The 576,716-nt window shown below is 37.8% G+C and overlaps 1 protein-coding gene and 1 long non-coding RNA gene across 6 annotated transcripts; one reads left to right on the top strand and one right to left on the bottom strand.

Annotated features, from left to right (window-relative positions):
* Nucleotides 1–104,119: 104,119 nt before the first annotated feature.
* Nucleotides 104,120–392,236, bottom strand: LOC131060201 (uncharacterized protein ycf45). 5 transcript variants are annotated; one of them, XM_057993353.2, is made up of 9 exons: nucleotides 391,945–392,236; nucleotides 383,056–383,118; nucleotides 377,151–377,228; nucleotides 320,116–320,336; nucleotides 319,937–320,009; nucleotides 319,553–319,837; nucleotides 285,109–285,252; nucleotides 196,556–196,606; nucleotides 104,120–104,248 (listed from the first exon to the last, which is right to left on the bottom strand). In XM_057993353.2, the coding sequence occupies exons 1-9, from the start codon at nucleotides 392,122–392,124 to the stop codon at nucleotides 104,174–104,176; spliced, it is 1,170 nt and encodes a 389-aa protein (XP_057849336.2). In that variant the 5' UTR covers nucleotides 392,125–392,236; the 3' UTR covers nucleotides 104,120–104,173. The 5 variants fall into 5 exon arrangements, with proteins under 5 accessions (XP_057849336.2, XP_057849335.2, XP_057849337.2 ...); XM_057993352.2 differs by lacking the exon at nucleotides 104,120–104,248 and adding an exon at nucleotides 174,374–174,669 and having other exon boundaries at nucleotides 391,945–392,235; XM_057993356.2 differs by lacking the exon at nucleotides 104,120–104,248 and adding an exon at nucleotides 178,049–178,434.
* LOC131874650 (uncharacterized) lies at nucleotides 368,793–369,623 on the top strand. The gene is made up of 2 exons (XR_009372052.1): nucleotides 368,793–368,865; nucleotides 368,968–369,623. It is a non-coding gene; the product is annotated as an uncharacterized LOC131874650 (long non-coding RNA).
* Nucleotides 392,237–576,716: the final 184,480 nt, after the last annotated feature.

Raw genomic sequence — 576,716 nt, 5'->3', positions numbered from 1 at the left:
GCGGTTCAATCTGAGCTGTAGATCTTCATGCCTACTTCCCATTGCCTTAGATTCATTAACAAACTTCTAATCATTTAATCCACTCCAGCTCATCAATGACAAAATAATAATATCAAGATAGTAAAACATCTTTAATCACTTATATCCATAATCATCAACAACCTTCTCAATATCCTTAAGAAATGCCAACAATATTTCATTGTCTGTTATAATGCAATATTGCCAACATCTGTTACATCCCTACAACAATAAATTGGCTTCTATTACTCAATCCAAGTTTAATGTGCCCACATTTGATGTAGTGAGCCCATTATTTGATGATATTGTATGCATGGTTCCTCCTAAACATATGGAAGTCCCCCAATTGGAGTTGTATAATAGAAAAGGTGACCCCTTGACTCATGTGACGATATTTCAAACTTTGTGTAGTGATTTTGCTCATGACCAAAGACATAGCTAAATTGTTTACTCAAACCTCAAGAGATAAAGTTTTGCAATGGTATTTTTATTTGTCTCCTTATTCTATTACATCATTTTAACAATTGGCTAATGCTTTCATTCAATAATTTTAAAATTACTTTTACTAATTTGTTTCATTGTAAGCAAGGAGTTAAAGAAAAAGTGACTGATTTTATTGGTAGATATAAACATTTGCATCCTCAAATTGCTTATCAAGTGGCTAACTATGATGTTCAAATAATTTTTTTATTGCTAATTTAGAAAAATACATTAGAGAGAAACTTCTATTTTTTGAGTTTACTTCCTTTACGCAATTGTGTGTAGTGCTTCATAATTATTAGCTGCAAGTGTGTCAATTTGAATCATCTTCATCAATGGCTCTAGTTGATAAGAATTATGGCGCTCAACAATATTTTGTGAAGTTTAAACCAAACAAAAGTTACATAGAGATAAATTACAACATCAACACTCAAGTGGCAACCATGGCATTAGTTGTGGCTCCTTTGTCTAAATACTTTAGAAAATAATTTACTCCTCTTTTTGAGTCTTTGTATAATATAATGTCGAGGTTGATAAATACTAATGTGTTGAAACTTTCTCCCATCAGGCTAATTGACATTTCTAAACCATTTCCATTCTATCATGATCCCAAATCCTTTTATCAATATCATCGTCAACTTGGCCATGATACTGAGAAATGTTATACATTAAGTAGTAAGATTCAAGACTTCATTGATAAAAATACTATATATGTAGCTGGTGTGAATGACAATGGAAACAAGTCCGTATCTCCTCCTGATCAAAATTCCAAATATTCACCAATCTTTTGCCTTCTCACTCCACTAATGTTGTTGAGTCTGAGTCCATTTTCCTTTTCTCCCAATGAATTTGGCATGGAGTCTAACAATGTTGTGAATCTTGTGGATAAACCTATACCTCCTAAATATCTATGCATTTCTTTTGATCTTAGTGAGACTATTGTTGCATCTGATGACCCATTGTATATCACTGTGAAGATCAAAGACAAACTATGAGGAGTGTTAATTGATCCAGTATGTGTGGTGAATGGGATTATCAAAAATATCTTTATACTTTACAGTTGCATCAAGTTACATATGATAAATATGATGTTATGGTCAAGGTGTATGATGGTTTATCTTGCCCTACTATTAGTTCTATCACTTTCCCTATTGAGGTTGGTACTAAGTTCTTAAATGTAACTTTTTCTATCATTCCTACCTCAGATCCATTTTGTGTGAAGTTGGGACATTCTTGGCTCTCTTCCATGAAAGCTATTCATTCTACAATTCATAAATGTTTAAAATTGTAAGGCCTTCCCCAAACCAAGCTTTGATTAACTTAGTTGACCATGTTTCACCCTATTAATAAATGATTTATAATTCAATAGAATGGACTGTGTTAGACAGATAGATTGGTGAGAAAGTAATTGAACCAAGTTATAGAGTTATTGCACCTTGTGGTGTACATTTTTATGTGTTATGAATTTGAAATCCTAAAAGATTCATTGATTGGATAATCTTGATTTAATTTATGTCAGCTATGTCTGGGTTTAGAACTTATATGATTCCATGATTTGGATAACATTGATGAAGGTTGATGCTTCATTTATATGCTTTATGATATAGAACTCTATATGAATTCTAGAATAGGACAAATTGGAAATTATGTATGTCATTATTGGATTTGCAGGACTTTACTATGATGATAGAATTAGGATGTATGTTTTATGCGTGGATCAAAATTATGAGAATTATGATAATTGCTTATGTGGATTTATTTGGATATGAGATACATTGAATTGTTCAAATGTAAATTATATGCGAAGTGTTTGATGTGTATTCTAATTCATGTGTTGAATATTATACGAGGTTATTGGAAATTACTAATGTGCATTTGAGTGGCGCAGGAAAAGATATCCATGTGACCATGGAAATATTATGGAGAACCAAACCTAGACCTATGTATGTTCATAATACCAGGGTTTGTCTATTTAGAGAGACAACACCCCGTTTGTGTCGTATTTTATTTGTAATAGTAAATGATGCATGTGTGTTAATTGTTATTTAATTGGTTTATGTAAATCCCACAAGAGACACGATTTCATGTATAAATTTGTAAAAGTATTTTCTTTGTGTCACTTGACACATGTGTGGATTTATGTTTGAATTTTTAAATTTGTCTCTCGGTGGGAATTGTTTAACTATAGCTTTTTCAATTAATGTAATGTGATGCCATAAATACCTTGGGTAAAGAATCTTTGGGATGGTCAACATAGGTTTGACCCGAAAATAAACTTCAGAGGGGTTAAAAAAGGGTTAAACAGACACCTAGAGGTAGTTTAATAAGGTTTCCTAAAGCCCATAAGGTATACCTAAGGGTTAGGGGTAATTTTAGGCAAGTTTCTACTCCCATGTGACCTTTTAGACACCCGAAAAAGTGACTTTTCTAAGTTGTGCGAAAATTGAAATTAGAAGACTTGAACTAAGTTGAAAACCTTCCTTTTCAAATGAGAGTTCCCTTTCCCATTTTACCTTACCTTCCTTTTTAGTTTTTAGAAACTTGTGAGAACTCTCACAAAGGGCTTCTTAAGCAAGAATTAGAAAATTAGTGGGTAATCACCCACTCTCCATTTTTTGAGACAAAAGAATTTTGAAAAGAAAAAAGATAGATTTGGGATTGGAGAATTTGGCTAGGGGTAGAAAGAAAAGGCTTGTGGAATTGGGTTGCTCATCCTCAACAAAACTAGCATACCTTTGGGCAGTTTAAGGTTGGTTTTACTTTCTTGAAATGCTTTCTTATTGCATGTTGTATTAAAAGAATTGTTTGTGTTAAAGGCTAGTTGTCCTTGCATGTATTCCTTAGAAATTTATTTGGTGTTTTGTGCTTATGCAATTCATGTGTTTTGGGAGTAATCAAGACCTCCTACTCTTGGGAGAGAGGATGGTCTTGTGGGTGGTAGAAGTGACAGCCCTCGAGTGAGAGGCTCTCATTATGAGAGTGATCACAAGGGATTTTATGTGACCCTTGCTGCATGGCTTGTTTATGCATTGGGGGTCATAAGGAGGGAAATAAGGCATGAATGCCTTGGGGGGCATAAGGAAAGCGGGGTTGTCATACTTGATGTATTTGGTTTTCCATGAGGTGGCTATATGTTTTACCATACTTGCAGTCTCCTCAGGGTACTTGGTCCACTACCACCCTTGAAAAGACATCACAAATGTGTGGTGCAGTGTAGTCAGATTGGGATTGTGTTTGAGATTGTGTTTTCCCTTGTCTTTTGCATTTACATGTGTGTTACCCGTCTAGGGCTTGGTTCTCCGAGCTCAGGGGTGGCTACCAGTTAGCCTAGGTTGGGAGGTGAGCACTCCATGGTCATAGTTTGGTTTATTTGCAGGTTGTTGGAAGAAAAGAATAGTACAAGTGGAGTTTGCTGGAGTTATGTGGTTGCAGAAAAAGATTTGGAAATTTGAATATTTATATTTTAAGTTGCTATCAATGTAAAGGGAAACTAGGTTGCATCTATTTTTTTTTCGAAAGGAAATGTATCTAATATTTTTTTTAAGCCCTCTTTAATTAGAGAAAGAGATTCCATTGGTATTGATGGCTATCATGTATTTTAATGGCACTCCAAAAGAATGCAATTAATTCTTGTTAAAGTATTATTTTTGTTGCAAAAGAAATATATTATCTTGGATTGAGTTCTCTATAGTTACTAATAGTAGTATGCATGTTAGTTTAGAAAAGAAAGTTTATTCTGCATATGAATTCTAAAAATAAAAGAATCAGTCTATTTCCTATACCTCCAAGATTAAATTTAAATTATAAAAATTTGATTGTTGTCAAATTTATTTATTCTGTCATTTATATAGACGTTGTTTAAATCATTAAATTCTATAGATTACTTATTAACAGAAAAATAAAAATCTAAAGTTAAATGGTCTACCTATTTTATATAACGCCTTTTTATATAGTTGTTGATCATATTTAATTAACTCTGTTAAATACTTAATTGCAGAAATTAAATCTAGAGATAAATAACATTTTGATTTAAATAATATCAAGTTCTATAGTTGTTGTTTAGTTTCAGTAAATAATTGTCAACCATTTATTGCAGAAAATAAACCTTATTATCTAGTCTATCTCGGATTTATGGTATTGAATTTTTAACAAAAAAAAATAATACTTGATTTAACTTAAAATATTTTAATCAGACTGTTTTAAAATAGTTTCATAAAAATATACAAAATCAGTATTAGATAATCAGACTACGCTTTCAAATGTGTCTAACATATAAATATATATACACTTTTAAATATATATATATAATTACTTCATATAAGTAATTCACAAAATTGGTTATATTTGTGCATATATATATATATATAAACAAATTGAAATACATTAAAAAGAATTTAAAAAATAATAATAAAAAAAAAAGAGAAAAAAAAAACTTGGTATAGGGGACTCGGCCCCTGCGGATTTTCCCACAGGGCGCCCCCCCCTCCGCACCAGTGGGTGGCGACCCACAGCAATGGCGTCGTCAAGGCTGAGGGCCGCGCCTCACAGCGGCGACCAAGGCCGCCACTGTGGGACGCATCCCACAGGCTCGGCGGTGGCCGCCCTACGGGGAGCCCCTCACCATGGCCTCCACCCCTTAAAACAATAAAAAAACTCGGCCGCCTCCACCTTGCATTTTCGTTCGGCCCCTTGTGTGATACCCCGCCCTACAACATGAAAGAAATCCAAAACCCTAACCCAGTTTGGGTTAGGGAGTTCGAAAAATGATAGTATGGATTAAGAAATGTAAAAAATTATATATAAAAGGGTTTTATTTTTATAATGTATTTTAAAATTAGGGTTTGTATGATTGTTTTATTTATTGTGGAAACATGTTTAAAGTTTATATATATATATATATATATATATATATATATATATATATATATATATATATATATATATATATATATATATATATATATACATATAGATATAGATATATATACATACATACATACATATATATATATATATATGTATATATATATATATATACATATATATATATATGTATATGTATGTATGTATGTATATATATATATATATATATAAAAATAAATATATAGTAAATATATATTTTTATATATAAATTTTAAATTATGGAAGGTTATGTCAAATTGTGGGTTAAGTATTTTATTAAGGGGATGTAAATTATTTATGTTTTTAATAAACATATGGGGCTAAGTTTAAGTTTCAAATTGCTTTTGAAATTTAATCTTTTAACAAAACTTTATATTAAATTGGGTAAGGTTATTTTGGCTATTGGGAAATATTTAACTTTATAGAAAAAAATTCCTTATGAAATTAATTGACTCTTTAGTCAATTTACTTTAAATACTTTTAAATTATTGTCAAAATAAAATATAGACATTTATAAATAACGTGCTAGGACTAAATTAATTAGATCCTAAAAGCAATTAATGGATATTGGAGATTAATTTTATCTTCATCAATTATTTTAGAGAGTTTTGGATTTAATTAATTTATTGGTAAAAAATTTGATGAAATAATAAATAATTCCTTTAGTGATTCCGCATTTGTTTTAAATTAATATCACCTACTTGAGTTAGCGATTAGAGTTAACTCACATATAATTAAGACAAACTCACTAGTGTTTTCATAATGGCGGAAGTTAAATGTTTTAAGTTGTGAAATTTAAAAAAAAAATTATCCCGTTCGTGCCCAAAAGTTTGGGCATGACAAAAATTCCCTCATAATGGCACTATTATAATAATTAATCATAGCTTTTACCAACCCATAGTGAAACATGGTAATTTCACCCTTGATTACTTTTGGCCTCAACAACTTGAACCTCTTAAGCCTCGAAGTGACATCATTTTCTTATCTTATTAGAAATGAAAAAATGAGATGATCATGTCCTTGAGTAAGCCTAGAGATCCTATACCTATGGATACTCCTCCTCCTCATAATGGACCTAGTATTCTTCCTACTCCTTCTATTCCTCCTATATATGCCTCAGTCCCACCTCCTATATATGCCTCAGTCTCACCTCTTACATCTTACAAAAGAAAGCACTTGGTATTTTTTATGTCTCAACCTACTAGGGCTTCTTTCATTCCTCCTCCTTTAAAGGAAGGTAAGAAACCTATTTCCATTGATCCTCAACCTTCACAAGTTTTGACTAAAACTAAAAGAAATCATTGTATGAGAGAAAATCGATGAAGACATCATGCTAAGGCTTGTGAAGTTGCTTTGCAAACCATTTCCTCCCTAAAGACACCAAATGTTGACTTGATCCCATTTGTCCAACCTTTTCCTAACCCTAGGGAGGAAGTTCACCCTAAATCACCAAAATTGAAAATGCTTAAGAAAAATTATGGTTCATGATCTATCCATGTTAGAGATCCTATTTTTATTAATCTAGATGATGATATGGATGATGATGTTGTCCATTCTAATGATTATAATGATATGCATGGGATTGTTGATGTTAAACATGATTTATCTTCACATTTTTTAAAAGCATTAACCCTAGATCCTAGTGATAAACAAAGTGAGTCACCATTAGAGTATGGTACTTGTTTGGAAATTGAAGTTGCTACATATGTTTTTCTCAAAGTGGATCCTCTTTCATCTTGTCCACCTTCCCTAAATATTGCTCAACAAGATTGGGGGTGGGTGATTTTCTTGATTATCTTGATTCATACCATAGACCATCACTTGTGTGTTTTCTTACAATTCGTAATGTGCTTCCATCATGATGTGCTTCTTTATACATTTTTGTGTTATGTTAGGTTCTCTTTGGATGACCCTTGTTACCCTATTGGTACAAGGTAATAAAGAGGCCAAAACTGTTGCGACATTCTTCTATTTGTATCTCAATTCTTCTATATGTTGTTCCTTGTGTTTTCTACTTGGGGACGATGCACAATGTTGAGATCTTTGTAGGTCTCTTCCATGTTGGCTAAAAAAGACACGTGTTCCCTTATTCCATTGTGCTTTTAGTTTCACTACCTTTGGGGGATGCGATTGATTCAATACAAATATTATTGGTATACATTATTTATCATAAGCGCACACTGAACCCCTATTCCCAACATATTTCCTTTCCTTTTTGTGTGCAAGAAACAAGTGCAGAGTTGTAATTGGGAAATTTGGTAGAGTTGATAGTGATGAACAAGTTCAATTTTTGATGATATGAAATTCAGAGGACCAAGGTAGATCTATGTTGCCTAGTCCCGAAAATTCAAGCCAAACTTTTGGGAATAGGTTTGCCACATCTTCTTTTGCCTATATCCAAGTGGCTCAATGGGATATCTATAGCTTACTATTTATGTCAGATTGCTTCAATAATTTTGCCTTAATTTCACAATTAATCAAATTTAACTAAGAAAGAGGATAATCCAAAACAAACCAGTTGAATTTAATTAGAATCTCAATCTCTTTCCCACAAGGATTGAGCCTAGATCTATTGGGTTCAACCCTCTTTCAATGTAAGTAGGTTAATTGGACTAGTTAGTAGTTTTATTATCATAAATCCTAATTCCTAATTTTCCCCACATTATAGTTTCTTACCAAGAAAATGATGTAATACATTTATTTCAATTATTTTTTATTTTTACTCATGTACAAGGGAATATGTATTATTTTCTATTCTGTTATTTTTATAGAAAAATTAAAATAAACATTGCTCTATCCAAATTTATTTAAAATACTAATATCATCATTGAGTAAACTGAAGACTTACCTAGACTCATCTCCATATTCTTCTCTTCTATATTTACTTCAACATTTTAGTCTAGGTGAGTATATGGTCTTTTTAGGGCTCTCATCTTCCACAATCACCAAATCACTTGCTTCAACATTTTTCATTTATGGAATCCTCTCTATTTTATCACTTTGCCTTTTTGTCTCCTCTTAATGTGTTCCTGATGCAGAGCATCTGGTGGTGTATGGGCAATCCTGCATCACCCAAAAATATTTATTTTTTGTTTATTTTTCTTTTAATGTGTTTGCAGTTCTGGATACCCATTTGGACAAATAAGAGATTCCAACTCTCAGAATTGTCAAGCTGCTTTTTCTTGCCAGCTACCCAAAATAGCAAGTTTTTTATTTAAAGGTAGATGGAGTCCAAAATTTATAAGAAGATCAAGGAAGCAAAAATAAGCACATTGGCGAAAGAATCAGGTCAAAAGCATTAACAGTTTGAAAGTTATTAAAGTTTCGATTTCTCAAAAAATAGAAAAAAATTCTTCCAAGTCAGATTTGAGGCATTAAATGGTGTAAAAAAATGCCCTTAAAATGGTGGGAATTAATAGAGAGGATTATAAGAATATTCTTCACTCAGAGAGATTTCTGACGCTTCAAACGGTTTGTGAATCTGATTCCCGGATCAAAAGTTATGGCTGTCGAAAGTTGGACAATTTTTTCGGAAAGTTTCAATTTTTGAATCTGACCATATTTTCATATTTCCAATTTCATGTTTTCACATTTGTTTGCCAATTGGTAATTTATAAATTGTAATTTCATCTCCAAAATGGTGGAAGGCTATTTAGGATTCATTTGAGGAAACTTGCAATAGTTTTTGGAGTTGAGTTTTTGGGAGTTAGTTTTTGGGTTGGAAATTGTTTTGTAAAGGTTTTTAGAAAACTCTGTAAGCTGTAAAGTGTTGCAGTCTATGAGGATTTATTCCTCTAGATTATAATTGTATGTATTGTAGATAGTTTGATTTCAGAGAATAATAACATCATCTTTTGTGTTTTAATTGCAATTTGTTGTGATTTTCTATTTCTCGAGTTGTGCCCTCATCAATTCCCATTTCTTCAAGTGTCATTAACCAATTTTTACATTTATGTGATCTTGTTAACCAAATTGTTTTGTTAAAATTAAAGAATGATCTTTAATCTATAAGTGAACCAGTCATTAAGTTCTCTTAAGCATAGGTAGATGTAGATCCTTTTTTTGTACATCACATGTGCTCGATTCCTCTCAAATAAAGTTCATTTGCTTGATATCAGTTAGAAAGTTTTAGCCTCTTTCTTCCCAATCAAAAATAATTAAGGAAGGTTGAATCAAAGTATTGTGCAACTTTGTTAATTTATTTGAGTGTCCTCAAATGCTTGATTTTAGTTAAAAAGTTTTAGCCCCTTCCTTCCTAACCAAAAGAAATTAAGAAAGGTCGATTCAAAGTATTGTGCAAATTTGTTAATTTATGCGATTATCCTCAAATATAGGAAGAAATCAAAATATAATCTTAGGGGCTCAAAGGTGAACCTATGATTTGTTGATTGGAAGACATAATTAGATGCAAAAGGATGAGGTGGTGAGAAGGGAAGAAATTATGACTATTCAATGCTCACCACTCTCCTTATTAATTATGATTGAAACCTTTTTTAGATTTAATATGATATTTTTTAACAATGATGCTACGAGATTGTAAGAAACATATGCATAAAAAAATGTTTCAAGAGTCGTTGTTTGTCCCTAGTCAATAGAAATAAAATTGTAGAATAGTTGTTGTACTACAATTTACTAAAAAGTGATTAACAAGGGCTATAATAGAAACAAGTGCCTTTTTTTTAAATGAATGAGTTCATTCTAAAAATGGGTACCATTTTTACTATTATTATTTAGGACATGTATTTATTATTTTTTTAAATGGGTATGCATTTCATAGTAGGAACATGTTTTATGAAATTAAAAAATTTCCACTTATGGTTTTTCTTTGATTGAAGTTTGGAATAAACTTGGAAACTCAACTATGAGCCTTAGAATTGCAAGTACAATGTCATGGTAGCAATGAGAGTAAAAATTGAATTTGTCAAAATCGCTGATAGCTTTTAAAATTAGATATTAGGATGAAACTAAACCTTTACAAATGACAATGTCTAATTTTCAAATATGTTTTTTTTGTGTGTTGAACATATTTTTTTATTCATTAAGTATATTTTAATCCAAAAACCTCATAAAGTTAAAATGAAATATATATTTTTATTTTTTAATAATTTGATTTTAATTTTTTTGTTGGACTAATTTAGACTTCATTATGTACATCCTGATTTTTGTATCTTGTTACAATTATTTTAGGTCAAATTATGTTAGCCATATTTGAGGGGTTCTAAAAAACACCTTAATTATTTTAAATAATTAATTAAACAATATTTGGTAAAAACTTACCAAAAAATATCTTGACTAAACTTCAACATCATATTCATATATTTTTACAAAAGAATTTAAAAAAATACTTTCATTTATTACTTATTTTATTGGTCATACACATGCATGTTTTGATCTTCCAAATACTTCTTTACAAATGTGATGTGCCCGCCAACAACCCTAGGGAACTTACACTAACAACCTAGAAACGGAGTAATTTTTTTTTTTTGTTTTAACTAATAAGTTTCCATTTAACCTTATCTAGGCAGTTTGAGATCAAATTAATACACTTAATTCATCTTAGTTGAATATTACATTGAATGTCTAATTATGTTTTGACACAAGCGGAAACATATTTACAAAGTCTCGTATAGCTCCCTAGGGTATATTGACGCCACCACATACTTACTAGCTTTATGATTCTTAATCCATACATTAGATTCACAATCAACATGGCAATGCATATGTGCACTTAATGATCTATCTAACATAATGTAACCACACAAAGGTATATAATATAGGCTACCCTATAACCTCTAATGCATTCTACTATCCACAATGCTTAGCAACTACCCAACTAAAAGAGGAAGTAAACCTCTTATTCACTAGCTCCATCTAGAAGTCCAAACCAACAACCCTATAAATCTACATGCTTACATGCTACAAGATACTTCCTCCTTATATGCTAAGGATGAGCTACTACTATCAAGAATATAATGTTCCTATTGCTGCCCTCAAACAAGATGCAACACTTAAATGACATATAACCTCAAGTGACTATGATGACAACTATACTATTGCTGCCCATACACATAATGCATATAAAATCCACATACACTCTTAATGATTATAGTACCAACCATGCATCAATTGTTTTTTACAGCCATGATACTAATGAGCTCTTAATCAAATGTGGTCTATACATTTTCAGAATTCTAAGTTTTATTATAGATTACAACCTTATGGCTGATTTAGTTTCTATGATGCTAGCTAAAGCAACTATTGAATATGTCATGTTTCAATGTTCTAACATTAATGGTTTTAACAAGGTCTTGATAATGATCACCATTTACATTTTAGATTCTCATGAATGTGTCCTACAACTAACTACATTGCATTCACATACATATGAAAGTACACCATTACATCTTCAAGATAATACCACATAAATATTTAACTTTCTGCCCAAATCTATTTCCATAATGAATACATACATACAACTTGTTGAATATGATACAACATATGGAAATTTACAACATAAGTGTTGGGTCTTTGCACATACTTTAATACGCTGATCTAATAATGAAATATCCAAAGTTTTATACTCTTTGACATAATTATGATGCTGCCCAAAAGATGGCATGACAATTTCCAGCTAATGGTAAATATGAACCTACAGGCTATTATTACATAATCATATATACATGAGGCTTACTCAACCTTACAAGTGATTCCTACACTATTACAAATTATTATAGCTCAAATGACAAGAAATTTTAGTACATAAATTTGCTTCAAAGAATCCATAGCCATCACGAAGAAGATCCAAATCCACACACAAGAAGAAAAACAACAAGAAGGGAAAAACCCCAATGGAAAAAAGCTCCAACCACTCGACCAATGTGGAACCTATAAGGAACCACCCCCCGAGCTAGGAGAGGTCACTAGGTCCTAACACACACATGAAGCTTAGGCTGGCGCTTCTACCAAAGGGACTAACACCAAGAAAGACTTCCATACATATGGACCAAACCAATGCAGCAACAACAAGCAAATTCCTAGAGGCCGACCAAACATCAAGGCAGAAATACAAATGTAAAACACAAGGGAACTCATGTACAAGGGAGTGTCATCACATGTCATACCAAAAATAAGGCTCTAGCCTAAGGGCATGCGAAGCCATCTCAACCTATGAGAGACCAAGGGAGATTGGCTTACCATCTCCACAATCTTCTCATGCTCAACCTAAAACATCCTTCCTAGGACTAAGTCATGAAGCACCATCATTTATTATCTTTTAATTATCTAACTACCCAAGCCCATTCATTAATTAATTATCACTTAATTAAACAAGGTAAACTCCCTTATGTCCAAGAGGTCTGGACTTCATGCATCCTTAAAAGGAACCTCATGATAGTCCATCTATCGTGAACCTGGGTGTCGCAAAGGATCCCACTCCCTTAAATGGACCCAAAATCAACATTACAAGATGCTCTAAGTTACACAGATAAATCTGAAATGCAACATCATACAACACCAAATCATGTATAGACACATACTCATGAAAGAATGGACATTAATATACAAGAGAGTTGAACCTCTTGACCAAAAGAGTACATAAACCAAGTCATAAAACCGCTACAACCAAATCAACAAAAATACAGCAAGGTCTTCACACTTGTTGTCCTTAAAATCAACAACATAACAAATTAACTCCCATGGCAAAACATCGTGAGACAAATTCAAATAACCATTCAAATCTTACATCCAAGCAATGGTGTCAAATATGAAAATAAAATTCAATCTACAAACAACATATGCAAGACAACCTCTAGTATTAAAATGCAGCATAACATATTACGCAATATGACCTTCACAAAAAAAATGATAAATAAAATGGGGCAGCATTTGCAAAATGCTTAGCCCACACTATATCTTGCAAGATTCATTCGAAATCACAACTGGACTTAACATATGATCATCAAGACTCATGGACAACAAAATGCGTAAATTCTTCTTTTATCAATTCGGATCTTAGTATTAAGCTCTTCTGTCCAAACAAGTCTGGAGAATGTTTCATCTAGATACCGAATGGTGTAAAATTTGGTGAAGTAAGTACTCTCTTCAGTCCTCCTCCCTTTCTTCTTTTATCAATTCGGATCTTAGTATTAATGGTTCCCACATATGGAATTATGCCTCTAAATGCAAAGAAATTATAGCCAAAGGAGTGATCTGGAAAGTTGGTAATGGTAGGAAAGTTAAATTCTGGGAGGATCCCTGGCTTTTTGATAAACCTTTGATAGAAATCAATGAATGGGCCCCCAATGCTCCCTCTTGTATAATATTTTTTGGCTCCTTAGTTGCTGAGTACTGGACTGATAACAAATGGCAGAATATTGAAAGCATCCACCCAAGCCTTTCTAAGCTCAAGATCCATTTGTCTGCGGTATGGTTGAACAAAGAGGTTGACTCCATGATCTGGAAACATGATCTCAAAGGTACCCTAACTGTTTCCTCTATGTATTGTGTTTTGTCCCACAATTCTTTAGATATTCCCTTCTGGTCTAAAGTCTGGATTAAAGGCTTTACCCCCAAGATCAATTTCTTCTTCTAGACCATCCTCCATAATAAAATCTTGACCCTTGACAACCTAAAAAGAAGAGGCTTTGCTTTCCCTAATAGATGTGCTCTATGCCTTCAAGAAGAAGAGTCTATGGACCACCTTACCATCCACTACCCCTTCTCAGCCTCAGTCTGGGAAAGATTTCTCAATAGTTTTAGCATTGCTTGGGTGTTTCCCAATACCATCAAAGATCTATTTTCCTCCTGGAACATAAAATGGACTAATTATTTTTTGAGAGCTTTGTGGCAACTATCTCTTCCTCACATCCTATGGGGACTATGGAAAGAAAGAAATAATTGAATCTTCAGGGATGTTTCCCTCAATCAGGATACTTTGTTCTAGAAAATCCAATGGGTGATTCAGGAAAATATAGGGATCATTGAGGGTCCTTGTTTTTCGAACAACTCTTTGGAAGCAAATATATTAAGGGTGTGGAATATGAAGAGTACCAACAGTCCAAACCTCAACAATAATAAAAGGCTTGAAGCCAAATGGCAAACCCCCCCTCATGGTTGGTTCAAAGTTAATTTTGACGGTGCTGCCAAAGGTAACCAGGGTCTTTCAGGCTGTGGAGCTGTTCTAAGAGATGACAAAGGAATGTGCAAGGAAATGGTTGTTGTCCCGATTGGAATCCAAACTAATCATAAAGTTGAAGCTATGGCAGCTCTACAAGGTATCCTCCTAGTTAAAAAATGGAATTGTCCCTACCTATGGGTTGAAGGGGACTCAAACAATATTATAAATTGTCTTAAGAGGGTCTCAAAACCTTCATGGTCGATCTACAACATAATCATCTTTGCTAGAGACCTTATTAGCACCTTTAAAAAAAGCTACATTTCCCACATTTACCGAGAGGCTAATGGCTCTGTTGACTGGGCTGCCAATGCAGTGGTTAACAAGGAAGCAATTACCACGTGGACGGGAGAAAAAGGACTCCCCGAAGATGTTAGGCAAATCATTTGCTATGATCATTATAGAAGTACTCCAAAAATACTTGATGGACAGGATAATTATGAAAAGAACTGACTTGAGTACTTCGAGTCATTATAATAATGAAAGATTCATTCATTATATTACCAATGCCATAAGTTCCCACGCTTTTTGGGTTACTTTGATAGTTCCGAAAAGCTCACCGGCTAATTTGCTCTACAAGTTTCAAAATTTGGTGTTGAACAACGACAATATGCGTGGTAACAGGAGGCGATATGAACCAAGTAGCTATAAAGAATGGAAATAGAAGGAGGAGGTTTGGGGTATTCTACAGAAGGGTGGCTTCTCAAAATTCATGGAGAGACTCCACGGTCGAGACGACATGGTCACCAGCTTTTTCTTTAAAAATTGGAAAAAGGGCATGCTGAAAATGGGAGACCAAACTATAGAAATCGATAAAGATTTAATTGCTCAAGCTACGGGCCTCACAAGAGAAGGGTGCAACTTCTATAGAGATAGGAAAGTCAGTAGGGAAGCTATTGAAAGATACCTGGATACCAAGAAGGAGAAAAAATGACTAGTAAAGTTGAGCAAAACCTACTACCCGCCTAGGGCTTTTGCCAAACCCTGGCAGGAGGTCCTCTTTGTTTTAATGCGATATATCACTCTAGATGGTAGGTTCACAAAAGTTTATGGTTATCACTTTGTTCTGTTGAATCACTTTAGGCACAATGATAAGGTTAACTTCCCTTATTTTTTGCTATGCTCAATGAATGTGTCCCTTAAGGCCTACAAAGAGAACCCACGGGGTGATACGGCCATGCATCAAGGCCTTATGGTCCTATTCTATGACCATCTTAAGGCCAACCAAATTTCTCGGATGCAGCCCTCTTTGGATTCTAAGGATGAGGGTTTTGACCCTGCCTTCTCAGAGGAAGAGGAGTCTGAAAGTGACCCTTCGGCTGACACTAAGGACAACATGGATGTCTCATATTATGAAAGTGGGAAGAAGAGGAAATACATCAAAACCAAACCTTCATCCTCTAAGGGCAAAAAGCCTAAAGGTAGACCCCTGATTAGCATTTCTTCAGAAGAGGAGACTTCGGACTACTCTGAGGAGGAGAACCCTCAAGGGCTGCTGAAGAAGAAGACTAAAGCTCACACCCAGACCAGGAAAATGCACAAGAAGAAAGAGGAGACTGTTAAGGAACCAGAAGCCCACAACCAGGTAAGGGCCCTGGAAGCTTATCAAAATCTGGAAAAGGAGACCATGGAAGAGGCTCTTAGGGCTGTTGACACAACTACCACCCAGCACACCCCTAAAGAGGAAAAGGCAACCCCTGGAAAAGTTGACCCCCCCTCTAACCCTCCCCCCAAGGGTTTGCAAGGTTTCATGGAAACTATGGAGTGGCTTATCAATGGTTACAAGAAAGATGTGGATAAAAACAAAAAACTGTATAACAGAATCTTGATCCTGGAAACCATCAATACTAGAGAAGGGAAGACCATGGCCAACTACATAGAGGACCTGAAAAGCACCATTGCCAAAGCTGAAGACATAAGAGATGCTTTCAACCCCAGGTTTGAAAAAATTGAGAAGGATTTGCTGGAAAGGAAAAATATTGCTGACACTAACGACCACACTCTCTCGGAAACTGTTAGCAAAATTGGTAAAATTGAGGAGTGTCTAAAGAACATTGCTAAGCAGAGCCTTAGCATCCTGAATATTTCAGCTAACAACACCAACACTCTCATCAGCAAACTGGATGATGAAAAGGAAATCTTGGACATTGACTCGGAAACTGAAGGAATAGGGGAAGCTCAAGGCCCCAGAACCTACACCAGAGGCAAAAAGAAGGACAAAAAACCTAACAAGGATCTGGAAGACCTTAAAGCTGTCAGGGCCACTTACGATGAGCTGGTGATAAAGGCAGAGGACTTGTTAAGAAAATTAATGTGTAGCGCCTTCTTTATTTCTTTGTTGTTGTTTGTTTTGCTATCTTTTTGGTTCACTGGCTTTTTGCCAGTCTTTTTGTATGCGGTTCTTAAGCACTGATCTTTTTGGTGTCTTATCTTAGTATCCTTTGTTAAAGGTTTCGAGTCCTGAAAAACCTGCTTTTTTAATTAATTAGAACAAAATGCATAAATTCACACAGCAAAAATAACCACCAAATAGCTACAACACTAAAAACACAACACCTTCTATCGCCCAAGACAAATATGAAAACATGCTAAACTAGATAAAACACTATACTGATAGCACAAACTAAAATATACAAACTCATTTTTAGACCCATTAAATTTGGGTGTTTTGGTTTCTAAAATCAAATTTGGATAAGATAAACAATAGTTTAACTACAAGCATGTCGAATGGGAAAACCCATCTTTCCTGGTTACTCATTGACTGGCAATTGCAAATAAAATTAAAAATAAAAATAAAAATAAAACAGAAATAAAATAATACATATTGCTGACTGGGCAATCGTATTACCCAACAACGGGGATTCATTTCCTGCAGAACGCGACAGATGAGACATGGCGATAAGCACCCACCACGTTGTGGTGGTGTTGTTGCACCCACCACAACATGGTGGTGCAGCTGCACTCACCATGTCGTGGGGCGGTGCTTGCACCCTCTATGACATGGGAGGTTCCGCAACACTCACCATGTCGTGAGTGGTGCTAGGCACCACCACATCATGGGTGGTGTTGTTGCACCCTCCATGCCATAAGGGGGTGCAAAGCACCCATGACGACATGGTGGTGGTGCAACAACACACCAACACGTCATGGGTGGTGCAATGCACCAAACCCACAGTGTGGGGTAACCAAAAACAACAACATAAAAGATAAATAGAAAGGGGCGACAGGGTAAATAACTGCAAGAAGAATAAATAAAATATGGGGTAGCACATAGCCATCAACCCATCCAAAATAAGGGTGTTGTAAATAAATTGTCTCTAAAATAAAAAAGAAATACTATGATAACAGTAGGCAATATACCCAAATTTGTAAATTTCATAATCATAAGGAGGGTTTTAACAGAGAAAGACTGATAAATATAAACATGGATTTCAAACAGCAAACATTCTCACTAATAATTTCCATATTTCATAGCAATACAGTTTTCATTCTCTCATTCAACAATTTCAAACACAATGAAGACACAAAACAATAAGATCTGATAACAGTACAGAAGAAAAGAGGCAAAATGAGAGGCCAACATCTTTACTATGTTATGGAAGAGAGCCTCTGATGGAGAATCTTGACCACTACTCCCAGCTATGACACAAACCCTTCCAACACAAAAACTCCAATCCACGAATTCCCAAAATCTCCAAAAATGCTCCTAGAAAATAGTTGCAGAAGAAGAGAAAGAAGAAGAAAAAAACAAGAAGATCCCGAAGAACCCCAAAATGAAATTCACGACAACATATAATAATCCAAAAGATAAATTGAAAAACCCTAGCCTTCTAATCGGCCAATAGAAATAATTTATTTTGAAATATTCCTCCCTCTACAACTATATAATATAATAATTTATACTTCCCATTTCTTTTATGGGATTTCAAAATCCAATTAAATTAACAATAAAAAATAGAAACATATTGCTCTCATCTCATACAAATCAAACTATTATTTAAATATTAAATAATCAACTCATAATAGATAAATCAAAATCAAAATCAACATTAAATAAATAAAGTTATTAAAGAGAAATCAATAAATAAATACAATAAATCAACTGAAAACATTAAATATTAAATAAAATCTCAATTAAACATTAGTTTAAATTCAATAGCGAAAATAATTAAATAAACAAAAATCGCTAAATCATAATAAATTAAAATAACACTACCACTAGTAAAAGTTATAATTTATTATTAAATAATCACAGAATTACGATAAATCATTTATTGCCAATATTTAAATAAATTAAATAATTCATCCATCGCTAAATAAAAATCACGATTAAATAGATTAAATAATTAATCTATTACTATAGTCAATAAATCACAAATTAAATAAACTAAACAATCAACACACCATGCCACATACTCACAACTCATGACAACCGACTCGAGATGGCGAAATTTTCCAAGACTGACGACAAAGAGATTATGACAACCTAGACCTAGAGCGTGGGTAGGGAACAAATGACATCTCCGGACCACATATTTGCCATCGGGAAAGACATGCTCACACTTGCAAAGCCAGGGGAGCTCGCACCTATTTGCCCGAGAGGAATGAATGTCTAGGTACCTGCAACCCTGCAACCACAACAAAGATACATGTGCATACACACACACACACACACACACATATATATATATATAAATACAAAATAGGCAAGTGGAGGGATATCACAATGACACATCTCGCTTGCAATGAGTGATGTGGCATTGATCCCCCACGAAGACAGTCAAACAATATCCATATAGTGAGAATACAAATCATGAAACATCGCATCATAAGTAAATCAAACTAGGGTTAGTATATCCATTGCAAAATGAGGCATGATCCATGAAATCTATCAAAGCACAGATAACCAAAGTACCATTACTAACCATCTAGAAATCATAACTAGTCATGAGCACCGTCAATAATATCAATAGTATAAGGTCATGTAATTTCTATCATCAAAATCATCAACTGAAAACGTAAATAGTCATAATCAATGTCCATGCATCATATAAGTCAAATCATATCCATCACACAAAATAAAGGTCTGATCAAGTCAATCCAAAATGAAACAAGAGTTTTCTCAAGAGTGGGCATTTTATCCCCCCCCCTTGCCTAAGCTTACTTGCAGAAGCTTGAGAACAAGTAGGGGTACAACTCTCTCATCCGCGTTGTATCCTCCCAAGTAGCTGATGTATCTTCATTCGGGTCCCACTGAACCCTTACCTTCTCTATTCCCCAACCTCTGAGGGACATCTGTCTGCGTTGAAGAATGCGCACGGGCTCCAAAGAAAGTTTCTTGTCCACGACCTACAAAGCATTCCAATCAAGAACATGCGATATGTCAGGATGGTATAGTCTCAAAATATATACATGAAATACATCATAGATGTGAGACAAGCTAGGCGGCAATGCAAGGTGATAAGCTACAAGGCCAATCCTCTCCAAGATCTCAAATGGTCCTACAAACCGAGGCACCAATTTAGAGCCTTTTCCATAATGAATCAGACTCTTTCATAGGTGAAATCGCAAAAATACCCTATCTCCAACTGAGAACTGTTTGTCTATCCTGTGAGCATCTACGTATTTCTTCTGTCTGTCCTGTGCAACTATTAAATGCTCTCTAATTTGGGTAACCTGCTCCTCCATATCCTGTAGCATCTCTGAAACAATGTGTACCCTGTCCTCTAACCTGTCCCAACTCAAGGGAGTACAACATGGTCTCCCATATAACACCTGGTAAGGGGACATACCAATGGAGCTATGGTATCCATTATTATAAGAAAACTCCACTAAGTACAGGTAATCCTCCCACCTGGACTACTGATCCATAACATACATCCTTAGCATATCCTCCAAAACCCTGTTCACTCGCTCTGTCTGACCATCTGTCTCGAGGTGATATGTTGTAGTATAGTTCAGCTGGGTCCCTAAATTGTGTTGAAGTGTTGTCCAAATTGTAGAAGTGAACACATGATCTTTGTCTGATATAATCTTACATGAAATACCATGCAACCTGAAAATGTCTTTGACAAAGATCTGTGTCATTGTGGCTATTGTATAAGAGGACCTCACTGGTGAAAAGTGTGCAACCTTGGTCAATCGATCAATGGTGACCATAATGGCATCATGTCGACGAGAAGATATAGGAAATCCAACTACAAAATCCATGGAAATGATGTCCCATTTCCACTCCGCGATTGCGTGTGACTACAAAAATCCTATCGAATGTCGATGTCCTGCCTTAACTTGCTGATACTCGAGACAACATGACAAAAAATCTGCCATGTCTCTCCTCATTCCTGCCTAGAACTAGAGTTGTCTCAAGTTTGCGTACATCTTCTTGACACCAGGATGTGTCGAGTAAGGTGCACGATGGGCCTCTATCATGATCAATTTCTGAATTCCATGGGATGGCAGAACATAAATGCATCCCATGTGTCTAAGAATGCCATATGTGTCCACGAAATATTTTGTATACCTACCTTCTAAGGCTCTGCTTGATTCTATCTCTAATCTGATCACCTGGTACCATGAATCTGTTGGTAGTGCATTAAGAATGCGACTCCTCAAATCCACTTCCAAAGTCATTTCTGATATCCCATGTCTCCTACGGCTTGATGCATCTTCTACCACATTCTCCTTTCCCTATATGTACTTCACCTTGAAGTCATACTCACACAAGAACTCCATCCAGCGCCTCTACCTATCATTCAAATTTGACTTTGTAAATATATACTCTAAGCTACGGTGATCCGTGTGCATCTTTAACCGATGCCCCAAAAGAAAATGTCTCCAATGAACCAATGCACATACTACTACTGCTAAATCAAGATCATGAGTGGGGTAGTTCAGCTCACGATCCTTGAGTTTTTGTAACTCATAGGATATCACCCTACCATTTTGCATCAATACTGCTCCTAGACCTTCCAATGAAGCATTCATACAAACCACAAAGTTACCTAATGGATCTGGAACCGCAAGAATTGGTGCACTGATCAACTTCTCCTTAAGTGTCCTAAAGGCTGCCTCACATCGCTCTGACCAAATTAATTTCTTCCCTTTCCTCTAAAGAGAATTAATGGGGCAAGCAATCTGAGAGAAATCCTACACATATTTGTGGTAATAACCATCTAAACCCATGAAACTATGCACCTCACCCACATTAGTGAGTGTCGACCAATCTAATATCGCCTCAATCTTTGAGGGATCAACTACGATACCTCTCTAGAAATAACATGGCCCAAGTATCTAACCTCTGACTAGAAAAACTCGCACTTCACCAAATTGGTGTATAGTTGATTCTCCCTAAGACATTGCAAGACTTGTCTAACATGATCCTCATGCTCCTCCACTGACGTGGAATAAATCAAAATGTCATCCAAGAAAACTAGTACAAATCTATCCAAGTATGTCCTGAACATACCATTCATCAGGCTCATAAAGACTGATGGTGCATTCATGAGACCAAATGGCACAACTGTAAACTCATAGTGTCCATACCTAGTGTGAAACGTTGTACGGTGTATGTCTGCCTCATGGATCTTCAACTGATGATATCGGGACTTAAGGTCTATTTTAGAAAAGACCTTTGCATCCTTAATCTAGTCAAATAAGTCACCTATCTAAGGCAAGGGATACCTGTTCTTCACTGTTACTTTATTCAGCTACCTGTAGTCAATGCATGATTGAAGGGAACCATCCTTCTTCTTTACAAATAACACTAGTGCACCCCACGAGGATACACTAGGACAGATAAAACCCTTCTCTAACAACTCCTCAAGCTGCACTCTCATCTCACTCAACTCTTGAGTGGTCATCCTGTATGGATCCCTAGAGATAGGCTCAACTCCCAGCACAAGATCAATCCTGAAATCTATATCTCATTGTGGGGGCATACCTGGAATCTCACCGAGGAACACATCTGCAAACTCCTGAAGGATAGGAAGCTTCTGCAATAAATCCTCTATGCTAGCCTCCTCATCTATATCCCTCATCCTAACTACAAATAGCTGTCAACCCTTATGAGCACATCTCTTCATCTGCATGGCAGAAATCATGCAAAGAGAGATAGGCCTCTGAATGCCTACAATCTCCACACTCTTCCCGCTATCATTTGTACACTGCACCCTCTTACTCCTACAATCTATTTGTGCCTGGTGTAACCCAAGCCAATCCATACCAAGCACCACATCATAGGAACCCAATGGCATAATACATAGATCCACTGAGGTATGAAAATCTCCCAATACTAGAGGACATCTAAGAACAAGGGAATCCATTATGGCTCTGGCTCCCGTGGCTAACTCTACCTACCACCTATCATCCTGCTTTGTCGTAGCAATCCCACATCTCTCTACTAACTAAGGATAAATAAATGAATCTGATGGTCTTGGATCAAATAACATAGAACAAAGGATATCGCCTATCACACCTGATGTTTCCACTATAGTGGCCTAGCGCTCGGCCTGACGGTTATCTACCGCTCCAAATACTCGGTGGGACCTGCCTAAATCTCCGACAGTGGTCTTTGTTGGAGTTTCCCTCTACTATCATGTGGTCTATGATACACGTTAAGGACAATGAACTACTTTGTGTCCATGTTTCTCACATGTGAAACATTCTCTCCTGTCCTATACTCTGCTGCCAAATGTAGAACTCGGTTGTTGAACACTGCCTCTACTAGAGGCTAGCTGTGAACTTTGAGCTGGTTGAGAAGGAGTGGGTCTCCTATTACGCTACTGATGACTGAAATTCCTATCAACTAGAAATCTAGCACCTCTCACAAAATTCTGACCCTATGACTATCTCCTCTTAAACCATTGGCAATTACGGAAAGAGGTGGGGTGGCTCCTAGCCACACCTACTGACTGCTGCGGAGAACCTCTAACAACTATACTTGTAACCGATGCACTAGCTACCTATCCTCCTATAGCACCTCTTGTACTTGAAGAACGATTCTCTCTGGCAATCATTTCTTTCTCTACAACGATCTCTAAGGTCTTAGGTTCATGCATGCAAACCTCTCTACCAATCTAATCTCTAAGTCCCCGCACAAAGTGTTGAATAAGCATCACCTCATCCTCTACTATTCCTACATATTGTCTAAGCTCAAAGAAACTCTGCTCATACTCATCTACTATCATCTTATTTTGTCTAAGGTTATGGAACTATTCAATCTTACGCTGCCTCCAGTGCTCTGAGAGGAATCGGGCTCTGAACTGCTATAAGAACATCTCCCAAGTAATTGTAGTAATATCTAACTAGAGGTTCCTCTCCTCTGTATGCCACCATATGCCACAAATTATTACAGCTCAAATGACAAGAAGTTTTAGTACATAAATATGCTCCAAAGAATCTATAGCCATCATGAAGAAGATCCAAATCCACGCACAAGAAGAACATAAACAAGAAGGGAAAAACCTCAATGGAAAAAAACTCCAACCACCTGACCAATGTGGAACCTATAAGAAACCACCCCCTAAGCTAGGAGATGTCACTAGGTCCCAACACACACACTAAGTCTAGGCTAACACTTCTACCAAAGGGACTGACACCAAGAAAGACTTCCATACACATGGACCAAACCAATGCAGCAACAATAAAGAAATTCCCAGAGGCCGACCAAACATCAAGGCATAAATGCAAATGTAAAACATAAGGGAACTCATGTACAAGGGAGTGTCATCACATGTTGTACCAAAAAAAAGGCTCTAGCCTAAGGGCATGCAGAGCCATCTCGACATATGAGAGACCAAGGGAGATTCGCTTACCGTATCCACGGTCTTCTCATGCTCAACTTAAAACATCCTCCCTAGGACTGAGTCATGAATCACCATCATTTATTATCTTTTTAATTATCTAAGTACCCAAGCTCATTCATTAATTATTTTTCACTTAATTAAACAAGGTAAACTCCCTTATGCCCAAGAGGTCTAGAATTCATGCATCCTTACAAGAAACCTCATGATAGTCCATCTCTCATGACCCCAGGTGTCGCGAAGGAGCCCACTCCCTTACATGGACCCAAAATCAGCATTACAAGATGCTCTAAGTTACACAAATAAATATGAAATGCAACATCATACAACACCAAATCATGTATAGACACATACTCATGAAAGAATAGACATCAATATACAAGAGAGTTGAGCCTCTTGACCAAAAGAGTACATAAACCAAGTCATAAAACCGCTACAACCAAATCAACAAAAATCCAACAAGGTCTTCACACTTGTTGTCCTTAAAATCAGCAGCATAATAAATTAACTCTCATGACAAAACATCATGAGACAAATTTAAATAACCATTCAAATCTTACATCCAAGCAGTGGTGTCAAATCTGAAAATAAAAATCAATCTACACACAACATACGCAAGACAACCTCTGGTATTAAAATGCAACATTACACATTACACAATATGACCTTCACAAAGAAAACGATAAATAAAACGGGGCAGCGTTTGCAATACTTTTAGCCCGCGCTATAACTTGCAGGCTTCATTTGAAATCACAACTGGACTTAACATATGATCATCAAGACTCATGGACAACAAAATGCGTAAATTTGCACAACAAAAATAACCACCAAATAGCTACAACACTAAAAACACAACACCTTCTATTGCCCAAGACAAATCTGAAAAACACGCTAAACTAGATAAAGCACTATACTGACATCACAAACTAAAATATACAAACTCATTTTCAGACGAACCAAATTTGGGTGTTTTGGTTTAACAGTTCTAAAATCAAACTGGGATAAAATAAACAACAGTTTAATTACAAGCATGTCGAATGGGGAAACCCATCTTTCTTGGTTACCCATTGACTGACAATTGCAAATAAAATTAAAATTAAAAAAAATAGAAATAAAATAATACATACTGCTAACTGGGCAAGCGTATTACCCAGTAGTAGGGATTTATTTCTTGTAAAACACGACAGATGAGACATGGTGCTAAGAACCCACCACATTTTGGTGGTGTTGTTGTACTCACCACGATATGGTGGTGCAGCTGCACTCATCATGCCATGGGTTTATGCTTGCACCCTCCATGACATCGAAGGTTCTGTAACACTCACCATGTCGTGAGTGGTGCTAGGCACCACCACGATATGGGTGGTGCTACTACACCCTTCGTTCCATGAGGGGGTACAAAGCACCCACCACAACATGGTGGTAGTGCGACATCACACCACCACACCGTGGTTGGTGCAATGCACCAAACCCATGGTGTGGGTTAACCAAAAACAACATCAACATAAAAGATAAAAAGAAAGGGGCGACAGGGTAAATAGTTGCAGGAAGAATAAAAAAATATGGGGTAGCACACAGTGAGCAACCTGTAATACCCTAAAATTGGTCACCTAAACCATGGGCCCCTAATTTCAACAACATCACCAAGGTCCTAAGCAAAGGCAATTAAATCAACTTCGAGCACATGATTAATTAAGTCTTCAATCATCAAATGTCACATGGTAAGTGAATTATTCTATATTAATTAAATATTTATTTAATTAATTAAATCATTCCAAGAAAATAATTTTGATCAATTATCCTATTTTAATTTATTAAATATCCTTGCATATTTAATTAATTAATAAATTTGCCATTTAATCATAAAAAGGGAATTAATTTATCACAAAAGAGGAATCAATATGCAAAGCAAGACTTAAATTGAAAATAAAATAAAAGAATTGAATTGAGAGAGAAATCAAACTTGAGATATTATTTCTTTCTTCTAAATTGAGATAACTTGAAATGAAAAAAAAAAAGAATTAAAAGGAATTTAATCATTCTTTAAAATTGGAACTCAAAGCTTTTGAGAAAAGAAGTTCAGTTGCATTAAAAAGACTTTTTTCTTGAATAAATCAAAGAATTACCTATTTTTATCTCAAGTGCATGGAATTAATTGAATTATATCTCTAATGCAAACTCAAACTTATAATCTGAATGCATTTCAATTAAACTATAATTGGAATCTATCTCAAGGTTAACTGGATCTGATTTCTCAATTATTTCAATTATCCTAAATTGTGTTTTTTCTTGATCTCTCTTGTGATTCTCTATAAATTCATCCTTCATCTCTCATTCAAAACACCCTGGATATTTATTGTTATTATGCAGTTTTTGCTCTGGAGTCATTGAAGATATTGTGCTTTCTTTTTTAGATTATTGCATCTTAGTTTAATTTCTTTTTGCATATTTCATGATTGCTTGAATTCATATAGCTTACTATTCATCCATCTAGCATTATCTTGCATCCATTTAGCTTAATATCACGCTCATATGGATTAAAGCATTTGTCTTGGTGTAGTCTAGTCATTGGTATTGCTTATACAAATCTGAGAGCAAGTCTATACTCGCATCTTTTAGAAGGCAATTAGTCGATTTGTTATGGTTTTATTATTCATGCTTATATCTGTCTAAACATACATGTAATGACTTAATTGAAGTGTCGTGTCTTGCAGATTACAGATACTTATTCCACTTTTTCACACACACATTTCTAGCGCCCACTGTGGGGAAGAAGACTACATCTTTCGGCCTTGGAGACTAACTTTTTCTTATTTTTTATATTTTTATTTTTTTGGATTTTTGTCCGTACAGTTGCTACGAATTATCATACGAGTTTTCCCACTCTACCAAATGACAAACTATAGGTATCGCACGACTCGGTGAGAATTGTTGTACGGTACTCTGTATTTTTGGTTAAAAAGCAAACTTCATTCCTTAAGTTCTTTATTCATTTTTATCATACTAACGCTGACCTTGGCTTGTTGTTCGTCTATTTGAAAAAATTTCACAGCCTAATCAATTTTTGCAGAATGCTTATCGAAGAATATGCTTGTCAAACAAAGACAATATGACTACTGATTCTTTGTCTTTGCAGGTTGCCTGAGGAGATTCGAGCAAACATTGTGTATTCATTAAATTCATTTTTTTTTAGGCACCTAACTTGCTATCTAGTTAATGAACAAATATATCTTTCGTGTTTTAAGAAAATTCTGAGAGGTAGGAGAGTATGCTCTTGTCTGCATAGACAATCAGAAATCCAAACCCTTGAGGCTTTGTCCTAAGTTTGAGATCTGTATATCTTTAGCGGGTCTGCCCTCTCAAGGAGCCTTTAAGGCCAAAGCCATTAGGGTTGGTTAGAGGGGAATGATCCAAGTGGGAACGGCTAAACAACAAGTACTCCAACCCACTATAAAAATAAACGTGATTTCCTTTGTACCTTTGGGTATATTAAACCTTGGTTTTCAAGGCTAGGAGACCTCTTAATTGAGTTTATACCCCGACGTGCCGAACAGATCCCTTACTAGTTCCAATTAAGATTAGAAGCTAGCCAGTTCACCTCTAAAAGGGGGGATAAAATTTGTGCAAGAGAGATAGTAACTCTCCCAAGGTACTTTCCATTTCATGCCCCATTACCTTTTGGAGTTGGCTAATACGGCGTTGAGAATCCATTGTGTGAGACTCAACGGCCGTATTCTAATTAGCTATTGGGTGTGTACCTAAGTCTACAAGCAAATGTTTTCTTCTCTCACCAATTTCCATAGGGTTAGCATGTTGTGATTGGAGTCATTATACATATTGCATGTTTACTATATTTTCGTCCCTAAAACTAAAATTGAAATACCAAAACTAGAGAAAACAATAAACAACTCAGTAGTCAAAACTCTGTCCGTGTCAAAACTAGTCTATCCTATTCAAAACTTTGTCCATGTCAAAACTAGTATATCTTAGTCAAAACTTTGTCTGTGTCAAAACTAGTCTATCTTAGTTGTCCAAAAACTCAGCCCATCTCAAAACTGGTCGTTGTCAGTCATTAAAAACTCGGTCTGTTAGAAATTTTGTCTCTGTCCAGTAAATTGTCATACGAGTCTTCTAATTTATCATCCTGCTACATACCTTCTATCATACGAAATTTCATCAGGTCTAATAGTTTGTCATCTGAGCCTCAGTTCTGTGTCATATGAAATATGATAAACTATCATCCTGCTTAGGGAATTATCGTCTGGTCTCTAATTTTGTGTCGTACGAAAAACCATTACATTCATCAGTTTGTCATCTGAGGTATACCCATCTGTCGTGCGAACATAGGCCGCAACTCGTACAAAATTATGTTTCTGACATCTTGAAGCTATTATACTATCGCTTGGTCCTATAAAACATGTCGTACGAATCTTTGATTTTGTCAGTCCAGAACAGTCAAACTTGCTTAAAATAGTCTACATCGAGCATAAAACTAGTTATCATCATTCTGAGCATAAACAAATCTAAATAGTGCACTTATGTCGTAGTGTTGCATAATTTTGTCGATAATCTTTCAGCTAGTTCAATCAACCATTTTATCAAACTTAAGTCACTTAGATAACGTTTTATACAGGATAGATCATTCCTGAAACTAGACTGAGTCTTATTCACTTCTCTTAAATCAAACTAGGTAACTTAGATAAACATCTTACACAGGATAGATCTTTCCTAAAACCAGACTCAATCTTAGTTGATTCTCTCAATTGATACGTTAAATGAACAACTAGCTCCAAATTTGATCTTGACTTCTGCATCACAAACAGTTTTAGGTCACATCACTCTATAAAAATGCCTATTCAAACCAAAAGTTCCTGTAAGAAAGCTGCCAAAGGGAAAGGACAATCCTTTTCATATCAAGATAATCCATTTTACGTAGAGGATCCTCTCACTAATAAACCTTCATCATTAGATATGCTAGTTTATGATCAACCCTTGTCTCCCACCATATCTGGAACAAAACAAGAAAGACGAGCTGCTAAACACAATGACGACCTCAGTATCCATGATACTAACAATGATTCCTCATCAAGTGAATCTGAAGCCTCTGAACCTCCAGAAACTGATATTTATAAATGTCAAAAGGATAAAGATTTCCAAAAAATGATGAAGGTTATCATGGCTAGAGAAAAAGAAGACTATTTCTTAGAACTAGCAAAACAAGGCGCTAAACTTCCTACTGGTTATAACGTTGAGAACCTTGTCACTAAAGAGGAAGAGACACCCTTAGAAATGGTAAACAAATAATTACAAGCGTTACAAAGTGAGATCACAGAATTGAAAAACAAGGATAAATCATCAAAACAATAATCTTTGGACACAATATGCCCATTTTCATTTGACAAAAACATTTACATGCCTCCATTTCCTTCATGACAGAAGATCCTGAAATTTGACAAATATGATGGTAACTCAAATCCCCAAGACCATATCAGAGAATTTTGTGCTTTTTGTATGGAGTTCATGCATGACCAAACGTATCTCATGCACCTTTTCTCGAGAATTTTAGGAGGGAAAGCTATGGAATGGTTCTCAAGCCTACCTATGGGAATAAAAACTTTTCAAGAATTAATCCAATTGTTTCTACAACAATACTCCTATAACATTCATCACCCAGTCACTATGACAGAGCTTTGCAATACCAAACATAAAATAGGAGAGCCCTTTCTCACTTTTCTCTAATGATGGAGAAAGATGTTCTCTAGATATTCACGGCCTATTCCAGATTCTTAGAAGATGGATATCTTCATCAACAACTTAATCCCTGAATTGAAATATAGTATCCAAATGCAAGTGTACCCTTCATTCAACAAAATGGTAGATAATTCCCACAGGATGGAAGATGTGCTTATAAAGAAGGGAGATATCTCACTTTGGAAAGAAACACAACCGAGATCTAGTTCCAAAGAAAAGAACAAATATTGGAAATATGGCAAAGACAACAACAAAAACACTGTTAATGATGGAGTGGTAGACACTGTTAAAGAAAAATCAAAATCCATGATATTTAACTTGGCTAGTGGCACGCAAGCACTCAAAGAAGCTGAAACCGGAACAGAAAATCCTCCAAAGAAATTGAAAGAGTGGTTTAAAGAGAAACCTTGGCTTTTGAAACCTAAACGCGAATTCACTCCTCTGGAAGAATCATACGGATCCGCTTTAAAAAATTTATTGGCAAACAATCTGATAACCTTACCGGACAATTCTAGGCCATATGATCTGAAATTTAAACCAAAATGATGAAGAGAAAATGAATACTGTGAATACCATCGAAACAAAGGTCATAACACAAACAATTGCATGAAGCTTAAGCATGAGATTCAAGCTCTCATTGACGCTGGAAAAATTGTTGTGGGAAATCACACAACTAATGTTGATCACAAAGATTTTAAAGATCCCTTACCTGTTTATGAACAAGGTGATTCCTCAAAGTCAAAAGGAGGTGCCAAAGTTAATTACACCTATACCAACAATGACAATATGATCAACATGATTGAATCTTCCCAACCTGAATATTGCAATGTGATTATAATCAAAGATAAACAACATGAATCACAAAATACAAATGCTGTGACCCGCACTCAAAAGAAAGTCACTCTCCAAGGAGCTATTTCTTCAACTCCTGCTCAAACAACGTCAAACCTACCAACCTCGTCAAACAAACAAACAGATACAACATTTGCTAAATTTAAACAACTAACTTCATCATCATCCTCTGGATATAGCATTGTCGAACAACTGAAAAGAACGAATTCTCAAATCTCCATCTTTGAACTATTCAAAATCTCTTTTGCTCATAAAGAGATCATGGACAAAGAATTACTCACAACTAATGTCCCAAAAGATTTAGATATCGATCAGTTTCAATCTATGGTCGGTCACCTGACTTCGCCTCATTATCTTACTTTCTCTAAAGAAGATGACAACTCACTGAATCACCCACATAACTAGCCATTGCATAGTGAAGCTATGATCCATAAACATCGAGTTAAACATGTTTTGATAGATGGAGGCACTAGGTTGAATATTTGTACCTATAATCTGCTTACACAACTGGGCTTTTCTAAAAATGTCATTGATTCGGCCAAGAAAAGAACAATCAAAGCTTATGATGAAGAAGAAAGAACCTCTAAAGGTCTTGTATTATTACCAATCAGAGTAGGACCTATAGAAAGGGATGTTATTTTCCAGGTGCTCGATCTTCCTCTGTCTGTCATACAACATCTTACTGGGCAGGCCATGGATTCATGAAATGAAGGCAGTTCCATCTACATATCATCGGTGCTTAAAATTTCCTTATAACGAGGTTGAAGTCAATATTCTTGCTGATACAAACTCTCCCTGCAATGAATTGACAAAGAGTGTCGATACCTTTGTGCCTCATAATAAAGCAATCTCTATAGTTGAAAGTTCAGAAACCTTGATGAAGGACTTAGAAAAGAAATTAAAAATCACATATACTGGCATGGATGGATACAAGATAGAACCAATACTTTCACTCATTTCTCTTCCTCCATCACCCAGACAATCAGGAAAACCATTAGAGGTTATGAAGCCACAAACTTCTGCTCCAAATATCATATATGATGGTCTCTTTGTACAATCCTCTACTTCCCTTGTAGATGAAATAGAAGAGGATGCTATTCCCAAATGGCTTTTCAAAGAAGATAGTGAAAACAAAGAAGTAAGACATTGTGAGATTTCTCCAACACAGTATGGTCCAAGATATAAAATAATTCAACGTATGGGATATTTAGGTAGTGGTCCTCTGGGAAAAAATCAAGAAGGTATTATTGAACCCATTCATCTACAAACAAATTCTGCAAATGACAAAGCGGGACTAGGATATAATCCACGAAAGACATCAAACCAAAAACATGCTTCTAAGTCTAAATGGAAGAAAAAGACACTGCCTTCACTATCACAGGAAGTAAACACTCAACAAATTCAAGAAGAGTATGAAAAAGAAAAAAATGAAATAGCAATCAAGAGAGAAGAAACAATTAGTACTCAGGTCCCAATGGTATCAGCTTCAACATTACAAGGAGTAGAAGTCCTAGAGGATATGAGAGAAGAGGTAGAAAGAATCAGGGAATTGTTTGCACCACTGAAAATTCCAGTCACATACACTGGTAGACAACAAGTAGATGATTCAGAAACTGACTCAAATGAGTATGAATGGGGTCCAGATCATCTCTCAGATACATCTAGTACAAAAAATCCAAAAGATTCCAATGATATCACAAATGACACACAAGAGATGATACACTTAAAACTACAAATGGAGATAGAAGAAATTAGACTAAAAAGATAGGCAGATTATGAACAAAAGTTGAAAGAAGGAAGGACACAAGAAAATTCTTCACCTACTATGTCTCTCTCTAATAGGATAGAACAAATCAGGTATGCAACTACATAAGAAGAATTGGAAGCTACATAAACAAAACTAGTCATTAGTCCAGAAGAAGCTGAATGGAGTAGAAGACAGAAATTAATAGAACCATCAAGGTTATGTCAACATGTATGTCAGATACAAGTGATAAATGAACCAAATCACGAAGTAAATTGCAGCATCAAAGATGTAGGTATTGACACTATACATAAATTCAATCGATCACTTGAAGAAGAGTCAGAAACTTCATCTTATGACTCTGATGACTCCGACAATAGTCCTATTGATGATAATACCTATTCAACATCAAACTCTGACTCCTCTATCATAGATGTCAAGAATCTATCTACTGATCTTGCTACTGTCGAACCACGATATGTAGTCCAGTCTAGCATAGAGAACGATACTAGAAGTAGGTTTATGGGATTTGGTCAACTAAATATTAACATGCACTTAAATGATCATGTTGTAACTATTCCTAGTCTCGAGACATTTACGCAAGGTAGTCTTCTAGAACTTGACTTGTCGGTCCGAAGTTATGATGATAATACCATGAACTCTCTCAAGCCTGTCCAAACTTTATCCTTGGTACATCCTGAACTAATTAATTGTAGTCTCCAAAACCAACCTATGAATGTACCTATCTTTGCCAATGACTATACATTAGCCTACTACCTTAATGTAGTTGAACCAATGGACTCTTCCACCAGCGAACAAAGTGAGAACATGACAGAAACAGATATCAAGTATCTTAGTCACAAAAATCAAAAGAAGAAAAATAAAATATCTGACGGTGAAAACCACATTATGACAATGTCAAAATCAAAAAGAGAAAAAATAAAGGACGTACCTAAGGGTGAAAACCTCTCAGAGGCACCTGAAGGTGAGATACTTGATATACTGCCAAGTCATTTTAATGAAAGGTCTTTTATATTGATTGAACCAATTCAGCCAGTAAATATTGGGAGTCAAGAGACACCACATATCATCCACTTAGCTCAATCATTATCAGCAGAAGAGTTGAAAGATTTCAGCAATCTCTTCCTAGAAAAGAAGATCAACTTTACATGGACATACTTTGATATGCCGAGTTTAGATTTTGATCTCATCATGCACCATCTTTCTATTACACCAGGAGTTAAACCAGTCAAGCAAAACATCCGCAAGATGCACCCTCATGTGGCACTGTTAGTCAAAGATGAGCTAGAAAATTTGCTAAAAGTTGGATTTATCAGAGCAATAGACTATGCAGAATGGATTTCAAACATAGTACCTATATCAAAGGCAGACAAATCTATTAGGGTTTGCACAGACTTCATGGATCTCAATAAAGCATGTTCGAAAGATGATTTTCCATTTCCTAACATTAATATGATAGTGGATATGACTATTGGATATGAGATGTACTCACTAATGGATGGATTCTACAGTTATAATCAAATCAAAATAGCTCCTGGAGATCAAGAAAATACAACTTTCACCTGTGCATGGGGAACCTTCTATTGGAACGTCATGCCATTTGGGCTAAAGAATGCAGGAGCAACTTACCAAAGAGTAGTAACTACTATCTTTCATGATATGATGCATAAGAACATGGAAGATTACGTTGATGACACTTTAGTGAAGACTATGAAGAGATCCACACATATTCAAGATATAGGCCTCATACTAGATAAAATGGAAAAATTCAAGCTTCGGCTAAATCCTAAAAAGTGTGCATTCAGAGTGACATCTGGTAAACTACTTGGTTACATCATTTCAAAGAAAGGAATTGAGGTTGATCCTGAGAAGGTCCAAGCTATAATGGAAATGCCACCTCCAAAGAATATCAGCCAAATGAGAAGTTTACAAGGATGTCTCCAGTCAATCAAATGCTTTATTTCTCCGCTAGCAGATAAGGCTCAACATTTCACAAAAGTATTAAGGAAAGGGGTAATCTACAACTAGGATAAAAAATGCCAACAACACCTTCAGAAAATCAAAGAATACCTGTCTAATCCACCAATACTGATACCACCGATTTAAGGTAAACCATTGATCCTATACATATCAGCTATTGATTCATCATTGGGGGCACTTCTGGCATAACAGGATGAAAATAAAAAAGAGAGAGCTATATATTACATTAGCAAAACATTGGTGTCTTATGAAATGAACTATACTATAATAGAAAAAGAATGCTTGGCATTGGTCTTTGCATCACAAAAAATGACACTAAATGTTAGCACATTCCATCAAGCTAGTAGCTAAGATTGATTCGCTCAAATATCTTCTCAACAAAGCAACACTTACAGGAAGATTGGCTAAATGGGTCATGGTTCTTACAGAGTTTGATATTGAATATGTGGAATGCAAATACATCAAAGGATAGGTAATTGTAGATCAACTTGTTGATGCTCCACTTGAAGACACTCAACCGCTGCATATAGAATTTCCAGATGAATCAATAATGCACCTTACTCAACAATCATGGAAGATGTTCTTTGATAGGTATTTCACTCAACATGGTTCCAGTGCTGGAATACTTTTTATTACTCCTGAAAAGTTTTCAATCCCAAAGGCTTATAAAATTCTTTTCCCTTGCACAAACAACATTGCATAGTATGAAGCTTTGGTAAATGAGATCAAGATGGCTATCGAATGGAAGGTTCTGGAATTACACATCTATAGAGATTCTCAGCTAATCATCAATCAAATCAATGATACATATCATAATCGAGATGAGAAACTGATGCCTTATAAGAGAATGGTGGATGATCTCAAGAAATATTTTACTTTTGTATCATTCCAGCAGATTCCTAGATCCGCAAACAGAGCAACACATGCTATGGGTACCTTGGCATCTATACCAGAGTTACAAGAATCTAATTTTTGCTTTGAATTCCTGGTGGAAGAGTTACATTACCCTGCCTATGATTCTCCTGAGTCCCAGATGGTCTCTTCTATTATTGGACATGACTCATCTCACTATAGCCATATTTACTCTTATCTACGAGACCAAATTGTCCCAAAAAATCTTACCCTTAATGAGAAAAGGAACCTAATCCGAAATGCTTCAGGGTACATCGTCATCGCTAACGACCTATTTAGGTGAGGTTTGGATAGTACTTTGCTTAGGTGTCTAGAAATTGAAGAGTCCTAATGTGCATTATTGGAAGTCCATGAAGGTATTTGTGGATCTCATTTGAATGGTCTTACTTTAGCTCAGAAACTACTAAGGGCTGGCTACTACTGGCCAGACATGGAGAAAGATGCTATAAAGTTTTTTAAAACTTAAGAGAAGTGTCAGCTACATGGGAATCTTATACATGCTCCAGTAAGGGATCTCATACCCTTCATTACACATTGGCCTTTTTCAGCAATGGGCCTTTGATCTCATTGGTCAAATATATCCTGCATCATCCAACAGACACAAGTTAATCATAACTACCACTGAGTAATTCACTAAGTGAGTAGAAGCGGTTTTGCTCATCAAAACAACCGATATACAAGTAGCTCTGTTCATCCTTAACTATATCATCTGTAGGTATGGGATACCTTCATCCATTGCGACTGACAATGGAGGACAATTCAAGAATAAATATCTAGACAAGCTTTGTGAGAAATTCAAAATCAAATAGCATTGGTTATCTGTATATTACCCTCAAGGAAATGGACAAGCTGAAGAATCTAACAAAAATCTACAAACTATCTTACACAGAACAGTGAACAAATCTAGGAGGGATTGGCATCTGCAGCTCAACCCTACATTATGGTATTAGAACACCTACTGGGGCTACACCTTTTTATTTTGTGTATGGATCCAAAGCAGTCTTACCTATTGAGATGGAAATACCATCTTTAAGAGTTTCTTTGCAAGGTCTTGTTACTGATGAAGACTATAGAATATCTAGATTGCAAGAACTCAAGTTGCTGGATGAACATCGACAAGTGGCATTTGATCATTTGAGAGTGTATCAAAAGAGAATGTCTAAAGGATATAACAAGAAGGTTCGACAATGAGAATTTCAGGTTGGTGACCTTGTTCTAAGAGAAAATCGTAAAAATCAATAGTTTCAAGACAACAAAGGGAAGTTTGAACCAAACTGGTTGGGTCCCTACATCGTTACTATAGTCTTTGGCTCTGGTGCCTATCAGCTCTCAATATCGGAAGGAGAACAACTCCGTGAACCGATTAACACCATCCACTTGAAAAAGTTCTTCACTTAGTATTCTCTACTCTAGCAAACCTGTACAACTGAAAATGTCCTGAAAAAAATCTAAAAATCACAAAATGTTATAAAAAAAAAAAAATTAAAAAAATATATATTTGCCAAGCAGGTGAAAACCTGGCAAACATGTGCCTCTTGTACTCAAACGCTCCATCTATCAATGCAACGTTGGAATTTCCCGCTTTCATGCATCTTTGATTTCGCTTGTATATATATTTTAGTCGCTTTTGTGACATTCTGGTTCTTTTAGAACCCTCATGGCTTGAAACTGATCAATTTCCTAGTCTTAGGATAATCGACTGAGAATTTACGTGTCCTAAGAAGTATCAACCAAGTCATCATTCTGTCAGTGATACCTGGTCGTCCAATCTGATTCAATCACCTGTCTCCTAACTACTGGAGAGTTTTATCATTGAGTACACAAGCAAAACAACATTACTGAAAACAATCACTAAGCAGTTTGAGATATGCATGAAATATTTCTTTGTGTGCTATCTTTTATATTGGTTTTCGATTATTATTCCCTCTGAGTAACTCGAGGAAGTCTATCTTGACTAAGAGGAGCAAGGATTGGGGGCATAATATTTTCTTTGTTTTTTGCTTGTAGGAATGATTTCGATAATCTAGAAACATCTAATCAGTTGGGTGTTTGTGATAAGAGCCTTCACATCAAGGTGAAATCGCCACACATACCTCAACTCCACTTATTTGTATGCTACAGGGAGGTTCTCATAATTTCTTTGTTTGTTTTGAGGGAATTTCTTAAATGTGTAATCTAGATGCATGCATAATCTATCCAAGGATATGAAGGAAAAAAGGGTCATTGCAGATAAGATAATTAATATTGCACATGAAAAGGAAGGAACTCTATTATGCCTGCTATGTTTGTAAACGCTCAGTGATGAATATCAAGCATTCCAAATCTAGTGACTAGTTTAAGTTGCATTCATTCTGCATTTTCTGCATTTCAAGTGATTTTTGCATGATAACAATGATCTTTTTATCTTCTGAATGAGAGTTTGAAGTATCATCATTTCTCAGCTAAGTGGTCTCTTTTTCATGATTTCTTCGATCAAGTACTTGTGTATTGAGATGTTAGTTGCATACATAAGTATCTTATATAGATTCATACACTCATTTGCATTCACCGTATTGCATAGATTTTTTTTTTGCATTACTAGTTGTATGCGGGAAAAGCAGGTCGATAGAAATCAAAATGTGGAAAATGAAGTTCTAGGGAGCCTTTCTCACACACCCACAGGACTTCTTGGTGCAAGCTATGGAGTCATGAAGTATGGCTCAGCTTCCCAATGTTGGTTCCATGGTTTTCTATCTTACACGGTCCCTCAAACCAATGTTTTTGCTCTCAGATCACTGAGCAAAGTGGTTTAGGGATGACAAATGCAAGAACGAGGGATGCTTTGGTTGATTTTAAGATGAAATGCATCCTAAGCCATGCATGATCCTATAAATGCAATAAACTAGTTATAAGATGACAAGATTAGTAAACAAGACTATCCTAGCATGCTACATTAGTCTATGATTTAAGCTAAATGATAAGGAACATACTCTAAATTTGCATATTTAGATTAATTCCTATTTAAAAGAGAGGCTAAATGATGAACATATATGAAATATGAAATCTTGAATGGATTTTAGTATAAGTATGATGCTAAAGACTTGGATATATGAAAAATGGAGGAAAGAGAGCTCTATTTATAGCAAAAATAGGGCAATGGATGGTCAGGATTGAAAGAGTTAATCAAGGGCTAAGTTTGAAAGTTGTCAATCCATGTTTACAATTGGCACCAATGAAATGGTGACAATTGTCAACATAAGGTTGGTTGAGAGGAGATGTAAGAAGCATTAAATGCTTGAGAAGACCTCATGGTTACCCTAGGGGTTAAGGGTTAAGGTTAAGTTAAGATTACCCATTGGATAAAGCTTTTATCCAAAGGATAAACTTTTGTGCAAAGGTTTAAGGATAACCATGGTCAAAGCAATAAATGCTTGATGAGACCCTTGGGTTACATGTAGGTTGAGTTTATGGAAATTCTTTAACCATGTAAGAGGTTTGAGTTAGCTATTAATGGTTATGAAGACTTTGGGGACAAAATTGTAAGAGTCCTTCCAAATTTGGGGGTATTCAACAAGTTAGCTTGTTGAATGGATAAAGGCTTTAATGCCTTTTGAAGACTTTACTCCAAATTTGAGAAGTGACCTCCTCAAATTTAGGAAAAGGGATAATGGATGGGTTTGGGTTAATTAATCAGGATTAGAAGAATCTAGAAGAGGTTAGAAAGAGGGTTAGGATGCAAATGGGAGGTGTAGGATTTTGCAAGTGGGTGAGGGAAAATAGAATTAATTTAAAATAAATTGCTTTATTTCAATTTGGTTGTAATTAAATAAATTAGATTTATTTAATTTAGGATAACTATTTTAATTAAATTTGAATTTAATTAAAAAGTGGACAGGGGCTTTAATTGAATAAAATGAATTTATCCTATTAAATGGTATAGTGAATTTAATTGAGTAATTTACTTAATTAAATAGAGGAATGCAGGTAATTTAATTAAATTGGATTTAATTAAATAGAGAAATGAACATAAAATATTCATGTAGGAATATGGTCATTTTTATACGTCTACACTAGTTACTCATTTTCATCATTTATTTGCATATGAAAAGAAACAAAAAGAAACATTCATATTCATTTGCATTACATACATCCATACTGAACATATATGCATACATATAGAATAAAGCACATAGAAAAACATCTCATAAATCAATCGACACAAGTACAATGAAATCAAATCAAGATCTCGTATATATAGTCATCAATATCTCGGAGTACAAGTGATATAACTGTCATATACAATCTCCCATCGGAGCAAGAATCGTATGGGCTACAAAAAAATGGGGTATCTAACAAAATCTAAGAGCTATAAGAAATCTAGTTGTCTCTCCCTCATCGCCAGGTGGTGGAGGAGGTGGAGCCTGCTGACTAACATCCTACCTCAGTGCCCAAGCTCCCTCAGATTGGGCCATGTACTGAGAGTAGGGGATGACCTGCTGTGCTACAGGAACAGCTACGCTATACGCTGCCACATAATATGTTGCCCGACTAGTCTGGTGCAAAACCTCCTGCTGAAGAGCGTCTCGCTCTGCCCTCATCTTTGTGACCTGATGATCGCACTCTGCTCTAAGCTCCACCAGTTGTCAGTCTCATTTTGCCCTCATCTCTGCGACCTGCCAATCGTTCTCCGCTCTGAGCTCTGCCAACTATTGGTCCCGCTCTGTAAGCTGTGTCTCAGCCACTATCAACTATGACTGTAGACCTATTAATCTTTCTCTCATGGACCGTGCTGCATCAACTGCCCCCTGATCCCTCACAAGCTCTCCACCTCCATCTCCACCTGCTCATCCCTCCTTTGTTGTACTTGTCTAGGAGCTACTTGCTCCTCCTCTCCTCCACCCTTTGTTGTCCTAACACCACTCATCCTCACAACAACATCTCCTAGGGATCCACCCTCTCCTCTCTGCTGCTTCCTCCCCCTAGCTGTTGCTCGCACTAGGATCACCACTTGCCTACCTTAGAGCCTTTTCTCTTCATCCCTGTCCCTGTCTCTCTCCCTGTGTCTGTCCCTGTGCTTGTGTAGGGGCATCATCCTCAATCTCCTCTATGAGAGGTGCCTGCTCTGCCAAATCCGTAAACCTAGGGAACATATGTTGTTGGAACCAATCCCTGTACTGGGGCAATACCCATGCATCTACGATGTCATCCAAGTAATCCCACCTAAGTCATTGTAACCCTATCAGCTCCTGCATGCTCAATACATATGATAACCTAGGGGCCCATCCTCGTCTCTCCTCATCTGCATAATGAGTGTACACAGTAAACTCCTATGAAATCCCCTGAGGCCTACCATATTGCCTCATAACCCGAGATACAACAAATCGCTCAATGACTATCACGGATCTACCCATAAGAGGACAAGTCATGAACATATCTCTCCACACAGCTCTTTAGTCATCCCAAAGCTCTAGACCCCTGTATGATCTCCATACGATAACTATCAGGTCATCCAACTATTGTCTCCAGTACTCTGTCTTGCCCAGATGGGGTTGAGTAATGTATCCAAAATATCTATAAACAATTAGTTGTTGTGGATCTTTGGCGTCATCCACTATAGGTCTGCAAACTACAATATGCTCCCAGACCCATATTTGTAAAATCAATACCCCTGCAACCATGCTCTTCCCCTCTCTGTATACAATCTCATGCATCTCATGATACATGTAGGATAAAACACATGAACCCCATCTGAATCTCTTAAGGTGATCCACAATCCTCTACAACATCCTAGCCTAGCTGCATAAGAAACCCTGATGTCCCTTGTCTGGCATAACGAAGAAACCAATAAATCCTGCCAAGACACAAGCCACTAGAAACTACTCATTGTACCTATTTATCATATCATCATTGCTAATAGCCCACGTAAGGATGTCCTTATTGTGAAATACCTGTCTCAAAGCTAGTAAGCTAGGACATTGTGCATAATCATAATCAACCTTATCCCCAGCGAATGGAATCCTGAGAATCCTACAAACATCCTCGGGAGTGATGGTCATCTCCCCAATTGGTAAATGAAATGTGTTATGCTCAGAGTGAAATCTCTCCACAAGTGATATGAGCATCCCATGATTCACATGGATATCTGGCATCTGTAGAAGGTGGGTAAACCCGCACAAGTCAATATGTGCTCTATCTATATCGGATAACTCACGAACTAGCCTCATAGTAGGAGGATAGACGCATCAGAAAAGAACATGTGGTAATTGAACCTGCAAGAATCAAATAACAGAGCATCAGAGAATCATCCAAATTATGCTATAAAACAACTTAAACATCACGCAAATCCAAATACATTAATTGCAAAATCAAATTTTCATGTCTGCACCCTTAAAAAAAGCTCATTGTTTTTCATACTTACAGAGTAAGCAGAAACTCGCACAGGTCAGAAATAGCTATAGGACAACAAAAGAATCTAATACGACACAAAACATGCATTCACATGACAAAATGGTCTATCAAACAAACTTTCGTACGACACAAGGGGGTGTCCCGAATGACAAAACTAATGGCTTTAAATGATAAAACACAAAAGCACAGTTTTTTGTATGAGACAGAATGTTGTCTCGCACGACAAATCGAAAACGATCGACTTTTAAACACCATAAAAAGCAAAAATACAACAAACAAATTCAAAATTGATGAAATGAAAGGGCTAAAAATTAGACTCTTGCTGTTGGCTCGTAGTTCCAAGGTCGATTATGACGTCTCTAGCGCTCAAATCGGTGCTTCTGGATCAGAATGACCATTTTTATTCACAGAAGGCTTTTCAAATTTTAAACTTGGAGAGGTTAAAATGAATTGAAAATGACACTTGGACCCCTTATATAGCCAGAACCCTAATTTTTCAACTTGCTCCGATGGACATGAAAATTGTACCCTTAGCTAATTTTCCCATCCCGATTCCATTTTCGGGATCGAAATCAAAATACAAGATTGTTCTTCTAGTCAATTTTGCACAGCTAAGATCACTAAGCTCTTTCATCACATTCTCATTCTTTTCTTCAATTTGCGCTCAATTTCACATCAGTCATCGCTAAATCTTCAAATGTTCCTCCGACTCAATTTTTCATGCTCAAGTAATTATCATCGCCAACAATTGCCTAAAATCGTGTACCCTCGCTATCTTTCGATTTCGCTCCCGAGGGGGCATACTCATGACCTTATGACTTCACATCTTCAATGTCGAGAAATTTTTTCAAATCTTCATCAAAAGTCGAGCAAAAATCTTTTCAATTAATTGAAAATCAAACAAATTCTTATTGCTAAAGGGGCATCTCAGCTTCATCGCTTCATATCAAGTTGAGATCTCTTGATCATCTAAATCGAATCAATCGCTAGGGGCATATTAGTTTCATCGCTTCAAATCAAGCTGATATTTGTCTTCGTCTGAATCAGTCTCTTAACGTTAATCAGTTTCATCGCTTTTCATCAAGCTGATTATTCGTTTAAACTCAATCAAAAGTTTAAAGAGTATCTTTGATCACACACTCAATCTAAGAAGGTGTTCAGTTTCATCGCACCAAATCAAGCTGGATAGTTTATCTTGGCTCATAGTGTCTTGATCCATCAAGTTCAAGATCGATTTTATCTTCGCTCACTGTGTCTAGTTCAATCAAGTTCTAGATCAGTAAGATCCGCTTCTTGATCAATCAAGTTCAAGCTAGGTATCTTTGCTCTTCATCAGTCCTAGTTCAATCAAGTTCCGGATCGATTTTTCTTTAATCAACTCTATTCAGCTTCATCGCTTCAAATCAAGATAAACACCCCGCTCTTCATCAGGTTCATGATCAATCAAGTTCAGAACTGGTATCTCCTAGACATCAACTATTATTTGAACCAACATGATGCTCACACATTAATTTAAAGAGGGGCAAATGTAATACCCTAAAATTGGTCACCTAAACCATGGGCCCCTAATTTCGACAACATCACCAAGGTCCTAACCAAAGGTAGTTAAATCAACTTTGAGCACACGATTAATTAATTCTTCAATCATCAAATGTCACATGGCAAGTGAATTATTCTATATTAATTAAATATTTATTTAATTAATTAAATCATTCCAAGAAAATCATTTTGATCAATTGTCCTATTTTAATTTATTAAATATCCTTGCATATTTAATTAATTAATAAATTTGCCATTTAATCATAAAAAATGAATTAATTTATCACAAAAGAGGAATCAATATGCAAAGCAAGACTTAAATTGAAAATAAAAAAAAAGAATTGAATTGAGAGAGAAATCAAACTTGAGATATTATTTCTTTCTTCTAAATTGAGATAACTTGAAATCATTCTCTAAAATTGGAACTCAAAGCTTTTGAGAAAAGAAGTTCAGTTGCATTAAAAAGACCTTTTTCTTGAATAAATCAAAGAATTACCTATTTTTATCTCAAGTGCATGGAATTAACTGAATTATATCTCTAATTCAAACTCAAACTTATAATCTGAATTCATTTCAATTAAACTATAATTGGAATCTATCTCAAGGTTAACTAGATCTGATTTCTCAATTATTTCAATTATCCTAAATTGTTCTTTTGCTTGACCTCTCTTATGATTCTCTATAAATTCAGCCTTCATCTCTCATTCAAAACACCCTATGGATTTATTGTTATTATGCAGTTTTTGCTCTGGATTCATTGAAGATATTGTGCTTGCCTTTTGAGATTATTGCATCTTAGTTTAATTTCTTTTTGCATATTTCATGATTGCTTGAATTCATATACCTTACTATTCATCCATCTAGCATAATATTGCATCCATTTAGTTTAATATCATGCTCATATAGATTAAATTCTTTGTCTTGGTGTATTCTAGTCATTGGTATTGCTTATACAAATCTGAGAGCAAGTCTATACTCGCATATTTTAGAAGGCAATTAGTCGATTTGTTATGGTTTTATTATTCATACTTATATCTGTCTAACCATACATGTAATGACTTAATTGAAGTGTTGTGTCTTGCAGCTTACAGATACTTATTCCACTTTTTCACACACACACAACCCATCCAAAATAAGGGTGTTGTAAATATATTGCCTCTAAAATACAAAAGAAATACTATGATAACAACACATAATATACCCAGATTTATAAATTTCATAATCATAAAGAGGTTTTAACAAAGAAAACTAATAAATATAAACATGGATTTCAAACAACAAGTATTCTCACTAATAACTTTCAAATTTCATAGCAATATAGTTACCATTCCCCCATTCAGCAATTTCAAACACGATTTGATAACTAGTACAAAAGAAAAGAGAAAAAAAAGAGGCCAACCTCTTTCCCGTGTAATGGAAGAGAGCCTATGATGAAAATTCTTGACCACTGCTCCCAGCTACATCACAAACCCTTCCAACACAAAAACTTCAATCCACAAATTCCCAAATTCTCCAAAAATGCTCGAAGAAAATATTTGCAGAAGAGAAGAAAGAAGAAGGAAAAAACAAGAAGAACCTAAAGAACCCCAAAATGAAATTCACGACAACATATAAAAATCCAGAAGACAAATTGAAAAACCCTAGCCTTCTAATCGACCAATAGAAATATTTCATTTTGACATATTCCTCCCTCTACAACTACATAATATAATAATTTATACTTCCCATTTCTTTTATGGGATTTCAAAAGCCAATTAAATTAAAAATCAGAAATAGAAACATATTGCTCTCATCTGATACAAATTAAAATATTATTTAAACATTAAATAATCAACTCATAATAGATAAATTAAAATCAAAATCAACATTAAATAAATTAAGTAATTAAAGTGAAATCAATAAATAAATGCAATAATTTAAATCAACTGAAAACATTAAATATTAAATAAAATCTCAGTTAAACATTAGTTTAAATTCAATAGCTAAAATAATTAAATGAACAAAAATTGCTAAATCATAATAAATTAAAATAACACTGCCACTAGTAGAAGTCATAATTTATTATTAAATAATCACGGAATTACGATAAATCATTTATCGTCAATATTTAAATAAATTAAATAATCAATCCATCGCTAAATAAAAATCATGATTAAATAGATTAAATAATTAATCTATTACTATAGTCAATAAATCACAAATTAAATAAACTAAACAATCAACACACCATATCACATACTCACAACTCACGACAACCAACTTGACATGGAAAAATTCGCCAAGACTGACGACAAGGACTTACGACAACCTGGACCTAGAGCGTGGCTAGGGAACCAACGACATCTCCGAACCACAAATTTGCCATCGGGAAAGACACGCTCGCACTTGTAAAGCCAGGGGAGCTCACACCTGGTTGCCCAAGAGGAATGAATGTCTAGGTACCTGCAACCACAACAAAGACACATGTGCATACATGCACACACACACACACACATATATATATACATACAAAATAGGCAAGTGCAGGGATATCGCAACGACACATCCCGTTCACAATGAGCGATGTGGCATTGATCCCCCACAAAGATAGTCAAACAGTATCCATACAGTGAGCATACAAATCATGAAATATTGCATCATAAGTAAATCAAACTAGGGTTAGTATATCCATTCCAAAATGAGGCATGATCCATAAAATCTATCAAAGCACATGATAACCAAAATACCATTACTAACCATCTAGAAATCATAACTAGTCATGAGCACAGTCAATAATATCAATAGTATAAGGTCATGTAATGTCTATCATCAAAATCATCACCTGAAAATGTAAGTAGTCATAATCAATGTTCATGCATCATATAAGTCAAATCATATCCATCACACAAAATAAAGGTCTGATCAAGTCAATCCAAAATGAAAAAAGAGTTTTCTCAAGAGTGGGCATTACAACAAAGATCATTTTTGTACATCCTATACAAAATCTAACTTTTATCATTTGGGTATTTGAAAAAATTATATATTTGAAATCTAGAAACACAATCTTACATTTCGTATCTTAATATTCTATTTAAGAGCTTCAAATTTTACCCCAATTATGACGAACTTTGATTTTCATTTTTTTCTTCTTTTTGGAAAAAAATTGGACTTATTATCTTGCACTTATCCATAATTAACGAACAAACACTTTTTTGCTAAGTCCAAATTCTTAAATCTCTTCTCCTTTGACACATACACAAATACATCCCAACCAAAAACTCTAAGATGCTAAAGAGAGGGCTTCATACCCATCTAAATGTCTTTTGTGATTTTATAAATAATTGCTAATGTATGATGAGCTTTGATTATATAACAAACACTACTAATTGCTTCTACCCAAAACATCTCATCTAGCTCAACCATACAAAACATACTCCTATCTCTTTCTACCAATGTCTTATTTATCCTCTTACAACTACATTCTACTAAAGAGCTTCCATATATGACCTCTTCTTAGCTATACCACTCTTCTTACTATAACTGTAAAACTATAGTGATCAAAATTCTCTATCATTGTCTATTATTAGAAACTTGATCTTTTTCTCAATCTTATTATCCACAAGAACCTTAAAAAATATTTAAATCTACTAAAGACCTTGGACTTTTGTATTAGAAATAATACCCACATTTTTTTGATTCAAATAATCAATACATAATAGATAGTACATCCTAATGAAAACATATTCATAGGTATGAAAACATCTCTATGAATTAATTTTAAAATACCACCCAACCTTGTAAAGCTCAAATTAACCTAACATGTTTTTCTTTCATTTATATATAAATCTAAAGACCAACCTTCAACTCCCTATGACATTTTTCTAGAATTTAAGGCCCAAAGACCTTTTCGTAAAATTCAAGGCCTTGACACTTTTCTCACCAATATGGATAATCCTTTCATGCTATGTTTTTGAAGGTATCATGGTGGTACTTGTTTGAAAACTTTCCCTAGTAAAATTGTAATATTTTCAAGTTCAATATTTTGAAGTATCACCAAGGTGAGACCCTTAGCAACACTTTGGAAATTTTCCTTCTAAATAACTTTAGGTATTTCCTTGGCAATGCCATAATTTATTTCCCTTCAAGTCACTTCAAGTGTTGCTAGGGAAACACATTATTGTCTCTTCTTATGATCATGTGCTATCACCGTGATGATGGTTTGGAGTCTCCCCACATCTTTGAGTTTTTTCTTGGGGTCACCCAACCCTTATGATATATAGGAAATACTTTGATCAAGTATCTCATCCCTAACACTTTTGTGAGCCATAAGTTTCTCATACAAACTCAAAATTGAGTATTATTTTTTGAAAATATACACTTTTTGAGAATATCCACACATACAATCCTTTTATCTTTAAAATGTATTTCTTAAATGATAATTATTATTCTTTTTTTTTTGTAAAACTAATAGTTCCTACTATCCAAGGAGTCATCCCATGATAGCTTGGGGAAATTCTTTTGCACTAACTTGACCCTCCATCGTCTAAGGTATCACAAGAGTGATGAACTAATCAATTATCTAAGCAATTATATTTCTCCTTTCTCAAATAATTGTAAGGTAATGTCTTGAGGCCATCCTCGGATAACTTCTATTCTCCTTACCTTACAAGTTATTATTTTTGTGATATTTTGAGATATCATTGAGGCAACATTTTTTTTCTCTTTGACCAAGGTGTCACATTGGTTGTATTTTGAGTCCTCATGGAAACATCCTACCTCCATGCCTTCCAATATATCGTTATGTTGATAGTTTGATAAAATCCTTAAGACTAGAAATATGTTGTGGAGACATCATGAATATCTAAATACTAACTTTTTGCATTATATTGCATTGGGTCAACATTTCCATTTGATGATGTTGCATGTTCCACAAAATTGCCTTGTAGCAAATTTCTAAGTTAACTAGTTTCTTATCCATTTCATATTTGCCATGTCCCTACATTGCCCTCCTAGTCATCACTGTCACCCCTTTAAACTTCCCAAGCCATATTTTCCTTGTTTTTGTTTTTTCCTAAATCATTTTTGGTTTTTCCATCATGGTGAAACCATTGTTGCAATGATAATCAAAACTTCCATGCCAAGTATATAACTATTCTAATAGTTCCATGATATTTATTACATGGTTGATAAAACTCATAGTAGGGGTGTACAATACTGAACCTCTAATTCATGTGGTTGATGATACAATATGAGTTTACTATAGTGGGCATAGGGATTTACACACATGATCTACTACATGGTTTAGAACACTTATGACAAGAGTTGATGATGATGGATGAAGAATAAAACCAAATTCTAGAGTTTTTGAATAGTGTAGACTTAGACATTTCCCCATCCTTGGGTTTCTTATTAGAAGTAAAATAATTATGAATTAATATTTCCTACCATTTTTAGGGCATTACTATGTTTTTCTTCTCTCTGGATACAATGATAGCTCTTTCAAAAGGTTATACTTAAAATATCACTACCTCCATTGAAATCCCCACCAACAAGTTGGAAATATTAATCTTTCATACCAAATTTAGGAAAAGATTAGCTTTGGACCCATCGACTTGAATTTTTTTGTACATTTCTCCATGGACATATCCCTCTAGAAAAAGCTTATGCGCTAAGTATCATACAAGTTGCTACAATTATGCTTTGGTATTTTTATAATTACATTTATAAGATATTTACTCAATAGGCATGGACAAGGGTTCAATTATCTTTATGATCCATAGTATTGTCTTTCAATTGAGATTGGATGCCTTGGACTTGATTAGCTCAAACACATATTCAATGAAGAAATTAAAGGTAATGAGTTTAGGTTTACTAATGTCTATTAGCTCCAATTATATCCTTGAAATGCATGAAAATGGGATACCATCTTAGAGATATAAACTAAGATCCATTTCCAAACTCTTTCATTGGGGAACAACAAATTAGACTCAACTCCAGTGCTATAGGAGAGCTAAGTACTATTGACTAATTGTTCTCTTTTTTAATTTTGACGGTTTGATAATGATTTAGAAATGAAAATGCAAGAACTTTGTAAAAGAACACAAAATTGACAATAATCGGCATAAACAAACAGATACAAAACCAAAAGTCAACTTAGAAGTACATATCTGGAAATGAGGTGCAAAGAGGAACCTATGTCTTAAATCGAGGCCTAAAACATGAGGACTATGAAGCTAGGCACCATTGTCCAAATAGGTGTCCGGGTGCAAACATGTGTTAGATCTAGTCTTAGATGCCTTCAAATTACCTTCCCTCTAAATTTTAGGTCAAAATGGAAAGACTATGGAGCTAGGTGCCATAGCCCAAGACTTTTCTATTGAACTTTTTTTGATGACCTTTGTCTCAATATGCTCTATTATCTTATACTTGCAAATAGGGTTTAGGACCTATATTTGAACGTGCAATGTACAAAAGGGGAGGAAAATGGTTGTGTTATATATGGGCTTCCCTAAGTCAAACCCTAGGTAAGTATTAACCTCCACTACAACTATGATTGATTTAAAAAAGAGAGCTTACCAACATTGGTAGGGCAGAGGATAAATTTGAAGTAAAATGCTTAATTGACAAGATTATACCTCAATATTGATAATGGTGGTGATGCAATGCTCTTAAGATAAGTCTTCCAAGTGTTGATGCAATAACATGATAAATCATAACAAACATACTTGCAGGTACTCCTTGTATTGTTATCTTATCTTGAAGGAATTGAATGCGCGAATGAAACTTGTGGGTTGTGAGGGATGATCAAATGAATTAGTTATTATGCTTTTATATAGGGTTCTCAAGGTATTTTTGCATTTAGGTTGACTTCCAATGGTCATATCAATTTTTTGAGATTGGATCACAAATAATGAGAATTTGTACATTGACATATTTGATCTTGGGCCCTTTTAGGAGGGACTATGATGCTAGGTGCCTTAGTCCACTAGGACTATGGGGTTGAATATTCTAATGCACAGGACAACTGAGAGGGGGAGGGATGAATCAATTGTATAGAAATATATAATTCTATTACTTAAATAAGATCTGCAACAACTTAACTTTAACACATAATCCATAAAAATATATGAGCATGAAAACCAGAGCACACCATACACAATGAAACACTAGATTTTATGTGGAAAACCCTGCTAAGGAAAAAACCACAGAGAATGATATTCTTAGCATATGAAAACATATTAGAGTGGCATCAGTTAAGGTGATTTTTACAAAGAAAGGCTCACTGCCAAAAGAGCTCACTGCTTGAGAGAAAGAAAGAGAGGCTCATTTATGGAGGGCTCAATGCCAAAATGAAGAACAAAAGAGATCTTATAATCCACCACTAATGCAATTTTGCAACCATAAGGCCTATAAATACCTTCAGCTCACTACTTCCGGTAAATAACACATGAAAGTTCACACTACTCAATACTTTTCACCAACTCAAGTTATCAAACAATTAGGAAAATGGATCCGCTTTCATACACCTTCATCGCATTTTACTTTCTTTCACTCACCTTCATCCATACTCACACCTCTATCTAATTTATATCATCCTCACATATACAAAGTCTCCTAAGGTCGGCTAAGCATCTCAACCAAACACAACACAAACTAGGTCAGTACTAAACATTCTTGTGATGGAAAAGAATGTAAAGTGGACCACAACACATTTTAATCAAGACCAAAATAAACATCAAACATATCATACAATGATCCATAATCATTAGAGCAATAATATGAAGTGTAAATACCCAAGGTTAGCTAAAGCTAGAGTAAACACCATCAAAATTTGAAACCATGCTTTCAAAGCCCAAAAACATGTGCCAACTAAATAGAAAGAAGTTAAGGACATTATCAACTTAACTCTAAAACCATAACATGGAGAAATATAGACATGCATTTCAAACAGAAACATTGTCAAACATACTGGTAAACAAAAATTCCTTATCATAATAATCTAGAGCACCAACTCCAGAATATACTATCTCTAAACATCGCTTAACAACATATCCAAACTGCATGAATAGATGTACAACATAGAAGATATGAAGAGCAAATCTCTCAGCACAACTACACATACAACTCAATATCACTTATACCAACTAGTCACTAATGACAACACATAATTAGCTCATTAAGATCAACCTTGCAACAATATCCCCCTTTGTCAGTGATCACAACACATCAACGACAGCAACAACAACAACAACTCTTATACCAAAATTCTCCAAAAACCAAAAAACCAATCCATTTCATGTTCTCTCCCCCTTTGCTAGACATCCCATCTTCTCATTCTCTCCCCCTTTGGCATCAAGGAGAAAGGCTCAGATACAAATATTGTTAGCTCATTCTATTCATCTCTTCAAAAACTTACAACTGCACCTAGTTCCCCATAAGAGGTAGCCCCAAACCATTAGTCCAAAATAATAGTATTCATGAAGTTCACTGGACTAATGGGTCTCTATATGCATTTATTTCATAAAAGGAGGGGAAATAACCCCCAATTTCTACCGAAGATATTCAAAAGTATCTTTAGCAAGTGCTTTAGTAAAGATATCAATAATTTGTTCCTTTGTAGGCACATAATCAAACTTCACTTAATTATCCTAAACTTTCTCCCTCAAGAAGTGGTATCGAATTGAAATGTTCATTCTTGAATACAATACCAAATTCTTGGAAATATTTATTGAATTGGCATTGTCACAAAAGATAGAAATAGGTTCATCAAGCAATATTCCAAAGTCTTTCAAAGTTTGTTTCATCGATAATTCATGAGTACAACAAGTAGCAACAACAATATATTTAGCTTCATTAATAAATAGAGATATTGATTCTTGTTTCTTACTTGACCAAGCAACTAACCGAGGTCCAAGGAAATATGCACACCCACTTGTACTTTTCCCATCATCCACAAAACCAACCCAATCTGCATCAGTATAGGCAATAAGAGTAAAATTAGATATTCTAAGATACTATAGACCATAGTCTTATGTTCCTCTTATGTATATAATTTTTTTTTTCACAACAACAACATGTCTCTCTGGGTTCTTGCTGGAATCTAGCCACAAGACAAACAACATGCATGATATATGGTCTAGTAGCAGTCAGGTACAATAATCCTCCAATCATTGATTTGTATATGCTCTAATCAATCTTTGATGATTCAACATCTTTGCTCAACTTACAACTAGTAGCCATAGGAGTACATACAGGTTTAGCATTTTCCATTCCAAACTTCTTCAACATTTATTTAGCATACTTCGATTGTGAAATGAATATACCATCATCCTTCTGACTAACTTGTCAACCAAAAAATAAATTCATCTCCCCAATCATAGACATTTCAAACTCTTCTTACATCTCATTAGAAAACTTCTTGCACATACCATCATTTCTTCCAAAGATTATATCATCTACGTAAATAACTACAATCAAGATGCCATTTTCAACAAGCTTAAAATAGAGATTACTGTCAGTAGTAGCTTTTTGAAATCCTTTCTTTAGCAAATACCTGTCAAGCCTTGCATACCAATCTCTTGGAGCTTCCTTCAGTCCATACAACACCTTCTTCAATTTGCACACCATATTTGGAGTGTGTGATAGATTGAATCCTTTCGATTGTTCTATATATACTTCCTCTTTCAGTTCTCCATTCAGGAATGCAGACTTCACATCCATTTGATAGACTTTGAAATCTTTGTGTGCTGCAAAAGCCAAAAACATTTTGATAGCTTCCATTCTTGCTATAGGAGCATAAGTTTCCTCAAAATATATACCTTCTACCAGTGAATAGCCTTTACATACAATTCTTTCCTTGTTTCTTACTATGTTTCCATCTTCATCCAGTTTGTTCTGAAATACCCATTTATTTCCTATCACATTTTTGTCAGCTAGTCTTGGAACAAGTTTCCAAGCCCGATTCTTCTAAATCTGTTCCAATTATTCTTTCATAACTTTCATCCAATGCCGATGACTGCAAGCATCCTTTACTATTTTCAGCTATCTCTAAAACTAAGCATAAGTTCACTTGTTCTTTAGTAGCTTTAATTCTTGTGATAAAACCTATTTTCTTGTCTCCAATAATCTATTTCTCTGAATGATTCTTGTGCATATACCTCAGAGTCTCATGAGAAATTTCTAGAGCATCTTCCTTGTCATCTTGTAATTTTGTTTCTTTAGCCTTTTCTTCTTTTGGTTTTCCATTAGACACATCAGATTTGTATCCCATCTCTACAACTGTATTCTTCGAAGTGTCTTCATCACCCTTTACATTTGTTCTTTCAACAATTCTTCTCAATCTTTTGTTATAACATCTATAAGATTTTATTTTAGTAGAGTAGCCAAAGAAAATACCTTCATCAGCTCTTGTGTCAATTTTTGCCAAATTTTCATCTCTTTTGATGTAGCATTTAATTCCAAATACTCTGAAATATTTCACAGACAGAGTCCTTCCATACCAAAATTCATAAAATGTCTTCCCATGATTTCTTTCGATCTATACTTTGTCAAGAGTGTATACTGTAGTATGCATTTCTTATTTCTAGTAGATTTAAGGTAGACTTCATTCGTTCATCATTGTTCTAGTAGCCTCTTGAATTTTTCTATTCATCCATTCAACTACACTATCCTGTTATGGTATCCTAGGATCAGATAAATGCCTTCTTATCCCATGATTTACACAAAAGGTATTGAATTCATTAGAAGTAAAATATCCACCCCTGTCAGATCTCAAGTATTTGATTCTTCTATCTATCTCATTCAACCATGACCTTTAATTTCTTAAAATTTCTAGAGCTTCAAATTTTTCTCTTAAAAAAGTAACCCAAGTCATTCTAGAGTAATCATCAACCAAGAGCATGAAATACCTATCACCTTGTTGACTTCTAGTTCTATCCAAACCATAAAGATAATTGTGCACTAACTCCAATAGTCAAGTAGAATATTGTTCCTTAACTTTGAAAGTTCTCCTTGTTTGTTTTCCAACTTGACATTCTTTGCAAATAGCATTAGTAGGTTTTGTGATCTTTGACAAATATTTCACAGCTTGAATTGAACTAATCCTTACTAGATTATCAAAATTAATGTGACACATCCTCTGATGCCATAACCAACTCTTAGGAATCTACGCCATCAGGTAGTATCTGCCAGCAGTACTTAATTGATATATATTTCCATCTGTCCTCTTTCCTACTGCAATCACAATTTTAGATCTTTTTTTGATCTCACACCCATCATCCTAAAAAACAAGATCATATATATTTCCACATATTTTACCAACACTCAAAAGGTTATGATTTAAGCCCTTAACACAGAAAAAATTGTTAGTATTATGTACGCCATCAAAACTGATTAAGCCAATTCCAACTATCCTAGCTATCTGATCATCTCCAACTCTAACAAATCCATCAAAATTTTTAAACTTTACAAACTTTTTCTTGTCACTAGTCATATGATTTGAACATCCACTGTTAATAATGCATTCATCTTTATCTCTTCTAGCATGAAAATAAGATACACCAATACCTTTTATTTTAGCAACATCATTTTATTTCACAATTTTACCAGGGTCTAAAAAACAAGATTCTTCCTTTACAGCCAAGAACAAACATTCACTGTCTTCTTCATAATCAAATTCATTATCAGAAATATTTGCATCTTCTTTAACATAATAAGTTTTCTTATTGAACTTTCCTTTGAATTCCTTATTGTTTTGATTTGCAATTCTACCAGGACATCTAGAAGCATAATGACCTATCTTTCCATAGCTGAAACATTTAAAGATAAATTTACCTTTGTACTTTTCAATTCCTTTCTTCATTCTTCTCACAAAATTTTCTTCAATCTCATCAAAGTTCTCTTCATCAGATTCCTCACCTTTCGTTGATTTAGTAGCCTTGTATGTCATTTCTATTCTTGAACTAGTAGTACCAAATTCTCTCATCTCAAAAGAAAATAAAGAGTCATATAAGTATTCTCTAGTGTACTTATTCTAATTTTGCGATTCTTCTATTGTTGAAACCTTAGAGATATAGAGTTTAGTAAGAGTTCTAAGTACCTTTTTCACAACTTCATCTTCTGATAAGTTTCCTCCAAGACCTCTAATCTCATTGACAACATCATCTATCTTCTATAAGTAGCTAGTTATATCATCTTCTTCATCCATCTGCATGCATTCATATTTAGTTTTAGCGTTCAACAACTTAGCTTCTATAACAGTAGCATCTCCTTCATAAGTCTTTTCTAATTTATCCCAAACTTCATGAGTAAATTCCAAAGATACAACTTTTGTTAAATTCAATCTTATAAAGAGCACTAAAGATAGCAAACCTTTCCTTTTCATTGTCTTCAAATTCCTTTATCTCTTCTAGAGTGTTCATCCTAGTCTACGATTTAGAGTACTTCTGTGTAACAGACTTCCATACTTCATAGCCAAGAGAAATTGGGTGACCTTGCATATTAACTTTCCAGAAAGCATAGTTAGATTCATCAAGCATAGATGTAGAGTCGTAAAGTGTACACCTGAAGAAGTCACTGATGAGGAGGTACCTCGAGGAGATCAGTCCAAACTGGTCAGCAAGAGTTAACACAATGGAAACACATAGATATGATGGAGGCAATGCATAACAGATAGTTTTATTGCATGAAAGTTAATTACATACAATCGGTAACAACCGGGTTACAACATACCGACACACAAGCCTGGTAGAATAGGTCACACCGGAACCTTAAATCGAAAGATCTATCTTCTAGGCATAGTCTATCTATCTAATACTCCTTGATTCTCTAATTGATTCCATTCTAAAGCGTGATTATAAATATATATATATGGATCCAAAAGGATCTGGTCGGCCCAAAAAGGATCAAAACCCTAACATGCAAAAATGAATGAGGTCGGCCTCCGCCAAGAGATTCCTCTGAAAAATCCAAAGGATGAAATCCAGAAGGTCGGCCACGTGCCAAGAAACATTGAGATCAACGTTCAAGACTCTGCAAGCTTCAGAATGGGTTCTGGTAGATCACTAGAATAGGTCTCAGGCAACCAGTAATAAAGGAACAACCGGTAACAAGAAACTATCAAGGAAACCAGTAACTATATCTTTCTGAAAAGTGATCCAAATGAGATGCGATTAGAAAGCAAGCAGGATGATCAAGTCTTCAAGTATAATCCAACTCCACAAGAACCGATGAGCCAAAACCGGGACACACAGAAAGGAAAATTGAAACTGCAAAGAGAAAACAAAACATAAAAGAAAATGTTTTTGGTTGATGCAAGATTGTTGTGAACCGGGGATGCTCTTGCATCAGACATCCAAGGTTAATAAAAAATGAGCCTCTCACTTTGTTGGGGTCAAAGGGAAACCAAGGCGGTCTACCTCAGCCTGAGAAATCCAAGATGAATGTTCCATTGGTTTGTTCTTCCACTTCACAAGATATTCTTTATACTGACTGCTTCAGGTACTATGCCCAATCCTACTGTCCAAAATCTCTTTAATCTGATCTGGTTCCTTCCGGGGCAATTGTTTCTCCAAGTCTACAATAATATCCTCACCAAATTCTGGTTCATGGTACTCATGAAGATCTGTGATGTTGAATATAGGTGAAATAATTAGACTATCTAGTAGCTCCACCTCATATGCATTTCTAGAACTGAACCTTCTCAAGATCTTATAGGGTCCAAACTTATTCATTTGCAACTTATTATAAGTTCCAACCAGGAATCTCTCTTTTCTCAAATAGACCATCACTTCATTGTCAACTTCAAATTCCTTATGTCTCCTCTTCTCATCTTCCTTCTCCTTGTATTTTCTATTCATGTCTTCCAAGTGTTGTTTAACCTGAATATGCAATGCTGCCACGTGTTCTGCAAATTCTTCTACTTCTGAACTCTTCTAGTCTTCACTGCTAATGTCTCTCAATTCTGCTATTCCTTTAGGATGCACTTCGGTAACAATCTCAAAAGGTATTTTTCTGGTACTTCTATTCACTGAATTGTTATAGGCAAACTCTGCTTGTGCAAGGACCAAATCCCAACTTCCGGTTTTATCTTCTACTAAACATCTCAACAAGTTTCCCAGACTTTGGTTAACTACTTCTATTTGTCCATCAGTCTGTGGATGAAAAGTAGAACTGAACTTCAAATCTGTCTTCATCTTCTTCCAAAGAGTTCTCCAAAAATATCCAACAAACTTAGTCTTTGTCTGAAACAATGCTCTTAGGTAATCCATGCAATCTTACCACTTCCTTGAAAAATAGGTCTACTACATGCAATGCATCTGATGTCTTCTTACAAGGTATGAAATGAGCCATCTTTGAAAATCTATCCACTATCATAAATATAGAATCATTCCCTCTCGGTGTCTTAGGTAAGCCAAGTACAAAATCCATACTTATATCTTCCCAAGGTCTTACCGGTAATGTCAAAGGTTTATACAATCTCACATTCTGACTACTACCTTTTGCAACTTGACAAACTCTACAGCTCTAGACATATCTCTTAACATCCTTATGAAACTGGGGCCAAAAGTACTGCTCACTCACTAATGCAACTGTTTTATAAAGGCCAAAATGTCCAGCTAAACCTCCACTATGATTTCCTTTTATCAGGTTCTCTCTCATAGAAATTTTAGGTATGCATAACTGAACTCCTTTAAATTACATCCCATCCTAAATGAAGTAATCCAACCATTTTCTCCTATCAACCATAACCAGTTCTCTACATGCTTTCCAAGGTTCTACAAAATCTGGGTCTTTGTCATACAAGGTCTTCAAATTTTCAAAACCTAATACTGTCACTCTCATTTCTGTCAGTAAATTCCTTCTCCTACTCAATGCATCAACAACTTTGTTAGATTTACCACTTTTATGTTTCAATACAAAGGTGTAACTCTGCAAGAACTCTATCCATCTCATACATCTCTGATTCAACTTACTCTAAGTGTTCAAATATTGCAAAGCTTGGTGATCTGTATACAACATAAACTCCTTAGGAAACAAGTAATGTCTCCATTTCTTCAAGGCTTGAATTATGGCATAAAATTCCTAATCATATACTGAATATCTCTTCCGGGCATCATTCAATTTCTCACTGAAATATGCTATTTCTCTCCCTTCTTGACTCAAAATTGGTCCTATTGTTGTTCCACTTGCATCATAGTCCACTTGAAATACCTTATTGAAATCTGATAAAGCCAACACAGGCTGCTCAGTCACTTTCTGTTTCAAAAACTCAAAAATTTTGTTTGCTCTGGTGGTCCACTTGAATTCCTTCTGATCTCCCCTCATGGTTTCAGTCATAGGATTACAAACTGAACTGAAATTTCTAATAAACTTCCGATAAAAACTAGCCAATCCATTAAATGATCTTACCTCTCCAATGTTTTCTGGTGTAGGCCACTCAACAATGGCTTTCACTTTCTCAGGGTCCATCTTCAAACCATCCTCAGATATCACAAAGCCCAAATAGACTAACTCATCCTTCATAGAAGTGCACTTCTTGATATTGATCAGTAGCTTTTCTTCTCTCAACCTCTACAAAATGTGTCTTAACTGCAACAAATGTTCCTCTTTTGTCTTACTGAAAATTAGAATATCATCCAAATACACAATAACAAACTTACCCAAGAATTTCTTCAAAACTTCATTCATCAGCCTCATGAAAGTACTTGGCGCATTAGTCAATCCAAAAGGCATCACCAACCATTCATATAATCCTTCATTTGTCTTCAATGTTGTCTTCCATTCATCACCTTCTCTGATCCTGATTTGATGATATCCACTCTTCAGATGTATCTTTGTAAAGTACTTTACTCCACTCAAACAGTCCATTATGTCATCCATCCTAGGAAAGGGAAACTGATATTTCACTACGATCTTGTTTATTTCTCTTGAATCAGTACACATGCTCCATTCTCCATTCTTCTTAGGTGCTAATACTGTTGGTACTGCACAAGGGCTCAGACTTTCCCTGATCAAACCTTTCTTTAATAACTCCTACACTTGTCTATTCGGTTCTTCATTCTCTGTCGGTGTTAACCTGTGTGTAGCTTTGTTGGGCAAACTAGCTCTGGGAACTAAGTCCATGCAATGACTAATACTTCTAACAGGTGGCAATCCATCAGGTACATTATCTGAAATGATGTCCCCATACTCTATTAGCAAATCTCTTATTTCTGCTGGGTGTTCTCCTTTTGGTTCTGATCTCTCAATCTTCTTAGGAATTAAGGCAAACCACACATTCTCATGTCTCATTCCATCCATGAACTTCCTTCCATCTACTATACAGATTTTGGTATTTGTACAGACTTCATTTTTCAAAGGTTCCTCCAAAGGCAACAGGGTTTGCTTCATCCCATTGGCCACAATAGTGTATGTATTCTTCCTCCCATCATGAATTTCTTGTCTATCAAAATGAAAAAGTCTTCCCAACAAAAGATGACAAATGTCGATAGGCATAATGTCACATAAAACTTCATCATGATAATTCCCAATTTTCAATTTTACTAAACACTGTTCACTTACTAACAACTTATGTTCATCCTGAATCCATGCTATCTGGTAAGGCTTAGGGTGTTTAAATCTCTCCAATTTCAACTTATTCACCATCTCTTTTGAAACAAGATTATCCGAACTACCATTATCAATGACAACTTTACAACACTTATCGGATACCTTACATCTGGTCTTGAACAAGTTCTTCCTCTGCAAGGGTTATTTATCTTCTCCGGTATGACACAAAGCTCTCATCATTGTCAACAGTTCTCCATCTTCCAATTTATTGTCTGATCCAGTGGGGTTCTCTTCCACCACTACCACTCTTCCAGTAGCCTCTTGTTGGTTAACAAATTTGACCTTTCTTTAATTTATATATGTATATTATAATATTGACTCGTGAACACCCCTTATGAAAGGAAAACACATGAACCAATAGTTAGGTGAACCGAATTAAGGTTCATCCTCTGCATTAGAGGGCAACTCCTTGTGAGATTTACAATGATTTTTTATGCAATTAATTTAGAAACGAATACACTTTTCACCAGAAAGCACAAAAGGCTTTCGCGTTCATTCATCAACACAAAAGAATTCTACAAAGATCTATTTTTAAGTGTAGAGCTCACAGACTTCTACTTTCACACATATCTATTCAATAAACTCAAAATAAAGTAAACTCAAAGTAGTGTAAATATTTATCGCTTCTCACTCATGTCTCATAGGATAAGGGGGATCAGTGTCATTTATACAACAATGAAATCTTTTGTAAATAACAAAAAATCAATGAATTCACAAACACAGAAAGAACTGGCAATGAAATGACATATTTCGCACATCAGCATACATCTCAATAGAGATTGCTAATCCTTCAAACACATAGATTTTAAAGATTGCATCAAAATAGCATTTCATTCAAGTATTAGAAATATCAGTTCTGAGAAATTTAAGGAAAATTAAATCTGTTCCTCCAAATCAAAGTTTTTCGGACCTTAACAAAGCTTTCTTTTTTACATATATAGCCTCCAGGCCAATAGTTTGTTACAAAATAACCCTAAACCTTTTAACTCTAACCTAGAGTCAAAGAAACCATCTACTTTGAACTTTATGAAACTAAATAAACAAAAGCCTCAGATAGGATGACAACTCATCTATTAGCCGATCAAGACTCCATCGTGGAAGAAGCAACCGTTGATTTGTCCTACTTTTTCGTGGCACCACGGACATTACGCCACTCCATATGCATTGTTGAAAAGTTCAAGATAACCTAAAAGTTTGGAAGTCCAATGTGTTGGATACGCTACTTCCACACTTCCTTGCCCATGTTAACCTGCATAATCTTTGCTTTATGTGCCTCCAAGTGATCAAAGCAGACTGTCAACATTGATTCTATCCTTGCCGCTTTTGATCATCAGTGGTCAGAGATTTTATTTCTTTTACAAGATGCACTCTTTCTTTGAAGATCTTGGCCATATTAGCAGTAGCTTCAATTGTCTTCCCATCCTCCTTCATGAGTCGTATATCAATACACTTTAAATCCTTCTGCATTGTATCAATCAAATCCTTCAACCCTTTAAGTAATTTAGCAGATTCCTCATGGCCTTGCCTAATAATTGAATTTCTCCATTTGACATTCTTTCTTGAAACACAAAGCACATTATCATCCAGATTTTCTACTGGTTTCTCAGTTAGGAATTTCATCACACCAAACTTCTGCACATCATTCATTTGGGCCAAGACTACCACACATTTGGTTCTTTCCTTCTCCTATGCAATAATTTTTAGCTCTAGTTCTTTGCTTACAGTTATGGCATCTTCATATACTTTAACCAGGCTGACAATGTAGTCCGAACCTTGATGACCAATAGAATCAAGCCATTTATCAAATATTTCAGCTATCATGTGTCTCCTCTGGACTTGATCTAACAGATTTTGGTTCATCGATGAATTGGGAAAAAAGGACAATGTCATCTGAGATAGTGGCTGAGGGCTTGGATGGTGTATGGAATTTATGTATTCTACCATTTGAGTGATGACCTATTTCAGCTCCTTTTTATCTTTCTCATCCTTCCAAGACTTGGATATCATCCTCTTTGTGGATGATTCCAGGTGTTTAGCATCTACCTCCCTCGAAGTAACTCCCAAATCAATTTTTTCCACAGTAAAATCATCTTCAGTGTGCTTCTTTGAATCTCTGTCTGAGATGGGTTTTGCTACTTCAGCCACCCAATGACCTGTTCCCTCGTCCACTTCCACCATTGCCTGCATTTTGAGATTCTTTGGTTTAGATATTTTTTCGAGGCACTTTCTCACCATATCCTCCATGGGAATTGTTTAATACGGACAAAATTATGTTTCTTCCCAGTTGACACTCCTAGCCATCGAGGAGCGTTGGGAGTTTCTTTAGACTGTGGAGGTGTCTGAGCATCCGGGGAGTCAATAATAGTCAGAGTGCTCATTGGGTTTGGCCCTTCATCAAGTTCCTTACCTGCATCTGTATCCTACAATGGAGGGTTATTCAATACTTGTCGATCCATTGTCACTTCAATTTCTTCACCCAGATCCAAGTCTACAACAATTTGGTTCACCACTGGTTCTCTGCTCTTCTTTTTGCTCCTCGAGCGAGTAACTCAGACTACTATAGATTTCAGTGGAGACCTCTTTGACCTTCTGGGTTGAATCTCTTCAATAATTGGCCTTGTGTCACCTGTAATATCAACAATCTTGTTAGAGGAATAAGTAGGAATTTGAGTTGTAGCACATGGACCAACTATAAATTCATGGGGAGGCATGTTTGAATTCTTTTTAAACTTTCGATCCCTTAGCTATTTTTCTATTCTTCTTATGGCATTGAAGGACTTGGATTGAATGCTTTCTTCCTCTCATTTGTCCCTATCAATTTTAGGAATTGGCTGCCCTTGAACCTTTTCGTTGAATTCAGGATCTAAGACATCTTCCCCTTCCTCCTCTTATACACTTGATACATTAATGGGAAATTTCATGGTAATAACCTGTTGTAGAGTGAACCTTGACCATAACCTCCTCCTCACTTCAAATTCACTGCCATAATTTTCCTAGTAATCTTCTAACTGGGGTTCATGGAAGAAATGGTCATCCACATTCAAATTTTCTACAATGTGTCCCCTGTTGTCAAATTTTTGCCTGGCAATGTAAGGCTACGGATTCATTTTCTTGAACTCCAATTCTAAGTTCAAGGCATTAGATATAGATTTACAACTATAATAACCAAGTTCAATAGGAAAAACAAATCTAGATTTTCCCTTTGTCCCTAATCTTTTGTCAATGTGAGCCAATTGTCGACTCACTTCAATTAGTACATAGCTGTCAAAAGCATATCTGGGTAATTTGAATAGCTCACCTTCAAAATCACCCACCTAGATATAAGTAAATCTAGAAAACTAGATGAAACAACTTCCATAGATGCTAAGAAGCTCAATGGCCTCTGCTGAAATTCTTTTATTGATATCCCCTTGCAATTCAAAAGCAAGCCCTTGTACAAAAACATCATTCCATCTAGTGAAATACTCTACATATTTTTCTTGTTGCAGGTGTAACTAGGAAAATAGAATGCATCAAAGCAATAAATATTAGCTAACCACAAAGCTAAATTGCAATGAAATAAAATCCTATTACCATCAATAGAAGAACTGAAAATAAGACATTCAAAATAAATGAAAAATCATCACCAATGTCTCTTTCAATTGACCTCCATTTTCCTTCTTTCTCCTTCAAATTATCTTGTTTGTGGATCTCACCTACAAGTGCAAGAGCAAAGTATGAAAGCAAGCAAGATGACAAGATGAAAATTGCAGCATAAGGATACTAGAATCGTGGTTGATTGATTGAAAATGTGATTGATTCCTCCTTTCATTGAAGAAAATCATCCAATTTATAGACAAATTGGAAAGAGGACAAGATTAGCATGAAGAGATTTGAAAGGAAATTCAAATCAAGAATGGCAACATTATGACAAATGACAATTTGCTATGCAAGGAGTATGACAAATTATGACAAATTATGACAAGTTGCTATGCAAAATGCATGACAAATTATGACAAGATTGAAATAGAAATAGAAATTAGAAATTAGGAGAAATTAGCAAATTAGAAAATTGAAGAAAAAGATGAAATAGAAATTAGGTGAATTAATTAATAGGTTTTCATCCATTAATTAATTCATGAAAGAGACCTAGGACTAAATAAATAGATTTATTTAACCCACAAAGAAGAAAAAAAATTATTAAATGAACAAATCATAAAACCCTAGAAATAAGAGGATAAGGAATTAGGTCAAGACAACAAGAAATTAATGTAGGTTCGATCATGATTCTGATTGGCAAAGGACCAATGTTGATAAATGAATGAGATTGGTTAACAAAAATCAATGACAAATTGACCAAGATTGACAAGGAGATCAAATTGATAGGCACCAATTGACGAGGAACAATGACTAATCGATCCAAATTGACATGATTGAAAAGGACAAGGATCGATGACGAATCGATTGCAAAATGACAAGATTGACAAGGACAAGGATCGATGACGAATCAACTGCAAAATGACGAGATTGACAAGGACAAAGATCAACCAAAATCATGACTGAAGATTGCTATCGACAAGACCTAATTCGAAAGCGACAAAAATGAGGAATGCAGAAGAAGGACTCGATGCTCACAAATGATAAAGACCAAGTGCGCAACATAGAAGAAATGTTAATGGATGCAAGAACCCTAAAATAAGGCAATGCACAAATGTTAAAGTATGACTCCACAAGCATTGACCATTTTTAGATGTCTACATTTTGCCCCTCTTTGAGACAATGCGATTTTAAGCGTTGTTTTAAAGAATAATAATGAAAATGCCCTAGACAATAACAATGACATATGCATGCCCCCTTGAGGAATTGGCCGGAAAAATCCAGAAAAGAGGCCAAGTGATCGATAAGAATGACAGAAGATGATAGGTTCGAACGGACTGCCAAGACTGACAGAAGAAATGTTAGTAAGTAGAAATTAGACAGAGGACAATTAGAGATGAAGGAAAACTTGCTTTCACAAATGCACATAAGTAGGTGAGAACCTTTATTTATTGTAGCAAAGCGGATGTAGAGCATCATGGCATTGAAGGCCAGAGCTGGAAGGCAACCCCTTTTGCAAAAGACAGACACATCACACACAAGGAATGAGTGAAGCATCCTAGGGTGCATACATCAAGGGTTGAGGTATGTGCGGCGTTCACAAAGCGAACGTACTTATCACAAACACCCAATGATATAGTTGCCCCAGTTTGTGACAAACATTCCACAAATAGCAAACACAACAACAAAAAAAAAAGGAAAGGGACCATGAACCATCCCGGTCACTCTAAATCACTCAGTGACATCATCGAGCAACATAGGAACATGATCGAAGCCAAAGATAAATCAGTAAAAAGATAAGACGCACAAATTCAACCAAGTCAAACAAACAGTCTGATCATCATTGTCAAAAATGGAAAACAAGAATGATCATGCAGTCTGGTTCCAGGGAATGCGGTACCTCGTCTAAGATAGGACACAGTCTGGTTTCGAGTATACCACACCCTGTATAAGACCCATGATAATATTGACAAGGACCAATGGTAATGTTGATGCTATTTTGATTGATGTGACAACTGTGATCAAGTTGAATGCTTGCTTGGTCGAACAGTTCATCTGTTAATGCATGATTTCATTAAAGCACAATTTTTGATTGATTGTCGTTGGAGGTATGCTCAGCGATCTGTCTATGCACAAAGGGGACCATTTATTGACAAAATGCAAAATGCCAAAGAAATTGTTTTTGGATTTTGATGTTTTTCACTTTGTAGGAATTTCGAGTTGTTTTTACAATTTTATTTTTTTTGCTCGTTTTTCAGGACTTTATTTGACTTTTTAGGGATTTTTTTCAGGACATTATTTGATTTTTTTGGATTTTTTTCAAGACATCATATGATTTTTTTGGATTTTTTTCAGGACATTATATGATTTTTTTTGGATTCTTTTTTTTTCAGGACATTTTATGATTTTTAGGGATTTTTTCAGGACATTATTTGAATGTTTTTTTTTCAGGACATTTTAGCTGAAAATGAACACATGATTTTTTTGATGTTTTTGAATGTTTTCAGGATTTTTTTCAATTTTTTTGATTATTTCAGGACATTTTTCAATTTTTATGATTTTGCCCCCAGTGTCTAGCAAGGCAAGGAATATGACAGGTGAATAAATAGGCTTTCTGAAATGTTGGTGGATAGAGGGAAGACAAAGGCCTTTTATCATGAAGACAATACAGATGCAATTTTCAAGGGCTATTGCGTGATGGGACAAGAGACTGGATATGACAATGTAAAGCAGTGACATGGCATGAGGGACATGTCAAGAGGTTTTTGAAAAATATGTTTTGTATTTCACATCCTTATGTCAGATCAAGATCAAGGGACAGAAAGAGTGTATGGATAGTGATAAGATATGGATAGGATAAGCAAGACCAAGAATGGATAAGGGACATGGACTGAAGGTTGGGATTGGCTAAGGGATAGTGGCAGAAAGTTGCAATAAGCAAATGGATAAAGACCAAAAGCTATGATGGACTAAAAGTTGCAAACAAGATGCATGATGCTCATGAATATCCTCAGCCTTGTCAAGATCAAAGGTGGAAAGGGAAACTGGACATGAGGGACAATAGGATATGAAGGGTAATGACATGGTATGATAGGATAACGAAGGGCAATAGGATATGAAGGAGGAAACCTGCCCCCAAGTGTGGTATGCAATAAGTTCATAGACTATGCATGACGCCTGTTTGCCAGGTTTTCATCACGATACTTGCCCAAGGTGCCTGTTTGCCAGGTTTTCACCAGTGGATGAATTATTTTTTGCGTTACGTTTTTTTCTTTTTTTGTCTCTTTTTTTTTCACTCTTTTTTTTAGCTTTTTGACTTTTTCAATAGAAGATGGACACATGATAGGGGATGGAAGAAGGACTCAAGCATCTTTTTGTTTGGATAGTAGCCTTGAAAAAAATGGACCATGACCTTTACAAGTATGCTCAAAGACGTTGGTAGGATAAGGACATGGAAAATAAGATGAAACTAAGGCAAGGATTTATGTAAAGGATTGGATCAAAGGGATCGAAGGATGGAAAATATGCATTGGATAATGGATAGGGTATTGGAAGAACTGTGCTTGAGTGGATAGAAATGTTGGCTAGATTGACATTGGCACACACCTTGAGGGGTGATGGGCTGATGGAGGAAAAGTGGGTTTTGGATATGGAGATTTTGATGAAGGAATAGCTAGGGATTTGTGAGATTTGGATGGAGGAATAACTTGGGATTTTGGGACATAAGGGCCCAAAATGGATGAAGAAGGTGATGGAAGAACAAATTTGAGAGGGTTGGATGGAGGAATAGCAACTTTGGATGCCAAGTTGGATGTTTCTTTAGGCTTTTGTGCTTCAAGGAGCCGCTTAGGGATCCACATGGTTTTTGATTTTTCATGCTTTTTTGGTTCCTTGGAGTGCATTGCCAACACAAGGGATTTAGGAACCCATATATATTTTAACTTTGCTTGATTTTTCTCAGTGGGCCTTTGTGGCCTTTTGGACATTTCTTTTTCTTTATAGATCATATTGTTCTTTGTTTTGAAATGTCGATTATATTGGACATGTTGATCCTTGAATACATGTGGATTGCTAGACTTATGACGTTTATACTTGGCATCCAAATTGCTTGGAGGGGGAAAGGAATGCATGGATGGATATGAATGAAATGGACTTCTTTTGGATTGATGAAATTTACTCAAGGATGTGTGCCTTTGCTGACCTTGCATAAAGGATGAAGGGATATAAGGACCTAAGATGGATGGAAAGTATGATGGGGAAGGTGTATGTTTTGATTTTGATGGAGGGATGCCAACGTCTTGAGAGTGAGTTGTGTAGACATGACCCTTAACATTTTCTTTAACATGGAGGGGTTCTTTCTCATGAAGGTCTACCCCTTTGCCTTTATGAATATCTTGACTTGTAGGATACTCTTTTCTTTGGGAAGAAGACGCGAGTCCATTATGAGATGGATATGATATGAGAGAAATAATGAGATCTTGAAGTGGATCCGATTGCACCAAAGTGGAAGAACCCATTATGCATGTCGAGGGTTCATGAACATCTTGCACTGACATGTTAGAATCATGAGGGGGATTAGGATCATGAGGGGGACTAGGATTGTGTAGTGGACATGGTTCAATGACAGGCTCTTCAAGAGATGGAATGGGAGAAATAATGGGATCATCAAAAGAAATGTGATCTTGGAGTGTATATGGAGCATTAAGACAAGGAGATAGAGGAACAAAAGGATCTTGTGGAGGATTTAAAGGAATAATTTGATCTTGACAAGGAGGAAGATCATTGGAATCCTCTTTAAAGTTGCTTTACTCTTGACTTTTAATGGGATCATCGGAAAGGATGGAAGGGATATCTTGATCTTTCTTAGGAAGTGAAATGTCAATAGGATTTGAAAGGACATCGTGTTCTTGGATAGAATTGACAGGAATAAGTGAATCATTACGAGTGTCTGGGGAAATGGGATCTTGGTCAACAATTGGATGGGATGATAAGGTTTCAAGATCTTGATCTTCATCTATTTCAAGACACGTTTCTTCATGCTCTAAATTATCCTCTTGACATGGGGTTGGACTTTGGATATGCATGGGGGATTTTGGCAAGGGATTAATGCTTTTGCACGAAGGGGATGGAATTTGAATGGGACTCTCTAACAGAGAAGCATTTGATGGCATTAAACCTTGCATTTCCAAATAGTACAAGGGATTTGTATAAATGAATTGATTAGCATATATTTCTGTGGCAAACAATCCTTGGGAGGATGCATTATTTGATACATCATTTGGAGGTGATGGTGTAAATTGCTCTTGTGAAACTTCAAAATATGATGGAATGGGAGGGGAAGTGGAGGCAAATTGAGGGTGTTGTTGATATTGCACGGACATCAATTGTGGTTGTGAAGTATGATAACTTGTTTGTCTTGGCACATATTGAGGCACATGTTGTTGTTGATGCTGACGAATCATAATTTGTTGACTTTGTGCCAATTGTTGTTGTCTCGATGTAAACCCCATCATTTGCAAAAAAATTTGTTTGGGAGGTTTTTGTTGTTTCTCCTTGAGATGGGGGATGGCACTTGCATTGACTTGTTGTGTTGTTTGTCCAATCCATTGTGGTGGTTGCAAGTTTGAATTGACTTGTAATGGTGCGGAAGATGTTGCCACTTGTTGTTGAATGCGATATTGTTGTTGTTGTGCATTGCTTGTTTGCGCATTTGATTGTGCCTTTTGTGTATTTCTCAATTGTTGCAACACTTGTTGTTGGTGCACACCACTATTTGTGGCTCTTTGTGTTGCCACTATCGAAGGATCCGTCACAATATTTTGCATAACGGGTACTCAAGTATTTGCCAAGCATATTGAACTTGATGGGACATATAAACTTTGTTGCATTGTAGGATTGTTTTGAACATTCGTAAGATCAGGCATTCCAGTCGTAAAGCTTTCTTGCATCTTAGATTTTGACCCACTTATAATTATTCGAGGAATCATTTCTTGTTGAGGGACAGCTGTCAATATTTGTGTGGCCCTCATTTGATCTTGTGTTAAAGGTGTTGTATTAAATAACGGATTGTTTATTGTTTCAAATGGTGACTTCTGAGGAATAGTCACTGTCAACGTTTTTGAAGCACGTTTACTCATCAAGGTGTGTTGAGTTTCTTGTTGCACATTTTCTTCATTTGGATGTGGAGAGAAACTTAACAGCTCACCGCCTGGTTGTTTTGCACATTAATTTGCTCACTTGAGGAAGTCACATTACTCATCATGTCAAGATATTTTTGTGGGAACATCTTAAAGACCTTGTTCAAGAATTTATCCATCTTTTTTGTCAACTTCGGATCTTTAAGGAACATATCAACATCATCGGAAGCATCATAATTTGATGAAGAATCTGGTAAAACATTTGGATTTATTTCTTGTTGAATGCCTTGATCTGAACCAAATCCTTATGAAAGAGTTTGTTCCTCATGTAATGTTTGAATTTGAATGTCATGCTGCAAGTTCAGTTGATTCCAATCAAAAGGTGCATTTCCTCTTAGTGTTGGTGGAACACTCCCATATCCTGGTTTCATGGGTACAAACACTGGTTCATATAATGGAGGTGGTCCAAGTTGAACCATTCCATATGGTGGTAATGATGTGTTTGACGAACCTTCAATTTGTAATTTTGCAACTGTGAGTTTGACACATTGTCAATGGGTTGATATGTTGGTTCACCCATCTTCTTAGATTTTGACCTTGTTTCAACTGGCATGTCACTATGAAAATGCAATATTTTTTGGAATTTTTCAAGGATGATGTATGATATGCAACTAAATGCAAACTAAATAGATGAAAATGCAATCTATGGCAAGAATGCAACCTATGTTTTTGTTGTTTTTTCAAGATTTTGACAAACTCATGAATGCAATTCTAAGAATGAGACCCTTCAGAAATTGAAATGATGTCTAGACCTCAAAGGACAAAAGGACCAAGTGACAAAAGGACAAATTGACAATGTCTCCCCTATATGCTTGGATACTAAGCTAGGTTTGACCAAATGACATTGATGACAAAAAGACAAAAGTTTGATAAGTTATAGACTTCCTAACAATGACTTAGGGTTTATTCAAAGATTTGGATTACTCCAGTATGACAAAACCTAGTTTTTGAGACTACATGCAAGAAGGCAATGATTATGACAATGACTGAGGATATGACATGAAAACGATCTAAGGACATGATATGACAATACAATGATAAGGATATGCGAAAACCAATGACTTGGAATATGCAAAATGCAACCTATGCAACCTAAATGGAAATCTATCTTGGATATGACAATGAAATGCAAACTTAGGGAAATGATTTTAAAACCTAAGTGCAAAAATGAGGATGCTTGCAATGAGAAGAACTAAAATGAAGGGAGATGACAATATGCCCTAGGACCTAAGTTGGACTATGCAAAACCTAGCCTAAAGTGACATGAATGTTGAGACAAGGATATTCAATGTGTTTGAAAGCCATGTTTTGAAAATGTTTTGAACTCTGTTGGATGAATGTTCTCTTTTTAAAACCTTGTTTGGACAATATTTGGACTTGTTCGACAAATGATGTTTTGTGACAATTGTATAATTCAACTTTTGACAATCACAAAAGACAAGATGTTTGGACTTAGACCCAAGATTATCATGCTCATTCACAACAACTCTTATGGTTGGCAAGGGCAATATCTGTTGAATCCTCTAACCATAAAATACAACACTTAGCTGGATAGCTAGATGCTTGGTAGCACTAGCTCCCCCTTACAGTGCACTCACTTCTCGGGCATACCAAGCTTCGAGTTCAAGGGGCATCACTTCCCAAGAACTTGATATCTCTAACTGAGGAGTACATGAGAGGTGTCTTCGGCATGCGCGTATCGCAATGCCTGAGCCAACAGATAGAAGGATTTTGGCATCTAAAAATAAGAGATTCTAGTAAGGGCATCCGTTCGAGTGGGTATTGATCCGGCGAATAATTCGTCGCAATACCATTCCAGCACCCGTTGTCTACAACTTTCGTTGCATCCACAGTTATTTAGAGTGGTTCAGAAGAGCTTGGTTTTAGCCCGTCACCACTTTAGGTTGTTCCCTCTCACCAATGCTTGTGCGAAGTGCCAGGCAAATCGGGAGGCAGGCTCAGTATCTAAAGGCTAAAAACACACAAACAAAATTAAAAAAAAGACATGATAAGCATTGTTTTTTTTTAACCTTTAGAAAATCAAATGAGTTTATTGATTAATTTGCATCCTAATTAAGACTAGATGAGATTAATTCCACATTAATTTGAAAAAGATTCGATCAATTTAAGCCATGATTAAATGCAATTTGTTGTTTATTTTAAACCCTTTTGCATGCATGAAATATAGAATTTGTTGTTGTTCTTTGATCCAAATCTTAATTAAAACTATGTGAGAATTGTAGGATTCATTCAAACCTCCTAATTAGGCTATGTGAAGATTTGTTGTTCATTAAATCCCTCTAATTAAACTATGTGAAGATTTGTTGTTCATTGCATGTTAAGAAATCCTGCATAAATCATTGTTTAGACTGCATAAAACCCACATGCAACAATAGATCCTATCATAAAACCTGCATGCAACAACATATTAGTGCAAAAAAACTGCATGCAATAATGGATTAGTCCAAAAAATACACATGCAACAACAAATGCTCACATAAAACCTGCATGCAACAACATATTAGTGCAAAAAACTTGCATGCAACAATGGATTAGTCCAAAAAATACACATGCAATAATGGATTAGTCCAAAAATCCTGCATGCAACAATGGATTAACACCAAAAACCTGCATGCAAAAGCAAATCCACACATAAAACCTGCATGCAAATATCAGACTCACAAAATTGTCAGATTTACGTGTTCACGTCGGGTTCACCAAAAAATGTAACTAGGAAAATGGAATGCATCAAAGCAATAAATATTAGCTAACCACAAAGCTAAATTGCAATGAAATAAAATCCTATTACCATCAATAGAAGAACTAAAAATAAGACATTCAAAATAAATGAAAAATCATCACCAATGTCTCTTTCAATTGACCTCCATTGTTCTTCTTTCTCCTTCAAATTATCTTGTTTGTGGATCTCACCTACAAGTGCAAGAGCAAAGTATGAAAGCAAGCAAGATGACAAGATGAAAATTGCAGCATAAGGATACTAGAAGCGTGGTTGATTGATTGAAAATGTGATTGATTCTGAAAATGTGATTGATTCCTCCTTTCAGTGAAGAAAATCATCCAATTTATAGACAAATTGGAGAGACGACAAGATTAGCATGAACAGATTTGAAAGGAAATTCAAATCAAGAATGGCAACATTATGACAAATGACAATTTGCTATGCAAGGAGTATGACAAATTATGACAAGTTGCTATGCAAAATGCATGACAAATTATGACAAGATTGAAATAGAAATAGAAATTAGAAATTAGGAGAAATTAGCAAATTAGAAAATTGAAGAAAAAGATGAAATAGAAATTAGGTGAATTAATCAATAGGTTTTCATCCATTAATTAATTCATGAAAGAGACCTAGGACTAAATAAATAGATTTATTTAACCCACAAAGAAGAAGAAAAAGGATTAAATGAACAAATCATAAAACCCTAGAAATAAGTGGACAAGGAATTAGGTCAAGACAACAAGAAATTAATGTAGGTTCGATCATGATTCTAATTGGCAAAGGACCAATGTTGATAAATGATTGAGATTGGTTGACAAAAATCAATGACAAATTGACCAAGATTGACAAGGAGATCAAATTGATAGGCGCCAATTGATGAGGAACAATGACTAATCGATCCAAATTGACATGATTGAAAAGGACAAGGATCGATGACGAATCGATTGCAAAATGACAAGATTGACAAGGACAAGGATCGATGACGAATCAATCGCAAAATGACGAGATTGACAAGGACAAAGATCGACCAAAATCATGACTGAAGATTGCTATCGACAAGACCTAATTCGAAAGCGACAAAAATGAGGAATGCAGAAGAAGGACTTGATGCTCGCAAATGATAAAGACCAAGTGCGCAACATAGAAGAAATGTTAATGCGATGCAAGAACCCTAAAATAAGGCAATCCGCAAATGTTAAAGTATGACTCCACAAGCGCTGACCATTTTTAGATGTCTACAGCAGGTAAGGGTAATAGTCATAGACCTTCATTTCGTCTACCCATGGCTCATTATGCAATCCTTTCCAATCCCCAGTATACGCTAATATGTAGAATGAGTATGAAGACATGTAAAAGTTGGACATACCCTCAAACCCTCATGAAGCCTTTCAGCGATAACCTGAGCATAATCAAGGTATTTATCGCCAGCTAATAACACTTGGGTATAGAAGTAAATCCAATCCTCCCAACAGAAAGAGTGTGAGTTTCCTTTAAGTCTATTGAGCCATATGACGATATCTCGCACCTCTGTGATGAAATGTTCCCTAGTAAGAGGCTTAGGTAACCGAGACCCCCCTTTTTGAACCTTCAGAAGCCAATTCCTTGCATTAATGCTTCTATATGTGTTTTTCTTCTTAAAGAAAAACGCATATGAGGTCCCAGTTGAGCAGTCCTTGTATTGCTCTTTATGTGGGATCCACATTGCAGCCATTATTGTTTCTCTGTTAATCTCCACCAATAGCTCACCACTACTGGTTCTAATGCACCTGTTATCAATGTCATATCTATTCATGCACACTATTACCAAATCTGGACAAGGAGCAGCAGTTGGAAAAGCAGTGGCTTCCATAAGGCCACTTCTTACTATCCTCTCCATCATTGAACCAGCTCCAGGGTTTTTATCCCTTTCTAAGAAATCTCCCAAGTTAGCTTGGGCCAAAGAGGTGTCATCCAACTCTGAAAGTATACTCACCAAGCAAGATGTTCGACCAAGTTTTGGAAGTATTGGCCTCATTGAGGCCACTTTTACATTAAACAACAATTCCTAAACATGACAAAATTCTATTCTGAAACAAAAGATCTCTCCTACTCTGACCAACCTTCTGAGCTAAAAACATAGTAGAGGGAGATTATCAAAACTCACTTGTAACCACCATGAAATCTGTCAAGCCCTCGACAGAATGGATCTAAAATTGCCTTCGGTGTCTCTGACTCCTCCAATAATAGCAACTACAACTTTTACAATTTTGAGAATTCACATGTCTTTTAAAACAAATGAGAAAACAACTGAGAAAGATCTACACATGCCTCATAATGACTCATTCAAACATGTGAGATAACAATGATATAGTAGGAATCAGACACTTTCTTAATTACCTATCAACTCCACACAAACGGTTAATGGTTTCATGATTTCTTTCTAAATTTAGAATTTTAAACTATGAGATGTCGAGAATATTCCCTTTTTCCACGCCACCTTCAATGTTATTAAAATGTTTAAAGCCAACTTGGAATGAACCTTGAACCAACTCGCAAAGAGTTCAATGGTTCAAGTTCAATTCGAGGAGACAGAACAAAGAATTCTCAACTTGCGGCTCAAAACAACATCGGTAACGAACAAAGATCTTAACAAACAGAAAGGGAAGTTTTGAACCTTGAACCGATCTATAAATAGTTCAAAGTTCAAGTTTAATACCAACTTAACATGTTCACACTTGCTCGTTAAATAACATTACATATCCGTGACTCACGCAAGAGAACTGGTTGAACCTTGAACCAAAAAAAGGTTCAAGGATTCAAAGTTCAATACAAATTACAACAATGTGCTTGCCTTACCATGATACAAAGCCACGAAGAGCATTACTTAAAGCGTGCTTTGAACCTTGAACCTTTGAACTATGAAAAGGTTCAACGACTTAGGTTGAAAGAAAGGAAACATAGGACTGAAAGAGGAAAGAAACACCAAAGGTGATCTCCAAGCTTGATTTTTTAATGAAAAATTGAGGGGATGCTAACATTGGCTCTGACTGGGGACTGGGATGGCAAGGGACCTAGACATGAATCCTAGGATCTCTGGTTTCACAAACAAGCCTATTCAAAAGTACCGAAACAAACACAAAAATGGAACATAAACAACAAACTAAACAAACCAAAACTTATGTACAAGACTCACTAGGGACTCTTGCTTACAATTGATATAGCTTCAAATCTTGCCCATTATAGGTCAAAGGAAGAACAAAACCATCTTGATATGATAATTTGAAAGAGTTAGGGAATTTTACCTCCTAAATTACAAATGGTCCTTTCCATAATGATTCAAACTTTGCATGTGCCCCTTTTGGTTCCCTTCTTTTGTCCCAAAGCAAAACCTAATCACCCAGCATGAATTTTCATGTCCTGGCTCGCCTATCAAATATTTTCTTGACCCTTATTTGATGTTTTGTGATCTAATCAACTAGCTTGTCCCTTTCTTCATCAATCATCATCAAACACATAATCCTTTTCTCCAAAGAATCCTAAAAATACACATCCTCAATGACAGTCTGTAACTTGGAAGCCGCAAGTTCTAAGGGAAGTGCCACCTGAGCGCCCACGCCATATGCCAATTCAAAAGGTGACATTCCTATAGCTCTTTTCGGAGATGTACGATCTGCCTAAAGAGATTCATACAATCTTTTGTGCCAGTCTTTGAAAATTTCACTCACCAATTTCTTCATAATATCTATGAGGTTTTTATTGCTTGACTCTGCCTGACCGTTACCTTGAGGGCAATAATATAAAGAGTGCGCGAGAGATATCCCATGATCATAACAAAATAATTAAATCTCAGCAAAAGAGAAGTTAGTTGCATTATCAGTTATAATTTTTTGAGGAACTCCAAATCGAACCAGAATATTTTCTTTAAGAAAATTACAAACAATCTCAAAAGTTGTCTTCCGCACTGGAATAGCTTCAACCCATTTGGTAAAGTAATCAGTGGTTGTCAGTATGTGTGTATTCCATGCACTTGAGGTAGGTGACAAGGGACCTATAAAATCTGAACCCCACTGTTTGAATGGTTCGTCCACAACTACTGGTTGAAAAGGTAATGCCGCAAGTTAGGTTTACCTTTGAATAATTTACACTTTGAACATACCTGGCCAATAATAACAATTTCTCAAGATTTTGTAAGTCGTTACTGTTGATGAGAAATGACCACCACAGGCTTCATCATGAAAGGTCTTCAACAATGACTCTTGAAGTGACTTATACACACAGTGCAGGAAAGTTCCATCCAACCCCTTTTTGTACAACACATCATCAAAAATGACATATTTGGCAACCTTTACTCTCAGGTTCTGTTTTTCTCTTGGAGAAAGATGTGCTGGGCAGTCCCCATAAGTTAAGTAATATGCAACATCTGCAAATCAGGAATCTTGAAGCCCAACAAATAAGACTAAGGGCAGCTCCTCAGTCGTTTCATTCTTACTTTCAGTAATCAACTTACACAGGCCTTGTCCCCTCACTAATTTTTTTGGTTTAATGTCCAAATTAAACTCCTGAATCTTAGATACCTATGAGGCTCTATTATTTATTCCTATATCATATTGTGTCAAAATGCTCTTAAGTGCAGAATGCGGCACATAAACAACTGCGTGAGAATGAAGAATATAGTACCTAAACTATTTTACAGCTTTCACGACTGCATACGCTTGCTTTTCCATCAGGGAATATTTCAATTCATGTTTCTTTAGGGGAACACTCATGAAGGATATTGGAACTTCTTCATTATCTTCATTCTTTTGTAGAAAAATCTCTGACATAGTATTCTTTGAGCTATAACAATCGATAATAAAATCCTTCTTAAAATATGGATTAACCAAAACAGGTGCTTGGGCAATGGCCTCCTTTATTGATTCAAATGCTTTCTTTCCCTCTTCATTCCATTTAAATGCTTTCTTTTCACTCATCAGGTTTACAATGTACCTAGTGGTTTCTGCAAAGTCTAGAATGAATCTCCTCAAAAAATTTACCTGTCCAAAGAAAGATCTGATTGCATTTCTATTTGATTGTAGACCTAACTATTGAATTGCCTTTACCCTCTCAGGGTCCTCTCTTACTCCTTCTTTAGAGATGATGTGACCAAGCAATTTACCTTCTATCACCCTAAATACTGACTTCTTTGGATTCAATGACACTCCATGTTCACGGAACCTTTGCAACACTTGCCTCAAATCTCTCAAGTGATGCTTTCTTCTCTTTGAGAAGACAGTTAAATCATCAAGATATACAACAATTATCTTATCTTTCAAATGACCAAAAGATAAGTCCATAGCCCTCTGAAAGGTCGACCCTGCATTGATCAGACCAAATGGCATCTTGTTATAAGAAAAAGTACCCCAAGAAGTAATGAAGGTAGTTTTATGTTGGTCACTTTCCAAAACACTGATCTGATTATAACTAGAAAAACCATCAAGCATGGACATCATTTTTGAACCTGAAAACATTTGCAAAATATGATCCATAGAAGGTAATGGGTAATTATCTTTGAGACTGGCCTGATTCAGGTTCCTAAAATCCCACAAATTCTTATTTCCCCATTTTTCTTCTGGACAAGGACAATGCTGGCTATCCACATAGAATGGTGAATAGGGAATATAATCCTGGCCTTCAACATTTTGTCTACTTCTTGAAATATTGCTTTAGCTACTTTAGGATTGAAATTTCTAAGCTTTTGTCGTAAAGGACTCACTCCAGGCTTCAGAGGAATGTGATGTTGAAATTTTCCTTCCCTGAAGTTCTTCAATTCATCGTAACACCAATCAAAAACATCTTTGTATTCCAGCAGGAGAGCAATGAACCTTTCTTTCTCTGCAGGTGTGCAACATTTTCCTAGATTTATATACTTGGGATCTTCCTTAGTGCCAATGTTAATTTTTTCATAACATCCAACATCTTGGACTATAGGAATCTGTTCATCTTTTCTTTTCTTATAAGCATCATGGTGATTAAAAAGACATTCTAAAGAGACCAAAACTTTAGGAATTTTAATCCCTTTAAACTGCATAACTCCATCACTTAGCTCTTTGGCCCGCTCTGGTGAAAACTCTTTACATTCCACATCTGACCCTTCAAAAAATGTAGTAGCGAATGTTTCTATACACTGCATGAAATTGTTAATTTGTTTATCATTTTCAAAGACCTGCCAAAACTCAGAGTTATCAAGAACACTAGGCCGATATATCAACTCCACTCGATAAGTATCATTGGTAAACTCAGGATGAGGAATCAATAAAGAAGCCGATACTGCTAAAGAATCCACTTTGGAGTTTTGTTCTCTGGGAATGGCCTCAATAGAAAATGCATCAAAATCTTCAATTTCATCCCAGACTCTATTTCTGTAATGCTTCAATCTCTCATTTTTTGTATTGAACGATCCTTTGACCTGTTTCACAATCAACTCTGCATCTCCCTTGACTTGGAGAAACTTTACTCCCAATTTCTCTGCTTCGGCCAATCCCAACAATAAAGCTTCATACTCAACCATATTTTTTGTGTTCTTGAATTCTAGTTTAAAAGAAAAAGGAATGTGAATACCAGAGGGAGGAATAAGAACTACCCCTACACTAGAACCTGAGGCTGCACAACTCCCATCAAACTCCATTAGCCATAAATTTTCTTCTGCCTCCGGTTGTGACACATTTTTTGTAGCTTCATTATCAGATAAAATCATGTAATTTCTAAATTGACATTCATGATACAAAATTTGAGCCTTTGGATCGTCAGAGGAAAAAATGGTGAACTTAGATTTAGGTTCAGGCTGCAAATTAACTCATTATTTTCCTATAGGAATAGTGGCTTGAGACCAATCCATCTTTATCTCACCTCCCAAGTCTCTACAAAATGTACGACTTAGCAACATGCCATAGCTTGCAAGGATATCAACTATTAGAATAGTTAGCTTGATTCTTTTATTCGGGTGAGCAGCAAGGACTACTTGAGCATCTTTGATCTATCCTAATAGGGGTATTTGTTTGGATTCCATTGAATAACATCTACCAAAGGTTTTTGTCAAGGATAACCCCAACGCTTTGGCTACTTCAGATGGCATGATATTATCTGATGCACCTGAGTCTATAATACAATTGTTTAATTTATGACCATTTATGAGCAATTATATATAAAAAGGCTCAGGTTTTGACTCAAGATCAGACAATTCATCATCACTTTGGAGGGCAGTTATTTCAGGGGTCACTATATGAGCAACATGATGAGCTGACACATCACTTTGGGAAGACAATGTAGCATTTACTGACAATTGTGCTCCATTAGTTTGTAATACATTATTTCCTTTTACAAACTTAACAAGTCTATCCAATTATTTGGGATTTAATTTAAGATACTCAGCCGGTGTAATTTGGATCTGGGAGGACTTACAAAACTCTACAATATCAAATGAACCTTCTATTTCTACATATTTTACCAACTGAGGTTATTGATGCTTATGATCATTGTTTTGAAATCTGGAAACAATTTCCTTACCTTTAGAATTCACAGTAGAGGATGAAGGGACACCCTGTGGCTTTACATTCTGTTGATTCCTTGTCAGCACAACACATGAAGGATCCTCTAAAGTAACCAAAATGTCACCTCCTCTTTCTAAATCTGACTCGTACTCTAGGAAGTGGATTTCAGAGTCACCACGTTGCCTAAAAGATTCTTCTTCGCTTAATTCATTTGAAATCTCTTTAGAACTAATCAACTGTGCATAATGCACCATTTCAGGACAATAATTGCCATAATGCTCATCTATAAGATGAAAAACACACATACTCCCTTTGGGTGGTGGGGCTTCAATCGCCAATCTTTGTTGGGTCAGGGGTAATTGTAAAGATTTGTTTCCGGTCTCCAAAGACTGATTTATATTCCTCCTAGGTATGTCTTGATAATGTGATGAATAAGATGTACTAGCTTTAGGTAGTTGTCTTTTAAGAGTTATTACATCATTCATCAATCCATGGATTAAAGGATCTGAAGAAGTGGAGGGTTGAGCATTGGGCATCTGTACTTCTCTCTTCCACTTTTTTGTAGTGATCAAGTCATCCTCCAACTCAATGGCAAGTGTTTTGACATCACTTAGGGTTGCAACTCTTTGTCCGCGGATCAAAAAACCTATCTCTAAAGGCGTGGAATTTATAAAAAACATTTCAGATTGTCATCTGAGGGTTTATGATTGACAGAAATTTTATGTACAATCTTATCAAATTTTGCTACGAAATCTCTCATGGATTCCAAAATCTATTTTTTTAACTGGGCTAATTGAGCCAAAAGAGAGTGTTCGTCCTCTACTACTTTGAACCTTGCTTCAAACCTTGTTTTCAAGTCCTGCCAATTTGTTATTACACTATTTGGCAGATGATAGAACCAATCCACAACACTTCCAATTAGTGTTTGTACAAATTGCCTCACTGCAACATCTTCATGTTGGACAGCTATTATACGATAGGAAACATTGAATGCATTCAAGTGTTCATCAACCCTGGTCTTCCCATCACCACTAAATTTTGGCAAGTGATCTCTCACTCCTTTGGGTAGAGCATTCAGATTTAAACCTAAGTTCAATGGACCTACTGCAGCCCCCCAAGGATTGTTTGTTGCCATTGGAAGAATGATATTGAGAGGGGTCGAGTTGATTATACTGGTTAAAGAAATACCATGCAAGGTTAGAGCCTGACAAACCGAGGATATAGGGAATGAAGGAGATGGAGAAGGAGGTCTACATCTTGCTCGTCTCTGAGGTGAAAAGGAGAGCTGAAAGTTTAGGTTCTGGAATTCTTGAAAAATAGAGTCAATTATCCCTTCCCGCCTTTGAGACCTAGTATATCTTCTTGACTCCAGTCTGTCTGTAGTGAAAAAAATTGACGGCACCCAAAAAGATTCTTAAAAATTGACAATCCAATTCTTGATATCCTGTAACCAGGTGACCAGTCTTGTGATTCCACTCCCCAGCAGAGTCACCAAAAATTTGTTGGTTAACAGATTTGTCCTTTCTTTAATTTATATATGTATATTACAATATTGACTCGTGCACACCCCTTATGAAAGGAAAACAAATGAACCAACAGTTGGGTGAACCGAATTAAGGTTCATCCTCTGCATTAGAGGGAAGCTCCTTGTGATATTTGCAATGAATTTTTATGCAATTAATTTAGAAATGAATACATTTTTCACCAGAAAACTGCGAAAGGCTTTCGCATTCATTCATCAACACAAAAGAATGCTACAAAGATCTATTTGTAAGTGTAGAGCTCACAGACTTCTACTTTCACATATATCCATTCAATAAACTCAAAATAAAGTAAACTCAAAGTAGTGTAAATACTTATCGATTCTCACTCATGCCCCACAGGACAAGGGGGATCAGTTTCATTTATACAACAATGAAATATTTTGTAAACAATGAAAAATAAATGAATTCACAAACACAGAAAGAACTGGTAATGAAATGACATATCTTGCACATCAGCATACATCTCAACAGAGATCGCTAATCCTTCAAACACACAAATTTTAAAGATTGCATCAAAATAGCATTTCATTCAAGTACCAGAAATATCAGTTCTGAGAAATTCAAGGAAAATCAAATCTGTTCCTCCAAATCAAAGTTTTTCGGACCTTAACAAAGCTTTCTTTTTTACATATATAGCCTCCAGGCCAATAGTTTGTTACAAAATAAACCTAAACCTTTTAACTCTAACCTAGAGTCAAAGAAACTATCTGCTTTGAACTTTATGAAACTAAATAAATAAAAGTCATAGATAGGATGACAGCTCATCCGTTAGCTGATTAGGACTCCATCATGGAAGAAGCAACCGCTGATTTGTCCTGCTTTTCCACTACACCACACACATTACACCACTCCAGATGCACTGCTGAAAATTTCAACATAACCTGAAAGTATGGAAGTCGAATGTGTTGGATACGTTGCTTCCACACTTCCTTGTCCATGTTAACCTGCGTAACCTTTTCTTTATGTGCCTCCAAGTGATCAAAGCAGACTGTCAGCATCGACTCTATCCTCGCCACTTTTGAAAAGTCATCGGTGGTCAGAGATTTCATTTCTTTTACAAGATGCACTCAGTCTTTGAAGATCTTGGCCATAGCTGCAGCGGCTTCAAATGTCTGCCCATCCTCCTTCATGAGTCGTATATCAATGCACTTTAAATCCTTTTGCATTGTATCAATCAATTCCTTCAACCCTTTAAGTAATCTAGCAGATTCCTCACGGCCTTGCCTAATAATCAAATTTCTCCATTCAACATTCTTTCTTGACACATAAAGAACATTATCATCCAGATTTTCTACTGGTTTCTCAGTAAGGAATTTTATCACACCAAACTTCTGCACATCATTCATTTGGGCCAAGACTGCCACCCATTTGGTTCTTTCCTTCTCCCATGCAATAGTTTCTAGCTCAAGTTCTTTGCTCATAGTAATGGCATCTTCATATACTTTAACCAAGCTGATAATGTAGTCTGAACCTTGTTGTGCAATAGAATCAAGCCATTTATCGAATATTTCAGCTATCATGCAGCTCCTCTGGACTTGATCTAACAGATTCTGGTTCACCGGTGATTTGGGATCAAAGGACAATATCATCTGAGACAATGGCTGAGGGCTTGGATGGTGTATGGCATTGATGTACTCTGCCATTTGAGTGATAACTTGTTTTAGTTCCTTTATATCTTTCTCATCCTTCCAAGACCTGGATATCATCCTCTCTGTGGAGGATTCCAGGTGTTTAGCATCTACCGTCATCAAAGCAACTCCCAAATCAATTTTCTCCAAAGTAAAATCATCTTCAGTGGCCTTCTCTGAATCTCTTCCTGAGATGGGTTTCGCTAATTCAGCCACCCAATGACCTGTTGCCTCGTCCACTTCCACCATTGCCTGCATTTTGAGATTCTTTGGTTTAAATATTTTTCCTAGGCACTTGCTCACCATATCCTCCATGGGAATTGTTTAATAGGGACAACATTATGTTTCTTCCCAATTGACGCTCCTAGCCATTAAGGAGTGCTGGGAGTTTCTTTAGATGATGGAGGTGTCTGAGCATCCGAGGAGTCAATAATAGTTAGAGTGCCCATTGGGTTTGGCCCTTCCTCAGGTTCCTTACCTACATTTGTATCCTACAATGGAGGGTTATTCAATACTTACTGATCCATTGTCACTTCAGTTTCTTCACCTGGATCCAAGTCTACAACAATTTGGTTCACCATTGGTTCTCTACTCTTCATTTTGCTCCTTGAGTGAGTAACTCAGATTGCTTAAGATTTCAGTGGAGACCTCTTTGACCTTTTGGGTTGAACCTCTTCAATAATTGGCCTTGTGTCACCTGCAATATCAACAATCTTGTTAGAGGAATAAGTAGGAATCTGAGTTGTAGCACATGGACCAGCTGTTAATTCATGGGGAGGCATGTTTGAATCCTTTTTAAACCTTCGATCCCTTAGCTATTTTTCTGTTCTTCTTATGACGTTGAAGGACTTGGCTTGAATGCTTTCTTCCTCTCTTTTTTCCCCGTCAATTTCAGGAATTGGCTGCCCTTGAACCTTTTCGTTGAATTCAGGATCTAAGACATCTTCCCCTTCCTCTTCTTTTACACTTGATACATTAATGGGAAATTTCATGGTAATAACCTATTGTAGAGTGAACCTTGACCATAACCTCCTCCTCACTTCAAATTCATCGCCACAATTTTCCCAATAATCTTCTAACTGGGGTTCATGGAAGAAATGGTCATCCACATTCAAATTTTCTACAGTGTATCCCTTGTTGTCAAATTTTGGCCTGGCAATGTAAGGATGTAGATTCATTTTCTTGAACTCCAATTCTAAGTTCAAGGCATCATATATAGATTTACAACTGTAATAACCAAGTTCAATAGGAAAAACAACTCCTAATTTACCCTTTGTCGCTAATCTTTTGTCAATGTGAGCCAATTGTCGGTTCACTTCAATTAGTACATAGTTGTCAAAAGCATATCTGGGTAATTTGAATGGCTCACCTTCAAAACTGCCCACTCGTATATAAGTAAATCTGGAAAACTAGATGAAATAACTTTCATAGATGCTAACCAGCTCCATGACCTCTGCTGACATTCTTTTATTGATATCCCCTTGCAATTCAAAAGCAAGCCTTCCTACGAAAACATCATTCCATCTAGTGAAATACTCTGCATACTTTTGTTGTTGCAGGTAAGGGTAATAGTCATAGACCTTCATTCTGTCTACCCATGGCTCATTATGCAATCCTTTCCAATCCATGGTACATGCCAATATGTAGAATGCGTATAAAGACATGTAAAAGCCAGACATAACAACAAAGTTGCTCAAACCCTCACAAAGCCTTTCAACGATAACCTGAGCCGAGTCAAGATATTTCTCGTCAGCTAATAACACTTGGATATAGAAGTAGATCCAATCCTCCCAGTAGAAAGAGTACAAGTTTCCTTTAAGTCTATTGAGAAGTATGATGAATCTCATACCTTTGTGATGAGATGTTCCCTGGTAAGAGGCTTAGGTAATCAAGACCCCCCTTTTTGAACCTTTAGAAGCCAATTCCTTGCAATAACGCTTCTATATGTGCTTTTCTTCTCATATGAAAATGCATATGAGGTCCCAGTTGAGCAGTCCTCGTATGGATCCTTATGTGGGATCCCCATCACCAACAACTCGCCACTACTGGTTCTAATACACCTGTTATCAGCGTCATATCTATTCATGCACGCTATTACCAAATCTAGATAGTGAGCAGCAGTTGGAAAACCAACGGCTTCCATAAGGCCACTTCTTACTATCCTCTCCATCATTGAACCAACTTAAGGGCTTTTATTTGTTTTTAAGAAATCTCCCATGTCAGGTTGGGCCAAAGAGGTGTCGTCCAAATCTAGAAGTATACTCACCGAGCATGATGTTCGATCAATTTTTGGAAGTATTGGCCTCATTGAGGCCACTTTTACATTAAACAACAATACCTAAGCAAGACAAAATTCTATTCCAAAACAAAAGATCTCTCCTACTCTGACCGACCTTTTGATCTAAAAACATAGTAGAGGGAGATTATCAAAAATCACCTGTAACCACCATGAAATCTGTGAAACCCTTGGCAGAATGGAGCTGAAATTACCTTCGACGTCTCTGACTCCTCCAATAATAGCAGCTACAACTTTTACAATTTTGAGAATTCACATGTCTTTTAAAACAAATGGGATTTCAGCTGAGAAAGATCTACACACGCTTCATAATGATTAATTCAAACATGTGAGATAACAGTGATATGATAGGAACCTAGCACTTTATTAATTACCTATCAATTTTACACAAATGGTTAATGCTTTCATGATTTCTTTCTAAATTTAGAATTTTAAACTATGAGATGCTGGGAATATTCCCTTTTGCTGCGCCACCTTCAATGTTATTAAAGTCTTTAAAGCCAACTTTAATGATAGAAAGTCATGAAGAGGATTACTTAAAGCGTGCTTTGAACCTTGAACCTTGAACCTTTGAACTATGAAAAGGTTCAATGACTTAGGCTCAAAGATAGGAAACATAGGACCAAAAGAGGAAAGAAACACCAAAGGTGATCACCAAGCTTGAAATTGTAATGAAAAATTGAGGGGATGCTAACATCTCTGACTTCTTACATTCAAATGCACGGTGTCCTTCTCCTCCACATTTAAAATAGGTTCCTTTGAATGTCCTTTTCTCTTGTCTTCGAAAGTTTTTATTTCCGTAATTAACCATCCGGTTCTCTACACCGGTAGAAATTTTTATCATCCTTCCGGTATGAATTACCTTCCTTTCTTACTTCCTTGTCCTCATTTTTATCTGTACTAGTACCTCTTCCTCTAGCGTATCCTCTTCCTCTTTGAAATCTTCCTCTGATAAACCTTCCACCTCTACCTCTCTGTCTCTGCTCATGCCTCTTATTCAATTTCTCTTCAGCCTTTATTGCATATTGGTAAGCCTCTTCAACACTCTCTATTTTGATCATACTGAGTTCATCTTGTATAGACATCCGTAATCCATTCAAATATCTTGCAATTTGTTGAATTTCATCATCCATATGTTTGGATTTGATGTTCAACTTGTAAAATGCTTCGGTGTACTCCTTCACAATAGATTCCTTCTCTCTCAGATTCTACAACTTTCGGAACAAATCTACTTGATAATTTGCTAAGACAAAATTTCATTTTAACTTAGCAATCATCCTATCCCATGTCTTAATCTTTTCTTTACCTCTTCTTTTCCTATCAACTTGCAAGTGCTCCCACCAAAGAGATGCATGTCCTTTCAGCCGGGTACAGGCATACTTCACCTTCCTTTCTTCTATCATGTTTTCAAAATCAAAATACTTTTCCATCTCCTAGATCCAATCCATCAATTCATCTAAATCTAACTTTCCATCATATTCTGGTGGGTTAAAATTAGGTTTAGTGTTTGCCCTACTCAAAACCCTTAAAAACCTTTCCTCCTCTGAATCAACTGCCGATAGGTTCACTTGTTCTATCGGGGCTTCTTCTCCTTCATATTCTCTCACATCCTCAATATGTTGGCGTCTTCTCTAGGCTGTCTCCATGGCTTCTAACCGGGCTGCTATTCCTTGCAATATTTCCATTACAGCAAGGTCTGCATTCCCATGCACTCCACCATTCCTAGTTCCTCTTCGTGCCATTGATCCATGCTAGTCCTCTGTAATTGTAGGTCAGATCCACAATCCGCCACCCTACAACAAGATTTAGGACACACAACCTCTGGAACGAACTTCACTCTGATACCACATGAAGCAGTCACCGGTGAGGAGGGACCTCGAGGAGATCAGTCCAAACCGGTCAGCAAGAGTTAACACAATGGAAACACGCATATATGATAAAGGCAATGCATAACAAATAGTTTTATTGCATTAAAGTTAATTACATCCAACCAGGAACAACCAAGTTACAACATAGCAGCACATAGGCCTCGTAGAATAGGTCACACCAGGACCTTGAATTGAAAGATCTATCTTCTAGGCACAGTCTATCTATCCAATACTCCTTGATTCTCTGATTGATTCCATTCTAAAGCATGATTACAAATATATATATCGATCCAAAAGAATCTGGTTGGCCCAAAAAGGATCAAAACCCTAACGTGCAAAAATGAATGAGGTCGGCCTCCACCAAGAGATTCCTTCGGAAAATCCAAAGGATGAAACATAGAAGGTTGACCACACGCCAAGAAACATCGAGATCAATGTCCAAGGCTTTGCAAGCTTCGAAATGGGTTCTGGTAGATCACTAGAATAGGTCTCAGGCAACCAGTAACAAGAAACTATCAAAGAAACCGGTAGCGATATCTTTCTGGAAAGTGATCCAAATGAGATACGGTTAGAAAGCAAGCAAGATGATCAAGTCTTCAAGTAGAATCCAACTCCATAAGAACCGGTGAGCCAAAACCAGGACACAAAGAAAGGAAAACTGAAACTACAAACAAAAAACAAAACAAAAAAGAATTTTTTTTTGGTTGATGGAAGATTGTTGTGAACCGAGGATGCTCCTGCATCAACACCCCTAGTTAGGGTTGTATAAATCCACACTTAGGTTAACACCTGTCTTAGTGTGTCCCATTGCATTTTGCATTTTCAAGGTTCCTTTAGGCATTTAATTATTAATTTGATTAAATCTAAAGTCCTCTCTCATCAATTCACATATTATAAAATTGGGCCCTTAACCCTAAGTGTGCCCCTTTTTATTTTCATTTTAATTAATCTCGATAAAGTCCTATTTCTCATCTTTAAGGCTTATTTTCACACATCTAAACACCTTGGATTTATGCATCGAGCTAGATTTGACTTTGTAATCACGATATCTTGCATACCTAGAAATTTGGAAAAATTTGTTTGGACTAGAGCGACCACCACATTAGTCCCGACTTTTTCTCCTCAAATTTTAGGAGCTTAATTTGACAATATTATAATGTTCAAATATCAATTTGTGAGAAATTTTATCATTTCTAGGTTGGCCTATGATCAAAATTAAAGTTAGGGTTTCATATATATAACTCTTTATTTCCTCATTTGAAAGATCCATTCATTAGCAATTGAAGGAGACTCTTGTGAAGAAAAAGTGCAAGTTCTATGTGAAGTCTTCAATCAACAAACTCATCATTCATCAAGTCTTTATCAATATTTGTTAACATCCATGGAAGCTTACGAGATATTGAGGAATAATAAGGAGATAATTAATTGTTGATTAGCTTGTGTCTCTCCCTTAAGGTTTGATATGGTTTCATGCTATTTTCATATCTCTATGTGAGTTTTCAGATCTACATATCATTCATTTTTCAATTTTTCATTATTGCTTTAGATCTAGATTGCATTTGTGATTTGAAGCACTACATTACATTCATTTAGGGTTTTTACTCCAAACATTGGGTAGAACTCTAGTTTGCATTTTAGCTCATAGAAATCTTACAAACACATGAGATTCTAGGGAACACACACTTTTCAATATATTATTGGCTATTTGTGAAGGTGAAAATCACCAAAACAAGGGGTTTGAATAAGGAAAAACCCCATATAGCTACACAAACCATTTTCCAGCTTGTAGGCATAAGTACAAGTTTTCGTCGGAGAGAGCAATTTCTGAGAGATCTCAGCAATCTGTCTTAAACCCATTTCTAGAATTTGGCCTGGGATCTCAGGGATTGGAGCGCCCTGATCCTCTTTAGTCAAGTGTAGATTTTGGTAATTCAGATCCAAAGTGGTTCAATTTGCTGATTTGTAGTTTCTATCTCAGTAAAGTCACTAGGACCAAGGCGCCCAATGCCCTGGTCCTGCTCAAGGTCACCCATATTTCAGCATCAGGTGCATATCAAAATTCCCCTCTCAGATTTGTACTTTGTGTCTCAGTTTCATTTCTATACCAGTTTGATATTTACTATTATTCTAGTTGTTTTCATTACTTATATTAGCATACATTTGCACTCTCCTACATTGAGCACATTCCCTTTCATATCAATGAAGGAATAGAAACCCTGAAAGTATTCCATGGCTCTCTTTCATAAGAATTAGCCAAAGTGAATCACTTCCTTAGGCTCTTTCATATTTCAATGTATGGATGAAAGTGGGATTAGATTCTAGTTTACCCGATTCCATTTTGGTGAATCTGATGTGTCCTATGCTTCTGATATTCATTTTCAGATTTGATTAATATGCAATTAATTAATTCATATTTGCAATCATTTTTGAAACATATAGATTATAAACTTATCGCTGTATCCGTTTGATTAGATCTTGTCGTTGCATGTTTCTTTTCTATGAAAACCATAAAAATCTCAAAAATATTGTTATACCATTGTGTGTTGTTAGGTTTTATATTTCATATTCTTGCACTTAGTTAATCACATAATTGCTTCATTGCTTAGGCATTCAGTTTACTTTCTTTATTTGTATTGTTTTTTATAAAGGTAAAAACAGGTTTTGAAGGGACTCGAAACCCTTTAAAATCAGATATTGAATGGATCTAGAACCCTCAACCAGAATGTTGTCATAACAAAAGGAACATGAAAGCAACATACAACCATGGGTAATTTTGGCCCCCATAGCCATATACATGGGTTTTAAAAATAGGCTCCCCCAACCTAAATCAAAAGTTGCAAGAAGAACAACCAACAACCAGCCCCGAACCAAGAACCATCAAGATTTACATTTGGAGCTACTCTTGTGGGAGCGAAGAGTCATGCCAAAAGAGGGCTTAGAGAACTTAGCTTTCTTACCGTTAATAGAAATCCAACCCTCTTCCACTTGTGTTTCCTTACCATACCAAGACAATGAAAGACCACCACTATCCTAAGATTGAATACCTGCAGAAAGAGTCTCCACCATCTCAGAGATATCATCAATTTTCCTTTTCACATGCATGACATTGTCAGAAAAGCCACCGAATTTGATAGTCAAAACACTATAAAAAGAAATTGTAGCCTGAGTCCCATTCCCTCTCTCTTTAGGGGTTCAACATGATAATCTTGCACAGTTTCATTGGATATTTTTTAAAGGATAATTTCAAATCTTTTCATGTTGCCATGCCATCAATATTAGGGTGGCACGTCGGCCTTTGGCCAACTTATCTTTGCATCATAATAGTTTCTTAGATCTTGTTCTATCACTTCACCCCCTTCCTAACGATCCTACTAAGGACATTTTGAGGCAAGAGGATGATTTCAATAAAATCTTTATTAATGCTCTCCCTTCTAAAGATGAGTCATTAATAAATAGTGTTATTCCCTCTCCCATAATTGTCCCTACCCATGAGGACACCTTAGTGCAAGAAGATATTTTTAACACTTCTCTCAATGATCTCCCTATTTGGGATGAACCATTGGATGATGATGTTCATTGTTCTCTTAATTTGTTTTTCCCTGATGAAAGCACCTCGGTGAAAGAAGATATTATGGTAAAAGAGGGTGGTATGATTAACAATTCCCTTAGTAACACCTCGCTTCCCCAAACTGGCTCGACTCATGAGGATACCCTAGTTCAAGAAGAGATTATTAATATTTCTTTCAAAGATCTCCCTCTTAAGGATGAAGCTTTGAAGAGCAATGTTGAGCCTTGTCCTAGAGAGTACTTCCCCCATGTGGATCCTTTGGTGATTTAGGATGATACGATGGTTACCTTTCCTAGTAACACTATAACTTCTTTCAATAGCCTTCCCTCTAGGGATGAAACATTAATGACTAGTGGTACTTCCTCTCCCAAAATTGATCTTATCCACGATAACATTTTTTTGCAAGAAGAGACTATCAACATTTTTTTCAATAATCCTCATCATATGAATGATGTTTATCCTTCTCCTAAAATGTACACCCCTTGTAAGGATAATTTGAAACAAGATAATGATCTTAGGTTGCAAGGGTTTAATAAAATTAATACTCCCCTCTATAGGGATTTACCTTTCATTAAATCTGAAGAAAAACCTATTCATTAAGAAATGTTTAAGGTTGATAATCCTCTTTGTGAACCACTTGATGATTTTAGCTCTACTAGATTTTCCCCATATATTCCCAAACCCTTTTTGATCAATATGATATAGGTGAATGGTTATGAAGCAACTAATAAACCTCTCTTCATGGTTCAAGGTGGTAGTCCTCCTCAAAATTTTCAACCACAAAACAAGCCTCTCTTGGTGGTTCAAGGTGGTTATAGTAATGATTCCTTTTGCACTCCTAACAAACAAGTTATTACTATGCAAGGAGGTTATCCCACTAAGAGTCCTTATGAGTATGCTAAATAGATTACTTGAGAGAGTTATAATTTGGTTGCTCATGCATATAATACAAGAAACAATAGGAAACCTAATCCTCCTCTAGTTATTCCTTCTTCACTTTCTGCTTCTCAACCTATTCTTCCATTAGTACCTCATATATCACAACATCTTGGTAAAGAGTATGATCTTATTGAACAACTTAAAGCCACTCTTGCTAAGATATCTCTGTTGGGTCTCATAAATTTGAATGAATTTGAGAGGCCCATTTCAAAATTTTGCTGCGATTTCAAATGAATACCTAGTGAATGAACTTGAATGGTCTAGTTTGAGGGCATGTAAAATGGAGCCATTTGATTGTCAAGGGGTAAGGCTTGGGAAATGTGTCCTACACCTTTCATTTGGCCAATGTTGTAATGCCCCGCCAGGAACCCAAAAGGAAAACAACACAACTACGCAACTAAAGGATGAAATAAATTTTTTTTTTGTTAAAGACTAAGTGCACTAACTATAACCATTACACATTTAACAACAAAGTGGAAGTCTACCATATGTTTTCCTAAGGGTAACCAACGAAGATTAATTTCGTAGATTATATTAACACCATAGTTAATCCATTTAATTAGATAAATTGAAAACTTAAGTTTAAAACTACACACACCCAAATTTCATAATAAAGAAATAAAAGTATTCCAATGTATCTAATTTCTATAAACCATTTAAACATACGATCAAAACAATAACATTCATTTCACTGACATAATAATATTACAATATCCATAAATACATGGCTTCCAATAATACCACTGGTTACAAAGATACAATATCAAGGTTACATAAAAGTTGATACAATGACCACAAGGTTTCAACTGAACAACGATCTCGAACAAGAGCTAGTACACAAACCACGAACCAAGAAACACAGCGAAGCCTTTCCTCCCCTGAAGATACAATCCAGATCATCCGATGGGAAGTGGCACTACCACCCGAACATGTGATCCCGAAATGGAACCACCCCACCGTGCTAGGAGATAGTAGAAAACCATCAAGCAAGCAAAGTAAGACAAGTACGAAAGAACTACAAGACTCTGCAAACATCCATGTGACTCAACTCACAAAACACTAGTGACTCTAAGAAGAGAGTGTCATCGCATATCTTGATGGTTACCATGGTACAGCCTCCATAGGTCCCGGCCCCCATCCTTGGTTTTCTTCTGGTAACCTCTCCTGAGCCTCCGGTTCCAACTAAGTCTCATGCGGACCCTACCAATCCTTTCGTGAAGACAAGGTGGTAAGTTTGTGATTCCAGGCCTTCTCGTAACATTATGAGCCCTATACTAGCACTCACCTATGCACGAGGTATATTTATCTTAATTAATATTTAATCTACCCACCCCCTAATTAATTATTAGGTTATCACTTTTTAACTAACTTTCGACGGGTTATCTTGTCATCCACTTCGGGCACGACCCCCGCTCGAAAGCCACTCTCTCCTAGGACACTAATAGGAAATGTTTCTCTCTACAAGAACTCTATGGCGAAACAGACAACCATAAACAATCCTGACAAGCACAGGTGAAGGATACAAATACCAACCCAAGATTGACCATTTGGACAAAAACACACAATGACTCATATCAAATAAGGTTTTACAACAACACTTGGTCTAGGAGAAATAATAACATAGGACACAATGACAAATTAACCAAAATACCAATGGAATTTAAGCTTGACTGAAAACACAAAATACGCAAGATCCTATTACAGGCAATCTTTCCTTAAAAACAACCAAAAGCATAAATAACATGCAATTTACGAATTTCCAGATAACAAGAATTTACCACTATTTAATACATAAACTTGACATTTGTCCAATAAAGTAAAATAAATTCACATATGTATTAATCTCCTAATGTATTTCCAATATGTATATCGAATTTAAAATTATAAGTTTTTTTTTTTCTAAAATTACTAAATTCTAAATTCTTTATTCATATAGCAAAAATCTTTAAATTGACAATTATATATATATATATATATATATATTAACACATTATAATTATTTTATTATTATTTTATTTTATTTTTTAAAAACAAAAAAACTAAATAACAAATAAAATAATAAATAAAATTAAAAAATTAAAATTAAATTTATTTTAAACTATGTGATTGGCTACCAAGGTAGCGGTGCTACCATAGGCAGCCAACGCTACCCTTAGGTCGCGCTGCTGTCCTATGGCAGCAACCACTACCTTTGGATAGTGTTGTTGTCCTAAGGCAGCAGTCGCTACCCTTGGGTAGCACTGCTGCCCGGCAGCCACTACCGAAGGTAGAGCTGCGTGGGTAGAGGCATAGCCTCCCCACTAAATTTAATAAATTAATTTTTTTTTAATTAATTTTTTTTTAATTTTTTTTTTTATATATATATTTTTAATAAAATTTTAACAGTAATAATAAAAAACAATATTTTTCCAATAATTCCATTTCCACATAATTTAATCCTTCTTCATATATATATATATATATATATATATATATATATATATTTAATTAACCCAAATAAATTTAATGTGTAATTAAATTTATTTTCTTAAGGTAATAAAACCATTTCTCAGAGATTTCATTAATAAACAAAACTACCATAGCCAAAACAAAATCAAACGAGAGAAGATAATTTCTCAAGTAAATACCCTTTCTCACAAATCTTGCGATTTCCATGCATCCTAAAATCTTGACAAATTTTCTATAATAATTTCTCTTAATTTTCTCAAAATTACATACTTCCCATAAATTAAAAATACACATCAGGCATGAATTTTAAAACAAAACTCGAATTCACCAGAAGAGGGTTTGCATTTAAAAAAAATAACTTTACACACACACATCAATCAGAAAAAAATAGAAATATTTACTAAAACCCACAACTAAGAAATTATCCAACCTGATATAGCTTTCTTGGAAGAAATCTGTAGAAGAGCCCTAATCCCTTCAACAACTTCCAATAAATTTCTTCACCTAAATTCTTGACCTGTTCCTGTGTGTCTAAAACAATGACCTATTCCCCTATTTAAACTAAAATTCTAAGTTCAATAGCTTTTTTTCTCAAAAACCTAAATTTAAAATAAAAGTAATTTTTATTTTATTTTCTTAATTTATCACATGCAATAATTAAAAAAAAACATTATTCTTTCTTTTCTTTTTTCATGCACATTAATTAATTTTCTAAATAAAGAATTACAACAATATTTTAATTCTAATTAATCCTTTTATTCATTTATTTAATGATAACTTTAGAAAATAATAAATACAATTAATCTAATTTATTTTTAAAATAAAAATATATTTCTAATACCATGCAGCTTAATTTAATAATTCTTTTAATTAACTAAATTTATAATCTCAATGCATAAACAATACAATAATGAGATAATTTCATAAACTTAATTAATTAATTAATTAAATCCACTTAAAACACTCAAATTAAACAAATCTCAAGCAATTATCCATAAAAGATAAAATGACAAAATACAAAGGCCGAACAAATTTAACAAGACGACCAACTGATGACACTCGTACGAGTGTAACTAAGTAAAAATAGGGTCAACTACTATCTCCTCCACTTCCATCGGAAAATATAAGGCACGCTCAGATCTGTGAAGCTAGGTGAAGACGATACCCCGTACCTACCCGGTACTTGTACCTGCAATAATGTGCACCACCGAACCACACATGCATATATATACAATATAGAAAACACAACATACACACCGATGAAGGAGAATCGCGACGTTCCCTGTCTCACCGAAATGAGTGAAGGAAAATTGTCTCCTTGCATCCAATACACTCGTAAACACACAACGTATAATTACACATTGCATAGATAAAGTAAAATGTCAATACATAGAAATAATCCATAAAATGCCATAAATCACAAGTACTGAAATACTGCAAATAAATTATACATCTCATCTCCAGATAAAACATAATGTCATAAAAATCTGAATAACATATCATGGTAATGTATCCACTGAAAACAACCAATAATAAAATATGAGTCTAATGAGTTCAAACTAGTAGGGGTACTGCATTCTCCCCCAAAAAACTAGGCTTACTCCTGGAAGCCTAAAATAAATAAGAATACAGTTCTCTCATCTTTGTTGCATCCTCCCAAGTTGTCGAGGTCTCATCATTTGGGTTCCATAGGACCCTTACCTGGTCGATGGTACAACCCCTGAGGATCAAATCTCGACGCTGAAGAATGCGCACGGGCTCCATGGAAAGCTACCCGTCCTCGACCTGCAAAGAGTTCCAATTAAGAACATGTGTCACATCTGGATAATAAGGTCGAAGAACTGAAACATGAAAGACATCGAGGATGCGGGATAGACTCGGTGGCAAGGCAAGATGGTAGGCAACAGGTCCTATCCTCTCAAGGATCTCAAAAGGTCCAACAAACCAAGGCGCCAACTTAGATCCCTTTCCATAACGGATCAGACTCTTTCGCAGACGCACTCTCAAGAACACACGATCACCAACAGAAAACTGACAATCTACCCTATGAGCATCTGCATACTTCTTCTGTCTATCCTGTGCTACTACTAAATGCTCACGAATCCTATCTACCTGCTACTTCATCTCCCGAAGAATATCCGATCCTATAAGCACCCTGTCCTCTAACCGATCCCAACTCAAAGGAGTGTGGCAAGGACGACCATATAATGCCTGAAAGGGGGACATACCTATGGAGCTATGATATCCATTGTTATAAGAAAACTCCATTAGATATATATAGTTCTCCCAGCGTGACTGTTGGTCCATCACATACATGCGAAGCATGTCCTCTAATACCTGATTCACTCTCTCTGTCTGACCATCTGTCTCTGGATGATAAGCTGAACTAAAATTCAATTGAGTCCCCAAAGCATGCTGAAGTGAGATCCACAATGCTGAAGTAAAGATAGGATCTCTATCAGATATGATCCGCCTCGAAATCCCATGCAATCTCACTACTTCTTCGAAAAAGATTCGTGCCACCACTGCTGCTGTGTAGGAAGCTCGAATAGGAACAAAATGAGCAACCTTAGTTAATCTATCAACTATGGCCATGATGGCATCATGACAACATGAAGAGACAGGCAAACCAACAATGAAATCCATGGAAATGATATCCCATTTCCAATCCGGTACTAGATTAGGCTGCAAAAGCCCTACTGGGTGCTGATGCTCTACCTTCACTCGCTGACACTGTAAACACTTCGATACAAAATCAGTAATGTCACATTTCATACCCGCCCAATGATAAATCTGTCTAAGATCTACGTGCATCTTCTTGACACCTGGATGTGCCGAATAAGGTGCACGATGGGCCTCGGTCATGATCAAAACACGAAGACCCTCCAAAAGAGGTACATAGATCTGTCCATGGTGACGAAGAAGTCCATCTGCCTCAAGGTTATACCCAGAAAATCTACTCTCTAAAGGCCTTCCGGACTCTATCACAACTCTAACATCCTGATACCAAGTATCCTGAGGAAGAACTCCAAGAATTCTCTCTCTCAAGTCTACTCCAAGGGATAATGCTGAAACTTCATGCCGCCTACGACTCAAAGCATCTACTACTACGTTCTCTTTGCCCTGAATATAACGAACCTCAATATCATATTCGCAAAAGAATTTCATCCATCTTCGCTGTCGAGCATTCAAGTTTGGTTGTGTGAATATATACTGCAAACTGTGGTGATCACTATGCAGCTCAAATCGACGCCCTAACAAGAAATGCCACCATCGAACCAAAGCATGAACTATAGCTGCCAACTCTAAATCATGAACTGGATAGTTCAACTCGTGGTTCTTGAGTTTGCGTGACTCATAAGCAACCACACGTCCATCCTGCATAAGTACTGCACCTATACCTTCCAAAGAGGCATCTGTGCATACCATAAAATCTCCAGATGGATCAGGAACTGCCAAAATCGGAGCACTGACAAGGAGTTCCTTCAAGGTCTTAAAAGCTGCTTCACACTGTTCTGACCAAACAAACTTCTTCCCTTTTCTTTGAAGAGAAGTAATCGGATGTCCTATCCGGGAAAAGCCTTTAACAAAGCGACGGTAATATCTGGCCAAACCCATAAAACTCCTAACTTCTAAAACGTTGGTCGGCGTTGGCCAATCAACAATGGCTTGGATCTTTGAAGGATCCACAGATATACCTTCTCCTAAAACCACATGACCAAGATAGTTCACCTCAGTCTAGAAGAAGTCACACTTTGCTAAATTGGCATAGAGTTGATTTTCCCTTAAGCACTGCAATACCTGACGTAAGTGACCCTCATGCTCCTCCACAGATCTAGAATAAATCAGAATGTCATCCAAGAATACAATGACAAAACGATCAAGGTAGGTGCAAAAAACCCCATTCATTAAGCTCATGAAAACTGAAGGTGCGTTCGTCAACCCGAATGGCACAACTGTGAACTCATAGTGACCATAACGAGTACGAAATGTTGTCTTATGAATGTCTGCATCCTGAATGCGTAACTGATGTTATCTAGACTTCAGGTCAATCTTAGACAACACCTTGGCTCCCTTAACCTGATCAAAAAGGTCATCTATATGAGGCAATGGATATCTATTCCAGATGGTTACCTTATTCAGCTATCAGTAATCAATGCATAACCGAACAAAACCATCTTTCTTCTTAACAAAGATAACAGGCACACCCCAAGGGGAAACACTAGGACGAATGAATCCCTTGGCCAATAATTCTTCTATCTGCAATTTCAACTCACTTAACTCCTGAGTAGTCATCCGATATGGTGCTCTCAAAATAGGTTTTGCACCAGGAACCAAATCGACACGAAAGTCTATGTCTCACTTCGGAGGCATATCTGGAATATCCAATGGAAACACATCCACATACTCTCTAAGAATAGGATGACTATCAAGAGTGATTTCTTGACTCTCTGACTCATCCAAATCCTCAAGAGAAATTGCAAAAAGTTGACATCCTCTATGCATACACAGCTTAAGTTGCATAGCGGAGATCATATGCAGGGATATCGGCCTTTGTACTCCAACAATCTCCACTTCTCTGCCAAGGTCATCTAAACACACTACTGTCTTCTTGCGACAATCTACACGAGCACTGTGAGATGATAGCCAATCCATCCCCAATACAACTCCATAAGATCCCAAAGGAATAACCCGAAGGTCAACTGAAGTAACTATGGTTCCTAATTTCAACTCACAACTAGGAATAAAGGCATCTACAGAAACATGGACACCTGTAGCCAACTCTACTTGCCAGCTATCTGTCTTCTTAGCAGACGTAAGTCCGCACCGCTCCACAATGGATGAAGAAATAAAAGAATCAGAAGCTCTAGAATCAAAAAGTACAGAGATAGGGGTTCCATGCAACATACCTGCTGCCTCAATGGCTATACCTTGATGATCAGCTTGGCGGTCATCTACCACTGCAAATACTCTATGGGACCTCCCTACATCTCCTACTGTAGGTTCAGATGCTGCTGGCCTTTGACTACCTATGTTGTGGACATTTTGAGGGCACTGTGTAGCTCTGTAACCAAACTACCCACAAGAGAAGCAAGCTCCTCTATTACCTGTTGGTCCACTAGATTGCTAGAAACTTCCCTGACTAGGGGCGTGAGATGCACTCTGCGAGGCCTGTCCTATAGGGATCTATTTGCCCCTCTGCCAGTTCCTGCCCTTCTTATACTGAGAATTGCCACCTTGTTGGCCCTAGAACTGTTTTGGTTTTGACTGTTGTTGTTGTTGTTTCCCACTCTTAGCGGGTGCTTGAGGAGTTCTAAATGGTGCAGCTGACTGGAACTGATTTCCCCGAGCTTTATTTCCACTAGTAGGTGCACTTCCTATCTGCACACCTGTCTGACCACCAAGTGCACGACTAAGGTTCAGCTCAACTAATCTAGCCTTTGCCACGACTATCTCCATTGAAGCTGGCTCAAATACCCTCACACCTCCATTGATACGGTCGTTCAAACCTCTTAGGAAATGTTGGACAAGCATAGCCTCGTCATTACCAATTCTAGCATATTGTTTGAGCTCATAGAACCTGTGCTCATACTGGTTTACTGTCATCCCATACTGATGCAAGGCATAAAACTCATCTGCTCGAATCTGCCTACACTGGGGTGAGAGAAATCGTGCCCTGAATCTCTCCAAAAATAGTTCCCATGTGATGGTGTTAATGCATACACCGATCTTCTCCTCCTCTAATCTCCACCAGATTGAAGCAAATTTATTTAGATGCATAATAGCACATCTTGCCTTGGTGTTACTGCTGTATGGAAACATAGTGAAACACCGGTCCAACCCGATAAGCCAGGTCTCTGCCTCAAGACCAGTACCCATACCATCAAAGTAAGGAGGATTGGACCTCATCAAGTCCTTTATGTGACCCAAGGAAGGTGGATCTCAGACAGCTGGAATCTCCCCTCCTTGGTGATCTCTCTCTCTCTCTTTCCTCTGGAACCTGTTGAAGCGGCTCCTCAACCTGAGCATGAATAGGTTGCTCAAACTCAGGCCTTTGGCCCAACCTAGCCAGAACCTCCTGAAACATCTATCTTAGCTCTTCCCTTTCGGAAACATGTTCTCTTGCATGCTGAAAGTTCTGATGAACAGATTGTTCCTGCTCCTGATGAACTAACTGTTCCGACTCAACACTCACATGAGTGGGTGGTGGTGAAGGACCGTGATGGTTAGAACCACGGCCCCGTCCTCCACCTTTGCCTCCTTTGCGACCACCCGTACGACCACCTCCTCTAGCTTTCTTAGCCATGACCTGGTACCATAAAAGAGAAAAGGGTTCAAATCCATAGCAAGGATAAGACATGAGAGATACAAACATTTATGACCTAAGCAAGATGGTCAATGAAAGGCACACTACAAACCCAGAGTACCCAGTGTTGAAACTTGGCTTTGATACCAAATGTAATGCCCCGCCAGGAACCCAAAAAGAAAACAACACAACTAGGCAACTAAAGGGTGAAATAATTTATTTTTTTTGTTAAAGACTAAGTGCACTAACTATAACCATTGCACATTTAACAACACAACAGAAGTCTACCATATGTTTTCCTAAGGGTAACCAACGAAGATTAATTTCGTAGATTATATTAACACCACAGTTAATCCATTTAATTAGATAAATTGAAAACTTAAGTTTCAAACTACACATACATCCAAATTTCATAATAAAGAAATAAAAGTATTCCAATGTATCTAATTTCCATAAAACATTTAAACATAAGATCAAAACAATAACATTCATTTCACTGACATAATAATATTACAATATCCATAAATACATGGCTTCCAATAATACCACTGGTTACAAAGATACAATATCAAGGCTACATAAAAGTTGATACAATGACCACAAGGTCTCAACTGAACAACGATCTCGAACAAGAGCTGGTACACAAACCACGAACCAAGAAACACCAGTGAAGCCTTTCCTCGCCAGAAGATACAATCCAGATCATCCAATGGGAAGTGGTACTACCACCCGACCATGTGATCCCGAAATGGAACCACCCCACGTGCTAGGAGATAGTAGAAAACCCTCAAGCAAGCAAAATAAGACAAGTACAAAAAGACTACAAGACTCTGCAAACATCCATGTGACTCAACTCACAAAACACTAGTGACTCTAAGAAGAGAGTGTCATCGCATAGCTTGATGGTTACCATGGTACAGCCTCCATAGGTCCCAGCCCCCATCCTCGGGTTTCTCCTGGTAACCTCTCCCGAGCCTCCGGTTCCAACTAAGTCTCATGCGGACCCTACCAATCCTTTCGTGAAGACAAGGTGGTAAGTTTGTCATTCCAGGTCTTCTCGTAACATTATGAGCCCTGTACTAGCACTCACCTATGCACGAGCTACATTTATCTTAATTAATATTTAATCTACCCACCCCCTAATTAATTATTAGGTTATCACTTTTTAACTAACTTTTGACAGGTTATCCTGTCATCCACTTCGGGCACAGCCCCCGCTCGAAAGTCACTCTCTCTCCTAGGACACTAACAAGAAATGTTTCTCTCTACGAGAACTCTATGGTGAAACAAACAACCATAAACAATCCTGACAAGCACAGGTGAAGGATACAAATACCAACCCAAGATTGACCATTTGGACAAAAACACACAATGACTCATATCAAACAAGGTTTTACAACAACACCTGGTCTAGGAGAAATAATAACATAGGACACAATGACAATTTAACCAAAATACCAATGGAAATTAAGCTTGACTGAAAACACAAAATACACAAGATCCTATTACAGGCAATCTTTCCTTAAAAACAGCCAAAAGCATAAATAACATGCAATTTACGAATTTCCAGATAACAAGAATTTACCACTATTTAATACATAAACTTGACATTTGTCCAATAAAGTAAAATAAATTCACATATGTATTAATCTCCTAATGTATTTCCAATATGTATATCGAATTTAAAATTATAAGTTTTTTTTTCTTCTAAAATTACTAAATTCTAAATTTTTTATTCATATAGCAAAAATCTTTAAATTGACAATTAAAAATAAAACAACTATATATATATATATATATATACATATATATCTATTTAAATATACATATATATATTAACACATTATAATTATTTTATTATTATTTATTTATTATTTTAAAAAAAAAAAACTAAATAACAAATAAAATTAAAAAATTAAAATTAATTTTTTTTTAAACTATGTGATGGGCTACCAAGGTAGTGGTGCTACCATAGGCAACCAGCACTACCCTTAGGTAGCGCTACTATCCTATGGCAGCAGCCGCTACCTTTGGGTAGTGTTGTTGTCTTAAGGCAGTAGCCGCTACCCTTAGGTAGTGTTGTTGCCCTATGGCAGCAGCCACTACTGAAGGTAAAGCTACGTGGGTAGAGGCATAGCCTCCCCACTAAATTTAATAAATTAATTTTTTTTAATTAAATTTTTATTTTTTTTAAATTTTTTTTATATATTTGTTTTTAATAAAATTTTAACAGTAATAATAAAAAACTATATTTTTCCAATAATTCCATTTCCACATAATTTAATCCTTCTTCATATATATATATATATATATATATATATTTTAGGATTTAATTAACCCAAATAAATTTAATGTGTAATTAAATTTATTTTCTTAAGGTAATAAAACCATTTCTCAGAGATTCCATTAATAAGCAAAACTGTCATAGCCAAAACAAAATCAAACGAGAGGAGATAATTTCTTAGGTAAATACCCTTTCTCACAAATCTTGCGATTTCCATGCATCCTAAAATCTTGACAAATTTTCTATAATAATTTCTCTTAATTTTCTCAAAATTACATACTTCCCATAAGTTAGAAATACACATCAGGCATGGATTTTAAAACAAAACTCGAATTCACTAGAAGAGGGTTTGCATTTAAAAAAAATAACTTTACACACACACATCAATCATAAAAAAATAGAAATATTTACTAAAACCCACAACTAAGAAATTATCCAACCTGGTATAGCTTTTTTAGAAGAAATCTGTAGAAGAGCCCTAATCCCTTCAATAACTTCCAATAAATTTCTTCACCTAAATTCTTGACCTGTTCCCGTGTGTCTAAAACAATGACCTATTCCCCTATTTAAACTAAAATTCTAAGTTCAATAGCTTTTTTTCTCAAAAACCTAAATTTAGAATAAAAGTAATTTTTATTTTATTTTCTAAATTTATCACATGCAATAATTAAAAAAAAAACATTATTATTTCTTTTCTTTTCTCATGCACATTAATTAATTTTCTAAATAAAGAATTAAAACAATATTTTAATTCTAATTAATCATTTTATTCATTTATTTAATTATAACTTTAGAAAATAATAAATACAATTAATCTAATTTATTTTTAAAATAAAAATATATTTCTAATACCATGCAGCTTAATTTAATAATTCTTTTAAATAACTAAATTTATAATCTCAATGCATAAACAATACAATAATAAAATAATTTCATAAACTTAATTAATTAATTAATTAAATCCACTTAAAACAATCAAATTAAACAAATCTCAAGCAATTACCCATAAAAGATAAAATGACAAAATACGAAGGCCGAACAAACTTAACAAGACGACCAACTGACAATACTCGCATGAGTGTAACTAAGTAAAAATAGGGTCAACTACTATCTCCTCCACTTCCATTAGAAAATATAAGGCACGCTCAGACCTGTGAAGCCAGGTGAAGACGATACCCCGTACCTACCCGGTACTTGTACCTGCAATAATATGCATCACTGAACCACACATGCATATATATACAATATAGAAAACACAGCATACACACCGATGAAGGAGAATCGCGACGTTCCCTGTCTCACCAAAATAAGTGAAGGAAAATCGTCCCCTTGCATCCAATACACTCGTAAACACACAACATATAATTACACATTGCATAGATAAAGTAAAATGTCAGTACATAGCAATAATCCATAAAATGCCATAAATCACAAGTACTAAAATACTACAAATAAATTATACATCTCATCTCCAGATAAAGCATAATGTCATAAAAATCTGAATAACATATCATGGTAATGTATCCACTGAAAACAACCAATAATAAAATATGAGTCTAATGAGTTCAAACTAGTAGGGGTACTACATTTGCAGTGTTCTATAACTTTCAAATTTCAGTTTAGATCAGTTTATCAAGTACCCATTTCAAGGGGTGAGCTGAAAGTCCATCATAGGTACAAATTCAAATTTTACCAAGTGGCTTACTTTGAGGCTTTCCATTTCATGACCAGTTGATTGTCATGCTAAAAGGAATCTAACCCTATACTGTATGCATATAGGTGAGTCTACAAGCCAAATTTCAAGTCTTCATCAATTCATTTGGTCAGTTTGGTAAGCTTAATCCATTTGCAGTTTGTATTGTTTGCATAAGTCCCTGTTTCAATAGCTAGTCAGAGCCCTATTTTGCACATGTGTAAAAGATGCCCAGGTGAGTGTCATGTCAGGATGTTTATTCCAGGCTACTGCTAGCTATATTTTCGGTTTGAAGCTCCTGCCAATCCGCTTGATCAGTTTTCCGAGATGGTTTCTTGAGCCATTTTATTCAGTTTTCTGCACTTTCATTGTTGCCTTTATTAAGTTGTCATTTTCATGAGCTCACCATTTGCACCCTATCAGCTTCCCGGTCAAACTGAGCATTCCATGGTTTTCCTTGTACTTCAAAGTATCTATGCCCCAGATTTGGGGATCCATGAAGAACATTTGATATTTTTAATGTGTGCACTTTGTCGTCCCTGCACATTGATTTTATTAGGTTCAAATGCTGACAGAGCCATTTAATCAACTTTGTGCATTAATATTTCTTCACAAAGGATTCATCTTGAGAAATGGTTTTGTAGAGTAAATGCCAGTATATCAGATAGCACGCCTATTAGTTTGTGAAGTCCAGGAAGTTGTTTTGACAGGTTTTTAAAATGCATCTTTGGGTTTAAATGCGATAATATGACACAAGTGCTTGAAAGTTGCAAGTTGCCATTGAGTTGCAAAACTCAATTTAATGATCAGATAATGGTGCAAATCAACTCCGGAGGCATGTTCAAGATGTCTGAAGGCTTTTAATGGGTCAGTGGCATGAAAACAAAAAAAAATTTAGTCGGACCCACTTTGAGGCCCGACCTGACTTGTAGCTTCATGTGTTTTTTCAGACAAAGTTTAAATTGTTATTTTAAATCATGTGTGTTATGATTTAAGAGATATAGAAGAAGCTAGATAATATTATAAGAGAAATATAGACATTAATGGTACATTGAAGCAGATGCCTGGCTATTTGATAGCTGAAAGGGCATAAAACCAAAGTTTTCAAATTTTGGTAGCATTCTCCTTGTTGTGAGTGGTGTTTGAAGAGGCCCATTAAATTTCAACAAATGTAGTTGACATGTGTAAACTATTTTCCTCTTGGGCGCCAATTGGGGTTTTAAAGGGATATGAAGCTTTCACCAATGAAATTGGCAAGTATAAATGTCAAATTCCTCCCTCATGTGGTGTTATGGGTAAAGCAATTTCCATTGAAATCCCCAAGCAAAGCGCCTAGCTCCTCCCTGCACGTGAAACTTCCAAACAAAAGGCAATTGGCAGGTGTAATGCCAAAACCCCCATTTTTGGCGTGGTTTGGAAAAGTTAGAACTGGCAAATGCACTTGGCAAGTGGTGCATGGCTGTTGAAAAAAAACCTCAGAAACTTTCAGCGAATGCAATGTGCAGGTGCGGAGCCTCCCTCCTCCTTCGCGTGGTGTGAACAAGGCAATAAACCTCTAAGAAAATTTCAACTGGCAGGCGTTAAAGCCATCATCTCATGCATTCAGAGGAAAGGCTCGGGAATTTTCAAGCAAATGAAATCACTAGGCATAATGTCTTTATCCCACATTGGTTGTGCATAGGAAATCTTTTGTATTTAAATGTAAAGCTGCACACATTCATGGTGTCGCAATGCGAAAATGCTCAACGATTAACCATCGCAACTCAGCAAACAAGTGGTGGGACCCGACAGGAGAGCAGTTCAGGCAAGTTAAGGATCGAGCAAGTCCGAGAAGATCCAACAGTTGTCGCTATACCGCGATGAGAAATAGCTCGCCGGTTAATCATCGTGACTTGGCGACAAGGTGGGCCCAGGTCCAGTGGTGGTTCCGACTCAAGGTGAGGTGGCAGACAGGTGGAAGGCTAGGTGGTTCTCAGGTGTACCCACGGGCGAATCAGATTGTGACACATGGCACGGATGACACACAACAAAGGAAAAATTAAAATTACAAATATAGTTCCAACTATAGTAAAAATTCAAAAATTTAAATGACTGTTGTGCATCTGAGAGATTAATGGTTGAGGGGTTTTTTTTTGCCCAAATATGAAAGTATTATATACCGTTGGAAAGCTCTCGGAACGGGGAGTTGTTTTTTGCTATTAGTTTCAACAAATATCAGATATTTTGAGAGTAGTTTCCGCGGGGAAGGATGCAAAGAATTTTTTAGTTGGGCAAAGAGGACAGTTGGCAATTTGTGATGCAGATCTGATCTTTTCCCCCTTATTTATATTCTCAATTCTTCTCATTTGTAGGGGTTCCAATTTTTGAGATATTCTCGAAGGGAGATTTCCAAGAGGGGTTCCAGTCTGGTGTATTTAATTTTCTGATTTGTAACTGTTGATGTTCCTATTCTTCTGTCATTGAATAGATGCATTTAGCTGTAAATTCTTAGTTGCATGTTGCATATATGCAGTTCCATTGGATTGACTTCAAGCATTTTTTCAATTTCAATAAATCCAGTCTTCAAGGAAGTTTGGGTTTATCCTCCCACGAGAGAGTGTAATTCTTGTTCTTAGGCATCCTTTACATAAGGGATTTAAATTCTATGAGCAAAAATTGTGAAATAGAATTAATGTTTTGATATGTATGATCCTTTGTTTGAGTTTAGAATGTATTAATGTGAGGCATTAATACAGGGATATCTTTTCAATGAATCTGATGTGCAGCTTGGATTTCATTTGTGGTTATTTGTATTGACTCTATGCCCGGATTGAGGCATTGATCTGTTACAGCTAGAGGTTACTTGCAGCACTTTAAAAATCAAATCAAAATATCTTTCTTTTCTATTTTGTGGAAATGTTTCACTTATCTCAGGTTCAAACCTGTTGAGTTGTCAATATAGATTTAGCCTATCTATAGTACCCTCCTTGTTTTTGAACCTTTAATGAGATCTATCTACTTTTGTTGATGCTTTATGTCTTGTGTGTAGAGGGTCTAATCTTATGCATCAAAGGTACACCCACCTAGGTTTTGCAGAGCCTTAAGAGTAGAAGGATTTTTATCCTCGTTATGTTGTCCCAAGCCCTGAAATGTTTCATAGATTGAAATTGGCTATTTCAAAGATAGATTGTAGGTGAACTTGGGTTACTCATTTTTTAGAACAATAAAAATGGTGACTCTGCTGGGGAAGAATGAATGTAAAATTTTTGTCAAGTCAAATCCATGAGTCTCACCAAAATTCATTTGGGGAAGAGTCTCAAAAGTTTATAAATCTGAAAGTTACTTTCAGATTTGAAAGTGTATATCCTGGAAGGTTTTGTTGCTGTGAAATTTGAAAATATTATGTGACTCTGCTGTGAGGTGTGACCCAGAAATCTAAAAGTGTTTCAGAGTGAAGATTAGTGGTTGAAATTTTATTCCTCCTTAGGGAGGTGGCGACTCTGTAAGAACGAACCTGAGATTTGGAGGTGCTCTTCAAATTCTCAGTCAGAAATGAAGTGAACAACAACAGTAAATTTACTCCTGGTATTCCTCATTGTTGAGATAATTATTTGTTCCTTATTAGGTGAAAAGGTCACCATAGAAAGGAAAATAAATTTGCACTTCACATACTTCCTGTTTTGAAAAGTTTCAGTTAAAGCATGGGTGAAGTATTTTGAATAATAGGGAAGGCAGACTCTAGCTGCAATAATTCTTATTGGTTGAAAATAGTGAATGTATTCAAGCAAGGTTGTAGCTAGCAATGGATTGTTGTAGAAATTTCTCTATTAAAGGTTATGTGTCATTCTGTTTTGATGGCATACCTGGTTACCCAAATCAGATTCCAAGTGACATTAGGAAGCACTTACCATTGTTTAATGGGGACCAATTACAATCAGCAAGAATGCATGTGCAAAACTTTGTTGATTTAATGAATGACTATGATATCTATCATGAGGATATTTGCATGAAGTTGCTTGTGTGGATCTTGAAAAGGGATGCCAGGATTTGGTTCTCGTGTGCAAGAAGTTGTTATTCCCTCATGGGAAGAACTAGTTGCATCTTTTCTTGAGCAATTTGCTAAGAGAATAAACTTTAATGATATGCTGAGGAAGTCGATGGAGATTAGAGTTGAGGAAGGTGAATTAGTGCCAGCCTTCAATGTCAGATTTTCCAAAGCACTGGTTGAGATCCCAAAAGGGTATAGACTAAATGACGAAGTGTCTTTAGTGATTTATTTGGATGCCTTTGGAAGTAAGATAGAGTTACAGGTTGAGGGATAAAGAGCCAAAGACATTACATCAGGCTTTTGTGACAACCATGGACATAGAGAAAAACTTAAAATATGGTATTCCTAAAGGATTTTATTCTATCGGTGTCCACTGTCATAGTGTTTGTAATGCAGCAATTAAGTGTGAAGTGCGAAGTAATATTCAAAGCTTTGGTGTTCATACTTGTGTTGGCAACACTGATAATTAAATTCCAAATGAAAATCAAAGTTGTTTGGTGCAAACAATGGTTGATCCTCATATAGATATTGATAATGCCAATTGTGCTGAAGATGAAATGAGAGTACTTTCATATTTCACTTCTTGTAATCATGTTGATGATCTTTCTAATATGAAAGTTGTGCACCAAATTAATTCAGAAAATTTTAACAGTGCACATGATTGCAATGAAAATACAACCCACATTGATGAACATATTTGTAAAGAATGTTGCATTGAATAGCAAAGTGCAATTCAATTGTAGAGGATTGTGGAACTTAGAAAAGCTCTTGTAATTGCGGACAAGAAAGTTCAAATGTTGGAGAGCCTGAGAGTTATGAATAAAGACCTTTTGCAATGTGAAAATTTAAGTGAACATGCTAGAAATTCATCTGATGAAGTTAATCATGCATCTCATAACGATGATGATGATGAAAACAATGATGGTGATGAGGATTGGTCTTTACATGTCACTAATGTATATCATGGTAAACATGAAAGTGTTGAACGACAGTGTGCAACTCTTCTTGAAAGGATTGAACAATTGAATGCATCAATTAATGATAACATGAAGGAAATTGCAAATACTCACCATGTTTCAGCAGAGGCTGAAGAGAAGTCTTATGACAAGGAATTATCAACAAAAGAATGTGAGAACCACAGTCATGAAGATACAGCTAAAGACAGCAGTAATTCTTTTGTTGACATAAATATTGATGTCCATAATCCTGAAAAATATTTCTGCATATGCTGATGAAGAGCTTATTGCTTGTGAAGATGTGGATAATTACTCATATGCCAGTAACAATGATGAAACCGTTGAAGTTCATTGTTACCTTGATATACATGCTGATATTCCTCGCCAAGATAATTCCAATGAAAATGAGAATAATGATTATAATTCATTTTCAGATTTGGATGAACCTACATTTGAAGGTTTTCAAAGTGAGACATACTATAAAGAGGATGTGAATGTTGATGGCATGTTTGAACTATATATGGAGTTCTTTGCCTTTGATATAAATGTTCATAGGGTTGATGTCATTGATGAAAATGCTGAAGTTTCCCCTTGTGTTGAACAAGTTTTTGATGTTGATGAAGTTCCAAACAACAGTAGCATGTGTTGTAAAAAATTACTTCATGATGAACATAAGAGGCATGGGTTGTGTGATGATTATTTCAGACCACAAATGGAAGTTTTTCAGGTGGATGTAAGTCTGAATGAGAAAGATTTAGCTGAGAATTTTCTTCAGCCAGAAGTATGCATTCTTTTTCGTGATTGGGATGTTGAGAATGCTGATGTATTGAGAATGATGAACAAGGATAATATAAAGTGTGATTAACATAGTGAAGTACCACATTTGGACCAAAATGTTTATGTTCCTTGTTTGTATCAATTGGTTATTAATGTCCCGCATTCTATGAATTTAAATGATAACAAGGCATGTGCTGATGAGAACTACAGTGGTGAAAATGAATGTTTTATTTTTTAAATTCAGCATGATGATGCCCTTGCAAAGGATAGAGTTGATTGGGATAGTGAAATGTATGGCAGCTTGTGGGAAGACCTTTATAGTGATTTGTCTCATGATTTTACTTTTGTTAAAGTAGTGTGTGGCTATAAAGTTCAAAATCAGGCAAAAGGTGTGCACACCAGCTGTTGTAGTAATGAGATGAAAGGGGTTGATTATAAGGATTATGCTTAGTTGTTGTTGAAAGTTTCCTCTGTTTGGATCATTACATCAGGTGATGAGAATTAGATTTTTGACAGAGGTAAATGCTAAGATTGTTCGGGGCAGTGTATAATCAGTTGTAAGTATGTTTGTACATTTGTATAGTCGCTTTGCTTTCAGTTGTGTGGTTTTCAATAAGGAGCCCTGTTGTTTGGGTAGAATAAGGAACCCCTATTTTTGAGAAGAAGAGAAGCAATCTATTTTTAGGTGGTCTTCTCTACCAAAGATTCTAGATTCTTGTGTTGATCTTGATATCAACCATCCCCAGTCAGAGCCACTATTGGGACTCATAAATTTGAATGAATTTGAGAGGCCCATTTCAAAATTTTGCTCTGCAATTTCACATGAATACCTAGTGAATAAACTTGAATGGTCTAGTTTGAGGGCATGTAAAATGGAGCCAGCTGATTGTCAAGGGGTAAGGCTTGGGAAATGTGTCCTACACCTTTCATTTGACCTATGCAGTGTTCTACAAATTTTAGATTTCAATTTGGATCAGTTTATCAAGTACCCATTTCAAGGGGTGAGTTGAAAGTCCATCATAGGTACAAATTCAGATTTTACCAAGTAGCTTACTTTGAGGCTTTGCATTTCATGACCAGTTGATTCTCATGTTAAAAGGAATCTGCCCCTGAACTGTATGCATATAGTTGAGTCTACATGCCAAGTTTCAAGTCTTCATCAATTCATTTGGTCAGTTTGGTAAGCTTAATCCATTTGCAGTTTGTATTGTTTGCATAAGTCCCTGTTTCAACAGCTAGTCAAAGCCCTACTTTGCACGTGTAAAAGATGCCCAGTTGAGTTTCATGTCATGATGTTTATTTCAGGCTACTGCTAGTATGAAAGACAAGCTATGTTCCGGTTTGAAGCTCCTGCCAATCCACTTGATCAGTTTTTCGAGATGGTTTCTTGAGCCATTTTATTCAGTTTTTTGCACTTTCATTGTTGCCTTTGTTAAGTTGCCATTTTCATGAGCTCACCATTTGCACCCTATCAGCTTCCCAGTCAAAGAGAGAATTTCATGGTTTTCCTTGTACTTCAAAGTATCTATGCCCCAGATTTGGGGATCCACGGAGACCATTTGATATTTTTAATGTGTGCACTTTGTGGTCCTTGCACATTGATTTTATCAAGTTCAAATGCTGACAGAGCCATTTAATCAACTTTGTGCATTAATATTTCTTCACCCGGGATTCGTCTTGATTAATGGTTTTGCAGAGTAAATGCCAGTATATCAGACAGTACGCCTATCAGTTTGTGAAGTCCAAAAACTTGTTTTGACTAGTTTTTAAAATGCATCTTTGGGTTTAAATGCGAAAAATATGACACAAGCACCTAAAAGTTGCAAGTTGCCATTCAGTTGCAAAACTCAGTTTAATGATCGGATAATGGTTCAAATCAACTCCGGAGGCATGTTCAAGATGCCTGAAGGCTTTTGAAGGGTCAATGGCATGAAAACAAAAAAAAATTTAGTCAGACTCACTTTTGGGCCCGACCTGACTTGTAGCTTCATGTGTTTTTTCAGGCAAATTTTAAATTGTTATTTTAAATCATGTGTTTTATGATTTAAGAGATATAGAAGAAGCTAGAGAATATTATAAGATAAATATGGGCATTAATGGTACATTGAAGCAGATGCTTGGCTATTTGATAGCTGAAAGGGCGTAAAACCAAAGTTTTCAAATTTTGGTAGCATTCTCCCTGCTGTGCATGGTGTTTGGAGAAGCCCATTAAATTTTAACAATTGCAGTTGACATGTGTAAACTATTTTCCTCTTGGGCACCAATTGGGGTTTTAAAGGGATATGAAGCTTTCACCAATGAAATTGGCAGGTATAAATGTCAAATTCCTCCCTCATGTGGTGGTATGGGTAAAGCGATTTCCATTGAAACCCCCAGGCAAAGCACCTAGCTCCTCCCTGCACATGAAACTTCCAAACAAAAGGCAATTGGCAGGTGTAATGCCAAAATCCCCATTTTGGCATGGTTTGGAAAAGTTAAAACTGGCAAATACACTTGGTAGGTGGTGCGTGGCTGTTGAAAAAAGCCTCAGAAACTTTCAGCGAATGCAATCTGCAGGTGCAGAGCCTCCCTCCTCCTTCGCGTGGTGTGAACAAGGCAATAAACCTCTAAGCAAATTTCAACTGGCAAGCGTTAAAGCCATCATCTCATGTGTTCAGAGGAAAGGCTCAAAAATTTTCAAGCAAATGAAATCACCAGGCATAATGCCATTATCCCACATTGGTTGTGCATAGGAAATCTTTTGTATTTAAATGTAAAGTTGCACACATTCATGGTGTCAAAGCTTAAAGGCTTTTGGCAAGAGGCTGTCTGGCGACCCAATGGACCTCGCACCCCCACACACTTCCCGAGGCATCCAAATTTGCGACAAAAGGGCGAATTAACAAGCGAGCAAGTTGCAGATGATCTGATGGCCGTCGCTATACCGCAATGCGAAAATGCTCGACGGTTAACTATCGCAACTTAGCAACCAAGTGCTGGGACTCGATAGGAGAGCAGCTCAGGCAAGTTAAAGATCGAGCAAGCCCGAGAAGATCCAATGGTTGTCACTATACCGCGATAAGAAATAGCTCACCGGTTAATCATCATGACTTGGCGACAAGACGGGCCCAAGTCCAGTGGCAGGTCCGTCTCAAGGTGAGGTGGCAGATAGGTGACAGGCTAGGTGGTGCCCAAGTGTACCCACGAGTGAATCAGATTGTGACACATGGCACGAATGACGCACAACAAAGGAAAAATTAAAATTACATATATAGTTCCAACTATAGTAAAAATTCAAAAATTTAAATGGTTGTTGTGCATTCGAGAGATTGATGGTTGAGGGGTTATTTTTTTCCCAAATATGCAAGTATTACATACCGTTGGAAAGCTCTCGGAATGGGGAGTTGGTTTTTTCTATCAGTTTCAACAAATATCAGATATTCTAAGAGTAGTTTCCACGGGGAAGGATGCCAATAATTTTCCAGTTGGGGAAAGAGGACAGTTGGCAATTTGTGATGTAGATCTGATCTTTTCCCCCTTCTTTATATTCTCAATTCTTCTCATTTGTAGGGGTTCCAATTTTTGAGAAATTCTCGAAGGGAGGTTTCCAAGAGGGGTTCCAATCTGGTGCATTTAATTTTATGATTTGTAACTGTTGAAGTTCGTATTCTTCTGTCATTGAATAGATGCATTTAGCTATAAATTCTTAGTTGCAGGTCGCATATATGTAAGGCATATATGCGACCCATTGGATTGTCTTCAGGCATTTTTTCAATTTCAATAAATCCAGTCTTCAAGGGAGTTTGGGTTTATCCTCCCACGGGAGAGTGTAATTCCTATTCTTAGGCATCCTTTACAGAAGGGATTTAAATTCTATGAGCAAAAATTGTGAAACGGAATTAATGTTTGGATATGTATGATCCTTTGTTTGAGTTTAGAATGTATTAATGTCAGGCATTAATACAAGGATATTTTTTCAATGAATTTGATGTGTAGCTTGGATTTCATTTGTGGTTATTTGTATTGACTCTATGCCCGGATTGAGGCACTGATCTGTTACAGCTAGAGGTTACTTGCAGCACTTTAAAAATCAAATCAGAATATCTTTCTTTTCTGTTTTGTGGAAATGTTCCACTTATCTCATGTTCAAACCTGTTGAGTTGTCAATGTAGATTTAGCCTATCTACATTACCCTCCTTGTTTTGAACCTTTAATGAGATCTATCTGCTTTTTTTGATGCTTTCTGTCTTGTGTGTAGAGGGTCTAATCTTATGCATCAAAGGTACACCCACCTAGGTTTTGCAGAGCATGAAGAGTAGAAGGATTTTTATCCTTATTATGTTATCCCAAGCCCTGAAATGTTTCATAGATAGAAATTGGCTATTTCATAGATAGATTGCAGGTGAACTTGGGTTACTCATTTTTTAGAACAACAATCTCTATGGGACACCTAATAATATAACTTCTTTAATTGATCCTATGAAAGAATCTAAAGCTCAAATTGTGTTCACACAAGATGAGTTACCCTTTCATGAGATCCACAATCAATATTATTCTCTTATGATTGTTGTTCTTATCAATGGTAATTGTATAAGAAGAACCTTAGTAGATAATGGGTCTAGCCTTAATATTTGTAGCATTGATTCATTGTATAAGCTCAAAGTGGATCCATCTCTTATTCAACCCGATTCTCTTTCTATTCATGGCTTTGACAATGTTGCTAAACCATCTTTAGGTATTATAACCTTTCCTATTAAGGTAGGACCTGTTATTTTACCTACACCTATTCACGTCATGCCTGGTAGACTTACAATCTTCTATTAGGATGACCTTGGCTTCATAGTATGCAAGTTGTCCCTTCTACTCTTCATCATAGTGTTAAATTCATTTATAACAACAAGATGTATACTTTGTTTGCTAATACTAATTTACAAGCCTGTTCGAAAACATCATCTAATTCTAAACCTTCTTCACCTTATTCTAATTCTTCTACTCCTCAAGTTGAAACACCATCTCCTCCTAAAGATACTTCCTCGTCTGAAGAGGTGCTCTTAGAAGGCAATTGAGGGTCCTTAGATTTTACGCCCACCTTTATAGGAGAATATAAAATCCCCCCAAGAGAGCCTAAGACTAAAAAGGAAGATGATATGGTGAAAACTAAAAAGCAACCTACTTTGTCTAAACAGCTTAGTAACCATTTTGTGTCTGCTTCTAATTCAAACAATTCTTCAAAATCTTCTTATGACATTGAGACTTATGAGGCCCCGTCATCTCTTTCCGATCTGGCATCCCTTTATGGTCTAGGTTTTCACATTTTAGCTAAAAGTAGATATAATGACAATGGTTGTGGTGCAAATGAACAAGGGATTAAAGTTCCTTTAGAAAATAACATACGTGAAGCTTTATTTGAACTTGGATATAATCCTTCAAAGCCCACCAAAGCATCTAAAAGACCATCTCTCAATGTGAATGCCATATTTAGTGGTGATGATGATTTCATCTCAATTATATCATCCTCTACATCTCTCAACACTCATCCCACTCATAAGGAAATTATGACGATTGGCAAGTCTCTTTATCAATCTCCCGAAGAGATTGACAATCCAATTCATGAGGATTTATCTTATATTAATTCCAATACCCTCCTTTATAGAAATGAGGCCCTAATGAATAATAATTTTCCCTCTCCTAAAATTTCTTTTATGTACGAGGAAGTTTGTGTGCAAGAGGAACATGACTTAGTGGCCTATTCTTCTCCTAGAGACCACTTTCTTGATCAAGACATTTAAATACTTATCATCTTATACATGTTATTGATCTTATTGATTGTAGAGCCTTTAGCATGTCATATTCAACTTCTTCATCCAATCTATCATATAATTAAAGAACATTGATAGCTATTATGTTGCTCTTCATTATGTGACATTGGTAGCTTATCTATTGGGGGCTCATTGTCATTCATGATAGTACAATTTCACATGGACTTTGGAAGCAACATAATAGCCTATTTTTGTACCACCACTTGTCTCTATGTATGGGCAAGAATGATTTCAAACATCCCTACTTCAAATTAAGCTTTCCCTTTTGTGAAGTAATGTCTTCTATAAGGATATTTTATTGATTGTGGAGGTGCATATCCCTGTTGGGAATCTCCTTCCTCTTATTGGAACAAGTATCCCTAATGAGGATCTTAATTACATTTCGTTAATTGGGACCTCTTAGAGTTGGAAGTCTATAATCATTCATCAAATCCTTTTCTTTATTGAGAGGCATCTTTTATAATGAACCCTTCTATATGGTGGACATGCTTATCCCTAATGAGGATCTATTTCCTTCTCTTAGAAGAGTGTTTCTTTTATAAATGATCTCTCTTTGGTGTCCTTGTCTCTACTTGGGGGAAAAGAATGATATTTCACTCCTTGATATTTTCTTCAATGATTCACCTTTCCTTTGTTGAGTTACATTTTTCATTTGATGTCATTTCTCGCATAGAATATGTGTGTTCCTTTTTTAGGACCTATTCTCTATATGAAATGATACATCTTTCATGGATGATCTCTCCTTAGTGAAAGTGTGCAATATTTCACTAAGAATCCACTTTTTCTTAAATATTGGAGAAGGTGTGTATTCTTATTTTCTTTCTCATCTTTTTTTTTTTTAAGATGTTATCTTTATCAAAGATCCCCTCTATTCTCGAAGGTGTATGTCTTTGAATAATGATCTCTTCCTCCTTTTATTTGTAAAACAAATACCTTTACACTTGTCATTATTTAAAAGGTAATTCTTTTCCAAACCCCAATTTTGCATTTTGCACTTAAATCTTTTGCATCACGAACTAGAGGACTCTGATTTCCGCACCATTGGTTGTGTTGGAATCATGTTTCAATTCTCTTTCTTACCAAATGATCCTCGATTAGTTTTAAACTTTTATCAGAACTTGTTGTGAGCATTTGTCATCAAATTCCTTCACAATTCGATGTGGTAAACATGATATCCTGTTTCAACTCACTAATTAGCAAGCCGAAACAAGGGGGCATATAGCTAACCTCAAATTTCATCACTCATAGTAAGCATTTTAGGTGATTTTGAGATTTCAACTAACAATGTGGTTTTATAGGATCAGGTTCCTAACGTTGTACTCCAGATATCGTTAGGGGCTTCACTTGACATATTATGGACATATCCTTTTTCCCATGAATGTTTACTTTTCTATACTTTAGCTTGCATATGCATAATGTCATATGACCGCTAAAGTGTGGGCTAAATGTAGCGTCGTAAATTGTACACCCCTAATTAGGTTTGTACAATTACATGCTTGTTAGGACAAGCCTTAGTGTGTCCCATTGTATTTTGCATTTTCAAAGTTCCTTTAAGCATTTAATTATTAATTTATAAAATCTAAAGTCCTCTCTCATCAATTCACTTATTATAAAACTAGGCCCTTAACCTGAGTGTGCCCTTGTTTATTGTCATTTTAATTAATCCTAATAAAGTCCTATTACTCATCTTTAAGGCTCATTTTCACACATCTAAACACCTTGGATTGATGCACAAATTTGGATTTGAATTTGTAATCACGATATCTTGCATCCTTAGAAATTTGGGAAAAAGTCGGTCAAATCGAAGCGACCACCACATTGGTCCCAACTTTTTCTCCCCAAATTTCAGGAGCTTAATTTGGCGTTATTATAATGTTCAAATCTCGCTTTGTGCAAAATTTTATCAATTTTAGGTCGGCCTATGATCAAAATTAAAGTGAGGGTTTCATATTATAACCTTATCTTTCCTATTTGAAGGATCCATTCATTAATAATTGAAGGAGACTCTTATGAAGAAAAAGTCCAGGTTTTATGTGAAGTCATCAATCAGAAAATTCATCATTCATCAAGTCTTCATCAACATTTGTTAACATCCATGGAAGCTTAGGAGATATTGAAGAATAATAAGGAGATCACTGACTGTTGATTGGCTTGTACCTCTCCCTTAGGGTTTGGTATGGTTTCATGTTATTTTCATATCTCTATGTAAGTTTTCAGATCTACATATCATTCATTTTCAGATTTTCATTATTGCTTTAGATCTACATTGCATTTGTGATTTGAAGCACTACATTACATTCATTTAAGGTTTTTACTCCAAACATAGGGTAGAACTCCAGTTTGCGTTTTAGCTCATAGGAATCTTACAAACACATGAGATCCCAAGCCACACACACTTTTCAATACATTATTGGCTATTTGTGGAGGTGGAAATCACCAAAACAGGGGGTTTAACTAAGGGAAAGCCCTATATAACCACAAACACACCATTTTCCATCTTACAGGCACAAGTATAGGTTTCCATCGGAGAGGGCAATTTCTGAGAGATCTCAACAATCTATCACAGACCCATTTCAAGAATTTGGCCCTGGATCTCGGGGACCAGAGTGCCCAGTGCCCTAGTCCTCAGGACAAGAGCGCCCAACACCCTTTTCCTCCTCGATCAAGTGCATATTTTCGCAGTTCAGATTCATAGAAGTTCAATTTGCTGATTTGCAAATTCTAGCTTAGTACAGTCACTGTGACTAGATTGCCCAATACCTTGGTCTTTCTCAATCGGGCCCAAATTTCAACATCAGGTGAAAATTAGAATTCCCCTCTCATATATATATTCTATGTCTCAGTTTCAGTTCTATATCTGTCTAATATTTACTATTATTCTAGTTGTTTTCATTACTCCTATTACCATAGCTTTGCATTCTCCTACATTGAGCACATTCCCTTTCATATCAACGAAGGAGTAGAAACCCTAAGAGTATTCCTTGACTCTCTTTCACAAGAAGTAGTCAAAGTGAAACACTTCCTTAGACTCTTTCGTATTTCAATGTATGGATGAAAATGGGATTAGGTACTAGTTTACCCCATTCTATTTTTTACCATAATAATAGGGATTGTTAATTTGTGCGTCATCAAGATCTCCTCGAGAAGTTAAGCTCTTCTCCAAGGAACCAAATCTCTAATACCAATTGTTGAATATTCTAAGACACAAGACAACTGAGAGGGGGGGTTGAATCAGTTGTATAAAAATCTTTAATTTAATTTCTTAAATTAGATGATGTAGGAGCATCCCTGGTACTTGGCAATCTTGCATCATCCAAAAATATTCCTTTTCAGTTTATTTTCTGTTTTGCAGTTTCAACATTTCTTTTTGCATTTTCTTGCATTTTCTCATTGGATCTTGTGAAGCTAGATTTTGCTTATGGACATGATTATATTCCTTTTCCCAAATCTGTGGAATATTTGGATCTTATTTCGATAAGTTATCGATTTCGGATTCCGAGATAGTTTTTTGGCTTAGAACTCTACAACCACCCGGACCTATCCTGCTATTGGAAAATCTTGCGAAGCCTCAATGCGTTGTTCCAATGTTCCTTGGTGTGTGGTCGAACTTCCTTTTGATCCGCACTTCTTCCTATGAATTTTTTGGAGGATTCTCATTGGCGGAGGCCAACTTGGTGGTTTTACACATTTCATCATGTTCATCGTTGTTTGATTCTTCTTAGGCCGACCCGGATCCCTCTAGAACCTATAAATCAATGTAATTTAGCTTGTAGTAATAAGTTTTTAGAACCGGGAAGATCTATCTTGACATTAAGAGGTCCGGAGTAGACTAGGATTGTAATTGAGCATGTCTGTATCATGCTAGTGAGTCGAATCTTCTAGCCCACATGTTGCTGGCAGACTGTAAACAGTTTTCATAATATAATTAATCATATTTGTGTTGCCTCCATCATCCTATCTTGCTTTTGTTGTGTTTTAACTCTTTCTACACGGTCCAGATAGATCTCGTTGAGGTCCCTCCTAGCTGTGACTACACCAAGTGGTATCAGAGCGGGTTTCATTCCAGAGGTTTTGTCTTGAAGATCTTGTTGTGGGGTGGCGGATTGTGGATACAACCTGTAGTGCTAGAGGAATAGTGTAAAGATGGCATGAGGAGGAAATAGGAATGGTGGAGCACGTCGAAATACCGACCCTGCTGTAATGGAAATGTTGAGAGGAATTGCAGTCTAGTTGGAATCTATTGAAACAACCTAGAGAAGAGGTTGACATATTGAAGATGTGAGCGAAGATGAGGAAGAAGAAGCATCGGCAGAACAAGTAGAAAATCCATCGGCGATCGATTCGAATGAGGAGAGGTTCTTGAGGGTTTTGAGTAGGGCAAACACCAAACCATAATTTACCCAATCGGAGTATGATGGAAAGTTGGATTCAAATGAATTAATGGATTGGATCTCGGAGATGGAAAAGTATTTTGATTTTAAGAACACCGCAGAAGAAAGAAAGGTGAAATATGCCTGTACTAGGTTGAAAGGTCATGTGTCTCTTTGGTGGGAACATTTACATGTTGATAGAAAAAGAAGAGGTAAGGAGAAGATCAAATCATGGGAGTGGATGGTTGCTAAGTTATAGTCAAAGTTAATTCCAGTTGATTATCAAGTAAACTTGTTCTAGAAGTTACAGAACTTGAAACAAAAAGAATCAAGCGTGAAGGAGCACACTGAAGCATTTTACAAGTTGAATATCAGATTCAGACATGTTGATGATGAGGTTGAACAAGTTGCAAGATATTTGAATGGGTTGCAGATGTCTATACAAGATGAACTCAGTTTGATCAAATTGCAGAGTGTTGAGGAAGCTTACCAATATGCCTTGAAAGCAGATGAGAAGTTGAACAAAAGACATGAGCAAAGACAGCGAGGTAGAGGTGGAAGGTTTTCCAGAGGAAGATTTCAAGGAGGAAGAGGATATTTTGGAGGAAGAGCAACCTGTACACATCATAACAAGTACAAGGAAGTAAGCAAGGAAGGAAGTTTATATCGGAAGGATGATAGAAATTTCTACCAGAGAAGGGAACCTGTTGGTTACCAGAATGAGGGTTATGGAAAAGATGACAAAAGACAGGAAAAGAGAGTATTTAAAGGAACTTGCTTTAAGTGCGGAGGAGGACATCGTGCATTTGAATGTAGGAAGACAAAGAACACTGGGAGAACAACATTGGTAGAAGAAGAGCCTATTGGATCCACTAACAAACTGGAAGATGGAGAACTGTTGATGATGAGGAGAACTTTGTGTCATACCGGAGAGGATGAAGAACCCTTACAGAGGATAAATTTGTTCAAGACCAGGTGTAAGGTATTCGGTAAGTGTTGTAAAGTAATTATTGATAGTGGTAGTTTGGATAATCTTGTTTCAAAAGAGATGGTGAATAAGTTGAAATTGGAGAGGTTAAAACACCCTAAACCTTACCAGATAGAATGGATTAAATATGATCATAAGCTATTAGTAACTAAGCAAAGTTTGGTGAAATTGAAAATTGGGAATTATCATGATGTAGTTTTGTGTGATATTATGCCTATGGATATTTATCACATTATGTTGGGTAGACATAGGTAGTTTGATAGGCAGGTAATACATGATGGGAGAAAGGAAATATACACTATTGTTGTGAATGGGATGAAGCAAACCTTGTTACCCTTGGAGGAACCCCTGAAGAGTGAAGTCTATATGAATGCTAGAATCTGTTTGGTGGATGGAAGGAAATTCTTGGATGGAATGAGACATGAGAATGTGTGTTTTGCCTTAGTTCCTAGGAAGATTGAGAATCCGAAGCATGAGGAAGAGCAACTGGAGGAGATAAAGGAATTACTGACAGAGTATGTCGATATCATTTCAAATAATTTACCTGATGGATTACCACCTATGAGGAGTATCAGTCACTGCATGGACCTAATTCTTGAAGCTAGTTTTCCTAACAAAGAAGCACATCGGATGACACCGACAAAAAATGAAGAGTTGAATAGACAAGTGCAAGAAATGTTGAAGAAAGGTTTGATCAGAGAAAGTTTGAGTCCTTGTGCAATAGCAACCATGTTAGCACCTAAAATGAATGGAGAATGGAGGATGTGTACCGATTCCAAAGCAATAAACAAGATCACGGTGAAGTACCGGTTTCCTTTGCCTAGGATGGATGACATAATAGATTGTTTGAGTGGAGCCAGATACTACACGAAGATAGACTTGAAGAGTGGATATCACCATATTGGACTCAGAGAAGAGATGAGTGGAAGACAACATTCAAGACAAATGAAGGATTACATGAATGGTTGGTAATGCCTTTTGGGTTGACTAATGCACCCAGTACTTTCATGGGGCTGATGAATGAGGTATTGAAGAAGTTCTTGGGTAAGTTTGTTATTGTATATTTGGATGACATTCTGATTTTTAGTAAGACAAGGGAGGAACATATGTTGCATTTAAGACAAGTTTTCTAGAGATTGAGAGAAGAAAAGTTGTTGATAAATCTTAAGAAATGTAGTTTCATGAAGGAAGAATTAGTCTATTTGGGATTTGTGAAATTTGTGAACGGATTAAAGATTGACCCTAAGAAGGTTAGAGGAATTGTTGAATGGCCTACACCAAAAAGTATTGGAGAAGTAAGATCATTTCATGGATTGGCTAGTTTCTACTGGAAGTTTATTAGAAATTTCAGTTTAGTTTGTATCCCTATGATTGAGACAATGAGAGGAGATAAGAAAGAATTCAAGTGGGCAATCGGAGAAAATAGGAGTTTTGAATTACTAAAGCAAAAGGTGACTAAGTAGCATGCGTTAGATTTTTTGGATTTCAACAAATTATTTCAAAGTGGACTGTGATGCAAGTGGGGATGCAATCGGAGCCATGTTAAGTCAGGAAGGGAGAGCAGTAGCTTATTTTAGTGAAAATTTGAATGATACCAAAAGGAGATATTCAGTGTATCATTAGGAATTTTATGTCATAGTTCAAGCCTTGAAGAAGTGGAGAAATTACTTATTGCCTAAGGAGTTTGTGTTGTATACCGATCATCAAGCCTTGCAGTATTTGAACAATCAGAGTAAGTTGAATCAAAGACACATGAGATGGGTAGAATTCTTGCATAGTTACACCTTTGTGTTAAAGCATAGAAGTGGAAATTCAAACAAAGTTGTTGATGCATTGAGTGGAAGGAGGAATTTGCTAATAGAGATTAGAGTGATAGTATTGGGATTTGAGGAGTTGAAGACCTTGTATGCTGATGACCCGGATTTTGCAGAACCTTGGAAAACATGTAGGGAACCGATTATGGTGGACATAAGTAAGTGGTTGGATTATTTCATTTAGGATGGGATGTTGTTTAGAGGATTTCAGTTGTGTATACATAAGAGTTCTATGAGAGAGAATTTGATAAAGGAGAAGCATAGTGGAGGGTTAGCTGGACACTTTGGTGTTGACAAAACAGTAGCATTGGTGAGGGAACATTAGCTTTGGCCTCAGATTCATAAGGATGTTAGAAAATTGTGCAAAGTTGTAGAGTTTGTCAAGTTGTAAAAGGTAGTAGTCGGAATATGGGATTGTTTAAGCCTTTGACAATACCGGAGAGACCTTGGGAGGACATAAGCATGGATTTCATACTTGGATTTCCTAAGACACAGAGAGGGAATGATTCTATATTTGTGGTGGTGGATAGATTCTTGAAAATGGCTCATTTCATACCTTGTAAGAAGACATTAGATGCAGTACATGTAGCTGACTTATTTTTCAAAGAGGTAGTGAGATTGCATGGATTACGTAAGAGCATAGTTTCAGACAGAGACACTAAGTTTGTTGGTTATTTTTGGAGAACACTTTGGAAGAAGATGAAGACAAATTTGAAATTCATTTCTACTTTTCATCCTCAGACTGATGGACAGACATAAGTAGTAAACCAGAGCTTGGGAAATTTGTTGAGATGCTTGGTTGGAGAGAAGACCGAAAGTTGGGATTTGATTCTTGCACAAGTCGACTTTTCTACAATAATTCAGTAAACAAGGGTACCAGAAGAACACCTTTTGAGATTGTCACCGAAGTACATGCTAGAGGTATATAAAAATTAAGAGATATCAGTAATAAAGATAAGAGGAGTGCAAAGGCAGAAGAATTTGCAGATCATATGAAGGCCTTACATGTTCAGGTTAAGCAACATTTGGAGGAACGAACATCAAGTATAAGGAGAAAGAAGAGGAGAAGAGGAGACATAAGGAATTCAAAGTTGGTGATGAATTAATGGTGTACCTGAGGAAAGAAAGATTTCCAGATGGAACATATAACAAGTTGCAAATGAGAAAGTTTGGATCTTGTAAGGTTTTGAGTAAATTCAGTTCTGGAAATGCATATGAAGTGGAGTTATCGGATGGTTTGGGCATTTCACCTATATTCAACATTGCAGATCTACATCAATATCATGAATCTGAATTCAGTGAAGACAATATTACAGACTTGGAGAAGCGGATGCGCTGAAAGGCCATATTAGATTGAAGACATTTTGGACATTAGGATTGGGCGCAACACCCGAAGCAACCAGTACAGAGAATATCTTGTGAAATGGAAGGATAGACTTGTCAAAGATTCATCTTGGATTTCTCAGGCAAAGATAGACCGCCTGGGTTTTCCTCTAACCCCGGCAAAGTGAGGGACCCACTTTTTTTTAACAACCCCAGATGTCTGATGCAAGAGCATCCCTAGTTCTTGGCAATCTTGCATCATCCAAAAATATTCCTTTTCAGATTGTTTTCTGTTTTGTAGTTTCAACATTTTTTCTGCATTTTCTCACCAGATCTTGCAAAGTTGAATTTTGCTTGTCGACATGATTATCTTCCTTTTCCCAAATACGCGGAACGTTTAGATCTTATTACCACAAGTTATTGACTTTGGATTCCGAGACAATTTTCTGGCTTAGAACTTCGGAACCACCCAGACCTATCCTGCTATTGGCGAATCTTGCAGATTCATTCTGTTGCTTGAGGAGCCTCGTGCGTTGTTCAAATGTTCCTTGGCATGTGATCGACCTTCCTTTTGATCCGTACTTCTTCCTATGGATTTTCCAGAGGATTCTCATTGGCGAAGGCGGATTTGGTGGTTTTACATGTTTCATTATGTTCATCATTGTTTGATTCTTCTTGGGCTAAACCTGGATCTCTCTAGACCATAGAAATCAATGTAATTTATCTTGTAGTAATATTTTTTTAGAACCAGGAAGATCTATCTTGACATTAAGAGGTCCGGAGTAAACCAAGACTGTAATTGAGCATGCTTGTATTAGACCAGTGAGCTGAATCTTCTATTGTGCATTTGCCAAAAGATTGCAAAAAAAATTCATGATATATTTAATCAGATATGTGTTGCCTCCATCATCTTGTCTTGCTTTTGTTGTTTTTTAACTCTTGTTGCACAGTCCAGATAGATCTCATTGAGGCCCCTCCTAGCCATGACTACACCATTAGATCTGCAACAACTTAACTTAAACACATAATCCACAGAAATATATGAGCATGAAAAATAGAGCACACCATACACAATGAAACACCATATTTTATGTGGAAAACCCTAGTAAGGGAAAAACTACAGAGAATGTTGTTAGGGTGACACCGGTTAACATGAGTTTTACAAAGAAAGGCTTATTGCCAAAAGGGCTCACTGCCTCAGAGAAAGAAAAAGAGGCTCACTACCAAAATGAAGAAGAATAAACGAGAAATAATCCACCATTGATGCACTTCTGCAACCGTAAGATCTATAGATACCTTTGGCTCACTGCTTCTGGTAGCTAACACATGAAAGTTCACACTACTCAACACTTTTCACCAGCTAAAAGACTAGTCATTAGATAATCAGGAATGTAGATCCTCTTTCATATACCTTCATCCATACTCACACCTCTATTTATTTCATCCTCACATATGCAAAGTCTCCCAATGTCGGCTAAGCATCTCAACCTAACACAATTCAAATTAGGTTGGCACTAAACATTCCCACGAATGAAAAGAATGTAAAGTGGACCACAACACATCTTAATTAGGATCAAAATAAACATTAAACATGTTATACAATAATCCATAATCATCAGAGCAATAAAATGAAGTGTAAACATCCGAGGTTGGCCAAACCTAGAGTAAACACCACCAAACTTTGAAACCACGCTTCTGAAGCCCAAGAACATGTGCCAACTAAATAGAATGAAGCTGAGGACATTATCAACTTAACTCCAAAACCGCAACGTTAGAAACCATAACGTAGAGAAATGCATAGCATGCATTTCATACGAAAACATTGTCAAACATATTGGTAAATACAAACTCCTTATCACAACAATCTAGAGCACCAAATACATAATATAACATCTCTAAACATTTCTTAGCAACATATCCAAATTGCATGCATACAAGTACAATATAGAAGATATGCGAGGCAAATCTCTCAGCACAACTACACAGAAAACTCAACATCACTTATACCAACTAGTCACTAATGACAAACAAAACATGTTGACATAAATGACAACACAAAAATAGCTCATTATGATCAACCTTGCAACATATGGTGTGGGGTGCCATATTCCACCCAAAAGAGGGCAAACTGAAGGTGGTTTCAAAGTGTACATGCCCATGATATTGGATTAACTCACCTCATGATCATATGACAACATTTAGATGAGATAAGACCAAAATACAATGAAAAAGACCCAAAAGGAGGCACACTAAAGCAAGGACCTAAAAAGTAGTGTAAAAATGTAAGGTGTTACAATTTATGATACTACAATCACATAAACTAATTACATGAACTAGCTCATTAGTTGTATTATTGAGTCTAACCAAATCCAATTTACATCTATTGGATGATATTAGATACGCAAGGCTTCATTATCTCAATCATGCACTTGATAAACCGATTACATTTGATTGGTTCCTTATATGCACAATCAGGAGTTCATGTTGATTAGATGAGATTAGACAATCATGGTTCAACCAACCTAATTGACATGTTTGGTAAATATCAAGTGCACGATAATGGCTAAAGGGCCTCAATTTGCATTTCTTAGATGAGGTTGTGTATGAGGGGATTGATTAACCTCACATTTGTACTTGATTAGAAAATTACATATAATTAGTTTAGCATGTGCATAATTCGAGCTAATCGAATACTCACTAACATTTGACAAATTATAGGGTATGTGGGTCTTAATTAATTACTAAAATAGAATCTGCTAGCATGTTGGTGCAGGAGCACCTAATTTGCCCTCAACCCTCTATGAGGATAAGTATGAAATTTTTGTGTTTTGAAGTGTCAAAGATGTAAATAAGGTCTTTTAGGACTATTTATGATGTAATAAGGTCATTATGACCATTAGATGTTAGATCAAGTCATTATTTGGTCAAATTGTCATTTTGTGGACAATATGTCTCAATGAGTCAAAATTGATGTTTAATGTCATGTAAGGGTATTTCATACATATTTGGACCTATTTTAATGAGTTTTGGAGCATAGGGAAGTCTAGGATCAAAAGTTGTCAATGTTGCAAAATGTTGTCATTAGAAGTTGTCAAAATGTCAATAACACACAAAGAAAGTTGTATTAATGCCTCCAACGGTTATGAGGAGTTTGAAATTAGGTTTTGTGTGGTTATGGTGGTTGTTTGGGTCTATAAATACTTGTACAACCTCGGTGAAAGGGTTGGTATGCCATGTATTAAGGAGAAAATCAATAAAAGTTGAAGTTAACTGTATTTTTTATGTATTCTACCACATAGCAGTCTGATTTTGATCATTTCTCAGTATCTAAACTCAATCATTTGCCTAGAAAACCTAGTGGATATTGATAAGGAATGAATGTACTTTAATTCCTCTTTGGTGGCATTTGATTTAATTGACTTTTGAGAGAGATCTTAATTTTTGTCAAAACTGTCCAAAACCCTTCCTAGGGTTGACAGTGAGCAAATAAAATGTAGAACTTTGATTGTAGCCACTGTTAAATCCCCAAAATGGGTGAAAATTGTAAAATATTATTCTCTTTCATTTTTATATGGTTGCAAGACTTCATGCTTGATTTTGCACGTGCAAAGTTGATGACAAAATACTAATGGAATGTGCCATACTCTAAAAATACAATGTTCTCTTGGAGTTTTGGGTGATGAACTTGTTTTGATGGACTTGAGTGTTCTTTTGGAGGAAGTGAGGGGTGTGAAGAGGGTTTCCAACATTTCCCAAGTGTCTAAGAACCTAAAGGATCACTGCCAACAAACAAATGATTGATTATCCAAAAAATCACAGTGATTGTCCCAATTTGACAGTGTCTTGAATCACTGCACTTTACATGTTTTGGAGTGGATTTGGGGTTAACTTGGAAGTCAAAGGGGTAGTAGGAAGGTTCCCCATCATCATGGTTAGTGATGCAAGAGCATCCCCAATCAATGGGCAATCTTGCATCAACCAAAAATATCTCCTTTCAGTTTTGTTCTTATTTTCTTCTTTGTGCAGTTTTTTGTGTTCTTACCGGTTGGTAGTGGTAGTTGCTTGTTCTTCATGGTGGATCTTATTTTTGGTTTCTTGGCCATTTCATGTGGTTCATTCCAGATTTCTAGTTCATTTGGGTTCTTTTCCAGCCAGTTATCGCTTCCCGTTGGCTATTTTTGGGTTCCCGAGGCAGTTCTTGTGCTTACCGATTGATTTTCCTTCATTATCGACGCAATTCTTGGCGTGTCAATTCATTTTGGGTCTTGTCCGATGTTCTTTGGCATGTGGCCGACCTTCCTACTGAACCACATTAGTTGGTTGTTATTTTCTAGAAAGATTTATCTAATTCTTAGGGTTGACCTAATTACACATTTCATTTTCCTCAATTGGTGAATGTAATCTTATGAGGTCGACCTGGATGTGTTCCGACGGGTATAAATATGATGTTAGGTAATCATTTGTAGAGGCAGAGGAAGTAGAACTCAGAATAAGGATTGAGATTCTCATGTTGTGATCCGGTTGATTCTTAAAGTCCCGGTTGGATAGTATCTGGCTTGAAGCCTGCATGTAACCGGTTGATTACCAGATGTTCTTTGATGATAATTTAATGAATGTCGGATGATTTTCGGAAGTTATCTGGCTTTAATATGATCTCTTTATGTGATTTTTTTATGTTTTCTTGCTTCTTTCGTTGTGTCTCCCTCGCTGCATAAGTCAGTTGACTCTTTTGAGGGTTTTTACTGGTTATGGTTGCATTAAGTGGTATCATAATTGGTTATGGACCGACAAGTGGAAGAATCGTTTGCGAAGATTGAGGCATTCCTTGAGGTGGACACATCACCAATTGGAGGGAGGCTCCATGTGTATTCAATAGATCACCGACAGGAGGCAATAGAAACCGGTAGTCAGATCACCGAGTTGAGGCAGTTCACCAGAGTGGAAGAAGAGATGCCACCGAGGAGAACAAACCCATACACGGTAGAACAGATGATGGAAGACTTCAAGAATGAAGTGAGGAATGAAATTTGGAATGCTTTGGCTGGTTTGCGAAGAAACCCTAATTCTGAGGATGGATATGAGGAAGTCGGTGAAGAGCTTGAGGAAGTTGAAGGACCGGAAGATGAGAGAGAGGAAAGATTCCTAAAAGAAATGGCACAAGCAAGTAAAGTGCATAGAGTTGAGGTTTCTAACTTTTCTTGAATATTGAACCCGGAGGATCTAATCGATTGGATTAGAGAGTTGGAGGACTACCTTGAGTTTGAGGATGTCAAGGACCCACAGAGAGTCTGGTTGGCATAAACTAAGTTGAAAGGGCATGTTGCCTTATGGTGGAAAGAGTTCCAAAAAGACAGAGTGGAGAATGGTAAGTTGAAGATCACTTGGTGGAGACAGATGGTTGCAAGATTGAAGGCCAAGTTCATACCGGGAGACTATGAATTGGAGTTGTTCAAGAAGTTGCAGAACCTAAAATAGAGAAACATAACTATGAAGGAATATACTGAGAAATTATACAAGGTGGTAATCAGATCTAGACATAGAGAGATAGACAAAGAAAAGGTGGCAAGGTACATCAATGGACTTGCTTTTAACATTCAAGATGAGATGAGTATTTTGAACATTTCCACAGTTGAAGAAGCTTACCAGTATGCTTTGAAGGCTGAGGAGAAAGTGAGGAGAAGACAACCGAATAATGGAAAGGAGAAATTCAAGATGAGTGATAATATGAAGAAACCGATTGAAGAAGAGGAGTCAAAACCTAAGTGGAGTAAAGGACCAGAGAAAAAGACACCAAGGAAAGGTAGCAGTATTACTGGTAGAGAATTTCCTAGCAAATGCTTCAAGTGTGGAGAAACCGGACATAGATCCTATGAATGTAAGCAATGAATGACAAGTTGTGTGGCACGTGAGGAACGGGAAGGTGATGGTATTGAATCTGACTGTGCACCGGAGCAAGGAGAATCCCTTATGTTCAGAAGAAAGGATACCGAATCTACTCAGAGGAGGAGTCTTTTCCAGACTGTGTGTAAATCAAGTGGTAAGTGTTCCAAGATCATTGTAGATAGTGGAAGCATTGATAATTTAGTATCTGAGGAGATGGTTGTGAAGCTTGGGTTGAAGAGGCTTAAGCACCCTTGTCCTTATGAGGTGAGTTGGTTACAAGATGATCGGAAGATAGAGATAAAGGTGTAGTGTTTGGTGAGTTTCAATATTGGGCCTTTCAGAGATGAAGTTTTATGTGACATTGTGTCAATGAGTGTTTGTCATGTCTTGTTGGGAAAACATTGGCAGTATGATAGAGGAGTTATTTATGACTATTGAAGGAACCTGGTTACTATTAAAAAGGATGGGCAGACGTTCACATTGATTTATTTAAAGGAGAAAGAGAACGAGGTGAAGAAACTAAGTCCTGAGAGAAGTTGCACTACTAAGAAACCAGTGATAGGGGCTATACCAGAAGGATTGATAGAACCAGTTGCAAAGGTTATACTGGAGGGTGACATGAGTTTGCAAAAGGATCTGACAGGTGAGCTTGATAGATAGGTGGAATCAAATGACAGAGAGCTGATGGTAACTAACCGGATAAAGTCTTGTTGAAAAACCAAATCAGACTTGCAGAAACAGAGACAATGTGTTGATCAAAAGCAAGGAAAGAGAAAAAATGGGGGTCAAGGGTCAGAGGAGCCCATTGAGGCATTGGAAGAGCCAAAGCAAAGGTTGGCAGACAAAGAAGATTTCTAGATCAGAAATGAGAATGGGATCTTCATTCTGAATCCTTTTAGATGTTCATGAGTTGCCTCTCATGGAACATATTTTTCTACCTGGGTTGTTTGATGCAGGAGCATCCCCGGTCAATGGGAAATCTTGTATCAACCAAAAATATATCCTTTCAGTTTTGTTCTTGTTTTGTTCTTTGTGCAGTTTTATGTGTTCTTACTGGTTGGCACCGGTAGTTGCTTGTTCTTCATGGCCGATCTTGTTTTCGATTTCCTGGTGGTTTCATGTGGTTGATTCTAGAATTCTAGTTCATTTGGGTTCTTTTCCGGTTAGTTATCGCTTCCGGTTGGCTGTTTCTAGGTTCCCGAGGTAGTTCTTGTGCTTACCGGTTGGTTTTCCTTCATTGTCGACGCGATTCTTGGTGTGTGGATTCATTTTGGGTCTTGTCTGATGTTCTTTGGCGTGTCGCCGACCTTCCTGCTAAACCACATTAGTTGGTTGTTATTTTCCAGAAAGATTTATCTAATTCTTAGGTCCGACCTAATTACACATTTCATTTTCCTGCATTGGTGAATGTAATCTTATGACGTCGACTCAGATGTGTTGTGGCAGGTATAAATATGATGTCAGGTAATCATTTGTAGAGGCAGAGGAAGTAGAACTCAAAATAAGGATTGAGATTTGCATGTTGTGATCCAGTTGATTCTTAGAGTCTCAGTTGGATAGTATCTAGCTTGAAGCCTACATGTAACCATTAATTAATGGATGTTCTTTGATGGTAATTTAATGAATGTCGGATGATTGCCGAAAGTTCTATGGCTTTAACATGATCTATTTATGTGAATTTGTCATGTTTTCTTGTTGCTTTTGTTGTGTCTCCCTCACTGCATAATCTTGTTGACTCTTTTGAGGGTGTACCAGTTATGGCTGCATTAGTTTGCATTTCAAGGGTTGATAGCAATGAATGGTCCCTCAAATCATGACTATCTCTGTCTTTTATATGATTGTTCTAAAGTTGTTTTTGTCCCTATGAACAGTGTTGATACAACAGGGTGTTATGTTGCCTTCTAGGGTGGATGGGAGGGTTATTGATGCAGCCATAACCAGTAAACCCTCAAAAGAGAACTGACGGGCTTATGCAGCAAGAGTAACACAACGAAAGCAACAAGAAAACACAACAAGATTACAGAAATAGATGATATTATTGTCTGAGAACCTCCGGCAACCAATCGGTTAACATCATACAGTCATCATAGAACATCCGACAATTAATTTGGTTACATGCATGCTAGAAGCCAGATACAATCCATCCGGAACTCTCAGAGTCAACCGTATCACCAATCTAAATCTCTATTCTGATTTCTACTTCTTCTATCCTAAAAAATATTACATAATACCCTATATATACACTCTGAAACATATTGGGGTCAGCCACGCAATATTGCATTTACCAATGCAGGAAAATGAAAACGTGTAACTAGGTCAGCTCTAAGAATGAAAGAAATTCATCCGGAAAATAACAACCAAGAAGTGCAGATCTACAGGAAGGTTGGCCACATGCCAAAGAACATCGGACAAGAACCCAAATAGATCCACACACTAAGAAACCACTCAAGAAATGAAGGAAAACCAACCGGTAAGCTCAAGAATTGTCTCGGAACCCAGAAACAGTCAAATCAGGAGCGATAACTAGCCGAAAAAGAATCCAGATGGACTGAAAAATATGGAATTAAGCACATGAACTAGCCTAGAAACCGAAAATAGGATCCGTAATAAAAAGAAAGCAACTACCGACAGCTACCCGCAGGAACACATAAAACTGCACACTGAACTGAACAAGAACTAAACTGAAAGGAAATATTTTTGGTTAATGCAAGATTACTCATAGATTGGAGATGCTCCTGCATCAGACACCCCAAGTAGAAAGAGATGTTCCATGAGAGGCAACTCATGAAGATCAAAAAGGATTTGGGATAAAAACCCTATGCTCATTTCTGATCCAAACATCTTCCTTATCTGCAAACCTCTGCTTTAGCTCCTTCAGGATCTCGACCAGATTCTCTAACCCCTGACTCCCTTTGTTTCTCTTCCTTTGCTTCAGATCTGCATATTGTCTCTGCTTACTGTTCTCTTTCTTCTGCAACTTTGATTTGTTTCTGCCACAAGACTTCATCCGGTTTGTCAGCATAAGCTTTATGTCATCCGGTTCTATCTATCCATCAGGCTTATCTATAAGATCCTTCTGTAAACTCATGCCATCTTCCAGTATAACCTCCACAACTAGTTTCTCAAACTGCAACTTTTCTCAAGACTCTGATTCTTCACCTCCTCTTTCTCCTCCAAAGAAGTCAATGTGAAATTTTGCCCATATTTCTCAATAGTGATTAGGTTTCTTCTACAGTCATGACTAGCTCCTTTATCAAACTGCCAAGGTCTTCCCAACAAGACATGACAAGCACTCATAGATACAACATCACACAAGACCTCATCCCTAAAAGGCCCAATATTAAAATTCACCAAACATTGCTGGCGCAAAGCACATTCCATTACACGTCTATTTCAAGCACATGGTGGTGTCTATAGGTTCATTTGTGATGTATAATGGGTTGGATCAATGATCACCCTTGATGTAATTGAATGCCTATTTATATGGTCAATAATCTCTTAGGTGAGCATATAAACCTAGAGGTCTATTAGGCCATGAAGGGTTGGAATTTGGATTTTCAATGTTAGTATGTCTAAGATGTTGTCTTAGGTGTTCGGAGTCTAAAAAAATGGCAAATAATGTGTTTCCATAAGGTCTAGGTGGTTAATAACCGATGTTGTCCTAAGTTGCAAAATGTCACATTTGTTGTCAAGCAACTTTTCAAAGTTGCCGGTAGGATGCCAACTACTCCAACAGTCCTCACTCTTCAAAAGTTGGTTATGGATGTTAGAAAAGGTTTATATACGCTTGGACAACCGTAGGAAGAAAGGGGGTTGAAAGTTTTGTAAAGTTTGGTGGAGAAAGTGAATAGAACAAGTTTGATTTTGCCATAACAGTGATATTTTTTCTATACTATTTGTACAGAGTGTGAGATCTACTGATGAGTTTTTGATCTGGTTAGAAAGAATCCTGAAACACCCTTCCGATGCATTTGGTTTGACCTCGGGAAGTAAAGTTTAGAGGAAGTTATAAGTGTTTTATCCTCTGCAGGTTTGAAACCCTCCATTTTCAAGGGTTACCATGCAAATAAGACCCTAACTCGCAATCTACTCATTGGGATTCGATGGCCATGGGTAGAATGCAAGCTAGGGACATGCATTTTGAGATTCCAGAGGGGCAAGGTCAGAGGAGTTGATTAGTACATTACCACCAAGCCCTAGTCTAAACCGGTTGAGGGTTTAGATTAGATTAGATGAGTTTCATTGAGCATACAATGAACAATGATGAGATGATGAGTTGAATTGATCGAATTGGAGTATTTGAACATAGAAGAAACTTCCTGAAGAGTTGGAACCTTCTTGTGATCCCATTCTCATATACCTCCTTTGTGAAATCGGTCTAACCTGATCAATTAGGCGTGCGACCCAAGTAGGTGTTGAAGAGTGCAGGAATAGGGTGGAATTCCAATCTTTTGGAATCTGATAGTAATCCCAAAAGGGTGTCTGAAACCTAAATTTGTTTAGGGTGTTGTTTGGTGTTATCTGGAGAAAAGTCCAAAAAGACAGTGAAATAGGGCTACTAACCGATAAACCTGTGTTGGTAGACCTATACCGGTAGGCCTCAAAAGCCAATCTTTGTCTTGTACTTCAAAATAGCATTGTGCACGATATTAATAGGTCTTAGGAAGTGGTAGAAGTGTTGTGCCATTCCTGGTTAGGGGTAAGAGTTTGATTTCACAGTTGAGGTGTGAATCGTAGCCGTGAAGAAGACTCAAGGTAAAGAAGACCAAGGTGTGTAGGTGGGTTTATCACCCTACTGCTGCCAACCTCTACATCAACTGCTCCTTTACTTCTAACTTTTGATCATCTTGTAACCAACTTACCTTGTAAGGACAAGGATGCTCAAGCCTCTTCAATCTAAGCTTCACTACCATCTCCTTCGATACCAAATTATCAGTACTTCCACTATCCACAATAGCCTTGCAACACTTACCACCTGATTTGCACATAGTCCGAAAAAGACTCTTTCTCTGAGTAGATCCGATATCTTCACTGCACTGCTCCATCATGACTCTTCTGAACATAAGGGATTCTCCTTGCTCAGGTGTACAGTCAATTCCAGTAACTTCACCTTCATGTTCCTCATTTGCCACAAAACTTCTTTCCATTCCCTGCTTACATTCGTAAAATCTATGTCCGGTTTCTCCACACTTGAATCATTTGCCAAGAAATTCTCTGTTGGTACTGCCACTGCCTTTCCTCTGTGTTTTATGTTCCGGTTCTTTACTCCACTTAGGTTTTGATTCTTCTTCCACATTCTTCTTCTCTGTACTCATCTGCCCCTTGAATCTCTCCTTCCCTCTAGGGTTATCTGACTGCCTTCTTCTCATCTTCTTGATGTAGGAGCATCCCTGATCGATAGACAATCTTGCATCAACCAACAATATTTCCTTTCAGTTTTGTTCTTGTTTTGTTTTTTGTACAATTTTATGTGTTCTTGTTGGTTGGCACTAGTAGTTGCTTGTTTTTCGTGGCAGATCTTATTTTCAGTTTCCTAGCAGTTTCATGTGGTTGATTCCATATTTCTAGTTCATTTGGGTTCTTTTTCGATCAGTTATCGCTTCCGGTTGGCTGTTTCTGGGTTCCTGGGGCAGTTCTTGTGCTTATCGGTTGGTTTTCCTTATTTAGTGGTGCGATTCTTGGCGTGTGGATTCATTTTGGGTCTTCTTCAATGTTCTTTAGCGTGTGGCCGACCTTCCTACTGAACCGCATCACTTGGTTGTTATTTTTCGAAAAGATTTATCTAATTCTTAGCACCGACCTAATTACACATTTCATTTTCCTGCATTGGTGAATGTAATGAGGCCAACCCAGATGTGTTCCGACGGTTATAAATAAGATGTTAGGTAATCATTTGTAGAAGCAAAAAAGGAAGAAGAACCGAGAATAAGGATTGAGATTCACATGTTGTAATCCAGTTGATTCTTAGAGTCCCGGTTGAATAGTATCTGGCTTGAAGCCTGCATGTAACCGGTTAGTTACTGGATATTCTTTGATGATAATATAATGATTTCTAGATGATTGCCGGAAGTTATATGGATTTAATATGATCTGTTTATGTGAATTTGTTATGTTTTTTTGCTTCTTTCGTTGTGTCTCTCTCACTGCATAAGCCGGTTGACTCTTTTAAGGGTTTTTATCGGTTATGGTTGCATCAAGTGGTATCAGAGCTGGTTATGGACTGACTGGTGGAAGAATCATTTGCAAACATTAAGGCATTCCTTGGGGTGGATGGATCATCGATTGGAGGCAGATTGCGCGTGTGTTCAACAGATCGCTGAGGGGAGGCAATTGAAACTAGTAGTCAGATCACTGAGTTGAGGTAGTTCATCAAAGTGGAAGGAGAGATGTCACCGAGGAGAACAAACCCCCAGAGGGTAGAACACATAATGGAAGACTTCAAGAATGAAGTGAGGAGTGAAATCTGGAATCCTTTGGCAAGTTTCCGAAGAAACCCTGATTCTGAGGATGAATATGAGGAAGTCGATGAAGAGCTTGAGGAAGTTGAAGGAGTGGAAGATGAAAGAGAGGAGAGATTCCTAAGAGCAGTGGCGCAAGCAAGTAAAGTGCATAAAATTGAGGTTTCTAAATTTTCCCGAATGCTAAACCTAGAAGATCTGATCGATTGGATCGGAGAGTTGGAGGACTACTTTGAGTTTGAGGATCTGAAGGACCCACAAAGAGTCTGGTTGGCATAGACCAAGTTGAAAGGGCATGCTACCTTATGGTGGAAAAAATTGCAAAAATATAGAGTGGAGAATGGTGAATTGAAGATAACCTGGTGGAGACAGATGGTTGCAAGATTGAAGGCCAAGTTCATACCGGGAGACTATGAATTGGAGTTGTTCAAGAAGTTGCAGAACCTGAAACAGAGAAACATGACTGTGAAGGAATATACTGAGGAATTTTACAAGGTGGTAATCAGATCTGGACATAGAGAGATGGACAGAGAAAAGGTGGCAAGTTACATCAATGGACTTTCTTTTAACATTCAAGATGAGATGAGTATGTTGAAGATTTCCACAATTGAAGAAGCTTAGCAGTATGTTTTGAAGGCTAAGGAGAAAGTGAGGAGAAGAGAACCGAATAAGGGAAAGGAGAAATTCAAGATGAGTGATAATATGAAGAAACCAGTTGAAGAAGAGTCAAAACCTAAGTGGAGTGAACAATTGAAGCAAAAGACATCGAGGAAAGGTAGCAATAGTACTGGTAGAGAATTTTTGGGAAAATGCTTCGAATGTGGAGAAACCGAACATAGATCCTATGAATGTAAGCAAGGAAGTACAAGAAGTTGTGTGGCAACTGAGGAGCCGGAAAGTGATGGTACCAGATCTGACTATGCACCGAAGCAAGGAGAATCCCTTATGTTTAGAAGAAAGGATACCAAATCTAACTGTGCACTGGAGAAAGGAGAATACCTTATGTTTAGAAGAAAGGATAGCAGATCTACTCAGAGGAGGAGTATTTTCTGGACTGTGTAAATCAGGTGGTAACTGTTGCAAGGTCATTGTAGATAGTGGAAGCACTGATAATTTAGTATCTGAGGAGATGGTTGTGAACCTTGGGTTGAAGAGGCTTAAGCATCCTTGTCCTTATGAGGTGATTTGGTTACAAGATGATCAGAAGATAGAGATAAAGGAGCAGTGTTTGGTGAGCTTCAATATTGGGCCTTTCAAAGATGAAGTTTTATGTGATATTGTGTCTATGAGCGTTTGCCATGTCGTGTTGGGAAAGCCTTAGCAGTATGATAGAGGATTTATTTATGACTGTAGAAGAAACCTCGTTACTATTGAAAATGATGGGCAAAAGTTCACATTGATTTCTTTAAAGGAGGAAGAGAAGGAGGTGAAGAATCTGAGTCTTGAGAAAAGTTGCAGTGCTGAGAAATCGGTGATAGGGGCTATACCGGAAGGATTGATAGAACTAGTTGCAGAGGTTATGCTAGAGGGTGACATGAGTTTACAAAAGGATCTGACAGTTGAGCCTGATAGACAGGTGGAACCGAATGACAAAGAGTTGATGGTAACAAACGGATAAGGTCTTATGGCAGAACCAAATCAGAGTTGCAGAAACAGAGACAATGTGCTAATCATAAGCAAGGAAAGAGAAACAGTGGGAGTCAGGGGTTAGGGGAGCCGATTGAGGCATCGAAAGAGTTAAGGTAGAAGTTGGCAGACAAGGAAGATGTCTAGATCAGAAATGAGCATGGGATCTTCATTCTGAATCCTTTTAGATGTTCATGAGTTGCCTCTCATGGAACATCTTTTTCTACCTGGGTTGTCTGATACAGAAGCATCCCTGGTCGATGAGCAATCTTGAATCAACCAAAAATATTTCCTTTCAATTTTGTTCTTGTTTTGTTCTTTGTACAATGTTCTATGTTCTTGCCGGCTGGCACTGGTAGATGCTTGTTCTTCGTGGAAGATCTTGTTTTCAGTTTTCTGGTGGTTTCATGTGGTTGATTTTCAGATTTCTAGTTCATTTGGGTTCTTTTCTGGCCACTTATCGCTTCTGGTTTGCTGTTTCTATGTTCCTAGGGCAGTTCTTGTGCTTACCGGTTGGTTTTCCTTCATTACCAACACGATTCTTGGCATGTGGATTCATTTTGGGTCTTGTCTGATGTTCTTTGGCGTGTGGTTGACCTTCCTGCTGAACCGCATCACTTGGTTGTTATTTTCTAGAAAGATTTATCTAATTCTTAGGGTCGGCCTAATTACACATTTCAGTTTCCTACATTGGTGAATGTAATGAGGCCGACCCGGATGTGTTCCGACGGGTATAAATATGATGTTAGGTAATCATTTATAGGGGAAAAATAGGAAGTAGAACCGAGAATAAGGATTGATATTTGCATGTTGTAATCTGATTGATTCTTAGAGTCCCAATTGGATAGTATCTGGCTTGAAGCCTGCATGTAACCGGTTAATTATCAGATGTTCTTTGATGATAATATAATGATTGCTGGATGATTTTCGAAAGTTCTATGGCTTTAATATGATCTATTTATGTGAATTTGTTATGTTTTCTTGTTGCTTTCGTTGTGTCTCTCTCGTTGCATAAGTCAGTTGACTCTTTTAATGGTTTTTACTGGTTATGGTTGCATCACTTCTCCTCGACCTTCAAAGCATACTAGTAAGCTTCTTCAACTATGGAAACCCTCAACATACTCATCACATCCTGAATGTTAAATGAAAGTCCATTTATGTACCTCGCCACCTTTTCTCTATCCATCTCTCTATGTCCAGATCTAATCATCATCTTGTAGAATTCCTCAGTATACTCTTTCACAGTCATGTTTCTCTGTTTCAGGTTCTGTAACTTCTTGAACAATTCCAACTCATAGTCTTCCAATATGAATTTGGCCTTCAATCTTGCAACCATTTGTCTCCACCGGGTGATCTTCATTTCTTCATTCTCCACTCTATCTTTCTGCAATCCTTTCCACCATAAGGCAGCATGCCCTTTCAACTTAATTTGTGCCAACCAGACTCTCTGCAGGTCCTTGACATCCTCATACTCAAAGTAATCCTCCAACTCTCTAATCCAATCAATCAGATCCTCTAGGTTTAGCATTCCGAAATTTTTTGAAACTTCCACTTTATGAACTTTAATCGCTTGTGCTACTACTCTCAGGAATCTTTCCTCCATTCCATCTTCCAATCCTTCAGCCTCTTCTGCTTCAATTTCTTCACTGACTTCTTCATACTCATCCTCAAACTTTGGGTTCCTCTGCAGACTAGCCAATGTATTTCGGATTTTGTTCCTCACGTCATTCTTAAAGTCCTCCATCATCTTCTCTACCATGTGGGGATTCATCCTTCGAGGCATCATCTCCTCTTCTGCTCTGGTGAACGACATCAACTCGACGATCTGACTACCAGTTCAATTGCCTCTCACTCAACGATCTATTGAACACACACTCAACCTACCTCCAATCGGCAATCTGTCCACCCAAAGGAATGCCTCAAGGTTCACAAATAACTCTTCCACCAACCGGTTCATAACCAAATCCGATACCAATTGATGCAGCCATAACCGGTAAACCTTCAAAAGAGAACTTGTGAGGCCCTACCCCGACTCAGTTTGACATTTTCAGTTATTTGCATATTGAGACTATTATGGATGCTTTATTTTATGCTTTATGGATTTAGAACCTATATGATTTCCATGATTTGGATCACATTGACATATGTTGATGCTTTATTTTATGCTTGATGATTATGAAACTTTATATGTTGCTAGAATAGAATTACTTTGAAATGGTGAATGTCATTATTGGAATTTGCAAGACTTCATTTTGATGATAGAAAAATGATGCTTATTTTATGAATGGTTCAATTTTGAGAATTATGTTAATTGCTTATGTGGAATCGAATTTGAATGAATGAGATATTGAATTATTGTTGCCAAATGTATGAGTGTTTGATGTGCAATGAAATCCATGTATTTAATTATATATAATTGTGATTATTTGGAATTACTAATGTGTTAATTGAGATGCACAGGAAAATTATCCATGTGACCATGGAATTTATATGGAGAACCAAACCTAGACCAATGTACGTTTGTTAAGCCAGGGGTTGTCTATTTGGAAAGACAACACCCCGTTTGTAATGTATTTTATTTGTGAAGTGCATGATGCTTGAGTGTTAAAAAAATTAATTTTTATGTATATGTGTAATCCTACAAGAGACAAATTCCATGTGTGATTTTTATATTGTATTTTATTGTGTCACTTGACACATGTGCTGATTAGTGTCATTGATTTTGACTTGTCTCTTGGAGGGAGTTTTGTTTCTACCAAAGCCATTCAAAAACATGAGTGTGGTCCCAAATTTGCCTTGGGTAGGGAGTCTTGGGAGTGGTCAACTCAGGTTTGACCCGTAGGTAAACTTCAGTTGGGTTTCTAAGGGGTTAAATGGACTCCTAGGGTCAATTTTAGGGCTTTTACAAAGGTCCAAAGGGTATACCTATGGGTTAGGGGTATTTTGAAACATGTGACTACTCCCATGTGACTATTTAGTCACCTCAAAAAGTGGTTTTTCCAAGGTGAGCGAAAATTCAACTTAGAAAGTTCCTCCTAGGATAGACAACCTTCCCTTTTGATGTCAAACTCTCTTCCCCATCTTCTCTCACCTTTTCCCTTTCCAGTTTTAGTAATGTGTAAGAGTTTGGGAAGAGCAACCAATGGGAACTCTCACCTCACCCAAGGGGTTGGGAAGTGTGTGAGAGGCCTTCTTAGGCAAGGATTAGGGACTTAGTGAGTAATCACCCACCCTCCATTGTTGGAGATTATGCATTTGTTTTGAAAATTAGTTGTAGAATAGAATTTTTGGGAAAAAGATTGGTGGAAAGTTTGTGTGGATTTGGGCAGCTCATCCCCAACTAAACCTAACATACCTATTGGCAGAATAAGGTTGGTTTTATTTCCTTGGTTTATGTTGTTTATGTTGTTTTTTTTTAAAGGAAGAAATGCTTGTTGAAAGAGATGTGTTTATGTAAATTGTTGTAGAAGAAAAATGTGAGTTTTCATTTCTATGTTATGTTATGTGTTCTTGATGTTTTTGGGAGTGTCCAAGACCTCCTACTCTTGGGAGAGTAGGAAAGTCTTGGGGTGGAAGAAGCATGACAGCCTTGGGTGAGAGGCTCTCCTTTAGGAGAGTGATCTCAAGGGTGTCCTTTGTGACCCTTGCTGCATAGCCTTGTGTATGCATTTGGGGGTCATAAGGGGAGAAAATATGGCCTTTGAGCCTTTGGGGGGGCATAAGGTGTGGAGGTGCATCTTTTGTTGTATTTTGTATTGCCATGAGGTGGCTTGAGTTGTATTTTGGCTTGCAATCTCCCCAATGGTACTTGGTCCACTTCCACCCGTGGAATGATCATCACAAAGTGTGGTGAAAGTGTAGCTTGGGATGGGAAGATGTATGTTGAGTGTTTGCCTTATTTGTTGTGTTGTTTGCTTGTTTGTAACCCGTCTAGTGCTTGGTTCTCCAAGCTCGGGGGTGGCTTCTAGTAAGCCTAGGCTGGGAGGTGAGCTCTCCATGGTCAAGTGTGTTTTATTGCAGGTTGCTTGTGATGGAAAAGAAAGAATAAAGGGATTAATTGCTGTTTTATGTTGTAGAAGAGTTTAAATGACAAATGTATTTTATATTGAAGTTTGTAAAAAAAAAAAAAAAGAGTCATTGTTGTAATTATTTTCCAAAAGAAAATAAATGTATTCATATTACCATGGAAAAGAAAGTATTGTTGTTTTATTTTCAAGCCCATTTGTATTCATATATACTTTGTATTTACATTTGCTAAAGAAATATAAAAATTTCTCCTACTTGGTTAGTTTTGTAAAAAGGAAGAAGAAATGAAATTAGTTTGTATTTTAATCTTCAAAAAAAGGGGATATGAAATGTATTAGCATGTGATTAAATTCTCAAAAAAAATAATATATATGAAGTTGTGCATTCTTGTGTATTCTGCAAATAAATCTAGTTAATTACTGCATGATTATTTGTTATTTATGCTGCTGCAAAATAAATAAAACAGTCATTTATTTTCCCAATTAGTGCAGAAAATGAAACTTATTTTAGTAGCTTATTTTATCAAAGGAAGAGAGGATAATATCTAGCTTTAGATTTATTTATTTTGTTACCAAAAAGATTATATTTTCAAGTTGTAGATAGAAGGCATTGTAGATAACAGCTGCAGCATATTAGTTTTAAAAAAAAAGAAAATATATATATACATAGCATATACATTAGCTTATAAAAGAAAGTAGATAGGTTAGAACTTGCTGTAAATGTTCATTCTTAAATAAAATGGGAATAAATAGAATGTCTTACCAACAAAAAAAAATATAGCATATGTATGATAGCTTATAAAAAAGATAATTAAATAGAAAATATTTCATCAATAACACACTGTTTTTTATCCTTTTAGTTTCTGCATGTATTTACAGACTTTATATATATATATATATGTTTAAAGGTTTGAATTTATTGTTCATTTAAATGTTTATTGAGACCTGCATATTATAAGAAAAAAAGAGTTTAGATATATACCTATTTTTACATATATATATATATATATATATATATATATATATATATATATATATATATATATATATATATATATATATATAATACATGTTAAACGTTTAAATGAAGTTAAGAAATTTTTATAAAAAAAAAAATACAAAAGAAAAAATGTTTTTGTGCATAGTGCGGACCGGGGGAAAGGGCCATGAATCCCTACCCCCGCCGGCCGCCTTCCTCAACCCATGCGGGCACCGCAGTGAGCAGACGCCGCTCGCTGTGGGCCGCCGCAGTGAGCAAGGCGAAGCCCGCCACTGCGACGACACACAGCGGCGGCGACCACCACTGTGGTAACCCGCAATGGGCGGCAACCGTCACTATTAGTGAACGGTGGCCGCTCCCTGCGGGGTACCACAGTGGCCGCCACTCGGTTCCCCTCCTCACGCAAAAAGCTCGGCCTACGCCTTGAGCGCCTCGGCTCCCACGCAGTCCCTAATCCGCCAATAGAAAATAAAGGCGGCGCCATCTCTTCCACGACTGTACACACCACTTACAAAAAAAAAAGAGACATTACATACACACACACACAAGATTAAAAAAAATAGAACACACATGCCCTAACCCTATTTTCGGGTTAGGGCAAACACATTTAGTTTTTTTTAAAATAAAATGTGTGTGTGAGAGATAAACAAAAAAAAAGGGGGTAAAATAATGAAATAGAATAGAAGCTTTTCCCCCCTTTCTCTTTAGAATATACTTATAAACATATATATATATATAATTTAACTTCTATATTTGTTTGAGATCAAATTAGTTAGTTGTAAAATTAATCAATGCTCTTTTATTTATTTATAGAATGTAGGAGCTTTTTAATAAAAAGATTTTATACTCATGGGAGGAGGAACCTTAGGGGATTAAAATGACCATGTGTGTCAAGTTGGCCCCTCTATTCTGAAAGTTATTAGACTCCTAAATTAATGAATAATTGATTTAATAGATTTACTTAATCAAAGCATTAGGGTGAATTAATTTTAGACCCTTAATTAGTTAAGGAACTATAGGAGCTCATTTATAATCCCTCTCAATTAATTTTGAAGATTATATATTAAGTTTGAGAATAATTGCTAGAGAGTTTAATTAATTATTAATGGAAGATTAGTGATAACTATTTTTGGGGAAATATTAGCTCGCTGATAACTTAGATTATTTATCGTTCTATTAATTTAGTTGTTGGGTTTATTTAAAACATAGTTAAGACCAAACTAGTGTGCATTATTTTATTTAAGTTAGTCGTTCTAAGTTGAGTATTTCAAAAAAAAATTATTCCATTTGTGCCCAAAAGTTTGGGCATGACATTTTGGTATCAGAGCAAGGTTACCAACACTAGGAACCTTACTCCATTACGTTTCGCTATAATTATTTAATTAATTAAATTATATTTAATTTTATTATATTTATTTTTAAATTAGCTAAAATATTTCTCCTAGAATATTTATTTATTTCATTTTATTTTATTTTCTTAAAAAGGATGCCTCCAACTACGCGACGAGCTCGCAAACGTGGTAGAGGCCCTAGGCGTGAACGCATGGCATGCGAAGAGGTCATTAGGGAGGAATCGGTTCAGGAAGTGAACCCAGCAACTCCTCCCGAACGATCAGTTGACCCAAACCGAGACATCTTGGTAGCTCTACAGAACCTGATTGGTATAGTTCAAGATAGGCTTCCGACAGTAGATCATAATGTTGAGAACCAGAACTCAGGAAGCCATAGAACAGTAGAACGGGAACGGAGTAGGAGTCCACCTCCTAATCTCGTAGAGAGTCAGGCTGGGCATGAGCCCGAGTCCGTTCACCTACGAGCACCACCTCCAGCCGTAGCACCAGTGTATATTGAGAGGGCACGTCGGGATCCAGGGTATCTAATCAAAGAGGTTATGCGTCTTCAGCCACCATCTTTTGGGGGATCTACCGACGGGGTAGAAGCAGAGGCATGGCTTTTAAGCCTAGATAGGTGCTTTGCATTGAGCTCTTATGAGAGCAATCTAAAAGCACGTGCAGCGGTTCACCTATTGCGAGGAACAGCCTCCACATGGTGGAGACAGGAAGAGTATAAGTGTGGCTTAGAGATAGAAACCCTCACTTGGGAGATTTTCATAGAGAGATTCAAGGAGAGGTACTTATCAGAGCATTTCAGACAGCGTAGGGTGGATGAGTTTCATGACCTCCAGCAGAAGGGTCTTTCAGTGACCCAGTACGAGAACAAGTTCTTTGAACTCTTACCTTATGTAGACTCCCTGAAAGATGAGAAGCTTCTCGTCAACCGATTTATCAGAGGATTGAACTCCGGCATAGCAGGACCAGTGAGAATGGCCGCTCCAGGGAGCCTTCAGGTTGCCGTGGAGAAGGCTTTGATAGTCGAGGAGATTCAGGTCAGACCACAGGACTCGAAGGATTGGTTCCAGAACCGTAACCCTACACCACAAACTTATGGGTTTCAGAAACCCCATTGGAAAGGTAACAACAGACACTCATCGAGGTTCTCCGAACCCCCTCCTCCGCAACAGTCACAACAAAACCAGAGGCAAAGGCCTCTGCAGAGTCTGCAGGGCGCGAAGCCCAAGCAGTGGCAGTCACAGGGTCAGAGGCGAGATCAGAGATCTCAGGCTCCTTACACACCTCCGGCGAGGACTCAGCAGTCCTCCAGAGGTTGGTATAGTGGTTCTAGCAGGACAGGGGGACAGTCTTTCTCCAGACCACAGGGAGTGCAGTTTCAGGCACGTGGCGCTTGCTTCACATGTGGAGCCATGGGACACATGGCGAGAGAGTGTCCTCAGGGTCAGATGGCAAGAAATCAGAGGATGGCAGCATCAGAGCCGACAGTTGGGGATATGGGCAAGTCCCATAGGGTCTTTGCAGCGGTTGACAACTGCCAAGCAGAGCATCAGGCCACGGTTATTGAGGTAGCAGGTATGATCAGAGGTAGCAGTGTATCTATATTATTTGATTCAGGAGCTACTGACTCTTTTGTATCTCCATTGGTTGTGGAGCATTGCGGGCTAGTGGCAATTAGGCAAGAGGTCAGTTGGGAAGTGGAATTAGCTTCGGGGGCTAGAGTGTGAGTGGAATCAGAGGTTAAGGGTTGTCAGCTTCAGATTGGTAATACCACCACCTTAGTAGACCTTAGAGTTACACCACTCGGATCATATGGCATCGTACTTGGCATGGATTGGCTTTATGCCCACAGAGCCAAGATGGATTGTCGCCTGAAAAGGATCGAGTGTGAGGATGATCATGGTTCTCCCATAGTGATCACTGGAATTCAGAGACCCGTGTCTCTTCATATGATCTCCGCCATGCAGCTTAAGCGGAGCATGCGAAAGGGATGTCACTTATTTGCCATCACCATTAGTGATAGAGAGGAAGAAGAGGAAAAGGAACCATCTATGGACGACCATCCTATCCTTAAGGGATTTTCAGATGTATTTCCTTCAGAGTTACCCGGTATGCCGCCCCATAGAGAGATTGATTTTCATATAGACCTTGTTCCAGGAGCCGAACCAGTTTCAAGAGCACCATATAGAATGACCACAAATGAGCTTAATGAGCTCAAGATACAGCTTGAGGAACTCCTAGAGAAGGGCCACATTCGCCCTTGTGTATCCCCTTAGGGTGCACCAGTCATCTTCGTGAAGAAGAAGGATGGATCTCTCCGATTATGTATGGATTACCGTCAGTTGAACAAAGTAACCATCAAGAACCGTTATCCGTTGCCCAGGATCGGTGATCTGTTCGACCAACTTCAGGGTGCCAAAGTATTTTCCAAGATTGATCTAAAGTTAGGGTACCATCAGTTGAGGATAGTGGATAGTGATATCCACAAGACCGCATTTCGCACTAGATATGGCCACTATGAGTTCACCGTGGTCCCATTCGGTCTTACGAATGCCCCAGCAGTTTTCATGAGTCTCATGAATGGAGTATTCCGTACATTCCTTGACCGTTTTCTGATTGTGTTTCTCGACGACATATTGATTTATTCGCGGAATGAGGAGGAGCATGAGGAGCACTTGAGACAGGTTTTGCAGTGTTTGAGGGATAATCAGTTGTATGGCAGTTTGTCGAAGTGTGCTTTCTTTAGAACAGAGGTCAGGTACCTTGGTCATGTTATATCCGGTGATGGGATCTCAGTGGACCCATCGAAGATCAGAGCCATTATGGATTGGCCAGCACCTACCAGTGTGACAGAGGTTAGGAGCTTCATGGGCTTAGCAGGTTATTACCGACGTTTTGTTGAGGGTTTCTCTAGAGTTGCTCATCCTATTACTTCTCTTCAGCGCAAAGGGAAGAAATTTGAGTGGACGGAGAAGTGCGAGAAGGCTTTCAGGAACTTAAAAAGGCACTTACTACCGCACCTATCCTTGTAGTACCAGATCCTTCAGCTGATTTCATGGTTTTCACAGATGCTTCCCTAGAGGGTTTAGGAGCAGTGCTTATGCAGGGTGGCAGAGCTATAGCTTTTGAGTCTAGGAAACTCAAGACTCACGAGCTTAATTACCCTACTCATGACCTTGAGCTTGCAGCAGTAGTGCATGCACTTGTGAGATGGAGACATTTCCTTTTGGGTCATCATTTTGAGTTGCACTCAGACCATCAGAGCCTCCAGTACATATTCACTCAGCCGAATCTTAATGCACGTCAGAGGAGATGGATGGAATTCTTGTGCGAGTACGATTTTGACGTTCACTACATCAAAGGGAAAGAAAACGTAGTTGCAGATGCTTTGAGTAGGAGACATCATGAAGTATACACCATATCTATGAGCACGGATTTGAGAGATCGGATCATGCAGCAGTTGCCAGAGGACAGATGGTATTCAGAGGTTTGTCAGGCTATACGATCTCAGGAAACTTTAGAATGGAAATATGTGAATTATTCCTTAGAGTCCGATGGATTATTACGCCATAGAGGACGCATCTATGTACCTTCTTCCGGGGGATTGCGGGAGTTCATTATCACAGAGGCTCATAGAGCTCCTTATGCAGCACATCCCGGGGTCAAGAAGATGCATGCAGACTTGAGGGAATTATACCATTGGCCAGGAATGCGACAGCTTATTGCCGAGTTGGTAGCCCGATGCCTTGAGTGTCAGAGAGTCAAGGCGGAGCACCGCCATCCAGGTGGGTTGCTCCAATCTCATGCTATACCAGAGTGGAAGTGGGATACTATATCCATGGATTTCATCATTGGTCTCCTTATGTCATCTCGTCGCCATGATGCCATCTTGGTGACGGTTGACAAGTTGACCAAAGTGGCCCACTTTTCACCAGTTCGTACCACCTTCACAGCACCAGCAGTAGCACAGGTGTTTTTGCGAGACATTGTCAGACTTCATGGTATTCCACGTAAGATCATTTCCGACAGGGATTACCTCTTCACATCTTCCTTTTGGAAGGCATTACAGGCAGCTATGGGTACCAAGCTCAATTTCAGTATAGCCTATCATCCGGAAACGGATGGCCAGACAGAGAGAGTTAATCAGGTGTTGGAGGATATGCTTCGCATGTATGTCATGGATCACCAGACCAGATGGGAAGAGTACCTTCCCTTAGTGGAGTTTGCCTATAACAATGGGCATCACACGTCCTTGGGGATGCCACCCTATCAGGCATTATATGGCAGACCTTGTAGGACACCATTGAGTTGGGACCGCATTGAGGACCGAGTTGCTATTGGTCCTGAGATAGCTCGGGATATGGAGCAACAGGTGGATTTCATTAGGCAGCATCTTAGAGAGGCACAGGATAGACAGAAGAAATATGCAGATGCGAAGAGGATAGATTGTAGCTACTTGGTTGGAGACAGAGTCTTCTTGAGAGTGCGACCGCATAAGAGTCCAATCCAATATGGAAATGGTTCTAAGCTCGCACCTCGATTTGTAGGACCATTTGAGAGGATAGGACCAGTTGCCTACCGTCTAGCGTTGCCACCTAGCCTGTCACGCATCCACGATGTGTTTCATGTTTCAGTTTTGAGGAAGTATATCTATGATGAGTCTCATATTCTAGATTGGGATGCCTTGCAGGTGGAGTCGGACGGGCAGCTAGCTTTGGAGCCCATTCACATTTTGGCACGTCGGACGCTGGGCCTTCGAGGTCGAGAGCTGGACCAGGTTAGAGTCTAGTGGGATTGCTATGATGAGGTCACAGCCTCATGGGAGGATGCAGCACGTATGAGATCACAGTACCCCCACCTTTTTGATGAACTCCACGAGGAAGTTCATGCCTAGAGGGGGAGGGTGTGAGGCCCTACCTCGACTCAGTTTGACATTTTCAGTTATTTGCATATTGAGACTATTATGGATGCTTTATTTTATGCTTTATGGATTTAGAACCTATAGGATTTCCATGATTTGGATCACATTGACATATGTTGATGCTTTATTTTATGCTTGATGATTATGAAACTTTATATGTTGCTAGAATAGAATTACTTTGAAATGGTGAATGTCATTATTGGAATTTGCAGGACTTCATTTTGATGATAGAAAAATGATGCTTATTTTATGAATGGTTCAATTTTGAGAATTATGTTAATTGCTTATGTGGAATCGAATTTGAATGAATGAGATATTGAATTATTGTTGCCAAATGTATGAGTGTTTGATGTGCAATGAAATCCATGTATTTAATTATGTATAATTGTGATTATTTGGAATTACTAATGTGTTAATTGAGATGCGCAGGAAAATTATCCATGTGACCATGGAATTTATATGGAGAACCAAACCTAGACCAATGTACGTTTGTTAAGCCAGGGGTTGTCTATTTGGAAAGACAACACCCCGTTTGTAATGTATTTTATTTGTGAAGTGCATGATGCTTGAGTGTTAAAAAAATTAATTTTTATGTATATGTGTAATCCTACAAGAGACAAATTCCATGTGTGATTTTTATATTGTATTTTATTGTGTCACTTGACACATGTGCTGATTAGTGTCATTGATTTTGACTTGTCTCTTGGAGGGAGTTTTGTTTCTACCAAAGCCATTCAAAAACATGAGTGTGGTCCCAAATTTGCCTTGGGTAGGGAGTCTTGGGAGTGGTCAACTCAGGTTTGACCCGTAGGTAAACTTCAGTTGGGTTTCTAAAGGGTTAAATGGACTCCTAGGGTCAGTTTTAGGGCTTTTACAAAGGTCCAAAGGGTATACCTATGGGTTAGGGGTATTTTGAAACATGTGACTACTCCCATTTGACTATTTAGTCACCTCAAAAAGTGGTTTTTCCAAGGTGAGCGAAAATTCAACTTAGAAAGTTCCTCCTAGGATAGACAACCTTCCCTTTTGATGTCAAACTCTCTTCCCCATCTTCTCTCACCTTTTCCCTTTCCAGTTTTAGTAATGTGTAAGAGTTTGGGAAGAGCAACCAATGGGAACTCTCACCTCACCCAAGGGGTTGGGAAGTGTGTGAGAGGCCTTCTTAGGCAAGGATTAGGGACTTAGTGAGTAATCACCCACTCTCCATTGTTGGAGATTATGCATTTTTTTTGAAAATTAGTTGTAGAATAGAATTTTTGGGAAAAAGATTGGTGGAAAGTTTGTGTGGATTTGGGCAGCTCATCCCCAACTAAACCTAACATACCTATTGGCAGAATAAGGTTGGTTTTATTTCCTTGGTTTATGTTGTTTATGTTGTTTTTTTTGAAAGGAAGAAATGCTTGTTGAAAGAGATGTGTTTATGTAAATTGTTGTAGAAGAAAAATGTGAGTTTTCATTTCTATGTTATGTTATGTGTTCTTGATGTTTTTGGGAGTGTCCAAGACCTCCTACTCTTGGGAGAGTAGGAAAGTCTTGGGGTGGAAGAAGCATGACAGCCTTGGGTGATAGGCTCTCCTTTAGGAGAGTGATCTCAAGGGTGTCCTTTGTGACCCTTGTTGCATAGCCTTGTGTATGCATTTGGGGGTCATAAGGGGAGAAAATATGGCCTTTGAGCCTTTGGGGGGGCATAAGGTGTGGAGGTGCATCTTTTGTTGTATTTTGTATTGCCATGAGGTGGCTTGAGTTGTATTTTGGCTTGCAATCTCCCCAATGGTACTTGGTCCACTTCCACCCGTAGAATGATCATCACAAAGTGTGGTGAAAGTGTATCTTGGGATGGGAAGATGTATGTTGAGTGTTTGCCTTATTTGTTGTGTTGTTTGCTTGTTTGTAACCCGTCTAGTGCTTGGTTCTCCAAGCTCGGGGGTGGCTTCTAGTAAGCCTAGGCTGGGAGGTGAGCTCTCCATGGTCAAGTGTGTTTTATTGCAGGTTGCTTGGGATGGAAAAGAAAGAATAAAGGGATTAGTTGTTGTTTTATGTTGGAGAAGAGTTTAAATGACAAACGTATGTTATATTGAAGTTTGTAAAAAAAAAAAAAAAGAGTCATTGTTGTAATTATTTTCCAAAAGAAAATAAATGTATTCCTATTACCATGGAAAGGAAAGTATTGTTGTTTTATTTTCAAGCCCATTTGTATTCATATATACTTTGTATTTACATTTGCTAAAGAAATATAAAAATTTCTCCTACTTGGTTAGTTTTGCAAAAAGGAAGAAGAAATGAAATTAGTTTGTATTTTAATCTTCAAAAAAAGGGGATATGAAATGTATTAGCATATGATTAAATTCTCAAAAAAAATAATATATATGAAGTTGTGCATTCTTGTGTATTCTGCAAATAAATCTAGTTAATTACTGCATGATTATTTGTTATTTATGCTGCTGCAAAATAAATAAAACAGTCATTTATTTTCCCAATTAGTGCAGAAAATAAAACTTATATTAGTAGCTTATTTTATCAAAGGAAGAGAGGATACTATCTAGCTTTAGATTTATTTATTTTGTTACCAAAAAGATTATATTTTCAAGTTGTAGATAGAAGGCATTGTAGATAACAACTGCAACGTGTTAGTTTTTTAAAAAAAGAAAATATATATATACATAGCATATACATTAGCTTATAAAAGAAAGTAGATAGGTTAGAACTTCTTGTAAATGTTCATTCTTAAATAAAATGGGAATAAATAGAATGTCTTACCAACAAAAAAAAATATAGCATATGTATGATAGCTTATAAAAAAGATAATTAAATAGAAAATATTTCATCAATAACTCACTGTTTTTTATCCTTTTAGTTTCTGCATGTATTTACAGACTTTATAATGCAGAAGAAAAAGGAAAGAAGGGTAAACTTATAAACTGGTTGATTTAAATTATTAAAAGCAAAACATATATATATATATATATATATATATATATATATATATATATATATATATATATATATATATATGTTTAAAGGTCTGAATTTACTGTTCATTTAAATGTTTATTTAGACCTGCATATTACAAGAAAAAAAAAGAGTTTAGATATATATATGTGTGTGTGTGTGTGTGTGTGTGTGTGTGTGTGTGTGTGTGTGAAACGTTTAAATGAAGTTAAGAAATTTTTATAAAAAAAAAATGTTTTTGTGCATAGTGCGGACCGGGGGAAAGGGCCATGAATCCCTACCCCCGCCGGCCGCCTTACTCAACCATGCGGGCACCGCAGTGAGCGGACGCCACTCGCTGTGGGCCGCCGCAGTGAGCAGGGCGAAGCCCGCCACTGCGACAACACACAGCGGCGGCGACCGCCACTGTGGTAACCCGCAGTGGGCGGCAGCCGTCACTATTAGTGAACGGCGGCCGCTCCCTGCGGGGTACCACAGTGGCCGCCACTCGGTTCCCCTCCTCACGCAAAAAGCTCGGCCTCCGCCTTGAGCGCCTCGGCTCCCACGCAGTCCCTAATCCGCCGATAGAAAATAAAGGCAGCGCCATCTCTTCCACGACCTACACACACCACTTACAAAAAAAAAGAGACGTTACATACACACACACAGCACACACACACAAGATTAAAAAAAAAAGAACACACATGCCCTAACCCTATTTTCGGGTTAGGGCAAACACATTTAGTTTTTTTAAAAATAAAATGTGTGTGTGAGAGATAAACAAAAAAAAAGGGGGTAAAATAATGAAATAGAATAGAAGCTTTTCCCCCCTTTCTCTTTAGAATATACTTATAAACATATATATATATATATATATAAGTAATTTAACTTCTATATTTGTTTGAGATCAAATTAGTTAGTTGTAAAATTAATTAATGCTCTTTTATTTATTTATAGAATGTAGGAGCTTTTTAATAAAAAGATTTTATACTCATGGGAGGAGGAACCTTAGGGGATTAAAATGACCATGTGTGTCAAGTTGGCCCCTCTATTCTGAAAGTTATTAGACTCCTTCTAAATTAATGAATAATTGATTTAATAGATTTACTTAATCAAAGCATTAGGGTGAATTAATTTTAGACCCTTAATTAGTTAAGGAACTATAGGAGCTCATTTATAATCCCTCTCAATTAATTTTGAAGATTATATATTAAGTTTGAGAATAATTAATAGAGAGTTTAATTAATTATTAATGGAAGATTAGTGATAACTATTTTTGGGGAAATATTAGCTCCCTGATAACTTAGATTATTTATCGTTCTATTAATTTAGTTGTTGGGTTTATTTAAAACATAGTTAAGACCAAACTAGTGTGCATTATTTTATTTAAGTTAGTCGTTCTAAGTTGAGTATTTCAAAAAAAAATTATTTCGTTTGTACCCAAAAGTTTGGGCATGACAGAACTGACCGGCTTATGTAGCAAGAGTAACACAACGAAAGCAACAAAAAAACATAGCAAGATTACATAAACAGATCATATTATTGTCTTAGAACCTCCAACAACCAACCGGTTATCATCATACAATCATCATAGAACATCCGACAGTTAACCGATTACATGCAGGCTACAAGATAGATACAATCCATCTGGAACTCTCAAAGTCAACCGGATCACTAATCACCAATCTAAATCTTTATTATGATTTCTACTTCTTCTTTTGTCCTACAAATAAATATTATGTACCCTATATATACCCTTTAGAACATATCCGAGTCGGCCACAAAAGATTACATTTACCAATGCAGGAAAATGAAACGTGTAACTAGGTCAGCCCTAAGAATCAAATAAATTCCTTTTTAATAACAACCAAGAAGTGCGGATCCACAGGAAGGTCGGTCACACGCCAAAGAACATCAGACAAGACCCTAAATAAACCCACACACCAAGAAACTGCTCCAAAAATGAAGGAAAACCAATCGGTAAGCTCAAGACCTCTCCCAGAACCCAAAAACAGTCAAACCGGGAGCGATAACTAGCCGGAAAAGAATCCAAATGAACTGAAAATCTGGAATTAAGCACATGAATCATCATGGAAACCAAAAATAGGATCTGCAATGAAAAACAAGCAACTACCGACACCTATGAGCAAAAACACAAGAAACTGCACACTAAACTGAACAAGAACTAAACTGAAAGGAAATATTTTTGGTTGATGTAAGTTTGCTCATAGACCAAGGATGCTCCTGCATCAGTTAAGATTTGTGTTTTGGCTATGGGAGAGAGAGAGTCACTGATGTGTCCTTGAGTAAGTTTGGGTTGGTGTGTGTCTAGTTGGTGTTAGGAGTTGAGTCTACAAGCATACTTGACTATCATAAAATGATAGTGTTGCAGCAGTAGCATATCTTGTGACCTTATGGGAGGTTGGGAGGGTAAATATTCATGGTTTTTCTTGTTGGAAGGCCCATGTAAGGGTGTCAAAAGGTTCATTTGTTTGAGAGTATCTAATTCATGATGTGAGTTGAGTATTAGTGAGGTTAGTAACCATGTGAGGACTCTTGTCGCTTTATGAAGATTAATCACCTTTTTTATTAGGTGAGTTGGGAGAAAGAAATCTCCCTTGTTGGTTAAGTTTGTTGGATGCTCTGCATCACATGTACACAATTGAGACTAATTCAGCTCCATTTTAAATTTTTTAGATGAGATTTAAGGCATAGAGCCCATCTAGTCTCAATTGTTCACTTGTGAATAAGTGGCATCTATTAAATTGATCAAGTGTGTAATAGTTAATGAGACAACAATTTGTACCTATAAGGTGAGATTGGGAGAACAGATCCCAATCAGCCCATTGCATACCCATTGAATTGATTACACATGACTAGTACATTCGGAGCACAATTATAACTAATTGCAAAGAAAATTTGTGTTTATTGGATGGGCTATGCATGCAACTAATAAGTCAAATAAGTGTCTATTATAATAATTGAGTTTCCAATGAGCCAACTATATGTGACTAATTCATGGTATGTGTGCAACTGTGGTCAATTGACAACTAATCAGATATGATTGGTTAGTATAGTCCACAAATAGAGTTGATTGAGCCACAATTTGTATCTTGCACATGATATGTGTGTGATTGATTCATAAAAATATATTATTGGAGCTAATCAAGCTCCAACTCTTTTTTCATTGGATGAGAATACTTGGACAAGGATCAAATTAGTTCAAGAGCATTGTCAAACTAACTAAGCCCCATGCACTTAATCACACAAAATAAGTAAGAACTAGAGATGAATAAGCATCAATTACACACCTTAATGGTTAATTGATGTAAATTTGGGACTTGATTGAGTCATAATTATTTGAATAAGATTAAGAGTGTGGGCCTAATGTAGGAGTATCCTTGCGGATGAGAAATTTCACATCACCCCAAAAAAATTTACTTTAAGTTTTTCTTTAGTTGCTTGCATAGTAGATTAGTTGTGTTTTTGTTTGTGTTGATTGTTTTAATTTGTGTCTTAAAGCTCAAGGAATATAATGCAATAACATGAATGAAAATGTTAGACATTAGTATTACATGGGCACATAGGTTGCAGAAGAGTTGCCTTTTAAAATTAAAAGATGAGTCTATCTAGAACCAGACAAGCAATGTGTGTTACTTTGGTGTAATTTGTTGTCGTGCAAGCTTAATGATGCCATGCAAGATTTGTGCAGTCACCGGTTAGGAGGGACCTCAAAGAGATCAATCCAAACCGGTCAGCAAGAGTAAGCACAATGGAAACACACAGATATGATGGAGGGAATTCAAAACTGAATGAATTATATCATGAATACTGTTTACAATCAACCGATAACAATCGGGTTACAGAAACCAGCTCACTGGCCTGCTGAAACATGCTTGATTACAGATCAGGTCACAACCGGGACCTCAATTCTTAAGATCGATCTTCTATGTTCCATCTTGACTGATCTACATTCTAATGCTCAATTACAATGATTTATACGATCCAAGGGGATCCGTTCGCCACCAAAAGGGATCAAATGCCGAAGAACAAGACCTAAAGTGTAAAAACAACAGTCGGTCTCCACCAAAGAGATTCCTTTGAAAAATCGAAAGGATGAAGTGTCGATCAAAGGGAAGGTCGGCCACACACCAAGGAACATCAAAATCAATGCTAGGGCTCTGCAAGCTATGGAAGAGATGCAATAGATTCTGGTAGATTACAAATGCAAATAGGTCCAGGCAACCGGTACTAGAAAACTCTCTCGGAAACCGATAGTGGTAACTTGTCGGAAAATGATCCAAATGCTCCGTGATTTAGGAATAAGGTAGATGATCAAGTCCTCAAACAAAATCCAACTCCTCGAGATCGGGTGAGCCAATGCCAGAAAATGCATAATGAAATGCTAAAACTGCAAAACAGAAAGCAAAACAGAAAGGAAATATTTTTGGTTGATGCAAGATTGCCAAGAACCAGGGATGCTCCTACATCAAAAATCCGGGGTTGTTGAAAAAGTGAGTCTCTCACTTTGTTGGGGTTAGAGGAAAACCAAAGCGGTCTACCTCTGCCTAAGAAATCCAAGATGAATCTTCAACTGGTTTGTCCTTCCACTTTACTAGATACTCTTTATATTGACCGCTATGCGTACTACGCCCAATCCTATTGTCCAAAATGTCTTCATTTTGATGTGGATCCTTCTGAGGCAACTGTTTCTCCAATTTTGCAATACTGTCCTCACTGAATTCTGGTTCATGATACTGGTGTAGATCTGCAATATTAAATACAGGTGAAATACTCAAACTATTTGGTAACTCCACTTCATATCCATTTCTGGAAATAACTTTCTCAAAATCTTGCAAGGTCCAAACTTCCTCATATGCAACTTGTTATAAGTTCCAACCAGGAATCTTTCTTTTCTCAGATACACCATCACTTCATCGCCAACTTCAAATTCCTTATGTCTTCTCTTCTCATCAACTTTCTCCTTATACTTGTTGTTCATGTCCTCCAAATGTTGCTTAACTTGAATATGTAAGTCCTTTACGTGATCTGCAAATTCTTCTGCTTCTGAACTTCTTTGGTCTTCAATGCTGATATCTCTTAATTTTGATATACCTCTGGGGTGTGCTCTGATAACAATCTCAAAAGTTGTCCTTCCGGTACTCTTGTTTACTGAATTATTGTAGGCAAACTCTCCTTGTGCAAGAATCAAATCTCAGCTTCCATTTTTGTCTCCAACTAAGCATCTTAACAAATCTCCCAAGCTCCAATTAACTACTTATGTCTGTCCATCAATTTATGGGTGAAAAGTAGAACTGAACTTCAAATTTGTCTTCATCTTTTTCCAAAGTGTTCTCCAAAAATAACCAACAAACTTAGTATCTTTGTCTAAAACTATGCTCTTAGGTAATCCATGCAATCTCACCACTTCCTTGAAAAGTAGGTCAGCTATATGCACTGCATCTAACGTCTTGTTATAAGGTATGAAATGAGCCATCATCAAGAATCTATCCACTACTACAATATAGAATCATTCTCTCTCTATGTTTTAGGCAACCCAAGTATGAAATCCATGCCCATATCTTCCCAAGGTCTCTCTGATACTGTCAAAGGTTTATACAATCCCACATTCTGACTACTACCCTTTGCAACTTGACAAACTCTACAACTTTGCACATATTTCCTAGCATCCTTATGAATCTGGGGCCAAAAGTAATGCTCACACACCAATGCTACTGTTTTATCAACACCAAAGTGTCCAGCTAATCCTCCACTGTGTTTCTCCTTTATCAGATTCTCCCTCATAGAACTCTTAGGTATGCACAACTGAACTCCTCTGACTAACATCCCATCCTAAATGAAGTAATCCAACCACTTGCTTCTATCTACTGTAACCGATTCTCTACATGTTCCTCCTCAAATCCTAATACTATCACTCTCATCTCTGTCAGCAAATTCCTTCTACTCAATGCATCAACAACTTTGTTAGATTTCCTGCTTCTATAATTCAACACAAAGGTGTAGCTCTACAAAAATTATACCCACCTCATATGTCTCTGATTCAACTTACTCTGTCTGTTCAAATACTGCAAAGCTTGATGATCCGTATACAACACAAACTCCTTAAACAACAAGTAATGTCTCCACTTCTTCAAGGCTTGACATATGGCAAAAAATTCTTGATCATACACTGAATATCTCCTCTCGGAATCATTCAGTTTCTCACTGAAATAAGCTATTGCTCTCTCTTCCTGACTCAATACGGCTCCAATTGTTGTTCCACTTGCATCACAATCCACTTGAAATACTTTGTTGCAATCTGGTAAAGCTAACACAGGCTGCTCAGTCACTTTCTGCTTCAATAATTCAAAACTTGTGTTTGCTCCAGTGGTCCACTTGAACTCTTTCCTATCTACCCTCATTGTCTCAGTCATAAGGTTACAAATTGAATTAAAATTTCTGATGAATTTCCGGTAGAAACTAGCCAATCCATGAAATGATCTTACCTCTCCAATGCTTTCCGATGTAGGCCATTCAACAATTGCTTTTACTTTCTCAGGGTCCATCTTCAAACCATCCTCAGATATCACAAATCCCAAATAGACTAACTCTTCCTTCATAAAAGTACACTTCTTAAGATTTATCAACAACTTTTCTTCTCTCAACCTCTGCAAAACTTGTCTTAAATGCAACAAAAGCTCCTCTTTTCTCTTACTAAAAATTAGAATGTCATCCAAATATACAATAACAAACTTACCCAAGAATTTCTTCAATACCTCATTCATCAGCCTCATGAAAGTACTCAGTGCATTAGTCAATCCAAAAGGCATCACCAATCATTCATACGGCCTTTATTTATCTTGAATACTGTCTTCCACTCATCTCCTTCTCTGATCTTGATCTGATGATATCCACTCTTCAAGTCTATCTTTGTAAAGTATTTGGCTCCACTCAAACAGTCCATTATGTCATCCATCTTAGGCAAAGGAAACTGGTATTTCACTGTGATCTTGTTTATTGCTCTGGAATCGATACACATCCTCCATTCTCCATTCTTCTTAAGTGTTGATACTGTTGGTACTACACAAGGACTCAAACTTTCTCTGGTCGAACCTTTCTTCAACAGCTCCTGCACTTGTCTATTCAATATTCATTCTCTATCAGTGTCATCTGGTGTGCAACTTTGTTAGGCAAGCTAGCTCCGGGAATCAGGTCCATGCAATGATTGATACTTCTCACAGGCGGTAATCCATCAGGCACGTTATCTATTATGATGTCTTCATACTCTGTCAGCAACTCTTTTATCTCTTCCGGTTGTTCTTCTTCATGCTTCGGGTTCTCGGTCTTTTTAGGAACTAAGGCAAAATGCACATTCTCATGTCTCATTCCATTCAGGAATTTCCTTCCATCCACCAAATAGATTCTAGCATTCGTACAAACTTCACTCTTCAAAGGCTCTTCCAAGGGCAACAAGGTTTTCTTCATCCCATTGGCCACAATAGTGTATGTATTCTTTCTCCCATCATGTATTGCCTGTCTATCAAACCTCCAAGGCCTACCCAACAAAAGATGAAAAACATCCATAGGCATAATATGACACAAGACTTCATCATGGTAATTCCCAATTTTTTATTTCACCAAACATTGCTCACTTACCAACAACTTATGATCATCCTGAATCCATGCTATCTGATAAGGCTTAGGGTGTTTCAATCTTTCCAAATTCAACTTAGTCACCATTTCTTCTAAAACAAGATTATTCAATCTACCACTATCAATAACAACTTTACAACACTTACTGGATACCTTACATCTGGTCTTGAACAAATTGTTCCTCTACAAGGGCTCTTCATCTCCTCCGGTATGACACAAAGCTCTCCTCATCATCAACAGGTTCTCCATCTTCCGGTTTATTAGTTGATCGGGTGGGGCTTTCTTCCACCACTATTGTTCTCTTAGTATTCTCTATCTTCTTACATTTGAAAGCATGATGTCCTTATCCTCCACATTTATAGCAAGTTCCTCTAAACACTCTCTTGTCTTGTCTTCTGTCATCTTTTCCAAAATTCTCATTCTGGTAGCCATCTGGTTCTCTCCTTTGGTAGAAATTTCTATCATCCTTCCAGTATGAATTACCTTCTTTGCTTACTTACTTGTCCTTGTTTTGATCCATACAGGTTCCTCTACCTCTGATATATCCTCTTCCTCCTTGAAAAATTCCTCCGGAAAACCTTCCACCTCTACCTCTCTGCCTCTTCTCATGTCTTTTGTTTAACTTCTCTTCTACTTTCGGGGCATACTTGTAAGCTTCTTCAACACTCTACAATTTGATCAAACCGAGTTCATCTTGTATAGACATCCATAATCCATTCAAATATCTTGCAACTTGTTCAACTTCATCATCAACAAGTTCGGATCTGATATTCAACTTCTAAAATGCTTCAGTGTACTCCTTCACACTAGATTCCTTCTGCCTCAAATTCTGCAACTTCCAGAACAAATTCACTTGCTAATCAATTGGCATAAATTTTGATTTCAACTTAGAAACCATCCGATCCCATGTCTTGATCTTCTCTTTACCTCTTCTTTGTCTATCAACCTGCAAATACTCCCACCAAAGAGATGCATGACCCTTCAACCGGGTACAGGCATACTTCACCTTTCTTTCCTCTGCAGTGTTCTCAAAATAAAAATATTTCTCCATCTCCGAGACCCAATCCATCAATTCATCTGAATCCAACTTTCCATCATATTCCGATGGGGTAAAATGTGGTTTAGTATTCACCCTACTTAAAACCCTCAAAAACATTTCTTCATCTGGATCAATCGTCGGTGGGTTTACTTGTTCTGTCGGGGCTTCTTCTCCTTCATCTTCACTCAGATCTTCAATATGTCGACCTCTTCTCTGGGCTATCTCAACAGCTTCCAATCAGGCTGCAATTTATCGCAACATTTCCATCACACCAGTCTGCATTCCCATGCGCTCAACCATTCCTATTTCCTCTTCGCGCCATCTTCACACAAGTCCTCTGCAATTGCAGGTTGGATCCACAGTTTGCCACCCTACAAAAAAATTCTTAGGACAACACAATCTCTGGAATAAAAGCTCACTCGGATACCACTTGGTGCAGTCACCGGTTAGGAGGGACCTCAAAGAGATCAATCCGGACCGGTCAGCAACACTAAACACAACAGAAACACAAGGATATGATGGAGGCAATGCAAAACTGAATGAATTATATCATTAAAACTGTTTACAATCAACCGGTAACAATCGGGTTACAAAAACCGGCTCACTAGCCTACTAAGACATGCTTAATTATAGAACAGGTCACAACCGGGACCTCAAATCTTAAGATCTATCCTCTATGTTCTATCTTGACTGGTCTATATTCGAATGCTCAATTACAATTATTTATACGTGTTAGATAGTTCAGATAACCGAAAGACAACTGAGAGAGGGGGTGAATCAGTTGTCACAGATTACAAAAACATTCAACAATTAAAACTTTAATACCAGAACCCAAAACAATAATACCATAACAGTAGTTAATCCAATTAAGCATAAACAATAATCACAGAATAAAAACCATCCACACAACACCAAGATTTGTACGTGGAAAACCCGGTAACGGGAAAAACCATGGTGGGAAGCCTACCCAGAATCAGATAATACTTTTGCAGTATCTGAATTACAATGAAGGGGTCTGCACTTGCAGGAAGGCCAATAGCCTAGAGCACACTGCTCATCACAAAAGGAGTCTCACTGACTATATAGAAATCTAGACTACAATCTAGAGAAGTGTTGAACTGCAAAAGATAGCATCTCCTATGCCAAAGTACAGTTTCGGTTAAGCTCAATACCGGAGGACTAAATCCTCTTACATAAACCCAATTCGATCTCCAATGATCGACCAACTCCTCTACCTGAATGATATTACATTATTCGCACATTATGTTCCTTGACCATGACCTCTTACATTAACCACGATGATCTACAATGAGATCTTACATCTATATATACAAACCCTTGATCATAAACAATCAGGTCGGCCACCAAACAATAAATCAATTACATAATTACAAACCATGTTGGCCTTAGATCAAACAAGTAATATCAACACATAAGACATCCCGAAAATACATCAATAGGTCTTCTCCACACGTTACATTAAAGTCGGTCCATAACCTAGATCAATCGGGACCAAGTATAGGTCCACACGCTTCAGCAATGATCTCCAAACGCCAAGTCTCGAACATGATCACCAACAACATCTTGAAACTCCATCAAAACCTGCACCAACGCCACTTATGAAATTCATCAAAGATCTCTGTCAAAATCTCTATCGGTGAAACCCTCGTTGGAACTAGAAACCAGGCTTCTAAGCAAGCAGGATAGAATCCAATCACCAAACCAAAACCAACTGACCAAATATGAGTATTAGTGTCATGAACAAGCCAATTTCATCACCAGACTATACCAGAGCCTACCGGACCATACTTGATCCAAGTTAACCAGAACCACTTAACCTACCGGGACCAGAAGGGTGTCCGTAAAGCATCCAAATAACTAGTGTTGACATCAATGACAAAAAATCAATGCAACACATAATCAATTCCACCAAATGGCCAACAATCTCCCCCTTTGGCAACACTAGATGTGAAAAACATCTAAGAACCAAGAAATGCCAAACAAGTCTCCCCCTATGGAAGACAACCAACAATCACCTGCATATAGCTTTGAATATCAATATCTCTCCCCCTTTGAACAATATCTTTGTAAAGCTCTGAATATCTTTTTTTTATCAATATCACTTCCCCTTTCTTTTTCTTTTTCACTTTCTTTATCTTTTTCACATCACTATCTCTCCCCCTTTAACATCAATGCCAAATTTCTGACAGAAATATCAAAGCCTCTGAATCTCAAAGCTGACTACTCCCCTTGAGCAGTAGCATCCCACATCAGTGCAGGAATGAATAGTATCTCAAATAATGCATGCCAGATTGATGCCAAACCGTATCAATCAAGTCTCTACCAGAGGGGCAGAAACCCCCAATTTGTCTCTCAAGTACTCAAATGATTCCTTGGATAACGGTTTAGTGAAAATATCCAAAATTTGTTCTTTAGTGTTCAAATAAACCAGTATAACTTCATTTGCTTCCACCTTCTCCTTCAAAAAGTTATACTTGATAGATATGTGCTTTGTCTTAGAATGAAATACTGGATTTTTTAATATATCAATAGCAGCAGAGTTATCACAGTGAATAACTATCGATGCATCACAATCCACCTTTATATCCTTCAACATTTTCTTCATCCATAAAACTTGTGTATAGTTAGTAGTAGCAGCAACATACTCAGCTTCAACAATAGATAGAGAAGTACATGACTGTCTCTTGTTGATCCATGAAACCAACTTCTTTCCAAGAAAGAAAGCTCCACCAGAATGTTGATGTTTTTATAGCTTCGGTCGAAGAAGTCTCATATGTATAAGTAATACAAATTATCGTTGATATGAATATATACATATTAATATATGTAATAACAATAAGTGTTCTTATTATTATTATTATATATATGAATATCTATATATACATAACTTATATTTATTATTGCTTATACAAATCAGAATATGAGCACCGTATCTATAAGTATCGATTATATTGATCATTTCATTTTATCAATATAAATCGACTCTCTACATTAAATAATTTGATATATATTATCATTGTGCATATCGACTTTAGTTGATCTCCTTTTCAAAGACGATTATGGAAATCGTTACTTGCATGTAACAGTAAATGATTAACGATTTGAAGAATCGTTAAACTGTTAAACGATTAAGGGAATCGGTATTAGATTGCCAACCGAATAAATAATAATTAGGTATTGTTGTCTTGCATAACCTTAGGTATAGAGACATCTCAATGAAGAGACATGTCTCCACATATGTGGAGGCATGTCTATTCATCGACATGTCTCCACGTACGTAGAGGCATGTCTGTCCATTGATATACCTATACCATAAGGTATATATCATGGTGCAGTTCGAGTTTAATAGGTAAGTACAATAATCATAAGTGCAAGCCTTTTAGATATTGATCTGCTTAATTCAACACTCTCATATACATTACGCATTAAGTTGTGTTCCCTTCACATGTGCAGCAACCTGCACTCAAGAGTTCATTGTCATATAGTTTAGTAAGAACTAAATATTAAAAAAAAAAAACCTATTCACATAGCTAATCTGATCCAAACTTTAACATGGTATCAGAGCTAGTTTGAAGAAAAGATCCGATCAGATTTATAAAAGGGACACAACCAAACTCCATTAAAAGTTCTAGATTTCTATATTCGTCAAAATGGTGAATGGAGAGGTCTGAGGACCAACTTGAAGGAGCTGCAAATTTTGTATCTTGGAAGTTTAGAATGATGCTTGCATTAAAGGAACATGATTTAAACACTCTTGTGAAAAAGGCTTTACCCATGCCCATGAAGAAGACGAAAAAATCCTATGGACAAGAAATAATAATAAAGCTATGAAACTATTGGTGGATGGAGTAAGAGATCACATTGTTCCCATTATCTCAAAATTAGATACTGCTTATCTAATATTTTCAACACTAGAGAACATGTTATTTGATAAATAACACTAGCAGGGTTCTTACTCTAAAACAGCAACTACACCACATCAAAATGAACCAAAGTAAAACTATCACTTCATATTTCATGAGGATAACAAAACTAAGAAACCAATTATCTACTATTGGTCACACATTCGATAGCAAGGAGTTGACTATGTTGGCACTCAACGGACTTCCCACTTCTTGGGAATCGTTTATTCAAGGAATTAGTGCTCGATCCAAACTCCCTAAATTTGATCGATTAAAGACTGATTGCCTACAAGAAGAATCCAAATTGATCACTAGAGGGACTGGAATTAACTCCCAAAATGAAGAAATGAAAGCCTTAAACTCTTAGTCTCACAAAAGAGGAAAAATAAATAACTTCAAGAAGAGAAGAGAGGTAAAGACTCAACCAGGAAGCAATCCTTCAAAAGGAAGAGGGGCCTATCTAAAGTACAATGCTTTAGATGTGCTAAATATGGTCATATTGTTGTAAAGTGTCCTGACAGACCTAAACCTCAAGCCTCGATTGCTGAAGTCAGCGAGCCCAATACAGACTCTAAAAGACTTGTATTCTATTCTGCTCTATCCAGTCAAGTATCAACTAGCCTTAACACCTAGGTAATAGACAGTGGGGCGTCTCGACATATAACAGGGTTCAGAGAGCACTTAGACACTATGATAGAAAAATTTGATGAGGAAGTCACAATTGGGGATGATTCAAACTACCCAGTGAATGGGATTGGAACTTATACTATTCAACTAAAATTAGGCATTGCCCTTCAATTAACAAGTGTACACTATTTGTGTCAGGCATCAAACACAACCTAATCTCAATATCAGCTCTTGAAGACAAAGGATATAGAATCACCTTCATGGATGGAAAAGCCTTAGCCTGGCCTAAGAACTCAACCATCAAGAAGGCTCACACCATTAGAGTTCGACATAGTTGCCTATACAAACTTTGCATCTCTCCTTCACAAGCACTTATTCATGAATCTTCTAACACTTGTGAACTATGACATAGAAGATTAGGGCATCTTCATTTCCGTGCTTTACCCTCTATAGAGAAAATGGTGACAGGGATACCTAAGCTGACTCAAGATCATGAAGGAATCTGCAAAGGGTGTTCCTTAGGGAAAAATACCAAGGGCACATTTCATAATAGTGAAAGTAAATCCAAAAATGTATTAGAAATTGTTCATTCTGATTTATGTGGACCCATGTCAGTACCCTCCTTAGGAGGATTTTTGTATTATGTTATTTTTGTAGATAATTATTCTAGAAAGACATGGATATATTTTCTAAAGTATAAAGAGTCTAATGAAGTCCTTAAAATGTTTAAGGAATTCAAGGCTTTAGTAGAAAACATATCAAGTAAAAGTATAAAGACTCTTAGAACAGATAATGGGGGGGAATACATCTCTGAAAACTTTAAATTTTTTTGTAATAATGTTGGGATTAAGAGGGAGTTCACTGTTCCTTACAACCCTCAACAAAATGGGATTGCAAAAAGGAAAAACATAACTATAGTAGAAGCAGCTAAAGCCATGATGCATGACCAAAACCTTCATACCTCATTCTGGGTTGAAGCCTCTAGTGTTGTTGTGTATATCCAAAATAGATGTTTGCATTCCCTTCTTGATAACAAAACTCCTGAAGAAGCATTCATAGGAATAAAACCAGACATAGGTCACTTCAAAATTTTTGGCTATCATGTTCACATTCACATCCCTAAGGAGAAAAGATCTAAATTAGAACCCTCTGGGAAAAAGGGAATCTTTGTTAGGTATAGTGAGACTTCTAAAGCCTATAAGGTCTATATTCCAGGTCAAAAACAAATTGAACTAAGCAGGGATGTAATATTTGAAGAGGATGTTGCATTCAAAAATTCTAAGGATGTTAATGAAACATAAGATGAATCCCCTCAATACAGTGAAAAGGATCATTCCTCTGAGATTCAGAATGTGACTCACGAATCAATTGAAGGCAACAATCACATTGAACCTATGGACTATATGGTTGAACCTAGGGACACTAATGTGACAAAGAAAAGACCACTATGGGCCAAGAAGATGATTGAGGAGGCTGAAAATTATGCAACTCCAAAAGGAACTTTCAGGGAAAGTAAAAGACCTAAAAGATTCCCTAGCTACATTGCTCTAATGAGTGAAATCATAAATTTAGAACCTTCTACTGTTGAGGAAGCCTTCCAACATCAAGCCTGGAAAGAAGCCATGACAAAAGAGTATAAGTCTATTCTCAAGAATGATGTCTGAGACATTGTGCCTAGGCGTAAGAACAAATCAGTAGTGTCTTCTAAATGGATTTGCAAAATCAAACATGCTGCAGATGGAAGTATTGAAAAATACAAAGCAAGGTTTGTCACCAAAGGTTTCTCTCAGAAAGAGGGAATTGATTATGAAGAAACTTTTGCTCATGTTGCCCAATACACTTCTGTTAGAGCTATGATTGCTATTGATGCATCTAAAGGATGGAAAATCCATGAAATGGATGTAAATATTGCATTTCTTAATGGTTTAATAGAAGAGGAAGTCTATTTGGAACAACCTGAAGGATTTGTAGTGCATGAACAACATTCTCATGTTTGCAAATTGAAGAAAGCCTTATATGGGCTCAAACAGGCTCCTCGGGCGTGGTATGAAAAGATAGATCACTATCTATCATGACTTGACTTCTCAAAGAATGATGCAGATCCAAACCTTTACTTCAAGGTAATAAATGGAGATATGTTAATTCTTATCCTTTATGTTGATGACTTGTTAATAACAGACGAAGAGAATCTCATCATCAAATGTAAATAAGAACTTGCAGCTAAATTTGATATGAAGGACTTAGGGCTTCTACACTATTTTCTCGGTTTAGAAGTGTGACAACAAACTAATGAGATCATTCTAAATCAAGGGAAATGCAATATTGACATTCTAAAAAGGTTTGGAATAATGGATTGTAAGCCTATGTCTACTCCCATGGAAACAAACTTACACAAGTTAAGAGAGGCAACTGCAAGTTCTGAATCAACAGATTCCACCTTCTACCGACAGATGATTGGATCATTGATGTACTTGGTCAATACTAGACCAGATATTTGTTATGTTGTGAATGCACTTAGTCAATTCATGTGTGAACCAAAGTAGTTACATATAGTTGTAGCTAAACACACCTTGAGATATCTTCGTTGAGCAATTGGATATGGCTTAAGATATAAAAATATAGATCTAAACTTATACGGATATACAGACTCAGATTGGGCTAGAAGTGTGGTAGATCATAAAAACACATCAGAGTGTTGCTTCAGTTTAGGATCAGCCATGATATCCTGGTTTAGCATAAATCAATCTTCAATTGCTCAAAGCTCCACAAAAGCAGAGTACATTGCCACATCTATGGGAGCACGAGAAGCAGTATGGTTGAGAAAAATCATTGTAGGATTGTTTGGACAATCCTTAGATCCTACTATTATCCACTGTGATAACCAAAATTGTATAAAGCTTTCACTAAACCGAGTATTTCATGACAGATCCAAACATATTGAAATACCTTATCACTATGTTAGAGACATGGTGGAGAGAAAAGTAATTCAGTTGAGATATATTAGCACTGAAGATCAAACAACAGACATTCTCACCAAGCCTCTCGCCAAAGCAAAGATAGACCACTTCTGAGGTAAGCTTGGTATGGTTGAAATGTAAATTCTGAGTTTTGAGTCTCAGCATTATTATTGTACTAATATATTATAAAGATGGTTAATATAAACTCTTTCTGTCATTATGGGCACCTGTGTACATCATTAAGAAGTGATGACTTCTGAATGATAATCACTTGTATTTCTAGTAATTATTGGAAGGTGACGATTTTACAATAACTCTACAATCTATCATGATAGATATCATATGGTTGATATCTATGAACATGTCATGATAGTGCATATCTCTTAGAACAATTTTTTTATCATAAGGTTGATATCTTGAAATTGTTGAGATACATCATGGTGGATATTAAGTGCTTAATATTGAATGATATATATCTTCACGACTCTTCAAACATTTGCTCCCATTAATTTCAAACTGTGGTGCTACTAGAGTCTCCAACCGCCCCACAAAAGAAAATAATATTAATCGAAAATAGACACCAAACATGAAATATCGATGCATATACCATCAATCACAACATACCCGATCAGTCATTCAAACAATAATTCATCTAATAAAAAAGAGTGTTGCCCGCCCCCCGAACAATCAAATTCAATTCCAATCAAGAACTAATAACGTTGCCTGAGGAATAAACAGTATGAACTCAACTCGGATGCACGAGCAGTAACAGAGGATCAATATGCTACTTGGAAATCACGTGGACTAGTACCTACCAGTATGCTACTTGGAAATCACGTGGACTAGTACCTACCAGTTAAATTCGGCCAATGCAAAACAAACAATCCCCAAGTAGGAGAAATATATCACGACAATAATGAGATAACTAGAAGTATACAGGCCAATGACAAAATTGAGACCATTAATTTGCGTTCCTCCTGTATAGGAATGTACCCGCTGACTGCACCTGCTGAGATCTTACACATGGAAGAACAACGCAGTCCTCAATGGTAGCTTGGATAGCCTGGTAAAATTCAAGGACAAAGAACGAAACAGTAGTCTAACATCAAACCTTCACTGAAACTTCAGTAAGGAACTTCGGGTCAATACAATCTCAAATCAACAAGACCAACTACAGTAACAGTCTCCTCCCTTATAGCCAAAATTCTCTCTTCCTCACATATTAATAGGCATAAAAATTCCCTAAATCATGCCCACTCTGATACCAAATTAGAAATATGGGCAGATATAGAGAAGCCAAATAATCAAAAGCAAAATAATGCGTGCATCTTCCTTATCTTCCTACAAGGCATATTATATATATATCTATATAGGATTTCCATATCCTATTTTGTAGGAAGCTTCATAAACAGTTTTGGGCAGATATAGAGAAGCCAAATAATCAAAAGCAAAATAATGCGTGCATCTTCCTTATCTTCCGTACAAGGCATATTATATATGTAGATAGGATTTTCATATCCTATTTTGTAGGAAGCTTCATAAACAGTTTTACTAAATATATTGAGTTGTTTTAACAATTCAATATATTTGTACCATTAATTTAATAACTAACGACAATAACTCTTCTAAATTATTATTTTATGAATTCATGTGAATATTAATAATACATTTCCTAACAATACTAAACTCTTTTGAAGAGGGGAGGTCAAACAAGTTACGAACAACTCCAGATCTTAGAGTTATATCCCCTTAAACCTTCCCCCTATAAAGAGGTCACAAGGCCATCAGTCACCCAAGGATTGTCTATGTATCCGCTTCTAAATGATACCAAATTCATATCTAGTTATCCTCACAAGGTCTTTCAAGGTAGCTACACATAGGTTCACATAACCAAGGTTTCATTAATGAATCCGTTCAATTATTAATGCCTAATAGTAGGTCTGAAAACGTTTGACTAAAAATCACAATAGAGTAAACCTATATTGAGGCACTTCCAACAATGTAATCCATATCTCAACTTACGTCTACTCATATTATGCTCAATTAAATGTGAGCATCACATAACACTTGCAATTACTTATCAAGGTTATTATACAACATTTGGTACTTTAATGATAGTCAATGATAGTTTATAACATAGGGTTTTCTTTAGGATTAGAACAAGATAGCATGCAATGTGATTTGGAATTATTAGATATGATAAGCATATTGGTTCTTGATAACTTGAAACACTATATTATTGTAAACACCTAAAATTGTCCCGCTCCTGCAAACGCTAATATTACTACTCTCTTATTAATTAAATAATTTTAATTATTTAATTAATTTACCTTATTCTTCTAAATTAACACCGTTCTTCCATTTCAAATGCATAATTCAAATTTATCTCTAATCATTTAATCTTTAATCATTTTTCCTTTAATATTAATTAAAAAAAATTATTATTAAATTAGTCCTGATTATTTACTTTAATTAAACGATCTTTACTATTTAACTAAATCAATTTCCATTATCCTCTCATGATTAAATAATTATTTCAAATTATTTAATTAGCTAATGATGTCCTCTCAAATTCAATAAGTTTCTAAATTTGTTTAATTTCATTTATCTTGCATTTCAAATAAATTTCATATCTTTCCAAATTCAAATTAATTTAATTTTCATCTCAATCCAATTTCATTTCACATTTTTTCAATACCAAAATTTCCTCCAAAGTCAATCTCATCTCAATTTCCTAAATCACATGTTGAAAATCTTAATTGTCACTGATTCTCATTGAGTCTTCAATCACCATTTTTTAACTAACCAATTAGCCCACTCTTTTCGAAATCACTTTTTCTAACTAACTCATCTACAAACTTATCAAGTCAATCAAATGAGTGAAATTCTCCATCAAATTCAGTTACATTCAGTGATTATCTCCAACTATCTTGTCTCATGAATTCTCAACCATTGATTGACTATGTTCTCAAAACAATCTCAACTGCCAATCCAAATTTTGAAAATCTATAAAATCAACATCAATCCTCAATCATCACAACCACAATCTTCAAATTCTTGTGCAATCATGCTACAATAATTAAGCTATGAATTTGAGAGTCATCATACTCTACATGAGAAGAAGAACAATTGAGGCACTTGCACGGATTCATCATTTGGTTTACATTTGATTGTTTGATTTATTCATTTATGCTTTTTGATCGAATTCGATTACTTCCTCTACTGTTTGTGATTAAAGATTTGTGGTTGCTCTTTTAGTCTATTATCATTGCAATTCAATTTCCAACACATACAAATATACTAATAAGAAACCCCTTTATACATTTATGTAGGAGGATAATACAATAGAACAAATATCACAAACATGATAAATCCTAATGACACTACTGATTGTAACCCTGCAGGGTCCCTCCCGACTAATCTCTCTTGATGGTCCTAATGACAATATCGCCTGGATGGTGGTTTGTTGCAGGCAAAAGGGGAAGTCTTCCCTCCTCCCCTAGACCCCTCCTTGTCAAGGCCTGTGTGCCTCTACCCCTCAGTGAGTTGGGTTTGGGTTGTTGGTTTGACAAGTTTTTCTTCTCTCTTGTCTGTCCTTGTTTTTCTTTTTTGGAGCTTTCTCCCATGGTTTGTTTTCCTCTTACTGCCTAAGGGTTGTTGTTAAGGGTCAACACCCTTGTTCTTGTTGCTTTTCTAATAAAAAACATGATAAATTAACTAGCAATGCATTTAAGTATATCCACATACTTTTAAGATACTATTCCGACCAATACTCCATAGATAAGACAAAATGAACATAGGCCCTTCCTAAAAATGTCGATGAAAAATATCCGTTGTTGCTTTTCTTGAGCCACGGAGCAAGAATTGGTTATAGGCCTTGATTCATTTGCCCAAGGTGTTTCCAATCTTGGAAATTCTATGTAGCATGGTTTACATTACTTATCCTACCCTCATAAGCAAATCTACATATAAAAGGTAAAGGTAGATTTCTTTATTTAGATCAAAGACAAGGTAGATGAAAATTCACTTTAGCTTATAAAAACTTCCTTGTGGAATCCCATAATAGTATTTTCAAATAGGATAATTGCATTTATAATAAAATAATAATAATTTGTTGAGGACAATGAAACAATTGCAACCCAATCACTTTTGAGAGGTGTGGGGACTCCACTGATTATTATATTCAACTCCCAGACATCCTTCAATGGCCTTGGAGGATCAACTTAAAAAAAAGAATTAAAATTTGGACAACTCAAAAACTCTTTTCTTGAAATAGAATCCTATAGATTTTTCCTTCATAAACCCATATTTATCCACATGCTCATTTCTTGCCCTATACTAAGAGTTATTGCTGCCCTTGTCTCTCATGTGGTTGAAATCCCAGAACCAGAATGAGCATAGATGCAATGAATATATTCATCATTCTCAAAATTCATCACACTATCTTGTCAAAATACAAAAAGAAAATAGAAAATTATTTTTCTATAAGTTCTAAATTCAATTGAAATTATTTAGAATCAAATTTAATTATTTTAAAAAACTTATTAAAAATTCTAATTACCATCTATATTCTATCATTATTTTTTAAAACTCTCAATATTTCTATTTTTGTGTGTGTTTATCATTCTACTTTCTATTTTCTCATTATGAATTTTAAACTCCTCTTTAATATTTTTCTTAAAACTGTTTATTTCTAGCTAAAAGTAAAATCATTTTCCATTTTTATTTCTAATATATTACTTTTGTAACTTGTCCTTTAACAATAAAAATAAATTATTGTCTATCATTTTTAAAAAATGCTTCTCTATGTAAGCAGCTTGTTTTATCAAAATTATCTTTCTCAACATTCTTCTAGATACCATTTTTAAATATCATATGAATTCAAAATCTCCAATGTCTTTCTCACCCTCTTATACTTTGATTCTGATATGTAAGAAGGCGAGTTTTATTTCTTGATTTTAACAAACAAATAGAAAATTAAAAAACAACACATGTTTTCTTATATAAAATATACAAACATTTTTATGATCAAAATCGATAATAATAATATTGCTCTTAAGTTGAATTACAAATGTAATTGACAATGTTAATATAAAATCTTTTAATAAAGAGAACATATAAGCATCATTAGATATTTAGTCTTTCTGCAAGAGAAAAAAAAAATACTATTTTTTTGGGAGTCATGATTCATTATGTTCTAATCATATTTATATAATATAATCTTATATAATTATTTCATATTATATTTAACATTATTTTTTATTCAACAAAATTAATATTTTTATACTAACTTCCATTTTAAAAATAGAATGAAAATTCATACTACAAATGATAAATAACATGAAAAAAGTAATAATGCATCTTGAGGAGGCATAAGCATTTCATATATATTTGAATGTCTTGATCCCTCACCATCGGGTCACATTCCCTTCATAGGTTTTCCATCTTTCAATAATGACATTGAATTTTTCATCCCTTGTTCGAACCTACCATTTAATCATCAATCATATAAGAATTTACACACTAACATCATTATAATGAGAAAATATATTACCAACTTGATTTACACATCTTTTAAAAGCGTTGTTTTGAAGTCTATACAATAAAATGAAATGGATCCAAAATTTTCTAAGGGAGGATAAAACAAATGCCTTCCATTGTTCAGCGCAAGTCGGAAGATGCAAAAGTTTGGTTGGTTATCTACCTTCTCTTATTTTCACAATATTATTTATGCTATTTTATTTTTTAATATAAAATTTAAAATTATAAATTAAATTTTAAAAATTATTTATAAATCTATTTCAATCTTTCTATTAAATTTAAAATAATTATATTAATTTAAGTTTCTTAATTTTTTGTATAGTTTTAGAATGTATCATTTGAAATAAATGGTTCTAAAAATATTTATTTTCGAAATATTGTTTTGATAAGCTCAAAGGGTCTTTAGATTTGCAATAATGGTGATTTTTATAAGATGTTTTCTCAACTTCACGTTTGGGGATGAGAGAAACTCTAATAGATAATCCTTAGCAAGGAGAGGGATTTGAAATAAGCTATGGATCCTAAAAATGAGGAGAAAATATGAAGATCATGGAGGGTCTTCAAGAATTTAGGCATGGAGGAATGTAGGGAGATGAGAGAACTTAAAGACAAGTTTTGGAAGAGTGTAAGACAAATTGAATAAGAGTGTGTGAGGAAATTTAGGGTTTTTAAGTACATAAATAGAGCATTTTAGGTCAAGCATTTGTTGGCGATTACTAGGGAAAAATTAGGGTTTTAGAGATTCAAGAAGTTAAATTTGAAATTGAAATTTGAATAATAACACCTAGAGCCACCTATGCACCTATATCCTTGAGTTATGAGGATTCTGACCTTCAAGGGTTGTTTGAGGATAGAAAGTAATAAATATTCAATGTTTATAACTCACTAGAGATGGGTTTTAAGTTGAGGAAACAACCTATATTGACTTAATGCTTAAGGAATGAGCACCAAAATAGGTGAATAATTGTAAAGTGAATATTGCAAAGTATATTTTGTTTGACCTCATGGTTCCATACATTTTGGAGTGCCCCATAAGGTCTATAACTCTTCTATATAAAAAAAAATGTGTGTTTTTCAAATAAGACATTATTATTCAATCTTTTTGTGCTATTGTTATGTAACTCTAGACAACTATGAGATGTTTGTTCAATTGACCCACTAGACATTCGTCTCATTTGGTATTAGAACAAGAATCAAATCTTGTGAGTGAGAGCTATGTGAGCTCCATAACGAAGTGCATTATAAGTGTAATGTTGTAGGTGCATCTAAGGAGTCATGGTCTACAATGGAAGAAGAGTATGAAACAAGTGAGTAACTTAAGAACTTCACTTTACAAATCTTACTAATGTGATGACAACCCTTTAGGTGTAGCTTGATAACACAACAACCATATAGATAAGAGAAGTGGCTATTATAAAGGGCATTAAAAAGGATGAGAGGAAATATGGTACCATGCAAAGAGTTCGTAGACATTGATCTTGATGAGGAAGTCATCACAAAAGACAGGATCATGAGAGCCACAATAAAGGTCAAGCAAAATTAAGGTTTGATCTACAAACTTATTTAGGAATCTTGAATTCAAAGTTAATAGGCTAAATAATAAAATTGGAGAAGTATTTTGAGTTTGAAACAATTGGTGACCCTTAAAGAATCAATTAGAGAAGCACAAAGTTGAAGGGTCATGTCACCTTATGGTGGGATTTTGTGCAATAAGACCATGTCAATATAGACAAGTAGATTTCAAGTTGGGATCAAACGACCATTATTGACATACAATATAAATTGGGAATTTGGATTTGTATATGTTTTCGGCTATATATCTCTTTTCTTGTCTTCTAGAGTAGTGACAAAATATCCCTTAGATATTCATCACTCACATGAATCTTTGCCTTATTCTCTCACACTCACTCATATATGCTTGGATGATTCACACAAGACCATGTGAGATACAACCTTTGATACATTATTCATGCCATTTAAATATTATATTCATTTTGCAACCATAGATATAAAAATCACATATGCTTAGGTAATTCACTCACATTCAATCTCCTTAATTCTCTATCCTATACATGTTTTTGGCTACAAATATCTCCTTGCCTATTTTCTAAAGTAGTGAGAAGAAATCTCTCACATCTCACACTCACATCTATCTTTTCTTGATTTTGTGTTGTTTTATGCAATATGCTCTCTCACAATTATCTATTATAGTTTATCCATGTGTGTGGAGTGAAGAGTCCTTAAGCTCATCCCTATACATCTTCAACCATTAGAAGGTACCACAAGACATCTAGTACTACCATAATATGTTTTATAGTATTTGGGATAATCTCTAGCTCATCTTGTTTTGTGGGCGAATAAGCTTGTTAGAATTTTCTTTTGATGCCCTTGCAAGTTTTCACCATCAACCTCCATTAGGCCACACTTTTAGGTTTCAACCTAATGGGGATAAATCTACCAACCCATGTGGGTTTCAATTGAGTATCAAGTCATGTGTCAAATCTGTTTCCTACCAATAATCACTAAGATCAAAGCAAATTTTATGCCATCAACCTACACCCCAAACTTGTTGAAGAAACTAGAATTGTGTCAAGAGACATCTATAAAGAAGTACATGTAAGAGAAATATACACAAAACAAGGACCATGTGGAAATGATTTCTATACAAAGGTCAAAGAGCGAGTAGACTTCAAATTCTAGGGGAAAAGACGGATGTGTAGGAGGTGGCTTCTAAGGGACTTGCTTTAGATACGGGTAAGTATATTATCACACATTCAAGTGTTTGGATGCTAAGGAAGAGAAAGGTCATTTTGGAGATGTGGGTGCATGTTGCACAAATCAAAGAAGACGAATGAAGCAAAAAGAGCAACTTCAAATGTTGGGAAAATTTTGATTATGTACAAAATGTTGCTCAAGTTAACCAAAGAAGAGAAGGAAATATATTCGAGGAAGAGTATGCTTGGCACTAAGTGTAAATAGAGTGATAAGTGTTATGGATTAATTATTCATGGAGACAACATAGATAACATACTGTCCATTGACATGATTTAAAAGTTGTAGTTGAAAGTTGTTACACACCTCACACTATGTAATATCCCCATTTGAATAGGGATACTATAAAAATAACAATATTTCCAGAACTAGGGCACAGAAAAATCTAAATATGAAACTATATTTGCATACGAGAATTTTTACCATAAACTCATATTTATAAGCAGATAACAAAACTGATTTTTTTCTGCTAAAATAAATAAATTTCTGAGTAATACTGACCCTAGAAAAAGTACAGAAAATTCTTTGATTGCTGCCCAAAAATTCCTTAAATGAACACAATGATTTTTCTCTTTTATTTCTGAGATAAAGAAGAATTAAAGTATGCAGATATTTGATATAAACTACCTCAGAATTTATCCTCAAATCCTAGCCGACTTTGTCAATCTCCCACTAGGTCTGATAAAATTGTCCTTTCTATTGCTGTCATCAATGATACTAAAAAATATGAAGATACCTTGCTGTAGTTAGTCCAAATTTGAAACTGTAACTCTGAATTGCACCTCTTAATCGGTCTCCATACATGATAAACAATCGCAGCCTTGGAAAATGATGTGCTAGGGTTTCACAAACCAAAGCTCTTCAACCGGAATACACCCTTCTGACTATGGGGAGCCCATATGTCTCTCCGAAACCAGGGATACTCAAGGGTTTCAGACCTTAAGCCAAGATTGCAGCAGCATTAGATAGAAAACTCATAACATAATAAGCTCTAAAAGAGCTCTCGAGAATTATATAATAACTCCCAAAGAGATAATTAATCTCAGCCCTTGATTTCCACCTCTTAATCCAATACATCACATTAAAACCCTAAAAATGAGCTAATAGGCTCCTTGAAAACCCACACACATGCTTTTTAAAAATCACTTAAAGTACATAAAAGGGGGACAACTTAAGTCTTTTGCCTAGGAGTTACTTAAGTTGCTTAAAAAGACGTGCCCACAACTTAAAATCACTTTAGTTCACCTAAGTTGCATAAAAAGACATGCACACAACTTAAGATTAGAATTGAGAACAAGCCAAAGATTCCAATATTTACAAAATGATGCTCTAAGTCCTCTTCCTCTTGGGTAATCCAAGGAAAGGACAGCCAATGTGCTGCTAATCCTCATGATTTGAGTTGGGGACATTACACACTTCAGAGAGACTGTTGGTTATAAAAGGAAAAACAAATCGTTGTGATGAAATAGCACAAGGTTGCATTCTACATTGGAGGATAGACGTGTGAAGTAAGACACGATATAATTACAATGGATGCATGTCGTATTTTATTGGTTCAATTGTGGTAGTATACTACAAAAACCTTGCATCACAAAAGAAAGAACACCTTCACCATCATGAAGGATGGAAAGAAATTTGAGGTGTTGCCTATGAAATATGACATAGAAGGCAAGGTGATGTTGAGTGGTAAGGAGTTTCTAAAGATGGTGAGAGACACACAAGAGTGCTATGTAGAGGTATTCAATCTTGAGTGAAATGATAAGTTGTGTAATGCAAAGCAACTAGAAATTGAAGTGCTACTCAAAGAGTGTGTGGATGCCATAGTCAATGGGATACCAGAGGGATTGCCATTGATGTAGCACATTCACATTGTCTGGATCTCATTCTTGGTTCCAACTTACCATGCAAAGAAACACAATAGATGAACCTAGATATGTGTGCATAACTCAAGGGGAAGGTTAAGGACTTTCTGGAAAAAGAGGTTTAATATGAGAAAATATTACTTGTTCGTGCCTACCATACTTACTCCAAAGAAAGATGGATAGGAAAAGAGTACAATCTCCCACCTAATCAACAAGATCATCATTGGTTTGTGTTAACATAGATGGATGATATTCTAGATTGTTTGACCAAAGCATGTTAATTTCAAAGATTGACCCAAAGAATGAATACCATCATGTCAAAATGGAAGAAGGGGAAGAGTGAGGGATTGCATTTAGTACTAAGGATATTGCATGAGTGGATAGCGATGCCATTCGGGTTGATGAATGCCCAAGCATATTCATGAGGTTGATGAACAAGGTTCTGAAGCTATTTATCGGCAAGTTTTTTATCATTTATTTTGATGACTTTTTGGAGTTCAATAAAATAAAGGAAGAGCATCATGCACACTTGCTGTGAGATTTTGTGTAGCCAAGGAAGGAAAACGTATATAAATTTGAACAAATACATGTTTATGTAGACTATTTTGGATTTGCAATATCTCAAGATGAGTTTAGGATGGACCCAAAGAAGGTGAGAGTGATTATAGAATGTCTAGTACCATAGAGTCCCATAGAGGTCAAAAGTTTCCATGGGTTGGCATGCTTCTATAAAAATTTATGAGAAGCTTCAATGGTATTTGTGCACCAACTCATTATAACAGGAAAAATGGGTTTCAATGGATTATTGTTGTTGATAAGAATTTTGAACTCTTAAAGAAGAAAGTGACAAAGGAGCCTCTATTGCTGCTCCTTGATTTCAATTAGGTTTTTTAACTTGACTATGATGCAAATGGAACCACAATCAATTCAATTCTTAGCTAGGAAGAAACACCAATTGCATTCCTAGTGATACTTTGAATGATGCTAGGAATTACTTGGTGTATGACTAGGAGTTCTACAACATCGTTCATGCTTTATGGAAGTGGAGGCACTACTTTTGCAAAAAGATTTTGTACTATAGATGGATAAATACATGTGGTACATGAACATCCAAACAAAGATGAACCAAAGACGTATGAGGTGGATAGAGGAGTTCTTGTAATGTTATTTTATGTGAAAAAACATAGATTTGACAAATCCTACAAGGTATAAATGCCTTGAGAAGAAGCCAATTGTTGTTGTCCACTATGACAATTGAGTCAATGAGCATGAGAGGAATGAAGGATTTGTATGCTTTAGATCCGAATTTTCCAAATCCATAGAAGGCATATGTAAGCCATGAGCTAGAGACAAAAGCCCATATAACAACAATTCTATCTTGTTTACCACAACATGCCCAAGTTTTCATGACTCGGGGCTCATGGAATTTTCCATGATTCAGTATGTTTCTAGAGATAAGATTTGCCCCTTGATCTATTTCTTAATTTAGTTTTGATGTTCTTCGATAGTGATTTCCAAATTTTATCTAAACCCTAACTAAAAATTTACTATTATATTTTCTAAATTTACAGTAATTTATCATCAATTTAATCAATCAAGTATTGACAATATTATCATTCAAATTTATAGGGCCTAGGTATCATATTTATTCACTAGGGTTTAAAACTATATTACATCTATGAAACCATCAACCTCTTTGTATTCTTTTTTATCTTTGGTGCTCCAATTCAATTGATCAATTTTCTCGGTGCCTATTTCTCCATCAAATGTTGTATATCTATCTTTGCCTCCACTTTGAAGAGCCTCCCGAAGATGATTTGCTTTGCTTTCATTTGGCTCTCTCCAATTCCTTTTCTTATTTGAGTCGTGAGATACTAAACTATTTAATCATTGCAAGTTTATTGCTCTCTAACCTATCCACCTTTTCTTATTTGCTAGAAATTCTTGCATCATCTCATCTTCCAACTTCTTTAACCTAGGTTTGTTGTCTTCATCTTCCTTTGTCATCAACCTAATTGTCCTTTTTCACTCTCTTATGCCAATTTCAGGGGTTGTAAGGGATTAAATTGCCAATTCTAATTGACCATGTGGATGACATAGCATGTCAAACACTTCAATTGATGATCTTACTGAGTAGTACCACTTAATCTGTAAAACACTAGAGATGAACTCCTAGTGGTCACCACTTATGGATTTCCTCAATATCAACCCTTCTAAAATTATCTTAACATATTATGTAACAACTCTTCATTTTTTTAGGTGTTATGATGAAAATGAAGACCTTAATAAGACCACAAATGAAGTGTTGTACTTGATGCAAATCTTGATTATTTTATTAGGTACTATAGTGAAAATGAAGATTGCTCAACCAATCCTCCCTCTTGCCTTGCTCTTATCTATGGTGAGAAAGATGTCTTGAGGACCATGTTCTTTATAAAATAGCATGTGCTCCAAAGATGGCACAAGTGTGGATGTTGTTCTTGTTTCTTCTAGTGGTGACCGTTTCAGGTTTCCCTTCAAGTTATCAATCCAATGCATTAACAACATCATAGAGTATGAGGCTTTGATGTTGGGATTGAATATTGCACTAAAAGCATGGTGTAAGTGCTTGAGATTCATAGTGATTTGGATGCGGTTGTCTCAAAAGTAAGAGGTGCTTATGCGGCAAAGGACAAAATATTACAAATGTACTACAATGTTGTTTAGGACGCCTTGGGGCTATTTGCAACAATTGACACTGAATGGATTAGTAGATCAAAGAATGTTGGAGCAGATTTTTAAGTAGTTGTATGCCTAAATTTAAATTGTAGTTGGCCTCACCTCATTTAACATACAATATTGAGGTTTTCATGAGGCCTACCATACTAGATAACATCTATTGTGGGCATGTGTTCAATGATAATGAACAAATCTATAGGTTTATGAACTGCATGGATGAATTCAACAGTCAATAATTGATTGGTCACCCATGGTTGACGTGGAGGATGGAAAGGAAACACTCCTTGGGAACAAAATAATGTAACTAAAGACTTGTACCATCCCAAGATACCTTGTTACATTAGAGAGAGCATTTGAAAGTGTAGATTGTTACAAGACAAGAAGCAAACCAAATAGGGAGGATGGTATAGGCGTTAACCTTGAGATTGGTGCTGCACCAACAACAATTTACATTAGGAAGAAATTGAAACTAGCAAAGAAGCAAATGTTGACTGCATTATTGAAGATATTCAGAAAAATACCTTACTTGGTCATAAGATGAGCTGAAAGCATATAGAGAAGACTTGTTTCAGCCTGCAATTCCTCTAAAGCTTGATACAAAGCCCTTTTGGCGAAACAAAAGTCCATTAATCCAATGCTAAAGGAATTGATGAAGCTAAAGGAAGGGGGCACTATCAAGTCAATTGGGCACTCCTCATGGGTGTCTAACCTTGCTGGAGTAAGAAAAAAGAGCAAGAACATAAGTCTTTGCATAGATTTTAGAAATTTGAATGTCACATCTCTCAAGGACAGCTACACATTGCCTAGCCTGGACCATTTGCTGCAGAGGGTAACAAGTTCAAAATTAATGTCTATGATGGATGGGCCCTTTGCATACAATCAAGTGCTAGTTAAGGAGTCCAAGCAGCACAAGACAACATTTACAACTTCTTCGGGCTGTGAGAATGCCATTTGGGCTAAAGAATGTGGGCACCACCTTTCAAAGGGCCAAGGATTAAAAACACCTGGAGCTGATCTCCAAAAATGTATAGTGTGTTGAATTTCTTTGAATCCGAAGAAAGGCAATTTTTTGGTGTGGAAGCTAATCTTTTTTGGCATATAGTATCTAAGAGCTAAGGATAGGTATAGAGGGAGTGAAAGCAATCAATCTCATCCCTTAGCTATATAGACTGTAAAAAATGTGCAATCATTTTTTGGGCAAATTAACTTTGTTAGGAAATTCATCCCTATCATTCTTGGAAATCAATGAAGCACTCAGGTAGGCACCAACCTTCACAAGTCCTGACTATTTTAAACCCTTCCAACTCTTTTCCTTTGCATCATTTTGCACAAAGATGATTTTTTGCTACAAAAGAATATTTATGGCTATGAACCAGAGTTACAAGACTCGCAGAGTCTGGCCCAAACTCGGCGAGTACCGAGGCAGGTCACCTTTGCCAAGGCCAGAGGACCTTGGACTCGGACTCAGACAAGTCTGGTTGGGTTTGCACAGACTCGGCAGACTCACTAAGTCTCAAGCCCAAGACTCTACCGCCCAGCAAAAATAAAACAAAAAAACAAAAAAATTAAAAAGTGTTTGTTTTAAGTGAAACAAAAGGTGAATATATTTTGACTCTTACCCTAAAAAGTCATTTTTCTTGTTTGCAAACACAAGGAGAGAAAAAGAGGGTTTTGAGCAAAAAAATAGAGGCACTGAAGAGAAGACTGGCAGATAGATTGAAGAGGAGATTGCAATTGTTGATTGTTTGTGCAAGTTAGGAACTTGCATTCAAGCATTTAAAGGAGTTAAAGAAGGATTGGAAGAGGTTTCTAGCAAATTTAAAGAGGTAAGTTACATTTTTTTGTTATTTTTTTATTTTCTGACTTTCATATTTCTATTTTTTTGTATATTTGTTTTGTTTTTGTTTTATTTTATATTGATGGAAAAAATATGAAAGTTGAAATCCTAGTTTTGTTTTTTCTTTCTATTATTTATTTTTAACTTTTAACTTAATTAGAATAAGAGACATCATGCTGATTTTTTTTATTTACAATATATTGCAGCATAATGTCTCAGCCTACCGATAGTGGAAGTGGTGCCCCAGTTAGAAAGGATAAGATTGGAAACATGGCATCCACGAATCAAAAAAAGGAGAAGTACCATCTACTTATTGCAAAACAAAATGTAATGGAGGAGGTATTAACTAGTTGAAATATCGCATTGCATAAATAGAATGCCATGATGCAAAACCATGCAAAAAAGCACCCCCTGAGGCTATATTTGAAGTGCAAGCTCAATTAGAGGAATTTGAAGAGAAAAAAGAATTAAAAAGGAAGCAAATGGAAGAAATGGAAGAAATGTCAGCCATTGGTGGAGAGGCTTCTTTAAATCCTCGGCTTACATTTCTTGGATCTAGAAGTAGTGGTAGTGCGAGTGTGAGCAATGGGCCTCGGATTGCGGGGTCGAGTGATCACTAATATTAGCTTTTCTAAGCCTTAGACTTCTAGGCTCTAGCTTTTAGGTTGATATATGTTTTGAACTTTTGATGACATGGACTTCATATTCCATGAATTTTGTAGACATTTGACACTATTTGTAATTTTGTATTTCTAATGTGTTATTTCATTTAGCTTATTTCTTTCAGCTCAATCCTAAAATTTGCATTTATACTTATGTGATGAAGGTAAACTTGTGCATGTGTTCAAAGTAGCTTCTATTTGATGAGATTATTGTGTCTTTGACGTCTTTATATTAAAAAATGCATGAAACAAGTTTAAAATCATTAAAAATCTTTTAATTTCTTGGGTTTTTTAATTTGCCGAGTCTTGGCCAAGTTTTTGCCGAGTCCGATTCTGAGTCAAAAATCAGCTTGCCGAGTCCAAGTCGAGTCCAAGTCTTGTAACTATGGTATGAACAGCCTATAGCATTCTTCAACAAATCCTTGCAAAATGTAGATTTGAAAGATTCAATCTTGGAGAAGCATGCCTATGCTCTTGAAAAAGTTGTAAAGAACTTCAAGCCTTGAGCATGCATGCAAAGATCATTGCATGCATACCACACTCTACTGTAAAGGACATCTTCACTTAGTAGGAAGCCTGTTGTAAGAATGCACATGGATTAATAAGATCCAAGAATATAACATGAAGGTGCAAATAACAAACTTGGTTAAAGGTTGACACCTGCCCAGGCTAATGGAAAATAAGAGATTAATTATGCAAGTTCTAACCTCGTGCATGCCCCTTGTCATTTGAGAGATACATGGTATAAAGATGTAGTATTCTACTTGGAAAACACAAATTGCACTCCCGAGATTGATGAGAACTAGAAACAACCCTAGAAATTGCAGTCCCAAAGATATGTGCTGATTCGAGGTAAACTCTTCAGGAACAATGATGGATTGCCACTCAAGTGCCTAAATTAGGGGAAGTCCATTAGGTTATGAATGACCATCTCCAAGGAGTTTGCCATGGACATTCATGGAAAAAAAAAGAGGCCCAAACATGTCAAAATGTTACCCAATTTTTTTGTCATGTCAACCTCATTCTCTTCATCAGAATATATACATGAAATATAAAATTTAAGTATAAGTCATACTTTAAGTTATATTTCATGTATATATTGGTAGGATGTTTGAGAGTGGTTTCAGATCTCTAGGAGTTATAATGCAAATTCTAGGTTTTAGAAGATCTTTTAAATTTTCAAAAAAGTAAAATTTCAATAGTCAGTAGGCTCCTATCAGCATTTCCTCACTCTCTCTATCTCACTTAGTTTATCTGCCCCAAATTTTAGACCTATCTATATCCCTATCATTCTTCCTCTATCCCCTCTCTCTACCACTCTCTATCTCACTCTTTCCTCTCTCCCCCAAGATCTACACCTATCTCTCTACCCTCTCTCTCTCACCCTCAAACCCCGTGAGGGGTGCTACACAACCTCATTTTGGTGAGGTGGAGGAGCCACATCGGACTCCTAGGACTAGAACCTCTAGTTCTTTCTCTCCTCTGGTTTTCACTTGAGTTGGGAAGAGGAAGATATAAAATGTTTTGATGTAGTATTTACTTTTAGTCTTACACAAACAATTTGCTATTTCTTTTTGTTTCAGTGTATCAGCCATCAGCATTGCACAAGAGGATGCCATTTTGTACCCAATTTGCATTTAAATCAATCAAATATATCTAAACTCAGCTTGTTTCTTTTGTGTACTCATTTATTGACTCATTGGATGCATCTCCTCGTTGAATTTTGCAAAAAAAATGCATTTCTAATTAAATATAAGCAATTTTTTTAAGTTGTCAAGTTTTTGCTAAGTTTTCGCCGAGTTTTCACCGAGTTTTTTTTCCAGGCCTTGGCGACTTTTTGCTTTTGGCGAGTAGTTCAACTATGTGACAAACAACTCCTCATAGGATGGGAAGATATCAACAAAGATGGCAAGAATGACCAAAGAACATTGCCTCCTCAAATTCCTGAGGAACCAAGTCTCATTCTGCCTGTACTTTGTCTTCAAAGTAATCTCTTGCTTCTGACACTTAGTCCCACTAGAAATTGAGGGACTTTCCAAGCATTTGTTGATACTTGAGAGATAAGCTGGGAATCAGATTCATTAAATGGAAAATTGTAATATCCCCTTCCTTGTGATGTTGCTTTCAGTGGTCCATTGGCCTATTCCGGAGACCCATAGGCTATGTGGAAAGGTGAATTAAGGGTTCCCATGTTCCTTGGAGTTCCGACCCGACTTGTCAAGGGTGGAATGTGAACTTACTATTTTTAGTAAGTTAGGGTTTGGCCGTCGGGATGGTACAAAGTTGCTAAGATTACCAAGCTCTTTCTCTGGTTGAGAAGATAACGATTTTTCGAGCATTATTTCATGACTTACTATTTTTAGTAAGTAGCAGTTTGGGGCATTCTATTTTTGGCAGTCCTGGATTTGGTCCTGTTCCGGCACAATTCAGTGATCCTCATTGCTCAACTTCATCCGGATTTTGTTGATAATTAGTATTGGAGTTATAGGCAATTTAATTAAATATTATTCCTTATCCTAAGGTTCTTATTTAATTATTTTATTACTAATTGATGTTATGAGGAATTGTGCAGAAATTGATATTTTTCCTAAGTCTTGCCTAGGTGAATTATTTAATGAATATATGAGACTTTATTTTTTATATACTCCAAAATTATATCATGCCAAAATCGTGGTCTTCTTCCTAGGCGCGATTTTTGGGACTTAGGAAAGTGGGCGCCACTTTGGGTCCACCACTTGAAATGAAACGCAATTTGAATGAGGCGAATTTGGGAGGCAGTTTCATTTGAATTTCAGAATGGAAAAGTTATATAAACAGGTGTTGGGCTCCTCATTTGATCATCCAGAGAAAACATATCGTTATGCTGTCGGAATGACTCCAGACATTCTTCGAGGGTGAATACCTCCTAGATCCTTCCTTCCGATTTCGAGTGTGAGACATCACTCCTAGCTGTGGTGCGTAGTTGTGAGCTTTTTGGTGATTTTCGGGTGTGTTGGTGAAGAAGTTGTGTTGCTGGTTTTTTGGGTGTTGTTCGTGTGTTGGCTGGAAGTGCATTTTGCTCGTAGCTGCCGATGTGTTGAGTGCATCGTTCTGGGTGAGGGCTTGTTGGAAGCGTACCGGAGAGACGATAGTTCTGCTATAGTGGTGTGGCATTTGGAGAACTGTCCATTTTTTAGTTGCGAATCGAACTATTCAGCAAAACCGCCATTTCCAGAATTGCCTTAGGTTGCGTGCATTGCTGTTGATGCTCTCCAGTTGCAGTTTCAAGGTATTGTTTTGTTTTCTTATGTCATACGCTTCATTAGCTTCTGGTTTCGCATGATTCTATTGGGTTTTGAGAGAGTTACAAGCAATTTAGTGGGTTTCGGGATGGCTGGTTCTGCATTTTCCTTGTATCTAATTTCAGAACAGCAAGTAGTATTCTTGGTTAGAATGTGTTAGTGAATTCTTAAGATATGTACTTCACTCTATCTTCTTTCACATTTTTATCATTGTAAGAATTGCCTCAGTAGTACTAACCAATTCATTGTATGCTGCATTTCCCGCTGAACAAGTGGAAGAGGATGGCTTAGCCGCCTGTATGTTTTGTAATTCAGTTTGTCCTCCCACTGAGCAAGTGGTTGAGTGATATTGTCCTCCCGCTGAGATATGCAATTCAGTGATAGCTTTATTTAAAAGTCCTCCTGCTGCATAAGCGGTAGAGTGATTTGATTTTGTTATGCTTTTGTTGCCTTGGCTGGTTTACCGCCAAGTTCGTGTTCTTCATCCCGCTGAAAAGTGGAAGGGGCTGGCTTGCCGCCCAGTTTTGTATTTGCATTGTAATTTCCAGCGGATTAGTGAGCTAACGAACCCCTTGTCACCGTATGCTCTCACCTTCCCACATTGAGCTCTTGGTGATCAAAAAGTGGAAGGGTTACTTTTCAGTAGCATGAATTATATTTCCTAACTTTAACGGGTGCATTGTAATATTGTTGTGCTTGAAAACCGAAAAAATAAGTGGGAATATTACAGTGGTATCAGAGCTGGTTTTTCCTGCCAGCCTGTGAAATCAGGGTAAACAGAGTTCTCCATGAGTGACAGAGACGTCTGCTACTACAACAGAGAACAAAGACGCCAGCAGTATTAGATTCTTGCAGTGCCTCTTGAAGAGACTTTTTCAGAAGTCTTGAGAAACAGAGATAAGGAAGTTGATTCAGTGGACTCAGCAGATTCAATGGGGGAAAGACTTTTTGGACAGAATGAAACAGCTATGGCTGTAGAGAAAATTGAGAGGAAATTTGACACTATGATGGACATGATGTCCCAGATGATAGCCACCTTTAGGCAGAGTGCTGGAGGAGGGCATAATCAAGATCCAAATCAGAATATGAGTGGTAATAATGGCAGTACTTCCAACAACTCCGGTGGTAATGGAAATGGCAGCAACAATGGCAGCCATGGTAATGGAATGCCTGTTGGATCGGTGACTAGGCCATTGCAACATGTTTTCCTTCCAAGGGAAACACCACCTCCTGAAGTAGAAGTTCCTGTAGCTGAGGAGATGAGGACCAGCTTTGTGGAGTATGCAGCATTTCCCCAAGAGATTCGGAATGCTATGTCTCTTGACCAATACATGAATCAAAAGAAGAGAAGGGAAGGGAGATATGATAATCGTTACTCCACTCCCAAAGATTTTCAACAGGCCCTTGGAAAGGTCACTCTAGCACACTTCGATGGAAGCAGTGTGAGCACGGCTAGAGCTTGGGTGCAGAAGTTGGACAACTACTTGTCCTTGAGACCCATGCCCGAAGAAGAGGCCATCAAGTTCGCCACCTTGCACCTAGATGGAGCTGCTCATGAATGGTGGTACCATGGGTTGATCACCCTTGGTCACAACTTGATCCATACCTATGCTGAATTCACCAACAAGTTGATAGAAAGATTTGATACCAAGGATCTGGAGGTGAAGTTTAGAGAGCTAGCACAACTCAAACAACAGGGTTCTGTGGACACCTTCATAACTGAATTTCAGAGTCTTTCAGTTATGGTTAGTAGTATCTCGGAGAAAAGACTGGTGGTCCTGTTCACTGAAGGACTTGAAGAACCATTGAGAGGTTGGGTAAAAGCCCTTGACCCGCCCACCTTGGCTGATGCAATCAAGAAGGCTAGAAGCATGGAGTTGGCTGCCCCTAAGCCCAAATTTCAGTCAAAGCCTTTCCCATTTCGTAAACACAAGAAGAAATTTTCTAATCAACCTAAGAAGTTCCCTCCCCAGATGGATGATGAGCTCCGTCAAGAACTTCGGAGGAAGAATTTGTGTTACTCATGCAAGGAACCTTGGGTTCCGGGTCATAGATGCCATGGAAAGGGTAATGCTCGGCAAATGGAAGCATATTCAGCTGATGGATCAGATTCTGAAAATTCAGAACAGCAACTTGATTTGGAGGAAAGTGAGTATGAAGAAGCTCCAGAAGGGCTTGAAAGTGATCAAGATGATAAGGGTATAGTTACCCAACTCTCTAGCTTCCACAAGAATGAGTCATTCAGAGTTCGAGGAGCATTGGGAGAGCACCGACTTGTTGCTCTAATTGATACAGGAGCAACTCACAACTTCATTGATGCTAGGATTGTTGCCAAGAGAGGTCTTATCACTAATGATGTTGAAGACTTCAAGGTCGTGATGGTTGATGGATCAACAATTTGTTGTAAACGGATGGTGTCGAACATGTCAATGAAACTTGGTAATTATGAAGTCAAGGATGACTTCTATGTTGTCAATATTGGAGGGACCGATGATGTGGTCCTAGGCATTCAGTGGCTGCGATCTCTTGGTGAGATCACTCTTAACTTGCAAACCATGGAGTTAAAGTTCATGACTGAAGGGAAGAAGGTGGTTTTGCGAGGAATGCCTAATGGAGGTCCTCGGATTGTATCCTTGAAGAGGATGGAGAGGCTGATTCATCATAACCAAGTAGAGTGGGCAGCAGAATGTGTGTTACTTCCATCAAACCCATTAGAAGACAAGGGCAGCTACACTATTGATATTCAAGCTCTAATCACAGACAAGAGCAAGGTCTTTGGAAATCCGCCACTTAGAAGATCTCCTGAGTATATGGTCATGCCATCCCACTCATCTGAAGAAAGGAGAAGCTATCCTGAAGACATTTAGGCTTTGATTTCAAAAAGGAGCAAGGTGTTTGAGACTCCACCCCCAAGTAGGCCGCTTGAGCGTGGTACTGAACACATCATTGAGTTGGAAGAGGGTACTAAGCCTATCATGATTACTCCTTACCGTTACCCAAAGAAGCAGAAGGACGAGATTGAGAAAGCCATTAAGGAGCTTCCAGACATGGGTTACATTAGGCCAAGCAAGAGCCCCTTTGCTTCAGTTGTTGTATTGGTGAAGATGAAGGATGGGACAATGCGTATGTGCGTGGATTACCGAGCCTTAAATAAAAAAACCATCAAGAATCCGTACCCCATTCCGAGGATTAATGAGCTCATTGATGAGCTACATGGTGTCGTGTACTTCTCCAAGATAGATCTCAGATCGGGCTACCATCAAATCAGAATGAAGGCTTTTGATGTGGAGAAGACTTCTTTTAGATGCCACTTTGGGCATTTCGAATTTCTAGTCATGCCTTTTGGTTTGACTAATGCTCCAGCCACATTTCAGTCCTGCATGAACAGAATCTTTCAGAAGCAGTTGAGGAAGTTTGTGCTCATATTTTTCGATGACATTCTCATCTTCAGCAAGTCTTGGAAGGAGCACTTACAACACTTAGATGAAATTCTTAGCATTCTGGAGTCTGAATCATTGTTTGCCAAAGAATCCAAGTGTGAGTTTGGAATGAGGGAGTTGCTCTACTTGGGGCACATCATCAGTGCAAAGGGTGTGAAGGTGGATCCTGAAAAGATTAGAGCTATCCTTGATTGGCCACCACCTGAGAACATAACTCATTTGAAAGGATTCTTGGGTCTATGCGGTTTTTACAGAAGGTTTGTGTAGGGTTATTCTCAGTTGGCTGCCCCCCTCACAGATCTCACTAAGAAAGGAGCCTTTGAATGGTCTACAAAGGCACAAACAATGTTTGATCAGTTTAAGGAAATCATGAGCTCGTGCCCGGTTTTGGCCTTACCAGATTTCACCAAGCCTTTTGAACTGCAATGTGATGCGTCAGGGGAAGGTGTTGGTGCAATTCTTATGCAAGACAAGCACCCTATTGTCTTTGAAAGTAGAAAGCTGAGAGGGCCTGAAAGGCTATATTCAATCTATGACAAGGAGATGCTTGCCATAATGTATGCCCTTGCGAAATTCAGGTAGTACCTGGTGGGAAGTGGGTTCCTTGTTAAGACTGATCATAACAGTCTTAAGCATTTCATGAACCAGAAAGATTTGAATGAAAGGCAGCAGAAGTGGGTTAGTAAGCTTCAGGCTTATGACTTCGACATCAAGTATGCGAAAGGGAAGAACAACATAGTGGCAGATGCCCTTTCACGGAGACCCCATCTAATCTCTATATGTGAGCTTACTGCTGATTGGAGGGACCTATTGTTTGCTGATTATGCCAAAAATCAGTTTGCAACCAGCATTGTTGAAGGCACTTTTCATGATGAAAATTACAGTTTGATTGATGGATTGATTTTGTATAAGGGAAGAATCCTTCTTCTACCTGAATTGAAGTTGAAGGAGAAGGTATTGCAGACTTTTCACGACATTCCCCTTGCTAGCCACCAAGGTTTTTTCAAGACTTACAAGCAGATCCAAGAGAGATTCTCTTGAAAAGGGTTGAAGAGAGATGTCTTGAACTACGTTAGGGAATGCCATACTTGTCAGAAGAACAAGGATGAACACACAGCACCCGCTGGTTTATTGCAACCATTGCCAATTCCCAATCAAAAGTGGGAAAGTGTCTCTATGGATTTCATCACTGGGTTGCCAAAGGCTAGTGGGAAGGATTGTATCTATGTGGTAGTGGATAGATTGACAAAATTTGCTCATTTTTTTGCCATCACTAGCTCATTTACAGCAGCTCAGGTTGCTTATTTGTTCTTCCGTGAGGTGTTTAGGCTACATGGGCTGCCTAAAAATATTGTGAGTGATAGGGACAGCAAGTTCCTAAGCTCCTTCTGGCAAGAGATTTTCAGATTATGTGGTACTGTGCTAACCCCAAGCACGAGTTACCATCCCCAGACAGATGGACAAACAAAGATAGTAAATAAGTGGTTGGAGGGTCACTTGAGGAACTACGTTTCAGAACAACAGAAGGCCTGGGTAAGATGGCTACATCTTGGTGAATACTGCTACAATTCCACTCATCACATGTCCATTAGGATGTCTCCTTTCATGACACTTTACGGTTATGAGGCCCCTAGCTTTGTTGATTTGGTGTTTGGAGATAGTAGAGCACCTCAGGCTAGGGATATGGTTCAGCAATGTCAGGATATCCTGAAGGCATTGAAGGACAACCTCTAGATTGCACAAAATCGGCAGAAGTTGTAGGCTGATCAGCAGCGTATTGAGAGCTCATTTGAGGTTGATGATATGGTCTACCTAAGACTTCAGCCCTTCAGACAGTCTACTCTCAAGAAGAGTGGAGCAGAAAAACTCAAGCCACGTTTTTATGGACCATTCAGGGTCATCAGGAGAGTGGGAGTTGAGGTTTACGAGTTGGAGCTACCAGCAAGTGGCCAAGTACATAATGTCTTCCACATGTCACGCCTCAAAAAGGTGCTTGGGCACAATGTGATAGTCTCTTCTGATTTGCCTCCTTTGGATGAAGAGGGAGAATTGGTGCTAGTTCCTGAGGCCATCCTTGATGTCACGGAACAATTGTTGAGGAGGAGGACCATCCGAGAGTATTTGGTTAAGTGGAAGAACTTACCAGTGAAGGATGCTACATGGGAGAATGAGGAGGTTTTACAGCATCCTGGCTTGCGATTTCTTGAGGACAAGCAATTTTGGGAAGGGCGGATTGTAATATCCCTTTCCTTGTGATGTTGCATTCAGTGGTCCATTGGCCTATTCCGGAGACCCGTAGGCTATGTGGAAAGGTGAATTAAGTGTTCCCATGTTCCTTAGAGTTCTGACCCGACTTGTCAGGGGTGGAATGTGAACTTACTATTTTTAGTAAGTTAGGGTTTGGCTGTCAGGATGGTACAGAGTTGCTAAGCTCGCCAAGCTCTTTCACTGGTTGAGAGGATAACGATTTTTGGAGCATTATTTCATGACTTACTATTTTTAGTAAGTAGCGGTTTGGGGCATTCTATTTTTGACAGTCCTGGATTTGGTCCTGTTCCGGCACAATTCAGTGATCCTCATTGCTCAAGTTCATCCGGATTCTGTTGATAATCAGTACTGGAGTTATAGACAATTTAATTAAATATTATTCCTTATCCTAAGGTTCTTACTTAATTATTTTATTACTGATTGATGTTATGAGGAATTGTGCAGAAATTGATATTTTTCCTAAGTCTTGCCTAGGCGAATTATTTAATGAATATATGAGACTTTATTTTCGATATACTCCAAAGTTATATCATACCAAAATCGTGGTCTTCTTCCTATGCATGATTTTTGGGACTTAGGAAAGTGGGCGCCACTTTGGGTCCACCACTTGAAATGAAACGCAATTTGAACGAGGCGAATTTGGAAGGCAGTTTCATTTGAACTTCAGAATGGAAAATCTATATAAACAGGTGTTGGGCTCCTCGTTTGATCATCCAGAGAAAATATATCGTTATGTTGTCGGAATGACTCTAGACATTCTTCGAGGGTGAATACCTCCTAGATTCTTCCTTCCAGTTTCGAGTGTGAGACATCACTCCTAGCTGTGGTCCGTAGTTGTCAGCTTTTTGGTGATTTTCGGGTGTGTTAATGAAGAAGTTGTGTGTTGCTGGTTTTTTGGGTGTTGCTGGTGTGTTGGCTGGAAGTGCATTTTGCTCGTAGCTGCCGGTGTGTTGAGTGCATCGTTCTAGGTGAGGGCTTGTTGGAAGCGTACCAAAGAGACGACAATTCTCCTCTAGTGGCGTGGCACTTGGAGAACTCTCCAGTTTTTAATTGCAAATCGAACTATTCAGCAAAAATGCCATTTTCAGAATTACCTTGGGTTGCGTGCATTGTTGTTGATGCTCCCCAATTGCAGTTTCAAGGTATTGTTTGTTTGCTTATGTCATACGCTTCATTAGCTTCTGGTTTGGCATGATTCTATTGGGTTTTGAGAGAGTTACAAGCAATTTAGTGGGTTTCGGGATGGTTGGTTCTACGTTTTCCTTGTATCTGATTTCAAAACAGCAAGTAGTATTCTTGGTTAGAATGTGTTAGTGAATTCTTAAGATATGTACTTCACTCTATCTTCTTTCACATTTATATCGTTGTAAAAATTGCCTCAGTAGTACTGACCAATTCATTCTATGTTGCATTTCCCGCTGAACAAGTGGAAGAGGATGGCTTAGCCGCCTGTATGTTTTGTAATTCAGTTTGTCCTCCCACTGAGCAAGTGGTTGAGTGATATTGTCCTCCCGCTGAGATATGCGGTTGAGTGATAGTTTTATTTAAAAGTCCTCCCACTGCATAAGCGGTAGAGTGATTTGGTTCTGTTATGCTTTTGTTGCCTTGGCTGGTTTACCACCAAGTTCGTGTTCTTCATCCCCCTGAAAAGTGGAAGGGGCTAGCTTGCCACCCAGTTTTGTATTTGCATTGTAATTTCCAACAGATTAGTGAGCTAACGAACCCCTTGTCACCGTATGCTTTCACCTTCCCACATTGGGCTCTTGGTGATCAGAAAGTGGAAGGGTTATTTTTCAGTAGCATTGGAATTATATTTCCTAACTTTAACGGGTGCATTGTAATAATGTTGTGCTTGAAAACCGAAAAAATAAGTGGGAATATTAGAAAAATTCTCTGTAAGGGATGATGAACATCATTTATGATTGAGAGCAGCAAGGTCAGACAGCATAGAAACTGAAAGCACAAGATCTTGTTGAAGAAGGCAGCAAAAATTCAGATGAAAATACAAGCAATGGTATGAAAAGCAAACTGCAGAGAATGTCCCATGCTAAAGGGACTTTTAATTCCACTTGATTTCTTTATTATACTTCTTCAGTAATGCCATGTGAAACTTGAAAACTGTATTAAGCCTGAAATCTTCTGATAATAGCCAGAGGCAAGCTACAAATTTGGTAGGTTTTTTCATGTTGTTCAGTGGATGATGGTTTCTTTTTTTCACAAATACCGGTAAGGAAAAGAGTGAAGTGCCAACAATCATAAGAGATGCATTTCAGAGCAATAATAAATAATTCCAAGAAAAATAAAAGCCACTTCTTTGAGAGATGTACTGCTGCCAAGTCCTTTTAGGAGCAGTTTGATCCTGAATTTGATATTATATTGATTACCTCTCTTTCTTGGCAAGGTGTGCCACTGCAGGACAATTGGAAGATAAGAGACGGATTTGAAGTGCTCAACATACAATTAAGTTGACTTCAATTTGTTTTCTGTAGAGGAAAAGATGAAATGCAACTATTCAGTTGGACAATCACCCAATTACTTTAGGGAAGTTGGATGGTTCAAGTAGGAAGTAGCTCTCCTAGTCAACATCAGATCTGCAATTTTTCATAAGAATGTTGAATCATCATCACTTGGAGTATAGGATGACATGTTTTATCCTTCTTCACTTTCTAGGGAAGAAATTTCCTTATAAACATTGTGTTGAGTTCATTCGATCCTTTTGTTCTAAGCTGTAATATTATATGCACTTCTTCAAAATAAAAATAAAAGGAAAGGGGTTTATGAAAGTCAGGTGTGTTGGTTTTAATAAAGATGTTAGTCATTGTCACTTGGGTCAAACCCAAGTGACATGTTAGCTTTCTTTGCCTTCTATAGAAAGAATTTTCTCATAAGCAGTGTATTGAGCTGATGTAATCCTTTTGTTCTAAGTTGTAACATTATATGCATTTCTTCAAACTAAAAATAAAATAGAGGTGTTTTACTATATCAACTCACCTCAACTAAGGGCTTCCCACCATGAAGTAAAATGTCCACGCTTCTTTCTGTCTGAAATACCACATCAAAATGTATTATAAATAAGTAATACAGCATGTAAAACCCAAGCACAATGTCCCACTATTGTATTTGCAAATGACAAAAGAATGAGAATATTTTCCTATCTGCATGTCATTATCCTCGTCAAATATGTGGGCATAACCATTATAAACTTTAACAAAGAATAAAATAAGAACCTAATTTGAAAGTACTAAGGTGAAGTCCACAAATAAGGATGGTGTACACAATAGGAAACTTGATCCTTGACCTTGACATGATAGCCTTTTAGAACTACAGTGAGATTCACACTCCCTGGTTGATGCAGGAGCATCCTAGAGGTTGAGCAAGCTTTCATCATCCAAAATGAATTTCCTTTCATTTTGCTATATTTTGGTTAGTCTACACGATGGACTAACTGCTGTATTTTGGTTTGAAGTGTGGATTGTGAATTTTTGTTTGTTTGGGAGCCTAACAAATCTACAACAAAATGAAGGCCATTAGTTGTGATATTGGTGTTGAACACAGTCAAAAGTAGTCTACTACTGTATGAGTGTTGACAAAGATAACCTTTGGAGAACCAAGAGTGAAGCATAAAAATCACTAAAGAGCAAAGTTTTGAGACTTGCCAAAACTTGACGGGACTCGTTGAGTCCCAAGCCAGGCGACCCTGGGCGAGTCCCAAGGGCCCAGACTCAACCTCGTCTGAATCCTAGGTGAGTCCCGGGACTTGCGGACTCGGCCAAACTCTAAATTTTGTTTTTCTAACACCTAACATCTAACACCTTGTGCAGCTTATCATTTCTACCCCTTAAACCCAATAGCACCTCTATTGGATTATTTGTCATTGATGTCAAAGGCTTGTTGGTTTGGTTAAGACTTTGGTCATAAACTTCAATTGAGCTGCCAACCTGTGTATATGGTTAAGCAACTTGAGTTGCTTACGAGCTAGCTTTGTGCCTGTTTGGTCCTTGTCAACTGCCATACCACCTTCTTATGCCACATCATTTGTGTGGGACCCGAATTCTTCCTTGAGTCGATATTTTGTTCTAGAGATCTCAATTATATTAAATAATATTTTGTGGATGGCGGCTATTTTAAACTTGTGGAGTTCTTTGTGCTGGCAGATTCTTTCACTTTGCTTTTTGTCTTAAAAATCATTCATTGAAATGCTTCATGCAAGGTCGTGTGACTCAAAAGATTGAAATTATTCGATGAAAGTTTTTTTTGTGGTTTTTTTTCTAAAAAGGAGTTGTCATTTTTCTTTGGAGATGGATTGATTTGTTTAACATGGGGTCTATGGTGTGGCAGCTTGATTTTTTTTTTATCATTCTCCTTGCCATGTGTTTTGGTTTTGAATGCTAAAGTCGTGATTCTGCACAAATGAAAAAAGAAAAAATTACGAACCTGCCAAGGGTGAAGTCGTGTTATTGTTGAGTGTTTGTGTTGGGGATGAGGTCCCCCATTTGTGACCTTATTGGTTCATAGCTCTAGGTCAAAAGCATTTACCCCTCTTTAAAAAATAAAAAATTGGTAATAGACAAAATATTTATATACCTCATAATTTGCAAAACAAGAAAAAAATTCAAATTCATAATTCGGTGATTTGTCAAATGTCGATGCAAAATTAAAATTACGATCAATATTCAATTATCTTCGCATTGCTCTTCATTGTAATGCCCCCTTCCTAATTTGCCCTAGAATCACAAATGCAACAAATTAGGGTTAGGGTTACATCTTACCAAATATCTCTTTAACGATGCAATCCTGGATTTGAATCTTGCAATCACAACATTAACAACATATGCAAATATACACATATATATGTTTAATTAATTCGGTTAGGCAATTACATCATATTCATAGATTATTAAAATTGCAAGCATATTAGGGTTGGGAGAAGAGACACAATGGGTCCATCCGAAACCACTTCTACACCAAGCCCAAGAGTGGATGTCTACCACAACCCTCTTGTTTGCTTGGCAGCTTGTACCTGCTTTCCCCATCAATGTCTCATTGTAATATCCTATATTTTTTTTCAATTTTCAAACAAAATAATTTCACCCATTAACGTAAGCAAGATGAAATACTGAGAGCAATACATGTTGGCAGTTAGACAAGCCACTTCCACTTTTCAGCGGGATAATGAAATACTGAAGATTAAGCAACTACTTGGCGGTATAACCAGCCAATAACAAAGCCAAGAAGACTGAGATTAAGCAAATGACAATCACTCAACCACTTATTCAACAGGAGGACAGGAGTACAATATAAAATAGAAATAGGCGACGAAGCCAGCCTCTATGACAAGACTATCACTCAACCACTTATTCAGAGGGAGGACAGGAGTACAATATGAAATAGAGATAGACGACGAAGCTAGCCTCTTACACTTATGCAGTGGGCAATTCAAGAAAGTAAAATTCAAAATGAAATGGACTATTCCAGTACTACTGAACACAACCTTACAATGAGCAACTCTACAAGATACTGTCAATACAATAAAGCTCGAATCTCCAATAGATATAAGAAGGTACTCCAAGAAGCTACAAACAGGAACCTGAAAATCACAAGCCAAAGTGAGCAATTTACCAAATCTAATATAGCATATCAACATCACCAAAAATCAGACCAGCAGCACTGTGAAGTCTATATCTCCATCAAAACACCTCTGAATGGCTCCAAATTAGTGGCGAGGGAGAGCTAAAATAAGGACGCACAAGTACCAATTAACGAACTTAAGCCAATCAGCACTTAAACTTTTATGCACCCTTCCCAATGTCACTGGAGCATGGTACGACCTGCCTGGAGAGGGGCAATCAGCATTTAAAATCAGGTCCTTTGCTGTAAAATACAAAACTCAGCAAGGAGGGGTGCCTAGCAAAGGGAAATCCAACGAGCCATTACCCAGAACAATCAAACGATCAACTTCAATCAGCTCAATCAGCTCAATCTATCCCTCTGAATGAGAAATAGTCTCTCCAATTAACTAGGTGCTATCTCTCAAGCATGAAACTGTCACAAGGCTAGGAAGCTCTCAACTTCAAAGCACAAGTCTGGCACAAATTCGACAGCACTTCATTACAAAATATTCATGGATACCAAAACAAGAGCCTAGCACTCTTATTTATAACCTTGGTGCCTCCAAACTCAAATTCACATTCCCCCCAAATGAACTTCAAACCCAAATGCAGGATCATTTTGCATTAATTTGAAATTTGCATTTCATTTCCCCTTTCTTCCCAAGTCGACCTTCATAAGGTAGCAAATATACTTTATAAAAAATGTGAATAAAATAGAATGGGGCGTCCAAGATGAATAAGTGAAATATGAACAATACCCCTTATTTTCTTTTTGTATTTTTTCACAATTACAATCAACATAAACACCCGTTAGGGTTAGACAATGATAATCAAACACTACTGAAAGTAACCCTTCCACTTTCTGATCACCAAGAGCCTAATGTGGGAAGGTGAGAGCATACGGTGATAAGGGGATCGTTAGCTCAATAATCTACTGGAAATTACAATGCAAATACAATACTGGGCGGCTACCAGCCCCTTCTGCTTATCTAGTGAGTGAAAGAACTTCTACAGCAGTTTGGCGGTACAACCAGCCAATTTACAAGATTTCAAGGAATTGAGAATAACAACAATCACTCAACCACTTATCCAATGGGAGGACAAAAAATGAAATTGCAATCAACTCAACTGCTTATTCAGCGGAAGGACAGTATTAAAGGTAATAAAAGAAAGGCGGCAAGCCAACCTCTTCCACTTAATCAGTGGGTCCTGAGCAACAATCCAAAATACATAGCTTTTAGTACTACTAATCAGCATTACAAGATGAATTAAAATGGATATTCAAGTGCTAATAACCAGACCAACAGCTGCAACTAATTACCAAAACCTTTCTCACCACACCAATGAACTTACACACCTGAAAATTAACTCCAACCTCGAAAACCAGAATCTGATATATATGAACAGCAAGCTGGAAATGCAGACCAGCAACACTGAACCCCACAAAAACTCTTCTATCTCACTCAAATCACAACCAAACAACCTCAAAACACACTCAAAAGGTCCAATGGCATGAAGCGACTGAGGGAGAACTGAGAAATAGCACTAACAACGCACAACCACATAACACGCAACCCAAGCACCTCCCAGCATAGGGCATATCTAGCAGAAAGTTTGACTTGCAAGATAAAATTCATTACTCCAAAATAATCATTAAAAACTTACAAGAAGAATCGCCCAAGGCATAGGGAAAGGACAAGCAAATACCCAGAACCATTAGGAAACCACATAGAAACTTATGAGCAACATACACCTTTAGCTACACTAGTAAACAACAAACCTAGAAACACACTAACAACACTCCAAAAATCAGAAAACCACAAAAATCTTCATCTTTGTTGAGCTCAATCTGCTCTTCTAGTTGAGAAACAGTCACAAGTTTAGTTAGGCGCTATCTCTAAAGCACGAAACTGAAGGCACTAGGAGGTATGCATCCCTCGAAGCAAGAGTCTGACAGTATTTCGACAGCACTTCATTATCATAGCAAAATGGATGATCCAAATGAGAGCCCAAGGCCTCTATTTAGAACTTCTCGCCAACCAAATTCAAATTCAAATATTCTCCAAATGACGCCCAAATCAAATGCCATTTCATTTCATCTAATTAGGTGTTGCATTTCATTTGTCCTCCTTAGCACATGGCGTCCAAGACATAATCCCCTTAGTCACACTTTTGGATGACTTAAAGGTTTATAAAATAATATTGTTGTTATTGCATTTTGGCATCCCAAAAGAATGTGATATAATTCGCCCAAGTAGACTTAGGATAAAAATTAATATTTTCCCCCTTCCTAAGTCGTCCATCGATAAAATAATCAAATATTAAAACCTCATGCCTAAGGTAAATATATTTTTAAAATACCTTCTTCTCAAATACTAATTATTGCCAAATTGAGTCGGGAACTGAAAGACTGGAAATCACCAAAACTGAACTAAGTTGGAGCTCTAAACTAAACTTCTAAAAATAGTACTGTCGGATATAGTACTTACTATAAATAGTAAGTCCAGAAAACATCACCAAAAAGATTGCTCTTCGAACCCAGTGGGTGAACTCAAAAAACCTAGAAAAACCCAGAAATCCTGACAGCTGCCACCAACTAACTAAAAATAGTAAGTTCGGAAAACTTCTCTGAACTGAATGCATGTCACACCCCTACGAAGCTCTTAGAAAACCCAGAAGGAATCCACAGTCTGAATTGTAAAATTCCAATTCGTTAATCAACAAACAACTCCCCCAAACCTCCACAAAAGTTGGAAACCCTAATTTATGCTTTGTTGACATGTCTAAAATCGCTGAACTTGCGACTTCATCCGGCCAACGCAGAATAGAATGATCTCGCCGAGTATCCTATCCTCTCTTGAGATAAGGATGGGGACGGACCTCAAGGTTTTGATTGTCAGGTCTTGACTGCGGGATTGCTCAGTGGTTTAATGTGTTTTGTTGGAAACACAAAGGGGACTTGAGGTGATATGGATAATTGCCGGATGAGTTCCCTAGAATTCTAATAGTCTCATTATCGATTGGTTCCAGTTAGATGATACTATTTCAGCGGGACTGTGGGTTCTTCTTGGTAAAAAAAAGGGAAAAAAAGAGGGATAGGGAAAGAGAGGTACAGAAAGTCTAAATTATTAAGAAAGCATATTCAAGAAAAGCAAACAGACACCTCCAAATAACTAGATTAAACACTATCAACCATTTAAGCACAATATTTGTATGAATCTAGTGCGATCTTCAAGGAAAATAGAGTTTTCATGCTATTAAACACAACTTTAGAACTTTAACATCCATTCAATGAGTATTCAATAACCGAACTAAGCATGTGAAAGGGTTCAGATTAACCATGCAAAAGGAATGACAATCAGTCAGTCCCTAATGGTATGAACAGTGAGGATTCTATCAGATGTTTATCTAGAAAATGCTATAGAAATGAAAGAAGCATAACAGAATAATTCGAATTGGTGAAGAAGGAGACCATGCACTCACAATGAAATTGAAACAGTCTTAACTTTGCATTAAATCCTGTAAATTTCGCTAGAGCTTCAGCAACAATCCATGAACTTCTTTCAAAATGAGGGAAAACTAGTCCCTTTAAATAGGCTTCCAAAAATAGATGAATGGCCAAGATCTAATCTAAACAAGTGGCCCAGATTCGTCCTTACAAAAGGTACCCATACCCATAAATGGAGGGTAAATATCAACAACTACCCCAAAGGGAGCAATAACTACCTAAAAAGGTAATTAAAACTTATCCAAAATAATTCAAAAAGTGCACATACACAAAGATTTAAGTCAACAATTGACTTGGAAGTCAAATATGACCCTTTGACCAAAAAGTGCACTTTTCAAAAATTTAAAAGAAATAAAAAGCACTTTAGGAAAGCACTTTTTCTTTTCCAGTTTCATATCCTTTTACCAAGAATTCATCTTCGCCATGCAAATATTCTTTCCAATGGTCCTGACCTGCTGCATGTTCTTCGCGAACATACTCCTGGAACCTGATGCATAATTGGAATAGTAAACTGAACAGAGGCATAGGGGGATGGTGAATTTTATACTGCATGCCCTCTAGATAACGGTCTACGTGCCTCAAACCATCCTGCCAGCTAGATCGATTATGCTCAAAACACAATATGTCTGAATGCAATTGACCGGCAAAACCAAGGTCCTCTGCCGAGTAGGCGATCCTGTCTGTTCTTAATCTTTTCTCCCAGTTTGATGGCATCACGTCATCAGACAGATCATTCTTCCACCCCAAAACCATTGATTGGAGGATTGTCTTGCCAAGCTCTTGCATGTTGTTCAGAATTCCATCGCGTGCATCCTGCTCTTTGTCAATGATCTCCCTTGTCTCATTCCTCATAGTGATAATCCAGTACCATTCCTTAAAAATGTTGATATCATGGGGGTCCAGGATGGCGGAGAGTGTAGGGATCTGTGCTTGGGTCCAAAAAAGGGCTCTTACAAGAGGCAGGGTTGTAGCAACTACCTCATGGATTCTGAGGCATTCCTGTTTTACCTCGAGCAGCTTGACCAAAATGGTCTCTCGATGGTGGGCCATTTCTTTTACCTCCTCAATAATTTGTTCTCCTTTTTCCTTAAGGTCTCACATCCATTCCTTGACGGCCTTTGCCGTATCCCGTACTCCTTCAAATTCTATCATGGTCCTCTTTGCCAATGCTGTCGAGGGAATGTGGGATTCGGAAGCATTATGCAATGGTCTCAGAGTTGATCAATGTACCCCTCGGCTTGTTCAACATGAGCTCGATACATGTTCTTTTCAGCTGTTATTTCTTCGAGTTGTCTGAGCACGTTTTGTACGGAATCCTTGAATTCCTCCCTTTCCTGCTCCTTAGTGGCTCGTCCAATGGGGACCAGTCGTGATGCTATAATCAGCTAGTGTAATCTGATCTGCTGGCTTGTCTACAGGCGGGGTGGCGATATGAAGGGTACGGTTCCTTTGCTCATCCTTGGTTATCCAAGAATATGCCTTGGGCTTTTTCTTCCCCTTGGCCTTGGCTTAGTCTATACGTGAGAAGATGTCCTCCAAATCGATGGGCGACTTGGTGGCGGCCTTGCGCTGAGCTTGAGGAATTAACCATTCTTGAGGTACAGTCTGGGCTAATGCTATGGTTAAATTGGCACTCTCTTCTTTAATATTCTCAACCGGCTCATCGCATATTTGCAGTTGTTCCGTTACAGGAGGAGTATAGGAAGTGTCAAGTTCCTTGCTCGCAGCCGAATTCTCTCCCACTTCACTAAACAACTGCCTAGTATTTTCATGTGATGGTTGTTCTTCAGTCTTTTCAAGCTCGCAGGTATCATCTGTCCTTTGCTCTCCTTCAACAGTGGAGTCATCCTTGGTAGTATTATGGAGCTACAATTCATGGCGGCTCTGTTGGGTGGGTTCATGCAATTCAAACCCCTAAGTGGATGGAATCTCTCCTTCCTCAACTTGGTTATCAGTTCGGCTGAGTCAATGGCTCTTAGCTCGGCATCCAGCATGTCGAGTGCAGGAGGATCATCAGCTCCAAATGCGTCAAAATCACTCTAGTAAGGCGGAGCAGGTGTATAATCTAGTTCAACTACATCATCAGACGAACTAGGGTCTTTTGATGATGAAGTGACCTCTGGTCTCCTGATAGGGATCTTTTCCCTTCTTGTTCTTTTGAATGTACGAGTTCCTCTGCTAGCCTTAGCCTTCTTCCTTTTTTCAAGCTTTTCAACCTCTTCCTTTGGTGCACTGGATGTTCCCTCATCTTCGAAGGACTGAGAATCAAGGTTACCCATCAAGTGGTAGGTAAACTGGACTCCCTCATGTATCAGTCGCTCAATTTGCTGGTGCAACCACTAGTTAGTATATCTTCCTGGGGCTGCCATAACCGCCTCAAAATCAGTGATTGGATCTTGCGACCAATCGATGCCTGCCAAAAGATGTCTTACCACCTCAAATTCCCGAACTTGCAGGCAATTTCCTAAATCCGTTAGTTGATCTGGGACCCGGCGGTATTCATAGAGTCGCATTTGCTGCACACTCAGCCTCGAATATTCCCGCCTTCGGACCTCATAGTCATCAAAGCAGTTCTTCCAATAATCTTCAACGGATTCTTTTGCTCTGTATCGCCTGCCATAGGCTCTCTTTGCCAGATTGTCGTGATCAAAGCATTTCCTTGGAAAATGCTATTGTAGGGCGTAGGAGGCTAGTTCTGCAAAGGATTCCTCTACTTGGGATGGGTTCTTTAGATGGACATCAAGGTTACCTATAATCATAGGGAATGCGAATCCAGACTGCTTCCTGTCTCTGAGTAAGCTATTCGCCGGACGTGACTGCCTTGCGACTTCCAGAAGAACTATTTTGTCGGTTAGGTATCGCGGAAGTCGGAAAGGAGCACCCTCAAAGCCAGCTATCCGGATGTAGGAGAACCTTGGGAACTGGATGAACCAGGCACCATACCTCTATACTAGAATAGTAGCTTTCTCTGAGAGCCTTATGTGTAGTCCTCCCTGCATCAGCCTGACCAGGCGCATTGTGAAGGCGTCATTGACGCGCTCATACTGACCGACTACATAAGCAGGGTTGTTCTTTTCCCTTTAAGCTATGTCCTGATAGTGTAGCTGTGGATAACAATCGTATACCTTCACCTGATCAGGCCCATTCCCAATCTCACCCTTCATGATTAAACCTGGCAGTGGTTGGTTTCTGGCAAACATGTAGACTAAACAGGATGTCATAGTGAAGTACTTCTTTGCCTCAAGTTCAATCAGTTGGGTGTGGATGTTGTCGCTTATGATCTGGGCCCAGTCACACTTGGATTTCCCAGCGAAGACCTGTTCTGTGAAGTAGAGCATCCATTCCTCAAAGCAATTGGATTGGGGAAGTCTCATAATCCTGTTGAGCAATGTGACCATGTCCCCATGCTCATTGTGAAAGTCGCTTCTAGGGGTCTTTTTCCCAATCCTGACGCTTGGAGGTCTTCTCTCCTTGTACCACTCTTCATTTATCAGTGTTCTGCATTTGGCAAGGTTTACATCATACGCCTCTTGCGCTTCATCTATAGTTGTTGCTATGGGGTTGTTCAGAAAGGAAATGTCAAATGCGTCGCCAATGGCTTCAGGAGTGAAGTTAGCGAGGACCATGTTCTCAAGGAGCACCAATCTGAAGTTTGGTTGGTAATGTCGGGCAACCTCTACTACTAGCTCATAGTTTTGCACTGCCGGGGGAAATCCTGCTGCCTGGGCAATGCCACTTTCCATCATCCGCCTAGGCCTGCCATAGGCATTAGGGGAGAAAACTCGGTTTCTAAAATCTTGAATATCAATATGGCCCAAGTCAGTATCACCGACATTTTCCCACACACTCTGAACCTTTGATTCCCTTAGTCGCCCTCTCTGATACTGATATTTCATCTTTTCGACTCTGCGAGGGATATCTGACTGGCACGCTCGTGACGTCTCAGCTGCACCAGGTGTCTTTGATGTTTCTACCGCTGATTTAGGCATTTATCCTGCACAGCCGAACGCAGATTACGAGGCGATATAAAGGAAACGAAGCGAGTTAGATAAAGGAGATACACCAACATACAAGGATTAACTCGAAAACCAAACTTAAAGAACAACATGATATTTTAGCTAAAAAGCTTGATTGATTTAAACATGGATATTTATGAAGCTTTTCGATTACAAATTTATACTTAGGCATTTTAGGATCAATTTTCAAAATGGACGATGCTTTAAAATTTTCCCAAGTCTGAAAATGCGTTTTCTAGCTGATAACTACGAACAGACTCTGATTTCAATTGCTCCTGATGTCTTATAAACGGAAAAAAGATGCGGTTTTAAGATTTAATCAATTTAATTCACTTTGCACATACATCTATCCGATTTTGCATATATTTCGAATGATTTCAAGAGAGGTGAAGCACACTTACCTGGCGAAAATGAATGGTGTGGATCCGCACAACTTGCAAATTTGAATGGGAGAGTTCTACAATTTGAATTTTAACGGTTAACTCCCTATTTCAAATTTTCGCAACTAAATTTTGGAGAGAGAAATACAGTTTTAGGAACCTAGATTTAGCAATTTTTTTTTTACCTAGGTTGGAATGGCGATTTTACCTCTGCTGCAAGCTCTACCTTAGGCGTTTTGCAATTTTAACCTGGGTAACTTAGTTTAAACGCGATTCTTACCTTGGTGAATTTCGGAGAATGGGGTTTATGGCGTTTTCCACTTCACAAGGTTCATAAAACTTCGCGATTTTACCTTACGCGATCTTCAGCGAATAAGGGAAACCTTTGTGACTTTGCGCTTTGTGCAAATGATATAGTCTTCAAGACTCTGCCCTCACGCGAACTTCGGTGTTTGGAGAGGGTTTTCAAACTTAAAAGATTTTCTTGCAACTACCTCCTAAATCGCAATTTTCGGGCTTTATGTGCCCCTTGCAAACTTCTAACTTCTCACATTTACCTCATGTCATGCGATTTTGGCATCTCGAAGGGTTTTGAAAACTTTCTTACTTTTTAAAACTTTCATGCACTCTACCCTAACTTTGGGTTTTGGATGCATATTGCAAACTTTGAACTTTTCGTGTTTTGTGTTGTTAGTTGCCGAACTTCAGCGTTTTGGAGTGCTTTGAAAACTCTTAACCTTTCACCTAAAAGTGCGAATTTCGGCACTTTCATGCACTTTGCCAACTTCGCAACTTTGGGATACTTTGCAAGCTTCGTACTTTTCGCGCTTTTAACTTTTTGCATTTGTCTCTTAAAGTGCGATTTTTTGGCTTTTGAGTGTTTTCGCCAATTTCGGCATTTTGGGGCACTTTGCCAACTTTTACCTTTTTCGCATTTTCACCTTAAAGTGCGATTTTCAGCGTTTTGACTAAGTTCGGCGTTTTGAAGTACTTTTTAAACTTCGCATTTTACCTTTTAGCAACCTATCCTCCAAATCGCGATTTTCGGCGAATGGGGGGCTTTTGCGAACTTCCGCAATCTAGAGAGGTTTGCCAACTTTTTAACTTTTCGCATTTGTCCCTAAACGTGCGAATTTCAGCACTTTCATGCGTTTTGCCAACTTTGGCATTTTGGGGCACTTTGAAAATTTTGGCACTTTCAAGTGCTTTGCAAACTCTTACTTTATCCCCCAAATCACGATTTTCGGGCTTTATGTGCCCTTTGGAAACTTTTGTTTTTCGCATCTCAATGCCATTTTCGAGGTTTTGACCCATTTTGCCAATTTCGGCACTTGGAGAGCTTTTGCAAGTTTTCACTTCTTGCATTTTGCCCAATACTGGCGAATTTCGAGATTTTTTCCCATTTGGCAAACTTAAAAAAAAACTCATGTAACTTCTCCCCCTTTGTGTGAATTTCAGGATCTTGGGAGGTTTTGAAACTTCGACATTCTGCCAGTTTCTATCATTCTATGCCTATCTCAGGCGATTTTACAAGCTTAAATGATCTCTTGGAATTTTCATGCCCGAAGGCTCAACTGATCTTACGGATTCACCGGCTCCTCCGTTCATAACATCATCATCTCGTGGACTGATACGGGCACGCTCTAAAGGACACAAGACGCTCTGTGCAAAACTCAACAGGGCGAAGGCGAAAAGACCAAAAAGGAAAGGGGACCCTGTCGGCGACAGGGAGCGTGTGCAATGCACAACATGTTTCTAGTTAGCCTACGGGTCTCCGGAATAGGCTAATGGCCAACTGAACTTCTCACCACTAAGAAGGGGGCATTACACTCCACCCTCCCCAAGATTGCTTGTCCTCAAGCAACTGCAAGTCTGGATGCTACAGAATCTCCTCATTCTCCCAAGTGGCATCCTCCACAAGCAAATTCTTCCACTTCACCAAATACTCTTTGATTGTCCTTCTCCTCAAAGAGTGTTCTCGTGAATCAATGATCTCCTCTGGAATCAACACCAACTGTCCTTCCTCATCTAGGGGAGGTAAATTTGAAGAGACCACAACATTGTGTCCAAGCGCCTTCTTGAGGCATGACACGTGGAAGACATTGTGCACCTTGCTACTCGCTAGTAGCTCCAACTCGTAAGCCACTGCACCAACTCTCCTGATGACTCTGAATGGTCCATAGAAACATGGCTTGAGTTTCTCTGCTCCACTCTTCTTGAGAGTAGACTGTCTGAAAGGCTGAAGTCTAAGAAAGACCATGTCTCCAACCTCAAATGATCACTCTACACGTCGTTGATTAGCGTACAATTTATGTTGATTCTACACAATCTGGAGGTTGTTCTTCAAAGCCTTCAAAATATCCTAACACTGCTGCACCATGTCCCTAGCTTGAGGGGCCTTGCTATCTATTCCTAACATTGTTCTCTCCAGACACGCATCCGATAGTCATCACGATCACGAAAGAAGGCATTCTTTCAAGATTACGATCTATCTTTGATTGCATTCATATTATCATCACCCAGGATCATCGAGGAACTTTCTATGTAGCGATTCGATGTTCTGATGCCTCGAAACACACAGCGCTCTCGTGCATTCAAGAACCAAACATCAAATCAGAAAAGTTGGGAGCTTCGTAACCATACAGTGCCATGAAAGGAGACATCCTAATCGACATGTGATATGAGGAGTTGTAGCAATATTCCCCCAAATGTAGCCATCTCACCCATGCTTTATGTTGCTCTGAAACAGTTTCTAAGATAGCCTTCAAACCATTTGTTCACAATCTTCATTTGCCCATCAGTCTATTGGTGATAACTTGTGCTTGGAGTAAGCACAGTGCCACACAATCTGAAAACTTCTTGCCAAAAAGTGCTTAGGAACTTGTTGTCCCTATCACTTACAATGTTCTTGGGCAGCCCATGCAATCTAAACACCTCATGAAAGAACACATCCACAACCTGAGCTACTGTAAATGAGTTGGTAACGGCAAAAAAATGAGCGAACTTAGTCAATCTATCCACCACCATATAGATACAATCCTTGCCATTAGCTCTAGGCAACCCGATGATGAAATCCATCGAGATACTTTCCCATTTTTTATTGGGAATAGGTAGAGGTTGCAACAAACCAGCCAGGTGGGTGTGCTCATTTTTGTTCATCTGGGAAGTGTGACACTCCTTGATGTAGTTCAACAATCCATGTGTCAAGCCCTTCCAGGAGAACCTCTAACGAATCTACTTATAGGTCTTGAAATATCCTTGATGACCAGCAAGAGGAATGTCATGGAAAGTCTGTAGAATCTTCTTTTTCAGCTAAGATTCAAGTAATAGAAAGATTCTACCCTTGTAGAGTACCAACCCATCAACCACCTTGCACCTTTCATCATCAAAAGTACCCTCAATAATGCTTGTTGCAGACTGATTTTTGGCATAATCAGCAAGCAACAAGTCCCTCTAATCAGTTGTTAGCTCACATAGTGAGCTCAAATGGGGTCTTTTTGATAGTGCATCAGCTACAATATTGTTTTTGCCTTTGACATACTTGATGTCAAAATCGTAAGCTTGTAGCTTACCCACTTCTATTGCCTTTCATTTAAATCCTTCCGATGCATGAAGTGTTTGAGACTATTATGATCTGTCTTTACCACAAATTTGCTCCCCACCAAGTATTGCCTAAACTTGGCCAATGCATGCATGATTGCAAGCATCTCCTTGTCATAGATGGAATATGTCTTCTCAATTTCTCTTAATTTTCTTCTTTCAAACACAATCGGATGCTTGTCTTGCATCAATACAACACCAACACCTCTCGATGCATCACATTTAAGCTTAAAAGGCTTGGACAAATCAGGTAGAGCCAAAATAGGGCACGTGCTCATGATCTCTTTAAACTTGTCAAAAACTCCTGTAGAAGCCACATAGACCCAAGAACCCCTTCAGATGTATCAAGTTCTCAGGTGGGGGCCAATCAACTATAGCCTTGATCTTCTCAGGATCTATTTTAACTCCTTTTGCACTGATGATATGACCAAGGTAGAGAAGCTCCTTCATTCCAAACTCACACTTGGACTCTTTAGCAAACAATGATTCAGACTTTAGAATGTTGAGTACTTCATCAAAGTGCTTCAAATGCTCCTTCCATGATTTACTAAAAATGAGGATGTCATCAAAGAAGATAAGCACGAACTTCCTCAACTGCTTCTGAAAGATCCTCTTCATACAGGATTGGAAGGTCGCAGGAGCATTAGTCAAGCCAAAGGGCATGACTAGAAACTCAAAATGCCCAAAGTGGCATCTAAAGGTTGTCTTCTCAGTATTAGATTCCCTCATTCTAATCTGATGATAGCCGGATCTAAGATCAATCTTTGAAAAGAAAACAGCACCATGTAGCTCATCAATGAGCTCATCAATCCTAGGAATAGGGTACCGATTCTTGATGGTCTTCTAATTGAGAGCTCGATAATCCATGCACATGTGCATGGTCCCATCCTTCTTCTTTACTAGCACCACTGCTGAAGCAAAAGGGCTCTTACTCGGTCTAATTAATCCCATATCCAAGAGTTCCTTTATTTCCTTCTCTATCTCATCCTTCTGCTTCTTAGGATACCAGTATGGAGTGGTGATGACCAGTTTAGCTCCTTCTTCAAGTTCAATGATGTGCTCGGTTCCTCTCTCAAGAGGTCTCCCAAGGGTGAATTTTCAAAGACCCTACTCCTTTTGGTGATCAATGCTTGAATGTCAGAAGGATAGTTTCTCTTTTCATCGATTGGACTGGATGGCATGATCATGCATTCTGCTGCCCACTCCACTTGGTCATGACGGATCAACCGCTCCATCCTCTTCAATGACACCATTCAAGGGCCTCCATTAGACATCCCTCTTAACACTACTCTCTTCCCTTCGGACATAAACTTCAGCTCCATTGTTTGCAGGTTGAGAGTGATCTCACCAAGAGATCGCAGCCACTAAATGCCAAGTACTACATCATCAGTTCCTCCAATGCTCACCACAAAGAAGTCATCCTTGACTTCATAATTTCCTAACTTCAAAGACATATTGGAGACCATTCGGTTGCAAGAGATAATTGAACCATCAGCTACCATAACTTTGAATCCTTCAACCTCATCAGTTATCAAGCCTCTCTTAGCAACAAACCTTTCATCAATGAAATTGTGACTTGCTCCAGTATCAATAAGAGCAATAACTCGGTGCTCTCCAAGCACTCCCCGAACTCTGAATAACTCGTTTTTGTGAAGGCTAGATAGTTGAGCAACTACATCGCTATCTTCTTGATCACTTTCAAGCTCTTCAGGAACCTCTTCATACTCACTTTCCCTTGTTTCAGTCTATTGTTCTTAATTTTCAGAATCTAATCCATCAGCAGAATAGGCTTCTATTTGATGTGCATTGCCCTTTCCATAACACCTATGACCCGAGGCCCAAGCTTCCTTGCAAGAGTAACATAAATTCTTCCTTCGGAGCTCTTAGCAAAGCTCATCATCCATTCGAGAAGGGAACTTCTTGGTCTGATTTGTAAATTTATTTGTATCCTTCCGATAGGGGAAAGGCTTGGACTGAAATTTAGACTTAGCGGCAGCTAACTCCATACTCCTTGACTTTTTGACAGCTTCATTAAGCGTTGGAGGATCAAACGCTTTCACCCACCCCTTCAATGGCTCCTCCAATCCTTCAGTAAAGAGGACCACAAGTCTCTTCTCTTTGGAAGTTAGCTTCATTAAGCGTTGGAGGATCAAACGCTTTCACCCACCCCTTCAATGGCTCCTCCAATCCTTCAATAAAGGGGACCACGAGTCTCTTCTCTTTGGAAGTCTGTAATGTTTGGCACCATCACAGCTAATCTTTGGAAGTCAGCAATGTAGGTGTCTAATGACCCCTATTGTTTCAATTGTGCAAGCTCATGGAACTTCACCTCAGGCTCCTTAGTGTCGAACCTTTCAATGAGCTTGTTGGTGAACTCATTGTAAGTGACAATCGAGCTATGGCCAAAGGTGACCAACCCATGATACCACCACTCATGAGCAGCTCCATCCAAGTGCAAGGTAGCGAACTTGATGGCATCTTCCTCTGGCATCGGTCTCAAGGACAAATAATTGTCCAACTTTTGCACCCATGCTCTAGTGGAACACTTATCACTCCCATCAAAATGTGCTAGAGTCAACTTTCCAAGAGCTTGTTGATAGTCTCTCGAAGCAGAAGAACGGTTGTCATGTCTCCCACCTCTCTTCTTTTTCTGGTTCATGAATTGGTCTAAGGTGAGAATGTTATGGATCTCCATTGGAAGAGAAGCATACTCCATGTAACTAGCTCTTATCTCCTCGGCCATTGGGACCTCCACTTTAGGTGGCGGTGCTTCACTTGGAAGGAAGACGGATTGCAAAGGTCTTGTAACAAACCCGACGGGAGTAACTCCATTGTTACTCCCCTGGTTGCTTCCATTTCCATTTCCTCAAGGGTTATTAGAGGTGTTGGCATCATGTCCATTAGTGGTTTGACAAAGAATCCCACCTGAATTCTAATTTAGTTTTCCCAATAATTGGGACATCATGTCCATCATAGTATCAAATTTCTTCTCAACTCTCTTTGTGGCATCATTCTGACTTGATGTTCTTTCTACCATTGAATCAATTGAATCAACTGTTATCTCTCTATTTTTGAAAACCTTTGAAAAAGGTCTCTTCAACGAGGATAGACGGAATCTGATACTGTTGTCTTCTTTGCTCTCAATTGTAGTATCGGACGTATCTGTCACTCATGGAGAACTCTGATCACTTTGAACACACAGGCTGGCAAGATATCTAGCTCTGATACCACTGAAATATACACCTTATTTTTTTTTGGATTTTTTCACAATTTCAATCAACACAAACACCCGTTAGGGTTAGACAATGATAATCAAACACTACTGAAAGGAACCCTTCCACTTTCTGATCACCAAGAGGCCAATGTGGGAAGGTGAGAGCATACGGTGATAACGGGGTCATTACCTCAATAATCTGCTGGACAATGCAAGTACAATACTAGGCGGCTAGCCAACCCCTTCTGCTTATCCAGCGGGTGAAAGAACTTCTACAACAGTTTGGTGGTGCAACCAGCCAATTTAAAAGATTTCAAGGAACTGAGAATAACAACAATCACTCGACCACTTATCCAGTGGGACGACTGAAAATGAAATTGCAATCAACTCAACCGCTTATTCAGCGGGAGGATAGTGTTACAATAATAAAAGAAAGGCGGCAAGCCAGCGTCTTCCACTTATTCAGTGGGTCCTGAGCAACAATCCAAAATAGATAGTTGTTGTTAGTACTTAAGTCACCACGTTTGAATTCGAGTTTGGCAACCATAAAATTCGGATGAAATTCGGTCAAGGCAAAATAATTTGGAAAAAAGTTCGACATTAAATTCGCCTTATATAATTATTATATCTAATAAATTATCAAAATATTTAAGATTGCAAAATAGATTTAAAAGTATTATAAACAAATTAAAAAAATAATATATTAAATATTAAATTTTTAATAAAATTTAATATAAATTAAAATTACAAAACAATAAATAAATCTACATCTCTTTAATATTGATAACTAAATCTATATTAAAATAACATTAATCTTGGTCAAAAATAAAAGCTTTTCAGTTCATCTTTTAATAAAAATAAAGTAGTATTTGGTAACTATAGAATGTCTTTACTAAAAACAAAAAAGCAAAAACCCGATGGCTATGCATTGCGAGAGAGGAAAATCGCGGCAGGGCAAGGGCACGGGAAAAGCAGCCAGGGGAAAGTTGCGGCTGGGCAAGGGCACGGAAATAGCAGAGACGATTGGGCTTGCAACGAATTTCTGCCGAATTTTTCCTAACTTTGTTAAGTTTTTATACATTCGTCAAATTCCGAACTTGAAACCGGAAATTCGGCGAATGCGGTGACTAAGGTTAGTACTACTAATCAGCATTACAAGATGAATTAAAATGGATATTCAAGTGCTAATAACCAGACCAACAGCTGCAACTAATTACCAAAACCTTTCTCACCACACCAATGAACTTACACACCTGAAAATTAACTCCAACCTCGAAAACCAGAATCTGATATATATGAACAGCAAGCTGGAAATGCAGACCAGCAACACTGAACCCCACAAAAACTCTTCTATCTCGCTCGAATCACAACCAAACAACCTCAAAACACACTCAAAAGGTCCCAAGGCATGAAGCGACTAAGGAAGAACTGAGAAATAGCACTAACAATGCACAACCACATAACATGCAGCCCAAGCACCTCCCAGCATAGGGCAAATATAGCAGAAAATTTGACTTGCAAGATAAAATTCATTACTCCAAAATAATCATTAAAAACTTACATGAAGAATCGCCCAAGGCATAGGGAAAGGACAAGCAAATACCCAGAACCATCAGGAAACCACATAGAAACTTATGAGCAACATACATCTTCAGCTACACTAGAAAACAACAACCTGGAAACACACTAATAGCACTCCAAAAATCAGAAAACCACAAAAATCTTCATCTTCGTTGAGCTCAATCTACTCCTCTAGTTGAGAAACAGTCACAAGTTTAGTTAGGCACTATCTCTCAAGCACGAAACTAAAGGCACTAGGAGGTATGCATCCCTCAAAGGAAGAGTCTAACAGTATTTCGACAGCACTTCATTGTCATAGCAAAATGGATGATCCAAATGAGAGCCCAAGGCCTCTATTTATAACTTCTTGCCAGCCAAATTCAAATTCAAATATTCTCCAAATGACGCCCAAATCAAATGCCATTTCATTTCATCTAATTAGGCGTTGCATTTCATTTGTCCTCCTTAGCACATGGCGTCCAAGACATAATCCCCTTAGTCGCACTTTTGGATGACTTAAAGGTTTATAAAATAATATTGTTGTTATTGCATTTTAGCATCCCAAAAGAATGTGATATAATTCGCCCAAGTAGACTTAGGAAAAAAATTAATATTTTCCCCCTTCCTAAGTCGTCCATCGATAAAATAATCAAATATTAAAACCTCATGCCTAAGGTAAAAATATTTTTAAAATACCTTCTTCTCAAATACTGATTATTGCCAAATTGAGTCCGGAACTGAAGTACTGGAAGTCACCAAAACTAAATTGAGTTGGAGCTCTAAACTGAACTTCTAAAAATAGTACTGTCGGATATAGTACTTACTAAAAATAGTAAGTCCTGAAAACATCACCAAAAAGATTGCTCTTCGAACCCAATGGATTAACTCAAAAAACCCAGAAAAACCCAGAAATCCTAACAACTGCCACCAACTAACTAAAAATAGTAAGTTCGGAAAACTTCTCTAAACTGAATGCATGTCACACCCCTACGAATCTCTCAGAAAACCCAGAAGGAATCCACAGTTTGAATTGTAAAATTCCAATTCATCAATCAACAAACAACTCCCGCAAACCTCCACAAAAGTTGGAAACCCTAATTTGTGCTTCTAGTTAGCCTACGGGTCTCTGGAATAGGCTATTGGCCAACTGAACTTCTCACCACTGAGAAGGGGACATTACAAAATATATCACAAAAATTAACTTATTTCTTCCTAAGACGTCCATCATGCCTTAACTGATATTTCACTTTATAAAATATTTCATGAGCACATAAGGAGGGGTGTACCACTTAAGGAGGTCCAATAATCATATAAAATGCATTAAGTGAAAATACAACTTAGGCCCCCAAACCTTATGACTTTAAATAATACTTTATCACCTCAAGTCATCCCCTTAAGTCATAACAAGAAATACAGAAGTCACACGCCTAGGCCAAGGGGCATTAAAATATATTAAAAATGCTTTTCCCATGGGCTGAACAACTGCCATAGTGAACTTAAGGCTAAAAGTACTGAAACCTGCACTGCCAGAAATAGCCTCTAAACTGGACCATTGAAATTTGCCAAAAATAGTACTTACTATAAATAGCATACTGCTAAAAATAGTGTCTCCAAAGTGATTTCAACCACATTTTGAGCAGTTGTCGCAACTTACTAAAACTAGTAAAGTATGGAAAAGTCCTTAGATTCAATTGCATGTCACACCATCACGTAGCTCTCTGAAAACTCAGAAAAATAAGTTGTCCTCACCCCCACTTACTAAAAATAGTAAGTATACCAAACTCCACTAATTGCTACGCGTGTACCATCATTCCAAAGCTTTCTGAAAACCCAGAAGGAAACTAGAATCAAAACTGTAAAACTCCAACGTGCAAGCCACCAAAATTGCCAAAACATCCTCCTAGAAAAATAGGAAACCCAAATTTTGCCTCTGACTGACCAACGGGTCTTAGGATTGGCCAACAGTCCCTAAAACAAACTAGAGTGGAAAAGGGGACATTACCCTCATCTGCCTAAAGACACTTGCCACCTTGTGGAGTTGGGTGGGGGTCGTTAGTGGGTTACTTGGCTCTCTACGTAAGTGCCCTTTGGTTTTAGGAGCCATTACGATCAACTCTAGAACAGCTTACTTACTTAGCCTTGTATACCCCTTTTTCTTACACCCCAGGCCCTTCCTACAAGATGGGTTTCAGTCAATCAAGCAAATCTCATATTCTATCATAAGAACATAAACATTTTTTATTATGCATAAATAACATGTATACATATATAAGACAATGATTGGCAGAAATATCAAGTATACCACTGAATATATATCTGATAATAATAATCTGAAATGATTAGAGTTCTGCTGTGATGAATTGGACTGGTTTCCCTTGTGATTGCTGCTCCCTATCTTATGGGAAAATGCTTCTGCTTCCAATGGTCCGATCTGCTTGATGAATTTGTCCTACTTCCAATGGTCCGATCTGCTGGACTGATTTGATGTGTTGATAATTCGCTGGATTGGTTTTTAGTCCATGATTGTAATTTCTGTGATATTCAATGATGCCCCCCTTTTCTCCAAATGAGATCTGCCTTATATAGCCCTCAAGAGGAGACACAGGGTCACAACCCTTGCTAAAAATACCCCCCTTCATAGAGGGGTGTCCCTTCTAAATTGTTGTCCCTTCATAAATCGTGGCTTGTTTGTGATTAAGGCTTGCTTATAATTTGTTTAAGATGACTATTGTTTCAACAACTCACCGATCGTGTGGAGAAGAGGGAAATCTTATTGTATGACATAAACATTATATTCATTGGCAGATCTCTTTGGCACAATCATCCATGTCTAGTGCAGGCTCTAGTGATGATACACGGGTTCTTTAGGGACTAAACTATTGCTGCAATTTATATGTCTGAGTTGCATGAATGTGTGATAACCCCTACGGTATTGCAAGATGTAAAATCACTTGCGGGGTTAAGGATATGGTAAAGGAATAAATTGAAATAAATAATCTAAAGGAAATATATTTAATTTATTTAATAAAGGGAAAGTTATTTAAATAGTTAAATGAAAAGGTATTTAAATATATTCTTGATATGTAATATCGAATATATTTAAAAGAAATGTATATATTTAAAATAAAAAAGAGAGGAAATTATATTCTTTTGAAATGTAATTAATATTTAATATATTAAAAAGAAATAATATATGAAATGCAATTAATATTCAATATATTAAAAAAGAAATAATATATTATGCAATCAATAATTAAAAGGAAATATCATATGAAATGCAATTAAACTTATATTTTATATTAAAAGGGGGGAACGTGGTATCCCGAACAGGCTGGGTACCTCCGCACGAAGTGGTGCGTAGGTAACCGCAGCCTAGGCTACGATTACCTCCGCACCCCTTCATGTGGAAGGGGGCCCATGGGGACACAACCCCTCACAAGTTATAAAGGGAGGCTGCGGTCAAATGAGGAAGGAAGCAGCGCACGGCAGGGAAAAGGAAGGAGGTCAGCGGACAGCAAGGTAAGAGTCCTGTCCCAAATTAAATTAAAGGTATAATATATAAAGGCTTTTATTATTACTAATATTAATAGATAGTATTAAGGGTTAAGGCTCATTAATATTAGTTAGTATTACTATTAATTAATGAACAATGGGTAATGGGTAAGGTCCATTAATAGGTAATGTTCATGGGGGTCTAGTGAATATTTATACACATCATAAGGTATAGTATTCACTAATCATAAAATAGGGATAAAATGTAATCTTGCAAATGTCATATACATAAGTTGCATATCAAGAGAGATTATGAATATAAGGTATTTTAAGAAACATATTGCAAATGTGAAGGATGGAAAATCATGTTGATGCATATACATATATATAAATTAATTAAAGAATGCATTAAGAATTCATGATAACATAAAGGATCGTTTATGAACTGAAACTATTATGCAAATGTATGGCTTGGTTGACTAAACTCAACCAAGGAGAGAAGGATCTGGTCACTTCCCCTTGAGGACTTGGATGATGAAGGCATCACCCAAGTCCAGGAAAGGCAAGGGTCTTCCTTGGCTGGCTTGGGTGTAAGAGGTTATACCCAAGACAGGACTCAAAGGTCGGACCGATCCCCTCTAAGGACTTGGATGATGAAGGCATCACCCAAGGCAAGGAAAGGCAAGGGTCTTCCTTGGAGGGCTTGGGTGTAAGAGGACAGGATTCGATTTCATCTTCGATTTCCTGGAGGGCTTGGAACCAAGGGGTTCCAAGAAGGTGAGCCTCACGGCCACCTAAGGACATACTTACGTATGGCATTGTATCCTTTTTTTAGATAGGATTTATGATTATGTTAATTGAGCATTGAAGTTAGATTGCAATTTGGAGTACTTATATACAAATATATATATGTTTGTTATGTTCTAACAATCTGTTTTGCAGGTTAATGATCTCTAACTAGTAGGGACATTACAGTGGTATCAGAGCATAATCCTGCCATCCTGTGGGAAACGTTCCTTGTTTATGATCACATATCAGAGGAAGAAAGGAGCAAAAGTAATGGCTGATCAACTAGCCAAACAGTTCCAGACCTTCATGGAACAAACCAATGAGAAATTTGAAAGAATGAGCCAATTAATCCTCCAAAGTACCAACAGCAACAATAGAGATATGTCAAACCCTAGAAGAGAGACACACTCTAATCACGCTGACAACGAACGATCGCCTCAGAGTTCTAGGCAAACAATTCCCGAATTTCTCCCTAGGGAAGAACACGTGAGGGAGGAGGAGGAACCGGCCATACTTGGGGTGAAGAAATCGCCCAAATTTATGCTAGGTTGGAACCAAAAGTTCAGAGGGTGGTGTCCTTCAGGGATTTCTGTGAATCCAAGACTAATGAGGGTAGAAGGAAGAAACCAATGAGTAACGACCTCAAAGCTAAAATTAACAAAATGTCCCTACCCTGTTTTGATGGGGCAGGGAAGGATGTGGCCCAAGCTTGGGTACAAAAATTAGACACCTACCTATCATACAGTCCAATGACCGAAGGAGATGCTATAAAATTTGCCATATTACATTTAACCAGCAATGCCCATAATTGGTGGCATAACAGTCTCATTACCCTAGGACACAAAAACGTCTCCACCTACAATGAGTTTACCCAAAGGCTCATCAGCCGATTCGACCAGAAAGATTCCGAATGGTACTTCCAAGAGCTAACACACCTTAAGCAAGTAAGGACCATTGAAGATTATGTAGATCGATTCCAAAACTTGTCAGTAATGGTCCCCGACCTATCCCAGAAAAGGCTTACCTACATGTTCTTAGAAGGGTTGAAGGACCCCATTAAGAATTTTGTTAAACCCCTAGAACCACAAAACTTAGGAGAAGCCATTAAGAAAACCAGTCGAATTTAATGCCCCCAAGAATACCTCAACCAAAACTCCACACAGGAACGAGGGACCCCAGAGAGACCGCCGGGAAAAACCTTGCCACTTGTGCAAAAAAACTTGGAGCTTTAATCACCAATGCAAGGAAAGAGACGAGCTCATGGAGAAAGGGTTATGCTTCAAATGCAAGGCCCCATGGGTGAGAGGTCATGATTGTAAAAGAGGACAGTTAAATAACACAGAAGAAATACAAGATGAGGAAAGACCTTATAAAAGAACCAGATTTGAAAACAATACACCTAGTACTTTGGCAGTAATCACTCAAGGAAGTGAGAATAGATGTTTCAGACTCAAAGGGACTATCAAAGGGCAGAAAGTAATTGCATTAGTGGACACCGAAGCCTCCCATGACTTCATTAGCAAACATTTAGCAGCAAAGAGACGATTAAAGACCCAAGAATTTGAAGGATTTGAAGTGATTATGGGCAACGGAGTCCTGGACAGGTGCACTCAAATTATACCCCAATTGGAAGTCACCCTGGGAGGACATACCATTACAAGGAACTTCTTTGTGGTAAACCTAGAGAATGATATCATTTTGGGAATGCCATGGATAAATTCATTAGGAAGGTTTACCATGGATAGTCCAAATCGAGAGATAAGCTTCCAGCATGAAGGAAGGGAGATAACATTGAAGGGAATTCCCGACGGCTCTCCAAAAATAGTATCATGCAACAAAATGGAGAAAATCCTTAGACACGATCAAGGAGAGTGGGTCGCCCAATGTATGATCTTGGACAAATCTCCAACCGAAGGCCAAGTCATTCAAAGGGATATACAACCTATCCTTAGAAGACACAAAAAGGTCTTCGACAACATTCCCCCGGGGTTACCCCCAAAAAGGGGATTTGAGCATTCCATTGAATTAGAGGAAGGAGCAAAGCCTGTCATTACCACTCCTTACCGCCACCCACACAAGTTCAAAGAGGAGATTGAAAAAACCATAAAGGAATTATTAGAAATGGGACACATCCAACCAAGCAGCAGCCCTTTTGCTTCATCAGTAGTATTGGTTAAGAAGAAAGACGGAACTATGAGAATGTGCATAGATTACTGGGCCTTGAATAAAAAGACTATAAAAAACAGGTACCCTATCCCAAGGATTGATGAACTAATGGATGAACTCCATGGAGCAAAATACTTCTCTAAAATCGATCTAAGGTCAGGATATCATCAGATTAGAATGAGGGAAGAGGATATTCCCAAAACAGCATTCAGATGTCACTATGGACATTTCAAGTTTTTGGTCATGCCGTTTGGTCTCACTAACGCTCCAACCACCTTTCAGTCATGTATGAATCATACGTTCAAGCAACAGTTGAGGAAATTTCTTCTAATATTCTTTGATGACATACTCATTTGCAGCAAAACATGGGAAGAACACCTCCTGCAAATCAAAGAGGTATTAAACATTTTGGAGTCTAATTCATTATATGCTAAAGCCTCCAAATTGAATTTGGGATGAAAGAAATCATTTACCTGGGACACAAAATTAGTGAAGCGGGAGTAAGTGTAGATGAAGAGAAGATCAAAGCCATCAAGGAATGGCTCACCCCTAGAACCTTAACACAGTTAAGAGGATTTGTGGGACTATGCAGCTACTATAGACGCTTTGTAAAAGGGTTCTCCAAAATTGCAGCACCCCTTACTGATCTAACAAAGAAAGGGGCTTTTGCATGGAATGACCAGGCCCAACAGGCCTTCGAACAACTCAAAATAACCATGAGCACTTGTCCAGTATTAGCCATTCCCGACTTCTCTACACCGTTTGAACTACAATGTGATGCATCAGGGGAGGGAATTGGGGCCGTACTTATGCAAAAGAAACACCCCATAGCTTTTGAGAGTCGTAAACTTTCCGTAGCAGAAAGACTCTATTCTATCTATGACAAAGAAATGCTAGCCATAATGCACGCCTTGGCCAAGTTTTGCCAATACCTTGTCTGTGGGAGGTTTGGTGTGAAAACTGATCATAACAGCCTACGCTTCTTCCTGAGCCAGAAGGACCTTAATGATAGACAACAAAAATGGGTGAGCAAAATACAAGCCTACAACTTTGATATAGAATATGTGAAAGGAGTGAATAATGGGGCAACAGACGCACTATCCCGACGGGTTCATCTTAACGTCATCACCAGTATCTCAAAGGACTGGAAGGAAGAAATCCTTAATGAATATAACCAAGATCCACAAACAAAGGAAATCTTGGCAGGAATCTTCCAAACGAAGATTTTAAAGTTAAAGGAAATCTCATCTTGTATAAAGGAAGGATATACTTGAGTCCTCAGACCAGATTCAAAGGCAAAATTCTCAAAGAATTTCATGATAACCCCTTAGCAGGACACCCGGGGTACTACAAAACTTATAAACACGTTAGGGAACGATATGCATGGAAAGACCAGAAAAAGGATATCCAAAAATATGTACAAGAGTGCCTAACATGTCAGCGCAATAAAGCTGAACTCACCCACCCCGCTAGGTTACTTCAGCCACTGCCTATTCCTAATCAAAAGTGGGAGAGTATTTGTATGGATTTCATAACTGGGTTGCCAAAGATACAAGGGAAGGATAGCGTTTTGTAGTGGTAGACAGACTCACGAAATATGCCCATTTTCCTGCAGTCTCCACGGAATACAAAGCCTACCAAATAGCAGATCTATTCTTCAAGGAAATTTTCAGACTCCACGGACTCCCTCTAAATATTGTCAGTGACAGAGACAGCAAGTTTATTAGCCATTTTTGGCAGGAACTCTTCAGAATGGCAAGAACAAACTTGACCCCTAGTACCAGTTACCATCCTCAAACCGATGGGCAAATGGAAATAGTAAACAAATGGATAGAGGGCTATCTAAGGAACTATGTTACAGGGCAACAGACTGCTTGGGTTAAGTGGTTACACTTAGGAGAACATTGCTACAACACGACACACCACATGTCAATAAGGATGAGTCCTTTCCAAGCCTTGTACGGTTATGAAGCCACGGGCTTTGGGGAACTAATAACCCAAGAGAGCAAAGTACCAAAAGCACAAGACTTTGTGCAGCAGAGTAGGGACATCATGAAGACCTTGAAGGAGAATTTACATCAAGCTCAAAACCAACAAAAGATCTATGCTGACAAGAAACGTATAGAACGGTCATTTGAGGTCGAAGATTTGGTGTTTCTAAGATTGCAACCCTATAAGCAAACATCCCTCAAAAAGAATGGGACTGAAAAATTGAAACCCCGATTCTATGGACCCTACAAGGTAATTCGGAGGATCGGAGAAGTAGCTTATGAGATTGAGCTTCCCAAGAGCAGTAAAATACATAATGTGTTCCATGTTTCCCAACTTAAGAAAGTTCTCGGACAACACGTGGTTCCTTGCAACGAACTACCCCCTCTAGATGATGAAGGGAAACTCACATTGTACCCAAAGGTCATTCTAGATACACGGAAAAGAGAACTCAGGAACCGGACCATTACCGAATACCTGATAAAATGAAGGAATCTCCCAGATGAGGATGCCACTTGGGAAAGAGAGGAAGATCTAAAGGTGCTTGAGGACAAGCAAAATTGAGACGGAGGGACTGTGATAACCCCTACGGTATCGCAAGATGTAAAATCACTTGCGGGGTTAAGGATATGGTAAAGGAATAAATTGAAATAAATAATCTAAAGGAAATATATTTAATTTATTTAATAAAAGGAAAGTTATTTAAATAGTTAAATGGAAAGGTATTTAAATATATTCTTGATATGTAATATCGAATATATTTAAAAGAAATGTATATATTTAAAATTAAAAAAAGAGGAAATTATATTCTTTTGAAATGTAATTAATATTTAATATATTAAAAAGAAATAATATATGAAATGCAATTAATATTCAATATATTAAAAAAGAAATAATATATTATGCAATCAATAATTAAAAGGAAATATTATATGAAATGCAATTAAACTTATATTTTATATTAAAAGGGGGGAACGTGGTATCTTGAACGGGCTGGGTACCTCCGCACGAAGTGGTGCGTAGGTAACCGCAGCCTAGGCTACGGTTACCTCCGCACCCCTTCATGCGGAAGGGGGCCTGTGGGGACACAACCCCTCACAAGTTATAAAGGGAGGCTGCGGTCAAATGAGGAAGGAAGCAACGCACGGCAGGGAAAAGGAAGGAGGTCAGCGGACAGCAAGGTAAGAGTCCTGTCCCAAATTAAATTAAAGGTATAATATATGAAGGCTTTTATTATTACTAATATTAATAGATAGTATTAAGGGTTAAGGCTCATTAATATTAGTTAGTATTAATTAATGAACAATGGGTAATGGGTAAGGTCCATTAATAGGTAATGTTCATGGGGGTCTAGTGAATATTTATACACATCATAAGGTATAGTATTCACTAGTCATAAAATAGGGATAAAATGTAATCTTGTAAATGTCATATACATAAGTTGCATATCAAGAGGGATTATGAATATAAGGTATTTTAAGAAACATATTGCAAATGTGAAGGATGGAAAATCATGTTGATGCATATACATATATATAAATTAATTAAAGAATGCATTAAGAATTCATGTTAACATAAAGGATCGTTTATGAACTGAAACTATTATGCAAATGTATGGCTTGGTTGACTAAACTCAACCAAGGAGAGAAGGATTTGGTCACTTCCCCTTGAGGACTTGGATGATGAAGGCATCACCCAAGACAAGGAAAGGCAAGGGTCTTCCTTGGCTGGCTTGGGTGTAAGAGGTTATACCCAAGACAGGACTCAAAGGTCGGACCAATCCCCTCTCAGAACTTGGATGATGAAGGCATCACCCAAGGCAAGGAAAGGCAAGGGTCTTCCTTGGAGGGCTTGGGTGTAAGAGGTTACACCCAAGATAGGATTCGAATTCATCTTCGATTTCCTGAAGGGCTTGGAACCAAGGGGTTCCAAGAAGGTGAGCCTCACAGCCACCTAAGGACATACTTACGTATGGCATTGTATCCTTTTTTTAGATAGGAATTATGATTATGTTAATTGAGCATTGAAGTTAGATTGCAATTTGGAGTACTTATATACAAATATATATATGTTTGTTATGTTCTAACAATCTGTTTTGCAGGTTAATGATCTCTAACTAGTAGGGACATTACAAAATACTGCCCTCATCTGGATGCCCTCACTCACCATTTATAGTGGCCTATTTGCTGGTCACACTTCTTGTATGGCTTAGAAATAGTTAATACTGAATTGAATCATTGTTTTGTTATGCATTGATGCACATTCATGAGCCGTCACTGCCTTACTTTTATGAAGATGTTCATTGGTTTTTGTACCAATGTCTGCAGCAAATCATGGAGTTTTCCTGATTATTGACAATGGTATCAGTTCAATTTTAGGTTTCAGGAAAATTGTGAGGTCTTGAAACAAGACAATCTTCCTTGATTAAAGATGGTGCAATAATTTGTTATTATGGTGGGGCATGACATTCACTGAGACCATCAAAGTCAACACTTGGTTCAAGTTCATTTGAACCACAATAAGCTGCAATGCCACTCCCACTAGCCATGTCATATGTAGAAGTTGCTTCTTCTATAGAGGTTTCGGCAAGCTCTGCAATAGCAGCATCTTAGTTGGCACACTCATGAGTTGGTTCCCATTTCCTCATCGCCCCGTCATTTTAAGTAAGTTTCTTAGATGACAAGAGATACGAGTTAGAGTGCAGAAAGACTAAGGGCCTAGATTTGTGAATGGCAGCTGCCAAGGGTTTAGGGGCAAAGCCAAGTTCTTACTTTTTTCTAACCAAATCTTTGTTCTTCGAAAAAAACTAACAATTAAATTTAAGAATCTAACTAGTGTAAATGATGAGGGCTACACAGTTATTAAATTAATGAATAAAGATCACTTTAGGGCAGAATTAAGGTTGGCAAATGCCTTTTTGTTTTAAAAAAAAATATGTTTGAATTTTCTTTTTGGTATTCAACATGGGTACATGTAGGTCCTCCTAGGTATGTCTTAGGTCCACCTTAGGCACCCTATGGGTCCTTCACAAGGTATCTTTGGTGCTCAAGGTAGACCTTGGGAAAACCCCAAGCTGTCTAGGCCCCAAACCTAGAGTAGACGAGTACCAAGGGATTTTGAAGAACTTGGTTACATAGCCTATGGGCTATAGCTAAGAAACAACCTGCACCTACAATAGATGCTTTCAAACTGATTGAATTTCTAAAATGAGACAAGAAAGCTTTAGCCTTGCAAAAATCTTCTTGTTCCTCATAGATCATTGCACACAATGAATCTGTTTGAATAGAAGCATGGAAAGCTTAGCAGAACCTTAATGAGATGTACGACAAACATAATAGATAATATTTAAAAATTGATTTTCCTATTCAACCGTTTAATACTAAACTGAATCATAACAAGAATACTTCACAGTAAATTTCACAACTGATGGATGTTATGTAAAAATGTAGTGCAGCAAGAGGAAAACTGAAAAGATGATACGATGATCTCTATTTTTCTGAATGAGATTAACTTCACCTATACAAATTATCCAGAGAATATTAAAACTAAATGACATACTAAATATGGAAATACTTGCAAATAACTTCCCATTGAGAAGTATTCTGAAGGCATTTTTCTTGCCCAAACAAGAAAGAACCAAAGGGAAAAGAAGCATTCACTTCGAAGATCTAACAAAAAAACGTTTTTTTGGCACAACTACACGTATGCTAGCAATTATAGTTTAATATATGTTAGTACTAGTAGCAACAAGACACATAGCAAAGATAAATATTAAGTGCAATGGTACAAGTGTGGATGATTGGGACTTATGCTACTGATTGTTATGTTTCTTCTAGGAAAAAAAAAATTTAAAGCTAAAAGAAGCCTTTTCTTTCTTTATGTCATTGATTGTTAGAAAACTCTTTTTGCAGAAGCTTTGGTCCACACAGCCACGAGTGTATTTTTCACAAGATCCCACCCATATTGAGTTCATTGCTAGTTCTAAGATTAAGTTATTGATTTAGTGGTAGTTTTGTAATTTTATTTAGGAGAGAGCTTTTTCTTGTTGATTTTTGTCTTGTCTTGTTGGTTTCGCATGGTAATGTAGCGTTGCATGGATTTTCACTCTCTCATCTATTATATGAAGGTGGTGTTATGATCAACATTCAAGTGAATGTATAGGATAGCAAAGCAGTGGCAGGTAGTTGACCATTCGCAAACAAGTGATTGATATTGTTGGAGTGTTAGGGAGATGTTCCATACTACAGATACATGTTTAAAGGAAGGAGTGATTGATGTGGTTGGGCATTGTGAGATGTTCCAACTGCATGTACATGTACAAAGATCAAAGACTATTGTTAGGTGAGGTACACTCAACCATCAAAACAGTTCTATTGGAAGATTGTAAAGAAGGCAACAGACACAAAGCACTAGAGATCAGGCAGCAAGGAAATAGACATGTTAATATAGGTTGATCAAAGTATAAAGCTCCAAAGTCTTGATTGATCCTATTGACCTTTTACAACACTTCTGGGATGATTTGTTGGCTTTGGTGATCCAAAAGATAGTTTAATTTAGAAAAAGTAATGTATACCATTCGTATAAGGAGATAAGTATCAGAGAAGTTAGGTGGCTAGTCATGTGGCAGCCTATGTTTTATAGCTAAATTAATTTCTACACTGATTTTTAAACCTTTGTTTGATCTGATAATGGACCAGTTCTAGATGGACAAGCAGGATCAAGCAATAGGATGCTTGTAGCAAGTTGTAGGTCATCCATGGTAAGGTGGAGGGATGCCTGTTACAAGCTTATTGACACCCATAATGAGGCTACAAGTCACATATATCATAGCAGCTTGCTAGGCTTTGTGGGCTACATGATGAGTTGAGACATTAGCATATTTTTATCCCCAGAACTCTTAAGTTTTTCTCATATTTTGATTTATATGATGGGATAGTGATGATGTATTAAAAGTTGACTATGTGCATTTCAGATGTTAACCTGAGCCTATTAAATCATATTTTGTCATTGTCAGTTGTTCCTGCAGCCATGTTATTCATTCCTGTTGCCATGCGGATTGTCTTAGGCAATATCATGTGTGAAATTAATAGATGTTTTGATTAATTAAAATAGATGTGTATGTTTTTGTATGTTTTTTCTTTTGAATTGCAAGAATAAAATGATACTACTGTGAAAGCTCTCTTGTCACGCCAATTGCAGAAAGAGATATATTCAAGGAGGTGACTGAAAGATCGAATCAGCGGAAATGTTGATGAGCGTAAGGAACAGCAGAGGAAAAGTAGGCGCGCAATACTTACTGATGTCTTACTCAAGTGGGCATTAGTGTTGTAAATACCGCCACGATATGTTATGACTGTGGTTCGGTTTAGATCCACATTATTAGTGACTTAACTCTGGTTGTTTTCTTTCTTGAATAATTATCCGCCTCTTCTCATCGGCGTGATATGTGTTGAAGGAAGTAGTTGTTTTCTTTTAAATAAGGGTCTTTATCTCTTTTCGTAGGTTAGAAAGAAAAAAGAAGAAACAGAGCAGAGGATTTTAGAAATAAAGTTACAAGTGTTTTGAGTTTCTTTTGATTCTGAATCATGTAATGACTTTTGAGGAACAATGAATAAAGATCTGTTATTCTGAGCACTTAGAATTGTTTTGGAAGCCTGGAAGCACTCATCCAAAGGGGCCCACTTGGTGAGTGTTCCTGTGCCTTTGTTAAAATTAGTTTTCTTCTTTAGCTGCAGTAGACGTTCTTGCATTGACTGTTCCTGCAGCCAAATCAAACAGAGTAATTCCTGTTTGGCAGCATTGGACTAAGCTAGTATTTCTTGAATGAATTTATGTTAATGCAAATTTTTTCCTGTAGCCTTTCAATAGTTTCAATTCTTGCTTACCTTTCCCGCATAGATGTTAGTTGTTGCAGTAATGCAAGGTAGCTATCGCAGGAACTTAGTGCATATATAGTGCAGACCCATTTCAAGTATTACGTCCCTGGGTTGACAATCAAATGAACACCAGCTATGGAGATAGTAACTTCACAAAGTGAATGTCCAAACTTCGGGTTGAGACTTCAACTAAAGTTATTATTCTTATTGTTGGGTTGAACACTACACATGTTTACCTATAGAAAATGCCACAATAATTCAAACTATTGTATAAGTTACCATAGCAGCAAGAGTGATGGGCTTCACTCCAAGAATCATGTGTGCTTTTAGATACTGACAGGAACACCTATAGTGGAATGTTGGTATTCTTGTAGGAATGGCATAGAAAAGATCCAAGGTTTTTTTGAAGCCCGTAGTAAGATAAAACAATAAGGACATTTTGATTGCATAAGGACAATATTGTCTACTAGTTGCAAGAGGACAAAGTGCCATGTGTGAGGGTGTAGTTAGCAGTTGCAAGTTATGAGGTAGCAGAAGATAAGAGGAGAACAAAATGTTCCAGATCTTCTCTGTTATGATAGCACATTTTTTCCTCTAGGCACGTTATCATCATGAGCGTTAACAGTGGTCAATTTTCCAGCTAGGTAGCATCTGTTTTCCCTTGGCAGAAAGTTTCTTGTCGGTTGACCATCCACATAACTTTCCCATTCATGCCAAATTTGGTAACAAATGCATCTGCCTGTGTCTCTTATTCTTCCTAGGCACATAACAGAATGCCCTATTGACTGGGCATGCATTTCTCCCTGGGTGGTCATTACTATTGCAGGCAGGCTATTATTCTCTGCGTTAACCCATGTTTGATTATTGCTAAGTGGCAACATATGCTCAGCTGCAACTATAGTAGAGTTGGCAATGATGATTGGAAATGGAAACATGACTGTCTAGATTGGATAGGGTAGTGCAGAAATCTAAAGAAGCAGGAGAAAATGAGACAGAAAAGGAAGATGAAATGATCAAGAAGAAGGAAGCAATGATTTGTTATATTATCTAGGAAGCCATACAAATAGAGCTTCCTTGATTATAAATTGCTAGATTTGGTGAGTATGTTGGTTGTGTGAGAGTCAAGCCATGCAGGTTGATAGTGCTAGAGGGTGCATGCTAGCTGGTAGAGTTTGTTTGAGCCAAGAAAATGCTAGCTAGATGAGATACCTGTGGTTGAACTAGCTGATTGAAGTGTTAAGACTGGTTGGTAGAGGTGGAGGGTATTAATAGTAGATTAGAGTATGTTGCTGCAATTGTAGGGTAGATGCTACAGGCATCTCATTTTCAACAGAAATTGCATGCTGAGCCATTGGAACTGATGCAACAAAATTCTCGACTGCTGTATGTGGAAATAGAACCTATGCTTGAGGGGAGTCCATTCTTCACAACTCTAAAAAAGTTGCAGGTCGTGTTAATCATCCAAATAGTCTACAGATGTGATGGAGCTTGATACAAGACATAGAGCCTTAGTAAAGCTCATAAGGTGATGTATACACATGTATGATTGTAGATTAGTGGCATGACTAGTGTAGCTCACTTTTCGTGGAGGTTTTTGACCAGTGGAAGGTTTCTCAAAAGTGTACTTGCGTTGCATATCTGTGTGTGATGCAAGTTTATTTTCTGCACTGAGATGTTTCTATTTATTCCTTTAATTCATGTCATATGCAACCATTATAGCTGGTTAAATGTACAAAAAGAAGTTTTAGGAGCAATACCTCTGAAATCCATATGTTATGTATCAGACTGTACGTAGCTGCCCTAAGTTTATAGATCACTGTTTCACTATGCTAACTCTTTTTTCTTGGCCTAAATTCCAATATAAGTCAAAATCAGACGACCATGTTAATGTGTTGGAAGCTTGTTCCATAGTTCACAATCTGTGTGTGCGATGCAAGTTTATTTTCTGCACTGAGATGTTTCTATTTATTCCTTTAATTCATATTTCATATGCAACCATTATAGATGGTTAAATGCACAAAAAGAAGTTTTAGGAGCAATACCTCTGAAATTCATATGTTATGTATCAGAGTGTACGTAGCTGCCCTAAGTTTACAGATCACTGTTTCACTATGCTAACTCTTTTTTCTTGGCCTAAATTCCAATATAAGTCAAAATCAGACGACCATGTTAATTTGTTGGAAGCTTGTTCCATAGTTCACAAACTTGGACTTTGCAATGTCCCCACTTTCAAGTCGCCTTGCAGAGTGGCTGGCACTGCCTTTTAGGGTCTATGTCAGCCGGTTCAGAGGGAGTTTTTAATGTCGCCAACAAGCTCAAAGGATGTATTGGAGTTGAACGACACCTTCTGGAGTGATTTTGAACAACTCGTTTGACACTTACTATCAGTTTCGACACTGTTTGGTCAGTTAGGAGTCTAGGCTGACTTTAAAAGTTACTATTTATAGTAACTGCTATTTCCCGCAGCTGGTCATAGTTCAGTCTCCCCTTAGCTTCAACATGCAATATCTTCAGTTTCGGGATTTGTATAGCCGGTGATTGTTTAAATTGGAGATAAATTGGCAAATAATGATGTTCACAGTTATTATTTTAAACTTAAAGAATGTTAAATACTAAAGTTAAATTAAATATTTAACTAGCATTATTTAATATAATATTAATTTTTAATATTGACACCATGGGAGTTTGTAAGAGCCCTGCTGATTCTAACTCTCCTGAAATACTATTGATGTTGTGTTTTTTTGGATTTTCAAGGTTTTAGAGCAATTTTTAAGCAAAAACAAAACACGTGCCAGGCAAGAATTGAACATAAAAACCAAATAGAAATGAAATTGAGAGCAACTGCAACTATATTATGAATAAGATAACTGCTACAATAAATCCTATAGCTAATTGCATACCCGTAGGTCCTTAGCTTATTTTAAATGAAGAAATTTGGTGTTTGCCAGTCAAAACTGGGAAACTAACCAAAATGAGCATACAAGTCCAAAATGTGATTTCTCTGAGCCAAAAAGTTGATGGAATAGATTGAATAGACTAGGCGTTGGGAAATGTGCACTCAGAATGCACTTTGGGTAGGTGTTTAAGCCTCCTAGGCAAACGCCCTCTCTCTGGAGCCCACACGCCAAGGCTGATTGGTACGGCCAACAAGAACACTAGTACAGCTGCTTATTGAATTGATAAAATGCTGCTAATGAGGCGTCTAAACCTGATTGCCTCCTTCCTTATTCCAAAACTGTAAATAACTGAAGAAATAAACCACTATTGAAGCACATAAAGACTTTTGAATGAAGCCCTCTCAGTTTGCAATAGTTCAATTGATCTTTCACAGCCTCAGAATCACAGATCCATGAAGAATGAACATTCTTCAATAGAAAACCCTTGTCTCAGAGAATCCACAGAGAAAAATCAAGCAATGTCAAATAATCAATAATGAGTTTTAATTGCCTTTTTCTCCTCATAACCCCAAAAGCACAATTTCCAAGAAAGTACGCACAAATGCAATTTTAAAAACATTAAATGTATTTAAATCACTTTTCAATAGTTTAAATTCATCTTGGACGCACTTTTATATTTAAATGATTTAAAATCACTTTTAATATTTTAAGTGACCTTTTAATTTTTTATAAAGTCACTTTATAATATTTAAGTGGCTTACAATTTTAATAAAGTCACTTTATGACTTTATAATATCCATATAAGTTAATTAAATAACTTAACCACTAAAATATTAATATCTCCCTCAATATTCAGTCTTTTGACGGGTCGTCAGAAGCTGGGGTCAACACTAAATAACCCCCATGTATCCAAGTGCCCTAACTAAAAATATCACAACTGCCAGATTGACTTACTATAAATAGTAAGTTCCTCAACTAAGCCCATACACTGACGGCAAAGGCCCCGGAACTGAAATCAACACTGAACTAAAGAAGTAGAACTGCCACTAAGACTCTCTATCTCGAATGTTAGCCTATGAGAGTCCAAATAATAGGCTAATCCCTCGAACTCTGATGCTCACAAAAACGGGGACATTACAGAGTTATAAGGTATTAATTTAAAATATTGATTATCTTTTGAACGCCAAGGGAATCATAAGGTGAATTTATTATTAATTTAAAATGTGCAAACCCTAATTAGGGCATTAGGTTGAAAGCCTTATAAAAAAGCCCTTGGGAGCTCATTTGACATATACTTGGCTTATTTATTTTCACTTTGAGAAGCTTGAGAGCTGTGGCTTTCATTTATAGGAAATTTGAGGATGGACCCCTTGAAAATCAGTGGATTGGATGAAAACCCAACTCCACATTGAGAGGTGAATCCACCTAGGGTTCATTATTGAGGATATTTGCAGGTTTTACATCATTTTGGAGCTTCAACCAACTAGGATTTGAAAGAAGGAAAATCATATCAGCTAGGGTTTGAAGTTTATTTGCAGGTGGAAGACATTGCTTCAGATTGGGAGGATTAATTACCATTTTTCAATAATAAATTGGATGGCTAGGGTTTGGACATTAAATGAAGGAGACTTGTGTCCAAATTTCATTTAATTTGGAGACGATTAGAGAACAAATCATTGCAGGTTGACTAGGATTTGTTCACCATCATTTTGGCATCATTTTGGGAAGGAAGGAAAGATTAAGGTGGTTCATCAGATTTATGACTTGTTGGGTTTGTGTGAAAAGTCTATATTTAATTCTATTGGTGGCATTGATTTGGTATGTATAAATCCTAGTATATTAATCTGATTTGGGACTACAACATTTCTGGGCATGATTGTCATGTTTTTGCCCATGTTTGGATGTATTTTCAGACTTCTATATTCTGACTTATACGACAGCAGAATTATCATCAGAATTTCAGACTTGTGTGCATTTATTGTTCATAAATTGTGTATCTCATTTTGTATTTCATCTCTGATATTGGGTAAACCATTTGGTATAATAATTTGATGTGTTTGAAATTATTTATTGGCTGTTATAAGTGTCTGATCAGTCTGAAAATAAAAAAAGAAAATCAGAAATTAGGGCAGGAAAAAAAAGTTTAAAAATCAGAATTTTAGTTAATATCCTATTGGGGATATTACAGTGATATAGTGTTTGACGAAGTAAAGGAATTGGTTGCAATTTCGGGTGGGATACTTCAGACTTGAAGAGCAGTTGCCAAGACAAAAATGTCCGACTCAAAGAGTACTCAGGAAGCCAAAAATTTCTGAATCGAAGAGTACTCAACAAAAAATTTGTCAACTTAAAAAACATGAATTTTATGCAAAATACAGCTACAGAATTTGTCAAATGAGTTTGGTGGGGGTCCAGTGGTAATGCCCCCAATGGGGTCGAGGGACTAGGGATAGCACCTCTTGCAGGGGTCTAGGAGTAGTGCTAACTGCCACCAATGAGGTTGAGGAACAATGCCCCTTGCAAAGGTCTAGAGATAGTGCCACCAACAAGGTTGAGGGGCAATGCCCTTTGCGGGGTCCAAAAGTGGAGCCCATGCCACCAAGCTCAAATGAAGACCTTCAAAACCACATAGACCTTAATGGTGCACAACATTTTCATTATTTTTTAAAAGCCAAAAGAAAAAATACGTTTTTGGAGTGTTTTAGTTTGACAAATTCCTTATGGAACTACTTTCTACTTAACCAAAGATAGCTTAGAACGCCATAGAACAAGTGCAATCTTCAAAGGTAGTGAAATATTTTCATATTGTAAACATCCATCCAAAAACCCAATGTTGGCGCAATCCAAATGAACATCCACAATCGAACTATTGCTACAATAAGGTTCAGACTAACCATGCAAAGTAATTTGCAATCAACAAACTACAAATGGTATGAACCAAAGAGTCTATCAAATTATATCTTCGCATCTCACCATTAAAATCAATGAACTTTAACTAAATATTGAGAAGCAGAAACCATGCAAAATGTCAAAACTTCATACAAATGTTCACCATATCTTCAGTGAAAATTATGTATTTATTCCAGCGTAGTCTCCGCAACAATCTCTAGTCTCCTCCTTTTACAAAAGAAAAGGCCAAGCCTTTTATAGACTTCTAATTACAAATCAAGGGCCTAGATTGATCCTAATCAACAGCCAAGATTAAACAATAAAACCCTAAGGTGGGGGTAGGTATACCTACCATCACTTACAACATTTTTGACCAGTGAAAAAATTATACAATTTTTTAATACACATCCTTTTAGGGAAAGGACCAATGAGAAAAAGGAGTTGTAATATTTCATTTAATGCCTTTTACACGCCCATTTCTTCCTCTATCGTAAATTAGGGTTCAACAAATCTGGACATGTTGACTTTAAATTATTTGATTGGTAGAGATGAGTAGGCACCACCTCAGCCTACACGCCTTGCAATTTTCTTCTTCAATTTAATTTGTCTTCTTCAAAATGTATTCCTTGTCCTTTCTTTTGCATTAACATCTTCATCTTTTTCCATCCTTTTCGAGAGTCTTGAGTTTTTCATCTTTCTTCACCATAAGGCAATCCTTGAAAAGCTCAGTTTCACCATTCTTTTCTTGTGCAATAAGTTTAAGCTTCCAAAGTTTAGGTGCCCAAATCTTAGATGCCATAACTGATTCTCATCCTTTATTTCTGTTTAAAAGATTGTTTGTATGACTTCTGCAACTTTTTCTTCATGCACTTGTGGGTTCATTGAGGGGTGTTCTTGAGTAAACTTTACCTTCAAATCCGGTTTTATCCTTAGGGAAACATTCTATTGCTTGTCATTTGGACCTTTGCAATAATCTGATTACTTAGAAATTTATCTTAAAATCAAGGGAAAATAAGTGATTTTAAGCTTCCATCCATAATGCTTCATAAAATCCTTCACAAACCCTTCTAAAACCTTTGTTTTCACCTATTGCACAAAACTTTCCAGAAAAATGCATTTTAATTTTACCTCCAACAATCTGGAAATAATACTCTTTTAATTTGGAATTTCTGGAAATTGATCCCAAGCAATGTTGCTTCAGGTTGTAATGGTGTTTTCTCTTGTTTTGCAATCTGGAAATGCCCAAATTGTGAAGGAAATCAATCAGGTCTGCATGTAAATAACTGGTATTTCCTCAAAAATCATCTCCTTTCAACTTTCAATGTCAACCTCTTCCTATCTTGGTTCTTGAAAATCAGGCACTTCCCTCTTTCTCATTCAATACTTGGCTTCAAGTCTGATTTCCTTGCACAAAATCGCACCTATCTGCTGTAATTCACTCCCTCTGCTGTTAAAATTATTTTGAATTGATGTAAAAATGATTATTTTGATCTTAGTTTTATAGGTGCTTCATGTAGCAATTACTTATCCTTGGCAAGGGTTGGCCAAGTCATGATTTTATTACATTTTTCAACTTGCAAATTATCTCCATTTTTATATCATTCAACAAACTTGAGCTATTTTCTAATATTTAAAGTACTTAAATATCTTAATTGATATTTATCCACTTATTCACCACGCTTCTTATCCTCATCTTAATGCTTCTAATCCTTCATCTTAATACTTATAATCCTCAACTTATTCACATCAATGACACACTCTGGTTTTCTATACACCATCAGGTATTCTTGTTTTCACCTGAACAGATATATTTTTGAATTACAATTGTGAATAAACTCCTATGTTAATTTTGGAATTCCTTAAGTGAAATGCAAGAAATTAATGATAGGAAAATGAAAGTTCATTGTCTTGCACTTCTAGAAGAACTAAAGGAAATTGCATGAAAAATCATTCTTCATAAATGTTGTGAAACGAATAAAAACATTTTGGAATTTCAAAAGTATCATTGTTAATAAACAATCCATTATGCTTCATAAAATCCTTCACAAACCCTTCTAAAACCTTTGTTTTCACCTATTGCACAAAATTTTCCAGAAAAATGCATTTTAATTTTACCTCCAACAATCTGGAAACAATACTCTTTTAACTTGGAATTTCTGGAAATTTATCCCAAACAATGTTGCTTCAGGTTGTAATGGTGTTTTCTCTTTTTTTGCAATCTGGAAATGCCCAAATTGTGAAGGAATTGACTCAGGTCTGCATGTAAATAACTGGTATTTCCTCAAAAATCAGCTCCTTTCAACTTTCAATGTCAACCTCTTCCTATCTTGGTTTTTTGAAAAACAGGAGCTTCCCTCTTTCAAATTCAATACTTGCTTCAAGTCTGATTTCCTTGCACAAAATCGCACCTATCTGCTGTAATTCACTCCCTCTGCTGTTAAAATTATTTCGAAATGATGTAAAAATGATTCTTTTGATCTTAGTTTTATAGGTGCTTCATCTAGCAATTACTTATCCTTGGCAAGGGTCAGCCAAGTCATGATTTTATTATGTTTTTCAAATTAAAAATTATCTCCATTTCATTTCAAGTCGGCCCTCTTTATCCTCGGTGGAAATTTCACTTGTGCTTGCACAAAAATTGACAAAATGCTGGGCGGAGATTTATGTATTGCATGGATTCCTGGGTGTAAATGCAAGGTCCTCATGGAATTTCGGGCAGAAATCCAAGTGGTGCATGGATTTCCCAGCGGAACTTGACCTTATTCTTGGAATTTTGAGCGGAATTTCGCCTTGGTCTTGCATTTTTCATTATCGAGGTCTTGGAATCATGGAATTTTCTTTTATTCAAGTTTGGATTCATGATTTTATCCAAGAGGTCAGAAATTTGACCTCTCCTTGGATTTTTGGGTCCTTGAAACTTTGATCCTTGTATTATCTTGTTCATGTGCTCATAATTCCTTCATTTCCAACACCTTTCAAATTTTATTTATGCACTTGGAATCCTTATTTCAATCACCTCATTGCAAGCATCTCATTCTTGCTTGTAACTTTTATCCTTTTCTTAACTTAGAAAAAATTACACATTCCTTATCCTAAACAAGGAATTTTCCTAACTTGGATGGTGGATTGCATGTTCACTCCCTATCCTAGACTTGCATTTCCTAACTCGACCTACCCATTCCTGACTTGATCACCTTTTCCAAGGATGAACCTTTGCACTCTAACTTATTTCATGGATTGATCAATGTTTTCCTTGGAACTATTTCACTTTCATCCTAGAATTGGTCGATTGCTCCTTGTCCTGATCTTAAATTTTCCAGATTTGTTTGAGGATTAATCACTCATTCTCTTCCAAGACTTCAACTCTGTTTTGCATTGGAACACTTTCCTAAGATAAACCTCACACTCCTACCCGTTCCAGATCATTGCATTCCAGGACTCTCAAGAGTTTACTACCTTCCCAACAGCTAGGAAGCTAAGAGACCAAACTTATTGCCAAACAAAGCAAAACTAAGCCAGCAAGTGGCAAAAAAGAGGGGTCCCATTTGCAATGGGGTGTGTGTTTACAACACAACAGAGTGCAAAGGCACTCAATATGTGGCAAGGTATTTATGTGTGGTCACCAATACTAAGATCAATCAATCCTAAAACATGACTATTTTTGTTACCACATACCTATTTTCACCAATGAGTACCTAATCTAGAAAAAGTCAATAGAAAGGAAACAAGTGAACCATCAACAATGCTTTAGGATGTCATCTCACAAGGACTTGTAGTTCCCCTTTTCCAAGGTAATGATTTCATATGCTCATTACTAACCTTGATAGATTTCCTCAAGAAAATATGAAACTTTACATAAGTTTGTTGATTACAAAAAGCCTATGTGTAAGTCCCCCAAGAATAGTACAAGTGATTGCACTTTATAAGTTGAGTGTGCCTCTATTAACAACCCCTCACTGCCTCACCCCCAAATTGCATAATCAATGAACCCTTAGAGAGTATAGTTTGTGACACCTTATAGATGAGTGCATTTACAATACTTACTGCGTTTTCCAAGTTGAATCAAATTTCAAGTAACGGAGAGAAAGTTGAAAGTACAATCTTGAAGAAAAAAGAGATCAAACAAATGGCATCAATGAAGAGTGCTAAGAAAATCCTATATTTTTAAAACAAATGGCGTTGATTGGAGTCTTTATGTGAAATTTATGAGTGTTTGAAGTTTCATAAATAAGAAAAATTCAGCTAAAAATTAGGTTTTGTGTGCGATAACCAATTGCATCAATGTGAAGTACATGATATTCTAGCTTATTTCAAAAAAGATGCTCATAAAAATCCCTTCATATGGCCAAGAAAAGATCTCTTAAAGTTGGACACCCAATTTGAAAATGCCAATTGTGAGGGCCCTACTACCTAGGTGGTTCCTCAATGGTAGGCTAGTGGCCTATGGGTAGTAGAATGGTGATGCCACTAGTGGCAATCAAGTGGTGACAAGGTGAAAAATTGGTGGCAAAATGGCGAGGTTGGTCTTATGGCAAAGCAACCAACAATCATGGCAAGTGAGCAACTTCAAAGCAGAAATAGAGCAAAGCCCAAGTGGTGGAGTGGAGGCTGGCCACTCGGAGGTGGATCTTCTAGCCACTAGTTATTAAGCTCGTGGGGGCTTAAGGGTCCACACCTCTGCTCATGAAAAGGTCATACCCTACCAGGGTAAGGGACACAAGGCACATTATTGGATGGCATAAATGCACTTATAAAACAAACCTTTCTTTGTTTTTTTTAAATAAAAAAATGTAAGAAAAAATTATGTTTTCTAAAACACTAACTTGTACCTACACAAGGAGGTTGTACAACCTCCCTAGGAAAAAGAAATTTTCTTTCTTCCAAACTATTCTGATTAAGTCAGTTTGACAATCGATCTATGAATTTTTACAAGCAATGACGATGTCTATTTTGTTCAAAACTGCCTTGAAGTATGTGTTGTTTGCAAAAAGCAAAATCAAACCTTATAAGTAAAAATCTGGTTACCTAACTTCATTGAGTTCAATTTGGAAAAAATGAAAGCCTAATTTATCTAATTTAAACCTTTTAAATGCAATTCAATATTAAAGAAAGTTTAGAAATTATCCCAAATTAAATTAAATCACCTAAACTACACTATTCTGATACCATGTTAGATTTAATAGAGACAAGCAATATAAATCTTCCCAAAAACAAAACATTATGAAGGCAAAAAATAAAATGCAATCAAAAGACAAGAATTTCAAAATTCCAATATCTAAATTCAATTAAATGATAATAAAATGAAAGCTACAATATATAGCCTTTGCATTTCAAAATTTGAAGAGGATAAGAATAAGATGGAATCCCAAGAAACAAGGGAATGACATGTATGCATTATCCCATCCTACTCAAGTAGTTAAAGAAGTTACCTTAGTAAACTTAATATAATAAGTGAAATATATATATTATACTAAATAAAACAAGCAAATGACATGTAGTCATTATCCTATCCTACCTAAGTAATATAAAGGACACTATCTAGGTAAACTTATATAATAAGTGTAGTATCAGAAATTGCATACCCTTGCAAGTTAACCTATGTTTTGTATCCACTTTACTGTACATCCCCTTAGCATTTGTGTACGTTCATTTTAGCCCTTGCATTAGTCTTTTTCCCTCTCAAGGTGCTCAAAACCCTTTTTTTGCAGCTACCTTTTTGTGTGGTTTTTCCACTATCTAAGTGTTTTTCTTATCTCCCACTATTTTTTACCATGAATTGTTTGGACACCAGCACGTAGTGCAGATGTCCATGCTAGTGCTAGCGTCCCACGCTATTATATTGTTCAAAAGGCATTTCTGAGCATTCTCCACTTGCCATCTCATCAAATTAGAGGAAACAGCTCATCCACCCCTTCTTTTCCCTCCTCTTATCATTTCAAAACCATAATCTTTCATTCTTTTGGTTTGAAAATGTTGGTCAACAAGCTCTAGGTAAAATCATTTAACTTTACGGCTATGGCCCGTTTGTAGTATCCCCACAAAAAAAATTCAAATTTTGCAGTTTACAACACAGCAAGGACCCGTTAGGGTTAGCAATGAAAATATAATAATTTTGAAAACTGCAACCCTTCCACTTTTTTATCACCAAGTGCCCAATCTGGGAAGGTGAGAGCATACAGTGTTGAGGGGATCCTTAGTTGCGAAATACTGAAAATTATTACAATGCTTGGACGGCAAGCCAACCCCTCTTGCTTATATAGCAGGATATTGAAAACACTGAAAAATCACTTAGCAGTAAACCAACCAAGGCAAAGCCAAGAAACTCAAAATAGCAATCACTCAACCACTTCTCCAACAGGAGGACAGGAATGAAATTAGCAATCGCTCTACCACTTGTGCAGCGAAAGGACAGGAATGAAATTAACAATCACTCTACCGCTTGTGCAACGGGAGGACAATATTACAAAATCCAAATGTAGGCGGCAAGCTAGCCTCTTCCATTTTTCAGCTAGATTTTCTTTACAATCCAGAAATGGCTGATAGTACTACTATCTAGCCTTTCAATGATCAAATATGAATCTTTCGAATAGAGAGATGATATTGTCCACTACTAAAGAATTCTTCCAAGCTTAACACACAAAACAAACTCAAACACACCCATAGGAAAAATACCACACCACTGACTCCTATTTTGAAAAAGTAATTTCCACTACGCATAACACACAGAAAACAACCACCACATAAATCACTGAAATGTTCATAACTCGCCCAAAACACCACCAAATGACATAAGAACAGAAGCAAATGAAAGATATGATAGAGGCGACAAGACTAGAACCTCAAACCTACAACATGGACGCCAAAAACTTCCAACACGCATCCCAAGGCAGAGTAGTACGGCCCAGTAAGGAGTACGATTTGTATTATTAAATTCAAGGGTGCAAATTAAGATCTGCAAATTGGTAGTCTCCATCGCCTAGGGGGTAGAAATAATCAAGGCCAACACCCAGAATGATTTGGCGAACACACCGAGACCCACAAACAGATTTCTACTTCACCACACACACAAACCAGCAACATGAACACTCAGAAAACACTCCAAACATCTGAAATTGACACATAAATCGACAACATTGTTCTTCAATCTACTCCTCTGAATGAAGAGGTCACAGGCCCGACTGGTTGCTGTATTGCAAGCAAGAAATCAAGCGGTAGCTAGGAGGTATGCATTCCCCGAAGCTTCATTCCAAATTTCGGCAGCACTTCATTATAATTTCTTCATGGATGACAAATGAGAAGCCAAGCACTCATATTTATAGATTCTGGAGGCTCAAATTCAAATTCACATGGTGTGTTAGGGGTCAATAACACATGTTAGTTTATAGTTGGTTTGGGTGCTTTATGTTTTTTTATGTATGAGTTGCCGAGAGGTTCTCGTGGGGTAGTTGGTAGTTAGTTACGGTTGGCAACTTGGCCAACTGTCGAGTCTATATAATGTATGGGTGTCGAACCTCGGCAAGTTGGTATTGTACTAGCATATTTGAGAATCCAATAAAGATATCATTATTCTGCCATAGCTGTTCTGTAATTGTTATTTATGCTTTAATATATGTTAATGTTCTTGTTATATGAATTATTGGTATGTGTGGAATTGTTGGTTGAAAATTTTGTACACTTGGGGAAATATACAAAATTGTGGTTTCAACCACAACACACGAGTAAAAACTCTCCTAATTAAGGGAAGGCTCCCCCTATCTAACTACAACTTTGGAAATAAAATACGATGGGACAGCAATCTTTCTTCTTTTTTCAAGAAAGACAATATCCTTTTCTCTTCACAAAAAAGGATAGCGATTGAATATGAACAGCAGTAACCACTTTCAAGTGAAATGAGAGAAAGGAAATGAAGTTTCCTGAAAGCGCAAAGACTTTCGTCACTTCCTTCGGGACGGGACAGCAATATCAAGCTCAAAGACTTGATTATGTGAAGTCCTGTCTACCCTTTGCTATACTAAAATTTACAACGAATAAAAGATAACAGCTCAAAGACTGGAATAATCTATTCTTTCAACACAAAGACAAGAACTAATGCAAGCTCAAAGACTTGCTGCTATTTCTTATCAAACCGTAATTTTTCCTCAAGAATAGACGCAAGCTCAAAGACTTGCTGCTCCTTCTAGAGATTTTCCTATTTTAATTAATCTTCTCTACTTGCAGCACAAAGACTTCAATCAGATTAGACTAAGCTCCTTTAGAAACACTTTGCATGGAAGAAATAAAAAGATTCAAACTCAAACATGTAGCTCAAAGACTCAAAACTTGAGTAATCATTTTTTATTATTCTTCAAAAACTTTCAATTCACATACATAAGCTCAAAGACTTCTTGCTGTAAATTTGGCAGAGTTTTTGTTTGCTTTCCAAAATGATGATGATTACAATAGACCCCTCAAGTATTTATAGAAGAGGAGCCTTGAGAAAAAGGTGGGAGGATCCCAACTAACTTGAGAGATTCTCTCAACCACCAAGACTTATTCAATAACTAACTAAGACTTCTTTAACTAACTAAGAGTTATTCCAGCTAACTAAGACTTATTCCAACTATAGTCCTAATCGGACACAACTTGTAGTTGCCTTACATGTAATTACAAAACTGCAAGTAATGTGTAACTTGCTTTTTACAAAAAATACTTTACATGTATCTTGTCAAAACAAAATTACAACTAAAGATTACAAAAGAGGGAAAATTCAACTAAGTGTTGAAAAACACTTAAGTTGAATTTTGTGAAGACACAAATCCTTGAAATTTCTGGATGCTCGTTTGTAGTTCTTCGGGATTCGGTTCATGGGTGTTCTTGGCAACAACCATGGTCTTCACAATAGTGTCGTGACAGCGGAGGAGCGCAGAATTGTTTTTATCCAGCATAGACTGGATTTCATGCAGAAAGGCTTGGTGTTTCATCAATGTCTGAACTGAAGCAGCCGTGAATTGTTCGCTCCTCCATTCATTATGAATCCTCATTTGTAAGTCAACAAGAACTTCTTCTTCTGGAATCAGCTCTCCATCCTGACTTACTATGTTGCAAGAGGCCCTTTCACAATGTGAGACAATATCTCGAAAAACTTCACCCCGGAATCTCTTTGCATCACCGATCTCCTCAATGAGGGATTTAAGAACAAGGGTCTTGTTTTCCAGGAGTTCTTCAAATTCCAAGTACATGACCCTGGAAGAGATGATGGCGTGCTCCTGTAGAACACTCAGCTGTTGTTGGGGCATGGTACGCCAGATTGTCAAACTTTCTTCAACACTTTCCAGATTCTTTTTGAAAGTATTAGAAGTCTGATCCAGTTTCTCCTCAACAGTCTCCAACTTAGACATCATCTGAAAAATGTCTTTCATTACCTGTCCACATAGATCATGAAGTTGATCAACCCAGGAATCCAGTGCTTGTACCTTTTGAGCAGCCATTTCCACTCCACGAATTGATTCTTGGGAACCAAAAGAACCTATGGAGTTACTCCCTTCAACAGCAGGTTTTGTGATTTTATGAATGGCTGCCATAAGCTATCGGTTTTCCTCTTCTAGCTTGTCTTTCTTTGCTAGAAGATCATCACACCTTTGCAATAATGAAGCAACAAAAAACTGAGCATCATGTTTAATGACCTCATGCGTCTGTTTTCCCAACACTATCCTTGTAACCTTATAATCGGCAGCTGACATTTCTTCAAGTGGCTTATCTGCAATAGGTTCCACAACTTCAGCTACCTTCATCTTGTTGTTGTCAACAGTTACTCTGGAGATAGTCTTGGCCTTCTTAGCAACTTTGGATCTGGACTGTTTCAGTTGCTGGTAATCAAAGGCATCAGGTGAGATTTCTTGCTTCTTCCTTTTCGGAGTAAAAGAACTAAGCCATGGAGGCAAATTCATCAACTCCCCTCCAGTCGCAGCTGTAGGCAAAGGAGAAGCAGTTTTTGTTTGAATCACCGTGATCATCCTGGGAGGAATATCTGTTTGGACAGCGACCACGGTTTGCTCAGTTACTAATGGGCATGAAGATTGCCTCATGAATTCTTCAAAACCAGAAGTGGAAGTATCAATTTCTGATAACTGGATGCAAGTAGGAATATCCTCAGGAACTTTCAACACTCTTGTTGATGATCAGGAGATGGCTCGTATGCTGAAATGGGAATCGCATTCTGAGGAGACTCATCCACAATCAAATCAGGAGGAGAAAGAGGCGTCTCAATGGAAACTGGTGGAATGATCTCATGAGGCGAGTCTGAAACTAGAGACTTAGGAACATCATCAGATTGCTGCCCCTCTTCTGGATTATCCAAATCGATCACCTGAACATGGAATCGTGATTTTTCCTTCCCACGAACTGTCGTCTCCTCAGGAGGAAGCACTATTGCACGACTGACTCGCCACTTGATCCTTGTGCCCGAAGATGATGCACCCTCCTTGTTGTCAACCTGAATCTCAGACTTACGTCCAAGAGGCCCCGTAGAATCATCTTCTTTACCAACCTTGATTTTTATAAGTCTAACAGGATTACTTTTCAGCCATGTGTTGGTGTTGGCCAAGATAGGCTGAAATTTGTCAAGGATGGATATGCACTCTTTGTGCGACCATTGGATCAAACGAAGTGGAGCTTCCTCGACCCTCCATGAAATGTATTCAGGATCAAGTATATGCCCGTCATCAATCATCCCTTGTGGGATATCCACCAAGTTCAAATCAACAATTTGCTCAACAATGAGCCTGCAGTAATCCATCTTCAGAACTTCAGCTTCCGTGCGGAGATCTACCCAGATGTCTTCAATGCGATGTACATACACAAAAGATTTCTTGATCTTCTCCTTCATAACCCTATAATCAAAATCGGCTCTAGGTTTAAACCTCTTGAGCTTGATTTCCTGCAATTCAGTCTCCATGGCCTTAGCCTTCACAAATGTGACAAGGGAATATCGGACAATTTTCAATGGGTTTGTGGTAGAGATCCCCATTCCAACCTTGTGCTTAGCAGACTGAAAAGTGCGGACAGCCATGATTTGTCTTCCCAACTCCATAAGAATGATCTTATCAGTTGGGTATCTGGGAAGCATGTATGGTTGACCATCATAGCATCCAATCCTCATATAGGTGAAGGTGGGAAACTGCAAAAACAAACATCCATACTCGCACACCTTATGCCATGCCTTATTTGATACTCTCTTGTTTTTGAGATTTATGTCAAACTGACACATGAAATATCCGAAGAATGCATCTTGGACTCTTTTGAAATGCAGTCTGCTTGGTCTCAACGGCAACTGGTCATAATACTCCCAAACTGTTATAAGTGAGCGATCACCCTTGGTAGAAAGACCTGGAAAGTGTCTAAGTGATGTTGCCAAATATACCAAATATGAATTCATAAAGAAGGTCATGGTGGTAGGAACTGCTGCAAGTTGTTCGCACAAGGCATCGCTGATGACTTCTCCCCATGAAATGTGATGAGACTGCCTTATGAACATGATGAACTGGTACATCCATGGCTCAAAGACATTGGAATGCTCAAGGCCCATCATCCTGCTAAGAAGAGTGATGGTGTCTCCTATCTCCCATTTGAAATCGCAGCGGTACAACTTCGCCCACCTTGAGAAGGAAGCTCGTGGCTCTTGGATCCACCTATTGATGTGTCGCTTGCAATCTTTTTCCCTCTTCACATAATACTTTGGAGATTTCCATATAAACAGGTGCAGAAGGTATTCTGAAGACCTTCTCGATCATATCTGCATCAAGACGGATTATAGCTTCTCCATCATCATTTATGATGACTCTTGACTCTTTGTCAAAATGATGGGCGCAGGCAAGAACGAACTCAGGTTCTAGGGCAGCCACCGGGAAAGAAGATGCATGGTGGATATGGCTGTCAAACAGCCGCTGCAAGTTATTATCCTGTGGATCTTCTACCCTTTTGACGAATTCTGACATATCAACATGCCCTATTTACGTGTCTCTGATGCGATCCAAAGGAGAAGAAACCTGGGAAGGTGCTACCTCATTCTGATATTTGTCATATTTATATTTCATCTTCTTTGGAGCTGGGGATGCCGGCGAATCTAACATTGATTGTGAACCTGGAATGCTGTGATGAAGACTTAAAAGAGTTAAGGCAACATCATAGTCAGCTGCAGATATCATTCTTCCTTCTCCAAATGGGTAAAACTTCGATTTTAGAACTTCACGATTTTGTGAGAGGAAGAGGGGAAATATATGGAAATGGGAAAATCTTGACTTTGACCAATTTCGGATCTTGGGGAAATTTTCGCAAGTATACAAGTTGGAATGAACATACATGCAATCGGGATTTTAAAACCCGAATGCAAGTACACTTGTAAAATTGCAAATGGAGAAATGGATGGAAAATGAGAATTTTACTTGCGGAAAATGACGGAGATGGAAAGTACGGATATGGGAAACGTGAATGGATAGAAATGGGAAAATCTGGGAATTTCATTTTCATGACAATGGGAAGAACTCTTCAACATGTAATCCGGTTTTTAAAACCCGAATTTGAAATGGAGGGGTATTTCACACTTTTCAACTTGGGATTTTAACCAAAAAATCCTTAACCGTAAGGGAAGAACAAGAATTTCCAGCGAACTTGTAATCGGGATTAAAAATCCCGAATACAAGTAAAGAGAGAAATATGGGAAGAACAATGCAATTCAAAAATAGCATACCAAGGGGAAGATTTCTCTCACAAAAACCGATTTTTGAAGGAAGAACAACATATTCCAAAAATGCAACTAAGAAAGAAAACTAAGAAAACAAGAAGAAAAAAAAAAAAAAAAGAAGGAAAGAAAGGAAAGACAACATACCTTTCTTCAAACTGAAAATGCTTTTCCAAAAATGCAACAATCTTTGGAATGAAGAAGCATATCCAATAAATAGAGACAAACCGAGATGCCAAACCCTAGCCACATTTTGCAAAAAACGCCTTATATGAAAAAACGTGGCAGCAAATGAGTGTTAAATGGCATGGAAAAAGGTTGAATCCTCCTTGACCCTCATTGACTTGGCATGAAAGGCAAAAACGAACTAGGAGACTACATTTTTGTGGAGATTTGGTCCCTCAAAATGTGGCATTAATAAAAAACGTGGTTGCTGATTTAATGCGAAAAACGAGTAAATGCAACCCAAATGGCGTGACAAGTGGTTTCAAATGCATAGGAATAGGGTAGAAACCAAAACGCCTCTCCTTCCTTGAAGATCTCCACAAAAATTGATTGAAAACTTCAACAAATTCGCTTCCAACTGAAAATCAGGTTTTTTGAAGAGAAGAACAAGTTCGAATTTACACTTGCATGTAAAAATCGGGTTTTATGGAGAGAAATACAAGTTTTATTTTCACTTTTTCACTTACTAAGCCAAAATCGGGTTTTTTGAGCCAAATAGCGAGTTTTATCTTTGACATTTTCACTTACAAAGCAAATTCGGGTTTTTGGGACCAAATAGCAAGTTTTAAAAATGTCAAAAATGCACTTTATGCATAAAATCAAGTTTTTTGGAGAGAAATACAAGTTTTATTTACTTGTAAAAGGGAAATAAAATCTCTACAACAAGTTATACTTGCATGCACATATGTAATGGGGATTTAAAATCCCATTTACATGTAAAAACCATTAAAGTAGGGGTTTTTAGACCAAACTGCAAGTTTACTTGTAATCTAGCCAAAAAATCCCTATTTTAACTAAACAAGACCAAAAACAATAAAAAAGATAAAAACAATAAAAGGGAAATTTAAAACAAATTACAAGTATTCATCCTTGAATAAAAGTGCACATGTAATAAGCCAAAAATTCCCCTACAAAGACCAAAACAATGAATATCATTAAAACTTGCAGTTTGAAGAAAATTCTCCACCTGCAGTCGAGGTTTTAAAACCCGAAATTGAAGGAAAGACATAGCAAACGAATCCAGAATTTGACGAAATTCGAAACGTAGTTCAAGGATGGACTGAGGATTAAGCCAGTCCAAGGATTAGTCGAAATTCTGCCTTGGGAAGCGTGCCATAGAGTAAAAAAAATTCATTTTTTCACAAAAATTTCATGTAGTGGTCCTTCATTTTTGGAAACAAAAATGAGGACAACAACTGGCTTTGACTGGGGAATTCTTTCATTTATCCTTCAATATTGTGAAAGAAAAGAATCCAGAACTCTAAGTGCCTTCCTCTTATCCATTGGGTCACAGAGTCAAACAAAGCAAAAACAAACAAACAAAAGACGCAAAATAAACAAGAAAAAGACATTATGTACAAGAAGTTACCTCGAATCCTTATTCAAAGTAATGCTTCAAATGCTGACCATTATAAGGCAGCGCAAATGGTGTACCATCATGATAAGCCAAGATAAAACTATCTTCTCTAGCAACACGGTGAATAGTGAAGGGTCCTCGCCAAACAGAATCAAATTTGCCATATTTATTCGGTTCCCTTCGCTTATCCCAAAGCAAAACACGATCACCAACTTGGAATCCTCTTTGCTTTGTTTTCTTATCAAAAAGAACTTTGACTTGTTGTTGATGCTGAGCAATCCGATCTACCACTTGTGTTCTTTGTTCTTCCAGCTAAGAAAAATACATGATCCTTTTGTCTAAAGCATTCTCATAAGTTTGATCTTCAATTGCTTTAGCCAACTTGAGAGCAGGAAGTTCCAAAGTGATGGGTATTTCTGCATTGATCCCATAAAGAAGCTGAAATGGTGACATGCCAATAGCCCTTTTGGGTGTAATTCTGTCCGCCCATAAAGCATCAAAAAGAGCCTTATGCCAGGACCTTTGATTTTCCTCCACAAGCTTGCGAATAATAGTGATCAAATTCTTGTTACTAGATTCCGCCTGACCATTACCTTGGGGATAATAATTGGATGAATGAGTTAACAAAATACTATATTCAAAGCAAAATTGTGAAATTTCAGAGGAAGAAAAGGTGGCTGCGTTATCAATCACGATTTTGAATGGAACACCAAACCTGGAAATAATATTCTCCTTGAAGAATCTGCATATTATCTCAGAAGTAGCGTTCTTTACCGATATTGCTTCCACCCACTTTGTGAAATAATCAGTAGCTGTAAGGACATACAAATGACCTGCACTTGAAGAGGGATTGATCACACCAATGAAATCAATGCCCCACTGCCAGAAAGGTTCTTCAACAATAACCGGTTTCAATGTTAATGCTACAAGCTTTGGTTTACCTACAAACTGCTGACAATGTACACACTTACGCACCCACCGGAAAGCATCTTGAAAGAGCGTAGGCCAATAATACTTAGCTCTCAAAATTTTGTGAGCAGCCACTGGCGCAGAAAAATGTCCACCACAAGCCTTGTCATGGAAAGATTCCAGCAATTTGGTTTGTTGTGCTTTGTCAACACAACAAAGGAAAGTATCATCAATTGCTCTTTTGTACAAACCAGTATCCCATAATACAAAGTTCGCAGCTTTCAACTTGATAGTACGACATTGTAAGACATGCGTGACCATTTGGAAGGCAAATGGCCAAGACGACCAGGATTACTGGTTGAAGGCATTTTCGGCCACCTTGCGAGGAATAGCAATTGACTAGTATACGGACCTGGATGCCAGGTATAAAACATCATGGAATAACCTGAAGAAGGCTTTCCAAGAGGAGTTTAAACTCCTATGGGATGACAATGAAATCATGGTGGAGATTTACAATACCAAGCAGGGAAAAAGTGAAAGTGTGCGGGCCTATAACAGAAGGCTGAGGGAACTGCTCAGCAAAATGGAGAACAAGCCGGCTGATGGCCTGAAGAAGAGATGGTTTGTTGAAGGACTGGTACCGTCCCTCAGACGAAAGATGAAGGTGATCCCTCCGCCTTCATATGACGAAGCATACAACCGCACGATGGATATTGAGAGTGAAAATAAGACATCCCGAGGGAAGCACCGGGTGAGCGATGGTGATAGTACGGATGAAGACAGCGACGGGGAATCCAAGACCGTACAAGCACTCCGAAGGGATATGATGAGGATGATGAAAGAACTGAAGGCTGACAAAGAAAATGGCAAGGAAGGAAAGGAACTATGGTGCACCGACTGTAAGACAAAAGGGCACACTAAGGGGAGTTGACCTCGAAAAGCCTTTTGTGACATTTGCCAAGTAATGGGACATTCCATCAAGGAATGCCCGTACAACTTGAAAGCACGAAGCACCCAAGTTCTCTACGCCCAACCCGACAACGACACCTCCGAAGCCGGCAGCAATCTCGGATGCCTCTCCTAGAGGGTACCGAAACAACCGGCAAGGTAGCAACATGTCCAACAATAACACGTCGAGGAGTAGAATTCAGTACGACGCAAAAGGACGACCCATGATCCAATGCCGGAAATGCAACGAATGGGGTCACTTTGCGTGGTGTTGGTGTTTGTTTTATCATCTACCAAACATTAGAATAAGATACCCAAAGGTATTCTATCCTCTCCTAAAAAATCACTACTAATTCCAAGGTCTATATGTGCGAACAAGCGACTTTAGTGTGATAGCTACTCAGGTAGTGTTTCCTAAAAATTTCAAGGGGGACTTACGTTAACAAATGTCTTTTAAGCTTCTGGACTTAGATGGATTTAGCAACTTTAGAACTCTCTTTTTTTTTTGGATTTTCTGGGATTTAGACTTTCAAAAAAAGAGGAAAAGGGGATAGGGTTTAAGAAAGCTAATCTAATCCTACGAATTCTGGAGACGGTATCAATTGGGTGCTCTCGGGAAACCACACTTTGCTTCGCCACACTGAGGACAACTACACAAAGCGGGTGCAATCTTCAACGGGTTGTGCTTATGATTAAAATGTTGGCAAGCACAGAGGATAGGCTTAGACTAACTTTGCACAGTGAAATGGAAATCATCCATTCACCAAAAGTATGAGCAGAGATACACTGTCAATTAACACTTATCAAATCCTTCATTCAATTCTAATAACATGAAAGCAAATCTAAATTAATTTTAACTAAAGTGTTGAGGAAATTGAAACCATGCTAATCATTCAAACAACAGAGATTACAAAGCCTTAAGAGAAAGTGCACATGCAATATATTATTTGAAAATGACCTTCACCCAACAATATATCAAAAACCTCACACTCTCCAAATGAGAGGAGGTAGCCTTATATAGTTTTCAGAAAATAAATGAACGGTCGAGATCAAACAGTGATCAAGGACCCAGATTGAAAGCTACAAACCCTAATTAGGGTTTACCATAACTCTATTAGTTTGAAAGAATGAGAAAGTGACATGTGGCACAACTGCTATTGTCACTGAGGTGAGTGTCCAGTTTCCCCTTTTGCAGATTCAATGTATCTCGACACGATGAGTCTGACCTCCTCCATAGTGACACTTGGCAAGTTGCTAATCTGGAAGTCGATGATGTCCACATCATCAGTACATGTGGCGAGGATGCCTTCCCACTCAACTGCTTGGGCAAGAAAGTTCTCGTCAATGAAGAGAAAACTTGCAATCCTTGAAAGATCGCCCTTATCAATCATCCCCGAGTCTTTGAAAAAGCTCAACTGAATTCTGGCTCTCCGGTTCTCCGCCTGCAAGTGTTTTTCTCGTATACTCTCTTTCTTCCAGATCTCTGATGCTACACGAAACACCTTACTCAAAATTTCCTTGACACTTTCCTCTGTCTCAAAGCACTTAGTCTCAAATTTCCTCAGGACTTCAATCCTAGTGACCAAAGCATAATACCAGGTGTTAAAGTCATATCTATCCTCCGCCTGTATGACACCTGCATCCACCAAACTTCGTTTTGACAGACCTCGGATAACCTTCAATTGCGGAAGTATTTCATCTTGAATTTCTTCAACATCTTCCCAATTTGCAGCTAGGTCCTGAATTCGGCTGACCAATGAAGAGGCCGACTCATGTGCTGATACTAAATTTTCTACAAGTATGTCAGCACGTGCCAAAGCATCTGAAATCCATTCCTTGGCCTGTGTGAATGTGCCCTTCATGTCCTCGTAATCTTTCATTGACTCTTGTTGAAGAGGCTGCGGAGGGGTGACCGGTATCTCATGGTTGAGTGGCCTGGTGAGATGGAGAACATATTCCCTCCACTGCTGGTTCTCTTCCTCAACCTTCTTCCTTTCTCCTTCTCCTGGGCTAGACTCGCCTTGAGCGTTGCAAGAGTCATCAAATTACTGGACTTCTTGGTCCTGAGTAGGCTTACCCAACTCTATAGTGGTAATCTTATAATCCTTCAGGGCAATATTGTCTCGAGTTTTTCCTTCCTTTGGCACAGTTATTTGAACTGTCCGAAACCCTGCACTATCCCTCTGAACCAAAGAGAATTTTCTGGCTGGCTTAGGTGGCTTGACTATGACAGGTTCGTTCACCTTTGCCAGAAATGTTGTTGTATTCTCTTCAGAATGGATTTCCTTAGGAACCTTAGCCCTTATCCTTTCCCTCAACCAATCAAGAATGGTTGACTGCTCCACAGTATTTTGATCAAATCCATCATCTGTCCTTCCTGGTCCAGTAACTATACCATCAACGAAAACTACTGGGAGCTTAGGCTCTTCAACTTTTGTGGCTGCATTTAAAACTTGTTCCCTGTCCGAACTTTGGACAACTTCTCTCATTATTTTCTCAATCAAAGGAGAAGGTACTCTCGCTTCATTATTCACCATATATGTGTCCATCTCTTGCTCTTCAACTACATTTTGATCAGGCACAGCAGATGCAGCACTCAAAATGGAATGACCTTCGTTGGACTCATGTCTCTCCCCGACAATTTTCTTTCCCCTAGCCTTTCCAGAGCTTCCAACTAATTCCTTCCTTTTCCGGGACCCAACACTCTCTGGATTCCGAGCATTGCCTGCAGAGATACAAGGGTTGGAGGACAGAGAGTCATCTACTCCCATTAAATCATAGGTCAGGGCCACACCTTTGGACTTCGATTGATTCGTCCTCTCAGATGTCCACCACATAGAGTATTCGACCACCGACCTCATTAGGTTTGCCAGATCTGACTTCTCTCCCTCTGACTAATCAACCAAGGCTAGTGGCTCATTCCTCATCTTCTCAAAGCCTGGTTGCTGAAGCTCAAGATTGTCTTCTACTTGAGCAGCAACTCTAAATACTTTCGTTGCTCTTACCATGCTCAAGGGAATCCTTGACCAAAATCTCCTCCTGAATTCGAAACTATCGGCTGCGTTAGCCCAATAATCTTCCAAATCAGCTCTATGCTCAAATGTCATCCCTTCGACCCTTTTCATCTTATGGAATGGATCAAAATTCTTTCTTGCTTTGTACTAGTAAAAGGGGTACCAAGCCAGCTCTTTCTCAGCAGTGGCAGCGGCTTGTGATGACGAGCACGTCTCTAGTCCATTTCCAATCGTGAGAGAGGAGGTTTTTGCCTTCTTCTGCTTATCTCTTTGAACTGTCATATATCCCTCCAATTGCCTCACAAACTCTAGTAGCACAACTCAATTGGTAGTGTAAGCTGGGAGCTTATACGGAGATCCGGAAAACCCCTGAATTCTAATGTAAGTGAACTTCGGGTATTGAATATACCAGTATCCGAATCTACTTATGAAGTCCATAGACTCTTGAGAGAGTCTTTGATGTAGTCCACCTTGCAGCATCTGTGTGATGTGCATGAGAAATGTATCATTCACCCTCTTGAAATGGAACTTTTCTTCCATGTGAAGCTGGAGATAACAATCATAGACGAGAAACTGATTTTCTTTGTTTCCCACTTCCCCTTTGCAAGTGAGGCCTCTGTATCTGTAGGTTCTAGCTAGGGAATAGAACAAGTATGAGCTCATGAAGAAGGTCCTATTCGCTTCAAGATTCTTCAATTGGCTGTCCAAGTTATCACTTATCATTCGAGCCCAATCTATCATCTTAACTCCGTTCATTGTTTCATTTATGAAATAATACATCGAAGGCTCAAAAGGGGCGCCTTGGGGATTACCCATTATCCTGTTCAGCAAGACAATCATATCTTCAATATCCTCTTTGAAGTACGCCCTCACCAAGCTCTTCCTCTGTAGTTTGGAGGCACCCTTCCTTGCCTTGTCCAGCCAGGAATGATTGATGATGGTGTCATACTCCTCCAAATGATCCTGAGACATGCGATCAGCTTCATCCTTGGTTACGTACACAACATTATGATATTCTGGAATTCTGAAGGCTTCCCTGATGGCCTCATCGCTGATGTTTGCCAACACTCTTCCATCTGGTGTGACAATATCCCTACTGACAGGGTTGTAGTGCCTAGCGCACTCAACTACCAATTCAGTGCACTACATGGTAGGGAGAAAACCGACAGCATGCACGATGCCACTTTTCATCATCTTTCGCACGGTCATGGTAGGCACGAGGTTATCTAAACCAAACATCCGCTTCTTGAACTCCCTCAGATTGATATGCCCGAGGTTAGTGTCGCTAACATTCTTCCATTTCGAGGTCATTCTCAACTCAAGAGGAGCATCCTTGTCTACTTGGAACTTCATCGTACCTAAAATCTGCATATAAACATGAAGCTTAAGTTAGAAATCAGATCTTGGATTAAAGAAAATCGAGGCTGCGAATGGCTAAGTGCTTGGAGCTTTTATTTCATTTTCATACTTGGCCGTGAGAATGGAATTTTCACATGTAAACTCTCCAACCTAAGGACATTTATGATTGCAATCCAAAAAGCCAAGTTTTATAACTTCAAAACTCTCATTCCATTTAGTCGACAAAATGATTTCTCTCACAAAAAATTTGAATAAGTCCACAAAAATTACTTCCGACGAATCTGGAAAAACTCAGAAAATGCAATAAATCTGCATTTTAAAACCAACTTCACCTTCAAATGGATGAGAATAAGGCTAGAAGATAGAAGGAATCTCAAGAAAACTCAGAAAAATTGACGAATCTGCCTTCTACCAGCTAGTTCCACTCCAAAAATCTGCGGATACTTGACAAGAATGAAGCTAATAAATTAGAATTCCTCAAGAAGCTCGCCCAAACTGCAAGAGATATCCTTGCAACACCAAAATTTTCTTCCAAATGACCTTCAATCTGCGAAATAATTCTCAATGTTTTCCTTAGCTTGCTCAGATAGTTCGAACTTCTTGTGTGAGAATGAAGAAATGAAGAATGTATTTGTAATGAAGTTGGTTTTCACAATTAGAAACACGCAAATACCATCCAATTCATGTTTCTAAATTCGACTTCAACCTTGAGAAAGTTTCCAATTCGATTTCAAGTTGTGCTGTCATCTCTTTAAGTTCGAAAATCTTATTCTACAACTTTCTAATTTGTTTTCCCACTTCATATTCGAACTAGGCCTATAGATTGGCATCTTTCAAAAGGTTTCTAATTCAGAACTCAGTCTAAAAATCGCCTCAATCTGCAAATATCCTCTTTCTAATTTTGATTCATGGTTCAAACTCGAGTTTCCATTTTGATTTCTTAGCTCATTGATCTTCGAATATCTCTTTTTTCAACTTTCTAAATTAGTTAGCAGTTCGAACTCTATGAAGATTTGATGACATCACTCGCATTTTAACTCAATTTTGAACTTCTTGTTGACTTTGTTTGACTTCCAAGAGTAGGGCGCAGTTTTGAGCTTCCAACTTGATGCTTGGGCGGAGTTTTGAGCTTCCTCTATCATCATGCTAGAGTTTTGTTTGCCTTAAACTTCCTTTCATTCCACCCATAGGGCGGACTTTGAGGACTTCACAAGGAGGGCGGACTTTTGAAACCACTCCTAGGGCGGACTTTTGAGACTACTCTACAACTTCATGGAGGGCGGACCTTGAGGCATCATCATATAGGGCGGAGTTTTGAGACTTCACCATGGCAGACTTTCTCAACTTGACCTTGCTTGGAGAGCGAGTTTGAGGACTTCACCTGCCATAACACTCAACATCATTCATTAGCCAGACTTAGAAAAAAAATTGGAAAATTTCAAAATTTCACAATTTTATCAATTTTAACCAAATTAACTTGAAATTTGAAATCCATACTCAGGCAAACCATCTGAAGCATCATGACCCCTAAAATGTAGGAACCTAGCTTTTTAGGTCAAAACTTGGAAATTCTTGATCGCGATCGAAGCAGGTCAGCGGTATCAGTGCAAACCATAGGTCCCCACTCCAAAAAAGCAAAAAGCAAGCATCCCTAAAAAATAGGGAAAACTTTCTAAAAATAGCCATACCGGGGATTGGGCTAAAAAATGCCAAAAACGAAACTTCCTAAAAAATAGGAAAAAGCAAAAAAGCAAACTTTCTATAAAGTTGTCCAAATTCATTCAAATCAATTGCATTCTTCGTCTTTGGCCTTTCTAGGCACTTTGACGGTATCCAGACTCTGTTACCACTTGGCTTACAAAAACTAACTTTCAATCTCTAGGACTTGAACCGTTCAAAACTGAGCAAGGCTTGGAAAAATTGAAGCAGAAGGCCACGGACACTAACAAAAAACCCTAGAAAGCAAGAAAAAGGGAGGGTCCCCATTTGCAATGGGGAGATATGTGAAAAAGGTCACAACACGCGGGAATGTCAAAACGGGGATAATGTGGGGAGTTTACTATGCAAATGGTGCGGTCCAAGAAATCACGAGGACATAGAGTGTCCAAAGCAAAAAGGGGTGAATATGCTGGAGGTAAAGGAACTGGAGGAAGGTGTACTGGCAATCACAAGACTGCAAAATAAGAAAGCCACGTATCCTGACCCTCGTACGGAGAAAGAAAGACTCCAGGAAGCCAGGGAAGACATTGAATGTGTGATGGCAAAAGAACGGAGGGCCTCGCACCCGATTGCAAATACTCCACTTCAGTCGAGACCGGAAAAACTATCATTAAGCAGATATTACATACCACTATACCCGTACGGGTATCCGACCTCCTACAGACTATGCCACAGTTGAGGATGGCCTTGACAAATGCAGCCAATGACACCACCACAGACCAGGAACACCGAACGACGACAGAACCATCTAGTACGGCTCCGGTGACGGAACCTGGTACGGAAGCCATAGATCCTATGCTGCTCACCGTAAGCATTGGATGGAAACCTGTCGTGGTAGAGATGGAGATAATGGGGCAGAAGCTCACAAACACCATTGTGGATGGCGGGTCTGGAGTCAACGTGCTACCGGAAGAAAATTGGAGGGGTCTTGGCAAGCCTACCCTCTGGCCACCAACATTCCATGTAATGTTCTCAGTTGGGGATTGGATTATATGGCGTTTAAGTCCTGCAGACATAGGTTAGTAGAACAACAATATGACAGATAATTAATCAAATGTATATATCTATTTATGTGCTTATATAAGAAAGAATGCTATACGCTATTCTACCTATCTAACAAACAATGTTAACCGAGCTACCAAGGAAAGGTTACCATACTTAGTAGGACCCTACCTGGATTGACCCAACCCTCTATTGAGAAATATTTCTCAGTTGGGAACAACTCAGGATATTGCCCTCCTAAGGCCTCTATTTGGGATCTCTATTAATGAATGAAATCATTAATGTTCTCAAGCTTGGCAGGGATCCCACCCCTGCTCAAACTTCCCTATCTCTAACATATGCATATGATTCACCACTACAATATATATATTGTCTCTAAGAAATGCACTACGAAACACCCTCTGGATTCTTATAAAAAATTCAACGCAGTCACAGTAACCATTCTCTTAACTTTAGTGCGTAAGTTACCTGTTGATCTTTGTTCATAAATTTGCAGAATCTGGATATTTCGTATGCCCTTTCTCCTTCATTATTATGCTCTGGCGTTTACATCCGTATGTGTTTCCTTCTGCAATTTTTAGTGGTGACGGCAAGACACAAGAATGACGGCACGCTTCCTGCTTGTCCGTCTGTGTGCTGGGCTGTGCGTTTTACGCGGGGGCTTTTCCTTCCGAAACCCCTTGTTTGGTGGCGATGACTTCTCCTGGTTTACGCGCCGCTCTGCTCTCCTTTCCTCCTCCCTTCTCCGCATTTTACACACGCGTTATTCATATGCGCCTTGGAACTCCCTCTGCGGACATGGTTCGGGTCGTGACCTTTGGTATGTCACGATTTGGAAAGTTTGCTATGTTTTGTTTAATTTTAGACTTTAATGTATCTTAATTTATTTTCATAGTTTGATTTATTTTATTTTATCATCTTTTTTATTCTTCACTTAACCATTTAAATTTCATTTATATTTTAATATTTAATTATTGTAGTATTTATTAATTACTTTTTATTTTTTTAAGAGAATCATTGTTAATTGCAAATAATGATATATTATTTAGTATTTTACATTTATTCGGTTTATAGTAATAATTATTATTTACCATTTAACAAATTATTTATTATTTTTATTTAGTTATTATTTACTTGATTAATAATAATAATTATTTAGCAATTACAACTAAAGAGTAATGATTTATCACTTATTATAATAATTATAATAATGTTAATTAACAATGATCAGTGTGCCTTTGATAAATGTAAGTACCGGAATATGTTATTAATCATGGGTCATTACAGTCCCTCCCTCTCGACTTTGCTTGTCCTCAAGCATTTTAAGAGTCTCTTCCTTTTCCCAAGTAGCATCTTCATTGGGTAGTCCCTTCCATCTGATTAGGACCTCTTTCACGGTTCGATTCCTCAACTTTTTTTCTTTAGTATCAATGATGACTTCTGGCTCTAGGATAAGTTGTCCCTCATCGTCAAGTGGGGGCAATGTTTCACATGGTACAACTTCTTGTCCCAAAACTCTTTTTAATCTGGATACATGAAATACATTGTGAATGCGGCGATCCCTGGGAAGTTCTAATTCATAGGCCACTTCTCCTACCTTTCGTGTTACACGGTAGGGACCATAGAATCGTGGTTTGAGTTTCTCTGTCCCATTCTTTTTGATGGATGTCTGTTTATATGGCTGCAACCGCAAGAAGACTAGATCCCCTATTTCAAATGATCTCTCCACTCGTTTCTTGTCTGCATAGAGTTTTTGCTGATTTTGGGCATGATGTAAATTGTCTCTAAGTGCCTTCATGAGGTCAATATTCTTTTGGATAAATTCTTGAGAGCTGGGTACTTTGCTATCTTGGGTGTTCCATCCTCCGAAAAATGGGGCCTCATAACTGTATAGTGCTTTGAATGGACTCATCCCTATAGACAAATGGTGGGTGGTATTATAACAATATTCTCCTAGATGTAACCATCTAATCCAACTTGTTTGTTGGCCCGTGACATAGTTTCTTGGGTACCCTTCTATCCATTTATTTACTATCTCTGTCTACCCATCAGTCTGGGGGTGATAACTGGTGCTTGGTGTTAATGTTGTTCCTATTAACCTGAAGAGTTCTTGCCAGAACTTACTAAGAAATTTACTATATCTATCACTTACGATGTTTTGGGGAAGCCCGTGGAGGCGGACGACTTCTCTAAATAATAGTTCTGCTATTTGTTGTGCTTTAAACTCTGAGGAGGTGGGGAAGAAATGAGCATATTTTGTGAGTCTGTCTACCACTACATAAATGTTGTCTTTCCCCTGAACTTTGGGTAGTCCAGTTATAAAATCCATAGATATACTCTCCCATTTCTGGTTTGGAATAGGGAGTGGGTGTAATAGTCCCGCCGGATGTGATAATTCTGTTTTATTCTGTTGACATGTCATGCATTCCCGTACATATTTGTAAATGTCCTTCTTTAGTCCCTTCCATGAGTATTTTTCTTTTATATGTTTGTATGTTTTATAGTACCCTTGGTGTCCGGCTAGAGCGCTGTCATGATACTCCCTTAGAATGGTGTCTTTTATTTTTGATTGAGGGGTTAGATATATTCTACCCTTGTAGAGGATAACATCATCCCATACTCTGAATTCTTCACTGGGCATCTTCCCTTCCATAATCTCGGCGGTCAAGGGATCTTTGGCGTATTCTGCTATTATATCTTTTTTCCAATCCTTTGTAATTTTAGTTATAGTGTTGATGTGAGGTCGTCGGGATAAGGCGTCTGCGGCCCCGTTATTTACTCCTTTAACATACTCTATATCAAAATCATATGCTTGGACCCTACTCACCCATTTTTGTTGTCCATAATTTAGGTCCCTCTAGCTCAGGAAGAAACGCAAGCTGTTATGGTCTGTTTTCACCAGGAATTTTCCACATACCAGGTATTGCCGAAACTTTCCTAAGGCGTGCATTATGGCCAACATTTCTTTATCATAGATGGAATAATGTTTCTCTGTCCCCGTGAGCTTGCGGCTCTCGAAAGCTATCGGGTGTTTCCCTTGCATAAGAACAGCCCCGATACCTTCCCCTGATGCGTCACACTGTAGTTCAAATGGTATGGAGAAGTCAGGAATGGCCAATACTGGGCATGAACTCATGGCTTCCTTGAGTTGTTCAAAGGCTTGTTGGGCTCCTTCACCCCATGAAAAAGCCCCCTTTTTGGTCAAGTCTGTGAGTGGGGCTGCTATCTTGGAGAATCCTTTTACGAATCGCCGGTAATAACTGCATAACCCCACAAAACCTCTAAGTTGTGTGAGAGTTTTGGGCCTAGGCCATTCCTTGATGGCTCTGATTTTTTCTTCGTCCACACTTACCCCTTCTGCATTAATTTTATGCCCTAGGTAGAGTATCTCCTTAAGGCCAAACTCACATTTTGAGATTTTGGCATATAGTGACTTTGTCTCTAGTATATTCAGTACTTCCTCAATATGTTTGAGGTGTTCCTCCCATGTTTTGCTGTAAATGAGAATGTCATCAAAAAATATTCGAAGAAACTTCCTCAATTGTCACCTGAAGGTGTGATTCATACAAGATTGAAAAGTGGCTGGGGCGTTCGTAAGTCCAAATGGAAGTACTAAAAATTCAAAATGTCCATAATGACATCTTAAGGCTGTTTTTTGCACATCTTCTTCTCTCATTCTGATTTGATGGTATCCTGACCTTAAATCAATTTTGGAAAAATAACAAGCTCCATGCAGTTCATCCATCAGCTCGTCGATCCGAGGGATAAGATATCTATTTTTTATGGTTTTTTTATTTAAGGCCCTATAATCAATACACATTCTCATAGTTCCATCTTTCTTTTTGACTAACACCACTGATGGGGCAAAAGGACTGCTGCTGGGTTGAATGTGACCCATTTCCAATAGCTCTTTAATGGTTTTCTCAATTTCCTCTTTAAACTTGTGGGGGTGTCTATAGGGTGTGGTAGTCACCGGTTTTGCTCCTTCTTCTAATTCAATAGAATGTTCAAAACCTCTTTTTGGGGGAAGGCCGGGTGGAATGTCACAAAAAACCTTTTTGTATCTTTCAAGGATGGGTTGGACGTCTATATGGATTTTTTGTTCATCTGAAGGAGTTTTACCTAGTATCATACATTGAGCTACCCATTCACCTTGATCATGTCTAAGGATTTGTTCAATTTTATTACAAGACACTAGCTTGGGACACCCATCCGGCATGCCCTTTAAAGTCACTTGTTTCCCTTCATGCTCAAAACATATCTCTAAGTTAGGGCAATCCATAATGAACCGCCCTAAACAATTTATCCATGGCATTCCAAGGATAACATCATTTTGTATGTTTGCTACATAAAAATCTCTTTTGATTGTATGTTTCCCCAAGGTGATTTCTCCCTGAGGGACTATTTTTGTACATTGATTGATGGATCCATCTGTGAACGCGACCTTAAATCCTGGAAAGTTTTGGGTTTTTAGTCTCCTTTTTGCCACCAGGTGTTGGCTAATGAAATCATGCAAAGCGCCTGTGTCTACTAAGGCAACCACCTTCTGTCCTTTAAGGGTCCCTTTAATTCGAAAGGGTCTATTCATGTTCTGAGTGATGACTGCCAGTGATCCCTCTGTTTCGTCGGTCCTAGCCCTTTTGTTACATTCTTCTATTTGGTTTACTTTGCCTCTCTTACATTGATGCCCTCTTTCCCAAGGTTCTCTACATTTGAAACATAAGTTTTTCTTCATTAATTCATCCCTCTTTTGGCATCTATGTCCTGCACTCCATGGCTCCATGCATAAGTAACATGGTTTTTCTAAATTGTTTTTTCTTGAATCATCTCTTCGGTAGGGTGATTTGGAGGGGTAGACCTTTGTTTTTTCTTTGGATTGGTTAGACTCAACCCTTCTTGCTTTCCTGATAGCTTCGGCTAAATTTTGGGGTTCGAATGGTTTCACTACATTTTTGGTTAGGTCTTTGAGCCCCTCTATAAACATATGCATTCGCCGCTTCTGGGATAGGTCAGGAATCATAACCGATAATTCTTGGAATTTGCTAATAAATTCATCCACTGTGCCAGTTTGTTTGAGGAGCACTAATTCTTGAAAATACCATTCGGAATATTTTTCGTCAAATCTGCTGGTAAGTTTTTGAGAGAATTCCCCGTAGGAGTTTATACTTTGATGACCTAGGGAAATAAGTCCATTATGCCACCATTCATGAGCTGCTCCTTCTAGATGGAGAATCGCAAATTGGAGGGCGTTCTCTCCTGTCATGGGGCTTAGAGAGAAATAGGTATTTAGTTTTTGTAACCATGCATGGGCTGTGAGTTTCCCTGATCCGTCAAAATTGGGAAGGGATACTTTATTCACTTTGTGTTGAAGTCCTTTATCCTTATGCTTCTGGGGTGCTTCCCTACGCTTGTCCTCATAGAAATCTTTAAAGGATACCACTTCCCTAATATGAGGGTCTAGATCAGCATATGCTCTAGCAATGTCCTCGGTGCTAATTCTGTGTTGTTCTATTCCCTCTTCTTCCTGAGATGGTTCATTGTGAGGTAAAAATTGGGGTTGAGGCACCCTGGACATTGAGCATTCATTATTATTTTCTGAATGATTAGAGCTAGTATCTCTTTTATCGGTAGTATGCCCTTTATTGGTTGAGTTCCCCATAGATTTCAAGGCTTGTAGGATGGCCTGATTGGATTCTTTCATCTCCTTAATCAGGGTGTGATTTGTTTGTTCCAGATAAGACCTCATCTCATTGGCGAATTCGTTCATGTTGGGTTTCTTCTTCCTCTGGTAGACTAACATAAACTCCATAGGATGGCAAGATTATGCTTTGGTACCACTGTAATGTTCCCAGTTGGGGATTGGATTATATGGCGTTTAAGTCCTGCAGACATAGGTTAGTAGAACAACAATATGACAGATAATTAATCAAATGTATATATCTATTTATGTGCTTATGTAAGAAAAAATGCTATACGCTATTCTACCTATTTAACAAACAATGTTAACCGAGCTACCAAGGAAAGGTTACTATATTTAGTAGGACCCTACCTGGATTGACCCAACCCTTTATTGAGAAATATTTCTCAGTTGGGAACAACTCAGGATATTGCCCTCCTAAGGCCTCTATTTGGGATCTCTATTAATGAATGAAATCATTAATGTTCTCAAGCTTGGCAGGGATCCCACCCCTGCTCAAACTTCCCTATCTCTAACATATGCATATGATTCACCACTACAATATATATATTGTCTCTAAGAAATGCACTACGAAACTCCCTCTGGATTCTTATAAAAAATTCAACGCAGTCACAGTAACCATTCTCTTAACTTTAGTGCGTAAGTTACCTGTTGATCTTTGTTCATAAATTTGCAGAATCTGGATATTTCGTATGCCCTTTCTCCTTCGTTATTATGCTCTGGCGTTTACATCCGTATGTGTTTCCTTCCACAGTTTTTAGTGGTGACGGCAAGACACAGGAATGACGGCACGCTTCCTGCTTATCCGTCTGTGTGCTGGGCTGTGCGTTTTACGCGGGGGCTTTTCCTTCCGAAACCCCTTGTTTGGTGGCGATGACTTCTCCTAGTTTACGCGCCGCTCTGCTCTCCTTTCCTCCTCCCTTCTCCGCATTTTAAACACGCGTTATTCATATGCGCCTTGGAACTCCCTCTGCGGACATGGTTCGGGTCGTGACCTTTGGTATGTCACGATTTGGAAAGTTTGCTATGTTTTGTTTAATTTTAGACTTTAATGTATCTTAATTTATTTTCATAGTTTGATTTATTTTATTTTATCATCTTTTTTATTCTTCACTTACTTAACCATTTAAATTTCATTTATATTTTAATATTTAATTATTGTAGTATTAATTAATTACTTTTTATTTTTTTAAGAGAATCATTGTTAATTGCAAATAATGATATATTATTTAGTATTTTACATGTATTCGGTTTATAGTAATAATTATTATTTACCATTTAACTAATTATTTATTATTTTTATTTAGTTATTATTTACTTGATTAATAATAATAATTATTTAGCAATTACAACTAAAGAGTAATGATTTATCACTTATTATAATAATTATAATAATGTTAATTAACAATGATCAGTGTGCCTTTGATAAATGTAAGTACCGGAATATGTTATTAATCATGGGTCATTACATTCCACCTCGTCAATGCGGTCAGCACGGCATCAAACCCCTCGGGACTCTCATGGCACAAAAGGTGGTGATCGGGACACAACAATTCCTTCTGGACTTCGTAGTCATTCCACTGGAGAGAAAAGCGTACGACACCATCCTCAGAAGGGGATGGTTGATCATGGCCAGAGCCAATCATAATTGGAAGAAGAATACACTCTCAATTGAGAGTGAAGGCCATAAGTATGTGATTGACCTGAGGAACCAGGGCGTCAGTGAAGAGCTTGCGTCGTCTGAATCCGACTCGGAGGACTCAAACAGATGGGAGTGGGGTTCCGAAGGAGACAGAGGAGGAAGGGAACCCAACGAGGAAGGAGTGCTGGAATTGGCAGATGCACTGAAGATGGAACTAGTTCATTGGCCAGACTCTTCCATTAGCAGATGGAGGACTACGAGGTCTTCCACCCGGAGTGCCACATGCTACAAATATGCGAGATTGGGGAATCAAGTGGTGGTATGGAAGAGCAGTCATTTCCCCTAGAGTACGGTAGGTACCAGGAAGGGATGGCACGGGTGGATGACACACCAACCCACCGGTTTGAACGAGATAAACCTATCAAGTACGGGGAAAGGGATGTGAACAAAGTCAATCTAGGCAAGGACGAGGACCCGTAGGTGATACTCATAGGGGATGATTGGAACCCCGTACTGAAGGTGGCAGCCTTCAGGATATTCCTGGAGTACAAGGACGTCTTTGCCTAGACCTACAAGGACTTGAAGGGGGTACTTCCGGAACTGTGTGTACACCGCATATCCCTCGTACCAGGAGCCCAGCCCGTACGGAGGAGACCGTACAGAATGAACAAGAACTATGCGGCCAAGGTGAATGAGGAAATCAATAAAATGTTGGAGGCCAGGATCATACTTAAGGTGGAGACAAGTGACTAGGTCTCCCCAATAGTCATTTCTCTCAAGAAGGAGCCTAACCAAATAAGGATATGCGTAGACTTCAGGTACCTAAACGCAGTAACAATCAAAGACCCATTTCCAATCCCACTCATGGACAGCATCTTGGAAGAAGTAGCTGGGCATGAGATATACACGTTTCTAGATGGGTTCTCCGGATACAACCAGATAAGTATTGTGGAAGAAGATAAGCTAAAGACTACATTTGTGGTGGAAGAGGGGGTGTACGCCTACAATCGCATGCCCTTCGGGCTATGTAATGCACCGGCAACCTTCCAGAGAATAATTTTGCACATCTTTGACAAAATGTTTGTAGGGACTTCAAGGCGTTCTTGGATGACTAGTCTATTTTCAATGATCAGGACACTCATCTGAAGGCACTCGGAGAATGTATGGAGAGATGTCGAAAAGCTAGGCTAGCTCTTAACCCGAAGAAGCGCAGGTTTATGGTACCGCAAGGAAAGCTCCTTGGCCACATTGTTTGTAAAGAAGGACTAAAGACAGACCCAGATAAGATAGGGGTGATCATCAATATGGAGAATCCGGTGAATGTAACCAGGCTGAAGTCATTCTTAGGCCACGTTGGCTACTACCGGAGATTCATCAAAGGCTTTGCACAGGTCTCCTGACCCCTAGACAAGCTGACAAGGAAGGGAGAGTCGTTCGTATGGGGTACGGAGCAGGAAGGAGCCTTCAAGGAACTAAAGGATCGACTGGTGAGTGCACCGATCCTGGTGTACCTGGATTGCAATAAAGAGTTTCACGTACATATCGATGCCTCCAACTTCGCCATTGGTGCTACCCTCGCGCAAGTGGGGATGCAAGGACTGGATCACCCCATTTCTTTCGCCAACCGACTTTTGTCAAGGGTCGAACGGAACTACAACACAACGGAGAGGGAGGCACTCGGGATGGTGTACGCGGTACAAAAGTTTCACCACTACCTACTGGCTACTCCGTTCATGTTTTACGTGGACCATCAGGCACTAATGTACTTGGTAATTAAACCGATCATCCAAGGTCGGGTAAGTAGATGGATGTTGCTCTTGCAAGAATTCACTTTCACCATTATTGTGCGGCCAGGGAAGTCCCATGTGATAGCCAATCAACTATCAAGGATTAGGTCAGGAGAGCTGGCCAAAGGGGTGAACGACGACTTTCCGGATGCACATTTGTTCCAGATTGCAGTACCACCATCGTGGTACGAGAAGATCGGCCAGTACCTCTCTACTTCCACATTTCTAAAGGAGATGCCTCCGAGGGAATGGCGGAAGCTGGCACTGAAGAGTAAGACTTTCCAACTGATCAATGGCCTGTTGTATAAAATCGAACCTGATCAAATCCTGAGAAGATGTGTCATGGAGGAGGAAATCCCCAGTGTCTTAAGGAAGCACATGACGGGTTAGTAGGAGGACACATGGGACCAGATGCAACTGCGCGGAAAGTACTTCTGGCCGGTCTATGGTGGCCAACTCTACACACTGAGGCTTGGGAGTGGGTGGTCAAGTGTGACACTTGCCAACGTGCAGGAAAACCACTCAAACGAGACTTCATGCCCCTCTTTCCCTCTCAGCTGGAGGAGCTATTTGAGCAATGGGGTCTGGACTTTGTGGGACACTTGAATCCAAGCAGTATGCATAGGTGCAAATATATTGTAGTGGCTACCAAATACCTCACTAAGTGGGCAAAAGCGAGAGCCCTACCAGATAACACGACTCTAAGTATGGCACGATTCTTGTCTGAACAGATCGTCACTAGATACGGGATACCCCTTCAAATCACAAGCGATCAAGGAGTGCATTTTGTCAGCCAAGTAATCCGTACCATGATCGTGGAGCTCAAAATCTTTCACAATCTCTCTAGCACGCACTACCCCCGAGCGAACGGACAAGCAGAAGCAACCAACAAGGTATTGGTGTCAATAATTTATAAGTCGTGCGGGGTGGAGCAGGAGGATTGGGAAGAAAGGCTACCAGCGGTGCTGTGGGCTTACCGCACGACCTACAAGGTCACTACAGGGCATAACCTCGTTTCAGCTCATGTACGAACAGGAGGCAGTGGTACCTGCCGAGTACACCGTACCAAGCCTGCAGGTGGCAGTGGATAATAGACTTGGTGATGAAGAGAGATTGATTGGAAGGGTGGACAGGCTGGTGAAATTAGACCAACGGAGGGTAATGGCACAATGGGCAACAGAGGTAGTGCAACGATGGCGCAAGTGCTGGCATGACAAGCACCTACGACGGATCAACTTCCGGCCGGGGTTGTTGGTTTTGAAGTATAATGGCCGGAACGAACTCCGACCGGGGAAGTTAAAAGTTTGTTGGCTCGGACCCTATAAGATCAGAGAGGTCGGCAAGAACGGGGCTGTGAAGCTATCCACCTTGGATAACAATCCAATCAGGGACCCAGTGAATGGTTCAAAATTGAAAGTCTACAAAGAACGAAACCAACCTGTGATAAGGATCAACATGTTGGGATATGCTACAAAAGGAAATTCGACCATCGGCCAGAGTAGGGAAGTGGAAGAAGATGCGGTGGTGAAAGCAAAGCCCTACCAAAGGGATGAAGATTGGGCTAAGCCGCTTACATTCATGGAAGAACGACTTGTGCCGAAACAGGTGGAAGGTGTTACGGTTCCCAGGATCCATAAACACCTAACAACAGTGTATTTTGGGGACCCGACTATGTGGGTACGGATTTCAGGTCATGGGAAGAAACGAGACCCATATGAGGGTCTTCGAGAGGGGTACGTCGCATATGATATCGACGAGGAAGCCGAAGCCAAAAGGAAAGTCGGGAATGCAAATAAAGAGGAGGAACCTGTAGACCTGGAAGAAGAACTTGACCTAGAAGAGTACGGGGCAACTCTAGGTCCCTGTTTAAAGATGGTGCTGAAAACGGAAGACTTGTTCATCATTGCCTCCCAGCCAGGCGAAGTGGAAGCTGGACCAAACTCATTATATCGAGTGATCCCTAACCCCGCAAGGTCCCCGAAGGTCGACGGAGAAAAAGTAACATGGTACCAACAGTATGGAGGCCGCTACATTGACGGACGGTATAAGGGGGTGGGACCCGCTCCATTAGTCGACAAGATATGGGACCTGGAGTACGTGGGGACATGTTGTACACAAGAATGCTACAGGAGGATGCCACACGTATGTATGTAGTTGCACGATTCGGAGATAAAGCTAAGGACGCAAGATGACCCCTCAGGAGTGAAGAGGAACATAGAAGACGTGGACGCTGACCAAGGACCAAATAAAACGTGGAAGGAAATCAAAATGAGTGGCAAGGGAAGAGCAAGGAAAAAAGCAAGTACCCATACAGCAAGGAGGAAACTAAGGGGGCGAAAAGATCATTTAGAAGTGTCCGCAAAGGCAATATGCTACCCGGTGGATCACAAAGGGTGACCTGAACGACGTAACCTGACCCCGAGACACCTTCGTAAACTGAAGGTACGAAAAGTTGCATTTAAAAAATATTGTCATGTGAAAAGTTTAAAACAATTGATAAGAAAGGGGGTATTAAAAGTTGAAAAAGAAAAATATATGGAAGAAATAAAAAGGCCAAGGTTAGTGAGTATTAAAAAAGTTGAAGTGTAAGGCAAAAGTGATGGAAATAAGTAAGGAAAAAATACAATTAATAAGAAGGCAATTATTTTATAAAAAGTTAATACAGTAATTATGCCTAACCCTAACCCTGAAAAGAGCAATTGACTATAAAAACCCCTAAAGAGCCCATTTGTACAAAACACACGGCCAAAATCATGCTTGTCGAAACAGAACGGGCAAAGGAGAGAAGGCAACTGCAGAAAGGGTCGTACGACCAACACACAGCAAGGAAGTGGAGTCCGTATGGCGTACGGATTGCGCATACGGATAGGAGGAAAACACAGCGTGCACATCTTAAACCGTACAGCGTGCAGATTGGACGTACGGCAGTAGAAGTTAGGGCGCAACGAAATATCGTACGGTGGACTCAACACAATGCACGACGATCACAAATTGGTCCGTACAACATACAGCAATTGCGGCATTGTGTACAAGTTGGTCCGTACGGTGTACAGTGGTTGTAGAACGACGTACAGCGTAGCCCGTACGAAACACATCACATTCAGGAGACGTCATACGATGAACAAAGAAGCCCGTACAGCCACATACGGGTGCCAACAGGGAGAAGGAGATCATACGGGCAGGAAGAGTCATACGGGTGCCGACGCAGGGAAAAGTTGCAAAGAAAATTCGAAAGTATTTGTGGGCAAATTTGTGCCATCCGTACAGAGTTATGTGCTGAGTTTGCGCGAGTTGAAGAGCTTGTACAGTCAGGAGAGGGAAGTGTACGGACCAATCCGTACGGTAGAGGCAGCAACTAGTACAATGGTCCGTACGAATTAGCGTGAAAAAATTTCAGATAGTTATAATAACGGTCAAGAACTTGACAGGAAAACAGACAGGAGTGCAAGGCAAAGAAATTACAGCACAATCATGACTGCTACAGACCTAGCTAGCAGCAGCAAGAAGGCGAAAATCAGACCAAAAGTACAGAAGGACTCGGAAGACATTACTGCAGAAAATGTGGCCTTCGAGAGTGTGACCGACAGTGAATGTCGTGCTTGGTGGGAGGAAACCCCTCCCGACCATGTGATAAAAGATTTTCTCAGAAAAGCACAGGTGGACCATGCCATTCAGATGCCAACATTCAATATCAAGGATTTTGAACCAGTACTGTGAACCATGGTGTCTAGATACAACCGCCAGGAAAGAGCCTCCATCATTCAATTCCAGGGCTGCACAGTACGGGTTTCCTTCAAGGCTGAGGACTCCAGGAGGGTATTTGGTATACCCGAGAAGGGAGCATCTGTAGCAAAACTGGCCAAGAAGCTCACCAAAGAGAAAAAGAAGTGGCTACAAGACTTGGTGTGCAGAGATGACCTGACAGAAGAACAATGGAAGAGTGTGTGGTCTGATAGTAGGGGATTGAAGCGTTCTTTTATTGCAGGGGGAGAGTGGAGGATGCTGATGGACTTGGTGAAAATTTGACTCACAGGGGCTAGTCGTGCATCTAATATAGCCATCTGGATGATAGGGTTGATGAATGGCATCAAGTGTGGCAAAGTTTACAATTGAGGACAGCTTTTAGCTGAGAGGATTCATGATTTCCTCAAACTGGAGCACAAAACATTTTATATGTGCCACCACGCCATCAATTTATTCCTAGATGCAACACGTTTACAGGTACCTCCAGAGATGTGAGGTACTTTTGAACCACGCGGTAGGGTGGAACCAAACAAACCATCCATGTACTATTATGCCCACCTAGACACTCTTGGTGATACCATGCAGCCAGCAAAGATGAGGAGGAAGCTGGACGTAGTAGTCAAGGTTGAAGAAAATAGCAGCATGGAAGATTTCGATGAGGAGGTCGAAGAAACGGAGGAGCAGGAGAGTGGAGATGAAGGATTATGAATGGCACCAGAACACTGTCGGAGAAGAAGAGGAAGCGGAATCACAACAACGGGAAAGGGAGGAGGAAGAGCAGCATGGAGGACTGTGAGCACAGTGGAAAAGCACGTGGGTGAAATTTACACCCCTCAAATTACCTCCTTCAACGCACTTGGTACCACAGGAAGCACTCACAATGGCCAACCTGATAGGCGACGTAAGACCCGTAGGAGTGTTGTCCAAGAGAGTTGATGAAGGGGAGCCTCCAGCCCAACGACGAGTGTCGCTGCCACAGATCAACCCAGTCGTACTAGATTTTCTAATAATTTATTTCTTATATTAACCTCATTTAAATTATTAATATTATTTAATAATTTATTTCCTCTCTTTAATATATTAATATTATTTAATATATTAACATCATTTTAATAATTAACTTTACCATTATTGGTGTATTTTATAAGGCTTATATCAGGTGATACAGTAGGGTTATCACAATATATACCTCATTGTCTCTCATTTGTAACAGAGAGTTTTTGTAAAATTGTTGGTATATGCTGCAGATATTTCAATCTAAATCATTGTTCAATTGTTGGTGATTTTGCTCTTCAAATGTTGTCTTTGCATTCTGTTGACGTGTCTGAAATCGCATTGCTGCAAACTCCATATGGCCAACACAGAATAGAATGAACTCGCTGAGTATCCTATCCTCTCTTGAGATAAGGAAATCCCTAATGCTATTTCTTACGTTTGATCAAAGGGGACAACCTCAAGGTTTCGTTCGTCAGGTCTTGACTGCGGGATTACTCAGTGGTTTGATGTGTTTTTGCTGGAAACACAAGGGGACTTATGGTGAAATAGGCAATTGCTGGATGAGTTCCCTAGAACTTTAATAGTCTCGCTTATCGAATGGTTTAAGTTGGGTTGATACTGTTTTCAGCAGGACTGTGGATTCTCTTGGTAAAAAAAAAAAGGAAAAAGAGGGATAGAGAGAGAGAGGTACAGAAAATATAAATTATTTAGCTAAGATAGCAGATTCAGTAAACAGATAGACACCTCCAAATAACTAGATTAAGCATTACTAGCCATTTAAGCACAATACTTGCATCAATCTAGTGCGATCTTCAAGGGAAAATTGAATTTTCATGCTATTAAATACAATATCAGAACTTTGACATTCATTTAGTGAGCATTCAATAACCGAACTAAGCATATGAAAGGTTCAGATTAACCATGCAGAAGGAAAGACAATCAGCCATTCTCTAATGGTATGAACAGCGAGGATTCTATCAGATGTTTACTTAGAAAATGCTATATAAAGGAAAGGAACATAACTGAAAATTCTAAATTAATAAAGAAGGAGACCATGCACTCACAAGGAAACTTGAAACAGTCTTAACTTTGCATTAAATCCTGTAAATTTCGCCAGAGCTTCAGCAACAATCTATGAACTTCTTACAAAATGAGGGAAAACCAATCTCTTAAATAGGCTTCAAAAAGGGATGAATGGCCAAGATCTAATCTAAACAAATGGCCCAGATTCATCCTTAAAAAGAGAACCCATACCCATAAATGGAGGGTAAATATCAGCAACTACCCCAAAGGGAGTAATAACTACCCAAAAAAGGTAATTAAAACTTATCCAAAATAAATCAAAAAGGTTCACAAACATAAAGTTTACATTTAGTTGACTTGGAAGTCAAATATGACCCTTTGGCCAAAAAGTGCACTTTTCAAAATCAAAAGGAAAAAGCACTTTAGGAGAGCACTTTTTCTTTTTCAGCTTCACATCCCTTTTCCAGGAATTCATCCTCGCCGTGCAAATATTCTTGCCAAAGGTCCCGACCTGCTGTATGTTCCTCACGAACATATTCTTGGAACCTAAGGCACAATTGGAATAGCAAACTGAATGCAAGCATAGGAGGATGACGAATTTATACTGCATGCCTTCAAGGTATTGGTCTACGTGCTTCAAACCATCCTTCCAACTGGAACGATTAGACTCGAAGCACAACATGTCTGAATGGAATTGACCAGCAAAACTCAGGTCTTTAGCGGAATAGGTGATCCTATCCGTCCCTAGTCTTTCCTCCCTATCCGGCTGTATCACTTCATCGGACAGGTCATTTTGCCATCCCGAGACCATTGATCGGAGGATCGTTTTGCCGAGTTCTTGCATGGTTTTCAAAATTGTCTCGCATGCATCGTGTTCTTTATCAATGATTTCTCTTGTGTCATTCTTCATGGTGATAGTCCAGTACCACTCCTTAAGAGTGTTGATGTTATAAGGATCCAAGATGGTGGATAATGTAGGAATTTGTGCATGGGTCTAGAAGAGAGCTCTCATGAGGGGAAGAGTAGTGGCAACCACTTCATCCATTCTAAGGGATTCCCTCTTTACCTCTAATAGCCGGACCAGGGTGGTCTCTCGATGGTGAGCCATCTCTTGTACTTCTTCGAGGATTCGTTCTCCCCTCCCTTTGATGCCTTGTATCCATTCTCTGACGGCCCTTGCAATATCCCGTACTCCTTCAAATTCTGTTGTGGTCCTCTGTGCCAAGGCCGTCAGGGGAATGTGGGATTCGGAAGCATTGTGCAATGGTCTCAAGAGTTGATCGATGTATCCCTCGGCCTGCTCGACACGAGCTCGATACATGTCCTTTTCAACTATTATCTCTTCAAGTTGCCTGAGCATGTTCTGTACTGAATCCTTGAATTCCTCCTTTTCCTGTTCCTTAGTGGCTTGTCCGATGGGGACGGTTGTGATGTTATAATCTGCCAGTGTGATCTGATCTGCTGGCTTGTCTACAGGCGGGGTGGCGATGTGAAGAGTACGGTTCCTTTGCTCATCTTTGGTTATTCTGGAATATGCCTTGGGCTTTTTCTTCCCTTTGGCTTTAGCTTGATTTATATGTGAGAAGATGTCCTCCAAATCAATGGGTGGCTTTGTGGCGGCCTTGCGCTGGGCTCGGGCCAATCAACCATTCCTGAGGTACAGTCTGGGCTGATGCTATGGTTAAATTTTCACTCTGCTCTTTGATGTTTTCAGCCATCTCATCACAAATTTGCAGTTGCTCAGTTACAGGAGGAGTGGAGGAGATGTCAAGCTCTTTACTTGCAGTAGAGTTTTCTCCCACTTCACTGAACAATTGTCTGGTGCCTTTGTGTGATGGTAGCTCTTCAGTCTTTTCGAGCTCGCGGGTCTCCTCTGTCTTTTGCTCTCCTTCAACGGTAGAGTCATCTTTGGTAGTGTTATGGAGCAGCAGTTCATGGCGACTCTATTGGGTGGGTTCATGTACTTTGATCTCCTAAATGGATGGAATCTCTCCTTCCTCAATTTGGTTACCCGGCTCAGCTGATTCAATGACTCTTAGCTCGACGTCTAGCATGTCGGGTGCGGGAGGATCATCAGCTCCAAATGCATCGATGTCACTCTGGGAAGGAGGGGTAGGTATATAATCCAATTCTACTACATCGTCGGACGAACTGGGGTCCTTTGATGATGAAGTGACCTCTGGTCTCCTAATGGGAATCTTCTCCCTTCTTATTCTCTTGGATGTCCGAGTTTCTCTGCTGGCTTTAGCCTTCTTCCTTTTCTCAGGCTTTTCAATTTCTTCCCTAAGTGCATTGGAAGTTCCCTCATCTTTGGAGGACTGAGAATCAAGGCTACCCATTAAGTGGTAAGTGAACTGGACTCCTTCATGAATTAGTCGCTCAATCTGCTAATGCAACCATTGGTCTGTATATCTAACTGGGGCTGCCATGACTGCCTCAAAATCAGTGATCGGGTCTTGTGTCCAATCAACGCCTGGCAAAAGATGTCTTACTGCCTCAAATTCTCGGACCTACAGGCAATTTCCTAAATCTGTGAGTTGATCTGGGACCCAACGATATTCATAGAGTCGCATTTGCTGCACACTCAACCTCGAATATTCACGCCTCCAGACCTCATAGTCATCAGAGCAGTTTTTCCAATAATCTTCAACTGATTCCTTTGCTCTATACCGCCTACCATAGGCTCTCTTTGCCAGATTGTCGTGATCGAAGCATTTCCTTGGAAAATGCTCCTATAGGCCATAGGAGGCCATCTCTGCGAAGGATTCCTCTGCCTAGGAGGGGGTCTTTAGATGGACATCTTGGTTGCCTATAATCATGGGGAATGCGAATCCAACCTGCTTGCTGTCTCTGAGTAAGCTACCAGTCGGACGTGACTGCCTTGCGACCTCCATAAGAACTATCTTGTCGGTTGGGTACCGTGGAAGCCGAAGAGGGGCACCATCAAAGCCAGCTATCCAGATATAGGAGAACCTTGGGAACTGGATGAACCAGGCTTCATATCTCTGTAACTAGAATAGTAGCTTGCTCCGAGAGCCTTATGTGTAATCCTCCCTGCATAAGCCTGACCAAGCGCATTGTGAAGGCGTCATTGACGCGCTCATACTGGCCAACTGCATAGGCCGGGCTGTTCTTTTCCCTCTAAGCTATATCCTGATAGTGTAGCTGTGGGTAACAATCGTATACTTTTACTTGATCAGGTCCATTCCCGATTTGACCTTTCATTATTAAACCTGGCAGCGGGTGGTTCCTGGCGAACATGTAGACTAAATAGGATGTCATAGTGAAGTACTTCTTTGCCTCAAGTTCGATCAGCTGGGTGTGGCTATTGTCGCTTATGATCTGGGCGCAGTCAAACTTGGACTTCCCAGTGAAGACCTGTTCTGTGAAGTAAAACATCCATTCTTCAAAGTAGTTGGATTTGGGGAGTCCCATAACCCTGCTGAGCAGTGTGACCATGTCCCCATGCTCATTGTGAAAGTCACTTCTTGGGGTCTTTTTCCCAATTCGGACGCTTGGAGGTCTTCTCTCCCTGTACCACTCTTCATTGATCAGTGTTCTGTATCTAGCAAGATTCATATCATACGCCCCCTGAGCTTCATCTATAGTCGTGGTTGTGGGATTGTTTGGGAAGGGAATATCAAATGCGTTGCCAATGGCCTCAGGAGTGAAGTTAGCAAGGACCATGTCTTCGAGGAGCACCAATTTGGAACCTGGTTGGTAATGTCGGGCGGCCTCCACTACTAACTCATAGTTTTGCACTGCTAGAGGAAATCCTGCTACTTGGGCGATGCCACTTTCCATCATTTACCTAGACCTGCCATAGGCATCAGGGGAGAAGACTCGGCTTCTAAAATCTTGGATATCGATATGGCCTAGGTCAGTATCACCGACATTGTCCCAGACACTCTGCACTTTTGACTCCCTCAGTCCCCCTCTTTGATACTGGTATTTCATCCTTTCGACTCTGCGAGGGATATCTAATTTGGATGCTTGTGATGTCTCGGCTGTAGCAGGCGTCTTTGATGATTCTACTGCCAATTTAGGCATTTATCCTGCACAGCCGGACGCGGATTACGAGGCGATAAAAAGGAAGTAAAGCGGGTTAGATACATGACATACCAGCATACCTTGATTAATTCAAAAATTGAATTGAAAGAACAGCATGATATTGTTAGCCAAAAGCTTGATTGATTTAAAAACAAGTATTTATGAAGCTTTCGATTGCGGATTTACACTTAGGCATTTTCAGGATCAATTTTCAAAACGGACAAAGCCTGAGAAATTCTCCTAAGTTTGAAAATGCATTTTCTAACTGATTCTTAGGAGTAAGTTCTGATTTCAATTGCTTTGCATGGCGCCTTACGAACGTAAAAAAATGTGACTTGAAGACTTTAGTATTTTAATCAATTTTTTGCACAGACATCCATCCAATTTGTAAATATTTCAGACGATTGAGAGAGGTAAAGCACACTTACCTGGTGAAAATGAATGGCGAGAAATTGCACGATTTACAAATTTGAATGGGGGAGTTCTGCAATTTTGAATTTCAACAGTTAACTTTTAAATCCAAATTCGCGCCTATGGTTTGAAAAGAATTTGCAATTTTATACAGACTTAGCAATTTACCTTGGGCGATTTTGCAAGTTTAACCTGGGTAACTTAGTTGAAACGCGATTCTGAAAATGGGCTGCGGATGGCAAATTTCGGTGAATTGGAGAGTTTTGAAAACCATTTAAAACTTTAAACTTTCTTTCATATTTACCCCAAATCGCGATTTTCAGCACTGAGGGTTTTTGCCAATTTTTACTTTCACGCACTTTCACCCTGAAATGTGATTTTCGGCATTGAGAGTTTTTGCCAATTTTCGCGTAGTTCCATATTTCGCGATTTTCACACTTCATTCGAACTTCGGCGGACTGGGGCAATTCATCAATTTCATTTATCATGTGTTTACGTCTTTATGCGAAATTCGGTGCCTTGGGATAATTTTTTAAACCTTTCAAAATACTCACCTATCGCCTGGATTGCGATTTTCGGCATTTTATGACACTTTGTCAACTTTTCAATATTTTCGGACCTTTTTAGTTATTTGCGAACTTTCTTCTTTTTGGCATTTTGGCTTAAAGGTCCGAATTTCGGCCCTTTTAGGAGTTTTGTCAACTTTTTACTTTTCAGCATTTCACTTAAAGGGTCCGAAATTCGGCCCTTTTGGCCTTTTTGCCAATTTTTCAACTTTCTAACATTTCATTTAAAGGGTCCGAAATTCAGCCCTTTTGGCCTTTTTGCTAATTTTTCAACTTTCTAACATTTCATTTAAAGGGTCTGAAATTCAGCCCTTTTGGCCTTTTTGCCATTTTTTCAACTTTCTAACATTTCATTTAAAGGGTCCGAAAGTTGGCCCTTTTGGCCTTTTTGCCAATTTTTCAACTTTTCGGACCTTTTTACAACTTTGCTCTTTTTCAGACCTTTTGGCTGAAAGGCGCGAGCTTCGGCACTTGGGTGAGTTTTGAGGCTTTCACCCCTCCTTTTACCCTCCGGATGGCGAAAATCGACATTCATACAAGTCCTGCAAACCTTTAAAACATCATTCAATCCCTCTCATTATTCTTATGCGAAAATCGGCATCTTTGGGTCCTCATGCGACCTTCTGATGCAGTCCTTTTACTTGGCGAACTTCGCCAGTTTCTATCATCCCACGCCTATTTAAGGCGATTTCACAAGTTTGAACAATCTCTTGGGATCCGTGCCCGAGGGTTCGACTAACCATACGGATCACCGGCTCCTTCGCTCAACATCATCATCTCATGGACTGATCGCAGGCTCGCTTAAAAGGCCGCGAGACACTCTGCGCGGAACTCAACAGGGCGAAGACGGAAAGGCCCCAAAAAAAAGGAAGGGGGACCCTATCGGCGACAGGGAGCGTGTGCAACGCACAACACATTCATGGTTCTCAATTCCTCCAAGTTAGATTAGAATTTGTTTTCATGTTTATTAGATTGAGTGAAAGATTTGTTGAATATATTTGTGTGGAATCCTTAATCCATACCACTAGCCTCTCGTCGTTGGTAAGTGCGCCTTGTGTGGTCGATTGGAAATTTGAGTAAGCTTAACTTCAACTATTACGCGTCCCTTGACAAGCATCAACTTGGATGGTGTCAACGTTTGATGGTAATAGTCTAAAAATCCTTAAGTATACCTTAGACGATTGCACTAAGATTGTGTCAATATCTGTTTCCGAGACTTTGCCTAGTTTGATTCCACTAAATTTGTTCATCATTTCCTACATTCCTAGGCCTAGAATAGATTTTTTGAACCCTATTCCTTTTGCCCGTTTTTTTAGTAAGAATTAAGTCAAGAACTACATTGCTAAATCCTAAGTTGTCAGCATACCTATTCCGCATATTTCATGATCAAAGAAGATAATCCGAACATTTGTGTAAGTCCCCAAGTGAACACAGCAATTCACATTGAGTTACCCACTCGTCAAGACCTGACATGTAGAAACCTTGGAATCATTTTAGTTGATCTTACCCTTAGCATCTGAGGTGATTTTGTTCGAGAGAGGATAAATTACTTTAGTATTTTATTCTGAAATGTTATGTGCATAAAACACACATCAACACAATCCTAAGACCCCCAAGACTAAAAATCGGGTTTTAAGAACCCCATTACAAGTAATAAAAAAAAATGACTTGTAATAGCTTCAAAAAGTCCCCACAAATTGCATATAGAAGCTAGAAACCCGAATTGAATCAAAAAATAGCAAAAACACAACCAAAAAGCATTAAAAATCTATCTAAAAGACCAAAACTCGCCTAAAAGCTTAAACACTAAACAAGGCACAAATTTTCATCGAAAAACGTGCAATAGAGGAACCACAATAAGAATTTTTTTTAAGAAAAATTCGTATAGGTTGCCCTCATTTTATTTTATAAAAAGTGAGGACAACAACTTCACAAAACCTAAGGTGAAAAAAATAGAAATGAAGTCCTTGTATTTGTAACAACTAGTGATTGTTTTTTATCTTTTAGTTGCAATAGGCTAATCAAATAATGTCTTAGAAATCTTAGATAACTCAAAGAAAGATTGAGAATTTCATGTACCCTCTACTTCTATGACTCATATGGCCTGAAGTAATAAAAATACAAAGATAATTCTTGTGTCTCAACTCTTGAGTCCTTATTTATGTAGTAAAAAGTATGTTTTACTTTGTTTTTTGCAGTGCCAATGTGAGATCCTTTAACCTAAGTAAGAATGAGGAGTTTGATATTTTGGGGAATCCATATATTAGTAATTGAAGTGCGGGAAGGGAAATGACCAGCAAAAGGAGCATTCAAATTGGTAGTTGATTTGGGATTGCTGTGAATTTTGGTTTCCCTCCTCGGATGTTGGAGGCTCTTTTATGTCTATTTACAAAAAAATTAATGTTGACAAAACTATTAATTTGAGGGGGGAATCACCTATGGCAGCATTACAAGAGTGAACACACTCCTACACATTGTTGTTGAAGGGGTTGTAGTATGTAGTCAAGAGGGCTGAAATAATGAAATTGTGTAATGGTGACATCTCCACAGCTTATTTTACCTCAGCTTCTTATGAGACTACTAATACTTGAAACCAATGGCATGCACAAATTCTTTTTTTTTTGTGGCATTGAAAACAGCAAAGCCTAAGGGTAAATGTAAGGCAAATAGTTCAACCCCTAAACCAATAATAGATATGATCAATGTATAAGCCAAAGTGAGGCAGATTGCTTCGTTGGTAAATTGTAATGTCCCCTTTTTGTTTCCTTAATTAAGTAGTACATCTAGATTTGTTTTTATATTCTTATGTCTCTTATATGAATTTAGAATGATTGTTGTTAATGACTGTTTTTTCAGTTGTATTAATAATATTAAATTGTACCATTAGTTTTCAATTGTATTAAATTGCATTAACAATATTAAATTGTATCCAAAGTAATGGTTGTACTAGGGGTGTTAAACTGTATTAAGAGCAGCATGCTATATTATCAATATTCCTCATACCCGTAATGATTACCAGACAAGGTGCTGCTGATTTCTCTTATTTCTTCCCGTATACTCCTCTTATTCCCTTTTCCCCTTTGTATTCTCCTTTTTCTATCCTTCCTTGTCCTTGCTGGAGGAGGCCGATAGTATTTAATGTTTTTGACTAGTTACGTCCCTTCAGGGGGATAGGCATCCTTCAATAAATATCCCTTGGATAGTATCCTCTCAAAACCAAGTTATTATCGATGCAAATAGGTATAAACAAGCCTTAAACCAATGCATTTGTAATAAACAGATTTGATATATGTAATACACATTAATAATAAACTGAATAATTTTATTAATAATAATAATTAATATGTAATGCACATAATGATAATACAACATTAATAATAATAATAATAAATTGTGGATAATTCTTATATAAATTGTAAATAATAAATCTTTAACAGTAATAATGCGCAGAAGTAATTAAAGAAATCAATAGAATGGATATATATATATATATATATATATATATATATATAAACATAATATAAAGGACATTAAAATCCCTCCCCACTCAAGATTGCTGTCCTTAGGCAACTCCAAATTAGAATGGACAAGTATCTGAGCTCCTTATTTCGAATGTGAATTATGATTTGATAATAGAAACTTGGCGAAGTTTAACTTCAGACAAGTTTTCTCTCATCATAGATATCTCTTACATTAAGGTAAGAACTTATGCATGAGGATTAGAAACATGGTACACTTCTATGACCTCAAATGCAATGTTCTCTAGGTAAATTCATATTCTCTTTGATTTCTTCTTGTTATTCACATATTCTAGATTAACTTACAAACAAAGAGCCCACTTTGTTATGCAATCTTGAGTGGGGTGGACTGTAATGTCCCCACTTTGATATAGAATTTAATGGTAAATAATAATAATAAAATTAAAATGCAAAAGAATAAAAATTAAATTAAAATGAAAATATAAAAGAATATAATTAAAGATAGTTAAAATTTAGTTAAGTTAATGAATGGTCAAAAGACATGGAATGAAAAGTTGTGACTCCCTCAAACATGAGATATAAAAGGGAGAAGAGAACCTCATTTGAGAGGGGGGATAACTTGGGAATCAGAAGTGCAGATTTGATTGTGAAAGGTTGTGTCCCTTTCAAAGGGCAGAAGTAATGAAGAGCTGCACTCTTTCAAAGGGTGCTAATGGTGAAAGGGTGTGTCTCTTACCAAAGGGCATCCATAATGAAAAGGTGTGACCTCTCCCTCACATTGAGAGATATAAAGGAAAGGAATCAAAAGCATCCAGTGACATGACCATCGATCAGATCAGATCAGAACTGTTATTAAGTTACAGGCAGTAACATACTTGTTCTTGGTTGTATGCATGGGGATGTGCTTAATATATGGAGCCTAATAATATTCTTATGCAAAATTTAATAGTAATATTAATATAGACTGCAATATTTATGACAGTCATACTTAATTTCATCTTTATTCATAATATATGAGAAGTTAGTATACTTAATCTTTACCTATTGCCCCACATGGAGGATTGGATAAGATAAGTGGATGGTGTCTAATACTTATACTTAATCTCTGCTAAGATTGATGATTAGGATTGATTAGGGATTAGATGTGTAGTTGTTAGGGAAAGGCAGTGTTAATACCTCACAAGGTAGATAAGACCTGCGATGGAATGGACATGTGCTACATCATACAAAGGCAATGAATAAGGCCTGCTGCGGAATGGGCATGTGCTACATCATACAAAGGCAATGGATAAGGCCTGCGGTGGAATGGGCATATGTTACATCATACGGTGCCCTAACAAAGATACTTTCCAATCTCCGCTAAGATTGATAATTAGGATTGATTAGGGATTAGACCTGGCTATGTTGATTATCCCTTGTATGATGTATGCTAATTGTTCCCTAGAGCTAACAAATGCATAATAAAATATAATAAGTAAGATGAGATGTGTTTAATTTATTGGAAAATAGGCTATCTCCTAATAGGGGACATTACATAAATTCTTCTTTGCCAATGGTATTCCATTCTATATTATTCACTCCTTATGTTAAGGCTATGTCCAAGGTTGGACATAGCAAGGCCTTCATATGTCACACCAAGGGAAGCAAAACTGAGGACTATCATCTTGGATGAGAAATATTCCAAGACAAAAGTATTAAGGAGGGGAAAAAAAAGGCCACACGGATCTCACATGGGCGAAGCATTATTTCGAAAAGGTGGATGGTTATTAGACACCATCCACTTATCTTATCACAGTCACATGTAAGGAGAGGCCTAAAGAAATCAACTATACAAGGAATTTCAAGTACGTGCAGTTCAAATTTCATAATCTCAAAGATACCATTGAGGAGATTGACCTTGACAGTGTGGACAGGTTGTGACAAATGTGGCATATGTGTGAAAGGCAGCCATGAAGTTGATTGAATTGCCTACAAGCATGTCCATTGGACTTCTTGTTGTGTACATACCATGAACGATGCACTCAAAGACATTAACAAAATTGAGTTAATCAAACAGGTTGCATCTGATGCAAGAAATGTGTGGATGCTTATCTATTATTAATTACAACACATCATATGCACCATTTCAGTCCTAGAATTCTCCTAGAAGAAATTTAGCAAACCTGTCAAAACCAAATATGCATACAACTCCATTCTATTAGATAGGATTATTGAGTTGGAAGAACCCTTGCAACTATTGATCATGACAAAGAAGCGGTATTAGTAAGCCAGATCACAGAAACAACAGGGTTTTAGGGTGGAAGAATTGGTGAAAACTGACATTTTTTGGTCAAATGCCAATTACATAGCCTCCATTATATCCTTCGTTTTCATGGCAATCAGATATGAGAACTCTAACACTTCCAACCTTGGGGGGAATATATGAGTGCAGCAGCAGATAACAAGAGATGGAGGGGTATATGCTTATACATAAAATTTTGTAAATTATTGTTCCTTCCTGTTCCAAAATTAGCTGCAGTTATAAGTAGATTTAAACAAATATCTAGAGCTGTAAGAAGATTTGTAGATGATTAGGTGTTCTCTGATGATTAAAATTTGAGTTTTAATGTAATTTTTTACCAGAATCAATAAGTTGGTGAGAATTGATAGCTAGAGATTTTTTTCATTTCTTGATTCTTTCATCTTTGAGCATTTTTGTTTCAAGCAGATGTGAAATAAAAAACAGTCAAATCATCCAACTTTCAAGATATTGTCATTTGACTTGATTGTAAAACATGTGCACAATATTTATTCATGATAATAAGCTCAATTAATTCCTAAATTTCATAAAATTATCAACAATATAATATCAAAGAAAATTGATTCATCTAAGGATGAGTCTGTGCAATTATCATGACTTAAAAAGATGCACATACCCGATGAGCAACCCAATAATTCCTCTCCCTCATTTCAATCATAAGAGGAAAAGGTGGAGGAGCTTTACGCTCAAGAACACTTTTTTGTGTTCCCCTTGCCCGAGCTTCATCATCCCCCAATGTAACTGCTTGCACTCCCCCAATCTACAAAACCAAATAAAAAACATCACATCAACAAATCCAGCCAGGAACTTTAATTTCCTAGTATTATACATAAAAAGAACCGTACAATTTTATAAGAAAATAAAAGAACTAAGAAATCTAACATATGAGTCTTTTGAATTTCATTTGACTTAGAATGCTTGTAACGCTGTGCATTTAAACCATTTTAAAGCCTTTGGAAATGAATTTACAAATTTTCTTACGCACATCCAAATGAATTGATGTCTTAATAGAGAAAATACCATAAGGATGCTTTTAGGAGAACTGTGTTGCTTGTTTATGACAAAAATTGACTTCCAATTGTCTGAAGGATGTCAATCACAAACTTTCAGGTAAAATACGGTTTCACCTATGTTTTCTCTTCTCACTGTAGAATTCAATAATTTTTATGCTTCAAACACTCATATTAAACTCATTAAAATAAATGTTATACTCAATTTTACTCCAAGAATAAAGAATAAAGACCTCAGATTAGTCAAAGACCATTTTATCTCAAGCATGAATCACACTGAGAAGTTACAGAAAACAAGCAGACAGAAAGCCATCTATAAAAAATGCAGTAGGAGGGCTATTCTTTAATTTGTAATTTCTCGATATATTGTACATGAAAGTCATAATATGAATGATGACAAGGCTCCTTTACTTGGGCCTTGAGTAACTCCTCTAAAAACAGGACTGACCATCTTTTGGGGATGCCACATTGTCAGACTCTACCACTTACCCTAAATTCCTTTTTAAAGAATGGCAGCTTGGTACTTGTCAATTACAATTTTGTTCACACACGTGAGAATTCTACTCAATAAACTTGATATGTGTTTCTCACTCACACATTTTACTATCATGGTCACATGCCTTTATGCTGTCCTTTTCTTTTGTAAATTTTAAATTTGAGATTTTTATGAAGCCCTGCCACATCTCACCATCAAACCTAGGACACACAATATACCAAATTTTAGCAACACCGTCAAATTATCATTCATACCTTTGTTCTCCTCAAAGTTTATTTCTAGAGCATCAACAGCTATGGTATCTCTAGCATTTAGCATGAGCTTTCATAATTTTTTATCCAATGGAATTGTCTTTTTTGTGGTTCAGCTTAACCTTTATATGATATCTTGTCAAGTTTGGTGGTTTTTGTTCTTAATAATTCAAATAGAGGGTTTCCCATGTCTTGCTATCAAACTTAAGACTAAAATTTTGAGCAAGATCATCAAATAATCACTAATATCATAGTTACCAGACTTGACCTCAGCAAGCTGCTTTTTTACTCAGACTCAACAGAAACTTGCCACTTTTAGAAAAGGGCAAAAGTAAAAAAATTTGAAAAACATTAACTTTCAAAAAAATAGGTCTAGGCTCAATTAAACTCACCAAACTTGGCTAGAATTGACAAAATTCACCAAATCTTTGAAATGAGTTTGCAGGCCTCATTCGATGCAGTCATGTTCAGGGCCTTATAGGGCTACCCAACCACGCAGCCAAAACCATGCCAAACCCATAAACCTAGGATCTCAGCAATTATATTAACAGTCACAAGAAACTTCATATCAATTTACTCCTATGCACTAGGAGTACAATGATTACAAACTCAAAGACGCGCATTATAGACCCCTCAACAATAAAATCTCCATCAGTTCGAAGAGAACCAAGATCCACCCTCATCCTCCTCCAACTTTTCAAACCCTGAATGCATAGCAATCCCCCCATTTATATTTTCCTTCCAGCAATTGAGCAGTTTCAGTTCTGGAAGTTGAATCATTTCGGTAGAGGATGGTAATTGAAACTGAATGGAATACTCAAACTTCTAATTGGTTTGTCATCCAACCGTCATCGTGAGATTTTGGAAGTCCCACAATTCTCTTTTGAGCTTTCTTTAGCTTCAAGCAAAGGTTGTCGTGAACAAACACCAAGTCATTCATCCTTTTGTGTTGGGCAGTTGTGTTTCTTGGAATGTATGTGTTCAAAAACAGTCCAAGTACACTCACAAGCAGATGAGCTGCATGGCTGGCTCAAAACGTGTCTTGCCATCCATTTAAGATTTCTGGTTTTGTGACCAAAAATATTGGGCCACTGTACTGAAAAACATATTATATGGAGATTATATCATGTAAGAATATCTTAAAAGCTTAACACATTTAACGATCATGTCCACAAAATAGAGAGACTGTCAAAATTTTATAGTCTACCTAGTTGGAAGGTCTTCCTACCTTCCACAACAACCCTAAGATGAAAGTGTTGGAGTACAGAGAACACTAAGAGGGGGAGGGGAGGTGAATCAGTGTTCTTAGTCAACTTAAATTTCAATTCAACTTTTCAAGGATGTAACAAAATTGCACATGAACTAAGGATATAATCTTTTAATAACAGCCAGTATAATGAAACAAAATGGCACATCAACATGTAAAACACAAAGCTCACAGAAGGGTCCGGACACAATGATTTTCATGAGTGGATAACCCTCATAGGGATGAAAAAACACTCGGAAAGTGCCTCACTGTCTTATCATGCAATTTGTTGTTTACAAAACCTCACTGGCTTGTTGGTTGAAAATTTTGTACACTTGGAGAAATATACAAAATTGTGGCTTCAACCACACTGTGTGAGTAAAACTCTCCTAATTAAGGGTGTTGGTTGAAAATTTTGTACAGTTAGGGATATATTCAAAATTGTGGTTTCAACCACAGCACATGAGTAAAACTCTCCTAATTAAGGGAAGGCTCCCCCTATCTAACTACAACTTTGAAAATAAAATACGATGGGACAGCAATCTTTCTTCTTCTTTCAAGAAAGACAATATCCTTTTCTCTTCACAGAAAAGGATAGCAATTGAATATAAACAGCAATAACCACTTTCAAATGAAATGAGAGAAAAGAAATGAAGTTTCCTGAAAGCGCAAAGACTTTCGTCACTTCCTTCGGGACGGGACGACAATATCAAGCTCAAAGACTTGATTATGTGAAGTCCTATCTACCCTTTTCTACACTAATGATATAAAGAACAAGTTATGACAACTCAAAGACTGAAAAACACTATTCTTTTCTTCTTTAAAACAATGAGAAGTAGTGTAAGCTCAAAGACTCACAGCTATTTCCCACAAAATCTACTCCTAAATTCTCTTAAGAACAAGTGAAAGCACAAAGACTTGCAGCTTCTCTCAACAAAATATTTATTTTAATCTATATTAAACTCAACTACTTGCAGCACAAAGACTGCAAATCAGATGTGATTAAGCTCTTTAGGAACACTTGCAAGAAAGATAATATAGAACACTAACTCAAGAATGTAGCACAAAGACTCAAAGATTGAGCAATTTCCTTCTATTCCTTTCAATTCTTGAATTTACACATGAAAGCTCAAAGACTTCTTTGCTGTAAATTTGGCAGAGTTTTGTTTGTTTTCCAAAAGATAAAGATTACAATAGACTCCTCCCGTATTTATAGAAGAGGAGCCTTGAGAAAAAGGTGGGAGGATCCTAACTAACTTGAGAAATTCTCTCAACCACCAAGACTTATTCAATAACTAACTAAGACTTCAATAACTAACTAAGACTTATTCCAACTACAGTCCTAATTGGACACAACTTGTAGTTGCCTTGCATGTAATTACAAAAGTGCAAGTAATGTGTAACTTGCTTTTTACAAAAAATACTTTTACATGTAACTTATCAAAACAAAATTACAACTAAAGATTACAAAGGTGGAAAAATACAGCTAAGTGTTGAAAAACACTTAAGTTGCATTACGTGAAGACACGAATCCTTTAAATTTCTGGATGCTCGTTTGTAGTTCCTCGGGATTCGGTTCATGGGTGTTCTTGGCAACAACCATGGTCTTCACAATAGTGTCATGACACCGGAGGAGCGCAGAGTTGTTTTTATCCAGGATAGACTGGATTTCATGAAAAAATGTTTGGTATTTCATCAATATCTGAATTGAAGCGGTCGAGAATTGTTCGTTCCTCCATTCATTATGAATCCTCATCTGTAAATCAGCAAGAACTTCTTCTTCTGGAATCAGCTCTCCATCCTGACTTACTATGTTGCAAGAGGCCCTTTCACAATGTGAGACAATAACTCAGAAAACTTCACCCCGGAATCTCTTTGCATCACCGATCTCCTCAATGAGGGATTTAAGAACAAGGACTTTGTTTTCCAGGAGCTCTCCAAATTCGAGGTACATGACCCTGGAAGAGATGATGGCATGCTCCTGTAAAACACTCAGTTGTTGTTGGGGCATGGTACGCCAGATTGTCAAACTTTCTTCAACACTTTCCAAATTCTTTTTGAAAGCATTAGAGGTCTGATCCAGTTTCTCCTCAATGGTCTCTCACTCAGACATCATCTGAAAAATGTCTTTCATTACCTGTGCACATAGATCATGAAGCTGATCAACCCAGGAATCCAGTGCTTGTACTTTCTGAGAAGCCCTTTCCACTCCACAAATTGATTCTTGGGAACCAGAAGAACCTATGGAGTTACTCCCTTCAGCAGCAGGTTTTGTGATTTTATGAACGGCTGCCATAAGTTGTCAGTTTTCATCTTCTAGCTTGTCTTTCTTTGCTAGAAGCTCATCACACCTTTGCACCAGCAAAGCAACAGAAAACTGAGCATCATGTTTAATGACCTCATGCGTCTGTTTGCCCAACTCTATCCTTGTAACCTTATAATCGGCAGCTAACATTTCCTCAAGTGGCTTATCTACAATAGGTTCCACAATTTCAGCTACCTTCATCTTGTTGTTGTCAACAGTTACTCTGGAGATAGTCTTGGCCTTCTTAGCGACTTTGGATCTGGACTGTTTCAGTTGCTGATAGTCAAAAGCATCATGTGAGATTTCTTACTTCTTCCTTTTCGGAGTAAAAGAACTAAGCCATGGAGTCAAAGTCATCAACTCCCCTTCAATAGCAATTGTAGGCAAAGGAGAAGCAGTTTTTGTTTGAATCACCGTGGTCATCCTGGGAGGAATATTTGTTTGGACAGTGACCACGTTTTTCTCAGTTACCAACGGGCATGAAGATTGCCTCATGAATTCTTCAAAACCAGAAGTGGAAGTATCAATTTCTGACAGCTGGATGCAAGTAGGAATATCCTCAGGAACTTCCCACACACTCTCTTGTTGATGATCAGGAGCTAGCTCGTATGCTGAAATAGGAAAAGCATTTTGAGGAGATTCATCCACAAGCAAATCAAGAGGAGAAAGAGGCGTCTCAATGGCAACTGGAGGAATGATCTCATGAGGCGAGTTTTGAAACTGGAGACTTAGGAGCATCATCAGATTGTTGCCCTTCTTCTGGATTATCCAAATCGATCACCTGAACATGAAATCGTGATTTTTCCTTCCCACGAACTGTCGTCTCCTCAAGGAAGCACTACTGCCCGACTTACTCACAACTTGATCCTTGTGCCCAAAGATGATGCACCTTCCTTGTTGTCAACCTAAATCTCAGACTTACATCCAAGAGGCCCCGTAGAATCATCTTCTTTTCCAACCTTGATTTTTATAAGTCTAACAGCATTATTTTTCAACCATGCGTTAGTGTTAGCCAAGATAGGCTGAAATCTCTCAAGGATGGATATGCACTCTTTGTGTGACCATTGGATCAAAGGAAGTGGAGCTTCCTCAACCCTCTGCGAAATGTATTCAGGATCAAGTATGTGCCCATCATCAATCATCCCTTGTGGGATATCCACCAAGTTCAAATCAACAATTTGCTCAACAGTGAGCCTGCAGTAATCCATTTTCAGAACTTCGGCTTCTGTGCGGAGATCTACCCAAATGTCCTCAATGCGATGCACATGCACAAAGGATTTCTAAATCTTCTCCTTCATACCCCTGTAATCAAAATCAGCTCTAGGTTTAAACCTTTTGAGCCGATTTCCTGCAGTTCAGTCTCCATGGCCTTAGCTTTTACAGATGTGACAAGGGAATACCGGTCAATTTTCAATGGATTTGTGGTAGAGATCTCCATTCCAACCTTGTGTCTAGCAAACTGAAAAGTGTGGACAGCCATGATTTGTCTTCCCAACTCCATAAGAATGATCTTGTCAGTCGGGTATCTAGGAAGCATATATGGCTGACCACCATAGCATCCAATTCTCATATAGGTGAAGGTGGGAAACTGTAAAAACAAACATCCATTTTCGCACACCCTTTCCCATGCCTCATCTGATACTCTTTTGTTCCTTAGAGTTTTGTCGAACTGACACATGAAATATCCAAAGAATGCATCTTGGACTCTTCTGAAATGCAATCTGCTGGGTCTCAACGGCAACTAGTCATAATATTCCCAAACTGGTATAAGTGAGTGATCAACCTTGGTAGAAAGACCTAGAAAGTGTCTAAGTGATGCTGCCAAGTATACCAAATATGAGTTCATGAAGAAAGTCATGGTGCAAAGGACTGTTGCAAGTTGTTCACACAAGACATCGCTGATGACTTCTCCCCATGAAATGTGATGAGACTGCCTTATGAACATGATAAACCAGTACATCCATGGCTCAAAGACATTAGAATACTCGAGGCCCATCATCCTACTGAGAAGGGTTATGGTGTCTCTGTTGCCGGGAATAATCATTATGTTATGTTGTTATATTATGTTTATGTTGTCGTTGGTAATAATGAGTTACGGCGGTCAGTTAGTTAGCCGACGGGTAGGTAGTTGGAGTCGCAACGGTTGTGTCGTACCCCTTCGGGTATTATATATTGTGTACCTTTTCTTCGAAGTAGGATCATGATAGTCGTGTAAAATGTAATGTTATAAGCACTTGATGTACATGGACTGTTGAATTAACATAGAGACTGGTTATTTAATGTATTTCCATTATGTTCTGTGCATTTACTTTCTGCATTTAACCGTTTACCCGAGAGGGCAAACATTTGGTGCCATTGCCTAGACGAACTCGGGAACGGAAGACACGGATGGCGCACAGACACAATGGGCCTACCCGTTGGTGAAGTAAACCTGGAGGCAGACGACGCGCGGACAGAACTTTACACAGGAGAAGAAACGGCAACGCGAGAATTTTCAATTTTGCTCCAGGTAGCCATTCAGACATACGTTCGACGAGAAGCGGCGGAGGCAGAAATCCCACCAAGTGTCGTGTGGACAGCGCTGGAGGTTAGCCCGACAGTAAACCGGTTGATGAACCACCTCCCTCGGTTGCTTGCACGAGCATCGCTGGCACAACAGGCCCGCCTAGAGGAGATTGCCCAGGAAGAGCGACGACAACAAATCCTGCAACGCTACGAAGAGAACAGCCGACGGGAAACGGAACAAGATGGTGCCAGGCCAGGAGGAAATTGAACCTTGTAATAATCCCGACACACTGCTGATATAAATTGTGGCCGAAAGGCAAAATAAAAATAAAAATAATAAAAGTTTTTTTGTGTACATGGCGTGTGTTTGCTGTGTATGGAAGTGACTTATGCCCAATAGTCTAAATAAGGACAAAAATAAAAAGATACAGAGTGACGAATGGGAAGTGGCACAAACCGCGTTGAATCTCAGACAGTAGATAGAACGAAGGCGTAGGCTAAGGCAGCTTGCCGAGGGATGACCGGCCAAGCGGTTGCCCGAAGGGAACCCAGGAGGTGTCACGGAGGTTGCGGAGGCAGAGATAGACGGAGAGAACTACACTGTCTACACTGTTGTAGGGCTGCCAGAAGGAGTCACGGAGGGTGCCGAAGGAGAACTCTACAGTTCGCCAGAATACCACCGTAGGGTAAGAAGCCGCGAAGAGTTGGGGGAACAAACAAGGCGAAGTCTAAACCTGATCGACGCTACCAGAGACTTGCTAAAGAATTTGTCCATTTCAGAGGACAACCGGAGGGAGACAACGGAAGGTGACGGTACGACCGAAGGTGCCGAGGGAGCACAAGGGTACCGTACGGGAGGCAATTTGTTTGGTTCAGTGTCAGCAACTTTTTCCGGAGGACCCACGAGTGGAGGTTCAGTTGCAGGAGGCGGAGGATCGCCAAGTACAAGCACACAAGGAATTAGAGCGAGACCCAGCGGTGGGATGGCGAGTAAACAAAAATTGCCAAAGTTCACAGGGGAGGGCAAGGAAGACCCCTTACGGCACTGTCGTACATGTGAAACCATTTGGTCTGCCAACGGAGTAACAGACCAGGATGACTGGGTACAGCAGTTCCCAGCCACGTTACGAGGAGTTGCCATAGATTGGTACTCCGATGTGGACAAGCAAAAAGTGGCCACGTGGGCCAATCTAAAGAAGGAATTCACGGGAGAGTTTCGGTTGCTCCGTGATGACAATGAAATTGTAACGGAGATATATAGTACCAAACAAGGTACCAGGGAGACAGTACGGGCATACAGTCGGAGGCTGAAAGAACTCTTGGGTAAAATGGAAAGCCAACCCGCAGATGGATTGAAGAAACGATGGTTCGTTTAAGGGTTGAAATCCTCCCTACGGAGGAAGATGAAAATTGTACCCCCGACGTCATATGACGACGCTTATAATAGGGCGATGGACCTGGAGAGCGAACACAAAACATCAAAGAAGAAGAAAAGTAATAAATCCTCATCCGAGGATGATGACTCTTCACAGGAAAGCAGCAGCGATGACGAGGCTGGCAAACGGGTGCAAGCGCTCCAGAAAGACATGGAGCGAATGAGAAAAGAATTCAAAATAATGAGAAGCACTAGTCGGAACGAAGGGGACATGTGGTGCACTGAGTGCAAAGAGGAAGGGCACACAAAGGGTACTTGCCAAAAGAAGGCATTCTGCGAGATTTGCCAAGTGATGGGACACTCCACCAAGGAGTGCCCATACAACATGAAAACCCGAAGTACGCAAATGAACCAGGTGTTGTTCACGGAGTAGGCCACAACATCCGCACCAGCGAGTACCGGCCAACATACTAACACAACGGCATCATCTGGAGGATACCGAGACAACAGACGTGGCAGCGGAAGGAATAGCAACAATAACAATAACGGAAGCCGTATCCAGTATGACGCCAAGGGCCGGCCAATTATCCAATGTAGGGCCTATAATCAGTGGGGGCACTTCGCCCGTGATTGCACGAAGGAAGCCACCCCTCAGCACCTCTGTCGTTGGTGTGGGCCAGGCGACCATGAGGACGCAAATTGCCCGCAGGCAGGGGTTAATCTCCTCAACATTGAGCAGGCTAAGAAGACTGGTGAGAAAGAAGTACTGGCAATCACCCACGCCCAAACGAAAAAAGCCACTTATCCCAACCCCCGTACGGAGAAGGAGAGATTACGAGAGGCAAAGGCCAATATTGAACGTGAGATGACGACCGAACGACGGGACAACGAGGTGGCGAGTACATCATCCCGTATGGAAGCGGAAAATAACATCATTGGGCAAATCTTGCAGATAGAGATGCCGATAAAGGTAAAAGACCTTCTAGACTCTATGCCACAATTGAGGACTGCCATCCTCACCAATGTGCAAAGCACCGCATTATCGAGTACACCACAGGTAGGAGTTCCCGCCACCGCATCGTCAAGTGCACCACAGGTAGGGGTTCTCGCCACCGCATCGTCGAGTGCACCACAGGTAGGGGTTCCCGCCACCGCTTCGAAGAGTACACCACAAGTGGAGGTTTCTGTCAGCCCTTCGACTGACCCGATGTTACTAGCCTTGAGCAGTGGTAGACACCCAGCTGTGGTAGAAATGGGTATCCGTGGGACCATTCTGAAGGACACCATTGTGGACGGGGGATCTGGGGTGAATGTACTACCAGAAGAAACATGGAAGCGGCTGGGGAAGCCCACCCTGTGGCCACCCACATTCAATCTGGTGGGAGCGGACCAACACGGCATTAAGCCACTCGGCCTATTGATGGCCCAGCAAGTGACAATTGGTACGCAACCATTCTTGTTAGATTTTGTGGTTATTCCCTCGAAGAAGAAAGGCTATGACGCCATCCTGGGGAGAGCGTGGTTGATCAACGCAAGGGTAAACCACAACTGGAAGAAAAATACACTTTCCATGGAGAAGGGAGGGCGGAAATATACCATTGACCTACACACCCAAGATGTTGGCGAAGAGCTCGCCTCTTCAGACTCGGACTCAGAGGACTCTAATAAAGGGGAAGGGGCTCTCGATGAAAGCAAGGGCAAGAACGTGATGGAGCCGAACAGTGAAGGGGTGCTAAAATTGGAGGGATGTTCTGAAGATGAGGTATGCTCACTTAATGGGCTCTTCCACTGGCAAATGGAGGATTACGAAATGTTCCAAAGCTACAGGCTCGAAGTAGAGGAACCAGAGCAACCAACAGAGGTGTACCTGTTGGAATACATAGAATATTGGAAGGGAGACGCCCCAAACCCTGGCGACGTAGATAATCCGAAGAGTGTTGGCCACGATTGGAACCCTGTATGGAAGACCGCAGTCTTCAAAATCTTTATTATCCTTCTTCTTCTTATGTACGGGAAGGAGACCGTGGTCCCTATAGAATTTGTGGTTCCAGGTCTCCCGATGGCCATTGAAAATAGACTTGCCACCAACGGGCCCAAATTGAAACCCTACCACGCGAAGCGCGCAGGGGACCCGAGAGGCCGGACGGACACCCGAGAGCCCGAAGGGGGACCCGAGAGGATGGAAGGGGACCTAAGAGGCCGGGCAAACGACTCGAGAGGCACAAGACAAAAGCAGGAGACTTTTGGGCGAGGAAAACCGAGAAGGATGAAGAGCGATCCCAGAGACAGGGGACTCGAGCTGAAGACTCTCTAGACAACTTAAAAAAAAAAAACCACCGTACGGGGTCGTACGGCAGATGACCGTACGGTTGGAAGAAAGAAAGAAAGAAACGTACGGTCGTATGACAGGCGACCGTACGATCAAAAATTTATTTGAAAAAAAAAAAATTTGAAAAAAATCGCACAGTCGTACGACAGCGACCGTACAATCAAAAAAGAAAAAAAAAAGAAAGAAAAAGGGAAAATGGCCACCGTACGGTGGGACCAAGGTGACACCACCATGCGGTGAAACCACCAAGGTGACACCACCGTGCGGTGGAACCACCGACGGTGACACCATCGTGCGGCGGTCACACCGTGCGGTGGGAGCCACCGAAGGTTGTTGCCGAGACATGAACCCACCACCGCACACCGCACAGCCCGACCACCGCACAACACCGAACACTGCCGCACAGCAAGGGATAAAGGAGGAGGAAGACGCACCGCACGGCCCGATCAACACGCACAGCAAGGGTTACGCACACCAACGCGCAGCAGCCGCAAAAGGAAAAAGAAAAAAAGAGACCAAGCCCGCACAATCCACACAGCCACGTAAGGGCAAAACGACCGCCACAGGTAGACCAAGCAACCGCACGATTGGAGGTGCCAGTGCTTTGACAGGAGGTGTGTCCGTACGATAAGAAGGGTGTCGACCGCACGGGAAGGTGGCCGCACGATTGGAGGTGCCAGTGCTGTTGTTGACCGTACAGAGAGGTTGTATGGCCAGGGTGCCATCGGGGACATTATAGTGCCTAAAAGAAAAAGAAAAAAAAAACGACGACGACGGATTGAAAAATGATTCGATGACATCTGGAGCCTAGACACTGAAAATATTGGAGTGTAGAAGAAGGGTTTTGACATCATAAAATATCACAGAAATGATGCGCGCCATGGACTTTCGTGGGGTTCTAAAGGTTGTAAATTGGTGTTGGCGGCTGGGGCGCTGCCCCAGGACCCTGCGGGGGCGCTGCCCCTCGACCCTGCTGGGGGCGTTGCCCCCAAACGCCCAGTTTATTTTGAGCTACAGAAGACCACGGGAAGTGTTGTGGTTGTCCGTATTGTGAGAAAGAAGCCCGCAGCTAAGCATTGGCAGGGAAGCCATAAGCCATAGAGGGAGGCAGATTTGGAGGTTGGGAACAAACAGAGTTCGAGCGAAGGCATTGCAGGTCCGCGCAGTTGTATGACACCAGGGAGTTATTTAGTTCAGTTTTTAGCCTTTGGGGAGTGTGATGGAGGATTTGAGGTGTCTCCTAGCATTTGTGCCAGCGGATTGTAGCCACCTCCAGGCAGGATAGGTACGCTTTGAGGAACTCGGAGTATGTCTCGGCTGGACGTGAGGTTGCCTTGGTGGATGCACAGAGGGCTCGGGAGGAGCTGACCACCAGGTTGGAGGCAATAGTCGCGTGAGACTTAGTTCAGCGTACCCAGGAGTTGGATGCCGGGAGAGCAGCACGGGTGGCTATCGAGGACAACTTGGCTAGGGAGACAGTATCATTTGAGTAGCAGTTGGTGGAACCTGAGACTGAAAAACGTGTTTTGCAGCCAAGTTTGGGTTAGGCACAGGAGGACTGTGATGGCAAAGGAAGCAATATTGATGAAATCCGCACTTGAGCATCCGATGGTAGCAGAAAAGGGTTTTCGGGCGAGGACGCAGCAAGTGTATAAGATCCGGGTCCGACTGGCGTCAGGAGTTCCTGCCGTTCATCTCTATTTTGTATTAAGTCGTCGGAGTCGACTTCTTTTCTTGGGGGGGATGATGTTGCCGGGAATAATCATTATGTTATGTTGTTATATTATGTTTATGTTGTCATTGGTAATAATGAGTTACGGCGGTCAGTTAGTTAGCCGACGGGTAGGTAGTTGGAGTTGCAACGGTTGTGTCGTACCCCTTTGGGTATTATATATTGTGTACCTTTTCTTCGAAGTAAGATCATGATAGTCGTGTAAAATGTAATGTTATAAGCACTTGATGTACATGGACTGTTGAATTAACATAAAGACTGGTTATTTAATGTATTTCCATTATGTTCTGTGCATTTACTTTCTGCATTTAACCGTTTACCCGAGAGGGCAAACAGTCTCCTATCTCCCATTTGAAATCACAATGATACAACTTCGCCCACCTTGAGAAGGAGACTCGTGGCTCTTGGATCCACCTGTTGATATGTCGCTTGCAATCTTTTTCCCTCTTCACGTAATACTCTGCTGCACTTTCTTTGGAGATTTCCATGTAAACAGGTGCAGGAGGTATTCTGAAGACCTTCTCGATCGTATCTGCATCAAGATGGTTTATAGCTTCGCCATCATCATTTTTGATGACTCGTCTCTTTGTCAAAATGATGGGCGCAGGCGAGAACAAACTCAGGTTCTAGGGCAGCAACCGGAAAGAAGATGCATGATGGATATGGCTGTCCAACAGCCGCTGCATGTTATTATCTTGTGGATCTTCCACCCTCTTGACAAATTCCGACATATCCACGTACCCTATTTCCGTATCTCTGATACGATCCAAAGGGGAAGAAACTTGGGAAGGTGCTACCTCGTTCTGATATTTGTCATATTTGTACTTCATCTTTTGTGAAACTGGAGATGCCGGCAAATCTGACATTGATTGTGAACCCGGAATACTGTGATGAAGACTTAAAAGAGTTAAGGCAACATCATAGTCAGCTGCAAATATCATTCTTCCTTCTTCAAATGGGAATTCAAATGGTAAAAACTTCGATTCTTGAACTTCAGGATTTTGTGAGAGGAAGAGGGGAAATATATATGAATGGGAAAATCTTGACTTTGACCAATTTCGGATCTTGGCGAAATTTTTGCAAGTATACAAGTTGGTAAGAACATACATGCAATCGGGGTTTTAAAACCCAAATGCAAGTACACTTGTAAATTTGCAAATGGAGAAATGGATGGAAAATGAGAATTTGACTTGCGGAAAATGACGGAAATGAAAAGTACGGATATGGGAAACATGAATGGATAGAAATGGGAAAATCCGGGAATGTCATTTTCAAGAAAATGGGAAGAACTTTTCAACATGTAATCCGGTTTTTAAAACCCGAATTTGAAAGGGGGGGGTATTTCACACTTTTCAACTTGGAATTTTAACCAAAAATGGTTAAATTCCTTAACCGTAAGAGAAGAACAAGAATTTCCAGTGAACTTGTAATCGGGATTAAAAATCCCGAATACAAGTAAAGAGGGAATATGGGAAGAACAATGCAATTCAAAAATTGTATACCAAGGGGTAGATCTCTCTCACAAAAACCGATTTTGAGGGAAGAACAACATATTTACAAAAATGCAACTAAGAAGGAAAACTAAGAAAACAAGAAAATAATAAAAATGAAACAAGAAAGAAAGGAAAACATACCTTGCTTCAAACTGAAAATGCTTCTCCAAAAATGCAAACAATCTTGGAATGGAGAAGACAAACTAATAAATAGAGAGATTCCAAAATGCCAAACCCTAGCCACATTTTGCAAAAACGCCTTATGTGGAAAAACGTGGCAGCAAATGCATGTGAAATGGCATGGAAAATGCTTGAATCCTCCTTAACCCTCAACGCCTTATCACTCCTAGCCAAAACAATTCATATCATTGAAGATTCGTGGCATTCCAAAGGGTTAAAAACGTGGTTTTTTGAAAAAAACGTGGTGCCTGTTATAAAGCTAAAAACCAGCAAAAGCAACCTCCATGTGGCGTGAAAGGTGTCCAATCATGCATGAAAATAGAGAGCAATTCAAAACGCCTTCCTCCTCCAACAAATTCTCCACAAAATTTGCCTTGAAATGTTCAACAAAAACGATTTTCTTGCAATTCGGGTTTTGTGGACCAAACAACAAGTTCGAATTTGCATAAGTATGTGAAAATCGGGTTGTTTAGAACATATGACAAGTTCTAATTTTCACTTTTTCCTCAACAAAGCCAAATTCAGGTTTTTTAGAACAAAATGCAAGTTTTCAATTGTCACTTTTGCACTTTATGAGCAAAATCAGGTTTTTGGGACCAAAGTGCAAGTTTTAAATTGTCACTTTTTCACTTTACAAGGCAAAATTGGGATTTTTGGAGAAAGATGCAAGTTTTACTCACTTGTAAAGGGGAAATAAAACCCCTACAACAAGTTATAATTTACTTGCGCACATGTAATAGGGGTTTAAAATCCCTATTACATGTAAAAACCATTAAAGTAGGGGGTTTTGGAGAGAACTACAAGTTTACTTGTAACTTAACCAAAAAATCCCTATTTTAACTAAAAAAAACTACAAAACAATAAAAATAATAAAAACATCAAAGGGAAAATTTAAAACAAATTACAAGTATTCATCTTTTAATAAAAATGCACATGTAATAAGCTAAACATCATTAAAACTTGCAGTTTGAAGAAAATTTTCCACCTGCAGTCAGGATTTTAAAACCCGAAATTGAAAGAAAGACATAGCAAACAAACCCAGAATTCGACGAAATTCGAAACGTAGTTGGAGGATGAACTAAGGATTAAGCCAATCCAAGGATTAGTTGAAATTCTGCCTCGGGAAGCATGTCATAGAGTAAAAATTTTCATTTTTTCACAAAAAGTTTTATGTAATGATCCTTCATTTTTGGAAACAAAAATGATGACAACAAAGGGAAGGCTCCCCCTATCTATCTATATCTAATCTAGAACTACACAGGATGAGACATCAGTCTTTCTTCTTCCTTCAAGAAAGCCAATATCCTTTTCTCTCCATAGAAAACTGATAGCAAATTAACTTAAAACAGCAATAACAACTTTTTGAAATAAGATGAGAGAAAGGAAATGAAGTTTCCTGAAAGCTCAAAGACTTCCGTCACTTCCTTCGAGACGGGACAGCAATATCAAGCTCAAAGACTTGAATATACGAAGTCCTATCTACCCTTTTCTATGCTAATAATATCAAGAACAAATTATAGCAGCACAAAGTCTAAAATATCTTATTCTCTTTTACACAAAATGGTAAGAACTCGTATGAGCTCAAAGAGTGACAACTATTTCTTATCACAAAATCTATTTCTAATCTCTTTCAAGAACAAATGTAAGCACAAAATCTTACAACTCTTCCTAGAAGAATGTTTACTCTAATTTATATTAACCTCCAATACTTGCAGCACAAAGACTGCAAATCAAATTCGATTAAGCTCTCTAAGAAACACTTGCAAGAAAAATAATATGGAACACAAACTCAAGAATGTAGCACAAAGACTCAACACTTGAGTAATCTTCTTCTATTTCTTTCAATTCTTCAATTTACACATAAAAGCTCAAAGACTTATTTGCTGCAAATTTAGAAGAGTTTTTGCTTGCTTTCCAAAAGATAAGCAAATACAATAGACCCCCTCTAGTATCTATAGGGGAGGAGTCTTGAGAAAAAGTTGGGAGGATCCTAACTAACTTGAGAAATTCTCTCAACCACCAAGACTTATTCAACAACTAACTATGACTTATTCAAAGTCACAAGTCCTATTCTAAATTGACTTGTAACTCATCTACTTGTAATTACAAAAGCGCAAGTAATGACTTAACTTGCAATTTACAAAATGTTTTTACAAGTAAACATGTCAAAAGAGAAACTACAACTAAGAGATTCCAATTCTGAAAAATGCAACTAAGTGTTGAAAAACACTTAGGTTGCAGCATGTGAAGACATGAATCCTTTGAACTTTTGGATGATCATTTGCAGCTCATCAAGATTCGGTTCATGGGTATTCTTTGTCACGATCATGGTTTTCACAATAACATCACTGCAACGAAGGATTGTGGCATTATTCTTCTCAAAGGAAGACTGAATTTCTTGCAAAAAGACTTGATAGGCAACCAAAGCTTGAATAGATGCAACTGAAAAATAGTTCACTCCTCCACTCATGATGAATCTTCAACTGTAGATCTAAGAGAACCATTTCTTCTGATATTAATTCCCTATTGTGATCCATGATATTGCAAGAAGCTTTCTCACGACGAGAAACAATATCCTGAAATACTTCCAATCGCAGTCTCATAGAATCATCAATGTCTTCAACTAGTGACTTGAGAACAAGGGCTCTGTTCTCGAAGAGCTCCTTGTATTCTAGATATACAACCCTCGAAGGAAGAACCTGATGTTCTAGAAGAACACACAACTTTTGTTGAGGAATCTTGAGCCATGTTGTCAAGCTATCTTCCACTTTTTCCAAATTCTATTTGAAAGCATCAGAAACCTGGTTCAATTGTTCCTCAATGGTCTTCAATTTCAGCATCATTTGAAAAACCTCCTTCAAGACCTGTGCACATAAATCATGAAGCTGATCCACCCAAGATTCCAATGCTTGTACCTTTTGAGCAGCTCTCTCAACTCCTTGAATTGATTCTTGTGGACCAGAAGAACTTGAAGGATTGCTCCCTTCACTAGCAAATTTGGTGATCTTTTGAACAGCTGCAACAAGTTGCCTATTCTCCTCTTCTAGCTCGTACTTCTTGGCTAGAAGCTCATCATATCGCTGTACTAGTGAAGCTACGGACTGTTGGGCATCATGTTTGACTACTTCATGTGTTTGCTTACCCAGCTCTACCCTTGTGACCTTGTAATCAGCAGCTTGCATCCCGTCAAAAGGCTTGTCTACAAGAGGTTCAACAATTTCAACCACCTTCATCTTGTTGTTGTCAATAATTACCCTTGAGATTGTCTTGGCCCTTTTAGCAACCTTACGCCTAGATTGCTTAAACTGCTGATAATCAAAGACATCAGGAAAAATTTCCTGCTTCTTTCTCTTGGGAGTGAAAGAACTGAGCCAAGGAGGTAAAGTCATTAGCTGTCCTTCAGTAGCAACTGAAAGCAGAGGAGAAGCAGTTTTTGTTTGAACAACCGTGGTCATCCTGGGGGAAGTATCTGTCTGGATAGCAACCATGGCTTGCTCAGTAACCAAAGGGTATGAAGATTGTTTCATAAACTCCTCAAAGCTGAAAGTAGAGGTATCAATCTTTGACAAATGAATACATGCAGGAGTATCCTCGAAGATTTCCAGCAAACTCTCTTGTTGATGATCAAGAGGTGGCTCAACTGCTGAAATGGGAATGGCATTCTGAGGAGACTCATCCACTACTGTGTCAGGAGGAGATAAAGGTAGCTCCATGGCGATTGAGGAAGGAACCTCATGAGGTGACTCCGAAGTTAGTGACTTAGGAGCATCATCTGACTATTGTTCTTCCTCTGGACCTTCAAGATCAATCACATGAATGTGAAGCTGGGATTTCTCCTTCCCACGAACTGTCACCTCCTCAAGAGGAAGTACCATTGCCCGACTAACCCGCAACTTGATTCTTGTGCCCGAAGATGATGCACCTTCCTTGTTATCTATCTGGATTTCAGACTTGCAACCAAGGGGTCACGTAGAATCATCTTTTCTTCCAACCTTGATCTTGATGAGTCTAACACCATTACCTTTGAGCCCAGTGTTGGTGTTAGCTAGGATAGGCTGAAATCTCTCAAGAATGGAAGTGCATTCTTTGTGTGACAACTGAATTAATGGAAGTGGAGCTTCATCAACTCTTCGTGAAACATATTCTGGATCAAGCACATTCCCATCATCAATCATTCCTTGTGGAATGTCCATCAGGTTCAAATTAATAATCTGTTCAAGGGTGAGCCTACAATAATCCATCTTTTGAACCTCCTTTTCTGTACGAAGATCCACCCAAATATCCTCTATGCGATGCACATGTATGAAGGACTTTGTGATTCTCTCCTTCATACCTCAGTAGTCAAAATTTGCTCTTGACTTAAACCTTTTGAGTTTTATCTCCTGCATTTCGGTCTCCATAGCTTTGGCTTTGGTGGATGTAACAAGGGAATACCGGCCAATCTTCAATGGGTTAGTTGTAGAAATCCCCATCCCAACCTTATGCTTGACAGTTTGATGTGCATGAACAACCATGATCTGTCTTCCCAACTCCATAAGAATAATCTTATCAGTTGAGTATCTAGGGAGCATGTATGGCTGCCCGCTGTAACATCCAACTCTCATGTAAGTGAAAGTCGCGAATTGAAGGAACAAGCAACCATATTCATTCACTCTTTCCCATGACTTGTCTGATACTCTTATATTCTTTAGAGTCTTATCAAACTGACACATTGTTGGTTAACAGATTTGCCTTTCCTTTAATATTTATATATTTTAAAATGATGATGCATGCATACCCTTCATGAAAAAGCAAATGAACCAACAGTTGGGTGAACCGAGTTTCAGTTTACCCTCTGCATAAGAGTGCAGCTCCTCGTAAGATTTTCAATGAATGTTTATGCAAATAACTCAGAAAGAGACACTTTTCACCAAAAAGCGAGAAAGGCATTCACATTCAATTGTCAACACAATAAGAATGCTACAAGATAATTAGAATAAATGCAAAGCTCACGGGCTTAAACCTTGAGTATTTCAATTCGATGTAAAACCTATTTCACTAAGCATATTCAATGTAGCATAAATATTGATCGATACTCCTTCATGCCTCACTGGACAAGGGGGACCAGAATCATTTAAACTCATTTAAATAACAATGTACCACTAATTCTCTCAAACAATGAATTCACAGACTTATGAAGAACTGATAATGTAGTAAAATATTTTGTACACAAGCATACATCCCAACAGAGATTGCTCTATCATTCAAACGCATAGATTTGAAGATCATACAAAATATATCATTCCATTCATATATCGAATGTCTACACTGGAATTCAAAGAAGATTAAGTCTGCTCATTCAAATCAAAGTTTTTCGAACCCTAAACAAAGCTTGCTTAATTACATTTATAGCCTCCAGGCCAATAGTTCATTTGAAAATAACCCTAAACTATTAAACTCTGCCTTAGAGTTAACAAGAAACTGTTTGCTTTGAACTGGATAAAACTTAAATGAACAACGGCCACAGACATAGTGTCCCCGCATCTCCGAGAGTGGAGGGTGGCAGGGATTTGGAGCAGTTTATTGCGGACATGGTTGCTGGAGCTCGGAGGATTGTAGCCTCGGCACGGTCCGAGGGAAATACCCGAACAAATAGATAGTTGGAGCAGTTGCTTGGGTTTATGAGGTACAGGTGCACGGCAAACTTTGCCGAGTGTTTTGAGCCGAGGGGGAGGCCTACTACAGAGACCTTGCAAATGTTGGAAGATTGGGGTCTCCGGGAGCAGATTAGCAAGACCAGTACACAATCACTGTTGCGGAGGATAGAGCAGGTCTTCTGTGAGACATACTATGAGCTAAGGAGGACACAGTATATTGCTCAAGGTACGAAGACCCAGCAGCACAAGGTCATGTCGACCTGGGAGGTGTTGGCTGCTCGACTCCAGCAGATAGAGGAGTCGCACAGGGAGCAGTTGGCTCGGGAGAAGGCCTCGTGGGTCGCAGAAAGAACTACCTTGGAAGCAGAGTTGGTCGAGGAGAGGTCGACAAAGGATGCCTTAGGGGCACGGTTGGAGGAAGCCCGGGAGGGCAGGGCTATGTTGGAGAACCGTCTCGCTAGTGCCTTGGAGATAGTGGATAAAAAGGATAAGAAAGTCTTGGAAGCCGCGATGATGGTGAAGACGGCTATGGAGTGACAGATGGTTGCAGAGAGGGACCTGTAGTTGAGGACTGAGCAGGTCTACGAGTTATGAGCATGCTTGGCAGCCACACCACGAGCATCGGCACCATCCTCACCAAGGACGCTTCCTCAGCCCCATTCTCAGTCATGATTTCTTTTTCTATTGATCATCCCATTTTGTTTTCAATCGTCAGGAGACGACCTTGTTTTTTCAGGGGGGATGATGTTGGCGACATATTGTATGTATGGGAATAATAAGTGATTAAGTAATTAGGAAGTACTTTGTTTAGTGATGTAACCGAGGGTAGGTAGTTATGGGTGCGACGGTTGTCCCTCGCACCCCCTCGATACCTTTATATACCATGTGATGTAACTTGCCATTATTACGATTATGAATGGAATGGTATCTTTTCTGTTGGCTAGCAATTGATATACATTGTGTGACTTAATATATTGTGATTGTGTTTATTTGAAATCTATGGCATTACTGTTCTTCATTACGGATTATGTCTGCATGCATTAAACTGTTCGCCCAAAGGGCAAACAAATCTTTTCAACCAAAGGGGAAAAACTAGCATTTCCATCTTACTTGCAATCGGATTTTAAAAACCTGAATGCAAGTAAAGAGGGAAAAATGTGAAGGGAAAGACAATGCAATTCACAAATTGCATTCAAGACTTGGGTAGAATTGGGAAGATCTCTCTCAAACCCAAATTGAAACAAGAACAAAACAAACAACTATCATGATCAATCAAGGAATTTCAAAACAACAAAAATAAAATAAAGACAAAACTGAAAACAAAACATTCCTTGCTTGATCAAGATACCCTTCAAAGAGATGAACTTAACTTTGAAAGATACATTCAGCTCCTTAAATAGAAGGCAAAACCAAAACGTTGAAACCCTTGCCACGTCTTTAACAAACTCGGATTTCAACCAAAAGCATCAAAAACGACATCCAAGGAGGAGGAGGAATGAGTCAAAACGCCTAGCAGACCCACGTGTTGAAGCAAGGAGGTGAATCGTTTAGGTTAGAAGACCAAAAACGCCTCCATACGTGCTGCAAAAACGGCTAGAAAGGAGGCAAAAATGTGGCAAACAAGGAGCAAAACGCCTTCCATTTAGCAAAAAAATGTGGCCCAAGATGCAGCAAAAACAGCTCAAGGATGACACGCCTTCCTCATTCCATGAATTCTCCCACAAAAATCGGTTTGAAACTCCTCCAAAATTCGAACTCCTTGGAGAAAAACCCAGGTCAGGTTCTTGGAGAGAAGGAGCAAGTTAAAATGCAAGTAAAGACATGCAATCGGGTTTTAAAAACCCTTCTATAAGTTTTAATTGACTCCTAAGGCAAATCGGGTTTGTGAGAGGAAAGAGCAAAAACAAATGTCATAATAACTTGTAATAGGGAAATAAAATCCCCTTTACAAGTTTTAAATGACTTAAAACAAAAGACTTGTGATAGGGAAATAAAATCCCCTTTACAAGTTTGAAAACAACATAAAACAAAAGACTTGTAATAGGGAAATAAAATCCCTATTACAACTTAAAAACACTAAAGTAGGAATTTTTATAAGAAATTACAAGTTCTTTTAAACTTATAATTTTAAATTCACTTGTAATTTGCCCAAAAAGTTCCTACAACAACTTAAAAGACATAAAAGCAAGGGGGAAATAAAAAGTAAGTTACAAGTGACAAGTTTTAAATATAGTGCAGTTGCAATTGATTTAAAATTTCCCTACAACACTAAAACAAGAGAAAAATAAAACTTGCAATCAAAGGAAAATTTCCCACCTACAGTCAGGAAGAAAAAACTCGAAATTGAAGAAAAAACATAGCGAACGAACTCGGAATGCGATGAGATTTGAAACGCCGATCGAGGATGGACTGAGGATTAAGCCAGTCCAAGGGCGAAGCAAAATTTTGCCTCGGGAAGCATGCCTTAGAGTAAAAATTTTCATTTTTTAACAAAAATTTTAAAGGGGTTGTCTATTTTTGTGGATACAAAAAACAGACAATAGCTAGGAGAGCTCCAATTTTCTTGGAGAGCTTGGTTTGAGTTTTTTATTGGCATCTAATGGTGATTAGCAGCTCAATTGGTATCTAGGTTTGCAGTAACACTCTTTGTAGCATTTTTGGCCTTCTCAGTTGTTCTCCACAATTCTTGCAGGACACTACTATTTTTAATAATTGCCTATTTCGGCACTCGATATCATTCTTTAGCAGTAGTTTCTTCTTGGCGTCATTTTTCACAATGTGGTTGGGATCATAATTAAAAGTGGTTGGGATTATTTTAATTATTACACTAAGTTATAAAGAATGTTATATTATTCACTTTAGTGTTTCAATTTTAATAAAATGGCATTATGTTCCCTCAAGTGGACACCTAGGGAAAAAGGGGACATGGAAATAAGTTAATTTTTTATTATAAAAGGCCTTTAGAGGGAAATAATTTATTTTGAATTTTAAAGTGCTCTTTCTTTCCTCCAACTCTATATAAGGAGGAATTGGATTATTCAAGAATGCACATTTAACAGGATAATGTCGAAGTGAATAGTGAGTTCTAGGAATTGATAGAGGACGAAAACCCTCATCAAATTACTAGTTTTGGTGGTGACACATCCTCCCTAGCTGATAGAATGATTTCACACAGGAATCACCAATGTTTTCACAAAATTTGATAACCCAAGGTTTTCAGTTACGACTATTTTCAAGGCCTTTTGATTGTGTGTTTGTTTGATATTCATATCAGATAATTTTCGGGTTCTTTGTGGTGATTTGAAGAGGTTGCAGAGGCCACAACATGCTGCTGGTTCAAAATGACATGGTTCTAGTGCTACCCTAGCAGGCCATCCCCCTTATTTATGTTGATAAGAGTTGTGTTTTTTATTTAATACTTCTGGGTATTCTATCATTGGAGTTTATTTAGCTAGCCAACCCTATTTAATGGAGTTTTGAGAATTATTTGCAGGTTTATTATTTTTCTAGAGGGTCATACCATTTCTAGCCATGGCTGAATCTTGGCATGAGGGTTAACTGAGTGAAACATCCACTATTTGAGGCGTCTTGGTTTTTGGCATTGAATTTAGATTTGCCTTTGTGAAGCAGATGGAGCTATAAAGGTTTATGTGCATTTTGGTCTAGCTGCCCCTACTTTTTCTAGCGCAACTTTGAATGGTGATGCTTGAATAATCTCATGTCAGTCTACTGGGTTGTTGTTATCTGCATTTTGTGAGTCTTTGGTGAGTCCTAGAAACATATGAAACTGCTAATGACCTTTGGGCCACACTAGATTCAAGGTTTGGTGTGTGTATGAGTAGATTAGATTGCTGTTACAGACCTTCTACATGCTCAGAAATAAATAGCTGACAAGTTCCCATTCATAGCAGCTGTTTCTATGGTTTTTGAGGTGTTATTTCCAGAAGCACAACTTCAGTTTAGATCCTAGCGAATGCAAGTGAAGATTTAGGAAGGATGGCTAAGCATTCTACTCTTGTTCCTTTGCCTCTAGCATCACTTTGGAGCCATTATACCATAGTTAAAAGACTCAATAAGACTCACCTAGACTCTGTGAGTCCCAAGGTGAGTAGGTTGAAATGAGGCTTGAGGACTTGTGACTTGGGTAGTGTTATCACAAAAGCTTGCACCCTTGCTGAGCTATCAACTCAGCAACCTTGTGAAACATGGAAACAACCCCGAAGTGTGGGACCTTGCGCAAGGGGTTGAATCTCCGGAGAAGGCCGGCTTCCTTCTCTATCTAGGTGCAGGTGTTGAACCAACTCAACACTTCAAAGCTAATTCCTAAGCCTACCCTAACAACTTACAAAGGAAAAGAGAAGAGAGAAATTGCTTGAAAACAAAGGGAGGTGATGCACCAAGAAGAGATAGTTCCTCTCCCTACTGAAATGACACAAGTAATTAACTGAAACACCCTGAAGATGCACAACTTTCAGTTATATGAGTAACCCCAATGCATAGATGAAGGTTAGAATCCACTGAATGCCAAGAGGGGAGAAGGATTCCCACAAGTCACACTCAGAAAACCAGTTAACACAGCATATATGAAGAGAAAGAGCCACAACATGCACCTATGATGAAGGTAAGAAAGCATACACAACATACATAGGTTGAAAGAAGGCAAGAATAGTGTTCTTCAATTAATCATAAGGCCAAACACCAATCTTACAGTTGCAGAAATGCAAAGATTACAAGTCTTCAAGAGAAGAGGAGAGCATAAGAAAACTCAAGGCAACAGGGAGAGAACCCTTTACAATGAGGCTTAACAGCCTTATATAGAAAAAATGGGTTACAATGGTGATCATGACCCCTGCATGTCAGTCTGGAGGTGCAGAGAAGTGCATGCACTTGACTTGTACATGCAAGCAACCTAGCCATACCCACAAAGAGCAATCCTGAGAAGGTGGATTGACTGACCTTCCAAAGTCAGGCATGACATAAGTCACCCAGCATGGCCCCATACCTCCCTTGATGGAAATCCTGCCAAAAACACTAAATGCACCCCTGTAGCTCCACAAAAAAAGTGCATAAGTCACCAAAACTGTCGGAGCATTTAAAGCTTTGAGTGTCGATCACACCATCCGGAAGTGTTGCAAGTCGGAAGTAGTTTGAAAAACTTTGGAGACCGGGGTCTCCGTAGTTGGGGAACTTCAGAGGCCGAGGTCTCCGTAGTTGGGGAAGTTCGAAGGCCGGGGTCTCCGTAGTTGGGCAAGGAACTTCGGAACCTGGGGGTTCCGGAGTTCCGGGGTGGAACACTAAGGAACTTCGGAACCTGGGGGTTCCGGAGTTCCGGGGTAGAAGACTAAGGAACTTCAGAACCTGGGGGTTCCGGAGTTCTGGGGAACTTCGGGGACCGGGGTCTCCGTAGTTGGACAAGGAACTTTGGAACCTGGGGGTTCCGGAGTTCCGGGGTTGAAGACTAAGGAACTTCGGAACCTGGGGGTTCCGGAGTTCCGGGGTAGAAGACTAACGAACTTCGGAACCTAGGGGTTCCGGGGTAGAAGACTAAGGAACTTGGGGAACTTCGGAGACCGGGATCTTTGTAGTTGGGGAACTTCGGGGACCGGGGTCTCCATAGTTGGACAAGGAACTTCGGAACCTGGGTTCCGGAGTTCCGGGTTAGAAGACTAAGGAACTTGGGGAACTTCGGGGACCGGGGTCTCCGTAGTTGGACAAGGAACATCGGAACCTGGGGGTTCCGGAGTTCCGGGGTAGAAGACTAAGGAACTTCGGGGAACTTCGGAGACCAGGGTCTCCGTAGTTGGGGAACTTCGGGGACCGGGGTCTCCGTAGTTGGACAAGGAACTTCAGAACTTGGGGGTTCCGGAGTTCTGGGGGTGAAGACTAAGGAACTTCGGAACCTGGGGGTTCCGGAGTTCCGGGGTAGAAGACAGAAGAAAAGCTAAGGGAAGGAAGGGAACTTCGGAGACTTGGAGTTCCGGAGCAGGAAAGAAAGAAGCTAAGGCAAAGAAACTCAGAACCTCGAGGTTCCGAAGTTTCGAGCTAGAGAAAGAGAGGGCCAAGGAACTTCCGACAAGACAACACTTCAAACCCTGATTTCACTGCTTTTCTCCTTGATCAACTGGGCAGCGCTGGTCCATGGAACATATCTCCGATCGGTTCTCACTGATGGACCAAGGGTCTCATAAAATGACAACAGGTACCCAGCAAATCTTGATGGGTAAACTCGTCCAAGTCAATGAAAATTAGTGGGGAAAAGCGTAATTTGAAAATGCTTAAATGTAAAAGCTTGAAATTCAAACCTTTTTTGAAAGGTTTGGAGAACTTTTGGAAGATAGTTAAAAGTGATAAAATTATGTAAAATGGCATGTGTTGTGACAGTTTGTGTAGTCTCAAAGGTTTAAAAATTGGGCTTGCTGGTGGGGGCTTTGTCCCTCGACCCCACCCTATATTGTGATACTAAGTGTGTCCAAGGTGCTACTCCTAAACCTCACGAGGGGTGTGTTGTGACCTATTTTACGCATCGGCCCATCGCAGATGGGGACCCCCTGTTTTTGTTTTTTAGGGTTTTGTCCTAGCTCTGCAATTTCAAAAATCCATTTTCTTTGAGAGTTTTGAGTTAGAGTTTTGAAGTCATCCCGAGCCAAACAGAGAAATCATGCTCAGAATCATGTTTGAACGTTGTCAAAGTGCTTAGAAGGTCTAAAGGACAAGGATCGCAATTGCTTTGGGTCATTTCTGACAACTTTCTATTTTAGAAATTTTTGCTTTTTTCTAAAAATAGAAAGTTTTGTTTTTGGCACTTTGGGCACATTCCGGGAAGCATCTTTTTTGGCTTGCTTTTTGCTTTTTTGAAAGTAGAACTTGGGTTTTTTTCCTCATGTCATTTGGTCACTGCCCATGTTGTCGAATTCAAGAATTTTGCCTCTTAAGTACAAAAAGTAGGGTTATCTTTTTTCTGCTTTTTTCTGAGATTAGGGTTTTGATCCTCAAGCCAAATCATTACTGCCCATGTTTTCAGAATTAAAAAATTTGGTCTCTAAGGGTAAAAGCAAGATGGAAACCCTAATTAGGGTTTTGTTCAAAAAGACCAGCCATATGATCAGTGCCCATGTCCTCAGATTTAAAAAATTATGTCTTTAAGTGCAAAAAGCAAGGTGGTAACCCTAATTAGGGTTTCATTCCAGATGAATCAACATGACATGAACATGGTTGATCGAGTAAAGTCAAGCATGGAGATGGCACATAGTTGTCCAAGTTAAAATTCGCTCATGATAAGGGAAGAAGGTTTGATCAGCTTGGAATCATATGTCCAGGCCTAAGCACATTCAAGAATGGCACATAGACTTCCAAGTTCGCCAAGGTCAAGAAGGATGGCAAAGGCAGCATGAAGTGGAAGAATGTCCAAGACACATCAAGGTCCACCTTGTCTAAGATGGCTAAGACTCTTCAAAGTCCGCCTTGGCATGGAGTCTTCCAAGTTAGCATGACAAAGAAGAGATGAATTCCTTCCAAGCATACATGTCCAAGCATCTTCAAAGCTCGCCTCATGCACAAGTGAAGTTGTCAGACACAAGCTAAACTCCTACCTTCAGTCAACTAACTCGTGGCAATGGTAAATCAAACTCCTACTTGAGGTTAAGGCAAAGTTGAAGGGAAGAAATAAATCTAAGGCAAGGATCGAATTAAAAGAGAGCAAAACAAAACAAACTTGGCAAGCACATGTTAAACTCCTACCATCAGTCATCTAACTCATGTCAAGAGTTAGTCAAACTCCTACTCAAGGTTAAGCTACCAAGTTGAAAGGAGACAAATAAAACTAAGGCATAGAAAGTAAAGAAGGAGCAAAGCCAAATTTCAAAATTGGCAAGTCAAAATCTGCCTAGCATATGTCAAGGTTGGCAAAGCCTTTGTCAAGTCTGCCTAGAAGAAGACATGGCACAAGGAAGATGAAGTCCGCCCTTGGATTGTCCAAGAAGGTTCAAACTCCGCCCTATGAAAGATGTGCTAACTTCATCAAAGTCTGCCCTCTCTGGCAGATAGAAGGTGAACCCCGCCCAAGAGATAGAATGTCACAAGACCTTCAATCGCCTAATTCCAACTTGTGAATGATACCAGTTGATAAGCGCAAGTCCCCCTTGTATTTCAGCACACACTACCCAATAAGCTATCCACATAAAGTCGCTCATTCGCACATATAGACCTTGGAGTCGCCTTGTGGTCTTTCTCGCAATCTTGGCACAAGTAGTAATTTTGTTCAGGAGAGAATAGAGTATCCTTGGATATTTTATTCTAATGTTCGGTATATGATAAAACGTACACCAATAGGGTGCTATCCCTCAACCCTGCTCGAGGTGTTGTCCCCTAACCCCCACAAGAGGTGTTATTCCCAAATCTCTACTCTAGTTTTAAAAAACAGGAAAAATGAAAATCATTTTGGGCCATGTTGGCTGGAAGAGCAACATTATTTTTATTTTTCGACATTTTTCTAATTAAATTTCTAGTGACTAAATCTAATTTTATACTTAAAATATGCTAAGTCAAACCCTATCCTAAGTAATGCTCCTAAGGCTGTAGCAACATTTATAGACTTGTCTAAGATACAAGTGAATGACTCCACATAAAGTAGTAATGTTGAGCTGAGGGATATAAGGTTCTTTTTACCATAGCATGATTCCATTTTGTAATAATTGTTTTTGATGCCATTGATATCATAATCCATGAGTTTTGTACACCTTAAACATTTGACAATATTTCTATATCTAATAATGTTGTTTCCTTCAATTAAAAACCACTTTTATACTTATGTGATTGATGCATGCTTGTGTATGTGATCAAAGTAGGTTCTATTTGATTAGTTTATTGTGTCTTTAGAGTTTATTTATTAAAGAATGCATGAAACAAGTTTTAAATCCTTAAAATTTCTATATTTCATGGGTTTTTCAATTTGTCGAGTCTTGGTCGAGCTTGGACCCCAAGTTTGATTCTAGATCAAAATCAGCTTTTGCGTCTGAGATGATTATGAGTCTTTAACACTAGTCTATATTGAGGTTCAAGAGATCCAAATGTTCATCACAACCAACACATGTAAACCATTTTTAGATCATTCTCACAAATGGAGCTGCTGAAGGTGATTGAAACATTAAAATTTATATTGGTCCCTATGGAGGCAATCCAATAGTGAGATGGCAACAAATGTAAAGCGTATGATCCTAGATGACATTTGGTGGAACCACGTAGAATATCTTCTTCATTTCACCAAATCCATCATGAGTATAATCTATTTTATTAACATGGACAAGCCATGTTTTGGAAAGGTATATGGTGGCATCAACTCAATGATTGAGAAGATGAAGTCCACTATAAACTAAAAAAATGCAAGATCATCTACAAACTTTCTTCAAAAGGTGTAGACAATTTGTGTTAAGCGATGGAACAAAATAAGCACTCCTGCATTGACCCCATATTTTGAAGTGATGAGATTTTTGCTACACTATCAAGGGTGCCACCATACAAAGATGCAAAAGTCAACTAAGGGTATATGAAAGCAATTACTAAACTCTTCCTCAGTCCTAAAATGGACAATTTAGTTACAAATGAGTTTGTTTAGTTTGTCGCTTCCAATGGTCAAATTGTTTCCACCATCCATGATAAGTATAGGAAGGATGCTCCCACTTAGGGGTACCTCTATGCCATACATCGCCACACCTCCAAACTCTTGTGATCAAAATTTTATTGCAAGTTTTTTACTTTTTATTACACTTTAATTTGAATTGCTTTTCATTTTTAAAATAATTAAATTATTAGTTTCAAATTTGAAGATTGATTTACAATTTTACAACTCTCACTTTGTCTCTTGGTCGCTAGTTCCTCACTATCTAAGTGGAATTGAAGTACATACTCCATCCACTTAGTGAAACACAACCAATTGGCGACAAGGTAGAGAATCTAGCTTATTCTTATTCCAACTTGTGCCTTCTTACTCATAGACAAAATGAGTACATGGAACGGAGCATGAAGTTGTGGGATCTAGAGCAAAATGACTTGGATTTTTTTACTATGACATAATCTTCACTTTGTTTGGAGTCGAATACCTATCATGAAGTTGTGGGATCGAAGTTGCCCGTGATTCTTCTAATTTACATACATCACCTAATGTCAATGATGATGCTATGACGCTGATTATTAGTTGTGTTACTTTAGTATTGATCCAATGAATTCAAAATATATATCATCACATTCAATTTTTGACAAATAGATACTAAATTAGTGTATTATATTTCAATTTTGTAATAATGATTGTAGTTTTGCTTAGCATATGCATGATATGCGATATTCTAAATTTAATTCTTATTTTTAGGCTGCGAATACATATTTATGATTTTTATATTTTTTTGTAAGGACAAGACCAAAATGTACCTAGCACCCTAGAAAAATTATGTTATGCCAGCATACGGTACCCATATACCTGCTACATCAAAAAAGATACTACTCAATAACCAAAAGTAAGGATTAAATGATATAGACCAACATATACTATCAGAATTGTCATGTTGATAATATCTTTACGCGGAATATTAATTGCCAATAAAAATCTATTTTCAATTCTTAAAATCATAAATGTATGACTATACAAATTTATTGATTTATTTGTTAGGTTAACTTTCCCAATCTCTAGATTGGTATTAAAATCATATCTATAATATTTCTTTGGTTTTATATATTCCTTGAATTATGTGGTTATATGCTTGTATAGGAGAAGCAAACCTGAAGCATTACCTTTGAAACATAATCATGGAAACAATAAGCATGAAATGATGAATAATTGACTTATGCATATTCAACAATAACTATAGCCAGCCTTGGACACACCCATCAACAAAAGGGATTCCCTCCAAATAGAATTGGCTTCTCCCAATGAGGTCTTATATATGTATTTATACATTTCCAACATTGGAAACCAGCCCTAGATCTGATCTGGAGATGACACTCGTATGTGTAAAAGCAGCATATATGACATAATTTGCATTCCTCATGATGTGACTATGGTTCAGTAGTTGAAATGGTTTTTTTCAAGCACTAGCATTGGTGCTATCTCAAAACTTCAATGCTATGGCATCATTCTTCAAAGGTTGAGCGCTTAGGCACTAAAGCTTTGGATGCTCTCTTTGCTATTCCTTGGTCACTTGGGTACTCAAACTTGCGAAAAAATCAATCATCTAGTTGATATCCATATTATCTATTGGCTCTCTTTGTGAATTGGGCTTTTAGGTAGGCTCCTAACTATGGTTCAGGTGAGGTTCATTTTTTCAATGCCCCCTCTTGAGTCACTCTTTGGTGCTCGAGGATCCTAGTTTGACCCTAATACCATGTTATTTTCCATGGACCAGCTAGGACTCGAAGTTAAGAGATCCCATATGCATGCTAGTGTGCTCTAGTATTGAGTTACTATCTCTCTTCGTGGCTAAGGCTTTTTGGTAGGTTCCTTATTATGATTCAACTATGGCCCATTTCTCCAACATAATCTGTGGCTTTACTGAAAGATCCCTGATGGATCCCCTTGCTGATCTGCTGTAATTTTTAAAATAATAAACTATATTTTCCTGTGATTTTGCTGATGGTCTTATAGAATAGAGAGAAGTTGCAGAATGTTTGGTTTCTTTTTGTATTTTTTTTAATATATAAGCAAGTAATGAATAAAGAACAGCAAATAAGGAAGGAAGCTGAAACAAGTAAGAACATTCAATTAAATCAGAATTGATACAAATCGTACCAGGCAGATTTCTGATTTATAATATCCAGATTATTCCCTACGCACTGGGGATGTGCTTACATCCAATAATGGCGCCAACTGAAGCGTAGATGATGAACACAAACCAAGAACACTAGCTATGGCTGAATGAAAGTCTTCACCACTTCTAGTGTAAAATGTACCTGCTGTAATGGTGGCATCAAGCTGAAACAATCACACCCCAACTGGGAAATTCAACCACCCTGCTGAAACCCTCACCAAGCAATATGAATCTCCACAAGGAATAGCGCATACACTCTGATCAATAATGCCAATGCCAAAAGAATTCACTGCCAATCAATAGCTGAGGGCTACGTCCCAGCCAATACCAATCATGGGGTTTGCGTCCCAGATTGAAAAATTGCTCTACCAGAGCAATATCGCACCAAACAAGTTTTCAATATGTAAAAGATAATGAGAAATTAGGTTTCCTTCTCCTTATATCTCTTTCCTTCCAAATCGAACCCTAAAGATATATGAAAAGTGCGCTTTAATATAAAGTCATATTTCCCAATATTGGGCGCCCAAGTATAGAAAAAACACCACTTTTTCAATATAAAATAACTCCAAGCGCCAAAAGGACCCTGGCAAGTGAAAATCATTTAGAAAAGTTCAAGACCTTTCCAACGAGCTATAACACATGGGCATACGAATCCAGATGAAGCCAAAAACCCCTTATTACTCCAAAATGGCTATAGACATAGCCTTATTTAAAATATTAAAACGCTAACTTAGGAAATATTTAAATATATTAAAAATATAACCCAAATAGCTATAGAAAGCTCGAAACACACCAAAAGCCTGAAACTGAACCTGTCACCTGTCTGTGACTGATGTCGGAAATCATGGATCAACTGGCAATCTCATCCCTAAAATCTAGGGATGCTCCTAGAAACTAGGAAACACACCCAAATCTCCTGAAACTGAAACCAAGGAATGGTCTCATGGAACCCCAACCCTAGATGCTATCATAACCTCCTAAAAGTAGGAACAACCTCCTAAAATGTAGGAACTGCCTCCCAAATCAAGGAACTGCTCCAAACTGGTCTACTACTGCCAGAAACACCAAATCCAAACACTGAATATCTTGACTGAGTCTCTGTCCACCATTGCCAGCCCACAAGACTCCATAATAAGCTAACTCACATGTCTCTACTAGACAGAGCTAAAGAGGGGACATGACATTTACTATTTATCTTTTTTTGGTTGGATGGTTATAGAATATTTTTCCAATTGATGACTATAGTAGCATGCCCAACTAATGGTTACATTGTGCTACATTGGTTTTTCCAAGCTAATGACTATTATATATATACATGATAGATAGTTATGTTCTCTTCAATTTGCTTAAGTCACAATACCTCATCCGGCCGATGGCTATATCATTTTTTCCTAACTAAGTTAAATTAATTTTTCTCCAAAGTTCCATTTATTTAACAATGTCTTTTACTAATAAGGCATAGAAGATGAATTGGAAGGACTTTGAAATATTGAGCTTGATGGTGATGAATAACAAGGAAGACCCTATATACAAACAAGTTTGAATCTTGTCATTTTTTATGTCAATCCTTGTAGGTTTATTTCTTGAGCTATATTGTTAATGAGCAAGAGTATAAGTGTGGTTCAGGAGTAGCTGTATTTGGAAATGTAGGCAGCAAACCTAGCCAATTTACGACTTGTCCAGGAATAAACAAATATATATTTCCTCAAACTATGTATTATATATTTGTCAAATTAAACTAAAAAATAAAGAAATAAAGCTCATAGTTCACAATATGTTTAGGCATGTGTTTCTCTTCTTTTCAGTTTTATATTTTATGTATTTACTTTTTTAGTATTTTTTGTCTTGTATGCAGAAAGTTTGACCTTGTTTATCTTATGTTTTCACTATTTGAAAACATTTCTTGTCAGAAGCATATCTGAGCACCAAAAGGTTTGTGATTCTAACCTGATTCTTTCAGATGAAAAGAGGTGAATTTAGTAGAATTTGTATTATGATTTGTGCTTGTGTCTCCTATTTCTCTCCAAAAGCATTTCTGACCATCTTTTGCAAACCAAACAGCTAAACAAAAGTTTTCCGAGGAAGGTGCAAGCTAGGATATTATATTGAAGTAGCTTAAATGAAGGTATAAATATGCAGCAAACAATACAAGTTAAAGGATACACATAAAGAATTAAATAGTGAAATTATTGCACACTCAGAAGGTATAAATTTTAGAATCTCTTTTCTTTCCACCAAAAATTTCTCCATGTCTGTTGTGAGTTCCCTGTATAATTGATGATGATGTTCCATATGAGATCTTAGAATAGAAGAAGCAGAAAGTAATAGACAAAGATGTAGATGATAATATTTGTCAGAGAACGTTACTGCATAGTTTGCAACTATTAATTGATAATCCGTTATCTATTAAACATCTGAAATTTATATTGAAACACACAGGAAGGAAAAGAAAAGAACAGACAAGTACTTGTGGGGTTTACGCCTGCAACTACAAAAAATATTATATAAGTTGGTCATGAACTGATGTATCCAAAGCTAAGAAGCTACATCAAGACATACAAATGGAGAAAAAGGTGCTTCAAAAAAGGCAACAAGAAACACAGAAACCAGCCAAACAAGACGCATCAAAATGAAATTGAAGTGATGAACACAGAATTGATATAACGCAACAAGACTTCTAAACAACAGAATTGTAAGGCAAAAGCTAGACCAGATCACAAAGTGTGGGGTTCTTTATCAGATTCTCCAGTCTTTCGCCATGTGCTGTCCCAACCAACATCACACCTCTTTCTGCAATGGTCCGACAAGCAAGTGCCTCTGCTTCTGTTCCAATCTCATCAACAATAACTACCTCTGGCATATGGTTCTCTACAGCTTCTATCATAACTTTGTGCTGTAAAGATGGTTCTGGAACTTGCATTCTTCTTGCACTCCCAATTGCACAATGAGGAATATCTCCGTCCCCTCCAATTTCGTTGCTTGTATCAACAATAACCTATTGCATCATCAATAGTCAATTTGGGTAGCAAGAAACAAAGCACGATGAAGATGGACTAATAATTTCTCTAGGAGGTGCACAAGGTTAACGACATGCCACTCTTTTATGCAACTCATCTGCCAGAACTCGAGCTATTTCACGCATTACAGTAGTCTTTCCCACACCAGGCCTGTCAAATCACAAAGACAACATTGAAAACAATAATGCAAAGTTTTAGTGAAATAAAATAATGAATAAAGTATTCCAAAATCACCTGTTAGGCTGTATTGATATACCTTCCTAGAAATAAAATACTTTCTCCATAAGGTAAAAGGTCACGGACCATGTCAACATGGCCATTCACTGCTCGGCCAACTCTACATGTCAAACCAACTATCATGCCTTTTCTGCTCCTAATTGCAGATATTCTGTGCAGAGTCCCTTCAATCCCTGCTCGATTGTCACCACCAAACTCACCAATGGAAGCCTGAACTGCGTCCAAGTCCTTTCGTGTTATCTGTTAAATAAAATGATAGCACTAACCTTTTAACCTCACACTGCATGCAATACATTTACATATTGCAACCATATCCATAGATATCAAATGTTTCTGGAGATGACTATAACCATATTTTTGAAAGGAGGCAATAATGTTTATCCTAGATATCTAGCTAATACAAATGATGAATAATGCATCTATTTCATGTGGCTCCAATGCTTGAGTGATTATAAAAAGAGTTGTTCTAATGGATCAATGTACATTTTATTTCACATAGTCTGATGAATTTTTTAAGACCAAAAGAAATAAATTTGAACTCTAATGTAATGGTTAGCTCTGTCCATGATCTTTTATAAGCAATTCTGCATTCTAGCTGATGACATGACTCTATCATCTTCTAATGGGAATATAATTTACTTTAATAATTTGTTCCTGATCCAAGAATTGGAGACGGTTCCAAATTGATTGATTTCTGATATTTAGCTCCCAAAAGTATTGTATCCAGTTCTGGGTGACAAGTCACCCTCTAAAATAAGTACAGTATGTCCAAATTGAGGAAGGATTCTTCTCCATGCACATAATTGGTTTTTGATTTGTCCTGTACAGATTTACAAAAAAATTTATAGCAGACATCTAAAAGAAAAAACTGCAATAAGTACACTGGTGACTAGAATGCACCTGGGAATGATGTCACAGAAAGAAAAATAAATAACTATGATTATTCCATGGAAATGACAGCCAAACCATGGATGGAATATGCATGAGAAAATCTCTTAAATACCTTTATTAAATTATTTGTGATACTAATGCACATTTCAAGAGAGGGAAATCAGCAAGTCCATTTTGCGAAATAAGCTCATAAACGTGAATATTTGCATAGGCATTCAATCCTCATATCCCCTTTCCTCGGCTGTCCAAGTGGTCTCATATTTAAGGATGCAAAATTGATGTCACTTATCCTTCTGGGACAGTTTTCTTCTCATTACTTACGGGCTTTCTTGTCTATCAACTAACCCACATTCCTCATGCTAATCTCTGCCCAACAATTATCTTGTGGACAGTGGTTAACCCTCTGGGCCAAGAGTTTAGGTAGTCCCATGATCATCATGCCAGTGCCTTCTGTGGTAGTTATTTGGTCCTCTGTCTTTGTGCGTGTGACTTGTGGATCAGAATGACCCCTATAGGCCTGCCAATGGGCTTTCTTCTGATTTTCTTATTTGAATTTTATAAATTTTTATTTGTTTTATATTGGATTGAAGATAGTTTCATGAGTTTGAAGAGCAATTTGTTACTTCAATTTATCAAATTCTATGTTTTTCTTACTAAGAAAAACTATAACATTAAAGGGAAAAAATGTACATTCCCAACAAGATATATTGCTAGTTTAGCAGAGTAGCTATAATTTCCAAAAATTGCAAAGATTCTTGAGGAAAAAGAACATTAAAAGATAAAGACCATATACAATTTTGTTGGGTTAGCATCGTAATTTGTCCCTTTCAAGACAACACAAAATAGAACAGCATGTAAGGTTAAACCCTTCTTCAAATTAAAAATGGAAGCTCCCTTATAACTAGACTAAATTAAACCTTGGAACTTAAGGACATGTCCTCTAGCTTCTACAATATGTACAAGTTAAGTCTCTAGGTTTTAAGCATGCATTGCTAACAAACTAAAGAAGTTGTTGTTTGCCCAAGGTTTGCCATTGTGCCAAAAGATCGACCTGTTAACGCTCAATACAAACACCAAAGATAAACCAACCACAGGAGGCGGTTAAGCCATGTCGTGAATCCTTGAGGGCAGCACTGAACAACCAAGGGGATGAAGGAACCAACCTTCCAACAATCCCCCCACCCAGCGCAACCGAGGGATTCGAACCCGTGACCTGAGCTTTGATACCACTTGTTGGCCCAAGGTTTGCCATTGCGCCAAAAGATCGACCTATTAATGCTCAATACAAACACCAAAGATAAACAAACCATAGGAGGCGGTTAAGCCGCGAATCCCTGAGGGCGGCGCTAAACAACCAAGGGGACGAAGGTACCAACCTTCCAACAATTGTCAGCAGTTATGTTCTCAGGCAAGGGCACAAGGCTTATCAACACTTCTACTTAAGATGAGATTTTTGTATTTTTTTCTTGAAAGTAAATACCTACAACAGCTAACCACATTCACACTTTTTAGCTATATGTAGAGACTAAAAAGCACAAGTACAACACAAAACTTAAAATTGCAAGATTCAACAAATCAAATGAAGAGAATCACATACAAAGCAACAATGACCTTAATTCCCTGAAATCTACAATATAAAGCCTACAATATTCAATAAAAGTAATTCTATTTATTTAATCAACACATACGAAAAGCTCGAACAATAATCTTAGCAAAAACTAGGTGTAAAATTATCATTCCATAAGAATCAGTGAGCCACGAGAATGCATCCCCCAAAAAAATCCAGGCGTTTTGAGGATGGGGACGTCCCGAAAACATGAGAACTTGGGGGAGATGACCCCTACTGCACCACCACCACCACCACCACCACCACCAAGACAACAGGGTGCCCAAGAATCCCTCAATTGTCCTAGGGATTCCTAAGCATTTCTCATGGCAGCTAGACCAAAAAGAGGAAAAATAAATTAAAAAATCTTAATTTTTTCCTCAAAACCAAAGTCCAAGGCCAAACCCTAATGGCCAATGGGCCCCACCAATGCCTTGCAAACTCTATAAAACACTCCAAAATCTTCAGTTTTACTCACAATTCATTTCAACAGCAAGGTTGAAGAGGAACAAAAGGATGAGTGAAGGAATGAAAGAGTGCGATTGAAGTGTTGAAAGTGCAAGAGGGGTGAGAAGGAGCAAGAAGAAGAGGAAGAAGAGGGATTCTACAAAGTTGGAAGTATTTTTCAAGCATAAAGTAGGATTCTATGACTTTAAATTTTTTTTATTGTTTTTGTTAGTTTCATATTCAAATTTTAATTTTATTTGTATTTTCATAGACACGGCTGCAAGTGCATATTTAAAGATTCATTGTCATTGTTTGTTATTCATATTGTTATCAAGATTCAACATTGAGATTTATTTTCAATTTTGTCAAACTAGGCTGAAACTTGTGTGTATCCTCTACTTTTGCACTTCATGTGACTTCAAGTAAGAAAAACAAAAGTGAAATCCTTAGTTGACAAAGATTAAGAACAAAAAAATTTATTTGCGTATCCTCCACTTTTGCACTTCGTGCGATCTCAAGAAAAACAAAAAGAAAATTTGTGTCTCGATCCTTTGCATTATGTTGCATGCATAGTTTGAATTTTAATTTAGAATAATACTTATAAATTTTGTATTATTTATTGTAGTGTAACAATGAATTCTCATGGCATGAGCGAGGATAAGGTTGAGGTTCAAAGTGAAAATACTGAATCCGATTATGCACCTAAGGCTAAGGCTCACGATAAGAGGGGTGACCATTACAGCGAAAACCACTAGTTCCATGGCAAGTACAACTGCAAGTATAAATTGCCCCTCCACATTGCTGGAAAAGTATGCTAAGGGTCCTTTTGATTGTAAGTCTCCTTTGAAACACTTAGCAACAAAATTGACGAGTAAGTCTGGGGCATCTGGGGGCACAAGGTTGTGAAAGTGCCATTTTTGTGCACTTGAATTTTATAGCAGCATTACTAGAGTTAATGCCCACCTTCTCCATATCCAAGCTAAAGGTGTGGAAGCATGTGAATTTTTAGGGAGAATGGAAAGAGTTGATATATATAAGCTATGGGGTGTCAATGAAGACAATGCAAATGCACCTATATCTACGTATTTGTCTCATAGGCCGCAAAGTCATCATGAAATGATCAGGTCCAACCACATGGTTCTAATTCTACTTTGCAAAGGCAAGTTGCACATAGCTAGGTTCTTCTTCAAGGGCCCATGCAATAGAAGCTAGGGGGAAACACAAGTTGACAACCTATGCTTGTAACCCAAAGGCTGAATTATTCAATGTGCAACTGAATGATGATACAGTTGATGCCATTGGCAAGTTCTTCTTTTCCAATGGCATTCCATTCCATGTAGCGTGATCTCCTTATTATAAGGAGGCGATGGCAAAGGTAACAAGGGAAGGTCCATCATATGTGCCACCAAGGGAGACAAAATTGAGGACCACAATCTTGGAAAAGAACTATTCTAAGAAAAATGTATTAATGAAGAAAATGAAGGAATGTTGGGTAGCAAGTGGATGTAGTATAGTCATGGATGGGTGGACAGACATTAGGCATCATCTACTCATCAATATCATAGTTACATGTACAAAGGGCCTATATTTTCTTAAGGCGGTCGATTATTCAAGGCATCAGAAAAATGTCAATTTTCAATTCCAAATCCTTAAGGATGTTACGGAGGAGGTTGGGCCACAAAATGTGGTCCAAGTAGTGACAGATGTGGCCCATGTGTGCAAATTTGTGGACAAATTAATTCAGGCAGCTTATTGACATATTTGGGTGACTCCTTGTTGTGTGCATGCCATGAATAATGCATTGAAGGACATGTGAAAGATTGATTGGATCAAAGCAGTGGTTAAAGATGCTAAAGATGTGAAGATGTTTATCTACAACCAACACACTCACATGCACTCTTCAAGAGGTTCTCTAAGGAGTTCTTGAAACCTATCGAGACTAGATATGCATCCTATTTCATACTCCTGGAGAGAACTCTTTGTTAAACAGCTCAAATAATCGGTGGACAACTGAGAGGGGGGGTGAATCAGTTGTCAACAGATTATAGAACTTTAAGCATTAAAACCTTATTACCGGAATACATAAACCAAATACCGGAATAGCGGATATAGCAGTTAAGAACAAATATATGCCACAGAACATTTACCAAACATCCACAAAAGATAACACCAAGATTTGTACGTGGAAAACCGGTAAAGGGAAAAACCACGGTGGGAAGCCTACCCACAGTCAGATAATACTTCTGCAGTAAGTATGTGATTACAAAAGAGGGGTCTGCACATGTAGGAAGGCCAACAGCCTAGAGTGCACTGCTCATCACTAAAGGAGCCTCACTGACTACAAAATAAATCCAGACTACAATCCGAAAAGAAGAGTGAACTACAAGAATAGCATCTCCTATGCCTAAGTACAGTTCCAGTTAAGCTCAATGCCGAAGGTCATAAACCTCTTTCACCAACCCGATTCGATCACCTATGATTCACCCAGGGCAATGATCCCAACCTCATCCCTTCTGATATTGAGACTATGCCTCAACAAGACTTGATCCCTAGTGGGCTCACTCAAAACCATTCAACTCCACCAATAGAGTTAAAAATGTGATCCCTTACTCTATCATTTCTAAGCAACACTTACAATCTCAAAGAATTCACTATCAAACTTGATTTGATGACAATACAAACCCTCTTACCTTCTTGGTGACCCTTACACTGCAATATCATAGTATTACATGCTCTCATGCGGGACTCTTTTCGCAAGAAACAACAAATATTTTGCCACCGAATCCTACCCAACCTTGACTAATCTTGTAGTTTAGCTCTCTATCTCCTTATTGGGCCTTGAGCATGCCTTCTCTTTTCTCCCATTTTCTCAAATCTCAAATCAACAATGACTCTAGGTTGGACCCATGAAATTCCAAGGAAGGTCTTCCTCAACTTGCTGCTCATTGTTAGAATTTGTGAAGTGTGAATCCCACAAGCCCAGTTATCTTCTGCAAGAATACCTGTCACGCATACAGAGAAAATTAAACAGCAAAATAATTGAAGACAATAACAATGAAATTGATTGAATTGCTTGAGTTAAAATAAAGGATAGGACATCCTTATAAAGAAATATAACTCTAAAGATAGAAACCCTAAATGGTGGAGTTTACAAGAGAGACTGAGAGTTGAAACAGAATGCATGAATCAATCATTTATGCACAAATAGCATAATAGACTAATTAAATGCATGAAACTCTTGAAATCTAAACATAGTTTGCTTTTCCTAGTTTGCATTATGCATGGAGAAAAATATTAATTAATTATCCCTAATTAATTAATTAACTAAATAATAAATGCCAATAAATAATTACTAATTAAGGCATAGATTATTTAGTGAATTAATGCAATTAAGTGAATAATTAATGTATGAATTATTTACTCCAATGTGATGTCCCCGATATAATTAAATAATAAATCTAATTACTTTATTGTAAGGCCCCAAATTTAATAAACAAATCTTTCGGGCCCTTTTATTTAATTAGTTTAGGCAAGTCTTGGTTGGTCATGTCGGCCCATTTGTAACCCTTCGGGAAGTTTCCCGGAGACCATATATATGGCCGTGTTAGTCATTGTTGTAGGCATGCGAATTTTGATATTTTGTTCTCTCCTGTGCAAATTCCTATTGGAGTTCTGGTATCTGCCATTTCGGAGGTGACAGACCCTCCCTATTTGGTATTTGCAGTTTCGGTGAGATTCACCCAGAGAAACGAAAATCGCCATGAATCGCCTAAACTCGGCGAGTCCGAGTCCGAGTCATGCTTGCCGAGTCTCTGGGACTTCGACTTGGACTCGTCCGAGTCTAGCGAGCAAAATCGCCAGACTCGCCGAGTTGGCGAGTTTGGCTCAAACTCGCCAAACTCGGCGAGTCCTGAGCCCCAAACTCGGCTACTGGCTGGGTTAGTAAAATGACAAAAAAAACATTTTAAAAAGTTTTTTTAAAATGAATGGTATCGTCTTTGTTCACTACAACCTCCGCCTGAGAATGAGAAAAATTAGGGTTACAACATGCCAGCCAATAGAAAAATAACACCCGACGGCTTTATTAAATAATAAGTTTTTTTGGCCTCGCGGGGCGCTGCCTCTCGACCCCGCCCTGTATCGCGACAGGGAGCGCGCAAGGGGCACTACCCCTTGACCCCACCTTGGGGGTGCTGCCCCCAAACCCCCGTCAAAAAATATGGGGGGAAACTATGTCGATAGAAGTAGGGAAAATTTAACCTCTGAGTCTGACACTGATTGGATTGACCAGGTAGATATAGAGGTTGAGACTGTAGTCATGGCAGAGGAGGAGCGAAGAGCACGAGCATAGACAGGAGATTCAGAGGCAGATAGTGACACGGATGTTCCTGATGTTGGTGAGCATGGCATGGTGTCACGGGGAGCGGCTATGGTTGTCGAATCATCCAGGACCTACCTTAGACACCTTCGCAGGGGGCCGGGGCCGGAGGGTGCAAGCTCCTTTGAGCCATAGGCTTGTAGTTGTATTTACCTTTGGTATTTGTATGAAACATTTGATGATGATCATATGATGACATGGATTTTTTATTCCATGAGTTTTGTAATATTGTATACATTTGACAATATTTATATATCTATGTTTGTTATTTCCTTCAGCTACAATTTGCGTTTATGCTTATGTGATTGATGTATACTTGTGTATGTAATCAAATGAGCCGAGTTTGATGATGTTATTGTGTCTTTAAGGTGTATTCAATAAAGGGTGCCTGAAACAAGTTTTAAATCTTTAAAAATCTCTAAATTTCTTGAGTTTTTCACTTTCCCGAGTCCAGCCGAGTCTGACGCCAAGTACCGAGTCCTTGCCGAGTTGGCCTTGCCGAGTCCGAGTGTCGTTTCTTTGGATTCACCCCTCACCCTATTCTATTTATTTGTACTCATTCCGGATCTGGCAAATCTTGAATCTCATCATTGTTTATCACTCCAGTTGCATATCTGTTGATCCAATACATTCAGAAGTTATTGCTTACGGAAGATCAACCCTTCACCGCACATTCACTAGAGCACATCGTACACACCCACCGTATGCCATACCTCCACCGTACACCTTACCTGCCACCGTACGCCCCACCGTACGCCATTCCTCCACCGTGCGCCCCACCATATGCCTTACCTCCCACCGTATGCCCTACCATACGCCATACCTCCACCGTACGCCCTACCTCCACCGTATGCCATCCCTCCATCGTACGCTCCACCGTACGCCTTACCTCCCACCATACGCCATTCTTCCACCATACGCCTTACCTCCCATCATATGTCATTCTCCACCGTACGCCCTCACCTTCACCGTACAGTCACACCCGCACACTCTCCATATTGCCATACATTGGCAAGGGAACATTACAGTGGTATCAGAGCTTGTGATCTTGCCAGCCTGTCATGTAGTGGATGCAAGTGTACACCCGAAGGAGGTACCGTTCGGCTGATCGAATGGGGGAACCACAGGATCTTGGAAGAGAAGTCATGGCACTATTAAGGGAGCTAACCAAAAGCCAAGCTAAGCTCAACGACACCCTGACCAGAGGAGAACAACGACAACAAATCATGGAGGAAACCTTACGACAATTGGCCTTGGGAAAAACGAACGCAGAACAGAATGGACAAGGCGATGATTCGGTCACGGGAAGGTCAAACGTCCAACACTCACATTCACGGCCACTAATGCTGACTTTTCCTCAGAAATCAGAAGCGCCACGCGGGGAACAAGAGCCCACCTTTCAGGAGATGCAAGCACAATTGAACCAAGATTGGAGGGATGCAAATCTCGAGGGGGACATATCCTTCAAGGATTATGTGGATCTCCGGATGAAATATTCGGGCAGCAGAAGTCGGGGCCATTATGGACACTATAACCATGACATCAAGCGGAAGGTTGGCAAGATCAACCTGTCATCCTTTGGATGGGGCCGGAGCGACCTTGGCACGTGCCTAAGTTCAAAAAGCAGATACTTACTTCCAACTCAACCCAATGCCTGAAGATGAAGCTATCAAGTTTGCAACACTCCACTTGGAAGGGGTGGCGCATGAATGGTGGCATCATGGAATGGTCAATCTTGGCCATGACCAGATAACCTCCTATGCCGCATTCACAGAGAAGCTCATAGATCGATTTGACGGGAAGGATCCAGAACTCAATTTCAAGGAGTTGGCACAACTAAAGCAGTCAGGATCTATGGACAATTACATCACAGAATTTCAGAGACTATCCGTGTTGGTAACTGACATCTCAGAGCGGAGATTGGTGGTCTTGTTCATGGACGAATTGATGGAACCAATGAAAGGTTGGGTGAAAGGGTTCAACCCCAGCACGCTCACGGAGGCAATAAAAAAGGCTCGTAACATGGCAACATCCTCCTCTTCCAGAAATTTTGCACATACCAAACCACCTTTCGTGCCGAGGGAGAAGGATAATAAACCCTTTCCGAAGGGGTCATCGCTCGATGAAGCCACAAGACAGGAACGAAGAAGGAAGAAGCTTTGTTTCACCTGCAGGGAACCATGGGAACTAGGACACCGATGTTTGGGCAAAGGAAAGATTCACTATATTGAAGTGATGTCCAATGGAGAAGAGGAGCATGAGGAAAGCGAAACCCCAAGGGAAGGAGCTGCCGAAGAAACCAGTCTGGCGGAGAGAATCTCCACATTGGTACGGAGGGGTGGCGTCATTGCCACACTGGCAGGTACCCCAAGGTGCAGTGTATTTAGAGTACGTGGTGCACTCCAAGGGCAATGAGTTCGTGTTATGCTCGACAGTGGGGCCTCACTCAACTTCATAAACTCATCACTTGTCACCCGAAGGGGTTTGCGTACAAAAAAGCATGAAGGGTTCGATGTCAAGGTGGCAGGAGGCAATCTCCTATCATACACTCAGTTGGTTCCGCAACTGAGCATCACCATGGGAAATTACACAGTGACCGACGATTTCTTTGTTGTAGATATGGATGACACGGATGTCATATTGGGCATTCAATGGATGGAAACCCTCGACCGGTACATGCAGAGTTTCAAAAGGATGGAGTTCTCATTCGAGGTGGATGGTAAGAAAGTGGTTCTCAGGGGAATGTCGAATGGCGGCCCAAGGGAGATTTCCGCCAAAAGGATGGAAGCCATCTTCAGACATGATGAAGTAGTCTGGGCAGCACATTGCTTGAACTCAACAAAACCTGTGAAAGAGCAACCGACTTACTACCAGGATGAGGGACTTCAGTCGGTTCTGGAGGAGCATAGTTTGGTCTTCGCTGATATTCCACCTAGTATACCCCCACACCGAGGGTTTGAGCACACCATCGAGTTGGAGGAAGGAGCAAAACCCGTTATCACCACACCCTATCGCCACCCGAAGAAGTTCAAAGATGAGATAGAGAAAACGATCCAAGAACTCCTCGATAAAGGATGGATCCGGCCCAGTTCTAGCCCCTTTGCGTCCTCACTGGTATTGGTGAAGAAGAAGAACGGAACTCTCAGAATGTGTGTCGACTATCGTGCACTAAACAAGAAGACTATCAAGAATAGGTACCTGTTGTGACCATTTCACACATCGCCCCATTAAAATGGGGACCCCCTCTTTTTTGCTTTTGTTTTGCCTGTTCTTCTCTCTGCTTTTAGGATTTTGAGTAAGTGAGTGAGTCGTCTGGACTAGGGTTAAGCCTTAGAGTTGCCTTTTGATGTTTTCGAGCCGAGTCCAGTCCAATTTTGAGAGATTGTTATGCATCCTCCTGAAGATTGCAAATTTTGAAATAGGATGAGCCTGTCAGGAAGTCAAGTTTGTCTCAGGATGGGTCCAGTTATGATTTTGAAGGCAAATTCAAGTTGGGTCTTAGCATTTTAATGATTAAATTATACATTTTGTCCGGGTGAATTTTGACCAAATTTTTGAAGGTTTACTAACTAGCCCCTGGCCTTGGAGATGACCTAATTATGCCTTGTCAAGTGATTGAAGACCAAAAAATGTGGATATTTTGGCCTGCAGAGGTGAAATCGCCCCTGTCCCTCACCCAGGGACCAGAGCAAAAATGATATTTGGTGCATATTGGTTATTGACTTGTTTAATTTGTTTTGTGTAGGGTCTCCAGGGGGACAAATCAAACATGAATTGAATATTTTGAAGATTTTGAAGACTCAAAAATGATGAATTTTGAAGATTCAAGACAAGTTCGCTCCTGTCCCTCACCCAGGGACCAGAGCGATTTCCCTCAAACACACCTTCTTGGACATTTTTTGGATTTGGACTTTTGTTCATAGCTTGCGAAATGATGGTATCTTCCCCAGCAAAGGAAATTTGAGATGAAAATTATGAGGATTTGACCTTAGGGAACAAAATCGCTCCTGTCCCTCACTGAAGGACCGGAGCTTGTTTTTCAAAGTTGCACTGTCCTTGCAGGACCAAGACAATTTTTTGATTGGAAGAGATCAAGGAGGGCATGTTTTGTCCATTGAATATAATTTGAGTAATTGGCAAGTAAGGAAATATGCTAAAATGACAAAAATCGCTCCTGTCCCTCACTGAAGGACCGGAGCTCGAATGCCAAGTTTGCCTTATACTTGCAGGATTTAAATGATTTCGCGATTTGAGAAGAACAAGGGAAGTACGTTTTGCTCCTTGAATATAACTTGAATGGACCACAATGGAGAAGATCGATCCAAATTGGCTGAGGCACTCCTGTCCCTCTCTCAGGGACCAAGGCGAATTTCAAAGGAAGCTCCTGTCCCTCTCCCAGGGACCAGAGCGATTTTCTCAAGAGACAAGTTTTTAGCCAAGGTAAAGCGAATTTCAAGCTTGATATGAAGGAAAGAGGGCATAGTCACTCCATTTGAAGATAATTTTGAAGGTTGCAAAACGCAAAGTGAGCCCATAATGGCCAAGGCGCTCCTGTCCCTCTCCAAGGGACCAGAGCGATTTCCTCATAAGGCAAATTTCCCGCGAAGTTAAAACGAATTTCATGTTGGAGATGAGTGAAGGAAAGCATAATGAATCCATTGAAGATAGTTTTGAAAGTTAGCAAAAAATGATTGAGCTTATAATTGTAAAAACGCTCCTGTCCCTCACCAAGGGACCAGGGCGAAAAGCATATCATCAAGTCTTTCCCTCTAAATTTAGATGAATCCAGGCCAAGGCACAAGATGGCGATGATATTGCAAATGCTTCGAGGAAAAGTGAAGTTACAAAGACCACGAAATTTGATGAGAAATGGCCAAAGCGCTCCTGTCCCTCACCAAGGGACCAGAGCGAAATCTTCAAAAAAAACATAAAATGCTTAACATTGCGAAGTACTATTTCTTGTGTCCAGGACTCAAGGTGGAAGGGAAAGTGATATTCTACGTTTACAAAGCAATTTAAGGATGATACGATCAAGGGTTTGTACCAAGAACTAAATGGCGCTCCTGTCCTTCACCCAGGGACCAGGGCGATTCCTATAAAACCAGTCATTTCCTTCCAAAACCATGTCAAGGCGAAGTCATGCAAGGTCCAAAATGTCTTTAGGAAGACGATGAATAAGGAATTGCCCCCAAAAGTCAACAAATTCAAGCTCAAATGCAAAGTTCGCTCCTGTCCTTCACTGGAGGACCAGGGCAAAAATCCTTGGGAGAGCTCAGTTAGTCTTGAAAAGCAAATTGGACATGCATGAAGCAAACAATAAAGATCATTGCCTGCCTCACAACTCGATTTGGCGACTTAGAAGATAAAGACCAAGGGCAAAAAGTAAAGATCACTCCTGTCCCTCACCAAGGGACCAGGGCGAAAATCTCTAGAATATCAAGTTTGCCTTGCAAAGGACAAGTTAAGCATGTATGGAATGGATGGAGGAAGATCATCGATTGCCTTGCAACATGAATTGGCGGTTGGAAAAGACAAGAACCAAGGCTAAGTGTGGGATCGCTCCTGTCCCTCTCCAAGGGACCAGGGCGAAAATGTTCCAAGGTTCGCCCCTTCCAAAGATCACATGAATCAAACTCAAGATTCCAAGCGAAAATGCTATTTCAAACGTCCAGGATAAGACTTTGAACGTGAAAAGTGAAGAACGCAAGGCTAAAATGCATGAGGCGCTCCTGTCCCTCACCCAGGGACCAGAGCGATATTATTGATGTCCCAAATATCTCCCATGCTTAGGCGCCAACACTTTTTGAATTGCATTAAATGCCAAATTCAATAAAACTTTGGAATGTTTTTAATTAAAATGGGCATTTAATGAGTTCGCATAAGGCATTTAATAATTAATTTAGCCTTTTAAAAAAAATCGAAATTCTAATTACAAAGGCATTTAAATTAATTAATTAAATTATTAAATGAAGGGAGTGCGCTTGGGGTTTTATTTTAAATATTTTAACAAAGGTCGGCCTCCTCTTTATTTGATTTTTATTTATTTTTAGACTTATTTTCCAAGTCGGCCTATGGGGATTGCAATGCATGAGCGCCTATATATGGGAGGTACCTTGAGGCATTTTACTCCATCATTCAATCATTGTCTACATGCGATTTGGAGAAGCAATAGAAGGAGCGAAATCTCATCCAAGGAGAGGTGCGAATTTTCAATCCAAGAGGAGTGCGAACTTTGCTAGAGGTTAGAGGTGGAGCGAGTTTCCCTCAAGGCGTTGAAGACCCAAGGTGGTGAAGTTGATGAAGGAGGCGCCTTTGCTAGAAGACTTCGATATTCATTTTGCCTAGTGTTGTGACCATTTCACACATCGCCCCATTAAAATGGGGACCCCCTCTTTTTGCTCGGTTTTGCCTGTTTCTCTCTCTGCTTTTAGGGTTTTTTTTGAGTCGTCTGGATTAGGGTCAAGCCTTAGGGTTCCCGTTTTAGTGTTTTCAGGCCAGAATCCAGTCAATCTTGAGAGCCTTTTGAGCTTCCTCCCGTAGGATGCAATTTTGAATAAGGTGAATTCGTCAGGTGGTCAAGTGAGTTGGTCTAGGTTCAGTCGGAATTTTGATGCAGAGTCCAATTTTTGCCTAAGTGTTGATGATGAGGTATGGAATCTTGTATGATTGAATGATTTTGACCAAATTTTGGAATTTTGATGATTGATCCCGGGTATTGGAAATGACCTAACTTTGCCTTGTGAAGTGATTAAACCCTTGAAATCGTGATATTTTGGCCTGTGGAAGACAAATCGCTCCTGTCCCTCACTGAAGGACCGGAGCTTGTTTCTCAAAATTTTATTGTCCTTGCAGGATCAAGATGATTTTCGGATTGGAAGATATAAAGGGAGGCATGTTCTTTCCGTTGAATATAATTTGAAGAATTTCGCGAACATGGAAATGTGCCAGGAGCAAAAATCGCTCCTGTCCCTCACTGAAGGATCGGAGCTTAAAATCCAAAATTGCCTTGCCCTTGCAAGATTTGAACGATTTCGCAATTTGGGGAGAACAGAAAAGATACATCTTATCAGTTGAATATAACTTGAAAATGTCATCATGAGGAAAATGGACCATAGAAGCAAAATCGCTCCTGTCCCTCAGCCAGGGACCAGGGCGAAATTTGATGATAGCTCCCGTCCCTCTCCCAGGGACCAGAGCGAAATTCCTTATAGGGCAAAATTTGGGCAAAGATCAAGTGAAGATTAGGTTTGAGGAAAGCAAAGAGGGTGTAACGGACCCATTGAAGACAAATTGAAGATTGCAAGACACCGAAGCGAGGCCCATATTTGCCTAGGCGCTCCTGTCCCTCAGTCAAGAACCAGAGCGATTTCTTCCTTAGATCAAATTCGCAACAAGATAAAACAAATGCCATGCCAAGGATAAGTGAAAGGGGGCACAACGAATCCGTTGAAGATAAATTTGGAAGTTACCAAAGCACGATTGAGCCTACAAGTGTAAGTTCGCTCCTGTCCCTCAGCCAGGGACCAGGGCGAAATATTGGTTATATTGCCTTCCTTACAAATATAAAGTCACTCCAAGTCAAAGTACAAGGTGGCAATGACGTTTGAGGTGTCTCGACGAAGAATGAAGTATCAAAGACTGCAAAGGTGATGGAAATGCCCAAGTTCGCTCCTGTCCCTCTCCAAGGGACCAGAGCGAAATGTTCAAATGTGTCCAAATTTAAGTTGCCACTCACATTTCAAGTGTTCGAAAGGGAGTAAAGAACATCATTTTGCGCCTCAAAGACAATTGCAAGTCAATATGATGAAGGATTTACACGATATGCCCAAATTCGCTCCTGTCCCTCAGTCAGGGACCAGAGCGAAATCTCTATGGGGGTTCAAGTTTTGAATGTTAATCACATTTCAAATGTTCAAGAAGGACCAAAGGACATTGTTTTACACTGTGAAGGTGTTTGCGAGTTGATAGAAACAAGGATGAGCCCAGGACGCCAAGGATCGCTCCTATCCTTCAGTCAAGGACCAGGGCGATATTAATTAAATCAATCATTCGTCCCAAAAGATCACGTCAAAGCAAGATTATACAAGGTTGAAAATGTCATTTGGAAGGTGATGAACAAGAAGCTAAGGTTAAGAGATGACGAATTTTGGCTAGAACACAAGGATCGCTCCTGTCCCTCACCAAGGGACCAGGGCGAAAATCCTTCAAACATCAAATGTGCTTTGTAAAAGCCAAGTAAAGTATGCGTGGAGTGAAGGGGTAACGTTGTTACTTGCCTAGTGATGAAAATTGGTGACCAAAGAAACAAGGATTAAGGAGAACACGAGGTTCGCTCCTGTCCCTCACCAAGGGACCAGGGCGATATTGACCTTAAGAGGCATTTATCCACAAAGTTGAATCAATCAAGCTCGAGAAACCCAACGAAGGTGCTAGTTTGCACGTGGAGAAGGTAGTTTTGAACGTAAAAGACAAAAGAATCAAGGCTAAAATGCTAATTCGCTCCTGTCCCTCTCCCAAGGACCAGAGCGATATGGTTTGTATTTTTCCATCTCCCAAATTTTGGCGCTAATAACATTTTTGAATTTTATTAAATGCTAAAATCAATAAAATTTGAATATTCAATTAAAGTTAGCATTTAAAATTTGCGCTTGGACATTTAATTAATTATTTTTTGCCTTTAAAAAATCGAATTAATTAATTGCAAGGGCATTAAATGAATTAATTATTATTTTAAATAAAAATTAAAGTGGGGTGAGCGCTTAAATTTCAAATCTTATATTTTACAAAGTCGGCCCTTGGTTTTTATTTAAAAATTGTTTTAAATTGCCTTATTTTGCAAAGTCGGCCTAGAGGTGAATGAGAGGGTGAGCGCCTATAAAGGGGAGGTGAATTATTTCATTTTCAAGTCATCATTCGAACATTCCTTTGCATGCGAAATATCAAGAGGACAAGGTGCGAATTTCATCAAGGTGATGCGAAACATCATAAAAGGGAGTGCGAACTTAGGTTGGAGTTGAGCGAACTTGCCATCATCACGTTGAAGACCCCTAAGGTTGGCGAAGTTACTAAGGAAGGTGTTCGCCTAAGGAAGATCACGTTGAAATCTTCAAAACTCCAATTTTTGTCTAGACAAATCGCCTTATTTTGCATTTTTAGAGTTAGCTCGCAAGAGAGGTATGGCAAAGTCTTCCCTTGTCCTGAATTTTGAATATTGATCTTAAGTTTTGAATTTTGGAATTTTGAATTTCCTGTAGCTCAATCGAATTTAGGAAATGATAACTCAAAGACTTATCATGAAGTTTCCTAAATTCAATCTCTAATCTATGTTTATACATTGCAAAATCTATTACTTATTATGAAATGTTGTGTAGGTATCAAGATGGCGACTCCCAAGCTCGAAAGATCTACAAGTCGAAAGACTCTTCTCAAGGAAAATCAAGCCAGATCAAGGACGGTCTCATCAAGGACGATCAAGCAAAGATAAGGGCGACCTCTTCCAATCCAGCATTCCAAGGCGAGGTACATCAATCATCCTGCAAATCAAGGACCAAAGGAGTTAGAACAAGAGTTAATTAAAGATAGCTTCTCAACGACATCAAATTGAATATCTACCAAGCTACAAGTGTCAGACGAGGTGGCATCCTAGTCATCACTCCTCCAGTCGGATTGGTCCACCTCAACAATGTCCAGGTTCAATGTACCTAATTCATAGAAGGTGGCACAAACTCCGATGTACCTACCCTAGCTATCCATTGGTGGAAATTTCTAGAGAGGACATGTGTCCAAGCAATACAATTTTATCATTGGTCAAGCATTAAATGTTATGTAATGGTTGTAACAAACCCTAATTAGGGTTTAGGTGTCATAATCTTGGCCATTGATCTTCTTTTGATCTGGACCGTTCATTGTAATTGAGGATGCTATATATACCCTCATTTCTTTTCATTTTGTAACTAGAACTAGAAACTAGAGATTAGATATCAGCATTAGTGATTAGAGATTAGCAATTTGATAGAAGCAAGTATTTTGTAGCAAGATTGAGCTTTGAAGAAGGAATTTCAAACAATTGTTGTTCATGATGGCTTTGAGATCAATAAAATATTGAAGTTATGGTGTTTTATTGCAATTCTTGTGGTTATCTTCATGGTTGTTCGTTTTCTTGAATCATTCTCAATCAAAATAGTGTTTTAATTTGAAGGACAAAGTGTTGGACTTGATCGTCGGTGAGGTTCACTTTCCAAACCACTAGCTTCTTGCTGATTGTAGGAACGCCTTGCGTGGTCAACTGGATCGACTTGAATTACCTAAACTTTCAATCATTGTTGTATCTTGGACATGTGCCTTTGTGGCAGTGTTTATGATCCTTGATGAATTGAAAAATCATTTGTTACCTTAGAAGATCACATCAATTTCAATTGAGTCGTTACTTTATGGCAATATTGAAGTTGGTAGAATCTTGCCAAGTCTTGTCCACATTAAGTCATTCTTAGAGTTAGATTAGATTAGATCTCTTGCAAGCCCTACTCTTTTGATCTTTTTTGAGAACTTGTTAGTATTAGAAGACCCTGTTCCTGCAGTTCGGATTTAGCGTAAGACCCCTTGATGACACAGCAATCACAACGACCACTGGTGCTTATCCACACGTAGAGACCCTACTTAAAAGAACATTGAAGTCACCCTAACTGATCCTTCTTGCGATATCTTCAGCAGTTAGAGATTTTAGTCAAGAGAGGATAAGGTACCCTTGGGTATTTTATTCTGTGTATGATTGTGTACAAAATACATGTCAACACCTAGCAAATTTCTTAATTTTTGCATCGCTTTTTAGAGCTAGTCTTCAAAGAGAGGTATGGCAAGATCTTCCTAGCCTAATTTTGAAATTTTGAAATTTTGAATTTCCAATTGCATAATCGTATTTAGGAAATGATAATTCAAAGATTTATCATGAAGTTTCCTAAATTTAAAGCTTAAACTTAATCTATCTTTTTTACGTTCCAAGGTATATTGCTCATTATGAAATGTTGTGTAGGTGTCAAGATGGCAACCCCAAAGCCAGGAGCATCCACCAGTCGTCCAACCCTTATGAAGGAAGATCAAAGGAACGAAGAAATGGAGACCAAGATCGTGTCAAAATGGAGCAACATTGGAGATACCAACTTGGGAAACTTCAATATGAAGAAGTTTCGAGAGGTCCCTTACATTGGAAAACCATCACCTGTCGCAAGGAGAATAATTGAAAGTGGCATTATCAAGGCAGCCGGCTTCCCTCCAGCAGTCCAGTGCCATGAGCTGACGATCGAGTGTGCTCGCCATTATGACCCACAGTCAAGATCGATCGTGTCCAAGGTAGGAAACACTTTGGCTTATCTTTCAGATGAGGCTATTAGTGAAGCTCTTCATCTGCCAGAACATAAAGACATGATTTACAAAAGCTTGGAAGGAGCTAGATCCATGTACGAAGATGATCCAGACACTTGCTTGAGCATCATCAACATGAATTGGTTACTCAAAAGTCGTCCTCGCCTGAGCAAGATTCCCAACACACCACATAGGATCGACTTCCAGGAGGAGTACAGAGATTTGATAACCTTACTCAATCGAGTTACAGGGGCTCCTCAAGCCTTCTATTTTGAGAAGTGGATGTTTTTCTTCATCCAAGTGATAGTTCAAGGAAAAGGAACAATTCATTGGGCTAGAATCATTAGCCATTGCTTGGACGTACAGTTGAGAAGACTGAAGGCTACTAAATCCTTCCACATGAGTTCGTACATCATGTATGCCTTGATCAGGAGTTTTGAATATGCAGGACTACCTCACAGAGGAGCAATTGGAAGAGGACCTGGAGAAGTCAGAGTTTGTGACTCTTATGTTCATTTGCATCATCCACCAGGAAGCAATTACAAGTTAGTCAATGATACTTTCACAATGAACATCACCAGGACACTGCAAGGCGGGATTCATAATCGGCTATCTCAGGAGGCACAAGAACTTGTAAAGAGGTATGGTGCTTGGTTTATCCAATTCCAGAAGTTTACATATATTAGAGTTCATGGGTGTCCTTCACCTCCATATATGTTGCCAAGATATCCGACAGACAGGATAGTACTACTTGAGGTAACTAGGCAACTGGCAGCTTATGCGAAGGCATTCAGACATAGGCATGGAAATGGAATTCCTGTACCTATCATACTAGGAAATTCAGTTGAGGTATGTCCTAATGCTCCAGCTTTAGATGATGCAGAAAGGGAGTTGGCCTTATATTCATTTTCATTCTTTTCATTGAGGGAGAATTTCGATCCTTATGGGCATATAGAGCAGACAGTTGGTAGAAAATACAAGCATGAATGTCAGGTAGAGGACTTTTGGATGAATCTCTCGAATGATTTAGAAGTGAAAAGAAAGATGCATTCCAGATTGCCTTTGGATTTCATCAGGAAATGCCAAGTTTACAGAGTGGCCGATCAAGCTCAGGACAGTGGCAGGCACCTCCAATCCTCTTATGATAGAGAGGACAAGGCAGTAAAAATAGATTGGAATGAACCTGAGGTTGTAGACTTGAAGACTTTGATGGCTCCAGTTTTGTCCTGTACTCGCAGATGGGTTGATGTGCAACATCAAAAGTTGAGAGAGCAAAACATATCAATGACTTTTACTTTGGAGGAAAGGTCGACAGAAGGAGGAGCAAGCGCAAGTGAAGGCCATCCTCATCCTAGAAGCACAAGCGAAGGCAATCCTCACCCCAGAAGCGTAAGTGAAGGCAATCCCCATCATAGAGGTGCGAAGAGGAAGGAAAGACCTGAGAAAAGAGAATCTTCCAAGAAGAAGCAAGAGGCCAATCGAGATCACTCATCCGGCACATCTTCTCGACAGGAGAAGAGGACACTTGAAGTGGAGGAATCTATGGAATCAATGGTTCAGAATGATAAACATGAGGGAGGACAGGCATCTCAACGTTCATCAAGTCAATCTCCCCAGGTCAATGAGCTACATGAAGACCAGAATGACGATGAAGCGACGTCTCCTCTTCGGAAAGAAGAGTCACTACCTGAAGAAATACAAGTTAGAGAGACAAGGTCCGCCATTCCAGATTAGTTGAAGGAGAGACTAACAAGGGTGATTGTGATCGACGACGAAGAAGATAATGTGATTGATTTAGATAGCCTTGTTGGAGATTCTCAGGGAGTAACAGAAAAGAGGAAGGCCACCAAAATGTCCAAGATGATCAGAGATGAGACAGGGGCCAGGAAGTTGCAGATAGCTACACCGGCAGTGGACATATATGAAGGTGAGATCCTTGCAGAGGAATATGATGTAGAAACCGTTGAGCTTGGTCCACTCACCACCGAACAGGCATTGGATGAGGCAACTGATTCATTTGAGGCACTTAAAGATAAACTTAAGGAAGAAATGGAAAAGAGTAGAAAACTTGAGAGAGAGGTCGGTGCTTGGAGAAGCTACTTTAGCCACCTCAGTCAGCCCTTGGGACGTCAGGATCCAGCAGTATCTCCCGTGCAAGCACTTCCCCTTAAATCAGTTGGTGAGGCAGAGAAAGTTAAGAGCTTGGTCCAGCTTATGAGCTCTTGGATTGACAAATCCCATACAGTTGCCGTTGAGTTTGCAACAAGAATGATGCAGACCATTCATCGGGCTATCCAGGTCCTTGAGATCATCCACAACCTAATGATAATGGTAGCCGCCTTTGCTCATACTAAAGATGTTATCATCCATGTTCTGCAAGTAATCAGGCAAACACCAAGAAAGATCTTAGCACAAGAAAAGATAATGGATGGAGCAGCTCATAATTTACTCCAGTGGTCTACTTTACTCCAGATGAAGGAAGTTCTCTTCAAGGACACCAGCACCAAATGCAATCAAGTGGAGGAGGTCATCCATCCAATCCAGGACAGGGTGTTTGGGGTTTTATGTACTATTCTTGGCAGAAGGATCGAAGTTGAGACAGATGTGGATCTTCAAGAATTAGAAGAAAGGGTCAAAGTCATCTTTTGCAAAGATGAGAATGTGATTACAGATGAGCAAAGAGATCAAATGTTTGCTACTATGCTCCTGATTGAGAAAATCAAGGAACTCGAGCCTGAATGGGACGCAACTCTTCTCAAGGCCTTTGATCAGATTATTCACTTGGAAGAACGAATGAGGAATCTTCCCGAGATTCGTATTGCTGAGATCGAGGGAATCGTGTCCAAATTCATTGCATATGCTAAAAAGGAGCATTGGAAAGGGAATAAGGTTCTAGAAGAGAGATTGTTATAGATGACATGGCACCTTAATTATCATTGGTCTATGTTTCCTAGATTTTTGTGCCAAATTAAATATTTTGGCTATGCATTTAATATTGTGCAATAAAAAGGGAACTTTTGTAATAAAACCCTAATTAGGGTTTAGGTGTCAGAATCTCAGCCGTTGATCTTCTTTTGATCTGGGCCGTTCATTGTAATTGAGGATGCTATATATACCCTCACTCATTTTCATTTTGTCATTAGAAAAATAGGAAATAGAGAGCAATAAGAAATAGTTAGAAGATTAGAGCTTTTGGAGAGAAGAAAGTTATTTTGTAGCAAGATTGAGTTTGAAGAAAGGATTTCAAACAATTGTTGTCTATTTTGGCTTTGAGATCAATAAAATATTGAAGTTATGGTGTTTTATTGCAATTCTTGTGGCTATCTTCATGGTTGTTTGTTTTCTTGAATCATTCTCAGTCAAAGTAGTATTTAAGTTTGAAGGACTTAGTGTTGGGCTTGATTTTGGTGAAGATTCACGTTCCAAACCACTAGCTTCTTACTGATTGTAGGAACGCCTTGTGTGGTCAACTGGAGAGACTTGAATTGCTTAAACCATCAATCGTCCTTGAGCTTTGGACATGTGCCTTTGTGGTAGTGTCCATGATCCTTGATGAATTGAAAAATCATTTGTTACCTTAGAAGATCGCATCAATTTCAGTTAGGTTGTTACTTCATAGCAATATTGAAATTGGTAGAATCTTGCCAAGTCTAGCCTACATTAGGTCATTCATAGGATTAGAATAGAATTTATCCCTTGCAAACCCTACCTTTTGATCTTTTTGAAGAACTTGTTAGTTTAGAGAAATCTTGTTCCTACAGCTTGGAGGACGTAAGGCCCCTTGATGAAACAGCATTCACAACGACCACTGGTGCTTATCCACACGTAGAGACCCTACATAAAGAACATTGGAGTCACCTTGATTGATCCTTTTTTGCGACATCTTCAGCAATCAGAGGCTTTATTCAAGAGAGGATAAGGTACCCTTGGGTATTTTATTCTGTGTATGATTGTGTACAAAATACACGTCAACAGTACCCCATTCCCAGGATTGATGAGCTACTGGACGAACTACATGGTGTAATCTATTTCTCCAAGATTGATCTCTGCTCCGGCTACCATCAGATCCGTATGAGGGAGCAAGATGTCGAAAAGACAGCCTTTCGCTGCCATTACGGACACTATGAGTTCTTGGTCATGCCGTTTGGATTAACCAATGCTCCGGCCACTTTTCAGTCTTGCATGAACCACATCTTCAACAAGCAACTGCGTAAGTTCCTACTGGTATTCTTCGATGACATACTCATCTACAGCAAGACCTAGGAGGAACACGTGGGGCATTTGGATGAAGTATTGGGGGTTATGGAATCACAATCACTGTACGCCAAAAGGTCCAAATGTGAATTTGGAATGACCGCGGTCCTGTACTTGGGTCACATCATCAGCACCCAGGGGGTGCAACTTCACCAAGAGAAGATTCAGGCCATTTTGGATTGGCCTCCACCCAAGACTCTCTCGGAGCTGCGTGGATTTTTTGGTTTGTGCAGTTATTATAGAAGGTTTGTAAAAGGATTCTCACAACTAGCGGCACCACTGATAGATCTGACAAAGAAAGGATCCTTCCATTGGAATGCGCAAGCACAACAGACCTTTGACAAATTAAAAGAAGTTATGAGTACGTGTTCAGTTCTAGCACTACCAGACTTCACTCGCCCTTTCATCCTGGAGTGCGATGCCTCGGGGGAAGGCATTGGAGCGGTATTGATGCAAGACCGTCACCCCATTGCGTTCGAGAGTTGGAAGCTCTCAAGAGTTGAGCGGTTGTATTCCATCTACGACAAGGAGATGCTCGCCATCCTACACGCACTGACAAAGTTTCGGCAGTACCTTGTCGGGGCAAAGTTTGTTGTGTGGACAGACCACAATAGCTTGTCATACTTCTTGGAGTGGAGGGATCTGAATGAACGACAACAAAAATGGGTGAGCAAAGTCCAGGCATTTGATTTCGACATTGAATATGTGAAGGGGAAGAATAACGTGGTCATTGATGCCCTGTCAAGAAGGCCTACCATATGTTCTTTATCTCAGATTTCGACGGACTGGAAGGAATACCTGTTGGTTGAATACTCCAAGAACACTTTTGCCTGCGAACTAATGGATGGTCAAGTGCAGGATGACCGATACAAGGTGGTTGATGACATCATTTATTACAAGGACAGAATTTATCTGGTACCCGAATTCAAGATGAAGGAAAAGATTCTGAAGGAATTGCACGATTCTCCCTTGGCTGGACACCTGGGATACTTGAAAACCTACAGATAGATCCGTGGAAGGTTTTCCTGGAAGGGGCTTAAGAACGACGTCCTGCAGTATGTGCGGGAATGCTCCACCTGTCAGCAGAACAAATCTGAGCATAACCTACCGGCCGGATTGCTGCAACCTCTGCCAATTCCCAACCAGAAAATGGGATAGCATCTCAATGGATTTCATTACTGCACTCCCCAGAGTGCAAGGAAAGGATTGCATTTTTGTCATAGTTGACCGATTGACCAAATATGCACATTTTTTTGCCATCCCCACAGGATATCAAGCAGTTCAAGTAGCAGAGTTGTTCTTCCGTGAGGTTTTCCGCCTACATGGTTTACCGCGAAACATAGTCAGTGATAGGAATAGCCGTTTTCTAAGTACCTTCTGGATGGAGTTATTTCGGTTGGCAGGAACCGAGTTGTCGCCCAGCATGAGCTACCATCCGCAGACAAACGGACAGATCGAGTTTGTGAACAAATGGCTGGAGGGTTATCTCAGGAACTACGTCTCAACTCAACAAAAGGCTTGGGTTCGCTGGTTACATTTGGGTGAACACTGTTACAACACCACTTATCACATGTCGATAGGCATGCCACCTTTTAAAGCACTGTACGGTTATGAACCTTCTTCATTTGTTGACCTGGCATTGGGAGACAGTCGTGCACTGATGGCCAAAGATTGGCTTCAGGAGAGTTTAGACATCCTAACATCTCTCAAAGACAACTTGCAGAGGGCTCAAAACTAGCAGAAGATGTATGTCGACCGACACCGGATTGAGCGGAATTTTGAGGTTGGTGATCTGGTTTACCTCCGACTTCAACCGCACAAACAATCCTCCTTGAAGACAAGTGGTAAGGAGAAGCTGAAGCCGCATTTCTATGGACCCTACATGGTGGTTCGGAGAGTGGGTGAAGTGGCCTATGAGTTGGAGCTTCCTGAGGGGAGTCGGATTCACAATGTTTTCCACGTGTCATGTCTGGAGAAGGCAGTCGGGCAGTGCGTCACAGTGTCCAAGGATTTGCCACCCATCGATGAAGAAGGGAAACTAATTTTGGAGCCGGCGGAGTTCATTGATGACAGAGAAAAGAGGTTGAGAACACGCACAGTCAAGGAGTTCCTTGTACGCTGGAAGAATCTACCCATCGAGGATGCCACCTGGGAAGGCGAGCAAATTCTGGGGCATCCAAGTCTACAATTGCTTGAGGGCAAGCAATTTTTGGCCCGAAAGGACTGTGATGTCCCTGATATAATTAAATAATAAATCTAATTACTTTATTGTAAGGCCCCAAATTTAATAAACAAATCTTTCGGGCCCTTTTATTTAATTAGTTTAGGCAAGTCTTGGTTGGTCGTGTCGGCCCGTTTGTAACCCTTCGGGAAGTTTCTCGGGGCCCATATATATGGCCGTGTCAGTCATTGTTGTAGGCATGCGAATTTTGATATTTTGTTCTCTCCTGTGCGAATTCCTATTGGAATTCTGGTATCCGCCATTTCGGAGGTGAAAGACCCTCCCTATTTGGTATTTGCAGTTTTGGTGAGATTCACCCCTCACCCTTTCTGTTTATTTGTAATCATTCCGGATCTGGCAAATCTTGAATCTCATCATTGTTTATCACTCTAGTTGCATATCTGTTAATCCAATACATTCAGAAGTTATTGCTTACGGAAGATCAACCCTTCACCGCACCTTCACTGAAGCACACCGTACACACCCATCGTACGCCATACCTCCACCATATGCCTTACCTGCCACCGTACGCCATACTTCCACCGTACGCCATACTTCCACCGTACGCCTTACCCCCCACCGTATGCCATTCCTCCACCATACGCCTTACCTCCCACCCTATGCCATTCCTCCACCATACACCCTATTGTACGCCCTATCGTACGCCATCCCTCCACCGTACGCCTTACCTCCCACCGTACACCATTCCTCCACCATACACCCATTGTACGCCTTACCTCCCACCGTACATCATTCTCCACCGTACGCCCTCACCTTCACCATACAGTCACACCCGCACACTCTCCATATTGTCGTACATTGGCAAGGGAACATTACATCCAACACCCCCCCTGAATGCACAACTAGGGAGAGGCAAAAAAAATGTAGGAAAAAAGCATGCAAAGATGAATAATTAATGGGTCCCGACATAAAGCCTGATAGGTACCCATGAACAAACATTGCAAGTTTCTCAGAAACGGAGCAAAGTAGAAAACCCAGTGGGAACAAAACTCCTCTCCAAAAGAGAAACAAAAAAAAAAGTACAAAACCAATGTCTCAAGAGACTCTCTCAAGAACATATGTACAACTAACCCCCCCATGAGAGAGGATCAAGGCTCCAAAGCCCCCCCAGAATGATAGAACCCCAGTGTCGATGATCAAATCGATGTGGCTCCAATGTGGAGGAAACAAAGTCAACGGACAAAGAAGAGGGAAAACATGTATGTAAGGCAAAACTGGAAGCCCTGGATGCTAATCAAAGGAGAATGCATGATGGTCCTGTAAAGGAAGCTCCAATGATGGTGGGATAACAGCTGTGTTGAATCTGTCATTTGAGAGGGAATGAACATCCTCTGATATGTCCTCAACAACAGCAGTAGTGGGCTCAATGCATGGAGCTACAATGCTAGGCGGTGCTGAAGAGGAATCCTGCTGAAGAGATGCAAACTCAACAGGAGGTGGAGGTGTAGAAGTCACAACACTGGTCTCAGGAACGACACATAAGTTCAGGTGACCTGACTTCACCTCAACATGCTCTCTTGAAAACAGAGAGTGATTCTCAGACAATGGAGGTGGACCAAAATGAGAAAAGGAGTACAAGCGGGAAGAATGATCAACTATCCTTGTGGCAACAATGTCTCTAGTCTCGCTGCTTCTGATGTGCATTGAATCTCGTGTAAACTCAACTGTCTTCCTTGTCCCATTGTGAGCAATCTGATAAATAGAGATAAGGTTAGTAGACAAAGATGGTACACAAAGTACATCACTGAAAGTACCGTCATCAATGTCAATAGGACCCTTCCCACATACTATCATAACAGTGTTATTGCCCATCAAGATGTGTGGTGTAGGAGAAGCTTGAAAAGATGAGAAAATATCCTGAGAAGATGCCATATGATGTGAAGCACCTTAATCCAGGAGCCATCAAGAAGAGGGTGGACTAGTAGTTGCACATAATGCATGACCCTTTCCATTGGGCTGTCCATCTGTTTGGAATGAAGGAGAAGAAGAAGACCTGTCAGAAGAAGAAGGAATATTGCTCTTTGCAAGAAGAAGTGTCAAATCTGAAATCTATTTCTCATATCCATCATACTTCTTCTTATGGCAATGTGACTCATCATGTCCTGGCTTTTTGCAATAAGCACAAATAGATCTTTCTCTCTTCGATGATTCTCCCTTAGGAGAAGGTGAACCAGAGGTGTTCTGTGAACTGAAATCCTTTCCTTGCCCTGTGATCTTTGGATTCTGTTTCTTTCCTTTGCTAGATAAAGCCTTCGTGTCTATCTGAGGTGGAGTAGTAAGAAGTGTTGAAGCTTTTGAAGGCTTCAATGTACCCATTTGAATCAACTTGGACTGTTCTCACATGAGTTGAATGGCAAACTCATCAAGAGAAGGTATTGTGTATGTGTAGCCCATAGCATCTTGTTGACGTGGATGAAATCGCATTGCTGCAAACTCCATACGGCCAACGCAGAATAGAATAGCCAACTGATTATCCTACTCTCTCTTGAGATAAGGAAGTCTCTAATGCTGTTTTCTAAGTTTGATCAAAGGAGACTACCTCAAGGTTTCTTTTGTCAGGTCTTGACTGCGGGATCTCTCAGTGGCTTGATGTGTTTATGCTGGGAACACAAGGGGACTTACGTTTGATTGGCAATTCCATGTATAAATTCTCGGGGCCCTTTTACGGTTTTCCCTCAGGTGATGTTGGTTAATTTGAAGCTGATTTAGCAGGACTGCAGATTTCTTAAAAAAAAAGATAAAATAGGGAGAAAAGAAAGGAAGGATAGGGAGAGAGAGAACTGTAAATTCTAACTAGGACAGCAGATTCAATCAAGCAGACAGACACCTCCAGGAAACTAAATTAAGCATCATCAGTCATTCAGACACAATGTTTGCATAAACTTAGTGCAATCTTCAAAGGAGAAACCAGATTTTCATATTACCAAATACGATATTAGAACTTCTACATTCATGATATGTATATATTTGATAATTGAACTGAATCATAAAATAGCCCAGATTAACCATGCGGAAAGGAAAAAAAGCAATCAGCTATCCTCTAATGGTATGGACTGTGGAGGTTCTATCAGATGCTTGGTAAAAACTGTTGTGCAAAATGAATAGACATAATTAAAAAAGCTTTCAAAATTAAGTGAAGAAGGAGACCATGCACTCACAAGGAGACTTGAAAATAGTTTTAATCCATTGTATTAATTCCTGCAAATTCCTTCAGAGCTTTCGCAACAATCCAAGAACTTCTTGCAAAATGAGGGAAAACCAGTCCCTTGAAATAGGTTTCCAAAAATGGATGAATGGCCAAGATCTAATCTAAACAAGTGGCCCAGATTCATCCCTACAAAAGGGGACTCATGCCCATAAATGGAGGGTAAATATCAACAACCACCCCAAAGGGAGCAATAACTACCCAAAAAGGATAATTACAACAATTGGAATAATCCAAAAAGGGGTATAAAAAGCTTTACAATTTGTTGACCAAAAGTCAACTGTCACCCCTTTTGGAACAAAAGTGCACTCTTTAAGATTTGGAGGGAAAAAGGCATTTTTGAGAAACTACTTTCTCTATTTTGGTTTCACATTCTTTCTGTAGAAACTGGTCTTCGCCATGCAGGTATTCTCGCCATAAATCACGACCTGCTGCTCGTTCCTTGCGAACATATTCCTGAAACTTGATGCATAATTGGAAGAGGAGACTAAAAGGTGGCATGGGAGGGTGGCGAATTTTGTACTGCATGCCCTCGAGCTACCGGTCCACGTGTCTTAAACCGTCCTTCCAGCTGGAGCGATTACGCTCGAAGCACAATATGTCTGAATGGAACTGACCAGCAAAACTCAAGTCTTCAACGGAATAAGAAACCTTATCTGCTCCCAACCTTTCCTCCCACTCCGGCCGGATTACACTGTCAGATAGGTCATTTATCCACCCCGAAACCATTGATCGGAGGATGGTCTTGCCTAGTTCTTGCATGTTCCCCAGAATTGCCTCACATGCGTCATTTTCTTTGTCAATAATTTCCTGGGCGTCGTTCTTCATGGTGACGGTCCAGTACCATTCCTTGAGAACACTGATGCCATGGGGATCTAGGATGTCAAGCAGTGTGGGAATCTGTGTATGTGTCCAGAAAAGAGCTCTTATGAGGGGAAGGGTAGAGGCCGCTACTTCATGCATGTGAAGGGATTCTCTCTTTACCTCCAACAGCCTGACTAGAGTGAGCTCTCGATGGAGAGCCATTTCCTTTACTTCTCTGAGGATCTGTTCTCCCTTTTTCTTGATGTCCTGCACCCATTCCCTGACGGCCTTTGCGGTATCCCGAATTCCTTCAAATTCAGTTGTGGTCCTTTGCGCCAATGCTATTGGGGGAATATGGGATTCAGAGGGGTTGTGTAATGGCCGTAGGAGCTTATCGATGTATCCCTCGGCTTGTTCAGCACGGGCCCGATACATATCCTTTTCGGCAGTGATTTCCTCGAGCTGTCTGAGTATGTTCTGCACCGAGTCCTTAAATTCCTCCTTTTCCTGCTCTTTTGTAGCTCGTCTGATGGGGACAGTCGTAATGCTATAATCTGCCAGTGTTATTTGATCTGCTGGCTTGTCCACGGGCGGGGTGGCAATATGAAGAGTGCGGTTCCTTTGCTCATCCCGAGTTACCTTAGAGTATGCTCTCGGTTTCTTCTTCCCTTTAGTTTTTGCTTGATCCATTCGCGAGAAGATGTCCTCTAGATCGATGGGTGCCTTGGTGGCGGCCCTGCGCTGAGCTCTGGCGATCAGCCATTCTTGAGGCACCGTCTGGGTTGAGGATAGGGTCAAGTTAGCACCCTGTTCTCCCATGCTCTCAACCGGCTGACCACATATTAACAGCTGCCCCGCCATCGGAGGGGTGAAGGAAGGAGGAAGCTCCTTACTTGCATCTGAGTTCTCCCCTATTTCACTGAACAATTGTCTGACATCCTCCTGTGAAGGTTGCTCCTTGGTTCTCTCGAGCTCCTAAATCTCATCCGTTCTTTGTTCCCCTTCGACAGTTGAGTCGGCCTTGGCTGTATTGAAGAGTAGCAATTCGTGACGGCTCTGCTGGGTAGGTTCTTGCACTTCGATCCAATGGGTGGATGGGATTTCTCCTTCCTTTATTTGGTCGCCCGGTTTGGTCGACTTGGTGCCCTTTTGCTCGGTGTCAGGTATATCAGGTGCAGGAGGATCATTGGCCTCGAATGCATCGATGTCGCTCTGGGAAGGCGGAGCAGGTACGCAATCCAATTCTATGGCGTCGTCAGACGAACTGGGGTCCTTTGAAGATGAAGTGGTCTCTGGCCTCCTTATGGGAATCTTCTCCCTTCTTGTTCTTTTGGACGTCCGAGTCCCTCTGCAGGCCTTAGCTTTCTTTCTTTTCTCTGGTTTCTCAGCTGATGTCCTTTCGTCTTCAGAAGACTGAGAGTCGAGACTGCCCATCAAATGGTAAGTAAACTGGACCCCTTCATGGACTAGCCTCTCGATCTGGTGATGCAACCATTGATCTGTATATCTTGCTGGGGCTGCCATAATTGCTTCGAAATCCGTGATTGGGTCTTGAGACCAATCAACGCCTGGCAAGAGGTGCCTTACTGCCTCGAATTCTCGAACTTGGAGGCAGTTCCCCGAGTCTGTGAGCTGATCCGGGACCTGACGGTACTCAAAGAGTCGCATTTGCTGCACACTCAATCTAGAATATTCCCGTCGCCTGACCTCGTAGTCATCGGAGCAATTTTTCCAATAATCTTCAATTGACTCCTTTGCTCTGTAGCGCCTACCGTAAGCTCTCTTTGCCAAATTGTCATGATCAAAACATTTCCTTGGGAAATGTTCCCGTAGGCCATAAGAGGCTAGCTCTGCAAGGGACTCCTCTGCTAGGGTGGGGGTTCTCAATTGGACATCATGGCTGCCTATGATCATAGGAAATGCGAATCCAGCCTGCTTGCTCTCTCGTAGTAATATGCCGGCAGGGCGTGATTGTCTTGCCACCTCCATGAGGACCACTTTATCGGTTGGGTACCGCGGAAGTCGAAGGGGGGCACCATCGAAGCCAGCTATTCGGATGTAGGCAAACCTTGGGAACTGAATGAACCAGGCCCCATACCTCTGCACTAAAGTGGTAGCTTGCTCCGAGAGCCTTATGTGTAACCCTCCCTGCATTTGCCTGACTAGGCGCATTGTGAAGGCGTCGTTGACGCGTTCGTACTGACCAACCGCGTAAGCTGGGCTGTTCTTTTCCCTTTGAGCTATATCCTGGTAATGCAGTTGCAGGTAGCAATCATAGACCTTCACCTGACCAGGCCCATTCCCGATCTCACCTTTCATTATTAACCCTGGCAGTGGCTGGTTCTTTGCGAACATATAGACCAAATAGGAGGTCATGGTGAAATACTTCTTTGTCTCGAGCTCAATCAGCTGAGCGTGGATGTTATCACTTATGATCTGGGCCCAGTCAAACTTAGACTTTCCGGCAAAGACCTGCTCTGTAAAATAGAACATCCATTCTTCAAAGTAGCTGGACTTAGGAAGTCCCATGACTCGACTAAGTAAGGTGACCATGTCCCCATGTTCATTATGAAAGTCACTCCTGGGGGTCTTTTTCACAATCCTGGTGTTCGGAGGCCTTTGCTCTTTGAACCATTCTTCGTTAATCAATGCCCTGCATCGGGCCGGGTTCATATCATATGCCCCTTGCGCCTCGTCCATTGTTGTAGCTATGGGATTATTTGGAAAGGGGATATCAAATGCATCACCGATAGCCTCAGGGGAGAAGTCGGCGATAGTCATATCTTCCAGAAGCACTAATCTGGACTTTGGTTCGTAATGCCGAGCAGCCTCCACTACTAATTCATAGTTCTGGATTGCTGGAGGAAAACCTGCTGCTTGGGCGATGCCACTTTCCACCATTTGCCTAGGCCTGCCATATGCGTTGGGCGAGAAGACCCGATCCCTGAAGTCCTGAATATCAATGTGGCCAAGGTCGGTGTCACCAATGTTGTCCCAGACGCTCTGGACCTTCGACTCTCTTAATCCTCCCCTCTGATATTGATACTTCATTCTTTCAACTTTCCGCGGGGTGTCTGATTTGGATGCTCGTGAGGTTTCGGCTGCAGCGGGTGTTTTTGATGATTCTGCCGCCGATTTAGGCATTTATCCTGCACAGCCAGACACGGATTACAAGGTGATACAAGAACGATAATGCGGGTTAGATAATAACAGAAGTGCTTCATCAGACCGGGATTAGTTTAAATATCATTTTGGCTAACAACTTGATTAACTTTAACAGCATCATATTCCTGAAGATTTATGACTATGCATTATCACTTTCGGATTTTTGGATTAATTTTCAATAGAGGCAAAACATGAGAAGTTTGAATTTGAAAAGCGATGCAGTTTCTGGCTAAACCTCGAGAATGAATCCTAAATTTCGGATGTTCGAATAACGTTTTATAAAAAGGAGATGCAGACCCCAAGCATTTCAAATTTTGCGCATTTGCCTATTTGATTTACACATTCCAAATGACCATACGCATTAAAGCGTACTTACCTGATGGGAGCGGATGGCGAGAGATTACCCGACCTCGTCGCGTGAAGTGAACAGACGATCCTGCAAAGTTTGAATCCCAACGGTTATTCTTTCTATTTAAATTTTCGCGGTTTGGTGGATGAAAGAGGATTTATCAATTTTACATGGTTCTATCCTTGGCAATCCGAATTTTACATGGTTGACGGGAGGGTGATGCGGCGTCTTACCTCCTTGTTTTTCGGATTTGAGAGCTCTTTCAAATTTTGAATTGCATTCTTTCTAATTTTGGATTTTGACAAATTTGGAGGCTTCGGATTTAACCTCGGACCTCCAATTGGAAATAAGCTCCCTGCGCTTTGCGAACTTCAGACCTCAAGCCCGAAAATGAGCCCCGCGATATAACTTGGCTCTCCGTGGTTTAAGGGTCCGAAACTCGGATTTTCGGACTTTCGCCTTTCGCGTTCTCTTTTTCGCTTTTAAAACTTCGGACCTCCAGTCCGAAAAGAGATGAGCACCTTAGGTTTAAACTTCGCTTTTAAAACTTCGGACCTCCAGTCCGAAAAGAGATGAGCGCCTTAGGTTTAAACTTCGCTTTTAAAACTTCGGACCTCCAGTCCGAAAAGAGATGAGCGCCTTAGGTTTAAACTTCGCTTTTCGCGTTTTAAACTTTTACTTTCGTAAAAGTTCGGACCTGGGGTCCGAAAAGTGGCCTCACGATATATCTTTATCCCCGCGTTTTAAAACTTGCCTCTGCGGTCCGAAAATGAACTTCGCGATATACTTTTAGCTTCGCGTTTTAACTTCACCCTTCGCGTTTTTCTCTTTGCTTTCCGCGTTAAAACTTCACCCTTCGCGAAAGTTCGGACCTGGGGTCCGAAAGTGATCGCACTATGTTTTGTTTTAACTTGAATTTCGAAAGTTCGGACCTGGGGTCCTGTTGTGACCATTTCACACATCGCCCCATTTGAAATGGGGACCCCCTCTTTTTGCTCGTTTTTCGCTCGCCTTTCGCTTCGTTTTTTAGGGTTTTGTTAGTCAGTTAATTGTCTGGATTTAGGGTCAAGCCTTAGGGTTTTAATTGCCGTCTTTTCAGGCCAGAATCCAGTCAGTTTTGAGAGCTTTTTGAGCCTCCTTTCGTAGGATGCAATTTTGAATGCAATGAATTCGCCAAAATGGTCTATTTTCAATTGGAAATTTTGAGTGCAAAGCTTAAATTTGTCTAAGTGTTGAAGATGAAATGTGAATTTTTGTCCAATTGAGTAATTTTGACTAAATTTTGAAGTTTTTTGATTTTTGATCCCGGGCATTGGGAATGATTTGTTTTTGCCTCGTGAATTGATTAAACTTGTGAAATCATGTTATTTTGGCCTGTAGGAGCAAAATCGCTCCTGTCCCTCAGTGAAGGACCGGAGCTCGTTTTCAAATATCTTACTGTCCCTGCAGAGTCAAGATGAATTTCGAGTTAAAAGTGATGAAGGAAGGCGTGATCTTTCCGTTGAATATAAATTGAAGAATTTCACGAACACGGAAATGCCCCAGGAGTGAAAATCGCTCCTGTCCCTCAGTGAAGGACCGGAGCTTAAAATCAAATATTGCTTTGTCCTTGCAGGATTTTAACGACTTGATGATTTGAAGAGGTCCAAGGAGATGTGTTCTACCAAATGAATATAACTTGAAGTGCCGTCGTGAAGGAGAATGACCCAAAATGCAAAAATCGCTCCTGTCCCTCAGTCAGGGACCAGGGCGAAGTTCTTTGTAGCTCCCATCCCTCTCCAAGGGACCAGAGTGAAGTTCTTCATAGGGCATGTTCTGGACGAAGATCAAGCAAGTTTTTTGGTTTGAAGGCAAGAAAAGATGTGACTTGAACTCATTGAAGATAAATTGAAGATTATGAAACGTCAACAAGGGACCTAAATGCCCAAGTTCGCTCCTGTCCCTCAGGCAGGGACCAGAGCGATTTTTGTCTTAGACGATTTTCTTGCCAAGTTACAATGGATCCCAAGGCATGGATGAGTGGAAAGGAACATTACGAATACGTTGAAGATAATTTTTGAAGGTGATAAAGTGAGATGAAGCCCACAAGAGCAAGATCGCTCATGTCCCTCTCCAAGGGACCAGGGCGATATAATGGTAATGTTGCCTTTTCCTTAAGTTCAAGACACTCCAAGGTGAAGAACAAGGTGGCAAAGGGCATTTCGAGGCATCTCAATAAAAACACAAGGCATTAAAGGTCGCAACATTAAAGGATTTACACCAAGACACCTAATTCGCTCCTGTCCCTCAGGTAGGGACCAGAGCGAAATTCTTATAAAGGCATAGATTTCAAAGGTCAAACAAGTATCAAGTGATTAAGAAGGATCAAGGGACTTCATCTTACATTATGAAAGAGATGGCAAGTGAATGGAAACAAAGACAAGCTCAAAATCTTAAAGTTCGCTCTTGTCCCTCTCCAAGGGACCAGAGCGATATCTATTATACTTGCCAATTCATGTAAAATTCATGCCGAGTCAAGGTTTTGTGGGATCACACAAGGTCTAAGGCGTCTTAACAAGGTGATATGCAAAGGTGTCGAACGTCAAAGTATACCAATTTGAATAAGAAAGTTATATCGCTCCTGTCCTTTGGACAAGGACCAAAGCGATTTTTATTAAAACACTCATATTCCTTTAAAATCAAGGCAAGACAAGGATGGGCAAGATCGAGAACGCCATTTGAAAGATGATGATCGAAGTACAAAGGTTGAAAGATGGCAAATTCTAGCTAGAGCTTCAAAATCGCTCCTGTCCCTCTCCAAGGGACCAGGGCGATGATCTTCTAAAACATCAAGGTGTCTTGTGGAATTCAAGCAAAACGAAAGTGGAATGAAAGAATAGCATTGTTTATCCTTCACAACAAAGATTGAAGTTCAAAGTTACAAAGGTCAAGGAGAAATTATGAGGATCGCTCCTGTCCCTCTCCAAGGGACCAGGGCGATATTTGTTAAAACACTTATCATCCATCGAAGATCATGACAAAACAAACTTGCAAAAGATTCAAAACGTTGTTTGAAGGATAATGAACGAGGAATTGATATCAAGAACGAAGAATCTCACGTAAAGGAATAGGGATCGCTCCTGTCCCTCTCCAAGGGACCAGGGCGATAATGGTCATGAGATGCATTCATTCGCACATGCAAGTCAATTAAGATCGAAGGACCCAACGAAAATGCCAACTTCAACGTGAAGATGAAGACTTTGAACGTCAAAAGTGCAAAGATCGAGACCAAGATGATGGATCGCTCCTGTCCCTCAGTCAGGGACCAGGGCGATGAGGTTTGTATATTTCATTTTCAAATTTTGGCGCTCAAACACATTTTTGAAATTATTTAAATGCTAGAAAATTCGATAAGTTTGAAAATCCAATTAAAATGGCATTTAATATTTGCGCTTGGTATTAATTAATTGTTTTTGCCTTGTAAAAATCGAAATTGTTAAATTAAAAAACGTTGGCAAATAATTAATTAATTATTTTAATAAAAAATTAAATATAGCGCTTGGTATTTATTTGTTTTATGGAGGTCGGCCCTTGTATTTATTTAAAAATCGTTTAAATTGCCTTATTTAATTACCAAGTCAGCCTCAAGGTGAATATGAGGTGAGCGCTATAAAGGGTGGTGAAGATTTTTATTTTCACATTATCATTTTATCATCTCAAGTGCGATTTAAGGAAGACAAAGGGAGAAGTGCGAAGTTGTGTTCAAGGTGGTGCGAATTTCATTTCAAGTTAGGAGGTGCGAATTTATATCCAAAGGAAGGCGCAAATATTATCCAAGGAGGTGCGAACTTGAAGTTTAAATTGTGCGAACCTGTCAAGCATTGGAAGACTACATCAAGGACATACCAAAGGTGGCGAAGTTGCTATTTTGAAGGAGAGATCACGTTGAAGGCCATCTAACGTCAATTTTGCCTAGGCGATTTTATTCATTTTGCATTCTAGAGTTAGCTCTCTCGTGAGGTATGGCGATTTGGTTTTATTGTTTTAGGTTTTAGATCGTCATTGCTTAAATTTTGAATTTTGAATTTTGAATTCCTAGCTCAATCGTTTTTTAGGAAATGATAACTCTAAGACTTATCATGAGGTTTCCTAAAAATACTCTCTAATCTATGTTATTTATTGCAAGATCTAGTTTCTCATTATGAAATGTTGTGTAGGTATGGCAACCCCGAAGGCGGGAGCATCCACCAGTCGTTCAGCTCTCATGAAAGAAGATCAGAAGACCGAAGAAGTGGAGACTAAGATCGTGTCGAAGTGGAGCAACATTGGAGATACTAACTTGGGTAACTTCAGCACGAGGAAGTTTCGAGAGGTCCCTTACATTGGCAAGCCATCACCTGTCGCCCGGAGAATAATCGAGAGTGGCATCATTAAGGCGGCCGGCTTCCCTCCAGCAGTTCAGTGCCATGAGTTGATGATCGAGTGTGCTCATCACTATGATCCACAGTCCAGAACGATCGTGTCCAATGAGGGCAACATTTTGGCGTACCTTTCAGAGGAAGCTATAAGTGAAGCTTTCCATCTTCCAGAGCACAGGGACATGATATACAAGAGCATAGAAGGAGCCAGGTCTATGTACGAAGATGATCCAGATGCTTGTCTAAGCATTATCAACAAGAACTGGTTACTCAAGAGCCGTCCCCGTCTAAGCAAGGTACCGAACACACCACACAGGATTGATTTCCAGGAGGAGTACAGAGATTTGATTACAATGCTCAACCGAGTCACAGGAGCCCCTCAGGCCTTCTACTTTGAGAAGTGGATGTTCTACTTCATCCAGGTGATTGTTCAGGGAAAGGGTACGATACATTGGGCTAGGATGATTAGCCATTGCTTGGACGTACAGTTGAGGAGACTCAAGGCTACCAAGTCCTTCCACATGAGTTCATATGTCATCTATGCCTTGATCAGGAGTTTCGAGTACGCAGGACTACCTCACAGAGGAGTGATTGGAAGAGGACCCGGCGAGGTCAGAGCTTGTGATTCCTATGCCTACTTGCATCATCCGCCAGGAAGCAACTACAAGTTAGTTAATGATACCTTCACGATGAACATCACAAGGACGTTGCAAGGTGGGATTCACAACAGATTATCTCAGGATGCACAGGAATTGGTGAAGAGGTACGGTGCTTGGTTTATTCAGTTTCCCAAGTTCACTTATATTAGAATGCATGGATGTCCTTTACCTCCATACATGTTGCCGAGATATCCGACAGACAGAATTGTGTTACTTGAAGTAACAAGACAGTTGGCAGCATATGCGAAGGCATTCAGACACAGACATCAGAATGGAGTTCCAGTACCTATCATTTTGGGCAATTCAGTTGAGGTATGTCCTAATGCTTTAGCTATGGATGACGCAGAGAAGGAGTTAGCCTTGTATTCTTTTTCAACCTTTGCTTTGAGGGAAAGCTTTGATCCACATGGGCATTTAGAGGAGACAGTCGGTAGGAAATTTAAGCATGAGTACCAAATAGAAGATTTTATGATGAATCTCTTAGATGATCTTGAAGTGAAACGAAAAATGCATTCTAGATTGCCTTTGGATTTCATCAGGAAATGCAGGATTTACAGAGTGGCCGACCAAGCTCAGGACAGTGGCAGACATCTCCAGTCATCCTATGATCGAGAAAGTAAAACAATAAGGTTAGATTGGAATGAGCCCGAGGTCGTGGACCTAGATACTTTGATGGCTCCAGTCTTGTCTTGTACTCGCAGATGGGTTGACGTACAGCATCAGAAGTTGAGAGAACAAGGTATAGCTATGACTTTCACTTTGGAAGAGAAACCAGCCGAAGGTGGAGCTAGTGTGAGTGAAGGCAATCCTAATCCTAGAAATTCAGGTGAAGGTAACCTTCGATGTGCCAGTGAGGGCAATCTCCATCCAAGAGGTTCGAAGAGGAAAGAGAGACCTGGAAAGAGAGAATCTTCCAAGAAGAAACAAGAGGCCAACCGAAATCGTTCATCCGGCACATCTTCTCAACAGGAGAAAAGGACACTTCAAGTGGAAGAATCCATGGAGTCGATGGTACAGAACGACAGGCAGGAAGAAGGACAGGCACAACAAGGGTCACCAGATGGATCTCTCCAAGATTATGAGTTAGATGAAGATAAAGAAGACAATGAAATGACATCTCCTCCCAGACAAGAGGAAATAGTGCATAAAGAAATTTAAATTCAAGAGACAAGATCGGCTATCCCGGATTGGTTGAAGGAAAGATTAACCAAGGTGATCGTAGTAGAGGACGAGGACAATGCAATTGATTTAGAGAGCCTTGTTGGACGCTCACACGAAGTAACAGAGAAGAGAAAGGCTACCAAGATGTCCAAGATGATTCGAGATGAGACTGGATCCAGAAAACTGCAGATAGCTACACCGGCAGTAGACAAATATGAAGGTGAGATCCTAGCAGAGGAATATGATATACAGACTTTTGAGCTAGGACCATCCACAGCAGAGCAGACATTGGATGATGCCACCGATTCATTTGAAGCATTGAAAGACAAGCTTAGAGAAGAAATGGAGAAGAATAGAAAGCTTGAGAGAGAGGTCGGTGCATGGAGGACATATTTCAGTCATATCAATGAACCTTTGGGACGTCAGGATCTAGCTAGATCACCAGTGCAGGCACTTCCACTTCAATCAATCAATGAGGCAGAAAGATTCAGGAATATGGTCCAGCGTACAAGTACTTGGATGGATAAATCACATACAGTTGCCATAGAGTTTGTAACAAGGATGATGAAGATTATTCATCAAGCTATCCAGGTTCTTGAGATAATCCACAATTTGATGATAACAATAGCCGCATTTGCCCATACCAAAGATGTTGTCATTCCTGTCTTGAAAGTAATTAGACACACATCAAGGAAGGTCTTAACACAAGAGAAGATCATGGATGGCGGACCTCACAGTTTGCTTCAATGGTCAACCTTACTCCATATGAAGAGTGTTCTCTTCGAGGACATCAGTACTAAATGTAGCCAAGTTTAGGAGGTGATCAATCCGATCCAGGACAGAGTATTTGAGGTACTTCGTACCATTCTTGGCAGAAGGATCGAGGTCGAGACAGATGTGGATATGCAGGAATTAGAGGATAGAATCAAGGTCATCTTTTGCAAGGACGCTAATGTTACAGATGAGCAGTATGATCAGATGTTTGCCACCATGCTCCTGATTGAAAGAACAAAGGAACTTGAATCTACTTGGGACGCAGCTCTTCTAGATGCATTCGATCAGGTCATCCACTTGGAAGAGAGTATGAAGAATCTTCCCGAGATTCCAATTGCAGAAATCGAAGGAATCGTGTCAAGATTCATTGCATATGCTAAAAAAGAGAATTGGAAAGGGAATAAGATTCTAGATGAAAGGTTGTTATAGATGACATGGCATCTTATTTGTCATTGGTTTATGTCTCCTAGGTTTTTGTGCCAAATTTAATATTTGGCTATGCATTTAATATTGTTCAGTAAAAGGGAGGCCATTTGTAACAAACCCTAATTAGGGTTTAGGTGTCATGATCTTGACCGTTGATCTACTTTCAATCTGGACCTTTCATTGTAATTGAGGATGCTATTTATACCCTCATTTTTCATTTCATTTGTAATAGTTAGATATCAAAGAGTTTGTTGTATTAGAGAGATTAGAGCTAGAAGCAATTTTATTTTGTAGCAAGATTGAGTTTTGAGGAAAGGAATTCAAGCAATTGTTGTATATGATGACTTGAAAATCAATGAAATATTGAAGTTATGGTGTTTTGTTGCAACTTTCTTGGTTATCTTCATGGTTGTTTAATCTACTTGAATCATGCTCAATCAAAGTAGTGTGTTAATTTGAAGGACATAGTGTGAGACTTGACCTTTGGTAGGATTCGTAATCCAAACCACTAGCTTCTTGCTGATTGTAGGAACGCCTTGCGTGGTCGACTGGAGAATACCTTGAATCCCTTAACCTTCAATCATTATTGTATCTTGGATATGTACCTTCGTGGTAGTGTCTTTGATCTTTGATGCATTGAAAATCATTTTATTACCTTAGAAGATCGCACCAATTTCAATTGAGTTGTTATCTTATGGCAAAATTGAAGTTGGTTGAATATTGCCAAGTCTTGTCTACACGAAGTCATTCTTAGGGTTAGACTAGATTTAACCCCTTGAAAACCCTACTCTTTTGTTATTTTTTGAAAGCTTCTTAGTTTAGTAAGATTTCGGAATTTCGGAGTGTAAGATCCCCTTGAGGACACAGCAAATCACATCATACCAACTGGTGCTTATCCACACGTAGAGACCCTACTAACCAGAACATTGGAGTCATCCTAACTGATCCTTCATGCGAATCTTCAGCAGTTAGAGACTTTTTTCAAGAGAGGATAAGATGCCTTAAGGTATTTTATTCTGTGTATGATGGTGTACAAAATACACGTCAACAGGTCCGAAAGTGATTGCCTTCGGTTTAAACTTTGCCTTTCGCGTTATAAACTTTTACTTTCGCAAAAGTTCGGACCTGGGGTCCGAAAAGTGGCCTCACGATATATCTTTATCCCCGCGTTTTAAAACTTGAACTTTGCAAAAGTTCGGACCTGGGGTCCGAAAGGTGAGCGCATCATGTTTTTTTTAACTTGAACTTTCGTTTGAACTTCGCTCCCGCCTCCGCGTTTTCTCTTTCGTTATTTTAAAACTTCGGACCTCAGCGCCCTTTTCGGGCTTTCGGACCCTAGGCATCCTTTTCAGAACATTCCGCCTTCATTTTAAAAATTTCGGACCTGAGGTCCGAAAATCGTTCTCCTATATTGGTGATCTCGAGGGGGGGGGAAAATCTGCTCTTTGGAGAAAATCTGGAAACTTACACAGAATGTCGGACCTCCCAGCAACTTCGCCAAACTCCACAAATTTGGACTTGGGAGGCATCGAAATACCCAGGCGCTAGGCCGAGCAATTTGATCCTTTAGGAGGCGAAAATCATCTTTTGCCCGTTCCTCGCAAGGGTCGGGTAGCAAACTTTATGCAATTGGCCTGACAGCTCTGGGTTGGCGGGGTCCGTTGGTTCTTACCATCTTACGCCTATCCAAGGCAATCTTTTAAAATTTTGGAACAAAGCTTTCGGCATTCACGCTCGAAAGCCAGATCAGGCAGGAGGACTCATTGGTTCGTTACTCCAACGTCAATCAGCTTACGGACTGGTCACGAACTCGCTCGAAGAGACACGAGAAACTCCGCTTGGATCCTCAGGACAACGATCAAAAAACTCAAAACAGGAAAAGGGGGGGGACCCTGTCGGCGACAGGGAGCGTGTGCAACGCACAACACATCCTTTGTAGCATAGAAGGCAGAAACAAAGATAGAATAATTCGGACCAAGCTTTGCAAGAATAGAAAGGATCAACTGGTCATCTTTCTTCTCAATACTAGACTGCTTTAGCTGAAGCCTCAAGGACTTAAGCTTTGCGAAGAGGTCCTGGATCATGTCAAAATCAAAAGGATTAAGACAGATCAACTCATTCTCTAACTGATAACCCTCAATCCTCGATGTGCGCAATACATAGTTTTTTTATTCCTTTGCAGGGATCAAAGGTTAAGGCTCTAACATTCAATTTACTTAGTGTTTTGAAGAAGTCTTTAACTCTAAAATCCAATCTTCAAGGCATGGATGATGGTTTTGTTTGTCAAGGTATTTGATTAAAGATCTCAGATCACTTTCTAGTCTTTTGTGTTAATTAATCAAGGTGAACCCTGAGGTTCCATACTCGATGTACTTGTATTTTTTCATCTATTCCTTAGGCTCTTGTGTATGCATTCTTGATGTTTCAAGTTCTGTGTTTTGGTTGCAATTTCAAGTTTTGAACCCTAAACACACATAAGTCAAATTCATTTGGTTTTGAAGAGTTTGCTCAGCAAACCCTAGGTCTATCCTTCAAAGGAGACTAGAGGCACACACGGGATTGGGGATCACCCAAGGCAAAGACAAAAGAGCCCAAACAACCCTTCCCAGCCACCCGAGGGATGACAAGGGTGAATCTTTCAAGGGCTTGGCAAAAAGAAGAAAATAAAAAGAAGAACAAGGAAAAGACATCAAGACCCTAAAGGATTAACCTAAAACAGCAACCACACACAAAAACAAAGGAAATAAAGAAAAGGGACAAAAGGCACCTACCTACGAACACCTAACAAGCGACCCCAATCACCGATGGAGGGTATACGTGAGTTAGCTCAAGAAAGTCCGAATTTTTATTATCGATGGGGCTTCTCAAGGCCAAATTTTGAATTTGCAAGGGTGAAAATAAATTTGGTTACACCCCTTATATATAGGCAGGCTACCTACATAAGTGAGCAACCTAACACATTTAATGCTCCCAAGATTAGAGGTTGGTAGTAAGGCAAACGTGAGAAGATATCGAGATTGGGGTTCGGGATCTGGTGTTTACTTGTCACAAAGTGAACAATGAACACCCAACAATCGAACTCGAAAAGAAAGCCAAGGTTGGGGGTCAGGGATTGGACCTTCTCGATTCACTTGGTACCAAGCAAATAGTTAAACCCTAACATCTGACGCTGACAAACAAGAAAAAACTAAGGGGGCAAAACAAGGATCGGGGATCGAAGGTACACTATCCCTAGGGTGAAAAGGGAACAATGAAGGCCCAAAGCCCAAGCTTCGACAAAACCAAAAACAAGAAAGCAAAGAGGGAAACGAAAGAAAACACTAAGGGACAGAAGGGGAACCAAAGAAAAAGAAAGGGGGTCTTGTTAGTGTATGTCTTATCATATACCGAACATTAGAATAAAATATCCAAGGATACTCTATCCTCCCCTGAACAAAATCACTACGTGTGCCAAGATTGCGAGAAAGACCACACGGTGACTTCAAGGTCTATATGTGCGAACGGGCGACTTTATGTTGGATAGCTTCCTTGGTTATGTATGCTAAAATACAAAGGGGACTTACGCTCAACAAATATTATTCACAAGCTAGGACTTAGATGGATTTAACAATAACTGATCTCTTTTTTTCTTTTTTTTGATTTTCAGTTTTAGACCTCAAAAAACGGATAAAAAGGATGAAGGGTTCAGAATTTTTATGCTAGTCCTATGAACTCAAGAGACGGTAAAAATTGGGTGAAACCAGTAATGACACTTTGTTTCACCACACTTGGACAACTACGCAAAGCGGGTGCAATCTTCTAAGGTTATGCTCAAGAATTTCATACTTAAGAACAATACCATCAATCGAACAATATTTACTCAAAGTAGAAGTTAAAGCATCCACATAATAAGCTTGGGCTAACTTTACACATTGAACGAAAATCATCCATCCAAATAAAGTAGGAGCAAGAATCTCACCAATCTAAACCATCAAATCCTTCATTCATCTAACAACTTTGAAAGCAAAATTTACTCTAAGCAAATCTATTCTATTCTATTCTACTGTTGAAGAAAGTATGGAACCATGCAACCACTTAATAACAATAAGACTTCAAAGCAAAATCTGCAAATGAACTTTTCATTATTCAAGTAGCTCTAAGCAACAATTTTATAAATCTCTCCACAACACAATGAATTGAGAGAATGAGAGTTTATATAGTGTTTCGGAAAACAAATGAAAGGCCGAGATCGATCTAAGATCAACGGCTAAGATTAAGACAACACAACCCTAGATAGAGTTTCCCAAAATAACACTAGAAATCAATGCATGCTAGACAAGTGGTGTGAATAGCCATTTCCTAGGAAGGCACATCCTTATCCTACTAATTGGCAGTGTGTTCAATGAACCTGGACACGATTGAGCCGACCTCTTCCATAGTGACATGTGGCAACATATTGATCCCGAATTCCCATCCGTCCAAGTCGTCTGCACAAGTGGCGAATGCAATCTCTCATTCCAGCTCCTGTTTTTGGAAGGCATCTCGGATGGACAAGAATTCTGATGCCTTGGTCAAATTTTTCTTTAGGACTAGTCTTGTGACGATGAAAAAAATCTCCTAAGTTTTGAGTTTTACATTTTCCAGCCGCATATCACTTTCTTAGATGGTCTCCTTTTCAAACAAATCAGTGATTATAAGGAGAATTTTGTTTTGTATTTCTTTAATCTACTCCTCGGACAAACACTTTCAGCCTTTACCTTCTCCAGGACTTCACCGCGTGCAACTAATGCCCAATGCCATGCGTTGAAGTCATATGCAGCCCCTGCTGCAATTATCTTTCCATCAATTAGTTCTTGTTTAGGCATGCCTTTCAATACTTTAAGGCACGGGATAACTCTGTCCCAAATATCCTGAAGGTCAACCCATGCTTCTGCTATATTTGCAATTCTGGAAAGCAAGAAGGAGATTTGTCCATATATCAACATCAATTTATCCATGAATGTGGGTGTTGCTTCTCTTTTGCTTGCCATCCACTCTTTATCTTCTCTGGCTATCACCTTTTCTTCCTCTAGATTTTCAGTTGCTCCTTGTGAAAGATTCAAAAGTAGAGGAGTTGCTACATCGCCTTGGTTAAGTGGCTTGGTCAGGTGCTGAATGTATTCCTTTAGACGCTCAATTTCCTTCTTATATTCTCTTTTCTTTCTTACCTCCTTATCTATTCTTGCCTTCATGGAAGCGATTGAATTGTCTAAGTCTTCCACCTCTTGACCCTTTGTAGTTGGTCCCAAGTCAAAGGTGGTAATTTCATACTCCTAATGGGTTATACCTTCTTTTGACTTGTTCACTTTTGGTACAGCAATCTGAACTGTTTGGAAGCCTGTCTCATCTCTCTGGATTGTGGAAAACTTCCTGGAAGGCTTCTTTGTAGCAACCTCTCCTAATCTGGCCAAGAAATCGGTCGTATCATCTTCTTCTTGAACCTCTATTTGTGTCTTCATTTTCAACCTTTCCTTCAGCCAACCAAGAATAGTAGGTTGTTCAATGCCCTCCTCCTGCTGATTACTTTCTTCACATGGAATAATCTGACCTCCTTGAAGAGCGAAAATCATTCCCTCCTGAAATTCATCGCCTAGAATATCCATCTCATTATCTGACTCTAATATTTATGTGCTTGTAGGAGATGGAGGTTCTTCATCTCCCTGCTGGATTGACTCTACATTTTCCCCATGGACCGGAGAAGGAATCTTCATCTCAGCCAATGACTCGTCAATAGTTAATACATTGTTTATATTCCCAAATGCGGCAAAACGAGATGGTTCCAACCTTTGCTTCTTCTGAGCAAGTCCTTCATTTATAAGTGTCTTGCCCTTTGTCCTTGAAGAGCTTCCAACTTCTTTCTTCTTTTTCCTAGAGTTAGTGCTTTCAATGGGTCCGGCATTTTGAGATGCCTCTACATTTGAAGAATATGCTTCTATTTCACCCATCAGGTTATAAGTCAAGGTCATATTCTTTCGTCTTATCCCATGAACCTGCTGATCAACCCATCACTTCGAATACTTGACCACTAGCCGCATTAAGGTGGCCAAATCTGCATGCTCTAGTTCAGACCACCTCACAGGAGGAAGAGGTGCATTGTCATCAAAGCGAGGCTGAGTGTACTCTCCATAGTTTTAAAACTCGGCGACTCGCCTCGGACTCGCCACAGACTCGCAAGTCCTTTGGCGCCGCGAGTCGACTCGCCTAGGACTCGCGAGGCGAGTCCAGGCGAGTCCCTGCGAAAGACTCGCAAGTCTTTCGCTCGGACTCGCGGGCCCAGAAAAACGCGCCCATAAGGGTTAAAAACAAGTTTTTTTTTAAATTTTTGACTTCATTTTGGTTTTTTTTTTTGCTGTAGCAGGTTAGAAGGGTTTGGAGGAGTAGAGGGAAGAAGGAAAAATCAGCAACAGAGATCTAGGTAAGGATTTTTCTCTTTCTTTTTTTTTTCATTTGAATCATTTCATTGTTTTGAAACTGAAAAAAATCTTGAAAAACAAGGGGATATGCTGCCAAATTTTTTTCTATTTTCTTTCCTAAGTTATTTCCTCTTTTTTTTTTCTTGATTTTGAATGCTATTTTTCCCAAATGATTCATTGTCATTTTTTTTGTTGATTTTCCATAAAACCTTGCTGATTTTTTTTTTTTCATGTTAAATCAGCAATGATAAGTTCAACTCCAAGGGCAACCCCAAGGTCAGGAAGACAAAGAGATAAAGCTTGGAAATATGGGATTGCAGAAAGCAAAAAGGGGGAGGTTACTTGCACCGAATGCACAAAATGGATGACTGGTGGAATCAATAGATTAAAATACCACCTTGCACAAATACCTGGATATGGTGTGGAGGCATGCCCCAAATCAACTCCTGAAATTATTAGAGAGATGAAGGCCATTCTTGCTAAGAATGATATGCATAAGGAAGAAAGGCAAAAAACAAGAGAAGCCATGGCAGCTGCAATGAATCCCACATTGTCCACTTCGGGTCCCATTGGTCACAGTCGGGGTCATCAGTCACTTTCATCTTTTGGTGACAATGAGGGTGAGGCTAGTGGCACTCCTGTTCGATCAGACCCTAATTTTTTTGTACCACGCAATGTTCCAGGTGCACAACCTTCACTTGAAGGTACAGGATGGAATAGAGAGAAGCATGAACAAGCACGGATAGCAGCTTCAAACTTTTGGTTTTACAATAATCTATCTTTCAATGCAGCAAACAATGTATTGGGAAAGTTTTGTTAATGCCTGTACAGTGGCGGGTAAGGGGTTTAAGGCCCCAACAGGTCATGACTTCAGTGGGCAATTGCTAGAGAAAGTTGTGAAAAATACAGAAGGTGTGGTTGATGATCAGAAAAGGTATTGGAAGAGAAAAGGATGCAGCATTTTATCTGATGGATGGACAGATGGACGGAATAGGACTCTTCTCAACTTCTTGGTGGCTTCAAATGGTGCAATGGTATTCATAAAGTCTGTTGATGCCTCAAATGAAATAAAAAATGCAGAGACTTTGTGTAATCTATTGGATGGTGTGGTTCGGGAAGTTGGAGTTGAGAATGTTGTCCAAATTATCACGGACAACGCAGCTGCATATGTATCTACAGGTAGAATGCTTATGCAAAGGCATCCTTCGATTACATGGAGTCCTTGTGCTGCACATTGCTTGGACTTGGTGCTAGAGGACATTGGGAAGATTGGATGGGTGAAGAAGGTGGTTGAAGATGCAAAAAGTGTCACCAAGTTCATCTACAACCATACTTGGGTGCTTGCTTTGATGAGAAAACACACAAATGGCAAGGACCTTGTGCGACCTGGAGTGACACGATTTGCTAGCCACTTCATCTCTTTGCAGAGCATTCTTAGTGCCATTCCTCATCTTAAGCAGATGTTTGTGTCAGATGCTTGGTTGGGGTCTGCATACTCCAAAAGACCTGAAGCAGAGAAGATTGTTTGCATTGTTTTTGATGAAGGGTTCACCAAAAGTGGAGAGGAGTTGACTGCGGTAAGTAACAAACACAAAAGTAAAGTTTATACAATCTTGTCTATTTGCTGATTTTATTTTTTAGGGGTTGATTTTGTACTAATTTAAATTTGGTTTTAATTTTTTTAGGTGACAGAACCTTTGGTAAGGGTTCTTCGTATGGTGGATGGAGAGGGCATGCCAATGGGTTTCATTTATGAGGCCATGGATAGGGCCAAAGAGGCCATTTCACATTACTATCGTGGAAATACAAGAAAATGTGAAATCTTTTGGCGCATCATTGATCGTAGGTGGACAAACCAACTCCACCAACCGATACATGCCTTCTCCTACTTTTTGAACCCGAAATTCTACTTCTCTGATTCATTTAGGGCTGATGAGGAGGTCATGGCAGGTGTTATTACATGCATTGATAAGATGACACCTAATCCTGAGTTGAGAGACAAGGTTCTTGATGAGTTGGAGGTGAGATTTGACATTTGCAATTGCTCTATCTTTATTTATGAATTCGGAAATGTTCATTATTGAATTTGAGTTTGACACTTTGACTATCTAGTATCTATTTCTGAATTTGGAAATGTTCATTGTTCAATATCTACAAAAGTGCAGAGGGGAGACTCTTCTCATCACAACTAGCAATTGATAGGAGAGGAAAACAACAACCAGGTAAAAAATTTAGTAACTTAGTTCAATAGTGCAAGAAAAAACCTACAAACTTGATTGTTACATTTTTTTCTCAATTCTAATATTTCTAAATGTTTTTTGTAGATTTATGGTGGGAGAATTATGGTGCCGGCACGCCTAATCTTCAAAAGATAGCTATCCGTGTTTTGTCTCAGCCATGCAGTGCTTCTGGGTGTGAACGAAATTGGAGTGTCTTTGAGAGCATTCACACAAAGAAGAGAAATAGATTGTCACAAAAGCGGCTCAATGATCTAGTATTTGTTCGGTACAACCTTCGCCTTTGAGTTAGACAGGTGGAGGGTGTTTCACATGAGGCCATTGACTTGGATGAAATTGATCCATATGGTGATTGGACCATGAATGAACAAAATGATGGTGATGATGTCCTCCTTACCGAAGAAGAAATTGCAGAAATAGAGAGAGGAGCAGCACAAGATGCAGAAGGAGCAAGATTGGATGAAATGGAGGATGAAGATGAGGACAAAGATGAGGATGATGATGAGGACTTTGACTTTGAAGAAGAATCATTTCACCATTTAGATACCACAACACCCACTGCTACTACTTCTAGCTCAAGGCCTGAAAAATTGAGCTATATTAGGAAAAATACAAAGAGGAAGATGTAGTCTTCTCTTTGGTTTGTTCATTCACATTGTTGTTTTTCACATTTGGAGTTGGACTTGGACATATCATTATATGTAATTTTGTGAACATTTATATACTTATGCTGCCATTATACATTTTAGAGTTGAAAGTTGAAACTTGAATATGCTGCCATGAATGATGAAATTTCAAATGTTGCGTGTTTGTAGATCATATGACATGTGTAATGTTTCAATTATGGCACTTATGTTCTCTAAATGCATTAATTTCTTTATGTTTTTTTTGTAAAACTACGGGTTTTTTTTTTGCCGAGTCTTTCGCGAGTCTTTCACGAGTCCGAGTCCGAGTCCAAAATTTTGGTTTGCCGAGTCCGAGGCGAGTCCGAGATTTTCAACTATGGTACTCTCCATCATCTTCCAGCTGATCCGGCACATGAAAAAGTTCAGTTGTTCTAATCAGGCTTACCGGTAGTCTAGACCATAGTCTTTTCCTGATGTCAAACTCATCAGCAGCATTTGCCCAAAAATATTTCAAGTCTACCCTATGTTTGTACCTTTCTCCATTTACTGTCCCAATATTGTTGTGAGGATCATAATCAGCTCTAGACCAATAGAAAGTGAATGGGTACCACTGCATTTCAAGCCTAGCACTCTCAACTGCTTGCGTCGTTCGGCAAGACTCGAGCATATTTCCGATGATGAAAGGAAAGGAAATAGTCGCCTTTTGCTTTGCTCTTTGGAAGCCCTCATATGTCTCTAGTTGTCTAAGGACTTCAAGCAAGACCATTCTGTTAGTAGGATAGATCGGAAGTCGGTAAGGACATCCGGTAAAACCTTGAATTCTTATGTATGTGAATTTTGGAAATTGGATAAACCAAGATCCATACTTGCTTATTAAACTCTTGGCTTCATGAGAAAGTCTCTAATGGGTTCCTCCTTGCAGTTTTCTTGTGATGCACATCAGGAATGCATCATTTACCTGCTTGAAGTAGGTTTTCTCACTAAGTTGTAAGTGTGGGTGACAGTCATACGACTTGAACTCATTTTCACCATTGCCTACTACACCTTTGCAAATCAATCGTGTGTATCTGTAATTTCTGGCCAACAGGTAGACAATGTAGGAGCTCATGTAAAATGATTGTGTCCTTTCTAAGTTCCTCAATTATTCATCTAGATTATCACTGATTATTCGGGACCAGTTGAACATTTTAAATACTGAGGTGATCTCATCAATGAAGCAGTACATCCATGTTTCCAATGGTGCACCCTGAGGGCTGCCCATTACTTTGTTCAGCAATACGATAATGTCACCATATTCTTCTTTGAAATCCGTGCGCATCAGCCTTTTGGGCACTTTATTGAGGGAAGCCCTGGGCTTTTCTAACCATGAATTGTTGATATTTGTTGCACAGAGGTCAAGCTGGTCCTCATAAAGTCTTTGGGTATGTTCTTTGGCTTTATATGAGGTTTTGTTGTAGTTTGGTATTCCAAATTCTTTCTGAATGGCTAACCCTCCAAGATGAGCCAAGACTCTTCCATCTGGTCCAACAATTTCTCTCTCCTGTGAGTTGTAGCATATGGCACATTCAACAATCAGTTCTGCACATTCCATGGTCAGTGGAAATCCAGCTGCCTGGACAATGCCATTTCTCATTATCCGGCAAGCAATGGGTGTTGGCAAAAATCCATCTAGCCCGTACATTCTCTTCCTGAATTCTTTGAAGTCCACATGCCTAAGCTTGGTGTCTGTGACATTTTTCCATTTGGAAATGATTTTTGACTCTGGCTATAACCCTTTACTGGCGAACTTCATATGTGCTTTTCTTGAAGGTGCTCCTTTGGTAGTCATTAACCTGCAAAAGACATAAAAATTTAACATTATTTTGGTGAAAATTGAAGATTATAACCCTGATTTTGGACCTTTTACTTGAAAATTTCACTTTCAGCCTGTCAAAAGGTTATTATCCTATGAAAAATCAGACTGAAAATGAAAGAGTTCGGCAAAGTACTTAGCAGATTTCGAGAAATAAAAAGGTTAAGACAAAAGAAATCAGTCAAAAGTATGAATTTTTTGAACCTCTGGAATTTTCTTTAACTGATTTTGGTAAAAATTTGTCTTTAGTTCTGAAAATTTTGTCTTAAACTCAGAAAAAGAACCTTATTCCTTCTTTCAACACTTAGAAATTTTTACTTCTTCAAAATTCAATCTTTCATAACCTCGAGAGAGAGAAACTTCTTCACAAACGAATCTCCAAGCTTCAAACCTGATAATGAATTTGAAAGTGACAAGTTGAATTGATATAGAGTTGAGAAGTTCAATTTTTAGAAGCTTTAAGTGTTTTTTTGTTGTTTTTTTCCTTTTTTTTCAATTTTCTAGGTTCATCAAACTTAGCCTTGGTTTATTTTCTCAAAACGGAAACATTTATTTTTCACCCAAAGCGATTTGGCATAGAACCTTCTAGATGATTCTCTCAAATTCCAAAAAAATTCAAAAAATTTCTAAGTGTTGAATCTATTTCCCCTTCGAAAATAATTCTAAGTGTTGGAAAAAATTTAAAATATTGTTTGAATTTATCTTTCCAACCTCTTCAATCTTGGTCGATCTTCCAATAGTGGATTTCATGTGTTTCTTATCAAAATTGTCTATTTGTTTAGCCAGTTTTCTCTCCTCTTGGCAAGTTTGATCAATTCACCTTTATGCCACCTTAACCTTAGGCGGATCTAAACTTCTTCATGCCTTGGGCGGGGTTGCTAAGTGTTTGGACATCCTTTTCTCTTTGTTGGGCGTACTTTGAGAGTATTTAGCCATCCAAAACCTTTGCTTTTTATCATGCTGCTGCTAGGCGGATTTTAGAGTTCACCGGACGTCCTTTCTACCTTGCCTAGGCGGACTTCAAGCTCTCTTGGGCAAGGCGGACTTTACTAGCTCTTATGCCATCCTTGCTTCATGCCTTTCACCTTGGGCGGACTTTGACTTATGCTTGCCATGTTTATCTTTGCCTTGGTCGGACTTCCTCATGTCTAAGACGTTTCTATTCATGCCTAGGTGGACTTGGATATAGTTTAGACATGTCCCCTTGGGCGGACTTTGCCAGGTGTTGTGCCAAGGCGGACTTGCTCTTTGTCTTGCCATTCTTCCCATATGCCTAGCAGACTTCATACCACATCATGCCATGCTTTTCCAAGTGTTAGGCGAACCTTGCTAGGTATTGGACATGTTTGCACTTGCTAGGGCGGACTTGACTAGCCTTCTGCCATTCCTTCTTTGGCTTGGGCAAACTTCAACCTCCATTGGACAAGGCAGACTTCAACCTCCATTGGTCAAGGCGGACTTGACCCTTCATCTGCCAATCCTCTTGGTACGATCTTTGCTCGTCATTGGATATACTTCATAGGGGGCAGACTTGAAGGCTGATTGGACAATCTTCCTTGGGCGGACTTTGATCATGTCTAGCCATTGCTTGGGGCGGACTTTGACCTCTATTCACCATGCCTTCCTTAATGCTGACTTATCCTTATGTTAGACATGGCGGACTTTACCATTGGTGTGCCACTCCATGGCGGACTTGGCCATGGGCTAGCCATGTCCCCTTGGCTTCTACCTTGGCTGGACATTGAACCTTTCATATGCTGGTTGAATTTTTAAGAGCTATTTGCCATGTTTTTGATCTGATCTGCCATGTTGAAGTTTTGATCTTCTGGAACAAACCCTAGCTCGGAGCCTTTTTCCTGCTTTTTACACTTGAGACATAATTTTTTGATTCCGAAGACATGGGCACTAATGTCATCACCTGAGGGACCAAACACTAGGTCTACTTTCAAAAAAACAGGAAAAAGCAAAAAAGCAAGCCAAAAAAGTTGTTTCCCGGATTGGTCCCAAAGTGCCACAAATCAAAAAAGCAAAAAGGCAAAAACGCAAAAAAGCAAAATCCCTAAAAATAGGAAGGTGTCAGATTGACCCTAAGCAATTACGATCTTCGTCCTTCGGGCCTTCTAAGTGCTTTGGTGATGTCCAGACACTGATCGGGGCATGATTTCTCCATTTAGCTCAGGGTATGACCTCTCAAAAATTCTAACTCTAAACTCTCAAAAATAGAGACTTATGAAATTGCAGAACTAAGACAAAAACCTAAAAAGCAAACAACTGGGAGTCCCCATTTGCAATGGGACGATATGTGAAATAGGTCACAACAAGTCCCCACTTTGCCAAGAAGCAAAGAGGGGCATGAGTGCAAGGCACAACAATTGCCCTAACTTTCTTATGAGGCAACTTGCCTTTGCCCTTATCCTTGGTTGCAAAGCCTTGTTCCACACTCAATGTATCATGCGGCAAAAGCCTATTGCACAAATCATCAAACTTCAAGTCAACATTGGTCCATGTGATGTTGAGTGTCTAAATGAAACATCCATATGCCCATGGTAAGCTTTTCAACATTATGACCACCATATCTTCTTCTTCCATCTGGCAACCTATGGCTTCCAATTGATCACAAATGCATTTGATCTTCATTAAATACTCCTACAAATACATCTTCTCATCCATTAAGATTGAGAAAAGCATATTTTTAAGGAAGAAGGCCCTACCTTTATCTGACACCTCGTGGAAATCTCATAGGTGCTTCAAAATTTCCATAGAGGTTTTTCTTGTTTGAACCTTCGGAAGCATCTCATCTATCACTGCTAACTTGATCAACATAACTACTTCTCAATCACATTCATCAAACTTGTCTTGGTTTTTACACGCAACCATTGGTCGTGTTAGTAAAAAGGATGATATTATCGAGGTATCTATACTTGAAGATCATGAGCATGCGTTATTTCCAAGTGTTGCAATTTTTGTCAATGACGCGTCAATTGCCTTGCAACATGATGTTGGGTAATGAAGCCATCATGTAATTATACAGGTTAAACCTTAGTCAACATGAGACAACCACAATTTTGTTATTAAAAATACCAAAAATTGATGAAGAAACCCACAATAGGATTTGAAAACCCTAGCCATTCAGCAAAAACACGATTTTATTAAAAAATCATCAAAACACTGCAAAAAAATTTGGAAATTTTGGCTAAAGCCTAGCCATTATGTTCTACCCTTGATTTTGTCAAAACAAATTGCCGAGTGTCAAAAACTTGTTGCCAAAGCCTAGCCATCATTGAACAATGCAGGAAAACCCACAATTTTTTTAAAAAAATATTAAAAAAAACCAGCATGAAAACCCATTGCACACCAAAAACCCTGTGTTGCTCCAATTCCCATGGTTTTGATAAAAAATTGCCAAAAAAAACTGTCACAAATAGTAAATAAAGGTTGCAATTTTAAAACCAAAATGATCTGTGAGTATTCCAAGAAATAGTGTGATTTGCTAAAGCAAAGAGGTGTGATTTTTTTAAGAAGAAAACAATGCAATTTTCAGCCCCAAACGAAAATCCGCAATATTTAGCAGAAACCTAGCATGATTTCAATCAAAGTTTTAAAACTCGGACTCGTCACGGACTCGGCAAAAAAAAACGTAATTTTACAAAAAAACATAAAGAAATTAATGCATTTAGAGAACATAAGAGCCATAATTGAAACATTACACATGTCATATGATCTCGAAACACTCAATATTTGAAATTTCATCATTCATACTCAGAATCATACTCATTACTCATAGTTTCAAACTCTAAAATGTATAATAGCAGCATAAGTTTATAAATGTTTACAAAATTACATATAATGATACGTCCAACTCCAAATGTGAAAAACAACAATAAACAAACTAAAGAGAAGAATACATCTTCCTCTTTGCACTTCTCCTAATATAGCTGATTTAATCTTCTTTGCTCTCCTCCTTCAAACCCTACAAACCTGTTTTCACCAAGAAAGAAAGGCAAATGAATGAAAAAATGCAAAAAAATCACTTTTTAACGTTGTTGGGCTTCATAACTGGGTCGCGTGAGTCCCTGCAAAAGACTCGCAAATCTGTGTAATTGACTCGCACAAGTCCATGAGAAAGACTCGCGAGTCTTTCAAAAAGACTCACCAAGACTCGCCTCACAAGTCCTTGGCGAGTCAACTCATGGAGCCACTGGACTCGCAAGTCCGTGGCGAGTCCACGAGTCTTCAAACTATGATTTCAATAGGCAAAATTTGTGATTTTAACTAATTAAAAATTTGCAATTTATCCTTGCAAAAGTTTTAGCTTCAGAAAAAACTTACAAAATTTTCCTTGACAAATTTGTACAATAGTGTATTGTAGTGTATGACGCTCGTTTAACGCTTCTCTGTCACATGCATCCAAATCATCACTATCGATAGTAGTCTATATATTTCACGCATTCACTAATCCCGAGGTGTGACTTGGGCTCTGATACCATATTACGAAAAATATAAACATAGAATGATTACCAAGATATTCGATATTAACAAAGAAGCCAGTCTCCTTAAACAAAAGATAAAAAATATCTATTTGTAAAGGATAAGATCAACAACTGAGAAAGAAAGGATAAAAACTTAGCTAAAAAATAAAGAATATTCTAAAGTATATCCTAACGACTTAATTGACCATTATAAAATAGATATTACAATTTACTTTAATAGCAAATAAATTTGCAAAATTTCCATTTGGGAAAGCCTCTCATTAATTCCAATTTATCTTCTAGAGAACTTAGTGTTCACGTATCCTTCTATGGACGAAACCTCATAGGGGATTGTGGCTTGTGAACGAAAACCCATAAATTACAGCCTTACAGGAGTTAGAGGATGACAAACCTTTGATTCAGAGAGCATTCTCATTTAGGGATCACATCAAAGCTTCAAAGATTTGCAAGACATCTCAATTATTCAATGTGTGTTCATTTATTGTAGGTTACAAGTGAAGTATATGTAGTTGGAGTGCAATGTTTATGTCAATTGCTATTGTGTCATGTGCCACTGTAGGGTTCCTTGCTGTTCCTGATCCTTTCTAGCAGCTAAAAATATCAAACTTCTTGTGTGGAAGATCGGAGAGTTTTATGTGCTTTGGTTGGCAGTGTGTGTGGGGGTTAAACATTGTTAGTTTCAGTGATTGTATTTACCGATGTGGCTACTATAATGACTCTCACATCAGTCCATTATTCTGTATAAATCAAAGTTAAATTAATAGAAAAGTTGCATGAGTTTCCAGTTCATTTGTTTAAGTTTGGGTGACTAGCTGGTTTTATTGGTGCAGTTTGGTGAAGTTTATTGTTGATGTCCAAATTTATTATTATTATTAAAAAATCTGATTTGGGACATTACACTGACACATCTAGAATAAAGATAGAGCCAAATGTAGTATAGGAAGTAGATATGAAAATGGCCAACCAAAACAAAGAGAAGTATACACAGAAATGAAATCACAAACTTGGCCCTTTATTGCCTCTAGGGAGAAACAACTTCAAACCATCCTGAAATGCATCAACAGGATCACCACAAGGGCACATCAAAAGTTTTTTCGGTTGGACAACAGTTTAGAAGCACTCATGGGCTGATCATACTAATCAAAAAAAATACTTTGTCTAGATATACAACACAAGTTGGTTGAACTCCTTTATTCAATATGTCTTTACCAAAGTCATTACAATATAGAACATATTATTTCGAAAATAATATTTCTAACTTATTACAAAGCTGACAGTTGTTTTAGTGCAGACAATGATTACCTCTTCAGCCCGTAGAGAAACACCACCATCTTCACCAAGGAAGCGTGCTTCAGGGCATCGACCTAAATCTAAGACAACCTACAAAAGAAAAAATTTAGCTTGACAAACAATATAAAATGTAACTGAAGTTTCCTAACTGAAAAATTAACATGTGAGTTTCAAAAACTTAAACATGTCAATTAATAGGAGTGGAGACTAAATGTAACATTCAAAGTCACAAATTTTCATGGTACTGAATCAGTATAACCAAAACATAAATCAAGTATGAGTATAAATTTAACTCTATACAAATAAAATGGAATCTCAAGACGAGAATACACTTTCCCAATTAAATATGATCTGTAATCTTCATTTACATTATTTTACAAGAAGAAAATTCAACTACCTAAACAAAAGGAAATTTGTAAAATAAGCGGCGGATAATATAAATTGGGGTCTTACTTGAAATGGTAATGGATCAATTTTAAAATTTAAATGAGTCAAATAAGAAACATTGAGGGAATAGAGGTGGACACCCTTTGGAACCCTTAATTTCTTTAAATACTTGTTTAAGTAGTCAATCAAATACGAACATCAAGTTAAGCTTTAGATGAAAAAAGAATTGATATCAAAGAAAAAAGTCAATAAATTCCATATAATCCTTGATCTTTCTCTATATTATGATTGCGATTAGCAGATATGAAATGAAGCTATCTAAATTCAAGTACTTGAACTATAACCAGAACAGTCACCATACATGTACAAAAATAAATATGAGAAAATAATCTCATAGTGGAGTTGGTGGAAATGAGCCAAAGGCGCTGAGGGTTAAGTGAGAAGTGCCACTCTTTGGAACCATTGAGATGCATTTTGATAGGGCTATGAAATGAAATCTACAGACAGCTGACATCAAAGGTGTCTTTGAAGATAGTTCAGGTCAGCTTATCTTCATCTATTCGCTTTATATTGGTATAGATACCAACAATGAAGTACCCTAAAGGTTTCAAGGTTGCTGAATCCTTCAAGTATATCAGGCTCTCACACAACAAATAAAAAAGAAATCAGACAGCTGATTTGGCTTCCAACAAGACCAGCCAGCTGATTATTTTTTGAGATCCCATTCCAGAATGAGTTGCATTTTCAGGAGCCCCTTTCATGAAATATACTCCTATAGATCCAATTACAACCAAAAATATATTTACCTTCAGAATCAAATATACTCCTATAGATCCAATTACAACCAACAATATAGTTACCTTTCAGGGAACAACAAAATATTAAGTATCTTTATTTCACTTAAGATATCAAATTCAATTTACATAGCACCCTCCCATTATTTAACTGTTAACATACATATAGGAAGTAACAGGGATGGGTATGAGAATTAACCACAACGATCAAAGAATCAACTTACCTCATCACTTAATTTAATTGATCGCACTTAGTATATAATAATAAATAAAAAGCAATTGTTAATTTTAAATTTCTATATAACAGAAAAATTTCTCCTATGTCCTCCTTGGCTCTAGTTATAATTTATGATGGCTAAGAACTATCCTTGATGTGCAAAGGGTAAATGCCCTAATTTCTGCTTAACTTTGAACAGTATGCAAGCCAATCTACCCCCTAAAACCAAGGTAGTTGTATCATTTTGTAAAGAACACCAATGTTAAATGGACTTATGGTAGACAGACTTTAAATAGGTTCACAACATATCTAAATGCACAGTCACAACACATACAATTCACAACTTAAGTAGAAAAAAACAACTGCTTCCCTTTCCTTGATGTCATGAAATCTCTTAAAGCAAAGCTCACTTTTCCGAAAAGTTTGTAGAAAAAAAGATTAATGCTGATAGCTGATTCACACCACTATCCATAATAGAAAAAAAAATTATTTGAACACATTTGTTAGGGTCCTCAGAATGGTTGAGCCCTAACATCTTAAAATTGAAGAAATCTATCATGTCCCCTTTCTAGAGTGGACATCAGAGACGGAGGAGTTGGCCTATCATTGGAGTCTTGTAGGCTAGCAGAGGTTGTTTGGGACTCATTCAGTGCATATAGTGACTGGATTTTGGCTTTACAGGCAGTTTGGAGCCAGTTTGGAGCAATTCATTGATTTTAGGAGGTTGTTCCTACTTTTAAGAGGTTATGACAGCATCCAGGGTTGGGGTTCCATGAGACCATTCCTTGGTTTCAGTTTCAAGAGATTTGGGTGTGTTTCCTAGTTTCTAGGAGCATCCCTAGATTTTAGGAATGAGACTGCCAGTTGATCCATGATTTCCGACATCAGTCACAGACAGGTGACAGGTTCAGTTTCAGGCTTTTGGGGTGTTTCGAGCTTTCTGTAGCTATTTGGGTTATATTTTTAATATATTTAAATATTTCCTAAGTTAGCGTTTTAATATTTTAAATAAGGCTATGTCTATAGCCATTTCGGAGTAACAAGGGGTTTTTGGCTTCATCTGGATTCGTATGCCCATGTGTTATAGCTCGTTGAAAAGGTCTTGAACTTTTCTAAATGATTTTCACTTGCCAGTGTCCTTTTGGCGCTTGGAGTTATTTTATATTGAAAAAGTGGTGTTTTTTCTATACTTGGGCGCCCAATATTGGGAAATATGACTTTATATTAAAGCGCACTTTTCATATATCTTTAGGGTTCGATTTGGAAGGAAAGAGATATAAGGAGAAGGAAGCCTAATTTCTCATTATCTTTTGACGTTTGAAACTTGTGAAACTTGAAATTGCTCTGGTGGAGCGATATAGTGGCTTGGGACGAAACCCTCAAGTCTGGATTGTTGGGACGCAAACCTCAACAAGGAATTGGTGATTGAAGTTGTTCTTTCTTGCACTCAGATTGATAGAGGAAGAGGTCGAACTTGTACTGGAATGCACATATTGGCAGTATTGAGGAGTTTCAGTAGGGGCGGCTACCTATTTCAGCTTGTGCGTTCTCTCTGGGCAGCTCATGTGAGGTTATTGGAGGCATTTTCCTCTTCAATTGGATGCCATTGTGTTCAGACTGGTATTGGAGGGTTTGAGGCAGAGTTTTCCTCAGGTTCTTGACTCACACCAAGCATTCTCCTATAGCTAGCGTTATTTCATTATTGTAAGACAGCACTGAATCTTTGCATTAATTCCATTCTGAAATAAAAATCAGTTTGCTGGCTTATTCCGGGTATGTACTGTTTCAGATTACAGTATTGATTAATTTCTTGTTATGTATTTACCTTTCATAGTTGGAATCTGTTTGCTATCTTTTATGCAATTATTTATATTCCCAAAACTCCAAAAAAATTGAGGAAAGGCACAAAAATCAGAAGAAAAAGCAGATTTCTAGAAATTCCATTCAGAGCTTTAAACCGTTGGTCAAAGATTCAATTGAAACAAAAACAGTATTGTCTTGGTATCCGGGATTGGGGATCTTTCAAAATCCATCTCCACAAAACCCTTAAGAAAACTGGAATAAAAAGAAAAAGAATAAAGAAGTCAAAAATGGGTACAGAAAGTAAGAAAGCTGTCATACCTTACACACAAGGAATTTCTGAGAATCTTGCACAAATTTTAAGAATAAAAGGTATGAAAACATTACTTCAAATCTTGCAAGACTCTTCAAAATAGCCTAAGAAACACAAAAGACCATCTAGAAGGACTCAGAGAAGGGTGTTTTATGAGATCCATGTGTGTGTGGCATACCCTAGCTTGCGGATACAGATTGATCTTTCCAAACCAAGAAAGAATATGCTGGCATACAATGTAGTATAGTAAAGCAGTCAGCACTAGCCAAACATAAGCACCTTAGAAATCGTTCCCTTTAAATACAAGTCACTAAAGTTCTTTCCATTGAAGGTCGGTTAAAGAATAGAAAGATTAAGGAAGCCATAAAGATAAAAAAAAATCCTAGAACTTTGAGTGGAGATTATGGCTTTGATCTTAGCCAGTCACAAAACCTCCAATACACAAATTTAGCCAAAATTTATAGAAGCCAGGTTGGGCTCTCAAAAACTATTTATAACTTAGTCTCTTATATGTTAGCCAAAAAGTAATCACTCTTTTAATTAATCAAATAGTTTTTGTTTTAATACTTTGTTACCCCGCTTTGCAGACATGTGCTAACTAATTTGAGTAATCATTCTATGAATTGGATTATTGGCCTAGTAATTAATTTGATGATCACTTAATTTAATCATCAATTCCTGCTTATCCATTTTAGTTTGAACTTCCTCATTCTGACCTCTATTCTAATTGGTCACTAACCCTCCATAAGATAATAATTATAAATTAAGGTTAAGTCTCCTGTGTTAGCATTCATTTGGTACTGATGTCAAAAGCATGGTTGAAGTAGTGACACATTCAGACACTATGTTTATGGCAAATGCTAGTGCCAGTTGAAGTACCTCAGCAAGGATGTGGCATGGGATCACAAACATGGCATGGGATGATTGTCATATGAGTCCTTGTATCATCAAGACAAAAGTCAAGAATGACAAGTGCACTATCTGCTTTGGGGACAAAATTATTGCCCAAACAAGCGAATTGCAAAAGGTAGAGTGGACAAACACATTGATTTGATAATCCATTTGCAAGGTACAAAGTTGATGTTTGGAGCATAAGGTTTATGTGAAGAATATGAACAAGCGTTTCTCTTTCACCTTGAGGTCAATAACTTTGATCAAGACATAATCAATAATAGGTCACTGTCCTTATAATTTCATGCTATGATCATGTTTGGTCAAGAATATTGTTTCTTCATGTGCAAGGGCTTAAACCCTAGACAAGGGTTTTAGGATATCTTTAAAAAAACATGTTTTTTTTTATTATACCTTAAACCCTATACAAGGGTTTTAGACTATCCTTTATAAAACATGTTATTCTATCCCTTAGTATCCTAGAAACCGGTTCATACCATTTAAAACAGTAACATACAGCAGATTTAAGTTGACCACTGTTTTGAAGGATGATTAATATACCAATCTGCAGTCTTTAGTATTCACGGTTTCTATTAATAGATATTGCAGTTTATAACAGTTGAAAGGCAGTTTGAAACATGTTTAACGTTTTTTTAATGAGAAAGACAGTTGTGACAGATGCCTCAAGTGTGTGACAGATGTTTAATCATCTGTTTTCAAGTTTTGATAGTTAGAAATACGAGTACAAGCAGTGTTTTGGCTGAAGATCACAGAATATACAAGATTGTTCATGCTTCTACATGAGATGATGACAGTTTGTGTGAATGCGGGTGATATAAATCGAATTTAAGTGTTTAATGCAGAGAGTTCTCACTATTTTCTGACTTTCTGTTATGAAGATATCAATGTGAAGGTTGATCTTTTGATTGTGGATGCAAAGTGTGATGCAAGTCTCTTTGATGTACCTGATTGTGGATATAAATTTGAAAGGAGATATCTGAATTGTATTAAAATCAGAGATTTAATTCTGTATGTTTGATCATTTTATTCAAGTTGAAAAGAAGTGTTTATACTCAGTGAGGCATATGTATTGCTTTCATGTCAGTGAGACACAAACTCTGTAATTAGAGAGATTTGCATAGTGGATGTTTTAAAAGTGGTTTTTTACCCTTTAAGGGTTTTCCACTTCAAAATATTTGTGTCAACTTCTTTTGTGGATTGGTATTGTTTATCAAGTTGCTTTCATTGTTCATATTGAATTGTAGAGTTCTTTTGTTTTTGAAATTGCACTTAAGTTTGAAATTGTACTTAAGTGCAACATAACAAAAGAAGAAAGATTTGATTAGTCACTGATTCACACCCCCCCTCTCAGTGACCTGAAGTATTCCATCATCTTAAGCATGACCTATCAATTAGATCATTAAAAACCCATTCTCTTCAAGCCATTTTTCATTAACTTCTAAATTTCCAAACAAATATTCATCATCAATAGCACAAGTGGATTGAAAGACACACCTCTAAGAGTTGATCTTGTTTTGGTTGCTTTAGCAGATTCTCACATACATCATTTGGTAATATCTACACCAAGTTAAAAGTTACAAAGATCAGCAAAGAAATTTGTCTACACAAACTAAATCTATAGATATTCTATTGAACATAGATAACATACTATATGGGAAACCTGTAAACTTTAAAGCACTTTGAAGACACTATTAACAACTTTTGCAGTCCATCAAAACATTCCAAAAGTATGTCTATAAGCATGACTGATGGTAGAGAAATATTGAGTGAACTTAACCAAGTGTACAATCAAGTACATTGCAAGCAATAAGAGAAAAGATTAAGCAAAAGTTTTCAACTTTCTTTGAAATTGATAAATGCATCTTCCATAGTTTATAAAAATAATACTCTTTAAATTGAATGGCGATAACGCTTGCTCTTGACTTTTTTCTTTATCTCTTGTCCAAATTATTTATAGAGGATTGTTACAAAATGTTATCCCTTGCTACCATATTTATAAACATTACTGTAAACTTTTCTCAAACTGTTAGACAAAGCTTTCCCTTCATACATATTGATATAAAAGTCTTGATGTTGCCATACTCAATGACCTTTGATTTGATATGGTTTCAGAATGTATCTTCAATTTTTGCATGCAAAAAGGACCCTCTTGTAGTAAACGGTATTTGGCTCCACAGATTTTATTAAGGTGGGCATCACCATGATTATCGAGAAGTAGGATGTATAGATTATAAATCATTCAATTTAAAATGTATGTGTAGGCATGAATGAACCAGCATTATCGAAAAACCGACATGCCTTCATAAGCACCATTATCATGGATCTTGTTGCCCCCACAACATGATCCCAAGACTTTTGCCTTTTGGTCAATTAGAATTTAGTGAATTCCTAGCTAGTTATACTGTTGTTATCGAATAATAAAGGCCATAAGATGTCCTAGTATTTAAGCCTTATTCAATCACTAATAAAACTTCATTTATATAGATACAACAGCTCAATAATATCCTCTAACCAACCACCAAAAAATACCAAAATCATCAATCTATCAAACAATTATAGTTAGTCTAAACTAAACTTTATAATCTAAACTAATGGGGGTGTCTCAATGCATTTAATACAATGTAATATAAGACCTCAGCTAAGTCTCTAGGTCTTCAGATCAAGTCCTAAGAAACGCACTCGTGATTTAAAGTTAGCTCTTTAGACATATACCTAGTTGTCTTTTAAACTCACAAATTTGATTCTATCGATTATGAAGATATCAGTTGTTTGATCAATTGCAAAGTAGATAGATTCCAATGTTCTCTTCATCACCAGCGTCTAGAAATAGTGATATTTAACATCCACATGTTTAATCTTTGTATAAAAAATCAGATTCTTTGACATCTTGATAGAATTCCAACTATCCATGCAAAGGAGTGAAGTATGATGTACTCAAATCAAAAAAGCTCCACAATTGTACAATTTCTCTATAAACATACTGCGCTCCAATGTATTCAGATTCCACTGATGAGTTCAACTTATGTAATCTGCATTAGAGTATCAACCAAGCGGAAAATTCTTCTTCTAAAAATATTCAAGGCCATATGCTATTGTTCCTTACAAGTAGCAAAAAAGGGGATATTACAGTCCGCCCCCCTTGAAATTGCTTGTACTCAAGCAATCTCAACACTGGATGCTGTAAGATAGGCTCACCCTCCCAAGTAGCATCCTCTACCGGCAAGTTCTTCCATTTCACCTGATCACCCATCTCCGTAAAGTACGCTCCCTAGTCTCAAGAATGGCCTCGGGAACCAGAATAAGCTTCCCCTCATCATCAAGAGGAGGTAACTTTGCTGAAGGTATCACATTATGACCCAATGCCTTTTTGAGGCGTGACACATGAAAAACATTGTGTACCTTACTGTCTATTAGCAACTCAAGCTCATAAGCCACCTCTCCAACCCTCCTGATAACTCTGAATGGGTCGTAATAACGTGGCTTCAACTTCTTTGCACCACTACTTTTGAGAGTGGACTGATGGTAAGGCTCCAGCATGAGATAAACAATGTCACCCACCTCAAAAGATCTCTCCACTCTACGCTGATCTGCATATTGTTTCTGTTGATTTTGAGGCTTTTGCATGTTTTTATTTAATGCTCTAATGATATCCTAACTTTCCTGCAGGAGATCCTTAGCCTTGGGTACTCAGCTATCACCAAACAGCAAATCTAAGAAGTTCAGAGCCTCGTAACCATAAAGAGACATAAAAGGTGACATCTAAATAGACATATGATAAGTGGTGTTAGAGCAATATTCTCCTAAATGTAACCACTTCACCCATCCCTTCTACTGCCTTGCAATGTAATTACGGAGGTATCCTTCCACCCACTTATTCACAATCTCAGACTAACCGTCTGTCTACGAGTGATAGCTAGTGCTCGGTGTAAACTCTATCCCACAAAACCTGAAGAGCTCCTGCCAAAAATTACTCATGAACCGGCTGTCCCTATCACTGACAATGCTTCGCAGCAAACCATGCAACCTGAATACCTCTCTGAAAAAACAACTCCATTGTCTGGGCTACTGTATAGGTGGATGAAATAGCAAAGAAATGAGAAAACTTAGTCAAACGATCCACCATGACATATATGCAATCCCTACCTTGGGCCTTAGGTAGACCTATAATGAAATCCATCGACACACTGTCCCACTTCCTCTCAGGAATGGGTAGGGGCTGCAATAAACCACCTAGAAAAGAGTGCTCATGCTTATTTTGCTGACACACTGGGCGCTCCCTCACATACTGTAATACTTCAAACTTGAGCCCTTTCCAAGTAAAGCACTCTCTCACTTGCCTATAGGTTTTGAAATACCCTGGATGACTCGCTAATGGTGAGTCATGGAAGGCTCTCAAGATCTTTTGCTTCATAGCAGATCCTGGCACTAACAAAATCCTCTCCTTGTAAATGATCAAGTCATTTACCACTGTGTACCTGTCATCCTGTATAGTGCAATCAATAATACCAGTAGCCCACTTGTCTTTCGCATACTCCACTAAAATCAATTCCCTCCAGTCATCTTCCAATATTCCCAAAGCACACAAGTGTGGTCTCCTGGATAAGGCAACAGCAACTATGTTTTTCTTGCCCTTGACAAAAACTATATCAAAATCATAAGCCTGCAGTTTGCTGACCCATTTCTGATGCTTGTCATTCAGATCCTTCTGCCCAAGGAAATGCCTCAAACTGTTATGATCTGTCTTGACCCTAAACATACTGCCCACCAAATACTGTTTGAATTTAGCCAAGGTGTGCATAATCGCTAACATTTCCTTGTCATATATGTTGTAACTCCTCTCAAGCCCCCTCAATTTTCAGCTCTCAAAAGCAATGGGGTGCCTATCTTGCATCAATATTGCACCAAGGCCTTCACCCGAGGCATCACAATGCAACTCAAAAGGCCTACTGAAATCAAGAATGGCCAAAACTGGGCATGTGCTCATCAACTACTTAAATCTGTCAAAACATTGTTGAGCTTTGTTTGACCACTCAAAGCCATCTTTCCTAGTCAAATCTGTAAGGGGTGCAGCAGTTTGAGAAAAACCCCTCACAAAGCGGCGGTAGAATCTACACAAACCAAGATCCCTTCAGCTGTGAAATATTCTTCAGTGGCAGCCAATCCATAATAGCCCTGATTTTCTTCGGATCCACACGAATACCCTCAGCACTAATGATGTGCCCTAAGTACAACAACTATGTCATCCCAAAAGCACATTTAGACATCTTCGCATACAGGGATTCACACTCAAGAATACTCAACACAATATCTATGTGTTTCAAATACTCCTCCCAAGTCTTACTGTAAATCAGTATGTCATCAAAGAATATCAACACAAACCTCCTCAACTGATCTCTGAATGTCTTGTTCATACAGGACTGGAAGGTAGCTGGTGCATTTGTCAAACCAAAGGGCATGACTAAGAACTCGAAGTGTCCATAATGACACCTGAAGGTTGTCTTCTCCACATCATTCTCCCTGACCCGAATCTGATGATAGCCAAATCTCAAATCTATCTTGGAGAAGTAACAGGCACCATGCAACTCATCTATGAGTTCATCAATACGGAGAATCGGATATCTGTTTTTTATCGTTTTCTTGTTTAACTCCCTGTAATCAATGCACATCCTGAAAGTACTGTCATTTTTAACTAGCACCACTGAAGAAGCAAACGGACTCTTACTAGGCCTGATGTGCCCCATCTCGAGAAGCTCTTTGATAGCCTTCTCGATCTCATCCTTATACCTTTTTGGATGTCTGTAGGGTGTAGTAATAACAGGTTTTGCTCCCTCTAATTCTATAACATGCTCAATGCCCCTATCAGGAGGTCTACCTAGAGGTATATCATCAAACACTTTGGAGTGTTTGGTCAATAGTGACTGAATCTATGGAGGATATTCCTGCTTCTCCTGTCCCGTTCCCTCTGCCATCACTAAAATCTCAGCTCCCCACTGCACCTGGTCATGACGAATCAACCTCTCCATTCGTCTAAGTGTAACCATTCTAAGACCACCATCTGACAAACCACGAAGTACCACTTTCCTGCCCTAATGCTCAAATCTCATTTCTACTCTCTCCAAATTCAATGTAAACTCAACCAAAGAAGTCATCCAAGTCATGCCTAGTATGACATCATAGTCTCCCATGTCTACAACATAAAAATCATCAACCAATTCATAATCACCAATCCTCGTGTGCAAATTAGAAATTTTCTGCATACATAGGAGTTTATGCTCACTAGCCACCATAACTCTGAATCCATCATGCTCCTCTATCTATAATCCCCGTTTTGCCACAACCTGAGCATCAATGAAATTATGAGTAGCACCAGTGTCAATCAAAGATATCAATCGCTGCCCCTGGATCACACCACGCACCTTATAGGTAATAGACTTTTGAGTGCCTGTCAAGCGTGCTATCACCCTGTCATCACTGCTATCCTCACTAGCTGCTGATTTACTATCGCTGCCCCCTGAAGAAGATGAACTTTCTAAACTCTCAGAGGATGTCTCCTCAGCTGAAAAGTACTCAATCTGCTTGGCCTTAGCCTTAAGAGGACATTTATGAGAAGGATCCCAAGACTCCCTATAGTGAAAACATAATTTCTTCCTTCGGATCTCATTCAGTTAGTCATTATCTAGTTTCTTAGTACCCTCACGTGGCTGATGTGAATCCTTATGGGATGTTTTCTTATCTTTGTCCTTCCTATAAAAAGAGTCCTTAGACTTGAATTTGCTCTTGTAGGATGAGAGTGCCAAGTCCTTAGCCTTTTTGATGGCCTCCTGCAATGTCAAAGGATCGTGTCATTTGACCCAACCACGTAAAGGATCTGAAAGACCATCCATAAATAAGACAACAAGTCTCCTTTCTGAAATATCAGTCACTAATACTACTAACCGCTGAAATTCTGAAATGTAAACATCTACTGATCCCCACTGTCTAAGTTGTGCTAGCTCTTTGAAATGCAACTTAGGATCCTTGGTGTCAAACCTCTCAATCGGTCATTCTGTGAACTCAACATAAGAGGTAATCTGTCCATGTCCCATAGTTACCATTCCGTGGTGCCACCACTCATGAGCAACTCCATCAAGGTGTATAGCAGCATACTTAATAGCTTCCTCCTCAGGCATAGGATTTAGCTGAAGGTAAGTGTCCACCTTTTGGACCCAAGCTCGTGTCATAGTCTTACCAGATGCATCAAAATTAGGTAATGATAGCTTCCCCACTTTCTTCCTTAACTCATAGTTTTGATTCTTGTCTCCTGCACGAGGCATGTGTCTCATCCTCACATCAATATAGCCCCCAAGAGTTATAGTTGCCTGAAAGTCCTGTCCTCCACTCTCCCAATCTCTCTGAAACTGATCCTATAAGTCTACAATTTGTGGCTCAATAGCTGGCTGAACTGGAACTCTAGGCAGAAAGGTAGGTATGAGAGGTCTAGAACTCGCTGTCCTAGTGGGTTGTGCTACATGTCCAAAATTATCTGCCATATGTCCTCCTCTATTTCCGTTGTGCTCACCATTATTGCCTCCATTTTGTCCATTATTTCCCCCTTGCTGATTATTAATACCTCCTTGCTGATTATTAATTCCACCTTGTTGATTTTTTCCAGAGTTACCACCACCAAAGTTTTTCACATTTATGCCCATTTGTCTAGCTATCATCTGTGTCAATAAATCCAACCACTAATTCTGTTGCCGTGCCCTTTGCTCTGCTAGTTGTTGTCCCTGTACCAGCGTGTCCAATAACTGAATAAAACGTTCCTCACCCAGGTCTCTTCTCTCTCCCATATTTCTAACTAAAGAGGGATCACCAATTTCTTCAATAACAAGTGGTTCTTCCTATCCTACTCCGGCCTGATTGTTAAGGTTAGCGTTGGACCTGTTTCTCCTCAAATAATACTGATGGTGCATGAGTTTTTAACCCCTTGGGAGGGTAGAATCTTCTGCTCTGATACCACTGTAATAGGCTACCCTGTCTTAGAGAATAGAATGACTGAATTTTTTCCTTTCCGGAATGTTGTGGTTAAGTTGATCCTGATTTACAGACACTGTGGCAAAACAAGGCTCCTTCCTTATTACCCGTGCACTTTACTTGGACTGCTGCTATCTACAGTTCGCCCAGACTATAATCCCCTTCATACTCTCCATCAATCAGCAGCTACAATCATCGTCCAATGCAACTGTCCCAGTGTAGTGTGTAGTTCAAACGCCACTCTCAAACGTCTTCTCTTGCTGGAAATTATCAGCAGTTATACACCCAAAAAGACCTTCTATTCATACGCCCAGCCACCACATATGATTTGGTGTTCTATGCAACCAGCCGACAGTTCACCAGTGGCATTCACTCAACATTCAACCCTCAGCAAACGTCTAATGTTCTATGTGGCTGTTCGACAGACCCTATGTGCTGCAATTTGTGCCTTGACTGTTCCACTTTACCACTGCCACGGATACTCCTTATTCACTGACAAGAAGACCCTGCGTAGTAACCTTCAAATGCTGTGTTGAACCTACAGGTTGTCACTTACAGTTCTACGTACCTCCTAAGCTGCCATATCATACTTGTAATATCTATGCCATACATGGCATTCACAATACATTCCTCCAGAAACATTGTTCGATTTGCAAAATATTCCAGAACTGGGAGCTATGAAGAATACCTATTTAGTTCTGTGATTTTTCCAGCAAACTCCCTGTTTGATTTGGAGTATCTTATGCCCTTCAACTCCTTCAATGTCAAATTGTTTTTAAAGATTTCCCAAACCTGGGCTTTCACAGGCAAGAGAAATGACACATCTGAGGGATTTTGTCCCCAAATGCCGAGAAGATTTTCCAGAACTGAATCCAGAAACACAAATTCCATGAACACAATTCCCAAGATATCCCCAATCTTCATTAAATGCTCTATTTATGACTTCAATTGGGCACATTTCCCAAAGCACCACAAATGTGGGATAAATGTAAGTTAGAATAAAATATTATTATCCCCTTGTGTCTCCACAAAGAAGGGGTACTTTTAATATTTATTTTTTTAACATTAGCTTGTATTTAATAACCCCTTAAGTTAAATAATTAAATTTAACTTTAGTAACTTTTGATTTTTGTCTAAATACTTGATTCCCCCATTTGAAATGCAATCCAGGAGAATAATTAAATGCACCAAAATGAAGTCAACCAAAAATCGCTCTAAAATTTACTTGACACTGTGCCCAAACTAACTTACTATAAATAGTAAGTTCCTGGAAAACTTGTCAAATCACTTCCGATTGGCCTGCAACTGAAATTGCCTATGCCAATTCCATCAATGATCCTTGAAAAGTCCTAGTTAGCCCTCGGGACCAAGGCAAAAAGGACTAACGACAACGTCGCCAGCTGCTAAAAAGGGGACATTACAATCTTTCAAAATATTAAGTAAACCACCATAAAGGACATCCATGGAACTGGAAACAAATGGGAAACTTGCAACTTAGAGACAGAAACCATGATTGTGAATGCAACTGCAGAATATGGAAAACATGCCTACAAAGTAGACTTGATAAGAGTAGGCTATCATTATATATCTTTATCAATCCATGGGACAGGTTTGCTAAGTGGTCTGGGACCTTTGGGAAGGCCCAAAGAATCACCTTCTTAGCTCGGATTGACACTTCCCTATCACTAATTGAAGGGTTAGTAATGCTTATTTCTGAGTTGAAATAGTTTAACCGGAAACTGATCATTTACCATTAACCTGAATCTGATCATTTATCATCAACCAGAAAACTCGTAATGATTACCAAGTTCAAAATTTCAAAATCCTTAGCCAAAAGCAACAGGAAAATCCGGGGAAGAAAATTGCTTGGACAGCTAAGTGGGCGTCTCACTAGGCTCACAAAAGACATAATTGAGATGTTATCATGCAATTAAGCCCTTGTTGCAGAAGTAATCCAAGAATGCGGTGCCATGATCTCATATGCACTTCCCTTTGAGAGAGTATTTACTCGTCGGGGCCATTTAGCCGGTTTCGGAGCCTGCTAATTAGCTGCAATAATTTGGAATGTAAAAATTATTTGTTTCTCATTCATAAGAGATTATGGAGTATGATATTATAGACTGTGATCCGAATTTTTTAAAGCTTGCAACTTGGATTAATGGACTGTAAAAATCCGGCGTTTATTATTAAAGATAACTGATGTTTTAAATAGCATTAGTGGATTTGCATCATTCGTAAGCACAGGAAAGATAAGTAACCCCGATGATGCTTCACATCATATAAATCAACTATACGGCACCAGCGTGTTGAAAAGGAAAATGATGAAGATTGGGCTAGTAAAGGATTGCATACAAGCTAATAAAATTTGACCTGTAGAAGTGCAGAAAGGTCATCCTCTACTCTTATCCTCCCTCCACATTGAATGACTTGGATGTTCCTCTGCCTATGAGCAGCCCGCTTGTGTGTACTTGAAAAACAAAAGACGTAGGCAGGCGAGCTGAAACTCACACCGCATCTCAGACTGGAACCAGGAATCGTAAAAATAGACATGACAAATTCGCACCTCACAATCTATCTAATTAACTCTCAATAGACAAATTCGCACCCCACAATCTATCCAATTAACTTTCCATAGACAAATTCGGGACTATGGAAGGTCTACAAACATTATGTTTTTCAAGTGAAAGTTGGTCCTAAAAAATAGAGGTGATATTGGGTCACCACACAAAAAATCAATATCTGGTTGGAAAAAAGTAACTCCCAAAATATTATGATATTTTTTAAACAAGAACATGTTGGAGGATCATATTCATTTGGCTTTAAGTTATATTTAATACGTTGTGATTTTTTTATTATTATTATTTGAAGAAAATTTAAATTAGTATAATTTAGATGTAAATTAGTACCATTTAGATGTCTACAGTATGCACTTTGTCATTTAGATGTCTACAGTATGCACTTTGTCATTAAATCAAGTATCCTTTCACACATGTGATAAATTTTGATTATTTTAAATGAGTTCTTAATCTATTTGGCATTGTTTGTTTCCTCTCACTCTTGTTTTACAAACTATTTACCATCTTTTAAAGAGTTAAAATAGTCAAAGTAAGATGAGGATATTTATCTTGTTCATTCAAATTAAATCCAACCATGTCACTTGGAAAACATGGAAATGTTGGAGTCAATGAACACTGAGACGGGGGGGTGAATCAGTGTTCTACAAATTTTAAACTTATTACTCTGATTCTTTAACCACCAGAAGCATAAGAAAGAAAGTAAAGTGCAGCAACACAAAACAAGTAACCAAGCAACCATAACACCAAGTTTTTTTTACGTGGAAACGCAGATGGGAAAAACCACGGTGGGATTTGAACCCACAATATTATTCTACTATGGCCAGTAGCAAAACAATATTACATAAGGGGAATGCACTAGCATTCAGGCTAGAGTTCACTGGTCAAGTTACAAAAACATCATGCTCCAAGATGTCACTGAGAGTCATCGCTCTATTGTCAAACTTCGAACCGTAGTGGCTATCACAATGTTATTTGATATCTTTCGACCAAGTACTTCACCGGTTTCATCCAGGCATGTCACAGCTTGAATTTCCTGCTTAGTGATCTTAAAGGGCCTATCTAGCCATGTGAACTAATCATGGACTCGACTAAGGACGTACCAGATCCATTATGCTTTATCAAATAACGAGAAATGGATGAACTGCGCAAAACCCCTGTCTTAAAGATTATGATATTCTAGTTTAAGGTTCCCCAAGTTGTGCATCAAATGTTTGTTGTACAGGAACAACATATCAGCACTCCCAAGCTCCTCAAGATCATAATGGATGTATGCCTTAATATCCTCGCTGTGAAGAACGTTGTAGGGTATCGAAGAAAATGCGCCTTCCAGATCATCTTTGACAAACTTGAAGGGATGTCTCTTAAAAATAAGTCTAGCCCTATCCTTAATCTCAACAACCAATGGGGTAGCAATTCCAGATGTTGATGCCATTTTGAATCTAGGGTTTGAAAATGGATAGCTTCGTGAAATAGATAAATACCTTTTGATTCAACCAGACATAAGAAATCGCTTTCAGATCGCTACAAGCTCGATTTAGATCACCAAATCTTCTCTCTTCGCTGCACTGCTCTTTTCTCTTGATCACATTGTGAAAAATAAACCTTTGAAATGCCTTTTTAACCTCTGAAAACCTAATTCTACGTTGTAATAAATGCTTAAACCGATTACCATTCTTTTCATGAAATCACTTACCGAAGCCTCAAATCTCCATCATATCTTTAGGATAACATCTACATACATGATTTAAACCTTCTGCAGCCTTTCAGAATCGGTTACAGATCACCGAAGTGGGGTTTCTATGAATCTGCATGTAAAACTTCCCCTAAGACCAAAAAGCCCTAGTTACCGGATGAGGTTCCATCATCGGATTCAGGAGTGGATCCATTAGAATCATCCTTTTTAACCCACATCTTCTTATGATGATCTTTGATTTCATCTACTTTTTCTATTCCTTTCTCATCTGATTTGCCTTTGTTTACCGGACCATTATTCTTGTTTCTGCAATATTTTGAAATGTGACCTTGTTTGTTGCATGCATGGCAAACAACATTTCTCTACATAGGTTTGAAATTCATCTGATTTGGTCTCATCCTTCATTGGTTAGAGATATGTCCAAACATCCCACAAGCATAACATCTCTTATTATAAAAATTATTCATTACTACTCTGCACATGTTTGACTTGTGACCAAAATTGTTGCGTATGAAACACTGACCAATAAAGGGAGGACCATTGTTCACATTATTTATTTCATTATTCATCCTACTTCTGCATTGATTTTAGGTTGTCTTATCGGAGGATTCTTTCTCTTTTGATGGTTAGATTTTGCATTACTCTATCCAAAACCGGAGGATTCTCCTTTCTCATATCCAAGTCCTCGTATGTCTTTTCCATGTCTCTGACTATCCAACATCTCATCCAGCTTTTTTGAGCTAGCATTAGATTTGTCTTTGTATTTATTTGCAGTAGCAAGTTCATCTCTTAAGGCAACAATCTGTCTTTCAAGTTCTTGTCCATCATTCCTTGATTGCATCAACTCAAGCTTCAACTGGTCATTCTCATAGGTAAGTCTGTAGCATTCATCTGACCTATCTTTCAATGATTGAGTCAAACTTTCTTCATCTTCTTCTGGTCTTCAATCTCCTTAGTCAGCTTCATCACAATGGATTTTATCTCATTCTTCAATACAACATTCTCTCTAGCAAACTTTTCACATTCATCGGTTTTGCTTTGGTCTTCAATGCTTTGCTCATGTTTCTCCTTCAGCTTGTCCATTGGCTATTTCCTCTTGTCTCTTGAAGTGTTGACTTGTTCTTTCAAATCTTTAATGAAGTCTTCAACTACATTCAAGTTTCTCTTTAAGGAACTTATTTCATTTCTTGTTGCATTAAGATCTTCAAGTGCCACACAAAGTTGTCTTTGCAAACCGGAATCCATTTCTTCAATCTCCCAGACCTTCCTCAACCAATTAAGCTTCCTTAGAGGAACTAGCCTCTTATACCAATTGTTGGAATCAATGAACGTTGAGAGGGGGGAGTGAATCAATGTTCTATAAATTTTAAACTTGTTACTCTGATTCTTAACCACCAGAAGCATAAGAAAGAAAGTAAAGTGCAACAACACAAAACAAGTAACCAAGCAACCATAACACCAAGATTTTTTTACGTGAAAACCCAAATGGGAAAAACCACGGTGGGATTTGAACCCACAATATTATTCCACTATGGCTAGTAGCAAAACAATATTGCATAAGGGGAATGCACTTGCATTCAAGCACACTGCCTAGAGCTCACTGCTCAATTTACAAAAATAGGGCAACAACCCCGGAGGAAGGTGTTGGGTCTCAAATCAACAGATTGGATAGGTTCTAAGGAAATGCCAACTCCTATGCTCAAACCCTCAAATTGACTTGGCCAACTTATAGAGTGAACCTATTTGGGTACTAACTCTCTCACTTTAGGCTCTGTAGGACCTAGGCGGGTATACCTACTCACTATTTGTTCCTTCAACCAATGCTTTTTATAGCAGATTTAATGTCTTGATTTGACTTCCTCCTATCTCAGAATGGCATAAGCTCCTAGGATGGAGATATAGCAGATGAGTTCAAGATTGTTGTTGTAGAAGCTATTTGATCTTTGTGCTTGAAATATATATATATATATATATATATATATATATATATATATATATATATATATATATATATATATATATATATATATATATACACTATTGCTAATTTAGTCTAGAATTCCTACTCAGCTACTCCTATTACTTTTAATGTGAAAGTATGAATTGATGAATTGTATTTTATAGATGACCAATGCCTTTCTTTGTTGTTTGGGCTACAAAGTCTTTATATCTCTTTAGGACGTATTGTGTAAACTTATGAGACAGTTTTTAAACCCACCCCCTCTCGATGAGTCTGTCAGTTACTATTTCTTATGAGCTCTACTTCAATGTCTATATTGTAAACCGCCTGAATGAATTTAATTCTAACCTTAAGAGACCATCCAAGGAAGAAATAAAAGGAACAATTACAATTCACAAGTAAATCTTTTTTATCCAAATCTACAATATGAAACACAAAATTTTACTGGAAGAACACAAATAACCTTATCTCCTTTAGATAATATCATAAGCAACTGCCTATAGAAAAATGCAGTAATCCGCAACACATATGCAAAGGAAAAACAACTGATTATATTATATATATTCGCCAAAATAGTACAGTGGTAAGCCTGAGGCTATAATCTACTCCTTTCTCTAATGATGTTCCCTATTACAAAAGTTTCCCCCTTTATATGAGAGTATACATTATCACCAAGCATTGTGGCTTTTCAACATATAACCACTAACTAACACTTTTGTTAACAAACTGGAAGATAAACAAATTCAACACCCCTATGTGTTTGATGTACTTGTCATCTTTATACATCACAATATCACTGTTTAGCATCCTCATGTCGTTCTCCATCAGGAAATAATCGGACAGAATGTGATTCACATCATGTGACAAGTCTTTGTCCCGATCCAATTCTGCCATTGCTTCACCTCAACTAACTCCTATTTCCATTGTTCTAATGATGCCAACTCACCATCATTATAAAAAGAGGGCACCCTAGGGGTATTCCCATCATTCAGACTCTGAAACTCTTTCCTTAATTGATTCGCAAATTCATCATGGTATTTCAAGTAAGCCTCAACTTCAATTCTCTCACCTGGATTCATCTTTGATTTTTGCAGTAGTCAATAATCATTTCGATGAAAATATGTCTTTCGATCATTAAGTCCATCGACCCCTTTTGCTTCTATCGACGACATTTTTGTTTCGAACATTACTTCGACTAGGTATTTTCTCCCTTCATCGAAATGTTGCATTCGGTCATTACCGCCTCCTCATCGATATACATCTAACGTCCATCGGGTTTCATGTCGAAGAAACCTTGGGCTTCGGTGACTTCCTTTATCTTTCCATCGAAACACCTTTTCTATCGATATCACTACACTCCTTCAATGAATGGGTATATTGTTTCATCGAAGCCTTTCTTTATCCTCTCTTGTTGTCTTCCACCAATAAAGTTGTATCGGCGAAACAATGCATATCAAAGACATGCCTTTTAGCCGCCTCGAAACTCATATCCTTATCAATATCTTTTATCGATGTAGCTTCCTTCTGTTTGATTGATATCATTCTTTCGATAAGAACGCTTCTTTTGGTGAGTTTCCTTCATGTTGTGTCGATGGTATTATTTCCTCGAAAGCTTTCTCCCGTCGATGAAAACGTCTCTGCTTTCTTCGATATCTTCCGTCGGTAAAATCATTGCTTTTGATGAGTCCTTTTCAGAGTTCATCGGTGTTCCTTTTCTTTCGATGCCCTTTTTATATCGATGAGACATCGCTGGGTCTCATCGATATTATTTGGATTTTGGATATTTCGATAGAATGCTATCAAATTTGTTCGATAACTTATGGGTTTTTACGGTATCAATGAAAATGATGATTTCCTCCAAAGATAGATGGCTTCTAAGATTTAATTTCTCAAATCAAGATATTTTACTTAATTCACATTTGATGCTCAACAATGGCTCTGACTAGGGATGGGGGTATGCTACAGATACCTTCAAGAATCTAGACTCTTTGGTTTGTGTATAAGGAAAGAAGATTTAAAGGAAATGTGGTTTTTACAATGGCAGTGAAACCTAAACTATTATACATGAAGAAGGCCCCTTTTAAGAAAAGAAGTTTTTTAAGAACTGTCCATGTACTGGCAATTCCTTAATTTCTCCTGTAGTATTTTGGAGAAAATAAGAATCTTCTCCTGCTTTATCTGTAATCACATACGGTCCAAGCCATAAAGCTTCAAACTTGCCATGTTTACCCTTATCTTGACTCCTAGCATTCCACATCAAAACCAAATCACCAATTTTAAATTTTATGTCTGTTATTCTTGTCATATAACTTTTTCATCTGATTCTGGATTTTAATGTTTTGCTCCTAAGCTTCTACCCTGACTTCATCAAGCTTTACCAACTGCATCAGCCTCTCTTGTAAAGGATCATCAATCTCTATTCCTTCTTGTGTTATGAATTTATGTACAGGTAGGAGGTTATCTAGAGGGAGTCTTGCCCTTTTACCATAAACCAGTTCATATGGAGACTTCCCTGTAGATTTTTTTTTTGTCACTCTATCTGCCCATAATGCTAAATTCAGTTTTGAGTCCCATGCCTTTTTATTCTGTCCCAACACCCTTTCGATGATTTTTAGGATGTTTTTTTGTCTTGACTCAGCCTGTCCATTACCTTGAGGGTGGTAAGGGGATGAATGAGATATTGTGATGCCATACTCTTCACAAAAGGTATTAAATTCTTCAGACCTAAAAGCCATGTCGTTATCAAAGATGATTCTTGCAGGAACACCGAATCTAGTAATGATATTTTCCAGTATGAATTTCACCACTACTTTACTAGTAGTCTGTTTAGTAGGTACTGCTTCCACCCATTTAGTAAAGTAGTCTGTGGCAACCAAAATCCACCTGTGTCCTCCACTTGACTTTTCTGATATTTCTCCTATAAAGCCTATTCCCCATTGTTGAAATGGTTCTTCAACCTGCATCGGTCTTAGTGGGAGTGATCCTTGATACTTCATTTTGCCCGAGAATTTCTGACAAGCCTCACATTTTCTAACATAAGCATAGAAATTATTGAACACACATGGCCAAAAATATCCAGCTCTTAAGATCTTGTGTGTAGTAGTTTTGGCTGAGAAGTGACCACCACAAACCCCTTCATGCATCTCATGTAGGATCTTCTCTGCTTGGTGTTCATCTAAGCACAACAACAATATCCCATCTCTATTTTTCCAATACAAGTCTCCATTGATGATCACATATTTCACGGATTTCAGTTTAATATTCTCTTTTGATTATCAGTCATATCATCTGGACATCTCATGTGCTTGAGATAATACATGATATCTGCATACCAGGCTGTATTTTCAATACTGAAACTAGCTTCATCCATGCCAACCTCATTTACCTGAAATTCTTCAACCTCTGCTCCTGCCATAAGTTTAGCTAGTCCCTGGCATTTGATAACTTGGGAAATTTTGAGCTCAATATTGAATTCTTGAATCTGATTGATCCATTTGCACCTTTTCCCTGTGACCTCAGTCTACCTGAATATGTCTTTTATCATTGCATTGGGAACATATGCTATGCCTTTTGCACCTACCAAATATGGTCTAAATTGTTTTACTACTTTTACCAGGGCATAAGCTTGCTTTTCATTTAGGTCGTATTTAACTTCGGATGAATTCAGTGACTTACTGAAATATGCAATAGGTTGTTCACAATTATCCTGGTTCTTTTGTAACAACACTGATGCTACCGTATGACAAGATGCAAATGGAAAAATCAAAAAGGGTTTATTAAAATCTAGGGATATCAATATTGGTGCCTCAGATATTGCCCTCTTTATATCTATAAATGCATCCAATGTCTCTGCATGCCAATCAATTTTAGCTTCCTTTTTAAGCATCCTCACTATAGGTTTTATGATATCTGCAAAATTAAGGATGAATCTTCTAACAAAATTGATTTGTCCCAAAAATGATTGAACAACTTTGATAGTCTTAGGGATAGGTATTTCATTTATTGCAGCTACTCTTTCAGGATCAATCTTCACCCCTTCCTTGGACACTATATGTCTCAGGAGCTTTCCTTCTTCAACTGTGAAATGACATTTCTTCGGATTGAGAGAAATTCCATATTCCAAAGGTTTCTTAAATACTTTCTCAAGTTGATCGCAATGGTCTTTGACCCTTTTTGAATAAGTTGTTAAGTCATCCTGATACACCACCATTATTACATCAATTAGCTCTGTAGACACTACATCCATTGCCCTCTGAAATGTTGCTCCTGCATTTGTTAATCCAAATGGCATTCTTGCATACACATATGTGCCCCATGGTGTTGTGAAAGTTGTCTTATATTGTTCAGCTTCTTTAACTTTCACCTGATTATACCCTGAGAATCCATCCATCATGGATAATAAATCACATCCAGTTACTTTTTGCAACATATTATCCATGTTTGGCAAAGGGTAATTATCTTTTAATGATGATATGTTTAGATTCCTGAAATCTACACATAGTCTTATGTCCCCATTTTTCTTCCTGACAGGTACCAAATTTGAAACCCAAGTATAATATCTACAAGGTTTAATTATCCCTGCATCTTTCATTTTTATTATTTCCTCTTTCATCTTAGGGAGTAAAGCTAGATTTATAGGCCTCTGCTTTTGTTTGAATGGTTTGTCATTAGGCTTAAGAGGTATCTCATGTTGGAAAAGATCTTCCTTGTATGCTTTGAGGTCATCATAAGACCATGCAAACACATGCTTATATTTTCTGAGTAACATTACTAACTGTTGTTTCAGTTTAGGAGTCAATTTATTACCAATAAAAACATGCCTTGGTGATTCTTTGCTTCCCAAATTAATCTGCTCAACATCAATTTCTTTGACCAAGGCTCCTTTGATCTCGACTTTGACTTGTATGTTGAAAGTTCTTTCTAGTGCGACTAGTCCTCTGGGTATTTTATTAGACTTCAGCTGTATGACTTCTTGTCCCAACAAATTCTCCTTCCCATTTGTCATCTCTACAAAGTTATTAAAATTGATAGCTTGTGCTTGGTAGCGATCCACACAGTGCAAAAACTTTAACAAATCGTTGTCATCATGAAAAACTTGCCAGTTGTACAAATTATCCAGAACAAAAGGCCTGACTTTTATTTCCATTTCTGAGACTCCATTCAGTGTTATATCATTCTCCTTCAAAGCAACATTGGCCAAGAAGTCAGCAATGATGTTCTTTGATCTGTCAATCCATTTTATTTGGAAAGCATCAAATAGTTCTATGGTATCCCATACAACATCCCTGTATTGTTTCAACCTGAGATGTTTGGAGGCATATTTTTGTTTGATTTGAGATATGACTAGTTCTGAGTCTCCAAAGACACTGAGCAATTTGATTCCATGCTTGGTAACCACATTTAGTCTAGTGAGTAAAGCTTCGTATTCTGCAATATTATTTGTACACTCAAACATCAGTTTAAAAGAATATTTGAACGTCTCTCCATCTGGTGAAATAAATACGATCCCAGCTCCACTTCCTTCCTTGCTGCATGATCCATCAAAGTACATCTTCCATACTTGATCTTTACTCTCCTTGACTGTAGACTCTATTGAGGTCGATCCTCCCAATTCTTTTTTTGTCAACTCTACTTTGAAGTTGTCCATATTTGACTGGATGAAACATACTGAATCAACAGGTTCCGCCTCCTTGATGATGTATTCAGAGCGAGGTTCTCTCTCAATCCTTACCTCCTATCCATTTACTGGTATAGTAGCATATGATAAGTCTAGTTGGACATGGCCTCCTATCAAATTCAACCATTGTCTTAACAATAACATACCATAGTTAGGAGGGACATCAACCACAGTGATGTCTATTTTATAAGATGCTTCTGGACATGCTGCCAATTTAAATTCAACATCCTTCATGACACCAACTACTGGGATGGAACGGTTATCCATGGCGTAGCATTTACCAAAATTTGTGTCCACTGACATTCCAAGTTCCCTCATGACTCCTACTGGCATAACATTTATAGCAGCTCCTGAGTCAATCATGCAATTTTTTATCATCTTGTTATTAATCATCGAGGTTACATAAAATGGGTCTACTTGAGAGGGATTTTTTGTTATTGTTGACCCCAAATATATGGTTGGAATAGGGTTATCATTATTTTGGCTATTTTGTTTATGTTCTTTGGTCTCTTCCTTAGATACACCATTGATCACCTTCAAGGTTTTTTCTCGATACTCCGAGAACTTCATCATCTCAAGTAGTGGGACAGAGACCTTCATCTGTGTCAAGGTGTTGGCAATATCAAATGATTTTGTAGTAGGCAGTACTAAAGTGTCCATCGTCTCATCCTTATCACCCTTTTGCATCCTAGAAACTTGCAACTCCTTTTCCTTAATTAACCTTGTGTTTTCTCCCTGGGTTCTACTCGGCTTAGTTATCGGTTTAGATGTTTTATTAATCTCCTTCATGAACATGCCTGATGGTTTGCCTTGTTCAGGGTTTATAGTTCTGTTTCTTAGCATATAAGTCCTTTTGGCTTGTTCATCAGCAGTTGTAGTAATCCTCTCTTGTTCTTCTTTAGAAGGGATCCTCAGCCTGACTTCATCTTCCTCATCTGAGAATACTTGTTGCATACAGCACTGCTGTTTAATCCGCCTAGAATTTACATCATTTCCTTCACTCCCCTCAGATGAGTCACAGTCCTCGAAGGATAGTAAGTTTATCGCATGATCATCTGCATATTCTTCATATTCTTCCTCTCTTCCCTACAACTTCATTGCCACCGCACACTGGTAAGGAGAATGAGGCATATCACACACTAAGCACCACATATCTTCATCAACCACCTGGTTCACCACTTTTCTCAAAGGATCTGGTATTTGGTTACCTTATTTTGGGTTCTTGTCCACTAGTTTTCCATCTTTCCATGCAGTATTATAAGGCACATCATGCAATCTGGGCCTATCATGGTGATAAAACTGTTGTTTTTCTGTTTTATTCACTCTAACAAACAATTATTTGAGAACATTCAACACCTTGTCCAACTTGTCATCGTCCTTTGTTTGTTTAGGGGCCTTTGGATTGAACAACCTTGCATCCTCCCTTCTTCCTATAGTTCCAGCTGCTTTCTTATTATTCTCTATAGTTATGGGCGCTTTCATAACTCCTTGAAGGGTTGTATGATTCTTTGTCCTGAGCTCATAGTTTGTTTTATTGTCAAAAGCATTCATGTAGTACAAAATGCTGACTTCAAGAACCGGTTTTATTCTATTAGGGATTTTATTCATAACTCTATTAAATCTCTTATTGAAATCGGCTACTGCTTCATTTGTATCCTTCTTAATGCTTATGATCTCATGTAAGGCAAATTCTGGGCTATTGTGGTCTTCGTATTGTTCAAGAAAAAGTCTTTTGAATTCTGTAAGGTTGTTTACTGAAAAATTTGGCAGTGCTCTGAACCAATCTCGGGCATCCTCTATCAATGACTGCATGAACAACTTCATCTTGACATCCTCATATGGGAGACATAACTCCTCCATAACTATGTCAAAAGCTTTGCAATGTGCTTCCCCTAAGATGGCATTACTCCCAGTGAACTTTGGTATTGCAGTCCTAATTTCATTAGGGATAGGATGAGAATACACCATCATCCCTGAAAAGTCAAACTACCTGATGCATTCTGTATTCATCAACTCGTATCCACCTTGGAAGAAATTTCCATAGTTCGGTTTCACATTGTTATTACCAGGAGGAAATTGGTTTTGTGGTTGAAAGTCGTTTTGATATGTAAAGGCATTGAACTGGTTATGCTGATACTCAGGAGGTAAATTGGGGTATGGGAAGTTGTTGGGGTGATTGTGTTGGTGCTCAGGAGGTATATTATTATATGGAAAGTCATTTGGCCTAAGATTATATAGAGGGTTTTCAAACACCTTGTAAGTATTGTTCCTTGCATTGGGTTTATCTATATTGTTTCTCCCTCTATTTGATCCTTGGGCTGCATGTTCACACTTCGCTCTGTATCTTTCCAAGTCATGATCAATATCATTTTCATTGATATTTATACCCAATCTAGCACATGATTCTATACATTCTTGTACTCTTCCCTCATCTTTCATTTCAATGGTTGCTTCCATCATTTGTTTCATCAAATCTGCCATACGATCTAATGCATCCACCTTGCTTGAGCCTAAGGAACTTGAAGCTCATGTCCTTCAATTTGGACGATGATTCTCAAAGCCAGGAGGGAATTTCCCTTTCCACGCTCTATCCACAGCTGCCAGGTCCTCATCCCCGGGGTATGTGGGAACTGTATAATTCTATTTACTCAAGGCTGTATGTGAATGGTTTTCAGAATAGTGTTGATTATACTTCCCATTCATAAAGTTATTTTTAGGTTCCATTGGACTATCTATTGATTTCTCCTTTGGATTTCTTTTACTTCTCTTCTGATCAAAGTTTAATTGGACTATGGGGTGGCCTTGTGTTATTGACCTCCTTCCGTACAGAAAATTTCTAATTTCAGAGTCGCCACCTTTCTTCTCAAGAGGAATTTGTATTTTGTATATGAGTTCTTTCCCACAACAGAGTACTTTTTTTTTTTTGAATGTTCCCCAGCAGAGTCACCAATCTGTTGGGTCTCAAATCAACAAATTGGATAGTTTCTAAGGAAATGCCAACTCCTATGCTCAAACCCTCCAATTGACTTGGCCAATTTATAGAGTGAACCTATTTGGTTACTAACTCTCTCACTTTAGGCTCTGCAGGACCTAGGCGGGTATACCTACTCACTAGTTGTTCCTTCAACTAATACTTTTTATAGTAGATTTAGTGTCTTGATTTGACTTCCTCCTATCTCAAAATGGCATAAGCTCCTAGGATGGATATATAGCAGATGAGTTCAAGATTGTTGTTGTAGAAGCTATTTGATCTTTGTTCTTGAAATATATATATACACTATTGCTAATTTATTCTAGAATTCCTACTCAGCTACTCCTATTACTTTTAATGTGAAAGTATGAATTGATGAGTTGTATTTTATAGATGACCAGTGCCTTTCTTTGTTGTTTGAGCTACAGAGTCTTTATACCTCTTTAGGACTTATTGTGTAAACTTATGAGACAATTTTTAAACCCACCCCCTCTCGATGAGTCTGTCAGTTATTGTTTCTTATGAGCTCTACTTCAATGTCTATATTGTAAACCACCCGAATGAATTTAACTCTAACCTTAAGAGACCATCCGAGGAAGAAATACAAGGAACAATTACAAATCGCAAGTAAATCTTTTTTATCCAAATCTACAATATGAAACACAAAATTTTACTGGAAGAACACAAATAACCTTATCTCCTTTAGATAATATCATAAGCAACTACCTATAGAAAAATGCAGTAATCCGCAACACATATGCAAAGGAAAAACAACTGATTATATTATATATATTCACCAAAATAGTACAGTGGTAAGCCTAAGGCTATAATCTACTCCTTTCTCTAATGATGTTCCCTATTACAAAAGTTTCCCCCTTTATATGAGAGTATACATTATCACCAAGCGTTGTGGCTTTTCAACATATAATCGCTAACTAACACTTTTGTTAACAAATTGGAAGATAAACAAATTCAGCACCCCTATGTGTTTGATGTACTTGTCATCTTTATACATCACAATATCACTGTTTAGCATCCTCATGTCGTTCTCCATCAGGAAATAATCAGACAGAATGTGATTCACATCATCTGATAAGTCTTTGTTCCGATCCAATTCTGCCACTGCTTGTTTCTTCACCTCAACTAACTCTTGTTTCCATTGTTCTAACAATGCCAACTCACCATCATTATAAAAAGAGGGAACCCTAGGGGTATTCCCATCATCCAGACTCTGAAACTCTTTCCTTAATTGATTCGCAAATTCATCATGGGATTTCAAGTAAGCCTCAACTTCAATTCTCTCACCTGGATTCATCTCTGATTTTCACGGCAGTCAATAATCATTTCGATGAAAATATGTCTTTTGATAATTTAGTCCATCGACCCCTTTTGCTTCTATCGATGACACTTTTGTTTCAAACATTACTTCGACTAGGTATTTTCTCGCTTCATCGAAATACTGCATTCGGTCATTATTATCGCCTCCTCATCGATATACATCTGACGTCCATCGGGTTTCATGTCAAAGAAACCTTGGGCTTCGATGAATTCCTTTATCTTTTCATCGAAACACCTTTTCTATCGATATCACTACACTCCTTCGATGAATGGGTATATTGTTTCATCGAAGCCTTTCTTTATCCTCTCTTGCCGTCTTCCACCAATAAAGTTGTATCGGAAAAACAACGCATATCAGAGACATGCCTTTTAGCCTCCTCGAAACTCATATCCTTATCGATATCTTTTATCAATGTAGCTTCCTTATGTTTGATTGATATCTTTCTTTCAATAAGAACGCTTCTTTCGGTGAGTTTCCTTCATGTTGCGTCGATGGTATTATTTCCTCGAAAGCTTTCTCCCGTTGATGAAAACATCTCTACTTTCTTTGATATCTTCCATCGGTAAAATCATTGCTTTTGATGAGTCCTTTTCAGAGTTCATCGGTGTTCCCTTTCCTTCAATGCCCTTTTTATATCGATGAGACATCGCTGGGTCTCATCGATATTATTTGGATTTTGGATATTTTGATAGAAAGCTATCAGATTTGTTCGATAACTTATGGGTTTTTACGGTATCAATGAAAATGATGATTTCCTCCAAAGATAGATGGTTTATAAGATTTAATTTCTCAAATCAAGATATTTTACTTAATTCAGATTTGATGCTCAATAGAAGGCTCACTGCCTTAGAAGAGATTACAAACTGATTACAATAAGTAGTGAACTGGAATTTAACATCTGATTATGCCAAAAATCAGTTCCAGTTTAAGTGCAAAATGATCTGCTACAACTGATCTGCTTATTTGCTCTGCAACTACTTACTGTATCAACCAAGATCAAGATGTGCACGTGAAACTGTGCTCAATTTCTTCAAACTGAGCTCAATTTCTTCAAACTGATATATCATACCATATATCACCCCAAATGCATTATCCAAATCGGTCTTATATATCTGGACTAGCAAAATTTATCTCCGACAAGTCGGCTTCACAAAATATAAAAAATCAAATGTGTAGCTGCAAGTTGGCTTAGATCTATTACTGAACCATATTCGGGACCCAAAAGACAAAATCACACACTTCCTATAGGTCTCACATATAGCCCCAAACACATTTCCAATCACCAGAATCATCTTAAAGAATTCAGACACACGATACACCACCAAACATGAAGAATACTCTGCTTTACTACTCTACCGGATACCGGATCTTCAAACAAGCATATGAATTAACACCAGAGGGTTGTTTGCCATGACAATTTGCTTCATATACCAAACCAGCTAATCACTGAAACTGGAACCTGCTTCACCGAAAACCACAAAACTATATACTGAGTTGCACTGACGCTCCTTAATCTAGGAATACTTTATCCAAGACATCCAGTTAGCCAAAACTTCATACTAGATCAGATCAAGAGGTTGATTTGCCATCAATAAAAACTCCTAAGAATCTACAAGCATCAGGAATCACCAATCTTCACGGAGCATCACCGGAACATCAAATGCCAACAAGAAAAAAGATGATTGTTGGGTAAAAGAGGCCATCCTACATGATTAGGAAAGTGCTAACAAAATTTGTTGTTAAGGTCTTACCTTTAGCCCCTACATAGGGAATACAAGGTAATCATAGGGTGATGAGGTACGTGGAACTATTATTTGTAATATTTTCAGATGAAATAATAAATTTAATTTTTTATTCGAGTGCTAACTTTTTCATATTCTTTTTGTAAATATATATTTTCATGTCACAAACTAAGAGAAAATAAAATGTTTCATCAATTTATGTATTTTAGACATAATGTTGATTAATAATAAATTAAATTGGACCTATAAAATAAGAGTTGAGAGTTGAGTATTAAATAGTTGAGAGAGAATGATACACATAATTTTGACATGATCTCAATTTTGTTCTTATGGTTAGTCAACTAATGTGATGGCATAAAAGATCAAAATTTGTGAACTAGATTAGAATATATACTAGCGTATATTGATAGCAGTAAATACATGGCTTGGGTGATTTGACAGTATTTCCTAGATGACCTCCAAATTGATTTAGGAAAAGGAAAAGAGCAAATGATAGGCTAGTATTCTATGGGTTATTGCTACCATTCATGCATAAGACAATCTCCTCCATTATCTCTAAAGAGAGAGAGAGAGAGAGAGAGAGAGAGAGAGAGAGAGAGAGAGAGAGAGAGAGAGAGAGAGAGAGAGAGAGAGAGAGAGAGAGAGAGAGAGAGAGAGAGAGAGAGAGAGAGAGAGAGAGAGAGATCATATAAATTAGTAGGAAAGATGATATGCTAAGTACATTCCTTGCACCCCACATAAAACTTTCTAATGACACAAAAATAAGTAAAATGACAAGCTTAGGTTAATACATAATTAATCACAAATTTTATTTATTTAATAGCTTGAACTGCCACTAGTGAATTCATTTTGAATAGTAGAAGAATGACTAGGTGTGTATGTTTTACACCAACTACATTGCAAATAACTACTCTCTCATGCGATGCATTTTATTCTCATATTTTTGGGTAAGAAACTAATTGGATATCCTAAGAAACTCTTTTGCTTCTATTAGCTCCCAAATCCTTTCAAATTTTGGGTGATAGGCTAGTGTGTTATTTCCATCCGTAGTGGTGATTATTCTACTTGGGTCTAAGCAAATCTAAGATTTTAGTTTCGTTGTTAAGAACATCTTGTTAAAATTTACCTACTAGGAATATAATGTCGTGTTTTCAATCATGCTAATAATATATAATAAAGTGTTCAAATATCACTAGCACAAATGATGTGGTGAGTATAATCCATGATTTTTTGTATTCATGTTTTGTTTAAAAATTATTTTGAATATGCGGAGATTGAACAATTTCTTAGATAAAAATAATGATTATAGGTCATAGTGGCCAAATGTGTGAAATGATTGGCAATTCTATATTAATTTCTAGTACTATCTTTGTTGAAATTTTTCAAGTCTAACCATAATCTAAATTTTATGGGAGAATAGATTTATATTTATTAAATTATTACTTTAGGGGGGCTAATTATGAAAATTTTATTCAAATGTGATGAGTGGTTAGTGAATTTCAACCATCTTTATCAAATAGTTCATGTATTAGGGAAAGGATGTCTAAACACACATCAATAAATCATCTTTTTATAGGTTTCAAAAACTTTAACATCTTCAAATAAGTTAAATCTAATGGTTCAAAGAGAATTGAGCAAGCACAACTCCAAGAAAGAAATAAGAGTAAATCTACTAATACAAAAAATACCAACAAAAGAATAGGATCGAGAATAAGAAATATTTCTTAGGAAAATATAGGATGCCAACAAAAGGAGGCGTGTGGGAGAAGAATTCCACATGAGAAAAAACACCCTCTTAGAATAACTAATCAAAATAGAAGAATGTAGGCTTAATAAATTTAGAATCAATGAATCACCTAGCCAAATCAAAATTACAACATGTACACCTCTCCAATGATTCACATGAGAACATCCCAACACACCACCACAAGTACCTCTTATTAAAACCAAGTTTACCAGTAAGTACTTCTTTATTGTGAAGTGGGTGAATTGATTGATATGATCCTCACTCAACATGATAATTATGTTGTCACCCATAGAACTATCCTTCCATGTGAAGAGGTTAGTCCATTATATTATTCCCCACTTGAGTGTATTCTTCCACAAAAGTGGTAATGATTTGGTTCACACCATTAGCAAGGATACAATGTATGTGTTCTCCTAAGTCCATATCATTCAACTATGTGATGATTCAACCTAGAGAATCACATATTTTGGTGAACTTAATTTGAATGGCAAATCCTTTTAGAAAAAGACCTCTTATTTTTCATCTCTTCCATTTTCATGTTATCTTTCTCTTTCTTTTTTGCCCCATTTATTCTATGATACCAAAGGTACCCTCAAATATATCAAGACCAACAACACCCAAGGACAAAGTCCCTCAAATGAAGTTAGACCTCTCTCATTCAAGCATTATATCATTGTTCCTAATCCCAATGCACATATAAAAATGGGTATAATTACACGGATATTGACTTAGATGGAAATAATTAGGGCATAACCATATTACCCATGTGGATCATGGATTTACAATTTTTACAACATGGTAGACTGTTAACGACATGTTTTGTAGCTAAGGTTGGGCCAACCATGAGTTTGTTATATCTTAGTTTGATTATATATAAAAAGACAAGAATAGCTTCAAGGACGTGGCTTTCTAAATTGATAATGAGGTTGATCATCTCAAAAGATATATGACATAATATCAAGCAACATGAATAGTCCTTGATGCGTTTTTCTTCAATATGATAAGATCTCCCCACAAACTAGGAGATTCAAAGGTAAAACTAAAATAAAATATGGCCAATCAACACATTTTAAACAAAATACAACTCATTGTGGAGAGACATGAACACACTAAAAGTATCCCACGAAGCACTTATATCCACCCTAGTCTAATAAATTAACACTACTGAGGTTGGAGTTTTAAGTGATTATTATATATTCTAAACCAAAAAAATGTAAGATAAAACTCCTTAAGGTTCCATCCTCGCAGAAATCCTTTTTTTATTATGTAAATAAAAAAAGATAGGGAATGGCTTAGCTACCCTTTTTTTGTTAACCTCTACTCATGCAATGTGAGCAATGAGGCTTGTGTGCCTCATTTTCCTCCATCATTTAATATGGTAAGATTAAAATAATCAAGTGGGAAACATATAATGCAAATTCAAATTCTTGAACAATCACACTTCATTTCAACTACCAAACACAACTCTACCAAACTAAGTACCAATGATTTGTAATGAATTTCCAAATACAACCATTGTAACAAGCTATAGCTATAGGGATCATGTTCAAATAGACCATGCCTTCCATACATGATCCCTTTTTGGGGATTTCTTTAATATATTAAGGAGTTGTTAGACCATGTGACTCATAATGTAATATTTTCATTACCCCACTCTCAACTTTTTAATTTCAAAGAGGCAAGAGATAATAACTTTCATATAAGTGTTTACACCATAGTTGTTTGGGAATTCCCTCGATAGGATAGTTTTATCAAAAGAATTATCTTGCACATCTTGGAGGGAAATATTCTAGATTGGTATTATAGGCTTCTAGATGTATCAATCCACTCTGAACAACTCATTGGTGATTTTATATCTCTCTATTCAATACGAATAATGAAGGAAAATGGGCCATCCAAGAAAGCCATTTGAGATCAATATGTGCATATAGTATTCAATGTTTCTTTGCCCAACAGATTACAAGATGTTGATACAAACAGATGCTACTATGCCATAAAGTGAAATCGGACATAGTTTATTTCCCATGCATTAATCTTTAAAGGAAAGTAAATGTGATTAACAAATATTTTCATATCATGTAGGTTTTAGCATCATTACAACATTCAGATTCAAAACACAAAATTATAATGAAAAAGAATAAGACATAATAACTAGACACATATTTACATTACGAAAACCCTTTTGGGTAAAAAACCCCTCACTCCAAAACCATAGAGCTAATGTATTATTCAGGAACAAATATAGTTTTAATACATTTTAAGGCTCTAAGCCCTTACATATAGGTTTACATCAATTTCCATTTCTTGAAGAAATCCAACAACATAGCCTCGGTGAATAAATCTTGCCTCTCCTAGCTCCTTTAGAAAACACTTGCATCTATAGAGCTTACAACACAACAAATGTCAAGTTTCCAAAACCCTCACATGATGTTTCTCAACATGACGTCCATATGGAGTCAAATCACATTTGGGTGAAAATAAGGTCTATTGTGACCTTTTTTTATGCAATTAAGTCAGTTAGAGTCTAGTTGTGTAGTCTTGTCAATATTGCAAATTTTGCATACCTTGGAAGTTGAACAGTCACATGTTTAAAAATATGTTATGGACCATTGGTATTCAGTCGTCACATGTTTAAAAATCCTCTCAAACTTTGATGCGGGAATTGTTGAAGGATTTTTGGTGGGAATTAAAAAAAAGACTTTGTTTCCTGTCATTTTCCTATGTTTTTCTGAGTTGCAGAGTTTTGTACGGCCCTATATAGTGTTTCCATGATTGGAAATTCATGTGAGTGTGGAAGTGTAGTTAATATGATTTGATTTGGTGGTGGTTTGATTGAATTTCATTAAGAAATAAGTGAGTTTGATTGTTTTTTGTAAAAATTGTCTATAAACCCTAGGTACAAGGGTTTTGAATGTTAAAAAATGTAATTTGCTGACCATTCCACCATTAAAATTGGGCCAAATTGGTGGAATGGAGGGATTGGGTGCCTTCTTTGTGTTCCTGAATTCATTTGGGTAGGGGATGGAATTTGGAGTGATTTCTAGCCTAACATCTCTATGTGTTAGGCTTAGAAAACGTAGGTAGAACAAGGGATTTGCAAAATAGTCAAGTGCCAATGAAAGTGGTTGGTGAAACTTGTGAAATTGGTTCTTATGTGATGTGTCGCAATTTATGGAGTGGATATTTGATGAGTTGTGTGAGAATTTGAAGCACTTGATTTGAAAAAGGGGGCTAATTAGGCATGAAACCAGATTACCAGTCAATTTTTTGAAGGAGTGTTCCAAAACAACCCTAGGAACCTATTAGATATGTTGAATATAAGATTAATGGGTATCCAAAAATGTCTCCATGTTGGTCTAATTCCATCCATATGGGCAAAAATTCTCAAAAAAACAAGTTTTGAGGGCTACTAGGAATTAACCTTAGTTGTGAAGGAACCCATATTGAACCACATCAAGTGTAGTTTATTTATGTTTTGTTGGGTCATTTGGGGTACCCTAAGTCAAAAATGAGCACAAGTTTATTTAGTGGCTGGATTTGAGTCTCTTTCTTAGAGGATGTGTACTTGTAGCCATAACTAGTGTCATCAAGTGAATATGTGAGTTGAGAGAAAGATCTCCTTTTGATGAATTTGCCACTTCAATCAATTGATTGAGTTGTGAGTGGTTTGTATTACTCCTTCCCACTCTGCATCACCCACACTCCAAAACCATAGAGCTAATGTATTATTCAACAACAAATATAGCTGCAATACGTTTTTTAGGTTCTAAGCCTTTACATAGTGATTTACATCATTTCCATTTCTGAAAGAAATCCAACAACATAGCCCCAGTGAATAAATCTTAACTCTCTTAGATCCTTTAAAAAACACTTGCATCTATAGAGCTTACAATTCAACAAATGTAAAGTTTCTAAAACCCTCACATAAGCATGAAGATGTCACATGGAAGATACTAAATCCACCATGTATGCAAATGGCAACTTTCTAATTGACAATTCATGCCAAAAAATAAATTGTCAATTATTGTCAAACTTGCAAAAGAAAAAACACCTACTAAATTAGTAACCATATCTTCAAAATTGGCCATATTTCATACAAACTCAACATGAAATAGAAACTTTTTTTTGTTGCAAAACTCTTGCATAAATAGTAGCTTCCAAACTTGACTCTTCCAAGTGGATGTCAACTTCCTAAACAATAGGACCCTGTCATAGTTAACACAACAATGTTGGGACACATGTCACCAAAGCACACCTTTGGGAATTTTTTACAAAATCCTCTCTCCAAATGGGCACCCAAGTGACAAGTGTCACTCTATTGAGCTCACCTCATGTTGCATGTAGGAATAACCTACCATATGGTTCCCACAAAGTGATATGAAAACTATTTAAATATAGTAAAATATTCCCATCAATTTGTATAATTAAGATATTAAATTCAAGTAATCAAAGGTTGAGACACCTTAATCCCAACAAATAATTTTAAATTGAGAATTATATTTAATCGCTTCCTCTAGATATTGTAGATTCATCTACAGGAGCCTCTGAGGCTGAATCATAAACTATTCATATTTCTAAGGTTCGTATTCATTTTTTTAATTTTATTTCAACCTCTTTAAATATCTCAAGGACTTAGTTTTTGAATATGACAAACCCGCATTAGAAAGCGCGACTTGGCAGCCTAGCAGTGTTTTTAATAATGTTGTCTGGCCCATCGTTCCCATAAGGTGTGTGAAGCTTCCACCTATTGACCTTGTGCACTTTCAATTGAAAGGCTTTGTTTTGGGAGAAGTTTGCATCAAATAGTATCAAGTGTCAACACTATAGGGTTTTGAGAGAAAGGGAAAGAGGAAACTCTGGCAGGCTTCACCTACATACCATGTGTCCATGGTGCAAGTGGTTTACAAGTGAATAAGGGAAGATAGCGACATAAGTGAAATGTGACACTTATTGATAGGGAAAAGGCTCTAAAGATGTTCAATTTGAAGGCATGCACAGAGGGAATGAGATCCTTCTCTTTGAGGCTGTCAAAACGAAAGTGATAAATTATGCTAGTGGTGCCTCTTACCATGCACATGAGGAGGTAATAATGATATAGAGATCAAAGGTTTAAAATGGCTGCAAAACTCCATTATATCAATCACATGCATAAGATATGTAGGTGTTCTTTTTCTTAAGATCACTCAATGTAGATAAGAATTAGGATCTATTTAAGCCTATACGCACTGTGTCTTAAGGGTTCACCAATTTAGAAAGAACTTGTATATTGTTATTTTATTCAAACCTTAGCTTTATTTTGAGTTCATTAATGAAGAAATAAATATCATTGAATTGTGCCCAATTTGCCTATTCTGCGTGTTTTCTTTTGTTTTAATGAATGTTTCCAAATTTTTGTGTCATTATGGATACAATAGCTTAAATCTTTGTTTTTAACTTATGTGATTTCATAACAAGCACATAATTCTTTAGATTATGCTTGATATTGTAGCATCGTAAATTATATTTGTATACAATTTTTTCCTCATCTAAACCTCACCTTGGTGTTCTGTCTTTCGATGCCTGATTCCTACTTTGATTCTGCTCACATTCTTCAAAACTATATTTTCATTTCCCCTTTTGTCTCTTGTCCAATGCTGAGTCTTGATTCTCAGGACTAGGGCACTGGGGCGCTGTAGTCCTAGCTCAGGACCAGGGTGCCAAACCACCTTGGTCCTCTCAATTAGGACCCAATTCAATCCTAACAATGGTCACATTAAGTGGGCGGGAATTTAGGTCCCATGTTGGCCTGCTCTAAAAATTTAAATAATTTTCAGATGGTTAAGTATAAAAAGAGGCCTACCTCTCTCATTTGGAATTAAATAACCTCAATCAAGATCTCAATTACACTCTAGAAAATTCAATTAAAGTGTGCAAGAAATCAAGTATTCATCAAGCATTAAAGGACAGGTTTAGTAAATTTTAAGAATTTAAGATGTCGTTTGTGATCAAACTTCCACGAAGACATAGCATTGAAGAAAGCTTCATCAATGTATCAACTTCAACCACAAGCATTCAATTTCTAATATAGTCTTTTGCTTCAAAAGGAAAGCATCTTGTTGCAATTCAATTCTATTTCCATTACAATTATCATTTCAATTGCAAGATAAATTCCTAAATCGAGGTTTGACCCAAGGAAAACTCCAATCCACAACCCCTTTTTCTCTTCCTGTGTGTGAAGTAATTTGATTCAATGACTACGATCGAAGATTCTGAGAAAATTGACAGTGATGAACAAGTTTAAATTTTAAAGGAGAGAAAAGTGAAGGACCAAGATGACCTACTACCTCAATGATTTTGATTGATCTTTTGAGAGTAGATCCAGTGCACCTCCTTGATCTAGAAAAGTGTTGGCAATTTGGTGGAATTGATTATGTGTTGCATTGATATTTTGTTATTGATGTCAACACTACCTGTTTTGGTTCCTTTACCAATATCCTTCTGATCCCGGTAGGTTGTTTGGTTTCTAGTTGGATTAGATCATGATGATCCGGTATGCTCCGATATGTTTGGCTTATGGAATTATCTTACTCATGCTACTTTGATTCATGCTCAATCATTTGGTTTTGATTTGGTGATCAGATGCTTTCCTTTATGCTGGAAATCTTGGTTTGTTGTTCCGGCGAGGGTTTCATCAGCAGAGCATTGTTGAAGATCTTTGGTGATATGCATAAGTGGTTTTGGTGTAGCTTCTAGTGAAATTTCAAGATGCTGATGGTGATTGTGTTCGAGGCTTGGCTGATTGGGATCATTGCTTTAGCATATGTGGACCTAAATTGGGTCCCGGTATATCTAGGTTATGGTCCTGCTTAATGTAACATGTGGATTGGTCCTCTTGATGTGTTTTCGTGATGTCTTATGTGTTGGATATTATTTTTTTGGTCTAAGGCCAACATGTTCTATAGTTATGTAATTGGTTTATTGTTTGGTGGCTGACCTAATTGTTTATGGTCGAGGGTTTGTATATATAGATGTAAGATCATATTGTAGATCATCTATGGGTTATTGGTTTATGAGATTGTATGTGCGAATAATGTAATAATTATTCAGGCAGAGGACTTGGTCAATCATTGGAGATCGAGTTGGGTTTATGTAAGAGGATTTAGTCCTCCGATATTGAGCTTAACCAGAACTGTACTCAGGCATATGATATGTTATCATTGCAGTTCATTCCTTCTTCTGGATTGTTGTTTGGATTTTTATGTAGTCAGTGAGGCTCCTTTTGTGATGAGAAGTGTGCTTTAGGCTGTTGGCCTTCCTACAAGTGCAGGCCCCTTAATTGTAATCACATACTTACTGCAAAGGTATTATCTGATGGTGCGTAGGACTCCCACCATGGTTTTTCCCTTTACCGGGTTTTCCACGTATAAATCTTGGTGTCATGTGGATGGTATTTATTCTGTGATTATTGTTTATGCTTAATTGGTTTAACTGCTATTCTGGTATTTGGTTTAAGCATTCTAGTCTTAATGTTTTGGGTTGCAGTATTAAAATTTTAATTGCTAAATGTTCTAGTAATCTATGACAACTGTTTCACCCCCCCTCTCAGTTGTCTTCCGGTTATTTGAACTATCTAACAATTGGTATCAGAGCTTTGATCCTCTCTGCAAAAAGCTTAACGACTTGATGAAGATCCTATGGCGACTAACAGTTCAAGTTCATCCAGTTCATCTGGAGCTATCTTTCAAAGAGATATCCCTAGGCTTGATGGAACAAATTACACAGTATGGAAGATTCAGATGGAGACTCATCTGAGATGTCTTGGCAAGGAGATTTGCGAGATCACATAGAATGGTGTTACACCTCATAATCCGGTATATGGCAATCCTCCTTCGACAAGCCTAGATAAGGAGATTGAGAATGATTATAGAGCAAGATAAGCCCTCTTATGTGCACTTTCTGATCAGCAAATAATGAGATTGATTGACAAATCATTGGGAAAGGCTATATGGGATAAGTTGGAGATTCTTAATGAAGGTGACCCTACAATGAAGATTGCTAAACTTGATGGTTACCGGGTGAGATATGAAAAACCTAAAGATGGAAGAAGATGAAAGGATTACTGCATTCATGGAAAGGGTAAATGAGATTGTTATGGGAATTAAATGTTGTGGTGGAACTCTGAGTGAAGATGAAATTGTTTCTAAAGTTTTGAGAACCCTACCACCGACTTACAAGATGAAGGCTACTTCTATTAATGAGTTAAGAACAATGGTTAATATATCTATCAACCGAGATACCTTGGTTGGGAAATTATCTGCTTTTGAGCTTGAAGAATTTGGACCTTCTGGAGCTATGAAGACTGAACCTGATTTTCATGCATCTACATCAACAACCAGTAAGCAAGATTAGAAAGCTTAATATACAAAGGAATTGGATGATATGAAGAGACAAGATGATGAGTTTGAGCAACTTGAAGCACTATTTGCTAGAAGAGTACCTAAAGGACCGGTATGAAGTAAGTATGAAGGAAAAACACCTTTTAAATGTTTTGTATGTAATATGATTGGTTATTTTGCATCTAGATGTCCTGAAAGGAATTCAAGATTTGAAGAAAGAGTTAGAAGATCTTTTAAGCCTAACCCTGGATATCAGAACAAGTATATGTACAAAAAAAATAGAGACAAATCATGCTACATAGCGGATGAGGAAGGCATTACCGATTCTGATGATGAACCTACAGAAGAGTCTGCTAGTGGTTCCGGCAATGGGAAGGAATAGGTGTTCCTGGCTATCAAGGAAGATGTTCTGGAACTGGAAGAGAATGTACCTAAAGAGAAGGCACTTGCTACTAAAATTGATGACAAGGATGAATGGGCAATTGACAATGGTTGTTCACATCACATGACTAGAGATAAAGGGGAGTTTCTATCTTTGCAAGAATTTGATGGCGGTCTAGTTAGATTTGGAGATGACAAAGCATGTATGATCAAAGGAAAATGAACTATATCATTGGATGGTAAGAACAATGCTGACAATGTTTATTATGTTGAAGGTTTAAGGCATAATATTTTGAAAGTAGGACAACTGGTGGATAAGGGATTTCAATTACAGTTCAAGGATGGAAAATACAAAATCATTAACAGATCTGGATTGGAGATTGCAACCGATACACAGACAAAAGGTAATATATTTCATTTGAATTATAGTGAGAAGGCATGTTTGATTGCACAAATTGATGAGAGTTGGCTATGTCATAAAAGACTGCGTCATGTGAATTTTGATTGCATTGTGAAGATCAGTTCAACTAAGGCAATTAGAGATATACCTAAGATTGTGAAGCCCTATAATCCGGTATGTAAATAATGTCAAATGGGTAAACAGGTCAGAACCTCTTTTGGGGGCATACAAGATAAATATAATGATGTTCTTGATCTTATTCGTACTGATTTGTGTGGCCCTGCTAGAGTTAAAAGTTTTCAAGATGATATATATTTCATGCTAATCATTGATGATTAATCTAGAATGATGTGGGTTACTTTTCTAAGGAAAAAATTTGAAGCATTTGAAAAGTTTTAAATCTTTAAGGCTAAAGTGGAAACTGAGACATGATTGAAGATTAAATGTTTGAGGTTAGATCATGGTGGAGAATTCACATCCAGTGAGTTTAATAACTTTTGTGACAAGCATGGTATAAGAAAGCAATTTTTTGCTCCCCGGACACCTCATCGGAATGGAGTTGTGGAAAGGAAGAACAAAACTATCTTGGATGCGGCTAGAACAATGATGATGGAAGCTAGTCTACCTCATATCTACTGAAGAGAAGCAGTGAGCACAACGGTTTATACATTCAATAGAGTACATATCAAAGGAGAAACCGGTAATACACCTTATGAATTATGGTTTGGCAATACACCTACAATTAAGTATTTCAGAATTTTTGGTAGTAAATGTTTTTGAATAAGTAAAAACAGACTTTAAGGGACCCGAAACCCGATTACATTCGAAAGATATCCAATAAGGAAACAAAACAAGAGAGCTGCAAAAGACCAGCAAAAAAAAACAAAAAAACCACCAGCAGAGAAAGGGACAGCAAGAGGCCAGCAAGAAATTGGCCCCAAGCCCAGCATTACAAGTTAATTAAAAACTCTTCATAGTTTCCTCAGCATTTTGTACCAAGAGCATCATCGCCTTGGCCGCTTCCCTCAGGTCGTTGTTTTCCTGTCCCAGCTGGCTCTCTTTCATTTTGGTGTCCTTCCCAATAGTGGTCTGCCTAGTTCTGCATCTAGGGTTCTGGTGGGTGGGGCTGGAGGTTGGAGCATCTTCTATAATTACCAGGTTCTTATCCTGATTTTTCCTTTCCAAATGATCCACCAAAGTGTTCATATTCTGGGAAGAAAATTTAAGGACCTGGAGGTTGTGGTTCATGAGGCTTTTCAAAGCCTTCTCATTACGGGCAATCCGGGTGTTAATGTTGTCTTTGTCCTCCTCCACCTGCTCTTTCAGAGTTATAATAACATCCTCCAAATGTTTCAGGTCCCCTTTGATAAGATCTTTCTCCAACTAGTCCTCCATCTCCATTTCCTCCTCAACTTCACTGTTTTCTGTATCCTCATTCTGTTTCCCAGAGTTAGAATTCTTAATCAGCTTATTAATCTTATCTTCTAGCTCCCTTTGCTTACCTTGCATACTAGTGATGTTTTCGACAACCCATTTCTGGAAATTGAAGGATTCTAGAGTGCAGTTACGGGCAGTGTCCAAGATGGTGTTCGCAGAGTCCTTTCCCTGTTCAGTCTCCTCAGAGTTAGGGTTGTCATACTCCTTAGGATTCAGAATAACATTCTCACTTTCTGAGCCCTTAGGGTTAGAGTGAGGGTTTTCAGAATTACCCCCTTCCTCCCCTTCACCATAGTTCTCATCCTTATTTTGCTCCATTTCAGTATGAGTGTCCTTATCCTTTTCCTCTTCTTCATCACAATGCACCTCCTTTTCCTCATGCTCTGTTTCAGCTTTCCTTTTTTTGTGGGTAGGGGTGTTGGGCTGATCCCCATTCGAGTCAGAGTCTTTGCAGCTCTCAGAGATATGAGCGTTAATGATCAAAGGGTCATCCTTGGTTGCCCTAGCCTTATCCTTTAGATGTTCATATATTAGCAGTATGAGCCCCTGGTAGGCTAAAGGGTAAGAGTTAGGCTTTTTAGCATGGTCTGCAAGGCTCTCATTTAGAGAGGACGCCAAATAGAAGGGCAGAGATATTTTAGCCCCATGACGGAAATGGTTCAGAATAGCAAAATGATAGTTATAATTTTTTGTAAATCTATCATCCACAGTTAAATACTCCATTAAAACCCTTAGAACTTTTTGCCAGAAAGGCTTTACCTGCTGGGGAGTGTAGTAGGAGATGTTGTCCTTCTTCACAAGCTTGCCCTTCTCATCCTCCAACTTCAGGAAGTTTTTGAAAGCTTCAACTGCATACTTCCGATCCCTATAGAATTTAGTCCCCTCCGTCTGGAGACCCGTGACCTCTGCAACCATGCTTTCATCGATTTGCCAAATCTCCCCAAATAGGATGACTCTGTTGTTACTCCAGCTTTTAGCAAAACCGTAAGACATAGAATTTCTACTTCCGTGAAGCTTTTCCATATAGTCAGTGAAGCCGTATCTATGGAGTCTTCTCTAGACCTTTCGTTCACTCTTCCAATTTTCACATCCTGGAGGCTCGTTCCTGTTTAGGTTACCACCCGTTCTAAGCTCTAAGTAAAGATACCCACTGCTGCAATTCACAATCTGCAGATAAGACTCTGAAAATTTGTTATTTCTGGAATTCCCGTGTAAAGACTCTTTCGTTGTTTTGAAATTGCTGCTTATGGCTGCACAAACCCATCGATTATTACTATAATCTTTTGCACACATATGATCTTGGAAATGATGCCAAAAAACACTCATAATCTGACAGTTAATCTGGCCCCAAAATCTATCTTTGGAAATCATTCCCCAGAAAGTAATCATGAGATTAACTTGACCCATTGATGCGATCAAAGTATAATTGCTCTTTAACCTCCCTTTTAATGTGAGTTTCTTCAATGTATTTCACATCCTTCTCCAAATTGGCCCCGTCATTGGCTAGGATATCCGCAACCTTATTGCCTTCTCTAAAGGTATGAGTTATACTAATGCTAACATAGTTATTTAAAAGATATTTAGCATTTTTAATTAAATTGGTAATATTCCAGGAAATAGAACTTGTACCTTTGAGGGCTTGTATGATGTTTAAAGAGTCCCCTTCAAGCCAAATTTTTTTGAATTTGAATTCTTGAGCTAGCTGGAGGCTCTTTAGCATTGCCAGAGCTTCAACCACATGGTTATTTTGGACCCCAAAAGGAGAAGCAAAAGCAACAATGCAAATTCCTTGAGCATTTCTAATAACTCCTCCAGCACTAGCCTTTCCAGGGTTCCCTTTAGCCGCCCCATCAAAATTAACCTTTATCCAGTCATATTCAGGAAAATGCCAGACAATGTTATCTCTCCTATTCTTATTTTCTGATTTCTAGACCTTATGCATTAGGTTCCATTCAGTGAGGATGTCTCTTTCCATATCATTCATATCAGTAATAGACCATTGGTGATTATTCTTGTGAGGAATATTGATGTTCTCCTTTATAGCCCTGCAGATTTTTTAAAAGACCACCTGAGTATTACACTTAGCTTCCCTAAATATCCTATTATTTCTTTCTTTCCAAATGCCCCAGCAAATCATGGGGAGGGTCAAAGACCAAAGGTTCTTGATAATTTGGCATTTGGTTGGAAAATTCCATTGCTAGATAATATCCTTGATACTCTTGTTCATAACCTAATTAACTTTCCATTTTTCCCACATTTTGCACCAAATATCCCAGGTAAAAGAGCAGTGAAAAAAGAGATGATCAACTGATTCCCCCTCCTTCTGGCATAGCTCACATCTATTAGGGAATTTGAAACCTCTTCGGATTAAATTTTTAAGAGTAAGGGTACTATTACGAGAAGCAAGCCAAAAGAAAATGTTGACTTTAGGGATCAAAATGTTGTTCCAAACTTTACTCCAAATGGGATTGTTGGTTTGAGAAAAGGTGTTTTTATAGGCGGAGGCAACCGTAAATTCACCTTTAGGATCACTTTTCCAGAGGAATACATCATCATAGTCTTTGTTAGGGGAAAATGATAGCAACTCCTTCTGGAGGGAGGAAAATCCAGAATGAATGTCATCAAGCCTAACCCACTTGTCCTCCTTCCAGTAGTCACACACCATAACCCCAAACCTCCTTTTACACTCCTCAATAATTTGACTATTGTTTTGATCATAAAGAGCTTCATTCTTCATCCAAGGGTCTTCCCAAAACCTTATTCTGTCACCTTTTCCAAGGACACATCCAACCCCAGCTTTTGCCACTTTTATGGATTTAGTAATGCTATTCTAGATGAAGGATCCAACAGGGATGTCTTCAGAGTTAAGGACCCCTTGGATAGGCTGATTCTGAATGTATTTGTCAAACCAAATTTGATAACAATCTTTCTTAGTATCATAGGCTCTCCATAATTGTTTAGCAAGAAGAGCTTTGTTAAAGTTTTTTTAGAGCTTTAATCCCCAACCTCCCTTTGTTCTTTGGTCTACACACTTTGTCCCAAGCAACCAAGGATATTCTCTTTTTTTCTTCCACTCCTGACCATAAAAATCTCTTCTATATTCTTTCCATTGCTTCAGCAAATTTAGCCAGGATACCAAATAGGCTGAGGGCATAAATAGGGAGATTTTGAAGAGTAGCTTGAAGGAGCTGCAATTTTCCAGCCTGAGATAACATTGAGCCTTTCCATCCAGCAAGTCTTTTATTGAATTTATCAATAAGCATATTCCAGAAAGAATTTGGGGGAGCTAAACCCAAGGGAAGACCCAGATAAGTGGAAGGGAGCATTTCCACTTTGCACCCAATAATTTTAGCAATTTTCTGTTGTCTTATGACCAGAGTATTCAAGAAGTAAATAGCCGATTTGTCCCAATTGACTTGCTGACCAGTAGCCAAAGCATAGGAGTTAAGAGCAGTTTTGAAGGCATCAACCTCCTTGATAGAAGAATATCCCATGAGGATAGTGTCATCAACAAACTGTTGATGAGTGCAAAAAACATTGGCGGAGGAAGGTTGAAGACCTTTGATAGTTTTTCTTTGTTTCAAATTGTGAATCAATCTGCTCATACTTTCAGCCAAAATGGTAAAAAGGATAGGAGATATGGGATCTCCTTGTCTGAGCCCTCTTGAAGTTTTAAAAAAATTGGTAGGAGATCCATTAATCAGAATAGAGAACATAGGAGTGGTGATCAACTCTCTGATTATTTTGGTTACCTTTTCATCAAAACCAAAAGCCCCCATGATTTTGAAGAGAACATCCCACTCCACTCTATCATAAGCCTTCGCCAAATCCAACTTTATCAAGAAGCCTTCTTTTTTAGCAGCACCGAGGGAATGAATGTTCTCATGAACAAGAATAATTGAGTCCAGAATCTACCTGCCAGGAACAAAACCTTTCTGCTCCTCAGAGATGATGAAGGGAAGCACTGCCAAAATTCTAGTGGTCATAACTTTGGATATGATTTTGTAGAAAGAGTTACATAGGCTAATTGGCCTAAAATTTCCCATAGAGTCCGCCCCAACAACTTTGGGGATTAGGGCTATAAAAGTGGAGTTGAGTTCCTTAAGGATTCTTCTAGATCCAAAGAATTCTTTGACCGCATTAACCGTGTTTTCCCCCACAATATGCCAGAATTCTTGGAAGAAAAACATAGGGAAACCGTCAGGACTCGAAGCTTTATCCCCTTGAAATGAAAAGACAACTTTTTTAATTTCTCCAGCAGACGGGATAGCAGTAAGGGCCTTATTCTAAATAGGGTTAATAACCTTAGGAATAATATTAACCAAATTGAGTTGGTGGGTCTGATCAATGTCCTTGTTACTGGTAAGGAGCTGATTGAAGAATTTGACAGCTTCATCCCTAATTTCATCCTTATTAAGTAGAGTGTTGTTTTCAACAACCAGTCTTGTGATTCTATTCGATGCCTTGTGTTTTAGAGAAGTCATATGGAAAAATTTAGTGTTTCTGTCCCCTGCCTTCAACCATATAGCCCTGGATCTCTGCCTCCAATAGATTTCTTCCCTAGAGATAATGTTGCGGAGTTTGACTAGAACATCATCTTCCATGGCTTTGGAATACTTTTTGTAGCCTTCTTTCTGTATTGAATTTTGTATCTGGTCCAGTTCCTCCTTTAGTTTTTTCTTTGAATCAAAGATATCACCAAAGACCTTCTTGTTCTAAGTCTTGATGTTTTTAAGTTTTTTAGCAACTTTATACATGGCAGTTCCATTAACATCAAGATTCCACCAGTTAGCAATAGATTTTTCAAGATTAGGGTGGGAGGTCCACATCTTTTCGAACCGAAAAGGGAATCTCTGATTATTCTTAAAATTCTCAGCAACAAAAGAGATGGGATAATGGTTTGACCCAATTCTATTAATAACAGAAAGGGAGCATCTATGAGAAAGAATCCAATCATTAGTAACAAGGGATCTATCAAGTCTTACCTGGATGAGATCTTCACCATCCCTTCGGTTAGACCAAGTGTAGGAAGCCTCGTTGAGATCCATATCAATGAGAGCATTGTCATTAATAAAGTCCATCAGGTCAGATCTGCTGTTTGGTTGAGCTTGACTGCCTCCAAATTTTTCAATGTCTTGCAGAGGAGTATTGAAATCTCCCATCACAACCCAGTTGTTCAGAGGGAAGGAATTTCTTTTATGTTGAATTTTATTCCAGAATTTACTTCTAGCGGATTTGGAATTAGGGGCATAGATATTAGTTATGACACATTCCTTACCATCAATGATGCTTTTAGCTTTTAGGGACAAAATATTGCCATCAACATCAATCATATCTCCAGAGGTTGTGCTTTTATTCCAGAATATAGCAACCCCCCCAGAGGCTCCATTCAAGCTAGTTTGATCCTAGATGTGATGAAGGCATATTTATTGGTTATTCAAATGAAAGAAAGGAATATAGATGTTATAACAAGAGATTGCAAAGAATTATGGAAAGTGCTAATGTCAAAGTGGATGAGCTGAATAGAGGTCAAATCAGAGTTTATGAGAAGGAACCAGCGGTGGAAATGATTATATCTGAACCAGTAGCACCTTTACCGAAACAAAGTGTTGAACCAGTTACTCCAGTAGTATCATAAAATTCTATAGTAACTAAAGAACTGGGAAGAGGAACAAAGAGTCAGAAGACTCCTAGGTATGTGAGATTGAATCCTTCAGAAGATCAGATCATTGGGGATAAGAACAATGGAGTAATGACAAGAAGAAGACTGACAACTAATGAGGTATGTTTAATTTCTCAAGTTGAACTGATATCAATAATTGAGGCATGTAAAGATGAATATTGGTTGAAAGCTATGGAAGAAGAATTAGATCAGATTGAGAAAAATAACACACGAACTTTGGTTCCCTGGCCTAAAAATAAGAATGTTATTGGAACTAAATGGGTTTTTAGGAATAAATTGAATGAGGATGGTCAAGTTGTAAGGAATAAGGCTAGAATGGTTTGTAAAGGATATTCTCAGAAGGAAGGAATTGATTGTGGAGAGACTTTTGCACCTGTAGCTAGGATTGAAGCTGTAAGATTATTTCTTGCCTATGTTGTCAACAAAAACTACAAGGTTTATTAGATGGATGTTAAGTGTGCATTTTTGAATGGAGATCTTGAAGAAGAATTTTATATTGAGCAACCTGATGGTTTTTCACTTTCAGATGATAAAAACATGGTTTGCAGGTTAAAAAAGGCTTTATATGGATTAAAACAAGCACCTAGAGCTTGGTATGCAAGGTTGGATAAATATCTTTTCAAGCTTGGATTCACCAAGGGTAATGCTGACAGTAATTTATATTATAAGATCATTGATGATGATATACTAATTATTGAGGTCTTTGTTGATGACATTACTTTTGGAGTGAAGATAAGTTATGCATGGAATTTTCTAAGAATATGGAGAAAGAATTTGAAATGTCTATGATTGGGGAACTGAAATTTTTCTTAGGTTTGTAGATTACTCAAATTGATAAAGGTAATTTCATCTATCAAACTAAGTATGCTAGAGAGTTATTGAAGAAATTTGGTTTGGAAAACTCTAAACCGGTTGGTACTCCTATGGTTACAAGTGATAAATTGACAAGAAAATATGTTTTTAAACCGGTAAATCCTACAAGATACAAATCTATGATTGGAGGTCTCCTTTATTTGACTCAGACTAGGCCTGAGATAATGCATGTTGTTTGTATTTCATCTAGATTTTAGAGTGATCCTAGATAAAATCATGAGAGTGCGGTGAAAAGGATTTTTAGATACTTACAAGGTACATCAGAATATGGTTTGTGGTACCCTAAGGATGATGACTTTACTTATATGTATATACAGATGCTAATTGGACTAGAGATATTGATGACCAAAAAAGTACATCCGGTGGAGCTTTCTTTCTCAGAAAGAAACTTGTTTCATGGATCAACAAGAAGCAGCCATGTACCTCTTTATCTACTGTGGAAGCTGAGTATGTTGTTGTTGTTACTAACTGTACACAAGTTCTATGGATGAAGAAAATGTTGAAGGATATAAAGGTGGATTGTAAAGAACTGGTAGTTATTCACTGTGATAACTCTGCTACTATTGATATATCAAAGAATCCGGTATTTCATTCTAAGACAAAGCACATATCTATCAAGAATAATTTTTTGAAGGAAAAGGTGGAAGCAAATGAATTTAGACTAGCTTATGTGAACACTAAAGAGCAGATTGTAGATATCTTCACTAAACCTTTGCCTAAGGAATCATTTGATTACTTTAGAGATAGATTGGGAGTTTCTGCCCCTCTGGTAGAGACTCAATTGATGCGGTTTGGCATCAGTCCGGTATGCATTATTAGAGATACTACTCATTCTGGATTGATTTGGGGATGCTAGTGCTCAGGGGGAGTAGTTAGCCTTGTGATTGAGTGGTTTATATTTTTTCTTTGATATTTTTGTCAAATCTCTGGCATTGATGTCAAAGGGGGAGAAATATTTGTGAAAAACAGAGCTTATAGAGATTTACTCATATATCATTCACAGGGGGAGTTTTGTCTTTGGTTCAAAACTTCATTGTCATATTATCTTGGAGAGTCTATTGGATGTCTTCCACTGGGGGAGACTTGTTTGGCATTTCTTGGCACTTGGATGTTTTTTACATCTAGTGTTGCCATCAATGCCAAAGGGGGAGATTGTTGGCAATTTGGTGGAATTGATTATGTGTTGCATTGATGTTTTGTCATTGATGTCAGCACTAGCTATTTTGGTTGCTTTACTGGTATCCTTCTGATCTCGATAGGTTGTTTGGTTTCTGGTTGGATTAGGTCATGATGATTCAGCATGCTTCAGTATGTTTGGCTTATGGAGTTGGCTTACTCTTGCTACTCTGAGTCATGCTGAATCATTTGGTTTTGATTTGGTGATCAAATACTTTCCTGTATGCTGGCAAGCTTGGTTTGTTGTTTCGGCGAGGGTTTCACCGATAGAGCATTGTTCAAGATCTTTGGTGATATGCATAAGTAGCATTGGTGAAACTTCTAGTGAAGTTTCAGGATGATGATGGTGATTGTGTTCGAGGCTTGGCTAATTGGGATCATTGCTTTAGCGTATGTGGACCTAAATTGGGTCCTGATATATCTAGGTTATGGTCCTGCTTAATGTAACGTGTAGATTGGTCCTCTTGATGTGTTTTTGGGATTTCTTATGTGTTGGATATTATTTGTTTGGTCTAAGGCTAACATGTTATATAATTATGTAATTGGTTTATTGTCTGGTGGTCGACCTAATTGTTTATGGTTGAGGGTTTGTATATATAGATGTAAGATCTCATTGTAGATCATATATGGTTTATGGGTTTATGAAATTGTATGTATGAATAATGTAATAATCATCTAGGTAGAGGATTTGGTCGAGCATTGGAGATTGAGTTGGGTTTATGTAAGAGGATTTAGTCCTTCGGTATTGAGCTTAACCAGAACTGTAGATGCTATCATTTTAGTTCATTCATTCTTTTGGATTGTTGTCTTGATTTTTATATAGTCAGTGGGGCTCCTTTTGTGACGAGCACTATGATCTAGGCTGTTGGCCTTCCTGCAAGTGCAGGCCCCTCAATTGTAATCACATACTTACTGCAGAAGTATTATCTGACTGTGGGTAGGCTTCCCACCATGGTTTTTCCCTTTACCGATTTTTCCATGTATAAATCTTGGTGTCATGTGGATGGTATTTATTTTGTGATTATTGTTTATGCTTAATTGGTTTAACTGCAATTTCGGTATTCAGTTTAAGCATTCTGATATTAATGTTTTGGGTTCCAGTATTAAATTTTAATTGCTAAATGTTCTGGTAATCTGTGACAACTGATTCACCCCCCTCTCTCAGTTGCCTTCCGGTTATTTGAACTGTCTAACATAAAAGATCCCACTTGCCTATCTAGGAGTAATAGGACCAAGGGAACCTATCACCCTGATCCCGATAATTCAACCCAAATATTTAGCAATAGGTTCTAATCTTATTCTTCTTCTTAGATATCTATCTGTGGTTTTGTCTGACATCTGTAGCATTCTATTATTATTGTTTCACTTAAATTATCTATTACTTTGCCCTAAACTTTACAATTCAAATCAAATTTTAACTCAAAAGGGGGAGACAATAAATACGTAAGTTTATTTAATATTTTAGCCCTTTTCCTTATAGAATTGTGGCTAGATATATTGAATTTACCCCCCTCTTTTAATGTAATGATTAATTTGGTAAGATTACTGGTTTTATTATCTTAATTAGTGAAACCCTAATGTTTCCAACATTACAGATACTCTTGTTGAACACTACCAGAAGCTAGGAGGGGTGAGTGAATCAACATTCATAAAAAAATGATATATTAAGTAACAATTATCCCAAATAATGTGCATGAAAGTAAACAACACAAATAACACAAACATTCAAACAATCTCACAAGAACACCAAGGTTTTTACATGGAAAACCTAAACTAGTAAAAACCACAGTGAGATTCAACACAATGTATAATAATTGTTTTGCAATGAACAAAGCTTCTTGCTTTAGACTTGCAAAAAGAGCTTACTACTTCGGACTTGTAGACTGAGGCACACAACCTCAAACAAGATACAAAAGAGGACTTGCTCAACTAAAGATCACTTATTTAGGGAAAGATACAAAACCGCTCTTACAATATAATCGAAATAATAGATCAAACTGTATGCAAAATAACATTTGTTAGAACGTAGATAATAGTTCTCAGTGTATACTCATTTGTCTTCTCAATACATCTTTGAATCTTTGCACAACTTTTGTATCCACTGTTGTTCACCAAAACTGATTAACCCAAGATCACCTACAAATCGATCTATGAGAAAGCCAATCTTAATCAATGAAACACTTTAGGGCTTGGACAACATAACATAGGATCCTAATGATCCTCCTACACTTCAGGTTCTACTAGACCTAGGGGGGACACCCTTTGATGCATTAAATACAATAGTTACAAACATATGACTACATCAACAATAAGCAGATAGATCATTCCACAAGCTCAACAAATTAGAAAACACATACAAATTGGCTAGATCTTGTACAAATAATGGATGAAACAAAGCCTAGAATGAATAGAACACAAACCCCTAAACATAAAGGGAAATAGATTTGTCTTTAAATTTGTAAATCTGAAACTATCCCCAAATCTTTCAAAGACCAGTGCCTTGTTCATTGGGCAACAGAGTCACACACAAAACTGCAAAATGCGAATCATGGTTGCAAATTTGTTTTCCTTGCAAGATATTCCTACATTAATACCTTATACCAATGCATTACTTGATTCATCCACAAAATTATCAGATCTGGGACACATATTCCATTTATTCATGACTGATTACAAAATTTAAAACCTTCATTGAAGGATACCTATAAACAATCATACAATCTCCTTGAAATTGACAAATTCCATCCTCCTTGAGGATTCAATTTATAAAAATGAAATACATGCCTAGAGACAATATTGTGTGGAATTTACTTATGCCTGACACAAGTAAGGCTTGCAACTACAAAACCATCTATAATACTGTAATGTAACCTCTATACCCTAAAAACATCCATAAAATTTTACACATTTGGGTCAAGAAATTCAGAACTGGAAGCCATGAAATCTAGAGCACTTCCTCCAAAATTCTGGAACCCTTACAATTGAGAAGAAATGGGAATAAGAAGAGGAGGAAAAAAGATCAAATCTGCATAACACACTACCAAGTGTCCCCTTTCTCCAACTGAATATTTTACTTTCTCCTTTTCATGGAAACTACTCTCGAAATATCTAATATTTTGTTGAAATAAACTTCATGATTGGATTCCTCATTCTGAGAGCTTTCCGGTGATATATAATACTTGCATATTTGGCCAAAAATTAACCTCTGGGCGAATTAATCCTGAATATGTGCACCATAATTTAAATTTTTGAATTTCACATTATAGTCTGCACTATATATTTAATTTTGATTTTTCAATCCATTTTAACTCCTGATGCCCTGCCACGTGGTAGCTTGTGATTCGTCAGGAGGGTCCACTGGGCGCCACTTGGGATGACACCTCACCTTTCGCCACTTGTCGGCCACTCGGATCGCCATTGGACTGCCTGCTTGTCGCCTCGTGGATCGCCACCTGTATGCCATGTCATCTTTCACCATTTTGCGATGGCTAATGGACGTGCATCTTCATGCCGTGAAATCACGTGCACTGTTGAATCTCCTACAATGCAACCTACTCACCAGTTAAGTCACCCTTTCTCTGCAAAACTTGCCTACCTCAGGATTCGTGCTTGCGTGGGGTCCGCCTGATCACCACTCAGCCTCCTTGGTCACCTCAGGAAACATGCCCACGTGCATGGGGTCCATCTGGGCACCAACCTGACACCTTGTGTCAAAAGCCCTTGAGGCTTTGACACTATGAATGGGTGAAGCTTTATATTTAAACATCAAATACTTCCATTCCCCAGTAAATGTAGGATAAATGTATTTTGCCTGGCAATGTGCATTTTGCCTGAGGGTTTCAACGTGGTCTAAACCATGCCACACAGAGGGAGGTCTTTGGTATTACACCTATGAGATTGCATTTGCTAAGAAGTCTTAATGCCCTTTCAACGCCTTCTATACTACCACTCCACCACGCAAGGAGAGGCTGTTGCCTTCAAAACATGCCAATTACATTGGTTAAAAGTTCAATGAATGCCCCTCCAATTCATTTACCACATTGGGAGGATACCACACCATTTTGACTTGGAAATGCATCTGCTGGAGTTGCTATGCCTTCAAATTTTCTAAGTGCCCCTACATGCCTTCAATGCCACTCACAAGCAAAGACCACATAGAGCAAAGAAATGGGTGTTGGTTGGGCTCCACACCTACCAAAAGCATTTGCTGAAGTTTGTATCGCCTGCTTTAAATGCCACCGCCACTGGGGAGATGGGGAGGCACATGAGGGGGTTTGACTGACATTCAATTTCCAAAAGCACTTGCTACCCTTCTCAACATACCACGCAGTAGGGAAGGATGAGACTTTGGGTGAACACCTTCCAATTTCCATTTGCTTGGAAGATTCATTATTACCTCTTTCTCCATCATGCTGCCTGAGGGGAATTTGCTAAGTTTTATTTTAAACCTCCCCACTCTCCACGTAGGGGCTTCATTGGCCTGCACCTCACGTGCTAGGGGAATGTTGGCAATATAACCACTTTTGCATTTGCTTGAGAGTTAAAATGACATTCAACCATGCCACGCTGCACAGGGAATTTGGTATTTAGTTTAAAGATTTGTTGTGGTCTATACTTAATCAACCTCAGCATGCCATGCACCACAGTGAGGGAGGAGGTTGGCTTCAAACCTGCTTTCTACATTAGCCTGATACTTCAACGCCTTCCTCACTTCTCCCACTCTATACATCTGTAAGGAGGACGGGTAAAGATTGTAAAGTTTGGGTTTTTTACACTTGCCAATGACATTTGCTTGAAGCTTTTGCTGCCCTCCAAACACTATTTCTCCTCCTTTCTTGTTTCATGCTCTGAACTTGTGTTTGTCAGCCAACCTTTAAAAACGCCCTTCTCTAACAAATAACAAATTCACTTCAATTGCATTTGATTTTTTTACTATCCATATGTTCAAGAATGAAATTCTTTATATAAACATCAGGAGAAAAAATCAAACCACCACTTAGGGTCCAGTGAGAAGCTAGGGTCCATAATCTCCTCCTACCTGGCTTTCCCTTTATACTTAATCATATAAACATATGGTTTAAGATATCAATTTAAACCTTGATTCAAAAAACATCGTGAAGCTACAAGTCAGGTCGGGCCCGAAAGTGGGTCCGACTAATTTTTTTTTGTTTTCATTCAACTGACCTTTGAAATTCCTTAGGCACCTTGAACATGCCTCTGGAATCGATCGACACCATTTTCGGATCATCAAACCGAGTTTTGCAACTTTCAGGTGCTTGCGCCACATTTTCGCATTTAATCGCAAAGACGTAATTTTCAAACTGGTCAAAACATCTTTTTGGATTTTGCAAACTGACAGGCGTGTACTCCGATATATAAACATGAAATCTACCAAGCGGTTTCTCAGGATGAATCCCGAGTGAAGAAATATTAATGGTCAAAGATGACCAATTGACTTTGTCGGCACTGCGGACCCGATGAAGTCAATGCGCAAGCAACTCATGATGCCTTTCTTAAAAATATCAAACGATCTTCGTAGACTCTCAAATATGAGGCATAGGTACCTTGAAGTACATATCAAATCTTAGACTACTCAATTTGACCAAAAGTCTGACTGGGTGCGAATGGTGAGCTCATGAAAATAGCCACATTAACTGATATAGCACTGAAAATATGGAACACTGAATAAGATGGCTCAAGAAACCCTTTTGAAAACTGATCAAACGGATTGGCAGGAGCTTGAAACTAGAAAAATAGCTCATCTTTTATACCAAAATAGCCCAGAACAAACATTCTATCATGACATTCACCGGGGCAACTTTTACACTTATACAAAATAGGGCTCCGACTAGCTGCTGAAACAGGGACTTGTCAAACAACACGAACTGCAAATGGATTAAGCTTACCAAATTGAGCAAATGGATTCATGAAGACTTGAAATTTTTCATGTTGACTCACTTTTATGCATATAATTCAATCCATTTTGAATTTCAACATGACGATCAACAGGGAAAAATATATAGGAGCTCAAAGTAGGCTACTTAATAAAATCTGCATTTGCACCTAAAATGCACTTTCAGCTCACCCCTTGAAATGGGTACCTGATAAATTGATCCAAAATAAATTCTGACAGTTGCAGAACACTTCATTAGCTAAATGAAAGGTGTAGGACACACTTCCCAAGCCTTACCCTTTGAAAACCAACTGGCTCCATTTTACCCTCTCTCTAACTAGGCCATTCAAACTGACTCATTTTATGATCATTTGGAAATGCAAAGCAAAATTTTGAAATGGGCCTCTAAACTTGACTCAAATTTAATGAGTCCCAACATCCACCACTTGGACACCACATTATCTCACATCCATATTTGTCTCATCTAACACACACTCATGTATCCTTAACTAACACAACCAATTCATTCAATATATCAACTGGATCTAAAATAAACTTCACTAGGTCAACCAAAAAAGTATGGAACGTATACATAACATCGACCCAAAAATACATCATCCAAAAGGTATAAGAAACATGTGAGGGTTCACACCAAGTCGAAACACCTTCCAAATAACACAAAAAACCTTTTTGCACAACCTCTCAAACGAATGTGCACAAACTAGTACAACACTTGATCTATTTTACACATAATGTCTTATTTTAGACCTAAAAGAAAATGGTTCAAAAGAGCCACAAAATCTTGATCTACAACATAGTCATGGTGAAAAAATTAATCTAAATGGACAACATGATCATCAAAGATACATCTAGTACAAACATTCTAATAGGGAGCTTGATAGGGAAGTGCTCACAAGGTTAATTTGTTCAAAAAGGATCAATTTGTTTCCAAAGACTTATAGATTCTATTGTATATGATTACTCAATCTGCCTGATTGTCATGATGCAAAATACTCCATGGTTTTCTTGCCTAGCAAACTCCCTTACTGGTGAAGACTCTTTCCCATGCACAAAACTACTCAAAATGCTTAACCCTTCCAACTACACTTGCTCATGCTTGGCACTTGGGGCCTTCAACCTTTAGTTTCAAAGAAACCTACATGCAAGAAACCTGTCACAAAGAAAGAGAGAGAACGAAACAAGGGTTTTGGCTCTGACAAAGTGAAAAGATTTATTATCAGAGAAAAATGAATCAAGAAGTAGCAATAATACAAGAGATCAATCCTTATAAAGGAGATCAACACCGAAAGGAAAACCTAACCCTAAGGTGAGTGCATTTAATAATTAAATATTAATTATTAAATGACTAATATATGCATAAAGTGAAATCTTAAGAGGAGAGTAAAGTTAATTAATTACTTTACTCTAACACCCCCCCTTAAGATGAGGTACAATGTAGCTACAAACAATGCAGAAGAAAGCAAAGGAACTACAATGCAATAGAGGGTCCCGGCAACAAGGCCTGATCAGGTACCCGAATACAAGAAAATCTCTATAAAGCGGAGTAAAGGAGAAAACCCAGTGGGAAAAAACTCCTCTCCAAAAAGAGATAAATAATCATGCTGAAAAGAAAACATGAAGGAAGGAAGGCCTCACTGAGACCCCCCAAGGACAACTTCCTTCACCCCAAGCATGGAGCGCAACTGAAGATAGCGCAGAGATGCCAAAGGTTTAGTGAAGATGTCTGCAACCTGCTCCTCTGTAGGAATGTACTCCAAGATGAGAGAACCATCCTGAATCAACTGCCTGATGAAGTGCATGTGGATTTCAATGTGCTTTGTTCGCTGATGCTCCACTGGGTTGCGAGAAATGTGAATGGCACTCTGATTGTCACACCAAAGAATAGTGGGACAATCTGGAGGAAACCCAAACTCTGTCATCAACTGTCGAAGCCATAAAACCTCCTGACTGGCTAACACTGCTGCACGGTACTCAGCCTCTGTAGATGATAATGCAATAGCAAACTGCTTCTTGCAAGACCATGTGATAGGACCAGAACCAAGGCAAAAAACAAAGCCAAAAGTAGACTTCCGATCATTGACATCACCAGCCCAATTGGAGTTAGTGAAGCCAATGATGTGAGGGGATCCTGAAGTGTAGTGAATGCCATAATGAGTGGTGCCCTGAATGTACCTCAAAATATGTTTGGCTGCTTGCCAATGGCTCTCATGAGGATCATGGGAGAACCGAGAGACAAGGCCAACCGCAAAGGAAAGATCAAGACGAGAATGTGTCAGGTACAACAAACTACCAACCAACTGCCTGTATAAAGTGGGGTCTACTGAAGGAGTAGAGCAAGTGGAAGACAAAACACCACTTGACTGAAATGGAGTGGGGGCAGACTTGCAATCAAGCATGCCAAATCGCTGAAGCATATCAAGAGCATACTTCTCCTGAAATATGGAAATCCCATCCGAAGACTGAATAACCTGTAGACCCAGAAAGAAGTGCAAGAGACCAAGATCTGTCATCTCAAACTGCTCCATCAAAGCTCTCTGAACACGCTGAATCATGGAGGATGAGCTACCTGTAAGGATGAGATCATCTACATATAGCACAAGAATCAAAAGATCACCCTCCTGACGTTGAATATACACTGTGTGATTAGAATGATAGCATGTGAAGTGAGAGGAAAGCAAGAAAGAGTCCATCTTCTCATACCAAGCCCGAGGGGCTTGTTTGAGACCATACAATGAACGTCAAAGTCTGCAAACCAAAGAAGTGTCCTGCACAAATCCCTGAGGCTGCTCCATATAGATCTCCTCATGTAGGTCTCCATGCAAGAAGGCACTCTTCACATCCATCTGAAACACTGTCCATCCTCGTGAAGCTGCAAGTGAAAGTACTAGGCGTATAGAATTCATCTTGGCGACAGGAGCAAAGGTCCTAGAGTAGTCAATACCCTCTACCTGAGAAAACCCCTTCGCAACAAGACGTGCCTTATACTTATCAATAGAACCATCTGCAACATACTTGGTACGATACACCCACTTGCACCGAACCAACTTTCTTCCCTTAGGAAGAGGACAAAGATCCCAAGTATGATTCTTCATCAAAGAAGAATACTCCTCATCCATGGCCCTATCCCACTCAAGGTGTCCTGTCGCCTCTGAAAACTTTTGAGGATCATCTAAAATGACATGACTCAAAAGACTAGAACCAGATGTCTGAGCACGAGTGCGACGAGTATCTGAAGGATCACATGCCAAAGAACTAGCTGCATCAACAGTGACACAGGCCCACCTCGGCAAAGACGGAGCAACTGGTGGTGGTGGAGATGGTGGATCATCATCTACATCATCCTCAAGAGATAAGTAATCCTCAAGAGATGAAGAGGAAGGAGTAGGCAATGAGGGAGAAGCTGGTGATGGAGAATCCATCTAAGGATAGCGCTCATCAAACTGGACATCCCGCCGAAACAAGACCTCTCTGGAATCAGGATCAAACAACCTGTATGCCTTAACATCCTCACAGTAGCCAACAAATATGAGTGGTTGGCTCTTCCTCTCCATGGCTTTCCGCTGAGCATCAGGAATAAATGCCCAAGCCTCACTACCAAAAACTCGGAATGTAGAAATATTAGGCTTGACATGGGTCCAAGCCTCCTCAGGAGTCATATGTCGCAATGCCTTATGAGGCATCCGATTCTGAATATAATTGGCACAATTGACTGCCTCAGCCCAAAATGAAGAACTCATAGCTCGAGACTGTATCATACAATTTGCCATCTCCCATAAGGTTCTGTTCTTTCTCTCAGCAACACCATTCTGTTGAGGGGTGTAAGGAACTGTAAACTGATGCTGTAAACCATGCTCAGTGCAAAAATCTCTGAAAGCCAGATTAACATACTCCCCCCCATTATCTGTGTGTATCCTCCTGATAGAAAGTCCAGATTGCTTCTCCACAAATGTCTTAAAAATCCTGAATGAGTCAAAGACATCAGACTTGTACTTAAGAAAGTACACCCATGTACGTTTGGAGAAGTCATCAATAAAAGTGAGCACATAACGGGCCTCTGAAAAGGAAGGAGTCGAAAAGGACATAAGATCACTGTGTACCAACTCTAGGGCTGCCCTAGCATGAGAGGCTCGACCCTTAGGAAAAGGATCTCGATGATGTTTGCCAAGGACACAACCACGAAATACACCATCAGTACAAGAAATCTGTGGAAGCCCAATCACAAGTGCCTGTGTACTCATCTGCTGTAGATATATGTAATTGACATGGCCAAAACGCTCATGCCAAAGCTTGCTCACTGAATCGGCATGTGCTATAAGAGAGGAACCAACAGTGTCTGAACTCTCAAAGCCATCAAATCTATATAAGTGAGATGCAGAATCCACACTCCTAGTAGCCACAACCAAGTCAGAATCATGAAGATCTCGAATAACCACATCATGAGGTGAGAACTCAACTATCTTACCAGAGCTAGAGTGGCAAATCTGATAAACGGATAGAAGGTTTGTCGAAATGTCAGGAACCAAAAGCACATCCTGTAGACAACCACCATCCAATGAAACAGTACCAGAACCCTGAATGAAAAGTTGTGCTGAGTCACCAACTGCAATATGTCTAGTGCCTATAGGGGCAAGAGCGGTGACCAAATCCTCTGTGTGTGTCATATGGTGAGAGGCACTAGAATCTAGAATCCAAGTGGATGCTGAGGACAATGCTCGTGCAAAAAGAGCATGACCTTTCCTTGTGGGCTGTGAAGGAGGTTGAGGTGCACTGATATTATGCTGCTGCATGGCTTCTTCCAAAGCCTCTAAACATTTCCAACACCTGGAAACGAGATGTCCTTCCTTGCCACAAAAACTGCAAAGATCACCAGATTTCTTCTTAGTCTTGGAGGAAGACTCACCAGACTTTGAAGATTTGCCCTGTTTAGAATTGGACTGTTGTTTTGAATCAGACTTAGGTGGTGGCTTGGAGGGATTCTCACTAGCCTCTGAATCTTTCTTAGGCTTCAGTTTCTGCTTCTGTTTTCCTTTGGAGGATTGGGCTACCAATGCTTGGTTCTGTGAACCTGAAAGTGAATCCAACTGCTTAAGCTTAGCTTGCTCACGAGTCAGACGATCACAAAAGACCTCAAAAGAAGGCATGACATGTCGAGCACCCAAGGCATCCATGGTGGAATAGAAGGTCGAAGAGAAGATCTGAAATGGACCCCGAAGCTTGGAGAGGATCAGGAAAATGCACTCTGTATCAGTCTTAGTCTTACCACAACCCTGTAAGATAGATCTTTTCTATTTGAACTTCATCAGAAAGTCCTCAATAGAGGGAAACGAATCAGGTACCAAGGAAGTTAACTCTGCCTCAAGCTGCAAAGCTTTGAACTCATTGACAGTACCAAAAAGTCCATCAAACTTGGTCCAAATGGATCGAGGAGTGAGACAACCCTCAAGATGAAACAGGAGACTGTCAGAAATGTGTAAAGCCATCAATCCCATAGCCTGATCCATATTGTTCCTGTGCTGCATAACCTCAAAGGCACGTGTCAACTGAGGCTGAACCTCATCCAAACAGGACCATAACCCTCGAGACTGGAGAAGAGTCATCATGCGACCCTTCCAAGTGTGGTAATTATGCGGTGTGAGAGGTTCAATAGGTCTGTCGGCCATCCTGTGAACTGTGCCTCAACTGCTCTGAATTTGTTTAATTATTATTAAGTGGTCTTTCAGAACTAGACAGAAGATGCAGAAGGGGTTTGTTTGTTTTGTTTTGGTTTTTGTAGATTCTGGTTTTTTGATGTAAATAACAAAAAGCAAGAAAAAAAACCCCCCCACAATGCAAAAAACTAATCCTCAGTACGAACTGAAAGCCGAAAAATGATAGAAAGCAGTAACTGGTTGAGAAAAAATTTTGAGTACCTAAAGAATTTACTGATGAAATAGACTGCAAATCTGGAAAGAGCATAGAACCACCTTTCCGACGCCTATTCGATTTCGAAAAACGAAGCAAAAACGAGCAAGTTATGCCCCTTGGAGTGCAAAAGGCTCATCGGACTTTGACTACGAAAAAATGCAATCAAACTAGAAAAATCTAAAAAAATTCCTACACCATTAAAACGGGCTCGGAGCCAGCTTTCCAATGCCTATTTGTTTTCGAAAAATGGAGATCGGACACCCGATTTTGTAAAGCAGCTCCAAAAGGTCCAGTTTGGCCCTTCTAGCCCTCAGGGGCTTAAAAAAAAGTGGCCCCTGGTCTGCTGGGCGACCAGGGGCTAGCGCAAGAGCTGGTGGCGTGGGGGCGGCGCCGCTAGTGCTGGCAGAGGGCAGGAGTCGTGCGGGCGGCGGCTGCCTAGCCGCGACCGGTTGTTACCGCCGGCGACGGTGGCCGGGCAGTGGCCGTCGGGCTGCACACCGGCGGCGCGGTGGTTGAAACGGGCGGTGCCTGATTTTTTACAAAACTTCATTGTTCTTTAAATTTTTTTTGATTTTTTTTAATGTTTCTTGCCTCGAACTGCGTGCCCTGGGGCCGTACGGCCTTGGGGCATTTTTTTTTTGCCTTCTGGAGCAACTATGTCCGAATCGAACGTATATTATATGAAAATAGGGGTTTTTGGGCGTTGTGAGCTCAACAGTGAGGTCCGTTTGGGCTCAAAGTGCACCAAAAAAAAGTACCCCCTATTCCAAAATAAAAAACAGAAGACAAACACAGATCTAATGCAACCAAAACCTAGATCTCAAAATCTTTCAAAAGACTGAACAAGCTGCAGCAGATCTGGGTCTGATACCATGTAGGATTTGAGAAATACAAATCCACAGAACCCAAAGAAACCTGCATGCAAGAAACCTGTCACAGAGAAAGAGAGAGAACAAAACAAGGGTTTTGACTCTGACAAAGTGAAAAGATTTATTATCAGAGAAAAATGAATCAAGAAGTAGCAATAATACAAGAGATCAATCCTTATAAAGGAGATCAACACCGAAAGGAAAACCTAACCCTAAGGTGAGTGCATTTAATAATTAAATATTAATTATTAAATGACTAATATATGCATAAAGTGAAATCTTAAGAGGAGAGTAAAGTTAATTAATTACTTTACTCTAACAAAAACTACTCAAAATGCTTAACCCTTCCAACTACACTTGCTCATGCTTGGCACTTGGGGCCTTCAACCTTTAGTTTCAATGTGTACTAGGGGTCTTCCACATGGAAATGCAAGGGCAATAAGGTAATGTTCATCATTGAATGCTCATCATCTTGTTTTAGGTCTTTAACCCTCAACTTACTCAAACTCATTAATAAGGCTCAGCTACCCCAAATGAGGCTGCACATTGTCTATGGATCCCAAGTACCCTTGTTGGACTATTTGAAATGTGTTCATTATGCATCATAAGCCTCCAAGTTCCATTTTCCCTTCGGGTTTATGCATACTACAAAAACTATCATTTTGTTGTGTGTTATGCAGTAGGGCTACTAGCCCATGGAGGCCTAATTGGCCTTATTTTTCTTCCACCGATCAACGATGGTCCTTTTAACCACAAAGCATGTTTGGGATGGTGTTTTAGAGTTGCATACTCAAATATTTTTAAGGTTTAGCCCCCTGTTAGTGTAGTTTTCAGACTGTCCACTTTTTATGGCATAAATGGAGGGTTTGTAGGGTTTGGAGCAAGCAATGTTTTAAAGTCTCTCTCACTCCACTCTTCAAGCCTCCTCCATGGTATAGAACCTCTGCCACATCTCAAGGAACCTTCCTCTATCTTTTCCCTGCAAACAATATGTCAAACACTTGGCTAGCAAGTGGGAAAACAGTAAAATGTCTTAGTCACTGTCCTTTTTCTGCCCTTTTACCAGTCAAACTGCTGCCCTCTCTTTAGACTTGCATAAAGGAGAAATTGTATAGGAAGAAGTCCTCAAAGAGGTTTACAAAACTCTAGTAACACTCCTATTACATTTCCTTCAAGATACAAGGCATGGATTATGCTCTTCAAGCATTCCTTGGGCATTTTGCCACATACAATTTTATGAAAACAGTGAACTCACTGTTTGATTACAAAATGAGAAAGTCTTAAGGAGGAGTAAGATAAATTCGCCATCTAAGGAGATGTTAAATACCCTTGGCAAAATGTCTAGGCCCTTGTTACATTCATTTGCTCACTCAAATTACTTTTGAGTGCAAACTTTGAGATTTAATCAAGCTACTAGCCAAATGACAAACACTTGCCTAGTATTCACTCAATTGCATCTTCAAACCATTCTTCTGGCACAAAAAGAGTGGAATGTACATTATATACACATGGATCAACTTGGAAGAATCCATTGGAGGGATCCCAAACCTGGATCAACCAAGTTGACACATTTTACAACTCCAAACCCCTGGCAGGGCAGCAAATTCCTAGTTATGAAATAATTTTACACAAATAAATTTCCAAGGTAAAATAGTACAATAATCACTTGGAAGGCATTAAATGACCAATATACACACTTCAAGAAGGTACAATACGGATACAAATGCTACTGTACGGACTGTTACTATAAGAAGCAAAAAAAGAGTGAAATAAACCAAAAGTTCATGATTTGTATTGAAAAGTACTTGCTCAAAACAAAAACCAACCCTTTCCAAGGCAAATGGAGGCCTTATATAGTTTCTCCAGTTGGTTTTTCAAGCCCTTGTATGAACATGAGGCTTGAATAACTCATTATGCAAGAAAATGACAATTTTGACAACTTTCTTAAGCCAAATGATAACTTTTCTTGCTCCAAGATGCATTTTTCACAATATAACCTCATCAACTTGTCTAAACAACTTAGACATGATTAAAAACACTAAAAAAACATGTTTCAATGCTCTTGAAGACATTAGGAGACCTTTTTGGCAATTTTCCACATTTTTGCCAAAAACTGTCAACTCAAAGCCTGAAATGCAAGATTTGATCTCTTAGGCCCAAAATAAGATCAAAACCACTAAACATGATCCAAAACAACCTAAAACAACAAAAACAACCTAACACAAGACTTTACAAACATAAAAGAATGAAATACCCAAAAATGGGAGTTTGACTCAACTAGGTGCTCTAGCACCATACTCCCCCAAAAACAAAGAAGTCATGTGACTCCTTGAGGTAGCAAAGAAGAAGGAATGCCAACTTTCTAAAATTCAGCTTCAGGTATCCAAGTGTCTTCTGAGATAGGTTGATCCTTCCACTTGATGAGATGCTCCATGTAGGTATGATTCCTTGTCTTTTTGAGAACTCTGGAGTCTAGAACCTGTTCAGCATGGGGAAAAGAAAGAGAAGGGGGAGATATATCAGAAAGGGATTGAGAGACATATGAAACTCTTTGAATCTCCTTAGGTGGCTGCCCTTTGAAAGCAATTAGATCTGCAACATTAAAAATGGGGGACAAAGAAACATTAGTAGGCAAATCAACTTTATAAGCATTAGACCCATACTTAGCCAAGATCTTGCAAGGGCCTATCCTCCTCATCTAAAGCTTGCTTGAAACTCCCTTTTGTAGCCTTTCCTTATTCAAATGAAGCATTACATAGTCACCTATGGCAAACTAAACATCTCTCTTTTTAGCATCCACTCTTGCCTTGACTTTGTGAGAGGTGTCTTGGAGAGCTTGTCTCACTTGCTCATGAACCTCCTTCATGGAGTGAGCCATGTCATCTATTGTCCCACTCTTATGCTGCAAGTTAGTGATATCCCTCAACTCCATTATACCCCTTGGATGCATACCATAAACAACTTCAAATGGAATTTTACCTGTAGACCGGTTAACACTATCATTGTAGGCATATTCTGCTTGATGAATGAGTTAATCCCAACTCTGCCTATAGTCCTTTATCAAGGACCTAAGCATGTTTCCAAGAGACCTGTTCACAACTTCAGTTTGGCCATCAGTTTGTGGGTGATAAGATGAACCAAAAGAGAGATTAGTACCCAATCTCTTCCACAATGTTTTCCAGAAATGACCAAGAAACTTCACATCCGTATCTGAAACAATGCTAGTAGGCAAACCATGAATTCTAACAACTTCTTTGAAAAACAAATAGGCAATATGACTTGCATCATGTGTTGTTTTGCAAGGAATGATGTGAGCCATCTTACTGAATCTATCAACTACTACAAATATGCTATCAAATCCTGCTTGAGTTCTAGGTAGTCCTACTACAAAATCCATGCTAATGCAATCCCGAGGCCTATGTGGAATGGGAAGAGGCTGATATAAACCAGCATTAGAGGAGTTACCTTTTGCTTTCTGGCATACCAAGCACTGTTCAACATACCTCCTGATGTCTCTATGCATCTTAGGCCAATAATAGAACCTTTGAACTAGCTCTAAGGTCTTATTGAGACCAAAATGTCCACTTAAGAACCCATTGTGCTTCTCTTGAATGACGTTCTCTCTCATAGAACCTTGTGGAAAACACAACTGTTCACCCCTGAATAACAAGCCATCCTGCAAGGTGAAATCAACATATGCACCATGGAAGTTATTCTCAAAATCCTTACAAACTTTATAAGCTTCAGCAAAATCATTATCAGCAGGATACATGTCCCTGAAACTATCAATGCCAATGCTCTGAACTTGAATCTCATGAATAGTTAGCAACCTTCTACTCAAAGAATCTGCTACTTTATTCAACTGACCCTTCTTATTCTTAAGAGTAAAAGTGTAAGCTTGTAAATATTCTACCCATTTAACATGCCTATGATTTAGTTTATCCTATGAGTTCAAGAAACTGAGTGCCTGATTATCTGTGTATACAATAAACTCTTTAGGAAGAAGATAGTGTCTCCATTTCCTAAGTGCTTGTACTAATGCATAAAGTTCTAAATCATAGGATGAGTAATTTTTCTTTGCATCATTTAAATTTTCACTAAAGAATGCAACTGGTCTATTTTCTTGACTTAAAATAGCTCCTACAACAATATTACTAGCATCACATTCAATAGTAAAAAGCTTATCAAAACTAGGCAAAATGAGCACTGGTTGAGTAGCTACTTTAGTTTTCAGTAATTCAAACCCCTTATTTGCTGCACTTGTCCATTGAAACTTTACCTTGACACCCCCTTTGATGGTGTCCAACATTGGAGCACAAATCTCACTGAATCCCCTGATGAATTTCCTGTAAAACTGAGCCAAACCATGGAAGCTTCTGACATCAATGACTATCTTAGGAGTTGGCCAATTGGATATTGCTGCAAATTTTGAGTGATCCATTTTTAGATTGCCTCTTGATACAACAAAACCAAGATAGACCAATTATTGCTTCATAAAATTACATTTCTCAAGATTAATGGTTAGTTGTTCATCAGATAACTGTTTCAAAACATTAGCTAAATGTTGTAAGTGCTCTTCCTTAGTCTTGTTGAAAATAAGAATATCATCTAAATACACTACAACAAATTTGCCAATGAATCCATGTAAAACTTCATTCATGAGCCTCATGAATGTGCTGGGAGCATTAGAGAGTCCAAAAGGCATGACTAGCCATTCATAGAGACCCTCATTCATTTTGAAGGCTGTCTTCCACCCATCCCCCTGTTTGATCCTTATTTGATGGTAACCACTCTTCAAATCTATCTTACTGAAATACTATGCACCCCCCAAACAATCCATCAAATCCTCTATCCTGGGTATGGGAAATCTGTATCTGATGGTGATTTTGTTTATGGCTTTGGAATCTGTACAAAGTCTCCATGTTCCACCCTTCTTAGGTGCCAACACTGTAAGTACTGCACAAGGACTAATGCTTTTCCTAATCAGCCCTTGGTCTAAGAGTTCTTGTATTTGTCTTGCTACCTCTTTTTTTTGGTCAGGGGTCATCTTGTAGGCTACCTTATTGGGCAAAGAGGCTCTAGGAATGAAGTCAATTTGATGGCTAATGGCTCTAGGAGGTGGTAAAGCTGCAGGTATACCATCACTGATTATTTGTTTGAAGCTATTAAGGATTTGCTGCACTTCATATGGTATCTCAACTTTCTTTTCTACCTTTTCTTCCTTAGGCTTCACTATGGGTGCAAATCCTACTCCTTCACCTTCTTCTAGAGTTTTTATGAACTCTTTCTCATTCACTAACAAGATGTTAGGCACCTTATTGCTGCTCTCTCCTTCTTCAATGAGGGATTGAATCTGATAGCTTACTCCATCTTTCTGAAAAGAATAGGAGTTTCTTTCCCCATCATGCTGTGCTTTTCGGTCAAACTGCCATGGCCTACCCAACAACAGGTGGCAAGCATCCATTGGAAGGATGTCACATATGATCCTATCTACATATCTCCCAATGTGGAAATCTACCCAAGCTTGCTCATTTACCAACACATGTTGTCCCTTATTCAACCAGGTGACTTTTTATGGCTCCTTGTGTTGTATCCTAGGTAGTTTCAATTTGCTTACTGCTTCTTCTGATATGATGTTATCCGTGGATCCTAAATCTATGATCACCTTACACATCTTTCCCATGATTTTACAATTAATCCTGAACAATGCTCTTCTCTATGAGGCCTCTGCACTATGTGGCTTCTTCATGAACACTCTCTTGATCATCAAACTCTCACCATCTTCTAAAGCTAGGTGGTTCATAGTTGAAGATCCGGTATTACCTCCATCTTCTTGAACATAGTTTACTCTCTTTTCACCTCCATAGGATGAACTAGGCTTCTCTGGGCATCTATAGGCAGGGTGGCCTAACTTTTGGTAGCTGTAGCATTTCATGGTTGAGAAGTAGGACCCTCTCCCTAGTCCATTAGATCTACCCCTACTCGGGTTGGTTGATCCCCTACCCCTATAGTTGGGTTTGCTCTGAGAATCCCCACTTTTCTCAATAAGCTTAGACTCTCCCTGGGACCGTTGATCTATGTTTCTTCTCCCAAAACTGCCTCTATGGCCTCTACCATCTCTTCCCCCACCTCTTCCTCTATTGTTTTGTTCTTGCTTTCTTCTACCTTTCTCTTCCACCTTAAGTGCCAATTGATAGCACTTGTGTACGGTTTGTGGGCACAACAAGCTCATCTCTTCCTGGATGTTCTACCTTAACCCATTCAAGTACCTTGCCACTTTGATACTCTCATCCTCTACTACTTTGGATCTCATACATAGTTTCTGAAACTCTTCAGTGTAGCTACTGACATCTAGGTCTTTTTGTCTCAAGTTTTGTCTTTTCTTGTGAAGTTGTATCTCATAGTCTTCAGGAAGGTAGGTCTCTTTGATTTTGGCTACCATTGCCTTCCAGGTGGCTAGTGGTTGCTTGCCTAATTTCACCCTTTCCTCTTGGATGAATTTCCACCATATTAAGGCTGCCCCTCTCAGCCTTGATTTTGCCACCTTGACCTTTCATGCTTCAGTCACTCCACCACACTCAAAATGGTTTTCTAAACCTTCAATCCACTCTATTAGAGCATCTGGATCCATCTTCCCAATGAAAAGAGCCACTCCTTCTAAGGTGTTACCACTCAAAGCTCTCAAGGCTTTCAAGAATGGTTCTTGCTCAATGACAGGGTCGGGCATGGGGACTTCATCCTCTATTGCCATCATTCTACCCAGATCTCCAACCTTATCATGGACTTCTTCAGTTTTGACCTCTACTTCAGCTAGTTTCATTGCTAGTTGATCTAGTCTTTCTCTGAGTACCCTATTTTCCTCTTCTTGGTCCTCTACCTTCTTAGCCAATTCTGCATTGGTCACCATGATTTCCTAATGTGTCTTTCCCCTGAATCTTTTGTTGGCTCTGATACCACTATGATAGGGAGCTTGATAGGGAAGTGCTCACAAGGTTAATTTGTTCAAAAAGGATCAATTTGTTTCCAAAGACTTATAGATTCTGTTGTATATGATTACTCAATCTACCTGATTGTCATGATGCCAAATACTCCATGGTTTTCTTGCCTAGCAAACTCCCTTACTGGTGAAGACTCTTTCCCATGCACAAAACTACTCAAAATGCTTAACCCTTCCAACTACACTTGCTCATGCTTGGCACTTGGGGCCTTCAACCTTTAGTTTCAATGTGTACTAAGGGTCTTCCACATGGAAATGCAAGGGTAGTGAGGTAATTTTCATCATTAAATGCTCATCATCTTGTTTTAGGTCTTTAATCCTCAACTTACTCAAACTCATTAATAAGGCTCAACTAAGGCTACACACTGTCTATGGATCCCAAGTACCCTTTTCGGACTATTTGAAATGTGTTCATTATGCATCATAAGCCTCCAAGTTCCATTTTCCCATCGGGTTTATGCATACTACAAAAACTATCATTTTGTTGTGTGTTATGCAGTAGGGCTACTAGGCCATGGAGGCCTAATTGGCCTTATTTTTCTTCCACCGGTCAATGATGGCCCTTTTAACCACAAAGCATGTTTGGGATGGTGTTTTAGAGGTGCATACTCAAATATTTTCAAGGTTTAGCCCCCTATTAGTATAGTTTTTAGATTGTCCACTTTTTATGGCATAAATGGAGGGTTTGTAGGGTTTGGAGTAAGCAATGTTTGAAAGTCTCTCTCACTCCACTCTTAAAGCCTCCTCCATGGTATATAACCTCTACCACATCTCAAGGAACCTTCCTCTGTCTTTTACCTGCAAATAATATGTCAAACACTTGGCTAGCAAGTGGGAAAACAGTAAAATGTCTCAGTCACTGTCCTTTTTCTGCCCTTTTACCAGTCAAACTGCTGCCCTCTCTTTAGACCTGCATAAAGGAGAAATTGTATAGGAAGAAGTCCTCAAAGAGGTTTAAAAAATTCTAGTAACACTCATATTACATTGCCTTCAAGATACAAGGCATGGATTACGCTCTTCAAGCATTCCTTGGGCATTTTGCCACATACAATTTTATGAAAACAGTGAACTCACTGTTTGATTACAAAATGGGAAAGTATTAAGGAGGAGTAAGCTAAAATATCCATCTAAGGAGATGTTAAATACCCTTGGCCAAATGTCCAGGCCCTTGTTACATTCATTTGCTCACTCAAATTACTTTTGAGTGCAAACTTTGAGTTTTAATCAAGCTACTAGCCAAATGACAAACACTTGCCTAGTATTCACTCAATTGCATCTTCAAACCATTCTTCTAGCACAAAAAGAGAGGAATGTACATTATATACACATGGATAAACTTGGAAGAATCCATTGGAGGGATCCCAGACCTTAATCAACCAAGTTGACACGTTTTACAACTCCAAACCCCTGGCAGGGCAGCAGATTCCCAGTTATGAATTAATTTTACACAAACCAATTTCCAAGGTAAAACAATACAAAAATCAATTGGAAGGCATTAAATGACCAATATACACACTTCCAGAAGGTACAGTTTGGATACAAATGCTACAGTACAGACTGTTACTCTAAGAAGCAAAAAAATAGTGAAATAAACCAAAAGTTCATGATTTGTATTGAAAAGTACTTGCTCAAAACAAAAACCAACAATTTCCAAGGCAAATGGAGGCCTTATATAGTTTCTCTAGTTGGTTTTTCAAGCCCTTGTATGGACATGAGGCTTCAATAACTCATTATGCAAGAAAATGACAATTTTGACAACTTTCTTAAGCCAAATGACAACTTTTCTTGCTCCAAGATGCATTTTTCACAATCTAACCTCATCAACTTGTCTAAACAACTTAGACATGCTTAAAAACACTAAAAAAACATGTTTCAATGCTCTTGAAGACATTAGGAGACCTTTTTGGCAATTTTCCACATTTTTGCCAAAAACTGTCAACTCAAAGCCTGAAATGCAAGATTTGATCTCTTAGGCCCAAAATGAGATCAAAACCACTAAAGATGATCCAAAACAAACTAAAACAACCAAAAAAACCTAACACAAGACTTTACAAACATAAAAGAATGAAATACGTAAAAATGGGAGTTTGACTCAACTAGGTGCTCCTGCACCACATTCATTCCGGACCACAATCAATTTCACTAGAGCAAACACAAAAGAGAATAAAATTACTTCCAAACTTGATAAGGAACACCAAACTTCCAGAAATGCATTCAATCATTATCATACATCATTTCATCAGTATAACATGAATCCATAATCATATATGTAACATAGAAAAATAAAAACAAACATCCAAATCAATAACCCAATACACCATGCAATAGACGAACACATATACATATATTTGGATCACCAACAGAAAAGTGTTGACATCAATGACAACAATGGCATCCATATGTGCAACAATCTCTTATTTTGTCATTGATGGAAAAATAAAATTTCAATAAAAAATATTCTGCAGCAAACATATTCCTTTGTTTCTCCCCTTGTCGATATTTATCCCCCTTTGACAATAGTGACAAAGGGTAAGTCCTCAAGTCAAAAACCATATAGATCAAAAACAACAACTCCAAAAAGCAAATAGAAATACCTATCAAACATTTCCAAGCCAAATATCCTTGTACTAATTCTTCAAACCAATAAAAGAAGAGTTCCAAGCATGAATGGTAGTAGACAAAATCATGCTCTGAAATTCACAGTCAACACATAGATTCACTACAACATGAAAGACATTAGTATTGAGAAAAAATTGCTCAACTCTTTCCATATTAGTCAATAACCTGAGAAAAGTGGATAGCCACAATTCCATGGCATCCTCGAGTCCACAAAATAGTTCTAAATATTCTTATCTTTGTTTCTATATCATATATAATTGACAATGAAGATCCCAAGCCCTAGACCTCATTGCACCATTGGCATATTTATAAATGTTAAAGGACTAGGCTAACTCTATAAGTTGAGACTCAATAGAATCCCTTTCATCTTTGAATCGCTTTGTAGCCACAGGCCACCTTAGGCAATATTTGTACAACTGAGATGCATGGTCCATCATCTTCCTGAAATTAACCAGGTTCAACTTAAGATCATGATGTGCCTTCAAGCACCTTTCAGTCATCTTTTCTGATACATTTCCTTTAGTGCAATTTTCACTAGATTCACTATCATCACCAACAAAAGTAGCCATATTCTCAATTAGAAACTCTATCAACACTACCAAAAGAACATCCACAACATTTAAAGGAACAAGATTGTTCCTAAGAAAATATGTAACACACACATGTTCAATAATGTCCCGATCACAAGATGAAATAGAGAGATACAACTCTCCAACTCTTTTCAAACCATCTATCTTCACAAGCATCTCAATAACTCCATTTTTATCAAATGAGCTTTCTTTAGAAGAGGCAGGGGGAGCAATCACCAACTTCCTCACTGAAGCACTCTTCTACATACTAACTTTTTCTTCATCACTCTCAACAATGGCAACTTGTGCAAATTCCTTTGTTATGTGTTTACCTTTAGACACCTTAGAAGAAGAAGCAGATGTTTCCTTTGATGATTTCTTCACTTTCTTTCATTTTGGCACCAATTCAATCTTGTTGGATCTCTTTCCAACTTATATACTCATAACCTCTTCCTAAGTCCCAAATCTTCACATATTCACATCTTTAGGTATCCTAAGAAATATTTCAAAAATGCTCATACACTCATCTTCTAATACTTCATAAGGAATCTTATCTACCCATGAAGTTCTAGAAATAACAGTTTCAATATTATCCTTGTCCACTAGGAAAATAATATCATCTTTGTACCATTCAACAATCTTTAGAGGAATCTGATTCCTCATAATCATCTATTTCTGAATATCCAAAAAGAACTTATGACAAGAAACATCACAATTATCCAAATTATCCAAATATCCTTTAATTTGATCACTTATCGAATCATCTCTTCTCTATTCTATATTGTTTATGTTGGAAATTGACACTCATTTGATTGGTTTCAATATGTTGTCATTGATGGCAACATGTTCCAGCTTTCATATTTTGGTTTGGTTGTTTATTGATAGACACTTCATCGACATCAGTAGGTGTCTTCACCGGTAGGAGGAATTCTTTTGGTACCAACATTGCAGGCCAACATGACTTTTTCAGGTTATCGGTATTGGATGCTGACATCATTTTGGGAGATTTGACAATCGACAATTGATTTTGATATTTATGTATATATGTAATTGAGTCAACATGTATATTCATTTTTTAATTATCTATGTAAGCTAACATAAGGCATAAAGGATTGTAAGGGTATATAGGTCAGTTGATTAGATCATTTTTGATATAGGAGAATGTGATATGAGATGTGTAAGAATATGTGAGATATGTGAGAGAGATCATGTATGTGAGGATATTTATGTAAGAGGCTATTTCAGTAAGGGTTTAGGGTTTCAGACCGGAATAGACAGAGCTTAACCAGAACTGTATTCAGGCATAGGAGATGCTATCATTGCAGTTCACTCATTCCTCCGAATTGTAGTTTGGATTCGTATGTAGTCAGTGAGAATCTTTTTGTGACGAGCAATGTGATCTAGGGTGTAAGCCTTCCTGCAAGTGCAGGTCCCCATATTTTTCAATATCTCTTCATATGGCCAGTGGATTGATATTGCGGGTCACAAATCCCACCATGGTTTTTCCTCTTTGAGGTTTTCCACGTATAATTATTTGTGTTATGGTATTCATTTGTGTGATTGGCTTATTGATTGCTTTACTTCTTTCAATCTTATATGTACCGGTTTACCAATTGGTGAATGCATGTTTTAATAAGGTTAAAATTGATTATTCTGATAGAACATTGATTCACCCCCCCTCTTAGTGTTCTTGGATTCCAACAATTGGTATCAGAGCCTTGCGCCTCGGAGGAAGTTTAACAACTTGAGGAAGATCCTGAATCCAAAATCCATGGATATGAGTTTGGAGAAGCAACTTGAGGTAGCACTTGAAGATTATGATGCTGAAAGGATGAAGAACTTGAATTTACAAGATGAATTGAATTCTGCTCAGAAATTCATTCTTATCCTACATGAGAGGCTGTCATATGTTCAAGCTAGGAGGAAGGAACTTCTGCAAAATCAGGATAATGAAGAGAAGGATGTGCTTAATGAAAGATTTCAGAAGCCGAGTCAGTAGAACATGGTCATGAGGAATAAAATGCAAGCCCTAAATATGAGGATGTCTAAGGAGATTGAAGACCAAAAGAAGAAGGAAGAAAATCTTGCTATATCTCTAAAAGACAAATTTGAAGAATGCACCTAGTTGGTTAATGAAAATGATATGTTGAGACCTGATTTAGTGCAATCCCAGAGTAATGAACAAGAACTTGAAAGACAAATGATAATTTTGAGAGATGATTTGACTGCTGCAAGTGAGTACAAAGAAAAAATCAAGGTTAGTTCAACACAACTTGATGAATTATTGAAAAGTCAAAGACAGAATGGAGATTCTAGTGAACTTGGATTTGAACAAGACCAATGCTTCGGTACTGCAAATGAAGATCAAAACCAGAAGGCACCGGTAAGGAAACTTAATGCTTACAAATTTAATGGTAGATGTTTTGTTTGTAATAAATTTGCTCACATGGTTAGGCAATGTAGAAATACAACAAATCATAACTATAATTTTGCTCCTGATCAGTGTTCTAAATGCAATAAGTATGGTCATAAGACAAAAGATTGTAGAGTGTTTTGGTATTTTGGTATGGTTTTGTCATTGATGTCAACACCTACTAAACACTTATCAACTCTGGCACTTTGGAGAATCAACAACATTCATCGGAAAGCAAATGACTCATGCACAGTCACCGATATTTGGTACATCAGCAAGATATAATGATTAGCAGCACTTGGAATGATATGGAAAACACTTGGTAATGTCGAAGACATCATTTGGACATCTTGTCTTAGAGAATTGTTTTTTTGGTATATTCATATTTGCATATTTGTTGTTACCGGCAAATAGGTCTAGGTTACACCGGCAGGTTTATCTTTTCCAGATCAGCACGACACACTATGAAGATGATTAATTATTGTTGTAAATGCATTAAGCCAACATGTTGAATCGGTTATTGCATCGGATATAGTATTGTTTGTAAAATGTTTTTATTGTAATATCTTGTAGAGCCATACTAAAATTGGTCTTAGGTTATGGTATAAATGTAAGATCTTATTTGTAAGATCAAATGGGTAATGCGAAAAAGGATTGTGTGAAGGTATATGTGAGAATAAGAAGAGCTATACATGCAGACATAATTCGAAGATTGAATGAGGGTTTTTGTGAAGACAAACAGAACTACACTAGTACTGAATCCAGCATATGAAGATGCTATTTTGTGTAGTACATTCTTATTGGATTTAACCATCCAACTGTAGTCATTGTGACTCCCATTTTGTGATTGAGCAGTGAGCTCTAGGCGCTTGGCCTTTCTGCATGTGCAGACCCCATTTATGTACACTTACTATCTGCAGTAGTATCATCTGATTGTGGGTAAGGTTTCCCACCGTGGTTTTTCCTCTTACAGAGTTTCCATGTACAAATATTGGTGTTATGTGTTGTGGATGACTTTGTCTTTATGTTTCATGCACTAATCCTTACCGGTATAGCAATTAACTATTAAAACTGACTATCGACATATTAAACTGGTTTATCGGTATTAAGCATTAAGTTGGTTAAGTTGTTTTTGGTTTGAATTTATTTGACAATTGATTCACCCCCTCTCTTAGTTGTCTCCAGGACCTAACAATTGGTATTAGAGCTTAGTCCTCTTTTGCAGAAGTTTAACAGCTTGAGGAGATCCAATGTCTACTAACTATTTCAAGAAGGACAGTCCTAAACTCGATGGAACCAACTATGGCATATGGAAGATCAGAATGGAGACACATCTAAATTGCATTGGAAAGGACATCTGGGATGTTACAAAGAATGGTTATTTTGCTCCTACTCAGAGTCAGCCCACTCCACCCAACTTGACTAAAGATGAGGAAAATGATTGCAAAGAAAGAGAAGCACTTTTGAGCGCATTATCAGATCAACAAATCATGGGACTATCAGATAGGTCTACTGCTAAAGCTATTTGGGATCATTTGGAAACACTGAATGAAGGAGATTCCATAGTCAAAATTGCAAAACTTGAAAGCTTCCAGGTCAGGTATGAACATCTGAAAATGGAAGAAGATGAAAGGATTTCTGCTTTTATGGAAAGAGTAAATGAGATTGATTTGGGTATTAAATGTTGTGGAGGAACCTTAAGTGAGGATGGAATTGTTTCAAAAGTTTTAAGAGGATTGCCACCGACATATAAAATGAAAGTCACTGCTATAAATGAGTTAAGAACAATGCCTAATACATCAGTAACTAGGGATACATTGATTGGGAAACTTTCAGCTTTTGAAATTGAAGAATTTGGTCCTGTTGCTACTATAAAGATAGATTTGGCCTTTAAAGCATCAACATCATCTGCTCCATCATTTGACAAATCTGATTGGAAAGCCTTTTATGCAAGAGAACTTGAAGAAAGCAGGAAAGAAAATGAAGAACTTGAAGAACTTGAAGAACTTGAAGCACTATTTGCAAGGAAAATGCCTAAAGGTCCAGTTGGAAGTAAGTATGAAGGTAAAGCACCCTTTAAATGTTTTAACTGCAATAAGATTGGTCATATGGCTTCGAGATACCCTAATAGACATGCTAGACTAAGAGAAGAAGCTAGAAGAACATACAAGCCTAACCCTAAATATCAGAGATACAGATTTAAGAAGAATAGAGATAAATCTTGTTACATTGCTGATGAAGGTGTGACTGATGATTTTGATGAGGATCCGATAGACAATGGATGGGTTTTTGTTGCTATAACAGAAGATCAACCGACACCTACTGCTCAACCGGTAGAATAGGCCTTGGCAACTAAAATTGAAGTAAAGGATGAATGGATCATTGATTTAGGATGCTCACATCATATGACATGAGACAAAGGTAAATTCTTGAACTTTCAAGAATACAATGGAGGTTTTGTAAGATTTGGAGATGACAAAGCCTATTCAATCAAAGGTAAGGGTACAATATCCCTTGATGGTAAGCATAACACTGACAATATTTACTATGTTGAAGGATTAAAGCATAATCTTTTAAGTGTTGGTCAATTAGTTGAGAAAGGATTTCAGTTACAATTTAAAAATGGAAAATGCAAAATCATGAATAGAACTGGTTTGGAAATTGCAACTGGTAATCAGACTAGAGGTAATATCTTTCATTTGAATAACAGTGAAAAGACATGCTTGATTGCACATATAGATGAAAGTTGGTTATGGCATAAAAGACTCTGTCATGTAAACTTTGATTGCATGGTGAAAATCAGTACTACTAAGGTAGTTAGAGATTTACCTAAAATTGTCAAACCTCATAATACAATATGTAAGGAATGTCAATTTGGAAAACAAGTTAGAGCTAGTTTCAAAAGTATTCCAGAAAAATCCAATAATGCTCTTGAATTAATTCACACTGATTTATGTGGTCCAGCTAGAACTAAAAGCTTACAAGGTGATAGATATTTCATGCTAATCATTGATGACTACTCTAGAATGTGTTGGGTTACTTTTCTTAGAGAAAAATCAGAAGCACTTGGAAAGTTTAAATTGTTCAAAGCAATGGTAGAAAATGAAACCGGTAAGAAAATCAAATGTCTAAGATCAGATCAAGGAGGAGAATTTACATCTAAGGAGTTTAATACATTTTGTGAAGTGAATGGAATCAGAAGATAGCTATCAGCACCTCAGACACCACAACAGAAAGGAGTTGTTGAAAGGAAAAACATAACTATCTTGGATGCAGCAAGAAGTATGTTATCAGAAGCAAACCTACCACATGTATATTGGAAAGAGGAAGTCAGTACAACGGTCTATACATTCAACAAAGTTCACATCAAAGGTGAAACCGGTAAGACCCCTCATGAACTATGGTTTGGTAATACTCCTACTCTTAAATATTTCAGAATATTTGGAAGCAAATGTTACATTAGAAGAGATGAGTATATTGGGAAATTTGATCCTAGAAGTGATGAAGGAATATTTCTTGGTTATTCATCTAAGACCAAGGCATATAGATGTTTTAACAAAAGATTGCAGAAAATTGTTGAAAGTACAAATGTAAAGATTGATGAACAATTCAGAGGAACTTCAAGGTATATAGACTCTGAACCAGCAACAAATTTTTTGACAAATGAACCTACTCTAAATCCACCAGTACAGAATGAAGAGCCAGTTACACCGGAATCATTTGAGGATTCCACAGTAACTGAGGAACAACAACAAACAAAGACACCCCAATATGTAAGACTGAATCATTCTGAAGATCAGATAATTGGAAACAAGTTTAAAGGAGTTATGACAAGAGGAAGATTGGAAAATGAAGAGGTATGTCTTATTTCTCAAATTGAACCATCATCAGTTAATAAGGCATGTGAAGATAAATTTTAGATTAAAGCTATGGAAGAAGAATTAGAACAAATTGAGAAAAATAACACTTGGACATTAGTTCCCCGGCCTAAAGATAAAAATGTAATTGGAACCAAATGGGTATTTAGAAACAAACTTAATGAAGATGGTAAGGTTGTCAAAAATAAAGCAAGACTAGTGTGTAAGGGATATTCTCAGAAGGAAGGAGTTGATTACAATGAAACCTTTGCACTGGTAGCTAGAATTGAGGCAGTCAGATTATTTTTAGCTTTTGCAGCACATAAGAACTACAAAGTATATCAAATGGATATTAAATGTGCATTTTTGAATGGAGATCTTGAAGAGTAAGTCTACATTGAACAACCTGATGGATTTTCTTTGATAGATGACAATGATATGGTTTGCAGGTTAAGAAAAGCTTTGTATGGATTGAAGAAAGCTCCAAGAGCTTGGTATGCAAGATTGGATAAGTATCTTTTGAAGATTGGTTTTACTAAAGGAAATGCAGACAATAATTTATATTATAAAATAACTAATGATGATATCTTGATTATAGAAGTATTCATTGATGATATAATCTTTAGAGGAGAAGATGGATTATGTAAAGAATTTTCTATTAAGATGCATCTAGAATTTGAAATATCTATGATTGGAGAAATAAAATTCTTTTTAGGATTGCAAATTTCACAGACTGATAAAGGTATATTCTTGAGTCAATCCAAGTACTTAAAATAGTTACTAAAGAAATTTGGGATGGAGAACTTTAAACTGGTAAGCACACCTATGACAACAAATGACAAATTATCACTAAGGGATGAATCTAGACCTGCTAATCCAACTAGATACAAATATATGATAGGAGGTTTACTGTATTTAACACAAATCAGACTTGATATTATGAATGCAGTATGTATTGTTTCAAGATTTCAAAGTAATCCTAGAGAAAATCATGAATCAACAGTAAAAAGGATTTTCCGGTACTTACAAGGCACTATAAATCTTGGATTACGGTATCCTAGAGATGAAAACTTTGAATTATGTGCATACACAGATGCAAATTGGGCAGGAGATATGGATGATAGAAAAAGCACCACCGACAAAGCATTCTTTCTTGGAAACAGACTAGTTTCTTGGTTGAGTAAGAAACAAAGTTGTACATCTTTATCAACAACAGAATCAAAATATGTTGCAGCAACAACTAACTGTACACAGTTATTATGGCTTAAGCAAATGTTGAAAGACATAAAGGTAAAATGCAAGGAACCTATTACTATCTATTATGATAACACTGCGGCAATTGATATATCTAAGAATTCGGTATTACATTCTAAAACCAAACATGTTTCTATCAAACTGAATTTTCTAAGGGAAAATGTTGAAGCAAAGGAAATAAAACTGATTTATGTGAATACTAAAGAGCAGATTGTAGATATCTTTACTAAACCTCTACCTAAGGAGACTTTTGAATATCTCAAAGATCAGCTTAGGGTCATACCCCCACCGATAGAGACTTAGGAAGTTGATGACTGTCATCAACCGATAGAATTAATAGAGAAATATTTTTTTTCCAGCTTTGATGGGAAGCTACTTCTCAGGGGGAGTAGTTGGTATACTAAATTGATTGGTATTTTGTATATGAACTTGGTTTTGTTGTAACTTTGGCATTTGATGTCAAAGGGGGAGAGATTGGTATGGAAAAACACAAGGAAAACACATGTTTCTCCCAGGGGGAGAGATTGTTGTTTGGGAGAGATTATTACTCTCTGATCTGTATTTTGATTTCTGGTTATGATCTCTTTTTGGAGATTGTTGGTTTTTGGTATTTGGCATTTCTGTTTTGCACTTTGATGGTTTGTCCATCTTGTGTTTCCATCAATGCCAAAGGGGGAGATTGTTGGTATTTCGATATGGTTTTGTCATTGATGTCAACACCTACTAAACACTTATCAACTCTAGCACTTTGGAGAATCAGCAACATTCACTGGCAAGTAAATGACTCATGCACAGTCATCGGTATCTGGTACAACGACAAGATATAATGATCACTGGCACTTGGAATGATAGGGAAAACACTTGGTAATGTCGAAGACATAGTTTGGACATCTTGTCTTGGAGAATTGTTTTTTTTGGTATATTCATATTTGCATATTTGTTGTTACCGGCAAATAGGTCCAGGTTACACCAACAGGTTTATCTTTTCCAGATCAGCACAACACGCTATGGAGATGATTAATTATTATTGTAAATGCATTAAGCCGACATGTTGAATCGGTTATTACATAGGATATAGTATTGTTTGTAAAATGTTTTTATTGTAATATCTTGTAGCCGACCTACTAAAATTGGTCTTAGGTTATGGTATAAATGTAAGATCTTATTTGTAAGATCAAATGGGTAATGCGAAAAAGGATTGTGTGAAGGTATATACAAGAATAAGAAGAGCTATACACACAAACATCATTTGAAGATTGAAGGAGGGTTTTTGTGAAGACAATCAGAACTACACCGGTACTGAATCCAACATATGAAGATGATATTTTGTGCAGTACATTCTTATTGGATTTAACCAACCAACTGTAGTCAGTGTGACTCCCATTTTGTGATTGAGCAGTGAGCTCTAGGTGCTTGGCCTTTCTGCATGTGCAGACCCCATTTATGTACACTTACTATCTGCAGTAGTATCATCCGATTGTGGGTAAGGTTTCCCATTGTGTTTTTTCCCCTTACAGGATTTCCACGTACAAATATTGGTGTTATGTGTTGTGGATGACTTTGTCTTTATGTTTCATGCACTAATCCTTACCAATATAGCAATTAACTGTTAAAATTGACTACTGACATATTAAACTAGTTTACCGATATTAAGCATTAAGTTGGTTAAGTTGTTTTTGGTTTGAATTTATTTGACAACTGATTCACCCCCCCCTCTCAGTTGTCTCTGAGACCTAACAGAATGAATGTTAAATGTTATCCATATGAAAAATTTGGACATATAGCTAATCAGTGTAGGTCAAGCAAATATACTGGTTTTAGCAAAGAAATTCAAAAGAACAATGTTACATGTTATGCATGCAACAAAGTTGGACATATAGCTAAGTTCTGTAGAAGCAAAAATCTACTAGTTAACAATGATGGATTAAATGATAAAGGAAAAGAGAAGGTCAATGAAATCCGACAAGATCATATGAAGAAATGGGTCAGGAAGTTAGATGATCAATCATTAGATGGAAATGCTCTAGTTACTCAACCGACAGAGGAGGTTGCTCCTACACCGGCAGGAAGCTCATCCGGTAACTGAGCTAGATGCCTTAGGGGTAGGAAAAATTCATGATAATACTGCTTGTGCCTTGGGAAGAGGTTCTGGAAGATGTTCCCGACATTGGGAATGCTTATCCAACATGGAGATGTTCGACCAAGATCCAGTATCTTTCACCAGAAGTCATTCATATCAATGATAGATTAGGGTTTCTTGGAGGATAAAAGGTTGAATCCACTTCATTTCTGATCAGTTAACATTTAGAGCGATTAATGGGTCTTCTCTGGAATTGGTTGCCAGTAAAGTTATTACCCATGTTCATTCTCACATTAGGGTTTTGAATTGGAAGAGCTGGGCTACTTTGACTTAAAATGGGGATTTTATTAACAGGAACAATGCTAGTAGGCGGGGTTGATTGGATTTTTACTAGAGGGAGTGGGGTAGGATGAAGCAAAGGTTTACCTGGGTCCACTGAAGGAAAAATTATAGGGGGAGCCTTTAGATAACTAATTTTCCATTTAACCTCTTGATTGGCTACCTCTAATTTAGCTTTCTCCAATTCCCTTTGCAGGTCTTCCTTCTCTTTCCTCATCCTATCTATCTCTTTCTCATGTGCAGACAACATAGAAGAGATTTCTGCTGTAGTTTTAGACCCAGACCCATCTTCCATACACTTCTATTTTCCTTTGTCAATTTTATTCCTAACAGATTGTGGATCACTTAAGACCTCTCTATTTGGTTGCACAATAGATTTGTATACAGGGTTGATTTTGGGAACTAAGTTTTCTCTGATGACTGGACCTTCATCCTCACTTTTATCTTTCTCTTGGGTGAATAACTCAAGATCAACAATCTACCTTAGAAGCATGTCCCTCTCAATCAGTTTAGCTTTCACTTCCTTTTCTTTATTTGCTTCCTTTTGTGCTCTCAAATATATTAAGTGATGGACTCTTCTATTGAGGGCCTCAATTTCTTGGGACACCTTATCTTCATCAGGGAACATTTCTTCAGAATCTGATATATTGACTTGGTCTATATCAATTAAACTAATATTAAAATCTATTGTTCTAGGCACAAAATCCATTTTAATATTCAAACTATTCCTGTCCTTCCCAGAAAACACTAGCATGAGAGATCTTTTGATTTAAAATTTGGACATCCTCATTGTTACCAAATAACCCAGAATGGAAACCCAAAATGTCCTGATCGGATTCATGGGAGGAAGAATTTGAATTTGCATATATGGGTCTATCAAATGACTTACTCGTATTAATGCTCTTTTGTACCCAAGAAACATTAAATGGCTCATGTACAACTGATCTTTTCTGGCCTCTTCATGTCTATTCAGGTAATCCCTCTTGCAATGTCTCTTGAGGATTCTTCCTCATGAATGACCTGGTGTTCCTTCCTCTCTGCATTGTGCTTATTCTTCTTACAAGAATTATACTTATTCAATAGCACTAGTTATACTTTGTCAGAGTCACCACCCACAAAGACTGTGGGGAAATAAGAAAACAAGCTTAAACAAAACACTTGCAAAGATTTAACAAATCAAGAAGATTTTGAATGAGAAAGATAGCATAAATGAGAGATAAGGTAATCTTCCACAACACACAAAGATCCAAACAAACTTCCGAACTAATTTAGGCACCGGTCTGTAACATAGATATACACTATGACTATCCCCAACAGAGTCGCCACTTTTGTTGTTCTCAAATTCTGATTTCCCTTCTATCATTCCTGTAAGAAATTAAGTAACTCTATTTGCATATGAAGAGATCAGGGAAATAGAAATCAAGAGTAACATATAACAAGCTTTCAAAACCTTCTACACTTTGAACTTATCCAAAGTTCAGGTGGGTATACCTTCTGTGAAAACTTTCACACTTTTAAAATTCGAGATCCATAGTAAAACCAATGCTAGAAACCTATGGACTTCATCACCTTAATAGAACTGAAACATTAATAGAAAAGCTTATACTCATTTTCAGTATTGATCTTCAAGAAAGATAGAAAGAATCCCACAATTGGATACCAGTGCCTTATTTGGGCTACAGAGTCACCCAAATCAAATTAGAATTCGAAAACTGAACAATCCTATACATTTCACCACCTCGGCCTTAGCTAACCCCATACATGCCTAACATATATATGAGTTTTATCCTCTTAAAACTAAAACCATTCATCAAATTCAAGATGAGCAAACAATTGATTTACTGATAGAGATATTTCATGCATATTTAATTCCTCTCCCTTGAAGAGAAAAAGCTAGAAACATATCCATATGATTGCCTTACAATCCATGTTCAATCAAATAACCCTAGACTATTCAAATGAAACCGGCAAATTAATGAGTGCACACCAGAAGACAACACAGATTTAGGCCTGAAAAGTGTTGATCTGTATCTTTATATTCATTTTGAAAAATAATCTTACATGATTCAAAGTATTCTCTGTGATAGCTAGAAAAAACCCAGATATATTTCTACGGAGTTTCTTTACAAAATTTCTTGTGATGCCTTTTCTATTAGTCCTTATATCCATTTATAACATTATGGATGCATAAAAGCTTCGGACATTCCTAAGAATGATTAGTTACAACCGTAATTCCTTTCAAAGAAACAGTTATAAGTCCTCTTCGGTCTCAGTGGCCTTTTTGGTTTGTTGCTCCTCTGTAGCACCTTCTAACCATTCTAGGATTCCTTCTTCTTGGACCACATATTTCTTGGTCCACTCTTGGAACACATCATTAGCAGGCCATGAGTAGCCAACAATTTTCTCCTTCAACTTAAGTAATCTTTTCCAAGAGTTTCTTACTTTCCTCACCTTTGATTCCAAAAAGCCGTAGTGCGACTTTATCTTTTCTATCTCTTCAATTGTTTTAACAAACAAAGATGTGCCATCTTTGTTGATGATTTCATTCACCCTTAAAGACAAATTAGCTCCCATCTCATCAAGCCATACCTATTTGTCCTTCAACTGATTTTGGCTGACAAAACCCCCAGGAAACAATTCAAATTTATGCTCAGTATATTCTTTCCTGTACAAGTTAGCTTTCCTCTCCACATTGGTTCTTCCTTCTGCTAACTTGGTCAGACCTTTTGCTAACTCACATGTAGATTTAATAATAGCATCAGATCCTGCTTCATCATAGGATGCACACATAAGTTCTAAATCCACTTCTCTTGGCATCCACTTAGTCAAAATAGGCTCTAGAATAGCCTTGTCCTCATTTAGCTCACACAAGGTGTCCAAAATTCTTTTCATATTAGTGTGTACAGTGGGGGCCTCTACTATATCAGCAAAACTCAAAATGGTGGCCTTTACCTTATCTTCATATTTACTTACAAACAGGGCTTGAGCCTGTTTCAACTTTTCCAACTCAAGTTGAATGGTCTCAGCTGGTTGAAAACCAGAAGGCATAGGAGAAGGGGGAAATTCTATAATAGGACTAGTAGGTGGAGGTCTTGCTAGAGAAGATGCAATCATCAGGGTAGAGGACTCACCTCCTTGGTGTTGTCCTGCCAATTGACTCTGAAGTCTAGCAATAGTAGTATCCCTGTTGGCTACCTCCCTTTTGGCTTCATTATAAGCATTTAGAATTGTTTCCAACTTCACTTGGAGATCGACTCTTTCCTTTTCTTCTTTCTCTGCCACTGCCACACTGAACTTTGCAGTTTCTAAAACTATACTGGCAGCTTCTACCACCCCTATATCCTGGACTCTTTTTACTATCATACCTCCTAGAAAACTAGATTCTGAGGTATCCTTCCTTCTTCTACTTTCATCCCTCTTTAGGGACCACATGACTAGAGAAGCATTATCTTTGCTGAATGTCACTCCCTCCATAGGATTGGTTTCTTTTCTAATTGCTTCAAGTACCAATACATCTGCTATATCCCATTCAGGGATGATTAAAACACCAGCCTTTGACACCATTTCTCTTCCAGCTTCAGGAGTGATGGCTTTGAATTCAGCCATCATTTCTTGTTTAACTTCTTCCTCCACTAAGGTTGTATCCTTGTGAGGCTGCTCACTCATTCTCTTTTCACATCTTTCCTTGAATTGTTCAATGTTTTGTTTCCATACAAATTGCATGAAGGCCCCTGTTGTGACAAAATTGCTGTCAGCTAGGAACTCTTCACTAGCTTGCTTGACAGCCAGGTCTAACTCTTTACCTTTGAACTCATCTTCAGTTAAGTTCATCTTGGCACTAGGTGGCTCTTCTAGCATTCCCTCTTGTGTCTCTTCATAGGTATAAGCAATCTCTTCAAGGATTCCTAACTGCAACAATTGTTCTGCTAATACTTGTTCATCTCCTATATGGACAGGGGATTGAGATGGAGAGTACAAAGGTCCACCTGTTTGCACTTCTTTCCCCACCCTTTGCCTTTTAGGGGATTCTTGGATGTCAATGACATCTTCAATTGTTCTCTTCCCTCTTGAAGTGGAGGGCTCACCTGTTACTGGCATCAATACACTATATTTTGACTTTTTTGTGCATCACATAATCACTGAGAGGGATGGATTTAGCAAAGGCAGGCTTAGTTAGAACTAACTTAGCCTTGTCAGGGTTATCCCTTATTATAGCCTCCCTCTTTTCTTTTAGAGTTTGCATTAAATCTTCAAAGTAAAGAATTAAGAATTTAATCTTTTCCTCAAAGGGATTAAAGATAGACAGAGGGTCATAACTGCTATCAAATTGATGAATGAAATCCAGACCCTTTTTGTATGCCACCCACTTTTCTTTCCTCAATTCTTGCTCATCCAAACTGAATTCATTTCTAATTAGGTCCTCAGGGAAATGAAATTGGTGTGGCCTACCTTTGCATAGTGCTCTTCTCCTAAACATGTCGTTGAAAAAATCCTCAGGGTCAACAAACTTGGTTACTGCAGTAGACAACCTATATGGTTGAAAAAAGTCATCAAAGAATTTCCAACCACCTTTGGTGATCACAAATTGATGGGCCATGGTAACAGTTGGGAAAATAGTCCCTTTACCCCTATTTGTTAGCTCTGCCTCTTGTACACATCCAATTTTCTTTAAGACCTCTGCAATTCCTATCTTCAATGGGACTTGATAAGGCAATAAATATGGAGTGCCTCTGAAACCATAAACTCTGAAAAACTATAGAAATAGGATACAAATACATATCACCCCAATTATGAACAATCTTAATACCTTTAGCATGTTGGGTCTCAAATAAACAGATTGGATAGGTTCTAAGGAAATGCCAACTCCTATGATCAAACCCTCCAATTGACTTGGCCAACTTATAGAGTGAACCTATTTGGTTACTGACTCTCTCACTTTAGGCTCTGCAGGACCTAGGCGGGTATACCCATTCACTAGTTGTTTTCAAAGACTAGTGCCTTTTATAGCAGATTAAGTATCTTGATCCGGCATCCTCCTATCACAGAATGGCATAAGTTCTTGGAATGGAGATATAGCAGATGAGTTCAAGATTGTTGTTGTGGAAGCTATTTGATCTTTGTGCTTAGAATTTTATATGTATACACTATTGCCAACTTACTCTATGCTTCCTACTCAATTACTCCTATTGTAACATAAAATATGATGAATTTCGTGATAAATTGTAATTTACAAATGGCCAGTGCCTTCTTTGCTATCTGGGCTACAGAGTCTTTATATTGCCTTAGGACTTATTGTGTGAACTTGTGAGACAGTTTTTTAAACCCACCCCTTTTATGGATCTATCAGTTACTATTTCTTATGAGATCAATTGAATGCCTATATCATAAGTTGCTTGAATGAATTTAACCCTACCTTTAAGGGACCATCCAAGTAAGTACTGCAAAGAACAATTATAATTCACAAGCAGGACTTTTATTTCAACCTTATAACATACAACATAAATTTCACTCAAAGAATATGAACAACCTTATCTCCTTTAGATAATATCACAAGCAATTGCCAACAACGAATGAAATAATCCACAACACATATGCAAAGAAAAGACAACTGATTATATTATGTATCCGTCAAAATTTGTGTAACAGGAAACTTACAAGCTATCATATATCACCCTATTCTTGCTATCATGTTATGTCTCTTTATTACAAGAAACCTTTCTCATATATATATGAGAGCAAAGGTTATTTATGAAAAGACATATCTTTTTGAAATACTAACTATCAATTTGAACATTCTTAACAAACTTAAGTAAAAAGAGATTAAGCATCCCTAAATGATGAATGTAATCATCTTCTTTAAAAGTCTTGATCTTGATGCTCTGTTTCTTTAATTCTTCTCCCTGTGAAAGGTATTCGAATATCATTTGGTTGACGGTAGGGGCCATGTCTTTGCTTCGATCCAATCTTGACAGAGCCCGATCCTTGATGCTCAGAAGTTCATTCCGGCATTCATCCATAGATATTAATTCTCCCTCTTTATAAATCAAGGGCATTCCAATAGGGTTCCCATCATCCAATTCTTTAAGATCTCCTTTTAGCACATCTTCGAATTTAACATGATTTTCCATATACGAAGTCCCTTTTGTTTTCTCCTCTAGCGTCATCACATCAACAGTGTTTATCACTTCATGCAATCGTGCTTTTAACCTTTCATGCTCTCTTAATGCCTTTATGGTCCCAGTGTACACCCTCCAATAATGTTCAACATGGATGAGCATGGTATTGAACCTATGTTCAATGATATCATTAACCATTTTATCCATCTTCTGTTGAATATTACTCACCGGTTTGGCAGCCTTCTCTGCTTGATATTTCCAATACAGAACATCAGAGACATCATCCAAGCTTCATCCTATGGGATATGCAGCATATTCATTTAAAGGAGTCCCTATCTCAAATTGCAATATCCTTGTTTGTAGCCTATGATTCTCCTCTTTAGTTCTTTCATATAAACCCTTATAGGTAATGTTTTCCCTGACCAAAAACTCTGTCTGATCCAGATTTAATTTGGCTACATCCAAGTTTAATTTTGCAGTGACCCTAGGGTCAGTCTTTCCTACTTGATGGACCATAAGGTGTCCAAAGGTTTCTTCAACATCTACAATAATTGGTCTTTTTCCTCTCGGATATAGTGCCCATTGTAGGAGAGATTTTTGATCAGGATCATACCCCGAGCCCATGAACAATTTATCTATCTCTTGAGGCAATACCTGTTGATTTGTGTCTTGCTTCTTCAAGAATCCATCAAACAAAAGTGCTGAATTTATATCCCAACCTGAAAATATGATAACTCCAGCCTCCTTTAATATTTTCCTCCCCTTCTCAGGGGTCATATCTTTCATGAGAGCATCTATCTCATCGTGCAGCCTTTTCATCTACTCTTCTTCTGATCTCCCAGCCATACTTCGTTTCACATGAGCCCCCTTGTACTGGTATAAGAATGAAAGGAATTCTCTTGAGGAAGTGAATCCATCATCTGCAACAAAGTCTTCATGCTCTGTTATCCTTATATCAACTATATCCCTAATATTAAAATCACCAGTTTCCACATCTACCTCTGCTTCAAAACTAGGTGGATAATCTTCTCTAGGGGAGTCAGCAGGGATGCTACTAGCAGTTGATTTTGGTGACATGTGAGCCAATGGCTTACTATCTCTTCCAGTGTTGACAAAATGGAGGAACTGTGGGGGTACTCTATGCATAATCTCTTCCTCATGCTGAAGTAGTTTTTTGGCTATCTCCAAAGGATCTTGGAGGTTTCCAAGTAGGTCTCCATCCACCATCCCCCTTGCTCTTTTCCACTTGAAAGCTTCCCAAGTCATCTCGCTTCTTTCTCTCAAAACCTTAGCCTCTTCCCTTTCAAGGTTCTTTATTAAATCGTCTGGCATTTGAGCCACATGTATTCTAGCCTTTAGCTTCTGTGATGCCCTTGCAGCTCTTATATATCCCTCAGGATCAAAGTTCTCTCTAGGATCACCCAGAGTCATGCCATAATAATCCAGCTCATTTTGAAGTAAATGATAACTTTTAGAACTTTTAACAATAAAATTAGAAAACACCAGTAACCCTGGCACAATAGATTGTTTACCAAAATTTGTGAGATGTTTGGCACTAACAGTAGATAGTTGTCTTACAATCTCTAGACTAGCCACCCTGTTTGGCACTGTAATTGGAAGCATGTATGGCTTTCCTTCATACCCGAAAACCCTTATTTCTGTATGATTAGGGTGGCAATACCAATCACCCCAGTTGTGATCAATCTGAGACTCTGGAGAGAAGTCTTTTGGCCTAAGGAATCTTTTGATTTCAGGAGACAAAGCATAATTTCTATGTTGTCCAAAGGCTACACTGAGTGGTTTTACAAAATATTCCTGAAAGTGCCAATACTGGTTGTTTATAAATCTTTGATCCCATGCAGACACCCACAACTGGACTAGCTTCTTCAAGCCATTTTTATCATAAGCTCTGATGCTAAAATCGTCTGGCCAGAAATTGACTTCTTGTCCACAATAAAGAATAATGTGCATTAATAAGGAATACAATCTGAAATGAACATTTACAAGGTCTCCTTTTAACTTCTCCAACCCATGATTTAGGGCTTCTGCAACATAAGTGGCATATTCAAACGGCCTAGGGTCTTTTGACTATAGATCAGCACAGAGAACCATAACCCCAATATCCATGAGAGGATGAGCTTCTAAGCCTAATACTTGGGCTGCAACATAGTATGTATACTTGAAATACGGATGGAATTGGTTGACATCAAAAGGCACCTTGTCATCTTTACAGAAAGGAACTAAGGACTTTCCCACTTTTGGCCGGTGAATGGGTAGTCTCCATTTCCTATAGATGTCCTCTAAATTGAAGAACTCTTGCGACAGTTTTTGTATGTCAATTTTCTCTTCTACATCCCAGTCTAGATCAAACACCATATCAATGGTCTGTTTGTTAATTACCACCATAGGATTCCCTCGGTAGTCACATATGGTTTTGGTTTTTGGATCATAACAATCTACTAGCGCTTTCATTAATTCGACATCCACAAATACATTCGGAACTGTCAATTTCCCCAAATTTTTCTTCCACAGGTTACTCACGGGCTCAGGAGCATCCCTTCTCTTGTAACCAAATAAGAACAACTCATGTCCTCTGATTTCAGTCCATATGTCTCCCAAATGTTCAAATCTATCTTCCAACCCTTCCTCTTCACTTTTGATTTTTTTAGACCTCACACTGGATGCCGGGCACTGGTCTAACAGATCCTGAGCTAAAGCTCTACCCTCCTTTTTCTGTCATTTGGGTTTCTCTTCAGGGTTCAATTCCTTTCCTTTCCTACTCTTTTTAGAAGAAGAAAATGGTTCCATAATTTCAATAAATGAGAGATATCACACTTACTTGGAGAATTGTCGAGCTCTTCTGACTGTTGTTTATGAACTTCAGCTAACTCCTTGTAACTTTCCGTCTTCTGCACCAAAGTCTGGTTCTTATGAAAATTCGATCAATTCAGCTGTAACTGTGTGGGCAACTTGTGCAATAGTTAATGTCTCTGTGTTTATAATGGCTACTCAAATGTTTAAACTTAATTGCAGATGTGACATCCTCAACTTGAGCTTTTAATTCCTTCGCGGGAAGTACTGTTCAGCTGAAAAGATTGTGAATTGAGATTTTGATGAAACCCCTGTCTTCGGTTGAATGCTTTAATCTTTTATCGAAAGTTCATTTTCCTCGATATCAACTCATCGATGAATGGCCCCTGTCGAAAAACCATCTTCTAGTCTCCTCGAAATCATCCTTTCTTCGATGAAGTCTTTTTCGATGAGTTTTATACTTCGGTGAAGGTTCACGCGAGCCCTCCAAAATCTTCTTTTCTTCGATGTCCTTCTTTTATCGATGAAATCCCTCTATTTTTATCGACATATTGTTATCGATAAGATTTGTTTGTTGATGAATGCTTTTTAAGCTTCCTCGGCAATTTCATTTCCTCGACTTCACCTTTTGTTGGTGTTTCACTTTTCGATGAAACTGGGATATCGATGAGCGGCTTTCCTTCATTTACTGAAAGAGATATTTTGCCGAAGACATCTTAACTTAGTGTTTTACACTTTGTGTTTTATTTCGATGAAACTATTCTTTTGGTGAAACTCATTCTGAGATGCTTGACATGATATTTTGGCCGATGATCTTTTAGCTTTCGCGCCTTTGGGAAGATTTTTTTAAAATTCAAATATATTGTTCAACACAGCAAACTCCTTAGGTCTGAGGAACTCCAGAAGATCCTTTGGGATCCTAGGGTTCTATGGGCATAAAAGAATCCTAAGCCTAGATGCAAAGCATCTATCAAACTTCAAGTAACTGGCATCCTCTTTGTCCTAAGACAAAATTGTGCTTCACAATTGCACAAGCATCTCCTCACCTTCCTTTTCTTTGACCAAGTCCATTTCCTTAGCAAAATAATCAACTCCTTTGAACAAAAATATGTGCATTAGAAGAGAATACCATCAAAAAGGTCTATCCACCTTACCATTTTTTATCCCTACCAGCCCTGCATGAATTGCATCAGTGAGGTAAGGTGTATAATCAAATGTTACTGCTAGAGAGGGGTTCAAAATTTGTGCCATCATTAGCATATAACGGGTTGGCATGGTCGTTTCAGCATCTTCCCCAAGGATCTGACATAGTGACCAATACATGCCTTTTGCTCTTAAAGTGAACAAATTCAGGGAGAAGGGTTCCATGGTGCTAGGGCCCACTATAGTTAACCCTCCTATTTTAACAAAAAACTCCTTCAAAGGGCCACTCCTAAGGTGATTTTTTGCACATCATAAACCTGGGCCAATGTTTCAAAATCAATAGGCTCTAATAAATTTGATGCCTCAATGAGCTTGAAAACATTCCTGAATTCATCATCATTGATCTCTATCAGGGCTCCTCCATTGACATTCCTCACACATCTAGCAACAAGATTATAATTGTGTGCGATCTGGGTTAGCAAGTCTACATCCATAAAAACCCCAGGGACTACGAGCTTCCCCACGTCTAGTTCCCATATGCTATTCATTGGGGCACTGGCATGTCTCTGACTGAATCCCACTTTAAAAAGACCCAGGCTGAAATCCCTATTTGTGAATCCCTTAACCATCTACCTTTGTCATACAAATCGTCTCCAATCCTTAGACGAGGGGCTTTAGGAACCAATTCTTTGATTTTGGCCGCAACATTCGAGGACATGGTCAATTGTCCTAGGAAGTCATCACATATATTTCTATCTTGACCTTCCCTGTGAACTCCCTTCTTGGTGCCATCCCATTTATGCAATTATATCAATTAAGATTCAAACACAACTCTGATAAGGCAAGCACACAGTAAAGTACTGATTTTCAAACTGTAATTAGCAAGCAAGACACAAAAAACCTGTTACTTTCCTGAAGAAATTCACTCTGCACCAGTTCCTCTGCAACAAACTCGTTGAAATGGTGCCAATATTCAATTGATGTGGACCTTAATATGGAAACTTGGCATTGAATTGAGACATTAATCTCGCATGCTTCGACCATCAACTCAGAATTGAATTCGCAAATCGAATTCAAAAACGGGCTCCAACGAATCACAAGTTTTCTGAGTATTTCCCTGTTTCGTTGTTTTGCCATTTCATGGAGTTTAAAACTCCCGCACCTTTCCTTCGCAAAGCAACAACATTCGTTGGATCCTTGGAAACTTGCACTGCCTTTACTCCTTCCGGTCCTTCTGTATTAGTAACGAGCCCCACCTTCTTTTCGCTACTTCGCGAACACTAAACCTTGTGCACTTTGATCGTGCGAAAAAATGTTGGCCGTCTGATCAATTGCCACTCGCATGATCTTTACCGCTTATGGTGACCACCAGTTTTTTCTGCTAACCGCACACCACCATTACTGCTAGCGATCTTCGCCGCTTCTCGAAAGCTAACCACCCTGCATCTTCGGGCTGCGAAACAACGCCCATCATTGGATCCACCTCGAGATGTACACCATTTAATGTACTCAAACCTTTAAAGTGGGCCCTCGGCTTGGAAACCACTTGCATTATTTCATCACCGGTGAATGAATCTTATGTGTTAGTCTCCTATTCACTCAAGAACTCCATCGAGCTCCATTCTAGGACCACCACATGTTCTATTTCACCATGGGTTTCAACACCATCGTTAATTAAATCAAAGCGGGCCCTCAAAAATTCTTTGGAGCCATGTGCATCTGATAAGCCATCATTTCCCTCAACCAAGAGACCCACCTGTCCTACAATGTCATCCACCATGTGACTGCCATGTCATTTCACTATTTCGTGAATGATAAACTTCATTTGATTTGGGGCTGCGAATCCACATGGGCCATTTGATCAACTCCAAGTTGATCGGTCTTTAAAATCATGACTTGCCTATCTTTCAGACCCATGAACCCTTTCGCTACTTCGTGAACACTAAACCTCAGGCAACTCTTCTTCACGAAGCAATGACAATCATTAGATCTTTGGAAATTGCTCATCTATTAACCTTTTCATGACCACCTTTCTCGGGCCCTTCACCTTTTCACTACTTTGCGAAAGGTAAAACACGAACATCTTTCAGCTACGAATCTACGTGCACCATTGGGTCAACTCCACATTGATCGTCCTTTAACCAAAGGAACCGCTTACCTCCGAGACCCGCCAACTCTTTTGCTATTTTGCAGAGGATAAATCACATGCATCTTGGGCTAGCGAAGCAACGTGAGCCATTGGATGCAATACAAGATGCATTCCTTTTACCTGATGAACAATCCTTTGGCCGAGTCTGCTTACCCTTTTCACCACTTCGCGAACGCTAAACTGTAGGCATCTTCGCCCAACAAAATAATGCACACTGCAGGATCAACTTTGACTTGCACGATTGTTAAAGGCATGAAAATTGAAAATATTTAAAAGACCGCCTAGGGAAAACCTAAAGGGGGGGACACTTTCATGAAGAAGCGACCCTTCCACTTAAGTGGAAAAAGTAATGCAGAAATAGAATGCAAGGGTTTTCAAAACATAGGAAGGGTTAAATCTTTCAAAAACCTTAAACCCTCTTTGACCCAAAAAACACAGAGGCAACAAGGTTATGCCAAACACATCTTTGCAGATTTTAGCTGATTATGGGACAAGAATACCCAATTTTCAAAACAGTGATAACAGATGGATGTTAGATGAATTGTTAGTTAACCTAGGGAAGATCAAAAGAGAAAAGAAGGGAACATTCTGGTATGGAAATCTTATTGTCTATTTGATGCTATTTTTAATTAATGAAACTCCTAGTTTTGGCAAGAGACAATGGGCATTTGATATCCCGGTAGGAAGATAACTGAAACAATCTATTGCTACATTGGGTAGTCAGCGAGATGATAAGGTATGGGGTTACTTCAAGGCATTCGAGAAGGCTATGAATTCTAGAGAGAGGGCTCCAAAGCAAATTGTTGAGAAATACTCAACCGAGATATGCTTCATGGTTAAAAAGGATGAAACTTTGATGGAAGCTGTCAAGCCCCAGAAGATATGGATTGAAGAGATGGGTTATGAAGTTGATGAACAGATTTTGGATGCTTATGCACAGTTGTTAATTGATGCACTTATTGATGAAGTTGAGAAATCCTTTGATACTGCTAAACAAAATAAGCAAGAGGTTGAAACTAAGTTTAATTGGAAGAAGAGGGAGATGAAGTAGGGTAAGGAAAGCAAATTTGTGGAACAAGTATCTCAAGACATCAAGGCATTAATTGATGTTGTTCTCGAAAAAGGAAGGAAGCAGAAAGAGCCTGAAATATTTATTGAGCCTATTCCATCATAATCTGGATCTGATGATGACATACCTTTAGCATTCAAGAGGGCATTGATGAAGAAAACTGAAGAGATTAAGGAGGAAACAAGGAAGCAACTAGTTAGGAAGGTTGAAATCATGTTACCAGCACAGAAATGAGCTCCAAAGGAAAAACCTTCTGTCCCATCCGGTACTGGAAGAAGAAAGAAGATGGATGACACCGATCTTGCACTTGTATCTAATAATGTAACTATTATTCCACCCAAAACTTGTGCAGAATTGGTTGATGAAATAACTAAGGATGGTATGTTGAAAAATGTGCAATTTTATTATGAGCATTTAGATGATGATGAATAGAGAGAAGTCGAGGAAGTAGTTTTATTATATTTGGATATATATAAGAAAGCCTTGTTAGAAATTGAAAATCAAATACTGGAACAATTATATGACAATTTAGATGTTAGAATATTATCAGCTATGGAGGAGGACACGCATATAAAGATTCAAGAGTTGTTAACTACTTGTGCATCCATTACTCTAGAGGAGTTGGACAAGACTCTTGAGGTTGCAAACAAGAAAATATTTCACAACAAGAACAAGATAGTTAGTCTTATGTTAGGAAGGGTTAATGAGATAGTCAAGGAGACCCACAAGGCATGGGTTCAATTCTTTACTGCAAACCCTAGTTTTTATACTTCACCGAAGGCTAAAAATGACACTACATACATCCCCGTTGAAGGGAAAGGTAAAGGTATAATGGGTACAATTTTGAAGGATATTAAGATATTGGATTTAGAGCCCCTAGTAGAAACTAATGTACAAGCAAATATAGAGATACTAGTAGATTCTGAGAGTGTACAGGTTACTAATGTTGAGGACATTAGTCCTCTGGATCAAAATGTACAGGTTGAGGTCACAATTCATAAGGAGGAATCGATAGTAACTATTACTGCACCAAGTGGTGAAGCCAATCGTGCAAGAGAGGAAGCTATAAAAGTTAATAACCCATCTGAGGAGATGAGAGAGGAATTTGATAGGGAATCGATAGTGAGCCCATCATTATTGTCAATTGACACCTCATAGGTAGAACAAAAAAGCTTAATTGAGATGAGTTCTATTGAGCTCATGATGATGGCTACATAGAAGATGATGAAGGAAGGATATGTAGACAAAGGAGTTCCTGATCATTCAATCCCTATTTTGCATAAAATTGTCCCAGAGTGAAAATTTGACAAAGAAGCAAGCCCATCCGACAAGCTTAAAATAATCACAGAGAATATTTCTAAGGACTTTCAATCTTTAAAGTAGATATCAAACTGGCAGGCACTGGAGAGGTTTACACAAGACAAGAGAGCAACATTTGATTAGATGATTGAGTCGAAGAAGAAGGAGGTTAACAATAAGTTGAAGTTGATTGATAATTCTTTGAGGTAGTGTACTAATATTTATAGAGTATGTTGTAACACAGGTTTACTTACAACAAAGATAGATAAAAGGATTAAGGATACTCAGGAGAAGATTGTAGGTATTGTCAAATCTTTTGATGGTTCACATTCTTTGACTACATCTATTGATGGTCATATTTTGGTATTGGAAGCCCAAGTTTTAGCTCTTGAGAGGGACAAAGATAAAATCATAAGGAGAGCTAGAGGTCTTATAGGATTGGTGAGTCCCCAGTTGGATTCATTAAGTGTACATAAGAAGGAGTGTATTGATTTGGTTGGTAAGCCCACACCGACAGAAAAAGGATAAAGAGTCATATGCCCATATGATTAATAGACTCGTATCTGTTTCCAACACACTCAAATCAGGTTGGGATACCTATCTAGATCTTTTGGAGAAAGCCTATCCGAAAATTTTCAAATATATTCAGCTCCGGTAAGGTATTTTGGGACATTCTTTGTACAGTCTTTCATTCTTCGTCCTGATTTTTGGTATTTTTTTGGCATTGATGTCAAAGGGGGAGGTATAGGTGAAAAATATATTTTTGACAATGGGAGATATGGAGTATTTTGTACAGATCATTATCACAGATGGATATTCAGCATAGGGGAGCAGTCTCAGGATGAAACTGACAAATGGAAACCATTACCATTTTTCACATGAGTGTTTCTATCGATGCCAGAGGGGGAGATTGTTGGCAATTGACACTCATTTTATTAGTTCAATATGTTGTCATTGATGGAAACATGTTTTGGCTTTCATATTTTGGTTTGGTTGTTTACCGATAGACACTTCACCGACACTGGTAGGTATCTTCACCACTAGGAGGAATTCTTTGGGTACCGACATTGCAGGACGACATGACTTCATCAGGTTATCGGTATTGGAGGCTAACATCATTTTAGGAGATCCAACAATCGACAATTGATTTTGATATTTATGTTTATATGTAATTGAACTGACATGTATATTAATTCTGTAATTATCTATGTAAGACGACATAAGGCATAAAGGATTGTAAGGGTATATAGGTCAGTTGATTAGATCATTTTTGATATAGGAGAATGTGATATTAGATGTGTAAGAATATGCGAGATATGTGAGAGAGATCAATGTATGTGAGGGCATTTATGTAAGAGGCGATTTTGGTAAGGGTTTAGGGTTTCATACCGAAATAGATAGAGCTTAACCGAAACTATATTTAGGTATAGGAGATTCTATCATTGCAGTTCACTCATTCCTCTGGATTGTAGTTTGGATTTGTATGTAGTCAGTGTGACTCTTTTTTTGATAAGCAGTGTGCTCTAGGCTGTAAGCCTTCCTGCAAGTGCAAGCCCCCATATTTTGTAATATCTCTTCATATGGCCAGTGGATTGATATTGTGGGTCACAAATCCCATCACGGTTTTTCCTCTTTGAGGTTTTCCACATATAATTCTCCGTGTTATGGTATTCATTTGTGTGATTGGCTTATTAATTTCTTTACTTCTTTCAATATTATACGTACCGGTTTACCGGTTGGTGAATGCATGTTTTAATAAGGTTAAAATTGATTATTTTGGTAGAACACTGATTCACCCCCCCCCTCTCAGTGTTCTTGGATTTTGACAGTTTAATCCAAGTAATGTGTTGAGAAAGTAAAAACCAAACACACAATAAGTGAACTATATTAGATGGGGTACAATTTAGTCTTCTCCAACTAGAGGTTATCCAACAATTGCTGCCTCAATAACTCACAAAGATCATAATTTGCATTCTCTTTCACCTTCACGATTTGCATTCTCTGCCACAAATGCTACCATAGAGGAAGTCAAACCTTCACGATTCCTATAATTAACTTCATATGAGATTCCTATAGTTTCATATCAGATAACCAAGTCAATAATGGTATCAATTCACACGACTCTCTTATCAGACACAACACCGGTCAATTTGTTTACTTCATCATTCTTTACATATTTCAATGCAATCACAATTCTGGACGAACATAAGCTAGTCATATCCCTTAGGGCCTCTTTCAAAATCTAATATGGGTGATCCAACCATAGACAATCCCCATGAATTATACTAAAATATATCTTAATTATATCCTCATCATGAAACATAGGAAAATCACTCCAACCATCCAAACCCTTATGCCCTGGGCTACAATACTCTGCCCTAAATCTCTATGTGCCATCTACTTGATGAATTTTCTTGAAATCATTAAGCTTATTGTGATCATACTCTTCCAAAGAAACACGAATATAACTAAAAATGTCTTCTATACATACCACATTGTCAGGGACAATAGAAAATGCACCAATCAGATCGCTCGACACCTAAATAAATGGTCTAAATTCATAGCTAGGTCTTTCTTCACTATTACCATTGATAATGTTAGGCTTCACCATTAGAAAGTATTTCAAACAAGAAAAAATACCTTGAATTATTCTTCTTCACTTCTCCTTGTGCTCAAATGCTCTTTGATCGCAATTGCACAAATTAATTTTGAATAATCAATATATAATTTTCAATTAGGGTTTCTTTAAAAAGATGATACATTATATACCTAAAGTCACCAAAAAAGTTATGAACCATCAAACTCGCTCAAAATCCACCAGAAATCACTTTTGTACTTCTGTAGTGCTGAGAGAAAACCAACACCAAGCCAAGAGGGAATGAAAGATATGCTTTTAAAATCTCCCCCTTAGTCACAACTGTTTGAATTAATTACCGAAAGAAGGTTCTACACCCATAGAAGGTGTGGATCCATCCTTAATCTTTTCATCAGTCTTATCATCCAATTTCTTCACCCATTTCATTTTTATCTTCTCCTTTTCCTTATTAATGTCAATTTTCTTTTTTGTACCATTTGATTTTTCAATTTTTCTTCTATAATGTCTTGCAATGTGACCCATCTTGTTATAATTATGACATACTAGACTTTCCTAAGTTTTTCTTCCATTCATCTTGTCATTTCCAAATCTTTTGCATTCAAAATCTTTGTGTCCATATGTATTTAAAGCATAGCATACTCCATTGAAAGAAGGAACACAACTTAAATTCTTATATCAATTTCTCATCATCCTACTTCTACATTTAATAGCCTTGTGCCAAAACTTATTGCAAGAGTAGCATATGATGCTAATAGATTGATTCTGTTTTGACTTTTGCATTCTCTAGCTCTATGTCCAAATCCATTACTTGTAAAGCAATTACTATTAAAAGAAGAATACCTGATAGGAGAAGAATGAGCTCTCTGAACATGTCTTGTGCTTCTGAAGCTTTGGTTTTTCTGATCTTTTCTTTCTTTAACCTTGTCTTTTCCATTATCCTTTTCTAAACATTCACCTTATTCAAATCCAAGTTCACTCTTATCTTTAATATATCTTTAAGAGTTCAAAACAACATCTAGCACTTCATTACCACCTTTGAGTGTTAATCCATTATCAATATGTTCTCTTGCAACTTTCAGTTCCTCCTTAAGTTTGACAACTTCTTCAAGCTTTGCACATTCTCTAGTATTCTCATCCAACTTTGTTTCAAATTTATCAATAACTTTCTTTCCTTTATCTAGCGAGGTTCTTAAAAAAGAAATCTTGTCAACTGCCTTCTTATGTTTCTCTCTGCTATCATTAAGGTCTGCCAAAGCAGATCTCAATTCACCATCCATGTCAACTATACCATCCATGTTACACACACACACACATTATATTTGTATGTGCACATTTGTGATGTAGGGTTGTGGGTACAGGGCATTGGCTCCACCTGGTTCCGCAGGTTTCAGCGTGCCTACATGATCTTGATGGAGGTTGTGGGACATAAGATATTGGCCTGATTATCCCAACCTTAAACCTTTGTTCAATAACGAGGCAAAATCCTTGTCGTGTGTCCACCTGATAGGAATGCCACTTAGGAAATATTTGATAATATGGTTTGAGTATGTGTGTGTTTGTGTTAGAGATTATTTGCCCATGTCTTTTGTATTCATTATTAATTTTAAACATTAATCTACGGGTTGCATTTTAATAAAGTATTAATAATATAATATATGGATGTAAATATTTATGTATAAAACTTTATAATCTTATTGACAAATTAATCAACAAATTATATTTAATTAGTCTAAATTATTAAAAAAATATAATGTAAATAATTAAAATCCTCAACAATAGTTTAAAGACCAATTAATTTTAGTAATTTATTTACCACTCATTAAGAGTTAGTTTTGAACAGTTGGGGAGGTTTTAATCCCCCAGAAGCTTTCTGGAAAGGGAGTTATTGGTTGTTTAAAAATATTTTTTTGGAGAAATTGGGGGGAGATTAGAGAAAGGTTGGTGCAAAAGAGTTTGGATTGGATCGATAAGGTTTCACTTATTCAGGCCTTGAATTTTTGCGTTTCCAGGTTGGCTCTTTATTTTCTCCTGAGCATGATTGTTTGTCTAGTTTTTGTTCAAAATATCAAAAATAACTTCTATGTCTATGGTCTTGTAATGATTAGATCGATGTTTGTCTATTGTGTTAATTTTTCTAATAGTTCTTTGAAGTTTACACACACACACACACACACACACACACACACACACACACACACACACACACACACACACACACACACACACACACACACACACACACACACCTACGTGGGGAGGCCTCTACCCATGCCATGGGGATGCTCTCTTCCCACACAATGGGGGGGCATCTACCCATGTCATGGGGAGGAACTTTTCCCACACCCAGAAAATAATATAATTCACCCAGTCCTCAATACAACTCCCAACCAATCAGAAATGCCCAATCATCATTTCATATTATTATATTGTATATTTTTTGTGGTTAGAAATCAAGTTTTAGGGTTTTCCAGTGCTTGAATGTTTATATTGTGATGTTGGGAATGAGTGTATGCCTTGGAATTTTTTTATGATATATCATATTGTTAATATAAATTATTAGATTTTAGGGTTCCTTTTCCTTGTCATTTGATTTCATTTTTTACCTCACAGCCATATTTATTGGTAACGTCTAAATGTTGATTTTATTTCCTTTATGATTTATAGTTTGTGGATTCGGGATTTAAAATATTTTGTTCATGTGTATTAGTGATTATATCTTAACGTTTTTGGTAAAGAATTCATTTGATATGGGGTATATCGTCAATATACATATATGTTCAAAGGTTCTTTAACATCTTGAGTAGTTAAATAGTTACTTTGTTTTATGTTTTGGATTCTGAAAATATATTATGCTAAGAGTAAATAATTTATGTTAGAATTACTTGGTAAACCTCCATATTATATTTCGGTGAAAACAAAATTAGGTTATAAGTTATTCATTTGTTAAAATATTTATTGTTTTGTATGGTTTTGTTATGCTAGGAGTGGAAATTGTTATATGAAATAATTTATGTATTTTGTGGAGTGGAAATTTAATGGAATAAAGGTTAAATTAAAAATATACCAATGTTTTGTAAAGTAGTGGTAACTAATTAATCCAACGGAATTAAATTAATAATAATTAGCTATGAGTTAATATTTAATAATTAATAATGTTTATGTAATTTTACCTAGTTACTTTGATTTGAAGTTTTTCTCATTTTTCAACCAAGGTTGTGGTAATGGAAGTAGGATTGAGTTTTGTTTACCAACGTGACCCTATGTGCCTTTTGTTGGGATATTGATGTTTATGTGGTTAGGTTGGAATGTTGTTTCAAGACTTGTATGAACCTATGTTATATTTATGTTCCTTTAATTGAAACATTATATATAATTTAATAATAATAATTATTTAAAATGTTTCTTTATGTTGTTATTTAAATGTATTCCTTAAGTCTATAATGTTAATATAGTTGATATTGGAATTTTTTTTTTATTGTCATAAGTTAAAAATCGAACCCTTGACCAACAATGTTAAAATTATTCTAAACCAACAAGTGTCAGGGTTTTGCACCTTTCAGTTGTTTTGGCTTGGGTTTCTTCCGGGGGCTCCAAAGGTTGGGCTATGATCTTAGGTCTTGATTGTTAGTGATATAATGTTCATATTTTTTTATGGGATTTATTTGTGGATGTCTATGGGGGCTTATCAGTCTCTTGGTGTTATCCCATTGCTTTGCTTATGGGATTGAGCCCTATTGTTTTCTTTGATGGAATATATTGTATTGGATGTTTTATGGATGTAATAATATTTTAGATCTCTACTATGAGACAATAGAATCATATTATGTTGCTCATGATAACTCAATGATGAGCCACTAGTACCAAACCGGTACTAAGAGGGGGGGGGGGGGGGTGAATCAATACAAACACAAATACAATCCAAAATCGGTTTGACAACAAATACTCCAAACGACTGGCAAACAGGAATACCTATTCAACACAGACTGCAACCGGTAAAGCCAAGAGTGTCTAAAACAAGCATTGACCAGTTGAACACTTAGCTTTTCATTTAACTGAAAACAACACTACCATTTCACCCTCATGCATGAACAGGTAAACTATCCTCTGATCATCACAATAGTTAGTTCAGTATGCTTTATAGATAGGCATAAAACACAGAACCATCATATGCTCAACAGGTAATAACAAAGCATCACAAGATAAAACCATCACACATGACACACATATTTTTCACGTGGAAACCCAACTGGGAAAAACCATGGTGGGGATGAATACCCACAAGTTGCTTTTGAACTCTTTTGAAGTCTGATCTGTTAGGAGCCTTGTCCAGTTAAAGACATTACAATAGGTTCTGCTAGGAACCGATCCTGTTAGGGATCACCGGGTTAAGGGATAGCTATAATACCTGGTTAAGGGTTAAACCCGGTAGGGTCACCTTGTTAGAGGATTTCAAGAACTCAATATCTAAAGGATCTCCAGAGCTCTATAGCTTCTCAGAACTCATTAACCTCGAGTTACCCGGTTAAGGGATTTGAATCAAGCCTGTTAAGACCACCCTATTAGGGGATTTTGTATCAAGCCAGTTAAGGCTACCCTGTTAGGGGATTTTACAACTGTTGAAGTGGTTAGAGATCAACACGAATTACAATGATCTGTTAACAACACTCAATGCCAATGTAGATCTGTTTAGGCTCTTCTCCTTCTGCACATTCACTTTGCAGGTATCTCTTCTCTCCTTTGGTTTGGCAAGAATCACGTATCACTTCCCTTGGATACACATTCACAACTTTTTCCAACAACCCTAGAAAGAAACACAACATCGACCTCATAGGAAACAAACAGGTCGATAGCAAAAACGCTAAACCCTAAACTTGTTAGGTTAAGCAATTCAAGCGGTTCAATCCTGACCGTTGAATCATACTGCATTAAATGCAACAGTCTTGAATCGATCTCAAGACATTCTCCATCATCCATTATCCACCGATTTCATGGCGGCTGATAAGCTATCATGCGTTATCACCATTTGATAAACTTTGCACATTCCCGAGGTAGATAGGAATAGTCTTCTTTATGCAAGATCCTTCACGTGCACAGAGCTTACGTGGCAACATGATCTATCCTCCATTATACTACTAACTCATCACACGAAGATCACCGATTGAGTCACACAGACTTGAGGTACTCCAACTCGAAATACTGAAGTGGAAGCTACCTACCAACCGGTAGTCATACAATGCTTCCATGTGCCGGTTCACCTTGACATGCCGGTTCACCTTGAATCAAATGTACTGCTTCACTTTGGCATATAAACCGGTTCATACATATGCTAGTTCCCTCTTCTCACATATCACATATGCCAGTTCACTTCATGATACATATTGACATCAATGACACCATACAATGTCATTATGTCTTCATGCCGGTTCACATAATGCCAACATCTCATGGTTATGTTTCAATCTCTATGCTTTGAATTGGGTTAGGTAGGCATAGTGTCATAAGGGAGAGTGACTCTCCATGGGGGTCGAGATCCTAAAGTGATCGCTAGGACAACTCATCAGGAGAGTTGCTTTAATAAGTGATAAACTTAATAAATGAACTAGGGGGTTTGGGCAGTTAATCACATTAATAAAGATAATGTAATTCCCCACTCATGGCTTGAGTGCTTGTTTAGGCTCAAGATGAGATGGGAAGGCTTAGAATGGCAAGATCAATTGCCTTGTCCTCATGAAAGATATGTTGGTTCCACATGAGTCTTGTATGGGGGTCGAGGGTCGAGAGAGACTTCTAAGACAACCTAGGATGGGGGCTAGGTCTATGGAGACCTACTAGGACAACCCATATCAAGCTATGTGATGACACTCTCCCCTTATGAGCATTAGTCTCCTACTCATGTTATATTTGTAAGCCTATGGAGTTATCCTTGTTATGTGTTTCATCTTCATGTACTTTGTTGTTTGTCCTTATCTTGTGGAAATGAGTTGTGACCTTGCATTGTTTTAGCCCTTGATTGTGTGAATGTGGGTCATATGTCTATCTCCTAGCACGAGGGTGGTTCCTTTGAGGTCCACATGGTTGGGTGGTAGTTGCCTACTTCCATCAGGTATTTTGGACTGGTTCATGTGTGGATTGGCATTGCTTCATTCTCTAGTTGCTTCTCTTGGATAGAGTTAGCTTAGTAGATTAGGTGAAGGTTCATATGTCTTTTATATTGATGTTATGTTTATATCAAATGCAATCATAATTTGGAGATGCCTTCAAGGTGGATGATGTAATTTAAGTGATATGATCTTGTAGGATTTTTTTTAGCAATTGTGATGTTGATATAATATAGTTTTGAATTAAGTATATGGTAATCATTTATTGTTTTGAGAATTACAAGAACATTTGGAATGGGTCCTAATATGAACCTAGAGTTAATGGTTAAATGGATCTAATTAGTTTCTCAATTTAGTGAAAATAAATGGGAATGAATCTTTAGTTATGTTAGCTTTCTTCTTTATACTCAATGAATGGATTTATTTTCCTTAATGTTTTATGGGTTGTTAAGTAACATCATTAAGGAACCTTAGCGGATAGTTTAGTATTATTTCTTCCACATGTGCATTTGAGTTTTGTAAGTTATCTTTAGTTAGAATATTGAATTAAGATGTTTAAATTTTTTTTTTCTTAGTTGAGTTAGCTGGGTTAGATCCTCTAGGGTTCCTTGGCGGGGCATTACAATCCACACAATTCCATCCATTTTGATCCATATTATCCATGTCATTCAGTTAATCTTAAAATGTAGTGTTCAAAATCCAATATCTACCTCAGAAGTTAAGTTGACTCTTCGAGAATCAAAGCTTTGATACCGATTGTTGAACACTATTGGAAGTTGAGAGGGGAGATGAATCAACATTCACAAAAATTTGAACATATTAATTAGTATTTATCCCAATACATGTGCATAAAAGTAAACAACACAAACATCCAAACACTCTAACAAGAACACCAAGGTTCTTACGTAGAAAACCCAAATTGGGAAAACCATGGTGAGATTTAACTCACAATATATAATAACTATTTACAATGAACTAAGCTTCTTGCCAAAAAGAGCTAACAAAATAACATATGTTAGAGTGTAGATAACAATTCTCAGTTTATACTCATTTGTCTTCTTAATACATCTCTAAATATTTGCACAACTTTCACATCCACCACTTACAGACCACATCATCTCACATCCATACTTTTCTCATCTAACACACATGATGAGTTCAAAATATGATACTTTAAATTATAATATGCTTAAAAACTTTGAATAGTTTGTGAACTAATGTGCCTAGTGACAGAATTTATGCATGCATGTTTATTTATTTTTATTGCTATGTATGTTTATTTATTTTTACTGTTATACTCTGCTAAATAGAAACAATATTTTGTGTTTAAATGTATTACTTTTGGTGATTGTCAATGATGAATGGTTGAATATTCAAGATTGTTCTTGTTATAATTTTTTCTATTTTCCTAGATACATTTGAAAGTTATTGACAGACAAGGAGTTATGAACTTCATGATTAGCCAGCGTAAGAATGTTGGTCACTCTTGGCCGCTCTAGCTAGAAAGATACTCCTAATTTTCTTTGTGTCTGTTTCATCGGCTATTCCTTCAAATTCAACTACCATTTGAAGTAATTAATTGTACTGTAAAATCTTCTACAATTAAGTAGATAATCGTTACTCTGTTTAGGTGGGTAACTTGGTATTTGAATTCAAATAAGGATGTGTATAAATATTTCATCCCTTTCAACAAAAAGCTAGTTACATAGTCAAAAGTTAGCCAATAGTTTAGAGTCACCTAAATGTAGTTTCAAAACTTATTTTACTTCCTTCTGGAAGTTAATTGCAATGAGAATTTGAGTTGATCTAAAATATTTGTGGTATAGATCCAACCAGAAGAAGAGCAGGAACCACTCAACCAAAGGGAGGTGATCCTTGTTTAATTTTGTTTTCATTTAAATTATGCAAATTAATTATGTTACATTTCTTCCTGCAAATTTATGGTAATCCTCAAAAATTGAAAATCATTTACAATTCATAGTTTTTTATTTGTATGCAAAAACTCTTTGGAAAATGAAGGCATTAGCATCATTTCAATTCATAGTTTATCAGTTCAGTTAAAGTTCATCAGTTAATAGATCTTAGTTGTGTGTTACTTTCTAATGGAAATGGTGATTAAGGCAAAGATAAGGACAAAAGATTTAGTGGATCTTCTCATGGGATTTACTTTGTTTTAAATGCTCAGTAGAATAGATTTTTGGTTTACTAAAAGCGTAAAATAGGTTTCATTTTATTGCAAGTAAGATTATATTTATTTTTTTAGCAGTTAAAATAGGATTTGAATTCATAGAAAATTTAAATGTGATTTAGTTATAAATAGATGATTCCATGAGTAAGTCATGATTGATTTCTATTTAAATCCCACCAAAAACACCAGAGTCCTTTTTAGGATAGAGTTAGTCTTCTTGGTTGTAAAATTAGGAAATATCCATAGCATAGAATTAAGTTCTAGAAAGAGATCCTGAGAGCTCCTAATGGAGCATGATCAAAACAAAAGTCACTATTTTTATGCAAGAACTCCCCCAATATTGACTTTTCCTTATCGCATAGAGCTCTAAGACACACCTGGTTCAATATAAAAGAAATTAAATGGTGCTAGTTGTGACATCAACAACCTTTCCCACCATTATTGGCATCGTTGTCGGGGAATAAAAGATCTAGCTACCGAAGTTGAAGCCTTAGTGTTTATAGGGAAAGAGTTAAGTAGTTGATGGGAAGAGCTATGTTGGCAATAATGCGACAAAATGAGAGGGGCGGTGAATCAATTTGCACAAAAACTTACTGCAACTTAAACCACAAAACAAATATGATAATTAATAATTAAAGAATGAAACAACACCACATCAATAACACACATAACACCAAGATTTTGATGTGGAAAACCCGATTAAGGGAAAAACCATGGTGGAAACCTACCCACAATGAAATAATACCCTGTTAGGAGTAAATGTGAATGTTACAATGGGGAATACACATGCATTAAGACACACTGCCTAGAGCTCACTTCTCAAAATAAAAAAACCTAGAAAGGATACAACCTTAAGGTAAGGCTCAGTGCCTTACATGAAGTCTCATTGACTTAAAAAAATATTCAAACTACAATCTAGATTACATGAACTATGAAAATAGCATCTCCATATGCCTAAGTACAGTTCCAGTTAAGCACACAGACTGCTCTGCAACACTTCTCTTCTCCTTCACACTTTTGAAAGATCAAATCATTTGTTCACACATCCAACTCATTCATACACTCACAGATACAATGTAGACACTCACACACATACACCTTACATGATGATTACATTTATTTATACAAACCCTCAACCTTAATTTCAAGGTTCGCCAAACCCTCAACATAAATAACAAAATAATATCCTCATATGCTACAACAATACATGTGGACCAAAACAATGTTGGATAAGACATAGTCTAGACCCAAATCATTACCGCATGTATGAAACACCTCCAACAATTATGCCTTGATCATCTGCAACATGCTACAACCACCAAGAATATCACATAACACGAAGAACATCACCAAACAAGGAAAATATTCAATAACGCACACAATAATCAATGCAGACCACAAATACACATAAAATATGATCTAGAGACATTCATAAGCAATGTGAATTGCATCATAACAACTGCAACAACTCGGATCACCAGAATCATCATCTTGTCTCTACTAGAGCTCAAAAACATCAACACAACTGACTGTCAACCTGAAAGATTTACTTGTGAATATCCAAATTATGAACCAATCGAAATGAGGACATACATCAACATCCAAAACAAATCCCACACATCCACAATTAGAGATATAGCAATTTTGAAGCAATACAGAGCACAAACCAGAATATTGAATGACACGAACTACTGCATAACATCCCAATACCAGTTCTCATAACTCGATCAAAAAAACATGCAAATCTTTGCAAATGGGAATGGACCATATACAAATAACATACCAGAAACCCTTTAAACCACATAATCTCAACTGCAACATACAGGCTAAACCAACTCATCCAATTAAACTACAATATTGGAATGCACAGAAGAAAACTTCCCAACAATCTCCTCATCAACAATATCCACATATGTTGACATCAATGACAACATATCAGCCAATGTCCAACAATATCCCCCTTTTGCATATGAATTTGAAAAACAATCAATGCAAGGAAAGAAATCAATTCTCAACAATCTCCCTCAAAATCACAAGGATCGGCTCCCCCTTTGACAAACAATTCAAATCTCAAAATGCTCTACTCTATTACAGAGTTTTTCACATGCTTCTCTCCCCCTTTGACATCAATGACAAAGGTTCAAGAATGAGGCTTCTCTCCCCATAAATTTGAACATCTGAATCACCAACACTGACTACTTCCCTTGAGTAGTAGCCGCACTCATCAATCCAGAGCATAAGATATCTCTGTGAAGTTCACCAGACTGATGCAAATTCATGCATCATAGTTCTCATAAGGAGTGGAAATCACCCCTAACTTCTCTCTCAGATACTCAAAAGTATCTCTAGGTAGAGGTTTCTTAAAGATATCTACTATCTGTTCCATTATAGATACATACTCCAATTTGACTTCTTTCTCATTCACCTTCTCTCTCAAGAAATGAAACCCTATTGATATATGCTTTGTTTTGGAATGAAACATCAGATTATTTGAGATATTGATATCACTTGAATTGTCACAAAATATAGCAACAAGCTCATCATAAATAGCTCCTATATCCTTCAACATCTGCTTCATCCAAATTACCTGAGTACAATTCCTAGCAGGCTTCTGCAGTAGATAAGGAAATAGCATTTTGTTTCTTACTTTCCCAAAAGACCAACTTCTTTCCCAAAAAGAATGCACCACTTGTACTACTTTTTCAATCATCAAGATCACCTTCCCAATCAACATCTATAAAAGAACTCAAAGTAAATTCATCATTCTTAGAATACCACAAACCAAAATCAATTTTTCCTTTCAAATATCTGAATATCCTTTTTATAGCAGTAACATGATATTCTTTAGCATCATCTTGAAATCTAGCAACATGCCGCATATAATTCATTATATCAGGTCTAGTCTGTGTCAAATACAACAAACCACCAATCATTGATCTATAACTGGTCTAATTAGATTTCAGAGAGTCATCATCTTTTGTCACCCTACATCCAGTCACCATAGGTATACTGACAGGTTTAGAATCTTCAAGACCAAATTTCTTCAACAATTCCTTCACATACGTAGATTGAGATATAAAAATACCTTTATCCAACTAAGTAATTTGCAATCCCAAAAAGAATTTCATTTGACCAATCATGGACATCTCAAATTCATTCTACATCTCTTCAACAAATTTCTTACATAGGCAATCATTTCCTCCAAAGATAACGTCATCAACAAAAACTTCAAACAATCAAAATATTATTCTGATCAATTTTGAAATAAATATTATTGTTAGTAGTACCTTTATTGAATCCAAACTTCATCAAATACTTATCCAATTTGGCATATCGGGCTCTAGGGGCTTGCTTCAATCCATATGACGCTTTTTTCAACTGACAAACCATGTCCTTTTCATCTGTCAGCTGAAATCCATCTGGTTGCTCAATGTAGACTTCTTCTTCCAATTCACCATTAAGAAAAGATGATTTGACATCCATTTGATAAACCTTGAAATATTTGTGAGTAGCATAGGCAAGAAATAATCTAAGAGCTTCAATTCAGGCCATTGTAGAAAAAGTCTCCTCATAGTCAATTCCTTCCATCTATGAATAACCTTTCCAAACAAGTTAGCTTTAATTTGGACAGCTTCACCCTGTTCATTCAACTTATTTCCAGAATACCCATTTAGTTCCAATTACATTTTTATCCTTAGGTCTAGGAATAAGAATCCTTGTATTATTTTTCTCAATCTGATTCAATTCTTCTTCCATAGCTTTAATCCAATTTTCATCTTTGCATGCTTCATTAACATTCTTAGGTTCAATCTTAGAAATCAAGCAAATTTCTTCAACAAGTCTTCTTCTAGTCATCACACCTTTATTCACAACACTAATAATATGTTTTTCTAAATGATTCAACCTTACATACCTGGGACTTTTAGGATTTTATTGAATTCCAAGTTCTTGAACTCTTTCCTCTACACTAGCATCTGCACCTTCATTCTTAGAGTTTTCCAGAGCAATCTGAACATGACTTTGGGTCTGCACTAACTTTTCTTTATCTAAACTGGCATCCTGATCATCAGAATCATATCCGCAAGATCTAATCTATCTCACATTACCTTGATATTAGCACTTTCAACCATCTTTCTTAATCTTTTATTATAACACCGATAGGCTTTACTTTTAGTTGAATAACCAAGAAAGATTCCTTCATCACATCTAACATCAATCTTTCCAAGATCTTCATCTCTTTTGATATAGAATTTAGTACCAAAAATTATAAAATATCTAACAGTAGGAGCATGACCATACCATAACTCATAAGGAGTCTTACCATTGTCACCTTTGACATTTACCCGATTAAGAGTATATATTGTAGTACTCACAACTTCTCTCCAAAATACATGCATAACATTTCCTTCAATCATCATGGTTCTAGCAGATTCTTGAACTGTTCTATTCTTTCTCTCCACAACACCATTATGTTGTGGTATCCTAGGACCAGATATCCATCTCTTAACTCCATGCTCTTCACAATATGCATTAAACTAACCGAAAGTGAATTCTCCACCTCTATTAGATCTCAAACACTTCATCTTCAATCTGGTCTCAGTTTCAACTCTAGCTTCGAAAATCTTGAACTTCTCCAATGCTTCAAATTTCTCCCTCAAGAAGGTAACCCACATCATCCTTGAATAGTCATCAATCAACAACATGGAATACTTGTCACCTTGCAAACTTCTTACTCTAGAAGGACCACATAAATCAGTATGCACAATATCCAACAATCCATTAGAATTATACTGTTTCATATTATAAGTAACTCTTGTCTACTTCCCTAATTGACATTCCTTACATACTGGATTAGAAAGCTTTATTAACTTTGGTAGATCTCTCACTACATTAGTAGAACTTATCTTAACCATGCAATCAAAATTTACATTACACATCCTCTTATACCATAACCAACTTTCATCAATCTAAGTAATTAGACAACTTTTACCACCAACATTCAAGTGAAAGATATTACCTTTAGTCTTTGTCCCTAATTCAATCTCAGTTCCAGAGCTACCAAAGATCTCACATTTGTCATTCTTGAATTGCAAGTTATATCCCTTATCAACCATCTGACCAACACTCAAATTATTATGCTTTAAACCTTCAACATACAACACATCAACAATATTATGCTTACCATCAAGAGAAATAGAACCTCTACCATAGATTACATAAACTTTATTATCACCAAATATCACTATACCACCATCATACCTTTCCAAATTTACAAATTTACTCTTATCACATGTCATATGATGAGAGAAACCACTGTCAATTACCCATTCATCTTTCTCCTCAACTTTAGTAGCTAAAGCTTTCTCTTCTTTGATAACAATGAATACAAATTCATCTCCTGAATTCCCCTTATCTGACTCATCATCTGTCACACCTTCATCTGCAAAAATAATAACACTTCTTCTGATATTTAGGCTTATATGGCTTAAATGACTTCTTAGAATTTCTCTCTTTTTGGACACCTTGATGCAAAATGTCCTATTGTATTACATGAAAAACATTTAAGAGGTAAATTCTCTTCATACTTACCGACACCTTTAGGCAATCTTCTGGAAATAAGTGATTCAAGATCCTCAAGCTCTCTTTCTTCATCTTCCATCTCTTTCTCATAGCTAGATACTCTTGTAGAAATTTCTCCTAGATTATATCTCTGCTTCCCAAAAATAGTAGCTTTGAATTTAGATTCAGTCTTAGGAAGAGAGTCTCCAAACTCAATTAGCTCAAATGCAATAAGTTTACCAATCAACATGTCTCTTGTCACATTTGTCACAGCCTGGATCTCATCAGTAGCAGTAGATTTATGTTTGTAAGAATGATGCAAGGATCTCAACACTTTAGCAACAATCTCAGACTCTTCTAAAACTCCACCAACACATCTAATTCCACACACAAGCTCATTCACTTTCTGCATAAAAGAGGTAATGTTCTCATCTTCACTCATCTTTAGATTCTCATATTTACCCTTCAAGCTCTGCAACTTAGCAATATTCACATGACTATCACCTTCATGTAACATCCCCAATTTTACCCAGATCTCATGAACGGTCTCTAAGTCCATCACATTAATCATTTCAGAATCTGACAAGGCACTTATCAATGCTTCCTTGGCTCTAATATTGAATTCTGCTTCCTTTATCTCATCCAAAGTAGTAGGACCATTCTGAGGAACATAATATACATTCTTATTAATCTTCCAATACTCTTCTCCAATGCATCTCAAATGACATTGCATCTGGCTCTTCCAGAGATTTTAGTTCGTTCCATCAAATCTCAGACTATCCTTCTTGAAAGCAAAGTTTGCCATCCCGAATCTCTTCAAGCGACTTCTTCCGAAGGATCTAGCTCTAATATCAATTGTTGGAAACAATGCAGCAAAATGAGAGGAGGGGGGGGGGGGGGTGAATCAGTTTGCACAAAAAGTTAATGCAACTTAAACCACAAAAGAGTTTTGATAATTAACAGTTAAAGCATTAAACAACACCACATCAATAACACACATAACACTAAGATTTTGATGTGGAAAACCCGGTTCATGAAAAAACCATGGTGGGAACCTACCCACAATGAGATAATACCATGTTAGTAGTAAATGTGAATGTTACAATGGGAATGCACATGCATTTAGGCACATTGCCTAGAGCTCACTGCTCAAAATAAGAAACCCAGAAAGGCTACAACCTCAAGGGAAGGATCACTACCTTACAGGAAGTCTCACTGAATTACAAAAACATTCAGACTACAATCCAGATTACATGAACTATGAAAATAACATCTCCATATGCTTGAGTATAGTTTCGGTTAAGCACACAGTCTTCTCTACAACACTTCTCTTCTCCTTCACACTTTCAAAAGATTAAATCATTTGTTCACACATCCAACTCTGTCATACACCCATAGATACAACACAGACACTCGTAGAAATACACATTACATGATGATTATATTTATTTATACAAACACAAATAACAAAATGACGTAGTCAAGGTAGGGAGATCCAATGAAGGACATCCCCGCCTTGTAGCCCATAACACAAAACACCATGCAAGATATCGACAACTGGTAATAGATCACAAGATACAACCGGTAAGTAACCGTAACCGATATAAGTCACACAAGATATAACCAATAACCAGATAAATCAATCACTATATCCATTTAAAGAATTACATAAGCCTTCAGTGGCTACACATGTTGGACCGTAGCCCAGGATTACAAAAAAATCCATACAACACAAATCTAAGATCCCCAGATCTTCTACTCTATAAATAAGCTCTAGTATCAGTTTGCACAATTCTGCATTGATCCGGATCTTAGTCCATTCGAACTTCAGTCCCCCCGGACCAGAATCTCTCTGAAAACTACATCTTCGCTCGATCTCTTCCTCCTATCTCTATACTGCAAAATGAATCTCTAAAATTTCCCTTTATACCATCCGCAAATGATAACAAATCGATCAAATCGGTCAAAGACCAACCAGTTCATGATGAAACCTGTAAACGATAACATGTCTGCCCAAATCACCAAGAACATCTTCAAATGCATAAAAATTCACGCGGTCCTCCAGAAAAATTAGTCAAGGCCCAAAACAACATCACTCAACGATCTACAAGTTACGGAAACCACCTGCAACCTAATTCATCTTCGCTCGATACATTGCAAAACCAACCGGTAAGAACATACCAACACCGGGCCAATACCGAGATCGATGTCTCATCGGGATCAAATCCAAATGCCGGTCTGAACTACTTCAGTGCTCATACATCACAAAATAATATCCTCACATGCTACAACAAAACATGTAGACCAAAACAATGTCGGCTAAGACATAGTCTAGACCCAAATCAATATCGCAAATATGAAACAACTCCAACAATTACAAGTCGATCATCTACAACATGCTACAACCACAAAAAATGTCGCATAACATGAAGAACATCACCAGAAAAGGAAAATCTTCAATAATGTGCACCATAATCAAGGTGAACCATAAATACACATAGAACATGATCTAGATACATTCACAAACAACGTGAATTGCATCACAACAACCACAACAACTTGGATCACTAGAATCATCATCATCTCTCTACCGAAGCTCAAAAACATCAACATAACTAATTGTCGACCTGAAATATTTGCTTGTGGATATCCAAATCATGAACCAATTGACTGAGGACACACATCAACGTCTAGAACATATCCCACGCATCCGCAACTAAAGATATAACAATTCTGGAGCAATACGGAGCACAAACCAGAATATCGAATGACACGAACAACTGCATAACATTTCAATACTGGATCTCATAACTCAATCACAACATCATGAAAACCACTACAAATGAGAATGAACCATCTACAGACAACATACTAGAAATCCTTTAAACCGCATCACCTCAACTGCAACACAAGCTAAACCAGCTCATGCAATCAAATTGCAATACTGGAATACACAAAAAAAAACTTCCCAACAATCTCCTCATCAACAATCTCCACATATGTTGACATCAATGACAACATATCAGCCAATGTCCAATAGGCTAGAGATCCTTTTGGAATATTTTTTGCAAGCCTTTACAATCTTGATCAATTGCAAGACAAACAACAAAACACTTTTGAAGAACATGTAGAACTATTTGAACAACAATGAGAAAAAGAAGAAATGGGTTATCATGTAGTAGCTAAGGATCCTCTAATCAATAGGACATTTTCATATCCTATTAATTTGAATGTGGGAGATCATGAGCCTCCTGTGAAAATATTTCACCCTCCTTTTAGCAGAAAAACTTCTGAAGATCCTTATCAATTTCTCTTTGAGTTCAAAGTCCTTTGTCAGACTTATGATTACACATCCGATAATCAGAAGTTGATGTTGTTTCCTTCTGCCTTAAAATAATCATTAAGATCGTAAATGAAATTGCTATCTTTCCTATAAGGTGAGCGTGCCCATCTTACCTATCTTACATCGCTACCTGGAAGGACTTGTTGAGACCAATCTCTCTCCTCATGAGCTGAGCCTTCTAAAGACTAGTTCTTCCTTTAATCCTTCTCAGAAAGAGTTTCAAGAATAATTGTACATGATCACCCTAAAGGAGAGAATCAGAGATGCTTTCTCTGAGTTGAATACCTAGTACATAGAGCCAACCACTTTCCCACTAAAGAAAGGAGAGAACAAAGAGTAGTTCCTCTTTCTTCCTTTCATCTTTCAGTTCAAAGGACAAGTCGTAGATCAACCCCCAAAAATAGGTATTGAAAATATCCTCAAAAGGAAGGTGAACTCTGAACCCACACGTGATACATGACTGACATTGAGCATTGTAGCACCGAGTAGGTTAGCCAGACAACAACTTCTTATAGGATGGCTAAGTGCGATAAAACCAAACCAAAGGTTGGATAGCGAGGTAAGACAAGGAAGGGATGATGTAATAGGAGATGAGAACTAGGGAAGATTATGAATCCCCATTATTCTATTGACCCTGAGTGTGAGGCCCTACCTCGACCCATCCTATCTTCTCAGTGATTTTCATGTTGGAACTATTATGGATGCTTTATTTTTATGCATTATGGATATAGATGTAGCATAGGAAATAGGAAATCATCACAAACAAGATAAACATACTAATCATTAGCTCAATCACGAAAGCACAATTGCAATGATCTATCCTAAACACATTCAATAGAGACATAAAGATAAAACATTCAAAAAGATTATGCAAACCAGATGTTCCCTTCATGCGGCTCCATTGTTCTTCTTTCTTCTCCAAATAGTTTTGTTGTAGATCTCACCTTCAAGTGCATAAACCTAATTGTGAAAGAAAGATTGACATTGACACAAGAATACTCAAAGCGTGATTTGACAAAGTGATTAGAAATTCAATAGTCTGATTAGGGGATTGATTGAAGAAATTCATCCAATTTATAGATAAATTGGAGAAAAGACAAGATTAGCATGACTCAATTCAAATGGAAATTGCAAATCAATTATGTCAATTATGACAAATTTATGACAAATTATGCACCTTCTATGCAGAATTTGTTGATTGATGATTTATGACAATTTATGACAAATTTCTATGTCAAAAATTGATTGATTGTCAATTATGACAAATTATGACAAATTGACATGTTATTTCCATGAATTTAGGAGAGAAATAGGAGGAAATTGAAATTAAGAATTTAGAAAATAGAAAATTAGAAATGAGGAATTAAGAAATTAGAAAATTAAGAAATTAGTGAATTAATCAATAATTTTTCATTTATTAATTAATTCATTCACAAAGAGGAATAATTAGTCAATTAAATGAACATTTAATTGCGATGAACATACTTAGGATAAATAAATAATTTATTAATCCTAGAGGAGGAAATGACACACAAGGTTAAATGATTAAATCATGAAACCCTAGAGGATGAATTAGCAATGCGAGAATGACAATTAGGTCTTGATTGAAGATAATTGATATCGATCATGATTTGATAAATGACCAATGTGATAAATGATTTGATTGAGAAAATGCGCCAATTGATGAGGAACAATGACAAATTGATCCAAATTGACATAATTGAGACAGACAATGATCAATGACAAATTGATCGTAAAATGACAAAATTGACAAGAGGACAAGGGTCGATGACAAAATAGGTTGCAAAACGACAAGATTGAAAATGACCACGATCAATGACAAATCGATCGCAAAATGACAAGATCGAACATGACAACAACCGATGACAAATCGATCGCAAAACGACAAGATTGAAAATGATAAGGATTGATGACAAAATGACAAGATTGATAAGAGGACAAAACCCTAATTAGGATTGACGATGTCCAAAATGATGACAAATTAGCACACACATTGATGCGACAGGATAAAATCGATCAAAATCATGATTGGATAGTGTTGTCGACAAGACCAAATTTGAGAGCGAGACAACTGAAGAATGTAGAAGAATGACTCGATGCTCACAAATGATAAAGACCAAGTGTGTGACATAGGAGAAATGTTAATGCGACGCAAAAACCTAAAATGAGGCAATGCACAAATGTTAAAGTATGACTCCGCAAGCGTTGACCATTTTTAGGTGTCTACATTTTGCCCCTCTTTGAGACAATGCGATTTTAAGCGTTGTTTCAAAGAACAATAATGGAAATGCCCCAGACAATAATAATGACATATGCATGCCCCCTCGAGGAATTGGCCGGAAACATGAAGAAAAGAGGCCAATTGATCGATAAAAATGATAGGATCGAACGGACTGACAATCGGAGATCGGATGCATGAAGGACAAGCAATTGATGGTGCAAAAGACCGCGACCAACATAAGATGGAGAGGGTGCACGTCCATCTATGCACTAACAAAGATCTATACAAGGACATTTGCAGATAGATGGTGAACATTCCAATGGCGGATCACCTCGGGGAACTTTTACATACTTATAGACGACCGGACGATGCGGGAGAAGTGGTATGGATCTCAAAAACCCATGTTTTCAATTTCATGAATTTTGATTGCTTGCGGAACATTGCAGGGCCCACAGGGGATGCAGAAAAGGACTCCTGCGCTTGTGTAGGGCGAATCCTGCGCTTGTGTAGGGTCTTCTGCGCTTGTGTAGGGAGACACAAGTGCAGGTTACCTGACACAGGCACAATTGTGCAATGCAAACCCTAAGTTTGGTCAAAATGACATGCAAATGATCCGGAAAAAGGGGACAAGGGTAGGATAGGTCAGATTAGATGAAAAACACCCTGATTAGACATGAAAATGAGGAAATGCAACCCGTAGGAGCAAACCCTAAAACTGACAAAATATGCCCGAATTGTGATGCAGAGTCGACAGTATTCGTTGATCACGTGGGAGAACCGACCTGACTGCTTCATGCTATGACATAGACTCAGGAGCACAGACAGAGATACACTAGCAGGACTTGGGATATACTATGTCACATTCATGCTTGAGATTAGGGCAAACATAGGACTGCTTACCGCATTGGCAGAGCGATGGCATTCAGAGACCTCCTCATTCCATCTAGCGACCGGAGAGGCGACGGTGACACTGGAGGATGTATGGCGTATCCTCCGCATTCTGATTCATGGAGAGATGATAGAGTATGACCCAATGATAGGGAGAGATGCATTGTGCAGATTATTTGAGTGTGACACAGATGATCTGGATATTGTCAAGAGGGAGATTGGCTGGGAGACCATGGCATCAGAGTATGATCGGCGATATGTGGTGATAGCTGTGGTGATAGCATGTCTACTAGCAGGGGACAGACGAGGACATGGATTCCCTATTGGATGGGGAAGAGTGCTAGAGCGGATGGTGATAGAGGGGACGGTGTACGCATGGGGACCATGTGTACTAGCTATGCTGTATTTTTAGTTGCATTAGATAGCATATCAGGGAGTTCAGACTTTGAGCTGTGGAGTTACACTGCTACAGGTATGGGCATTTGAGCACATAGCCATATGTCGACCAATTACAGATAGACAGGTAGTACCACACCGACCATATGTGTACTGTTATGGTGGAGCACTGAGACAGGGTCCTTTTGGATACATATTATATTGGCGACATGAGCTAGACAGACTGAGAGAGTTCATATGGAGGCCATATCGTGATTGTCCGGGATGGTCAGATGACAGTGAGGAGCTACCGTATTGTAGACAGGAGAGGTACTTGATTGGGCGACCAGTGAAATACTAGAGAGTGATTGAGTTGTACCTGCCAGAGAGAGTCAGACGACAGTTTGGAGAGAGGCAAGATGTACCTAGGAGGACTGCACACTTTGCTCGATCTCACAGAGAGACGAGTCAATGGGGGAGTATGATTCAACCACACATAGCATATGCTGACTTCTCACAGCTACAGCAGAGACCGTGGGAGTGGAGATCAGATGTGGAGGACGTTGGGATGACAGATGAGTATGATAGATGGTTTGCACAATGACGGCCAGTGCCATTGACAGATCCAAATATTCCAGTACCGAGGCGACAGGAGGACTTCCCACTCACAGGAGAGGAGGAGGGAGATGATGAGGACGAGGAGGATGAGGGTGGGGATGAGGATGAGGGGGATGACAAGGATAGAGATGAGGATGGGGATGACAATGATGGAGATGAGGATGGGGATGACGAGCAGGAGGCATGGCAGGATATACCCATAGAGCCGAGGACAGCTAGGACAGAGGAGATGGACATGTGCAGGGCTACCATAGCGAGTCAGCAGGATCATATTGCGACATTAGAGAGACAGTAGGACCAGTTCAGAGCAGAGATAGCCAGACTCACAGCGGCTCGAGATACAGCGATAGTGCAGGCACAACGAGAAGAACAGAGAGTCACAGAGTATATTGGGTCGATTCGGGATGCCAGTGCACGGGAGATGGCACAGATGCTGATAGAGACTGGAGAGGAGATATGCCATTGGAGGACACTATATGAGGGTGCAATTCCACCAGAGAAGAGAGCACCTTCTTATCAGGCACGATCGAGGACAGAGAGCAGAGCACGCTCTCGGAGGTCATTGAGCAGCATGGGAGTGAGTGGACCTATGAGACCACCACAGCCAGGACCAGGAGGGACATCATCCATAAGACATTGCAAGGATGAGGAGGACAGAGGGAGCACCCAGTGACAGAGGCACGTGCTCCGTACCGAATGATAGACAGTGGACATTATGTAGTTTGACATTTTGTAGTCAGCCTGCGGGCCATACTTAGGACAGACAGTCCAATTTTGTACTCCAATATTATTTTGACATATGATATGATATGCATCGATATGATGAGATGCAATGTGTTATGATTGATAGTTATTTTCTATGTATGGATGGCGTATGCGCTATTTATGTACCATTGTGGAACATGTATGGATGTATTTTTTATGTGTTTTTGATGCATTTATAATATGAAATGGATAAAATGCTTGATATAATGCTCAATGTAATGTTTGATATAATGCAAACGTACTAACCAAATGGATGCAGGATGCAACATGTATGTTGGGAGATCGGAGCACTAGACCGAACTGACTATCTGACCAGACGGAAGAAATGTTAGTAAGAAGAAAATGAAACAGAGGACAGTTAGAGACAAAGAAAAACTTGCTTTCAGTATTGCACTTTGTAGGTGAGAACCTTTATTTTTATGTAGCAAAACGGATGCATAGCATCATGGCATTGAAGGCCAGAGCTGAAATGCAACCCTTTTTGCAAAAGACAGACACATCACAGACAAACAACAATCATAACAAAAAAGAAAGGCCATGATCCATCCCGGTCACTCTAAATCACTCAGTGACATCATCGAGCAACATAGGAACATGATCGAAGACAAATCAATAAAAAAAAAGGATGCACAAATTCCAACAAATCAAACAAACATCTTGATCTTCATTGTCAAAAGTTGAAAGTACTGATAGGACGATCATGCTGTCTGGTTTCAGGACATGTGGTACCCTGTCTAAGACAGGACATAGTCTGGTTTCGAGTATACCACACCCTGTATAAGACCCATGATAGTAGAGACAAGGACAAATGATATTGATGGTGACGGTCGAGTGATATGACAATTCTGATCAGTTTGAATGTCTGGTTTGATTGAAAAAGTTCATCTATTAATGCATGATTTCATTAAAGCGTAGTGTTGGATTGCGTGTCATTGGATGTATGCTCAGTAATCTGTCTTATGCACAGAGGGGATCATTTATTGCAAAATGCTTTTCGAGTTTTTACAATTTTTTTGTTTGTTTTTTCAGGACTTTATTTGACTTTTTAGGGATTTTTTTTTTCAGGACATTTTTCAATTTTTTAGAATTATTTCAGGACATTTTTCAATTTTTATGATTTTTTCAGGACATTTGTCAATTTTTATTAGCTTTTTTCAGGCTTTTTTGCAATTTTTATGATCTTTTTTCAGGACATTTTTAAATGTTAAAGTTCCAATGATCGATCATGACAAGGGGAACACACCTAATGCGCATCTGAAAGACATACATAGACCAGGACCAAAACATAAGACAATGATGTTGACCAATAGCAGGCCTGGAATAGGACATTGGGTCAAGACTAAGATAGATATGATAGATCGGCCGAGAAAAAGCATAGCTTAGAGGTCATGACAGATGACGGAGCAACGATCTCATTTTACACATGGCGCCTGTTTGCCAGGTTTTCACCAAGGTACTTGCCCAAAGCGCCTGTTTGCCAGGTTTTCACTAAAGGGCGAATCATTTTTTTTTCTTTACTTTTTGCTCTTTTTCTTTTTCTCTTTTTTTCACCCTTTTTGTTTTTAAATTTTTTCTCTTTTTTGTTTTTTTTTGTATTTTTTCAGGATCATATTTGAAGAAAGGCTGATAGAAAATTATGCCCAGTACTTGCGAAGATGCATGTTGTTTATAGGATCAGACAGAGGTTCACCTTCTGGGGTAGCAAGCTGATATGCCCCTGAGCCATATGCTGCAGTTACTATGAAAGGCCCAACCCAATTAGGTTCAAACTTACCTTTGATGATGTCAGTAGACTGTGCATTCTTAGAGTTTGCCTTTAAAACGAGATCTCCCACTTCGAAGTGTCGCCCTTTGACCTTCTTATTATAAGAGTGACGAAGACGGTTTTGGTATGCTTGCAAATGTGTCAGGGCTATCTGACGCTTCTCATCTAACATCTCAAGCTGATGCAACCGAGAGACTTTGTGTGTCTCATCATCAATCAGATTTTGCAAGGAAACTCGCAAGGAAGGAATCTCCACCTCCAAAGGTAAAATAGCTTCCACACCATACACCAAGGAATAAGGTGTTGCGCCAGTAGGTGTGCGGATAGAAGTGCGGTAGGCCCATAGTGCTGGATTCAACTGTACATGCCAATCTTGACCAGCGTCATTGATAACCTTCTTCAGGATCTTGATAATGGTTTTATTTGATGCTTCAGCTTGACCATTCTCCTATGGATAGTATGGACTGGAGAAACGGTGTTGGATATGAAACTTCTCACAGAGTTCTTTAACATATTTATTCTTGAAGGGACGACCATTATCTGTGACTATGGCAAGGGGAACCCCATACCGGCATATGATATAGTTCAACAAGAATTTTGAAATTTGGACACCAGTGATATAAGTCATGGGGATAGCCTCGATCCATTTTGTAAAATACTCTGTGGCTGTAATGATGAACTTGTGTCCATTTGCAGATGTCAGGTGAATCTTGCCAATAAGATCCAATCCCCATTGAGAAAAAGGCCATGGAGAGATAACAGAATGCAGCTCTTGGGCTGGTGCATGAATGTAGTTTCCATGAATCTGGCATTTGTAGCACTTCTTAACAAAATCATGAACATCTTTTTCTAGAGTGGGCCAATAGTACCCAGCATGAATCAACTTTTTGGCTAAGCTCAGACCATTGAAATGGCCCCCACATATACCATCATGAACCTCGTGTAAAGATGTTTGTGCTTCGTCAGAATCCAAACACCTGAGGAGGGTATGGTCAAAGGAACGGCGGTAAAGGGTGTCAGCGATGATGACATATTTGGCTGTCTGTCAGATAAAGGCTCAACGTTGGTTAGCGAAAAGGTTGGGTGGTAAAGTTTGGGATTTCAAATATTGATATACGTCATTGTACCATGGGGAGTTGGGACCAACAAGAACGCACATCACATCTGCTGTCGGAATGTCAAAAGAAGGAACCAGCAATTGTTCAACTAAAAATTCACATTTGTCCATATTGTGGGGCATATTCAACATGGAAGCAATCGTAGCCATTGCATCTACTGACTTATTTTGCATTCTTGGAACTTGACTGAAATGGATAGCCGTGAATTTGGTCTTGAAGAAATCTACCATGTGCTTATAGGGAATAAGCTTTTCATCTTTTGTTTTGTAGTCATCATTCACTTGTTGGATGACTAATTGAGAATCTCCATAGACTTGCAAATGCGTGATGTTCCAGTGGACTGCTACTCGGAGTCCTGTGACCAGTGCTTCATACTTTGCAATGTTATTGGTACAGTGGAAAGTTATTCTATAGGACTTTGGAATAGCATCACCTTGAGGGGTGACAAACAAGATGCCTGCTCCGGACCCAAACTTGGTATGGGGTCCATCAAAGTATAACTTCCATTCATTAGAGGACGTGAGAGCAAAGACTGATTCATCTGGAAAATTGGTCAACATGTGATGATCGTCAGAAATAGGAGCCTCTGCAAGTTGATCTGCTATGACTTGTCCTTTTATCGCTTTTCGCTCCATATACTCAATGTCAAATTCACTGAGAATCATGACCCATTTTGCTAGGCGACTAGTCAAAGCTGCTCGGCTAAGCAGGTATTTTAAGGGATCAATTCTTGCAACCAACAATGTTTGGTGACTTAACATATAATGTCAAAGCTTCTGCGTTGCAAATACCACTGCTAAGCATGCCCTTTCAATAGTTGAATAATTTAGCTCATAGCCTACTAGTGTCCGACTGATATAGTAAATAGCTCGCTCTTTGCCGTTCTCATCTTGTTGGGCTAAGAGAACTCTTAATGCCGTTTCAGTTGCAGAAATATACAATAAAAATGGCTTCCCCTCTATAGGAGGCATTAGAATAGGCGGTGACAACAAATAGTCTTTGAGAGCTTGAAAGGCCGATTGACATTGCTCAGTCCATTTGAAAGCGACACCTTTATGCAATAGATGCTGGAATGGATGACATTTGTCGGCCAACTGAGCTATGAAGTGGCGGATTGACTAGAGTTTTCCTTGCAGACTTCTTAATTGCCGGAGGTTTGAAGGTGGAGGCATATCCATGATTGCTTTGACTTTGGCAGGGTCGACCTCAATGCCTCTGTGAGAAACAATTTACCCTAGTAATTTGCCAGCTGTGACACCAAAGACACACTTCTTTGGATTGAGTCTGAGCTTGTATGTCTCCATTCGGTCAAAGATTGGGCCCAGGATGGCTAGATGACTATCTCTTGTGACAGATTTGCATAACAAGTCATCAACATAGTCCTCCATCAAAGTGTGCATGAAATCATGAAAAATTGTCGTCATTGCTCTTTGATATGTTGCGCCTGCATTTTTAAGACCGAAGGGCATCACATTCCAACAATAGGTACCCCAAGCACAGGTGAATGTTGTCTTATGTTGATCTTCAGGAGCAATGCGAATTTGGTTATAGCCGGAGAAACCATCCAATAATGAAAGCATCTCATATCCAGCCGTCATGTCCACTATGATGTCTATGTTTGGCAATGGAAAATCATCTTTAGGGCATGCTTTATTGAGATCCCTAAAATCTGTGCAGATTCTGATGCCCCCAGTTACTTTGCTAACCGGTACTAAATTTGAAATCCAGTCTGCATAATCAATGGGTCTGATAAAGCCCACATCTAGTAATTTTTTTAGTTCCACTTTGACCAAAAGAGCCACTTGGGGATGCATTTTCCTTAGTTTCTATTTGACAGGCTTGGCATCGGCTTTTAGTGGCAAATGATGAAGAACCAATTCTGGATCGAGGCCAGGCATATTTGCATAGGACCATGCAAAGCTGATCTTCTTCTCAAGAAAGAAATTGACAAAATCTATTTTTTCCTGTTGTGATAGAGAAGCCACAAAATGAATGACCTTAGGGTTGTTAGGCGTACCCAAATTGATTTCCTCGGTCATTTCCACTAGCAATGTTGATTTGTCCTGACTTGAGAGGGGTATGTCCACTCTTCCACCTTTGGGCGCCTCAGAGAGGTTTTCACCCGCAGGTACATCTTTTATTTTGACTTTTGTATGATCAGAGAGTGCCTTACGGTTTTCACTCAAAGATCTATTCTTTTGATTTTTTACTTTTTCTTTTCTTTTTTCATTTTGATGACTGGAAGAGGAAGTTGACTCCCCAAAATATGCTGTGGAATCCAGGTCAATAGCAAATCCTGCCTTATGATCACCTTGTGGTATGCCTTCCCGTAGTCCAAGGAATTCTGCAATTGCTTCGTCATTTTGAAAACAGTCCAATGTGAGCGGCTCTTGTTGGTCATGTTGGATAAGCTGGGGATAGATGAGGGGCATGTCATCATCAGTTGTAAGGAGAGAGAGGGCTGATATGGTAAAGATATGAACATCTGTGGTATCACTATCCGAACTGCTTGTATCGGATTCAGAGCTTGGATCCCAGAATGACTCTATCCAAGCATGGGGACATGTTTTAGGAAGAGGAGTTATTGCTTGTTTGTCTTCCATAGGCAAATTATCAAGGTCAATGAAAATATTGTCGAGGGCATAGGAGCTAGAGGAAAAGGAACTCCACTCCCATTCATTGGAATCAATTTTGGGTCGGGTATCCTCAGGTGTTATTTCATCGTCAGAATCACGCCCTTTTCTACACGTGGGCACTTTGGTAGATGTAGATCCAATTCGCAATGGTACAAAACCTAACCCTAAAGTTGGAGGTCACCTCTTGGGTATGACAGGTTCTAGCCTTCCATTGTTGTTCAGGCCTAAGCCACTGCAACCATCATATCCTTTCTTTTGCAGCATAGTAAGTCCTTTGCCATATCGTTCCACTGGCAATCTGACAGGTGGGGTCTCAGTTGGATCCTTATAAAGCCAATCTATGACATCATCATCTACAGTTTCTTTGTCAAGTTCACCCCATCTTGTAAATGTAGTGGGAGGCTGATATTGAATAATGACCTTAGGTTCTTTTTGCAATAAATGCAGTTTTCCATATGATTTTGGAGATATTGGTAAATTCCCGATGAGGAATGTTTGATCCATTGAATATTCTCCACATCCTTGGTCTTGTATCTTCAATTTTCCTTTGACAACATCTAACAATTGATTAGGATCCACATAGTTATGTGATTTCGCCTCTCTATTGACTGGGACTTGCTGCTGAGGAGCATCCTTTAGAGTAGCACAAAATTGAAATGGATTAGGATCTCCCGGAATTGTTATCTCAGTTCCATTGTAAGGATATTTTAAACATTGGTGATAGGTGGATGGAACTGCTTTCATTGCATGTATCCATGGACGGCCAAGGATCATATTATAAGGGAGATCAAGGTCAAGGACTTGCAGGAAAGTGTTTTCTGTCATTGGACCGACTCTGATAGGCAATGTAATTATCCCTTTGGATGGGCGCTCAACATCATCATATGCTTTAATTGTTATTCTTTTGGAAGCATCAATGTCATTTTTTGTATATCTAAGGCCAATGACCACTCTCAAGGTACAAATATTAAGACCTGCTCCGCCATCTATCAAGACTCGTCGGATTTTACAATTATGGACAAAGACTTCAAGGTGCAAAGGATCATTATGAGGGAGCTTATCAGGTGAGATATCATTATCAGAAAATGCGACATTTTGGGAAACAGCTAGATGTCCAATCCGGGCTTGAAACTGGTCAACATCAATATCTGTCGGGATGGTGGACTCAATTAAAGCTTTATCCAGGACTGCACGATGCATGGGAGACATTTTCAACAACTCAAGGATTGATATTTGTGTAGGTGTCTTTCCTAGATGATCCAAGAGATTATACTGGCTTGCAGGAGTTGGTTTGGAAGGAGCTACAGGAGCTCCTTTCAGGACTATTTTAGATCGACGAGTGGTGACCGCGCAAGAGGGATCTTGTCCCTTTATTCTCAGAGTAGAAATATACTCATTTGACGCATGAAAACAATTAATGACATTATTATAACCAGAACTTGCATAATTTGCCATTTGAGTAGAGTTTGAAGAAGATGCCTTCCCCTTGTCATGATCAAGCAAAGGAGTTTTGAAAATAGTATGGTCAGTGTTAGAGGTCGCATGGGGTGGATCTACCTTAATTACTCCTTGCTCTAATAAATCTTGAATCATATGTTTCAATTGAAAACATGATGCGATTTTGTGTCCTTTGGACCGATGATACTCACAGTACGCATTATCATTCCACCAATGCGGTTTTACCGCTGGTTCTACCTTGATATCTACTAGCTTAATAAATTTTGCTTGTATCAATTATCTCATTATTGATTCAATAGGCTCTCCCAATGGCGTAAATTGTCGAGGAGGCCCATCCCGCGATCGGAAGGGTTTGCCCTGCTGGTTTTGTTGTTGACCTTGTTGTTGATTATACTGTTGAGTATGCTGTTGTTGAGCAACATTGCTCACTGGTGCTTGATTTTGTTCCATAGTTGACATATTAGGAACACTCAATTTCTTGATCGTGAATGGGGGTTGATTTGCATTCACCGCTCTTGCATCAACAACTCCATCATTAGTGACATTCTTGTTCTTATACCAAAATCTATTTCTATCCCCCGAATAATTGGTGTTGTCACTGTCTTTATTGAGCTTGATAATTCCTTTAGCTACAAGAGCTGTTTCAATGCTCATTCCTTTCTTAATGAGTTTCTCTATAGTACTGGGACTTTTCAATTTTAGCTCATACATCATTTCTGGGACCAAATTTTGGATAAACAGATTCACTTGTTGTTCTTCGGGTATATCGAGAGAAGAACGACTATACAAGCTTCGCCATCGTTGCAAGAAAGTCACTAATGATTCACCTTGCTTTTGCTTGGTGTTGCATAAGTCTGACATGGTCACATCACTGTCGATGTTGAACGCGAAATGAGATAAAAACTTTTGAGCCAATTCCGACCAAGTCTTTATATTTCCTGGCAGATGTGAATACCAATCCATGGCTTGTCCCGTGAGACTTCGTGCAAATAATCGCATTAAATACGTCTCTTCATAGCTTACTTCAGTACATGCCGTGAAAAATGCTCGAATGTGATCTTTTGGATTGCCATTCCCTTTATATTTCTCAAAGTTAGGTGCCTCAAAATTCTTAGGGAATGGAGGCATGTATACACTCTTGTCAAATGGATTAGGACATAAATCTTGGTCTGTATACAACTTCTTTGTTCCTTTAGTTTCTAATGCGTCAACTTTTCGTTGCAACTTCTCAAGTTGTTGTGCAATTGTATCAGATTTTAGAGGTCCATCATTAATCCTGGTTGGTATTCTTTGTTGATACATCGCATTTCCGATCGGTTGTTGATACTCTGAAATGGCCGTTTTTGGTGTCTCCGGCATATAAAGTTCTTGGTACATCTCTTGTTGTTGCGGTTGTGCTATGCCTTGATATTGACCTTGTTATTGTGCTTCTTGTAGCGTAGGTTGATATTGCAATTGAGTATGTGGTTGATATTGCACAGGAGCCAATTGTGGTTGTGAAGTAGGATAGCTTGTTTGCCTTGGCACATATTGAGGCACATGTTGTTGATGTTGACGAATCGGAATTTGTTGACTTTGTGCCAATTGTTGTCGCGGTGTATATCCCATCATTTGTAAAAAACTTTGTTTAGATGGTTTTCGTTGATTCTCCTTAGGATGGGGTATAGCACTTGCATTAACTTGTTGGGTTTTTTGTCCAATCCATTGTGATGGTTGCAAGTTTGCATTAACTTGTACTGGTGCCGAAGGCGCTGCAATTTGTTGTCGAATGCGAAATTGTTGTTGTTGCACATTGCTAGTTTGCACATTCGATTGTACCTTTTGTATATTACTCAATTGTTGCAACAATTGTTGTTGGTGCAAACCACTATCCGTAGCTCTTTGTGTCGCCATTATCGAAGGATTTGTCGCAATAGTGTTTGGCAAAGATATTGAACTTAACAGGACATAAGAACTTTGTTGCATTGTGGAATTATTTTGGACATTGGTGATATCAGGCATTCCACTTGTGAAGCTTTCCTGCATCTCAGATTTTGATCCAACTTTATGCATGTAAGGAACCACTTCTTGTTGAGGGACAGCTATGAATACTTGCGTGTTCTTCATTTGATCTTGTGTTACAGGTGTTGTGTTGAATAATGGATTATTTATTGTCTCAAATGGTGACTTCTGAGGAATGGTAACTGTCAATGCCTTTGGAGGACGTTTACTCATCAATGTAGGTTGAGTTGCTTGTTGTGCATTTTCTTCATTTGGATGTGGGGAAAAACTTAACAACTCACCACTTTGTTGTTCTTGCACATTGATTTGGTCACTTGAAGATGTCACATTACTCATCATGTTAAGATACTTTTGTGGAAACATCTTAAAGACCTTGTTCAAGAACTTATCCATCTTTTTTGTTATCTTTGGATCTTGAAGGAACATGTCAACATCATCAGAAGCATCGGAATCGGATGAAGAATCTGGTTGGACATTTGGATTCATTTCTTGTTGAATGCCTTGATCTGAACCAAATCCTTGTGAGAGGGTTTGTTATTCATATAATGTTTGAGTTTGAATGTCATGTTGCAGGTGTGATTGATTCCAATTGAAAGGTGCACTTCCTCTTGGAGTTGGTGGAACACTCCCATGTCCTAGTTTCATAGGTACAAACACTGGTTCATATAATGGAGGTGGTCCAAGTTGAACCGTTCCATATGGTGGTAGAGATGTGTCTGATGAACCTTCAATTTGTACTGTTTGACTAGTTTGAAACTGCGAATTTGCTATGTTGTGCATGGGTTGATACGTTGGTTCGCCCATCTTTTTAGATTTTGATCTTGTCTCAACAGGCATGTCACTTATGCAAATGCAATGTTTTTGGAATTTTTCAAGGGCAATATATGCTATGCAACTAAATGCAAACTTGAATAGATGAAAATGCAATCTATGTTTTTGAAGATTTTGACAAGCTTATGAATGCAAATCTAAGGTAGGGACCTTTGGGAAATTGGAATGATGTCTAGACCTTGAAGGACAAAAGGACCAAGTGACAAAGGACAAGATGACAATGTCTCCCCTATATGCTTGGATACTAAGCTAGGTTTGACGAAATGACATAGATGACAAAAGGACAAAAGGTTTGATAAGGTCTAGACTTCCTAACAATGACTTAGGGTTTATCAAAGATTTGGATTACTCAAGTATGACAAAACCTAGTTTTGAGACTATATGGAAAAGGGAAAATTACCATGCAAGTGACCCTAATATGATATGGTAATGACCTAAGCTTAATGAAGAGACTTAGGGTATGCAAACATGAATGTATGACAATGGTATGACTTTAATGCAAGAGGACACATGCAAATGGATGACCCTTATTGAAAAGAGTATGACTTAGGTGAAACCTAACCATGGTACTTGACAATGAACTTTGCAAAATGCAACCTAGGATGAACCTAAATGTAAGTGACATGAATGTTGAGATAAGATTTTGAACAATGTTTGCTAACCATGTTTGAAGATGAGTTTTGAATCTTGTTGAACTTTTGTTGGATGAATGTCTCTTGTGTTTAATCTTATGTTGGATCAATTTGTTTTGTTCTTTGAAATGAGATACAATTCAACTTTTGACAAGCAAAGAATACAAGATATTGCAACTTAGACTCAAGACAATCATGCTCATTTCCACATTTCTTATGGTAGGCAAGGACATTAGGTACTTGAGAGGTAGACTCATTATGGGATTCAAGGAGAATACATAGATGCTTGACCCCACAGGCTCCCCTCCACGACACTCACTTCTCAGGGCAGCCAAGCATCAGTCCCCATGGAAATCTCCCCATGGCAAACTTAGTATCTCTTCCAAGTATCCGAACTTGTCCTTCTCAAGCAACTAGAAGGGTTTTTGGCCTCTAAAAACAAGGTGTTTAGTCAGGATTTCTGCTAAGCATTACTCCTTGATGTCATGCAAGCGTGATTGAGACATTAAGCCCATCAAGATACCAAACAAATGTAGTCGCGCAAGCACGATTTAGACCAAGGGGCCCTACTTAGATGTTGATATGAGAAAGAGTTCAAGGGTCATCACTTCCCAAGTAACTACAATTCCCACGTAACGCTTCCTTCAAAGCTTTCGCTCATCAGGTATTTGTTTATAGTGAGTTAGAATGCCAAGGTATTCTAGCCGTACTCACTTTGGGTCATTCCCTTCTCACGATTATCACTTGCTTACAAAAGCAAAGTGGTCGGGAAGGCATGCCCTCTAAAGGAGACACACAATCAAAGACACGAGCATGGTATCGAAGATCTGGATTTCTGATCACCCTAAAAAGGATGAGAGCATACTCTCCTACTCCAATGTCACACTCAACAATCAAAGAAAAAACATGTTCATTCCAACCTATTTAGAAATCACTAGGTGCCTAAAACATTAATGACAAACACCAAGTTTAGTTGTTTCTCCAAGGCAACCTGCAAAACCCAAGTTAGAAGTTTGAGGTGCTTATTCTTTGACTATCGATTCTGCATAACACATGTTAGTAGTTTGATTTGTTGTCTTTGCCATGCGTATGCCAAGATTTTGCACAGATAATTAGTACCAAAAACCAAAAAATAGAAAATAGAATGCAAAAACAAGACAATTTTCAAGTAAAACACTGCATTTTTACCTCTGTTCTGGACTTTACACAGGCGCAGAACTCAGGACATAGGTGCAGAATGCATGACACAGGTGCAGAATGTCTTCAACATAGGCGCAAGTTGCTTCACATAGGCACAAGTTGCTTCACACAGGTGCAGAAGTCTCCAGAAAACCCTGCACGACCCTGTTTTTGGGTTTTTGGCCTACAAATCAACTTGAAAGCACTCAAAAACACCATAAAGGGGTTAGATGGTTAGTGTTCACGTCGGGTTCACCAATTAATGTAGCATAGGAAATAGGAAATCATCACAAACAAGATAAACATACTAATCATTAGCTCAATCACGAAAGCACAATTGCAATGATCTATCCTAAACACATTCAATAGAGACATAAAGATAAAACATTCAAAAAGATTATGCAAACCAGATGTTCCCTTCATGCGGCTCCATTGTTCTTCTTTCTTCTCCAAATAGTTTTGTTGTAGATCTCACCTTCAAGTGCATAAACCTAATTGTGAAAGCAAGATTGACATTGACACAAGAATACTCGAAGCGTGATTTGACAAAGTGATTAGAAATTCAATAGTCTGATTAGGGGATTGATTGAAGAAATTCATCCAATTTATAGATAAATTGGAGAAAAGACAAGATTAGCATGATTCAATTCAAATGGAAATTGCAAATCAATTATGTCAATTATGACAAATTTATGACAAATTATGCACCTTCTATGCAAAATTTGTTGATTGATGATTTATGACAATTTATGACAAATTTCTATGTCAAAAATTGATTGATTGTCAATTATGACAAATTATGACAAATTGACATGTTATTTCCATGAATTTAGGAGAGAAATAGGAGGAAATTGAAATTAAGAATTTAGAAAATAGAAAATTAGAAATGAGGAATTAAGAAATTAGAAAATTAAGAAATTAGTGAATTAATCAATAATTTTTCATTTATTAATTAATTCATTCACAAAGAGGAATAATTAGTCAATTAAATGAACATTTAATTGCGATGAACATACTTAGGATAAATAAATAATTTATTAATCCTAGAGGAGGAAATGACACACAAGGTTAAATGATTAAATCATGAAACCCTAGAGGATGCATTAGCAATGCGAGAATGAAAATTAGGTCTTGATTGAAGATAATTGATATCGATCATGATTTGATAAATGACCAATGTGATAAATGATTTGATTGAGAAAATGCGCCAATTGACGAGGAACAATGACAAATTGATCCAAATTGACATAATTGAGACAGACAATGATCAATGACAAATTGATCGTAAAATGACAAAATTGACAAGAGGACAAGGGTCGATGACAAAATAGGTTGCAAAATGACAAGATTGAAAATGACCACGATCGATGACAAATCGATCGCAAAATGACAAGATCGAACATGACAACGACCGATGACAAATCGATCGCAAAACGACAAGATTGAAAATGATAAGGATTGATGACAAAACGACAAGATTGATAAGAGGACAAAACCCTAATTAGGATTGACGATGTCCAAAATGATGACAAATTAGCACACACATTGATGCGACAGGATAAAATCGATCAAAATCATGATTGGATAGTGTTGTCGACAAGACCAAATTTGAGAGCGAGACAACTGAAGAATGTAGAAGAATGACTCGATGCTCGCAAATGATAAAGACCAAGTGCGTGACATAGGAGAAATGTTAATGCGACGCAAAAACCTAAAATGAGGCAATGCGCAAATGTTAAAGTATGACTCCGCAAGCGTTGACCATTTTTAGGTGTCTACAATAGAACTTTATATGATCCCATGAATTTGATAACATTGATATATTGATGCTTCATTTCTATGCTTTGTGGATATAGAATTTTATATGATCCTAGAATAGGGTAACATTGAGATGATGTATGTCATTATTTGATTTGCAGGACTTTATTATGATGCTAGAAATATGTTTGCATATCTTATGAATGGATTAAATTATGAGGGTTATGATGAATTTCTTATGTGAATTGCTTTGATATGTGGCAAATTGTATTGTATAATGTCAATTCTATGCAGAGTGATTGAATTGTATTCTTAATTATGTGTTTTATATTATATGAGGCTATTGGAAAGTACTAATGTTTAAATTGAGATGCACAGGAAATTATCCATGTGACCATGGAAATATTATGGAGAACCAAGCCTAGGCCTATGTACGTTCGTAAAACCAGGGGTTGTCTATTTGGAGAGACAACACCCCGTATGTATTGTATTTTATTCGTAAACATAAAATGGTTGCATGAGTGTAAATTATATTTATTAAATTGTTTAAATCATTCAAGGGACAATTGCCATGAGTATTGTGATGTGAAATTATTTTATAGTGTCACTTGACAACTATGTTGTATGTTGTGTTGGCAATTGTCATGTCATCTTTTTGGAGAGATTTATTTTTGTTTAATTGTTATATTTCTTAATTATCCTTGAAGGTACCAATAAATATAGGATAGTGAGCCACAAGGAGGGTCAACTCAGAGTTGACCCGTAGGTTAACTTTAGGTGGACTTTCTAAGGGTTAAATCAACTCCTAGAGTTAGTTTTAGAGCATTTTTATTAGGCCTCATGGGGTACCTATGGGTGAAGGCCAAATTTGGCCATGTGTCTTTCCCCTAGGGCTTGTTTAACCACCCCAAAAAGTGGGTTTTCCTACATGGTCGAGTTTCATCTTTAGGAGTGCCATCCTTGGTTAGATAACCTTCTTGATAGGTGTAATTCCTTTTCCCCATTTCATTCCTCTTCTTGAGGTGCCTTGGTTAGGGAGTGTGTAAGACCTAGGGAAGACCAACCAATGGGAGTCCCTCACTCTATCCAAGAGGTTGGAAGGAGTGAGAGAAGCCTTCTTACTTTAGAGATTGAAGCTTAGTGAGCTAATCACCCACTCTCCTTCTTTGGAGATTTTGGAATTTTTTTGAAGGACAAACTAGTTTGAGAATAGGAAAATTTGGCTAAGTGTTGCAGAAAAGTCTTGTGGATTGGGCTGCTCTTCTCCAAGCTTCCCTAGAATACCCTTGGTAGATTCAAGGTTGATGTTTTCTTACTTGTTTATTTGAAAATCTGTATGTAGGATGCTTGAATGTAATATGTTGTATCCTTCCTTGCATTGTATTTGTGAAAGCTTTATGTGATTCTTTTCCTATTTTTGTTTATGCATTTTGTTATGTTTGGGAGTATCCAAGACTATCTTACCCTTGGGAGGGCAAAATGGTCTTGGGGGTGGAAGGAGTTTGACAACCTTAGAGTGAGAGACTCTCATCATGAGAGTGATCTCAAGGGTTTGTCCATGTGACCCTTGCTTCATAGTTTTGTTTATGCATTCACGGGTCATAAGGGGAGAAAATATGACATGTTTACCTTTGGGGGTCATAAGGATATGGGGGTTAAGATGAGTTTGGTTGTGTTTTCTTGGATGCCATGAGTTGGCTCTGAGTTACTATCTAGAAGATCTCCTCTAGGGTACTTGGTCCACTTCCACCCTAGTAAAACATCACATTATGTGATGAAGTTTTAGCTTGAGAAGGGAATGTGTTTGTTGTATTTTGTTTTCCCCTTGCTTGCTTGTGTTTGCTTGAGTGTAACCAGTCTAGGAATTGGTTCTCCAAGCTCAGGGGTGGCTTCTAGTAAGCCTAGGCTAGGAGGTGAGCACCCCATGGTCACAACCTTATGTTTTGTATGCAGGTTGCTTGGAAAGAGGAAAGAAAGCTAGGAGTAGCAGATTCTACTTAGTTGCAAATTTTACTTAGTTGCAGATTTTACTTAGTTGCAGAAAGAAAGAAATAAAAATGTAAATTATTGTAATTATTTTGAAGGATAGAAATGATTCATTTAGTTAAGTCCTCATTCATTAGGAATGAGAGACTAATTGGGTATTTCACCCATTTGTAAAGATTGACAGCTTGAGTTCATACCATTCATATAAGAAAAGCTTTTTTTATCGGAATTCTGTAATATATTATGCTGTTGTTAATTTTATTTAATTTTGTCTTAAAATGGAATCTGTTGTTATTTATCTCTACAATTTTTGTAAAGAAATGAAAGATGCAGAAAAGAAATGCAGTGTGTATTTATGTATTTTCCTGCAATATTTACATGTTGATTGCTTACTGTCATTTTATTTTACTTAGAACAAAAAGAAAAGGAAAACAGAAAGCTTTTAGAACCATGTAAATCTACTTTTCCTATAAGATATCTAACCAAGGTTAAAAAATGCCCTTACAGTCCTATGTTATTTATGTCATTTTTACTTCTGTTTATACATAGCAGAAAATTAACTTATAAACAAAAGAAATAAAAATAAAACCTATTTATAGTCTTTAGCTTGTTGTTAGTATAACTGTCAAAAAAAAAATATTGCTGTTAAAAAAAAAAAGAAGAACTGCATGCTAATGTATAAATTTATTCAAAAAAAAAAAAAAGATTCCTAACCCTATGAGTTTGGATATGCATCCATATATATATATATATATATATATATATATATATATTTGTTCACATTTTAAACCTTGTAAAAAAAAAAGAAATAAACAAAAGTTGGGGGACATCGGGCCGAACCACTGTGTGTTAACACAGTGGACAGCTCACGGGCTGAGCCACTGTGTTTACACACAGTGGTCGGTGCGGGAGGTGCCACCACTATGTGTAAACATAGTGGACGGCCCGTGGCCGCCACTGTGCTTACACACAGTGGACAACACCGGCCGCCACTGTGTGTACACACAGTGGACGACATCGACCGCAACTGTGGGTGCACATAGTGGATGGCACTGCCTACCACTGTATGTAAACACAGTGGCGACTGGGGGGAGCCTGCACTATGAAACCCAACCTTCCTTCGGCCTCTGCCCTTCCTTTTGGCCTCCGCTTTTCCATTCGGCACGACATTAGCCCAAAAGTTTGGGCACGACACTGAGCCATCCATAAGAAGCCATCATAGTTGGGAAGGGTGGGAGTAATAAATAGCATGAGAAACATTTATCAATGAGAAAGGGTTGGTGGATTGAAGGAGAGGCCTTAGGAGGAGGGGCTGTAAACTCCACTAACTGATTAATTGACTAATTAATGCCGAGGTAGATGCCATTAGTTGGAATGGGTAGTATAGAATTTGGCTTCAAAAATGAAACTAGAACTTTCCCTACTATCTATCATTTTTAGACAACATGCATTTTGAAACGCTTCTTCTTTCTTCTTCCCTTCCATGAAACTCTTTGTTGTCTGGTTCCTGTATTATTTGTATCTTGGCTAGATGGTAACAGTGTTGTCCTAACTTCCTAAACACAGCTGGACTGAGGGAAACTTCTCTTTGGACCTTTAATAACCAAGGGTGAAGGATGACTATCCAATTACAACCTTCTGGATGGGGAATGGGAAGGCAATGAGAATGAATTCTAGTTCCTATCTCCTACCACTTGATATATATATATATATATATATATATATAGTTTTGAGAACTCTAGGGAGACAGGCAAATCAACACTATTGAAGAACCGGTTGCAGATTTGTAGCTATCCATGACTAGTCATTCATTCTGAATACCAAATGAAAAAAGAACATAAGCTAGATGATGGAATAGAAAAACCTAGGATGTACAAAATAAGGACACAAGGAATTTAAAGTATGCCCTTCATTTTAAATCTCTCTATAAAATGGGTTTACGGGTTGGTTCTATCTCAACATGGAAAGAAATGGAAATTGTATTCTTGGATAAATACCAAGATTATTGTTGAGTAGGAGATAGGAAAGATGAGTTGTTCCAAATGAAGCGAATGGAAGATGAAAGTTTGGAAGATTATGCTAATAGGTTTATGTTTGTATACAAAAGATGTGTTGAGGGTCTCAATGATGATATCAGTAGGATAATTTTCTTAAGGGGAGTTGATGATGAGTCTAGAGAAGCTTTAAATTTGATGGGAAAAGGAGATATCAATAAAATTCCTTAAGAAGAAATTATTGGTATATGCAGAAATTCTTCTAGGAACAAAGTTGGGACTAAGGATTCTAGAAGAAACAAAGCTTTAGGGCTTGATGTATCACGAGCAATGGAGGAAATAGAAAACCTAAAAATTGATATGCTCCTTCATCTTAATAATTAGGCAGACAAGAAAAATACTGAGCCCTTAGCCATTTACTATTCAAAATGTAGGGAAAAACATCTTTTGAGGGAACGTTCGTTGATTCAGGTCGATATTTGCGAGATTTGTGAAAAGAATCATCCAAAAAGCTCTTGTAATCTCTTGCCAAAGATTGAGAATCATTTAAAGAAACCTCCTATGGTTGAAGAAGAGCTTAACTATGTGGGACAAAGGTATTAGAATTTAGGTTTTAATTCTTATTCGAGATAATATGGTCCTAGAAATAATTGGAATTCAAATCAGGGGCAAAATATTAATCAATGGACCCCTCCTTATGCAATGCAACCACCTCCTACATCATGGGGACCTCCAGAGTGGGTTATTCCTCAATGGAATCAACCATAGTGGCAACCAAATCAACCATAGTTGGCACCATAGTGACAACTGAATCAACCACAATGGCAGCAAAATAGATCCCAATTTCAACCTTGGCAGAATCAAGGTCCAAAATAGCCTTGGGGACAACCTCCACCTCTTATTACTAGACCAAATACTACTAATGAGCAAGTGAATCAACCTCAAATACTAGCTCAACCACTCCCAAACCCTAAGAACAATTGTCCTCAACAAACATTTAACACTAATAACAATCCTCCTAGTTTGAATGTTATACAAATCAGTTATATCCAATTAAGGAATCATAATGTTCCTTTAAAACATGATGCTGTAGAAAAGGTGGGGGAGAAGAATGAGGAAGCTCAAGGAAAAAATCATAATTTTGATGAAGCAAAGGAAGTAATTGGTAAAACATCTGATCCAAAACATTTTAAAACAACACAAGTAGCTCCGAATTCCTCCCAATCTAATCATATTGATATAGAAGATTCTCCACTTCTCTGAGAATTGAAAAAAACAATATTGAGATCCTTCTATTACAAGCTATTACAGACACACCAAAACTTAATCAACTCATTAAGTCAATCTATATAAAAACGCCAGGAAAAAAAAGGAAGTTTCCTTCAATAGTCCAAGTAGGAACTAAGCTCACTAATATATTATCAGGAAGATTGCTTCCTCAAAAATATCATGAACTTGGGAGTGCTATAATTAATTTGAGCATAAGAGTTGAGATACCCAATGTGTTGATTGATTTATGGGTATCTATAATGTTATTACTGTTGATACTATAGAAATGCTAAGGATACGAGGAATTCAACCCACAATAATTATGCTTCAGTTGGAAAACTAATCTACTGCCAAACCCGAGGGTGTTTTGGAAGATGTAACAAACAATTGATACATGGGATTATCTAGTATAATTATTGGTACTTAAAGCTAGGAAGAAAGCATCAAGATATCTAATCATACTAGGAAGACCTTGGCTAACGACTGCAGTAGCATTGATAGATTGCAGATATGATAGTATGACTATTTGTAATGGTCAAAGACAAAAAGAGTTGACACTTTACCCTCCAACTAAACTGACATTTCATTTTGACACTCAATATTGGGTTGATGAGGAGATGGATTAAGAATGGGATGGAGTGGTTGATAGTTTTGATACTTAATATAAGTACAGATCCAATAGCCAACAAGATGAGAGGGGGGGGGGGGGGGTGAATCATACAAACTTAATCATCCATAAAAACATCAGATTCAACCTCGGTAACATATATATCAATCATATAACCAAAAAATTATCAAACATGCAAACTCAAAAGCACATGAACAATATAAACCTCATAACACCAGATTTAACGTGGAAACCCAAATAGGGAAAAACCACTATGGGATTTCGGACCCACTAAGAAATATACTCTTCTAAAGTATGCTCGATTAAAAGAAAATCCTGTTAAAGATTACAAACACATTGCTAGATGTGACCCGGTTAAGGGATTTCCCTCAGATCTATTAGGATCTTCACTTTGTTAGAAGTGACCTTGTCAAAGGATTTCAAACACTTAATCAGAATGTCACCTTGTTAGAGGATTTACATATAAGATTGTTAAGTCCACTTGGTTAAGAGATTTCCTGTCACTTTCACAAAATAATAGTAATGAAAATCTATCTACAACTTCACATCTAAAATGCTAAAGAAGATTCCTATTTGTTCAATACAATCTAGACATAGAACTAATCTTGTCTATCTAGGCATCAATACTCTATTATACTAACAGGTCTTCAAGCTTCTGTGCTCAATAATCACTATGTAGCATCCCTGTGCATACACTTGCCCACATACATTGTTTAACAACAGTTTCCTATTTATAAACAATTAGGTAACCGCTTAATCTCATTGATCACATTTCCCATGATCAATCATAGCCATAAGATCTTCAATCTTGTCCAGGTTCATTGTATCTTTCGATCTGAAAATGTTTTACCCCACCTTGGAACTTGCACATTCACCTTGGAACTTGTGTTAGGGTAATGCGGTTCAATCTGAGCTGTAGATCTTCATGCCGACTTTCCATTGCCTTAGATTCGTTAACAAACTTCTTCCACGGCTTACCAATCATTGATCCGCTCCAGCTCATCAACTTCTTTCATTAAATATCACATGTAAACATTTAATGCATTCTGTTATAACTCGGTTACAACTCGGTGAATACTAAACTTCACTTGGTAGACATTCTGTCTTCATTAACCGACAGCGATAACCTTAGGGTTTGCCGACTAGGTTCCTTAGGGTTTACCGACTAGGTTCTTTGCCTGATATCATAGTGTAGTATTAACCTTTACATTTTACAACATATGTATGATGTTAAAACAATCTAAAACATCAAGATCTCATCATTGTCTGACTCGGTAGAGTTTCCCATTGAATAACTTATCCCCTTATTCATCATATTCTTTCCAGTGTCTTTACCGACTTCTTTATAATCTTCATATCATACTTCTCAAGATATGGCAACATCATACTGAATTAGAAAATCAATTTCTTGACATCAATGACAAAATAATAATATCAAGATAGTAAAACATCTTTAATCAGTTATGTCCATAATCATCAACAACCTTCTCAATATCCTTATTGAAATGTCAACAATCTTTCATTGTCTGTTATAATGTAATATTGCCAACAGTGGTTGAGTTAGCCATGGTTACCTTATTAGAGCATGTTGAAGAATATGAAGAGTATGTAGAACAAGGAGAGAAACTTGATGCCAATAGAAAACTCAAGTAGGAAAATGAAGAATCTCCTTCTCAAGAAGAAATTAAAAGGGGAAGTCGCAAGGAAGTTTTACATCATGATAAGTTACATCCTTGTCCTCTTAATACACTTATAGGAAATCCATCTGAAGGGAAAAGTGATAGAAAATAAATTATAGACTCATCAGGAAAACTTCTCTTTATCAATTTATCTTTGCTTCCAACACAAGAGAAGAAATAAAAACTCACTTTAGGAAAACATACAAATTTTTTTTCTTGGGAGTATAAGGATACGAGTGGACTACATCCATCTATTTATACATATCATATTTACACTGAAGATGTTAAACTAGTAAGACAAGGATAGAGGAGAATTAATCCAACTCTGAGAGATTTTGTTAAACAAGAAATAGAAAAAAATGTTGCAACTAGGGTTCATTTACCCAATTTATGATATTCAATGGGTTTCACCATTGGTTATTATGCCTAAGAAAAATGGGAAGTGGCGTGTTTGTGTTGATTATAGAGAATTGAATAAAGCCACTAAAAAGGATTAATTTCCTTTACCATTTATTGATCAAGTTCTTGATAACTTGGCTGCTAGTAATTATTTCTCTTTCTTAGATGGTTTTAGTGGTTACAACCAGATACAAGTGGCTCCTGAGGACCAATACAATACAACATTTACATGCCCTTGGGGAACTTATGCATATAGAGTCTTACCATTCGGACTCTATAATGCACCAACCACTTTTCAAAGAGTTGTTTTAGCTATTTTGTGGATTTAACCATTTCATGTGTTGAGGTGTATATGGATGATTTCACAGTCCATGGAAAGACATTTGACAAAGCTCTAGAAAGTTTAAATAAAGTGATGTAGAGGTGTAAAGATTATAGATTGCCATTAAATCATGAAAAGTGTTCCCTTATTATGACAAAAGGAATTGTTTTGGGACATCATATTTCCAAAGAAGGAATCAAGATTAATCCAAAGAAGGTGGGAGTTATCCAAGAAATGGAAATTCCAAAGACTTAAACTAATGTTAGGAGTTTTTTGGGATATGCAAGGTATTATATAAGACTTATTGAGGGGTTTAGTAAAATCGTTGAACCGTTATTTACATTGCTTAAAAAGGATGTAGAGTTTTTATGGAGATCTGATTGCCAAAAATCTTTTGAAGCTATTAAACATGCCCTAACTACTTCCCTTATTATTAAAGGACTCTTTTGGGGAGAACCATTTCACATTCATGCAGATGCTTCAAACTTAGCTATTGGAGCAGTTTTGGATCAAAAAGATGAAAATGGAGCAATGCATGCTATTTATTATATCAACAAGAATGTGAATCCCACAGAGAGGAACTACACCACAACTGAGAAGGAATTTTTAGTTGTAGTGTATGCAATTAATAAATATAGACATTATATTACTGGTTATAAAGTGTTTGTTCACACAGATCATGCAACCATTCAATAATTAATGAAAAAAGTTGTTGTAGGAGGCCGAATAATAAGATGGTAGTTGCTTTTGCAAGAACTTGATATTACCATTGTGGATAAACTAGGTAAAGGTAATGTTGTTGTTGATTTTCTCTCTAGAATAGTTTTACAAGGCCATAATGAACCAATGGATGATGCATTTCCAGATGAACACCTATTTGCAATATCTATTTAATCTCCATGGTTTGCTAACATTGCCAATTATCTTGTTACAAGGAAGTGCCCAGATCATTTTACTTTTAAGTAGAAGAAACAACTTATTCAAGAAAGTTCTAGATTTAAGTGGATTGATGGTCTCTTATTTAAAATGTGTCCTAATCATGTTCTTTGTAAGTATTTATAGGAAATATATGTTTATGACATTATAAATGCATGTCATAATGAACCTAAAGGAGGACACTATTTTGTGGTCATAATAGTTCACAAAATCTTGGGAGCGGGCTACTTTTGGCCTACCATGACCAAAGATGTTTCATTCTATGTGAAATATTATGATGAATGCCAGCACATAGGAAGACCTACACCAACAATGGAGATACCACTACAACCTCAGCTAGCTCTTGATCCATTTGAAAAATGGGGAATTTATTTTGTGGGACTTGTGGATCTATCGTCAAAAGGACATCACTATATTCTTGTTTGCAAAAAATATTTCACAAAATGAGCTAAAGTGAAATCATTGCCAGTAGCAAGAGAGGACAAATTAGCCTATTTTTTATACAAACACATTATTCAACGATTTGGAGGACCCATGGAGATAGTTTCTGATCAAGGACCACAATTTATATCTACAATGATGGAAACCTTCATGCATAAGTTCAGGATGACTCATAGGAAATCTACACCATACCATCCTCAAGCAAATGGATAGGTAGAAGTCACTAACAGAGAGTTAAAGAATATTTTAACAAAGACCATCTCTTTAAGAAAATCAAATTGGTCAGAAAGATTAGATGAAGCAGTATGGGTCTATAATACAACATGGAAAACTACCACGAGGTTTTCTCCATATCAATTGTATATGGAAAACTCCTATTATGCCTATTGAATTTGAGTTGCAAACATTAAGAACAACACTGGAAGCTTTGTAGTACACAAAATAAATTTAAAATCAAAGGAAGGAATAACATGATAAAAACATTATTTCCAGACAATTCAAGAAGGGAGATTGGGAATTATTATTTGATTCCAGATTCCAAGAATTCAAAGGCAAGTTTCACACAAGATGGTTAGGACCATATGAAAATTATCAAGTTTTTGACAATGGAGTTGTTTAGTTGGTACCTATAGATGGAAATATGCTGGTAAATGGTCAGTGTTTGAAATTATATCATAAACCAGCATCCAAGGAGGAATTTTTGTTAGAATTGTAGTCTAGAATTGAACATTTCATTATGGAGGATATCACTTTTGTGGTGAAATCCAATTTTGAATGAACCCAACAAAAAGATAGAACAAAGAAGGTAAATTGAAAACCATTAATGACAGTTTACCTTCCAAAAAAATAAAAATTCAGGGATGATTGAAAATGAGAAATGGCGGTCTACCCCAGGGGTGATTTGAAAACCAAAAATGGCAGTCTACCTTAAGGGTAAAGTTGAAAACCAACAATGACAATTTTATTTGGATCAAATATGGTTCACTCCTGATGAATATTTTGATGGCTCTCAATTATTCATAAATGTCTTTTGCAGGTTTCAACATTGAAGTTCCAGATTGCTCTTAATTGTTCCTAAATAAGAAATCTTGCTTTCAAAGAAGATTTTCTTAATGCATTATCTAGTCCATGTAGGAAGAGTCTTGAGTAACTCTTGATCAACTCACTGGTGCATTACTGATTGAGTTGATAAATATGCTCTAAATGGCTCCTGGCCAGTATGCTAATTTTTCTCTTTGGTAAAATGGTTACATCTGCATGGCAACTCCTGATTGACATGAGTTAATTTATTCTACATGGAAGATCCTGATGAATGTGCATTAAATAATAAAAAGGTATACATTTATTACAAATGTTATTTTCAAAATTAGTAAGGATAAAAGTAGAAATGATAAATATTGTTTGTGTAAAAATTTCCACCAGCTCATTATTAGCATTCTTATTTTAAGTTTTAAGTAAGATAGAGGGATAAGAATTAAATTTGTATGATATCACTTGTCATTTCAAATTTTGAATTAATGATTACTAGGGTAAAATACACACATGATATGATCATCACCAACTCGGTGAATCAAGAAACTAAGTACATAGTAGTGGAGGGTGGATCTGTTGGCAATATTGCATTATAACAGACAATGAAAGATTGTTGGCATTTCTTAAGGATATTGAGAAGGTTGTTGATGATTATGGATATAACCGATTAAAGATGTTTTACTGTCTTGATATTATTATTTTGTCATTGATGTCAAGAAATTGATTTTCTAATTCAGTATGATGTTGCCATATCTTGAGAAGTATGATATGAAGATTATAAAGATGTCGGTAAAAGACACAGGAAAGAATATGATGAATAAGGTATTCAATGGGCAACTACTACCAAGTTAGACAATGATGAGATCATGATGTTTTAGATTGTTTTAACATCATACATATGTTGTAAATTGTAAAGGTTAATACTATACTATGTTATCAAGCAAAGAACCTAGTCGGTAAACCCTAAGGAACCTAGTTGGTAAACCCTAAGGTTATCGCTATTGGTTAATGAAGGTGGAATGTCTACTGAGTGGAGTTTAGTATTCACCAAGTTGTTACCGAGTTGCAACTGAGCTATAACAAAATGCATTAAATGTTTACATGCGGTATTTAATGAAGGAAGCTGATGAGCTGGAGCGGATTAAATGATTGGTAAGTCGTGGAAGAAGTTTGTTAACAAATCTAAGGCAATGGGAAGTCGGCATGAAGATCTACAACTCAGATTGAACCGCAATACCCTGGCACAAGTTCCAAGACTATTATGCAAGTTCTAAGGTGGGGTAAAACATTTTCAGATCGAAAGATGCAATGAACCTGGACAAGATTGAAGATCTGATGGCTATGATTGATCATGGGAAATGTGATCAAGGAGATTAAGTGGTTACCTAATTGTTTATAAATAGGAAACTGTTGATAAGCAATGTATGTGGGCAAGTGTATGCACAGGGATGCTACATAGTGATTACCGAGCACAGAAGCTTGAAGACCTATTAGAATAATAGAGTATAGAAGCCCAACAGATAGACAAGATTAGTTCTATGTCTAGATTGTATTGAACAAATAGGAGTCTGCTTTAGCATTTTAGATGTGAAGTTGCAGATAGATTTTATTACTGTTATTTTGTGAAAGTGACAGAAAATCTCTTAATCGAGTGGACTTAACAGTCTTATATGTAAACTCTCTAGCAAGGTGACATTCTGATTGAGTGTTTGAAATCCTTTAACAAGGTCACTTCTAACAAAGTGAAGATCCTAACAGATCTGAGGGAAATCCCTTAACCGGGTCACATCTAGCAATGTGTTTGTAATCTTTAACAGGATTTTCTTTTAACCAAGCATACTCTAGAAGAGTATATTTCTTAGTGGGTCCGAAATCCCATAGTGGTTTTTCCCTATTTGGGTTTCCACGTTAAATCTGGTGTTATGAGGTTTATATTGTTCATATGCTTTTGAGTTTGCATGTTTTACAGTTTTGGTTATATTATTGATATATATGTTACCGAGGTTAAATCTGATGTTTTATGGATGAATAAGTTTGTATGATTCACCCCCCCCCCCTCTCATCTTGTTGGCTATTGGATCTGTACTTATATTAAGTATCAGAACTATCAGGATCATCTAGTTAAGTATGAAATTAATGAAGAAATGTGTGTAATCAATTGTCACTTGAGCTAAGTTCGTCATATCAAACATATAAATTATTCATTCCTTCCTCTCCAATTAAGTTCAAACATTCAGTGTTGAAGACACAATTCTAACAAACAAAGAGAAAAATGGAGAATACGAGAAAAATAGAACCATAGAATTTTAGATTGGACCCTCAAATTGAGAGAATGTTAGAATAAGTGGGTTGGTTGAATTTCATTAGAATGTACGAGTGTTTTGAGCTTGAAATAGTAGAATAATTTGTAAAAAAATTTCATGTCAATGTTACCAGGGTTGGCAGTGAGATTATAGAGGTAACACCTCAGGTTAATAGTGAAATATGATACATTCTTGTTGAGGGAGAGTTAGTGAATAAAGGGAACATAAATTTTTATGAAGTAATTAATGCATTTCATGAAGGGAATGGACCACCACCTGAGTTGCAAATTCATAAGGGAAGTACAAAAGGTGTAAGTAAAAATAATTTGGAGGAACCTTGGAAGACAACAATGCTATGGTTAATGAAAATTTTCACCTATGAAGGTCAATATGGGACTATGCTAGGATTGAGTATGCAACTATGAACACACTTGTGGTAAGGAAACACCTAGCTAGAGGCCATAATTAATCTTCCAGCTTTCTTGTTCTCTCAAATTTCCTCTATGATAGTTAGGGTAAAAGAAAGGGGTAGTCAAATAAAATATCATAGTTTGATTCATTTAATTGTCAAACATAATTTCTTGAAGAAGGAATTTGGAAAAGGAAAATAGTTGGAATTGATGTCTTCACCTATTAAGAAAAAGGCAAAGAGGGTACCCATGGTAAAAAGGGTAAAAATAGAAAAAGGGGAAACTTCGCAAAAGAAAACAAAAAGGGAAATTGAGGAACCTAATCTCACAAAAGGAGAAATATCGGATTAAAAAAAAGTACAAGTTAATGAACCTAGGTCCATAAGAGTTACTCATATCTCTTCAAAGGGGGCAGATAAGGAAAGTGTAAAAGAAAAATTTGACTCTCCTATCGCCACCCATCAAGCTCCTGACGACCCATATGTTCCAAACCATAGTGAGTCTTCCCAACAAGTTCATGTACAAAACCCTAACATCTCACAACCTACTAAGATTTAGATGCCTATGTCAACTCAACCCATTCATCCAGAAATTGATAATGAGGCACAAGATGAGCCAAGCCATGAAAAAGTCTCTGAAAAATCCTCACCTAAAATCATTGCTATTGATGATAGTTCCTCAGATGATTCTAAGGCACAACAATTACCCCAATCCTCTTCACCATCAGAAATTGGCACATAAATACTTGAGCCTTCTAAAGAATTCAAAATTGGCCAAAGCCAGTCATTACCCTCCCATCCTCCTGAAACCCCATTACCTTCATCACCACAACCATTTGTCAAAAGAGAAGGGAAATAAATTTTGGTTGAAGAAGAAGTTACTCAAGAAAATGGTAAAAAAAAGAGGAGATGAGGGTGAAGAGTTGATAAAAGTCATTCAGTTATCTAAGATAGAAACTAAGCTTTCTAAACAAAGAGAAAAGTGAGGTTTATAGAAGAGAGTCTCACACAAAAGAATGAGGAAATACAAAAAGTCACTCTATAAGCTAAGAAAATCCAAAAAGATGCAAATGAGACAATAAATCCGAGAAAACAAATGAGTGAAATAGAGGAAGCATTACACCAAGCTACTACTCAAGCATTGAAAAATGTTAAAGAAATGAGAAAGTTGAAAGAAGAATTAAAACATAAAGAACAACAATTGAACAACCAAAAGGCCTAGATTCATGATCATGGGGCTTCAAATTCCTTTTCTCTTCCATGACATCTTTCTCTAACTATCCTAAAGTATAAACAAAAGAATGCTGACTTGACTAAACAAGTTGAAGAAATGCAAAAGTAGAGAGAAGTTATTCAGAGATTGAAGCAAGTGGTAGAGTTATCTTTTTCTCTGTTGGCGATGAGAAAACCTTTTGGAATATATGCTCTATTTCTACAAGAGAGATTTTTATAGTGGAAAACAAATCAACTGGCGTTGGGCAGAAAAACTGAATATGATGATGATAATTATTTTCTTGATGACTTTTATAATAGTTATCCTATATACCAAAATCAAATGTGTGAATATTATTTGCATGGTTTTCTCCTGGGTCATTATTATTAGTCTTTCTTAAATATTTTTGCTGGTGAAGTTGAGATAAGAGCATTCGTATCTTTGTTGCAAAATGAACTTGAGTGGGAAGACAAATTGAATCAATACATGAAACAATAGAATAAGTTAGGCCTCCCCATCAAGGATGAAACCCCCAGCTCATCAACATTTAAATCTTAATTCATCTCCTTCTCTCAACTTAACCAATTAAGACCCATCTATCAAAGAAATCTCGCTACAAGTATTCAAACATTTAGATGAGTGTAGAATTAGCTAGCCTATAGAGCTTTACAAGCATCTAGGGTAAGGTTCAACACCAGACTAGTGCAACTTAGAAGGAGGGAGCCTATCTCTCCCAATAATATTATCTCAAGCTTGAAAAAAGTAAGATCACTGGCCAGAATTATAGGAGAACAAGAAACAGATTGGGTAGGGATGAGATTCAGGCCACCATTAATTCTTATGCCATCACTATTGTTAAATGCACCAAACAACTTTGTAGGAGATGTTTTTAGGGATTGGACTGACACAGTAGAACAATGGAATATATATGTTCCTCCCAGAGCCTACCATCAGTATAACTTCAACCATCTTGATCTAGTCCTATGGATTGAAGCGCAAACTAGGGGATTTCTAGATCCACAACTGTGAGGAAATGGTTTATATTAGGAGGAGAAGGATAATGAGTTCAAAATATGATACTTTTAATTACAATTTATGCTTAAAAACTTTTAATGGTTTGTGAACTAATGTACATGGCGACAGACTTTATGTATGAATGTATATTTCTTTTTACTGTTATACTCTAGTAATTAGAAGGTATATTAGAAATAACAGTTTATGATTAAATGTATTACTTTTGGTGATTGTAAATGATGAATGACCAAATATTCAAGATTTTTATCGTTCCAAGTTGTTCTATTTTCCTGGATACATTTGAAAGTTGCTAACAGACAAGGAGTTATGAACTTCATGATTAGCCAGCGTAAAAATGTTGGTCACTCTTTGTCGCTGCAGCTGGAAAGATACTCCTGATTTTCTTTGAGTTTATTTAATTGGTTATTCCTTGAACTTCAACTACCATTCGAAGTAATTAAATAAAGTGTAAAATATTTTGTAGTTAAGTAGATAATCATTATTATGTTTAGGTGGGTAACTTTGTATTTGAATTCAAATAAGGATGTGTATAAATATCCCATCGCTTTCAACAAAAATCTAGTTAGATAGTCAAGAGTTAGCCAACAATTTAGAGTCACTGATTTATTTTCAAAACTTGTTTTACTTCCTTTTGGAAGTTAATTGCAATAATACTTTGAGTTGATCTGAAATATCTATGTTACAGATCCCACTAGAGGAAGAGCAAGGCCCTCTCAACCTGTAATGTCCCCTACCTGATCTATTTCAATATATTAAAATTGATTGATATTATTCAATTAGTTATTATCAAGTGCTTATCTATTTTCCTTATTAGATGATTAATTTCATTATTCATAGTTCTTAATATAGATATCAGACCTTGCTACTACTTCAGTTTTAAGGGAGAAGGGTTTATGTATGTTACCAAAGCACTTAGAGACCAACTACAATAGGTTCCCTCAAAGTTTATAGATCCAAGCCCTTAGCTATCTTGGGTCTATACCCTCAAGGCTTATGGGTTGCTGATCCCCACCCTATCTTGGGACTTAACCTATTGCTTGGATTTAGACTACCCCTCTTTGGAACATCTCATTCCCATCTTCTTAAATACAGACAATAATAACATGATTTAGACTATGAGTATAAGTATTTCTTATGTATTATGAATATATATGAAATTACGTATGACTGTCATACATATTGCAATCCATATTAATATTACTATCAATTCCACATAAGAACATTATTGGGCTTCATATATTAAGCATACTTATTAAACACATCCCATGCATACCACCAAGAACAAGGATGTTATTGCCTATAAATTGATAACAATTCTGATCTGATTGATGGTGATGTTACTAGATGCTTTGATTCATTTTTTTCTTTATATCTCTCAATGTGAGGGAGAGGTCATACCTCTTAATCATGTATGCCCTTTGGAAAGAGACACACCCTTTCACCATTAACACCCTTTGAAAGTGTGCAACTCTTCATTATTTCTACCCTTTGAAAGGGACACAACCTTTCACAATCAGACCTGCACTTCTTATTTAAATCAAAACTGCACTTCTGATTTCCAAGTTATCCCCCCTCCCAAATGAGGTTGTCTTCTCCCTTTTATATCTTATTGTTGAGGGAGTCACAACTTTTACTTCCATGTCTTTTAACCATTCATTAACTTAATTAAATTTTAATTAATTATATTTAATTATATTCTTTATATTATAATTTAATTTTTTAATTTTTTAATTTTTTTATTATTATTATTATTATTATTATTTATTATTAAATTCTATTTCAAAGTGGGGACATTACACATCCAAAGGGAGGTGATCCTTCTTTAATTTTGTTTTCATTTAAATTATGCACATTAATTATGTTACATTTCTTTCTGTAAGTTCATGATAATCCTCGAAAATTGAAAATCATTTACAATCATAGTTGTTTTTTTGTATGCAAAAACTCTTTGGAAAATGAAGGCATTAGCGTAATTTCAATTCATAGTTTACCAATTCAATTAAAGTTCATTAGTTAATAGATTTTAGTTGTGTGTTACTTTCTAATGGCAATGGTGATTAAGGAAAAGATAAGGACATAAGCTTTATTGGATCTACTCATGGGATTTAGTTTGTTTTAAATGCTTAGTAGAATAGATTTCTAGTTTACTGAAAGCGTAAAAAAGGTTTCATTTTCTTGCAAGTAAGATTAGATTTTTTTTTTGGTAGTTAAAATAGGATTTGAATTTATAGAAAGTTTAAATGTGTTTTAATTATAAATAGATGATTCCATGACTAAGTCGTAATTGAGTTTTATCTAAATCCCACCAAAAATATCAAAGTCCTTTTTAGGATAGATTTAGTCTTCTTGGCTTTAAAATCAGGATATATAACTAGCATATTGTTGGCAATATTACATTATAAGGATATTGAGAAGGTTGTTGATGATTATGGACATAACTGATTAAAGATGTTTTACTATCTTGATATTATTATTTTGTCATTGATGTCAAGAAATTGATTTTCTAATTCAGTATGATGTTGCCATATCTTGAGAAGTATGATATGAAGATTATAAAGAAGTCGGTAAAGACACTGGAAAGAATATGATGAATAAGGGGATAAGTTATTCAATGGGAAACTACTACCAAGTTAGACAATGATGAGATCTTGATGTTTTAGATTGTTTTAACATCATACATATGTTGTAAAATGTAAAGGTTAATACTATACTATGTTATCAAGCAAAGAACCTAGTCGGTAAACCCTAAGGAACCTAGTCGGTAAACCCTAAGGTTATCGCAGTCGGTTAATAAAGACAGAATGTCTACCGAGTAAAGTTTAGTATTCACCGAGTTGTAACCGAGCTATAACAGAATGCATTAAATGTTTACATGTGATATTTAATGAAAGAAGCCGATGAGCTGGAGCAGATCAATGATTAGCAAGCCGTGGAAGAAGTTTGTTAAACGAATCTAAGGAAATGGAAAATCGACAAGAAGATCTACAGCTCAGATTGAACCGCATTACCCTAACACAAGTTCCAAGGTGAATGTGCAAGTTCCAAGGTGGGGTAAAACATTTTTAGATCGAAAGATACAATGAACCTGGACAAGATTGAAGATCTGATGGCTATGATTGATCATGGGAAATGTGATCAAGGAGATTAAGTGGTTAGAAGATTGTTTATAAATAGGAAACTGTTGATAAACAATGTATGCAGGCAAGTGTATGCACAGGGATGCTACATAGTAATTACTAAGCGCAGAAGCTTGAAGACCTTTTAGAAAAATAGAGTATTGATGCCCAACAGATAGACAAGATTAGTTCTATGTCTAGATTGTATTGAACAAATAGGAATCTTCTTTAGCATTTTAGATTTGAAGTTGTAGACAGATTGCATTACTGTTATTTTGTGAAAGTGACAGGAAATCTCTTAACCGAGTGGACTTAACAGTCTTATATGTAAATCCTCTAACAAGGTGACATTCTGATTGAGTGTTTGAAATCCTTTGACAAGGTCACTTCTAACAAAGTGAAGATCCTAACAGATTTGAGGGAAATCCCTTAACTGGGTCACATCTAGCAATGTGTTTATAATCTTTAACAGGATTTTCTTTTAATTGAGCATACTCTAGAAGAGTATATTTCTTAGTGGGTCCGAAATCCCACAATGGTTTTTCCCTATTTGGGTTTCCACTTTAAATCTGGTGTTATGAGGTTTATATTGTTCATATGCTTTTGAGTTTGCATGTTTGACAATTTTTGGTTATATGACTGATATATATGTTACCGAGGTTGAATCTGATGTTTTTATGGATGATTAAGTTTGTATGATTCACCCCCCCCTCTCATCTTGTTGGCTATTGGATCTGTACTTATATTAAGTATCAGAACTATCACATATAATTAAGTTCTAGGAAGAGATCCAGAGAGCTCTCGACAGAGCATAACCGAAATAAAAGTCATTTTTTTTGTGCAAGAACCTCCCAATCTTGACCTGTCCTTATTGCATAGATCTCTAAGACACACTCGATTTGATATAAAGGAATTAAATGGTGCAAGTTGTGACACCAACGATCTCACCCACCAACAAAATCATGTTTCCATAACTAACACAATGAATTCACTCAATATATATATCAATCAGATCTAAAATAAACTTCACTAGGTCGGGGAAAAGAATATGAAATGTATACATAGCATTGACCCAAAAATACATTATCCAGAAGGTATAAGAAACATGTGAGGGTTCACACCAAGTCGACACACCTTCCAAATAAAACCTAAAATATTTGTGCACAACTGCTTGGACCAATATGCACAAATCAATACAACACTTGATTTGTAAAACATATACTGTCTTATTCTAGACCTAAAAGATAAGAGTTCATCCCAAAAGAACCATAATATCTTGATCTACAACATAGTCACACTGAGAAAAAGTGATCCAAATGGACAACATGATCATTGGAGATATTTTTGGTAAAAACATTCATTCTGGACCACAATCAGTTTCAGTAGAGAAAACATAAAAGAGAATGGAATTACTTCTAGACCACATAAGGAACACCGAACTTCCAGAAACACATTAATCATCATCGTACTTTATTTCATCAATATAACATGAATCCACAATCAATTTTGTAACATAAAAAAATAAAAACAAACATCTAGACCAATAACTTGATACACCATACATAACTAAACATATATACATATATCCAGATCACCAACAACAAAGGTTCGACATCAATGACAACAATGAAATCCCTATGTGCAACAACTCTTTCAATTACTTTCCATTTTTGTTATTTGAAGCTATAGTATATCATTTGGTTAGCTAATTTGATAAGGAATAAGAAATTCTCTGAGGTAATAGAGATAATTTTCACTCTAAGAAGCCTCGACAAGTGTTTCTCACTGAGGGATCTAGATATTATGATGTGTCTTCATGACCTTATGCACTTTGTTCTCCCTCAAACAATGAAGAGTGCAATATTAGGTGATTTAATTTAGGGAATGTAACTTTTTCTATTATCTTTTATAAGTGAAATATAAAGTGTTGTAAAATATTTGACATATTTCCTTAATTTTAGGTTTACTTTTGTCACACATCTCTACCTATTTCCTTCCCAAAGAATTAAATAAAGAGTCCGCTTCTAAACTCTCAGAGGTTGTTCAATGGAGAAGACCTAGTCCCCCATTCACTAAAATTCCCATAACATTGTTCCAACAAAGTGTAAACTTTAAGGATCAATAGTTATTTTTCAACCACACTCGGTGGTACCCAAAATTTAGAACATTAGTGGGTGTATGAGCCATAGGTCTGTCACTGTATCATAAACCACACAAAATTCTAGTTCGTTACTACCCCCAGTTGTAAATGTATCACATGCTATAGTTACCCAATCAAATATTGAACATGCACAAGCTCAAGATTAACCACAATAACAGATGGTCGTACCTTAGCCACCGCAAAACTTTGTTACTTGGAATAGTGGTGGCCTATTAGTTCCTTTAACTCCTTCACTGGCATGGGATTTGATTCCTGCCTCCACACTAAAAGATTTACCCAAATTTACTAGAGAAGATTATAAAACACCTATAAAGAATCTATAATATTTAGCTAATGTATGGATGGTTCACAATGTAACAAAACAAAATGTTGCACTTAGATTACTTGCACTTTATTTAAAAGGAAATTGAAAGACTAGTATAGGAATAAACTCCCAAATTTAATTGTAGATTGATATCACATTGGGGACCATTTCTTTTATAACTTTACAGAAAAAGGAGATCGCTTATCCTTATTACAACATTTGATAACTATCAAAAGAGCTTCACAAAAGGCCATGGCAGATTTTAATGCTTAGTTTCACAAGACCTTGGAAAGAATCCCCATGATAGCCCATCCTTGTTTGGATATTACCTTTTTGTTTTATCTTAGAGCCTTTCATTTTGGCATATCGATGGTGATACAACCTTTAGGAGGCACTACTTTGCCAAATGCGTATGATGTGGTAGTAGGAGTAGAAAATAATTTGATCAATGCCAAAAAACTCCCACCAAGACCACCCATGCCATTGTTTCTTGAGATTCCAACTCAGTCCCAAAGAGAAGCTACTTTCAGTCCATCAACCCTACCTCAATTGTTGTTCATTTACCCAAATGCTCAAAAAGGTAATGTAGCTACATCATCTTGATTGGCTGTGAAGATAAGTGATATGAAGAACCTAATATGAACATTATTGAATGAGATAATCAATATCAAGCGCTAGCAATAAATGCCTCCAAATCCTCCTTATAAAAGTTACCAAAGTGGGAAACCACCTTTTCAATAAGGTCAATATCAATGGGGTGCCCAAGTGAGCAATCAACCACAAGAATCAAATCAAATTGTTCATGTCCCTACCCCCTTCAAGTCATACATCTCAACTAATAAAGGAAGCTGATTGTAGGTTAGAACAATTTGGTTGATGATCCAAATGCTTTTTGTTTTTCATGTATTGATGCACACATGCTATGGAATTGTCCACGAGCTAATTTGCAACAAAAGGTAGCAAAACAATATGCTCAATTCATTATGCTAGATGATAGAGTATATGCTTATTCATTTTCTGACATAGATAATTCCATGATAACTACTCACTTGAAGCAAAGACTCACTAGAGAGCTTTTTCCTTAAATATAGAAGCCTAATGTTACCTTTGAGAAGACTTATAGACCCACCACAATGGGTTCAACCATTTTAGAGGACAAGGGAAACTTTTCCCTATAAACAAAAAGACTCTAAATCTATTCTTCTAACTTCGCTCAATATGGTTAAAAAACTAAAGAAGACCCCTGCCAATGTGTCTCTATGAGATATTTTAGTTATCTCAAAACATGTCATTGCTAAAAGAAGCTTACAAAGAGCAAGAAAAGTGAGTGCAAACAAAGGAAATTCCATAACATAACTAGACCAGAGGCAAAGGACTAGCCACTAATGTGCACAAACAATAAGTTGTGACATTCACAAATTCAAATGATGAACAAAAGAAGGAAGAAGTGGGTAAGTTATAATCTATTCCTTTCTTCCTAACACTTCTTATAGGAGAAGAGTTGTTGAAAAATTATATGATTGATTCTTGAGCCAGTACTACTATTATGCCTAAGTAAATAGGGAACACCCTTAAAATAGAATATGATCCTTTAGATAGAAGAGTTATGCAATTAAATGAGAAGAAATTCCAATCCATTGGATTATTCAAGGATCTTCCCTTGGCTTTGCATTCTTTCTCTATACCATGGTCCCTTAAGAGGTACTTGTAATTGGAATTCACCCAATCTATGGTCTTTGCTTATCTACAAATTTTATAGCAAAAGTAGGTGGTTACATGTTTCTTGATTGGTTTGACTTGATATTAAGGACCAAGTATGGATCTAAACTTAGAGTCTTGTCAGAGCCTTTACACTCCAAACACATTGTTGATGATGTTATGATGAATACCAACCCATTCCCCTAATCACTAACAAACTAAAATATATACACAATGGTAATTATGACCAAGTGCTCAAGCTATGACTATGCATTTAAGTACATAAGAAGTAGGATAGGTTCTAGAGATTTTGTTTGCTTGACTTCCCCAACTAGAGAACAAATCAAAAGGGCTTAATACTTCCAGTTTGTATGCACAAACAATGAAGTTGAGGATGAAGGTTTAGTCTGAGGATTAAGCTTGGTGGAAAGGATGAGATTTAAGCACCTAAATTTTGGAGATTTAGAGTTGGTGGTAAAACAAGTGTAGGATTCCTTTGTTGTGAAGAATGTTTGTATGTACTCTTATAGGCACGTGGAGTTTGGGATTTAATCAAAAGTTTTGATGTGTTTGATATTCAAGTTGAACTCTAAAATAAAATATTGAGGTATACCGATTGACAACAATTGGTTCCTAGTTTCATCCCATGATAGACATGATAACAAACAAGCATTTAGTTTAAGTAATTTCCAAACCTACTATCCGAGACAATGAGTAGAATTGGCAAGTGTTTAAGAGTAATGCTCAAATCACTATTCATTTAAACAGGTTGGTGAGTTTGCAGAGCAATTGCAACCTACGATTAAAGAAGCTTATCAAGATCAAATTATTTATCTTAAGAGAAACAAGCTTCCTAAAGAGTTAATAACCTTGGAGAATCTCTTTGTGATGATGTGAGTAATGACAAGTAGAAGTGTTTTATAAATAAAGAAAATTATATTGATCTTGATGTTGGAATTGGTAGGAAGTTGAAGGTTGGAAAATATGTGCCCCAAAGGACAAGGATAAATTGATATGCCTTTGTGAAAAATTTGAAGGAGTGATATCATGGGCTTATGATGACATAAAAGGGTATGATCATAATATTATTCAACATACTATTAAGAAAGTCGAAGGGGATAAGCCAATTTGACAAAAACAAAAGTTAGTCAATCCCAAGATAGAGTCACTTATGGCTAAGAATTAAATAAGCTTATAGATTTGCAAATTATATATTTGATTAAGCAAAAAATTTCAATATCCAATGTAGTCTTGATCTCGAAAAAGAATGGAGATATTTGCCTATGTGTTTATTTTCATGACCTCAATAGAGCATCACTAAAAGATCATTACCCATTTCCCTCAATGGAGAAAATTTTGTAGACTATTATAGGATATGAGATGTTCTCATTACCTTATGACTTCTCAGGATATAATCAAGTTTGGGTAAAGAAAGAAGATCAACATAAAATGATGTTTACCACAAAGTGGGTAACTTTTTCATAATGTCAAAATACCTTTCAACCTTTCAAGTATTAGAGATACCTTCCAACGTGTAATGGATATTTCTTTTAAAGATCTAAGGGAAAGATCTCTATGAATATCTAGTAAAAGAGAAGGAATCTTCAACAATAGAAGAGGCCCCAACATTGGTCCTAATTAATCAATTCGAGTCTTCAAAGGATTGGATAGCAAAAATAATCAATTTTATGTAAATTGGAAAGTATTTAGCTAACCTCCCCTCATATAAAAGGTGATTCTACAAATTACATAGTAGAAAATATGTCCTTGTTGAAGGTGTGCTTTCAAGAGGAATTTAGATGGTATTCTCCTCTATTGTGCAAATAAAGAGTGAGTAGAAAAAGTCCTAGATGAATTCCACAATAGTCCTACAAATGGCCATTTCTCAATAAATAATACTACCCTAAAGATCACTTGCATGGGTTATTTTTGGCATATGTTATTTGTGGGTTGCCAATGCTTGGTTAAATTTTTTGAATAGATGGAATACTGAGAGAGCGGGGGGGGGGGGGTGGTGAATTAAGATTCCCTTTATGAAAACTCTAATAACAACCTTATTATCAATTTGTAGTTTCACATTAGTTAGCATGCAATGTAAGGAAATGAGTGACTAGATAAACAACTAAAAGTAGAGGTACCATCCACAACAATATACATAAGAGAACACTAGATTTTTTTGCATGGAAACCTGTTAGGGACAAACCATAGAGGGTTAACTCTCAATATAATATTACAAAATGCTCACTGCCAAAAGATGAAGGCTCATTGCCAAAATGGTTTACTGCCTAAAAGAGAACAAATAGACAAAATGAACTGCTATAGTTGCATCTCATATATGCATGGAATAAAATTCCAATTAAGTTCAGTAGACATACTTCACACACTCCACTCACTCTTCAGTTATCTGCTTCAACAACATATCACATCTAATCATTATGTAACACTTCTATATTGGTAACTCTCTATATGTTTGTGTCGTGTATATCCCATCGAAAGAATACATCACACACACATACACATATCAAGTTGGCTACACATTCCTTACAAAGAAAATAATTTACATGTTACCACAATATAATTTATATGTTTCACTCACATAGGTCATCCAAAGATACAAGAAAAGTAAATGACAACTAGAGTACACACATTATCCACAATGCATAATCACGTCCCAAAATTGTAGGACCAAAAGTAATCAATTGATGAAATGCGGATGTTCAAACAAACTATTTTGTTCCAGAGGAACAGAGCAATTGATAGGCTGAACTTTCAAACCGTGTATCTAACCTTCCAAAGATCTATAACATGTACAAACTATAATATAGGTACATATGATATTCATGAGTATACTACCCAAACCGCAAACTCATATCTACAATTGTGAAGCAACGCAGAGCAAAAAATGATGAACAAAGTCACCAGATTATTGGACCTGCAAGAGTATAATTTAACATAAGTATGTTGACATCAATGACAATTGGTGGCCTATGCAACATTCTCCTTCATCAATGACAAAACTCCAACAATATTCGCCTTTGTCATTGATAGCAATATGCAAAAAAAAGTTACTTGCTTCAAAAAATTTCTCTTCAAAATTATTTTTCCAAAACATTATTTTTCTAATAATCTCCCCTTACGTCATACAATGCTTTACCATCACTTAATTTTACTTTTGTCACCATTTCTACCCATTTCTATTTACTTTCCAATATTCTCCAAACTTCACTTTCTCTTCCTACTCATTCTCTCCCCACTTCACATTCTCTCCCCCTTTACCATCAAGGACAAAGGGCATAAAAAAGATACCTCCACACATCTTCCCCTTAACAATAGTAATGTAATTAAGAAAGAAGTCTCAGTTACCTTTTTGTGGGAAAATCTCCTCATATTTTTCTCTGAGTTCTAGGACAAAGGAACTATAGGATCTGATAGCAGATGCCAATACTGTGCACTGACAATTGTACTGCACAAGCAGGTCAATTGCACCAATCTAATCATTTGGAAAAAGAAAATTCAACTCACTTTCTTTGCATCTTTTAGTAGACAAGTAAGGTGACCCATTTTAGTTTCAATAATTTATTTGACTGTCTAAAACTTCTTGACAAAATCGTCTCTCTATCTCTTCACCAAGGATAGTTCCAATTGTAATGAAATAATCTTACCCCTTTCTGTACCATCTCTATCCTTGAAAATATTGAAAGATTCTCCAAATTTGTTCAACTCAAACTCCAGGGATTCAATCCTTTCTTTGTGGTTCACTGTGGCAGTAGGCCACCTAACATAATAATTGTAGACATTAGCAACTACACACAAATATTTTCCCATGTCCTTTATGAATTTAGTAAATTTATTTTGTGCAACAACACATTTTCTTCTCATAGATCTCTGCACTTCATCTTCAAGATCTAGTTGTCCTTTTTCAGTGGCTTTCAAGGCCAACTGTTCACTCAATTGTTCTCTTTTGTCGGGTCATTTTTTTTCCTTCGTACTTGAACTGTTGAACTCTTTCTAAAAAGTTCAATAGGTTCAAGGTTCAAAGCACATTTATGAAGATAGTCATTTGTGGTCTTTGTTGTCATGTGAGCAAGTGCACTTTTGTTTGTGGTCTTTGAAGTTTTGAACTCGTTGAAATTTTTGTTAAAAGGTTCAAGGTTCAAAATGCCTTTTGTGAGTCGCGGCAATGTATCGTTATATAACGAGCATGGGTCCATATGTTTAAGTTGATATGCGGTCTTGAACCTTGAACCAAATCTCAAGCGGTTCAAAAGGTTCAAATTTCATGTTTAATAGTCTTTATTGTTGCTCGTTCCCCATGTTGTGGTGTGTGTTGCTCACTCACTGTTATGTTTCTTAAATGAACTTGAAGCATTGAATTTTTTGTCAAATGGTTCAAGGTTCATGGGTTCATTTCAAAACTAATTCTAAGGCTTTTTGGTGAAAATAAAAGCGGTGCAACAAGAAGGAATATTCCCTTATTCGGCAATTTAAAATTCTAAGTATGAAAGTAATCATGCATGCATCAATTACTTGTGCGGAAGTGATGGACAATTAAGAAGGTGTCAGATTTTTGCAATTTCACCGTTACTTTGCATGCTTGGGTATATCATGATGAAGCGTGTGTGTGGCTTTAAAGATATTTTCCTATCTGTTTGAAGGAAATATATAAGTTTTTTCCATATTTGAGAAGGTTGCAACTGCCATACTTGAGCAAATTGGAGGCACCAAAGGTAAAACCAACTCTGTTCTCCTGAGGAATATCTAGTTTTCATGGTGGTAAAGGGTAAGTTCAGTTGATTCCTCCTAAGTTGTGTTTCTTTAAGTTCTGAGGATTTATTAGTATAGAAAAGGAAAATCTCTAAATTGTTGGGGTAGGATACTACCTTGTTTTTAGAATTTCTTGGTTAAGAGTATAGATAGGCAGTATGAGGCCAATTCTGCCAAAGCTTGGCTGGACCTCGTGTCTAGTGAGTATTTTGCCAGAATTAGAAGACACCTCCTTGGTTCATGTAGATTTAGGGGATTTACTAGAAAGAACTAAGAACCCTTAGACTGGTTCATTAATGGAGAAAATAGTTAAAAGTGGTCTTGTGGAAGCTACTGCATTCCCGCTTTTCGCATTGTGTTCGGATTTAGTAATAGCTTGCATGAACATATATGAAATAGATAACAGATGCATCAGAACTAGCGATGGTGAGGTGCTAGTCAATATTAATAGAGAAACGATAATGGCGGAAATGGGTATTCTGCACAAGGATGAGGATGAGGACTGGGTGATTGGGAATTCATACGCCTATTTCTCAGAGCAGAAGAGCAAGAACATGAGCGTAATTTCAAGGAATTGGCTCTTGAAGATTCAAAAAGGATGGTCATGGTTACCCAAGCCCTTGACCAGAGAGCACTACATCACTGAGGCGCAAGATATTGTTATACTTTTGAACAGAGTAAAGGGGAATTCACATTCCTTCTACTGGGAGGATTGGATGTACTTTTTCATTCAAGTGGTTTTATTCGGTGATAGATATCTAGATTGGTCTTAGGTAATTACAGAGACACTTCATGAAGGTTTGAGTGATTTTGTCGGAATGACAGGTTTTTATATGTCTTCTTATCTTTTCTACATACTATCTTGTACAAGGGATTGGACTGGTCTGCCTAATGAGCCTTGGATAGATGGGATGAAGGTGTATAATTTTTATCTTCTATTAAGACAACAGAGACACATTGAGCAGATTGATAGATGGAATGGAGTTTTCACAGGAAGACTTGTTTCTGAGCTTTAGGGGAATGTGAACAAGAGGATGTCTGCTAAAGCAAAGGAATTAGTGAGCATATATGGTAGCTTCTTTATTGAATTTCCTAGGTTTACTTATCCACGGGTAGGCGTTTCTGAGGGCCAACCATTCAAGATACCTAGGTACGCTTTTGACAACTACATGTTTATAGAGGTGAGCAAGCAACTGGCTCACATTGATAAAAGTTAGGAGTAAAGGGAGAGTCTGGAGTTGTATTCCCAGTTGAAATCAGATACTATAGCTGTAAGTCTGTATGAGATTCCTTGAACTTGGAACTAGAGTTCAAAAGGATGGAATTGCAACCATATGTGGCAAGGCAAAAGTTTGATAGAAGGGGTTATGGAATGGAGAACCTAAATGTAGATAGTAATTTTTGTCATGAACCTCAATTAGAGGATTGCTAGGAAAAATGCAGTGATGAGTATGAGGTAAGGAAGAGACTGTGGTCCAGGTTCACCTTGCAGTAGATAACTACAATGAGGCTTCCAATTAATATATCTGGAGTATCAGAAGATACAGGGGAGGATGTTTTGGATCCTGAGTTTGATATAAAAGTTAAAGGAAAACCGATTCCAGAAATTGATTGGAACAAAAAGGAAGATGGCAGTATCCAAAGAAGGACTTTCAACATTGTGAGGAGAACAAAAAGATGGTTGAAAAGCCAAAAGTTTAAGGAGGGACCTCACATGTCCTCACATGAACCAAGAATTGATTCACACATTGTGATTCAATCTCTTGTTTCTTCCACTGATGAAATTGCTGATCTTGCAGGTGTTTCATGGCCCGTTGTAGAGAAAATTCAGCCCAGGAGGTCAAAGAGTTCGCCATCCAGTCTCACAGTTGCTCGAGTAACCCGGTCCAGGAGTAAAAATAAGAGTAGGGAGCCCATCCTGAAATAGGTTGTCGTAGACTTGGACCCCAGTGAGGAGATTGAATAAACAATGGACCCACAGTATCAAGATGAGCCCGAGATGCAGGAAATGGACACAAATAAAGAAGAGGAAATCCGACAAGATCCCATGAATACCTTGGTAATTGTTACTTCACCAGACGCACAGAACACTCCACCACCTAAGGAACTTGCAAATGCACCAAGATGGTTGGAAACTGCTATTGGAAAGAAACGAAGTGTGGTGCCAGCCACAATTCCAATGGAGGACATGGTTAGCAGATGCTTGGGAAAGGCATCAAAGCCAAAGAAACTCAAAACTCAGGTAATGCTTGATGTAGATGAAACAACAAGTCATTAGATGACCGAAGTTGCCAAACCAATTCCTGGAAGAGATGCAGACAAGGCTATGGAGGAGGATTTTACTATGGAAAAGATAGATTTGGGGGTTTCTTCACGGGCTGTAGATGTTAGGCATTTGAAATCCTCCACGAAGAGGATGATTTCAAGAATGTGGAAAGATGAAAAAGACAAAAGAGAATTGAAGCAAGTTGTTACCCAGATGGCTGAATATATCAATGCCATCCACAATCCAAACCTCCAACCATTGTCACAGATACTGGTAACATTTGATCCTAAATCTCCAGCCAACCAGAAAATGCTAGACCAGGTTCAAAGGAACAGGGTAGTTATAGAGATATTCAATAAATGGTTGGACCTTATTATACAACATGGATCAGATTATATTATTAATCTATTTAAAGTTTATTAAGATGCTGAAACCGTGAGTAAGGAACTAGAACTGGAAATGGTGGCTTGGGAGAAAGAAAGGACCAAGTGGGTAGCAGTTCTGGCGCAGATGAACGATGTTCAGAAATATGGAGTGATGAAATTCCTGGCTGAAAAATCGATGGAGAACTTGGATGACATTGTATTGTATGTGTCAAAGAAAAATGTGGAGTGGCGCAATTCGATCATCAAGCAAGGTCACGAAGAATCCACCAAATTGCTCAAAGGATTGAGTGACTTGATCGATACGATGCAAAAAGACCTCAAGTGTATTGATATCCAACTCATGAAGGAGGGTGCCAAGACAATTGAAGAGGTTGCAGACATGACCAAGATTTTTTAGGAGAGGATCCAATTCATTCAGATGACAAAATCCTTGACCACAGATGACTTCACAAAGGTGGCAAGGATTGAATCGATGCTTATAGTCTATTCAGACTATTTAGAGGTTCACAAGGCAAAAGTTGCACAGGTAAACATGGACAAAGAAGTATGGAAGCAGAGAATCCTACACATTGGTCTGCCTTATTTTCAAGTCATCCTAAACTTCTTGGCAATGCACCTGGAATGGCGTGGTTCTGCGGCAAAGCAGGACAAATCCGTAACCTCCTCTGCCATGGTGGAAGCCTAGCTAATCTAAAGAGGAAGTGTCAGCCTCCTAGTGGCTGTTAATTTAGTTTTCTTTTATGTTGTTTCAAATGGTTTCTTTCACTTGGCTCAAAGTAAATGTAATTTGATTATGTAGAAACTATGAGCTTGGGGGCTATTTAAGCTGAAAAGCTTGTCTTTGTAAGGGTTGCAAACACTGTGATTTTTAGGAGCAGCAAATAATATTTTGGTTCGCATATGAATTGTTTGAAAATACAATAGCTGATTATCAATGAAATGCCATGTTATGCTATCTTTGGATCTGTGTATTTGAAGACTCATAATCTTTCTTGAGAAAGTTGTTATGGGCGTGATATAATTCTATGATCAGTTATCTCTGTATTTTTCTTCAGTTCATGGTTATCATTAGTTGTTAGAAGACTCACATGTATTGATTTGCTTGACCCCCCTTTCTCTGTGAGGCATGAGAGAGTATCAGTCAGCCATCATTATTGCTAAGCCTCTGTTGTGTTTTGAATTTATATAGTGAGCATGTTGTAAATCAGAGTTTGTGAACTCTCTTTAAATATTCTTTGAGAGAAGTTTCTATGTTTTCAGTTTTGAAGGCATTTATTTGTGTTGATGAATGAATGCTAAAGCTTTTCAATGCTTTCTGGTAAAAAGTATTAGCATTTCATTTGTATAGTAAATTCATTGCAAATCATACGAGGAGCTTCCCTCAAATGCAGAGGTTGAATTTTTATCGATTCATCCAACTGTTGGTAGTTTGTTTCCTTTTATAAAGGGAGAAACAGAGTCATATTTTGCTTTAAAAAGACAATTGTTAAGATTTCAACAAAGGGACAAATTTGTTTACCAATAGATTTTTGGCGACTCTACTGGGGAGTCAGATCATAAGACTGGTCGCCTAGTTGCAAGACTGGAGTTAAAGAGATATACTAGGTCCCAAAGAAGGGAGGGGGTAGTTGAATCTATTTTTCAAGAGTTACAAAACCTAAATTTTCAACCCACTTTCTCACCTCAAAGAAGGGTAAGAAGTAGGCCTACTTCCCCATCACCATCATCTCCTGTGTCCTTAGTTTGTCAAGCTCTGACCTTACATGGTATTGCTTTACCAAATATAATCAACCCAACTCCACTCAATATCATACTTCCAATGGCAATAAATAATCCTTTGTGGGCTGCTGTAGGTCCATTGAACTTAGGATTGAATCTTAATCCCTTACCCAAAGGTGCTAGAGATCACTTGCCAAAATTTAGTGGAGATGGAAAAATCACCGCTGATGAGCACCTGAATGCATTCAATGTGGCTTGTGGGATAATAGTGGTTCAACATGAAGATGGTGTTATGAGATTGTTTGTCCAGACACTAACTGGAGTAGTAGCTGATTGGTTTTATCACTTACTAAATAGTGTGATAACAACCTGGCAAGACCTGAAAACAAGGTTTGAGGCAAGGTTCAAAGTGGCTGAGGACGAACATTCTCTCCTTTCTCAATTGGCCCAATTAAAGAAAGAAATTCCAAAATCTATGAGGGACTTTGTAGAAAAAATTGATAAGATTGTGCACAAAATCCCAGTAAATCAAAATCCCTCAGATGACAATCTTAAGTGTTTCTTTATCAATTCTATGCCTTCAGAAATAGGTTTCCTAATTCGTAGGCAAAGAGTTGAAGATTTAAATGCAGCCAAAATACTTGCAGTTGAGTTGGAAGATGATTTAATCACGACAGGTAAATGGAAAAGAGAAGTATAGACACCCGTTGCTCAACCTTCAACTTTCTCTGACCCTATAATCCAACAACTAATGAATGATGTAATTACCCTTAAAAGACAATTACCTAAAGCTAGTAACTCATACCCTTCTCCATATCAAGATGTACCTAGGAGGAATGTAAACTAGTCTTTGGGCTATGGGAACAAGACTCTACAATTACCCCCTGCTCAACAAAGATTAGCAATTTAAGCACCTCCACCTAAAAGGAGTATGCATGTTTTTCATCTCATCGATGAACATGATGGTAAATCCTATTATGAGATGGTGCGTTACACACAATTGATGAATTCTAAAGATACCTCAAAGGAGTGGGGTGAAGAAGAATATTTAAAGCAACCTAGCGACTTTGAAATCTATTTTCTTGAGTACGAGTCTGATTCGGAAAGAGGAGGTGATATTTTGGTTACTTTAGAAGATCCTTCTTGTGCTGTGCTCACAAGAAATCAACAAAATGTAGAACCTCAAGGTTCTTCTTCATCATCTGCTGTGGCTTTCAAAGGTAAGGGGTTTGACCCAAATTTTTGTAACAATGATCAAAAGTTGTAGGAACCTTCATTTTTAAAGCCTGTTGATAAAGAAAGTTCATTTGATATTATAGAATTTTGTAAATCTTCCCAAATTCAAATCACACCTGTCGAGTACGTTAAGCTGAATCCTAAAGAACTAGATAGGCTTGTACATTTTGTAAAAGGGAATAATGTACAACGGGCCAGTGGGACACAACAATCAGTAAATGCCATATTGCCCTCACATAGGAATGAATTGGTTCATCCTTCTGTTTGTGAAAATATACCTAAAATAATTGCTCTTCAAACAGATGATTTTATACCCGCCCTTGAGTCGAAACCAGAACCCTTTTACATATCATTATTCATTAATGGTCATAGGTTGAATAATTATATTATAGATTTAGGTGCATCCGACAATATAATGCCCTCTGCAGTAGCCAAAGAATTAGGGCTATCCTTGACCAAAACCTTTGGCAGATGCTATTCTATGGATTCAAAGCAAATTCCTTTGCTAGGCCAAATTAAGGATGCTCAAGTAGTTCTTGCTTCTCACCCAGATAAAGAATGAAGTTGACAATTCTGATAGTTGACATCCCAGCTAGTTATGGCATGCTCCTAAGTTGTACTTTCTATAGGGACTTAGGTGGTGAAATCAAGATGGATTGGTCCCAAGCCACAATTCCTATTGGAAAACAACGAGTCATCCTGCAGTCTGAACCAAAGTCCAAATTCACTATTTTTCCATCTGATGATCCTAGAGCCCAGATTCTGTATCATGATTGTCAATTTGGAAACTACATGATTTTGTCTAAATTTGAGGTAGTGGAAGATTCATCTCAACCTAAGGGAAAAGAAAGCCCGTGGCTAATGGATTTTGATGGTAGTTGTGTAGCATCAGGTTCTGGTGCAGGGGTAGTGTTAATCCCACCTTCTGGCAACCATATTCCTTTTTCTTTTAAACTAGAATTCAAAAATACCAACAATACAACTGAGTATGATGCTTTGTTGTTAGGTTTAGCCAAAGCTAATAGATTAGGAGTGAAACTCCTATGGGTTAAAGGAGATGCTGAACTAATTGTAAAACAAGTCAGAGGGTTGTTTAGTGTTAAAAATGAAAGGTTGAAACAATATCAGAATAGAGTTTGGGACAAAATCAAGGATTTTGATGCCTTTTCCATTGAAGCAAAACCTAGGGAAACTGAATTCAAAAGCAGATTCATTAGCAGTTTTGGCTTCTTTGCTTGTCCCACATCCTGAGTTTGTTGATGACATTTACAGGGTAGAGTTGATATATCGGCCTAGTGTCCCATACAAATCTGATTCTTGGTAGGTATTTGAAAGTGATAAACAAATCAATAAGTTTTTGCAAAGTGTAGACATGTTTTCTGCCATGTATTTTGAAGGTTTAGATGTAGAGTGCAAAGAATTTTTGCCAGAACGAGCCAAGGAGTTGCCTGATGGAATCATGCAGTTGAAAGGAAACAAGATCCCTAAAGGGCTGGTTTCTTTGGAGCGTCTGTTTGACCGTCATGATGCCTACAAGAACAATAAAAGTGACAATTTCCCGGAGGTGCAGAATATTGGAGGTTATGAAAATATCAACATTGGTACTAAGAATGAACCTAAATATATCAATCTGGGAAAGTGTTGTATGCCTGCAGAGAAGGAGAGGTTCATTAGTCTCCTATTGGAGTTCAAGGATGCATTTTCTTGGTGCTATGACGATCTTAAAAATTTCAGAGAGGGAAAATTCCAACATCAAATTCCCCTAAAACCTGGAGTAAACCCTTTCCGGCAAAAGCTTAGAAGCTTCAATCCAAAAGTAGCTCAAGCTATATTCCAGGAAGTAGATAAGATGTTAAAAGCCAGGATTATATATCCCATCCATCATTCTACATGGATAGCTAATATTGTACATGTTAGAAAGAAAAACAGAGAAATAAGGATCTGGGTAGATTTTAGATATCTTAACCAAGCTAGCCTAAAAGACAACTATCCATTACCAGCTATGGACCACATTCTACAAATAGTTTTAGGATCAGAGATGATGACCATGCTCGATGGATTTTTGTGATATAACCAGATCAGTGTTCAGGATGATGATCAACATAAAACTGCCTTTATTACTCCCTGGGGTACATTCACCTATAACCGAATGCCTTTCGGCTTGATTAATGCATGAGCAACGTTTCAACATGCTATGGATTTGTCCTTTGGTCAGCTAAAGGATAATATTATTGTTGTATATCTGGATGACTTAATAGTGTTCTCAAAAAGAAGAAAGCATCACTTGCGGGACTTGAGACAAGTGTTACAGAGGTACCGTGAGCATGAGGTATCCTTAAACCCGAAGAAGTCGGTATTTGGAGTCACAGAAGGTAAGTTGCTCGGTCATATTATTTCTAAGGAAGGGGTGAAAATAGATTTTGAAAGGGTAAGAGCAATTCAACAACTAACTCTACCATCAAGTAGGAATGCCATGAGATCCTTCTTTAGATAGGTAAATATTCTAAGGAGGTTCATCCCGGATTTTGTAGAGACTACCAGATACATTGTGAATTTGATGAGTGAGAAACAAGTTTTCAAATGGAGCGAGGAAGGGAAGAAAGCATTCACCTCAATAAATAATGCTATTGGTCAGGCACCTGTTCTAGTTAATCCTGATTTTAGTAAAGATTTTGTTATCTACTGCTATGCCTCAGAGCACACTATGTCAGGGATTTTATTACAGAAGAATGAGGATAATGATGAAGTCCCAATATCATTCATGAGGGTACCACTGAAAAAAGTATGAATTGAAGTATTCAATAATAGAAAAGCAAGCATATGCAATTGTGAAGGCTGTAAAGCAGTTCAGGTATTATATTCTCCATTCCCATGCTATTGTTTATGTGCCTCATTCAACAGTTAAGAGCATATTGACACAACAAGACATAGGAATGAATGAAAGAGCCTCTTGGGTGTCAAAAATTTAGGAGTTCAATTTAGACATTAGGCCCACAAAGTTGGTAAGGGGGCAGGGTTTGTGCAAGCTGATTGCTGAGAGTAAGGAGGAAGTGACAAAGGATTTACCTTTAGTCCTATTTGTTGGTCTCTAGGATTCCTGGTTTGCAGATGTAGCTTATTATTTGACATATGGAGATTGCCTAGAACATCTTTCTGCAAAGGAGAAGAGGAACTTAATGCTAAAATCTGCTAAGTAGGTCATTTTTAATGATGTATTATATAAGAGGGGATTGGATGGGGCCTTCTTACACTATGTTAATAAAATTGCTTCAAGAGTCTCTTTTGAAAACATTTCATGATGAAGCTTGTGGTGGCCATTTCTCCTCAATGGTGACTGCCTACAAGATCTTAAGGAACTGTTATTATTGGCTAGGAATGTTCAGGGATGCATATGCATGGGTGGCCAAGTGTGAAAAATGTAAGTTGTTCACAAGTAAACCACAGCTCACAACATTGCCACTCTGACCTGTGGTCCTGGATGAACCTTTCCAGCAATGGGGTCTAGATTTCATTGGTCCCTTGACACCCACCTCTAGTGCAGGACACACCCATATATCGACAACTACAGACTATTTCACTAAATGGGTTGAGGCCATTCCAGTACGAAAAACATCCTCAAAGGTTGTTTGTAATTTTCTGAAAGAGAACATCCTAGTTCGATTTGGGGTCCCGCTAAAAATTGTGGCTGACAACGCTACTAATTTTTCTTCTGCAGAAATTTCTTTATTTTTCTATGATCATGGAATATCCCTTGCTCACTCATCTAATTATTATCCTCAGGGAAATGACCAAGCTGAATCTAGTAACAAAAACCCCATTAATATCATGAAAAAATTAGTGAGTGAAAATTTTAAGGATTGGCATAAAAAACTGTATGAAGCCCTTTGGGATGACCATATATCGCCAAAGAGGGTGATTGGGATGTCTCCATTTGAATTGGTCTATGGTGTGGGCGCTTAGGTAGCACTTCCTTTGGAGCTGGCAAATACTAAGCTACAAACTATCATTGAAGACGCTTATTTCCAAAATTCTCTAGAAAAGTGGATTATGCACTTGACGAGAATTGATGAAGAAAGGAATAAACTAGTGGACGGGATAACAGAAGACTAGATGAGGGTGAAGAGGATATTTGAAAAGCGAGAAAGGCCATGAAAGTTAAAGCTAAGCGATTAGGTACTACTCTGGGACAGAAGAAGAGAACCCAAAGGAGCACATGCAAAGTTCAAATCACTTTGGAAAGGACCGTTCTTGATTCATGAGGTAAAAGGACCAAATTCTTTCAAACTTGCATATCTGGATGGTACTATTCTTCCTCTAACCTATAATGGTCAAGATTTGAAATTGTATCAATTGTAAACGAGAGTACCTAGTGGTTTTGTATATAGTGTTTGGTTGATTTGCAGTTGTGTGTCTTTTCTGTTTAGTTTCTGTTTGAGTCTTTAAATAAAGTCTGCTTGCGAAACCAAGGATTCTGGAGTTCATTTCTAATTCCTAGTCAGAGCCTATGTTATCCCTTCCCACAATTTTTTCCTTTTGAATGCTCATACTTGCGGGTTGCCTTTTGTGCTTTTCTCTTTTGCTGGGTCGTTTGTTTTCCTTCGTACTTGAACCGTTGAACTCTTTCTAAAAAGTTCAATAGGTTCAAGGTTCAAATCGCGTTTATGAAGAAAGTCGTTTGTGGTCTTTGTAGTCATGTGAGCAAGTGCGCTTTTGTTTGTGGTCTTTGAAGTTTTGAATGCATTGAACTTTTTGTTAAAAGGTTCAAGGTTCAAAATGCCTTTTGTGAGTCGCGACAATGTATCGTTATATAACAAGCGTGGGTCCATACGTTTAAGTTGATATGAGGTCTTGAACCTTGAACCAAATCTCAAGCGGTTAAAAAGGTTCAAAGTTCATGTTTAATAGTCTTTATTGTCTCTCGTTCCCAGTGTTGTGATGTGTGCTGCTCACTCACTGTTATGTTTCTTAAATAAACTTGAACCATTGAATTTTTTGTCAAATGGTTCAAGGTTCATGGGTTCATTTCAAAACTAATTCTAAGGCTTTTTGGTGAAAATAAAAGCGGCGCGACAAGAAGGAATATTCCCTTATTCAAAAATTTAAAGTTCTAAGTATGGAAAGTAATCATGAATGCATCAATTAATTGTGCGGAAGTGATGGATAATTAAGAAGGTGTCATATTTTTGTCATTTCACTGTTACTTCGCACACTTGGGTAAATCATGATAAAGTGTGTGTGTGGCTTTATAGATATTTTCCCATCTGATTCAAGGAAATGTATGAATTTATTTCCATATTTGAGAAGGTTGTAGCTTCCATACTTGAGAAAATTGGAGGCACCGAAGGTAAAACCAGCTCTGTTCTCCTAAGGAATTTCTAGTTTTCATGGTGGTAACGGGTAAGTTCAGTTGATTCCTCCTAAGTTGTGTTTCTTTAAGTTTCGAGGATTTATTACTATATAAAATGAAAAACTCTAAATTGTTGGGGTAGGATACTGCCTTGTTTTTAGAATTTATTGGTTAAGAGTATAGATAGGAAGTATGAGGCCAATGCTGCCAAAGCTTGGCCGGACCTCATGTCTAGTGAGTATTTAGCTAGAATTAGAAGACACCTCCTTGGTTCATGTAGATTTAGGGTTTTTCCTAGTAAGAACTAAGAACCCTCAGACCGGTTCATTAATGGAGAAAATAGTTAAAAGTGGTCTTGTGGAAGCTGCTGCATTCTCGCTTGTCGCACCGTGTCCAGATTTAGTAATGGTTTGCATGAACAGATATGACACAGAGAGCATATGCATCAGAACTAGCGATGGTGAAGTGCTAGTCAATATTAATAGAGAAACGGTAATGGTGGCAATGGATATTCCGCACAAGGATGAGTATGAGGACTGGACGATTAGGAATTCATACACCTATTTTTCAGAAAAGAAGAGCAAGTACAGGAGCGTAATTGCTAGGAATTGGCTCTTGAAGATTCAGAAAGGAGGGTCACGGTTACCCAAGCCCCTGACCAGAGAGAACTTCATCACTAAGGTACGTGATATTGTTATAATTTTGAACAAAGTAAAGAGGAACTCACATTCCTTCTACAGGGAGGATTCGATGTACTTTTTCATTCAAGTGGTTTTATCCGGTGACAGATATCTAGATTGGTCTTAGGTAATTGCAAGGAGACTTCATGAAGGGTTGAGTAATTTTGTGGGAATGCCAGGTTTTTATATGTCTTCTTATCTTTTCTGCATACTAGCTTGTACAAGGGATTGGACTGGTCTGCCTAATGAGCCTTGGATAGATGGGATGAGGGTGTATAATTTTTATCCTCTATTACAACAGCAGAGACACATTGAGCAGATTGATAGATGGAATGGAGTCTTGGTAGGAAGACTTGTTTCTCAGCTTCAAGGGAATGTGAACAAGAGGATGTCTGCTAAAGCAATGGAATTCATGAGCATATATGGTAGCTTCTTTATTGAATTTCCTAGGTTTACTTATCTACGGGTAGGAGGTTTTGAGGGCCAACCATTCAAGCTGCTGAGGTACGCTTTTCACAGCTATGTGCTTATAGAGGTGAGCAAGCAGCTGGCTCACATTGATAAAAGATTAGGAGTGAAGGGTGAGTCTGGAGTTGTATTCCCAGTTGAACTTGAATACTATAGTTGTAAGTCTGTATCAGACGCCTTGAACCTGGAACTAGAGTTCAAAAGGATGAACCTGCAGCCATATGTGGCAAGGTGAAAGTTTGATAGCAAGGGTTATGCAATGGAGAACCTAAATGTATAATAGTCATTTTTGTCATGAACCTCTATTAGAGGATTACTGGGAAAACTGCAGTGATGAGTATGAGGTAAGGAAGAGACTGTGGTCCAGGTTCACCTTGCAGCAAATAACTACCATGAGGCTTCCAATTAATATATCCAGAGTATCAGAAGATACAGGGGAGGATGTTTTGGATCCTATAGTTTGATACAAAAATTAAAGGAAAAATGATTCCAGAAATTGATTGGAACAAAAAGGAAGATGACAGTATCCAAACTAGGACTTTTAGCATTGTGAGGAGAACAAAAGGATGGTTGAGAAGCCAAAAGTTTAAGGAGGGACCTCACATGTCCTCACATGAACCAAGAATTGATTCACACATTGTGATTCAATCTCCTATTTCTTCCACTAACGAAATTGCTGATGTTGCAGGTGTTTCAAGGCTCGTTGTAGAGAAAATTCAACCTAGGAGGTCAAAGAGTTCACCATCCGGTCTCACAGTTTCTTGAGTAACCTGGTCCAAGAGTAAAAAGAAGAGTAGGGAGCCCATCCTGAAATAGGTTGTCATAGACTTGGACCCCAGTGAGGAGCTTGAACAAACAATGGATCCATAGGATCAAGATGAGCCTGAGATGCAGGAAATGGACACAAATAAAGAAGAGGAAATCCGACAAGATCCCATAAATACCTTGGTAATTGTTACTTCACCAGATGCACAGACAACTCCACCACCTAAAGAATCTTCAAACGCACCAAGATGGTTGGAAGTTTCTATTGGAAAGAAATGGAGTGCGGTGCCAGTCATAATTCCAATGGAGGACATGGTTAGCAGATGCTTGGGAAAGGCGTCAAAGCCAAAGAAACTCAAAACTCAGGCAATGCTTGATGTAGATGAAACAACAGGTCACTGGATGGCCAAAGTAGCCAAACCAATTCCAGAAAGAGATGTAGACAAGGCTACAAAGGAGGATTTTACTGTGGAAAATATAGATTTGGGGGTTGCTTCACGGGCTGTAGATGTTAGGAATTTGGAATCCTCCACGAAGAGGATAATTTCAAGAATGTGGAAAGATGAAAAAGACAAAAGAGAATTGAAGCAAGTTGTTACCCGGATGGCTGAATATATCAATGCCATCCACAATCCAAACCCCCAAACATTGTCACAGATACCGGTAACATTTGATCCTAAATCTCCAGCCAACCAGAAAATGCTAGACCAGGTTCAAAGGAACATGGTAGTTACAGAGATGTTCAATAAATGGCTGGACCTTATTATACAACAAGGATCCGATTATACTATTAATCTGGTAAATTTAATAAAGATGCTGAAACCGTGAGTAAGGAACTAGAACTAGAAACGGTGGCCTGGGAGAAAGAAAGGACCAAGTGGGTAGCAGTCCTGGCACAGATGAACGATGTTTAGAAATATGGAGTGATGAAATTCCTGGCTAAAAAATTAGTGGAGAACTTGGATGACAATGTATTGTACGTGTCAAAAAAAAAAGTGTAGTGGCGCAATTTGATCATCAAGTAAGGTCATGAAGAATCCACCAAATTGCTCAAAGGATTGACCGACTTGATCGATACGATGCAGAAAGACCTCAAGTGTATTGATATCCAGCTCATGAAGGAGGGCGCCAAGACAATTGAAGAAGCTGCGAACATGACCAATATTTTTTAGGAGAGGATCTAGTTCATTCAAATGATGAAATCCTTGACCACGGATGACTTCTCAAAGGTGGCAAGGATTGAATCGATGCTTATAGTCTATTCAGACTATTTAGAGGTTCACAAGGCAAAAATTGCACAGGTAAACATGGACAAAGAAGTATGGAAGTAGAGAATCCTACATAATTGTCTGCCTTATTTTCAAGTCATCCTAAACTTCTCAGCAGCGCACCTGGAATGGCGTGGTTTTGCGGCAAAGCAAGACAGATCCGTAACCTCCTCTGCCATGGTGAAAGCCTAGCTAATCCAAAGATGAAGTGTTAGCCTCCTAATGGCTGTTAATTTAGTTTTCTTTTATGTTGTTTCAAACGGTTTCTTTCACTTGGATCAAAGTAAATGTAATTTGATTATGTAAAAACTATGAGCCTGGGGATATTTAAGCTGAAAATCTTATCTTTGTAAGGGTTCCAAAAACTATGATTTTTAGGAGCAGCAGATAATATTTTGGTTCGCATATGAATTGTTTGAAAATACAATAGCTGATTATCAATGAAATGCTATGTTATGCTATCTTTGGATCTGTGTGTTTGAAGACTCATAATATTTCTTGTGAAAGTTTTTATGGGCATGATATAATTCTATGATCAGTTATCTCTGTATTTTTCTTTAGTTCATGGTTATCATTAGTTGTTAGAAGACTCGCATGTATTGATTTGCTTGATCCCCCTTGCCCTATGAGGCATGAGAGAGTATCGGTCAACCAACAGTATTGCCGAGCCTGTGTTGTGTTTTGAATTTATACAGTGAGAATGTTGTAAATCAGAGTCTGTGAACTCTCTTTAAATATTCTTTCAGAGAAGTTTCCATGTTTTCAGTTTTGAAGGCATTTATTTGACTTGATGAATGAATGCTGAAGCCTTTCAATGCTTTCTGGTAAAAAGTATTAGCATTTCATTTGTACACTAAATTCATTGTAAATCATACGTGGAGCTGCCCTCTAATGCAAAGGTTGAATTTTTATCGATTCATCCAACTGTTTGTAGTTTTTTTCCTTTTATAAAGGGCAAAACAAAGTCATATTTTGCTTAAAAAAGATAATTCTTAAGATTTCAAGAAAGGGACAAATCTGTTTACCAACACAACCTTATTATAAATTTATAGATTCACATCAATTAGCATGCAAAAAAAGGAATTGAGTAACCAGATAAACAACAAAAGTAGAGATACCATCCTCGACAATATGCATAAGAGAACACCAGATTTTTTTGCATGGAAACCCATTAGGGAAAAACCACAAAGAGGGTTAACTTTCAATACAATATAACTAGTTATAGAATATTACAAAATGCTCACTGCAAGGCTCACTACCTCAGGCTTACTGTCAAAAGATGAAGGCTCACTACCAAAAGGGCTTACTGCCCAAAAGAGAACAAATGGACAAAATGAATTGTTGTAGTTTCATCTCACATACGCATTGAATACATTTCCAATTAAGCTTAATAGACAGACTTCACAATGAATTTTTTCATTTAAAATGCTGCAAAAATATTGTATCTCACCCAAGAATCGAGCATCTCTAAAACTTGATATTTTTAGATGAGTATATTTTTGACCAAAGCTTTTTGTATTATCATAATTGACATCAACATCGACATCAACATAGCCCTGGCTCAAATATGGGTAAGCATTCCCAATACTATCATAATTTTTTTTTATTCTTCGGTTCATTTCTTTTGCAATTCTGTAGCATAGGCTTATGAGATAGAACCTTATAGATCCACAAAATTTTGATTGATAGAAAAAGGGTTTTAAGGGGATAAAAATAAAAGGTGGAATGCCTTTGGAGGACACCCAAATTCTATAGATGGCAGGATTTTTCCTGGTAGGGGAGCCCTACTAAGAAGGATCAATGATGCTAAATTAAAAGAAACCCAATTGAAGCAACATCCAGGAGATGACAGGCTTTTGCTTGGTAGGGGAGCCCTACTAAGAAGGATCAATGATGTTGAATCAAAAGATTGAATAAGAATAGAGTATTTCCCTTATACATTATAATCACACAGTAATTAGGAATTTACAGTTTTAAATATCTAAAGCATTTTGTGTTTCTGAGTATCTGAAGCATTTAAGTGTATTTGCTATGTTATTTATAGTAATTGTTCCTTTAAAAGGATAAAATCAAGCCATATTATTAACCAAAAAGTAAGTTGTTTTTTACATCATTGGTTATTTGAATGTGTAGCCCATAAATATTTTTGTCAAGCATTTTTTTGTGGAGCTCTTTATTTAATGTTTTAAATACAACTTTTTCTTATGTTGGTTTAATATTTCAACAAATATAATATAGTTGTGTATGATATACCCACATTAAAAAGAGTATATTTTATCTCTTTCTAGATATAATTTTGGGCTCCCATAATGGAGCCCCAGTCTAAAAATTAACAGTGAAAAAGTCTCATAAAATATTACAAAATGCCTGAAGAGAAACTCCTAAAGTAGTGTAGTAGGTAAAAGAGAATCAAAGACACAAACTAACATCAAAAGAACTAAAACCTTCATTAACAAACAACTTAAGATATTTGGGGTATGAGAGACCCCCAATGACCACCAAACTAGGAGCCTCCCTCTAGTGCTTATAAGCCTTGATGTAAACACCACCTCCAAACACAACTACATCCTTGGTTGCAATACCACCCAACTCAATAGAGATGGAACAACTTAAATCACACACACTAAACTTACACTTCTAGGCTTAAAAGTGTTAAACACTCAAAGTTTAATCACATTTTTTAGGCTTAATATGTTGTTTAAGGTGTGTGGGCATACTAAGAATACACTTCTAGGATTAAAAGTGTTAAACACTTAGAATTGACTAACATTCTCTAGACTTAATATGCTGTTTAGTGTGTGTAGTTTAAGGTTGGCCAATAGAGATTACCAAACCATCAAACTGAACACGTTTAATAACTTCTCCTCTTTTCATAGCTTGAACTACCACATCACATTCAAGATGCAGTAGGGTAAAACCACTGGACACTTCCTAATAAACCTTGTGGTGAGATGCAAGAAGATTTTTCATAGCAATTTGTAAATCCTGGCAGAAAGTTGTGAGAATATCCACATCCACAATCACATCTTGTAGCTCTGAATGCATAGACTTCTATTTTGTCTCCTCCATAGCCTCTTTAATTTCCACCTACCCCATACGTACATCTCTGAATGCATAGACTTCCAATTTTTCTCCTCCATAGCCTCTTTAATTTTCACCTACCCCATCCACCCATCACCAATCTCCCCCTCCACAATATCTACCTCCACATTAGCCATGCCCTCCAGTCAACATGAACTCTAACTATTTCCTCACCTCTATTGTCAAAGAAATATAGGGTATTATATCTGTAAAGTTTGTCAAAATTGTAGCATGCAACTCTAGAGATCCATTATTGGCCAACCTTCTTCCACCAAATTGATTTACACCAAATTTTAATAGTTGTAGGAAGTTTGGTTTTGCTTCCTCTAGTGGGTTGAAGGTGCTAATTAGGAGAATTGGTCTACATAGATGATATAAAAATATAGTCTCTTTCATTTTTCTTTGTTTGCATGGCTTTCATATGCGACCTTTCAAATCCCTTTAGCTATGGAGGAGGTGTTGAATAGACAAAATTGATATATTTTTCTTCTTTTTCATCCTATGTTAATCCTTGATATTATAGTGCATTCATATTGCAGTCTATGGTAGAGAAAATGCTCTCTTTATTTATTGAAGGATCAACCTAGCTTGTATAAATTATGTCTTATTATTCCTTAGATATTTGAAGATATACATAAGTCAAATACATACTTTATGGAAATGGTCTTGAGAAACAAGAGAGTTCAATTTATTAATTTGTTTAGCAACTTGGAAATGGTCTTGAGAAACAAGAGAGTTCACTTTATTAATTTGTTTAGCAACTTGCAAAACCCATGAAATAGCTAGTCCATTGTGGTTGATTCATATGAAAAGGGTAGCATCAAGTTTTATCCCTGTTTCCCTCTCAGTTCTTGACTTTGTTGCTACAAAAAACATGAAACATGAAATTTTTCTTTAAACTCAATAATATACCATAATCTTAAAAAAAATCTGATTTATTCTATTTCTAAGAAAGTGAAGGCACAAAAATCTATAATATGTTATGCATGAATTTTATAAAAAAATTATTCCTGGTTAATTTATTATGTCACTCTTTTTGTTGTTTTTTAGGATTTTATTTATTTGATTTGTTTTAAGTCTTTGTTTCCCCTTTTCACAAATTGTGGCATTACTTGTACAACTATGAGAAAAATCACCTCATTTAATTTATTAAAATCTACAAATAAACTTGCCTTTATTATCTATTACACAAGTGGATAATGTTAAAGATCTAATTAAGTGGCTAACAATTACATGCAAGTAGGATTTCTCCATACTAAGGCAACACATGGTTTATCAACTTACCACAAACTCCTAACTCATTGACCAAGAATCACAAACAAGTGGGCTCTCACCTAACTAGAGGAACTACAATAATTGTTTTGGCACTCATAATAAAACTTTTGTAGAATGGGGTTTTGTTGTATTCTCCAAAATCATCTAGCATCCAAAAATCATTTTTACACTCATAAGAAAACTTCTATGGAATGGGGTATGTGGCTTTTCCCTAAATCAACTCACACACAAATATTAATTTGAAATAAACTTCTTTTCTTGGGGTACTTTTAGTGAAAGGAAGCCAAATTGGATTGAATCATCTATATGTAGGCCTTAAATTTTTCACAAAGAATTATAAATATGAGGTATGAATGGATGAATCAACCTAGATGTGAATTATTCTCTAAAGTCTAGACATTTTTCTTTCTCCTTCATTACTAAGATTTTTTAGTTGTAGAAGACATTGATATCGACAAATTTAGAGACATCAAAATGTAGACAAAATGACCAAATATTTTTTTCATCTCAAGATAAAGAATGGAATGGCATTTACTAAAATTCTTCTTTGTTAGTGAAAAGAAGAAAAAAATCTACCATTTATAAGAAATCTACTCAAGAGTTATTAGTTAAGAAGCATTAAACAAAATTATTTTAAGACAAAAGTGCAACAATATTGACAAAGTTTAGATTGTAATAATTTAAAAATATTTGATTAATTCATGAATTTTAAACAATAGAAAAATGAATTTTTCATAATGCAAGAGATAATATTATTATTCAAATTATGATCAAATTAGAAAACTTGGATTATCAAAATATAGTAGACTTTAATTTTACATCTTTCTTCTCAAACAAAGAGGAAGAAATTAGAAATGACTTGGTTGCTTCTTTAGAACAGTGAGATAAAAATACCAAATAGGACCTATCAAATCACTCATTCCACTTGATGATACCTACAATACAAATATTTATCCAATTCAAATCATTTAAATTATATAGAATATATATTTGAACATTAGTATAGAAGAATAACTAACATGCATAAAACTATTTGTGAATGTAAATGTCTAATCTAGACAAAAATAAAATCTAGCAAATCATAGTGAGCATTTATCTAAAGATCAAGTTTTTATAAATTTATATATTTTATTATGGCAGTTTTCCCCTAATTTGTTGCAGGTTGTAAGGAAGTTAAGTAGCAGAACAACTTCCTACACTAGTATTGAGAGGAGGGTAATGCAAAACTTTTATAGATCATTACAACAATTACATAAACTTAACTAAAAAACCATAATATCATGCATATCACAACACAACAACACAATGATTTACATGGGGAAAACCCTTTCAGGAGAAAAAACCCACACTCTAAAAGAAGCTCAATACATTATTCAACAATAAATAATAGATTATAATAAACTTGCAGAGTAAGCTCTTCATAGGAGTACCACTAATCAGAGACTCAGTGGTAACTCAATCACCATAATATTCTTACATACAACCTCTATCTCATGCACCTCATATATAGGAGATACAATACAAGAAACTATCAAATGGTATTACAAAACCATGGGCTAAAACCACCCAATAAAGTAGAACCGACCTTATCTCCATTCTAGATGCCCTATGATGTGTCAAAACACACATCAACACATGTTCCTCCCTTTTACAACTCATTTATATGTTCGATGCTTTTTATATTTCCTATTTTAAGAGTCCAAACTTTTGGAGGCCATAACTTGTGAATCGTGTGTTTGATTGATGAACTGTTTGAAGTGTCCGAAATCTCGTGAAGTGCTCTATCACCTTGTAAATGCTACATATTTTATGCCCAGTTTTTAGGGTGTTTCAGAGCCTCTAAAGTACTCATAATTAAATTTAAACCTTTCATTGCACCCTTCAAAAATGGAAACTTTATTAGCTTCAAAACTAGCTATGATCTTGCGATGAAAATTTATCGGCATATTTATATATTCAACAAGCTTTGGGGACAATTTCACACCATTTTGTGCTCAAATAAAAAATTACTATAAATAGTAACCTCATATAAATGCAAGGTTGAGACTCCTTTTTCCCAACATTCTCCCACTTGTCAAACACCTTGAAAGAGAAAAGGGAGTATCAACACAATAAATTAATTGCTAGGGGCCATGAGGTCCATAGACTCTGAACACCATTTGAACTTCTTTGTGATCACAACCTTAGTTAAAGAATATACAACATTCATCAAAGTCTCCAACTTAACTAGCTTCACCCTGCCATCTTCGACCATATCTCTGACAAAATGATATCGAACATCAATGTGATTGGTGCGAGCATGAAATGTCAAGTTCTTAGCTAGGCAGATCACACTCTGACTATCACAATAAATTGTCACTGTACCTTGGTTTATTCCAATATATGAACATAGTCTCTTAAGACAAATGGCTTCTTTACAAGCATGAGTAGCTTCCATATACTCTGCTTCTTGTAGTGAACAAAGAAACAACAACCTCTCTCTTACTCATCCAACTAATTGTACCACCAAATAAAGTAAACATATAAGAACTAGTGGATCTTCTTCTATCACTATCAACCGCCCATTCTGAATCCACATAACCATGAATATCAAGGGAAGTCGTGTCTCCAACCAAATTACCATGATAACACAAAGAATAATCCGAGGTACCCTTCAAATATCTGAAGACTCTTTTGAATGCATCCCAATGAACTCTACCAGAATTAGACATATATCTGGAAAGAACTCCCACTCCTTGGGCAATGTCTGGTCTAGTACAAACCATAGCATACATCAAACTTCCAAATGCACTCTGGTAAGGCACTTTTCTCATGTCTTCTATCTCTGATGGAGATGTAGGACAATCTGAAACATAATTTTGTTCCAACTTTAAAAGGGACACACAATTTGGTCTATAATCTTGCATGTTGAACCTCTGTAAAACTGAATTCACATACTTACTTTGGCCTAGCCACAACTTTTTGTTTACTCTATCTCTTCTAATTTCCATCCGAAGAATGTGTTTCACTGCACAAGGATCTTTCATTTCAAATTTAGCAACAAGATGAGACTTTAGTTTTGAAATCATACATTTCGCTTTACCAATGAATAATATATCATCAACATATAATGCAAAGTACATGAAATGGTCACCATTAAATTTATAATAAATACAATGATTTGATTTAGAATTCTCAAATCCCAAACTTGACACATAGGTATCAAATTTATGGTACCACATCCTAGGACTCAATTTGAGGCCATACAAATATTTCTTCAATTTACAGATCAAATTACTTTTACCTTTCACCACATAGTGCTTTGGATATGTCATATAAATATCCTCCTCCAAATCACTATGAAGGAAAACATTTTTCTCATCCATTTTATCAACTTATAAATCACAAGCAGAAGCAATAGAAAGAAAGAATCTAATGGATGTCATTTTTGCAACAGGAGAAAATATCACCATAATAAACACGCTCAACCTGAGAGTAGCCTTTCACAACCAACCTTTCTTTTATACTTCTCAATGCTTCCATCTAAACCAATCTTTTTCTTGAACACCCATTTACAAGCAACATGTTTTTGTCCTTCAGGTAGTGGTACAAGATTACACGTGTCATTCTTTTTCAAAGCTACCATTTCTTCTTCCATAGAAATCTTCTAGGATTCTGCATCATTCATACCTAATGCCTCTTCTACAAATCTAGGTTCATCCACATTAGTATTCAAAGAAAAAATACATCTCCAATCATCAAGTGAATACCTTTTAGGTGGTTGTCTATATCTTGTAGACATTCAAACAAGTTGAGTTGGATGATCTTCCTCCTCTTCTGAAGATTCAAAGCTAGATGAGCTCTCCTCAGCTTCTTTCCTATCAAGTGGTCTTGATTCAACTCTTTCAGGAATAGAAGGGAATTAAATCACATCTTCTTGTTTAGTTTGGTTTGGCTGCAATGTAACATAAGGAGACTTAATTTCTCTAGAAATACCACTTCTACTATAAATTACCTTTTGTGCAATAGGGTCCCAAAGATTGTATCCTTTCACACCATAACTGTAACTGATGAAGATACATTTCACAACCTTGTTCTCCAACTTTGTTCGCTTCTCCTTTGGCAGATGTGTGTATGCTTCACAACCAAAAACTCTAAGATGTCTCAATGAAGGCTTGTGACCTGACCATGCTTCCATAGGCTTTTTATCAACAAGAGCTAATGTAGGAGACCTGTTAATCAGGTAGCAAACAATGACAACAAATTCAACCCAAAAACTTTGTTCTAGACCAGCACCACTCATCATTCTCATTTCCTTCTCCATCAGTGTCCTGTTCATTCTTTTTGCAACTCCATTCTACTATGGAGAATATAGAGTTATTTTCTGTCTGTTAATGCCATAGTCTTTACATAATCTATCAAATATCATTAGAGAAAAATTCATTGCCATTGTCAGTCCTCAAACATTTAATTTTCTTTCCAGTCCGCAACTCAACCATTGCTTGAGATTCTTTAAAACGATTGAAAAATTCAGAATTACTCTTTAGAAAGTATACCCATGTCCTACTAAAATCATCAATAAATGAAAAATAATATGTGGATTTTCCAATCGAAGGAACATCTACAGGACCAAACACATCAGAATGAATAAGATCCAAAACACCACAAGATTTATGAGAACTCGAGTAAAACTGAACGCAATTTTGTTTTCCATAAATGCAATGCTCATAGAATTCAAAGTCAAGATTACAATCATTGAAACTTTGAACAAGGTTTTTTATTTTTCAAGGTCCTTAGACCCTTTTCTCAAATGTGGGCAAGTCTCTTGTGCCATAACGTAGTCTTCTCTGCATGTATCTTTTCTTTAGAAGAAAGAGCACCATTATGTACCCAAAAGCCATGTCCATCTGTTGAAGGTGAAACTCTCAAATCTTCTGACGAAGTACCCACAAATTTACTCTTTACAAAAGTTCTATTACACTCAACAGTGTATGCCTCTAGCTTATACAAAGTGTCAAACTTGACACCTCTAGCAATCACCATAGAACCCTTAATCATCTTACATCTTGCATTAGAAAAGACTACCTACACACCCACATCTATCAGTTTACTCACAGATAATAAATTTCATTTTAAACCAGGGATATGTAGCACACCGCTAATCCTTTTTATTCTACCATTAGGAAACCTATTTCTAAGTTTACCTTGAACAATAATGTCTAAATTTCAATCATCACCCAAGTACACCTTGCCTCCATTAAATTTTTGATATTCAAAAAACCAATCTTTATTGGAAGTCATATGAAAAGATCCACCTGAGTCAATTAAGCATGAATTATTACCTGCATGAGTAGCCAAAGATGCAATGAATGCATCACCATCTTCCTTCTCCTATTCAGAATAAGAATCAAAATTTTTCTTTTTCTTTTTCTTTTCTTCTTTGTAGTCCTTACGGATGTGACCTGAATTACCGCAATTCCAACAAATGACTTTGGACTTTCCAGGAGATTTTGATCTCCCTCTGGATTTGAACTTATTGTGCTTCTCATTCTTCTTGCCTTTTTCCTTAGGTCTTCCATGAATAGTTGGGGCTTCCTTAAAACTGATGGATACCTTCCTCCGCATCTCTTCACCAAGTAGGGCACCCACCATATCTTCAGATTTCAAAACAATAGAAGTACTACCAATATCCATAACAAGAGAATCCCACAAATTAGGCAAAGCACAAAGCAAGATCCGACATTTATCCTCTTTATCCATATTATCACCAATAGATACCAATTGAGCTACCCACATATTAAATGCTTCCAGGTGGTCTACAATTCGTCCACCCTCTTCTATCTTCAAGAAATACAATTTATTCTTCAAGAAAATATGATTTGATAAAGATTTGGCTTGATACATCTCACCAAGCTTAGTCCATAATTTCTTTGCAGTGTTCTCTTCATGGAAATTGATTAGAATAGAGTCTACCAGGCAGAATCTTATTAGACCATTAGCTTTTCAGTCCATAACATCATATTGAGCAACCACAATAGGATTTGTAGGTCTTTAGATATTCACATCAACAACATCCCACAAATCTCGGTCTATTAGCAAATTTTCCATCTTCAACTTCCACATGTCAAAATTACTTCCATTAAATTTCTCCACCTCTATTCTCCCCGATGAACTTGCCATTGGAAAAATCCTGCAACAAGATCAAAAAGTGTTTTTTGCACAAACTCCCACTCAAATTTGGATTAGTTCAAAAAACCCAACAACCCACAACTAAAACAAAAGGTGTTCAGGCTCTAATACGACTTGTAAGGAAGTTAACTAGCAGAACAACTTCGTACACTAATCCTGAGAGAAGGGTGATGCAGAGAGTCTTGGAGCTTTGTTTGTTCACCTTCTTGAGTGACTTGTCCTACTCAACCCTTTAATTACTCAAGTCCTTCATATGACACTTGACAAGGGTTATGATAATGAGACCTCCTGTTAGCACATATTATTACAAAAAATTTTATGCTATAAGGAGGCCTTTTTCTTTTATCATAGGAGCATTTATTGTTGGTTTGTATGTACAGGAACCTTATTAGCATGGGTAAAAGTTCTCTAAGGATCAACTATTTTAGGAGTGCCAAGGTATCACTTGGGAAACATTAAGGGCATGCACTAAGTATAGACTGCACAAGGAATCCATTATAGAAGTGTTTGTCAGCAGAGAAGTCATTATGGTATGATCTAGGATTGTCCTCTAGTATGTACCAGACCATGTGGAAAAGGTTGGGATTACCAATATTCAGGATGGATGGCTCATTTGTGTTGGATTGCAAAATTTCAATTATTGGCATAAGTAATCCTGATGAAGTAGCATTGGCAAGCAAAACAAGAGTTGTCGGCATGAATTATACCAATGAAACAAAAGGCTCTGGTTTTCTATCGGCATGTATCGAGTTATCAACAAAATGTAGAAATTGTTATAGCGATAGCCTATGAAGCCATCGATGTGACTTGTGACGATAAGGAAATGCGGATCATGGACTTATAGTATCGGGAGATCGGAAGTAATGAGAAAAATCTATCTCGATACCCGATGACTAAAGGGAACCAAAGGCAGTCCCATTGGAGAAAAAGACCATATCGGGATAAGGCAAAAATAGTTAGACCGATCCTCGATGTCATGGAGAATCAGAAGGTGGAACCATCGGCATTACCTGTATCGATAAAACAAACTCAGAAGCATAAAGCATAAAAGTTCACCGGAGACTCATCGAGACTTCAGGAGGAATAGAAGAAGGCTATTTAGATCCCCGATGAAGATAGAAGCGCCTGCGGGGATATCGGTGTAAACTATATCGATAAAGTAAACATTAAGTGAGGACTCATTGGGACATCGAAATAAGAAATTTTATGCTATGGCAAGTCCTGATAGGACTGTTAAGGCAGATGGGGAGTTGCTAGGAGTTCTTCAGGGTAAGTTATGCTGATAGCATGGGGGACTTAGTCAGAATGCAGATTGGTATATTGAAATCATCGAGGCATCGGAGGGATATGAAATAAACTATGTCGACACACGATGAGTTAAGTAAAAGAAAACCAAAGGCGAATGCATCAGGGAGAATTATGCCGATGGAGAGTTAAAACAAAAAGAAAAGTCGAGATTGAAGGTATGCCCATCGGGATAAAATGAACCATCGGGATAGGAGAAAAATTGTTATCCTGAGACCCGATAAGTTGGTAGGGATATCTTGTACCGATCAGAAGGTGAAAAGTGGTAAAGTCATAACAAATGGTGCCAAACAATTGAATCATCAGGAAAAGTCTCGCCGATTAGCCATTGGAGGTCTTGCTGTGAAAAACTGACATAATGGCTTTGATTAAATGCATCTATTGAGTAGGTCCATCTCCACACGAAGCAAATCCATCAAGATTGTGGTAATTGAGTACAAGATTGGACTTCCTGGAATATATAACCAGTATTTCATAACAACATTTCTCACATAGCTATTGCAATAAGATGTCAGGTGTTTATTGAGAGAATATTGTGAGCTACTAAGCATAGAGTAAAGAAATTTATAGATATGGAGGGGTCAAGCTCAAAAGGGAAGCAAAAGGTTGTTGAAGTATCCAATACCACGATGAAAAAATTGAAGGGTGAAGTCGGTGAAGCTCGAAGAAAATTAAACCAAGATATGATAGATCAGATGGGCTCTCTAGGAGCTAGGTCACACAGAGCTAAGGTGAATTTGCCTATTCAGGACTAGTTGGAGGATAGATACAGAGAAATTGGAGATGTACTCACAATAGTGCGTGGGCACGAGTTGTTTCTTTTTCATTACCTCCACAGGGATGAGCCTATGCCAATTTCAAACCCATGGAACACTGATCTAGGTAAACTTGTGGTACCTAATGTCTTTGTAAATATTAACTTATTAAAGCTCTTGGTAAGACATTATGATGCAAACAAACGATGCATTTTTTTGCTTGATGGGACTGCTTTTGTTCACTTTGCAGTAGCCATAATTCAGGAAGTTTTTGCAGTGGATCTAGAGGCAAATGTGCCTTTATCATTTGTGGATTTGGAAGAGGAATATAGAAAGATGGATACTACATATCAGGGTTGGAACCTCGCTATCCACAAAGCAGAAAAGGGGAGGCTAACAGAGGAAGATGGTCCTCCTTATGATATGACTATTTTCAAGAAGTATCTATAGTATATATATATGGCTTGTGGCTAGGTTGGAGGAGTTGAAGCTCCTGATGTGACAAACATAGGACCATTGGTTTTAGCAGCAGATATCCAGAGACATGAGCCTAGAGCTTTTTATTTTTCTTCATACCTAGTGGACACACTGTATGAAGGCTTCATGAATTTAAAAGATAATCTAGACAAGAATTTTGAGCACTATTCGCTGTTAATGCATATTATTTTATCTTATGGGAGATTTAGGGGATTATGGTCAGAGGGTTTGAATGTAAATATAGTAGGGAAGAATGGACAAGATCAACCGGTGTAGTTGTGGGTTTCTTTCTGGGATTACAGATATGTGAATTCTCATTACCTAAAATTTGAGGAATTCTTTGTTAAACCAATTTTCTTTCTCTTTGGTGAGCCTCTATAGGGATAATTTTCTAAGGATGTCAAGAAGTTTCTTAGGCCTCACAAGCACAAGAATCCAAAGGTTAATCGCAATTGGGGTGATTGGTACTCATACCAAAACTTCACTTTTGTTCGATACTATGGATTTGAGGGGTATCCCTATGTGTTACCAAAGCCTGCACCAGACAAGATTGCTTTTCTAGAAATTGTAAGGCAATTAAGTGTCTCTAATGCTAACCATTTTGGAGATGCACACAAGAAAGCCTTCCTCCCTGGTACACTTCATTTCTAGGATTTTAAAGTTGTATCTACCAAAGCATATGAAGTTATTTATAGGAAGCTGGTGGATGAATACAACTTCTTCCAACACATATCTAGAATGCATTATGACCCTGAGGGTTACATCCATACAAGAAGGAAGAGGTAGGAGTTGGGAGATTATTTTCATTAGGAGGATGAATTTGAAGACATGTGTAGAAATAAGGAGGTGGAAGAGGTAGAGGATGTTCTGGAGACCATGGAGAAAAAACTAGAGGAGAGAAGACAAAGATTAGAAAACATGGAGGCTGAACTTGTTCTAAAACGAATTCACTAGATACAAGTTTTGCATATGTAGTGCCTTCTATCATCTCCTTCTCTGGTGCTTCTGCATCCATGACATCTTCATCAATTTGAATAGTGTTAGCCGGGTCTTGCTCGGTAGCATTAGGACCATGCTCAGTGACATCAGGTTCTTGCTCGGTGACATCAACGATTTCAACTTTAGATTGTTCACTGACATCTTTAATTTTGAAGATTTCCTGCCATTTTTCTTTTGTCTCATTTTCTACATCAATGTATCACCCATTCATCAGTTTTAAGGCTCTCTGTTTGATAATAAATTTAGAATTGTAGGTTGTCAAATGCTCCTTTATTTCTACTATAGACATATCAGGAAATAGATGGACTAGACTTCTTTCTCTGATTTGTTTCTCTGAGTCCATTGCATATTTCCACCTGTTATTAATATGCAAGTAAAGTTCATTCAAAAGTGACTTTACTAGTTCTAATGGAGCTAGGCGAAACTTTAGAAGTGTGCAGATGACAGCTTCTTCAATTTGTCGCTTCTCATCATTATTTCTTGATTCATACTTGACATATCTAAATCCTCCAAATCCACCATATTCTTTTAGATTGGCACAAAAGTTTTCAACACTATGTATATTTACCTTCTTTCTCTTTACAATATGGAATTTGTTTGCATCTTCGGATTCTGTATCACTAGACTCTTTTGCCAGAATGAGTCTTTGAGTAGATTTCTTGTAGGTCTTGGTTACCTTGGGAGCAGTAACACTCTTTTGTTTCTTACTCGGTGATGCAGCTGATGCTCTTGTATTAGGTCTCTTTGTTGGAGGTGTCAGTAGGGCCTTTGAAGTGTCCTGTTTCTTTCTTTTCAATACTTTACCCTTAGGCAGTTCGGTGCTTAATGTTATTGCTGCCTCTTGAGCTTCTGATTCCTCTTTGGTGATGGCAAGAGTACCTTTGACAAGTGTAGAGGAAGAGTCTTCTCCAAATTTCTCCGTTAAAACCTTTATCATCTTTGTTGCTTTCCTTGTAGCTTTGGGTACTACAATGCTCATTTTTACCTTTTCCTTAACTTCATCATAAGCTCCATATCTCAGCTCAGTAGCATGCCTTGGCAATGAAAGAAATGCATCAATTTGCTGTTGTGTGATGTCAAAGTCAATCTTGTAACCCATAGGTGGCAAAGATTGAGTCCTCAGTTCCACAACATTCACATAACAGTAATCGGTGTCTACCTCAAAGCATATATCATCTTTATATTTCTCTACCAGCTGGGGTGGAATCTGGTACCTGTTGTGCATCTTCTCTTGAAATTTGCTGAAGTAGTCATCCATGATATCATTGAAATTATCTCCCAACTTCTTGATAAAGTCATTAATTTGATGGGTGATTGGTCAGTGTAGCTCCCAAACTACTTTACCGACTGATGGAAAGAATTTTTCAAAGTAGAAAAACATGCATACAAGAAGTGAACCAAATTTTAGTGTATTTGCTGAGTTGTTCTTCTTCGGCTTCCTTATTGTGTTCAAGTTCTAAAACAAGTTTTTCAATAACACTTCACATACGTCAACTTTCATTCCCTTTTTCACTATTTTATAGGCTAAGTCAACTGCTGCACAAGGTACACTATTTTCCCTTGCTGATTGGAAGAAACAGTAACCAATTACTCTAATGGCAAACTTAAGTTCTGCATCAGTGACATTGTTCAGTTTCAGTCCTCTGTAATCAGATTCGACTCCAGTTAAACTGATTAACTCCTTCTGTGATATCATCTTCTGTGCTCGTGCATGATCATAGATAGGATAACCGGTGATCACATGAATGATTTCCTTAGTGATTTTGAATGGTTGCTCCTCTAGCCACACAAAATCATCATGAACTCTGCTCAAAACAAACTTAACCCACTGGGGTTTGAACACACGGGGATAGGTTAGGGCTTCAGTTAATCCCTTGATTTTGATATGCTCGTACTCACTATCCATTTTGCCATCGGTACATAGCTCATCATATGTGTCACTTATCTCAACATGACCGAGTTCTTCAACACGGCATTTGGTGAAGAATCTAACATCTTCGACTAACAAGACTCGATCCGGGATGAGTGAAAAGGCAATTTTGTCATCCGGTTCAGAGGTGACTTTAGGAGTCAAAGAGTATTTCAGTGAGGGCTTCTCTACATTCTTGACAACTATGGGATCTTGGATCTTGGGTGCCATTTATAAATTTTAGATAAAACTAGCAAACTATCCTTAGGGTTTGACAGTTTACAAACGGCAGATGCTTCACATTCAGCAAATAAAAAACAATTTGATAAGATTGGTACACCAGTCTTAACAATGTGATGAGATTTATGTAAATAACTTGGATTCGCTTTTAATGAGGTTTGATCGCCTTGATTCCCTCTGTTCTACTCTCTTGAAAACTTGGTGAATGAAAATGACCACGAAAATACTTTTAAGTACACAAAATACCTTATCGGGCTCCGTGCGGGTTAGGTCAAAAACATTAAATGCACTCGGTTCACCTTTAACCGATTTACTCTCCTTTTTTGTTTTAACCGAGTAACCAAACTTCCTTCATTTACCAACTTGACAGGCTTCCTGTATTCACCGACTTGACAGGTTTCCTGTAAAGTACTTTTGATAGAATTTCAAACTTACTAATGCATCTCGACTATGCAGATTTTGAATTTAGTACATAATAGAATAGGAACTATTAAGATTTTAATCTTTAGAGAATGCAGTCCCTTCATACCTTTTCTGATTAATTTGGAATAGGTGCACCTAACTCGGTAGGTAAGGTGCTTTCTTCATTTGACATGATTTCCTTCTTTTTCCAAATCATCTTTAATTTTTCTTTTATCTCTTTAGTGTCTCCTTTAGGTTGATCTTTGCAATCTCCAGCCAAGTGTCCAACTTTGTGACAATGAAAACATGCCATACCAGGATTTCTCCATGATCTTCGATTGTTCATTCCAAACCTTATAAAATAGTTGGCACTTATATGTCCATATCTTCCACAACATTCACACCATATCCTCGTATTGTAATCCCATGGTACTGCTGCATATTCTCGGTAAGGATCTGTGTGAGTTCGGTAACCTCTAGCATTTGCTCAGTGTGCATACCACATGTAGTTCTTTTGCTTAAGCTTGCACTTCTCGGTACTATGTCCATATCTATTACAGTTTTTACAAAACCCTTTGAATTTTGCCTTTTGATAGTTGTTAACAGACTTTGTCCTACATTGATTAGATGTGTGACCATACTTATTGCAATTGTAACAATAACCATTGGACTTAGTTGATCTGTCATATTTTGTTGAATCCCAGTCAACCTTATGATTTCATCATTTTTATCAAATACTAAGACTTCAAGTTGTTGTTTCTCTCTTTGTAGATCTCTTGCTTTATCCTCTGCTATCCTCAATGCATCTAGATTTTTAGTCATCTGTGTACTAAAATGTTCATGTTCTCTTTTCATTGCTTTTAGTTGATCAACCAATGCTTTGTTCTTTTCTTTCAATACTCCAATCATTTCTTCAGTCTCTTTAGATATACTATTCTCAGATGATGTCTCAATTTGTTCCACTAACTCTTGAGAATCCTACAAGTCATTAGATAACCTTCTTCTGACTTTCAAAGATTTTTGCATTTGCCTTTGCATGTCTGCAATCACTTGATTAGCATGATCTAGCTCTTCTTGCAGATATACAATCCTCCGAGATTGTTTATAGCCTTCCATTGATAAGATCTTTCTCTTTAGGTAGTTAAACCCTTTTCCAATATTGAAGCTCTGATACCAATTGTTAGGCCCAATATGGAAAGCTAATGTACTGAGAGGGGAGGGGTGAATCAGTACTTCAAAACTTTTCTTCACTAATAACTTTACTATTATGCATAAACAAAATAGTGCAGTAAAATAAAATAAAGTTAAAACAAATAGATAACAATCATACATGATTCACTCCATAACACATATATTTTGGTTACGCAGAAACTCTTGGTTAGAGAGAAAAACTGCGGTGGGGATGGCACCCACAACTTCACTACTACAATAATAAAGAATGCTCGGTTAGAGCTACATTTTAGCTATTTCTGATAGCTTACCCTGTTAGGAGTAACAAGATCTGTTAGATCTACCTTGCTAAAGGATTTTACAACATTTATTCTGAATGCTGCTCTTGGTTAGAGGCTTTACAATTTATAGACTTGATTAGAGTCTTTTACCCTATTAAAGATTTCTCTTTCAACTTCACAATATTACAATAAAATCATTACAAATATCTGCAACTTTACATCTAAAATGTTAAAGCAGATTCTATGTGCTCAGAATAGATTACCTTGCTTATAGCATACCTCGGTAACCCATATATTAACTCAGTAAACCCTTCTGTTTACTTTGTTCTTCGACTATTCTCTGAAAACCTTCTCGGTGACCTCCGTGTCTCTGTAACAGTCTTCTTTTACACACACATACACCCTTAACTAATGTTGTATAAATAGATCTCTTAAAATGGTGATCCAATTCATTGCTTCGATCTTACAAACAAGATTCCTCGAATGAATAACTAAACAAAATATTTCATTGGTTAGATTGATCTCAAAATCATACACAATCTTCTGGTGCAATTTCCAATGTAATAACGGTTAGATGTGCCTCGATCTTGTAACACATTTTCATATGCATGTCCAGATTCAATGTATCTGGTAACACGTTTCACTCAGTTTATGTCAACTTGGTTTGTCATCTTTGATGCTCGGCAGTCATAAAAAGATACTCGGTAGACAGCTCAATGTATACTGCGTTCTGTGACTACTTTCCTTTGTAACCGACTAGACTGTGCATACCGACTTCTCTGTGTGTACCGACTGCATGATTCAGTAGTGCTAACCGACTAGAATATATAGTATGAATTTGAGTATAAAAACTAATGGCAACTTGATAAGTAGTAATAGAGCCATGAAAAGAAAATGGCCAACGGGAAATGGTCTTGTGAATAACTCGACCAGAAAGATGGTAGGACCCATGGGAGAGAATGGCAAAGCCCCGTCAACCCATGAGGTGGAAAAAAGGTGGGAGAAGAAGGAGAAGCATGGTCCTATCACAAGAGCGACAAGATAGTGAATCATTTAGATGGAAGTTCATTTTATTTATTTATTTTATTATTATTTTTTATTTTTTGAATAATGACAGTAGGCCACCGAGTACTCAGTTTTCAACCCAATGTCACCTGGAAACACCGAAAATTCAATTTTTGCATCCAAGGTTATTGTACGGCTACCATCTGTCAGAAGCCCAATTTTCAAATGGTAACTGACCAATGACACCCAAAGGTTTTCATCATTGCATCTTTTATTGCAATTTTGTTGTTTTTTTTTTGTTTTTTTTAGCAATGCTGAAGGAGGCCAAAGGGAACCATTGTGAGTTCCTTTGCCACATCAAAAAAGAAAGCTTCTTTGGAAAGAGGCTTTTTGTACAATTTCAAATGGTGACCATTGACGAGGAGTGTTCTTCTTTCAGAGTCCACCGTACAAAGATGGATAACCCCATTATCATAAACCTTCTTGATCTTGTAAGGTCCCAACCATTGTGTGTGAAACTTGCCTTTGAAGTCTTGGAAATGGGAATCATAGAGAAGTGCCCAATCACCAGCCTAAAAAAACCATTGCTTGATGTGATGATCATGCCAGAGAGCACGTTGTTTCTAAATTGTCTCGACATGAAAAGGAGCCTCCTAACGCAATTCATCCAAAGAATGTAATTGAGCGATACACTCTTTTTGTGCATCAAAAATATTCATGCCTAACTGAAGTGCATTGCAAAGCGTCTTCACCTTGAATTCAATTAGGAGGACAAACTTCTTGCCATAGACAAGCTCATAAGGGGTCAGATCTGTAGTAGTCTTCCACGTTGTATGATAATCCCACACAAATTTAGGGAGCCACATAGCCCAATCACGTTTGTGGAGAGCAACTGTCTTGGTAAGGATGTTTTCAAGTTCCCTGTTGGTGACTTCAACCTAACCGTTAGCTTGGGGGTGATAAGGTGAATACTTGTGATGCTAAATCTTGTACTCTCAAACCAAAGCAGAAATAAGGGCGGACGTGAAATGAGGTCCTTGTTCTATGACAATTTCCCGTGAAACACCAAATCTGGTAAAAATCTCAGAATATAGAAAGTCAATAACTTTTGTGTCCCTGGTATGTTGCAAGGTGGAAACCTTAATCCACTTATTGAAATAATCTGTACAAACAAGAATATACTTGTTTTGTGATGGTGGATTGATAGGACCAACAAATTCAAGCCCCCATTTTTTAAAGGGATCAATAGACAATTATGGATGTAAAGGAATCTCATTAGAGCGCGTCAAATGACCCATTCACTGACATTTATCATAGTGATGAACATAGTGCTTACAATCCTTGTGAATTGTAGGCCAGTAGTAACCAGCAGTAAGAATATTTGTAGCAGTTCTTTGGGCAGCAAAATGTCCTCCGCAAGGTTCAGTATGGCAAGCACGAAGTATGTCGAAGATATTGTCTTCAGGCACACATCGACACATAAGATTATCTATTTCTGTGCAGAAGAGAATTCCATTGATCCAAGTGTACTGACCACTGACTCCAACCAACTTCCTATGTTCCCATGGAGAGAAATGCGGAGGAAACTAGCATGTGACTAGATAATTTGTGTTGTCATCAAACCACAAGATTTTTTCCAAAATGGCAAAAAGATGCTCATTTGGAAAAGTGTCATCAATGAGGATCGACTCATCTTATTGTTGTAACCTGGATAGGAAATCTGGAACCACATTCTCGCGACCAAGCTTATCAAGTATAGTAATGTCAAATTCTTAAAGCAAAAGTAACCATCTGATTACTCTACTAGTTACAATAGGTTTATTCATCAGAAATCAAATGGCATAATGATTAGTATGGACAAACACCTTATAACTAGTAATAAAATGACAAAAATTAATTACTACATAAACAAGAACTAGAAAATCTTTTTCAGTTACCGTATAATTTACCTCAGCGCCCGTGAAGTTCTTGTTGATGTAGTAGATGGAATAGAAGAGATTTTCTTCTTTTTGTCCAAGCACAACTCCCATGGAAGAATCAAAGGCATCAATATGGATATGGAAAGGTAACTCCCAATTTGGACCTCTGAGTACAAGTGTGGTTACAAGTTTGGCCTTAAGGGCTTCAAAGGCTTCTTGACATTTCGGTGTTCAAGAGAAAATAACATCTTTTGCTAGCAAAGAAAAGAGAGGTGAGGCGACTTTACTAAAAATCTTCGGTAATAACCGACATGACCTAAAATGCTTCGAACATCTTTTTGGCTAGCAGGTGTAGGCAATTCTTTAATGATTTGTATCTTTTTGAGATCTACTGCAATACCCTTAGAGGAAATATGATGACCAAGTACAATTCCTTCCATCATAAGAATATGACACTTTTCATGGCTTAGAGACAAATTAGTTTCAATACACCTTTTAAGCACTTTTTCTAGGTTTTGTTTAGCTTCCTCATAGGTATCCCCATACACAGTAAATTCATCCATATACACTTCCACACAATCATGTATAAGATCAACAAAAACACTCAGAACTACGCTTTGGAAAGTGGCAGGGGCATTACATAAACCAAAAGGAAACACATTATAGGAAAAAGTACCCCAAGGACAAGTGACAATGGTCTTGTCCTGATCTTCTGGTGCTATGTGAATCTGGTTGTAGCCACTATAACCATCCAAAAAGGAAAAGAACTTTTTACCTGCAAGAGTATCCAACACTTGATCAATAAATGGCAGTGGAAAATGATCCTTTTTAGTAGCTTTATTAAGTGCTC

The sequence above is a fragment of the Cryptomeria japonica genome, chromosome 3, assembly GCF_030272615.1.
Source record: "Cryptomeria japonica chromosome 3, Sugi_1.0, whole genome shotgun sequence".
Lineage (NCBI taxonomy): Eukaryota > Viridiplantae > Streptophyta > Pinopsida > Cupressales > Cupressaceae > Cryptomeria > Cryptomeria japonica.
The sequence above is the reverse complement of the archived record's forward strand: the minus strand, read 5'-3'. Positions and strand labels throughout refer to the sequence as shown.

Coding starts and splice junctions, on each gene's coding strand:
- LOC131060201 (XM_057993352.2), bottom strand. CDS start 392,124: ATGTCTATTTTTACGATTCCTGGTTCCAGTCTGAGATGCGGTGTGAGT. Junction 196,607..285,108: donor ATTATTGGGTTGCTCATCGG/GTATGTGCATCT, acceptor GTGGTATTTCAG/ACAGAAAGAAGCGTGGACAT. Junction 174,670..196,555: donor GTGGGAAGCCCTTAGTTGAG/GTGAGTTGATAT, acceptor ATTAAATGGTAG/GTTCGAACAAGGGATGAAAA.